Source organism: Zootermopsis nevadensis, unplaced genomic scaffold (assembly GCF_977971745.1).
Source record: "Zootermopsis nevadensis isolate Lab colony 2312 unplaced genomic scaffold, Znev_1.0 Znev_ptg000021l, whole genome shotgun sequence".
Lineage (NCBI taxonomy): Eukaryota > Metazoa > Arthropoda > Insecta > Blattodea > Termopsidae > Zootermopsis > Zootermopsis nevadensis.
In genome coordinates this window covers 6,539,194-7,095,941 of record NW_028259153.1, presented here as the reverse complement: position 1 = coordinate 7,095,941, position 556,748 = coordinate 6,539,194, and the positions used below count along the sequence as shown (strand labels likewise).

The window sequence follows — 556,748 nt, the reverse complement described above, 5'->3', positions numbered from 1 at the left end:
ACAGATGTGTGTGAATTTATACGATGTAATGTTATCTACAGACAGACATGAGTTTTGACGGTTGTTTGAAGACGTCTAATCATATATGTCTCTTATATAAAAAACACTATTCTTTTAAGGAAAGCATGCATTATGTTCATAGAACTTCGTCATCCTTACTTGGAAATCCCCTGTTCCTTTAATCATGAAGAAAACAATGCCACATGTGATCATCATATGGTGTGTTCATAGCCTTAAGACACATAAGTGATAGTGGAAACTTTCTAGCAAATACAGACTTCTGACATACCAAGATTTTGTTCATTGCACGTCGCTCTTTAATCCCGGCCTTCAGCGATTAGATGAGACATCACACTTTGTCTCTCCTGAGCTCATCGTTCACCTCGAGCCCGTCATCCACCACGAAGTCATAATACATCTCGGGGTCATGATCCACCGCGGGGTCATCGTTCTCCTAGACCTCGTCATTCACCTCGGGGTCATCATTCTCCGCGGAGTCATCGTCCACCTCGAGCTCGTTGTTGTGATCCTACGACCAGAATGATAACATTTACACTGCAGCTGGCAGCTTTCAGTGCAAGCGGGAGGGATCTTTTTCATAGGGGAGGTGTTGCTCAGGTAATCATGTAATAACATATGATTCCCCACATGGATATGGGAATACATTGATATTCCCTACACAGTCACTGCCAATCGCAGAAATGGATGTAATTAGTCCTATGTATTGTTAGTTATAGTTTGCTTTTAACATATTTGTGCTGATAACGCGAAGGTCGTAGGTTCGTTCCCCCCACGGGCCACAAGCCAAAACGTGGCTAGCCAAGGCAAGGCGTGGCTAGGCAAGGCAATGCGTGGCTAGGCAAGGCAATGCGTGGCTAGGCAAGGCAAGGCGTGGCTAGGCAAGGCAAGGCAAGGCAAGGCAAGGTAAGGCGTGGCTAGGCAAGGCAAGGCGTGGCTAGGCAAGGCAAGGCGTGGCTAGGCAAGGCAAGGCAGGGCAAGACAGGGCAAGGCAAGGCAAGGCAAAGCGTGGCTAGGCAAGGCAAGGAAAGGCGTGGCTAGGCAAAGCAATGTAAGGCAGAGCAAGGCAAGGAAAGGCAAGGTAAGGCAAGGTCAGGCAAGGCAAGACGTCGGTAAGCTAGGCAAAGCAAGGCGTGGCTAGGCAAGGAAAGGCAAGGAAAATCAAGGCAAGTCAAGGCAAGGTAAGGCGTGGCTAGGCAAGGCAAGGTGTGTCTAGGCAAGGCAATGCGTGGCTAGGCAAGGCAAGGCGTGGCTAAGCAAGGCAAGGCGTGGTCATGCAAGGTAAGGCAATGCGTGGCCAGGCAAGGCAAGGCAAGGCAAGGTAAGTTAAGGCAAGGCAAGGCAAGGCAAAGCAAGGCAAGGTAAGGCAAGGCAAGGCAAGGCGTGGCTAGGCAAGGCAAGGCAAGGCGTGGCTAGGCAAGGCAAGGCGTGGCTTGGGAAAGCAAGGCGCGGCTAGTTAAGGCAAGGCGTGGCAAGGGAAGGCAAGGAGCGGCTGGGCAAAGTAAGGCGTGGCTATGCAAAAGAAGGCGTGGCTAGGCAAGGCAAGGCGTGGCTAGGCAAGGCAAGGCTTGGCTAATCAAGGCAAGGTAATGCAAGGCAAGGCAGGTCAAGGCAGGGTAAGGCAAGCAAGGCGAGGCAAGGTGTAGCTAGGCAAGGAAACGCTTGGCTAGGTAAGGCAAGGCGCGGCTGGGCAAGGCAAGGCAAGGCGTGGCTAGGCAATGCAAGGCAAAGCAAAGCAAGGCAAGGCAAGGTAAGGCGTGGCTAGGCAAGGCAAAGTGTGTCGAGGCAAGGCAAGGCGTTGCTATTCAAGGCAAGGTGTGGCTAAGCAAGGCAAGGCGAGGCCATGCAAGGCAAGGGAAGGCGTGGCTAGGCAAGGCAAGACAAATCGTGGCTAGGCAAGGCAAGGCAAGGCAAGCAAATCAGAACTAGGCAAGGCAAGGCAAGGCAAGGCAAAGCAGGGCAAGGCAAGGCAAGGCAAGGCGTGGCTAGGCAAGGCAACGCGTGGCTAGGCAAGTCAAGGCGTGGCTAGGAAAGGCAATCTGTGGCTAGGCAAGGCAAGGCGTGACTAGGCAAGACAAGTCGTGGTTAGTCAATGCAAGGCGTGGCTAGGCAAGGTAAGGTAAGGCAAAGCAGGGCAAGGCAAGGCAAGGCAAGGCGTGGCTAGGCAAGGCAACGCGTGGCTAGGCAAGTCAAGGCGTGGCTAGGAAAGGCAATCTGTGGCTAGGCAAGGCAAGGCGTGACTAGGCAAGACAAGTCGTGGTTAGTCAATGCAAGGCGTGGCTAGACAAGGCAAGGCTATGCTAGGCAAGGTAAGGCAAGTCAAGGCAAGGCAATGCAGGGCAAGGCAGCGCAAAGCAAGGCAAGGCAACGCAGGGCAAGGCAGGGCAGCGGAGGACAGTGCGGAGCACGGTAAGGCAGGGCAAGGCGTGGCCATGCAAGGCAAGGCTAGGCGTAGCTAGGCAAGGCAAGGCAAAGCGTGGCTAGACAAGGCAAGGCAGGGCAAGGCAAGGCAAAGCTAGGCAAAACAAGGCAAGGTAAGGCGTGGCTAGGCAAGGCAAGTTGTGTCTAGGCAAGGCAAGGCGTGGCTAGGCAAGGCAAGTCGTGGCCGAGCAAATTGAGGCGTGGTTGGCAAGGCAAGGCGTGGCTAGGGAAGGCAAATTGCGGCTAGGCAAGGCTATGCGTGGCTAGGCAAAGGAAGGCGTGGCTAGGCAAACACGGCGTGACTAGGCGAGGCAAGGCGTGGCTGGGCAAGGCAAGGCAAGACGTGGCTAGGAAATTTAAAGCATGTTGTGGCTAGGCAAGTAAAGGCAAGGCAAGGAAAGGCAAGCCAAGGCAAGGCGTGGCTAGGCAAGGCAAGGCGCGGCTAGGCAAAGCAAGTCGTGGCTAGGCAAGGCAAGGCGTGGCTAGGAAATGCAAGGCAAGTCTAGGCAAGGCATGGCAAGGCAAGGCAAGGCCAGGCAGAGCAAGGCAGGAAAAGCATGGCAAGGCAGGGCAGCGGAGGGCATGGCGGTTCAAGGGCAAGGAAGGGCAAGTCAGAGCAAGGTAGGGCAAGGCAAGGCAAGGCAAGTCAAGGCAAGGCAAGGCAAGGCAAGGCAAGGCAGGGCAGGCAGGTAAGGCAAGGAAAGGCAAGGCGTGGCTAGGCAAGGCAAAGCGTGGCTAGCCAAGGCAAGGCGTGACTAACCAAGGCAAGGCTTGGCTTGGCAAGACAAGGCGTGGTTAGGCAAGGAAAGTCAAGGCAAAGCGTGGCTAGGCAAGGCAAGGCAAGGCAATTCAACGCAAAGTAAGGCAAAGCAAGGCAAGGTAAGGCGTGGCTAGTCAAGGCAAGTTGTGTCTAGGCAAGGCAATCGTGGCTAGGCAAGGTAAGGCGTGGCTAGGCAAGGCAAGGAAAGGCAAGGCGTGGCTAGGAAATTTAAGGCATGTTGTGGCTAGGCAAGGCTAGGCAAGGCAAGGAAAGGCAAGGCAAGGTGTGGCTAGGGAAGTCAAAGTGCGGCTAGGCAAGGCAATGCGTGGCTAGGCAAAGGAAGGCGTGGCTAGGGTAAGCAAGGCGTGGCTAGGCAAGGCAAGGCGTGGCTAGGCAAGGCAAGGAAAGGCAAGGCGTAGCTAGGAAATTTAAGGCATGTTGTGGCTAGGCAAGGCAAGGTAAGGCAAGGCAAGGTGTGGCTAGGCAAGGCAAGGCAATGAAAGCCAAGGCAATTCAAGGCAGGGTAAGTCAGGGCAAGGCAAGGCAAGGAAACTAAAGGCGTAGCTAGGCATGGCAAGGCGTTTCTAGGCAAGGCAATTCGTGGCTAGGCAAGGCAAGTCGTGGCTAGGCAACGCAAGGCAAGGCAGGGCAAGGCAGGACAGAGCAGGGCAGGGCAGGGCAGAGCAGGGCTGGGAATTAAAGGCAAGGCAAGGCAAGGCAGGCCAAGGAAGGGCAATCAATGCAAAACAGGGCACATCAAGGTTTGGCTAGGCAAGGCAAGGCGTGGATAAACAAGGCAAGGCGTGGCTAGGCAAGGCAAGGCTTGGCTATGCAAGGCAAGGCGTGCCTAGGCAATTCAAGGCGTTTCTAGGCAAGGCAAAGCAAGGCTAGGCAAGGCAAGGCAAGGCAAAGCGTGGCTAGGAAAGGAAAAGCAAGTCAACGCAAGTCAAGGCAAAGCAAGGCGTGGTTAGGCATGGCAAGGCGTGGCTAGGCATGGCAAGGCGTGTCTAAGCAAGGCTAGGCGTGGCTAGGGAAGGCAAAGTGCGGCTAGGCAAGGCAAGGCGTGGCTAGGCAAAGGAAGGCGTGGCTAGGCAAGGCAAGGCGTTTCTAGGCAAGGCAAGGCTTTTCTAGGCAAGGCAAGGCAAGGTAGGGCAAGGCAGGGCAGAGCAGGGCAGGACAGGGCAGAGCAGGGCTGGGAAATAAGGGCAAGGCAAGGCAAGGCAGGCCAAGGAAGGGCAATTAAGGCAAGGCAGGGCACGGCAAGGCGTGGCTAGGCAAGGCAAGGCGTGGCTAAACAAGCAAGGCTTTGCTAGGCATGGCAAGGCTTAGCTATGCAAGGCAAGGCGTGCCTAGACAAGTCAAGGCGTGGCTAGGCAAGGCAAGGCAAAGCAAGGAAGGACAAGGCAGAGCAAGAATAGTCAAGGCAAGGCAAGGCGAGGCAAGACAAGGCGTGGCTAGGGAAGGCGAGGTGCGTCTAGGCAAGGCAAGGCGTGGCTAGGCAAGGCAAGGCAAGGTAATATAATGTAATCTTAGGTAACTTAAGGTAATGTAATGCAAGGCAATGCAAAGCAAGGCAAGGCAAGGTAATGTAATGTAATGTAAGGTAACGTAAGATAATGTAATGTAATCCAAGGCAAGGCAATTCAAGGAAAGGATAGGCAAGGCAAGGCGTGGCTAGGCAAGGCAGGGCAAGACAGGGCAAGGCACTAATCTGCTTGTAACTTACACAATAGTAATCGGACCAAGGTGCTACTTTAGAGCAATTCTGAATCAACGAACATCGGCGTGCAAGGACTACAGAGTTCTTCGAGGATTAACGCAGAAATACAGATGTGTGTGAATATACACCTTGCAATATTATCTACAGACAGACATGAGGTTTGAAGGTTGTTTGTAGACGTCTTATCATATACATGTCTTATATAAAGAAACACTATTCTTTTAAGGAAATAATGCATTATGTTCATCGAACAATAACATCCTTGCAAAGATACGTACAAACGTGATAATAAAAACAGTATTTAGTGACACACGGCTCAGTACGCAAAATTCCAACATTAGTCAAACCGTACATACCAGGTCGTACAATAATTGTCAGAAATGGTGATTCATCAAGTTGAACGGAATTGTTTCGTAATATTATAAACATACACGTTAGCGTTTGATATGATTGGTTTAAAGTTGCACTTTTGTCCGATTAATATTGTTTAAATTACAATCAGAATGTTGTGTTAATATATTATGCGTTTTAAACTTTAACAGCTCACTATTCAGTATCAACGATCATCGGCGCACAGCAACAACATAGTATTTTGAAGAATATCTCAGTTACAAAGATATTTGTGATTATATTCGATGCAATGAAATTTACAGACAAATTTGAGTTTAGATGGTTTTTTGATGACATCTTATCATATACATATTTTATATTAAAATCTCATTTCTTTTGAGGTAATAAAGTATGATATACCTCGAACATTGTTAATCTTTTAAAATAACATATATACGTTAAAATACAAAAACAATTTAGTGGCACAATTATCAGATCACAAAAATCAAAACATTAGACCTTCCGTACATTACCGGTAGTACAAAAACTGTTACAAATTGTTGTTAATAAAGTTGAAGGGAAATATTTCCAATTATTATAAAAATGTACACTTAAAATAGAGATTAATTGCTCTAAAGTAGCACCTTTGTCCGATTAATATTATGTAAGTTACAAGTAGATTAATGTGTTGTCATATTAAGCGTTTTCAGCTATGAATAGCACACAATTCTGTATCAACGAAAATCGGCGTCCAGCTACTACAGAGTTCGTCGGGGATTATAGCAGAAACACGGATGTGTGTGAATATATGTTGCAATATTATCTACAGACAGACATGAATTTTGAAGGTTGTTTGAAGACGTCTTATCAAATACATATCTTATATAATGAAACACTATTCTTTTAAGGCAATAATACATTATGTTCATCGATCATTGACATCCTTGCCAAAATACGTACAAACGTGATAATACAAACAGTATTTAGTGACACACGGCTCAGTACGCAAAATTCCAAGATTAGTCAAACCGTACATCAGAGGTAGTGCAATAATTATCAGAAATGGTGATTCATTAAGTTGAAGGGAAATATTTCAAATTATTATAAACATGTATATTTATTTTACATATTAATTGCTCTAAAGTAGGACTTTTGTCCGATTATTATTATGTAAGTTACAAGTAGATTAGTTTGTTGTCATATTATGCGTTCTCGGCTCTGAATAGTTCACAATTTTGTATCACCGAACATCGGTGTGGAGCGACCACAGAGTTCGTCAGGGATTATCGCAGAAACAAAGATGCGTCTGAATATATACGATGCAATATTATCTACAGACAGTCTTGAGTTTTGATGGTTGTTTGAAGACGTCTTATCATATACATGTTTTATATTAAAAAAACTATTCATTTGAGATAATCAAGAATGATGTACCCCGACCAATGTTTTCCTTTCAAAATTACATACAAACGTAAAAATACTAATAGTTTTTTGGACACAGCTGACAACGCAAAATTCAAAACATTAGTTCACCCGCATATTTCAGGTCGTACAAAAACTTTCAGAAATGAAGTTTCATAATGATAACGGGAAATGTTTCCAATTTCTATTAACATATACATTATGGTTAGATATACATTTATTTAAAGTAGCACTTTTGTCCGTTTAATATTGTTTTAGTTAAAGGCAGAATGTTTTGATAACATAAGATTCGTTTTAAACTCTGAAAAGCTCACTATTCTGTATCATCGAACATCAGTGCACAGCAAACATACAGTATTTTGAAGTATATCACAGTTACAAAATTATGTGTGATTATATATGATGAAATTAAATTTTCAGACAAATTTGAGTTTTGATGGTTGTTTGTAGATGTCTAATCATATACATATTTTATTTAAAAAAAATTATTCTTTTGAGGTAATGAAGCATGATGTACCTCGAACAATGTAATCTTTTTAAAAATACATATAAACTTTAAAATTAAAAAGAATTTAGTGGCACAAAGACCAGAACTCAATTCGATCTGGACATTACAGGTAGTTGTGGTTCATGAAGTTGTAGGGAATTATATCCAATAATTATAAACATGTATATTTATGATAGATATTAATTGCTTTAAAGTAGCAATTTTGTCCGATTAATATTATGTAAGATACAAGCAGATTAGTGTGTTGTCATATTATGCTTTTTGAGTTCTGAATAGCACGCAATTCTGTATCAACGAACATCGGTGATCAGCGACCACAGAGTACGTCGGGGATTATCGCAGAAATAACGATGTGTGTGAATATATACGAGGCATTAATATATACAGACAGACTTGAGTTTTTATGGTTGTTTGAAGTCGTCTAATCTTATAAATGTATTTTATATAAAAAACACTATTCATTTGAGCTAATCAAGCATGATGTACCTCGAACAATGTTATCCTTTCAAAATTACATACATACCTAAAAATACAAACAGTATAATGTGGACACAACTCACAAAGCGTATTTAACTCTGAATTACACACATTTCTGTATCAACGAACTTCGGCGTGCAGTGACCGCATATTATGTCAGGTATTGCCGCAGCACCATAATTATGTGTGAAAATATACGATGCGTTGTTATTTACAGACAGACTGGAGGTTTGATGATTGTTTGAAGATGTCTTATCATATACATGTTTCATATGAAAAACACAATTCTTTTGAAGTATTCAAGATTGATGTAATTCGAACATCTTCATTCCCTCAAAACCACGGACATACGTTAAAATAGAAACAGTATTTAGTGGCAGAGAACGCTAAAATTGAAGTATTAGTCAACACGTACATTACAGGTAATAAAAACACTGACCGAGAAGATGGTTCGAAAAGTTGAAGGGAACTGTTTCCAATTATTATAAACATGTACATTGGGGTAAGATACTATTTGGTTTAAAGTAGCAGTTTAGTCCGATTAATATTATTCAAGCTACAAGCAGAATTAATGTGTTGTCATATTACGCGTTTTCAGCTCTGCCTTGCACACAATTCTGTATCAACGAACATCGTCGTGCAGGGACCACATATTATGTCTTGTATTGTCGCAGCAGCAATGATATGTGTGAATATATAAGATGCGTTGTTATAAACAGACAGACTTGAGGTTTGATGATTGTTTGAAGATGTCTTATCATATACATGTTTCATATGAAAAACACAATTCTTTTGAAGTATTCAAGCTTGATGTAATTCGAACATCTTCATTCCCTCAAAACCACGTACATTCGTAATAATAGAAACATTATTTAGTGGCACAGAACGCTAAAATCGAAGTATTAGTCAACACGTACTTTAGAGTTAATAAAAACACTGACAGTGATGATGGTTCGAAAAGTTGAAGCGAAATGTTTCCAATTATTATAAACATGTACATTAGGGTAAGATACTCTTTAGTTTAAAGTAGCACTTTCGACCGGTTAATATTATTCAAGCTACAAACAGAATTAATGTGTTGTCATATTACGCGTTTTCAGCTCTGAATTGCACACAATTCTGTATCAACGAACATCGGCGTGCAGGGACCACATATTATTTCGGGTATTGTCGCAGCAGCAATGATATGTGTGAATATATACGATGTTTTTATATTAAAATTTGGCTAGGCAAGGCAAGGCGTCGCTAGGCAAAGCAAAGGCAAGGCATGGCAAGACAGAGCAAGGCAAGGCATGAAAGGGGCTGCCAGTACCTCCTGAAGATGGAGGCAGCAAGCAAATGTGAAAATCTTGCCGCCTTTTTCCAGACTACATGACGTGGTCGTCTAATACTCCAGTTCAGAATCACAAAGAACCTGTTCTAAAAGTATTCCATGCTGGAATGTAGGACCTGTTCGTCTGTTAGTTTTGTATTTGGTTTATGATGTTACAACAAAGTTTGTTAGGAAACGTGAAAGGAAGATCTAGATGTAGATGGATCCTAATGAAGCAAGGTGGGAGTTTTGAGTCTGGATTCATCTGGCTCAGGATGTGGTCCATTGGTGAACATGGTTATGGTTTTTCTTTGTTTTTTTCTGATACTAGAGCAACAACAATTTTGAGGCATTGCGACAGTGGGAAAGACCGTGGTGGGTCCTGGACTCTGAACCAGCGAAATTTGAATTCCAAGCAGGAAACCTATGGATCAAATCACGATTTCTGGATTGAGGTGCACATTTACTACAGACCTCTCAGGATACACTTAAGGTCGTTCTTTTGTTTATTCCACGGTCCTTTGTGACGACGCTGATGCTAGTGGCTGGGTTGATGAGTGTCGAACGACGTGTTGGTGAATGAGTAATGAATTGGAAATGGTATGGAAGGAAGTGGTCGTGGCTTAATTAAAAGTGGCTTACAGTCACAGCATTTGCCACGGGAAACCTCAGTGTGGCCTGTTTCTGGAACCTCCACCGGTACGGAGCAGAAATACTAAGTCTGAGAAAAGTCTCGGTTAATTCTCATTTCGGATAGCAGGTTCTCCGCATGTGATTGGAAACTGCAAGTCATGACTCACAAACTGTCTTTCTCTTTAGTCAGCTAACGCGGAGACTAATTCTGTGGAGCATAAATCTTCTTGAGAAGCTGGTGGTAGTTCATATGGTCAACATATTCCACGATCTTTATGGAACCCGAAAGTTCAGTACCTTTTTCAAAAGAGCCCGTCACTTATCTGCGTGCTGAAGGGTTGAAACGAAATCAGAACCCCTTTCGTCCGTCTGAGGAAGAAAATCTCTCGTGGTCTTGCTTGGGCGTGCTGAAGGCGTGGATGTTCTTCTTATTCAACCCTTTGAAGCTCAGTGGTAACTGTTTATACCACCAACATTAACATTCAGTAACAATGAATTTTGCCCACGGAGTCTACATACGGGTTTCGAGTGGTCCTACAGTAAACGATTAACTTCTAAGCGGCATTAACCAGTTGATCATTGTAATGGAGAAGTGTTTTATTTCAGGTAGGAGCTGTATTTGTGAGCATTATTTAGAGGAGCCTCGGGATTCAAAGTGTGAATAGTCGATAAACTGGGTACGTACACAGACCTTGGACCTGTGCGAATTTCAAGGTCTGACCTTTGATATTTCACTTCCCTTGGCAGTGTAAATTACGGAGCGCTGTCTATCCTGGACTCAGTGCGGTAGAAGTTTACTCATTTCAGAGGTCCTTGCTGAATCCATCATTAGGGCAATGCTGCCTCCATTATCACCCTGATGATTGAGGCAGTAAGGACCTCTGAAATATCGGTAAAATTCTACCAGACTACAAGGCACAACAACCCAGAAAACAGTCATCCTCAGACTCCCTGCAGTGAAAAGCTTAAATCTTGCAAAGGTTAAATTGTCCCTGGCACTTAATAAAGTACCACGCCATGCAGATTTATTGTGAAGATAATTAAAAGATGCAAAGGTTGAGTCACCTCTCAGAAATGATCCATTCAATCTGTTAATTGGTTAAAAAGTTACTGGAGGAGACAACACATGAACTTTGATATAAAATCATAAATTTATCTTTCGTTGTAAAATTTGTAAAGTAACCAAACTTCCTTCAGCAACTATGGAAAACGAAGAAATTCTGGAATGATCACTCATACAGACTACAGATTTATGTCTACTTGCTGTTTTTATTTCCAAGTGAGCCAAGGTAGAGCTGGCTCTGGTGTTTGAGGAGGAACTGATGCGTACCAACCTTTCTCGCCAGAACAGAAAGAAGTCAGTGAGACTCTCTCTCAGCTGGTCAGTAGCTGCAGGTCGGTCGACAACCCCTCTGCGGCTGGGTACGCCCTGTGAGGTGGTATTGTATTTTATTGTAGTAGTTGCCCATCCTGTTGTTTTGTTGTTAGTTGACGGGGCAACTGCCGTGTGGTTGATATTTTTGGTCCCTTGGGGCGGTCCCAGCCGAAGGAGACGTAGGGGTATTAACAATAGTGAGGCTGTTGTGTGAGCCTTGATTGTATCTAAATATTTTTAATCAGGATTTTGTTGGTAATTGTTTTGTGTTATCAATTTTCCAAGTAATATATATATGGCATTCATATTAAGTACTGTATTGATGTGGCGTTTGTTTGAGGTAATTAAATTTATTGCCTATTGGATGTATGTGCGTTTGAGTACCTTATTGTCTGGGGCGTGGGCCAAGCGAACCTACGACACAGAACTCGACACCTCCTTCCCATTTCGACTGCAGTGGGGAGGGTGGATCAATAGAATATTTTTATTAGTGGTTTGTGTTTCCACCAGGGTAGATCTCTGTCTCGCGTCTGTATCAGCTGCGGCGATGCACGGATCTGAACATGGCTAGAGCCACAAAGTAACCGAAGCTGACACCCTCATAGCACACACTACTGACTTCTGATTTGTTTCTTAATGAACTTTTAAGCTATAATTTGGAAAGTTAAATAAGTAATTTACCGGCCTCCACTGAAATGGCTTAAATTTTGATGAATTTAAATCGGGAGCGCTGCATGAGAAGCATGAAGTGGCTACTTGGAACTTGGGAACCATTTCAGAATTTGCTTAAAGACAGAGGAAAACTAAGAAAACCTGTGTCGACATGTGGTTTAAATAATATTTAAGAATTCAGTTCGTACCGCGAAGAAAACACAACTCTTCACCATTACGAAGATCAACTGTTTAACGCTGTTTAAGGAAATAATCGATGCTTACACTCAGAATCGCGAGAAACACGTAAAGCAAATAGGTTCAAAGGGTTAATAAAATGAAGTGTGTTACAGAATATAAACATGACAGCCGATAAAATGGATCATGCCCAAAAGACTGTCTTTATCGAAGTTTCCCTGCGTTTGGAATGTCATTCCTGGCATTGCATCGACCTGTCGATATCGGATGGAGGCGGCAGTCGATACAACTGCTTACTGCAAACAAACGTGCTCTTCGGAAATACAAATGGCGTGGCTGTTATGAACGACGTCAGATTCCTCCTGATGGCTCGTCGGACGGCGTCTCGATGCGTCACGAACAATCAGCTGTTTTTACAGCGCGCACAGAATATCTTTAAATGTATGTCAGCAATTTTCTGTGTTTTTCTCAAGACACTGGCAGAAAACGTGAAAGGCTGTTACTAAATTTGCCGAACTATGCACTGTCCAGTACAGGCAGACACAAAACTCACCTCGTTCCATTCTGATTTAATATATAATTTTGAAATGAATAAAAAAATCACGTACTATTAAAACCAACTCCTCATGTGTTCATTTTCATGTAAGAGCGCCGAAAATACATGACAGATTTTGAAGAGATTCGGTATTACAATCCCACATTACATTCTGCTTTAAGTACACGTTACTTGGATGCGTGATCATTTTGATTAAACTGTGTGTGTGTATGGCGGGTTTATTGGTCACGAAATTTATTAGTGCTAAAGTCTAATCAACTTTTAATTATATTTCGATAGACTTTTGGTGTAATGTATTTGTTATTCGTATTATTAACCGTTCATGTTAATATATTTTATTGTTTTGATACAGCCTATAAGAAAAGTCGCCGAATATCGTCCGTTCTCCTAGTTCCATGCGCTGTCGTTTCCATGTTGTATGGTGGTTCACTCTGTTGACTGTAAGTGGTACCTGGTCACGATGCAAATCAGTGTGGCTGTCTGCTGTTGCAATAGAACGTGTAGTGAATACTATTAATTTCTCAAGGCAGAGCTTTTGGAAGGTTATGTCAATTGGATTGTATCACTACACAGCGGCTGTATTAATTTTGTTAAAACCATAAATTCTGTGAAACAAGTACTATGAGATAGAAGAGTCAGTAGCAAAAATAAATTGTATGGTCAAAGAATACGAACCAGCGCAAATAACCGAAGGAATGTCTAAGAACAGATAATTTATGAACTTAGAAGTTGTGTAGAATAACATATTTCAGTTTAAGAAGACTTTATAAAATCAAGAGGTTGGGAGACATTTTACATTGTAAATTATATACAGCGCACATTGAACAGTTTGTAATGTATAAGCAAAGTCAACACCGTCCATTTGAATCGTACTGTTCGCTAAAGAGATGCCTCTTGTCCAATGTATTTCATTAATTAAGGTGATGTCCTGCACATGTTACTGGTTTCTTTTGATCCTTTAATATCGCGGCTTAAACAGGCCTCGAGAGAAAGGAAGCCTCCTGAAGTATAAGTAAAATCATTCTTTTCCGGCTAGAATCGCAATCTATCCCACTGTGCGGCGGTGAGGAGGAAGAAGGAGAATGTCTTCTGGACGTTGCGCCGTAGAAACGAGTGGCATTTCAGACGTAATTACTGCCTTCTTTCCTTGATGATGGAGGCAGTAAGCACCTCTGAAACGTCTGATAATTTCTACGACACAACATCCCAGAAGACGTACGTGGTTTTTGTACTAATTTTTAAGTGCTGTTGTACCAATGTGACAGTGAATCGATCTGGAGGGAGACATAGAAACATTCCATTTCCAAAACGTCTTGGTTTTAATACATAAAGACGACCGACAAAGTCCAGAAGAAAGTTGGTAATGCCCGGAACACTGAAAGCTGCTGTGTGTCGCTCTGTCTGAAATAAACTGTAACAAAGACGTTCGGGAGAATTGTTTCATTGTTAGGGAGAATCGTTCGAGAATTTGTGCATACGTTAATTTGCTTGTGTTTTAAATAAAGTTGCGGCGAGTTCTCGAAATGAGAAATGAATTTTAACCACGAGTCATTGATTCTGTCTTCCAACAGACGTTTCTCACTTCTTCTTACGAGCTGTGCCCCTTTTTCAGTTTTCCGACAATCAAATCTTTCCGTTTGTCTTGCACTGCGAAACCCTTAATCTGTAACAGAAAATTGTTTGCTGGTTGGTGATCACTTCTTAAAGGCCTCGTAGAAACATGGGCTTTTCTTTTAAGTTGTTTATTGTCAGGAAAATGTTTTTGCAGAACAAATAATTTTATATTACGAACTGATCAATCAGTGCAATGTACAGCCTGCGATGTGTGTTGAAATATTTGCGTTGGCTTTAAAATTTCTGTAATAGATGTTATAAGCTCAGACATCTCTTGAAGGAGTCAAGGGTATTTAAGAAATGAGGGTGACCATTCTATAGTTCAAATGCTCGCGGCTTGATTTCCGATTTTTAGGTTAAATTCTTTTAAGCCTTCCCCCGCTTTTGAGCCTCTCGCAGTTAATCCGGTCCCATTCGTACACATTCTAGGAATTTTTTCATTATTCAGGTAACAAAAATTCATCCACCACATTGACGAAAGGATACTTTTATTTGGCTACGTGAGTCATAAAAACTTAAACTTTGTGAGCTTGACTTGTAATTTTCTGCTCGCCGTTTCTCCAAATCGACGTTTTAGGGCCCTCTTCACGACAAAACTGCACACGAGTGAGGAGACTGATGTTCTCCTCCACGAAGTCAAATCAGACATGATGACCCAGATACTGGATTATGTTTATTTGCGGGAGGTGGACATTCGCTCCGACAACGCGCGTCAACTGTTCGTGACGGCTGAGTACTTGTGTATTACGGACGTTACTAAACGCTGCTGCGACTTTCTCAAGGACGCGATGGACGTCGTCAACTCTATCGGCATCCTGCAGTTCGCAAGGTAATTGATGTTCATTTGTCATTTGCTGTGACGCCAGACTTCGTCGCTGGAGCGAATCAGCTTTACTCAAGACAGCAGCCGAGTGTCGTGTCGGAGATTAAAGCCTCTGACTGAGGACTGTGCGAAATATAATGCGTTTGCATTTTGTTATTAACGTCCCTGAAATTTAAATGTTCTGATTAACTGCATATGTTTTGATCGTCATTATGAACAGCAGATGAATAATTTTACCATGTATAACGTAAATCGCGACACAATGCAGGGTCACAATTATCACTCTCTTCCTTTCCTTTTTTCTTTCTTTCTCTGCGGCATTCCTTGCTTCTTACATAATCCTCCCAACACCAAAATCAATATTCAACCCCACATTTTTCTGCATACAGCAAAACCTCTGTTAACCGAGCCTCGATTATCCGATTCCCACATTAAGCGACCGAATTTCAACCAGATCGGTTGTGATTGGATTCCACCGGCCAGAATGGTTAAATCGATGTTCACGCGGTACAGTTCATTTATCTAACCTCACCTCAGATTTTGCTGATTATTATGAACACTTCAAGACATTTAGATAATTCGTTATTATCGGGCAAAGACAAAGACCATCCCGCTGGGTCCCGTAGACGCTGAACTCTTACTCCTTCTTGTTCAGGACAACATAGCAAGCAAAGCAGAATCACACCAGAAACTTCAGTTCATGCGATGGACAGAATGACTGATAAATTCACTCTTTTAGTACAGGGACTCCCTCGAACAGCGCTCACGAGTGACTTTTGCCGTCGGCTTGTGCGTCGGAAGAAAGAAAAAAGGAAAGGAAGAGAGAGATAATTGTGACCCTGCATTGTGTCGCGATTTACGTTATACATGGTGAAATTTGACATCTGCTGTTCATAATGACGATCAAAACATATGCAGTTAATCAGAACATTTAAATTTCAGGGACGTTAATAACAAAATGCAAACGCATTATATTTCGCACAGTCCTCAGTCAGAGGCTTTAATCTCCGACACGGCACTCGGCTGCTGTCTTGAGTAAAGCTGATTCGCTCCAGCGACGAAGTCTGGCGTCACAGCAAATGACAAATGAACATCAATTACCTTGCGAACTGCAGGATGCCGATACACTTGTCGGCGTCCATCGCTTCCATCGTGTTCATAAATAAGTCGCGACAGAGTTTAGGAACTTCCGATATACGCAAGTAATCAGCCGTCACAAGCAGGTGACACGCATTTTCGGAGCGGATGACCACCTCTCGAAAATACATCCGAGCTAATTCCGTGTACGAGAATGTCAGTCTGCAGTGTTGTTGTAAAGAGAGTCCTGAAACGTCAAATACAACAATGTCATTAAACAGACACAACAATTATAAATGAATACAACAATGTCATTAAACAGACACAACAATGCCAGATACAATAATGTCTAACGCAACAATGGCTATAAACAAATACAACAATGCCAAAAGCAACAATGTCTATAAACATACAACAATGCCGAATACGTAACAATGTCAATAAACAGACAACTGTTTATTGACATTGTTGTTCTGCTCTCACGAAAACACGTTACACTACCCCCTCCTTAAAGCTGCTCGTCCCGAGCAGCACCCGAATACTACGCCAACCTGTCCAGGTGGACTACCATCATCCGGGCGCTTGCTGGCGGCATGTTTATGTGCGTTATAGATTATCCTGTAGTGCAGACTCCATTGTTGACAATCCCACTTCTGACACCAATGTAACGTGGGTCGGGTTTGCGACCTTGGATTGTCAACCCTGATTTATTCACGTCAAATTAAATCAGTTACAGTGGTCTGCACATACAGTCATCTCTCTACAACAACAACACACTCGAGTCTCTGTGCGCACACACACACACATTCTCTTACGCTCTGTCCATCGAGTCTATGTGGTCCCCGAGCTCCGCTCTTCGCACTCTTCTCCTACACGTCGGCCCGTAGCACCCCACTGGACACACGCTGGCCCCTCGGCCGCCCCGGTCCACGTACCCGGTGCTTGCTCACGCAGCCGACCCGTCCTTACTCGGCGTCGCACCAGACCTCTCGTTGTCTCCACTCACTCGACTCCACCAATGTCCGCAACAGCATACCGCTTGCAACTCACTTCTACATCCTGATTCACACTCTCCTCAACACTCTTAAACAATACAGCCTCCAACAGTCTCCTCACAATACAACCTCACTCTAACACTCTCTCATTGTCATTGTCATTCGGCTTTCATACAAATACAACAATGTCATTAAACAGACACAACAATTATAAATGAATACAACAATGTCATTAAACAGACACAACAATGCCAGATACAATAATGTCTAACGCAACAATGGCTATAAACAAATACAACAATGCCAAAAGCAACAATGTCTATAAACATACAACAATGCCGAATACGTAACAATGTCAATAAACAGAAAACTAAACTCTTTATTGACATTGTTGTGCTGCTCTCACGACAACACGTTACAATATCTATATTCTTTCTCTACATATGGCACGCTAACTCAATTATGGCGTTTTTACTGATCATTTTTCATCTTTCCGATGTTCACATAGAATGTTAGTTGCGAGAGTCACGACCAAATTCACGTAAAAATATAGAATAGAGTATGCACTTTAAGATGAGGCCTGTTTCGATTGCTAGTTTTTGCTAATGTGAGTGTCGTGAATTTTTTCCAGAACTAGGAGAAATATTTCCGTTGTGCAAAAGGAATACAGATTGTGATGAACGTTATGCTTCTATTCTCAAAAGATTAGATATTGTAGAATGTTCTTCCGAAAATAGAAACCGTTTAAGGGTGATTTTGATGAAACTGCGTAGCATTTTTAATAAAAAGTGGGTACAGTGACACCGCAATAAGAATTTCTTTTTAGATAAGAATTCTAACTGGTTAGATGTGAATTTGAAATTGCCAGAAACATCAGTAGAGCAGATAAAACAAAGTAACAGGGATGACCCATCGACAAGTGCAGTCAGGGGTAGGCGAAGAAAACTTTTTCAAGAATGTAGTGATTGAGGAAAACGGAAAAAAATCAGCCTTTAGTGGAAAATCCTGAAGTATCAGCGAATATTTCTGGAATTAATGAAGATCTTATTCACCGATTTTCTATAATTTTTGTGCACCTTGTCCTGTGGATACACAGTGAATGTTGAGGCATTTAATAAATATGCCATGGAAACAGCAAATTTATATGTTAATTTATATCCATGGTACTACATGCCTGCAAGTGTCCACGAGATACTGATTCATGACGGAACAATTATAGAATCTGCCTATCGGATTGTTATTTGAAGATGCCCAGGAGGCGAGGCACAAAGATGTCGGAAGATACAGACTCGATCATGCCAGGAAATGTTCGCGCGAACGAAATTTCGAAAATGTCCTGCACATGTTACTGGTTTTTCTGATCCTTTAATACCGAAGATTAAACAGGCCTCAAGAGCGAGGAAGCCACATTTACCTTCTGAAGTACTCAAATTATTGAAGAAACCGGATATTGATACCGATAAGCAACAACATGAGGACGAGGAATGATACAGCTCTTCGGATGCTTCGGATGTCTGTTCCGATTAAGAATACTGACATGAATAATGCTCTGAGTTAAATATTTATGTATTAATGTTGTGTTTTCGAAAGTAGAGTAGCTTTTATAATTATATTTGTATTGTAGTGATATTTGTTTCTACTAACTTGACTTGAATGCATTATTTTCCGGTATTTAGAGGCGTATTTCGCCCTTTTTACACATAAAACTACTTAATATTTATTACAAACTAATGTATCACACTTTTTGCTGTCAGAATTTTCTTTTTCAATATTCAGATTAAAAAAAATCAAATTTCGATTTTTTCCGGCTAGAATCGTAATCTATCCCACTGTGCGCCGTGAGATTTCATGACAATGAACAAATAACAAAAGACAAATAGCCCTATAACAATGCGGGTTTCTGAATGAAAGGGGATAAAACGTTTCACATACGAACTGACGTCTATTGTGTCCTTATTTTACATGATAATCAGCCACGTCGGTAAATAATCATACCTGAAATATTTGCTGTGCATCAAGAGAATTAATCTGTGGACTGTAAAAACGCCGCCGTCGTCCAACCTCAACACCGCGTCACAGAAGAATAATACTCATCGAATACCTTCGAAGCCAGTGGTTAGTAATTTTAAACAGTTTTTTAATTTTTATGTAGTGGTGGCTGTTTTGAACATAGCATCATTGAGTTGTTTTGTTGTTGGTCTGAATTCAATGTTATATCCCACGTTTGCTTTATTGTTGGTGGACTAATCGTTGTTGATGTTGGCATTGTATTCAGAATTTCAAATACAATGTAATTGCCTGTATTCGGCTCTTAGTTTAAAGTTTGATATCTACTCATTTACCCCGCGTATATCTCTATTGGGCTAGGTTAGATTGTTAGGGTAGACAAGTGTGTCTGCATAAAATTTAGGCTTCCTGGGTGGTCAGTTCTTGGTTCATTTGCATTAGGTACGCACCTGCACATCGGTCTATGACGAATTACTGCACATACAATAGGATTTGTTTCATGCAGTGTGCACAAAGTATACAAATTCCACGAAGTAAATCTAATAGGAAGCACACACACGTTTAAATTCGTCCCTGTAGGGACGAATTTGTATGTCATTTTCGGCGTTCTCGTCTATTAACTTTTGGCTTCTGCATTTATTTAATTCTGTGGTTTATAATTTAGTTTAATTTTGGCATTACGCTCATGTCATCATTAGAACATTGAGGTTATAAGATTCTGAAGAAGTTAATCATACTGCGTGCACTCTGATGGCAAACATTATCTTGGGGCAGCTGAAACTTTTTCGATCAATTCCAAGACACGACCTGTGGCTATACTAGTATCCCTGCTTTCAGCGGTAATGGTGCCGTGTTGATGTTAAGTCGCAACAAAATTGTAACATTTTTAAATTAGGTATGTAATACTGAGTGTGGATAATGATTTTATACTTTATTATGTGTACTTGATTTGCAAGAAGTGCGTAATCATATTTGTATCCTTTTTTATTGTCCAAAGCCTTGTGGGAAAACTTTGAATATTCTTTTCTCCTCAATTACTTCATGAAGCAATTTGACAAACCTGTCTCTATATCTTTCTTCTTTCCTTTGTGGGGGATACAGTTTGTCGGGAAACTTGGTATATACAGATCAGTTATGAATGGAATATTTAAACTTTGGAATCAAAGTATTTTCGGCTAGTAGAAGTAGTGCCCATGACCAGCTTTCATTTTTAAAAAGCCCATTCTGATTAGGGCTTGCTACACAAAGAAATCGGTACTGTATGAATAGTTGTATACATATACTTCAGTAAAAATAGTGTAAGTATGTGAGAATATTGTGGAAGTGAAACTTATAAAAATGCAAATGTATTTTTAGTGCATCGTAGTAAGGTAATGTCTTAAATTTTTATGGACATAACCCAGTCATAAGAATAATGATGTGGTTGCCAGAATGAGGAATTTTACATTTGAATGCATATCACCTGACACTGCAGACTTTAACTGAACCAAGCCAATGTGGGATGAAAAAGAGTTTTTATAAATATTTTAAGTCTGTAGTGCTTTGTGTTTTCAGGTGAATATAGTAACAGTCACCTAGGATGCAGCGACGAGGAGGGAAGTGGATTCGGATGGATGATCCTCCACCACCAGAATATGAGTCACCAATGACACCACTAGATGGAAGTGGGACAGAATTGCAGGAGCCATACACCTCTTAAACCCCCTACAGCAATCAGCCTGCCACCCCGCTGCATACAGGGCATGTCAGGAATTATTTTCCTTGTTTTTTATTTCCAGTTTCCACTTAATTTTATTACTTCATAAAGCTTACGAGGTGCGATCGGAAAGTTTCAAGAGTGCGCCTATAAAAAACACGTACACTTATCTCAGGTATTAAATTCGTCCATCACCCTCGAAGTAGTTTCCCTGGGGGTGAACACAACGATCCCAGAGTCGCTGCCAAGCCTGGAAGCATCCCTGGAAATCTTTATTTGTCAGACTGTCAAGCACCATCTGCGATTCTGCCTGAATCTCTTCTATCGTCTCAAATCTCCTTCCCTTTAGCTGAATTTTCATCTTTGGGAAGAGGAAGAAGTCACACAGCGAATAAGGAGGGTGCGGGATGAAGGCCATGGTGTTTGAGGCCAAAAACTGCCGAACTTTGAGGGCGGTGTGCGCTGGCGCATTGTTATGATGCGTCGCATGTGGAGTTCTTCCTTTAGAATCAGCTGACAGGTCCCATAGCCTATCCCAACAATGTCGCACAAGTCGTTGATGGTACGACGTCGATCTTCGTGAATGTCCTGCCGAATCTTCGTAACATTTTCGGGCGTTGTGCTCGAAGATGCTCGTCCAGAACGCTCGTCATCATCGACAGAGGTTCGGCCATTTTTAAAACGTGAATGCCACACAAAAGTTTGTGCACGACCCATTATTGACTCCCCAAATGCTTGCTTTAGCATTTCATAGGTTTCCGTAGCCGTTTTGGCGAGTTGCTTAGGGGTACTTCCGTGAATGCCATTAGTGACAACTACCTTCTTATTAACGTCAGGAACTACACGCAAATGAAGGCCAAAAAGCTCCTACCAACTTCACCTATTAAAAACCAACTACCAAACATATCCATAACCTAAAAAGCTTCGAATAATTTATGAAAGCGACGCCGCGAGAGGACAGCTAGGATCGGAAACTACAGCACAATTAAATTAGCACGAAGCACTATGAAACAAATAACCCACATTTCGCCACTAGATCGCCTACGTCCTGGCACACATTCCCATCTTTATCACAGCCTCCATTGTGAACATTTTCCTTTCACTTTCATGTTCAAAGCCTTCTTTGGGATTTGTCTATTATTCATTCTTCTTCTGTTCTTTTGTTAGTTTCTCTTCCATGGCATTTGACTTAGATTATCTTTCATTTTTCATTTTCTATCCTATCTGTTTTAGTTTTTCAGTCCATTCTTCTTAAAAATCGCATCTCTGCTGCCATTAATATAGTAGTTCAAGAGTTTACTATTTAACAAAAGAATTATGATCCTTAAATGCCAATTAATTTCGATTGAAACTCTTTAATTTTCATATTTGCACTTTGTGGATATTTTAAATTTATAAAGTATTTCCATAAAATATTTCTTATCTAAATGTCAGACTGTATCTTGTCGTCCAAACACCATACCAACACAATGCGAATACCAGTAGCACCTTCTGCAGCCAGAGTCAGTTTCTATTTTACTATAATAATCCATGGCGAAACAGCCCTCTGAGAGCCAAAGCCGACTAGCTTGATTACTGGCCTCACGTTCACATGCCTAAGCAGAGGTGAACGATCATCCTACCAGATACAGGGTGACTGTGGAAATGTTTTGCTCCTGATTTTGCCAAGAAGGAAGAAATAAGAGACTCTGCTGCTCCGAGCATGTTTAAGGGAATGAGATGATGGAATTTGTTGTTATTGTGAACTGTCTAGTAACTTACGTAAATGTTCAAGAAGCATACTTACTACATACGTGCTATCTTTCAGTTCTTATGATATGCAAATTGACATGCTTTCTTTTGCACCCGTTCTAACTCCCTGTAAGGATCCCAGCACGCCGCCCCATATTCCAGAATCGGACGCACTAGTGACGTGTAGGCTAGACTTTTAGTGTTACTATTTCCGTTTTTGAGAACACGCATCGTAAAATGAAGTGCCTTCAGGCTTTCTTCACCGTACAATTTACTTGATCAGCCCAGCTTAAGGGAAGAGCAATACTCGGAGTGTTCGAGAATTGGGCGATGAAGGGAATGTTTGAATTGAACGCCAAAGAAATGACAGCAGGCTGGAGAAAATTATATATTTCACTTTTCCATGATTTGCAGTTATTCAACAAATATTTATTCCAGACGTAATTTTAATCAACATGAGATGAGGCTTTCATAACAGTGAAAATCTGGGCCACAGTCTTCCACGGTATTAAGCCACGTAGTCAGGATTTAAGATGGAGGTAATAGGTTTCTGCAAAACCTTGGTAACCACAAACAGGACTACAAACTGTCATAACGCAGATTACTACAATTCCAATTAATTTACACCAGTTAACTAGTTTAGAAACTACACACCACAGTGTAAAGTTTAAAATTCTAAAACTTTGTGAAACAGTACACAGACTTTTTTAATGTACAGCCATAGTCAGTTCTGAAACTCTTATTCAGAATGCTTGGCATTGCAAGTACGAACAACTCAAATAAAAAAGGCAAACCTTCCAATGGCAACTACATGAAATAGAGGTCTTCTACAACGATGTAAACAGTCTCTGAAAGAAAGTTTCTTTTTAGCAATGATGTTACTTATCATTTAATAATAATATTAAGCTTTACAGCTGAGTAGATAGAAAATCCTTTGTAATTTCTGGCAGTCTTACTTTACCAACATTTCATATGTCCTTCCTGTCTTCATCAACAAGGCGACGATGAAGGCCTCAGGGTCCTCTCAAACCTTGGTAAGCTTCTTCCAGACGGAACGGCGCTACAACTCAGAGGACAGCAACCAAAGCCACCAAGATTTTCGTCTCTATCTATGAGGAAGTCACAAAATATCTCCATAATAGAGTCGTCCGGACACTTGACGTACAAAGAAATATTTTGAGCCTAGTTTACTGGAAGACAGAGCGCTTGAAATAGAATATTATAATAACGTAATTGTAGAATGCTGTGTAATTTGATACAAATTTATCTAAATTATGTTTTTAGTAATATACAGAGCACCAACATGTGACATTTATTAACAAGTTAAACAGCATTATGGACTATCTTTACAAACCGTAAACGGAATTTGTCATCTGTGGGGATATAAATATTGACTATCTCTCTGAAAGCTGCCGTAAGCAATGTCTAAATTCTCTTTTAGCAACGTTTAATCTTACACCTACAGTTAAATTTCCCACAAGAATTCAAAATAACTCAAACTCTGCCATTGATAATATTTTTGTAGATAGTTACAGGTTAGGACACATTTCCATTAAACTGGTAATAAATAAGCTATCTGATTTTGATGCTCAGCTATTACTGGGTACTGGGAACGACCCGTTCTTCAAGTGCCTGAGCACTGCGGGTTCCAACTTTTCGTTGGCTTGGTCTATAGACATTCGGTAGGACTCCTTGGGCGAGGGATCGGCCGTCACAAGGCCTCTACTATGTGCACAGGACAGCAGAGCACAGAAAAACATCCATGGCTTCAGTGGGATTCGAACCCAAACCAAACGGCACAAGACCACGCCTCAGACCGCGCGGCCAATCTGAAGGCGCGTTTCTTCATATTAAAGGAATAATTTCTGTCTAATAAACTTTAAAGGGAAAGTTGTGTTGTACGCGATTTAGTTTCATATTACAAATACTCGATCTAATTTCCTTCAATCTTTCTGCGTAGTTTTGTAAGAATAAATTAAAATAAAGTTTATACAAGATGACGACCACAGCCGGTTTTGGGCGTCTTGAGCACTGGGATTGTGGGTTCTCATCCAACTCGCGTTTTTCAATCCTGTCTCGTGCAAGTTGACATCTTTCCCTTGTCAAAGGAGTCCTGCCGAGTGGCTTCAAGGATTCGCATTTGCTTCTGAATTGGAACACGCCAGAACACGGGTACGGGAAAAACTGGATAAGAGGAAATTCAATGCCTATTAAAAGCATTTTCCGTTTTCTGTAAGCTGCGCAGACGCAGTAATCTCGTCAAGTCGCTCCTCTGAGTGCACGTGTACCCTTCCGAAGTCGCGTCACGAGTTCCTGATGCTTGAGGCGCCTGCAGCGAGCAAATTTCAAATTAAAACTGAATAGAAATTATTTTCCATCACACAATTTGCTTCGAGTGGCAGAGCAACGGAGTAGAACTTCCAGCGAATGCGTCTTTAAATTGTTCAAGTTGTTGGACATCTCCAACCTGAAAACTAAAGTTTACAAAACAATAATCTTGCCTGTTGTTTTGTATGGGTGCGAAACATGGTCTCTCGCTCAGAGGGAGGAACACAGATTGCAGGTGTTTGAGAACAGGGTGTTGAGGAGGATATTTGGGCCTAGGAGAGAAGACGATTTGGTATGGGAAAAAAATGCATGAAGACGAACTTAATCTGCTCACATGCATTCAGTCTATCAACGTGTTTCATGCAATCCGGTGAGGAGTTACTTTGTCATGGGAACGGTTCAGCAGATAAGATATCGCTGATGTCATTGGTACACAATAATCTGGAAGTACGGGTTAGACTACTTCTCTGTGCAATTGCGACATATAACGGGTCGTTTCTCCACGGCCCCCAATAATATATGATTGAGTGTGGAGTAGTCATGAACTGCTATTGATTTGGAAAAGAAGGGAACAACGTGGAGGGAAACCCACAGCAATACCAGTTAAGAAATATAATTTTGGTTGTGCCTTGTGCTTAACTTGGAAACTGTTTCTTGTCTGTTGTTATTTACTGTCTCTCACCTCATTTTCTTCAGCAATTTCGGCCTCTGCTTCATCTGTGTCCTGATCTCACACATAATATCCAGTTTCCTTTTCATCATTTCCTCCATGTATGGAGACATACACTTCAGACATGGAAGCAGATTAGTCATTCACGTTCCTCCGGCCAGTGTTTTGCAACATATCTAGGAGAGCCTTTATGATGTCCTGTTGTCCCTGTATTACGTTCTCCTGAATAGACACCGTCTTGTCCTGGAATAGTAAAAAATGTTAAGTATAATCCGAACTATTGGGGAAGGAAGTGTTTTTCATAATATATGGAACATGAGTTATTTTCTTCTTCAAGGTACCATGATATTAGGAAACATATGCATAGCACATAAAGTCTGCATGCTCCAAGGAATGTCAGATTTAGATATGGCATCTCTGATAGCAGCCTTCAGTGTAAGCGGGAGGGATCTTTTTCATAGGGAAAGTGTTGCTCAGGTGATCATGTAATAACAGACAATTCCCCCTCATGGTTGTGGGAATACATTGATATTCCCCACACAGTTAATACCACTCGCAAAAATGGATGTGATTAGTCCTATTTACTGCTAGTTATTGTTCGCTTTTAGCAAATATGGAAATGTGCAGACACTTTCCAATCATGTTCTCAAATGTCAGACTTCAAAGCTGTTTAAGTGCACTACTGAAAAAAAATTTATTCATTGTAACTTTTTCATGTACATATATCCATTGGAGCAGCCTATATAGTTTTCTTGACTTTGAACACACTTTGTAATCTCTTTTCATAAGTCTTAAGACTAGCTTGTCTGGATGAATGAATAACCTGTCAACACATTGGGAGAATTAGGGAGGCCAAAGCACACTCCGGGCTGTAGCGCCTGGGGAGAAGAAGATATTGCGAGAATTATGGCGGTGAATAATGAATCTGTTTGTAAGACTTGAGGTTCTCACAGCGGTGAATATGAAGATTTCTGTCTTCTGGGTTATTGCGCTGTGTAGTCTGGTCGATGTTAACCAACGTTTCAGAGGTCATACTGCCTCCGTCATCAGGGCGCCCTGATGACGGAGGCAGTATGACCTCTGAAACGTTGGTTAACATCGACCAGACTACACAGCGCAATAACCCAGAAGACAGAAATCTTAATGAATCTGTTTGCTGCTTAAATAACATGCACGTGGACACGCATGCCTTGGAAGGCATTCAAACCTACGACAATAGCGTTCAGTCCAACCTAAGACTAACACACCAAATCTAGGTCGTTCAGTTTGACTTGTGAAACAAACTATTCAGAATTGACCAACTGATCAAAGGATTTTGCTGCGTCCTTCATCAGTCACCTTACAGGTAGAGACAGCAAGGAATCAGTAACTATTACCAGGCTACAGGACCCTATTTCCATGTGAAAGGGACATGTTACTCTCCCTCACATGTAGTGACAGAATTCATAAATCATACTTGGAAATCCCCTGTTCCACTAATTATGAAGAAAACAATGCCACATGTGATCATCATATGGTGTGTTCATGTATGTGATAGTGGAAACTTTCTAGCCAGTACAGGCTTCCGACTTACCAAGATTTCGTTCATTGCACGTTCCTCTTTAATCCCGGCCTTCAGCGATTTGATGAGACGTTTCACTTTGTCTCTCTTGAGCTCATCTTTCACCTCGAGCTCGTCATCCACCTCGGGGTCATCGTCCACCTCGGGGTCATCGTCTACCTCGAGCTTATTGTTTTGATCCTAGGACCAGAATGATAACATTTACACTTATGTGTCACATAATTATGATATAGGAGGAGAGATCTAAATCCAGTTCAGTGTTCACAGCATTGATTTTTTTTACAATGGGTATAAATCTCGGAGCAAATCCAATTTGCACTCCTAAAATTTAAGTGAGGGAGCTAAATCTTTGTATTTCAATGCACCTACTGTTCGCACTTTCAGAGAAGATTTCAAAACTAAAGCACAAGCACTTCTAAACCAGGTTCATAATATGGAAAAATACTGAATGAAATAAACGTGCAGAATTTGTGAAAAGTGCAAAAAAACTTGGTTAATGCCTTCCTTCGGAATATTTTCTTCCCTTCTCTACCATCCTTTTCACAGTATCCGCATTCCTCGAGGGTTACAGACTTTGGTCCCGGACACTACATCCTTCTCTGGATGAAGGAGTAAGTCGTCGCAGAACCAACATATTTCCAGAATTATCTCAGTGAAGTAAGTAAATTGACACGAGACAAAGAAACATGCACAAAAATATATAAATGACTCGAACACTAACAGCATTCTTCACTGTATATTCAAAATCACTCTGACAAAATCAGGTCCATGAGCTGCACTTTATGATTGAGGTTTCTGTGGAAATTTTGACAAACACAACTTTGAGGCAGACAACAGCCACGGCTGTTTCACTTAATCGCCATGCGACCTTGAAAACAAGTTGTCAGTGGAACCACGGTTCCGGAGAATTTGACGTAAATACGTCTATACAGAAAGGAAGTTTATATATTGGCTTTATTCTAAATATTTCCTTTAAACATAATTTACAATTGTGTAAATTTTGATTAAGACATTGCTTATTTAACTTGAATTAGTTACGCTTAAGATGGGTCTGTGGTAGCTGAATGTAATGTAAAGTAATGTATTTTAATGTATTGTAATGTAAGGTATGGTAAGGTAATGTATTGTAATGTAAGGTAAGGTAATGTAATGTTTTATAGGTAACAACAATGCCGAGTAAACAGATGACGTTTTCTAGGTAACAAAAATGCCGAGTTCCTTAGGCAACCATTATTGTCGATTTGTTGATAAACAGATAAAATTTCCTAGGTAACCATTGTTGTTTATTTGTTGATAATCCATTGTTACACTTTTTCGTTTCACTTTTTGCCGAATGACACTGACCCTAAAATATAGACGTATTTACGTCAAAAATAGTATACAAAATTGACAATTTCTTTATACTTGGCCGATGTGTTGCATAAAAAATGAAAAATCTCTTGGCAGTGCGAAATAGTTTAAGCTTGAATAATGCAATAACAACGAAAAAGGAGAATTTGATTACCTCACAGCTTCTGCTTGATAAACTGTCTCAATAATAAATACAACAATAAATGTGCATTCACCTGACAATTTTCACTACTAAATAAGCAGCGTAATTAATAAAACGTTTATTCCTTTTGTGTTAAAATTACACGATACTTACACACATTAACAGAATTCATAAATTACCAATTGAGAATTCCCCGTTCCTTCGCGTATGACAATCTTGTCGAAAACAACGTTATAGGGTGTGATCTTACCTTAATATGTTACAGGTTATAAACCATTTTTCATAATAGCAAGAGTGTCCTAGAAAGTAAGGGTCCCAAAACTTACCAAGTGCTCATTTGCTAAAATTTCCTCTTGTAGTCCCGCCTCCAACTCTTGATTTAAATGTTGCATAACCTCAATCTTTTTCTGTTGGACCTCGATCTATAACCAAGAGAAAACAAAATTTACGCTTATGTCTCTCAGAACTCTGTTACTGCTAGAATGACGTCCATTTTATTTAGAATTCACAATATGCTGTGGAATGCAATTTAAACGATGCATTATGCATCTCATTGTGTTGTCAAGTGGATTTAGTTTTCATGAAATTTGGTATTTAGACCATACAATCCCAAAGCTCATAACAGTAAAGATATTCTACATGGTAATGTGCCAGTCCAAGTTCATAGTGCGATTCCCGAAAGGGCTGAACCTCGAGATGAAAGGTAAACCAAGCTGTGATCAGTAGATTTGGCTTATATAAACGAAGAATGTGTAATTAGACGCCTTATTTCAATTAAATTTGACTGAGTTATTAATTTTGGCCTTGTTAAATGTATTAAATTGAAAGAATGCAGCCACACGCAGTCGCTTGGGTGTCTCCCTCCTCGACATTCCGTCTGGAGGGAGCGAGACGTAAACAAAGTGCACTTGAGCCATCCGAGACGTGGAATGAACCCTTTCCAGATGTGAGGTAACGACTTCATTACGACCATCGCTTCGCTGTGACGGACCAATTGAATTTCAATACAGCTTATGGGCGCATTCCCACCGCTGAAAGAATCAGATTGCCGCATTTAATTCACATTCTATGGCAAATTACGTAATACAGGAGTATTTCAAGAGCGACTGTGGTTGCGGGGCTCTCTTAGCTCTCAAGTGTATGATCTCCAGGTCGTGCAGACCATGCACCACTTACTGCAGATTCTTTGTACAATAGTTGATTCAAAAAACTGCCTAGTATAAAATGCGACTCGTCTTCAGAGTGTCTCAAGAGACAATAAATTGAACTTCTCCAGGCTCACCAGTGGCATCTTTTGTTACTCGAGATCCCTCATCCCACGTAAAACATCAACTCCACCACCGCCTTCTCCGTATCTTCTCTGGGAATCGGAGTCCCATGCTCACCGACCTAAACCCACGCCCACTATAAAATTTTCGTAAAATCCCTTTCGCACTTATTAAAAAGATCGAAGCTGCAACTGTACGAGCCCCTGGCACGTCACTGGCTTTGACCAGTGACCTAAACAAACATCGAGACGCAGAGTGTGGAAGGACGGTTGCAGTAAGGAGTACAAATTTACCATCACTTCCGGAGGCAGATCCAATTCTTCCGGTCTCTCTTCTAGATCATCTGGACACACAGTCTCAGCATTCATGACAGGAGTCTAGTAAAAGAAAAAAATAAATTTAGTAGATAGACCTTTGTTTAATTTTCGTATTTACAGTGCTTTCAAAGTTATAAGGTAATTTACATCCATCTGACTCTGTTGCCTGTGAATTAACATCAACAAAATGTGGTATTTTGTCACTGCAACCCCAAAATATGATGATAGTTTAAACGGTTAGCCAGTAAGTGTTGGTAAATATCACACTCTATTCGGCATATTCAAATTCACTGAATATGCTATCATTGCATTTACATCCTTCTGTAACAAAGCTTCAATTTTGCCATCAATGAACTTCAATTTGAATAAAGGCTCGATACGTACCGTGTTATTCTGAGATGCCGAATCTCCTTCTAGTCCTTCGTCTGGCTTGACTAGATACACTGCTTTCCTGTTCTTGGTGGGACTCTAGCACAACAATAAAACAACATTTACAATCGAGCGTTACTGTATCCCTGATATCAATGCAAGGATCTTCATTGCATTTCTTATTTAGTGTTAACAAATATATAGCAGGCATTTTACACAAATTTTATTCTTTTGTGAGTGGATGAATTGTAATGAAATTTAGTATTTTGACAGTAAAGGTTCCACTTACCACTTCATTATTTGCTGGATTTTCATTTTTGTGTCTCCCTACTACTTCTTTAATGTCAGCTACCATTCCAATAAAGTAAACCTTCAGGTCTGGTATGAGAATCTGGCACCAAGAGAAAATAACATTTACAATTGTGTGTCACTGTTATGGGCGGAAATATAGGTAAAATATTTGGTATTGATACCAGAACAAAATTTGGCAGTGGAACCATGGTTCCGGAGAATTTGACGTAAATACGTCTATACGGAAAGGAAGTTTATATATTGGCTTTATTCTAAATATTTATTTTATACATGCTTTACACTTGAGTAACGTTTGATTAAGACATTGCTTATTTAACTTGAATTAGTTACGCTTAAGATGGGTCTGTGGTAGCTGAATTTAATGAAATGAAATGAAAGGTAAGGTAATGTATAATAATGTAAGGTAAGGTAATGTAATGTAAGGTAAGGTATAATAAGGAAAAGATAATGTAATGTAATGTTTCATAGGTAACAACAATGCCGAGTATAAGATGACGTTTCCTTGGTGACAAAAGTGATAGTGGAACCACGGTTCCGGAGAATTTGACGTAAATACGTCTATACGGAAAGGAAGATTATATATTGGCTTCATTCTAAATATTTCCTTTATACGTGCTTTACAATTGAGATAAGATAGATTAAGACATTTCTTATTTAACTTGAATTAGTTACGCTTAAGATGGGTCTGTGGTAGCTGAATGTAATGTAAGGTAAGGTAAAGTAATGTAATGATATGTTTTATAGGTAACAACAATGCCGAGTAAACACATGACGTTTTCTAGGTAACAAAAATTCCGAGTAAATAGATGTTCCTTAGGTAACCATTATTGTCGATTTGTTGATAAACAGATGAAGTTTCCTAGGTAACCATTGTTGTTTATTTGTTGATAAACCATTGTTACACTTTTTCGTTCCATTTTTTAGTTTCACTTTTTCGTTCCACTTTTTCGTTCCATTTTTTCGTTCCACTTTTTGCTGAATGACACTGACCGTAAAATATAGACGTTTTTACATCAAAAAAACACTACCATTTGTACATTACTCTATTCATCTCATTCTCTCATGAGAGAATTAACCTTGACAATATTTGTTATCTATTTATTAATGCCACAAAGACTTTACATGGAATAATTAATTTTCTTCTTCTTTCACGGAGGACAAAGACTATAATATACGCATTTTCATTAGTTCAAGAAAATTATATATGTGCATAGGCCTATTCATTATGTAAAAAAATGATATACATACATTGGCCAACATACGTCATCTCAGATCACTGAGATTAATTTACAGTAGACAGATTCCACCTTCCCCACAGAAGCCGTTCAGAATATATGTCCAAAATAAGGGATTACATCAGAAACATCTATTAACATGCACTCAGACAATGTTTTATGTGCATAAAACTACATAGTGCCAAACGACAGTGAATAATGAATTGGAAAGAAACAACCATCAGCTAATTAACGATAATATCACATTATTTGACTGAAGACACTTAATAAAACCACGAAATACCTCACAATTTGTGGTACTCACACTGCCGAGAATTACGATAACTGCTTTCTGGGTTCTTGGGGCATGTGCCCTACTATACTTCTACCGACGTACTATTTTATCTACTATCTTTTAACCAACATCCTGATTAAGGAGCAGCAAGCAGCTCTAAAACGTCGGGTTACACGCCGAAAGTGCCAGAATATTCCTGAGTTATTTAGCCGAACCTTAGATTATCTATCTTATGATAGTCAAATCACGTCAATAACACTTCAGGTGTCAGAGAATTTAACTGCACATCGCGTTTCGTATTTATTCTTATTTAAGCACTAACCTACATCCACTTGTGTGAACTAAGCTGCCGCTTTCAATGTTTCTCGGAACAAAATTGCATAATACTCTCTCCTTCCAATCGCGCCAACTAAAACCCTGGACCAATGAAAGTACTGCTGACTGGTCTACTACTCTGTGCTCTCCTACCAACCCACAAATTCGATCAGAAATATTTACCTCGTACTTACCGTGTAAACGTATAATCCTAACAATATCAGAGCCAAGAACCAAACCACATTGGAAGGACACAAATAGCTCGGTAAGACCGCAGTGCATGATTGCTCTGGAGACTTTATCTGGAAGGCGATCTTTTCAATGATAGCGACCTTCGGGCAAAGTAGAAACAAGACAGCTGCAACAGCAAATATTACACCATTAATTCCAATACTTAAGCTCGCCTGTTACTGTGGTCCCCCTTCGAAAATAGACACTAATCTCCTCAAAAATTTCCATTCTTTATTTTAACTTGCAAATTCGTCACGACTTCCGCCGCTTTATCACGCAAAAATCAAAGAATATTCTCCTCTGCATCTGAACTTGGTCCTTGGGCATCCCTAGTCTTTCTTATTTTCTTGACCACAGAGGCAGAGTTTCAAACCCAATGAATAACAAGAGGTAAAATTGTGGTTTTGGATTTATAAAACTTTACGAGTGTCTGGATTTTGTTACTGGCAACAAAATTGCAGTCTGACGCAAACGGAATTTGCCACCTCCAAACGTTGTTTGTGTTATTTACACGAATCATTTGTTCTCTAAAGTTGCAACTCATAGTTATTTGAAGCCATTATAGTAATTTAGTAATTTATATTGGCAACGTAGAACTAAATAACTTTTACTTTGTCCTTACAAGATAAATTCCGAAAATGAAAATTTGAAAAGCATTTCGGACTTCTGTTTATAGGGTCGGAATTGATGGGAATGTGACACTTATCAAGCAATGTTCCATACACAATCACATTCTCATAAACCTTTACAGAATATGGTTGCACTCAAACATATTATAATAATTTTAAATATTCACAATTCTACTTACCAATATCTGTATTTCCGAACATGTTTACAACAAAATTATGTCCTCACTAATACAACACTTTTCTAGGGCAATGCAAATAATAACTGTTTATTGGAAACAATGGATTGTTGTAAAACGTTTCTATTGTAATGCTATAATACTTGTTTCCCGACAATGGACTCCAAATAATGACAGCTAGATCAACCACAGCCTACTATATGCATAACTGACTAGATGGCTTACCGAATCAGAAAGTTCATCACCGAATTAACCAAAGCCGTCCTGGCCAACAAAATCCAGTCTACTTCAGCTCACATCTCCCAAATCTCATATCCTTTTTCAATTGCCATGCTCATGCCAAAGAGTTCGTCCTGGCCCGAGGCTTAGTTAATGTGTTCGTAGCAATGTTTTTTTACGGCGAAAGGTAGTTTACCTTACCCCAACCCCCAAGCTGGAGGAACAACCCCTCAACGGCTGCCCACGACTGCTTATTCAATATATTCGCAGCTGACCTCCATACCTGGAGGCCGTCCCTCTATCCGCAATTTGAAGACACGGCATGCGGTGGTATGAGGGGACCCCAACCGTACATGGTCAACTATATGCATGTAGAATTAGTCCTCGGGAGTACTGAATTTCCTACATAGGTAGGAAATTTCATGACCAGCTGAATGACTGGGTATTTCTCAAGGGTAGGCTTGCCAACTTCCCAAACGCATACAGCATGTTTTAAGCACAAGCCAAACTCTTACTACAGTAATGTGTGGTACGAGAAATATAACTGTTCCTTTATTGTCTTTGCAGTAATAAAATTATTAATCTTATACTTACTGAAACAAAGAAGAAGTAAAATATTCGTCTGCACTAAAATCATTCCTTACATATGATGAAAGAATGAAACAAAGCACCATAAGGTATTTAATAAATTGAATTATGTTATTTAAGCACTTCCTTATAGCTTTCAATTGCCATTTTTCAGAGTGTATGATCAACAAATGTTTCCATATTTTACATATCCCGAACATAATTTTACAAAGAAACAATCTGTAAATCCAAATTACTTTAAAAATTCATATATTGCAAGATGAGAAAATCTGTGGGAACATAAAATGTACGCAAGAAGAATTTGAGGTTATGATGGAGTGTATATTCTGCATATTTAATTGCCAGGAATGGAGGACATACTACACTCGAGTATCTGTGGACTTCAGATCCTAAAAGAACTTACATATATATTTATTACAATCCATGGTTCCATAAGATAGTCAGATGACAACTGGGTGTGAAAATTGTCATAATAATGCAATATTTATTATAAAGTACAAATCACACTATTATAAAAATTTCACATAATAATAACAAAAGGTTACCCTACAGTAATGATAAGTTACAAATGAATCTAACCATTACATACAGAAGAGAAATTATCAATTATTTGTAAACAATATGTAAATATTACATGATATTCATCGCCCTGATGACGGAGGCAGTATGACCCCTGAAACGTTGGTTAACATCGACCAGACTACACAGCGCAACAACCCAGAAGACAGAAATCTTCATACTCATCGCCCTGATGATGGAGGCAGTATGACCTCTGAAACGTTGGTAAACATCGACCACACTACACAGCGCAACAACCCAGAAGACAGAAATCTTCATACTCATCGCCCTCATGATGGAGGCAGTATGACCTCTGAAACGTTGGTAAACATCGACCACACTACACAGCGGAACAACCCAGAAGACAGAAATCTTCATACTCATCGCCCTGATGATGGAGGCAGTATGACCTCTGAAACGTTGGTTAACATCGACCAGACTACACAGCGCAACAACCCAGAAGACAGAAATCTTCATACTCACCGCCCTGATGACGGAGGCAGTATGACCTCTGAAACGTTGGTTAACATCGACCAGACTACACAGCGCAACAACCCAGAAAACGGAAATCTTCATACTCACCGCTGTGAGAACCTCAAGTCTTACTTGTAGAAAGTTTCGTTAAATCTGAGGTTGAAAATAATAACAAATACACACAATAAGTTACTAAATAAAATTTTAAAGACATTTTCGTCATCCTAAAAGCATTGCCTAGTGTCTCATACAAGTCGTTAATTTCACGAAATAAGTGAAATATATTTATTCAGAGAAAAAGAAGCTTACTAATTGTAACTCGTTCCACGAATATTATTTTTATCTATCATTTCATATTCCAGTTTTGAATAACTAAAATGTTGTAGCCTGGACCAAAGTTATTTAACAACCCCCCAAAAAAATACTTTTCCCAGTCTATACAAGCAAATTCCGGCGATATTAAGTGAATAATCACCTATTAGTCAGAACATTAACTAGTTCGCCTCCAATGAGAAGGCTTCGTTGGAAACATTAATGGGTGTGAATTAGACTGAACAGAGCTTATTGACCAACTCTTATAAAAACAAAATGGGTCTTCATGTTTCACGGCATGCAGGATGCTCTCGGCCACCCCCGCAACTAGCAGTTTCTCAGATGTGACTTTATCCCACAGCATTATTTACTTAAATTTAAAAGGAATGTGTATTATCTTTCTTTAGCAAGTTACTGTTATTTCTAAATATAAAGTTAACGCTATAATATATGCAAAAGTAATGCTTAAAATCCTTATGTCACAATGTAATTAAATGGGCAAAGTGTTCAATCAAACCCAATGCCTAATTATACCAAATATTGTGATCAGTTGATTAGCATTCATTCTTTTCATTCCGGAGGTAATGGGCAAGAAATTTGGCTCAGAGAGCAGCAATTATGATGGATTTGTCCTCGTTTCCAACAGTTTCTTAAGACAATCAGGGGATTGTACCTAAAGTTAGGCCACGACCACTTCCCTCCATATCTTTTACAACTGATTAATTTAATCTTCCTGCCATTCGACAACATTTTTATTTGATTCAAGCCCTAGGGCCGTTGAGGACCTTGGCATTCGGTGCATTTTCCCTGCATTCCTGATGGTCCTTAGACCCTTTCTACTACTTTTTCCCCCACGATTCTCGAATCCTCTTCAGACTCATCTATACATCTCTTGCGTGGTCTACTGCTCTTCCTTCTTCCTTTATGTCCACGCCATCTCTCTGAAATTTTATAAATTTTGCAATATAATACATAATCTGTATCCTTATTAGTTTTGTTTTCTAGCTTTTTCCATCTTTTATGGGACCACAGATTTCTCTAATCATCCTTTTTTCAACTATTCTAAGGGCCTTAATTTCCTCTGAATTCATTGTCCAAACAAAATAGGGTTCCGATTATCTAAAATCTATATTAAGTCACTCCAAGTATATGTTACGCCACGTCGCATTGTTTTACTCTTTTTCAAGTAATATGAATATTGCGTGTGTTTTACATTCAGCCAAAGTGAAGCGGTTAAATAAATGCTTAAAATTACTTCTAATATCCGTTGTAAACGATGAGAATCTCAGTGTCTAATCACAGGGGAAATCAGGGGGTGGGAGAATCACGGCATTTAAGGTAATGCCGCCAACCAAATTATCTTTCAAACGATTTGAAATGAGCGCGCTCTGCCCTCACTGACATCTCTGGTGTGATCATAGACACAGTCTGGAGTTATTATTGCGGTTGGGGTTGTCGTAGTTTCTTTGAGGTAAAGAAAAATCTCATCTCTCATTTCTATGTTTTAAAGTTAAAAGATTGCACGGAAAGTGTAGCTTTGTGTTCTTGGTCCTTTATTTGAAAGTCTGTTCTTCTGAATCTGCAGTCTTATAACACAGTGGGCTCGGGCAGGAATAAATAACGTGTTACGTTAACCACGTCTTGGTTAATAGCACTTTTTAGTGCTGTATTGTCCAGGTACCAGGCAGTTGGAAGGCGTAAAGTCTTCTTTCAGCCCTGTCTTATGATCTGTTAACCTTATTCTGTATTTGATTCTATCTCCTACAGATACTTCGAGTTCCCAGTTTCATTACAGCTGTCGCATTTTTCTATTACTCCGTGTGTATCGTAACTAAATTCAAGTTCCTAGTTTTGTGTATTTTGTAGTAATATTTTGTTCTTATTCAATAAAATACTTAACAGTACCTTACAAAATAGAGTGAGTAAATAAATAGATCTGTTAACTGAAAGCGTTGCCTGTTTATTCATGGCATTTGAAAAGGTTGATACTTCTCCAGACACATGGCAAAATTATTCGATATATCGGGGCAACTCAGCCAAATGTACTTGTGCAATTTCTTAAAATATCACAAGCAGATCAGAAATCGATACAAAATTCTCAGTGTTTTGCCTTCGTAATGATGTTTTCCTAAACGATGTTCATGAAGCAAAACATTTAATCTTCCCCTGAAGTCGTGAAGACGGTTTCGTAACTAGAAACATGTCGCCACAAGTGGATTTATTTAATACAAGACGTAAGGTGAAACTGCTGTGTGTTGATGGATGGTAATATTGTAGATAAGGTTAAACGTCTCTAAAATAATTAATTTCAATAAGAATTCTTAAGCAGAAAATAAAGAGGAGAAATAATTTTTCCTTCTTTGCTGCAAGCAATATTTCTCTCTACGTTTTTGTAGCTCCTACATCAATTCAAATTTGTACATTATTTTCACAATTAAAGTAATTAAAATTAAATTGTTCGTCGTGGTTGTAATTTAACACTCTTTTACGATTCGCCTTCTTCTTGTTAGCATTTCTCCTCCTTCTTCTTGCACGTTGCTCCTCCTTCTTTTTTTGGTTTGCTCCTCCATCATTTTCTCTCTGTGTTTGTAGGCGTAATCGCTTGCATTCGGTAGGTTCTTGATGACACAAGTCGAGAGAAAGTTTCTACAAACATTCATCTCTGCCAGTTGGTACCTGCAATTTGAAATATTAAAAGTGAAAACAAACCCTCTTTCATCACCCATCAGTATTACCTACACTCAAGACAATTTTAATCAGTTTTCACTGACACAGTTACAAACATTATGTAGCTCTACATGCGATGATGTAGCTCATGAAGGAATACGTCTTCTACTATAAATAATGTATTTACTATAAATTAATAGAAATTTAAGTTGAATGTCGGTGCATTAGTGTAAAGAAATTCTCCATTTTCTTAAAAATATATACACTTTTACATTTGGGGTTCTAAAATACCAGAGATTTGCGTGTAGAATAAGTATAAAAGAATTATTTTTGTGAGTCCTAAAATGTGTTGACCTAAAATAACCGTGTATGATGGGTTTGATCTGTCTTTGTGTACAATGGAAAACTGCTTTAACGAAAGGACACAGATTCCACCGAAATGTCGTTGCTTTTAATTTGTTTCTAGGCAATCTTAACAAAAATTACCCCAATCGGAATGCAATGCACGATTCCCACACCATATTTCAGAACAGTTCCCACGTGATCTTTCTCTTACTCATGCACATAGAAACTCGGCCAATGCGCTATTATAACGTAATACATTTTATTACATCAAAGTGGAGGGAGAGGTTACCACTAATTTAGGACGCTGTCAAATGGCTTGTGTTCTGCGCAAGCTACGTGTGGTACACTTCATAAAACCATTATCTTAGGTCAGAATAATAAATTTAATCATAAATTTTATTTGGAGAGATAAGCGTGTCTTGTTTGAGATATGCGCCCATGAAAATATTTCCCGCTTTTAGCAATTTATTTTCAAAACAAATTTTGTTCTACCAAACATAGTTCTGGAGAGGTTCTGCTGGACATAAAACAGACCTTAACCAAGATTAAATTAATTTCTGTGGGATTTCCTACTCTTACACAAACAGGTATGAAGAAATTTGTATTCTGGGATGTTTTTGGAGCTGCTTACTCACTCCGTCAACAGATTTCAGGAGACTGCGTGGTCAAACACGCCAAGAGACAGCCATTTTGAAATAAACTTCCATCAGAAACGGGAACATGAAACGGTAGGCGTCGTTCAACCTGAAACTGGACTAACACTTTGATGAAAGCCGAAGATTATGGCGATGCAAATGTACTGAACGCGAGAAACGTCCTGCTCTAAGAGAGTGCCACTGATCAAAGAAATTTAGTCAAAGAGCCTCTTACTAATGCAGTTACACACTACGTCTGATTATCTATTAATTTGACCTCTGTTTTAACGATTCAGCTTGATCGCAACGTCGCCCTGCCTGCTTTCATTCTACCCCACTCCTCTCACCCATTTTTCGCGCGTTGTATTCATTGCCCCGAGTAAGCAGTAAGAAACTCTGAAACGTCTGTTAGTTACTACGTCACTATTCGGCGCTGCATCCACAAGATCGCGGTTATGTCGACCGGAAATGATTCACTTCCTAGAGCTTTTCGAAAGTAACAGTTTGTGCCCTGAACAATCATAGAAAGAAACAAAGAAACAAAGAAACAAACCATCGATTTTCCTTGTCATGGAAACATGCGACGTGTGAGACGAAATCTGTCCCGTTATAATATCCACTGATGACGAAGATCATATCGTCGATCGCTTCTGTGTTTAAGCCACGTGCATAGAAGTTCATGTAAGGGATCTTGATCCACGTGTCTTCTGCAGCGTCATACTTTTCGGTTCTGATCACGCCTGATGTCTCGTTGAATCCTCCTGCACACATACACACATTCAGTAACAGGTCACAGGATATAAAAGAGCTGTCAAAGTGAACTTATTCTAACCCCATTCAGCGGGACCCTTCTTGATATTTATTACTCTGTCAACTGGCCACGAAATGTTTAGACTTTACGGAGCGACAAGATTCATTACCTTATGCGAAAATAGCTTTCAACCACAAAACAAGATGCACTGTTCAAAACGGCGTTACACGAATAAGTGATGAAAAGCAAAGACTGCGAAGGAACTGCTTTAAACCGTCTGCTTTTTGGGGATAACAGCACGGCAAACTGGAATTTACTTGCTAAAAGAACAAAGTATTTACCTTTAAAACTGGGACTGAAAAATGGGGCATACGTTATTTGAGATACCATAAAAGATAACGCGTTGTTAGTTTTGATAGTTAAATATTCTTTGAGAAGAATGTAATCGAAACCAAGAATCTGGGTTAAAATTATTGACAAACAAACTCTGTTATGACAGGACAAAAATGCTGTTCATAAAATCTCAGTCAGTCAAATAAAACCAGGAAATCATATCACAATAGCAAATTCTGCAAGAAGGACAGAAGACCATCACTCAGAATGTCCATAGTTCTCACCTAGGGCGTACAGACAGCCGTGGTACTCGACGCAGGAAAAAGAGGCACGACGAGAAAGCATTGGTGCAACGAACGTCCATCGGTTGGTGTCGGGGTCATAAACTTCCACCGAGTTTAGAGGACTGAAAAGATTAACACATCCACCAGCGACGTATATTTTGTCTGTAAAAACAAATTAGCTAAATGACACGAACTGTACACATATTTGTTTTAGGGAGAGCCATTAAACTGCTCCTTGCAGAGCACAGACATGGGACAATCCCTACTTAAATTTGTAAATCTATTAAGTCCCCCTTCGAGTCACAGAAACTGCACAGACACGGCCGTCTCTGTTCATTTGTTTCTTTGTTTTGAATGCAGACAAACAGCGTGTCAAAGAAAACGAGTTTAACTGATAAAATTTAACATAAACAGCATAAAATGCTTAAATTAATGCATAATGGAATGGTGGTAAGTTACATCTTCTGTGAAACGGATTTTATTAAATGTGGTGCCAGAGATGTATGGTACGAGCTGCTAAAAGGTGCTCTACATTTATAATACAATGTGCTATTTACATGAGATTATTAACTGTCTCAAAAACATATTATATCTGTATTATAAGAGAAACAGTTTAATAGTTTGATGGTTGTTTACACTCACTCCTAGTGCACGCTAAAAAGGCATAAGACGACGCACAGGGACAGCTTACGAGAGCAGAAGAATCCATCACGCACTCAGAACTTCAAGCCGTTGCAGTCTGTGAAATAACGTAGTCCGTAACACGGATAAAAGAATATGGGACGATGGAGGGAGGGAAACTAACTTCAAGAGCGAAGGGGAATGCCTTGATGATGAAGGCATAAAGTTCGTCCTAAACGTCGGCAGAAGCCAAACGACAGCCATCTTCGTACTCGCCGCCGTAAGAACCTCAAATCCTGAGATTCCTTCAACCGTTCTTGCGTTCTTACACGCGGACAGACAGACAGACGCCTCACCTTCTGCACTAACTCATACACTACTCTTTAACAGGATTTACGTACCATTCAGTGCAGCCGCACTTGCACAGATTCGCCCTGTGTTCATGGGAGCGATCATAGACCACTGGTTCGACTTTCGGTCGTATATTTCCGCCGTTCTGTGAATCACACGACAAGCCACACCGCCCATGGCGTACACTGAACCTCGCAGAACAGCCACACTTAATTTGTATCTGAAACGAAAAATGTACATGCTCTGCTATGCTCATTTATTACTGATTCAGATGCATTTCCACTCGCAGAACGCAATTGTTCGCTCGTCATTGTTGAATCGTAACTCAAATGAATTAACAAGCAAATCGTATTCTTATAACGAACATTATTTCAAATGCCCTCTTACCTCTTCACACTTTGCTCGATGCTCCTGTATGTGAGTGGTACAATTTTACATCCCCTGCTCGCATTTATATTTTGACTAACGGAGCGACTATCAGCTTTTGAAGAAGAACTCTGCTCCAAGGAGTTCCTTAGTTACCGATCTGCATCTTACCTGCATTCATGCATAGGCGCCACCTCGCGGCATGTCTTCGTAACAGCGTTGAAGCAGAAACATGAGCTTAAGACTTCCTCGCCGTTGCAACCACCGACGACGTAAATGTCGAATCCGACTACTGCCGTGCGATGGTGGGCTCGCCGGCCGATCGAATCGACCCCCTCCACCTGCAGGAACGACAGGTTATGTCTTTATGTTTCTTTGGGTCATTTGGTCAATAGATGTGAAAGTCCTTACGTTATAATCCAAGCGACCAACCACCGGAGCAAAGGTACAACCCAAAACAGTGGACCGAAATTGCTACACATGTTGGGAGGCACTCGACAAATACCGTGAGAAATCAACTTGGAGCAATCGTGGATTTATGAGAGGCGGAGGAATCAGGAAGTCCCGAAGAGAAGCTCTTGTCAAGTACGACAGACAAATGTAGAATTAATTTCTGATCAACTTCAGACATTTTAGGTTCGAATGATGGCAAAGACAGATGTTGATGTTTTGGGTTTTATCGACGCGAAACTGGAGGCAGTACGTCCCCTATTCCCAGTGTGTCAGCCTTCTAATTCACGAGGAGGTACCACGCAGATAGTCAATGTCGACATTGATCAGTGTTTCATTTATTACGTTGAAATCCACTGACGAACAACGATGTCTAAGATCAGCAGACAGGTTGCCATGACAGTTGATGTAGGCCTCTTATTGTAAACGATATTTAAGGCAAATTTCACATCCTTCGTCGATTCCTATTAGAACATGAATTGTACATGAGACTTAAAACCTGTGTAATTCATGTATTTATTCTTTTTAATTCATGTCTTTGGAGCTTTTCTTCAAAAAGTGTTCACTGCAATGGAAATAAACGAACACGAAATAAAGAGGCTAAGAGGTCCTTGTGATTAAATTTAAATAAACAATTACTTAGTGAAAATAAGGAAAAGTAGTTTTTCTCGGAGGCGTCATTTAACAAGGAGCGGTAATAGTAGAAAGGAGTGCAACTCACCACAGTCCACCGGTCTGCTCGTGCGTCGTACGCTTCGATCACATCTGTCATTGTTCCGTCGCGATACCCACCAATAGCAAATAAAACGTCCTGTGGGATTTGCGGGTAGGCAATCCTTGGTGTAATGAATTCCTTGTACTTCTTCGTCAAACTTTTCACGTCGTCCAGGAATGTGAGCGTCTCCGAGATCACGGCTTTGCACGCCTTATTTCCCGTTACGTACGGGTGCTTTGACACCTGTTGAACAATTAAATGTGGACCTTATGGGCTTTTAGCAAGAGAGAAGTCATATTCCATTCCAGAGAAGACAAGAAATTCACACATAATTTGGTTGGGAACTCACCGAAATAGACTATGGTATATAAAGGTTAATACGTTTTTTGTATTATGTAACGACGCTCTTAACAAATGCGCAGGTTGTGGAGAGTAGCGAAAACAGAGTTAAATCGACCGTAGAGAATTGTATTGAAATATGTTTCAACAGAAATTTAAATACTTCAGTAAGGTTCGCATTTTGAGTTACATTCAAAAATGTAACTTATTTCTCGTCTTTCCCGTACGAGATGCAGTCTGCGACCAACAGATTCTTTTTGTATCAATAACTTTAATTAATCGTCAAAATTACGTAACATCTAAAGACATTTATGTTAATTAGTTGCTTGGGGTTTCAAGGGAGGCAACCTGCTACATTTTAATGGTTGGGTGGAAGGCCCGTCAACACAGCAGCGTGTGATTATGGGCTCGATATCTATTATGAGGCATTGCATGTTTCGACCTTATTTGGTCATCATCAGGTGGTTCTCTTTAAGTGTTCGAAACTAGTAGATAGGAATGCTAAATTGTGAAAACATTTGAAGCAGATAATATTTTCAGAATTTGTGCGATTGTTTCACAAATGTTCGTGAGAGGTGAGAGGCTGAAATCACAGGGCATTTGACCTAGAGTAGAAACATTTTTTCTCTGGGGTTGAAACGCATGCTGGAATGGAATAAAGGTTATCATAAGTTGTATGGCTGCTTCGTGAGGTTACGTTTAAAATATTAGAATGCTACAGCTGTCTATGAGGTAATTTATTCTCGGAGGTAGAACGAAATTTTCTTGCTGCATATTTCCGATATATTTTGTCCCTATGTGGTCAATCATCTGAAGATTTTCATGCTGAAGTGATCTCGGGTTGAATATATATTTCATCGGAGATGCGTGAAACTATTATAGAATCTAAAACACGCTTCTTATAGCAGTAGCATCTTTGGTTAAGTAGAAGACGTGATTTATCTGTTGGAGGATTTTCTTATTCAAGGTGAGTGGACGTTTGAAAGTAGTTAACGGTGAAATGCTGTAGTTGAACTGAAACCCGTAAACCGCTTAGATTATAATCGAAGATTGTAGCTCAAACGGACTGTCAAACATACAGACGATGAATAAAAGACTGTTATTAGCTCCAACCACATATCTGCATAAAATGACGAATATAATATTTATTTTGCACATTCACACACATATACGAGCGTGTTGCCAGCGACAATGACAGGAAGTTATTGTAACCATGGTAACGAAGGCAATCTTTGGTTATCTTACGCAGAAAAGTTTGCACGGAATAAGGCATTCAAATCATTGTGTATTTTTTACGATGTTATTGCAAGATTTTAACCAGAAGTGGAGTATGTCAACAGATTCGTTAAAGTTCATCAGTATTATATCTAATGAACATCCGTTTAGACGTTTTCGATCTGGAACTGCGAACAGACAGACAGAGAAACTGGCTTACACCAGGCGATTAGTAAGGCTCACGATTTGACTTAATTACTTACTAACATGTGTTAATATGGAATTGAAAATGCGAACTTCACTTCCATAAACATCCACGATTTCAGGGGCATACTGACCACCTCCTTGAGAAACGTTTCGTCAAGTAGTCCCAGTCTGACGCCCTTCAAAAGGCCCGCGATTTGACCTTTTCTGCTGTCCGGGTGGCGGTTGATCCACCGGAGAATGCACTCCCACACAACTTTCTCGTCCTTCACGTTCAGTTCCTCGGACTCGATTATTGCTTGCAGCTCCTCTACAGGCAGTTCCAGCAGTTCTTCGCTCTGCCGAGACAGTTCCACGAAGTGGCGCAGAACGAAGCTACGAGCGTGAGTCTTGAGGTCGGCGAAGGAGTGTAACCTACGACAGCGAGGGTACGTGCCGACTCAGAAACCATCTCCTTCGAGATCTCACACAATGAACACTAAAGCAAGAACTGGTTTCTCAACTATTTGCACAACACAGTATTTCGCCTGCAGTTTTTACCTTAACCGTTTGAAGCCCTTATGAACGAGACTGAGGGCAGACACGTGGAGAGGCAACGCTGAGAAACGCTCCGTTTAACCGTGGCAAAATAGAAAGTTGTCGACTCTGAAGGTTCCCAGGCAAAGCACGATCGTCCTCGTGATAAAATTATAGATTGAAACAAGGGCACGGTTTACGCAAGTGAAGAAGGCAGTGAGATGAGTAGTGTAGAATTTTGAATTATGTCATTAACGTTGGTGAAACAACAGTGTTAACTGTGTGTTTTAATCCAGTGAAACCTTGTGTAACCGGACTAAATGGGGGGAATATCGAGTCGAATGAGCCGATAAGTCGGACGAGCGAGGGAAAGGGGAACGTGGTCATTGAATTGAACGAATAAGTAGAGATTCGATACAGATTTTCCTCGTCGCCGAATGATGAGGGTGTGTCGCATGCACAAGCCGACGGCAAACGCTACTCGTGAGCGCTGTTCTATTGAGTCCCTGTACTAAAGAAGTGAATTTATCAGTTATTTTGTCCATCACATGAACTGGAAATTCTGGTGTGATTCTGCCGATGTCAGTTGATTAGTTTGCCATGTCGTCATAGACAAGAAGGAGTGAGGGTTCAGCTTCTACGGAAACCAGCAGGCTGTTTTTTTGTATTTGCCCTATAGTAAGCAATTATCTAAATGTCTTGAAGTGTTCCTAATTCTCAGCAAAATCTGGGTGTGAGGTTAGATCAATATCTGTACCGCATGGACATCGCTTTAAACACTCTCGCCGGTTGAAATCGATCCCAACCGGTCTGGTTGAAAGTCGGTCGCTTAATGCGGGAATCATATAATCGAGGCTCGGTTAACAGAGGTTTTGCTGTATGCAGAAACATGTGGGGCTGAATCTTGATTTTGATGTTGGGAGGATTATGTAAGAAGCAAGAAATTCCGCAGAGAAAGAAAGAAAGAAAAAATGAAAGGAAGAGAGAGGAAGACAGATTTAAATATTAACCTGCAATTGGTCGCGATTAACGTTCCACATGGTGAAATGAGTCATCTGCTGATCATAATGACGATCAAAACATATACAGTTAAATAAAACTTTTAAATTACAGGGACGTTAATAATAACCCGCCAACATCCTTGACCTACAACACATTATAATTTGCCCATCCTCAGACAGAGGCTTTAATCTCCGACCCGGCAGTCTTGGCTGCTGTCTTTAGATAAGGTCATTCGCTTCAGCGACGAAGCCTGGCGAAACAGTAAATTTCAAATGAACACCAATTACCTTGCGACACGCAAGATGCCGAAACAGTTGTCGGCGTCTATCGTGTCCTTCGCGTCCATGAGGTAGTCGCAGCAGAGTTTAATAATGTCCGGAATACACAAGTAGTCAGCCGCCACAAGCAGCTTACATGCGTTGTCGGAGCGGATGTCCACCTCGCGAAAATAAACATAATCCAGTATCTGGGTCATCACGACAGAGCTAATTCCGTGGAGGAGAATATTAGTCGCCTCACCGGTGTGCAGTGTTGTCGTGAAGAGGGCCCTGAAACGTCACGAAGCAGTTGTCGATTTGAAGAAACGGTGACCAGAAAATTACAAGTCATGCGCATAAACTTTAAGTTTTTATGACTCACGTAGCCAAATAAAAGTATCCGTTAGTCAATGTGGTGGATGAATTTTTGCTACCTGAATAATTAAAAGACTCCCAGAATGTGTACTAATGGGACCAGATTAACTGTGAGGTGGGTGAAGACCGGGCGAAGGCCTAACATAATATAACTTGCAAATCGGAAAACAAGCAGCTAGCATTTGTACTATAAAATGGTCACCCCGTTTCTTACATACCCTTGACTCCTTCAAGAGATATCTGAGGTTATGACAACTCCTACAGAATTTTTAAAGCCACTGCAAATATTTCAACACACATCGCAGGCTGCACATTGCACCGATTGATCAGTTCGTAATATGAAATCTATTTGCTCTGTCAAAACATTTTCCAGACAATAAACAACTTAAAAGAAAAGCCGATTTTTCCATGTGACCTTTAAAAAGTGATCACCAACCTGCGAACAATTTCCTATTACAAACTAAGGGATTTGCAGTGCAAGACAAACGGAAAGATTTGATTGTCAGAAAACTGAAAGAGGGGCACATCTTGTAACAAGACGTCTGGAACGTCTTTTGGAAAACAGAAGCAATGACTCACGGTTATAATTCATTTCTCGTTTCAAGAACGGACCGCATTTTTATTTAAAACACAAGGAAATTTTCGTATGCACAAATTCTCGAACGATTATCTCCTAATAATAAAACATTTCTCACGTAAGTCTTTGTAAGAGTTTATTTCAGACAGAGCAACACACACCAGTTTTCAATGTTCCGGGGATTACCAACTTTCTTCTGGACTTTGTCAGTCGTCTTTGTGTATTAAAACCATGTCGTTTTGGAAACGGATTGTTTCTATTTCTCCCTCGAGATCGATTGACTGTCACCTTGGTTCAACCGCACTTAAAAATTGGTACAAAAAACCACGTACGTCTTCTGGGATGTTGCGTCGTGTTGTCTCTTGGGACGTTTCAGAGGTGCTTAGTGCCTCCATCATCAAGAAAATAAGGCAGTAAGTACGTCTGAAATGCCACTCAGTTTCTACGGCGCAACGCCCAGAAGACATTAGTCTTCTTCCTTTCCGCCGTGAAATTTCCTGACAATGTTCAAATAACAAAAGACATTCAGCCATATAAAAATACAGGTTTCTGCATCAAAGGGATAAAACATTTCGCATACGAATTGAGGTCTGTTGTGTCCTTAATTCACGTGTTAATCAACTACGTAAGTTAATAAACAAACCTGAAATATTCGCTGCTCATCGACAGAATCACTCTGTGTACTGGAAAGACGCCGCCGTCCTCCGACCTCAACACCGCGTCACACAAGAAGTTCCTCTCTCTTAGTTTATTCAGACGGACAAATGCTTCTGTGCGACTTTGGTTTAACTCCATCTCCTGAAACACAGTCCATCGCTGTTACAGGTTTTTCTTCATACTGACGCGTGTGCACATCAACTGAGAATGACTGAGAGGGAACACGATACTGAGAAGAATATCTGGTCTTGCGAGAGAGTTACTAATAAAGGAATTCTGAAAATTGAATAATATGGAGCTTTATAGATCTCTTCACTAATTAATAAATTGTAGGCTGTCAGATCAAGGATGATGAGATGGGCGGGGCATGTAGAACACATGGCAGAGACAAGAAGTACAACTTTTTAATCGGAAGACCTGAAAGGAAAAGGTCACTTGAGCGTCCTATGCGTTGCTGGGATAATATTAAAATGGATCTTAGAGGTGAAGTATGAACGTGTGAATTGACTTCATCTGTTTGTGGATGTGGCTTAGAGGCGGGGTCTTGTAAACACGGACATGAAACTTTATGTTTCATAAAAGGCGAGTCACTTGATTACCTGGGCTACTGTTAGATTCTAAAGCAGGGCTTCTGCTCCATGTTCTCAGTTTGTTTCATTGTTATAGAAATGCCTATTGAGATTAAATACAAAATGACAAAGCTCTAGATGTGACTAATCAAACTAATTAAGAATCTATATAGACGGCTTACGGAACACGAAATTTCAACACCGAACTAATGAAGCCCTCCATGAGACCCTGTCCTCTGCCAACAAAATCCAGTCCTCTTCAACTCCTATGTCCAATAGATCACGCCTGAGATTATCCTCCCATCTACGTATAGGTCTCCCCAACGTCCTCTTCTCCTCAGGCTTTCCAAAAATATATTTCGCCCCATCCATGCACTCCACATGTCCCGCCCATCTCACTCTTCTTGACTTAATCACCCAGAAGATGTGACTTATTTAGGCAATATTATGTCATGCAGCGTATTTGTCAGAACTCGCATAAATTTAAATCTTCTTATATATAACCTACGTAGACATTACATATAAAATATTAATGTAATATATAAAGTCTTAGATGCCTCTACTATGAGAATCGATTTTAAAGTAATTACGACAAAATTTGCAATAGAATGTATGTGACCTTTGATGCAGGACCAGGCAGTGAAATAAATTTTGGAAAAAGAATGCTACGCTTTTTCATAAGTATAAACATTTTGAGTTCTTCTCTCTCTGTAGAACTAAAAGTGCTAAAGGGCTTACGTGATTAAGAAATTTCCTGCCTAAGTTACACATGTATATGAACTATGAGCACATAATGTAATTTAAATTTATCAAACGAACGGGAGAATTACAGTTGGGAACAGTTACAAAGGCTCTAATTTGTTCTGCGGCGTGCGTAGATCAGGCCTACATCACGCTACTCACACACTGTAATGAGGAAGATATTCTACGAAAAGTCGATTGAAGCTCGGCTCGTCAAAGAATAGCCCACTTCCTTTACTCAACCACAAGTGTCATTATCGTGTTGAAACATCCTGCCACCGGGTTCTATCCTGAGCCAGCTGCATCTAGTTCACTCGATTGAGACCCATCTCCTTAAGATTCATTTTAATATTATCCTCCCATCTACGACTAGGCCCCCCAACCAATAACTTGTAAACAACACTCCACTGCCCACTTCTTCCTAACAACATCGGGTGAGGAGCTCGTCATTCACTTTTCTCTATTATCTGTCCCACTCCCATTTTGGGTTCAAATATCTTCCTCAACACTCTGTTCTCAGAGGCCCTCAGTCTATGTTCCCCCCTCAAAGTGAAAGACCACGTTTTGCACCCATAAATACTTTGCACTAAATAACAGCAAAGATTTCCCGGATTTAATCTGCTGATGTGGGGAGATAATGAGAGGGAGATTCGTCGATAATTAGGCTTGTAAACCCGAAATAAAAATTCTTGATAGTTGCCTGAAACGCGTTCATAATGTCGATGTATCAAGAGATGTAAAGTGTTAGAACTGTTATTCAGAATACGTATATAACCCACTTCTTAGCATGCATATATTTTAATTAAGTTTCTAGGCTACTTATCACGTTTTATCCCTTAAAAATGATAATTGCCTACTGGAATATTATTTCACTATCAATGATGCCGTGAACAAACAGCAGACAATCTAATATTACTCGAAATCGTGTTAAAAGACGACAAGCCTAAATCTCTTACACGACCTGAGAAAAATGCTGTTGAAGAAACTTAAATGTGATGAACAATAATAATGATAAATAGGATTCCCTTACCTCAAACTTTGATCAAGAGGAAGAGACTACGATGTCCACCGCCAATGATCAGTTTAATAAAAAATAAAATGGAGAGAGTGGAATGCAGTTTCACAGACTTCTTAATAATTCTTATATAAGAAAAGAACTTGTGATGTTCTAAATGGTTTTAACAGCACGAAATTGTCTGCTCTACGACGCACTTTTTCTACAACCGACTCACAGCTGAGCTCTTTCCCCAATGACGAAAGCTGATTGTTGACGGCAATATATACTAATGCAACAATGCCGACGAAAATTGTGACGTAACAATTAGTTTCTTAGGTAACATAACAATGCACGCATGAGTTCATATAAAAGCTGACCATTATTGTTCAAGGCAATAATGAAACACAACAATGCCGAGTAAACAGATGACGTAACGATTAGTTTCTTAAGTAATATAACAATAGACACAAGAGTTCACATAAAAGCTGCTCATTGTTGCTGACTGCAATAATGTAACACAACAATTCCTAGTAAACATATGACGTAACAATTAGTTTCTTAAGTAATATAACAATAGACACAAGAGTTCACATAAAAGCTGCTCATTGTTGCTGACTGCAATAATGTAACACAACAATGCCGAATAAACAGATGTAACAATTAGTTTCTTTGGTAGCAACAATGCACGCAGTAGTTCATATAAAACTGGTCATTGTTGTTGCCGGCATTAATGTAACACAACAATTCCTAGTAAACAGATGACGTAACAATTAGTTTCTTAAGTAATATAACAATAGACACAAGAGTTCAAATAAAAGCTGCTCATTTTTGCTGACTGCAATAATGTAACACAACAATGCCGAGTAAACAGATGACGTAACGATTAGTTTCTTAGGTAACATAACAATTCACACAAGAGTTCATATAAATGCTGACCATTGTTGTCGATCCATATTTATACATTGTTGATATGGATCTTAAACAATTTCGTTACGCTTTTTTGCCGAATGACCCTTCCACATAGACGTATTTACGTCAAGAAAGTTGACAGTGGAACCACGGTTCAGGAGAACTTGACGTAAATACGTCTCTGTATTTTAATTACTACAGCAACCCGCTCCGTTCGGAGCGATTTTTCTAAAATTGGTCAAATGTTTAAAATGCAAGCAACCCACCTAAAGGGGGCTTTGTTGCGTTTCAAAATCCTGTGTAAGAAACTAAACTAACTCTCCGAATGGAGGGTTAAAACACTTGTCCAGCCGCGTTTTAAAATATTGTGTAAGAAAAGAAACTAACACCCAGAATGGAGGGTTAAAATACTTGGTCAAGTGTTTAAAAAGCAACAAAACCTCCTTCGAGGGGGTTGGTTGCGTTTTAAAATTTTGAGTAAGACGCTAAACTAACATCCTTCGGGGGGTTTAGTTTAGTTTAACCCTCGAGTAAGAAACCAAAATAACCCCCCCCACCCGAATGGGAGGTTAAAACACTTCACCAACCCCCTTCGGTGCGACTGGTCAAATATAATGAAATCCAGACAATTTTAAGTAAGGAAGAGATGCCACAACAGGGGAAGGAATCCATAATTATTCCTATTCATAAGAAGGGGGACGAGACTGAGTGTGGTAATTACTGAGGAATTTCGCTGCTGTCAACTTCATACAAAATTCTATCAAACATTCTTTTGGCAAGATCAACTCCATATGCGAATGAAATTATTGGGGATCATCAGTGTGGGTTCAGACGAAACAGATCAACGATTGATCAGATATTTTGCATTCGTCAGTTACTAGAGAAAAAATGGGAGTTCGGTGGGACCGTACATCAGTTATTTATAGATTTCAAAAAAGCCTATGATTCTGTGAAGAGAGAAGTGTTATATAATATTCTTATTGAATTTGGTATACCAAAGAAGCTAGTGAGTCTAATAAAAATGTGCTTAAATGAAACCTGTAGCAAAATTTGCGTAGGTAAATATGTATCTGAGACATTCCTTATCAAGAACGGTCTAAAACAAGGAGATGCTTTGTCTCCTTTGCTCTTTAACTTTGCGCTAGAATATGCCATCAGCTATTGACATTTGCTGATGATGTTAATTTATTGGGGGACGATATGAGTACAATAAAGAGGAACGCAGAAGTTTCACTAGAGGCTAGTAGACAAGTGGGGCTAGAAGTAAATTCAGAAAAAACTAAGTACATGTTAGTATCTCGTCATCAGCAGACAGGTGGGCAGAATTATCTTAGGGTGGCTAGTAAATACTTTGAAAGTGTGACAAAGTCCAAATATCTGGGAACAACAATAACATCAAAAATTATATTCCTGGGAAAATTACAAGGTGATTTATAATGTATATATATGACTGATATAAAGAGACAGAAAGAAAGATGCAATTGAGGAGAAATGAATGTAAACATTCTATTGTAGATTTTATAAGTTCGAAGCAGTTGATATTATTTCGTTATGTATAAGAGAGGTCTGATGACAAGCTCCTAAGATGCTACATTTTCAGGGGCATAGGTTGGTAGGTCTAGGCTGCATCTAAGTTACAGCATCAGCACTAAGGTGCTCTGGTTACGTGCTTAAGTTGGCCTCGTCTGTGCCCTTGGATGGCTACGAGTTCAGTGGCGGATGTTTCTTTTGACTGGGCTTCGTTCGTAGCTGCAACTTCTCTGTTTGGCGAGTCTGTGCTGCTCCAGATATTTTTAATTGTTCTTTTTGCATCAATACATTTATCAGGAAGTACTTCCCTAAATTCAAGAAAATGAATTTATTATTAGAATTAGGAATAGCATCGTTACGGAAAAGTGAATGTGAGAATTTATAAGATCCGAGAACATAAAATGGACGAACGCGTGTTGTCAGTCTTCGTGAGGTTACGAGATTGTTCCTGAAGAAGGGCGTACCAAAAAGACTTGGATGCCAGGAGAGTGGAAAACCAATGTGGTAATTGTATGGAAATAATTTCATTGTTAAAGCGTGGAGCACCGGCCACGCTCCTTCCAACGACCTGTTCGGGGCCATCGGTTGCTTGGAGACAGCATCGTCCGAAGGAGGCCGCTTTCCCGCGGGCATACGTTGGTAGGGCTGGGCGCGGGTGCGTCCTCAGCTAGGTAATTTAAGAAAATAATTGAAATCGTTCAATAAGCGCACAAAACTAAACAATAACTAACTGGATGGCTTACGGAACCCGAAGGTTCATCACCGAACTAACCAAAGCCCTCCACCGGACTCTGTCCTGGGCCAACAAAATCCAGTCTCCTTCAACTCCTGTCTCCCATAGATCCCGTCTGAGATTATCCTCCCATCTACGTCTCCCCAGCGGTCTCTTCCCCTCAAGCTTCCAAAATAGTGGACCCAACCAACCAGATGGCTTACGGAACCCGAAGGTTCATTACCGAATTAACCAAAGCCCTCCACCGGACCCTGTCCTGGGCCCACAAAATTCAGTTTCCTTCAACTCCTATCTCCCATAGATCCCGCCTGACATTATCCTCCCATCTACGTCTAGGTCTCCTCAGGGGTCTCTTTCCCTCAGGCTTCCCAACCAATGCACCTCTTGTCCCATCCATGCGCGCTACATGCCCCGCCCATCTCATCTTCTCGACTTCCTCACTGTACCAGTCCAGGTTCCTAGTTAGACTCCCGAGATGAAAGGCAGACCTGCATTAGGCGTATTAATCTGGCTCATATAAACGAGGGAGGCGTGATTTGATATTTGGTACGCCTTACTTCATCCACATTTATCGAGTTTAATAATTTTGGCTTTGTTAATTTATTGGATCGGAAGACAGTGGCGACACTCAGCGGCTTGAACGTGTTTCTTCCAGACTTTACTTTTAGCGACGACGTGACGTAAAAGTTATTTACGAGGCGATAACTTAATTCCTTCCAGGTGTGAGATAACGGTTGCCGAATTTACCGGCGTCAGGGGGGGACGCATCGGATAGCCGTATTCTATTTAAAATTTGAAAACAAGTACAGAATGCCAATGTTTTTCTTGCACACAGATTTTGTGTACGTAAACAACCGATTCATTGCGCTGACGTGAAATAAATGTTAGTGGTTTTGCATCTGCGCTTCTCAAGACGTAAATTCGTCTCCATTTGCGTAGGCCAAAAGATTTCGAACCACCGCCTCCCCCCGTGTGCGCCTTGAAGGCCGAGAGAATCTTCTCGCCGGCTAGAAAATGATTCTCGACAATCTCTTGCGTGCGAGCTCCATCTCGATCTGATGGCCGAGTGACTCAGGGTCTTTCATTTTAAGGCCGGAGAAATGAAATCTTGAACAAATTTCTGTTTGCCCTTCGCGGTCCCTTTTAATAAGATGTATGAATTCAAGTACTGTTAGGAACTGGTCTCATTTCCTTTTTAACTTGCATAAGACGGGAATATGGTGGAAATATGTTCTGAGAGGATCGCAGTTCCTTGTTTGGATACTGACCGTGTGAAATATTTTTCACGGACTGTCCCACTGTCGCCAGTGCGTTGCGTAATAACTACGTCCTGTCTTTCGATTGACAAGACTTTGGCGACGTCTAAACATCATTTCATATTCTCAGAGCTGTGCTTTCTTTCGCGATAATTGTTTTCGAAAGTTCAAGACCAGGAAAGTGAAACAGAAGTCACTGCACATGAAGAATGCTTGATAAGACGACGAATGAATACGCTCATGTCAGTGGTGGATTGTTCTATGCGGCAAAAATAATTTTAAAAAATAGAATTTCCTAATAGGAAGATGGGACATTTGTTTTATAACTTCATCAGATATAAAATATTTTTATTCCAAGTAAATACGACAGCGACACACACGATGGTGTTCCTTCGCTCTGTGTTGTAAGGCTTCAGTTTTCTCTCCTGCCTCCTTTCGCTGTTATCAGGCACACGAAGTCTTGCCAGGAAAACTAGACTAGAAATGGGGCAAGGAAGAAGGCTCGAATGATGTGCCGACAGCCTCAGTTCGACTCCAGATCACGTAAAACACGTGAGGAACTCGGTCCGACAAAGGGTTAATCTATTTCAAATAATTAATAAATTTAAAATAAAGGCGGATAATTAGAACATCAAATAGAACATTTTTTTTGGTTGGGGTCGATTCCTAAGAAGTTGTCGCGGCCAATCAATGCCATGTAGAAGGACTTTCCAGCCTATTTTTTATTGCGCGAGCAACCTCGACAAAATTTGGTCTGTGTGCGAGTTCGATGCGTAAGACGTGGACTGTATTCAAAAATAAGCTGATGATAATGTGAAGAATTTGTAAAAAAAAATGCAATCCAGAACCCAGGATGGGGTGTGTTTATTTCTAGCGCATTTTTACAAAATAAATTAGTCAAGTGACTTACGTCTCCACAAACGAAAAGCTCGTGACCTGCACTCAGAAGCAATTTTCTTTTCCTCCCAAACTACGCCGAACCGAAGAGGTGGGCGTGGCTTGTTCAACGTCGCCCAGACAAAAGCCTCACGTGATAACTCGGTCAGAGAGTGAAAGAAAGCGAAGTTTCTTATTTTTTTAAATTTTAGGTGTTTCCGAGTTTCGTATTTCTGGAGCTAGAAAAAAAGTAGCTGTATTTGTGGAGATCCTTTATTACTTTTATTGCTGTTAATTTTGTTGTTTAATATTTGGTAGTGGAGTAGTCTGGACAAACGCAAGGCTTTCCCCCTCCCCTGACCAAAACTTTGAGGCATTTGCCGCGCTGAGAGGCCGTGAGTCGATGTTCCACCCACGCACGTGCGTGGCTGCTAATTCGAAGAAACTCGTAACAAAAAAACCGATACGAAATACATTTCAGCCTTTCACAAAGTGTCCCGAACCAAATTATTGTTTGCTCTAACCCAGAATCGCGCTGTCACAAGACACTAGAAAAATAAAAAAAGGTTTTTCAGACAAGCTTTAGGTGGAATATATTTAGTCAGCACTTCACAAAATGGCCCCTTGGGATTCTCAGACACTGTCGTTTCAGTGCATTTCAGGTTAAAAACTTAACTTATGGAATTTGAACTCTGAAATTATATTAATTCAACCGTGGATAATATATGAGGGGATGACAAGGTCCATCTAGATAATCGTCCCAAATAGCAGAGAGGAAGTACCCCAAGGGATGCTGTGATATCCGGAATATAATTTATTCTAACTGTTTCACCTTCTCGAACCGGTTTGCTGAGGGGTCGCTGAACGGGGTGTAGTTATGCAGACTTGAAATATATTTTATTATAGAGAATACAAATCATGTGTTCAAACTTCTGTCACTCCGCCCCCTTTATTAAACCAGTGGTCTCCAAAGTAGGGGTCGCGAGATAATTTCAATTTAATATTTTTTCTGTATTCTTGTATTGAATTTTATTTGTGATGTTATGATGTGATGCTAGATTAAAATGGCCGTTCCGCCACCTCTCTGATTTAGCCTGTCACACCGGAAAGTCGTGTAGTTTGGACACTTAAATTTTGTGGCAGATTCCAAATGAGTTTCATTAATGAGTGCTATGGACATGTTATTTGTTTCTAAGATATTTATTAATTCTGAATTTTTCGACTTGACGCCTCTGGCATTCCAGAACAAGATGTCTGTGTGTCTGAGGAACCTACCCATGAATTGGGAGACCGAGGAGTTGTTGAATATTATTGGGAGGGCGCTGTCATATGGGTGCCGCATGAATTGCAGGAGCATTCCTGAGATGGAATTCAGAAGATACTGGAATGAGAATTTCGGATTGAAAGTCCGAACAATTTCAACAAATTCTCTTGTCTGCTGCTGGGTATGAGAGTTTCCGAGTCTCAGACCAGGTGGAGGGTGTGGGTATTGATGTGTGCGTTCGTGCAATGTGTGTGTGTCTCTCTGAGACGCGTATTCTTCTTCTCCCTCCCTGAGGTGTTCTGTGCTATGCGTTTTGAGGGTGGTGTTAATCCCCATGGTTGCGTTGGTCTTGGGGCCTAAGGGCCGAGATTTTCGGCCGAAAGAAGATTCGGCATGAGCGACGTCCTCAGTTACTACAGAGAGAGCGGGAGAGACTGGTCTGTCCGGAACCGGCGAAGAAATGCCGGTTACAAAATTCGGAGGCTTGCTCGCTGTAGCCTGTGGGGTAGTTTGTGTTGACGTGTTGCAGTTAGCACTGTGTGCAAGCCGGGGGTCTGGCTTGGCGTGTTGCTGTATGAAATTATATTTAGAATAAAGGTCAAGTGGTTGACTGAAGCTGTATGGGTGTGGTGGAGGAGGCTGCCTTACTTTCGAGCTGACAAAGTACAGTGGCTTAGTCCAGGCATTTGCCGCACCCATGGGGGGGGGGGGGAAGTCACGGAATGTTTTAGGGGGCGGTCGCTGTGGTTGGGCTGTGACCCCCGTTCCAGCAATTCGTTTTAAACTTTCTTGCAGAGATCTGTTCTTCGTCTCCCTCTCCATGCGGTCACGGAAGAAGGGACACCCTCTGTACTTTGAGCCGTGCTCCCCGATCTTGTACAGGGCGCAGGTCGGCACAAAATTTGGGATAAATCTCTTTTCACATTGCCACGAGCAATGACCATCCGCGCAGTGGGCACAGGCCGGAGGGGCCTGACAATTTGCCTCCACGTGATAAAACTGTTGGCACGGTTCGCACCTTATAAGGTTTCACAGAAATTTGTATGAAGCAGAGATGGAACAGCTGAGAGATCTTTCGGCTCTGGGGAACGTTGTCCATTTCGACTATATGAATTGGCAGAGGGGTTTTGTCTCTCCAAGCGGTCATTGGGATCACGGTTTGAACTGCCAGACCCAGTGGGAGTAGTTCATTTTGAATGGTTTTAGGAGGGGTGGTTGGCGGAATGCCTTTTATAACCACTTTGAACGGCTTGGAGTTGTTTGATCTGATTACATTAAACGGGACCTAACTATCTTTCAGGAAGATTTGTAGGTTTAGGTAGTCCTTATATGTGGAGGTTTGCCATGCTATTCCTGATTTTATACTGTGAGTAGTGAAGCCCAGCGGCTGGAATTTTGCGTGAAAGTCCTTATTTAGTCTAGTCATGTCACCTACATAGTGGTGGTGAATGACTACCTGTGGGAGTTTTGCTCGTGGGGCGTATAGGTTTTGGTTATTGTTGTGTCCTCTCTTCCCAGAATCACGGGTCTCAGGGGTGGGAGAGCAAGGTAAAGCAGTGTGAATTGCGTCTTCAATTATTGTGGGCTTAGAAGTTGCAAGTTTTTGTTTCTTTTTGGAGGTAATGACAGTGAAGTCATCTCCCTCCAAAATTTCGTCATGATTCAACAGGTCAGAGGATGCTGTTGTAGATTCAATCGGTTTCTGCGCACTAATCCAGTCAGTTTTAGTACCACCCTGGGTGCAGTGAACCTCTGTTTGTGCCAGAAGGGCATGCCACTGGCGAAGCTGCCGAGGCTCTCGCTCCTTCTTTGTGTTCTGAGGGGTCAGTGGGTGAAAGGATTTGACCCTGTTGCCAAATAGACGTTATTTCTGAGTCTGAAATTCCTGACAACGAACTTTCTAAGTCAGTACTTAATGGGGACCGAAGTGTATGTTTTGCCTGCTTTTTCAGTTTCGTGGGTTAGTTTGTCTTTGTCCGTTTTAGATGTCACTTTTGTTTTAGTTCTTCGGCCTGAGGTTAAGTTGAACAACCTTTGGTCTCACCATCCTGATTCACCTGTCAGGAGTTGTAAGCCCCTAATGTTCTTCCCTGCATTTAACTGTGGTTCGTATTCCCAGGTGTGGGAGGGCACCAGCCCGCCAAACTTGCTTCTGCGGTGGCGCTTAGCTTATGTTGACACCGTTAGATTTTGACTGAGGGTGACCGCCGGGTGGGCACGGTGTATGCTGGTGATCTTTTCTAAACCACAGCTTTGACTTTACACAGATCCCGCACGGTTTCTCGATGATTTCTTGATCGCACAAGTCAGCGGGCCCGGCCGAGTTTTACAGTCCTAACTACCTGAAGCCCGTCACACGACTCCCTTACTGTGCTGAGCTGGTAATCAGTTCTTTCCGCCCCATTGTCACCACACAGAATGTAAACTCGCTTTCACTTAACAATCGACGTCAAGTATTTATTACCAATGGTACAGTTCTACTTAAGCCGGCCAAATTTCTTAGAAAGTCACAGTACAGCCAAAACAGTAATGACCATCAACAGCACTGGTATTACTCGTACGACGGTAGATAATCCCTAGTGTTAAGTCACCACACTTAAAGAAGTTAATAAGCATGAGTGACTCACCCGAAATTTGCACTACACAAGTGACACAACATGTAATAAGGCACAGTAGACTGTTAATACTTCAAACAATGGAACTCCAGTACACACAACCAGTTCTTAGGATATCAGTCCTTTTACTCTGGAAGCCGATACACGTAACACGTCTGTACGCTCTCGAAGCCAAAGCTCAACTGCGTAGGGGCGAAGCTCGTCTAAATATTATATAAGAATTCAATCCGTACCGCAAAGAAATCATTACACTTCACCATTACAAAGATCAACCGATTAATGCTCTAAGAAAATGATCGCTGTTTACCCTGAAAATCATGCGAAACCCACAAATACATAACAAAGTGTTACTGATTGTTAAAGCATGTGGTACATACACTTACCATTAGGCTCTTAAGACTTCTGTTCCATCAAGAATTTCGGCCACTAAACATGCCTTGTGTCTCTTGGTTTTCTGCAAACTTTCACTGCGCAAGTCTCTAAGCGTTGATGTTTTTCATTAGTTCCTCAGTTGACAGTGACTTGGGCCGTTCAATAGGGAGGCCACGAGCCCTGTCCATACCAGAGATTCCAGCACTCCCAAGGCACGAGATACACCAAACAAGACCGTAATATTGAAGAAGTACACCGGAGTGAGCGTCCACATTGGGCTACGGATTCTTGACTTTGCCTGTCTCCATGAGAATGGGAGGAACCAGTTTGTACACCTGCGACACCAGGCTGAAAAGTGGGTCGTTGGGCAAATGTTTCTGTGCGAACTCCATCTGGCAGGCAAAGCGTGGATCAATCTTACGAAGAACAGTGTGACCGTAGCCTGGAACCACCTGTCCACTCTTTAATGTTCTCCAGATGAACTCTTTCACTGCGTCGTCTGACGCGTTGTCTCCCAACTCTTTCTGCAGTTTCTTGAGGAATATTAACATCTCCTGATTCGCTGAACCGTGAAGAGGGTCTGCGAGGCCATCCATACCAGCTGCAAATGAGAGGTACGAGTCCGACAACGCCGAGCCAACAAGGTGAACAGTGTGGGCACTCACATTGCCTCCCTCGTGATCGCTGTGGATTGTGAGGTACAATCTCATGAGTTCTGTAAACTCTGGTTTATCATAGCCCAGCATCTGAGAGAAGTTTTGCCTCCAATCCTTGCTGGCATCGATGGCCTCAGCGCCCTTACCATGATGGTACGTGTTGCAGTAGATGGTCGCTGCTACGACGGGGAGTTTTGCGATTAGATCCATCGCATCTTCGTAAACATACTCCCAGTATTTCGATTTGTGTACTCCAGAGGAGTATGCCCGGGCAAAATTGCTCACCGAACTTCCTGCTGTAATGGCACTGCTCAACTACGACATGGGATGCAGGGTAGAAGGGAAGTTGTACAACACTGTCGCCACGTGTGTTGGTAGAGCTGCACGTTTTGCCCACTCCTTTGAGGCTGCTTGCACCTGAGCTTGATTTGGAACTTGTCCAATGATGAGCAGCCAGAACACACCCTTGGCCTTAGGAAGTAGTTTCTGACATTCGGGAATTGAGTAACCACGGAAACGGATTCCCTCGTCAGGATCAAGAACAGATGTCTCGCACACCAACCCCTTGATGCCACACATACCTCCATACATCATGTCAACTGTGACGTGGCCGAACTTGGTTGCTCCGTAAGCTTTTCGGAAGTTCTTCACCCTTTCCTGCTCCTCAGGAACCTTCTTCGCGAGTACAGCTTTGAGGTCGGTCGAGTATGAGAAGTTGCGCATAAGAGCTGTCAGGGCTGGTGACATTTTCTGTCGTACTTCGGTGAATCGTGAAGCTGTCATGAGAAGTAAAGCCGTTTTTGCTGCCAGATTTTGCAGACCGAAACTGCAACACAAAGTGAAGCTCGTCTAAATATTGTATAAGAATCCAGTCCGTACCGCAAAGAAAGGTTTACACTTCACTATTACAAAGTTCAAACAATTATCTAATATTATTTGAAATTGTGTTAGAAAGCAAACAAGTTTAAATTTCTTTGAAGTGTTCGTAAGTTTCAATGAAACTGTGTAAATATGTTGAGGAATATAACAATAAAATAAGAAATAGTGCTTACCTATCTCTTCGTTCAAGGGAAGATAACCTGTTATCCACCGGCTGTAAATATTGAATTGATAATAGAATGCACAGATTGTAGGACAGTATTAAAATTCTCTTAATACTGTATGTTGTTGTTCTTCAGTAACATAACAGTATGTTGTCTGAGACGTACTTCTTCTACAAGCGAATCACAGCTCTGTTCTTTCCACAGTAAGGAAAGCAACCAAACCAACCAAAAAACTAACATGCGCAAGACATCGTCCCTTTCTAGGTAACACATTCCTGTGTACGAAACGTTTCCATACAAATTCTGTGTAAACATCTTGTCTTTATCTATAAGCAGTTACAGTCCACAGAAAGCAGTATTCCTAGTAGCAACCAAATAAGAGCTAGTACAAATGCTTATGTATAAAATAAGGTTTTTTTCCCTCATTTAGAATGTATGACAAAATGTTTACATCATCAGCAATACAAAGCACTGAATCTTTTCAGACTGCATAGTGTCACTATCAATTGTGTAAGCAGACAATCTATTCTTTAGTGCGTACTTGCTGTATAACAAAGTAGCATTCTGTTGCTGGAAGTGGTTCGAATGTAAAACAGGAAGATGTAAGAAGGGTCACGTCAGAGTAAGTGACAAAAGTTTTGTTTAATTTTGTAACACATGAGTGAACATGGGAAGAAAAGAGATCTACAGCAACACAAGTATCTAAAACATCAAAACAGATTATAATTCGAGGATGACGAAACTCAACAAACAAACCAACAACCTTGAAGAAGTAGGCCAGAATAAACAATAAATAGGAACAAACTGCATTTAGATTTAAAACTACAAAATTAATATTTTACTTTCTGTGTATCTGTGTTTTTACGAGGGAAGTAATCTTGCGTCTTTCTTGTTATGCCACCTGTACCCAGTAATGGGCAAAAACAAATACAATATACACATAATGACGAAGTCTTGACTTGAAAGTAAACTGTTCAACAGCATGGCCTCTGACAACTGCAATACGACCAATCTTTTCAATGGGCAGAACTTGTCCCTCACTTGTGATAACAAGATTTCTGCCTTCCACAACAACCGTGAAATCACCAACAACACAAGTACTGCATCATGGTCTCCTACAAAACAACACTCCACATAAATCTACTTGAACAGACGTACTCCTGTTATGAAAGAACGAAGCATTGCCTGTACGAGAGGCTCACAATTTAGGAAACGAGAGACAATGAGGATGTAACTAAGTGCAACATGCACATACCTCCCCTGCTCGTGAATGCTTCAGGCATATTTGCCGCTAGATAGTGCACGTGTTGATTTGACTGCTGCACATCAAGGCATCGAAGCTCCAAATCAATTGCCTTTGTACGGGCTTCACTTTCAGTAAACATTTTCTAAAGGAACAAAACTATTATTACTGGTACATCACACCTCAGCTAATACTGTTATGGTAATAAAATTATAATTATCATAAATTAATATACACTGAATTTTGGTGGAGAATCCTCCTGGAAGACCCAGGAAAAGGTAAGAGGATGGAACTGTCTGACTTTTACTTTATTTAATGACAGTGGTTTAACTGCAAAGATTATTTAGTGTACTGAATAAAATTGGAATACAATAGCAAATGATATCCTTTTTTCAGGTACTGTATTGGCATTCACCCAGAGACACTGAGGAAAATTCAGTCAAATTTAACCAACCTTCTTCCTCAGGATAATATTAAAATAATCTCACTGAAATGAATGAATTGAAGTGGATCAGGATCATGTCCAATGACAGGTTTTGGCATTACAGGTGTTCAACCTTCAAATTCTGTTACCAGATAGTTAATCCTCCAGCAAATAACATGTGTTGACATATAACTCAGCATGGTATATATTGCATTACTAACATGTTTAAATCTACCATGGCACCTAAACTCTCTCTCACATATAAGACACTGCTGCACTCTGTCTTGAACCATTCCAATTAGATCATACTTTTTCATTCTCCCTAAGAATATTAGGTGAAGCCCACAAACTGTGACATACTAAACGCCTACAAGAAACAGTTCACATTTTCTTTCTAAAACATAGGAAAACACATGCCTTAAAATCTAGGATCTCTGGAAGAGCAGAAACAGGTTTTGTGGATTCCCTCTCCAACCGTTGCTGCAGCTCCTGACTCTGCTGGACCAGTTCATGGAACTTGGCAATGGTAATTTCTCGGTCTGCCAGTGTTTCTAAAGCTGCTTCCTTTTCTCGCTGTGTCTAGAATATATAATTGTGTAATTCTCTTAAACACAGGCAGTAGCATCAATATTTTCAGAATAACCACAGTAAAACTAATATTTTATTTTCTGTAACTTTTATCATTTATTACTTGGTCTTAAAATGTCAATCTACAAATTTTTTCAAGTGCGAAAGAAAACTGAATATGATTTCTGCATAAATGTGCATACATACACATAATTTTACAACAGTACATGTGCTGAGAAATACTGAACTATATTTCAGTGTAAAACCATGTAGAAAAGACTAAGAAACACTGCAGTAACTCGCCCATAAATTTCTTCTCATTTGTCATGGACAAAATTAGCAAGATCCACTTTCAGTTCTCGGCTACCTTCTTGGAGCTGTTGATTCATGTCTTGCAAGGCCTCTAAATCTGCTACGGCTTCTTCCAAATCCTTCACACGTTCTTCAAGGGTAAGTTTGGAGTCTGCCAATTGTTGAACCATTTCCTCTGCCCCCCAGAGCTGCATCAACCTAAGTTAGACCTTTTCTCTAAATATCTCTCCTACGCTTATGAAATATAATCCCTTAATTTATGGAAATAACACAAATTACAGTGCTTGAAAATGAAGTATCCATAATTTAGGATATTACACAATGAGGAAATATGTGACTTAAACAGCAAACAAGACACACTAGTAGCACCTTAGTAAGAGTGCACCTGAACTGCATACCTGCTCCTGCAAATCAGAAATTTGGTTATCCATTTCTCCTACTCTTGAGCTCAGTTTCTCTTTAGTGCGAGCAAGCTCGGCAATCTCAGACTTCCTTAGATCCAGATCCTTCTGCAGTTTTTGAAACTCGTGCTTCTCGTGAGCAGACAGGTCCCGCATTCTGTAACAACATACATGCAAAGGAATAATTAGTAACTGCCGGGATACCAATTTGTCTCTGAAACTGAATATTATGAGCATAAAAACATCAAGTGGTGCAGGTCAGAACTGATGTATTATCCAGAAAGTGTCACAATTGTTTCAATGTTATAAAACATTAATTAGAGCTAGAATGAAACGAGATCATCGGAGAGTAAAAGCGTGTTACACAATAACAGTGTGACATTGTAAGATTATTTTCACGAAGAACTGTCTTGTGTTGTGATGCTAAGATTAGTGTGGGTTTGATAATATAGTTAATTAACAATAAATACTTTTGTTTGCTCAGACAGCTCAGTCAATAAAGGGATTAGCTATGGGCTGGTGAGAGGTGACTACACAATGCATGACCTACACTTAAATTCCTTTCACAAACTATTAATTATTTATTTCATAATAAATAATAAATCTGCACTGGAATGAGAATGCATCCTACAATCACGCCGACAGAAAAACACAAGATGACCACAGCAGCTGCGCCATTTTCTCATACGCAGGGACGGCAACGTCTGAAAAACAGCGAACACATCCCGCCACGGCAGGAGCACGAGGGATATTCAATGATCGTTATATGCGCACCCTGACGAACTTTCCTGTCATCTACCGACATCAGCACTGAAGTAGATGTCCGTCCGCGAACACTCCACTGCACTGCCGAAGCAAATGCTACCTGAAATACCACTCCACAGATTGTAAACTCATAAGCAGAAACAGTGTTGCTGAATTGTACTTCCGTGACTGCCATTAGTGACATCTTCCCTCTTATTAATGTCAGGAACTACAGACATAGGAAGGCCAAAAAGATCCTACCAACTTCACCTATAAGAAACCAACTAACAAACATATTCATAACCTAAAAATCTTCGAATAATTTATGAAAGCGACGCCGCGAGAGAACAGCTAGGATCGGAAACTACAGCACAATTAAATTAGCACGAAGCACTATGAAACAAATAACCCACATTTCGCCACTAGATCGCCTACGTCCTGGCACACATTCCCATCTTTATCACAGCTTCCATTGTGAACATTTTCCTTTCACTTTCATGTTCAAAGCCGTCTTTGGGATTTGTCTATTATTCATTCTTAATAAATCATTGCCCATACCATCTAATTCCGTTCTTTTGTTAGTTTCTCTTCCATGGCATTTGACTTAGATTATCTTTCATTTTTCATTTTCTATCCTATCTGTTTTAGTTTTTCAGTCCATTCTTCTTAAAAATCGCATCTCTGCTGCCATTAATATAGTAGTTCAAGAGTTTACTATTTAACAAAAGAATTATGATCCTTAAATGCCAATTAATTTTGATTGAAACTCTTTAATTTTCATATTTGCACTTTGTGGATATTTTAAATTTATAAAGTATTTCCATAAAATATTTTTTATCTAAGTGTCAGACTGTATCTTGTCGTCCAAACACCATACTAACACAATGTGAATACCAATAGCACCTTCTGCAGCCAGAGTCAGTTTCTATTTTACTATAATAATCCATGGCGAAACAGCCCTCTGAGAGCCAAAGCCGACTAGCTTGATTACTGGCCTCACGTTCACATGCCTAAGCAGAGGTGAACGATCATCCTACCAGATACAGGGTGACTGTGGAAATGTTTTGCTTCTGATCCTGCCAAGAAGGAAGAAATAAGAGACTCTGCTGCTCCGAGCATGTTAAAGGGAATTAGATGATGGAATTTGTTGTTATTGTGAACTGTCTAGTAACTTACATAAATGTTCAAGAAGCATACTTATGTGGAATGTTATACAGCACTGCCTGTGGTTTTGGTGATGTGTACATTTGTTTTAATGACTCTGTATTTGGCTTCAATTTTATAAATTTATTACGTAGTAAGTAATACAATATGCTGTTTTAACGTATCTAAATGTGGTTGTGTGTAGAAGGTGAGGTTTCACTAACATCCATATAACAGAGAATATCTTAACTGTGAGTAACAGACATAGTTTTGTGTTTCAAATGAAACTACGAATAAAAATATCTAAATACCAATACTATTGTTGCTACAAGTAAATCCATCTCCAAATAATGAGTCAGGCAATAAGGTTATACCATACTTTGATGTAAATTATATAGAAATACTTCTTGTAAATATCACACATTTCTTACATTTCAGTACTGCATAAATTTATAATGTATTTTACAGGCCTACAATGTGCTTCAATGTACTGCTGAAATACTTTCTTTAACGTTGATGTTAATTTGCATTAATGCGGACGATATGGTCGGATATGAATACCTTTATTTGGTTTTAAGTAATATAAGACGGAGTACATTTCACATGTTTTCAGCTAATGTTAAATGTCTCTTTAAATTATAATTATTGTGATGTTAAAATTTAAAACAACATTTACATCATTTTTAATGTCCATGTACGAGGTGCGATAGGAAAGTTTCAAGACTGTGTCAATAGAGGGCGAACCGGATGTAGTACGAGCTTCTGCCGCTAAGGGCTGCGGCCTACATTCATAGTGAATCAGTGTGCCAGCCGGCATCATCGAATTAGCATTTGTTTCTTAGTTACGGACGTTTTGGTAGTGCATTACACCGACCCTCCTGCGATTTCGGAATGGCGTGTGCATCATATTTTACCAAAGACTCGCCAAAACGGCTACGGAAACCTATGAAATGCTAAAGCAAGCATTTGGGGAATCCGCAAAGGGTCGTGCACAAACTTTTGTGTGGCATTCACGTTTTAAAAATGGCCGAACCACTGTCGATGATGACGAGCGTTCTGGACGACCATCTTCGAGCACAACGCCCGAAAATGTTACGAAGGTTCGGCAGGCCATTCACGAAGATCGACGTCGTACCATCAACGACTTGTGCGACATTGTTGGGATAGGCTATGGGACCTGTCAGCTGATTCTAAAGGAAGAACTCCACATGCGACGCATCATGACAACGCGCCAGCGCACAACGCCCTCAAAGTTCGGCAGTTTTTGGCCTCAAACACCATGGCCTTCATCCCGCACCCTCCTTATTCGCCGTGTGACTTCTTCCTCTTCCCAAAGATGAAAATTCAGCTAAAGGGAAGGAGATTTGAGACGATAGAAGAGATTCAGGCAGAATCACAGATGGTGCTTGACAGGCTGACAAAGAAAGATTTCCATGGATGCTTCCAGGCATGGCAGCGGCGCTGGGATCGTTTTGTTCACTCCCAGGGGAACTACTTCGAGGGTGATGGATAAATTTAATACCTGAGATAAGTGTACGGGTTTTTATAGGCGCAGTCTTGAAACTTTCTGATCGCACCTCGTATACGCGCTATCTTTCTACGCTGTGTCAGGGTTTCCCAGTTCGAATCACTCCTATGATATGCAAATTGACATGCTTTCTTTTGCACCCGTTCTAACTCCCTGTAAGGATCCCAGCACGCAGCCCCATATTCCAGAATCGGACGCACTAGTGACGTGTAGGCTAGACTTTTAGTGTTACTATTACCCTTTTTGAGAACGTGCATTATAAAATGAAGTGCCTTCAGGCTTTCTTCACCGTACAATTTACTTGATCAGCCCAGCTTAAGGGAAGAGCAATACTCGGAGTGTTCGAGAATTGGGCGATGAAGGGAATGTTTGAATTGAACGCCAAAGAAATGACAGCAGGCTGGAGAAAATTACATATTTCACTTTTCCATGATTTGCAGTTATTCAACAAATATTTATTCCAGACATAATTTAAATCTTCCACGGTATTAAGCCATGTAGTCAGGATTTAAGATGGAGGTGATAGGTTTCTGCAAAACCTTGGTAACCACAAACAGGACTACAAACTGTCATAAGCCAGATTACTACAATTCCAATTAATTTACACCAGTTAACTAGTTTAGAAACTACACACCACAGTGTAAAGTTTAAAATTCTAAAACTTTGTGAAACAGTACACAGACTTTTTTAATGTACAGCCATAGTCAGTTCTGAAACTCTTATTCAGAATGCTTGTCATTGCGAGTACGAACAACTCAAATAAAACAGGCAAACCTTCCAATGGCAACTAAATGAAATAGAGGTCTTCTACAACGATGTAAACAGTCTCTGAAAGAAAGTTTCTTTTTAGCAATGATGTTACTTATCACTTAATAATAATATCAAGCTTTACAGCTGAGTAGATACAAAATCCTTTGTAATTTCTGGCAGTCTTTTTTACCAACATTTCAACAAGGCGACGATGAAGGCCTCTGGGTCCTCTCAAACCTTAGTAAGCTTCTTCCAGACTGCACGGCGCTACAACTCAGAGGACAGCAACCAAAGCCACCAAGATTTTCGTCTCTATTATGAGGAAGTCACAAAATATCTCCATAATAGAGTCGTCCGGACACTTGACGTACAAAGAAATATTTTGAGCCTAGTTCACTGGAAGACAGAGCGCTTGAAATAGAATATTATAATAACGTAATTTTAGAATGCTGTGCTGTATAATTTGATACAAATTTGTCTAAATTATGTTTTTAGTAATATACAGAGCACCAACAGGTGACATTTATTAACAAGTTAAACAGCATTATGGACTACCTTTACAAACCGAAAATGGAATTTGTTGTGTCTTATTGTTTTATATCTTATTGTAGGTCACTGCCACCGGGTACAAACCCATTTGCAGTCAATAATATATAGTAATAATAATAATCTGTGGGGATATAAATATTGACTATCTCTCTGAAAGCTGCCGTAAGCAAAGTCTAAATTCTCGTTTAGCAACGTTTAATCTTACACCTACAGTTAGTTTTCCCACAAGAATTCAAAATAGCTCCAACTCTGCCATTGATAATATTTTTGTAGATAGTTACAGGTTAGAACACATTTCCATTAAACTTGTAATAAATAAGCTATCTGATCTTGATGCTCAGCTATTACTGGGTACTGGGAACGACCCGTTCTTCAAGTGCCCGCCGTGTCTCCACGTCTGTGCGCTGGACTCCAGAGATCCAGTTCCATTTTAAGTTACTGCATTATTCATCAGCAGCATAAAAATTTACACTGGTCACAATTATTCAGTTTAATTTAAAATTTTTAAAACACTTTCTTTTGTATTAAAAATGTGTGAGTCTTGTGGAAATGTCGGTGAATCAAGCAGGAACCTAACAAGTCAGAACGAAATCACGTGTTCAGTTGATGAGCGATATAAGTCTCCATTGTGTCATGGATTAGACCCAGAAAGAGATAACAATTATGATTTCCAACTCAGTCTCCTTGAAAAGAGAGATCAGCCAACTTCAGAGGCATTACACTTCCATTCTCTACGCCAGAACCGCGAAACATGGGTCCCTCAGGCCCCCGGAAACATTTTCCCTGGTCCAGCGGTGACGGGGTCAACAGCCCAGGGGCCTTGAAAAATTATTTTTAAAATTAATTAAGTAAAATAAAACCTGACGTTATTTTTAAGCAAGCGAAAATGAAATTGCATTTCTTTCTTATGTAAATTCTCATTATTTTTAAATTAATTTCCTTCTGATAGAGAACTCATTTAACATTAATTATTCACTTTTTACATTTATGACGGAATGCAACCAAATTATAAGCTACTTATTTTTGTTGTTCTTTTTTTCAGCTACCAACAATGTGCGGAGTCCTGCGCATGCGCAAGACATCGTCCCTTCCTAGGTAACACCATTCCTGCGTACGAAACGCATTGCTGGTAATGGCAAACAGAGCCTTAAAATTGAAACGGGAGTTTTGCTTACGCTGACGGGGTTCCATCGTGGCGGGAGCATCGCCAATTCAAATTGGGGTCTGTTGCTGCTGATGGGAGTGTTGTATCCCGAGCTGGGATAGGTTGGCAGGGCGAGCGAATCCCTTGGGAAGCAGTTCGGGGTGATCGAAGTACTGCAAGCTGGAGGTTAACGTGAGAATTTATTGCAAATAAATTGGTACAAGTTGTTGCGAGATCCAGGTATCGAGAGATGTTGATCTGCCTAAGCACGGGCAGAGCCGACTTCTAACAAGAGTCGAGTTCCCTCCTGCGCAGAGACGATCCAGACTGAAGTTCAGAGAGTGAATAAGGGTGGTCGGTCGTCGTGGTTTTATACACGTTTAGTGACGTTAACTTTCTTAAATGGTTACAAAATAATAGCTTTCTTCATCTCGGTACTCTGCCACTGCATATAGGACGTTGGCTTCTTTATAGTAAATTCCATCGCTAGTTAACGACTAGGGATGATTTAGAAATCAGTTGAAACATCCTGCTTTCCCTTACTGAAAATAACTTGTGTGTAGCTTATTTTGAAATAATTTTGGGAGAGTACCGATTACACAAATAGTTACAATTTGCAGCTTTGTACCTAAGGATATTGGATATACCAATTAATGCATTTTCTATAATTGGCCCGTATATAACAGGAGGTCATCCCGTCCAAAGAATTTGGTTGTTTGGTTCTCTGAGGTTTGAACCCAGAGGGGGTGAGACGCTTCGTCAAACACTCAGTCTGCAAATATGGACCGATAGTGGTCAGCTTTTATATGAACACCTGCGTGAATAACAAAGTAAGAAAAATTGTCAGTGGAACCGTGGTTCCGGAGAATTAGACGTAAATACGTCATAACTGCTTCACAATTGAGTAAAGTTTGATTAAGACTTTGTTTATTTAACTTGAATTAGTTACGCTTAAGATGGCTCTGTGGTAGCTGAATGTAATGTAAGGTAATGTAATGTAAAGAAATGTTATGTAATGAAAAGTAATGTTTTATAGGTAACAACAATGCCGAGTAAACAGATGACGTTTCCTAGGTAACCATCGTTATCAGATGTTACACATTTTCCTGTCACTTTTTCGTTACACTTTTTTGCGGAATGACCCTTCCGTATAGACGTATTTACGTCAAAAGCAGAGAAATTTCTAACCCACGCCTGCAACAATCTTGGCTGAGCATGCCATAAGGCTCTTTTCTCGTTTCTTATGCATGCAGTATAATTGCCTGAATGAACCGTATTGCTCTCCATTCCTTTACCCAAGAAAATAATTGTTACGTCATCTGTTTACTCGGCATTGTTGTGTTTCATTATCGCCGTCAACAATCGGCTTTCGTTATTGCGGAAAGAGCTGAGCTGTGAATCGCTTGAAGAAGAAGTGCGTCGTAGAGTAGATAATTTTGTGCTGTTAAAATCCTTTCAGAATATCACAAGTTCTTATCTTATATAAGAATTATTAAGAAATCTGTGCTCCTGCCCTCCACTCTCTCCATTATATTTTAGATTAGATCGATCATTGACGGTGGATGTCGTGGTCTCGTACACTTGAACAAAGTTTGAGGTAAGGAATTTCTATTTATTATTAATGTTCATCACATTTAATATTTTCATCTCCATTTGTGAACTCGTGTAAGAGAATTAGGCTTGTCTTCTTTCTAACTCAGTTTCAAGTGACATTAGATTGACTTCTGTTTGTTCACGGCATCATTTATAATAAAAGAATATTCCAGTAGGCAATTAACATTTTACAATTTTAAAAGAATTAAAAGTGTTTCGTAGCTCAGAATCTTAATAAAAATATGTGGATGTTAAGAAGTGGGGTTTATATTCTGAATAATAATTCTAAAACTTTGCATCTCTTGATACATCGACATTATTAAAGCGTTTTAGGGAACTCTGAAGAAATTTTATTTCGGTTTCACAAGCCTAATTTTCGATAAATCTCCCTCTTATGATCTCCCTGCAACAGCAGATTAAATCCGGGGAATGTTCGTTGTTATTGAGTGCAAAGTATTTATGGGTGCAAAACCTGGTCTTTCACTTTGAGGGAGGAACATAGACTGAGGGTCTCTGAGAACAGAGTGTTGAGGAAGATGTTTGGACCCAAAACGGGAGTGGGACAGATAATAGAGAAAAGTGCTTGACGAGCTCCTCACCCGATGTTGTTAGGGTGAGTTGAGTGTTTGCAAGGCCTGAAGGGAGGAGACCTCTGGGAAGACCTCGGCGTGGGTGGCAGGATAACATTAAGATGGATCTTAGGGAAATGGGACTCGATGTAGCGAATTGGCTTTCCGAACACGATAATGAATCTTCTGATTCAGCAAAGGAAGTGGGCTGTTCTTTGACGAGATGAGTACCAATCGACTTTTCACAGAATATCTTGCTCATTGCAGTGTGTGAGTGGCGTGATCTAGGCCTGATCTACGCATGCGTTAGAACAACTTAGAGCCTTTTTTACTGTTCCCAACTGTAATTCTCGCCTTCAGTTGATAAATTTAAGTGACGTATTGCGCTCGTGGTTTATATAAATGTGTAACTTATGCAGGAAAGTCCTTAATCATGTAAGCTCTTACGCACTTTTAGTTCTACAGAGAGAAGAACTCGAAAATTTTATGCTTATGAAAAGGCGTAACCTTCTTTTTCCATTTTTTTTTAACTGTCTGGTCCTGCATCAAAGGTCACGCAATTCCTATGGCATATTTTTCTCGTAATTTTTTAAAATCGATTCACCAGAGTAGAGGCATCTAAGACTTTATGGATTACATTGATATTTTATATGTAATGTCTACGTGGATTACATATAAGGGGATTTAAATTATGCGAGTAATGACCAACACGCGGCATGACTTAATATTGCCTGAATCAGTCACATCTTCGGGGTGATTTAGCCAAGAAGAGTGAGATTGGCGGGAATGCATGGATGGGGCGAGAGGTGTGCACCGGGTACTGGTCGGGAAGCCTGAGGGTAAGAGAACGCTGGCGAGACCTAGAATTAGATGGGAGGATAATCTCAGGCGGGATCAATGGGAGATAGGAGTTGAAGGAGACTGGATTTTGTTGGCCCAGGGCAGTGTCCGGTGGAGGTCTTTGGTTAATTGGGTGATGAACCTTCGGGTTCGGTAAGCCGTCTATGAAGTTCGTTAGATCAGTCACATTTAGAGCTTTGTCGTTTTGTATTGAATCTCAACAGGCATTTCTATAACAAAGAAGCAAACTGAGTCCATGGAGCGGAAGCCCTGCTTGAGAATCTAACAGTAGCCCAGGTGATCAAATGTCTCTCCTTTTATGAAACATGAAGTTTTGTGCCCGTGTTTACAAGACTCCGCCTCTAAGCCACATCCACAAGCCACAATTTCATACCACATGTCTCTAAGATCGATTTTAATATTATCCCAGCAACGTATAGGACTTTAAAGTGACCTTTTCCTTTCAGGTCTACCGATTAAAAAGTTGCATTTCTTGTCTCTGCCATGTGTCCCAGCCCATCTAATCACCTTCGATCTGACAGCCTACAATTTATTAATTAGTGAAGAGACCTATAAAGCTCCATATTATGCAATTTTCGCCATTCTGCTCTCCGGACCAGATATTCTTCTCAGTATCGTGTTCCCTCTCAGTCACTCCCAGTTGATGTGCACACGCATCAGTGTAAAGAAAAATTTGTAACAGCGATCGACTGTCTTTTCAGGAGATGGAGGTTAAGCGAGAAAGCGGCTGTCCTGAGCAAGATGGCGTCAGGTGCACGTGCACCAAAGCATTGGTCCGTCTGAACGAGCTGAGAGAAAGGAACTTCTTGTGTGACGCGGTGTTGAGGTCGGAGGACGGCGGCGTCTTTCCAGTCCACAGAGTGATTCTGTCGATGCGTAGCGAATATTTCAGGTTTGTTTTTTGGCTGACGTGGTTAATTAACACGTGAAATAAGGACATAATAGACATCGATTCGTGTGTGAAATGTTTTATCCTCTTTGCTGCAGAAACCTGTATTTTTATACGGCTGAATGTCTTTTGTTATTCGTTCATTGTCATGAAATCTCACGGCGGAGAGGAAGCAGAAGAAGAATGTCTTCTGGACGTTGCGCCGTAGAAACTGAGTGGCATTTCAGACGTACTTACTGCCTTTTTCCTTGATGATGGAGGCAGTAAGCGCCTCTGAAACGTCCGATAATTTCTACGAGATAACACGAAGCAACATCGCAGAAGACGTACGTGGTCTTTTGTACTAACTTTTAAGTGCGGTTGTACCAAGGAGACAGTCAATCGATCTGGAGGGAGAAATAGAAACAATCCATTTCCAAACGGTCTTGGTTTTAATACATAAAGACGACCGACAAAGTCCAGAAGAAAGTTGGTATTGCCCGGAACATTGAAAGCTTCTGTGTGTTGCTCTATCTGAAATATAACAAACTGTAACAAAGATCTTCGCGAGAAATGTTTCATTGGTAGGAGAAACTCGATCGAGAATTTATGCAAACGTTATTTTGCTTGTGTTTTAAATAAAGATGTTTCTCACGTCTTGTTACGAGCTGTGCCCCTTTTTCAGTTTTCCAACAACGAAATCTTTCCGTTTGTCTTGCACTGAAAATCCCTTAATTTGTGTTAGGAAATTCTTTGCTGGTTGGTGATCACTTCTTAAAGGCCTCGTAGAAACATCGGCTTTTCTTTTCAGTTGTTTATTGTCGGAAAAATGTTTTTACAGAACAAATAGATTTGATATTACGAACTGATCAATCAGTGGAATGTACAGCCCGCGATGTATGTTGAAATATTATTTGACTTTAAAATTCCTGTAATATTTGTTATAACCTCAGATATCTCTTGAAGGAGTCAAGGGTACTTAAGAAACGAGGGTGGCCATTCTATAGTTCAAATGTTCGCTGCTTGATTTCCGATTTTTAAGTTAAATTCTGCTAAGCCTTCGCCCGATTTTGAGCCTCTCGCAGTTAATCCGGTCCCATTCGTACTTATTCTGGGAATTTTTTAATTATTCAAGTAACAAAAATTCATCCACCACATTGACGTAAGGATACTTTTATTTGGCTACGTGAGTCATAAAAACTTAAACTTTTTGAGCATGACTTGTAATTTTCTGCTCGCCGTTTCTCCAAATCGACGTTTCAGGACTCTCTTCACGACAACACTGCACACCAGTGAGGAGACTGAAGTTTTCCTCCACGGAGTCAGCTCAGACATGATGACCCAGATACTGGATTATGTTTATTCTCGCGAGGTGGACATCCGCTCCGACAACGCGCGTCAGCTGCTCGAGACGGCTGAGTACTTGTGTATTCCGGACGTTCCTAAACTCTGCTGCGACTTCCTCATGGACGCGATGGCCGTCGACAACTGTATCAGCATCTTGCGTGTCGCAAGGTAATTGATGATAATTTGTCATTTGCTGTGACGCCAGCCTTCGTCGCTGGAGCGAATGACCTTTACTCAAGACAGCAGCCGCGTTGGAGATTAAATTCTCTGACTGAGGACTCAGAAAATTATAATGTTTGGCGGGTAATTATTAACGTCCCTGTAATTTAAGTTTTCTGATTAACTGCATATGTTTTGATCGTCATTATGATCAGCAGATGAATAATTTCACCATATGGAACGTTAATCGCGATCTATTGCAGAGTCATAATTAAATCTGTCTTCCTCTCTCTTCCTTTCCTTTTTTCTTTCTTTCTTTCTCTGCGGAATTTCTTGCTTCTTACATAATCCTCCCAACACCAAAATCAACATTCAGCCCGACATATTTCTGCATACAGTAAAACCTCTGTAAACCGAGACTCGATAATCCGATTCCCGCATTAAGCGACCGAATATCAACCAGATCGGTTGTGATTGGATTCCACCGACGAAAGTGCATAAAGCGATGTCCACGCGGTACAGTTCATTGATCTAACCTCGTTCCAGATTTTGCTGATTATTATGAACACTTCAGAACATTTAGAGAATTGGTTATTGTCGAGCAAAGACAAAGACGCTGGGTCCCGTGAACGCTGAACTCTTACTCCTTCTTGTTCAGGTCAACACAGCAAGCAAATCAATTGACATCGGCAGAATCACACCGGAAACTTCAGTTCATGCGATGGACAAAATGACTGATAAATTCACTCTTTTAGTACAGGGACTCCCTCGAACAGCGCTCACGAGTGACTTTGCCGTCGGCTTGTGCGTGCGACACGTCCGCATCATTCGTTGGCGACTAAAATCTGTATTGAGTCTCTATTTATTTGTTCAATTCCATGACCACGTTCCCCTTTCCCTCGCTCATTTGACCCGCGGTTCCCCTCATATAGTCCGGTTACACGAGGTTTCACAACACACGCAGTTACCAAAACGTCGTTTCGCCAAGTTTAAAGCCAGAATTCAAAATTCTAAACTTCTCAAGTGAAGAAGGCAGTGGCCTTCTTCACTTGCGTACGCCGTGCCCTTGTTTCAACCTATAACCTTATCACGAGGACGAGCGGGCATTGCCTGGGTACCTTCAGAGCCGAAAACTTTCTATTTTGCCACGGTTAAACAGATCATCCATCGTCGTAGCCTCTCCACGAGTCTGGTCTCAGTCTCGCTCATTCGGGCTTCAAACGGCTAAGGTAAAAACTTCAGGCGAAATACTGTGGTGTTTTAGCACTTCAGAATCCAGTTCTTCCTGCAGTGTTTCAATGTGTGAGAGTTCGAAGGAGATCGATTCTGAGTCGGCTCTTACCCTCGCTGTTGCAGGTTTCACTTAATCGCCGACCTTGAGACTCGTGCTCGTCGCTTCGTTCTGCGCCAATTCGTGGAAGTGTCTCAGAAGAGCGAAGAACTGCTGGAACTGCCTGTAGAGGAGCTGCAAGCGATAATCGAGGCCGATGAACTGGCCGTGGAGGACGAGACATTTGTGTGGGAGTGCATTCTCCGGTGGATCAACCACGACCCGGACAACAGGAATGGTCACATCGCGGACCTTCTGAAGGGCGTCAGACTGGGACTCCTTGACGCAAAATTTTTCAAGAAGAAGGTCAGTATGCCCCTGAAATCGTGGATGTTTACGGGAAGTGAAACCTGCATTTTTAATTCCATATTCGCACTTGTTCGTAACTAATTAATGCAAATCGGGAGCCTTTTTCTTCGTCACGTGTAAGCTCGTCTGTCTGTCTGTTCGCAGTTCCAGCTCGTTCATTATATTTAATACTGATACGTTTTAACAGAATCTGTTGACACATTCCAATTCTGTTTAAAATCTTACGATAACATCGTTAAATTTACACAATGATTTGAATGCCTTATTCCGCGCAAAATTTCCTGCGTAAGAAATCTGCAGATTAACTTAGTTGTCATGGTTACAGTAACTTCCTGTCGTATGCCGCTGGTAACACGCTCGCATACGCGTGTGTATGTGCAAAACAAATATTCGATTCGTCCTTTTATGCAGAAATATGGTTGGAGTTAATAATCGTCCTTTATTCATCGTCTGTGCTACAGTCTTTTATTTCAGTCTCAGCTTATATTAAGATCCATTACGTGTTTCAGTTCAACTATAGCATTCCACCGTCAACTACATTCAAACGTCCACTCAGCTCGAACAGGAAAATCCTCCAACTGATAAATCACGTCTTATGGCGCAGCGTTCTACTTAACCAAAGATCCTACAACCATAAGAAGCGTATCTTAGCTGCTATAACAATTTCACTCATCTCCGACGATATATATATATATATATATATATATATATATATATATATATATATATAGTCAACCCGAGATGACATCAGCGTGATAATCTTCAGCTGATTGACCACATAGGGACAACAGATATCGGAAAAGTTCAGCAAGAAGCCTTCGTTCTACTTCCAAGAGTAAATTACCCGAATGGCTTCAAACTCATAGACAGCTCTAACATTCTAATATTTTAAAATTTGGTAGTAGCCATATTCTTTCTTGCAATTCATCATGCGCTTTAACCCGAGAGGAAAAAAGTTTCTACTCTAAGTCAAATGCCCTGTAATTTCAGCCACTCACATTTTACGAATAAGTGCGATACAATCGCACGGATTCATGAAAATGTTATCTGCGTCAAATGTCTTTAAAATTTATCATTCGTATCTACTAATTTCCAACACGTAAAGAGAACCACCTGATGATGACCAAATAAGGTCGAAACATGCAATGCCTCATAATAGACATCGAACACAATCACACGGTGTTGTGTTGACGGACCTTCCACCCAACCATCAACATGCAGAAGGTTGCGTCCCTTGACACTCGAAGCAACTAATTGTCATAATTTTCTTTCGATGCTACGTAATTTTGACGATTAATTAAAGTTATCGAATCAAAAAGAATGTGGTTATCGAAGCGTGCATTTCGCACGGGAGAGACGAGAAATAAAATACAGTTTTTGAATGTAACTCAAAATGAAACCCTTACCGAAGTATTTCACTTTCGGTTGAAACACATTTCAATAGTTTTCTCTAAGATCGATTTAACTTTGTTTTCGCTTCTCTTCTCAAACTGTGCATTTTTTAAGAGCGTCGTTACAAAACCAAAAAACACATTTTCCTGTATATATACAACAGTCTATTTCGGTGATTTTCCAACCAAATTATGTGTGAATTTCTTGTCTCCTCTGCAATGGAACATGGCATCCCTTCCTAAACGTTCATAAGGTTCACATTGAACTGTTCAACAGGTAATAAAACACCCGTACGTGAGGAAGAATAAGGCGTGCAGACCCTTGATCTCGGAGACGCTCAAATTCCTGGACGACGCGAAAAGGTTGTCGAAGGACGACAAGGATTTCGTGACACCAAGGATTGCCCGCCCGCGAATCCCACGGGACATTCTATTTGCTGTTGGTGGGCGTTGCGACGGACGCCGGACAGATGTGATCGAAGCGTACGACGCACGAGCAGACCGGTGGACTGTGGTGAGATGCGCAAAATTCTACTCTTACCGTGGGTTGTTAAATGACGCCTCCGAGAAAAACTACTTTTCCTTATTGTTACTAAGTAATTGTTTATTTAAGCTTAATCACGAGGACTTCATTGCCTCTTTATTTCGTGTTCGTTTATTTCCATTGCACTGAACCCTTTTTTAAGAGAAGCTCCAAACACATGAATTAAAAAGAATAAATAAATTACTCAAATGCTGAGTCTCGTGTAAAATGTAAGTTCTAATAGGAATCGACGACGGATCTGAAGTTTTCCTTAAATACCGTTTACAATAAGCGTCCTACTTCAACTGTCATGGCAACCTGTCTGCTGATTTTAGACATCGTTGATCGTCAGTGGATTTCAACGTAATAAATAAAGCACTGATCAGTGTCGATGTTGGCCATCTGCGTGGTCACGCCTCGTGAAATAGAAGGCTTTGGGGTGGGGTGGGGGACGTACTGCCTCCATCTCTGCGTCGATAAAACCCAAAACACCAACATCTGTCCTTCCCAAAGTACGAACCTGAAATGTCAGCTGTTGATGAGAAATTGATTCTACGTTTGTCTGTCGTACTTGACGAGAGCTTCTCTTCGGGTCTTCCTGTTTCCACCTTTGCTCCAAGTTAATTTCTCACGGTCTTTGTCGAGTGCCACCCTCCACGGGGTAGCAATTTCGGTCCACTTTTGGGAGTTGCACCTCTGCTCCGGTGGTTGGTCGCTTGGACTCTAATGCAAGGACTTCTCATCAGTAGACCAAGTGACCCAAAGAAACGTAAAGCCATAACCTGTCGTTCCTGCAGGTGGAGGGAGTCGACTCGATCGGTCCGCGAATGGACCATTGCACGGCAGTTGTCGGTTTCGACATTTACGTCATCGGTGGTTTCGACGGCATAGAAACCTTGTGCTCATGCCGTTGCTTCAACGCTGTTACGAAGACATGCCGAGAGGTGGCGCCTATGAATGCCCGAAGGTAAGATGCAGTTTCGTAAATAAGAAACTCCTTGCAAAAGAGTCATTCTTAAAAAACTGATAGTTGCTGTCTTAGTCAAGATATAAATGTGGGCAGGGGATGTAAAATTGAACCACTCACATACAGGAGCATCGTTCAAAGTATGAATAGGTCGGAGGACGTTTGCGACAAAGTTCGTTTTAAGAATGCGATTTGCTTCTTAATTCCTTTTAATTAAGATTCAACAATGACCAGCGAACAATTGCGTTCTGCGAGAGGAAATGTATCTGAATCAGCAATAAATGAGCATAGCAGAGATTGTAATTTTTTTCGTTTCAGATGCTCTTTAAGTGTGGCAGTTCTGCGAGGTTCAGTGTACGCCATGGGCGGTTGTGGTTATAAAAGAACGGCGGAAAGATACGACCCCAAGACGGACCAGTGGTCTTTGATCGCTCCAATGAACACAGGGCGAAGCTATGCAAGTGCGGCTGCACTGAATGGTACGTAAAAGCTGTGAAACAGAAATTTGTGAATTAGTGCAGAAGGCGAGGCGTCTGTCTGTCCGTGTGTAACGACGCAAGAAATGTTGAAGGAATCACGGGATTTGAGGTTCTCACGGCGGGGAGTACGAAGATGGTTGCCGTTTGCCTTCTGCCGACGTTTCAGACGAACTTCATGCCTTCATCTTCAAGGCATTCCTCTTCGCTCTTGAACTTAGTTTCCCTCCCTCCATCGTCCCATATTCTTTCATTATCTCTTTCTTTTATCCGTGCTACGGACTTCGTTATTTCACAGACTGCAACGGCTTGAAGTTCTGAGTGCGTGATGGATTCTTCTGCTTTCGTAAGCTGTCCCTGTGCGTCGTCTTCTGCCTTTTTTAGTGTACACTTGGAGTGAATTCAAACAACCATCAAACTATCAAACTGGCTCTCAAATAATACAGATGTAATATGTTTTTGAGACAGTTAACAATCTCATGTAAATAGCACACTGTATTATATATGTAGAGCACCGCTTGGCAGCTCGTTCCGTACATCTCTGATACCAAATTTAATAAAATTCATTTCACAGAAGACGTAACTTACCATCATTTCCATTATGCATTAATTTAAGCATTTTATGCTGTTTATGTTAAATTTTATCAGTTAAACTCGTTTCCTTTGACACGCCGATGGTCTGCATTCGAAACAAAGAAACAAATGAACAGAGACAGCCGTGTCTGTGCAGTTTCTGTGACTCGAAGGGGGACTTAATAGATTTACAAATTTAAGTACGAATTGTCCCATGTCTGTGCTCTGCATGGACCAGACTTAACGCCTCTCCCTACACCAAATATGTGTACAGTTCGTGTCATATGGCTAATTTGTTTTTACAGACAAAATATACGTCGCTGGTGGATGTAGTGTTGGTACTATTCTAAACTCGGTGGAAGTTTATGATCCGGACACCGACCGATGGACGTTCGTTGCTCCAATGTTTTCTCGACGTGCCTCTTTTTCCTGCGTCGCCTTCCATGGCTTCCTGTACGCCCTGGGTGAGAACTCTGGACATTCTGAGTGATGTTCCTCTATCATTTTTACAGAACTTGCTGTTGTGAAATGTTTTCCTATTATTTTTGAGTTCTTGAAATTTAAAGAACAGAATTTTTCTCCCGTCATTACAGAGTTAGTTTGTCACTAATTTTACCTACATTCGTGGTTTCGATTACATTTTCCAAAAAGAACACTTAACTAACTAACTAACTAACTAACTAACTAACAACGCGTAATCTCTTGTTGTATCTCAAGTAAATTATGCCCCATTTGTCACGCAGTCCCAGTTTTAAAGGTAAATATTTCGTTCTTGTAGCAAGGAAATTTCAGTTTGCCGCGCTGTTATCCCCAAAAAGCCGATGGTTTAAAGCAGTCCCTTCGCAGTCTTTGCTTCAAGTACGAAAATAAAGTTGTAGCTGTTCCTGGTGCTAATACTGACAATGCAAGAGGGAATGAATTTTCTTTGTTGTATTTCATTCATTCGTTCCGTTTACGGAATTGCAAATTTTAAGAGCGTAAAGACGGACGGAGTTTGAAGCATCGAAGTTACGGGAAATACAAACATCTAGAAATTTGTAATTGGTAATCTTGAAGAAAAGATTCCACTTGTGACACATTGGCGTAAAAGGAAGGATAATATTAAAATGTTTTAATTAACTCGAGTATTTGGAAAGGGTTCAACTACAGACATTTGTGAATAAGGTGATGAATCTTGTGGTTCTATAAAGTTCAAACATTTCGTGGCCATTTGACAAAGTAATGAATATCAAGACGGGCCCCACTGAATGGGGTTAGAATAAGTTTCGTTTGGCAGCTTTTTTATATGCTGTGACCTGTTACTGAATGTGTGTGTGTGCAGGACACAACGAGACATCATTTGAACTCAGTACCGAAAAATATGACCCTGCAGAAGACACCTGGACCGTGATCCCTGGCATGGACTGCCATCCAGGTTACGCACAAGTCGTCGACGATATGATCTTCGTCATCTGTGATTATTATAAATATGGCAACTTCCCCCACGTCACATGTTTCAATGACAAGGAAAATCGATGGTTTGTTTCTTTGTATGATTGTTCAGGGCTGTACAATCACAAACTGTTACTTTCGAAAAGCTCTAGGAAGTGAATTATTTCCGGTCAAGGTATCCGCGATCTTGCGGATGCAGGGCCTTGTAGTGTCGAAGAAACTGACCGACGTTTCAGAGGTTCATACTGCTTACTCAGGGCCTCGAATACAACGCACGAATAATGTCTGAGAGGAAGGGGGTTGAATGAACGCAGGCAGGGCGATGTTGCGGACAAGCAGAATCTATAAAGCAGAGAGCAAATGACTAGAAAATGCTAATCAGACGTGAGCCGTGACTGCATTAATAAGAACCTCTTTGACTAAGTTTCTTTGATCAGTGGCTCTCTCTTGGGCAGGAAGTGTCTGGCGTTCAGCACATCAGCATCGCCATAATCATAGGATTTCATCAAAGTGCTATTCCAGTTTCAGGTTTAACGACGCCTATCAGTCTCATGTTCCCATTTCTGACGGAGGTTTATTTACAAATGGCTTTCTCTTGGCGTGTTTGACCACGCAGTCTCCTACCATCTGTTGACGGAGTTAGTAAGCAGCTCCAAAAACATCTCAGAAGACAAATTTATTCATACTTGTTTGTGCAAGAGTCAGAATTTACACAGAAATTCATTTTATTATGGTTTTTGTCTGCCTTATGTGTAGCAGAACTATTTTTGGTGGAACAAATTTTTTTTTTCAAAATATATTGCTAAAAGAGGGAAATATTGTTAAGGGCTCATGTATCAAACAAGACACGCGTATCTCTCCAAAAAAGCGTGTGATTAAATTTATTATTCTGACCGAAGGTAATGGCTTAATGAAGTGTTCGAAACGTCGCTAGCCAGAACACAACTCATTTGACAGCCTATTAAAATAGTGGTAACCTCTCCCTCCACTCTGATTGTAATAAAATGTTTTACGTTATAATAGGACGTTGGCCGGGGTTTTATGTGCATGAGTGAAAGAAAGATCACGTGGGAACTGTTCTGAAATATGGTGTGGGAATGAATTCCGATTGGGGGAATTTTTGTTAAGGTTTTCTGGAAACAAATTATAAGCAACGACATTTCGGTGGAAGCTGTGCCCTTAGCTTCAAGCAGTTTCCCATCCTACATAAAGGCAGAGCCAACCCATCAGACATGGATATTTGTAGGGCAAAACATTTTACGACTCACAAAGATAATTCTTTTATTCTTATTCTACACCGAAATCTCTGATATTTTAGAACCCCAAAAGTAAAAGTATATATATAGACATATTTTCTGTAACTGTGTCCGCGAAATGTGGTAAAAATTGTCTTGAGTGTAGATTATACTAATGGACGATGAAAGAGGGTTTGTTTTCACTTTTAATATTTCAAATTGCAGGCACGAGGCGGCAGACATGAATGTTCGTAGATCCGGGATGTCGACTTGTGTCATCAGGAACCTACCGAATGCAAGCGACTACGCCTACAAGCACAGAGACAAATCGATGGAGGCGAAATGCAAAGGAATGTTGGATTCGGAATGTAACCGTCCATCTGCTGATGTAGCCACGGGTTCGAACCCAGTAGCTAGGCCGGCGCTGGTGCGGTTAAAACGTTTGTTACTTCGGTGCGCGGAGAGGGTTAAAGGTTTTCTCAGGATACCTTGACATAGGGTCAGTCGGTGGGCGAGGATCTCCGACTCTCAGGGAATATACGGAGAGGCCTTAATTGGAGCGGCGCTCGCGGGAGGGCAGCGAAGTCGCTGAGGTGGTGAAATTCTTCACGACACAGTTGCTGTCACTCAATTTATTCACGAATTGAGACACGCTGATGAAAAGACACAATTATGTTCATATTCAGGCAGTGCAATGAATGGGCTGTTTATGTACTGAAACTTTTCGAACAAAACACGTCTGCACGACTTGAAGACCGACACTTTTAAAGACCCCGCAACAACACAAACGCGCTATAAATACCCCCGCAACTTAAATTTTGTATTTAATATGGCGATCCGATTCGTCCCCCAAAATCACCCCATAACGTTGAAAACGCTCCGAAAAGCCATATTCTGGTCCCAGTCGCAGTGAGGCGTCTGTTCTAGGGCAAACGTCATTCTATATCTGGAAAGGCTTAAGTTTTCGCCTCGTAAACAACTTTTACGAGGCGAAAGCTTTGTGAGTGTCACGGAAGGTCTCGAGGAAAGACGTTGAAGCGACTGACTGTCGCCACTCTCTTCCAATCCAATAAATTAACAAAGCCAAAATTCATAAAATCATTCACATTTGGATGAAGTAAGGCGTTCCAAATATAATCTCATCGCGCCTCCTTCGTTTGTACAAACCGGAATAATATGCCAAAGCCAGGTTTACCCTTTTCATTTTAACTTCAGCCCGTTCGGGACTCGAACCACGAACCTGGACTGGCACAGGAAAATCAGTAGTTTGCAGTTTATTACAACCACGATGAACACATTCATTTTAATTTCTTTCCTTACGAAAATTATGTAGAAAACTAGGAATTGATGTAGGAGCTACAAAAAAAAATAAAGAGAAGTATTGTTTGCAGCAAAGAAGGAAAAATTATTTCGCCTCGTTATTTTCTGCTCAAGAAGTCTTATTGAAATTAATTATTTTACAGACGTTTATTTTTATCTAAAATATTACCATTCATCAACACAGAGCAGTTTCACCTTGCGTCTTGTATTAAATAAATCCACTTGTGGCGACATGTTTCGAGTTACGAAACCGTCTTCATGGTATTAGGGGAAGATTCATGACCATCGTTTACAAAAACGTCATTATGAAGGCAAGAGACTGTGAATTTTGTATCGATTTCTGATCTACGTGTGATATTTTAAAAAGAATTTTGAAAATTCATTTGGCTGATATGCCCCAATATACCGGATAATTGTGCCATGTGCCTGAGGAAGAACCAACTGTAATCGTCTAGCCATGAAGTCGAGCTCGGACTATGACCACCCATCAAGGATGAAGCAATGTTTCCGTTTTCAATACATTCACTCCCGCACATGTCGCGAAGGGTCAGTGGAACATTTGTCAGTCAGCTGTCCTTTCGAAAAATCCACATCCAAGAAGTTCGAAATATCTTTCAACTGGTCATTGTAGGATTTCACCTCTGGGAGGTCCGATCCCTATTAATTGGGTTTATGCAAGAGTAGGCATAAGTGACCTAGCGTCACCACGCGATGTAAACTGTCAGAGTTGACCTCGGGTATCGAACCGACCAATCAGAGACTTGAATTTAAAATATCCCACCAATCACAAAACTAAGGGAAGTCGAACCAATGATGTTACAAAATTTCAGATTTCGGAATGAGTGGGGAAATTAATTTATTTGAGACGCAGACTTCTTTTGAGAGGAGTCGTCAGTTATCAGCTATCAGTTGTTGCAAGTTGAAACGGTATCACGGACTCATCGGTGTATTACATTAACTTTGACCACTATCGCGCGGAGAATTTAAATAAGCAATCACCTGAAAATAAATACCTAAAGCCTCAGCTGAGGCGATCTTTAATTAAATCCCGCAAACCCAGCATAAAAGTCTCATAAATCCCTTCATCGAAACCAAACCCATCTTGGCAACAAAGCAAAGAAGAAAGCGAACGGTTTCACAACCTCTTCAAATGCCATGCTTTCAGTTAACAGATGTATTTATTTATTTGTGGTATTTCGTAAGGTACTTTTATGTATTTTAATGAAAAAGTTCGAATACTACCACAAAATACACAAAACCAAGAACTTTAATTTCGTTAAGGCACATACAGAGTAATAGGAAAATGAGACAGCTCTAATCAAACGGGAACTCAATTCATGTTTCCGATATAAAATCAAATACAGAATCAGCTTAACAGATCATAAGCCAGACCTGAAAGAAGACTTCACGCACCAATCCTGCTTCTTAACTGCTTTGGTTACGAAATGCGAAAGTATTTCACAAGAGAGATGTGAAACTTCTATAGGACAGACAGTCCTAATTGTAATGGAAGAATGTGGGACCGGATCTCGAGGCCTTTTTATTTTCACAGACTGAATTGCTTTTAAAGAATGGAAGTTGTAATTTAGCAAAGTGAAAGAAAGTCCCTTGGAACATATCTGCAATAATTTTACAAAATAAATAAAGCATAAGATAAAGATTTTGAACATCACAGATTTATGTTCAACAGAATATAATGCTGCGCAAAAGATGCAGAAACTCCCCGAAGGATAAATATTTTGCAGATGTGATGTGTCATGACCTTTCTTCTACATGTAATACTGCATTGGTCACTGACACTAATGCCATGTTAGCAGTGAAAAAGTGGTATTATACTTCTTTGCAATATTCATGTGTGACTCACTGCTGGATGCAGAAAAGCTTAAACAATAAGCACAAAGTGTGACAGAAAAATCGTAAGAACAGTCTTTGGTGTTCAACTTCCCCTGCTGAAACAGTGTGACTACACAGAATCTTACTAAACAAGAGCTGACATTAGGACAACAAAATGTCAGTATCAAGTATTAACAGAAGAAAAGAATGGCATTACCATTCACCTTGCAAAGCTCAAATGGGTCTTGCACAATAAAACAGGTGTATCAAAAGGGACCATGAAAACTGCTACAAGATCACTGAAACTATTTAGGGTTTGAGGTTTTCATGGCAGTGGGTCTGAAAATGACTGTCTTCTGTGTTCTGTAGTCTGGTAGAAGTTTGCCAACATTTCAGAGGTCCTTGCTGCTTCCATCATCGTCGCCCGGATGACGTAAGACATCCATCTTCATCGCTGAAACCATCCGTGTCTAATACAGAATGAAGTATTACACTGCACCATATTCGAGTACTGCAAGGGAGCGAGCAACTCCTTCCTCATTTGACTCAAAGTATTTTGTGACGAGACACAGCTATCACTTACAGTGGAAAGATAATGCAATGTAAAGTTTGTCCCACTATACGCCATGTAGGCGTTTGGGGTGAGAGGAGGTATAGCTCCTCTCTTCCTTGACCTCGGCACTAGATGGGGGTGAGTGGTCAGCATCACGCCCCGGCCGGCTTTACCCCCGGGAAAGGATCCCGGTACCCATTGTAGAGGAGGCTGGGTGGGCCCCAGAGCCGGTCTGGACGCAGAGGCTAGAGGAAAAATCCTCTGCCCCCGTCGGGGATCGAACCCCGGTCGTCCAGCCCGTAGCTAGTCACTATACTGACTGAGCTATCAATGGCACTTAAAAAATATCCATACAGCAGAAATACTTATGATCATAAACCACCAAAAACCAAGTGTTACAATACAATGGAATGTACTAACCAGTTGCTTAAAAATTATTTTCCAGATGTAGTTCCAAAAGAAGCAAATTACAGGGAATTCCATTTAAAATGAAGCCCCAGCTCCTATACATGAAACTCCTAGAAAACAAAATTATGAAACAAATGGCAATATTAAAGCTGCATTCTGCTACTACAGATGATGAACTATTTTAAATTTGTACGGCCATAATTTGAGGCATATTGTCACTCGATTAACACTTGTCACAGACAAACACTTTCTCTGTCCCAAAACTTTGTTAACTTTCTGTGTATTGTCTTATTTTGCACTTCCATCAGAGGATATGCATTGCTAAATGCCTAACAAACAGCTGAAAATTATTCTGGTGCAAAGAAATGCTTGAGAATAAACATCTTCTGCTCATGATACACCTTGTTTGCACACGCACAGCCCAACAGCTGTGAGCAAGGGCAATGGAATGTCATGGGGAAGGTTGAGAGAGTTCATTACGCTGGGAGGAATATGCTTCTGATTCCATTTTTGTACCATGGTACATGATACTAGGTTGCATATTCAATGGTATACCCTACATATAATAAATTTTACAAGAAAACTTTCTGCGTTATCTTAAGTTATCTCACCAGCTACCTCACAACTTATAGCATGTTGTGTTGCTTACCACCATTTCAAAGGTACATACTGCCTCCATCTTCACATTCCTAGAAAACAATGGCAATGTGACTGCATAGTGTCATAATCCAGAAGACCACAATCTGTACATATAAATCTGTTTCCCAATGTTATCACATTCTCTCATATACCCCATGCATTTCCTTCCAAGAGAGGGAAAATAAAGCCAAACTTCGGATATAAGGTTTATTTGTAAGAAATTTGGCAACAGAATTCATTAACATACCCAGAAGCCAAGCCAAGCACAACTTCAGTGTACACGGGTACTTTTCGCATATGACGGAAGACTCAGAAATATAAATCAAGTTGTCATCCCTGGAGAAATGGACATGCATGCTGCATCTATACATAAGCCATTTGAAGCTGCAATGAAAGACAAAACAAGTGATGGTTGAATTTTTGAAAGCATTCATTCACACCAACAACGAAAATCAAGTGGCTCAACACTTAACAGTTTTGCACGTTGATAAAAAGTGAATGGGCATTCATGCTGCTTGTGTTAACTTGAAAAAGAGTTTTAAGAAGTTGATGGCACAGAGGATGACCACTCATGTGACAGCAATCCTGACCATGTCAAATCAGCTGATGATGGCAGCAGTGGGGAACAGTAATTATAAGTATACTTCTTAAGGACTGTTTGAGTAGCAAAACATTTAACATACACCACTTTCTTCTTTCAGGATAAATGCAGGTACGTGAAATGGATTGGGATATTGTCCTCAGTGGTCTGGCTAGTAGTTGTGCCACCAGTCTACTAAAACTGGAGGAATATGAGATGTTTTCTCTTCTCCATTCCGCAGAAGCTTTACTGTTTGCTTGGACGTGGCTTTATGAAGTATGCAACTTAACTGCTACATCATTTGACCACGTTTTCATGCACTAGAGGATCAGAGTTTCCAGGCTTCGCATTCATTTGTGCCTCACAAACAAGGAAACTTAGAGAATTTGCTCTTTAAACATGGGTAGACTGTGTGGTCCCCACCAAAAAATATCTCAGTTGAGCTGTGTACTGTGCAAGTACTTTTCCTTTCTTGTAATGACATTAAATTAGTCCCTTTGTTTTAAGAATAATATTTTTGGCATCCTAAAACCCTTTGTTACTAAACAGTCAGTTTTTGGAAACTAGATAGAAATGCTATTCCATGTTTTTTAGAAAAACTATTGTCAAGAAGAACATTCTTGGAGAAACTAAAAACATTGAAATATGGGAGAGACTGCCAACCTACATACAACCCTAAGAGTGAATATAAGGAAAACAAAATGTACACCGGGAACCTTTGCTTTGCAATATTATTTTTACCAATGGTTAACAGCTTGCAACAATCTGAGAAAAACTGATTTGCTGACAATGTTTGATGTTTCAAAAAAGTTGAAATGTTTTGAATTTCAGGGGCCTTTAACAACCATATGACTTACGTGCTTCACGAAAAGAAAAGAAAAACACAAATCTTCGGCAAAAACATTTACAGTACACGATGGTCATTCTTTATTTAAGCCACCAAAGAAATTATGAGCTTCTGGAGATCCAACTTACATTTAGTAGTTCAGAATATAATAAAAGAGTTTGTAGAAACTGAGAAAAATTTTGAAATGGGTTACACGACTTGCCAGATCAAGAACTGCCATTGAGAGGTCAAGAATAATCTGAGTTGCCCCTTGACAGAAGTAATTGTACAGAATCTTTCGAACTGCTAGATCATTATGATCCTCTGCTGAATGAGAACTGTTTCCAAAGGCAATTCAAAAGGATTTGTTAAAAGCCCTCCATGAAGTGAGCTAGGTGACATCTGAAGACAAATTCAAGAACCACCTAAGATTGGCTGAAACTTCTGACCTTCATTTTGTCATGAGGTACATTCATGATAGTAACAGGTCTTATTGCTAGAATCCTTTCTTTCTGTGTTAACAAATTCTTACATTTTGGTTCATATATTACAGACAGAAGGTCTGGGTACAGATTTTATTCACAAAATAAGAGAAATTCAAAGTCACATGCAAAATGAACATGACACACTGTTCTTAATTTTCTGACAAAAACCAGGGAAATGAAGAAGGAAAATCCTGACATAAGAAATTCTGCAGAAGAGAAGTACAGAAAACCTTTCTACAAAATTATTGATAACCAAATCAGTCATCCATCAGCTTGTTTCTGAAGTACAGAAACATGAATTTTGCTGTTACTACATAAGTGACAAATTCTACATACACAAGTTTATGGCTGCCTTTCCTGAACAGCATACACAAAAACTGCCCGTGTATTTTTTGATTTTGCATTGCTGAAAAACAAACTGTCCTTTATGTCTCTGGTTACTTACCTCATTGTGCAAAACAGAGTAGTTTCTTCGCAACAGTATGGCCATATTTTTTGAACAACATTACAAACTAGTTGATTCAGTATCCACCATTCCAACTGCAACATCATAGATCCAATGAAGTTTTTCAGCTCATAAAAGAGGTAAGGTGGCAAGACATTGGTCATCTCGCTCTGTAATCAATATAAAAGCCTTATTTGTAGACCTAATGAAGAATCCTGTTTCTATGATCACGTCATTTGAAAAAATCATGGCAGTGCAAACCGCAGCAGAGTTGCATTCTGACTCTTGACATGTATTTTCCTTAGGCCGTAGGCATATGTTTCAAATCCTGGAGTGTGACTGGCAGCCTGTAGCATGGAATTTAAATCCTACATTCTTGTGCAGAAGAGGTTCATGCCGGAAATATATAGGAGTATCCAGAACACATTCTAGGATTATTCAAGCTTACAAAAACAGCAGATTCTTATCAATGTTTTTCAAACATAACCTCTCTTTTATTCAACTCCCCACACAATTTAAAGACATTCCTTCTGAATTGACACCTTGTCACTTACAAATCATCACTGATAAATTTGGGCTGTTAATACCACAATTGTTACACTATATTCACATTCACATTTGCAAGTAAATCTATATTCTGTGTTATGCATTAAAATCACTTTTCTCTCACAAATATGGCATTATTAGAATTAAGAGCACCACAAAATATAACAAGGTTACAAATGCCACTGTACTCATTTACAGTACCACATATAATATTGGTCAGACTTAAGTCTCTCATAAGACAAGCACATCAAATACATCCTAATGCTCATGTACTTACACAACACATGCCAAGTTCAGACAGAGATGAATCCCTTGCGGACAAGGATTCCTCCATGCTCCCAGCAGGTTTCCTGTTCTGATATCAAGTCAGTCTGCCAACTGTTGCTACTGCTTCTATGGCAAGCTGTATGAAGGTCAGGTTACATACAGCATGCCGCTCAGAAGGATCATTCTATTTCATGTAATCTGCTACTCCTAGAAAAAAAATACATTCACATTCAAAAAATAAAGATTCCACCATACATGTATCACACTCCTCTAAGAACACACAGTTAACACTTCTACCTTAGCCAATAAGCACGCACCTTCCATTTTCAAAAGACAGATTTTGTCATGTTCACTACCAACCCATTCACAAGTTAACACTTCTAATATACGTCACGACTGTGAAACAAAAAGTAACCTCCCTATCTCACAGATTCATACTGGAACATTTCTTTTCCCCCCCTCCCCCAAATTGCAAAAAAAAAAAAACGTTAGACATGTGGGCTGACATTATGCCACACCACATCATAAAATTTTTACTAAAAACTCTGCCACTCCTTCCCACACACACACACACACACACACACACACACATCAGTCCTATGCAACTTCAGTTGCCACTGATTTTAGTTTCACTGTGCTTTAAAGCCTTTCTTCTTTCCACAAATATGGTGATATTTAAAATCTGATCACCAGGAAATACAACCAAGTTACAAACGACACTGTTATGATAAACAGTGCCACATATTCTTGGCAGACTTAACTCTATTACATGACAAGCACATCTAATACATCATATTGCTCGTGTACTTACACAATGCACATCAAGAAGAGACAGATAAATCTGTAGCAGACATGAGTGCCCTTCGTGATCACAGCCAATTTCCTGTTGTGATATTAAGTGAGCCTGCCAAGTGTACTGAACATACTCCACTGATTTCCTGGCAAGCAGTAGGCTGGTCAGATGACAGACAGCTTTCCCCTCAGTAGAATCCCAAGGATTAATTAAGATTCTTCTCTCAGCTATTCTCAGAAGACAAAATGCATTCATTTTTAACTATCACGTTTATCCACCCAAACAGCATTCATATGACGCAGTTGATTGAATATGTTCTTTTGTTCTGGGGACACACCACACATGCAGCATTGCTAAACAAGCATAATTCACATTCCAAGGCGAACATATTGAAATTCTTCAAGTAACTGTACAAGGCACCAAACCCGCAAATAATAAACAATTCTGAGTATATAAATGTCACTTATCAATGCCTCGTGGCGTCTATTTAATCATCGTCACATAACCTCAACCGACTAACGAGAACATCCCCTAATTTCCAGTCTCTTATTCCGTAACATAATAACAGCCACGAAGATCACCGTTCGCACACAGAAACTTACAGCAATGATTCTTGCATTATGGCATTTCAAGACTGAATATTTGCCATTATGAACTCACATACATTTATCACGCAAATATCTCCCCACAAGGCAAAACACTAACAACTCGCTAAACATAAACTTCATACGCCAGTCACACCACACCTCCAAGACTCCAAAGACTAGATCACGCAACAAATCTTACCAACTTCTGACTTCCTTTCACTCTCTGCTAACTTGGCCACAACGAAATCTAGTAGCGAACCAATAAACTACGTATCGCATCGACATAACTGATCGAACCAGAATCAAAATATACCACACGCCTCGTAGCTGAGGAGTTAACGTGCGAGAGACTGCGGAGGTCGACGTCGGCAGTTCGAGAACCAGCCGATTGTTACAGTAGTTTTGAGTTGTAGAAATAAATGATTGGCATAAACGGGTTTGGTATTCTATGCTTTACCTAACTGATTTCTGCCCTCTAAAATAAATTACAGAGGGTTTAACTGGTAGGGGATATGGGAGCCCAAGATGAGAGGAACGAGGTGATTATGCAAAAATATATTTATGAGGAAGCAGCCAAAGTGGTCCACCAAACAGACATCATTTCATTTCCAGGAAAACAATCTTTAACCAAAATCACGTGTTCAAAGCACTTTAGTCGAAAAAGAAAAAATCCAGCCAAGTAAATCAACAAATCTGTCATCTACTGGGCTTGAGATTTTTGCAAGCAAATCCAAATTCATAACAAACAGCACACCCCAAACTTACAAGTTTTGTAACCTATCCCCTTGCTCAACACAGCAAACTCCTGTAGTTCTCACGCTCGCCGACAAAAACGATCTTTGAACGTACACGGGATAATTGGCTGTCAACGCTTCTATTGTCTGCCTCGGACAACGCCGGCGATAGATTCTCTGCTAACAAGGCTTATCTCAAGAAGTGTTCCGACTTGCTTTTTTTGTTCTTCTCAAACTTGTCCTGGTACAGCGAACATCGCTTGTATCTGCTGATCCCACAGCAATTGGGTTATGGCGACCTTGAACGGCTCATAACTCTTCAAATCTTTGTGTATCGCCGTGCACCATTGTTTAGCATAGCCATCCGTTTCTGACTTAAAAGCAATCGGGAGTCGAACCGAATCTGTTTAGAACGGTCGCTGTAAGTTGGAAGCACAAGATCTAACAAGTGCGCACGTGACACTGCGACGGGCCTTGCTTAACCAATCCCTGCGTAGTAGTTGTATTGTCGCTGCTACAATCTACAGGTCCATCCGACATGTACTTAATCTAACTTCGCGTTCTCTCTGCAAACAGGCGTTACTGATTGGGTTGAGGTCCCGGGAACTAACCATTTGAATTGTCACTAGAGGGCCTGTCTTTCTCACTGGTAGTTGGCTGGTCCGAACGTCTACGAGCACCTGATAATTTCTCCTCCATTTTGCCTAATCTAGACGTTACTTCCTCTATCTTGGATTGACTATCCTCCGCAGGGTCCACACGATCTCGCAGTCTACGTAATTTAGCCTCGTCCTCAATTGCAGTGACGGGGATAATTTCCATCTCCTTTCTAAAATTTTGCAATTCCTGCCGAAAAGTCTCTAACTCACTGTCTACATCTCGCCTATGCTCGACTATTTCTTTGTTCATTTGTTCATTAATTCGCCTGGTTTCCGCCATGATCTCTCGCATCTGCTCATTCACTCTGGCAAACTTTCGCTCAACTTTCTCGTTTACAAGTTTAATTTCACGTCGGGTACCTTCTCTAAGACTCGCCATTTCTCTGGATAATCTGTCTGCAGTTGATTCTATACGATTTACAATACCCTCATTCGTATCTCCGTCCTCCTGCCTGATTCTCTCCCTCTCCTTTCTATGTTATAGAAAAGCGTCCCAAATTGTAGCTCGCAAGTCTGCTTGTGATTTTTGCAATTCGTTATCATCGTTCTTTCCACTACGGCATTCTCTCCCCCGGCCAAAGATGCCATCGGTTCCCGGAGTGGGCCTTCTACGTCTGCCGACACACGTGGTCCCTGCGGTTCCCCTGTTCCATACTGCTTGCAGTGCAACCCATAAATACAGAATGCAGCGTTAAAGTTGCTAAAGCTGATGGTTCATGCACGAAGTGTCGTGAAAACTAAGAACTTGAGTTCAATGCGTAACAGGAGCCAAAGTCGCTTGTTGCTTTTCGGTTTTAAACGATGATGAACCAACTGACAAGTGTGAAATCTTCTTATTAACTGCTGGCGTTATATTGAGGGAACGTAAATTCTGTTTCTGGGAATTAAAATCGTAGATCCTGCTTTGATAAAAGCGCCGGAAAATCTTTTTGATGGATCCGAGACATGATTTATTTAGACTAGACACATTTGAAATTTAATTGGGTAATGACTATTTCGATAAAGAGGTTTTACTTGGCGCTAGTAGAAATTTGGGGATGAGTGAGGTTTTCCGAGCTTTTCCTCAGTTGTAAGGCAAATACAAGAGTATAGTTCAAAAGGAGGACGGCCCGCCAACTTCAAATCATTGAGTCCTTCAGCTGACGTGAGCGACTTATGGGTTCAAATTCCAGACAACTCTCCAACCAAAATTCTTTCCAAGAAGGACGAGTTGCCTCACGCGATAATTCTCATCAGCAGCAGCAACAGATCGTCAAGGCTTTCGCCCTGATCAAAACCCTCGTTTAAATCATGAGGCTCATTTACCATTTCCAGCAAAGCGATTCTTACGCAGGAATGGTGTTTTCTTAAGAGAGACTCGGGTCTGTGACCTTAGATCCTGTAATTTCCTCTCCGAAACGAAAGATTTTCGCTCTCTTAACGCAGTTGCGTTCCTGTCAACATAAACCATTCTTCTTGTCAGGAGTCGAACCCAGTGTCGAGGCCTCCGTTTCCGTAATCTCCTCTTGGAGGCAAAAACTCTGATCCTGGCGCCATTGTTCTGTCTCGCTTAGTTTCGGTGTTAAAGGAACCGCCCTAGCCGGAAATCGAACTCAGGACACTTTCCCCAGAGTTCTGACCTTCCTGTGTTCTCTCATTTGTCTTAATGAATAATCGGGCCACGTTTCTTCTTCACGGGCCACAAGCGAACGAGTAAAGAAATGTCAACCCTCAATTTCGAGTCTACACATGGCCGGTAGACTCTGCGGTATTTACTAAGGAGGAAATAAGACGGGTCCTTACAAATTCATCTTCTGGGTCTCAGACAGTTTTCGGGCTTGTGACCTTAGTCAGTCAAATCTTTCCCAGGAACAAGAACAGAATTTGCCTTAGCGCCATTCGTCCCTAGTGGTCGCTATCCGAACAACAGAAAACATCTTTCCCGGGATTCGAACGAGGGAAACATTTTCTCTGACCCAGCGCCCGGGCCCCTCAAAAATCATCTTTAAAATTAATCAAGTAAAATAAAACCGGGCGTTATTTTTAAATAAGGGCAATGAAATTGCAATCTTCTCATTATTTTTAAACGTGTTCTCTTCTTATAGGAAAAGAACTTAGAATTAATTATTGAATGTAACTAAATTATAAGTTAGAGTAATTCTCATTGTATTTTTTAACTACCAACAATATGTAAATATGGATCGACAACAATGGTTATGTTACCTAAGAAACTAATTGTTACGTCATCTGTTTACTCGGCATTGTTGTGTTTAATTATCGCCTTCAACAATCCGCTTTCGTCATTCTGTTAAGAGCTGAGCTGTGAGTCGCTTGTAGAAGAAGTGCGTCGCAGAGTAGACAATTTCGTGCTGTTAAAACCTTTTAGAACATCACAAGTTCTTTTCTTATATAGGAATTATTAAGAAATCTGTAATCTTTGCCAGTGGACGTCGTGGTCTCTTACATTTGAACAAAGTTTGAGGTAAGGGATTCCTATTTATTATTAATGTTCATCACATTTCATGTTTTCGTCTGCATTTGTGAACTCGTGTAAGAGAATTAAACTTTTTTAACACAATTTCAATTAATATTAGATTGACTTCTGTTTGTTCACGGCATCATTTATAATAAAAGAATATTCCAGTAGGCAATTAACTTTTTAAAAGAATAAAAATGAGTTTCGTAGCTCAGAATCTTAATAAAAATATGTCGATGCTAAGAAGTGGGGTTTATATTCTGAACAATAATTCTAACACTTTACATCTCTTGATACATCGACATTATTAAAGCGTTTTAGGGAACCGCGAAGAATTCTTATTTCGGATTTAAAAGCCTAATTATCGACGAATCTCCCTCTCATTATCTCCCTACATCAGCAGATAAAATCCGGGGAATGTTTGCTATTATTGAGTGCAAAGAATTTATGGGTGCAAAACGTGGTCTGTCACTTTGAGGGAGGAACACAGACTGAGGGTCTCTGAGAACAAAGTGTTGAGGAAGATGTTTGGACTCAAAACGGGAGTGGGACAGATAAGAGAGAAAATGCATGACGAGCTCCTCACCCGATGTTGTTGGGGTAAGTTGAGTGTTTACAAGGCCTGAAGGGAGGAGACCTCTGAGAAGACCTCGGCGTCAGTATGAGGATAACATTAAGATGGATCTTAGGGAGATGGGTCTCAATGGAGTGAACTGGATGCAACTGGCTCAGGATAGACCCCGGTGGCGGGCTTTTGTACACACGATGATGAGCCTTCTGGTTCAGCAAAGGAAGTGGGCTGTTCTTCGACGAGCCGAGTACCAATCGACTTTTCACAGAATATCTTGCTCATTGCAGTGTGTGAGTAGCGTGATGTAGGCCTGATCTACGCATGCGTTGGAACAACGTAGAGCTGTAGTGACTGTTCCCAACTGTAATTATCGCATTTATTTCATAAATTTAAATTACATTTTGTGCTCGTGGTTTATATAAATGTTTAACTTAGGCAGGAAAGTCCTTAATCATGTAAGCTCTTACGCACTTTTAGTTCTACAGAGAGAGAAGAACTCGAAAATTTTATGCTTACGAAAAGGTGTAGCCTTCTTTTTGCAAAATTTATTTCTTAACTGCCTGGTCCTGCATCAAAAGTCACGCAATTTCTACGGCATATTCTATTCGTAATTTTTTAAAATCGGTTCACGAAAGTAGAAGCATCTAAGACTTTATGGATTACATTGATATTTTATACGTAATGTCTACGTAGTTTACATAAAAGAAGATTTAACTTTAAGCGAGTGATGACAAACACGCGGCATGACTTAATATTGCCTGAATCAGTCACACCTTCAGGGTGATTAAGCCAAGAAGAGTGAGATGTGCGGGGCATGTGGAGTGCACGGATGGGGCGAGAGGTGTGCACCGGGTATTTTTGGAAAGCCTGGGTAGAAGAGGTCACTGGGGAGACCTAGACGTAGATGGGAGGATAATCTCAGGCGGGATCTGTGGGAGACAGGAGTTGAAGGAGATTGGATTTTGTTAGGCCAGGACAGGGATCGGTGGAGGGCTTTTGTTAGTTCGGTGATGAAACTTCGTGTTCCGTAAGCCGTCTAGGTAGTTAGTTAGATTAGTCACATTTAGAGCTTTGTCATTTTGTATTGAATTTCAACAGGCATTTCTATAAAAAAGAAACAAACTCAGCTTGAGAATCTAACAGAAGCCTAGGTAATCAAATGCCTCGCCTTTTATGAAACATGAAGTTTCATGTCCGTGTTTACAAGACCCCGCCTCTAAGCCACATACTCAAGCAGATGAAGACAATCCACACCTTCATTCTCCACCCTCTAAGATCCATTTTAATATTATCCCAGCAACTCATAGGACTCTCAAGTGACCTTTTCCTTTCAGGTCTACCGATTAAACAGTTGCACTTCTTGTCTCCGTCATGTGTTCTACAAGCCCAGCCCATCTAATCACCCTTGATCTGACAGCCTACAATTTATTAATTAGTGAAGACATCTATAAAGCTCCACATTACGCAATTTTCACCATTCCGTTGTCAGCAACTCTCTCGCAGGACCGCATATCCTTCTCAGTACCGTGTTCCCTCTCAGTCACTCCCAGTTGATGTGCACACGCGTCAGTGTGAAGAAAAACCTGTAACAGCGATCGACTGTCTTTTCAGGAGATGGAGATTAAGCGAGAAAGCGGCTGTCCTGAGCAAGATGGCGGCAGGTGCACGTGCACCAAAGCATTGGTCCGTCTGAACGAGCTGAGAGAGAGGAACTTCTTGTGTGACGCGGTGTTGAGGTCGGAGGATGGCGGCGTCTTTCCAGTCCACAGAGTGATTCTGTCGATGCGTAGCGAATATTTCAGGTTAGTTTATTTACTGACGTGGTTTATTAACACGTGAATTAAGGACATAATAGACGTCAATTCGTATGTGAAATGTTTTATCCCCTCTGATGCAGAAACCTGTATTTTTATACGGCTGAATGTCTTTTGTTATTCGTTCATTGTCATGAAATCTCACGGCGGAGAGGAAGAAGAAGAAGAATGTCTTCTGGACGTTGCGCCGTAGAAACTGAGTGGCATTTCAGGCGTACTTACTGCCTTCTTTCCTTAATGATGGAGGCAGTAAGCACCTCTGAAACGTCCGATAATTTCTACGAGACAACATCCCAGAAGACGTACGTGGTTTTTGAACTAATTTTTAAGTGCGGTTGTACCGAGGTGACAGTCAATCGATCTGAAGGGAGAATTAGAATCCATTTCCAAAACGTCTTGGTTTTAATACATAAAGGCGACCGACAAATTCCAGAAGAAATTTATATCTTAATTGCGTCATGTTTGTGTTCATTAATACAATAATTTATTTACCGTCTTTACATAAACTTAAAAATGTTGTTAAAATTACTTAAAATTACTGCTTTTAATACTATTTTGTGATTCTTTTACTTCTTTTACTTATATTACGATATATTACGTAATAACTCTTTAAATTAGTAAGTTATTCTATTTCCTATGTCATTATCCAAAATCACGATTTGAAAATTAAAATCAATTTTACAGATTTAAATCATCCGGGCACAGCCTTCAAATTTAATGGAAGAGACTTAAAAAAGCAAACAAATAAAACAATTCAATATACGCAGAGCAAGAAGTGCAACAGATTTTAATTGATTGACCTGATGATGATGAGATAACATCGAAACATGTCGTCAATGTAAAATGTAACAAGATCTAGTATCTAAGGAAAAATGTTATAATTTTAAGTAATTTTAACAACATTTTTAAGTTTGTGTAAAGACGGTAAATAAATTATTGTATCCAGAAGAAAGTTGGTAATGCCCGGAACATTGAAAGCTGCTGTGTGTTGCTATGTCTGAAACAAACTATAACAAAGATCTTCGCGAGAAATGTTTCATTGATAGGAGAGAATCGATCGAGAATTTATGCATACGTTAATTTGCTTGTTTTAAATAAAATCGCGGTGCGTTCTCGAAATGAGAAATGAATTTTAACCGTGAGCCATTGCTTCTGTTTTCCAAGAGACGTTTCTCACGTCATGTTACAAGCTGTGGCCGTCTTTCAGTTTTCCGACAATCAAATCTTTCGGTTTGTCTTGCACTGCAAAGCCCTTAATTTGTAATAGGAAATTGTTTGTTTCTTAAAGGTCACATAGAAACATGGGCTTTTCTTTTAAGTTGTTTATTGTCGGGAAAATGTTTTTACAGAACAAATAGATTTCATATCACGAACTGATCAATCAGTGGAATGTACAGCCCGCGATGTGTGTTGAAATATTTGCGTTGGCTTTAAAATATCTGTAGGGGTTGTTATAACTTCAGATATCTCTTGAAGGCGTCAAGGGTAAGTAAGAAACGAGGGTGGCTATTCCATAGTTCAAATGTTCGCTGCTTGCTTTCCGATTTTTAAGTTAAAATCTTATAAGCCTTCGCCCGCTCTTGAACCTCTCGCAGTTAATCCGGTCCCATTCGTACACATTCTGGGATTTTTTTATTTATTCAGGTAACAAAAATTCATCCTCCACATTGACGAAAGGATACTTTTATTTGGCTACGTGAGTAAAAAAAAACTGAAACTTTATGCGCATGACCTGTAATTTTCTGCTCGCCGTTTTTCCAAATCGACGTTTCAGGACTCTCTTCACAACATCACTGCACACCAGTGAGGTAACTGATGTTCTCCTCTACGGAATTAGCTCGGACATGATGGCCCAGATACTGGATTATGTTTATTCTCGCGAGTTGGACTTCCGCTCCGACAACGCGCGTCAACTGCTCGTGACGGCTGACTACTTGTGGGTACCAGGCGTTACTGAACTCTGCTGCGAATTCCTCATGGACGCGATGGCCGTCGACAAGTGTATCGGCATCTTGCGTGTCGCAAGGTAATTGATGTTCATTTGTCATTTGCTGTGACGCCAGACTTCGTCGCTGGAGCGAATCAGCTTTACTCAAGAGAGCAGCCGAGTGCCGGGTCGAAGATTAAAGCCTCTTACTGAGGATTGGGCAAATTATTATGCGTTGGCATTTTGTTATTAACGTGCCTGTAATTTAAATATTCTGATTAACTGCGTATGTTTTGATCGTCATTATGACCAGCAGATGAATAATTTCACCACGTGGAACGTTAAACTCGACCAATTGCAGGGTCATAATTAAATTTGTCTTTCTCTCGAAATCCTTTTCTGTTTCTTCCCCTGCGGAATTCCTTGCTTCTCACATAATCCTCCCAACACCAAAATCAACATTCAGCCCCACATATTTCTGCATACAGCTAAACCTCTGTTAACCGAGCCTCGATTATCCGATTCCCGCATTAAGCGACCGAATTTCAACCAGATCGGTTGGGATTGGATTCCACCGGGGAGAGTGTTTAAATCGATGTCCACGCGGTACAGTTCATTGATCTAACTTCACACCCAGATTTTGCTGATTATTATGAACACTTCAAGACATTTAGAGAAGTCGTTATTATGCGGCAAAGACAAAGACCGACCCTCTGGTTCCCGTAGAAGCTGAACCCTTACTCCTTCTTGTTCAGGACAACATAGGAATCAAATCAACTGACATCGGCAGAATCATGTCACAACTTCCACTTCATGCGATGGACAGAATGACTGATAAATTCACTCTTTTAGTACAGGGACTCCCTCGAGTTGCGCTCACGAGTGACACTCGCCGTCGGCTGGTGCGTGCGACACGCCTGCATCATTCGCTAGCGACTAAAATCTGTATTGAGTCTCAACTTATTTGTTCAATTCCATGTCCACGTTCCCCTTCGCCCCGCTCATCAGACACGTGGTTCCCCCCATTTAGTCCGGTTACACGAGGTTTCACGGGATTAACACACGCAGTTACCAAAACGTCGTTCCGCCAAGGTTAAGAACAGAATTCAAAATTCTACACTCCTCACCTCATTGCCTTCTTCACTTGCGTGTCCTTGTTTCAACCTATAATCTTATCACGAAGACAAGCGGGCATTGCCTGGGAACCTTCAGAGCCGAAAACTTTCTATTTTGCCCCGGTTAAACGGAGCGTCTCTCACCGTTGCCTCTCCACGTGTCTGCTCTCAGTCTCGCTCATTCGGGCTTCAAGGGCTAAGGCAAAAACTGCAAGCGAAATACTGTGGTGTGCAAATAGTTGAGAATCCAGTTCTTGCTTCAGTATTTCAATGTGTGAGAGTCCGAAGAAGATCGATTTTCAGACGGCTCTTAACCACGCTGTCGCAGGTCTCACTCCTGCGCCGACCTCGAGAGTCACGCTCGTCGCTTCGTTCAACGCAACTTCGTGGAAGTGTCTCAGCAGAGCAAAGAACTTTTGGAACTGCCTGTAGAGGAGCTGCAAGAGATAATCGAGGCCGATAAACTGAACGTGAAGGACGAGAGAGTTGTGTGGGAGTGCATTCTCCGATGGATCAACCACGACCCAGACAATAGGAAAGGTCAAATCGCGGGTCTTTTGATGGGCGTCAGACTGGGACTCCTTGACGCAAAAATTTTCAAGGAGGAGGTCAGTATGCCCATGAAATTGTGGATGTTTGTTGGTAGTAAAGCCCGCATTTTAAATTCCATATTCACATGTGTTCGTAACTAATTAATGCAAATTGTGAGCCTTTTTCTTCGACACGTGTAAGCCCGTCTGTCTGTCTGTCTGTCTGTCCGCAGTTCCAGCTCGTTCATTAGATTTAATACTGATACGTTTTAACAGAATCTGTTGACACATTCCAATTCTGGTTAAAATGTTACAATGATTTCGTGAAAATTGTACAATGTTTTGAATTCCTTATTCCGCGCAAAATTTGCTGCGTAAGACATCTGCAGATTAACTTAGTTGCCATGGTTACAATAACTACATGTGGAATGCCGCTGGTAACACGCTCGCATACGCGTGTGTATGTGCAAAACAAATATTCGATTCGTCCTTTTATGCAGAAATGTTGTTCCAGTTAATAATCGTCTTTTATTCATCGTCTGCGCTACAATCTTTGATTACAGTCTCAGCGTTCATTACGATCCATTGCCTTTTTCAGTTCAACTACAGCATTCCACCGTCATCTACATTCAAACGTCCACTCAGCTCGAACAGGAAAATCCTCCAACTGATAAATCACGTCTTCTGGCGCAGCGTTCGACTTAATCAAAGTTTCTACTGCCATAAGAATCGGGTCTTAGCTTCTATAACAATTTCACGCATCTCAGACGATGAACACTTAGCATGATAATCTGTAGCTGATTGACCACATAGGGACAACAGATATCCGAAAAGTTCAGCAAGAAAACTTCTTTCCACATCCAAGAGTAAATTATCCCAGGGGCTTCAAATTAATAGACAGCTTAAACATTCAAATATTTTAAACGTAATCTCACGAAGCAGCCATATTCCTTCTTCCATTTCACCATGCGCTTTAACCCGAGAGGGAAAAAAGTTTCTATTCAAGGTCAAATGCCCTGTGATTTCAGCCACTCACCTCTTACGAATATTTGTGAAAGAATCGCACGGATCCATGAAAATGTTATCTGCGTCAAATGTCTTTACAACTTACCATTCGTATCTACTAGTTTCCAACACTTAAAGAGAACCACCTGATGATGACTAATTAAGGTCGAAACATGCAATGGCTCGTAATAGACAATGAGCCCATAACCCCACGCTGTTGTGTTGACGGACCTTCCACCCCAACCATCAACATGCAGAAGGTTGCCTCCCTTGGCACTCGAAACAAACAATTGTCATAATTTTCTTTGCTGCTACTTAATTTTGACGATTAATTAAAATTATCGAATCAAAAAGAATGTGGTGATCGCACGGGAGAGACGAGAAATAAATTACATTTTTTAATGTAACTCAAAACGCAACACTTACTGAAGTATTTAAGTTTCGGCTGAAACACATTTCAATATTTTTCTCTAAGGTCGATTTAACCTTGATTTTGCTTCTCTCCTCAACCTGTGCAGTTGTTAAGAGCGTCGTTACATAAACCAAAAAACATATTATCCCGTATATGTCATTGTCTATTTCGGTGATTTAAGAACCAAATTATGTGTGAATTTCTTGTTTCCTCTGCAATGGAACATGGGATCCCTTCCTAAAATTTATAAGGTCCACATTGAACTGTTCAACAGGTGTCAAAGCACCCTTACGTGACGGAAAATGAGGAGTGCAAACCCGTGATCTCGGGGACGCTCGCGTTTCTGCACGACTCAGAAATGGTGACGAAGGAAGGCAAGGACCTCGTGACACCAAGGATTGCCTACCCGCGAATCCCACAGGACATTCTGTTTGCTATTGATGGGAGTCGCAAGGCAGACCCTATACATGTGATCGAAGCCTACGACGCACGAGCAGACCGGTGGACTGTGGTGAGTTGCGTAAAATTTCTACTCTTACCGTGCCTTGTTAAATGACGCTTCCGAGAAAAACTACTTTTTCTCCTTTTTTCTTCTTTTCACCAAATAATTGTTTATTTAGGCTAAATCATGGACGTACTGCCTCCATTTTTGCGTCGATAAAACCCAAAACACCAACATCTGTCCTTTCCAAAGTACGAACCTGAAATGTCAGCTGTTGATCAGAAATTAATTCTACGTTTGTCTGTCGAACTTGACGAGAGCTTCTCTTCGGGTCATCCTGTTTCCTCCGCCTCTCATAGTTAATTTCTCAAGGTCTTTGTCGAGTGCCTCCCACCAAGGTGTAGCAATTTCGGTCCACTGTTGGGGGTTGCACCTCTGCTCCGGTGGTTGGTCGCCTGAACTCTAACGTAAGGACTTCACTTCAATAGACCGAATGACCCAAAGAAACATAAGAACATAACCTGTCCTTCCTGCAGGTGGAAGGGGTCGACTGGATCAGTCCGCGAGCCAACCATCGCACGGCAGTGGTTGGTTTCGACATTTACGTCATCGGTGGTTACGACTGCGGCTTTGAAGATTTAAGCTCATGTTTCTGCTTTAACGCTGCTACGAAGACATGCCGCGAGGTGGCGCCTATGCTTACTAAATACAGGTAAGATGCAGCTTGGTAGCTGATTAAGTCCTTGGAACAGAGTCCTTCCTCAAAAGCTGGTAGTCGCTCCCTAAGTCAAGATATAAATCTGGGCAGGAGATGTAAAATTGTACCACTCACATACAGGAGGACATTTGCAACAATTTTGGTTTTAAGAATGCGATTTACTTGTTAATTCGTCTGAATTAAGATTTAACACTGACGAGCGAACAATTGCGTTCTGCGAGCGGAAATGCATCTGAATCAGCAATAAATGAGCATAGCAAAGCGTGTACTTTTATCGTTTCAGATGTCTTTTCAGTGTGGCTGTTCTGCGAGGTTCAGTGTACGCCATGGGTGGTTACGAGTATCATGAAGATCACAGAACAGCGGAAAGATACGACTGCAAGACGAACGAGTGGTCTTTGATCGCTCCAATGAACACAGGGCGATCCGATTTAAGTGCGGCTGTACTGAATGGTACGTAAATCCTGTGAAACAGAAATTTGTGAATTAGTGAAGAAGGCGAGGCGTCTGTCTGTCTGTCCGCGTGTGACATCGCAAGAACGGTTGAAGGAATCGCGGGATTTGAGGTTCTCACGGTGGCTAGTACGGAGATGGCTGTCATTTGGCTTCTGCCGACGTTTCAGACGAACATCATCAAGGCATTTCTCTTCGCTCTTGATCTTAGTTTCCCTCCCTCAATCGTCCCATATTCTTTCATTATCCCTTTCTTTTATCCGTGCTACGGACTTCGTTATTTCACAGACTGCAACGGCTTGAAGTTCTGAGTGCGTGATGGTTTCTTCTGCTCTCGTAAGCTGTCCCTGTGCGTCGTCTTCTGCCTTTTAGTGTGCACACGGAGTGAATTCAAATAACCATCAAACTATCAAACTTGCTATCATATAACACATATCATGCAGTTTCTGTGACTCGAAGGGTGTCTTATTAGATTTACAAGTGTAAGTACGAATTGTCCCATGTCTGTGCTCTGCACGGAGCAGTTTAATGTCTCTCCCTACACCAAATATGTGTAAAGTTTGTGTCATATGGCTAATTTGTTTTTGCAGACAAAATATACGTCGCTGGTGGACGTGTTAATCTTTTCAATTATCTAAACTCGGTGGAAGTCTATGACCCAGACACCAACCGATGGACGTTCGTTGCACCAATGCTTACTGAACGTTACGATCTTACTTGCGTCGCCTTCCATGGCTATCTGTACGCCCTAGGTGAGAACTCTGGACATTCTGAGTGATGCTGCTCTGTCCTTACAGAACTTTCTATTGTGAAATGTGTTGTAACTAACTAACTAACATTGTATAATCTCTTGTGGCATTTCAACTAACGAATACCCTATTTTTCACAGAGTCCCAGGTTTAAAGGTAAATATTTTGTTCTTGTAGCAAGGAAATTCCAGTTTGCCTCGCTGTTATCCTCAAAAAGCCGATGGTTTAAAGCAGTCCCTTCGCAGTCTTTGCATTTCGTCACTTGTTTGTGTAACGCCATCTTGTGTTGATATTTAAGGCTACTTTCTCACGCAGTTTCATGAAGTATACAACAGATGTCAGGCGCAATTTCCTGCTGCTACAAGTACGAAAATAATATTTTAGCTATTTCATCCTTAATTTCGTTCCTGGTACTAATATTAACACTGCAAAAGGGAATTAGTTTTCTTTGTTGTATTTTATTCATTCGTTCCGTTTACGGATTAACAAATTTTAAGAGCGTAAAGTCCGTTGGGTAAGACGGACGGAGTGTGAAGCATCGAAGATACGAGAAATACAAACATCTTGAAAGTTATAATTGGTAATGTTGAAGGTAAGATACCACTTGTGATACATAGTCTTAAAAGGAAGGATAATATTAAAATGTTTTATTGAACTAGAGTATGTGGGAACAGACAGACAGGCTCTTGTGAATAAGGTAGTGGCTCCAGAAAGGCCAAACATTTTGTGGTCATTTGACAGAGTAATGAAAATCAAGAAGGGCGCCGCTGAATGGGGTTAGAATAATTTAACGTTTGGTAGTTTTTTTATATCCTGTGACCTGTTACTGAATGTGTGTGTGCAGGAGGACACAACTTGACATCATTTGAACTCAGTACCGAAACGTACGACCCTGCAGAAGACACGTGGACCGAAATCCCTGCCATGAACTTCTATGGTCATAAATTAAAAGCACAAGTGATGGACGATATGATCTTCGTCATCAATGATTATGATAACCAAGACGTCGCATGTTTCAATGACAAGGAAAATCGATGGTTTGTTTCTTTGTTTGTTTGGTTGTTCAGGGCTGTATAATCACAAACTGTAACTTTCGAAAAGCACTAGGAAGTGAATCATTTCCGGTCAGGATTTCCGCGATCTTGTGGATGCAGCGCCTTATAGTGACCGACGTTTCAGAGGTTCTCACTGCTTACTCAGAGCCTCGAATAAGCGCGCGAAAAATGGATGGTTAAGGGTGTAGAATGAAAGGAGGCGGGGCGAGGTTGCGGTCAAGCTGATTGGTTAAATCAGAGGGCTAATGACTAGGAAATGCTAATCAGACGTAAACTGTGACTGCATTAATAAGAATCTCTTTGACTAAGTTTATTTGATCAGTGGCACTCTCTCGGGCAGGAAGTTTCTGGCGTTCAGCACATCAGCATCGCCACAATCTTCCGCTTTCGTCAAAGTGTTAGGCCAGTTTCAGGTTTAACGACGCCTACCGCCTCTTGTTCCCATTTCTGATGGAAGTTAATTTCAAAATGGCTGTTCCTTGGCGTGTTTGACCATGCAGTCTCCTGCCCTCTGTTGATGGAGTGAGTAAGGAGCTCCAAAAACTTCCCAGAAGCCATATTTCTTCATACTTGTTTGTGCAAGAGCCAGAAATCCCTAGGAAATTCATTTAATTTTGGTTTGTGTCTGTCTTACGTGTAGCAGAACCTCTCCAGAACTATTTTTGTTGGGACAAAATATTTTTTGAAAATGTATTGCTAAAAGAGGGAAATATTGTCATGGGCGCGTGTCTCAAACAAGACACGCTTATCTCCCCAAATAAAATTTAAGATTAAATTTATTATTCTGACCGAAGTTAATGGCTTAATGAAGTTTATCAAACGTCGCTAGCCAGAATACAAGTCATTTGACAGCGTTTTAAAATAGTCATAACCTCTCCCTCCACTTTGATGTAATAAAATGTATTACGTTATAATAGCAATATGGCCGGTGTTCTGTGCGCATGAGTGAAAGAAAGATCACGTGGGAACTGTTCTGAAATATGGTGTGGGAATGAATTCCGTTCGGAGGAATTTTTGTTAAGGTTGTCAGGAAACAAAATACAAGCAACGACATTTCGGTGGAAGCTGTGCCCTTAGCTTCAAGCAGTTTCCCATTCAACCCAAAGACAGAGCCAACCCATCAGCCATAGATATTTTTAGGACAAAACATTTTACGACTCGCAAAGATAATTCTTTTATACTTATTCTAGACCCAAATCTCTGATATTTATAACCCCAGAAGTAAAAGTATATATATATTTTTAAGAAAATTGATAGTTTTTTTACATAATTACACTGACATTCAAATTACATTTTTTTAAATTTATATTAATAAATTATTTATTGTAGAAGACGCATTCCTTCATGAGTTACATCATCGCATGTTGAGCTGCATATTTTCTTTAACTCTGTCCGCGAAATGTGGTAAAAATTGTCTTGAGTGTAGATAACACTGATGGATGATGGAAGATTGTTTGTTTTCACTTTCAATATCTCAAATTGCAGGCAAAAGGCGGCAGACATGAATGTTCGTAGACACGGGATGTCGACTTGTGTCATCGAGAACCTACCGAAGGCAAGCGATTACGCCTACAAACACAAAGACAAACTGATGGAGGAGAATCGTAAAAAAAGGAGGAGAAACGTAAAAGAAGAAGAAGAAGAAGGAGAAACGCTAAAAAGAAGGAGGCGAAACGTAAAAGAATGTTAGATTGGGAAAATCAGTAATTTGCAGTTGATTACAATCACGACGAACACATTAATTTTATGAGATAGTATAGTCATATTGTGATATTAATTAAAATAATTATTATATTTGTTTACCGTCAAATCACAATAAAAATAGTAAGATAAGATAATTAAAATTATTAAAATATCGTCTTATGTTCCATATCGAGCATTCGATTTACATCGGAACATTCACAACATGTTTCGGTTTATCAAACCGTCATCAGGTGTAAATTATAAACTTTTAAACTCAAATTACAATTATTTATAGTTTTTACAATTTTATAATTTTATCATCTTTCTCAGTATATTTTATGGAAGTTGTGTTTAGATATTATTAATATAACATTATTGTTGAGGTGGTGTTATTGATGTTTATACCAGTCTGTGAAGTAAAAGATTCGAAATTATTAATGAAATATGATTGAATATAGAAAACAAAATGAACTAAAATAATAAATAATAGCAAATAAACATACCATATATGAAATAGCAATCGGTTCAGATGTGTTCAGAAAAGAGATCCAGAAGTGTTACCATCTCAGAACGAGGTTCGTTATTGACTTATATACTTATATACATTGTATACCATCTTGAAAATTCAGCGGACGCCGACTTCCTTATGAGCTCGGCGTAAACCGTAGTCAGAAATGTGGGGCGCACGTGATGCCTTTTCTATTTGTGTAACTTTTTTTTTAATTCGAATCGTGTCATTGGAAAACAGAGACAGAACAACGGCGAAGGAATAAAATGTACGGAGAAGAAACATGGAGCTGAAACAAGAGTGAACACAATAATAATTGTGATGTTACCTCTCGTTCGATGTTTTGCTTTTCCACGGATCTGCGTTCTGGCATTCGACAACCGAAACCTCCCAATCACAACCCACACCGAGGAGTCGCAATATATCGGTACAACCCCCCACGCCTCCACCCCAACCCGCGTTATTACAGCCAAGGACTGGAAGGAGGGGAAAAATGGAGACAGAGCCATCTGTTTTTGGCCCTTGGGCATATCATCTCATTTATTCTACCTCCTGTAGCAGAAATTTCTTTCCCGAAGTATCGCCGTTGTCATGCGTGTAGAACGACGCTGTAAATGTTGGATTTAAAATTTAAATGTTGACGAGTATACTCGTCACTACATTTAAGATTTATTTATTAACGAAGTTGTAACAGTTGATTTTTTGTGTGTTTGTTTGTAACAAGATTTATGAAGCCAAGGGTGATCAGACACTGGGATCACTGGTTCGAATCCCGCTGACGACATTTTCGCCTTGCAGCTGCGGAATTTGCGATGAGCTCATTCCGCGTCTACCGTCAGAGGAATAAAAGTCCACGATACCGGAACTGATACTAAACCGAAGCCGATTGGAGCGTTCTTATGCTGATTGCGGGCTGTAAATACACGGTAATGAACCTTCGGGTTTCGTAAAATCCGGCGAAGTTCTTGATGAGCTTCTGAAGAACGACTCTGATGCTCAAAGTTAATTCAATGTCGACTGAAACTTAGGTCAGGGACCGCGTGTCCCATTCGTTATGCAGCGTGCAGGCCACATACGTCCTTTGCAACAACGTTTATGGCCAGGCGAGTGCCCATAAACTGCGGAAAAGCTGAATCTTGCGTACAAAAGAGAGAGTGGGGGGGGGGGGGGCGTGGAGATCACAAGCAAGTGGTCTCCAGGCACGGAACATCTTTTCATTGTGTTTTTATGGCTCCGTGTATAAAGGATATTTTTTTATTGTTAATGTCGGTGATTTCGTAATGTAATGTAACGTAATCTTAATATACTGACTTTTACATTACACTGAATTTTGTGATTCAAAGGAACTCTAAAACACTGGCAATACAATAACACGCTTTAACCTGCAGGAGCTACTTCTACAGCCAAAATGTATTAATTTCGCATCTGACAGTATAAGGACTTTGCAGTGTTTCTCTCTCTACGACACAAGAGTTACTTTCATCCACTGTAAAAGTTCAATAAATGCATGAAGAAATGAGATGCAGATTCAATTTGAGGAATTCAGTTCTAATTCTTTCAAATTACGTCTAGCAAACAATTAATATTAAAATTAGAACCTGAAGACAAAGCGTAAATGAGAGGACATAAACTGGAGTATGAGGATGTCGAAAGGAGCCGGGATAGCTCAGTCAGTATAGTGACTAGCTACGGGCTGGACGACCGGGTTTCGATCCCCGGCGGGGGGCAGAGGATTTTTCCTCTAGCCTCTGCGTCCAGACCGGCTCTGGGGCCCACCCAGCCTCCTCTACAATGGGTACCGGGGTCCTTTCCCGGGGGTAAAGCCGGCCGGGGCGTGATGCTGACCACTCACCCCCATCTAGTACCGAGGTCAAGGAAGAGAGGAGCTATACCTCTGCTCTCCCCCCAAGTGTCTGCTTGGCATGTAGCAGGACGCAAAAAGAAAAGGAGGATGTCAATCCACCTCTTGTGAACATTCGCTTTCTAAAAGGCAGGAAATATCTGAATCAGAATCTACTTTGTCAAGATATCTTTATGTAATATTGGTTTTGCTTTTCTTCTCAATGAGGCCAGCGCCTTCCAAAACATTGGATATGTCATATATTCTTCTCTTCTGCCCCACGGCAGCCTCAAACCAAAATTAATCTTAATGCGATAAGGGAATCCGGGCCAGAAACATTGCACATGTCAACACCCAAAGCATTTGCTATTCCCGCATTCCACTGGGCACAAAGGACGACTTTCTCACACGCGAAAATATTTCCACACTACTTTCAAATCCTGTACACCATCTCGTGCTTTCTGCAAGAGGACTTCAATGACTGTCGGCCATCTTCATAAACCGTTGTCATGTGGTCCATGGTTCACATAGAACAGGTCAGTAGGAATGACCTTCTATTCCTTGCATTGGGTTCAGGCTCTGACCACTAACGGGTCCACGGCCGTGTTCCTGGTTTTTGCGCCATGTACAGTAGGCGACTAGCAGCGTCAAAGACAAATGTTTCGGAGACTAACTTTGTTTCCATCATCAGGGCAGCAATCCATCATAATATCTAGGTTATGTAAAATAAAACGACGAATTCCCATCGTTCGAGTCTAATGATTGTGCAGAACTTAGACGCGGAATACTTAGGAAAATATCCAATGAGATTACATTAACGTCCTTGAACTAAAGCCTAATTACACTGTGATTTCTAAGGGGCAATGTCAATTAGGCCACAGACGGCTTACCCCTGTCACAATCAGGTCCAAAATTGAGCTTCCAGACAATGGATCATAATTAGAAGTGTCAAGTGACAATCAGAGGCACGTAATAATTAGACAGGCAGAACCGCGTTAGGTTTAGCTTAGAATTTAATTAATATACGATTTTAAGGGATGGGTTTTGTTCTGTGTTGCGCGTTAGGTTTACAGTCCGTCTACAAAATAATGTTTGATTATATTTTCAGTGTTTATCTAAATCCACTATATGTTTCTCCCTTAACTGGTCATCGTCAGTTCACTTTCTTTTTAGTGTTCGAGAATAATAGAAATGACAGCCAATTTGTGTACAAATTTTCTGTTGCTGACTTCACCACGCAATGGACTGGGTTTAAAGAAGGCTTTTGGAACGCCAGTGCGCTCCAAGGAGCGTACCTTTCCAGTCTTGTTATAATGAGGTTCGCTGAACAAAGATCTTACATAACCACGGAAACTTGAGACGTATTTGTGACTAATGAGAGAACTGATAACATGGCTTATGTTATCAAAGAACGAAACTGACAGTGACGCAATCGGAATTCAAACTCAGTTCATTATAAAGGCCTCTCCTCATTCGCGTGACGAATAAATTGATGGCTTTGCTTCTGAATCACAAAGACGACTCAAAGCCGTAATCTGTGGCTTACCTCAGAAAGAGAATCATTTTACCACAGTCGTCGGATCTTGGCAAAGAGACAAGAGTCTTTCTTATCTCAGTAGCATGAAACACAGAAAATAAAATTGTTTTCCTTGACGCCGAATTCGAATTCCCAAAAGAAGGAGGTGATTAACTTTTCACTTGAAACAGGTTCATTAGTGATTCAGTTGCAAAATGTTTGTGCGAGCACCATTTGGCGAAGGGGGTCGGGACACAGAATCTTATTATAGGGAAAGTGTCTCAGAAGAATATAGAATCTTACACTTGTAATTACACACGATTTCACAGATGTAAGTGGTGTAATTACATGACACGGAAAATTGTGTTCAGTCGGGAGAATTTTAGATTTTTCATAAAATGCGAACACAGTACAACCATAATTTAAATTTTAAACCCTCCTCCACCCGAAAGTTGACTCGTTCCAACAACGCCCATCTCGTCAGTAAACGATGCGTGAAGCAACAATTTTGTAATTAAAATCACGATAATTAGAATGTTGAAAGCGCCATAAGTTCCGAGTTTTCGAAACGTGCGTTTGGGGGCGGGGGGCTCATTCTGAAAAATCTTTTAAGTAGTGACGTAACAGGTCGCCCACGGACTGTACGTGCAGCCGTGGAGATGCTTCAGCGTTTGGGGTTTCAGTCGTGGGCCCGTACGAGCTGCCTCAGAGGCTGAAAAGTCTCCTACCCGGGCTGTTTGCAGACGTGTCTCTAGCTGTGGTTTCAGCTCGACGGACCTCCAGGGCACTGTGGGGGAAATGCCCGGCAGTGGTTCAACGCGACACGTAAGGGAAGGTGGACTGGACGTGGAGGGCCGATTGCGTTGCCTCCTCGGTCGCCGGGATGGATTTTTCCTTCGGGGAAACGTGAAGAAGAACGCGCACTGAGACAGTCCCTCCCAGGACTACCGGAGATCCCTCAAGGCTCCGGGCAGCTGTGACAACGGTCGACGCGTCCACCTTAAAATAGGACGGAGGCCGCTTCGAACACGAGGCGCCCATGGTTTCATCGTCTGACAGCTTGCGCCATTTGAAAATTAAAAGTCACAGGACGTATCTTGTGTAATATGCTGAGGTAATGCGCAAATTTCGTTTCACTGTCTTTCGTATTGAACTGAGGAAGATAGTAAAGGAGTTAACACACCAAAGTGGTGCTATTTGTTTTGTAATTCTTTCCTATTGAAAGCACACCGTAGACTTTAAGGTCGTCAGAATAGAATCCATCTAATTTTGACCGATCAGCTGTGTCCACTCCCTTCAACTTCAATTTCGGCAAAACGACTTCTGGTCTTGGAGTCCGCACGAATTAATCCGGTGCATCGTCGAATTCGAGAGCCGAGTGCTGATATTTAACTGCGCATTACGAATATTATAAGAACGGAGAGTCATTCTACACGTTTAACCCACTATTTTCTGCGCGCTACAAATTCTTTCAAACGTATGAGCTCTTTTTCTTATTTCTTTAATAATATTAGATTACTGCGTGACCATCTAAAACTCCACCGCTAAACAATCTTTGAAAATTCGAATTTGCTAGAAATTCTCCTGAGTAATAAAAAGGCAGTGTACCGTTATAGCCGTTCCCCGTTCCAGGATTTACCTGGTCTGGCGAAATAGGCATCGCGACGCTTTGAAGCACTAGACAGCTGTAGAGCTGCCTTGCGTTCAGAGTTCCGGAATTATGTATCGAAACGTCTGCACATTGCTCGGTCTTTTCAGGTAAAGTGACGACGAACTGTACCTCCCCCTCCACACACACTTTACGCCTTCTGTGATAACAGAAGCGACGCTCTAATGTGTGAAACATGGCCGTGTAGATTGCGGTGGTCCAACGCGGACCAGAATCAGAACCGAGTAACTTTATTAAAGTCTACCAGTTCCAAATTTAATTAAAATCCGTAGAGTCTTCAGGGGTGTCGCAATGTTACAGACAGACTGGGCATTGTGCGTTTCATAAAAGGTACTTAACATGACAAACAAGTTACAGAAAACGATTTCCCACGATGAGGCGAAGGGGGGGACGGGGAGGGGACCTTGAGACACGATACAAGTGCAGCTGAAAACAGGGGATCCGGACATAAGGGCTATAGCGATCTAATCATCGCTGTACGTGGCAACGCTCAGCTACTTAATAAATGGGTAGGTAAAAACTGACGATATACGACTCGTAATTAAAGGACGGTGCAATCTGTAACGATCTGCTATGCATATTATTCCTGACTCAGGGCGAAAGATGACCTCAGCAGTTCTGACCTCTGTAGAAGTCTGAGGGATGTAAATCTGTGGCTTCAAACCGACGTAGTCTATCTGGTCGCTGCTTGATGCCTCCATCGTCAGGGCGACAAGACGACGTGATGATGGAGGCAGGAGGGACCTCCTACCAGACTTCGCGGCGCTACAACGCAGAAGACGGGCGTCTTCGTACTCCCCGCCGTGAGAACGTATTCTAGCTGAGAAAACATTTTCCAAGCAGTCCGGTCCAGTTCTTCAAATTTCCCTCTTGCTTTGGCCTTATGTTCTTGACAAGGTCCGCAACGTCTGCGCGCACTACCAAGGTCAAAGCTTTTCTCGTTTTCTCGTAACTGACGACAAATCTCCCACAACATTTTCCGATTTAACGGGCTGTTTTCCATTTAGGTTTTCCCGGTCACGGAGCACGGAACACTAACATCTGTGTGTACGTACTCCATCACGCTCTAAAGTTATTTAATTATTTGACTGAACTTTGTAGAAGCTTCATTAAGTTATTTCACAGTAAATTTTACACTTCAAACGTTTATGTGTTATTATTTTGAATATTCGTGTAGCATTGAAGTAACGAAGACGACAGTGTATAATTATTATGATACTTTGACATTCTGTCACAAATTGTTCGGATATTTTATAAGCATACATTTATTTTAATTCGTACTATCAATTGCCCTGTTTTACATCGAATCTAATAAAAGTGACATATGAGTCTAATAACGCGAATACACGTCCACCAACACAACACGAACAAGTCTTTCGCGGATGACTCTTAACTTTAATTACTGCACAAAAACACGCAGTACGCCTCTGACCTTGAAATTGAGACCAACCGTAAATGTACAGAGGTTAGGAAAATGGCAAAATCAAACACGGAAAAAGTTAATTTTGTTCTTAAACGAATTGAAAAGGGAAGTCATCAAGACGCCGCCTGAGATATTTACTGTAACTAAAATGCATTCGTAATTACCGTGGCACAAAGCAGGAAACTTTCTCTGAACTCTTTCGAATTTGGATGATTCCGTTGTCGTAATGGAGTTCCTAATTTCGACCGCACAAAACAGAAACAAATGCAGAGACAGAATCGAAACAGACGCCACGAGGAATTGAGAAAGATGAGGCAATGAAATGTATCAAAGGCGAAATTTTAAGCCCCTGAATATATGACGTCAGGTGGACTTAAAACACAGTTCTCAGTCCAGTATCTTTGATACTATTTTACAACTCATAATTTCAGTTAATACTAATAATTTATCTCGTAAATAATGACAGAACTTTTAGCAACATCAATTTCAAAACAACATTTTTACACAGAATCAAATACGAGCTGCTAAGTCCTAAGTTTTTGTGTTTATCTGGACGTCATCCACCGCTCAGTATTCCAAAAATGAAGCCATTACGTTTCAGGAGCTGGCTCTGTTTCTAGGATAATAAACGACAGAGAAACAGCTGTACTGAACATATTGCACCACCATTAGAACACACGAGAATTATGTTTAAAAACACACGAAGGTTTGCTCCTAATATAATAGTCAATGCTCATCATAATTTGCTATGCGAGTGCGACGTAGGAGACCTTGGTAGCACGAGATGAAAACGAGGTGATGGTGGCGCCTCTTGTGGAACTGGGAGGAGTCTGGAGTAAGGCGCTCGGTTTTATTTACGTGTTTTTGGTAGTCGCCGTGAAGGTATTTTTACATTTAATTTACTCTAAAGAGAAATATTATAAATTGCGTAATTTTAATGTGATTTGTATTGATATTGCTGGAATAAATTGTGTTACTGTCGAACAAAATGAAGATTAATTCCCGTCAAGATAGACGGGTCACACTTCGCTAGGAACTGATATAAACTTGTTACAGAAAGACGAACCTGAAGATGATCCGGAATCTAGCCAACTGATAACGGTTGCTATAAACGCTCTGACTCCATCGCATGTGAATCTCCTGATACGGCAGTCACATTTTAAAGCAATGTCGAGTACCAAAAATGCAGATGTTTATGATTGCGTTAATAAGCCGAAGTGCACTTCCTGGAATGTTGATCTTAGTAGGAGTGTCTGAGGCCTGCATTCTGAAACTCCCAGGATTAAAAAATCCCAAGGTTTGTAGTACCACGAGTGTATCAGTGGTTCAACGGAACACTGGACAAAGTTATTAATATTTTATTGGACGGTGAAGAGGCTAATTGCACTTTCGAAACAAATATATTTTTGTTTATTTTTGTAAGAAAAAACAATATTTCAGATGCTGGCTCTGCTTCCATTATCCTGTAACACTAGAAAAACCCACTGGATGCAGCTCGTCTCAATCCCCAGAAAATATCCAAAAACATGCATCAAGTTAACACCAAAACTTTGTGATGGTGAATTGTTGAAGGCGTAGCCCCTCTGCTCTGTGTTCTGGATGTCCTGTACTCAAGTATTGGACTGCAGATGAGCTCTCCTGGTTTTTGTTAGTTGCTCCAGGTACCTGCAGGCGTAGTACCTTCCGATAAATCACAGATTTAAATCATTTTCACAGAGTGTAAAATTTCAACTTGGGTTAGGGATGACACGAGTTACCTGAAACCTTTTGATGGACATTAAGCCCTCCATTCCACAATTCTTATACGTGACGTTAAGGCAAATGTTAAAAGTATTCTTGTGATAAAAAGTCGAGTTAATTGAATTATGTATAGTTACAACTCTGTTAGAAAAATTATTATAGGAATGAATATTTCAGACATTAAATTTCAGAAACTGGATCCAGGCACTGCCATTACTACAGACACGTGAATAATTTAGGAAAGATACAGAAAATCTCTTCGGTTAACATTCAACACATGACATCGCTAACATGAAAATAAATTTAAGGTTGCTAGGTTACAGGTTCAGATTGAGAGGCAGGATTTGTAAGAGGAAACTAGTTGAAAAGCTAAATACTGAATGCATTTAAAGCTGTGAACGAGGGTTTGGTGACCAGGAAATTATTTAAAATTATCAGGTTCATCCTGTTTGGCCAAGGAACGATGCATCCCCATAATTTCTAAATTACTAGATTCGCGAATACAACTCTGTGGTCACACAACAGACGTCTTACAGAAGTTTGTATGATCACACTTCCGTTGCTTGGCCAAAATATCAAAACGTTCTTTCATCATTCTGAACATTTTTGGTCACCCTGTCAAAATGTTCAATTCTGTACATTCATGAAAGCAAATAATTTACACTTTTATAAGTGCCACAGAGTGTCACAATTAAGAAACCAAAACAATCCCCCTCGTCTGTGTTTTTTAAAGACCACCTATTAGTGTCATCATATCCGTCCGTGAGTAATTGTCCAAATTACCCGAACGATATTAATCAAAATCGATGAATCACAACTTCGTAAAATACTGCCCGGACATTTCCATTATAATTTCCACGTCACTTATGTGCATAAGTCGACTCTCCTATTCAAATCCTCACAACCTGGAGAAAATAAGACAGACGAACACGTGTCAATAGGCGACGCGAAATAACATTGAAACTTTTAAAGGACAATTAACTTGGGGAAATCACGAATCATAACCGCACACAGACGAAACAGTGTGACCGAAATGGACGGATTTCCGTCAAAGTAAAACCTAAAACCAATTTCGGGCGTGCATCGTTCTTTGTTTCACCCGCTCGCCACGTTGAGGCACAGGAACTGAGCGGGACCTGTAACAAACAAACAAACAAACAAATAAAACGACTTCTGTAAGAACGGCACAACAATCATACATTGGAAGTAAGAACACGAACGCAGAAAACTTACCTGTGCTGTTCGCATGCGCAGAGTTCATTAGCCATTTATGATTGCTCACTGCAGTTGTCCGTTTTGACAAGCGCAACTTCGAAGTGACACGACTGAACGGCATCCACTTCGGCGTACGAAAACGCGGAATCATCGACTGACATTTATCGAGCTTTTACGACGTCAAAATAAGATCGGAAATGAAACGAGAACACGAAATTCAGATTTGTCGCGCTGGAATGATGGGTCACTGAATCGAAGAACGAAACATCGGAAATGAGGACCAAACAACGTCGAACCTCTCTCACTCACCTTTATTCTGTCACTTACCTTTACGCCCGTGCAAGGAGTTCGCCGTTCTGTAAAAAAGAACACAGCGACACGGATTCGCGGCCCGGAACAACACACGAAACTCTTAATTTGTTCAAACCAAAGCGCGTTATTACGTCGGCGAAGTTTTCGTCGTGTAAAATCCTAACTCCGGCGCGAATTCCGCGATTCTCGCTGACAAACGAAACGCAAAATGTTCGTGTAACTGATCTGCGTTCGATAACGCTGAATTACGCTTTCTTAAGAAAAAACACAATCGATGTCTTTCTCTAACGTCGAATAATCTGTAATTGAGTTCACAGAATAAAACACACAACAAAACATAATATCTCTCTTCAGAATTTCTGATAATAAATAACCTTACAGATTCAGACAAATCTTTCAGCACTGAAGCGAAAGACTGAAGAACCAAAATACGTATTTTGGCTTTACTGAATCTTTTTCCTTGTAATGCGAATTATTTACAGGAAGAGAATGCAAAAGTTCTTTTTGTCTGTCTCTCCTTCTCGCATTGATTTCATTGATCGTGCCGACTGAACCTGTCAAGTTGTGCACCCTGTGATAAAAAAAACACACACAGAAATATCAAACCCTCCTAACTGAACGTCCATTGCCATGGACACAAAAGCTAAGTGCACGCGACCTAACATGGACACCTATCGGGGAGCGCAGGGAGAACACTTACAAACTACAAAAAAAATGTATAAATTGCACAGTGTGGCCAACTTGACCTTAACCTAACATGCCCTTAGTCGTGGCGGGCGCCGCGTCAAATACAAGTTGCCTGGCACGGACCGACGTGGTTATCGTTGACCAGCCTGGGGCCGGGCCGGCCTGATAAAACCGTGCCGATGCTATGGCGTACAAGATTTGCCGCGAGCGCCCTGCCCATCCTCCAGCGGATGGGTCCTCGTCCACTAGGGGTTCGGCCAACACTGGTTTTTTCTCTTAACTTTACTGTTTGCGCGTTGCTCCTCTTGCCATGGTCCCTGGTTCGAAGTCTCTCGCTGGCACAACACAGCACAACACAACACAACCACAAATACTCAGAGGGCCGCTTCACTCACACACAGACTTTACACTCTTTCGAAACTCTGAGGCAATCTTTACTGAACACTAAACACTAAACACTTCGAAATCCCTGACGAGTAAATATTCTCTTATATTTCCTGGTTTATCGAAAATCATACCGCAATGACCAGAGCCTGCCTGTCTCTAATATACCGCGCGAGATAACTACGAAATTTCTACATGTCTGTTAGTTCGCGATAAATGCGTACGCCATCGAATTCGGCAAGTTACATGATCGTGTAACATGGCCTTTTAGTGTGAGAACATCACAGCCATGAATAAATCAATATGGTTACTATTGGCTGGACATTTAGACAGCAGACATAACACGTTGCGTATAAAATATAAGCTGTAGGGGTGGGGGCTATTCAATGGACAGACAAACAGTTGTAAACAGATTCGTTGCTGATGTCTGCAAATCTCAATTTAAGAATAACAAAACAGTTTTGGTTTTCCGTGCTCCGTCCACCACTGGTTGCATTCATAAGCTCCTCTGATCAAAAAGCTCCTCCTCTTTGCTTGGTTCCGTGATTTTATTCAGTTTCACATAGCGAAGACGGCCGTCCGATGTTTGGTCAAAATGAATTATTTAAAGCGGCCGTTTCAAAGTTTTGATTCCGGGTCCATGGAATCATCTTTTCTAGCGCAGAACAAATTAGAAAACTAAGGCAACACCTACATAAGTTCATACTCTACAATAACTTAAATTATTCTCGACTCGAAGCATGATGATATAACAACGATGTATCAGTTGAAGGAGTTTCATTTATTTCATTCCTTCCTGTGATTACATCAAGAAGGCCACGCCCAAGGAATTTGAAACCTAGCACAAAACTTTGACACGGAAACACGTGACACGAGCTAAGGGGCCTCGGAGTGGAGGAGAATATTATTAAAACGGAGTTAAGATCCGAATTTAAGTTAAATGGTTCGGACTAGGGGTAGAATTTCGGTTTTTCTGGTGACGAGAATTAACTTCCGTGTTCTTTTGTGGCAGTGGATTTTCTGAAAACGTTGTAATGTATGAAGACGTGGAAGAGAATCGAGAAGTTGGAACAGGGACAGAGAGCCACAGCGTCGAGATGTAAATTAATTAAGAGCTCTTATTGAAATGTCAGAATAACATAACACCTGATATGGAAGCAATGTTCAACATTTAGAAAGTTCAGAACAAAACACCTTAAATAGAAGGTTCTGTCCAACTACCCATCACACGTAACATATTTAGCGACATTTTTAATATTATCATACTACTCTTTATAATATTCCTTGAATTTGTGAGTGGGGACACCTTTGGTCCCATTTATTTACTGTCTTGAATTCGATTGAAGTTCATTCTTAAGCTCTTTCACGAAACGAAATTTAAAATTTCTCTACATTCAAAGAAGCAACGGATGGCAGGGGCACACGAGAACGTACAAATCATGAAAAGTTAGTGTTCGCCGGCCATGCACACAGAAGGAAAGAATTATTTGGTTTATTAGTGAGTTAGTCATGCAGAAAGAATGATAATTTGTACGATTCGTGTGTGGAGTCTGCCATCAAATAATTTTATATCAATGTTTAATTTACGTGACGTCAGCAGCAGCGGATTTGACAGTTACTGCTCTTACTCAGTCACTACCCAAGAACCTTGGCTATAATGGGGAATAATTTGTTGGTGCAGGCGAACATGTTTCAAGTTTTGTACAAATCCTGAATGCAATGAACCGAACTTTTTAAACGCACTGCAGTTTAGACTTCGTAGCCTAAGTAGAACAAACGACGGGAGATTACTAGGAGATGAAAAGTGTTCATGAGATGCGCCGCTGGTTTCCTATCCTGGAAGATGAAATAGTGGAAGAATTACTGATTCTAGGGATAATGGGATTATTTTACGCGAGAGTACAGGAAAAGCTGCAAAGATGTAACAAATCATTTAACGTATCGCCGTAAAGATAAAATGCAACGTAATTTGAAGGGATGGAATGGTGCAGACATCCTAAGAAAAGAATTTCACATTCCTCAAGTGCAATTAGCTTTTTCATTTAATCACAGGAAGACAATTGTCCGTCATTCTATTGCACGCATCCGAAATCTGGAACATCCCAGGATCAGCATAAAAAGTGCTCGCATCCTTATGCAGCTTCGAAAATAAAGTATAATATAAGATGCAGTGAGAAACTGGATAAAAACACGAAACCTTCTGTACCAGCTCGGGAATCTATCCGAGAGCCTTCCGGATGCAACAAGCAGTGCGCCGAGCGAGGTCATTTTACGGTAATGTCACATGTAAATAGCTGATTATAAATATGAAAACAAAACTATTTAATATTAGCAATGACATCTGAGTGCATCATAACCCTATTTGACTGAAATGTACTCATCAAATTATATGAAACCGAACTGACATAATATTATCACAATAATTATTTAAGTATCTCCTCAAGTGCATTTAAAATTATTTTCATGAAACTACTACAATAACTTTACAATGGGACTACTGAATTTTTAGACTAGATGATAAGAATGACAATCAACAATTAATTTGATTCCCAAACGTTCGTCAGAATTTTGAATTTTGAAGACAAACTTCTAGAAACTTTGCAAAACTCATTCATTATCAATATGTAATATGATTCAGATCAGCTTGAATATTCATGTCGGCGAAAAAATACAACTCTCGGAAAAATCAAAATGTCTACCACTTTCGCAACTAATTATTTATTCATATTAATGAGTACTCGGTACAGTTCCTATAGGCCATGGGGGTTACAAAGCCACTGGTCAGCAGTAATTTTGTGTACGTGCTCAAAAGTCGGCAAACAAATTTAATATTTTGGAAAAGTTCTTCATTTCTGAATGACTTGAATATTTAATATTTCTGCATCGCAAAAAGACCGCCATAATGGCTACCAACTTCGCACGTAATTTTCCATGTTGGAATGAATATCGTGAATAATGATTTTGCAATTCTTGACCGAGCAACGTGAAATCAAAGTCGAAGTTATTTCAAATCACGAAACTGTTACGACGTTTTTAGCGAACACCTCTTCATTGTTTCACACGACCTAATTTGTATACACCACGAGCTACTTTTTATCCAACTATACAAACTAAAGTGAAGTAGCTTTTGGACGTGTCCGAGAATATTTAATTTGTCTCTATTAATACGAAATCACAATTAATTTCACGCAAACTACTTAATACAACTTATGAACACTAGTTGCTTATTCTACAATACCAGATGCGTACGATGTAGGCCAAGATAGACTGCAGGCAGGCTCACGTCTTACCCTTACGAAGGCTAATGGCTCTCTGATGTTGCTACGCGATTAAAAAAATGAAGATCAGTTTCGCCCGTAAGATGTCACCCCACCTGACATCCAGTGACGGTTCAAGCTAAATCTAACAAACGGACTGCATTTAATGATCAAATCAACGCAGTACGTACAGACGTCACTAAATATATTTAGTACGCCTATTATTTGGGTTTTAAAGTTCGACACACACATAATTATATAAATTTTAACCTGGGGTAAGTGACGTCACAACCAGACAAGCAAATGACGCGCCACGGTTCCCACGCTATGTCACTCTGTATCCCTCCGCTGTTACTAACCGAGTACCCACTGTTTCAAGCTTTTCAGCACAAAATCATTCGTCCAAAACGCAAAATGTAGGCGTTTGTGACACTGCATAAATGCCATTGACGAAATTTCGGGTCGTAAATAATCCAAACACAAGAGAATTATTGAACATACATTAACTTGGAAACATCCAAGTTTCCCAGTTAAAATCTGAGGGCCCACAAAATTGAGCCATCGTAGGTTTAGCTTCATGAAATTCTGTAGCCTTTATTCAGTCTTTGTATAAATGTATTCAAACACATTAGGACTGTTTTCGTCACGTCATGAGCTCTAGACTTGACCGCGAAACAAACTACAGAATAGAATGCTTCTTGACAATGTAATAGTCGCTGGGCTATTCAAGAAATCTGACTTCTGGAAAAGTATTCTAGACTTCCGTGGTTTGCCCTATTAGATCACAGCGCAGGGAGCATCGTATTTGTTATTGAAGCTGATAACCAAGCAACGAACACACTAGGACAGTGAAGGCTCTGTCTTGCTGCTCCGGGTAAGGTCAGGCAGCGACGCGCAGCTTGGGTATGGGCGCTGTGGAATGGGTTTCGTACTTGGCCGGTTACCGGTTTGAATCCAAGTCTGTATGTTCTGCTGTTGTACTTAGTTACTGTGTTTTAAGCGGAAAATCTGGATAATAAAGACAGGTGGATGGACTTTCGGACAGGTGGATAAATAGAGATCTGCTCTGCCATAATCTTAAGCTCAGAGGGATTCGAAGCATTTATTACATGAATAACCATCCCCTCATATTAAAAAAGTAAAGATCGAAACAGGAGTGTCATATGGAATGTTATTTCAACGACAATTAACATGAAACACCCTGTTTCAGCTCAACCTTCTTTTATATTTGGGGTCGAGGGTGTGGAGTCGCATAGGGTGTGTCACCAAGCAAGCTACCACAGCTGTCATTTTAGTAAGTTCACTGTGACAAGAATTTCAGAAACGCTAAAATTGTTGAAATAACAGGCACGTTGCATTCTGCACTCATGGTCAGTTGCATCGTAACTCAGTAAAGTCCCAAAATTTAAAAGTTTGCTTGCCGCATTTGAAAGTTAAACAGTGAACGAAAGTTCTGACAGCGTACAGAAGTAAAACGCCTGTAGTCATAACCGGTTCTTTTTAAATTCCAAATTGGATGCATGACAAATACGCATGTCTTTTGAAAATCTGCCACGAGCACGTGATAAAATAACTCCACCCCACAAAGCTTTCTTTTACCCAATCGGTAAGTCTCCACAAACCTCTAATTAGATCACGTGGCTAATAAAATACGCTCGGTACGGAATGATTTTCTGGATATGGACACTTGTTCTCGAGTCTTAGCTCTGTCTTCTTCTTTTTATCTTTAAGTTTCATTTTTACGTCTCGGCCTCTTAAAGCCGGTCCACACTGACGCGCACTGCCATAACAAAACAGCGGAAGGCGAAAATGTGGACCCAGGTTTGTGCACGAAATGCTTAACACAGTAATGTCAATGAAATTGACCATGTTTCGCACCCATACAAATCAACAGGCAAGATTATTGTTTTGTATACTTTAATTTTCAGGTTCTTAGAAATCAGACGGGAAGACAAAATATTTTGGACTGAGAAGTAGCAAGCATTTCCGAAATTTAGCCTCCTCCTAACTTCCTCACGAGTATCATTTTGATTTGTTATTGTTGTTCCCAAATATTTGAACTTTGTAACCCTTTCAAAGGATTTATTATCCAACCTAAGATAATTTTGCCCGCCTGTCTTCTGATGACGAGATACTAACATGTACTTAGTTTTTTCTGAATTTACTTCTAGCCCCACTTGTCTACCAGTTTCTAGTAAAACTTCTGCGTTCCTCTTTATTGTATTTATATCGTCCCCCAATAAATTAACATCATCAGCATATGCCAATAGCTGATGTGTCCCATTCAATTGCAAACCCTCCTGCCTACCTTGGACCTTCCTGATGGCGTATTCTAGCGCAAAGTTAAAGAGCAAGGGAGATAAAGCATCTCCTTGTTTTAGACCGTTCTTGATGAGGAATGTCTCAGATACATATTTACCTACTCGAATTTTGCTACAGGTTTCATTTAAGCACATTTTTATTAGACCCACTAGCTTCTTTGGTATACCAAATCCAATAAGAATATTATATAGCACTTCTCTCTTCACAGAGTCATAGGCTTTTTTGAAATCTATAAATAACTGATGTACGGTCCCACCGAACTCCCATTTTTTCTCTAGTATCTGACGAATGCAAAAGATCTGATCAATCGTTGATCTGTTTCGTCTGAACCCACACTGATGATCCCCAATAATTTCATTCGCATATGGGGTTAATCTTGCCAAAAGAATGTTAGATAGAATTTTGTATGAGGTTGATAGCAGCGATATTCCTCGGTAATTACCACACTCAGTCTTGTCCCCCTTCTTATGAATAGGAATAATTATGGATTCCTTCCATTGTTGTGGCATCTCTTCCTTATCCCAAATTAACTGAATAAGCTTATGGATCCTCATATGCAACCCTTTGCCACCTGCTTTAATTAATTCGGCCGGAATCTGATCAATTCCTGAAGATTTATAACTTTTCAACTTCCCAATGGCTAGTTCCACTTCATCTAAGCTAGGTTCTGGCACCAACAGTTCAGCTGTATGCATTTTAATCTGTCTAATATCACCAGTCTCATGAACATTTAAGAGCTCGCTAAAGAAATTTTTCCACCTATTGGATCTGCAAGCAAACTGCCATGATCATCCTTTACCAAATTGGTCTGGGGTTGATATCCTTTCTTAAAGTTATTAATGCCTCTGTACAGGTCTCTGATGTTTTTTTCCTTATTATTTGTCTCAAGTTCAGCAATTTTGCCCTTCAGGTATTCCCTTTTCTTATTCCTAAAGGTTCTACCAGCCTCACATCTCACGTTACATAGATTATCCGCATTTGTTTTGTTTGGGTCCTGCAACCATTGAAATTTTGTTTGCTTCCTTCGATCTATTAATTTTGAACATTCTTCATCAAACCACGGTTTATTTTGCTTTCTCCTGTAGTATCCTAGTTTCTCTTTTGCTGAAATTTTGATGCAGTTTCTGACATTTTCCCAATCCCTGTTGATGTCCACACTTTCATTATCTTCATTTGTCTCTAAAATTTGAAACCTATTTGAAATTTCAACTTGATATGAATAATATACAACATAACTAACTAACTAACTAACTAGATGGCTTACCGAACCTGAAGGTTCATCACCGAATTAACCAAAGCCCTCCACCGGACCCTGTCCTGGGCCAACAAAATCCAGTTTCCTTCAACTCCTACCTCCCATAGATTATCCTCCCATCTACATCTAGGTCTCCCCAGTGGTCTCTTCCCTTCAGGTTTCCCAACATACAACATAGATAACAATAATCAAACCTCTAATCTTCTTGCCTCCTAACAATTTTTTTATTTCTCAAACTCAAGAACTGTTTAAAAGGATACCATATACACTAAATTCAAGACATTAAACAGCAGCACTCAAAATGATCTTCAAAAACTCTTTACTGTTTGGTTAGCACCAATGGTAGAACTGTATGGATTTAATAGGAGAATATTCTGAGGGGATAAACCAGTAGTATATTCTTATTCTACCTGCACTTCTACTTTTTATTATGTTACTTTTAGAACTTGTGGAATGTTTCACAGAAGAAACAAAGCAAACAATACGTTAAAAAAATTATCACAGTCTACTTAGATTTTGGCATAATTACATGTAAATATTATGTAAAAGTGAATATGGCCCAGACAAAACTTTTGTTTGAGAACCACTTTTCTAAACATATAATATACAGAAATAAAACACTTTGGGAAAAATGTGATACCAGTTTTCACTTTCCACAGAAATAATTAATGATACTTCTTCAGAGTCTAAATGGGTTAGGACAAAATGTTTCCATACAAATTCTGTGTAAACATCTTGTCTTTATCTATAAGCACTTACAGTCCACAGAAAGCATTATTCCTAGTAGCAACCAAATAAGAGCTAGTACAAATGCTTATGTATAAAATAAGGTTTTTTCCCTCATTTCGAATGTATGACAAAATGTTTACATCATCAGCAATACAAAGCACTGAATCTTTTCAGACTGCATAGTCTCACTATCAATTGTGTAAGCAGACAATCTATTCTTTAGTGCGTACTTGCTGTATGACAAAGTAGCATTCTGTTGCTGGAAGTGGTTCGAATGTAAAACAGGAAGATGTAAGAAGGGTCACGTCAGAGTAAGTGACAAAAGTTTTGTTAATTTTGTAAAACATGAGTGAACATGGGAAGAAAAGAGATCTACAGCAACACAAGTATCTAAATCATCAAAACAGATTATAATTCGAGGATGACGAACCTCAACAAACAAACCAACAACCTTGAAGAAGTAGGCCAGAATAAACAATAAATAGGAACAAACTGCATTTAGATTTAAAACTACAAAATCAATATTTTATTTTCTGTGTTTTTAGGAGGGAAGTAATTTTGCGTCTCCCTTGTTATGACACCTGTACTCAGTAATGGGCAAAAACAAATACAATATACATACCTGAAGAGAATACACATAATGACAAAGTCTTGACTTGAAAGTAAACTGTTAAACAGCATGGCCCCTGACAACTGCAATACGACCAATTTTTCAATGAGCAGAACTTGTCCCTCACTTGTGATAACAAGATTTCCGCCTTCCACAACAACCGTGAAATCAGCAACAACACAAGTACTGCATCATGGTCTCCTACAAAACAACACTCCACATAAATCTACTTGAACAGACGTACTCCTGTTATGAAAGAACGAAGCATTGCCTGTACGAGAGGCTCACAATTTAGGAAACGAGAGACAATGAGGATGTAACTAAGTGCAACATGCACATACCTCCCCTACTCGTGAATGCTTCAGGCATATTTGCCGCTAGATAGTGCACGTGTTGATTTGACTGCTGCACATCAAGGCATCGAAGCTCCAAATCAATTGCCTTTGTACGGGTTTTACTTTCAGTAAACATTTTCTAAAGGAACAAAACTATTATTACTGGTACATCACACCTCAGCTAATACTGTTATGGTAATAAAATTATAATTATCATAAATTAATATACACTGAATTTTGGTGGAGAATCCTCCTGGAAGACCCAGGAAAAGGTAAGAGGATGGAACTGTCTGACTTTTACTTTATTTAATGACAGTGGTTTAACTGCAAAGATTATTTAGTGTACTGAATAAAATTGGAATATAATAGCAAATTATATCCTTTTTTCAGGTACTGTATTGGCATTCACCCAGAGACACTGAGGAAAATTCAGTCAAATTTAACCAACCTTCTTCCTAAGGATAATATTAAAATAATCTCAATGAAATGAATGAATTGAAGTGGATCAGGATCATGTCCAATGACAGGTTTTGGCATTACAGGTGTTCAACCTTCAAATTCTGTTACCAGATAGTTAATCCTCCAGCAAATAACATGTGTTGACATATAACTCCGCATGGTATATATTGCATTACTAACATGTTTAAATCTACCATGGCACCTAAACTCTCTCTCACATATAAGACACTGCTGCACTCTGTCTTGAACCATTCCAATTAGCTCATACTTTTTCATTCGCCCTAAGAATATTAGGTGAAGCCCACAAACTGTGACATACTAAACGCCTACAAGAAACAGTTCACATTTTCTTTCTACAAAATACGAAAACACATGCCTTAAAATCTAGGATCTCTGGAAGAGCACAAACAGGTTTTGTGGATTCCCTCTCCAACCGTTGCTGCAGCTCCTGACTCTGCTGGACCAGTTCATGGAACTTGGCAATGGTAATTTCTCGGTCTGCCAGTGTTTCTAAAGCTGCTTCCTTTTCTCGCTGTGTCTGGAATATATAATTGTGTAATTCTCTTAAACACAGGCAGTAGCATCAATATTTTCAGAATAACCACAGTAAAACTAATATTTTATTTTCTGTAACTTTTATCATTTATTACTTGGTCTTAAAATGTCAATCAACAAATTTTTTCAAGTGCGAAAGAAAACTGAATATGATTTCTGCATAAATGTGCATACATACACATAATTTTACAACAGTACATGTGCTGAGAAATACTGAACTATATTTCAGTGTAAAACCATGTAGAAAAGACTAAGAAACACTGCAGTAACTCGCCCATAAATTTCTTCTCATTTGTCATGGACAAAATTAGCAAGATCCACTTTCAGTTCTTGGCTACCTTCTTGGAGCTGTTGATTCATGTCTTGCAAGGCCTCTAAATCTGCTACGGCTTCTTCCAAATCCTTCACACGTTCTTCAAGGGTAAGTTTGGAGTCTGCCAATTGTTGAAACATTTCCTCTGCCCCCCAGTGCTGCATCAACCTAAGTTAGACCTGTTCTCTAAATATCTTTCCTATGCTTATGAAATATAATCCCTTAATTTAAGGAAATAACACTAATTACAGTGCTTGAAAATGAAGTATCCATAATTTAGGATATTACACAATGAGGAAATATGTGACTTAAACAGCAAACAAGACACACTAGCAGCACCTTAGTAAGAGTGCACCTGAACTGCATACCTGCTCCTGCAAATCAGAAATTTGGTTATCCATTTCTTCTACTCTTGAGCTCAGTTTCTCTTTAGTGCGAGCAAGCTCGGCAATCTCAGACTTCCTTAGATCCAGATCCTTCTGCAGTTTTTGAAACTCGTGCTTCTCGTGAGCAGACAGGTCCCGCATTCTGTAACAACATACATGCAAAGGAATAATTAGTAACTGCTGGGATACCAATTTGTCTCTGAAACTGAATATTATGAGCATAAAAACATCAAGTGGTGCATCACTTGGTGCAGGTCAGACCTGATGTATTATCCAGAAAGTGTCACAATTGTTTCAATGTTATAAAACGTTAATTAGAGCTAGAATGAAACGAGGAGATCAGAGAGTAAAAGCGTGTTACATAATAACAGTGTGACATTGTAAGATTATTTTCACGAAGAACTGTCTTGTGTTGTGATGCTAAGATTAGTGTGGGTTTGATAATATAGTTAATTAACAATAAATACTTTTGTTTGCTCAGACAGCTCAGTCAATAAAGGGATTAGCTATGGGCTGGTGAGAGGTGACTACACAATGCATGACCTACACTTACATTCCTTTCACAAACTATTAATTATTTATTTCATAATAAATAATAAATCTGCACTGGACTGAGAATGCATCCTACAATCACGCCGACGGAAGAACACAAGAGGATCACAGCAGCTGCGCCATTTTCTCATACACAGTGACGGAAACGTCTGAGAAACAGCGAACACATCCCGCCACCGCAGGAGCACGAGGGATATTCAGTGATCGTTATATGCGCACCCTGACGAACTTTCCTGTCATCTACCGACATCAGAACTGAAGTAGATGTCCGTCCGCGAACACTCCACTGCACCACCGAGCGAAATGCTACCTGAAATACCACTCCACAGATTGTAATCTCATAAGTAGCAACGAGGGTGCTGAAGAGTTCTTCCGTGACTGCCAGACTACAGACATATGAAGGCCAAATGCTCCTACCAACTTCACCTATAAGGAACCAACTACAAAACATATACATAACCTAAAATTCTTCGAATAATTTATGAAAGCAACACCGCGAAAGGACAGCTAGGTTCGGAAACTACAGAAAATAAAATTTGCAAGAAGTACTATGAAACAAATAACCCACATTTCGCCACTAGATCGCCTACATCCTGGCGCACATTTACCACATAGCCCATCAGTCACCGGATTGTACTGCACGAGCATCTATAACACACCGAGTGACTAAGTCTTCATCACCGAACAGATTGTTGGTGGGCGCTAGCAATTACATGCCTACAAGTTACCTCCAACATCTGTGTAAACACCTCTTGCACTTGCTAAATGAGTGAAACTGCAGAGCCCCCCTATCTGCTGCGGAACAAATGCAGAATGACTGACCTTTTGAAGTTCTTCCTGTGCCATTAGCTAGAACTGAGAATATGAAATGAAATGAAGCTGATAAAAGGCAAAACCATATTCTTTCCAGGAAGAGGAATCACATCTTTGGTGACAAGCTGCGGCCAAAGCCAAGAGTATCTGCAACTTAAAGCCTTACACACATGACAAACTCTCTGATTCCAAGATGTTGGTCACCACACTATAAAGCATTAACACCCAGCAGTCTGTGCCGGCACCCACTTCAAAACGCAAAAATGCAGAAGATGATTAATGTTTCCTTCGAACGATATCTTGGAATCTGGAGCAGGGTTTTCCTGTCTGAGTCCTAACTTGAGCTGCAAAACGTGTTGCATGCGAAGATGCAAATGCAGGGCTTTCATTTGTATTTTGATGATGTGTCATTTTAAGCATTGAAACTGTGTCTGAACATATCAACTGCATGGCTTTTATAAGCAAAGTGAAAAGATGGTTTTTAGTTCGACATCCTGAAAAACGAAATTCTTTTATCTACTTCTTCCCAATTCTTTTCTGTTTCAGGGGTGTGAAATAGCCATTTCTCGCACCGATGCATTTCCACTGATTAACATGAAAGTGCTGGCAGATCATTCCAGAATCCGACAAACTCAAGTCTACGTCGTTAATATCTGGAACGAAAGTCAAATGAAGTTATTCAAAAAGCTCTCCTGCCATCTACCGACATCAGAACAGAAGTACATGTCCGTCCGCGCACACTCCACTGCACTGCCGAACGAAATGCTGCTTGAAATACCACTCCACAGATTGTAAACTCATAAGCAGCAACGGGAATGCTGAAGAGTACTTCCGTGACTGCCATTAGTGACATCTTCCCTTTTATTAATGTCAGGAACTACATACATATGAAGGCCAAAACGCTCCTACCAACTTCATCTATAAGAAACTAACTAACAAACATATTCATAACCTAATAATCTTCGAATAATTTATGAAAGCAACGCCGCGAGAGGACAGCTAGGATCGGAAACTACAGCACAATTAAATTAGCACGAAGCACTATGAAACAAATAACCCATATTTCGCCACTAGATCGCCTACATCCTGGCACACATTCCCATCTTTATCACAGCCTCCATTGTGAACATTTTCCTTTCACTTTCATGTTCAAAGCCTTCTTTGGGATTTGTCTATTATTCATTCTTAATAAATCATTGCCCATACCATCTAATTCCGTTCTTTTGTTAGTTTCTCTTCCATGGCATTTGACTTAGATTATCTTTCATTTTTCATTTTCTATCCTATCTGTTTTAGTTTTTCAGTCCATTCTTCTTAAAAATCGCATCTCTGCTGCCATTAATATAGTAGTTCAAGAGTTTACTATTTAACAAAAGAATTATGATCCTTAAATGCCAATTAATTTTGATTGAAACTCTTTAATTTTCATATTTGCACTTTGTGGATATTTTAAATTTATAAAGTATTTCCATAAAATATTTTTTATCTAAATGTCAGACTGTATCTTGTCGTCCAAACACCATACTAACACAATGCGAATACCAGTAGCACCTTCTGCAGCCAGAGTCAGTTTCTATTTTACTATAATAATCCATGGCGAAACAGCCCTCTGAGAGCCAAAGCCGACTAGCTTGATTACTGGCCTCACGTTCACATGCCTAAGCAGAGGTGAACGATCATCCTACCAGATACAGGGTGACTGTGGAAATGTTTTGCTTCTGATCCTGCCAAGAAGGAAGAAATAAGAGACTCTGCTGCTCCGAGCATGTTTAAGGGAATGAGATGATGGAATTTGTTGTTATTGTGAACTGTCTAGTAACTTACGTAAATGTTCAAGAAGCATACTTACTACATACGTGCTATCTTTCAGTTCTTATGATATGCAAATTGACATGCTTTCTTTTGCACCCGTTCTAACTCCCTGTAAGGATCCCAGCACGCCGCCCCATATTCCAGAATCGGACGCACTAGTGACGTGTAGGCTAGACTTTTAGTGTTACTATTTCCCTTTTTGAGAACGCGCATCGTAAAATGAAGTGCCTTCAGGCTTTCTTCACCGTACAATTTACTTGATCAGCCCAGCTTAAGGGAAGAGCAATACTCGGAGTGTTCGAGAATTGGGCGATGAAGGGAATGTTTGAATTGAACGCCAAAGAAATGACAGCAGGCTGGAGAAAATTACATATTTCACTTTTCCATGATTTGCAGTTATTCAACAAATATTTATTCCAGACGTAATTTTAATCAACATGAGATGAGGCTTTCATAACAGTGAAAATCTGGGCCACAGTCTTCCACGGTATTAAGCCACGTAGTCAGGATTTAAGATGGAGGTAATAGGTTTCTGCAAAACCTTGGTAACCACAAACAGGACTACAAACTGTCATAACGCAGATTACTACAATTCCAATTAATTTACACCAGTTAACTAGTTTAGAAACTACACACCACAGTGTAAAGTTTAAAATTCTAAAACTTTTTGAAACAGTACACAGACTTTTTTAATGTACAGCCATAGTCAGTTCTGAAACTCTTATTCAGAATGCTTGGCATTGCAAGTACGAACAACTCAAATAAAAAAGGCAAACCTTCTAATGGCAACTACATGAAATAGAGGTCTTCTACAATGATGTAAACAGTCTCTGAAAGAAAGTTTCTTTTCAGCAATGATGTTACTTATCACTTAATAATAATATCAAGCTTTACAGCTGAGTAGATACAAAATCCTTTGTAATTTCTGGCAGTCTTATTTTACCAACATTTCATATGTCCTTCCTGTCTTCATCAACAAGGAGACGATGAAGGCCTCAGGGTCCTCTCAAACCTTGGTAAGCTTCTTCCAGACGGAACGGCGCTACAACTCAGAGGACAGCAACCAAAGCCACCAAGATTTTCGTCTCTGTCTATGAGGAAGTCACAAAATATCTCCATGATAGAGTCGTCCCGACACTTGACGTACAAAGAAATATTTTGAGCCTAGTTCACTGGAAGACAGAGCGCTTGAAATAGAATATTATAATAACGTAATTGTAGAATGCTGTGCTGTGTAATTTGATACAAATTTATCTAAATTATGTTTTTAGTAATATACAGAGCACCAACATGTGACATTTATTAACAAGTTAAACAGCATTATGGACTATCTTTACAAACCGTAAAAGGAATTTGTTGTGTCTTATTGTTTTGTATCTTATTGTAGGTCACTGCCACCGGGTATAAACCCATTTGCAGTCAATAATATATAATAATAATAATAATAATAATAATAATAATAATCTGTGGGGATATAAATATTGACTATCTCTCTGAAAGCTGCCGTAAGCAATGTCTAAATTCTCTTTTAGCAACGTTTAATCTTACACCTACAGTTAACTTTCCCACAAGAATTCAAAATAACTCCAACTCTGCCATTGATAATATTTTTGTAGATAGTTACAAGTTAGGACACATTTCCATTAAACTTGTAATAAATAAGCTATCTGATTTTGATGCTCAGCTATTACTGGGTACTGGGAACGACCCGTTCTTCAAGTGCCTGAGCACTGCGGGTCCCAACTTTTCGTTGGCTCGATCTATAGACATTTTGGTAGGACTCCTTGGACGAGGGATCGGCCCGTCACAAGGCCTCTACCTGTGCACAGGACAGCACAACACAGAAAAACATCCATGGCTTGAGTGGGATTCGAACCCAAACCAAACGGCACAAGACCACGCCTCAGACCGCGCGGCCACTCTGAAGGCGCGTTTCTTCATATTAACGCAATAATTTCTGTCTAATAAACTTTAAATGGAAAAGTTGTGTTTACGCGATTTAGTTTCATATTTCAAATACTCGATCTAATTTCCTTCAATCTTTCTGCGTAGTTTTGTAAGAATAAATTAAAATAAAGTTTATACAAGATGACGACCACAGCCGGTTTTGGGCGTCTTGAGCACTGGGATTGTGGGTTCTCATCCAACTCGCGTTTTTCAATCCTGTCTCGTGCAAGTTGACATCTTTCCCTTGTCAAAGGAGTCCTGCCGAGTGGCTTCAAGGATTCGCATTTGCTTCTGAATTGGAACACGCCAGAACACGCGTACGGGAAAAACTGGATAAGAGGAAATTCAATGCCTATTAAAAGCATTTTCCGTTTTCTGTAAGCTGCGCAGACGCAGTAATCTCGTCAAGTCGCTCCTCTGAGTGCACGTGCACCCTTCCGAAGTAACGTCACGAGTTCCTGATGCTTGAGGCGCCTGCAGCGAGCAAATTTCAAATTAAAACTGAATAGAAATTATTTTCCATCACACAATTTGCTTCGAGTGGCAGAACTTCCAGCGAATGCGTCGTTAAATTTCTCATGCTGTTGGACATCTCCATTACCAGGAATGGTAAATCAGCATAGAATTTAGTGATGTGGTTGAGTACGTGAAAAATTGTGGCTGGTAAACAATTTCAAGTTGTTAGACTCGAAATAGAAACTTTTTACGCACAAGAAAATCTCGTGCAAAATTCGCGTTTACGCTTCTAACGTGCCTCGGGAATTAAATAATCGCATTCCTACAATCGATTTGATGTAGGCCCGAGACCGGTTGCCCTGACTGAAGTTTTTCGTGGTTTTATTTATTTCCTTCAGGCACATTCTGTGTTAGTACCGGAAACTAGGCCGTAGTCCTTTCTTTCAACGTATTTTACAATTTATTATTCATTACTCGTCTCATCATTCGACGTAATGCACTTTAGATTACAAATATCGTCGTTAAACAAACGAGATCCGACGGCCCGCCGTGTCTCCACGTCTGTGCGCTGGACTCCAGAGATCCAGTTCCATTTTAAGTTACTGCATTATTCATTAGCAGCATAAAAATTTACACTGGTCACAATTATTCAGTTTAATTTAAAATTTTTAAAACACTTTCTTGTGTATTAAAAATGTGTGAGTCTTGTGGAAATGTCGGTGAATCAAGCAGGAACCTAACAAGTCAGAACTAAATTACGTGTTCAGTTGATGAGCGATATAAGTCTCCATTGTGGCATGGATTAGACCCAGAAAGAGATAACAATTATGATTTCCAACTCAGTCTCCTTGAAAAGAGAGATCAGCCAACTTCAGAGGCATTACACTTCCATTCTCTACGCCAGAACCGCGAAACATGGGTCCCTCAGGCCCCCGGAAACATTTTCCCTGGTCCAGGGGTGACGGGGCCTTAAAAAATTATTTTTAAAATTAATTAAGTATTAATTATTTTTAAGCAAGCGAAAATGAAATTGCATTTCTTTCTTATGTAAATTCTCATTATTTTTAAATTTATTTCCTTCTGATAGAGAACACATTTAATATTAATTATTCACTTTTTACAATTATGATTGAATGCAACCAAATTATAAGCTACTTATTTTTGTTGTTCTTTTTTTCAGCTACCAACAATGTACGGAGTCCTGCGCATGCGCAAGACATCGTCCCTTCCTAGATAACACCATTCCTGCGTACGAAACGCATTGCTGGAAATGGCAAACAGAGCCTTAAAATTGAAACGGGAGTTTTGTTTACGCTGACGGGGTTCCATCGTGGCGGGAGGATCGCCAATTCAAACTGGGGTCTGTTGCTGCTGATGGGAGTGTTGTATCCCGAGCTGGGATAGATTGGCAGGGCGAGCGGATCCTTTGGGAGGCAGTTCGGGGTGATAAGTACTGCAAGCTTGAGGTTAACGTGAGAATTTATTGCAAATAAATTGGTACAAGTTGTTGCGAGATCCAGGTATCGAGAGATGTTGATCTGCCTAAGCACGGGCAGAGCCGACTTCTAACAAGAGTCGAGTTCCCTCTTTCACGGAGACGATCCAGACTCAAGTTCAGAGAGTGAATAAGGGTGGTCTGTCGTCGTGGTTTTATACACGTTTAGTGACGTTAACTTTCTAAAATGGTTACAAAATAATAACTTTCTTTATCTCGGTACTCTGCCACTGCATATAGGTCTTTGGTTTGTTTACAGCAAATTCCATCGCTAGTTGACGACTAGGGATAATTTAGAAATCAGTTGAAACATCCTGCTTTCCCTTACTAAAAATAACTTGCTTATAGCTTATTTTGAAATAGCTTTGGGAGAGTACCGATTACACAAATAGTTACAATTTGCAGCTTTGTATCTAAGGATATTGGATATACCAATTAATGCATTTTCTATAATTGGCCCGTATATAACAGGAGGTCATCCCGTCCAAAGAATTTGGTTGGTTGGTTCTCTGAGGTTTGAACCCAGAGGGGGTGGGACGCTTCGTCAAACACTCAGTCTGCAAATATTGACCGACAATGGTCAGCTTTTATGTGAACACCTGCGTGAATAACAAAGCAAGAAAAATTGTCAGTGCAGCCATGGTTCCGGATAATTTGACGTAAATACGTCATAACTGCTTTACAATTGAGTAAAGTTTGATTAGGACATTGCTTATTTAACTTGAATTAGTTACGCTTAAGATGGCTCTGTGGTAGCTGAATGTAATGTAAGGTAATGTAACGTTTTCTAGGTAACCATTGTTATCAGATGTTACACATTTTCCTGTCACTTTTTCGTTACACTTTTTTGCGGAATGACCCTTCCGTATAGACGTATTTACGTCAAAAGCAGTGGAATTTCTAACCCACGCCTGCAACAATCTTGGCTGAGCATGCCATAAGGCTCTTTTCACGTTTCCTATGCATGCAGTATAATTGAATGAATGAACGGTATTGCACTACATTCCTTTACCCAAGAAACTAATTGTTAAGTCATCTGTTTACTCGGTATTGTTGTGTTTCATTATCGCCGTCAACAATCCATTCGTTATTGCGGAAAGAGTTGAGCTGTGAATCGCTTGTAGAAGAAGTGCGTCGTAGAAAAGATAATTTTGTGCTGTTAAAATCCTTTTAGAATATCACAAGTTCTTATCTTATGTAAGAATTATTAAGAAATCTGTGATACCCCATTTTAGATTTGATTAAACTGATCATTGCCAGTGGACTTCGTGGTCTCGTACAATTGAACAAAGTTTGAGGTAAGGAATTCCTATTTATTATTATTGTTCATCACATTTAATATTTTCATCTGCATTTGTGAACTCGTGTAAGGGAATTAGGCTTGTCTTCTTTTTAACATAATTTAAAGTAATGTTGCATTGACTTCTGTTTGTTCACGGCATCATTGATAATAAAAGAATATTCCAGTAGGTAATTAACATTTTAAAGAAATAAAAGGTGTTTCGTAGCCCCGAATCTTAATAAAAATATGTCGATGCTAAGAAGAAGGGTACATGAATAATAATTCTAACACTTTACAATTCCTGATAAATCGACATTATTAAAGCGTTTTAGGGAACTCGGAAGAATTTTTATTTCGGTTTTACAAGCCTAATTATCGACGAATCTCCCTACAACAGCAGATTAAATCAGGGGAATGTTTGCTATTATTGAGTGCAAAGTATTTATGGGTGCAAAACTTAGTCTTTCACTTTGAGGGAGGAACATAGACTGAGGGCCTCTGAGAACTTGGTGTTGAGGAAGATGTCTGGACCCAAAACGAGAGTGGGACAGATAATTGAGAAAAGTGAATGACGAGCTCCTCACCCGATGTTGTTAGGGGGAGTTGAGTGTTTACAAGGCCTGAAGGGAGGAGACCTCTGGGAAGACCTCGGCGTGGGTGGCAGGATAACATTAAGATGGATCTTAGGGAGATTGGACTCGATGAAGCGAATTGGCTTTCCGAACACGATAATGAATCTTCTGGTTCAGCAAAGGAAGTGGGCTGTTCTTTGACGAGATGAGTACCAATCGACTTTTCACAGAATATCTTGCTCATTGCAGTGTTTGTGTAGTGATCTACGCATGCGTTAGAACAACTTAGAGCATTTTTTACTGTTCCCAAATGTAATTCTCGCGTTCAATTGATAAATTTAAATTACATTTTGTGCTTGTAGTGTATATAAATTTGTAATTTAGGCAGAAAGGTCCTTAATTATGTAAACTGTTAAGCACTTTTAGTTCTACAGAGAGAGAAGAACTCGAAAATTTTATGCTTATGAAAAGGCGTAAACTTTTTTTTTTAAAGTTTATTTCTTAACTGCCTGGATCTGCATCAAAGGTCACGCAATTTCTATGGCATATTTTTGTCGTAATTTTTTAAAATCGATTCACCAGAGTAGAGGCATCTAAGACTTTATGGATTACATTGATGTTTTTATACGTAATGTCTACGTAGTTTACATATAAGGAGAATTAAATTATGCGAGTAATGACAAACACGCGGCATGACTTAATATTGCCTGAATCAGTCACATCTTCGGGGTGATTTAGCCAAGAACAGTGAGATTGGCGGATCATGTGGAATGCATGGATGGGGCAAGAGGTGTGCACCGGATATTGGTCGGGAAGCCTGAGGGTAAGACAACGCTGGCGAGACCTAGATGTAGATGGGAGGATAATCTCAGGCGGGATCAATGGGAGATAGGAGTCGAAGGAGACTGGATTTTGTTGGCCCAGGGCAGTGTCCGGTGGAGGTCTTTGGTTAATTCGGTGATGAACCTTCGGGTTCGGTAAGCCGTCTATGAAGTTACTTAGATCAGTCACATTTAGAGCTTTGTCGTTTTGTATTGAATCTCAACAGGCATTCTACAATAAAGAAACAAACTGAGTCCATGGAGCGGAAGCCCTGCTTGAGAATCTAACAGTAGCCCAGGTAATCAAATGTCTCGCATTTTATGAAACAAGAAGTTTCATGTCGTGTTTACAAGACCCCGCCTCTAAGCCACATCCACAAGCCACACTTTCATACCACATGTCTCTAAGATCGATTTTAATATTATCCCAGCAACGTATAGGACTTTAAAGTGACCTTTTCCTTTCAGGTCTACCGATTAAAAAGTTGCATTTCTTGTCTCTGCCATGTGTTCTACAAGCCCAGCCCATCTAATCACCCTCGATCTGACAACCTACAATTTATTAATTAGTGAAGAGACCTATAAAGCTCCATATTATGCAATTTTCGCCATTCCGTTGTCAGTAACTCTCTCGCAGGTCCAGATATTCTTCTCAGTATCGTGTCCCCTCTCAGTCACTCCCAGTTGATGTGCACACGCATCAGTGTAAAGAAAAATTTGTAACAGCGATCGACTGTCTTTTCAGGAGATGGAGGTTAAGCGAGAAAGCGGCTGTCCTGAGCAAGATGGCGTCAGGTGCACGTGCACCAAAGCATTGGTCCGTCTGAATAAACTAAGAGAGAGGAACTTCTTGTGTGACGCGGTGCTGAGGTCGGAGGACGGCGGCGTCTTTCCAGTCCACAGAGTGATTCTGTCGATGTGCAGCGCTTATTTCAGGTTTGTTCATTTACTGACGTGGTTAATTAACACGTGAAGTAAGGACATGATAGACGTCGATTCGTGTGTGAAATGTTTTATCCTCTTTGCTGCAGAAACCTGTATTTTTATACGGCTGATTGTCTTTTGTTATTTGTTCGTTGTCATGAAATCTCACGGCGGTGAGGAAGAAGAAGAAGAATGTCTTCTGGACGTTGCGGCGTAGAAACTGAGTGGCATTTCAGACGTACTTACTGCCTTCTTTCCTTGATGATGGAGGCAGTAAGCACCTCTGAAACGTCCGATAATTTCTACGAGACATCCCAGAAGACGTAGGTGGATTTTGTACTAACTTTTAAGTGCGGTTGTACCAAGGTGACAGTCAATCGATCTGGAAGGAGAATTAGAATCTTTTTCCAAAACGTCTTGGATTTAATACATAAAGACGACCGACAAAGTCCAGAAGAAAGTTGGTAATGCCCGGAACATTGAAAGCTGTTGTGTGTTGCTCTATCTGAAGTATAATAAACTGTAACAAAGATCTTCCGAGAAATGTTTCATTGTCAGGAGAGAATCGTTCGAGAATTTGTGCATACGTTAATTTGCTTGTGTTTTAAATAAAGACGCGGTGTGATCTTAAAATGAGAAATGAATTTTAACCGTGAGCCATTATTTCCGTTTTCCAAGAGACATTTCTCACTTCTTCTTACAAGCTGTGCCCCTTTTTCAGTTTTCCGACAATCAAATCTTTCCGTTTGTCTTGCACTGCGAAACCCTTAATCTGTAACAGAAAATTGTTTGCTGGTTGGTGATCACTTCTTAAAGGCCTCGTAGAAACATCGGCTTTTCTTTTAAGTTGTTTATTGTCGGGGAAACATTTTTACAGAACAAATAATTTCATATTACGAACTGAACAATCAGTGGAATGTACAGCCCGCGATGTGTGTTGAAATATTTGCGTTGGCTTTAAAATATCTGTAATAGTTGTTATAAGCTCAGACATCTCTTGAAGGAGAAACGAGGGTGACCATTCTATAGTTCAAATGTTCGCTGCTCGCTTTTCGATTTTTTTGTTAAATTCTTTTAAGCCTTCGCCCGCTTTTGAGCCTCTCGCAGTTAATCCGGTCCCATTAGTACACATTCTGAGAGTTTTTTAATTATTTAGGTAACAAAAATTCATCCACCAATTTGACGAAAAGATACTTTTATTTGGCTACGTGAGTCATAAAAACTTAAACTTTATGCGCATGACTTGTAATTTTCTGCTCACCGTTTTTCGAAATCGACGTTTCAGGACCCTCTTCACGACAAAATTGCACACCAGTGAGGAGACTGATATTCTCCTCCACGAAGTCAGCTCAGACATGATGACCCAGATACTGGATTACGTTTATTTGCGGGAGGTGGACATTCGCTCCGACAACGCGCGTCAGCTGCTCGTGACGGCTGAGTACTTGTGTATTCCGGACGTTACTGAACTCTGCTGCTACTTCCTCGAGGACGCGATGGACGCCGACAACTGTATCGGCATCATGCAGTTCGCAAGGTAATTGATGTTCATTTGTCATTTGCTGTGACGCCAGCCTTCGTCGCTGGAGCGAATGACCTTTACTCAAGACAGCAGCCGGTTTGGAGATTAAATTCTCTGACTGAGGACTGAGAAAATTATAATGTTTTGCGGGTAATTATTAACGTCCCTGTAATTTAAGTTTTCTGATTAACTGCATATGTTTTGATCGTCATTATGATCAGCAGATGAATAATTTCACCATATGGAACGTTAATCGCGATCTATTGCAGAGTCATAATTAAATCTGTCTTCCTCTCGAAATCCTTATCTTCGTTCTTTCTCTCTATGCAGCATTCCTTGCTTCTTGCACAATCCTCCCAACACCAAAATCAACATTCAGCCCGACATATTTCTGCATACAGCAAAACCTCTGTCAACCGAGCCCGCATTAAGCGACCGAATTTCAAACAGATCGGTTGTGATTGGATTCCACCGGCGAAAGTGCATAAATCGATGTCCACGCGGTACAGTTCATTTATCTAACCTCACCCCAGATTTTGCTGATTATTATGAACACTTCAAGACATTTAGAGAATTCGTTATTATCGGGCAAAGACAAGAAACAGCCCGCTGGTTCTCGTAGAAGATGAACTCCTACTCCTTCTTGTTCAGGACAACATAGCAAGCAAATCAACTGACATCGGCAGAATCACACCAGAAACTTCAGTTCATGCGATGGACAGAATGACTGATAAATTCACTCTTTTAGTACAGGGACTCCCTCGAACAGCGCTCACGAGTGACGTTTGCCGTCGGCTTGTACGTGCGACTCGCCCGCATCATCCGCCGACGAGGAAAATCTGTATTGAGTCTCTACTTATTCGTTCAATTCCATGACCACGTTCCCCTTTCCCTCGCTCATTTGACCCGCGGTTCCCCCCATATAGTCCGGTTACACGAGGTTTCACAACACACGCAGTTACCAAAACGTCGTTTCGCCACGGTTAAAGACAGAATTCAAAATTCTAAACTTCTCAAGTGAAGAAGGCAGTGGCCTTCTTCACTTGCGTACACCGTGCCCTTATTTCAACTTATAACCTTATCTCGAGGACGAGCGGGCATTGCCTGGGAACCTTGAGAGCCGAAAACTTTCTGTTTTGTCACGGTTAAACGGAGCGTATCTCAGCGTTGCCTCTCCACAGTTGTCTGCGCTCAGCTTCGCTCTTTCGGGCTCCAAAAGGCTAAGGTAAAAACTTCAGGCGAAATACTGTGGTCTGCAAGTGAATGAGAATCCAGTTCTTCCTGCGGTGGTTCAATGTGTCAAAGTTCGAAGGAGAACGATTCTGAGTCGGTTCTTACCCTCGCTGTCGCAGTTCTCACTTCTGCGCCGACCTCGAGACTCACGCTCGTAGCTTCGTTCTGCGCCAATTTGTGGAAGTGTCTCAGAAGAGCGAAGAACTGCTAGAACTGCCTGTAGAGGAGCTGCAAGCGATAATCGAGGCCGATGAACTGAACGTAAAGGACGAGACATTTGTGTGGGAGTGCATTCTCCGGTGGATCAACCACGACCCGGACAACAGGAAAGGTCAAATCGCGGGTCTTTTGATGGGCGTCAGACTGGGACTACTAGACGCAAAGTTTTTCAAGGAGGAGGTCAGTATGCCCCTGAAATCGTGGATGTTTATCGGAAGTGAAGCCCGCATTTTCAATTCCATATTCGCACTTGTTCGTAACTAATTAATGCAAATTGTGAGCCTTTTTCTTCGTCACGTGTAAGCCCGTCTGTCTGTCTGTCCGAACTTCCAGCTCGTTCATTAGATTTAATACTGATACGTTTTAACAGAATATGTTGACACATTCCAATTCTGGTTAAAATGTTACAATGATTTCGTGAAAATTGTACAATGTTTTGAATTCCTTATTCCGCGCAAAATTTGCTGCGTAAGACATCTGCAGATTAACTTAGTTGCCATGGTTACAATAACTACATGTGGAATGCCGCTGGTAACACGCTCGCATACGCGTGTGTATGTGCAAAACAAATATTCGATTCGTCCTTTTATGCAGAAATGTGGTTGGAGATAATGATCGTCCTTTATTCATCGTCTTTAAGTTTGACAGTCCGTCGGCGCTACAATCTTTTATTGTAGTCTCAGCGTTTATTGAGATCCACTACGCGTTTCAGTTCAACTACGGCATTCCACCGTTAACTGCATTCAAACGTCCCCTTAGCTCGAATAGGAAAATCCTCCAACTGATAAATCACTTTTTTGGTTCAGCGTTCAACTAAACTGAAGATCCTACGCCATAAGAAGCGGGTCTTAGCTGCTATAAAAATTTCACGCATCTCCGACGGTATATATATATATATATATATAGTCAACCCGAGATCACATCAGCGTGATAATCTTCAGCTGATTGACCACATAGGGACAACAGATATCGGAAAAGTTCAGCAAGGTAAATTCGTTCTACATCCAGGAGTAAATTACCCCAGGGGCTTCAAACTCATAGACAGATTTAACATTCAAATATGTTAACCGTCATCTTACGAAGCAGCCATATTCCTTCTGCCATTCCACCATACGCTTTAACCCGAGAGAAAAAAATGTTTCTACCCTAAGTCAAATGCCCTGTAATTTCAGCCACTCACCTTTTACGAATACGTGCGATACAATCACACGGATTCATGAAAATGTTATCTGCTTCAAATGCCTTTAAAATTTATCATTCGTATCTACTAATCTCCAACACGTAAAGAGAACCACCTGATGATGACCAATTAAGGTCGAAACATGCAATGCCTCATAATAGACATCGATCACAATCACACGGTGTTGTGTTGACGGGCCTTCCACCCAACCATCAACATGTAGCAGGTTGCCTCCCTTGACACTCGAAGCAACTAATTGTCATAATTTTCTTTCGATGCTACGTAATTTTGACAATTAATTAAAGTTATCGAATCAAAAAGAATGTGCATCTCGCACGGGAGAGACGAGAAATAAATTACATTTTTTAATGTAACTCAAAATGCAACACTTACTGAAGTATTTCACTTTCGGTTGAAACACATTTCAATATTTTCCTCTAAGAACGATTTAACCTTGATTACGCTTCTCTCCTCAAACTGTGCATTTGTTAAGAGCGTCGTTATACACACCAAAAAACACATTTTCCTGTATATGTCACAGTCTATTTCGGGATTTCCCAACCAAATTATGTGTGAATTTCTTGTCTCCTCTGCAATGGAACATTCCATTTCTTCCAAAAAAGTTCTTAAGGTCCACATTGAACTGTTCAACAGGTGTCAACGCACCCTTACGTGACAGAAAATGAGGAGTGCAAACCCGTGATCTCGGAGACGCTCACATTCCTGGACGACCCGAAAAGTTTGACGAAGGAAGACAAGGACCTCGTGACACCAAGGATTGCCCGCCCACGAATCCCACAGGACATTCTGTTTGCTATTGCTGGGCGTCGAGACGGAACAATTACAGATGTGATCGAAGCCTACGCGCACGAGCAGACCGGTGGACTGTGGTGAGTTGCACTCCTTTCTACTCTTATCGCGCCTTGTTAAATGACGCCTCCGAGAAAAACTACTTTTCCTCTTTGTTGCTAAACTTAATTACAAGGACCTCTTAGCCTCTTTATTTCGTGTTCGTTTATTTTCATTGCAGTAAACGCTTTTTTAAGAAAAGATTCAAAGTCTTGAATTAAAAAGAATAAATAAATTACTCAAATTCTGAGTCTCGTGTAAAATGTAAGTCCTAATAGGAATCGACGACGGATCTGAAGTTTTCCTTAAATACCGTTTACAATAAGCGTCCTACTTCAACTGTCATGGCAACCTGTCTGCTGATTTTAGACATCGTTGATCGTCAGTGGATTTCAACGTAATAAATAAAGCACTGATCAGTGTCGATGTTGGCCATCTGCGTGGTCACGCCTCGTGAAATAGAAGGCTTTGGGGTGGGGTGGGGGACGTACTGCCTCCATCTCTGCGTCGATAAAACCCAAAACACCAACATCTGTCCTTCCCAAAGTACGAACCTGAAATGTCAGCTGTTGATCAGAAATTAATTCTAAATTTGTCTGTCGAACTTGACGAGAGCTTCTCTTTGGGTCTTCCTGTTTCCACCTTCGCTCTAAGTTAATTTCTCGCGGTCTTTGTCGAGTGCCTCCCTCCACGGTGTAGCAATTTCGGTCCACTGTTGGGGGTTGCACCTCTGCTCTGGTGGTTGGTCGCTTGGACTCTAATGTAAGGACTTCACATCAGTAGACCGAATGACCCAAAGAAACATAAAACCATAACTTGTCGTTCCTGCAGGTGGAGGGGGTCGACTCCATCGGTCCGCGAGCCGAACATGGCACGGCAGTGGTCGGTTTCGACATTTACGTCATCGGTGGTTGGGGCGACCGGGGAATGTTAAGATCATGCTGCTGCTTCAACGCTGTTACGAAGCCATGCCGCGAGGTGGCGCCTATGCATGTGCAAAGGTAAGATGCAGCTTCGTAAATAAGAAACTCCTTGGAACAGAGTTCTTCTTAAAAAGCTGATAGTCGCTGTCTTAGTCAAGATATAAATCTGGGCAGGGGCTGTACAATTGTACCACTCACATACAGGAGCATCGTGCAAAGTGTGAATAGGTCGGAGGACGTTTGCGACAAAGTTGGTTTTAAGAATGCGATTTGCTTGTTAATTCATTTGAATTATGATTTAACAACGACGAGCGAACAATTGCTTTCTGCGAGAGGAAATGCATCTGAATCAGCAATAAATGAGCATAGCAGAGATTGTAATTTTTTTCGTTTCAGATGGGGTTTAAGTGTGGCAGTTCTGCGAGGTTCAGTGTACGCCATGGGCGGTTGTAGTTATAACAGAACGGCGGAAAGATATGACCCCAAGACGAACAAGTGGTCGTGGATCGCTCCCATGAACACAGGGCGATCCCATAGAAGTGCGACTGCACTGAATGGTACGTAAAAGCTGTGAAACAGAAATTTGAGTATTAGTGCAGAAGGCGAGGCGTCTGTCTGTCTGTCCGCGTGTAAGAATGCAAGAATGTTGAAGGAATCGCAGGATTTGAGGTTCTCACGGCGGGGAGTACGAAGATGGCTGTCGTTTGGCTTCTGCCGACGTTTCGGACGAACTTTATGCCTTCATCATCAAGGCATTCCTCCTCGCTCTTGATCTTAGTTTCCCTCCCTCCATTGTCCCATATTCTTTCATTATCCCTTTCTTTTATCCGTGCCACGGACTTCGTTATTTCACAGACTGCAACGGCTTGAAGTTCTGAGTGCGTGATGGTTTCTTCGGCTCTTGTAAGATGTCCATGTGCGTCGTCTTCCGCCTTTTAGTGTGCACTCGCAGTGAATTCAAACAACCATCAAACTATTAAACTGGATCTCAAATAATACAGATGTAATATGTGTTTGAGACAGTTAATAATCTCACGTAAATAGCACATTATATTATAAATGTAGAGCACCTTTTAGCAGCTCGTTCCGTACATCTCTGGTACCAAATTTAATAAAATTCGTTTCACAGAAGATGTAACTTTCCATCATCTCCGTTATGCATTAATTTAAGCACTTTATGTTGTTTATGTTATATTTTATCAGTTATTCTCATTTCCTTTGACACGCTGATTGTCTACATTCGAAAGAAAGAAAGAAACAGATGAACAGAGACAGCCTTGTCCGTCCAGTTTCTGTGACTCGAAGGTGGACTTAATAGATTTACAAATTTAAGTAGGGTTTGTCCCATGTCTGTGCTCTGAATGGACCAGTTTAACGCCTCTCCCTACACCAAATGTGTGTACAGTTTGTGTCATATGGCTAATTTGTTTTTACAGACAAAATATACGTCGCTGGTGGATTGTATCATTCCAATTACCTAAACTCGGTGGAAGTTTATGACCCGGACACCGACTGATGGACGTTCGTTGCACCAATGCTTTCTGGACGTGAATCTTTTGCTTGCGTCGCGTTCCACGGCTGTCTGTACGCCCTAGGTGAGAACTCTGGACATTCTGAGTGATGCTCCTCTGTCCTTTTTACAGAACTTGCTATTGTGAAATGTTTTCCTGGTATTTTTGAGTGACTCAGATTTTATGAACAGAATTTTTCTCCAGTCATTACAGAGTTAGTTTGTCACTAATTTTAACCCCGATTCGTGGTATCGATTACATTCTTCCAAAAATAACACTTAACTAACTAACTAACTAACTAACAACGCACAATCTCTTGTGGTATCTGAACTAACGTACGCCCAATTTTTCACACAGTCCCAATTTGAAAGGTAAATATTTTGTTCTTGTAGCAAGGAAATTTCAGTTTGCCGCGCTGTTATCCCCAAAAAGCCGATGGTTTAAAGCAGTCCCTTCGCAATCTTTGCTTCAAGTACGAAAATAAAGATGTAGCTGTTCCTGGTACTAATACTGACAATGCAAGAGGGAACGAATTTTCTTTGTTGTATTTCATTCGTTCGCTCCGTTTACGGAATAACAAATTTTAAGAGCGTAAAGACGGACGGAGTGTGAAGCATCGAAGTTACGGGAAATACAAACATCTAGAAATTTGTAATTGGTGATGTTGAAGGTAAGATACCACTTGTGATACATTGACGTAAAAGGAAAGATAATATTAAAATGTTTTAAGTAACTCGAGTATTTGGAAAGGGTTCAACTACAGACATTTGTGAATAAGTTGATGAATCTTGTGGCTCTATAAAGTTCAAATATTTCGTGGCCATTTGACAGAGTTACAAATATCAAGAAGGGTCCCGCTGAATGGGGTTAGGATAAGTTCCCTTTGGCAGCTTTTCTTTATATCCTGTGACCTGTTACTGAATGTGTGTGTGTGCAGGAGGACAGAACGAGACATCAGGCAAGCTCAGTACCGAAAGGTATGACCCTGCAGAAGACACGTGGACCGAGATCCCTTGCATGAAGTACTATTCAGGTTACGCAGAAGTGATGGACGATATGATCTTCGTTATCTGTAATTATTATAACCAGGTCGACTTCTTCCCCCACGTCACATGTTTCAATGACAAGGAAAATCGATGGTTTGTTTCTTTGTATGATTGTTCATAGCTGTATAATCACAAACCGTTACTTTCGAAAAGCACTAGGAAGTGAATCATTTCTGGTCAAGGTATCCGCGATCTTGCGGATGCAGGGCCTTGTAGTGTCGAAGAAACTGACCGACGTTTCAGAGGTTCATACTGCTTACTCAGGGCCTTGAATACAACGCGCGAAAAGTGTTTGAGAGGAAGGGGTTAGAATGAAAGAAGGCAGGGCGATGTTGCGGTCAAGCTGATTGGCTACATCAGAGGGCGAATGACTAGGAAATGCTAATCAGACGTAAGCCGTGACTGCATTAATAAGAAGTTCTTTGACTAAGTTTCTTTGATCAGTGGCACTCTCTTGGGCAGGAAGTTTCTGGCGTTCAGCGCATCGGCATCGCCATAATCTTTCGCTTTCATCGAAGTGTTAGGCCAGTTTCAGGTTTAACGACGCCTGTCGTCTCATATCCTCTTTTCTGATGGACGTTTATTTCAAAATGGCTTTCTCTTGGCGTGTTTGACCACGCAGTCTCCTACCATCTGTTGACGGAGTTAGTAAGCAGCTCCAAAAACATCTCAGAAGACAAATTTATTCATACTTGTTTGTGCAAGAGTCAGAATTCACACAGAAATTCATTTTATTATGGTTTTTGTCTGCCTTATGTGTAGCAGAACTATTTTTGGTGGAACAAAATTTTTTTTGAAAATATATTGCTAAAAGAGGGAAATATTGTTAAGGGCTCATGTATCAAACAAGACACGCGTATCTCTCCAAAAAAGCGTGTGATTAAATTTATTATTCTGACCGAAGGTAATGGCTTAATGAAGTGTACGAAACGTCGCTAGCCAGAACACAACTCATTTGACAGCCTATTAAAATAGTGGTAACCTCTCCCTCCACTTCGATGTATTAAAATGTTTTACGTTATAATAGCAATATGGCCCATGTTCTGTGTGCATCTGAGTAAGAGAAAGATCACGTGGGAACTGTTCTGAAATATGGTGAGGCATTGAATTCCGATTGGGGGAATTTTTGTTAAGGTTGTCTGGAAACAAATTATAAGCAACGACATTTCGGTGGAAGCTGTGCCCTTAGCTTCAAGCAGTTTCCCATCCTACATAAAGGCAGAGCCAACCCATCAGACATGGATATTTTTAGGGCAAAACATTTTACGACTCCCAAAGATAATTCTTTTATTCTTATTCTACACCGAAATCTCTGATATTTTAGAACCCCAAAAGTAAAAGTATATATATAGACATATTTTCTGTAACTGTGTCCGCGAAATGTGGTAAAAATTGTCTTGAGTGTAGATTATACTAATGGACGATGAAAGTTTGTTTTCACTTTTAATATTTCAAATTGCAGGCACAAGGCGGCAGACATGAATGTTCGTAGAAAAGAGATGTCGGCTTGTGTCAACCAGAACCTACCGAATGCAAGCGACTACGCCTACAAACACAGAGACAAATCGATGGAGGCGAAATGCAAAAACATGTTTGATTCGGAATGTAACCGTCCATCTGCTGATGTAGCCACGGGTTCGAACCCAGTAGCTAGGCCGGCGCTGGTGCGGTTAAAACGTTTGTTACTTCGGTGCGCGGAGAGGGTTAAAGGTTTTCTCAGGATACCTTGACATAGGGTCAGTCGGTGGGCGAGGATCTCCGACTCTCAGGGAAAATACGGAGAGGCCTTAATTGGAGCTGCGCTCGCGGGAGGGCGGCGAAGTCGCTGAGCTGGTGCAATTCTTGACGACACAGTTGTTGTTGTTGTTGAAATCACTCAATTTATTCACGAATTGAGACGCTGATGCAAAGACACAATTATGTTAATATTCAGGCAGTGCAATGAATCGGCTGTTTATGTACTGAAACTTTGCGAACAGAACGCGTCTGCACGACTTGAAGACCGAAACTTTTAGAGACCCCGCAACAACACAAACGCGCTATAAATACCCCCGCAGCTTAAATTTAGTATTTAATATGGCGATCCGATTCGTCCCCCAAAATCACCCCATAACGTCGGAAACGCTCCGAAAATCCACATTCGAATTTCATTGGTCCCAGTCGCAGTGAGGCTTCTGTTTCAGGGCAACCGTCATTCAATATCTGGAAAGGCTTAAGTTTTCGCCTCGTAAACAACTTTTACGAGGCGAAAGCTTTGTGAGTGTCACGGAAGGTCTCGAGGAAAGACGTTCAAGCGAGTGATTGTCGCTACTCTCTTCAAATTTAATACATTAATCAATGCCAAAATTCATAAAATCATTCACATTTGGATGACGTAAGGCGTTCCAAATATAATATTATCCTTCGTTTGTATAAACAGGATTAATACGCCAAAGCCTGGTTTACCCTTTTCATCTCGAGTTTCAGCCCGTTCGGGAATCGAACTACGAACCTGGACTGGCACAAGAAAATCAGTAGTTTGTAGTTGATTACAATCCCGACGAACACATTAATTTTAATCACTTTCCTTATGAAAATAATGTAGAAAACTAGGAATTGATGTAGGAACTACAAAAAATCAAATAAAGAGAAATATTGTTTGCAGCAAAGAAGGAAAAATTATTTCTCCTCGTTATTTTCTGCTCAAGAAGTCTTATTGAAATTAATTATTTTACAGACGTTTATTTTTATCTAAAATATTATCATTCATCAACACACAACAGTTTCACCTTGCGTCTTGTATTAAATGAATCCACTTGTGGCGACATGTTTCGAGTTACGAAACCGTCATTATGAAGGCAACAGACTGTGAATTTTTTATCGATTTCTGATTTACGTGTGATATTTTAAAGAAATTGCAAAATTACAATTTGGCTGAGTTGCTCCAACATACCGGGTAATTGTGCCATGTGCTGAGTTGGTCGAGAGCATCCTGCATGCCGTGAAACATGAAATGTTACATTCAGCGACAGGTTATAATTTAATAACAGTTTTGCAGGTGGAAACCAACAGTCACACTAATTTTCAGCGGGTATACATTACAATCACTGAAGTTGTATTTTTCTCCTTAATGTAAAGAAAATGAATCAGGTGTCTTTATTTGGCCCAGCTCACTTGTCACACCTCTGACATTTGGCGTGAAACAGATCGTGCCCATCAGAGGGTTTCACTGGATAAATAACAAATTACACTGATCCTATCACAGTAACCTCATGACCTGAAGATACACTTCTCAAGAGGGCAGATGTCTGGGTTACATATTCTCATTGCTCTGAATTCTGCCTGCTTAAGGATCAAAGTGCAAGTCTCTCCACAAGGATCAACCATAATATTTAATGTGAAAGTAAATGATGAGCTCCACGTAAACAACGCAAGTGGTCACATTTGCAATCCTTCTTCCTTTAGGTAGGACTTGAGGTACTCATGACAGCAGATCTGAAGAGGGCTGTTTTCTGGGTTGTGAAACTGTGTGGTCCGGTAGAAGTTTACCAGTATTTCAGATGTACTTGCTGTCTTCATCATCAGTGTGACTTATAGCCATCATGATTGGAGGCAGCTAGTAACTCTGAATTGTCAGTAAACTTCAACCAGACTACCTGGCACGTGAACTCAGAAATGAGCCATCTCCTTACATCCTTTGGACAAAAGACTTGGTTTGGCTCTAGAGGTGTTTGGACACGTTGATAATACAAAACTGAAATGTGTCCACTGGGATTTGTTCCTAGCCACCCAATTCAATTATTCATCATGCTAGCATAGTCATCAGTAACTGTCTACACAGTATCTATAAGTTTAAAAAATCAGAAATTAACTCCACTTACCATTCTAGTTGATGTTAATTTGGCAGGAGTAACCTATTAAAGAAGGATTTATAATTAGTGAAGCATTTTAACATCAATCACCTTCTTAACTAACAAATACACACAATTTAGTTCAGGCTCAAAGGGACCAATTATCCTATAAAAGTGGGATAGGATAATAACAATGAATAAAAGTTACAACTACTGAAATAATAGAAATATTTGGAAGTTAAAACCAGTATTATTATTATAGAAAGTAGGAAAAATTAAATTTCTCCTTTTGTGAAAAGTTATGTCACAAGACATAGCTCATCCCCTTCTGTATGGTGTAAGGAGTACTGAAATGCAGGTATCAGAATCTAACAAATTTCACTAAAGTATTTTTATCAAATGAAGAAGAAACTACAGTATCATTAAAAATTAAAGCAAATTTTAAACAGTTCATTTGCAAATCTGAACTAAAATATGGAACATAAGAGAATCAAGGCAATGACACACACACACACACATAGTCAATGTAGAAAAGCACTTAACACAAACCTACTTACCTAATTACATCAATCAGTTTAAAGTTTTCTACAAATTAATTTATATCTCCAGTGTATGTTTATGAACCTTGAATGTTTCAGTCTTCAGTATAAAAAAAGGAGGAAAGGCACTCCGTCTTACCTGAATAAAACTTCAAAGGCAGACCACAAACAGCTGTTAAAGACAAAAAAGTATCACCCAGCCCCATATCGATTAGTAACGATGCCACCTACTCCTGCCATCTATGCATATCTCGAAATAACACAAGAATACAGGGGTGCCAATGGTTGGAACTGCATTTTACCAACGTTAAAGCTAAAAGTAATGAATTGTAGGAGTTTTTCGTTCACATAATTCAGCAAAGGAACCATTTCTTGCTTGGCTATATTGTTTTATTCTATACATTAGTAAAAGCGTTGAGAGGTGATCCTGGTTATTTCGGTTTAGCATCAAACATTACACCTTAAGATATGAACTGCCAGCGAAGAAATGTTAAAATGGACATGCCCCTACATGAACGACACTAGGACTTCTTTAAAATTTGACTTGCAAGAAACGTTTTAGAATTACGCAGGTTACCAATACTGAAATTTTGAACGAATGTGTAAAATTCAAGGCTATATAAGGATGGCAAATTACCAATTTTAAGCAATACTAAAAAAATGCATATTACAAGATGTTACCTGTGCTTAAATGTGGAACGTTTTCATAAACTGGGAAACTTGAGGAAATATTTAAGAAAACGGCTCTGACCAGGAGAGGTGGGCAAGGAATTACAGAAGTTCATCAGAAACAATGAGAGTGACATTTTTTCGTTACATATAACACAACGGAAAGACGAAGGTGCAGTTTATAGAAGTACAAAGTATAACCAAACATATTTGTTTGTTCCACCATTACTGAGAAGGAACCGTGTACGAGAATTTTACTTCACCTTCCATGAACTACAGTATTCTGTCGGTTCTTTAATCGTTTGCAATTTTAATGTTGTTTGTTGTAAGAAATAATGCCAGCTAAGTTCTTTGGCTTGTGAAAACACTATTTCCAACATAAAAGAAATTGTGATACAGCAGTTTTAAAAGCAGAGTTGGCTGACCATCCAGTACGATAAAATTCGTGCAGGTGACGTCTCATACAAAACTGAAGCTGTGTCCATTGAAAGTTTTTTCAAAGATATGACAATTTATGCTAACTATGGCCCAACTTGTTCTGGCATAATGATATGAAACATGGGCACCATAAAAATCTGTACAATATTTAGAAGCAAAAAAGTTTTTTGGCTGGTATGCAAATTGGAATTATTTATTTTGGTTCTAGAAATAAATGACAGGTTAGGAAGTGAGGAAAAGCCTTAACATATTTCTTGATTTCAAACTTGTTCATGATGACAACAGTTTACAAGAACTATAGTCATGTAAACACTAAAACAAAAATCCAGGTTCCACAAAGTTGCATGAATTACCCTATTATTCGTCTCGAACTTCAGGTCATCCTGAGTTTCAAATATCCATAGCTACATAACCTTTCAAAATGAGATCATATTCATGACATTTCACTGTGAACGGTGACAGAAATAAGGTCCGGAAGGATTTATATTAAGTTGCCAGGTTTTAAATCCTTCTCAGATTTGCATAGCACGCATAAAAATTGTGAACTGTGACTACTTATACAGACTACAACAAAAATAAAGCACTTGAAATATTCTGTCTAAATAAATTAGTAACACCTTTATACGGCCTACCAAAATCCTACTCCAACCCTGAAGATGGAAGCAGCCTGGTGCCCTAAAAGAGCATAAGTGACATAATATTGCACAGTGCAACATCATGAGACCACAAAATAAAAATGTAGTGGTTTTAAAATACTCTTTATTTAGAAAACTGCAATTTCTTTGAAACTGGTTTTATGGCTCTTACTGTTGCATCTTAAAATGAACCCGAGTGTAACTTTATTAAGCGTGGACACTGCTTACTGCCTCATAAAGGCTGAAACATGTAAAGTAGTAAACAATGTTAATATTCGCATAATTATGTCTCAACATTTGATACAAAGAATATATTTCTGCCAGTATTCATAAGATATGATGGTGATAAAAATAACATTTGGTGATATCCTTAATATTAAAAAAAGGTTTTGTATGAGTCAAAACATGTGCACCACAAAGTCATACAATATCATTCCTAAAAGGATCCAGTACAAGAAGAATGTGATTTCTCTTTAACTGACTTTTGAAACACTACAAAAGGATGTTTAAGAATTCAAACTCCTACTTAAACCTCAATAAGGCATTTCTTTTCACATATTAATGAAACTAATGATTGAAGTCATGGTATTCTTCCACCTTTGATCTTTTTATGCGCGAAGAAACAACTTCAGTCAAACCTGGACCCATCACACTTTTGCACTGGACCCTTCAGCTGCAAGAGATGAACACTTGAAGGGGAGTACAGCAACAACAGAAAATTTTTCTGTCTTGGTTCTGGCACACAATTACAGAAACCCAGACGCACTGGAAAGTCCTTACAGCAACATTCCAATATACACATAAACACAAAGAGGATTCTGTTGTCTTACAAGAATGGAAAAAATCCATCATTGCAGTCAGATATGGCAGAAAATGGTTTATGAATTTCTGTCACCAATTCAAGATTGTTCTTTATCCACAAAAATTCAGATAAGTTTTCCTACTGTTATCACAGTGAATGAACACTTAAAGCGACAAACTGTTTACATACATTAATATTTTTTTGAAAATGTGTCTCAAGGTGTTAATTAGAAAAAAATTAAATTCACTGGGACATGGGCATATGAACAGGTAACTGGACATGACTCAAGAAAGAAACAGGAAAGAGAAGGGTAAAATGTTTGTCAAGGTGACATAACTCCAAAATAAGAGAGAAAAAATGTAACAGCAGGATAAATAGTAGAAGACGAGACATGTCATTTAGCTAGCAAGATGGAAGGTAACAAACGCTTATGGAAACAGTAAATTAAAAGGTTAACAATCCATTGATGGTAAGGGGGAATAAAAGTTAGGGGACAAGGGAAAGAAATCAGAAAATAAATGCTGCCAAAATCAGAATCATTCAGATTGGAAAAATGTGAGTTAACAGGAATTGAAGATGATCAGAGGGTACATTACGTTATGTACCTCCTGAAGTGTAAATAACGTCAATTTTTAAAAAGAAGACAAAGGATAAACAGACTTCCTGGGAAATTATACAAGACACACACACAAAAAAATACATTGTAGATCCCAACAGTCCCAGAGTAAGGAGCTGTGGCTGCACAAAGTAATGCTAATGCAAGTAAACGGTAAAGATGTCCTCGTGCTTCATTAACCTTCATCAATTGCATCAAAGCTTACGTTCAGCCCAGCTGACCATGCATTGCAGTAAAACACTGCTAAATCATAAATCCCAGAGTTAAAGACTGTCCAGCAGCCCTCATGTACAGGGTTTCAACTCCTCTTCCAAAAGGACACATTAAAGGTTAATCACCACACGACGACATATGGGGAATGGAGGTAGAGCTTTATGCTCTGACCGCATGGGAAGGAGCATAAGATACCGATCGATTCTATAGGAGGCTAAATTAACTCCACGGTCAGCCTGGATGTGATGACAAACAGAAAATTCCCTTAAAACCTTGCATACTGTGTAGTGCATTGGATTATAAAAACAAAACTGTTTACAATATAAAGGACACTAATGCCAAACGCGTTTCCACCTCAAGAAGTCATCATCAGGGGCAAAAAGGGGGAATTAATTCATATAATATGATCAAAAGAATATGGTTCTAAACAGAACAGAACTCCAGTTCAGCAAAGAGAAATACATTTAAAATTATGCAACTTGATCAACAGATCTCCGATGTATGTTTTCTTTTGCCACATACAAAAAAACTGGAAAGGTGCAGAACCCACAGAGTTTCTGAGTTCATTCTCTGCACCTTGGCTTCCTGAATGTCCTAGCAATGGTTTGATATCTTTTTTTTATTTTGTTTTCATATTTTATTGTACTAAATGTTCATATTCATACTATGACATCTTCCACATCCTTGGCTTGAACTGTGAAGGATCTATAGAATCTAAATACGTTCTAATTGCAATTCTAATGCTATACTGACTATGTTCAGATAGCATTCCAGTGAAGTCAATTAACAATTTAGTCTTGTAGTAGTTGCTCTGATAACGTTCCAAAATTAATATTTAACCTTTTAAGGCTGAGTTGTAATTGTGTGTACCACCACCTTTAATGTTCAGTAATTCTGCATTTTACCACAGAATATATTTATGGGTTTCGTATTATTCTCAAATAACACAGCAATTATTTCCATAAACAGCATCAACAACAGATCTTTGGTGATGGGTTGTTTTCTTTACAGTAGTAAATGAATTTTTAATTATTGATTAGATGAACTTCAAACCCAAAGGTTTGATTATTGAGTTCAGTGTAAATAGTGAATCCAACCAAATACAATTGCAACTGTCAGTTATACTCAGCTGTAAATCATTATGACTGTGCACCATCTCCCATAATGCAATGTAGCTCATGAGTTGCTGATCTTGTCTCACGCAGAGATGATCATATGATGAAATTCAACTCAGGTCAAATGCCTTCATCACTTGCAACTGTAAATATGTGAGAAAATGTTTTTCTTTGAGAGGACAAACTATATACACACACTATGTGAAATTTGTTGAACATAACCTCAAAGTTTTATATTGTCACCATGTCTGTAACTGTTGACTTACAAACAGTATTTCATGTGATTTTTAGGTACATTTATAATCTATCTCTGTACAAAATTTCACATATCTAACTATAACTGCTCATTAGTTATCACAGTCAAACTTAAATTTGAAGACAATATTTATAAACCTGCCATGTCCTTGCTTTACATTCTACAGAACAATCACCTGAACAAAACAAAGATAATGTTCTTCTGAGTTGAGATCCCATGTGGACCTAAAAGTGTCTATCTACAAGTCCTCATGGCTTCAAAACTCAAAAGGACAATATTGCCATCTTCATGAGATCCTCACATTTCACATACCTTAACAAAAGTTGAATATTTTATTATCTACTGCTATCATTTCAGGGCCGTACATTCAGTAGTTCTGGAGTTGGTACCACCTTACTAGTCTGAGCATCCACCATATTGTTAATACCTATTTTAGAAAATTAAACAGTACAAATTTGGGGTTACCTTTAATGGCATAGCATAATCAAATTTCACCAAAATAAACCCTGCAGTTCTTGATCTGAAACTTACAAAAAGAATGGCAATACATGTGCACTTCATATTCATGAGGCAAAGAATGCAAACAGTATAGAACACGTTCCACCAGCTCCCATTGACACTGCCACCATCTGTATGTCAACAATCTACCCACAAGGCATGTCAGCCTTCTCATCTTGGCTCCATTCCATAGCATCAATAAACTCCCAGGCTTTCCAGTTTACAGCTGTCACCTCGAAACATAACACATGAACAGAGTATGCCAAGAACATGAGTGACAGAAGATGTTACATAGTGATCAGGATGGTCATAAAGGTCAAATCAGAATTTTTAACTGTCCTTCTTTGTATGACATTGTGCATAAGCACTATGCCATTCATATGATCTGAAGCTTTCACGGCGACCAAGTATAATAAACTCTTCTTTGGCTACCAGCAGTGCAAGTTGGTTTAATGAATAAAACACCAATGTTTGGAAAATCAGGGTACCCTGAGGGTGAGGATAAGGACCGTTCTTGAAATGCTGGGGTTTTCTTCATTAAGCCACCTTGCACAGTTGGTAGCCTGAGAAGAATTTATTATACCATGCCATTCAATTGCACGATTAAAACTGTGATATCAATTTTTCTGTTAGTGTAACCCTACAAGAACCATTTCTCTTGTGAATCCACACTTCTATACAAAGGTCTGAATACAAAACAAAATCTAATCAGACTCTGTAGGTTTCTGATGATAATGCATTATAATATGTAAAATTATTATTTTGCACTCAGTCCATCATCAAATTATAAAGTAACAAAACTACGGCATTTTGAAGTCTGGATTCTGCTTCTGTCTTCAGGTACAAAAGGGGAAGAGGACAGAAATCCTATCTGTTGGCCCCCTAGTTGTGCTAGCCTCAGACCTGTTGCAGACCAGCAGATAGGACTTCTATCCTCTTCTCCTTCTTTACACGATGATGGAAGTAAAATTCAACTTCCAAAATATTGTAGTTTTATTATTTTATGAATTAGATAATAGACAAAGTGCACCATCACCAACAACCTTCAGATTTTTATTAGATTTTATGTTTTGTATTCAAACCATTGAAGAGCCATGTGAATTCACAAGAAAAGTGGTTCTTGTAACTTAAATTAACAAAATGTGAAATTTAATGCAGTTGAAAGAAAAGACTGTTCTGAATGAATGATACATACCTCTGTCACTCAACAGTTTAGCCACAGCCATTTGCCCTGTGACACACCCACACCCAAAGCACACGTCTGCTTCAACTGATAACACAACGAATACACGAGTCATCATAGACAAGATGACAATGACAGGGCCAGTGGCAAGCCATCCTGTAACATACAGACAACATATTAGCATTTCTGTACTCTAATTTTTCATTATATTTCAAAATGATTTTTCAAAATGTTTTGGGTCCTCAGTCCTTTTGATGATTATATGTCTGCTATGTGATATACGAGATCTTCACAGCAATGGGAGATCGGACGGTGGTCTTCTGGACTACAACAATGCAGTGTCTTATATGTGGTTACTACCATTTCAAAGGTACATACTGCCTCCATCTTCACATTCCTAGAAAACAATGGCAACGTGACTGCATAGCTTCATAATCCAGAAGACCACAATCTGTACATGTAAATCTGTTACCACATTGTCTCAAATTCCCCGTGCATTTCCTTCCAAGAGAGGGAAAATAAAGCCAAACTTCGGATATAAGGTTTATTTGTAAGAAATTTGGCAACAGAATTCATTAACGTACCCAGAAGCCAAGCCAAGCCTAACTTAAGTGTACACGGGTACTTTTCGCATATGACGAAAGAATCAGAAATATAAATCAAGTTGTCATCCCTGGAGAAATGGACATGCATGCTGCATCTATACATAAGCCATTTGAAGCTGCAATGAAAGACAAAACAAGTGATGGTTGAATTTTTGAAAGCATTCATTCACACCAACAACGAAAATCAAGTGGCTCAACACTTAACAGTTTTGCACGTTGATAAAAAGTGAATGGGCATTCATGCTGCCTGTGTTAACTTGAAAAAGAGTTTTAAGAAGTTGATGGCACAGAGAATGACCACTCATGTGACAGCAATCCTGACCATGTCAAATCAGCTGATGATGGCAGCAGTGGAGAACAGTAATTATAAGTATACTTCTTAAGGACTGTTTGAGTAGCAAAATATTAACATACACCACTTTCTTCTTTCAGGATAAATGCAGGTACGTGAAATGGATTGGGATATTGTCCTCAGTGGTCTGGCTAGTAGTGTGCCACCAGTCCACTAAACCTGGAGGAATATGAGATGTTTTCTCTTCTCCATTCCGCACAAGCTTTACTGTTTGCTTGGACGTGGCTTTATGAAGTATGCAACTTAACTGCTACATCATTTGACCACGTTTTCATGCACTAGAGGATCAGAGTTTCCAGGCTTCGCATTCATTTGTGCCTCAGTACAGCGCAGTATCTGGGGGTCACCCTTGACGCCGGGCTTACTTGGTCGGCGCACGTCAACCAGGTGGGAAAGAAGGCAGCGCAACGATTAGGTGTGCTAGGCCCGCTTATCAATAGGAGAAGTGGCCTGTCAATCAGGAACGGTGTACTACTCTATAAGCAGCTCATCCGTCCCATAATGGATTACGCATGCCCGATCTGGAGGTCAGCTGCCCACAGCCACGTCCAGAAGCTGCAAGTTCTGCAATCCAAGTGTCTTCGAATTGTTACTAACGCGCCCTGGTACGTTAGTAACAGGCAAATACATGAGGATCTGGGGGTCCCTTTCTTTGCCGACCACATCAGAGAACTAACTGAGAGGTTTGACTCGAGGTTAGCTGGTGTGGGGAACCCCTTAGTTCGGCAACTCGGAAGACACTCGTGCCGAATGAGGGCTGCCAGAGTTCACCCAAGGGCAACCGAGGGCGACTGATGTTCAGCAGGCCAGCCGAAGCCATCCCCAAAAGACGGCCAAGTCAGCACAACGAGTGGTTAGACTACTCGGCTACCCTGACTGAGGTTTTCCGTGCTTTCCTCAGTTGTAAGGCGAATGCCAGGGTATAACTTAATAGGGGCACGGCCCGCCACCCTTCCCCCCGATCATGGAGGCCATCAGCTGAAGTGATCTTCCCCCCATGCCGCAGAGGCCTTCAGCCGAAACGGCCCCTCCCTCTCTGGGTTCATACCCCAGAGACCCAACCAACCAAATTCCTTCGACAACTTGCCTGACAGGATAACCTCCCATCAGCAGCAACAAATCCCAGTTTGAATGGTCGAGGCTCCCGCCACGACGAAACCCCGTTAGCGTTAGCAAAATTTCCGTTCTTATATTACGACCGTTTACCATTTCCAGCAATGCGTCTTGTGCGCAGGAATGGTTTCACCTAGGTAGGGACGATGCTTGCGCTTGCGCAGGCCTCTGCCCTCAGTTAGCTTCTTTGGTTGGTTGGTTTGGCTTTCGTTATTGCAGAAAGAGTTGAGCTGTGAATCGGTTGTGGAAAAAGTGCGTAGTAGAGTAGACAATTTTGTGCTGTTAAAAACGTTTTAGAAAATCACAAGTGCTTATCTTTTATAAGAATTATTAAGAAATCTGTGAAACTGCCCGTGGACATCGTGGTCTCTTACAATTGAACAAAGTTTGAGGTAAGGGATTCCTATTTATTTTTAAGTTACTATATAAAGTGTAGTAGTCACATTGTGGACCTTGGACAGAAAGCAAGGCTTTCCATTTCCAGCTGTTGTAGACGGGGGCGACAGGATCTGCTCGAGATAAGTTTATTGAAAAGGATTCCAATTATATTCTAAATAGAGAAGGCCTGCCGAGGTCAGGACGCCCGAACTTTGACGGGGCAAGGGGTCGCGTTCCCAGGGGTTTATCGTGTCCTCTAAATGGATCCCGAACCACGCCTTGGGACGACACGTAAAAAGCCGTCACTGACGTCACAGGGGTGATATCGTTGATTTGCTTATAACCAGTGAATTTCGAAGACGCATCGGACGTTTCACGTTACTCGTCAGGGGGAAACTCTGCTGGTCTACTCACTTATATATATTCAACATTGTGTTTCACACGAACTGTACTCATCTCAATTATCAAATAAATCATCAGCATTCGAACGTCTGCTCGTGCACAGAATTTACTAAGGATGAAATAAGACGGGTCCTTACAAATTCATCTTCTGGGTCTCAGACGCTTTTCGGGCTTGTGACCTTAGTCAGTCGAATCATTTCCCAGGAACAAGAACAGAATTTGCCTTAGCGCCATTCGTCCCTAGTGGTCGCTGTTCGAACAACAGAAAACATCTTTGCCGGGGTTCGAAGGAAGGAAACATTTTCTCTGACCCAGAGCCCGGCCCACTCAAAAATCAATTTTTAAAATTAATCAAGTACACTGACACCGGAAGTTATTTTTAAATAAGGGCAATGAAATTGCAATCTTCTCATTATTTTTAAATGCGTTCTCTTCTTATAGGGAAAGTACTTAGAATTAATTATTGAATGTAACCAAATTATAAGTTAGAGTAATTCGCATTGTATTTTTTAACTACCAACAATATGTAAATATGGATCGACAACAATGGTTATGTTACCTAAGAAACTAATTGTTACGTCATCTGTTTACTCGGCATTGTTGTGTTTAATTATCGCCATCAACAATCCGCTTTCGTCATTCTGTTAAGAGCTGAGCTGTGAGTCGCTTGTAGAAGAAGTGCGTCGTAGAGTAGATAATTTTGTGCTGTTGAAATCCTTTTAGAACATCACAAGTTCTTTTCTTATATAACAATTATTAAGAAGTCTGTGATCTTTGGCGTGGACGTCGTGGTCACTTGCTATTCGACAAAGTTTGAGGTAAGGGATTCCTAATTATTATTATTGTTCATCACATTTAACGTTTTCATCTGCATTTGTGAACTCGTGTAAGAGAATTAAACTTTTTTAACACAATTTCAAGTAACATTAGATTGGCTTCTGTTTGTTCACGGCATCATTAATAATAAAAGAATATTCCAGTAGGCAATTAACATTTTACAATTTTAAAGGAATAAAACGTGTTTCGTAGCCCAGAATCTACTATAAAAATTTGTGATTTCGTCGTCGTCAATAAATTACATCATCAATCAACAATGTCAACAGATATTTGTTTACTCGGCACAACAATGTCGAGTAAACAAATATAACGCTTCACAACAAAGAAATCAAAAAATATCAAGCAAGTCGCATGATCACTGCTCCAGAAGCAGCAGACCGCATTCTTGATTATTGACTGACAGTTGGCTTAAAACATCAGATAAGTGAAAGAAGACGTTATCAAGTATTTGAAGTACCAACTCCAACAACTCCTACAAGGTAAACTGATACTCATTCGATATATTACGATTACGAAAACTATTATGATCGATTTTAAGACGAAGATTTGCAAGGGTGGGGATGGACGTAGAAGGTTGACTGACCAAGAACAGCGACGTAAAGAAGTAAAATATCAGATTACAGGAAGCGCCCCGAAAGGATTAGCCATCGTTGTCGTCAAAAAATGACGTCATCAACTATATCACCTTATATTTGTTTATACACAGGGGTTAGTTTAGAGTCTTACTCAAGATTTTAAAACGCAACCAACCCCCTTCAGGGGGTTGGTCAAGTGTTTAAACCCCCCATTCGGGGGGGTTAGTTTAGTTTCTTACTCAGGTGTTAAAACACTTGAATGAGACACTAAACTAACTCCCCTTCGGGACTAACCAAGTTTGGTTGCGTTTTACAAACTTGACCAACCCCCCCTAGGAACTCCGAAAGGAGCGCCCTGCTCTAGTATTAATAAAAATATGTGGATGCTAAGAAGTGGGGTTTATATTCTGAACAATAATTCGAACACTTTACAATTCCTGATACATCGACATTATTAAAGCGTTTTAGGGAACTGAGAAGAATTCTTATTTCGGATTTAAAAGCCTAATTATCGACGAACCTCCCTACATCAGCAGATTAAATCCGATGAATGTTTGCTATTATTGAGTGCAAAGTATTTATGGGTGCAAAACGTGGTCTTTCACTTTGAGGGAGGAACATAGACTGAGGGTCTCTGAGAACAGAGTATTGAGGAAGATGTCTGGACCCAAAATGGGAGTGGGACAGATAAGAGAGGAAAATGATTGACGAGCTCCTCACCCGATGTTGTTAGGGGGGTGAGCAGGGGAGGGGTGTTTACAAGTTATTGGGGAGACCTCGGCGTAGATGGGAGGATAACATTAATATGGGCCTTACGGGGATGGGACTCGATGGAGCGAACTGGATGCAACTGACTCAGGATAGACCCCGTTGGCGGGCTTTCTGAACATGGTGATGAGCCTTCTGGTTCAGCAAAGAAAGTGGGCTGTTCTTCGACAACCGAGTACCAATCGACTTTTCATAGAATGTCGTGTACATTGCAGTGTTTGAGTAGTGATCTGCGCATGAGTTAGAACAACTTAGAGCTTTTGTGACTGTTCCCAACTGTAATTCTCGCGTTCATTTGATAAATTTAAGTGACGTATTGCGCTCGTGGTTTATATAAATTTGTAACTTACGCAGGAAATTCCTTAATCACGTAAGCTCTTAAGCACTTTTACTTCTACAGAGAGAGAAGAACTCGAAAATTTTATGCTTAAGAAAAAGCGTAGCCTTTTTTTCCGAAATTTATTTCTTAACTGTCTGGATCTGCGACAAAAGTCACGCAATTTCTCTGGCATATTTTTTCGTAATTTTTAAAAATCGGTTCTCCAGAGCAGAGGCATGTAAGACTTTATGGATTACATTGATATTTTATACGTAATGTCTACGTAGATTACATAAAAGAAGATTTAACTTGAAGCGAGTGATGACAAACACGCGGCATGACTTAATATTGCCTAAATCAGTCACATCTTCAGGGAGATTAAGCCAAGAAGTGTGAGATGGGCGGGGCATGTGGAGTGCACGGATGGGGCGAGAGGTGTGCACCGGGTATTTTTGGAAAGCCTGAGTAGAAGAGGACGCTGGGGAGACCTAGACGTAGATGGGAGGATAATCTAAGGCGGGATCTGTGGGAGACAGTAGTTGAAGGAGATTGGATTTTGTTGGCCTAGGACAGGGACCGGTGGAAGGCTTTTGTTAGTTCGGTGATGAAACTTCGTGTTCCTTAAGCCGTCTAGGTAGTTAGTTACGAGGGTCGCTCATTAAGTAATGCCCCACATTTTTTTCCTCAGAACATATTTATTCAAGATGGCTCAAATTTAGTGACAATATAAATCAATGTTTCCTTTACACATACTATTTTTCCACATAGTCCCCATCAACTTGTACGGTTTTACGCCAGCGTGGAACAAGTGCATGCATGCCTTGCCGGTACCAGCTCTTGTCCTGTGCACGTAGCCATGTCCTCACTGCTTGAATCACGCTCTCGTCATCTTCAAATCTTGTTCCGCGGATAGCATCTTTAAGTGGCCCAAAGAGATGGAAGTCGGAGGGTGCCAGATCTGGACTGTAGGGTGGATGGGGTAGCACCGTCCAACCCAATTTGGTGATTTCTTCCCGGGTTCTCAGACTTGTGTGAGGGCGTGCATTGTCGTGCAGGAGCAAAATTTCTGCTGGATGCTTGTGAGGCCGAACTCGTCGAAAACGCTTCTTGAGGGTTGCAGGGTCCTGATGTACGCGTCTGAATTGATGGTCGCACCTCTTGGCATCACATCCACAAGAATGACCCCATCACTGTCCCAAAAGACAGTCATCATGACTTTTCCGGCGGAGGGAGTTGTCTTGAATTTCTTCTTTCTCGGTGATTGAGGATGATGCCACTCCATTGACTGCCTTTTTGTCTCTGGCTCAAAGTGGTGTATCCAGGTTTCGTCACCTGTAATGATCCGGGACAGAAAGACCTCTCCCTCAGCATCAAAACGCTCCAACAATTCAGAAGAAATCGTTTTCCTTTGAATCCTGTGGTCTGCTGTGAGACTTCGTGGAACCCATCTTGCGCACACCTTCGAATATGCGAGAGCCTGGATAATTGCAATCACACTTCCATTGCTGACTGAAAGCTGTTGGGCCAATTGTCGAGTTGTGATGCGCCGATCCTCACGAATAATGGCATCCGCGCGGTTCAACATGTCTGGAGTGGTGGCTGTGGCAGGACGCCCAGAGCGCGGCAGATCACGGAGCTCGGTTTCTTCACTTCCTGAAGCTTTAACTCTCTTAGCCCAGCGACCAACGGTGCTCCTATCGACTGCACAGCTTCCATACACAGCACACAAACGTTTATGAATGTTCACCACCGTTTCTTTTTCAGCAACAAGGAATTCAATTACAGCTCGTTGCTTGTAACGAGAGTTGTTCACAGACGCCATTTTAACAGTTCACTACAGCTCCGCTATCGGTTGGAATCATTTGAAACTCCGTACACGAACGCGGGAAACATCAAATCTCAAGCATGTAAAAGTACACTTTTCTATCTTCATTATTGGCTGAGAAAAAAAATGTGGGGCATTACTTAATGAGCGACCCTCGTAGATTAGTCACATTTAGAGCTTTGTCATTTTGTATTGAATCTCAACAGGCATTTCTATAAAAAAGAAACAAACTCAGCTTGAGAATGTAACAGTAGCCTAGGTAATCTAATATCTCTCCTTTATGAAACATGAAGTTTCATGTCCGTGTATACAAGACCCCGCCTCCAAGCCACATACTCAAGCAGATGAAGTCAATTCACACATTCATTCTTCACCTCTAAGATCCATTTTAATATTATCCCAGCAACTCATAGGACTCTCAAGTGACCTTTTCCTTTCAGGTCTACCGATTAAACAGTTGCACTTCGTGTCTCTGTCATGTGTTCTACATGCCCAGCCCATCTACTCACCCCTGATCTGATAGCCTACAATTTATTAATTAGTGAAGAGATCTATAAAGGTCCATATTACGCAATTTTCACCATTCCGTTGTCAGCAACTCTCTCGCAGGACCGCATATCCTTCTCAGTATCGTGTTCCCTCTCAGTCACTATCAGTTGATGTGCACACGCGTCAGTATGAAGATAAACCTGTAAATGCGATCGAATGTTTTTCAGGAGATGCAGGTTAAGCGAGAAAGCGGCTGTCCTGAGCAAGATGGCGTCAGGTGCACGTGCACCAAAGCGTTGGTCCGTCTGAATAAACTAAGAGAGAGGAACTTCTTGTGTGACGCGGTGCTGAGGTCGGAGGACGGCGGCGTCTTTCCAGTCCACAGAGTGATTCTGTCGATGCGTAGCGAATATTTCAGGTTTGTTTATTAACTGACGTGGTTGATTAACACGTGAATTAAGGACACAACAGACCTCAATTCGTACGCGAAATGTTTTATCCCTTTGATGCAGAAACCTGTATTTTTATACGGCTGATTGTCTTTTGTTATTTGTTCGTTGTCATGAAATTCCACGGCGCCGTAGAAACTGAGTGGCATTTCAGACGTACTTACTGCCTTATTTTCTTGATGATGGAGGCAGTAAGCACCTCTGAAACGTCCGATAATTTCTACGAGACAAAATCCCAGAAGACATACGTGGTCTTTCGTACTAAATTTTAAGTGCGCTTGTACCAAGGTGAGAGTCAATCGATCTGGAGGGAGACATAGAAACATTCCATTTCCAAAACGTCTTGGTTTTAATACATAAAGACGACCGACGATGTCCAGAAGAAAGTTGGTAATGCCCGGAACATTGGAACATTGAAAGCTGCTGTGTGTTGCTCTGTCTGAAATAAACTATAACAAAGAACTTCGCGAGAAATGTTTCATTGATAGGAGAGAATCGTTCGAGAATTTGTGCATACGTTAATTTGCTTGTGTTTTAAATAAAGATGCGGCGATTTCTCGAAATGAGAAATGAATTTTAACCACGAGTTATTGCTTCTGTTTCCCAACAGACGCTGTGCCCCTTTTTCAGTTTTCCGACAATCAAATCTTTCCGTTTGTCTTGATCTGCAAATCCCTTAATTTGAAATAGGAAATTGTTTCCTGGTTGGTGATCACCTCTTAAAGGCCTCGTAGAATCATCGGCTTTCCTTTTAAGTTGTTTATTATGGGGAAAATGTTTTAAGAGAACAAATATATTTCATATTACGAACTGATCAATTAGTGGAATGTACAGCCTGCGATGTGTGTTGAAATATTTGCGTTGGCTTTAAAATATCTGTAGTATTTGTTATAACCTCAGATATCTCTTGAAGGATTCAAGGGTAAGTAAGAAACGAGGGTGGCTATTCCATAGTACATATTCTCGCTGCTTGCTTTCCGATTATTAGGTTAAATTTTTTTAAGCCTTCGCCCGCTTTCGAACCTCTCGCAGTTAATCCGGTCCCATTCGTACACATTCTGGGAGTTTTTTAATTATTCTGGTAACAAAAATTCATTCATCACATTGACAAACGGATACTTTTATTTGGGTACGTGAGTCAAAAAAACTTAAAGTTTATGCACATGACTTGTAATTTTCTGTTCGCCGTTTCTCCAAATCGACGTTTCAGGACTCTCTTCACATCACTGCACACAAATGAGACGACTGATGTTCTCCTCCACGGAATTAGCTCGGAGGAGATAACCCAGATACTGGATTATGTTTATTCTCGCGAGTTGGACATCCGCTCCGACAATGCGTGTCGGCTGCTCGAGACGGCTGACTACTTGAGGGTACCAGGAGTTATTGAACTCTGCTGCGACTTCCTCATGGACGCGATGGACGACGACAACTGTATCGACATCTTGCGTATCGCAAGGTAATTGATGTTCATTTGTCATTTGCTGTGAAGCCAGACTTCGTCGCTGGAGCGAATCAGCTTTACTCAAGAGAGCAGCCGAGTGCCGGGTCGGAGATTAAAGCCTCTTAACAAGAATTGGGCAAATTATTATGCGTTGGCATTTTGTTATTAATGTGCCTGTAATTTAAATATTCTGATTAACTGCGTATGTTTTGATCGTCATTATGACCAGCAGATGAATAATTTCACCATGTGGAACGTTAATCACGACCTATTGCAGGGTCATACTTAAATCTGTCTTCCTCTCGAATTCCTTTTCTTCTTTCTATCTTTCTCCGCGGCATTCTTTGCTTCTTACATAAACCTCCCAACACCAAAATCAACATTCAGCCCCACATCTTTCTGCGTACAGCAAAATCTCCGTTAACCGAACCTCGATTATCCGATTCCCGCATTAAGCGACCGAATTTCAACCAGATCGTTTGCGATTGGATTCCACCGGGGAGAGTGTTTAAATCGATGTCCACGCGGTACAGTTCATTGACCTAACCTCACCCCAGATTTTGCTGATTATTATGAACACTTCAAGACATTTAGAGAATTCGTTATTATCGGGCAAAGACAAGAAACAGCCCGCTGGTTCTCGTAGAAGATGAACTCCTACTCCTTCTTGTACAGGACAACACAGCAAGCAAATCAACTGACATCGGCAGAATCACACCGGAACCTCCAGTTAATGCGATGGACAGAATGACTTATAAATTCACTACTTTAATTCAGGGACTCCCTCGAGTTGCGCTCACGAGTGACACTCGCCGTCGGCTGGTGCGTGCGACACGCCCGCATCATTCGCTAGCGACTAAAATCTGTATTGAGTCTCAACTTATTTGTTCAATTCCATGTCCACGTTCCCCTACGCCCCGCTCATCAGACACTTGGTTCCCCCATTTAGTCCGGTTACACGAGGTTTCACGGGATTAACACACGCAGTTACCAAAACGTCGTTCCGCCAAAGTTAATGCTAGAATTCAAAATTCTACACTCCTCACCTCACTGCCTTCTTCACTTGCGTACGCCGTGCCCTTGTTTCAACCTATAACCTTATCACGAGGACGAGCGGGCATTGCCTGGGTACCTTCAGAGCCGAAAACGTTCTATTTTGCCCCGGTTAAACGGAGCGTCTCTCAGCGTTGCCTCTCCACGTGTCGGCTCTCAGTCTCGCTCATTCGGGCTTCAAACGGCTAAGGTAAAAACTTCAGGCGAAATACTGTGGTGTTTTAGCACTTCAGAATCCAGTTATTGCTTCAGTATTTCAATGTGTCAGATTTCGAAGGAGATTGATTCTGAGACGGCTCTTACCCTCGCTGTCGCAGGTCTCACTTCTGCGCCGACCTTGAGACTCGTGCTCGTCGCTTCGTTCTGCGCCAATTCGTGGAAGTGTCTCAGAAGAGCGAAGAACTGCTGGAACTGCGTGTAGAGGAGCTGCAAGCGATAATCGAGGCCGATGAACTGAACGTGAAGGACGAGACATTTGTGTGGGAGTGCATTCTCCGGTGGATCAACCACGACCCGGACAATAGGAAAGGTCACATCGCGGACCTTTTGAAGGGCGTCAGACTGGGATTACTTGACAAAACGTTTTTCAACGAGAAGGTCAGTATCTCCCTGAAATCGTGGATGTTTATTGGAAGTAAATCCCGCATTTTCAATTCCATATTCACACGTTTTCGTAACTAATTAATGCAAATTTTGAGCCTTTTTCTACGTCACGTGTAAGCCCGTCTGTCTGTCCGCAGTTCCAGCTCGTTCATTAGATTTAATACTGATACGTTTTAACAGAATCTGTTGACATATTCCAATTCTGGTTAAAATGTTACAATGACATCGTGAAAATTGTACAATATTTTGAATTCCTTATTCCGCGCAAAATTTCCTGCGTAAGAAATCCCCAGATTCCCTTAGTTGCCATGGTTGCAATAATTTCCTGTCGTATGCCGCTGGTAATACGCTCGCATACGCGTGTGTATGTGCAAAACAAATATTCGACTCGTCCTTTTATGCAGAAATGTGGTTGGAGATAATAATCGTCTTATATTCATCGTCTGTGCCACAATCTTTGATTGAAGTCTCAGCTTATATTAAGATCCATTACGTGTTTTAATTCAACCACAGCATTCCACCGTCAACTACATTCAAACGTCCACTCAGCTCGAACAGGAAAATCCTCCAACTGATAAATCACGTCTTCTAATGCAGCGTTCAACTTAACCAAAGTTCCTACTGCCGTAAGAAGCGTATCTTAGATGCTCTAATAATTTCAAGCATCTCCGACGATGAACACTTAGCGTGAAAATATTCAGCTGATTGACCACATAGGGACAACAAATATCGGAAAAGTGCAACAAGAAGCCTTCGTTCTACCTCTGAGAATAAATTACCCCAGGGGCTTCAGACTCACAGACAGATTTAACATTCAAATATTTTAAACGTAATCTCACGAAGCAGCCATATTCCTTCTTCCATTTCTCCATGCGCTTTAACCCGAGAGGGAAAAAAGTTTCTATCCAAGGTCAAATGCCCTGTAATTTCAGCCACTCGCCTCTTACGAATATTCGTGAAAGAATCGCACGGATTCATGAAAATGTTAACTGCGTCAAATGCCTTTACAACTTATCATTCCTATCTACTAGTTTTGAATACTTAAAGAGATCCACCTGATGATGACCAATTAAGGTCGAAACATGGAATGGCTCTTAATAGAATCGAGCCCATAATCACACGCTGTTGTGTAGACGGGCCTTCCACCCAACCATCAACATGCAGAAGGTTGCCTCCCTTGAAACTCGAAGCAACTAATTGTCATAATTGTCTTTAGATGCTACGTAATTTCGACGATTAATTAAACTTATCGAATCAAAAAGAATGTGCATCTCGCTCGGGAGAGACGAGATAAAAATTACATATTTTAATGTGACTCAAAATGCAACCCTTACTGAAGTATTATTTTTCGGCTGAAACACATTTCAATAGTTTTCTCTAAGATCGATTTAACCTTGATTCGCTTCTCCCCTCAACCTGTGCATTTGTTAAGAGCGTCGTTAAATAAACCAAAAAACATTTTATCCTGTATATGTCACAGTCTATTTCGGTGATTTCAGAACAAAATTATGTGTGAATTTCTTGTCTCCTCTGCAATGGAACATGGCATCCCTTCCTAAAAGTTCATAAGGTTCACATTGAACTGTTCAACAGGTAATAAAACACCCGTACGTGAGGAAGAATAAGGCGTGCAGACCCTTGATCTCGGAGACGCTCAAATTCCTGGACGACGCGAAAAGGTTGTCGAAGGACGACAAAGACTTCATGACATCAAGGATTGCCCGCCCGCGAATCCCACAGGACATTCTATTTGCTATAGGTGGGCGTCGCGACGGAATTTTGACAGATGTGATCGAAGCCTACGACGCACGAGCAGACCGGTGGAATGTGGTGAGTTGCGTAAAAATTCTACACTTACCGTGCCTTGTTAAATGACGCCTCCGAGAGAAAGTAACTTTTCTTTTGTTGCTTATTTTTACTAATTGTTTATTTAAGCTTAATCACAAGGACCTCTTAGCCTCTTTATTTCGTGTTCGCTAATTTTCATTGCACTGAACACAATTTTTAAGAGAAGCTACAAAGACATGAATTAAAAAGAATAAATAAATAAATAAATAAATTACTCAAATGCTGAGTCTCGTGTAAAATGTAAGTTCTAATAAGATTCAACGACGGATCTGAAGTTTGCCTTAAATACCGTTTACAATAAGCGTCCTACTTCAACTGTCATGGCAACCTGTCTGCTGATTTTAGACATCGTTGATCGTCTTTGGATTTCAACGTAACAAATGAAGCACTGATCAGCGTCGATGTCGGCCATCTGCGTGGTCACGCCTCGTGAATTAGAAGGCTTTGGGGTGGGGTGGGGGACGTACTGCCTCCATCTCTCCGGCGATAAACCCAAAAACCAGATCTGTATTTGCCATCGTACGAACCTGAAAAGTCAGCTGTTGATAAGAAATTGATTCTACGTTTGTCTGTCGAACTTGACGAGAGCTTCTCTTCGGGTCTTCCTGTTTCCACCTTCGCTCCAAGTTAATTTCTCACGGTCTTTGTCGAGTGCCACCCACCACGGTGTAGCAATTTCGGTCCACTGTTGGGGGTTGAACCTCTGCTCCGGTGGTTGGTCTCTTGGACTCTAATGTAAGGACTTCACTTTAGTAGACAGAATGACCCAAAGAAACACAAATCCATAACATGTCGTTCCTGCAGGTGGAAGGGGTCGACTCGATCGGTCGTCGAATGGACCATGGCACGGCAGTGGTCGGTTTCGACATTTACGTCATCGGTGGTACCGGCAACGGCTTTGAAAATTTAAGCTCATGTTTCTGCTTCAACGCTGTTACGAAGACATGCCGCGAGGTGGCGCCTATGCATGAATGCAGGTAAGATGCAGCTTGGTAACTGAGGAAGTCCTTGGAACAGAGTCCTTCTTCAAAAGCTAATAGTCGCTGTTTAGTCAATATATAAATCTGGGCAGGGGACGTAAAATTGAACCACTCACATACAGGAGCATCGTGCAAGGTGCGAATAGGTCGGAGGACTTTTGAGACAATTTTGGTTTTAAGAATGCGATTTGCTTGTTAATTCAATTGAATTAAGATTTAACAATGACGAGCGAACAATTGCGTTCTGCGAGAGGAAATGCATTTGAATCAGCAAAAAATGAGTATAGCAGAACGTGACTTTTTTCGTTTCAGATGCTCTTTAAGTGTGGCAGTTCTGCGAGGTGCAGTGTACGCAATGGGCGGTTGTGGTTATCTCAGAACGGCGGAAAGATATGACCCCAAGACGAACCAGTGGTCGTGGATCGCTCCCATGAACACAGGGCGATACAATGCAAGTGCGGCTGCACTAAATGGTACGTAAATCCTGTGAAACAGAAATTTGTGAATTAGTGCAGAAGGCGAGGCGTCTGTCTGTCTGTCCGCGTATAAGAACGCAAGAACGGTTGAAGGAATCGCAGTATTTGAGGTTATCTCGGTGGCTAGTACGAAGATGGCTGTCGTTTGGCTTCTGCCGAAGTTTCAGGCGAACATTATGCCTTCATCTTAAGGCATTCCTCTTCGCTCTTGAACTTAGTTTCCCTCCCTCCATCGTCCCATATTCTTTCATTATCCCTTTCTTTTATCCGTGCTACGGACTTCGTTATTTCACAGACTGCAACGGCTTGAAGTTCTGAGTGCGTGATGGTTTCTTCTGCTCTCGTAAGCTGTCTCTGTGCGTCGTCTTCTGCCTCTTTAGTTTAAACTAGGAGTGAATTCAAACAACCATCAAACTATTAAACTGGATCTCAAATAATACAGATGTAATATGTTTTTGAGACGGTTAATAATCTCATGTAATTAGCACATTGTATTATAAATGTAGAGCACCTTTTAGCAGCTCGTTCCGCACATTTCTGGTACCAAATTTAATTAAATTCGTTTTACAGTAGATGTAAATTATGCATTAATTTAAGAATTTTATGCTGTTTATATTAAATTTTATCAGTTAAACTCGCTTCCTTTGACACACCGATGGTCTGCATTCGAAACAGATGAACAAAGACTTTCTGTGACTCGAAGTGGGACATTAATAGATTTACAAATTTAATTAGGGATTGTCCATGTTTGTGCTCTACACGGAGCAATTTTGACGCCTCTGCCTACACCAAATATGTGTAAAGTTTGTGTCATATGGCTAATTTGTTTTTACAGACAAAATATACGTCGCTGGTGGATTTGATAATGATTTTCTAAACTCGGTGGAAGTTTATGACCCGGACAGCGACCGATGGACGTTCGTTGCACCAATGCATTCTAGACGTTGGTTTCTTTCTTGCGTCGCGTTCCACGGCTGTCTGTACGTCCTAGGTGAGAACTCCCGACATTCTGAGTAATGCTCATCTATCCTTCTTACAGAATTTGATATCGTGAAATGTTTTCCTGGTATTTTTGAGTGACTGAGATTTTATGAACAGCATTCTTCTCCCGTCATTACAGAGTTAGTAAGTGATTATAACCCCGATTCGTGGTATCGATTACATTTTCCAAAAAAAAACACTTAACTAACTAACTAACTAACTAACATCGCACAATCTCTTGTGGTATCTCAACTAACGTAAGCCCCATTTTTCACACAGTTGCAGTTTTAAAGGTAAATATTTTGTTCTTGTAGCAAGGAAATTCCAGTTTGCCGCTGTTATCCCCAAAAAGCCGATGGTTTAAAGTAGTCCCTTCGTAGTCTTTGATTTTCGTCACTTGTTTCCTAACGCCGTTTTGAGCATTGCATCTTGTGTTGATTTTAAGGCTACATTCGCACGCAATTTCCTGATGCTACAAGTACGAAAATGAAATTGTAGCTGTTCCTGGTGTTAATACTGACAATGCAAGAGGAAATGAATTTTCTCGTTGTATTTAATTCATCCGTTCCGTTTACGGAATTACAAACTTTAAGAGCATAAATCCGTTTGTAAGAAGCATTGAAGTTTCGGGAAATACAAACATCTAGAAAATTTTAATTGGTAATCTTGAAGAGAAGATACCACTTGTGATACATTGGCGTAAAAAGAAGGATATTATTAAAATGTTTTTAAGGATCTAGAGTATGTGAGATGAGGCCAACTACCGACTTTTGTGAATAAGGTAATGAATCTTGTGGCTCCATAAAAGCCACAAATTTCGTGGCCAGGTCTCAGAGTAATACATATGAAGATAGGCCCCACTGAATGGGGTTAGGATAAGTTCCCTTTGGCAGCTTTTTTTATATCCTGTGACCTGTTACTGTGTGTGTTTGTGCAGGAGGACACAACAAGACATCAGGCAGGCTCAGTATCGAAAAATATGACCCTGCAGAAGACACGTGGACCGAGATCGCTGCCATGAACTACTATTCAGATGAACTCCACTTAGAAGTGATGGACGACACGATCTTCGTAATCGGTGAAAATCGTAACGGGGAAGACTTCCTCTCCCATGTCTCATGTTTCAGTGACAAGGAAAATCAATGGTTTGTGTCTTTGTTTGTTTGTTTCTTTGTATGATTCTTCAGGGCTGTAAAATCACAAACTGTTTCTTTCGAGAAGCTCTAGGAACTGAATCATTACCAGTCAAGATATCCACGTTCTTGCAGATGCTGCGCCGTGTAGTGACGTAGAAACTGACCGACGTTTCGGAAGTTCTTACTGCTTACTCAGGGCCTCGAATAAGGGCGCGAAAAATGGATGAGAGGAAGGGGGTAGAATGAAAGGCGGCAGGGCGAAGTTGCGGTCAAGCTGATTGGTTAAGGCAGACGGGGAATGACTAGGAAATGCTAATCAGACGTAAATTGTGAATGCATTAATAAGAAGTTCTTTGACTAAGTTTCTTTGATCAGTGGCACTCTCTTGGGCAGGAAGTTTCTGGCGTTCAGCACATCAGCATCGCCATAATCTTCGGCTTTCATCAAAGTCTTAGGCCAGTTTCAGGTTTAACGACGCGTACCGCCCCATGTTCCCATTTATGATGGAAGTTTATTTCAAAATGGCTGTCTCTTGGCGTGTTTGACCACGCAGTCTCCTGCCATCTGTTGACGGAGTGAGTAAGGAGCTCCAAAAATATCCCAGAAGACAAATTTCTTCATACTTGTTTGAGGAAGAGCCGGAAATCCATTTGATATTGGTTTTTGTCTGTTTTACGTCTATCAGAACCTCTCCAGAACTATTTTTGGTAGGACAAAAAGTTTTTCAAAATGCATTGCTAAAAGAGGGAAATATTGTCATGGACGCATGTCTCCAACAAGACACGCTTATCTCTCGAAAGAAAGCGTGTGATTAAATTTATTATTCAGACCGAAAGTAATGGCTTAATGAAGTGTACCAAACGCAGTTAGCTCAGAACACAAGTCACTTGACAGCCTTTTAAAATAGTGGTAACCTCTCCTTCCATTTCGATGTAATAAAATGTGTTACCTTATAATAGGACGCTGGCCCATGTTCTGTGTGCATCTGAGTACAAGAAAGATCACGTGGGAACTGTTCTGAAATATGGTGAGGCAATCGTGCATTGAATTCCGATTGGGGGAATTTCTGTTTAGGTTGTCAGGAAACAAATTATAAGCAACGACATTTCGGTGGAAGCTGTGCCCTTAGCTTCAAGCAGTTTCCCATCCTACATAAAGGCAGAGCCAACCCATCAGACATGGATATTTTTAGGGCAAAACATTTTACGACTCCCAAAGATAATTCTTTTATTCTTATTCTACACCGAAATCTCTGATATTTTAGAACCCCAAATGTAAAAGTATATATATATATATATATATATATATATATATACATATTTTCTGTAATTGTGTCCGCGAAATGCGGTAAAAATTGTCTTGAGTGTAGATTATACTAATGGACGATGAAAGAGGGTTTGTTTTTACTTTTAATATTTCAAATTGCAGGCACAAGGCGGCAGACATGAATGTTAGTAGAAGAAAGATGTCGACTTGTGTCATCGAGAACCTACCGAATGCAAGCGACTACGCCTTCAAACACAGAGACAAATCGATGGAAGAGAAATTCAAAAAAATATTGGATTCGGAATGTAACCGTCCTTCTGCGGATGTAGCCACGGGTTCGAACCCAGTAGCTAAGCCGGCGCTGGTGCGGTTAAAACGTTTGTTACTTCGGTGCGCGGAGAGGGTTACAGGTTTTCTCAGGATACCTTGACATAGGGTCAGTCGGTGGGCGAGGATCTCCGACTCTCAGGGAAAATACGAAGAGGCCTTAATTGGAGCGGCGCTCGCGGGAGGGCAGCGAAGTCGCTGAGCTGGTGCAATTCTTGACGACACAGTTGTTGTTGTTGTTGAAATCACTCAATTTATTCACGTATTGAGACACACTGATGCAAAGACACAATTATGTTGATATTCAGGCTGTGGAATGAATCGGCTGTTTATGTACTGAAACTTTGCGAACAGAACGCGTCTGCACGACTTGAAGACCGACACTTTTAAAGACCCCGCAACAACACAAACGCGCTATAAATACCCCCGCAACTTAAACTTAGTATTTAATATGGCGATCCGATTCGTCCCCCAAAATCACCCCATAACGTCGGAAACGCTCCGAAAAGCCATATTCTGGTCCCAGTCGCAGTGAGGCGACTGTTCTAGGGAAAACCTCATTCCATATCTGGAAAGGCTTAAGTTTTCGCCTCGTAAACAACTTTTACGAGGCAAAAGCTTTGTGAGTGTCACGGAAGGTCTCGAGGAAAGACGTTCAAGCGAGTGATTGTCGCTACTCTCTTCCAATCCAATACATTAATCAATGCCAAAATTCATAAAATCAATCACATTTGGATGACGTAAGGCGTTCCAAATATAATATTATCCTTCGTTTGTATAAACAGGATTAATACGCCAAAGCCTGGTTTACCCTTATCATCTCAAGTTTCAGCCCGTTCGGGAATCGAACTACGAACCTGGACTGGCACAGGAAAATCAGTAGTTTGCAGTTGATTACATCCACGACGAACACATTAATTTTAATTAATTTCCTTACGAAAATAATGTAGAAAACTAGGAATTGATGTAGGATCTATAAAAGAAAATAAAAAAAGAAATAATTTTGCAGCAAAGAAGGAAAAATTATTTGTCCTCGTTATTTTCTGTCCAAGAAGTCTTATGGAAATTATTTATTTTACAGACGTTTAATTTTATCTAAAATATTACCATTCATCAATATACAGCAGTTTCACCTTGAGTCTTGTAATAAATAAATCCACTTGTGGCGACATGTTTCGAGTTACGAAACCGTCATGATTAAATGTTCTTGCTTCATGAACATCGTTTACATAAACGTCATTATTAAGGCAACAGACTGTGAATTTTTTATCGATTTCTGAACTACGTCTGGTATTTAAAAAAATTGCAAAATTACATTTGGCTGAATTGCTCCAATATACCGGGTAATTATGCCATGTTCCTGAGGAAGAACCAACTGTGATCGTCTAGCCATGAGGTCGAGCTCGGACTATGACCGCCCATCAAGGACGAAGCAATGTCAGCTGTCCTTTCGAAAAATCCACATCCAAGAAGTTCGAAACTTCTTTTAACTGGCCATTGTAGTATTTCACCCCTGGGAGGTCCGACCCCTATTAATTGGGTTCATGCAAAAGTAGGCATAAGTGACCTACGTCACCACGCGTTGTAAAATGTCAGAGTTGACCTCGGGTATCGAACCGACCAATCAGAGAAAAGTTATTTTGAATTAAATTTAAAATACTCCACCAATCACAAAACTAAGGGAAGTCGAACCAATGATGTTACAAAGTTTCATATTTCGGAATGAGTGGGAGAAATTAATATATTTGAGACGCAGACTTCTTTTGAGAGGAGTCGTCAGTTGTTGCAAGTTGAAACGGTATCACGGACTCGTCGGTGTATTACATTAACTTTGACCAATATCGCGCGGAGAATTTAAATAAGTAATCACCTGAAAATAAATAACTAAAGCCACAGCTGAGGCGATCTTTAATTAAACCCCGTAAACCCAGCAAAAGAGTCTCATTAATCCGTTCATCGAACCCGATCCCATCTTGGCAACAAAGCAAAGAAGAAGTGAACGTTTACACAACCTCTTCAAATGCCATGCTTTCAGTTAACAGATGTATTTATTTATTTATTAACGGTATTTTGTAAGGTACTTTTAGGAATTTTAATGAATAAGCACAAAATATGAGACAGCTGTAATCAAACGGGGAACTCAGAGCATGTTTCCGAGATAAAATCAAATACAGAATCAGCTTAACAGATCATAAGCCGGGCTTGAAAGAAAACTTTACGCCTTATAACTGCCTGGTACCTGGACAATACCTCACCAGAATGCGCCAGTAACCAGGACGTGGTTAACATAACACGTCATTTATTCCCGCCCGAGTCCATTGTGTTACAAGACAGAACAGTTTCATTTCTTCGAGGACACCAGCAGAATCTAAAGTTCTCACGGCGGTAAGAACGAAATTTCTTTCGTTCTGGATTGACCACTGATCGGCGCTGCAACCAAGGACACATTCGTCATCCTCCATCTTTCCTTCCTCAAGCACAGAAAAATTAATAACGTCCCGAAGTTCTTCGTCCGTCAGATGGCAGGAGAGTGTTGATGTAGACCACGCACGCAGCTAGTTTCAACTCGCAGACACAGATAGCGCGAGTGTCAACACTTCCACTTCCTGTTCGTACAGCGCATGTAATGACGACGTATATTGATTTGGCATGTAATTAGCAAATGGTCATTTTTGGTCCAACAACACAAAGTTTATTCGCGGGAAATCTGTTGTCTCGTCTCAGTAAATAATGAAATAAATTAATGCCAGACTGCATGACAAAATATCCAAAAGACAGTCACCTTCGTTTTCCTTTGAATTTTAAGTTAATATTCTTTAACTATGCTGTTTTATAATGACTGTCAACTTATCGGTTCATAATTAATATATGATATAATGATTACCAGTCAATGGCCCATGAATATTGGTCATCTGGAGAGAAATTTTGACTGTAAAAGAGGCTTAGAGCCTGCCACTTCAAAACCATCGTCAGTATGGGCTTCTACTGCACATTTTTCAGATAACTGGAAATCATCTAGAACTATCTAAACAAAAGACGGAGTCTAACGAAGGTTTATTGCGATTACATACGAAATTCTTTCGCACTAAAAGGACTATAAACTGTGTCTATTTCTTCTTCCTACTTTTTAATTTCTGTTTTGCATGGATCAGAGTCCTTCATCGGAATCCGATAGCAACTTACTCACTCAAGAAATCCACCGCCTTTCATTGAATCCAAAGGTTCATCACAGTGTTCACAAGATTATCCTTATTCAAATTCAACCCACTCTCTAACATTTAACTTCATTACAATCCATTTTAATATTATCCTACAACTTACTCTTATGTTTCAGGGTAAATTTAAAGTGACATAGAAGATGCTGTTGAATTTACTTTCTCTTACAATCTCTGATTGATTAATTAGGTTAATGGACCTATAATAACTTCACCTAGATTCTAGGTTGTCCCCAGACATTGTGGCAAAGGGAAAGAAATCCACGTCCTGCCAAGAATTGAAGCCCGAACGCCCAGTTCGTAGCTAGTAGCCTGAAAGAAACGTCGTGCCACTTCAGAGGCCCCAATCCGGATTGACGGAGGCGTTACTTATATACTTTGTATACCATCTTGGAAATTCAGCGGACGCCGACTTCCTTATGAGCGCGGCGTAAACCGTAGTCAGAAATGTGGGGCGCACGCGATGCCTTTTCTAATAAAGTAACTTTTCTATTTGTGTAGCTTTTTTTTTGAATTCGAATCGTGTCATTGGAAAACAGAGACAGACAACGGCGAAGGAATAAAATGTACGGAGAAGAAACAGGGAAGGAGAATAGGAAAAGATGGAGATGTCATATTTGTTTTTATATGATATGTTCACTCCCTTTATCACTTTTTCCACCCCTGTTTCGAAACCGTAGACTCCAGATTCAGAATTTTCAGCTGTCTTGTTGTAGTGTCCGATTGGACATAGAAATATTTGGTAATTACGTGTTGACAGGAGAAGACTCCAGCGACGTGCCAGCACGTACAAGCAGCATTGAGGTCCTACGCAGAGGCACTCAAGAATTCAGTGTTGTCATCCCCGAATGTTAGCAATAAAATAAAAAGAATGTAGAATTTACTCAGTTCCAGCAACGGAGTCAGGAAATAAATTTGTATGTGCCATCATAAGATGCATTTTGTAGCAGTTAATAAGTCATTTAATCAGTTTGTGTCTGCGCTGATACAACTTCAGTAATCCTGATGCTGTAGAGTAGTGACAGCTCTTCGTCATAATTTAGAGGTCAACTTTTCTAACTGGAGTTAGTTTTTAGGTTTTCTCAGTCCCTCGAGGCCAATGTCTTGAAGTAGGCATATTCTTCCCAGTCTATCACGATCATCCTGGCACCTGATATTCTGTGCATCCGATGAAACGTAGGGACAAAGAATCTTTCTCTCCAGAGAACTGACATTTCACTCAGACATCTTTATCTGGGTAAAATGCGCTTAGAAACGGACAGGAGATATTATGCATGAAGCTAAAATTGTGTTACAGTTCCATCAAATTTGAAGGTTCTGTCCCGGTGTGGGAATGCGAACTGTGTAGACAAATCCTGGCCACGTGAATGTTAAAACTAAATTTCCTCTTATGAAAATTAGTAGCAATGGGTATTGGATCACTCATGCTGGGCAGAACCCAGTTGGTGAACAACATTTTTACAGGGAGTGTGGCCACAGGCCCATTTGTGCAAAGAGTACCAAAAAAAAAATGTAAGGCAAGCTCCAAGCATCCACTGGGTTACCTCCATTTTAGCGTCTTCATGTCCAAACTGAAGGATAGAGTTGAGAAGGCAAGTTCACGTATTCATTTTTTAGGTACCTTTTTGAGCAGAGATGTTTTATAGTTGAAAGCGTTGTTTGATTGATAAATAGAGATTTTAAAATCCCAGGGCGACTGAGATAAGGTAAGTACTTGTACATAGTGCATTTGAGAGCTCATGTGACACGCATTAGAAAATTAAAGCAGTGGGTTCATTCATCTTTTGGCAAAATGAATTTTCTTAAAAGAATGCTTTGCAGTGAGGAACTCTGAAATTGTTTCTGTGAATTCTTTGCTCCACCAGCCACCTTGCTAGCATCTGATGGGATTTCTGTGTGTTTCTTTGTGGTATTTAACTTTTTAGCAAATAAATTAATTTACAAGGAAAAAGAATGGGAATTTTTTAAATATGGGTTGGGTCAGGTCTGGTGATATTCTTTGTGTGTCTCCATCTAGAGTATTTATTTTCTGCCTGTCATCATTCCTGCAGCTTTGTTCTTGGTCTCCCCGTGGGCCATCTTGAATTTATTTGCGCATCTGAAGCTGCCCCTTGGCAGTCTCAATGCTCAGTATCTAATTCAGCTGAGAGCGTATTTATTTCTAGGGACAAGTGAAGGAAGCCACAAACAAAGAAGACCCTACAATTTATGCTTGCATCTGCGCTTTTGCTGAAATTAAGTGACCAGTTCTCAACCTTGACAAGTTTCCTGTAGCTTTGCCCTCCACCCCCACAACTCCTACATCCGAGTGATGAAGATGGCACTGGAACTCGTGAAGGTGAAGTTGAGGTTCTAAGAGAGGAGGCTACAGGCCTCACTGTTGCTGGTGATGTTACAATATCACGTGTAAATCTGTCATGTTTGATGAAATATTTGTTAAAGTTCGAAGTTCAGGATATTTTCTTTGTGTGTGCATGTGAATACACGCACACATTCCTTCAGAACAATTACAAAAGGGGATAGAAAAGTTGTTATAAGAATTGAAACTAAAGGTTCATTTTGTTGGGAAGGCTCCCATCTTACACAAAAAAATATATAAATTAGTGTTGAATCAATGTTTTTCGTGTGTTAATCTCATGCCACTGAAAGTAGATATGTGACTGGCAGGTAATGCATAACGACCAGCGTATTATATCACCTTTAAGTTAAGCATTAAAAGGTGCTGTATGTCAGTAAGAACACTTCCAAAAAATTAGCATTAGATACCATTATACTCTTTTCATGGTGCCCAGTTTGAACTGTGTTTATTGGTAACAGTAATTGTGTTGTGTCGTATAGGAACCGTAGTTGGAACTCATGACAATTCAATTCGAGTACTTTCCTGAAGTAAATGGCATGTTGACAGGAAGTTGGGATGCAACTGCAAAATTGTGGGATCCTAGGAGTCCACGGTGTGTGGGGGACAGTAAAAACTGTGTGATTTATACAACATGAGAGTTTCATTAAAATGAAATATTAAATGATTGCCACATTAAGTAAGATTAAATTTTTTTACACTTCTGTATTTCCTGTCCAGATATTAATTTAAAATAATTTATTTGGTTCCTACTTGCAGTCACTTTAACAAAATCTAGATTCAAAAATATAAGCAGGAATACAAAATTTTTAACATCACAAAAATTCATAAAAATGTGCAATTCAGGGTCATTTTGTCACCTCAGCCATTGCATTTCATTGCATTAAACACTTCAATGTCTGACTTATCGGTGTTTTCAGTAATTAAACAAAGAGAAAATTTGATTTGTTAGAATTGTGACTCATCTGTCTCTCATTCCATAAAAAGTGATTTATTTTCTATGTTGCGTGTTCTTAAGGTACACACAATGAGTGAGTCTGTGTTGTGGGCACAGCAGGACGCAAAGTGAATGTTTGGGACCTCCGCAACTCATTTATCTATATTTTTCAGCTCTGGAAAGCAAGACTCAGTGGCTATGAAGAGGCAGCAAAGTTGTTCCGGAAGATTGGCGATGAAAAGTCTCCAGAATCCAACAAGTTTTTGGGTATTGTTAAGAAGTTTGTTGTTGACAGCAATGTAGGGGCTTGACGCTGCACTTGCATTTGTTGAGAATTCTGTTTCTTCTGCCAAGTAAGAACATACATGAATCTTTGTAAATTAATTTGTGATCTTGAAACATAATCAACTGGGTACTAAATGTGCACTCAGCTAGTCAAGAAATTCCTGTATTTTATGGAACTCGAAGGTTTAATACTGAATTCACAAGTCAGCCAGTGGTCCCTGTCCTGAACCAATTGAATTTGGTTCAAACCCCCCAAACCATTACCCTAAGATCCATTCAAATAAAATTGTCCCATCCATGTATAAGTCTTCAAGTGGTCTCTTCCTTTGAGTTCTTTCAACCAACATTTTACATGAATTTCTTGTCATCTCCATTAATGTTACATCCTCCTTGATTTGACTATCCTGATAATATTTTATGAAGTATAAATCCTAGTAAGCAGTTTCATCCAGCCTTCTACCATTCCTTTACACTTAGGTCCAAATATTATCCTAAGCAACCTTCGGTGTGCATCTGCTGTGTATATTATTTTTCACAGTCTGCCTTTGTGAGGGAGTGGGAACTCTTTTTTTGGTGAAACAGGTTACATAAACATAAAAGTAGAGATATTTTGAAGAGCTCATTTCTTTCAAGAATTATGGGTGGGGGTTAGCGAATGTTTACTTAATTCACTAATCAAAATGCAATTTGTTAGATGCCTGAACATTTCACTAGAAAACACAAGAATATACATTACAATGTCCCGCGCCATAGCCGCGCGGTCTGAGGCATCGTGCTTCGGAGACGGAATGCGCGCTGGTTCGAGTCTCTGGGGAGAAGAAATTTTCTCACGAGCTTTCGACCTGTGTATGGGAAAGGTGCCAACCCAGCATCGTGAGGAAATTGGGGAGCTACAATGAGTAGCGTAATCCGGTCAGGAAAGCTAGCGATGGCTGGGAGTTCGTCGTGCTGACATTACTGTGCAAAGGTATGCTGTTCCATCATTCAAACCATACACAATTTAACAAAACAATATGAAAATTACGCCATTCTTCATGCCCGATATTGGATTCACATATAGTTTTGTATATGTTGTAAATTTACTTTCATATTTATTCTATATTAAATTTTATCCCACCTCCTCTTTTATCTCAATGTTATTAATATTATCCTATTTAATGATTTCTACTTTGAATGGTATTCGGATACAAAATAAACAAATAAAACTGGAAAATGAATCTGGGAGTACAGGGAACATCCAGTCATTTTTAAGGAATTACTATCACAAACACAGTACAGCATCCACACCGAGGAACAGAGGGTAACAAGACATTAGAATAGCTAAATCCAATCTTTCCTAACAGTTTCCATAATACACCTAATTTTCTGTATCTCTAAAGGTGTATGAGAATATTATCTATGTCAGGCACTGCCTAATAACTGATCAAATAATTTAATCCCTGAAGTCATATTCTCTATGAAATAGTAATGTATCTCCTCACTCTAACAAGAATATGTCAGTGTGGTTTGGTGTTGTAACTTGTTCCTAGGTGCACGCAGTCAACTTTATGCTCTGAGCAAGAAAGATCTCCGAGCATCCTGGCTTCCTTCTGTCCATAGCCTGTCATAATTCAGAGCTCAAATAGCTCTCTCTACTCATTCTCTGCACCACACCACAATATACGACAGCTTCCGAGGATTAAAATTGTATGACTGCACTGTAAGTCTTACCTCCAGGACCTTCTTTGTGTAGTGGCCAGGAACAGTTTTCACTTTCTTACCATTAGCATGTTTTATGTTCTTATGAACATCATCTGACTCCCTGTGTTTCAAAGAAATCTCTGTTTGAATGATTCAGATCAATGTACTATACGTCTTCTGACATTATGGTACTAGAACAAAGAAACAATTTATTTCAAGTGCTCTGATTAACCAACAAAATTATCAAACCTGTGAATCTATGAGAGTCCTTAAAGAGCCTCGAAAGTTTGATATGTTGAATGAAAAATATGGGAAACCTAATATACCTTAAGAGCTTTGACAGTAAGGATCAGAGAAAGTGTACAAGCCCATACATAGGAACTGGTTTATTGTACAAAACAGACTTCTATAATCACTTACAATTTATGGCTACTGATGGTTTCCTTCTGTAGACTAAATGTGCTGATAGACTCCCATTAATGTTTTCCCGAAATTCACACAAAACAGATCTATCATGTATTTTACAACTTTAAATATATGCCTCCTCTTTGGAGGACTAGCAAGGATGAGCAACAACTTAATTGTCAGCCAGCCAACCAATAGGCAGTACCTCACCAGGCATAAGACAAACTGAAATGGGGTTCTTCAGCACAAATTTTGGTGTTAGGATTTCTGCTGCAAGTGCAGGTCCCACATCACCTCACACAGTTTCTTCAGACAAAGGAAGGAACTGAGTAAAAGTCATGCAAAGACAACAGTTTGGTCAGGGTGTGAGAATGCTGAGCGCTGCCTGGTGTGTGGCTTCTACAGCCTGTTCTGAAATAAATGTGACCTCTTGGGGAAAAATAAATACTCATTCCTACACAAAAAACAAATGCCCAACATGTGACTAACAGGAATGTGTCTTCCCCCAAATTCCTAATTTTTCAACCAAATGAAACTATACAATATGTGGATAGAATTTACCACACAAAGTCATGATACATCTTATTACTAAAAAATCAGATAGTCTGATTATTGTATCACACTCTCTTTCACACATCCAAGATACACCACTGTGTTGTAAGTTGATACATTACAATCTCTTCAATTTATCTCTTGTTGGCTTACGGGTTTTCACACCACGCCAGAGGCCATTTAATATCTTCTTGGCTTACGGGGTTTTATACCGCGCCAGAGGCCATGCACACTCATTCAGAATCAATCTCTTGGGTTTGAGTAGGGAAATAGTAAACCAAATAGAATAATTTCAGATTTAGATAAAGTCACAATATTAATACATCTCCAAAACCCTAATCACGGCCAAAATTCGGCTTGCACTGACTGATAGCTCCTGGTCAACATTCTCACTTATGTGAACACACTTTTCCTTTGTCATAAACAACTTTCTTTAAATGGCATTGATTTAACTGGAAGGCTAAGTGACAAATAAAATTAGTATATACAGGGTGATCAAAAAGCCAAGCAACGTGTTCCTGATACATGGTATAAAAATAAAAAACATTGAAATCTGAAAACAAAAACACTTATATTGTGTGTCAGAAATATCCACTGTGCTCAGCGATTCACTCTTTAAATGTCTGAAATAGCCAGTTAAGTGCAACTTTGTTATAGAAACGGTTCATCATACAATATTCTCGATTTCTCTGGCACAGGTAAATCAGAAAATGTATCATTCTGGAAAGTTAAGTTCAAGCGAGCTGCCATATGGTGTTTGATGATAAACACTCGTTAAACTTATGAAAGAGATATCTTTGCACTTACACTGCTATAAGACAAGAGACTGTTGTAAGGACCTTACAACATAATGTAACCTCAGCAAACATAAAATTACACATGAATTACTCAACTACATCTCATTCTCAGTGTCTGCTCAAACCAAAAGTATAAACACATCAGGTAATAGTTTTGACACCAAAGAAACATTCAATCTTATTGTGACTTAAGAGTCTCCTTTGTTCTGGAAGGCTGAGGCAAGAAATATGAATGGCCCACAAAAGGCTGGTCCTGTTCCATCTTGGCTTATGGAATGGAGCTTACAGCGGTTGCTGCTTCTTCATCTCAGGTGAGTGCTTGGCTCATCCAAGTTGACTTCTGCTGATGCCTTTACCCCTCCATCTAGCCTGATTAAACACTAATTCCCTTTATACTTATACACTCCTACATAACACAGTTCGGTGACTGGTACAGTACACATTAAACGACGGCCAATCAGCAATGGAAACTTTTATCCAGAACTTGACGGTTAAAGGCTTTCAGTTTCATTTGTAAATCGTAAACACTGACATCTTTAAACTGAAATTCACTGAAATCCATTGAGCTTTCACCAAATTAATTAGTCATATTGAACTGCTCAGTGTATAAAATTCCTCTCTTGAAATCCACTGATGGCTGATACTGACTGTAGGTTAAGTTTGTGATAATTTCTCCCTCACTAGATGGCAAAGTACTCATTGTGATAACAGTTGTGCACTGAGTTTGTCAAGGCAAACACATTAATTTCTACAGTCAATATTCTGCCAGTGTACTAGTAGACTATGTGGGATTTGAGGTTTTCATGGCGGTGAGTCTGAAGATCGCTGTCTTCTGGGTTGTTGTGCTGTGTTGTCTGGTAGATGTCCAACAACATTTCAGAGGTCCATGCTGCCTTCATGCGTTTTGAAGTGGGTTCTGACGCACAGACCGCTGGATTATAAATGCGGTAATGCTTTTTGACGTGGCCGATTTAAACCGGTCGCCTACTCCAAACGACAGGTTTCATAGTGGGTCTACCTCGCAGTACGTAGCCCGCCTTGAAAAAGCCAACGAAGGAACGATTTACGTCGAAGCCTTTCAATTCTACCGAACGAGATAATGTTCTCTTATTATACGGTGTTAAATAACTGATGCAGTTGGTTCAGGATCGTTGTACCCTTACGACAATACATAACTTGGTGATCAAACTGATTGTTGGAAGTGTAAACTGCGAGATATGACGTCAGTGCATTGTTGTACTATAATTACTGCTTCTCACTGTTGGCTGTCTGTCTCATTGTCGACTGTCTCTTAGTAACGGCTAGTTGACGTCTTGTGTGGCGAGAAACGTGAACAAGCGATTAATCGTAGACCGTAAATATTTAACTCAGATAAAATAATTTAACCACCAGGAATAATTTGGTCATAAAATCTTCGTCGGGATGAAGAAGTTTATACGCTATATCAAGTCAAAACTTAAACGTGGCAACGAAAGGCCGGATAAAATTGGATCCTGCAGTCGACAGGAACAGGATCCCTCTGGACTGCACATCACGGACTTGCCGCCAGAGGCGCTGGCTCGCATTTTCGAAAACTGCTCTTACGATGACTTGGCTAGACGAGTGAGGCCCGTGTGCAGACGATTCTGCAAAGTCGCCACTTTAGTTCTCAATCGGGGGTTCTTGACCTTGGGGCCCAAGATTGATCGAGCTATGGTGGATGCCGTGTCTCGTTTTGAAGAAGGTCGAACATTAGAAGAACTTCTGGTAAACACTTATCCTTTCAGATCAGCTATGGTGAATCACTTGCCCCGTGTAGGACAAGGTCGACCAACTGAACAACAACTGCTAATGGATCAACATTACATTGCACTGATGCTTATGAAGTGTAAGGTAAGAGAGCGTTGAAGGACCAATCTTTGTAACAACTCACAGGAATGAGACGTGCGCTGTCACGAACAAACCCTTTTTAGTGTTGACGAGGGTTTGACAATTCTGTTTCTAAAAGAAGCGCGTAACTACTGTTGTTTGACGCGTTCCTGAAAACTGCTCTAGGCCGAGGACTGCTCGTCACATCAACAACACGAAGCTAAGAGTGCACGTGGTTTACGACAGAAATGAAATCGACTTTGAGCCTTTAATCGACCAGAGTAAATTGTCAGCGACCTAGAAACTGTTCGACAATCAGGTTACAGTTCTGATACTGTTACTATGTAAGCGTCTTTCGGAACAGTGAAAAAAACAAAAAAACAATGACGAATCAAAATTATATTCACGACGAAATTGCTACTTCTCAGTTCAAAATACTTTTTATTTCCGTCTGATTTCTAAGAACCCCAAAATTAAACTATACGAAACAATATTCTTGCCTGTTGTTTTGTATGGGTGCGAAACATGGTCTCTCACTCAGAGGGAGGAACACAGATTGCAGGTGTTTGAGAATCGGGTGTTGAGGAGGATATTTGGGCCTAGGAGAGAAGACGATGGGGCGTGGAGAAAACTGCACAATGACGAGCTTAAAAATATGTACTCCTCCCCCAAAATTGTCAGGGTAATTAAGTCGAGAAGAATGAGATGGGCAGGGCATGCAGAGCGCATGTATGGGACAAGAGGTGTGCACCGGGTATTGGTTGGGAAGCCTCAGGGGAAGAGACCGCTGGGGAGACCTAGACGTAAATGGGAGGATAATGTCAGGCGGAATCTATGGGAAATAGGAGTTGAAGGAGACTGAATTTTGTTGACCCAGGACAGGTAACATTGCAGGGCTTTGGTTAATTCGATGTTGAAACTTTGGGTTCCGTACGGCATCCATTTAGTTAAGTAACTAGTTAGAAACAGCGAAACCAAATCACTGTTGAAACGGAAGTCATATTTCTCATATGTTTCCTCCTTGTTTCCACATCGTCTGCTTAAAATTGCAACCCAGTTTTAACTAATCAGATGGCTTATGTAATCGAAGGTTCATCACCGAATTAACCAAGGCCCTCCTCCGGTCTCCGTTCTCCTTACTTTCCTTATAAAGAAGAGTCGGCTACAAATAGTATGAACAGTAAAACCACCCAAAGCAACATCCACTGTTTATTCGTCGATGATTTAAACGACGACATACCAACTGCAGAGTTTGTAAATAACTGCTCATGACTTGAATAACGGCATCAGAATTTAATACTTGCGAACTGAAGGAAACCAGAGACATCGTTACTTAAGTTGACAGCCGATGTGGTCAGCTGCCCGTCTGACAGTTGCCCTGTTTGTTTGCAGTACCGCGTGGTCAGAGCCGTCACCTGGAGACACATTAACAGCCCTTACTCCTGCTCTGGACTTCCGGGGTGCTTCTACGCCGGCAGTGTGCTGGACGGGTTCCTCAGGTTCCTGCGATTGGCCCACAATTCGCCAACCCTCTTGGGGGTAGCCATGCTTAATCCAACTCCGGAAAACAAAGTCTGCAAACTGCTTCGACTGTGCACGACATTCATGGACAACGTCAAGAAGAGAACTGAGAAATTTAAAAGCGATTATTCCATCTCTGGGGCAAATGTTATTGACCTTTGCAATAACTTGATGCTGAAACAAGTCGGGATTACCCCACATGAGCAGGCGGTGACCGTCAATGGAACGGAATGCAACATCGAGGCTAATTATAGGTAAGGAAGTGAACATTAACCTGGGGCCCCGCGATAGGGAAATCCCTTAATCAATAAAGATCTCGCCATCTTAAGTTTCTAATGCGAATTAACAACACTGTCGGACTCCAGACACCCAGGGGGAAGGGGGCAAGGGGTGAGTACGGAATTTTGGAAGGGAATCCTTCTGGAAGTAGACTACTGGGGAGAACAGGAAAGAGATGGGAGAATAATATCAAGATTGATCGAAGGGAGGTGGGATGCGAGGATGCCAAATAGACGAAGTTGGCGCAGGATCATGGCCGGTTTCGGACTTTGGTGTTCTCGGCGTTGGACCTGCGGGTTCTCCTACCAGTGAGTTGAGTTAGATTGTCGGTCTCCAGAGACCGCAGCGGTGGTGTGTTCTTATGACAGCGCTCGCAAAATAGGTCCAACGCACTGTGGCTGTGCGATTGTATTCGTACGCTTTCAGTTTGGAATGATTTTGCTAAACACTTTTGAGAAAGCCTCGTTTCAGGGTCAGGTCCAATGGCGAAGTCAGAATATTGAAGTTACTCAGAGTCGCTTGAAAAATCCTCGGCTACAAAACTGGAGTCCCTAAACAGGTCTGAAGTATTCTTACGATATGTTTTTGATGCTTGGTACAATCTTCTGTGCACAAAGCGGAAGGAAAGTTCAAAAGGAAGTCTTAAAAGCTTTACAGTAAAATACTTCTTTCTCGCCGTGCTATAAATTATTGTTCAACCCGAAACTGATGCCGTCAGTTACAGCGACTTGTTCAGTCAGAAGTAATCCTGAAATTACGTAAACGCAGATTACTAAAACCTACGTTTATTCCAGCCGAGAGTCATCGTCTCTTCACTTCCCTGAATCGAGCAATTTTGCTGTTTCTTCTGAATCCCCTTGCTCGTTGCTGAGCGTGAATTTGCTTTTGCAAGAAGAAATATCAAATCTGAAACCGGAGACGGTTATCTTGATCGAGGTTTTCCTCGCTGAGTTTCTCGTGAGACTCCGTAAAAGCGAAACCTCCATGAACGACTGTCCACTGTTTTATGACTTTTGTTTCTTCGTTCGAAGAATCCCAGTCGATTGCTGACAGGCATAAGCATAGCACTTCAGAAGGATAAGCCATTGGTAGCGACTTCCTTTATGTCTGTCTGTCTGTTGTACTTGGTGTTCCAAAAAATAGCGGCATGTGTCAGTGCTGAAAAGCATTTGAAGTAGCTTGTGGGCAAAATGGGTCGCTGCCCAGCCACACCCCATCAGTTAAGAGCTCCCCCATTGGACGATATATTCGAAATTCTATCTCCGAGCTTAGTTGCAGTTACAAACAGACAAAGACATTTCGGTGGAATCCAGAAATCTGGATAGGGAGTCTGAGGGAAAGTAACAGAGCACATGGCGCCTTCGTCCCCCTTGACCTCTTAGTGTGACATAGCCCAAGGTTGCTTTAAATTTGCACCCAGTTCAATTCCCTACACTGAACACGGCACAATGATTTTTACAGGACGCCTTACACGTGGTTCAATCGCCTGCCTTCATCTCATGCTCAACCTAATCAGAGGAGCGAACAGCCGAGGCCGATATACCTGCGCATGCGCCAACTAATCGACGGCAGGAACCATTTCTTCTTCGAGAAGATTCACCACGAAAAAGAACTGCTAATTCTGAATCCACCCTACATGTTAGCATTAAAATACATTGTACCTTCTGTTTATAATGAGAATCACCAGAATTATGGCTATTTATTCTTTTATGGAACCATGAAACTGTCTGTCTACAACCGCAATATCCGCAAACAAAGATCTCCAACCGTTCAGCTCTTCGATTATTTTAATCTGGATTTCTTCACTTCACTTAACGAAACTGATTCTTCTGACGGCGTAGTTAATGTTCCAGAATCCTCTAAAATGGACCTGGATATTGACACAGATCTACACTCACCGTTAAGACTGGCACCAATAAGATTTTCTGATAACTCCTTAGCATACATTTGGGAGTCCAATGTAATCGTGAACGGTTATCGCCAAATCCGCTTCAGGTGAATCACGGAACTAAATTCCTTTTGAAATTTTCCATAAATTGCTCTGCGTCTCTTGCAATCGGCCTAACTTCTACGTTTCAACATATTACAAGTTCTAACAAAAATGATTAATACACAAGATGGCTCTCTTCTGGGTTGTTGCACCGTGTAGTTTCGTAGATTCCCACCGACGTTTCACAGGTCCTTGCTGCCTTTTTCATCAGGGGGATGAATGTTGGTGGAAATCTATGACCCAGAAGTCAGCAATCTTCAAACTCACCGCTCTGAAAACTTCAAATCCTACATAATTAATACAGTTTCTTTGCTTAAGTATCTCAATACTGATTTCTTTGTTTAGCCAACTATGATACAAATTTCTGTATGTAACTAGAATTTAAGTAGAGAGCAAATAAAAACAAAAGATGTTTACAAAGATTCACATTGCATTTCAATGTGTCACTTTCAATTTATTCCACCAACAGGGATAAATTCCCATTGTACGTGCGTGCAGTGACGAAGCGTGGCCTTTTGAAATGTGTCAGCCATTTTGTAGTGTTTCTACTTATTTTTGTACAGCTTATACCTGCATTAGATGCAGTGAGATGCACGTGAATAGTAGGCAGTACTTGTGGAACACCCGGTGCTTTGTTTCCACGTGGAATCGAGTTCATTTCCTGGCTCGATTACGTAATCATGGACGTGTTATATCTGCTTGGAGTTCGTGGCGTTTTTCCCTTTAGAAAGCTCGTTAATATCCACTGTTGCAATAATTCAGGCATTTTTCTGTTTTCAGCAGTTGAGATTCTCGCGTTATTTGGCACTAAAACCTTAGCCTTTCCGTCAACTCCACGCATCCCAGTGGTCGATCAATGTACAGTGGCAATATTATTATAATAGACCTATTGTAATGTTTTTAGTTGTACTTCTGCTTCAGGATCTTTGTACCCTTACGACAATACGTAACTTGGTGAGCAAACGGATTGTTGGATGTGTAAACTGCGAGATATGACGTCAGTGCTTTGTTGTACTATAATTACTGCTTCTCATTGTTGGCTGTCTGTCTCATTGTCGACTGTCTCTCAGTAACGGCTAGTTGACGTCTTGTGTGGCGAGAAACGTGAACAAACGATTAATCGTAGACCGTAAATATTTTACTCAGATAAAATATTTTATCCACCAGGAATATTTCAGGATGAAGAAGTTTATTCGCTATATCAAGTCAAAACTTGAACGTCGCAACGAAAGGCCGGATAAAGTTGGATCCTGCAGTCGACAGGAACAGGATCCCTCTGGACTGCACATCTCGGACTTGCCGCCAGAGGCGCTGGCTCGCATTTTCGAAAACTGCTCTTACGATTTCTTGGCTAGACGAGTGAGGCTCGTGTGCAGACGATTCTGCGACGTCGCCACTTTACTTCTCAATCGGGGGTTCTCGACCTTGGGTGCCAAGATTGATCGAGCTATGGTGGACGCCGTGTCTCGTTTTGAAGAAGGTCGAACATTGGAAGAACTTCTGGTAAACACTTATCCTTTCAGATCAGCTATGGTGAATCACTTGCCCCGTGTAGGACAAGGTCGACCAACTGAACAACAACTGCTAATGGATCAACATTACATTGCACTGATGCTTATGAAACGTCAGGTAAGAAAGCGGGGAAGGACCGAATCTTTGTAACAACTCGCAGGAAATTGAAGCGCACTGAGTCACGAACAAAACCTTAATAGTGTTGACGAGGGTTTTAACATTTCTGCTTCTAAAAGAAACGCGTAACTCCTGTTGTTTGACGCGGACTGAGACGGGGCAGATTCGGACGCGCTTCTGAAAACTGCTCAAGGCCGAGGACTGCTCGTCACATAATCAACACGAAGCTAAGAGTGCACGTGGTTTTCGACAGCAATGAACGCGACTTTGAGTCTTTAATCGACCAGAGTAAATTGTCAGCGACCTAGAAACCGGTCGACAATCAGGTTACAGTTCTGATACTGTTACTATATAAGCGTCTATCGGAACAGTGAAAAAACAATGACGAATCAAAATTATATTCACGACGAAATTGCTACTTCTCAGTTCAAAATACTTTTTATTTCCGTCTGATTTCTAAGAACCCCAAAATTAAACTATACGAAACAATAATCTTGCCTGTTGTTTTGTATGGGTGCGAAACATGGTCTCTCACTCAGAGGGAGGAACACAGATTGCAGGTGTTTGAGAATCGGGTGTTGAGGAGGATATTTGGGCCTAGGAGAGAAGACGATGGGGCGTGGAGAAAACTGCACAATGACGAGCTTAAAAATATGTACTCCTCCCCTAATATTGTCAGGGTGATTAAGTCGAGAATAATGAGATGGGTGGGGCATGTAGCGCGCATGGATGGGACAAGAGGTGTGCACCGGGTACTGGTCGGGAAGCCTGAGTGGAAGAAACCGCTGGGGAGACCTAGACGTAGATGGGAGGATAATGTCAGGCGGGATCTATGGAAGATGAGAGTTGAAGGAGACTGGATTTTGTTGACCCAGGACAGGGTCCGGTGGAGGGCTTTGGTTAATTCGGTGATGAAACTTCGGGTTCCGTAAGGCATCCATTTAGTTAAGTAACTAGTTAGAAACACGGAAACCAAATCACTGATAAAACGGAAGTGATATTTCCAATATGCTTCCTCCTTGTTTCCACATCGTCTGCTTAAAATTGCAACCCAATTCTACCCAATCAGATGGCTTATGTAATCGAAGGTTCATCACCGAATTAACCAAGGCCCTCCACCTGTCTTCGTTCTCCTTACTTTCCTTATAAAGAAGAGTCGGCTACAAATAGTATGAACAGTAAAACCACCCAAAGCAACATCCATTGTTTATTCGTCGATGATTTAAACGACGACATACCAACTGCAGAGTTTGTAAATAACTGCTCATGACTTGAATAACGGCATCAGAATTTAATACTTGCGAACTGAAGGAAACCAGAGACATCGTTACTTAAGTTGACAGCCGATGTGGTCACCTGCCCCTCTGACAGTTTCTCTGTTTGTTTGCAGTACCGCGTGGTCAGAGCCGTCACCTGGAGACACATTAACAGCCCTTACTCCGGCTCTGGACTTCCGCCGTGCTTCTACGCCGGCAGTTTGCTGGACGGGTTCCTCAGGTTCCTGCGACTGGCCCACATTTCGCCAACCCTCTTGGGGGTAGCCATGCTTAACCCAAATCCGGTAAACAAAGTCTGCAAACTGCATCGTCTGTGCAGGACATTCATGAACAACGCCAAGAAGAGAACTGAGAAATTTAAAAGCGATTATTCCATCTCTGGGGCAAATGTTATTGACCTTTGCCCTAGATTGGTCCTGAAACAAGTCGGGATGACCCCACATGAGCAGGCGGTGACCGTCAATGGAACGGAATGCAACATCGAGGCTAATTATAGGTAAGGAAGTGAACATTAACCTGGGGCCCCGCGATAGGGAAATCCCTTAATCAATAAAGACCTCGTCATCTTAAGTTTCTAATGCGAATTAACAACACTGTCGGACTCCAGACACGCAGGGGGTAGGGGTGAGTACGGAATTTTGGAAGGGAATCCTTCTGGAAGTAGACCACTGGGCAGACCAGGAAGGAGATGGGAGGATAATATCAAGATGGATCGAAGGGAGGTGGGATGCGAGGATGCCAAATAGACGAAGTTGGCGCAGGATCGTGGCCGGTTTCGTACTTTGGTGTTGTCGGCGTTGGACCTGCGGGTTCTCCTACCAGTGAGTTGAGTTAGATTGTCGGTCTCCAGAGAGCGCAGTGGTGGTGTGTCCTTCACTCGTGGCTGAGTGACAGCGCCCGCAAAATAGGTCCAACGCACTGTGGCTGTGCGATTGTATTCGTACGCTTTCAGTTTTGCAAAACACTTTTGAGAAAGCCTCGTTTCAGGGTCAGGTCCAATGGCGAAGTCAGAATATTGAAGTTACTCAGAGTCGCTTGAAAAATCCTCGGCTACAAAACTGGAGTCCCTAAACAGGTCTGAAGTATTCTTACGATATGTTTTTGATGCTTGGTACAATCTTCTGTGCACAAAGCGGAAGGAAAGTTCAAAAGGAAGTCTTAAAAGCTTTACAGTAAAATACTTCTTTCTCGCCGTGCTATAAATTATTGTTCAACCCGAAACTGAAGCCGTCAGTTACAGCGACTTGTTCAGTCAGAAGTAATCCGGAAATTACGTAAACGCAGATTACTAAAACCTACGTTTATTCCAGCCGAGAGTCATCGTCTCTTCACTTCCCTGAATCGAGCAATTTTGCTGTTTCTTCTGAATCCCCTTGCTCGTTGCTGAGCGTGAATTTGCTTTTGCAAGAAGAAATATCAAATCTGAAACCGGAGACGGTTATCTTGATCGAGGTTTTCCTCGCTGAGTTTCTCGTGAGACTCCGTAAAAGCGAAACCTCCATGAACGACTGTCCACTGTTTTATGACTTTTGTTTCTTCGTTCGAAGAATCCCAGTCGATTGCTGACAGGCATAAGCATAGCACTTCAGAAGGATAAGCCATTGGTAGCGACTTCCTTTATGTCTGTCTGTCTGTTGTACTTGGTGTTCCAAAAAATAGCGGCATGTGTCAGTGCTGAAAAGCATTTGAAGTAGCTTGTGGGCAAAATGGGTCGCTGCCCAGCCACACCCCATCAGTTAAGAGCTCCCCCATTGGACGATATATTCGAAAGTTTTTAACGAGTACTTCATTTTGTAAATCTGATTCCTCGAAAGGATTTTGGAACATTTGCCATATCAAGAATCTGTTATAGTGAAAATCGTTGTTCTTGCACTTTTATGTGCGCTCTTCGGGTATTTTGAAACGCCTTATCAGGTTATGAGGTTCTGTAATCTTGAATAGCGTACGGTGATTCTCTGTGCTTGACACAGTACGATAACCCACTGTCCTCGGGGGTGCAGTTTCTGCTTGGTGGGAGCCTCCCGATGTCAGATTGTGGTTACATACAATCACAACATTTGTCGTATGACAATTCTTTGAGCACAACTTAGACCACGGACCTCTGCTTTATGCATGGCCTGAGCTTGATTTCCGCAAAATATCTCAGAGCTTTGTTGCAGTTACAGACATAGAAATTTCTTTGGAATCCAGAAATCTGGATAGGGGAGTCTGAGGGAAAGTAACAGAGCACATGGCGCCTCGTCCCTCTCGACCTCTTTGTGTGACGTAGACGAAGGTCGCTGGAATTTTGCACACAGTTCAATTCCCTGCACTGAACACCCCATAATAGTTTAATCTGTGTTTATGTTTCTTACAGAACGCCGTACACGTGGTTCGATTGCCTGCCTTCATCTCATGCTCAACCTAATCAGTGGAGCGAACAGCCGAGGCCGATATACCTGCGCATGCGCCAACTAATCGACGGCAGGAACCATTTCTTCCTCGAGAAGATTCACCACGAAAAAGAACTGCTAATTCGGAAACCACCCTACATGTTAGCATTAAAATACATTGTACCTTCTGTTTATAATGAGAATCACCAGAATTATGGCTATTTATTCTTTTATGGAACCATGAAACCGTCTGTCTACAACCGCAATTTCCGCAAACAAAGATCTCCAACCGTTCAGCTCTTCGATTATTTTAATCTGGATTTTTTCACTTCACTTAACGAAACTGATTCTTCTGACGGCGTAGTTAATGTTCCAGAATCCTCTAAAATGGACCTGGATATTGACACAGATCTTCACTCACCGTTAAGACTGGCACCAATAAGATTTTCTAATAACTCCTTATATTACATTTCGTGTAAACCTCTAGTCGTGAACGGTTATCGCCAAATCCGCTTCAGGTGAATCACGGAACTAAATTCCTTTTGAAAATTTCCATAAATTGCTCTGCGTCTCTTGCAATCGGCCTAACTTCTACGTTTCAAGATATTATAAGCTCTAGTAAAAATGATTAATACACAAGATGGGTGTCTTCTGGGTTGTTGCGCCGTGTAGTCTGGTAGATTTCCACCGAAGTTTCAGAGGTCCTTGCTGCCTCCGTCATTAGGACGATGAATGTGCCAATCGAGCGGAAAGGAACAGGTTAATAGGGACCGGAGAGTAACCGGAGTAGCCTGATCCGAGCCAATCGGAGCAACTCAGGCGTCGTTGGCGACCAATAGGAGAGCGTGGGCGTGTCTAGTGGTGTATATTTATCACCCAGATGATGAAGGCAGCATGTATCTCAAAAACATCGGTGGAACTCTATCAGACTCTACGGCGCAACAACCCAGAAGTCAGCATTCTTCATACTCACCGCTCTGAAAACTTCAAATCCTACATGAATAATACAGTTTCTTTGTTTAAGTGTATCTCAGTATTGATTTCTTTGTTTAGTCCATTATGATACAAATTCCTGTATGTAACTTGAATTTAAGTAGAGAGCAAATAAAAACAAAAGATGTTTACAAAGATTTACACTGCATTTCCATGTGTCAGTTTCAATGCATTCCACCAACAGTCTCAAATTCCCATTGTACGTGCGTGCAGTGGCGAAGCGTGGCCTTTTGAAATGTGTCAGCCATATTGTAGTGATTCCACTTATTTTTTACAGAGTATGCCTGTATTAGATGCACGTGGATACTATTCAGTTCTCGTGGAACACCCGGTGCTTTGTTTCCACGTGGAATCAAGTTCATTTGCTGGCTCGACTACTTAATCATGGACGTGTTATTTCTGCTTAGAGTTCGTGGCGTTTCTCCATTTAGAAAGCTAGTTAATACAGAATGTTGAAATTCAAATCATGATACATCGAAACTGAGTTGATTCGGGGAACCTCTATCGACGTCACGGCTACCGCAACGTCGAGTCATTTTCAGGTAGGCCTAGGGAATATCTGAGTTTCTTTGAAGGAAATTCAAGATGGGACTTACTACATTGAGTAGGCAAATTGAAAAAAGTTAATGCCATGCCTCGTGGCTCGGAGTGACCTATCTCTGCCATCTCCGCGATCTTTGGAGTCGCTGGCTTCGAGGCCTTCATGAGGCAGTGGGGCGGAGAGTCCGTGTGTGTCCGCCGGGCAGAGAACGACACAAGAACAGAGCTTGAAGACATAAAGGTCTGATACACAGATGGAAGGATGAATAACTGAAGGCAGAAAAAAAGTATCAACTTTCAAACAATGTTTTAAAGCTGTGAGGTCAGGCTCAACCCTCTCTGTCATTCACATCATGACCTAGATTCGGTGAAGGGCACGACATCTCCAAACTGTAGTTTTCTGGATGTTCCAGCTGGTAATGATTGATGGGCGAGTACAAGTTCGCCCAGTCTCACAGCATCACGGTACGCCCCCTTTCTGACTTCCCAGCGCGATGTTGAAAACTGGTCCGATACGCGAAAAGAATCGGCGCGATACAGGACGAAGTTCCGGTTCCAAGTCAAAACACGTAATTTGACAGAGGAGGGGATAGCAACTGGATGTATGAGCTGCAAACTGGAAAATAAATAAAATTATCAATTTCAAATGAGCTACAATTTTCAGACTGAAAGTTCTTATATAGTGACTGCATCCAGCAACTGCAACAGCAATGGAACCAGGTTGGGTGCCACAAAACAACAAAGATTGAAGTGATACAAATACTCAGTCATTACAGTGTGTGAATAGAGACTACATGATTGGGGTTCAATGCCCAGCAGAGGCAAAGGAATTTTATTTCAGCCTCTGCATCCAGACCAGCTCTGAGGTCCATCCAGCCTCCTATCCAATGAGTGATAGGGGTCCTCTTCCCGTAAGAAAAGTGTGGCTGGGGTGTGATGCTGACCACTCACCCCCATCTAGTGCCAAAGTCAGGAATGAGTAAGAGCTATACCTCCACTCCCCCCAAGCGCCTACATGATGTATAGTGGGACAGCTTTGTTTTATCCTACACTGATATCAGATGTCTTGAATGTCCTTCTAAGGACCAGGAGGAGAAGAATCAGGGTGAGCCTCGTATCGGAGGCACAGAAAGTACTCCGATGCTTCGCTACATACCGCAATAAGGCGCTGCTGGATGGTCGGCCATGCGTCCTGCCTCGTTTCATCGCCGTGCATTTTGAACAGGATCCGAAGTACACGAGCTAGACTCTGAGTCTCCTGCTTCAAAAGGTTTGCTTTTGCATTACATCTGAAACCTGCAGACACAGAAATGTTCAACTTTGGCTGCAGGCAGCCTGCTCTCCCACTTGCCACCTATTGCCTGTCCTATATATGGATTCCAATACATACGGACCCTCAATATAGCATCTGCAATGACCTGGGAAGATGAAATACAAACTATTCACCCCATAAGAGTTTAGATACATGATTAAATTGATATGCTTCAATCAATGAACTTCATTAATCTGGTTGACAATGAGAAAAATATCTCAGTAAAATGTTTTAATATAGAGGTTTAATTTAAAACTTCTAAATACAGAATGTTTCTAAAATGTAACAGCTGATAACAAAGGAACTGTTTTAAATCTAAATATAGCATTTTAATATAATTTGCTGACCTGCTTTCCAGAGTAGGTTCCGTTGTTCAAGATTCAAATTGAAGGCCTTAGCAAAGCGATGTGACTGGAGAAGACAATCAGTAAGGAGTAGGAGATGTTTAGAGCTCAGGTTCAGGTCCCTCTGCTGCTCTGACAAGCCAGCTTCTACATGCAGCAGGTCTGCCTGTACAGTTAAAGAACACCATCCAATTCAAACTGTTTCAGTTTCTTCTTTTGTGATTTTTTGGTCTCACTGTAGCTTTAATGACAGATAAGTACCACTGTGAGAAATACTGTTACAGGTTAAGTTTCTGATAAAAAATGTGATTTGATTACAAATAAAATACTTAATGTTAACATTCAAAATGGGAAATATTTTTCTCTGTAGCATATCAACTAAACACACACTTAGGAATGACCTACACAATTTATATGATTTTCAATCAAATCCAAAGAGCCACTCATTGCTATTGCTCAAGGAAAATAATTATTTTGCACCAAGCAGTATGCTATCAACAAAAAACCCCACTTTCATTTGGTTTCAATTAAGTATAAACTACTACTTCTTCTAAAGTATTAAATCCTAAGATTGGTTTGCAGCAGTTCTCCATTCCGATCTCCTTTCTGCCTTCCTTTCCATTTCTTGATAGCTCTGGCAGCCTACATCGCCAATGATTTGTTTTATGTACTGTAGTCATCTATACTTCTCTTCCCTTCTATAATGGTTTTTAACAGCCCTTCGTGTCGTAAGGCGTGGCCAATCAGTTCATCTCTTCTCTTAGTCAACATTTTCCACAGGCTTCCATTCTCACCTATCCTTCTGCATACTTCAGCATTGATAACTTTATCCACCCATCTTATTTTCAGTATTTTTCTATAACACCACATCTCAAAGGAGACCAATCTTTTCTTTTCTTTCACTCCCAAACAGCGCAATACTCCTCTTCCTAGTCTCAACACTGATATTATCCGAAGTCAATAGCCTTTTCTTCATATTGAATGCATTTTTTGCCTGGTTGATTCTGCAGCCTACCTCTCTCTTGCTTCGCCCATCCTTAGTGATCTTACTCCCCAAATATGTCCTCTATCATCCGGTTGTTTACAGATATTCGTGCATGCACGTCTCCATCCTTGTAAGGCGTGGCCAATCAGTTCATCTCTTCTCTTAGTCAACATTTTCCACAGGCTTCCATTCTCACCTATCCTTCTGCATACTTCAGCATTGATAACTTTATCCACCCATCTTATTTTCAGTATTTTTCTATAACACCACATCTCAAAGAAGACCAATCTTTTCTTTTCTTTCACTCCCAAACAGCGCAATACTCCTCTTCCTAGTCTCAACACTGATATTATCCGAGGTCAATAGCCTTTTCTTCATATTGAATGCATTTTTTGCCTGGTTGATTCTGCAGCCTACCTCTCTCTTGCTTCGCCCATCCTTAGTGATCTTACTCCCCAAATATGTCCTCTATCATCCGGTTGTTTACAGATATTCGTGCATGCACGTCTCCATCCTTCTTGCAAGCCATAACTTTAGTTTTTCTTTTGTTTATATTCATTTTGTACTCCTTCCCCATAATCTCTTCCATCTATTCAGAATATTTGCGAGGTCTTGTCCACTCTCTGCCAATATTGAAATATCGTCTGAAAATCGGAGCATGTCTATCGTCTCTCCTTGTATCTTCACTCCTACAGTGATTTCATCTCTGACTTTATCAAGGGCATTAAATAATATAGGAAATAGCGCACATCCTTGCATCACCCCTTTGTTGACTTTTGCCTCTTCCTGTTGGCTCCCTTGAATGATTACAGCCCATTCATTCCCATACAATTCCCAAATTATTCTTCGATCTCTATAGTTAACGCCTGCTTTCCTCAGTATTTCAAACACCAACCCCCATTTAACATTGTCGAATGCTTTCTCAACATCAACATATGCAATAAAGGTTTCCTTGTCCTTCTCTACAATTAATCTCAAAGCTAGAACTGCCTCTGCCCTTCCAGAATCCAAACTGGTCTTCCGCCAGTCTACGTTCGATCTTCTTTTCCATCCTGCGAAGAATAATGGTTGTAACAATTTTGGAGGCAGGCGTTACTAGACTTGGTGTTCGGTACTGCTCGCATGTACTTGCACCAGCTTTCTTTGGGATAGGAACTATGATGCTTTTCTCAAAATCTGCGGATACTTTCCCTTGTACATAGATATCACAGATCAGATCGTACAATCTCTTTTCCAGTCTCTCTCCTCCCGCCTTGATGAGAATCTCATCAATCCCCGGTGCTTTCTTGTCTTTCAGTGATTTCAATGCTAGTTCAAATTCTTCTTCCGTTATACGATCTTCAAGTTCATCATCTACTTCAGTTTCTGGTTCAATAGTTGTTTCATCACTTATCTCTCCTTGATAAAACTCTTCAATGTACTCTTTCCATCTTTTTGTTACAAGTTCCTCGCCATAAAGGATTTCACCATTTTCACTTCTTACTGAATTTCCTGGGTACCTGCAGCTTCCAAAAAAGGTTTTCACCATTTCTATGCTGTTTCTATCTTTCCCTTTTTTATGTCCTCTTCCACTTTTCCACAAATATCTCTGGGATAGTTCTCCTTCTCTTGTCTAGCACCTCTTTTAATAGGATTCTGTACTGCCGCTGATCCTCCGGTTTGGTAGAGTTTTTAAGTTTCTGTCTTTCCTCCAGCATAATCAGTAACTCATCTGTAATCCATTCTTTCCTATTCTCTGACTTCTTCTTCTTCTTCTTCTTCTCTATGTGAAACATAATTACCTGAGCAAGTGCCAAGTTTTCTTGATCTTCCTTCCGTGAAGTTGCAGGAAAAAAGACGATGTTGTCATTTGTCTGGATGAGCTCCAGTTGCACTACACGCTTGATCAGCAGACCAGCAAACAACTTGTCTGATCCAACCTATAGAGTGAAACACAATTCAGTTCTGGTATCACAAATCCACAAGAGAATATAACATAAAATAATATTGCTTTGAACATTTACTTTTAATTGTTATTGTTGTGGCAAGTTAAGACTTTGTCGCAACAAAACTGGGGTTCGCAGTGGCCGCGCGGTCTGAGGCGTGGGCCTTGTGCCGCTTGGTCGCTGGGACCGTGGGTTCGAATCCCACTCAAGCCATGGATGTTTGTCCGCGTTTTTCTGTCTTGTGCTGTCCTGTGTATAGGTCGAGGCCTTGCGACGGGCCGATCCCTCGTCCAAGGAGTCCTACCTAAAATATCTATAGATCGAGCCAACAAAAAAGATGGGACCAGCTGTGCTCAGGCACTTGAAGTACGGGTCATTCCTAGTATCCCCAATAAAACTGCAGCTGCTAATGGGTCCTTTGTCTGTCTGCCCCCCCCCCCCCCCCCCATGATGTATGAGTGAATATGGAACACCAGTGAAAGAAAAATCTGTACTAGTGCCACTTTATCCACCCCAAATCCAGCTGAACAGACCTGGGCCTCTGCAAGTAATTGCCTGACCTGCTGACCTACGACATTACCATATATTTTACTATATAATTATTTTACAGAAACTGTTGTGGATGAATCTGAAGATCAACACCACTAATACCGAAGCTTACCACTGAACACAATCCTGAGAAAGATCCACCCATCTTCAATCATCACAACATTTCAGCCAGTTCTATCCACCTCCAACGTTCACAACCTATCAATCACTTCTATCCAGCTGCAATTTTCACAACTTATCTATCACTCACCTTAATGTCATCCTACTGTTGTATCCCGGGGGATTGGCCAGTCCCGCAGGAGTGCAATATTCCCGAGCGGCTAGGAATGACGGTCGGCGATGGTAGGTTTGAATACACAGCTTAAAGGTCAATGCCTAGTCTGACGAGAAGACGTTCGACGATTGATGATTTATTTAATAATTCAGATGAGTACAGTCGTATGACAAAGAATGTTCACTATATATAGATAAATGCGTAGACCAGCAGAGTTTCCCCCTGACGAGTAAAATGATATGTCCAATGTGTCTTCGAAATGCATATCGCCCTTGTGACGTCAGTGACAGTTTTTTACATGCAAGCTGATGCAACAAGCTGTAACGTGTCGTCCCAAGGCGTGGTTCTGGATCCAATTAGAGGACACGATAAACTCCCGGGGACCGCGACCCCTTGACCTCGGCAGGCCTCCTCTATCTGTGACTATAATTGGAACCCTTTTCAATGAACTTATCTGGCTTCCTGTCGCCCCTGCTTACAACAGCTGGAAATGGAAAGTCTTGCTTTCTACACAAGGTCTACAATATAACTACTACACTTTATTTAGTAACCTACTGATTCTACCTTATAATTAATCATATATGTGCTATATGTGGTTATTATGATTCCCGTAATTAGATTACAGGTATACAACACTACTACCTATCTGATGTTCCAAGTGCAAAGTTTCCAAGATGGTTTCCCAGAAGATTTCTGTATGCATTCCTTGTTTCCCTCACCCATACCACATGCCTAGCACATTGCAGCCCCCTATTCACTATTTTAACAAAACTGCATGACCCATGCAAATCATATATACTACATTGTTCACTTGCTTCAGCCTTCTTAGGTGCCAGTAGTTTTAAGGATACTTTGTTTTCAAGCACTTGCAATCTATCTTCTTTCCTCAAAACAATATTTACATTTATATTTCACACCCAAATAAAACAAAACAAAATTATTTTGTATATCCTGATCTTCAGTGTTTAAGAAAGTCAACTGGATAATAACAGTTCTTAAGTATTCCCTCAATAAATTCTTCTCCTAATTTAATTTTATCAAACTATTTATTCTAAATGACTGTTTTGCTGGTTGTAGTTTTTGTCATGTTCATATACAGTATTTAGTTTTGTAACTGTATATGCTTGGACAGATTACTTTACTGGCCGCTAAGGGAATGTGTGTTACTCTTTATGACATCTGAATTCTCAACAATCTTCTGTAAGCTGAACATCCGCGGATGAGCCACATGTGCCAACTCATCAAGTGAAACCTGAATAAGGTAGTTAGTCATCCTTTACTTTTCTTAGGATTCCATACAGACACAAAAATTCTGTGAAATTTAGTGGTCCCTAAAAGCACAACATATTTAAACGCTACACCAAGTGAAACACTGAAAAAACATTTAAGAAAAAGAGAATTGGTCTGCAACAATATGTATGAAGTAAGCAAAAGGCATGAATGTAAGTATGAATGTGGAGTACTGGGCTCGGTACAGAATAATGCACATGCTTGAAAAAGTATTCTCACCTGGCAGAGGGCACAAACGAAGTCTACAATGGCATCGCCATCCAATCGAGTGGAACCTGTGAAGATTCTCTCCACTGCAACAACAACGCTTTGTGAACTCGTCTCTTCGATTGATTCTTTTACGCTAGCTGCAAGTAAATAATCAAATATAACTCAACTTTTCCTACAACAAAAATTCTTTATGACAGGGATAGTGAAAAACCATTTTAAAATGTCAGAATACATTCCTTTGAAATGATGGCAATCACCCACAAGATTATACAATGTTACAACCCAGAAGATCACAATCAACATCTTCAAGACAATGAAAACCTCAAGTCTCACATAAGATACATCTTTGTCTCATTATGGTCAAAATTCCATTTGGATGATGAACATTAGTAAGAACATGCAATACCAATTTTAATTAAGATTCATTTATCCAAATGATAACAGATAATGATGACAGATGAACAGACAGACAAGTAAAAATCTATACACACCCATGCACTGTTGAAAAACATGTCTGAAAAGTTAAAATTATGAAAGTAAACATCATGCACATGTACACTGAAAACTCGACGGTACTTACGATCAAAAGAGCTGAGATTCAACTTCAGAGGATCTGGAAAGGAATATGTGACCTGGGTCCAGATATAAACTGAGGTCTAACTCCAGTACTCACCAACTGAGCAAGTTCTAGCTGTGAAATGCACTTCACTATGTCAAGCCATGAGCTTCCCAGATAATTACCTGAAACATAAAGTGAATTTCTAAGAATTTGTAGCAACATTTATTAATCATAATAAAATTATGATGGACCCCACCCACAGCAAATGGCTCTGCTAACATGTACTTAACAACTTATCATGTCTTCTTAGACACAAACTGCAGAACTGAGTACATCATGTGTATTATATGGGTCGCTTATTCAAGGAGTCAATTATCTTCAGTACTGTTACGAATTTTTTGCCAATGTGACTTACAACTTGGTGAATCTGAAGCACTGCATAAATTTACCTATTAGGACAAGTAATCATAATAAACCTCTGCGAGGATGTCCGTTCTCCATGTCAAGAATAAAGCCAAAGACTTCTTTGTCGTCATTCCTATCAATACAATTTCAGTATATAATTATCATAAATAATGGTAAAAGAATATATTTTCAAATAATAGGCTGCAACGTTCAATGAGTAACAGATCCAAATATCAGACAGTCAACCAATCATGTCACTTGTAATGCATCAACCAGCACATTATCATTTTGTTTTTAAAATAAAATTTAAATATTTACCATCAGTATGAGCAACAGTGATGAGAGTTTTAATGGTATCAATATTCTTAGCCTTCATCGCAGTGATAGGTGAGTTAGCAGTACGCAATGTGAACCTGGCCAGAGCCTGGACACACGCTTCCCTTTCCAGCTGAAATAAGAGTTACATGACTTTGTAAGAAGTGCACATTACTTAAAATAAGCTCTCCTTAGGGAACACTGTAGAAACTGTGTTGTACAAAACAAAGTTCAACACAGAATATCAGCTAACCGTCGTGTGGAAAATGCAAGCTATCCGGATGGCACATCTGATTCCATCAAGGCAAAGGGATGCAATTTCAGGATCATCACAGTCCAAGCCATCCGAAAAAAGTATTTAAATTGTGTGTAATAAATTAGTTATTATAAAATATAACACAACTGCAGACAATGTTACATCAGTGAATTACGCTAAATTCAGTGTGGTATGATAGTAACTTTATAACAAACAGGCTGAGATCTGAGGTTCCAATGGCGTCTTCTGGGTTGTGACACTACGTACGTCTTGTAGGCTGTTACCAACGTTTCAGCTGAACGTATCCGTGATGATGCTTGAGGAAAATTAAAAATGCACATAAAAATTGGCCAGAATATGCAAAGAAAACGGACAGCTCCTGATGTTTTTATGGTAGAAATATATAAAAAAAGATTTTAAGAGACAGGATCTAAGGATGTGGACTGAATTCATGTGGCTCAAGATAGGGTCCAGAGGTAGTCTCTTGTGAACATGCTAATGAGTATTCAGGTGTCACAAAAGGGGAACATTTTCTGACAATCTGAGTGGCTACTTTTCATGGAGAGTTCTACCACACAGATAGTTAGTCACACAATGAAGCATTTAAACAATGCTGGTTTAACAAACTTATATCCAAATAATTTAATAACAGCGCATGTATAATAAAAATTCTGCACTACACACACAAATTGGAATGCTCCAATACAAATTTTCAGTTGATATTTTCATCTAGACTGACTCACAAAAACAGTCATTATCGTTTTATGCATGTTCTCACTTGAAACTTTGGTCGTACATGTTCAAGATGCTCTGCAGATGTGAAAGGAGCCTGGATTCCATGGGGTTCTTAGCAGCTGTAGAGATCACCTCCATTATCACATTCTATAGGAAACGTTGTCGCTTTTCACTCGAGATTACTACGAGAAAAAATCATCACCTGAGATTACTATGAGAGAAAAATCAAGACACACTTTTGACAAAAACAAAACAAATCACCTATAACCGAGTTAAATACCACTTTCAAGTATAATAACAATCAGCTGTATACAAATAATTTTATAAGATATTTCAGAATAAAGAATGCCATATTTCACTATTCAAAGTACTATGATAACTCATTCCTAAATCACAATAGCAAAAACAAACTTTGTTTTGTTTTACAGCAAAAATTAAATTAATATTTCTGTCTTCTGGGTTGTTGCGCTGTGTAGTCCGGTCCAGAAGACAGAAATCTTCATACTCACTGCTGTGAAAACCTCAAATCTTACAAAAATTAAATTTATACTATACAAATATGTGCAAACTTTTGTCTACAAAGGTCACTGATCAACCATGTGTAATGTTTTCTACATAAAGACTAGAAGTTATTGTGATCCTTGAAGGAAACATTTTTAATTTGTGCAGGATTTCAGAATGACCACTACTTCGTTGTTGCTATAAACAGCACCACTAAAAAATGAGAACATAAGCAGATACTGCGGCAGGATTATAAAAATTACACCTTCTATAAAAAAGACAAATTTGCACAATAAATATTCAACCTTTGTTTATCTAAGAAAGACAATTTTTTGCAACTTACACTGCTTTCCTGGTTTATTCACTGTTCCCTTCATCTTGATTTCATGACCAGCAATCTCATCAGAGATGTTGAACAGGTATTCCTCAGGCAGGTCTTGTAGGATCTTCATGAGTGGTACAGATGTGAAATAATTGTCAAAATAAAACTTGATGGTTTTTTCTTTCAAGATGTTTTGTTAGATCCTGAACCACTCTAGCTCCCAAATGTTTTTCTGTTGTCTGGCCAATTTTTCCAGTTTATATCTGAAATTCAGATAAATATCCACTGGCATTTGCTCGTACCTATACCTTATACCCCCTCTTTATGGGTTTCTGAGGCATGTATTGGCGGAGACTGGAGCACCCTTTGAATCGAATCACTGAGTCATCGACTGACTGGACTTTAGATGGTTTGTAGCAGTCCTTGAATATCTTGGACAACATTTCTAACAACGGGCAGATTTTATATAGTTTGTCATAATTCTGGTCATTTCTTGGTGGCTGAGCACTATTGTCATTCACATGTAAATGGCCAAGGAACAATTCAAAACGATTTCTGCTCATTACTGAAGCTACGAAAGTGTCTCTTAATCATTTTGTCAGATGACCCAAGTATATTCTGTGGCACAGGACTGCTGAGATCTAAAAGTGAGTGTGCTGAAGATACAGTTATATTTTGTGTCTGATATGTCTGTAATGACATCTTTTGTTTTACTATTGGCACTACCCTTGTAATTCAGTGTTTCACAATCCATGCAAAGGAATGCCAGAATGTCTGAGCTTATTATTCTATCTGATGTAAAAAAGCATTTACTGTGTTTTTTCATTATGTTCTGGGCCACTGGCACCAAAACAAATTTGTCATTAATATATAATAGAAGCATTTGTTTTAAAGATTGAGTCGCAAATTAATGGATCGGTCGTATGGGTGTTCTGTAAGAATGTAAAAGGCATTGAGTGTCGGTACCTCTCCAAACATTGGTTACTAGTGGTTATATATTGTGCAATTGTATGTGTTGGGTATTCAGTATTATTGATACGCTCGTCCAGATCCTTCAAAATATTCATCCTCTTGGGTCTTGGATAACATCGAATAGGACCTCAGTGTAATAACATTACATATTCCCATTTGCACTTGCACGATCTCATAACTTAAGTCATTATATTTCAAATACTAATTAAATTATTGACAGATACTGATCACAAATATTTTAACTTGCGCTGCACCTGCGTATCTGATCTTGTGTCGATAAACCAGGATACACATTGTGCCTTCTCCTGTGGAGTAGCCACTTCCCTTATCTGATAATGTAATACAGCTGTTCTCATCCTCAGCCGTCAACTCTGAAATGGGTCTTCTTCCAGGACGTCGTTTTCTTGGCTCTTCCACTGCCAGACCGCCTCGCCGTGCAGTAACTACTGTAGATGTCATTGGCGATGAGGGGCAGCTGAAATATGACAACACAATACAATTAATCCAGCCACTGAACCAGCAACATGCAACGACTCCAGCTAGACACCATCAACTTGTATAGAACAAAATAATGTTAGAGGAAGAACAAGACTTGAGTTAGTTATACAAATTCTACCTTAGGCATCATCCATTATCTAGGTATATTTGACAAACACTATGTCTTAGGCGTACAGCCAACTCTCAAAATATCTAATACACCTAAGACAATGGACAATATCGAACACAGTATTCATATAATGAAACGACAAATGTCATAAATCTTGAAAGAATCACTCAAATTAATATAGGCTACAAACTTAAGCTGTAAAATTCAGACAAGTATACAGTACACCCAGGAGAGCTCAGTCAGTACAATAACACTGAGTCCCATTCAGAACTCTATCTTTCCCCAGGGTAAGAATAGCGACAGCTTGAAGATGACCAATCATGTCCACATATTATCAAGTTAAGAATACAAGGAATTGTACCTCCATAAACATTCAAGCTCAGGAGCAACTGTAAATGTACACAATAAAATACCATCACATTTCCAGACTAAATCTTTCAGTGATACAATCCAACATAACACCAAGACAAAAATAAAATAATCACTTGTTGATCTTTAAAAGTCCACCATAGATACTCTAAAGAAAGGGAATGGCTTCAACGCAAAGATGCTCATACCACATTTCACAAAATTCTCAAATCTGGTTCAAGAGTTGAAGATGGCGGTCTTCTGGAATGTAGCAAAATGCAGTCTGGTAGGTAATAGTTTATGTTTCAAAAAAGCTCACTGCCTTCAACACATCCCAAAAGATACCCATCTGTAAGAACCTCACATCTCATCTGGTTCAAAAGTTAAAAGGTGGGAAAGACAAAAAAGTGAGCACATGCATTTCCTTCCTTTTCAGAAATTACAGGAGGATAAACAAAAAGAACACCAGAGTAATATCGGACTGTACAAACCTGTTACACGGACTCTGGTAACCAGACTGACCTGTCTGATCATAGCTGGTAAGCTTAGCTTGCTGTTGCTTCACTGTATTCACTATTACCATACATATCAGACCTGTAATATGGGCACCTAAGGTTTATAATTCATTACGCATCCATTACATTAAGAATGTCCACTAGTGGGATGAAGTTTGTACCTGGTTTCATGAATATATCCAAAATGGTTATAAAGTCATTAAGTGGAGACACACAAACACATGGACATGATGCAACATAAGCTTTATGAAGTAATAAAATTAAGCGGAAACTGGAAATAAAAACAAGGAAAAGAATTCCTGACATGCCCTGTATGCAGTGGGGTGGCAGGCTGATTGCTGTAGGGGGTGTAAGAGGTGTATGGCTCCTGCAATTCTGTCCCACTTCCATCTAGTGGTGTCATTGGTGACTCATATTCTGGTGGTGGAGGATCATCCATCCGAATCCGCTTCCCTCCTCATCGCTGCATCCTAGGTGACTGTTACTATAATCACCTGAAAACACAAAGCACTACAGACTTAAAATATTTATAAAAACTCTTTTTCATCCCACATTGGCTTGGTTCAGTTAAAGTCTGCAGTGTCAGGTGATATGCATTCAAATGCAACATTCCTCATTCTGGCAACCACATCATTATTCTTATGACTGGGTTATGTCCATAGAAATGTAAGACATTACCTTACTACGATGCACTAAAAATACCTTTGCATTTTTATAAGTTTCACTTCCACAATATTCTCACATACTTATACTATTTTTACTGAAGTATATGTATACAACTATTCATACAGTACCGATTTCTTTGTGTAGCAAGCCCTAACCAGAATGGGCTTTTTAAAAATGAAAGGTGGTCATGGGCACTACTTCTACTAGCCGAAAATACTTTGATTCCAAGGTTTAAATATTCCATTCATAACTGATCTGTATATAACAAGTTTCCCGACAAACTGTATCCCCCACAAAGGAAAGAAGAAAGATATAGACACAGGTTTGTAAAATTGCTTCTTGAAGTAATTGAGGACAAAATAATATTCAAAGTTCTCCCACAAGGCTTTGGACAATAAAAAAGGTTACAAATCTGATTACGCACTTCTTGCAAATCAAGTACACATAATAAAATCATTATCCACACTCAGTATTACATACCTAATTTAAAAATGTTACAATTTTGTTGCGACTTAACATCAACACGGCACCATTACCGCTGAAACCAGGGATACTAGTATAGCCACAGGTCGTGGCTTGGAATTGATCGAAAAAGTTTCAGCTGCCCCAAGATAACGTTTACCACCAGAGCGCACGCAGTATGATTAACTTCTTCAGAATCTTATAACCTCAATGATCTAATGATGACATGAGGGTAATGTCTAAATTAAACTAAATTATAAACCGCCGAATTAAACAAACACAGAAGCCAAAAATTAATAGACGAGAACGCCGAAAATGACATACAAACGGCTTCCTATTAGATTTACTTCGTGGCATTTTGTATACATCGTGCACACTGCATGAAACAAATCCTATTATATGTGCAGTAATTCGTCATAGACCGATGTGCAGGTGCTTACCTAATGCAAATGAACCAAGAACTGACCACCCAGAAAGCCTAAATTTTATGTAGACACACGTGTCTACCCTAACAATCTAACCTAGCCCAACAGAGATATACTTTAAACTTTAAACTAAGAGCCGAATACAGGCAATTACATTGTATTTGAAATTCTGAATACAATGCCAACATCAACATCGATTAGTCCACCAACAATAAAGCAAACGTGGGATATAACATTGAATTCAGACCAATAACAAAACAACTCAATGATGCTATGTTCAAAACAGCCACCACTACATAAAAATTAAAAAACTGTTTAAAATTACTAACCACTGGCTTTGAAGGTATTCGATGAGTGTTATTCTAAATTAAATTCGAAAATAAAGAAATCCTGAAAAGCCTTGGTTCCCAAGCCTTCTATATAAGCAGTCTGGTACTATACTTTCATATCAAAACCACAACTTCATCCATAAGCTCATGTCTAAATTGTGTTATACATTTTTGAAGAAATTAGTGAACCAAATCTGTCACAACTTTCTGAAAACTATTCTTTACTTCTTGGAAACTTATGTTTATGGGCTTACACTCCCCCACCCTGGCACTAATGATATGTTGATGTCAGTGGTATTGTGTGGCAGTGAAAAATCTGAAATGTTGACAGCCCAGGGGCTGACATGGCTGACTGGCCACTGCAACTTCATTTCTCAAGACCAAACTTTTTAGTGATTCGCTATATTTTCTAATCAGACTAATATTTAACTTTATTAATGTGATGTTTTATTGTGTTCGTGAGCACATCTCAGTGCTGTATCTGTAATTGGCCATCAGGCTGTTGATACAGCACACAGATAATAATAAAGAATTGACATGTAATGGAGATAATGTATAACCCTGGGAATATGAGACTGACATCCATCATAACAGTTTCAGTAGACAAAATATATGGTGCATCTTAAGCCTGTTGTACCTTTGATGTCGAGATCCTGTTCAAGTGTTTTACCCATTTCCATACTGTATTTGGAGACCTAGTACTGAGGCAATGCCACAACCAACCAGTAGATTAGATTAGTTTCAAAGTTCAGTAATTAAGTGTTGTTTAATGTATTATCAGTTCTTATGAGTCAGCTATCAATCAGAATGTGTCAGCAAATACTGTTCTGAAATACGGAACTAATTTTGAGGTTCGTGCGTAAGAATCTCGCATGACTGGCATAAATTTGAAGTCTTGATAATGAACAGCTGCTGTAAATCTGGCATATGACTACAGTTTCTTACCTTGTAGCATTCTTCCCATGTGTGCTTCAACCATCTGTTGGTGATGCTGCGAATGACAAACTTGAACGTCGTTAACTGACTCTGCATTTTCTGCCTCAGAAGCCATCACTTCAGGTTGTAAGTGCTCCACTCTGTTGTTATTACAAGGGCCTTTGTGATGACGATGTGATGGTAGGTCGATACTGTGAAGCACAAATCCTTTTTGTACCTAAAACCTAATTTCTTTTTCTGAGGTATAAAAATGTTGTAACAATTATTCCTGCTGGAGTGTTTTCTGTTATCAATAATCCAAATTGAAACTTGATTTGTTGATTTTCAGAATGAAATATATTCACAAAATTTTGCTTGTTAAACCTGAATGGAAGAGCCCACTTGGAAGAGCTAGGAGTACATGGGACGAAAACAATTAAAATTTAACTTACGGATATGGTGCTATGGTTTGAACTGGATTTAGGTGGCTCAGGATTGGGATCCGTGGCAGGCTGCTATAAGAAAAGTAATGAATCTTCAGTTTTTGTAAAAGGTAGGGAATTGCTTGATTGGCTGAATGTTCAGTAGCTTTTCAAGGTCTCTGCACCATTGAATTAAATAGTTGGTACCGCATTCGATTCAGTACATCAAGTAAACTATACTGTACTATATTGTACGTACAACAGTATAAAATAATAATGTGTTAAATATAACTCATACGAAATATGAAGAATACACAGGTCGTAAAGTCAACTTACAAATTAACTAATAATAAAATAAGATCATATGGACTCATTTTAAGAATGAACAAAGAGACGATGACAGTAAAGGAATTAAATATAAAAGTGAAAGGAAAACACACAAGAGGGAGACTGATAGAGATTTAAATACAGTGAATAAATAGTGCAATTCTTATGTTACTGCATTACATTAACATATATTATGAGGTTTTATGTGCGCACTAATTGAATTTACTGCAAGCTGAAGGCTGTAAACATTTTGTGTTATCCGACGTTAATGTTGCAAATTTGGATCCTGTAACATTTTCACATGATCTAAAATTTATTAATGAGACTTCCTCTCATTACCTTGTAAGAGATTAGTGTTTACAGAAGAGTAATGTCTTGTTCTTTCTATGTGTTTTCACGTAGTCCTCTTAGAACATATAATTCGGACATCAATGTGATTTTACACTTGCATTTTCCAAAAATTTTGAATTTGTATTAGGATCGTCTTTATTCTTTCAGATAATTTTTAAGTATAGGTAATTTTATACCATCCCTGGTATAAAAAATGTTGACAGAGGTGTTGCCCAGAACCTGGCCTTGATATTTTTAGACTAAATAATTAATGAAAACATGAACATTAACATATGTCCCACCCCTTTAGCCCCATTCACAGATTTTTTGTACTTGATAGGAAACCTGGGTCTCTCTCAGAAATCACACATCACAATCATTCTTAGATGATATGATCATCTGAAACTCTTACAGCCCCACTATTTCGACAGAAAAGAAAGTTATGATGTTTGAGGAATCTATAAAATTACAGCATTTTGAAAACTGAATCTCCTGTCTTCAGGCAGAAAAGAGAAGAACAGAAAACTTAGCCCTGGTTGGACTAGCCTCAGACCTTGTCCATCTCTGGAAAGAAAGAGCAGGTCTGAGGCCAGCTCGACCAGAGGACTCAGCAGAATTTAATTCATTCTTAGCAATTTTGTTTCTACAGATGATCTTGATGGAGATACGTATCTGTTGTTACGAAGCTATTCTACCAGATGTATATTATAGTGCATACAGATATAATTTTTTACATATTATTAAATATAACTGTTTTAAACTAAAATTATAGTTTTTAATGAGACTGCAGTTTAGTTCACACATACACTTTTAATGATGATTGTTGTTTTGTGTTAAATTATGTTAAATCTGAACCTCATGTAAATGAAGACATTTTAAAAATGAAAGGCACTAAGTTATTTGGGATTTGATTTGCTCCTTTAAGCATAGGTGACAAACGAAGTGAATAGTTCTACTGCATTATTCATAATAAAATATCCTGCATTCAAAATTTGGTTTCCATCAGAAAGGAATTTAAATTAAGTATCAAACATTTGAATTTCTTCAGTGAGGATATTACTTATTTCAGGAATTAAAAAGTCATGTGTTTTCAAATAAAAACCACGGTTCCAGAGAATCTGACGTAAATACGTCTCAGTATTTAGATTATATTTAGGCAATAAATACAATGAAAGGAAAGGTTTAAAACACCCTCTTTAGCTTGTTCAGTGAGGTTATGTTATCCGATAACGTTTCATATCAATTATAGTGGTTAATAAAATGAAAATATGAAGTTTTGAAGCTTAAGGGAAAAATATGCTATCGACATTGTTTCATAACTTTCGTTCTCACGTAATACAGCGTAAAAACGGTGGTCTTCAGTTTCAATAAACGCCGGAGAATTTCCTGTCTAGCTGAGCGACTATTAGGTTGTTAAAAAGAACTCTGCCCCACGAAGATTGACTTGTTAATGTAAAAATACTATTTTATGAGGTTAAGCAAAACCTATTAACTTTTCCCGTACGTCAGGTATAAAAGTTAAAAATGTGTCAGTTACACGTCCTTTTCGCATGCTGAAAAGTGTAAGTCAGTGGCAAATTCAACTCCACTTACGTACTTAAAGCTGCAGATTCCATTTCGCTACGAGTGCGTCTTCTCAAGCACTAAGTCGCCGATCGACTTGTAGAAACAAGTTCAAGGAAGAAAGGCAGAACAAAGATGACGGACACGTTACATTTAATGTCATGGATACCCTAAACAACAGTACACGAGGGTTTCTAACCTACGTCTCCCGCAAATAAAGTTAAGCCGTGTTAAGCAACAGTCAGCGAACTAAGTATCATCCAGTCTACACGATTAAAATACGAGGTGTGTGGCCTACCGTTGACCATTATAAATAGATCAATGTTTGTAAATTATTATATGGCACGAGAATGTGCACAGGAGATTATACCCTTCAGAGCCTGAAGAAGGAGACTATATGTTTCTCCGAAACGGTGGTATCTACCTAAACGTCCGCGCATGGAATTAAAAACCGGAAGGTTTCAACCTCATTCATCGACTATGAAGTAAATAAAACATTATTTGAACGCGCGTAGACATGAGATTAATAAACGTCATCTTCCACGTATCAAATAATATTTCAGAGGCCTAAACGGTTCCTAATTTGTGTGAGTCGAAAACTTTTCGCTGTCAGTAGTAAAATACAACTTGTTCTTCCGGTTTCAAGCTTCAACTCTTTCCACATACACGATTTTCCCCTGAGGGAACAAGGAAGAAGCAGTGAGGGCGGAGACTCGTTCCGTACATCTCTGGTACCAAATTTAATAAAATTCGTTTCACAGAAGACGTAACTTACCATCATTTACATCGTGCATTAATTTAAGCACTTTATGCTATTTTATGTTAAATTTTATCAGTTAAACTCATTTCCTTTGACACGCCGATGGTCTGCTTTCGAAAGAAAGAAACAGATGTACAGAGACGGCCGTGTCTGTGCAGTTTCTGTGACTCGAAGGGGGACTTAATATATTCACAAATTTAAGTACGAATTGTCCCATGTCTGTGCTCTGCATGGACCAGACTTAACGCCTCTCCCTACACCAAATATGTGTACAGTTCGTGTCGTATGGCTAATTTCTTTTTACAGACAAAATATACATCGCTGGTGGATATTATGATTCCAATTATCTAAACTCGGTGGAAGTTTATGACCCGGACACCGACCGATGGACGTTCGTTGCACCAATGTTTACTGGACGTTGGTTTCTTTCTTGCGTCGAGTTCCACGGCTGTCTGCACGCCCTGGTGAGAACTCTGTACATTCTGAGTGATGCTCCTCTATCATTTTTACAGAAGTTGATATTGTGAAATGTTTTCCTGGTTTTCTTTGAGTTACTGAGATTTTATGAACAGCATTTTTCTCCTGAAGTCACAGAGTTAGTTTGTCAGTAATTTTACCCCCGATTCGTTGTTTCGATTACATTCTCCACAAAGAACACTTAACTAACTAACTAACAATCTTTTGTGGTATCTCAAGTTACATATGCCCCATTTTTCTCACAGTCGCAGTTTTACAGGTAAATATTTTGTTCTTGTAGCAAGGAAATTTCAGTTTGCCGCGCTGTTATCCCCAAAAAGCTGATGGTTTAAAGCAGTCCCTTCGTAGGCTTTGCTTTTCGTCACTTCTTTGTGCAACGCCGTTTGGAACAGTCCATCTAGTGTTGATATTTAAAGTTAATTTCGCACGCAGTTTCATGAAGCAGACAACAGATGTCAGGCGCAATTTTTTGATGCTACAAGTACGAAAATAATATTTTAGCTATTTCATCCTTTATTTCGTTCCTGCTATTAATATTAACAATGCAAGAGGGAATCAGTTTTCTTCGTTGTATTTAATTCATTCGTTCCGTTCACGGAATTACAAATTTTAAGAGCGTAACGTCCGTTGGTTAAGACGGACGGAGTGTGAAGCACAGAGACAAATTGATGGAGCAGAAATTTTAAGTTAACTTAAAGTGTTCGCTGTGGTTGTAATCAACCGCAAAAACTATTGATTTTCTCAATCTAAGATTCTTTTGCGTTTCTTCACTATCAATTTGTCTCTGTGCTTGTAGGCGTAATCGCTTGCATTCGGTAGGTTCTCGATGACGCAAGTCGACATCCCGGATCTACAAACATTCAAGTCTGCCACCTGGAGCCTGCAATTTGAAACATTAAAAGTGAAAACAATCTTTCATCGTCCATCAGTATTTACTACACTCAAGACAATTTTATCACATTTCAATGACAGGTACAGAAAACATGCGATGATGTAACTCACGAAGGAAAGCCTCTTCTACCATAAATAATATATTTAATACAAATTTAATAGAAATGTAATTTGAATGTCGGTACATTTATGTAAAGAAATTATCCATTTCCTTAAAAGTATCTTTGTGAGTCGTAAAATGTGTTGACCTAAAAATATCCATGTCTTTGTGTAGAATGGGAAACTGCTTGAAGCTAAGGGCACAGCTTCCACCAAAATGTCGTTGCTTATAATTTGTTTCCAGACAACCTTAACAAAAATTCCCCCAATCGGAATTCAATGCACGATTCCCTCACCATATTTCAGAACAGTTCCCACGTGATCTTTCTTTCACTCATGCACATAAAACCCCGGCCATATTCCTATTATAACGAAATATATTTTATTACATCAAAGTGGAGGGAGAGGTTATGACTATTTTAAAACGCTGTCAAATGACTTGTGTTCTGGCTAGCGACGTTTGGTAAACTTCATTAAGCCATTAGCTTAGATCAGAATAATAAATTTAATTATAAATTTTATTTGGAGAGACAAGCGTGTCTTGTTTGAGACACGCGCCCATGACAATATTTCCCTCTTTTAGCACTACATTTTCAAAAAATATTTTGTCCCAACAAAAATAGTTCCGGAGAGGTTCTGCTAGACGTAAAACAGACACAAACCAAAATTTCTGATTCTTGGACAAACAAGTATGACGAAATATGGCTTCTGGGTTGTTTTTGGAGCTCCTTACTCAATCCGTCAACAGATGGCAGGAAACTGCGTGGTCAAACACGCCAAGAGACAGCCATTTTCTAACAAACTTCCATCAGAAATGGAAACATGAGACGACAGGCGTCGTTAAACCTGAAACTGGCCTAAAACTTTGACGAAAGCCGAAGATTATGGCGATGCTGATTTGCTGAACGCCAGAAACTTCCTTCCTAAGAGAGTGCCACTGATCAAAGAAACTTAGTCAAAGAGCCTCTTATTAATGCAGTCACGGCTTACGTCTGATTAACATTTCCTAGTCATTCGCCCTCTGATTTAACCAATCAGCTTGACCGCAAAGTCGCCCCGCCTCCTTTCATTCTACCCCCTTCCTCCCAAACATTTCTCGCGCATTTATTCAAGGCTCTGAGTAAGCAGGAAGAACCTCTGAAACGTCGGTCACTTTCTTCGACAGTATCAGCAAGATCGCGGTTATTTTGACCGGAAATGATTCACTTCCTAGAGCTTTTAGAAAGTAACAGTCTGTGATTATACAGCCCTGAAAATTCATACAAAGAAACAAATAAACAAACCATCGATTTTCCTTGTCATCGAAACATGCGACTTGGGGGACGAATTTGGTCCTGTCATAATATCCAGTGACGACGAAGATCATATCGTCGATGACTTCTGCGTTTAAATAATATTCATACAAGTTCATGGCAGGGATTTTGGTCCACGTGTCTTCTGCAGGGACGTACTTTTCGGTACTGAGCACGTCAGATGTATCGTTCCATCCTCCTGCACATACACACAGACACACACACACACATTCCGTATTAGGTCACAGGATTTAAAGAAAGCTGCGAAAAGGAACTTATCTAATCCCATTCAGCGAGGCCCTTCTTGATATTTGTAACTCTGTCACCTGGCCACTAAATGTTTGGCATTTATGGAGCCACAAGATTCATTACCTTATTCAGAAAAGTCTGTAGTTGGCCTCATCTCACACAATCTAGTTCCTTAAAAACATTTTAATATTATCCTTCCTTTTACGCCTGTGTATCACAAGTCGTATCTTACCTTCAACATCACCAATTATAACTTTCTAGATGTTTGTATTTCTAGTAATTTCGATGCTTCACACTCCGACCGTCTTACAAACGGAATTTACGCTCTTAGAATTGGTAATTCCGTAAACGGAACGAATGAATGGAATTCAACGAAGAAAATTCATTCCCTCTTGCATTGTCAGTATTAGTACCAGGAACAGCTACAACTTCATTTTCGTACTTGAAGCAAAGATTGCGAAGGGACTGCTTTAAACCATCGGCTTTTTGGGGATAACAGCACGGCAAACTGAAAATTTCCGTGCTACAAGAACAAAATATTTACCTTTAAAACTGGGACTGTGTGAAAAATGAGGCATACGTAACTTGAGATACCACAAGAGATTGTGCGATGTTAGTTAGTTAGTTAAGTGTTCTTTGTGGAGAATGTAATCGAAACCACGAATCGGGGTTAAAATTACTGACAAACTAACTCTGTAATGACGGGAGAAAAATTCTGTTCATAAAATCTCAGTCACTCAAAGAAACCAAGAAAACATTTCACAATAGCGATTTCTGTAAGCAGGTTAGAGGAGCATCACTCAGAATGTCCAGAGTTCTCACCTAGGGCGTACAGGAAGCCATGGAACGCGACGCAAGAAAACTCCAAACGTTCAGAAAGCATTGGTGCAACGAACGTCCATCGGTCGTTGTCCGGATCATAAAATTCCACTGAGTTTAGGACATTCTCATCACAATATCCACCAGCGACGTATATTTTGTCTGTAAAAACAAATTAACCATATGACACAAACTGTACACATATTTGGTGTAGGGAGAGGCGTTAAAACTGGTCCGTGCAGAGCACAGACATGGGACAATCCATACTTAAGTCCCCCTTCGAGTCACAGAAACTGCACAGACACGGCTGTCTCTGTTCATCTGTTTCTTTGTTTCGAAAGCAGACAATCAGCGTTGCAAAGGAAATAAGTTTAACTGATAAAATTTAACATAAACAGCTTAAATTAATGCATAATGGAAATGATGGCAAGTTATGTCTTCTGTGAAACGAATTTTATCAAATTTGGTACCAGAGATGTACGGTACGAGCTGCTAAAAGGTGCTCTACATTTATAATATAACGCGCTATTTATATGAGATTATTAACTGTCACAAAAACGTATTACATCCGTATTATTTGAGAGCCAGTTTGATAGTTTGATGGTTGTTTGGATTCACTCCTTGTGCACACTAAAAAGGCAGAAGACGACGCACAGGGACAGCTCACGAGAGCAGAAGAAACCATCACGCACTCAGAACTTCAAGCCGTTGCAGTCTGTGAAATAACGAAGTCCGTAGCACAGATAAAAGAAAGGGATAATGAAAGAATATTGGATAATGGAGGGAGGGAAACTAAGATCAAGAGCGAAGAGGAATGCCTTGAAGATGAAGGTATGAAGTTCGTCTGAAACGTCGGCAGAAGCCAATGACAGCCATCTTCATACTCGCCGCCGTGAGAAACTCAAATCCTGCGATTCCTTCAACCGTTCTTGCGTTTTTACACGCGGACAGACAGACAGACAGACGCCTCGCCTTCTGCACTTGGTCAAAAATTTGTGTTTCACAGTATTTACGTACCATTAAGTGCAGCCGCACTTGCATAGGATCGCCCTGTGTTCATGGGAGCGATCCACGACCACTGGTTCGCCTTGCAGTCATATCTTTCCGCCGTTCTGTGAGTCACATGAGACTCGTAACCGCCCATGGCGTAAACTGAACCTCGCAGAACTGCCACACTAAAACTGTATCTGAAGCGAAAAAAGTATACTCTCTGCTGTGCTCATTTATTACTCATTCAGATGCATTTCCTCTCGCAGAAAGCAATTGTTCGCTCGTCAGTGATGAATCGTAAATCAAATGAATTAACAAGCAAATCGCATTCTTATAACCAACTTTGTCGCAAAAGTCCTCCTACCTATTCAAACTTTGCACGATGCTCCTGTATGTGAGTGGTACAATTTTACATCCCTGCCCAGATTTATATCTTGACTAAGACAGCGACTATCAGCTTTTGAAGAAGGACTCTGTTCTAAAGAGTTCCTTAGTTACGAAACTGCATCTTACCTTCGGGCATTCATAGGCGCCACCTCGCGGCATGTTTTCGTAACAGCGTTGAAGCAGAAACATGAGCTTAAATCTTCAAAGCCGTCGTTGCAACCACCGATGACGTAAATATCGAAACCGACCACTGCCGTGCCATGTTTTATTCGAGGACCGATCGAGTCGACCCCCTCCACCTGCAGGAAGGACAGGTTATGACTTTATGTTTCTTTGGGTCATTCGGTCTATTGAAGTGAAGTCCTTACATTAGAGTCCAAGCGACCAACCACCAGAGCAGAGGTGCAACCCCCAACAGTGGACCGAAATTGCTACACCGTGGAGGGAGGCACTCGACAAAGACCTTGAGAAATTAACTATGAGAGGCGGAGGAAACAGGAAGACCCGAAGAGAAGCTCTCGTCAAGTTCGACAGACGAACGTAGAATTAATTTCTGATCAACAGCTGACATTTCAGGTTCGTGCGAGGGCAAAAACAGATGTTGGTGTTTTTGGTTTTATCGACGCCAAGATGGAGGCAGTACGTCCCCCACCCCACCCCAAAGCCTTCTAATTCACGAGGCGTGACCACGCAGATGGCCGACATCGACGCTGATCAATGCTTCATTTGTTACGTTGAAATCCACTGACGATCAACTATGTCTAAGATCAGCAGATAGGTTGCCATGACAGGTGAAGCAGGACGCCTATTGTAAACGGTATTTAAGTCAAACTTCTCATCCTTCGTCGATTCCTATTAGAACTTACATTGTACATGAGACTCAGCACGTGAGTAATTTATTTATTTATTATTTTTAATTCTTAAAAAAGCGTTCACTGTAATGGAAATAAACGAACACGGAATAAAGAGTCAACGAGGTCCTTGTGACTAAACTTAAATGAAAGATTACTTAGTAAAAATAAGCAAAAAGGAGGAAAAGTAGTTTCTCTCATAGGCGTCATTTAACAAGGCACGGTAAGAGTAGAAATGCGTGCAACTCACCACAGTCCACCGGTCTGCTCGTGCGTCGTAAGCTTCGATCACATCTGTCACCATTCCGTAGCGAAGCCCACCAATAGCAAACAGAATGTCCCGTCGGTTTCGCGGGCGGGCAATCCTTGGTGTCACGAGGTCCTTGTCGTCCTTCGTCAAACTTTTCACGCCGTTTAGGAATGTGAGCGTCTCCGAGATCACGGGTTTGCACTCCTCATTTTCCGTCACGTAAGGGTGCTTTGACACCTGTTGAACAGTTCAATGTGGACCCTAAAAACTTTTTTGGAAGAAATGGAATGTTCCATTGCAGAGGAGACAAGAAATTCACACATAATTTGGTTGGGAACTCGCCGAAATAGATTGTGGTATATAAAGGAAAATGTGTTTTTTCGTTTATTTAACGACGCTCATAACAAATGCACAGTTTGAGGAGAGAAGCGAAATCAAGGTTAAATCGATCTTAGAGAAAACTATTGAAATGTGTTTCAACCGAAAGTTAAATACTTCAGTAAGGGTTGCATTTTGAGTTACATTCAAAAATTGTAATTTATTTCTCGTCTCTCCCATGCGAGATGCACATTCTTCTTGATTCGATAACTTTAATTAGTCGTCAAAATTACGTAACATCGAAAGAAAATTATGACAATTAGTTGCTTCGAGTGCCAAGGGAGGCAACCTTCTGCATGTTGATGGTTGGGTGGAATGCCCGTCAACACAACAGCGTGTGATTATGGGCTCGATGTCTATTAAGAGGCATTACATGTTTCGACCTTATTTGGTCATCATCAGGTGGTTCTCCTTAATTGTTCGAAACTAGTAGATAGGAATGCTAAATTGTAAAAACATTTGAAGCAGATAACATTTTCATGAATCCGTGCGATTGTTCACACGCATGAAGTGAGAGGTGAGTGGTTGAAATCACAGGGCATTTGACTTAGAGTAGAAACGTTTTTCCTATCGGGTTAAAGCGCATGATGAAATGGAAGAAGGAATATCATAAGTTGTAAGGCTGCTTCGTGAGATGACGTTTAAAATATTAGAATGTCCAAGCTATGAGTTTGAAGCCCCTCGGGTTATTTACTCTTGGATGTAGAACGAAGGCTTCTTGCTGCAATTTTCCGATATCTGTTGTCCCTATGTGGTCAATCAGCTGATGATTATCACGCTAAGTGATCTCTGGTTGGCTATATATATCGTCGGAGATACTTTAAATTATTATAGCAGCTAAGACCCGCTTCTTATGGCAGTAGGATCTTTGGTTAAGTTGAACGCTGCGCCAGAAGACGTGATTTATCAGTTGGAGGATTTTTCTGTTCGAGATGAGGGGACGTTTGAATGTAGTTGACGGTGGAATGCTATAGTTGAACTGAAACACGTAATTGATCTTAATATAAGCTGAGACTTCAATCAAAGATTGTAGCACAGACGATGAATAAAAGACGATCATTAACTCCAACCACATTTCTGCATAAAAGGACGAATCGAATATTTGTTTTGCACATACACACGCGTATGCGAGCGTGTTACCGGCGGCATTCCACAGGTAGTTATTGTAACCATGGCAACTAAGTTAATCTGAGGATTTCTTACGCAGGAAATTTTGCGCGGAAGAAGGCATTAAAATCGTGTAGTTTTCACGGTGTTATTGTGAGATTTTAAACAGAATTTGAATGTGTCAGCAGATTCTGTTAAAACTTGTTAGTATTAAATCTACTGAACATCCGTTTAGACGTTCTCGAGCTGGAAATGCCAATGGACAGACAGACGGGCTTACACGTGTCGAAGAAAAAGGCTCACAATTTGCATTAATTGGTTACGAACACGTGCGAATATGGTATTTAAAATGCGGGCTTCACTTCTGATAAATATCCACGATTTCAGGGGCATACTGACCTCCTCCTTGAAAATCTTTGCGTCAAGGAGTCCCAGTCTGACGCCCTTCAAAAGGTCGGCGATGTGACCTTTCCTGTTGTCCGGGTCGTGGTTGATCCACCGGAGAATGCACTCCCACACAAATGTCTCGTCCTTCACGTTCAGTTCATCGGCCTCGATTATCGCTTGCAGCTCCTCTACAGGCAGTTCCAGCAGTTCTTTGCTCTGCCGAGACACTTCCACGAATTGGCGCAGAACGAAGCGACGAGCGAGAGTCTCAAGGTCGGCGCAGGAGTGAGACCTGTGACAGCGAGGGTAATTCTGACACAATTAAACACTACAGCAAGAATTGGATTCTCAAGCATTTGCACACCACAGTATTTCGCCTCCAGTTTTGACCTTAACAGTTTGAAGCCCTTATGACCGAGACTGAGGGCAGACACGTGGGGAGTAAGCGCTGAGAGACGCTTCGTTTAACCGGTGCAAAATAGAAAGTTTTCGAACCCGAAAGTTCCCAGGCAATGCCCGCTCGTCCTCGTGATAAGATTATAGGTTGAAACAAGGGCATGGCTTACGCAAGTGAAGAAGGCAGTGAGATGAGTAGTGTAGAATTTAAAACTCTGGCCTTAATTTTAGCGAAACGACGTTTTGGTAACTGTGTGTGTTAATCCAGTGAAACCTTCTTTAACCGGACTATGTGGGGGGAACCACGGGTCGGATAATCCGATAAGTCGAATGAGCGGGGCAAAGGGGAACGTGGACATGGAATTGAACAAATAAGTTGAGACTCAATACAGATTTTCCTCGTCGGCGGATGATGAGGGCGTGTCGCACGCACCAGCCGACGGCAAAAGTCACTCGTGAGCGCTGTTCGAGGGAGTCCCTGTACTAAAACAGTGAATTTATCAGTCATTCTGTCCATCGCATGAACTGGAAGTTCTGGTGTGATTCTGCCGATGTCAGTTGATTTGCTTGCTGTGTTGTCATGAACAAGAAGGAGTAAGAGTTCAGCTTCTACGGGACCCAGCGAGATGGTCTTTGTCTTTGCCCGATGATAACCAATTCTCTAAATGTCTTGAAGTGTTCATAATAATCAGCAAAATCTGGATGTGAGGTTAGATCAATGAACTGTACCGCGTGGACATCGCTTTATGCACTTTCGCCGGTGGAATCCAATCACAACCAATCTGGTTGAAATTCGGTCTCTTAATGCGGGAATCGGATAATCGAGGCTCGGTCGTCAGAGGTTTTGCTGTATGCAGAAAGATGTGGGGCTGAATGTTGATTTTGGTGTTGAGAGGATTATGTAAGAAGCAAGGAATGCCGCAGAGAAAGAAAGGAGAGTAGGAATTCGAGAGGAAGACAGATTTAATTATGACTCTGCAATAGATCGCGATTATCGTTCCATATGGTGAAATTAGTCATCTTCTGGTCATAATGACGATCAAAACACATGCAGTTAAATCAGAAAATTTAAATTACAGGCACATTAATTACAAAATGCCAACGCTTTATAATTCGCCAAGTCCTCAGTCAGAGGCTTTAATCTCCGACCCGGCACTCAGCTTGAGTAAAGCTGATTCGCTCCAGCGACGAAGGCTGGCGTCAGAGCAAATGACAAATGAACATCAATTACCTTGCGAACTGCATGATGCCGACACAGTTGTCGACGTCCATCGCGTCCTCGAGGAAGTCGCAGCAGAGTTTAGGTACGTCCGGTATACACAAGTAGTCAGCCGTCTCGAGCAGCTGACGCGCGTTGTCGGAGCGGATGTCCACCTCGCGAAAATAAACATAATCCAGTATCTGGGTCATCATGTCTGAGCTGACTCCGTGGAGGAGAATGTCAGTCTCCTCACTGGTGTGCAATTTTGTCGTGAAAAGGGCCCTGAAACGTCGATTTCGAAAAACGCTGAGCAGAAAATTACAAGTCATGCGCATAAATTTTAAGTTTTTATGACTCACGTAGCCAAATAAAAGTATCTTTTGTCAATGTGGTGGATGAATTTTTGTTACCTGAATAATTAAAAAATTCCCAGAATGTGTACTAATGCGACCGGATTAACTGCGACAGGTTCAAAAGCGGCCGAAAGCTTAAAAGAATTTAACCTAAAAATCGGAAAGCAAGCAGCGAACATTTGAACTATAGAATGGTCACCTCGTTTCTTACATAACCTTGACTCCTTCAAGAGATGTCTGAGCTTATAACAACTATTACAGAAATTTTAAAGCCAACGCAATTATTTCAACACACGTCGCAGGCTGTACATTCCACTGATTGATCAGTTCGTAATATGAAATTGTTTGTTCTGTCAAAAGATTTTCCCGACAATAAACAACTTAACATCTTTCTACGAGGCCTTTAAGAAGTGATCACCAACCAGCAAAGAATTTCCTATTACAAATTAAGGGTTTTGCAGTGCAAGACAAACGGAAAGATTTGATAGTCTGAAAACTGAAAGAGGGCACAGCTTGTAACAAGACGTGAGACACGTCTCTTGGAAAACGGAAACAATGGCTCGTGGTTAAATTTCATTTCTCATTTCGAGAACTCGCCGAGACTTTATTTAAAACACGAGCAAATTAACGTATGCACAAATTCTCGAACGATTTTCTCCTGTCAATGAAACATATCTCGCGAAGTTCTTTGTTATAGTTTATTTCAGACAGAGCAACACACAGCAGCTTTCAATGTTCCGGGCATTACCAACTTTCTTCTGGACTTTGTCGGTCGTCTTTTTGTATTAAAACGAAGAAGTTTTGGAAATGGATTCTAATTCTCCCTCCAGATCGATTGACTGTCACCTCGGTACAACCGCACTTAAAAATTAGTACAAAAGACCACGTACGTCTTCTGGGATGTAGCGTCGTGTTGTGTCTTAGAATTATCGGACGTTTCAGAGGTGCTTACTGCCTCCATCATCAAGGAAAGAAGGCAGTAAGTACGCCTGAAATGCCACTCAGTTTCTACGCCGCAACGTCCAGAAGACATTCTTCTTCTGCTTCCTCACCGCCGTGAGATTTCATGACAACGAACAAATAACAAAAGACAATCAGCCGTATAAAAATGCAGGTGTCTGCATCGAAGAGGATAAAACATTTCACATACGAATCGACGTCTATCATGTCCTTATTTCACGTGTTAATTAACCACGTCAGTAAATGAACAAACCTGAAATATTCGCTACGCATCGACAGAATCACTCTGTGGACTCGAAAGACGCCGCCGTCCTCCGACCTCAACACCGCGTCACACAAGAAGTTCCTCTCTCTCAGCTCGTTCAAGCGGACCAAAGCTTTGGTGCACGTGCACCTGCCGCCATCTTTACTTTGGTCTGACTCCATCTCCTGAAAAGACAGTCCATCGCTGTTACAGGTTTTCTTCATACTGACGCGTGTGCACATCAACTGAGAGTGGCTGAGTAAAAACACGATAGTGAGAAGAATATCTGGTCCTGCGAGCGGAATGGCGAAAATTGCATAATATGGAGCTTTATAGATCTCTTCACTAATTAATACATTGTAGGCTGTCAGATCAAGGGTGTTGAGATGGGCGGGACATGTAGAAGATATGGCAGAAGCAAGACGTGCAACTTTTTAATCGGTAGACCTGAAAGGAAAAGGTCACTTTAAAGTCCTATACGTTGCTGGGATAATATTAAAATCGATCTTAGAGACATGTGGTATGAAAGTGTGGCTTGTGGACGTGGCTTAGAGGCGGGGTCTTGTAAACACGACATGAAACTTAAAGTTTCATAAAAGGCGAGACATTTGATTACCTGGGCTACTGTTAGATTCTCAAGCAGGGCTTCTGGTCCATGGACTCATTTTTTTATCTTTGTTATAGAAATGCCTGTTGAGATGCAACACAAAATGACAAATCCCTAAATGTGACTAATCTAACTAACTAACTAGAAGGCTTACGGAACACGAAGTTTCATCACCGAACCAACCAAAGCCCTCCACCGCACCCTGCCCTCTGCCAACAAAATCCAGTCCCCTTCAACTCCTATCTCCCATAGATCCCGCCTGACATTATCCTCCCATCTACGTCTAGGTCTCCCCAGAGGTCTCTTCCCCTCAGGCTTCCCAAATAGTGGACCCAACCAACCAGATGGCTTACGGAACCCGAAGGTTCATCACCGAATTAACCAAAGCCCTCCACCGGACCCTGTCCTGGGCCAACAAAATCCAGTCTCCTTCAACTCCTATCTCCCATAGATCCCGCCTGAGATTATTCTCCCATCTACGTCTAGGTCTCCCCAGCGGTCTCTTCTACTCAGGCTTTCCGAAAATACCCGGTGCACACCTCTCGCCCCATCCATGCACTCCACATGCCCCGCCAATCTCACTCTTCTCGACTTAAACACCCTGAAGATGTGACTGATTCAGGCAATATTAAGTCATGCCAAGTGTTTGTCATTACTCGCATAATTTAAATCTTTTTATATGTAAACTACATAGACATTACGTATAAAATATCAGTGTAATATATAAAGTCTTAGATGCCTCTGCTCTGGTGAGCTGATTTTAAAAATTTAGGAAAAAATATGCCATAGAATTTGCGTGACCTTTGATGCAGAACCAGGCAGTTAAATAAATTTTGCAAAAAGAAGGTTACACCATTTCATAAGCATAAAATTTTCGAGTTCTTCTCTCTCTGTACAACTAAAGTGCTTAAGAGTTTACATGATTAAGGACTTTCCTGCCTAAGTTACACATTTATATAAACCACGAGCACAAAATGTGATTTAAATTTATCAAACGAACGCGAGAATTACAGTTGGGAACAGTAAAAAAGGCTCTAAGTTGTTCTAACGCATGCGTAGATCAGGCCTAGATCACGCCACTCACACACTGCAATGTGCAAGATATTCTACGAAAAGTCGATTGGTACTCGGCTCGTCGAAGAATAGACCACGATGTTTACTGAACCAGAAGGTTCATCATCGTGTTCACAAAATCCCGCCACCGGGTTCTATCCTGAGCCAGTTCGCTCTATCGAGTCCCATCTCCCTAAGGTCCATCTTAATGTTATCCTCCCATCTACGAAGAGGTCTTCCCAGAGGTCTCCTCCCTTCAGGCCTTGTAAACACTCAACTCCCCCTAACAACATTGGGTGAGGAGCTCGTCATTCACTTTTCTCAATTATCTGTCCCACTCCCGTTTTGGGTGCAAACATCTTCCTCAACACTCTGTTCTCAGAGCCCCCCAGTCTACGTTGCTCCCTCAAAGTGAAAGACCACTCCTGAGGAATGAACGTTTAAAAGTGACTCGGCGCTGGATCTTACACATCTTCGTAATCTTTTTGCCGAATGACCCTTCCGTATAGACGCATTCACGTCGAAAGAAGACAAGCCTAATTCTCTTACACGAGTTCACAAATGCAGATGAAAACATGAAATGTGATGAACATTAATAATAAATAGGAATCCCTTACCTCAAACTTTGTTCAATTGTAAGAGACCACGACGTCCACCGTCAATGATCGATCTAATCTAAAATAAAACGGAAGAGAGTTGAGGGCAGTTTCACAGATTTCTTAATAATTCTTATATAAGATAAGAACTTGTGATATTCTAAAAGGATTTTAATAGCACAAAATTATCTACTCTACGACGTACTTCTTATACAAGCGATTCACAGCTCAGCTCTTTCCGCAATAATGAAAGCGGATTGTTGACGGCGATAATGAAACACAACAATGGCGAGTAAACAGATGACGTAACAATTAGTTTCTTAGGTAACATAACAATGCATATAAAAGCTAGCCATTGTTGTCGATCCATATTTACACATTGTTAATATGGATCTTATACATTTCCCTAACGCTGTTTAGACGAATGGCCCTTCCCTATAGACGTATTTACGTCAAAAATATTCGCTAAACTAAAAAAAGCGGTTCGTATTTAAATCATGTTCTTTATTTACATATGCATGTACGACTATTACATTACTTGATTTCGTAGCAGTTTTAATCAAAAACCTAAGTCGCTTTAAGCTGTAAATGTCTCGTTTTGGATCAGCATCAGATTTTGAGTATACGTGCCCCTGTAAAAATGCTTTTCAAATTCGTTAATTACAAATAAATAAATAAATAAAATTCAAAATATTAAGTACCTTTCTTCATTCTCCTTTCTTGGTAGCATTACGATATACAACGATGTGCATTTTCAAGGTCTGAAATGAAAATCTTCTGAGATTGTCCGCACAATTTATTTATTTATTTAGTGTTCTGTCTGACGACAGGTCCATATGAACAGGATCCTTCCATCCTTTACTCGGACTGGGACCTGTTCATATACGTTCTTGGCAGATGATCCAGAAGTGGTTAGCCATTGCCTTCTTCTGTGTGTGAATGGAGTAATTGTTGGGATGCCACGGAGGAAAACTCCGTGTTGCCTAGACCACGGCCTTGCCCAACACAAGTTATAAATTCGGGCACCGCCGGGAATCGAACCCGAGACCCCAGGATTACAAGGCCAGCGTTCTAACCGCTAGACCACCGTAGCAAAATATGTTCCTGTAACTTGAGACATCACAAACTTTTCATGGCGTCATCGAAAATTACAGCGATAGAGGAGTTGTTTACTGTATCAAGAAGGAATAAGTCACCAGGGCGGTCAACAAAGAGATTGCCAAAAACTACTTTAGCTACATATCTGACGCAGACATCCGTTGTTTCATCAATCGAAACCCAAATCTTATTGTAGTCCACAGTAATTCATTTTAGAACATTTTCATAGCAGGCAGGTACACTGTTTTCTCTCAGTGTTGATTCGTCTGGAATTAACTGAGTCGTGTATTTCTCCAAGAAAGTTTTGACCTGCACATTGTTCACTTTGTTCAATGGTTATATTGACAGACACCGTCATTTCACACATTTGTTTCATCAGAACTAAAATATTCCTCGCCGAAATCTTTAACGCAACCTCTTAACTTCGCACTTTCAAAACACTTCACTTTCGATATCTTAACTAAATGAAGGATTCACTGTAAGTGGCTGAAAAATGTAGTTAGAAGTACAAATTTTAAACCCAAAATATAACCGAAATATGCACTTAACTACAAATGTAACTAAACATGCATTTATATGCAAAATAGATAGAGCATAATTGTGATTAGGATAACCCAATTAGTGTTTAATTTCAGTTTAGAATGAAAATAGAAGCCTCAGTAGAAATATGACATGTCATGAACATCCGAACCCAACGCAGAGTAAACGTAAATCGGATCTCAATGGCGCGTCGTGAAAAAGGTAGTAAGAACTCTCTTATATTAATTAAATAATTTAGCCAATGACGGGTGATTCCCCGGTTTCTACGTGGCATCCCAACAGTTACTCCATTCACACACAGAAGAAGGCAATGGCAAACCACTTCTGGATCATCTGCCAAGAACGTATATGAACAGGTCCCAGTCCGAGAAAAGGATGGAAGGATCCTGTTCATATGGACCTGTCGTTAGACAGAACACTAAATAATAATAAGATGAGGTGGTCTAGCGGTTAGAACGCTGGCCTTGTAATCCTGGGGTCTCGGGTTCGATTCCCGGCGGTGCCCGAATTTATAACTTGTGTTGGGCAAGGCCGTGGTCTAGGCAACACGGAGTTTTCCTCCGGGGGCTTCCCCGGTTTCTCCGTGGCATCCCAACAATTACTCCATTCACACACAGAAGAAGGCAATGGCAAACCACTTCTGGATCATCTGCCAAGAACGTATATGAACAGGTCCCAGTCCGAGAAAAGGATGGAAGGATCCTGTTCATATGGACCTGTCGTCAGACAGAACACTAAATAAATATAAATAAATCATTAGTGCCAATGGCATGAAAACGTTCCGAACGTCTCTGCCAAGTAATTAGCTCTCCTACGTCGTACTCGGGAGATTCAGGGTTCATTTCGTTCATTAGGGTAACAACTTATCATCCCATTATTTTAGCGCTGTACAGACTGAATTACTTACTGACTCGAATAAACTATAAATAAACAAATAAATACACTAATAAATATGCAATCCATGGGAACACTAAACTGACCAAACTTGTGTATTCGGACCAATAAGCATGTCGCCAACAATTCCTGCTCAAATGTTAATTGAAAATCTTTGCTGGAAGCTGAATTCACTTTGAAATAAAGTCAATTTTGCCTCCCAACTTTCACGTGTGTTCTCAAACGAGACGTGTGAAGAGAAACTTGGATTGAGATTTCTTATAATATTCTGAGTTCTTGTTGTATTTATTTTGAGCTGTGTTTTCCGAGTATCCGTAAGTGTGTGTTCTTAAAACAGGAAACATTTCTCCTTAGTATGTTGCAATTTTTATATGAAATGGCATGTGTAAGTATCCTGAAAGTCAGAATAAGACGTGATCACACATATCACCGTCGGAACGTTATGTCGGCTGCAGTCTGTCGTGGGATCAGTGGTGGGTGACCTTTTTATCGCAAAAATGAAATGTTCTAATAAAAAACTTGTGTTACAAACTCAAAATATTATGGATACAGGCTCTTGCATAACGGAGAAAGTAACTTTCTTGTCTAGATCTACAGTAAATTCTGTTCAAGCGAAAATGTTACTTTATGTGACGACGTGATAATTTTGGGTGAAAATTAATATGGAATCTCAAATTAACTGAAATTCTTGAAATCCGAAATAAGATTTAATAACATAGTCAATTTAAAATCATCTATTTCATTGTCTACTATTTTATTGCTGTGAAGATGATGATTATGGCGATTCGTTGAGGATTTTCGATGACTACCGACGTCTAGGAAGAACTTTGGTAACCACATACAAGACCACACAGTATCACAACCTACAATAACTCTTACCGCCTTGAAAATTTCCAGTCGTTGTTTTCCTCAGTCCGTCCAGGTAAATTCTGGGATAGTACCTTAAATTAGGCCACGACCACTTCTTTCCATATCCATTTTATTTTATTCTTTGTCATCGCATCGTGCGACACTATATTGGGTGAGCTATTTACAGCGTTGCTGAATAAATCATTAATAAATACACTTAAGATTCTGAGACGGTTCGACCACCAACTTCTGGATCATCAAAGTTTCATTAATTTTATCTTCGAACAAAACCGTACCGTATTTTACTAACCTAACAGTACTGGCTGCCCTTTGTAAATGCCATATTTCTTGTTGCGTAGTCTTCTAAGTTGCTTACGTACTTCAGATTTTTACGTCTAAATATTTTTTGTAAAAACTTGCTGGACTCATTGATGCTATTTCCTTTAACGAAACGAATTATGTGTTCTGATCTTTGGAATTTCGTGAAGTGGGTCTAATGAAAACAGCTTTCAAGCGTGCACTTCCAGAATTTATTCTCCTAATTTCACTATGAACATAATTTCTGTTATTCTCAAATGTAACATTTTCAGATGATTTATTTATATATGTCTACAAGTTTACTTGTAGACCAATAAGAAATGAAGATCGGAAAGGTTTAAATCAGGGTGGTTCAACTTTTTTATTCCTTCAGGCCAAAAATAGAATTCCCGTCGGAACCAAGGCCCTTCTGGCACAATTTCTGGACTGAAATGCCCATCTTTCATTATTATTAAGAGTACTTATTCAGAAATGGCAAATCATAATATTACATGCTCAAATGTAAATGTCATTGAAATGTGCACAGATTACTGTAGAGTTAAGGGTCATTTTAAATTTGCTTTTCTAACAGCTTGAATGCGATACAATTTGTATCTGGAAATCTTTCGTCTTGCGGCAGGGTTTCGAAGTCAGTAGTGGAGTTTATACAAAAACCGACTTTTGAAAATACCGGTTTTCGAAACCCAGTATTTAAAAAAAACCGGTTTTCGAATTTTTCAAAAAAAAAAGTGATAGTGGAACCACGGTTCCGGAGAATTTGACGTAAATACGTCTATACGGAAAGGTAGTTTATATATTGGCTTTATTCTAAATATTTCTTTTATACATTCTTTACAATTGAGATAAGTTTGATTAAGACATTGCTTATTTAACGTGAATTAGTTACTCTTAATATTGGTCTGTGGTAGCTGAAATATGTTATAAAATTTGTACATTTTAGAGTATCGACATTTCGTGCAAACACCATATCTAGTAATACTACATTGAGGATTTGACATCAACATTAAGCCAAACGTTTCCTCCATAAATGTGACAAAGCTTTGATTTTCCTCCTTCTTTAAATCAATGTTAAAATCTCCTGCCAATATTATCGGCATTGTATTAGGATCCTCTGTGGCCATAACTGAAAACATTTTGTATAATTTTTGAGATGATAAAGTTGCGTCATATTGTGATAAATATATATTTGTTTAAATCTTGTCAGTCTAGTCACAATAAAATTCCTATTAAATATTAAAATATTACTATAATTAACATTTAAATATTTAAAATATATTAAATGATGTTTTCTATCGACATGTTCGATTTACATTAGATCATCACTTTTTACACGACATGTTTCAGTTCTAAAAGAACCATCTTCAGGTGTATAAAATTATATAAATTTAAATACAATTTCTTATATGCAACTTTTAGTCAGATGTTTATCAGATTTCTGGAAGAAAACATGACATGGAGTCACAAATGGTTAGTTTAGTTGATGAGAAATCACTAAAACTTGGAACATGTTTTGGGGCCATATGAAATTTACATCATATGTCCACAGCTGAAAGGAGGCATTGGAATAGCGCTAGTAGATACAGGGGCACAAGTATCTCTAGTTCAGGAGACCTCAATGGTTAGGAACATTGCCCAAAGCGAAAGCGATATGGAAATACAAGGAATCGGTGGGAACAAAGTTAAAATTAAAGGTAAAGTTACTTTAACATTGAATAATTGTACGAAACCAATAAAATCAGAATATTACGTAGTCATGTTGATGTAATATTAGGACAAGATTGGTTTTTGGAAAATGATTATATGTTAACAAAAAATGTCAGAGTATCTTTTTTATACCTCCGTATAGCGAGACATTAGTTCAATTTCCCACAAATGAAAAAGGAGTTAAGTATATTGAACAACAATTATTGCAACCAGGTTTAATATGTGCCGCTAGTTTAACAGAATGTGATACCACATTCCCTTGCCTTTTGGTAAATGTAACGCGGTACGAACAGCACCGGCATTGAAGAAACCTCCTACCCAAACACAGGCAAACCTATTTACAACACAAAGAATACAGTTGTTGCATGAAAATTTAAGATTGTTTTTGTTGTGTCTTATGTCTTTTTGTCTTACTGTTTTGTTGTGTCTTATTGTTCTTGTTGTGCCTTATGTTTTTGTGTCTCATTGTTTTTGTTGTGTCATGTCTTTTTGTCTTACTGTTTTGTTGTGTCTCATTGTTCTGTTGTTTCTTATTGTTTTTGTTTTTGTTGTCTTATGTTTTTTTGTGTTATTGTTTTGTTCTGTCTCATTGTTCTGTTGTTTCTTATTGTTTTTGTTGTCTTATGTTTTTTGTGTTATTGTTTTGTTCTGTCTCATTGTTCTGTTGTTTCTTATTGTTTTTGTTGTCTTATGTTTTTTGTGTTATTGTTTTGTTCTGTCTCATTGTTCTGTTGTTTCTTATTGTTATTGTTGTCTTATGTTTTGCTGTGTTATTGTTTTGTTCTGTCTCATTGTTCTGTTGTTTCTTATTGTTTTTGTTGTGTCTTATGTCTTTTTGTCTTACTGTTTTGTTGTGTCTCATTGTTCTGTTGTTTCTTATTGTTTTTGTTTTTGTTGTCTTATGTTTTTTTGTGTTATTGTTTTGTTCTGTCTCATTGTTCTGTTGTTTCTTATTGTTTTTGTTGTCTTATGTTTTTTGTGTTATTGTTTTGTTCTGTCTCATTGTTTTGTTGTTTCTTATTGTTATTGTTGTCTTATGTTTTGTTGTGTTTTATTGTAGGACCACTGCCACCGGGTAAAAACCCATTTGCAGTCAAATAAATAAAAAAATAAAAAATATAACTGAAGGAGCTAGAGACGGACAAATTTGTACAGAATTTGTAGATATATTTAAATTGCCAGGTGACAAACTAACAAGCACCACAGCTGCTGAACACTCTATACCAACACCGTCCATTCCAAAAGGTAGAGCTATAACATTAAAAAATTATAGATTAGAGGTTCTCTCATCAGCAGGAAATACAGAAACAAATAGAACAAATGTTAAGTGACGGGATAACAGTACCAAGCAAAAGCGAGCGGAAAAAGGAAGTGGCGCATTTGCATAGACTTTCGAAAATTAAATGATGTCACCATAGGGGACAGTTTTCCTCTCCCCAATATACAAGATATTTTGGACAAAATTGGAAAGGCAAGACATTTTTCAGCATTAGATTGTGCCAGTGGTTATCTTCAAATTCCTATTGTACCGGAGGATCAATGTAAAACTGCTTCTAGTACACCCAAGGGTCACTTTGAATATACACGAATGCCGTTTGGTCTTACGAGGTGCGATCAGAAAGTTTCAAGACTGTGTCAATAGAGGGCGAACCGGATGTAGTACGAGCTTCTGCCTTTAGGGGGTGCATCCTACATTCATAGTGAATCATTGTGCCAGCTGGCATCATCGAATTAGCATTTGTTTCTTAGTTACGGGCGTTTTGGTAGTGCATTACACCGACCCTCCTGCGATTTCGGAATGGCGTGTGCATCAAATTTTGCCAAAGACTCGCCAAAACGGCTACGGAAACCTATGAAATGCTAAAGCAAGCATTTGGGGAGTCCGCAATGGGTCGTGCACAAACTTTTGTGTGGCATTCACGTTTTAAAAATGGCCGAACCTCTGTCGATGATGACGAGCGTTCTGGACGACCATCTTCGAGCACAACGCCCGAAAATGTTACGAAGATTCGGCAGGCCATTCACGAAGATCGACGTCGTACCATCAACGACTTGTGCGACATTGTTGGGATAGGCTATGGGATCTGTCAGCTGATTCTAAAGGAAGAACTCCACATGCGACGCATCGCAGAAAAGTTTGTGCCAAGGCCGCCCTCAAAGTTCGGCAGTTTTTGGCCTCAAACACCATGGCCGTCATCCTGCACCCTCCTTATTCGCCGGATTTAGCTCCATGTGACTTCTTCCCCTTCCCAAAGATGAAAATTCAGCTAAAGGGAAGGAGATTTGAGACGACAGAAGAGATTCAGGCCAAATCTCAGATGGTGCTTGACAGGCTGACAAAGAAATATTTCCAGGGATGCTTCCAGGCTTGGCAGCGGCGCTGGGATCGTTGTGTTCACTCCCAGGGGAACTACTTCGAGGGTGATGGATGAATTTAATACCTGAGATAAGTGTACGGGTTTTTATAGGCGCAGTCTTGAAACTTTCTGATCGCACCTCGTAAATCGGCACCCGCGACATTTCAGCGTATGATAAACGCAGTATTACGTGAATCAATAGGTGAAAGATGTTTTGTGTACATGGACGACATTTTAGTGATGGGAGAGACATTAGAAGAACATCATAGACAATTGCGAGAAGTATTTGGTCAGTTACGAAAATATAACATCAAAATTGTGTGAATTTTTAAAGTTAGAATTAACTTATTTAGGACATGTTGTTACAGCACAAGGAGTCAAACCTGATCAAAAGAAAATTCAGGCAGTGACAGATTTCCCTTTGCCAAAATCACCCAAGGATATTAAATCATTTTTAGGCTTAGCAGGCTATTATAGGAAGTTTATAGATAAATTCAGTGCGATTGCCAGACCTTTAACAGAACTGTTGAAAAAGGATACAGAATGGAAATGGACAGATGCAGAACAGGTTAGTTTTGAATTATTAAAGCAGAAACTAACACAAGTTCCAGTATTACAGTATCCCGACTTCACACAACCTTTTATATTGACGACTGACGCTTGTGGGTACGCAATTGGTGCCATACTTAGTCAGGGTAAGCTAGGCCAAGATAGACCAGTCGCTTACGCGAGTAGGATTTTAAATAAAGCGGAAATTAATTACAGTACTGTAGAAAAGGAACTTTTGGCCATTGTGTGGGCTTGCAAACATTATAGACCATATTTGTTAGGAAGAAAATTTCAGGTTATTACAGATCATAAAGGGTTAGTTTGGATTTTTAATGTGAAAGATCCCAGTTCTAGATTGATGAGATGGAGATTATTGCTCGAAGAATATGAGTATGAAGTACAATACAGGGCCGGTAAAAAGAACTGTAATGCTGACAGTTTAAGTAGATACCCTGTGGAATATTTGTCAGTTTATATAGAGCAAATAGATAAGGATTTTTTTTTATTTAGTGTTCTGTCTGACGACAGGTCCATATGAACAGGATCCTTCCATCCTTTTCTCGGACTGGGACCTGTTCATATACGTTCTTGGCAGATGATCCAGAAGTGGTTTGCCATTGCCTTCTTCTGTGTGTGAATGGAGTAATTGTTGGGATGCCACGGAGGAAAACTCCGTGTTGCCTAGACTACGGCCTTGCCCAACACAAGTTATAAATTCGAACCCGAGACCCCAGGATTACAAGGCCAGCGTTCTAACCGCTAGACCACCTCATCTTATTATTATTTAGTATTCTGTCTGAGGACAGGTCCATATGAACAGGATCCTTCGATCCTTTTCTCGGACTGAGACCTGTTCATATACGTTCTTGGCAGATGATCCAGAAGTGGTTTGCCATTGCCTTCTTCTGTGTGTGAATGGAGTAATTGTTGGGATGCCAGGGAGGAAAACTCCGTGTTGCCTAGACCACGGCCTTGCCCAACACAAGTTATAACCGGGAATCGAACCCGAGACCCCAGGATTACAAGGCCAGCGTTCTAACCGCTAGACCACCGTGTGGCTAGATATTAGGAAATTAAAAATAATTAATGAAATGCATAACTGCCCTGTGGGAGGCCATCAAGGAGTTCAACGAACAGTGGAAAGAATAAAATTATATGTGACAGAGTACGTGAGAAAGTGTAAAATTTGTCAAATAAGTAAAGAATCAAATCATAAAATAAAACGGCGCCTAGAAATTACAGATACACATGATAGACCGTGGATCAAAATTTATTTAGACATAATAGGACCCTTACCGCAGACAGAAAATGATAATAAATATATTTTGACATGCCAAGATAATTTGAGTAAATACGTCATAGTAATTCCAACTAAAAATAAAACAGCAGAGGAAGTAAGAGACGCCTTGGTGAATAAAGTTATTTTAATTTATGGCATTCCAAATTACATAGCGACAGATCAAGGCACGAATTTTATGTCCGACATGTTCAAAAGAATTTGTAAACTATTTAAAATTGAGAAAATTCATACCGCAACAAACCATCCTGAAAGTAATGGTGCCTTAGAGCGAACACATAAAACATTAGTAACTTATTTACGTTGTTTTTGTGATCCAAAAACTAGAGATTGGGATAAATGGTTACCTTTCGCAAGTTTTATCACACACGATCACGAAATTTTCACCTTATGAGATACTATATGGAAGAAAATGTAATATTCCAGGTACTTTACAAACTACACCTCAACCATTGTATAATTATGACGACATTGTGCAAAATGTAAAGTTCAAAATGCAGAATTGTCATCAGGTAGCTAAAGAAAGGCTGATTAAATTTAAGGAAGAACAACAGGAGAGAACAAAAGCCAATAGTGTCAATTTTAATGTAAATGATTTGGTATTTTTAAAAGTAGAAGCTAGACACAAATTAGAACCATATGGAGAGGGCCATATGAGATTAAAGAAATGAAAGGACCAAATGCAATTATTCAAGAACTAGGAAAACGTAAACATCAAGAAGTACATATAAATAGATTAAAAACATATTATTATTCTATCCTATGAAATGGAAAGTGGTTACTTATATTAATCTAGAACCAGTCAGAGAATTGTGGAAACAAACCAAGGACCATCAGCGTAGAGTTACAGAAATTTGTTCTAAAATCCATGATAAAAATTGGTATCATTTAACAGATTGTGAGGCTTTTGATCAATACTTGAAATCAAAAGTTAGATATATCGACAATTTAAAGAATTTAATTAGTGAATATTTGATAGATACACCAAATTCAGGAAAAGTCAATTTGAATAAAACTCGAGTAAAAAGGGGAGTTTTGAATTTCGTGGGCGACATAGCTAAAATTTTATTCGGTACTCTGACACAGTCAGATGCTGAAGAATATCACAATTAGAAAAGGAACAAGCTGAATTTTTACATATTTCTAAAGAACAGATGATAGTTATTAAATCAACAATTAGTTCGGTTAACTTAACACTCCAAATAGTAAATCAAAATGAAAAAGCATTAAAATATGGTCTCACAAAATTAACAAATTATATTTGTATCTTAAGTGCGTCATGTTTGTGTTGAATCAAATACATATATTTATTTTTCCAGTCTATACACAAACTTATTTAAAATAATGTTGTTAAAATATAATAATAGTTTTTAAAATAATATAGATTGATAAACCTGAAGATGATGTCATAAAACATCGAAACATGTCGTTCAAAAATAAAAGCGCTGAATAATGTAATGTCGTACTACGATAAAGGAGCGCCATAAATATAACATAATATACTTTATAATGTAAATGTTATAATATTTTAACAACATTATTTTAAATAAGTTTGTGTATAGACTGGAAAAATAAAAATAAATATATGTATTTAACAAATTATAGTTCTCAAAAACTTGGAGAATTACAAGAAGAAATTGAAAATGTAAACTTATTAAATGAACAAGTCAGATTAGTCCAGAGAGGTGTGGATGAAAGTCAACACTCGTTTGAAATTTTAATAGATGCCTTTGTACACGCTGAGCAAGGTACGTTACAGCCACAATTAATAACCACAGAGAAAATCAGAAGTTTGATGACTAAACTACAGCTGCCAAATGGATTGGACTATCCTAACTTTCCTTTCTCTGAACTACAAAAACTTATTACACCTCATGCTTACGCTTACAAACAATATTTGGTATATGTGTTAGAAATCCCTTTGACATCTCCTACTACATATCACCTCTATAGAATTCTTCCTTTTCCTGTAAAACGTCACGATTCCACTTATGCTTACATGAGTTCTAATAAAGAATATGTGTTCAGTGACCCCATCCATCAACATTATGGAAAATTAACTACCAATGAGTTAACTGGAAGTTATCAACCAAACATGTTGCAATTTGTGTGTAAAGACGCAGATTGTGAAGCTACTTTGCTACACCCTTCCACTTCTAAAATTCCCCCAAGCTGTGAATTATTTATTATTATTAGTGTTCTGTCTGACGACAGGTCCATATGAACAGGATCCTTCCATCCTTTTCTCTTCTCGGACTGGGACCTGTTCATATACGTTCTTGGCAGATGATCCAGAAGTGGTTTGCCAATGCCTTCTTCTGTGTGTGAATGGAGTAATTGTTGGGATGCCACGGAGAAACCGGGGAAGCCCCGGAGGAAAACTCCGTGATACCTGGACCACGGCCTTGCCCAACACAAGTTATAAATTTGGGCACCACCGGGAATCGAACCCGGGACCCCAGGATTACAAGGCCAGCGTTCTGACCGCTAGACCACCGTGGCGGTCAAGCTGTGAATACAGATTATTAAAATTAAACAAATCATTTTGGATACCCTTGCACATGAGTAATGAGTGGCTATATATAGCACCTCAACCTGACACTCTAACCGTAATATGTCCACAACAGACAAAGACGATAAAGATCGAAAATGAAGGTAAACTAACTTTAAAACCAAGTTGTAAAGCATTTTCTTCTTATGTAACTTTATATGCTATTTTTACAATTATTGATAATGTTACTGTTGACTTTATGCCTACAGCACCAGTTGATTTTGATTGTTATTTTGACAGCCTGAAAAATGAAAATTTTGAAAAGTTACCATTGGAAATACCTTTAGCAAATATTATGTCATCTACAGATGATTTGAGGTTGGCCAGTTTAAAAGTATAAAAATTAATAAAAGAACTAGAAGAAAAGGAATATGATAATTGGCTTCTCACTGCCACCTCCTGGGGTTCAGTTATTGGAATATTGATGATGATTGTTTTATGTTGTTGTAAATGTTGTCGAGAAGGTTGTTTTTGGCTTTATGATAAATGGTCACCTAGAGATTGTGTTAGACAAACTCATGAAAGACTATGCGTCAACATACTTAATTACCCTCAGAAAGTGTCTTACACTAAAACAGAAGGTCTCTCACCTTCAGTATCATTAAATTCATTGCCCACAGTGACGCAACCTAAGGCCAAAAGTAACACTTCTATTGATGAGGAGATTATAGCTCTTAGAACTGGAAGTAAACCAAGATTATTTCGGTAAAATAATTGAAAAACAAAGGTAAAAACTTTTCTTAAGGGGGAAGGTGTAATATGTACTGTACTATGTACCTTGAACCCCCTCCTAAATAATTATGTATTCATTCCTTTGACATCTTATTATCAATATGTAAGTCACGAAATGAACAGACCAGATAGTGGAATGACTTATAACAGTAGAAATTAGTATGTTTTGGGAAATAACGGATGTATAAATCTTACACTAAGGATACATAAATTTGGTGCTATCTTGAGGAGGACATCCGGACCCCTCAGACGTCAAGATGTCTACGGTCACAGGGTCTGTTTGGGAATTTGCCTCATTTCCGTTACCATAATATGACTATTCATTTTTGATCCTATATAAACCACTATCTGGGCTGAAGAGGGACTATTCTACGATTACTATTCTATCACCGCTGTTCACTGGAACGTCAGCTTACTCTTTGAATAAACTCTACTTGGACGTGGACGCTGGTTGTTGCTGATTCACCTCAAAGCTTCCTGCGTGAGGGACTTAGCTTCCTCACCGTACCAACTGATTATCCCGACCAATAGAAAACCTATCAGGAACTCTACTACAATAGACGACTACAAGATTACCTGATAGCAACGACAATATAACATCTACTACAAAAGATAAAAAACATTACACCGAGTAAACACGACGTTCCCTAGGTAATAATTGTTATCGATTTGTTGATACGGATCTTACACATTTTCCTTTCTCTTTTTTACCGAATAACCCTTCCGTATAGACGTATTTACGTCAAAATTGCATGAAATAGAAAATACTCTCTCACTGGCTACTGAACTTGGTTTGATCGTTTTCAGGGCATCAAATAATAAATCCAAATTCTTTGTTCTTTTCAAATACTGAAAATTCGGCCTTCAGTTTCTTCGGATTTGATATTATATCTTCAGGTTCCTCAAGAAACCTATGAATTGATTTTTCCATGGCTTCTTTTCGAGCATTGCCCTGATTAATAGTTTCTCCGTCTCCGATATATTCATCATCGGAATCTGTTCCCATAAAGAATTTGGATAAATTCTAGACAATATTTTTCCAGATAACTTAATAATATCGAGTTTTGTAAGTAGTCGAAATACACTAGATTTCTTTGTTGAAATGTTTTGTGGATTTCGCAAATGTAGCAAAAGGGTTACCAATCCAACTTGTCTTCTTTCTGGAATTCGTACTTCTAAAGCATTTAATAATTTGGAACCAATTTCAGTCTTTAAATTTTTTAGTTCATTTAACAGAAATTTTTACACATTAATTCTAGTATCTGAAACCAGTTTTTTAAATTTTGAAAACCGGTTTTCGAATTTTACAAATTTATCCCAAAAAACCCGGTTTTTAAAAACCGACAAACCCTAGTCATTACCATGTGTGACTGTTGTACGTAAGCCAGCAGACGAAATAAAGATTATGATTTTTTTTTAAAATTCTTCGGATTCAAGAAAACAGATCAACTTGCAATGACTAGTAAAAGATTAACAGATAATTTCGCAGCCCTGGTTGCAAGTGGTCTCGAGCCAGATGTGGCCCGCTGGCCGCTGTTGTACGACGCTGGTTTAAACCCGTAGATCGCTTTGTAGCAGTCTTCTGTTCACATTTGGAAGGGCCGGTGTTTGTAGCAGACGCGGAAAAGACTAATGGACAAACAGAAGTTTGTATAGTCGCTTATTAAAACGACCTCATTTCGAAAATACAGCAGAGGGAACAACATACTAGGTGCGATCGGAAAGTTTCAAGACTGCGCCTATAAAAACCCGTACACTTATCTCAGGTATTAAATTCATCCATCACCCTCGAAGTAGTTCCCCTGGGAGTGAACACAACGATCCCAGCGCCGCTGCCAAGCCTGGAAGCATCCCTGGAAATCTTTCTTTGTCAGCCTGTCAAGCACCATCTGCGATTCTGCCTGAATCTCTTCTATCGTCTCAAATCTCCTTCCCTTTAGCTGAATTTTCATCTTTGGGAAGAGGAAGAAGTCACACGGCGAATAAGGAGGGTGCGGGATGACGGCCATGGTGTTTGAGGCCAAAAACTGCCGAACTTTGAGGGCGGTGTGCGCTGGCGCGTTGTCATGATGCGTCGCATGTGGAGTTCTTCCTTTAGAATCAGCTGACAGGTCCCATAGCCTATCCCAACAATGTCGCACAAGTCGTTGATGGTACGACGTCGATCTTCGTGAATGGCCTGCCGAATCTTCGTAACATTTTCGGGCGTTGTGCTCGAAGATGGTCGTCCAGAACACTCGTCATCATCGACAGAGGTTCGGCCATTTTCAAAACGTGAATGCCACACAAAAGTTTGTGCACGACCCATTGCGGACTCCCCAAATGCTTGCTTTAGCATTTCATAGGTTTCCGTAGCCGTTTTGGCGAGTCTTTGGCAAAATTTGGTTTGTTCATGAAAATCCGCCATTCCGAAATCGCAGGAAGGTCGGTGTAATGCACTACCAAAACGCCCGTAACTAAGAAACAAATGCTTATTCGATGATGCCGGCCGCACCCCCTAGCGGCAGAAGCTCGTACTACATCCGGTTCGCCCTCTATTGACACAGCCTTGAAACTTTCCGATCGCACATCGTATACTTAACGGTCTATTGGAAAATGAAAAATTTATAGAAGTCTTAGAAAACATCCAATAAGAGTTTCTCTCTCCACAAACTGTTACTCCGTATTCTTAAGAAGTAAAGATGGAGGTCCTTCTGTTTTAGTTATGACAGTTTTGATGCTGAAATTCAAGTGGACCTGTCTTCCGTATCATGAGATTTCAAGTTGTCATAACGACGAGTATGAAGATGACTGTCTTTTTGGAATGTTACGATACGACATGGAAACCAAAACCACCTGATTATCTCCTGTCAAATGACAACCCGCGGTTCCCCTCCTCCGACCACCATCATCGAGTCCTCCTCGCCACTTTCTGCCCGTCCTATATTATTAGGCTTTCAAAACCACAAACCCATTGTCATTCTCTCCCAGAAGATGGCGTCCGTATTATTTGTCGAAACGTTGGATAATTTTCGAGTTTTTCAACAAAATGCGGTTCCCATGCTCTCAGTTATCATCCTCGAAAGCCGACAGCTAGCCACATTCTGTATCTAACGACGTATAAGTAAATCATGTAACTCTTTATCATCACCGATTCGCTGTGGCTGTGTCTTTATTAAGTTTATAACAACATGAAAGGTTTCTGGTGCCCACACAGCCATAGAATTAAAAATAATTAACGACGCAAACAGAAAGATTAATTGAGATCGCACGAAGTTAGTTCAAATAATCTGAAATTTTGTTTCTAGACTTCTGCTATATTAAGTCTCTAGGCATTCGCTGTACTAAAGCGTTGATGATACACGTCAGTCCGTTTGCCGCGTATTGATTGTAAGCTGCGGTGTCATTTAATGACCAGGAAAAGAAATCACTCACAGAAGAGGTGTCATTTGTGATTCTTTGTTTGTCGTTGCGTTGCGTAGGAACCACGTTCAAAGTTCGGTCGATCGAGGGCGAAGGCACTAGCTTCTGAAATATTAATAAGGCTCTCTGTTTACGTGTGTGTATCCGATATTGATTTCATGGTGTGTTTTTACATAATGTTTGTTCGTAGGACTTGGATTTATCCACTGCTAACTTTCTTTAGGTCATAAGGTAGTATATTTGCGTCATATTGTGAATTATGTTAATATTTTAATATTTTCCGTCAAATCACAATTTTTTTAATAAGATAATAAAATATAAAATATTTAAAATATCATTTCACGTTCCGCATCGAATGATCGATTTACAAATTGGAACGTCTCTTACGACATGTTTCGGTTATATTTAACCGTCCTCAGGTATAAATTAGATTGGTAAATTTAAAACTCGAATTACAATCATTTACAATGTTATGCAGTTTATTGAAATGTTCTTATCAGATTACTCTTATATATTAGAACGAAAGTATTGTTTTTTATATGGCGTGGTTCATCTGATGTTCAATATTAGTCGGTGATGAGTTGATATGGACATGACGTGTCTGGAGGAAGACATCTAGAAGTATTACTGTGTCGGGTCGAGGTTTAATACTGAATTGCGGTTGCTCGTGGAGTGCGTAGGTGAAAGGAGGTTGTTATGGTTGGGGTCAAGGATCTGGAGGGCATTGAAGATGGGGTTATTAAAAAAAATATTGTTGTCGTTTAGAGAAAGGTTTTGTTTATATGTTTGTTGTATGTAATATTTCTCTACTGTATCTCTATGTCTTTGTTACGTACTATTTTTAGAATGTCCATAGTTTGTGTAATTGTAATTTTATTTTACTTATACATTCTACTATTTATTTACTTCCATCATTTTGTTTTCTATATTACTCCATATTTATTAATGTTTTCTTTAAATCATTACTTTACAGACTAATATTGAACATTAGATGAACCACGCCATAAAAAACAATACCTTCGTTCTAATATATAAGAGTAATCTGATAAGAACATTTCAATAAACTGCATAACATTGTAAATGATTGTAATTCGAGTTTTAAATTTACCAATCTAATTTATACCTGAGGACGGTTAAATATAACCGAAACATGTCGTAAGAGACGTTCCAATTTGTAAATCGATCATTCGATGCGGAACGTGAAATGATATTTTAAATATTTTATATTTTATTATCTTATTAAAAAAATTGTGATTTGACGGAAAATATTAAAATATTTCTTTAGGTCACAAACCGTTGAACCAAATGTGTGGCCAATTTGACAAACTGAAGCTTTAAACCTCTGTTGTAAGCATCTCCACGACAGACGTTAATCGTGGCAAATGCTCACACTGAGGAATTTAAATTCGTCATCGTCATTGCCTTGGAATGCAGACGGGGGGCATTTCTCAAGCGTTGCTCTGTATTTCTGTTGGTACAAATGCATTAGCTCGTTTCATCAAGCCTCAAGCCTCTAGTGAAAGGTCACAGACTCTCTGAGGGCTGGAGGAATGAGACATCGCCTTTGTTCTGAAGGAACAAACCAGTTCACGAATGAGTTGAAGATTCTTCACGCACAGAAATTGACTTTTTGTTGTGGCGAAAGTGTAGCATTCATGTTATCGCCATTTGACAGCAAAATGGGGAATTCTGACAGATTCTCAAACTTACTAAATAAATTAATTTCATAAGACCGCCATCTTCAGACTCACCGCCGTGAAAACCTCGAATCCTACACATTAATAAGAGTTGTGATGCTGTTAGCAGTGTTCCAGGGGTAGCCCGGTGGCCTGTATTCGTCTCATGAAATTAATTTTGGAGCCTTCTCCCCCCACGAGGCTTCATTGTTCGTGGAGCGACGTAATTCTATCAACGCCTTTTTACATTTATAACCTAGCCCCGACACTCGATTCACTTCCGTGGTATTTCCGAGTCCAGATGGCAGTGAACTTCCGAATAAGGATTCTGTTCTACTTATTATTATAAAATTAACTTCATGCTAAGTTCTCTTCACCAAAGAATTTTAAACTGATCGGATGGGCGGGGCATGTAGAAGGAATGCCTGGGTGGGGTAGTAATGTTGAAATGTATCTTAAGTGGAACATGAGGATGTGGAGTGGGTTAATCTGGCTCAGGACACGTTCTGATGACCGGCTGTTTTGAACGAGGCTATGAACCCTCGAGTTTCATGTTAGGCAGGGAATTTCTATACGAGGTAAGCGACTGTTAGCTTTCCAAAAAGGACTCTGTACCACGAAGTACCTGATAAAGAACGTGTTACGAAATTATTTAAACTTAGTTTAATTTTCTGTGGTGTCGTGTTCACTTGACAGTTTTGTGATCAAAGTTCAAATAGTCCCATAGTTCGAAGAAACATTTATAAATTTCAGGTTTCCACGTCGGTGAAACGCTGACTGTGGTCTTCTGGGTTACGATGTCTTATAGTCTCAATACAAAACTTATAGGACTACACATGTGCGTTATAATATGTAAAATTGCTCTTTTGAACTTTGTCCCATCGTCTGAATTATAAAATCTTAAAATTACACGATTTCAAGAACTGGATTCTGCTTCCATAATTAGGGGACGAAGGGGGGAGAGAACAGAAAACCTATCAGTTGATACCCCCTCCCCCTGGTTGAGCTGGTCTCAGATTTTAAATTAGGACAATGGTCGGAGTTCAAAAGAACAATTTTCATGACTCAGTCTTCCTGTGCGTCATTTTATTGGAAATTAACTTCCAGGGCTCACTTGGTCTTCGCAGGTGTTTTACCTTAATTGAGGAATGCTGCATTTCATAAATCCCAAATTTAAGGAGTTGCAGAATGGCGTTCGGACCAGCACTCGTAGTCGAAACACAAATACCTCGACGTAACAGCCGCGTATTTACGTTTAGGTTAATCGTATAAGTTCTGAAGTTGCAGTATTTATATCTAACCAGACACGAAAGTGTGCTGAGTGCGTTGGTGTTTCGACTTGCGATAGAATAATACCTTGTCCCTAAGGTACGTAGGGCAGCGGCCATTTCCGGAGATACATATTGTTTTTAACACGTGCCACATGTATTATATAATTTTATTTTATGAAACGTCTTCCGAATGATGTATGAAGTTCCCTGATGTCGTGTTCGCCCTGAATGTTGGCCAAATATTAACTGAGTGACCTGGAGACAGTTCCTGTCTCTCCTATAACTATTGGAGTTACTTTTGAGTGAACGTTCCACATTCTCTGTATTTCTATGAGAAGGTCCTTGTATTTCAAGATCTTCTCTGACTCTTTCTTAATAACATTCCTATGTGAATTAAGAAGCAATTATTATTATTATTATTATTATGAATTGTTTAATTGGTCCACAAGCAGCCAAAAACTTCAGGCGTGTTGCCGTCATAACTCGGATGCTTGCAGGCCAGATTATTATTATTATTATTATTATTATATTTGTGTCAAACCATTCGGAACCCCTGATAGTAGATTTCTAATTTTCCAGCATAATTTCCATCGTCACTGATGTGCAGACTTCTGAGGTCGACGCAGCTAAATATATTTGGCTGTGATATTTTTATAAACAAATATGCGTGTTGAATATTTGCAGTCAGCGTGGTTCTGCGTAAAATAACTTTTAGAACTGTGCAGTAGTTCGAGAGACTGGTGGCTTCTGGCACGTAAGACTTTCATTAAAAGAGCAACGCGAGTTTGCAAGAAGTGCGTTCGTCATGACTTGAATATCTTTTGTGATGTTTTCGCTAAATTAATTCAACCAGAAGTGGGCCATTTCAGAACCTTATTTTGTTAATTTTGACATTTGTTTTATGTGGAGAATTCACCAGAAAGTTTATTTATCGTCAATTGTTTCGTTCTCTGTCTGTAAGGCGTGTTGCCTAGAAACGCCTTAGTGTGTAAACAAACCGTTGTTAAGGCGGTTCATACATGGAAGCTAATGTTCATGATTTATGGCCACTTTTATGATCATTGAAGTATTCCGGCTTATTTTTGACGTCAGTAGAGACGTAGAAGTTCGGGGCCGATGGAGACAGAAGGTGGAACGTGTCTAATGATGGGTCACCAACTCTGAACATTGAAAGGCGGAGTAATGATGATGATGATGATAGACCACAATACGAACTTGGAACATTAGGAGCCTCTATAGGGCTGGTGCACTTAAATAAATGAGTAGGGAATTAGAGAATTATAAGTTAAACTTAGTGGCAGGAGGTGTTCATAGCGGAATTAGGGCGGCAGTTAAGAGAGTAGAATTTGTTGTCTTACGTAATTTTGGAAGGACGTTGGTGCGACATCATTGTCCTTAATGTTCGTGCCCCGACTGAGGACAAAAGCGATGATATCAAGGATAGCTTTTATGAAGAATTGGAATCAGTATTTGATACATTTGGCAAGTATCACATGAAAATTCTGCTAGGAGATTTCAATGCAAAAATTGGGAGGGAGGATTTCTTCAAACCCACAATAGGCAGCGAGAGTCTCCACGCACTTAGTAATGATAACGGTGTTAGAGCAGTAACCTTCGCTACGTCAAAAGATTTAATTGTAAAAAGTACAAAATTTCCACACCATGATGTTCCTAAATACACTTGGACTTCTCCAGATGGCAGATCACACAATCAAATAGACCATGTGTTAGTAGATAATAGAAGGCAGACAAATGTAATTGATGTGAGGTCTTTCAGAGGAGCAGATTGCGACACTGATCATTATCTGGTGGTAGCAAAAGTGAGGGAGCGGCTTTCAGTAAGTAGACGAACTAAACAAAATTTTGACACAGAAAGATTTGATTTGAAAAAATTAAGTGAGGGAGAGGCAAAGGAACAATATCAAGTTGAAATTTCGAATGGTTTTCAAATTTTAGAGACAGATGAAGATAATGAAAGTGTGGACATCAACAGGGAGTGGGAAAATGTCAGAAACTGCATCAAAATTTCAGCCAAAGAGAAACTAGGATACTACAGGAGAAAGCAAAATAAACCGTGGTTTGATGAAGAATGTTCAAAATTAATAGATCGAAGGAAGCAAACAAAATTTCAATGGTTGCAGAACCCAAACAAAACAAATGCGGTTAATCTATGTAACGTGAGACGTGAGGCTAGTAGAACCTTTAGGACTAAGAAAAGGGAATACCTGAAGGGCAGAAGTTTTACTAGAGGCTAGTAGACAGGTGGGGCTCGAAGTAAGTACATGTCAGTATCTCGTCATCAGAAGACAGGCGGGCAAAATTATCTTAGGGTGGCTAATAAATCCTTTTAAAGGGTTACAAAGTTCAAATATTTGGGAACAACAATAACAAATCAAAATGATACTCGTGAGGAAGTTAGGAGGAGACTAAATTCTGGAAATGCTTGCTACTTCTCACTTCAAAATATTTTGTCTTCCAGTCTGATTTCTAAGAACCTGAAATTTAAAGTATACAAAAAAATAATCTTGCCTGCTGTTTTGTATGGGTGCGAAACATGGTCTCTCACTCTGAGGGAGGAACACAGATTGCAGGTGTTTGAGAACAGGGTGTTGAGGAGGATATTTGGACCTAGGAGAGAAGACAATGGGGCGTGGAGAAAACTGCATAATGACGAGCTTAAAAATCTGTACTCCTCCCCCAGTATTGTCAGGGTGATTAAGTCGAGAAGAATGAGATGGGCTGGGCATGTAGCGCGCATGGATGGGACATGAGGCGTGCACCGGGTACTGGTTGGGAAGCCTGAGGGGAAGAGACCTCTGGGGAGACCTAGACGTAGATGGGAGGATAATGTCAGGCGGGATCTATGGGAGATAGGAGTTGAAGGAGACTGGATTTTGTTGGCCCAGGACAGGGTCCGGTGGAGGCTTTGGTTAATTCGATGATGAACCTTTGGGTTCCGTAAGCCATGTGGTTAGTTATACACCACAATATATTAACCAAATATGTCAGCTTTACACGTGTAATAAAGAAACCGCAGTCAGTTATAATTTTCTGATGATTCGTGTTGAGGCTTCAGTGTGGATTTTAAGGGTCCCTAATTCTGTTTGTGCGAGTTTTCTGTCGTCACGCACACGGAACAGAAGTGCCGGGGTTTTTGTCTTGTAGTTTTGAATTATGACGTCAGAGCACATTTTATATGTTTCACAATCACCAAACCTTTGCTACTCAATGCTTCAGATGTGAAATCAAAACATTCGGGAGGCCGCCATATTTATATTTTCCAGTTTAAACCACATTACTTAAAAAGTCGCCACCTTACAACGCGTGACGTTAGTGATTCATTGATCCCACATACAGCGCCGAGTGACCTCCAGTAGCATGAAAAGTGACCAAGTGACACGGAAATCAGAACAAAAGACGAACTCACTCTGGAATCACGGGTTTTAATGTGGGATCTTGGATTTTCAAAGCGTTTACAATTTTATTTGGTTACGGAAGGGCAGGTTTCGAAAGCTGTCTTGTGGGTTATGACATCGTGTAATCTTGCATGACCACAAACGATTCCGAGAAAAAAAATTGCCTCTATGTTCAGAAGAATCACAGCCATGACACGTTCTTCAAAAACGCCATCAGCTCTTATGGTGTGGAAATACCTTGTAAACCGAGAAAATGATTCCACTGATTACCATCAATGGAAACCATGAACCAAGAAATGCATTGGGCACAGTTGACAGAGAAGAAAATCCAGTAGGAATTTTCAAAAAACGTTCTGAAGACGTAAACGTAATTTAAAACGGCTCAGCCTCGTATAACGTCATTTCTAAGCACCAGCTAAGCGACTATCATCTACTAACTGATGACTCTATATCGTGAAGGCATTTAATAAGCTCTCTGTGCGCTTATGAAGTAAAAGTCTTTGAATAATTGCTCTCGTGACATTTACGGCTGCATTGGGCGGTGCTAATGGAAGGCCCTGAGCACAGCGACGGCGACGGACCCCAGACACCAAAGTGGTTCCACTTTGCAGGTATTTCAGAGCGACGCCCGTCGGCGGTCGAGGTACGTCAAGAGATCTGAGGTCCTGTCGACTGTGATCTGCTGGGTTGAGAAGTAATTCAGTCTCGTAGCTCTCACTACAAGCGTTTCCGACGAACATACCGCATCCATCTTCAGGGCTGATACACATGGCTCACAATAGGCTGTTCAGTTATGTCAAAGATCTAAGATTAGTGAAAATTAGGACAATTTATTTTAAGTTATAACCAAACTGTGAGGATAAGTGTTTAGCACATCTGATTCGCATTCGACAGGTGTCCGGGGTTCAAATCTGGGCCACGTGGATTTCCTCAGTCCCTCTCGGTAAATGCACTGATAATAGCTTACACTACATCGAAACAGCTTCCTTCCAAATTCCACCAAACATTTTAAAAAGTTATAATAAGACCAGGAAACTGTACTCAGAAGAGGGAAGACTTATTCTACATAAGAGTTTCTTCGTAAATTTGACTGGTTATGTATGACTAATTTATTACGGACAGAAATTTACTTTGTTAGGGTAACCTCACACTACATCGGAAAATGTTGAAAATACGAGCTGAAGATCTTAAGCGGACGATATTTTATGTAGAGCGTACAAATGCGATCAAAATTTTTGTAGCAGTTTCGGACAATCAGACTCATCACTCGTCCACTTCAAGCTTTTTTTTTGTAAAGAACTCAGTGAAATTCGTGAAGCTTAAAAATGTGTTATGACGTCATAATTCAAAACTACGAGACAAAAACCCGGGCACTTCTGTTCCGTGTGCATGACGACAAAAAAACTCGCACAATCAGAACGGAAATGCACGGTGAAAATTAAACCGAATGAGTTTTCACCAGAGATCACAACAGCGAGCACCGATTTCAAAAACACGACTCAGGACTCCGAAAGGGAAAGGACGTGCTTAAGAGAAATGGTTAGAAACAGACGGAGGCTAACACGAAACACGCCCCTGCACTCCAGAGACCGGTAATCTAACAGGAGGACTGATTCGTCAGTTAAGTGGTCAGCTGAGTTAGTTTAGTCTTACGTTAGTCAGACTTCTCTTCGCAAGAAATTATTTGTCGGTCTCTCGAGGGCCGCCGGTTGTCAACAGCTGTTTTAAAAGTTTAAGAAAGTGAAGTGAAAATTACGTACTATATTCTTAAAAATACGAGGCGTGTTCGGGAAGTATCGTTTAGGAATTAACAAAAAACAAAATATATTTTTTTAAAAAATTTATTTTCATCAGATTCTACGTTTCTTAGGCTACTTTTCGACATAGGTACCGCCATTACTGGGGCACTTATCAAGCTTTTGTATACCCTCCTCGTAGAACGCGGCCGCCTGCGATGTCAGCCACTGCTTCACTTCATCGTCGCCAACAAAATTTCTTCAAGTGTAGGAAAAGGTCAGGGCTGTCCATTTGTTCCCAATCAAATGACGTGATAAGGTTTTGAGTCTGAGGAGCGTCGGTCGTCCATTTCGCGCCTCATCATGAAAGTTATCACGTGCTTCATTGAACTTGTGAACAGATTTTCTAACCTTACCATCACTCATTGCATTCTCACCATAAACTTCACAAATCTGGCGATGAATATCAACCGGACATATTACGGCTTCTGATGGCCAATTGCATTCTTGCGCAGAAGACTACACAACAGCAGAGTCCTCTAGTGACCTGCATCACAACCATCGCACTAAAGTTTTTTGCCCAGGAAGGAACAACGGTCCTTTCTCTGCCGAATGAGGAACATTTGGCAGATTCTCATCGGCAGAACACGGACGATCTAAATCTGTTGTTAGGACAACTTCATGCCAGCCTCGGGAAACCGATCGTCGTTTCTGGTCCTGGGCAAGAAATGTGCCCACGTTTACCGAAAATAATACCCGGACCCATTCTTCCGGACGCTGATTGGGATGAAGTAATGCCCCCCCCCCCGAAGAGTGCGAATTTTTCGACAAGCAAAACAGTTACATCTTGTTCGCACATGGTCAACTAAGGGAACAATTGGAACGGCTGAAGTCGTGTTACAACGCATGGAACGCCCGAGGGCGATTCCTCGTGGTTTTGGAGAGACCGGACGAGTTGCTGCCGATCCTGGAGGAACTGCGGCAGTGGAAGGTCGTGAAGGTCGTAGTACTGACTCCATCAGACAGCGAGGAAGATACATTCGATTTGTATTCGTGGTTTCCGTATCGGAAACCGTCTAGTGATTGTGGAAAGTTGCGTCAAGCTGTTCTGGTGGACAAATGTGTTGGGAATGGTAAAAATTTACTGCGAAATGCCCCGTTGTTCTCTTCACAAGTGCCAGCTGATTTGGGCGGTTGCCCTATAACTGTTTCGACCTTCCCGTTAGAACCCCATGTGATGTTAGACGGCGATAAGGAGGAGGTAATGGACGAAACTGACGTCAAGTATACAGAAGGTTTAGATATACGCCTCTTCAATTTCATGGCAAGAAGGCTGAATGCGTCTGTGAAGTTCCTGCCGCCACCAACTGGAGACTGGTACGATGTGGACGAAAGTAACAACACCTGGAGAGGAATAGTTGGTGACGTCATCAACCAAAGGGCTGATGTCGGAATGTGCGGAACTTCGTACGTCCACTCGCATGTGAAAGACCTGGAGTTCACTGTTCCCTACGACGTCCTGGAGGTCGTCTGGGTCGTTCCAAGAGCTAAAGCCCGTCCTCGGTGGAGCCGCCTTTGACTGTGGAGGTTCTCAGCATTTCTTTCCAGTTGTAACGTCTGGAACACATTGCTTGCTGCCAGACTGTACATCACCCACGCGATGAAGAAGAACCTGTTTGGCAAAAGCAAAACACTTCTGTTATTGAATTTGAAGGAGTGGGATTATGTGGTGAGTGCTTGTGAACTGAGACTTCGGGGTCTCATAAAGGATTGGGAAGTTATTGAGTATTCGAGCGACTATTAGCTTCTTAAGACTGACTGTGCTGTAGCGAGTAAGTTTTCGTACGAAAATTGTGAATAAATTATTCTTAGTTTTGAGAAATTACGGAAAATCTGAAAAAGAGACATGTTGTTTGGCAAAATCTGTGTTTACGTATACCGAATTGTTCCTACTGTGTCTTACGTCACACTAATCAGAGATGTTTCTACTTCTGTTTATCGTGAAAAGGAATTAAATCAAAAGAAGAATAGATAATTCATGAAATCGGTAATTTTGAAGTGACGTTGACAGTTGATAGACAAGTATGTCAACGACGTACTTTAAATTTAAAACTTAGACCGGGAAACGTCGACGGTGAGACCAGCATTTGTCATAATTACAGAAAAAATTATTGGATCTGCATAAATTCAAATTGATATGAAGGTGCATTTGAATTCCATGTCAGCATCATATTTTATAATCTCATTTCCCTACGCGTTGAAGTATGAGAATAATCTCCGTGAACTCTGAACCCGGTAATAATTAAACTAATTACTAATCAAGAAGCGTTGAATCAACAACCTCATTGATCCATTGCGTGGTTGCATAGTAACAGCAACTCCCAACATGGCCGCCAAGGCACTGGACAGGCAAAGCATGGCTCCAGCAGCCACGATCATCACGCCCATCAGGAGTAACCACATTGGCAGATGGAACGGGCTTTAGCTCGTGGAACGACCCAGAAGACCTCCAGGACGTCGCAGGGAACAGTGGATTCCAGGTCTTTCACATGCGAGTGGACGTACGAAGTTCCGCACATTCCGACATCAGCCCTTTGGTTGATGACGTCACCAACTATTCCTCTCCAGGTGTTGTTACTTTCGTCCACATCGTACCAGTCTCCAGTTGGTGGCGGCAGGAACCTCACAGATGCATTCAGCCTTCTTGCCATGAAATTGAAGAGGCGTATGTCCAAACCCTCTGTATAGTTGACGTCACTTTCGTCCATAACCTCCTTCTTGTTGGTGTCTAACATCACATTGGGTTCTAACGGGAAGGTCGAAACAGTTATAGGGCAACCGCCCAAATCAGCTGGAACTTCTGAAGAGAACAACGGGGCACTTCGGAGTAAATTTTTACCTTTCCCAACACATTTGTCCACCAGAACTGCTTGACGCAGCTTTCCACATTCACTAGATGGTTTCCGATACGGAAACCACGAATACAAATCGAATGTATCTTCCTCGCTGTCTGATGGAGTCAGTACTACGACCTTCACGACCTTCCACTGCCGCAGTTCCTCCAGGATCGGCAGCAACTTGTCCGGTCTCTCCAAAACCACGAGGAATCGCCCTCGGGCGTTCCATGCGTTGTAACACGACTTCAGCCGTTCCAATTGTTCCCTTAGTTGACCATGTGCGAACAAAATGTAACTGTTTCGCTTGTCGAAAAATTCGCACTCTTCGGGGGGGGGGGGGGCATTACTTCATCCCAATCAGCGTCCGGAAGAATGGGTCCGGGTATTATTTTCGGTAAACGTGGGCACATTTCTTGCCCAGGACCAGAAACGACGATCGGTTTCCCGAGGCTGGCATGAAGTTGTCCTAACAACAGATTTAGATCGTCCGTGTCCTGCCGATGAGAATCTGCCAAATGTTCCTCATTCGGCAGAGAAAGGACCGTTGTTCCTTCCTGGGCAAAAAACGTTTGTGCGATGGTTACGATGCAGGTCACTAGAGGACTCTGCTGTCGCGTAGTCTTCTGCGCAGGAATGCAATTGGCCATCAGAAGCCATAATATAGTTCGCCATGTTTCCTGTGGAGGATCAAATTAAATATGGTTAATTTAAAAACAATTATGTTTTAAGAACATAGTATGTAATTTTCAGTTCACTAGTGTGTGGACTGTTTAATAATGCTGCATCAACTACAGAAATTTAAATTTTAAAGGTACAGCCGGATGAATATATGTGGCCAATGTTGAGTTGGCAATGAGTGGAGAATGAACAGGCACCGTCTGCTCTACATGACAAACCCATCAGGATAGAAAGTACCCAGATGGGACCCAAACCTGGCACCTCTCTAATAAAAGCCACGTGCTTACTATTTTGTTGAAAAATTATGTGCCGGAAGACGGAACGAAATCACGAATTTAAACTCAACTGCAAATGAGAAAACAAATTTGCAGGTGAAAATGAAGTTTAAGAATGTTCTAAGATACAAGGTTCCACAATGGCTGACACAGGCTTACCCTAAAACATGTATATTATATTTTAGTTTGCATTTACAAAATATTTAATTGTTTTTAATGAATAACAGGTTTCAATTGTGACATTTTACAGTTTTTAGGATGAAACATTTTAACGCGTGTGGTTGAACCAACACAGAGCCACTGAGAATACCCCCATATATGATAGTTAGCGATAAAAGTGGTTGTAAACTTGGGTTACGGTTGAAAGTTATCAGATACAAACTCAAGCCGTTGCAATGTCACCTTGGTTTTTAACATTTAACACATGAAACCTTTTCCAACTAAATTGGTGGGAATTTCTATGAGTTTATGTATAACGTAATTATGTAAGGTAATGCAATGTTTACGTACAACACTTTCCATTACACTCAGTAATATGGCCAGTGGTACAGCATTAATTTATTCAGAAATTCTCTATTTGAGATTATTTAAATCTGCCGGACGTGTTTTAAACATTAATTTTCAAGTAGCTCTATAAAAAGAAATCAGAAGCCAAGGGATGAATGTCATATCACGGGACGTTCTTCTGTGCGCAATTGAAACTGCTATGAATCGAGTGCATCAGCCTCGACGGACAACATCTGATGGGTGTTTTGAAGAAGTAACTTCGTTATTATGTGCCTCGGTAAGGGTAAACACTTTTATTTCAATTTACTCTACTTCAAATAAACTTTAATCGACTAGTGATGAATAAACGCTGCCCCACTCTGTATTACCGAGAAGGAAATAGAAATTATGAAGGTGAGATGAACGCAAGGGGCATGAGGTTTATACAAAGTCACGTAAAAATTAATTAACCTACTCTAAAGTTATAATGAACATTTGCAGGACCATAAGCTTAACCTCATAAAATATCTTGTGTAATAAACAATTAACGTGAGATCAGACTCGCTGTTGCAGCAAATGGATCATTTACCTGTTGGTTCTCTCCTGATGACTGGCAACATTTGATGTGGTGGGCCCTGGGCCCTGCCCCCTGCATGTTGCATCCTTCGTCTCACTATTAACAGATGTTTCCACATGAGCTACATGTTCAACCCATCATTCCACTATGACTTAACGGCCGTAAGTAGCAATATCAGATTATGTTTTGTGAATGGTCTCGCACAATTTCGTTCATCTCTTAATCCTTCTTCTACTTCCATGGCTCTCCGGTCCGTTTTCGGTCCACGACCTCCTCAATTCTCCTCTTCTGTTAGGTCCGTCTGTCCGAGGTTTCGAAAAGTCTTCCTTTTTACGGCGCAAGGTTGTTAGCCTTGCGACCAACCCCCAACCTGGAGGACCAGGGTTCCTGTCTTAGTCTGACCTCTCCTCCTCGACCAATCTGGCTAGGGAGGCCCTACCAGTAGCTAAGCTACCGCCAGCATAGCTCTCGGGGTCACTGAGGTACTCGAGCCCCACCACCACGACAAGGTGCAGATACCATTAAGTGGGGTCATCTCTTACACGTCCCAATATTTCGCTTTTAAATACTTGTAACGCAGTTTCTACATACATCGTCAGATGCTACGTCACTCAACGACGCAAAATAATGACAAATTTGTTAGTTTCACTCGCTCGTGGCTGCTGGTTCAGTGAAGTATTGATCCGTGTTATTTACGTGGAAAGATTCGACTGTGTTTTGCCTTCGTAACAGAGAAGATGTCCTACTGCACTCGTTTTCACTGTTGTTTCCGACGTAACACATGAAATTAATGTTTCCGAAGATCTGTGTTCGTTGAGCTCCTCAAGCGTCTTTAGTACGGTCCTCCGAAATCTTACAGTTCGAAAGGAGTTTCAGTTGCATCCGTTCACTCAGGAACAAGACACCGCTCGCCTCCGTGAAGAATTCAGTACTGACAAGAGGTCACTTCCAACCACTCCACATTGACATACTGGAATTTAAGACCTGATGTGCGCAGTTCGTTGTTACCGAAAGGGGGGTTGGTCGAGTGTTTTAACCCTCCATTCGGGAAGGGGAGGGGGGGTTAGTTTAGTTTCTTACACAAGGTTGGTTGAGTTTTACAAACTTGAGGCCCCCCCCCCCCCGAGGCGTTCCTTTCGTGATTTGTCGTCTATCAAAACATGACATCATCAAACAATGTTACGTTATATTTGTTTACTCGGTATTGTTGTACCAACACAACAATGCCGAGTAAACAAATGACGAGATCACAGACTTGGACGTATTTAGTGTTCTTTTTATGTATCGAGTTTTATTTATTACTAGAGCAGGGCGCTCCTTTCGGAGCGCATTCTCTAATATGATATTTTACTTCTTTACTTCGCTGTTCTTAGTCAGTCAAATTTCTACGATCTATTATTCGATGAAGACGTATTGTTTCTGTTAAAATACTATGAGAAATAACGGAAGGGAATTTTTGAAGGCAATATACCAACACAACAAAGAGAGTAAAGAAATGACGTAACATATTTTATTCTATGATTTTTTCGAATAATAAGAGTGTTACACTTTTACATTTATCGATAAATTTTTTAGATTTTGTAATGCGATTATCGTCGAAGATAATCCATTCATCGTTATAACGTCGCCACGCCTTGAAATGTCCGTCGTTTCCAGTACCGTTAATGTCCACAAATTCTACCGCACTTTGCAATTTCCAATGTTTTCCATACATTAATTGGTTGTTTTGTCTCATTCTCATTATTTCAAATGTGCGTAGTCCATTTAGAGTCAATCTATTTATTTCCAAAATCATGTACTTTTGACGGTCACCAACAACAATTTCTGTCGTTCCACGTATGTAGTGTTGTTGACATTCCGTACACGTTCCGTTCACATCTGTTTTGGTTTGAAACTCCAATAAGTCTTTGAAGTTTATCACGTTCGTTTGTGGTAAGTTCATGAACAATATTTGGTTTTTATAACGTTCCTCAAGTTGATGACCATTTCTACATGTTTTTGTATTCACCGTCTCATACTCACACATGTTTTGCATTTCAATTGGTAACTCCTCGAATATGTTGTAAATTGTTTCGGACACACTTTGAAAATCTCTTCTTAAATGTTCTTTAAGGTTTTGTCGTATTGAAATGACATTATGTAAGTTTTGAGGATGACTGTATGCGTTTGCAATCTCGTAGATCAGTTGTGCACCATTGTTGTCGCCCTCGTATTCATTTAATATCATTTCTTTCAGACTTTCAACGAACGCAGTAGCTGAATGCAACATGTTTATTGAGGAAATCAAGAAGCAGTCTGATCCATTGGCATTCAAGAGTTTGAAATGTTCGATAGTTGGTACAATTTCACGTGTAATCGTCGTTTCATTCTGCCTCACTCTCCGTATAGGCTGTTCATCCTCTGTAACACTTATTGTTCTTATATTCCCTTCAACTTTTACACGTTTAACTGCATGTTCAACTGCTTCACTTTTAATTTCGTCAAGATTAATTTCAATTTTTCGCTTTCCTTCTTTTTGTTTAATGTCCTGTGTTCTCCTGCAACTCATACTCTGTTCGTTCAATATTTCTCTGTAGACAACGTTTTTAATGAGATTATTTTTTCGTCCCTTTTTTAGATAGACAAATACACAATTATCGCTTGGTGCACGTGAAAATACGACGTAGATTTGTCCATGTGCGAAAGCATCCTGTTCCAAATAAATGCCAATTCTTTTGAACGTTTGGCCCTGAGCTTTGTTGATAGTGATTACGAAGGCAGGCGTTACGGGGAATTGGCGTCTCCACATAGTAAATGGGTATTCACTGTCACAATATAGTTTTATACGTGGAATGAAAACAATTTCCCCGCAATGATCTCCCGTTATGACCATACATTGAAGGAGGTTGTTGGTCATCTGCTGTACTAATAAACGTGTTCCGTTAACTAATCCTTCGCAAACGCTTAAGTTACGTACCAACATGACAATAGCGTTCTTACGTAGTCGCAAATTATGTGGGGGCAGTGATCGTGGTCGCAAAGTGTTTAAGTATTCGGGTGTCACCATTTCACTGAACTTTTCTTTGTCCGAGTCTTCGACACCATCAATGCTCGAGTAGATTCGCTCAGTCTTTTCGTCGAGTAAGTCAACAACTCTCTCATTTATTTCGTCGACGTCACAATTTCTTGCAGCAAGGATTGCGGTAGTTTTGAGCATTTCGATGTCATTGTTTCTTATGATATCTCCGCAAATCTTTTCGACTAAATCGTCCGTACAAACCATGTTTTCAGGCACTTCTACCATGTCGTCGTGGTCGTTGAGGCGTCCTTCGCCGAGGTCGAGTAAGAATTTAGTCCATTTTATAGCTTGGGGTGTGGCGCGCATGTTTTCAGACAATGATTAAAGTGTTTCCACAAAGTCGAATATTTTATTGTTGAATACATTGTTGACGTTTTGTTTGAATTGCGTAAGACAGGTAAAATCTGTCTAAAGTCTCCACCGAGCAACATAACTTTACCTCCAAAGGGTAAGTTACAACGTGTGAAGTCTCGCAAAGTTCTATCGAGTACATCCATACAATACCGTGGTGCCATTGGTGCTTCGTCCCAAATAAATACGTCTGTATCTATCAATTCTTCTCCTCTGTTATCCGTTATCGAAATGTTGGTGTTAGAGTCAGGCAAAACAGGAACGGGCAGCCCGGCTACTCTGTGGACAGTGTTTCCTTTAGGCAACAAACTTGCTGCAATACCTGTATAAGCCATCGTAGTGACTTTCTTTTGTCGTCCTACTAACAAATGGTACAATGTTTTATATGTGTAAGTTTTACCGCATCCTCCTGGACCATCAATGTAGAAGTACGGGTTTTTGACAGTTGGTTTTCCGTCTATATGATTAAGTATTATGTCAAAGATTTCCTTTTGTTTCTTGTTCAATGATTTGTACATTTCTCCACCAATTCCAATGTGTTCATCAACAGTTAATTCTTTGTTACTTACTGTCTGTAATTTTTTAATTTCCTGAGGCAGTGTTGGAAAGTCCTTCAAACTTTTCCCTTCAATAATTAACAATTCATTAATATTAGCATGAGCTTTGTCACGTGCGTCAGAGTCAGAAATTTTATCTTGTTTTTTAAAGTCTTGCGCCATTATATCGATGAAATCATTGAAAAGCTCTTCGGGGTGCAATGGGTGACAATGCATTAGAATCTGAAGAAACAAAACACGTAGCTGATAAGGCATTTGGTAGATCGCACCTTCTTGCATGCAACGTTTCCATTCAGCGTCATCTTCGATTAGTCCACGTGCTAAACAGGCTTCTGTGAATGTTTGGTAAGTGACATTGTCGTAAGTCTTTAAGTCCTCATAGTTTTTTGCGCCTTTCACATTCATCAAAAGAACACGAAGATGGAATGTTTCTTGATCTCTAGGGCTTACACTATAAACGCGTCCGATTGTGTGTTTACCATCTCTTCGTGGAAACCATGACTTCTGTTTCTTCAAGTTCGTCTTTTGTTCGTATTCGACAGTGGACGCTCCCTTTTCTTCTTCATCATCGATACCTTTCATTTCTGCTCTCCACGTATATTGCTTTGGAATTTCGAAATAATAATACTTTCGTGCGTTTTGGTCCTGTTTGTTCAATTCGAAATATTCAAGGAGCATTGTTGAACCGGCAATTGCTTTTCGAATGTCTTCGTATGAAGCTTCTTCTCCAAATTCGACGGTTTGTGCGTTCGGCAAATGCACAGGTAGACGTATGATTGCATGACTGCGCCTGTGCATTTCATTCTCAAGAATGCGATGTACTGCTTCTGGAACAGTGATCATGCGACTGTCTTGGTAGCTGGTGATCTCGTCGTAGTGAAGCTCATCTCCTTCGATGATTGTATAGTTTGTCAAATCACCACCTTTAAAAGCATATTTGAATAGGTACTTTACTGAAGTAATCGATGATACAGACTCAACATTGATGTGACAGTTTAATTCCTGCATCAAATACGGACAGTATGGAACAACGTCTTGATTTGTTGCAACAAATCCATTTTTTGCTGAGTAAGTGCGTCCATTATTTTGTCTTTTGTAGATTGGATAACCGTCTTCGACGATTATTGTGCAAGGAGAATACTGTTTGGGAAAACCTTTAGTACACTCATTTCCCTTCATGCAACGCGGACTACATTGATGAATCATGTTACGCGTAACAATGTCGTAAAGATTTGGTTGTGTTTCGGGGTCTGGTAGTTCAGCGCAAATGAATTTGTCAACATCTTCATCAGTCTTAATTTTTGATCCTTCTTGGAGATTTAAAAGGATATGTGCATGCGGAAGTCCTCGCTTCTGAAACTCAACTGTGTACACGTAAGCAAGGGACTTTTCCATAACTGAATGTTTGGTCAGCAAATCCATCAAGTGTTTGAGTTTCAACTTGAATACTCTGTCAACGAAGTCGGGTCTGTCTGGTGGTGTTTCATGTGGTTCGAGATTTTCGCAAATTTCACTCCAATTAGGATTGGTCGTAATGGTGATGAACAAACACGGCGTGCCGAAAGCAGCGACCATTGCCATTGCGTCTTGGTACAGTTCCAACATGTATCGTGGCGATCCAACGAACGATGAGTTCAAAACTTTAATGCGCCCGAGTTTTTTCTTCTTTTCTTTTGCAAGCTTTTCCAAGTTTGCTTTCAAACTACTGCACTTATCTACACGTTTACCTTGTTGGAGTTGATACCTCAAGTAGTTGATAACGTCTTTCTCACGTTTAATTTCAGTATCAACCAAGTATTGTTGGAAAAGTTTCCCACTTTTTGTGATTGGATTAAATTCCTTTTCGCGAGTAGCGATTCTATAGCGAGCGAACATTCCTCGTGTTAGACGATCACGAACTTTAGCATCTTTCAGTTTCAGGTCTTTATGCCATTGCATTGTGCCGTAAGGAAACAGAAGGGGATAGACGAAGGGTTCAACGAATGGATTCATTGTCGAAAGACGTCTGAGTCTTTGCTCCTTGGTACTGTAAACAACAACATACGAATCAGGAATGTCACCGTCGTCGGTTTTAGGACACACAACAGCGACGTCATTGCTCCATTTCGGATTGTACCTGTTTTTGTCGTCTCCAGGAAGCATCGACATAACCAAGTTTAGCTCCGGTTCAGACTCGTTGTTACGCTCAGCGTTTTCTTTTTCAAGCTTGTATTGGTAGTTCATCATGGGATAGGATTCTGCGTGGACGTTAATGCGCGAAATTATATTAGTTAATTTCGTGACAATTTCTTCTTTGATGTCATCTTTGGTGTCGCCTTTCGAATTCTGACGTGCATTTTCGATTCTTTGTTTGACGGCTTCTTCTTCGTCGATCATAAACAGTTGACCAAAAGTTGCATTCTCATTATCTTTCGGAAAAGATGCCGCATTCATGTTATAATAAATTTGGCCATGCAATTTAAAACAATATGGCCCTGGTCGATTAATTCCGAAGTCCATGAGATTCGCTTGAAATGATGAGAATGCAAGCATGTTGTTGTAAACACGACATTTGTTGCGAAAATGTCGAAGAGAAAAGAGTTTTCTAAGTTCATCAGGATATTCAGGCAACGAATCAAGCACAACCTTTCCGTGTGCACAACAATCATAAAACGATTTACTGGAACGTTGAGTCGATTCATCGAGCCAGTGAAGCGCTTTGCAATGAATACATTCCTAGTTCATAGGTCCGAGATAATGTTGTTGATGTTCGTCGTTCATAAAATGTGCTGCTATTAGCAGTCTTCCTCGGTTCTTCATTACTAATTTACTTTGATATCTAATAATTTCCTTTTCAGCGTCTTGTTTTATTTTCTCCTCTGTTCTTACCGAATAAGTCTTTCTACGTGTGTCGTTAATATGGTCTCGTCTATCAATGTAAGTTTTACTTCGCTCTTCTTTATTTCTTAAATAGGTCTGATGTAGTACTTCTTTACGTCGCTGTTCAGAGGCCAACTGTTCTTGTTCAGTCAACTTTTTACGTCCAGCCCCACCCTTGCAAATCTTCGTCTCAAAATCGATCATAATCATAATATATCGAATGAGTATCACTTTACCTTGTTGGAGTAGGTACTTCAAATACTTTATAACGTCTTCTTTCACTTTCCTGATGTTTTAGGACAACTGTCAGAAAATTATCAATAATGCGATTCCACGTGCTTCTTCTGGAGCAGTGATAATGCGACTGGCTCGGTAGTGAAGCGTTATTTGTTTACTCGGCATTGTTGTGTTCCACAACAATGCCGAGTTTGTTTATAGTTGACATTGTTGATGACGTAATTTATTGATGACAACGAGGAATCACAAATTTTTATAGTTTATTATTTATTTAGTGTTCTGTCTGACGACAGGTCCATATGAACAGGATCCTTCCATCCTTTTCTCTGACTGGGACCTGTTCATATACGTTCTTGGCAGATGATCCAGAAGTGGTTTGCCATTGCCTTCTTCAGTGTGTGAATGGAGTAATTGTTGGGATGCCACGGAGGAAAACTCCGTGTTGCCTAGACCACGGCCTTGCCCAACACAAGTTATAAATTCGGGCACCGCCGGGAATCGAACCCGAGTCCCCCAGGATTACAAGGCCAGCGTTCTAACCGCTAGACCACCGTGGCTGTCATGTATCGAGTATGCCATTTATTATGCTACGTGTTCGGGTATGCCATATGCTGTGTCCCTCGAAGGAAGTTGTTACGGAATTTGTTGTGATATTAAATTTCACAAGTTACGTTTCTTATAAACATCTGACGCTGCATTCGTATTGAGCCTCTACAGACAAAACTCATCAAAGTAAAATCTACAAACGCGGTTTCTTCCTCTAAGAACACACATAACATCACAATTACAGGCGGTTTTAAAATGCTAATATACGAGGCGCGTCCCAAAAGTAAGTTTCCCACTCGTCCCACAGCTAGCAAACCTTATATTGAGCGAAGCGACTGTGTGTACGTGATAGAGCAATGACGTAGCATGGCGCATGCACTAAAGGCACTTCCCGCGTTCTCACAGTAGCATTGTTTTAGCTGTTGAAGATGGAGGTTCTTATTCCAGCTCCCGCCGACTGTGAAGTGCGGTCAGTGATAACGCTAGGCCGCACACGGCTCGACGGACAGTAAGTCTCCTGCAGGAGTTCAGCTGGGAGGTGTTTAATCATTCACCCTACAGCCCGGACCTCGCTCCCAGTGATTTCCATCTTTTCCTACACCTCAAGAAATTCCTGTCCGGTCAGCGTCAGCGTTTTGAGAATGACAGAGAGGCGGAGATGGTTGTCACACAGTGGTTCCAATCCCAGGCGGCAGACTTCTACGACACAGGTATTCAAAAGTTGGTCCCACGGTATAACAAATGTCTCAATTCCGGTGGCGAATATGTTGAAAAATAGCTGGACACTTTCTGTATCTGTTGCAATAAATATTTCCATGAAATTGTGTTTTGTTTCTGTAAACGGCCCCAGGGAAACTTACTTTAAGGACGAGCCTCGTATTATGTTATTAAACATGTAAAAGTTGAAGGAAAATAAAAGAACAATAACTCATGAAGCAGAATGAAACGACGATTACACGTGAAATTGTACCAACTATCGAGCATTTGAAATTGGATAATGTCAGTGGATCAGACTGGTCCATGAAATTAAAGTTATCACAACATTGATTCTAATTTAGATAGACATCTAATATTAATTGAAAATATAATTTATATAAATTAATTACGGAGATTGTTTTAAATCGTGTCTTTACTCCGCGTATTGGACACTACACTCACGTGATACTTTAGCATCGATGTGATTGGTGTGACGCCACAAGGGCGTTATAGGAGGACTCGTGAGTACTCTTTCATTTTCTGATAAATAGTTGTAATTTTAAGCACAATTTCCCTTATTACGGTAACATTAATCATTCAATAAATTATTCGATTTTTGTCCGTCTAATCACAAATCATATATAACATTTACAATTAAGATAATTAAAATATCATTTTGATGTTCCTCATCGAATAATCGATTTACATTTGGAACATCGATTGTTCGATGAGGAACATCAAAATGATATTTTAATTATCTTAATTGTAAATTTTATATATGAATTGTGATTAGACGGACAAAAATCGAATAATTTATTAAATATTAGTTTCACAATATGATGCAACTATATCATCTTATTAATCATTCAGTTATAAATGAATAATAAATTAATTGTAGAAAAATGGAAGGTTTTGTGTTAAGTACATGGACATTAAAGGTGACGTAACTGTTGTTTTAAATTTTATCATCACAATAATTTCAATTTAAAGAGACATCTAATATTAACTGAAAACGTGTGAAATATACTTTGACATAAAATACGTAGAACCAAATATAATTTATTCACATCCAACAATATCGATTACATTTATATAAATTAACAATCATGGCAATGCAATGTTAATTAAAGTATTTTAGCAGTAAATTAAAGCACATTGTAGGCCTGTAAAATACATTCTAAATTTATGTAATTTATATAGTACTGAAATGGATGAAATATTTCTGTTTATGTCAAAGATTGGTGTAACTTCATTGACTGAATTATAATTTGAAGAGGGATTAACTTGTAGGCTTCTAGCACTGATAGTATTGTTATTTGTAAAACGAACGTCAATTCTTTTTAATTTTACATGTTACCAGGTTTAAATATCCCCCCATACCAGTTATATTGATTTTAGATTTTTTTGATGGTTTCCCTTAGCTCCTCCAAGTAACTGCAAAGACTGCGTCATCTGTCAGAGATTTTATAAATTTTACAATTTATGCCCCTTGTCTCCTTATTAGTTTTATTTCCCAGCTTTCTCCTTTATTTATGGGACCACAGATTTCTCTAATCATCCTTCTTTCAAATATTCTAAGGGCCTTTATTTCTTCTGAAGTCATTGTCGAAGTTTCTGACCCATAACTTAAAATAGATTTTATTAAATTTTGAATATTATTCATTTAGTGCTTTGGGAAAAAGTTTAGTGTGTGCACAATAAGTGGTTTGCTGTCATAATTTTAAAATGAAAGTCTTTCCGCATTTTATTTCTATTCTCTATAACTGATCCCAACATGTAAAACTTTCAACAACTTCAAAATTAAAATCACCAGTTGTTAGGTATTGCTTGTAATGAGGGCATTTTCAGGTATTCAGAATTTAATTAATTAATTTGTAGATACATTTTTCTTCCCTCAGTTTCCGATGCAAATGATAATTTTTAAATCGTGGAACATTACTTACAACCAAAACAATGCCATCAACATTAGCACAAATTTGTTTGGATTTGTAAATGACATTTCCTTTTCCAATCAGGTCCTTATTATTTTTTCTGGTTTTTCATTAGATCCTAAAGCTATAGATAATTTATTTCTACATATGATGTCAAAAGCTTGCCTGAAATAAATAAATCACTTTCCCCACTGTTTGCCTCATCACCAGTATTTGGTCATGATTTTTCTAATTTATCAAAATCCGCATCAGTACACCCCTCCTATCTCTTTCATGTGTGTAATTAGTCTTTAAAGAATAATATATGATAGAATTTTGTATGGCACAATTAATAGGATAATCCTTCTATAATTATTGCATTGAGACTCATCCTCTCTTAAAAATTGGGCATAACAAACCCTCTGTCCATTCTGATGGTATTTTTCCACGGACCCATATCGTAAATATTAATTTATATATTCTAACGAATAAGACTTGACCTCCATGTTTTGATAATTCATTAGTAATAGAACCTTCACTTGGAGAATTATTATTTTTAGTCTATTTACCTTCAACTTTTTATTACATAAAATTTCATTTATCTCATAAGTCAAATTTCTCCCAAGAAACTAAAACAAGATGGATGGATGGAAAATATTAGCTATTCCTGTTGTTGGGGTACTATTACTTGCATCAAATACAGCAAAACTAATATGTTAGTCGCTTTTGGAAATAACTTATCAGATAATTCGGAAAAATACTGAAATACAAAAACCTTGTCGAGGTCCTTTATTACTCATCACCGTTAAATTATCCACTTAGGCAAACTGAACTAATAGATTATCATTTTCACTAGTTTCATTATATGTAGTGTATTTACCTTGAACTTATTTACAAATTTAACAATTTTCAGTTAATTTGGTGCCAAGTTATTGTGGTGTTGACTTGTGATTACACAAATGTCTATAATTTTTTTAGATACAGAAAAAAGACTGTAGGCTGAATTTAATCCTTGACTGTTCTGTTTGTGTGTTCCAGAACCAACTATAACTGAGAATTTTATGAAGTTTATACTAGATGACAAAGGTAAGACCTCTCTCTTCGCAAGAAAGTAACTCGAAGTGAGTAACGATTCTGTCACGTTTGCTCTGGTATCATCTTCAGATTTTAATTTTTCTTACTTATAAATAGCTATTATTGAAAATGTTTTATTATTTCAGCTCCTCTTTAGGACATTTTAGATTGTTCAGATAAAACAATGTAGGCTGAATATAATCCTTGACTCTGTTCTGTTTGTGTGTTCCAGAACCAACTGTGACGAATGAGGTGATTCAGGAATGTATTACCAATATCATATATTATCCCAACATCTCATTTGCAACTGAATCTACATCTGAAGTGGACGTGTCGTTCTCGTCAGTTATTCCGGAAGAAGGCGGCAAGAAAAGTGACACCAAGAAACGCTCCTTTGTATTTGCTTCTACAGATACAAATGAGCAATGATTTTGGCATGTGTCCTCTGTTATAAATAGAATTAATCAAAATGGTTTATTATTCGAACTAATCTTTAGGACATTTTGGATTCTTCGACAAATTTTTGCCTTCAGTACAAAAGTTGATCAAAATCAGTCCATTGGTTTTCAAATCATAAAATGACAGCATGAGTCCATGAACTCCATTTATCTCTGCAATTTCTGCTAATAATATTCCTGCATCAATGAATGTCTACTTGGCAATTTGTGTTCAACTTACTGCCTAAGAAACACTTTTGATCCTGTAAAATATCCATTATGGTTGCTTAAGATGTCTGTAATTCTTCAGAAAAGAAAAAAGTTTGGAAACAGTCATGTTTTTTATACTGTTGACCATATTTTGATTCTTATAGTTTTAAAACTGTTATGTATGGTTCCACTATTCTTTCAGGAAATAAAGATGACAACATGCTCCAGGCTTACCACCAGCACAAAATACCAGTGCAGCGAAAGAAACATTGTTAATGGAAGAGACAAGGAAAACATGAGAAAAAACACCAAAGTGTCATCTTTCTCAGATATTAAGATATTGTAGGTGCGTCATATTGTGATTTATTTAAATAGTATTAAAAATATATTAAAATTGGCCGTCAATCACAATATAAGATAATTAAAAGATTAAAATATCATTTTTCGTTCCGTATCGAGTACTCGATTTACATATGGAACATTTATGACATGTTTCGGCTATCATAGAGCCGTCATCAGGTGTTATGTTATAAACTTTTTAACTGAATTACTGATTTTTAATGCTTTTTAGTTTTCATTTTTCTTATCATTTTCTCGTCCTTCATATTGTATCTTTCTCATGTGCGGAATCAGAGAGTCCCTAGACCGCCCAATGCATTCATGATTTACTCCAATGAATGGCGCAAAAGATTGGCTCTTCAGCACGCTCATGAAAATAACAAGGATACCAGTGTGAGGTAAGTAGCAATACAAAGTGTACTTCAGAACAATTACTTGTTAACAACTTAATGTACAGAGCATTCGTGAACGACAAATTGTCTTCAAAGCCATTCAGATTCAGCGGACCCATTATTTGAAGTTTCTAATGTGGTGTGGGTTTAGCTTTTGCTTTTGTGGTGATAGATGCCAACATTATTTCACAAAATCTTTTACTTGAATTGCTATGGTATTATGCTATCACAGGAAAATCATTTTAAAAGTTAAGATAATTGAAAAGATAACATGAATATAAATTAGGTACATATTTTCATGATTTTATGTTCCAACCAACATTGACTATGGCCTATAATGAATTCTTCTAGGGCTACCAACCATGTAGGGTAGTTTACTGGAGTAAACACTGACATTTCGAGAGTACAGAGCACTATGAGGAGAGGGAGGATGAACCTTAAAAGGAACAGCTTTTGTATAATAACTGCAATATCGACCTTAACCATGAGTGCCACTTAATTCACTGTTACATTTGTAGTCTGATTAATACGCTACAAGAACATTGGATGATGAAGAGCTGCTTCATTCACTCTTGTGAACAGCAAAAGGTCGAAGTAAAAACACCTAAAAACAAATGAAATTTTTTCTCAAACTGGGGAACAATAAAACATGGAGTTCCCCAAGGGTAAATTTTAGGGTCCTTGCTTTCTATAATATACATAAATGACCTTCCACCAACAATAAAAACAATAAATACTTCAACAGAACCCATAATATTTGCTGATGACACAAGCGTCATAATTTCAAATAAAAATTTTGATGATTTCTGTTCAACATCAAACATAGTTCTGTCTCATATGCGTAAATGGTTTACTGCTAACAAGCTGGCCCTAAATCTAGATAAAACGAATATAATAAAATTTATAACAAATAACTCGCCACAATGTGCTTTAAGTATTAGATATGATGGGAAGTATATACAAGAGTCAATAAATACAAAATTCTTGGGTTTGCAAATTGATAATCACCTAAATTGGAATAATCATATTGATAAACTGATACCTAAGTTAAGTGGAGCATGTTATGCAGTTAGATCTCTGTTGCATGTCAGCAACACTGACACACTCAGATCAGTATATTTTGCCTATTTTAACTATTTAATGAAATATGGAATAATTTTTGGCGAAAATTTATCAAACATCTAAAAGATATTCACTTTACAAAAGAAAATTGTTAGATTATTGGCTGGTGTGAAACCTAGGAATTCATGTAGAAGTCTATTTAAGAGATTAGAAATCTTACCTCTTCCATGTGAATACATATTCTCATTAATGAACTTTATTGTAAATAACCAAGAACTCTTTCAAACTAATTCTGCTATACATCCTGTCAACACAAGGAATAAAAATCAGCTTCATAGACCAATTGCCAACCTCTCCTGCTTTCAGAAGAGAGCATATTATGCAGGGATCAAAATTTTCAACAGTCTACCATCAAATCTCACAAATCTTGTAAATAAAAAGGCACAATTTAAACCAGCATTAAAAAGATACTTAATTACACACTCCTTTTACTCTGTCAATGAATTTATGTTGTTTACAAATAAGTCGTAATTTATCTATTGTATATAATGGGTGGATTTATTTGTAACTTATCTTACTTCATGTGAACCCTTTGTTTGTATTATGTGTAATTTATATAATAGTATGAATTATACTTTATAATACGTATGTATTGTATTATTATGACTTATTCTATATCCTATTGTCATCTGACTAACTTATGGATCCATGGAATGTAATAAAGATGTATGTATGTATAGCACTCCTCTTCCAAAAAGACAAGTCCTTCCTGAGAAGTCAACATTTGTCCAGTCACTCAAGAAATTGCAAACATTTTATAGAACCTGAAGGTTCGTTACCATGTTCACAAGGGCCTGCCACTGGTCCCAATCTTGAGCCAGATGAATCCAGTCCATGCCATTCCATTCTCGTCTAGATCTTCTGGTTGTCTCTTTCCATTTGGTTTGCCTACCAAAACCCCGCGTGTCTTTTAAATGGGGGCTACATGCCCTGCCAATTTCTTCTCCTTGTGGAACTTTCTCCAGCCTCCTAGCATTTCATCCCATTTGGGTCCAAATATTCTCCTCAGCCACTGTTCTCAAACACCCTCAGTCCACGTACCTCCCCCTGTGTAATAGAGAGTAGAGTAGAGTAGAGTTAAGTTTATTTACATTCCATAGACCCTTCTTAGGACTCAACCAAAGGATGTAGAACATGTCATTTCATACAATATACATACACTTCAGAAGTTTCAACACAAGAACAAGAACGTATTTCACATATCAATGTACATAAATTTCAGATTCTGCAATACAAGTATGAAAAATAATTTTACAAATTAATATACATAAACCTCAGAATTTTAAATATAAATACAAAACTTGCTTTACATATACGTAGATCAACATTCAAACCCATAAAAAAACTATGGGCAAAATCAAGGTTTTGTATATATTTAATTGTACAATTTTAGATAGAGAAAAAGGTTCTGAGCTGAAAGGAATCTACCTTTAGGTAATGTTATGGTCCGACCGTAAGTTCGCACTACATCAGCTGGAAACGGAACTATGATCCAAGATGGCTTCTTGCAGAGTGGCCAACTTCGCAAATTCAAATCACCGATAAACCGTGCAGGCTGTAAAATTGTTCAACAGATGGCGAATGTATTTAGCTTTCAGGTACCTGCGGTGAACGTATTTGTACGGAGTTTTGATAGGTGTGTCAGTGTGTTTCCACTATTAGTTGAGTATTCTTCATCGGAAGAGACATCCGAAGAATCCGAAGAGCTGTATCCTTCCTCGTCCTCAAGTTGTCGCTTATCAGTATCAATATCCGGTTCCTTCAATAATTTGTGTACTTCAGAAGGTAAATGTGGCTTCCTCGCTCTTGAGGCCGGTTTAATCTTCGATATTAAATGATCAGAAGAAAACAGGAACATCTTCTAAATTTCGTTCGCGCGAACATTTCCTGGCGTGATCGAGTCTGTATCTTTGCAAATCTTTGTGCCTAGCCATCTTCAGATAACAATCCGATAGGCAGATTCTATAATTTGTCCGCCATGAATCAGTATCTTGTGGACACTTGCAGGCATATAGTACCATGGATATAAATTAACATACAAATTCGCTGTTTCCATGGCATATTTATTAAATGCCTCAACATTCACTGTGTATCCATAGGACAAGGTGTACAAAAATTATAGAAAATCGGCGAATAAGATCTTCATTAATTCCAGAAATATTCACTGATACTTCAGGATTTTCCACTAAAGGCTGAATTTGTTTCCGTTTTCCTCAATCACTACATTCTAGAAAAAGTTTTCTTCGCCTACCCCTGACTGCACTTGTCGATGGATCATTCCAGTTACACTCGCAACTAAAATTCTATGTGAACATCGGAAAGATTAAAAATAATCAATAAAAGCGCCATATATACAAAAAGAATATAGATATTTATACAAAACCTATTACAAAATATACTACACACCTTCTTCAATAACGTCCATTTAAAATATCAAAAGATATTTCTTTCGTCCGTTGGTACAAGGATTTTGCTTCCAGGCTGTCTGGAACACGACTACCAACATAAACATCTCTTCCGCCGTCAACACCAACAAATAAGAGAAGTTGGAGTGCGCTAGTCCTGTTTAAAACACGTATTCATGCCATTTTCTTATAGAAGGGATCTTTATTAACAGAAACCAAGCAAAAATACTGACATATTTAAATGTGAGAGAAATCATTCTTTTCCTGCTAGAATCGCAATCTATCCCACGTGCGGCGGTGAGGAGGAAGAAGGAGAATGTCTTCTGGACGTTGCGGCGTAGAAACTGAGTGGCATTTCAGACGTACTTACTGCCTTCTTTCCTTCAATATGGAGGCAGTAAGCACCTCTGAAACGTCCGATAATTTCTACGAGACAACATCCCAGAAGACGTGCGTGGTTTTTGTACTAATTTTTAAGTGCGGTTGTACCGAGGTGACAGTCAATCGATCTGGAGGGAGAAATAGAATCCCTTTCCAAAACTTCTTTGTTTTAATACATAAAGACGACCGACAAAGTCCAGAAGAAATTTGGTAATGCCCGGAACATTGAAAGCTGCTGTGTGTTGCTCTGTCTGAAATAAACTGTAACAAAGATCTTCGCGAGAAATGTTTCATTGGTAGGAGAGAATCGTTCGATAATTTATGCATACGTTAATTTGCTTGTTTTAAATAAAATCGCGGTGCGTTCTTGAAATGAGAAATGAATTTTAACCACGAGCCATTGATTCTGTTTTCCAAGAGACGTGTCTCACGTCTTGTTACGAGCTGTGCCCTCTTTCAGTTTTTAGACTATCAAATCTTTCCGTTTGTCTTGCACTGCAAAACCCTTAATTTGTAATAGGAAATTCTTTGCTGGTTGGTGATCACTTTTAAAGGCCTCGTAGAAACATCGGCTTTTCTTTTAAGTTGTTTATTGTCTGGAAAATCTTTTGACAGAACAAATAATTTCATATTATTAATTATGTCGAGTCTCTCACTTTCTGTTGTTGTGTTCAGACGTGTTTGTGGTGAGCTCCTGTATAAGGGTTGAAAATGGGTTGTTACCTGGAAGATTACCGGGCGAGAGTGGGTAGCTGGGCAGGTAGATGCTTGTGGCGTGGATTGCCTAGGCATGGTGACGCTAACCAAACTACTGGTCACTGCTTGGGGTTGACGATGTTGAATTCCTTGGTTATAGCTGTATTACTGGTAATCGGAGGAGTAGAAAGAAATCCCGGTCCTGTTGCGGAAGGGGATAGTTCTGTGAAACTTTTATGTACTGGCTGCGGCAGGAACCTAAGATCCGGAATCCAATGTGAGTCATGTGGACGCTGGTTCCATTATAGTTGTGGGAATGTGAAGTCTCAAGCAGCTGAAAGGGAGAACTGGAGCTGTGGTAAGTGCAGGGCTGCAAGTGTTCGAATGCTTCAGGATCAGCTAAATAACGCGCTGCGGCAAATTGATGAACTGAGGATGAGAAACAATGAACTTGAAGAAAAGTTGCGAATGGCGGGAGCTGGGAAAAAGGTTATAGTGCCCGAAAAGCGAAAGGCTGCAACGTGCATGGTCCTGGGAGACTCAATTGTGCGCAATGTTGGAGGAGAGCACACAGATATGACGGTGGAGTGTTTTCCGGGTATTAGAACGGAGCAGTTGCACAGAAGAATAGAAGGGACGGATCTAGGCAGTCCAGAAACTGTTATTATTCACGTGGGTACAAATGACCTAAGATCGACGAGAAATTTGGACTTGGTAATGGGAGAGGTGTACTCGCTGGTGACTACAGTAAAGAATAAATGTCGGAACTGCAACCTTGTCCTCAGTGGAGTGCTAAGGCGTAGAGATGTGTCATGGCGGCGTATTGGTGCTCTAAATGAGAGATTAGACTGGGTTGCAAACGTCCTTGGAATTACATTTGTTGATCCGAACAGCTGGATACAGGAAGGGGATTTTGCTGGGGATGGACTGCATCTGAATGGACGGGGAAGGAGACGATTAGGACAACTGTACGCTAGAGTTAGTGGACTTGATGGTGGAGGAGCAGCACGAAGGAAGACGTGACACGTTTGGGTGGACGGCACTCACAGAACGAGGACAACCAGGGAAACGCGGCATTCATCAACTGGAGAACAGAAGGCTTTGCATGAAATAAGGGGAACAGAGACGAGTAAATTGGTGAGTAGGGAAATAGAAGCTAGGGCAGGGGCAGAAACTTTAACTTCGGTAGCAGCATATAGGGTTGAAGGCAAGTCGTTAGTGGTGCTGCAGGTTAACTGTAGGAGTATCTATAATAAAGCCTTAGAGCTTTGGAATTTAGTTGACACGTATAAACCCGATATTGTTATAGGCACGGAGTCTTGGCTTAAAGAAGATATTAGCAATGCTGAAGTTTTTAGGACAGATTTTACAACTTTCAGGAGAGATAGGTCTGCCCGTGGTGGTGGGGTTTTCATATGTGTTAAACATTTCATTGCCTGTACGGAGTTATGGGTAGATGAGGATTTTGAGATGATTGCGGTAGAAGTGAAAGGAATAGATACAAAATATTCGTGGGAAATTATAGGAATATACAGAGCTCCTAACGAGGACATGCAAGTTTTTGAACGATTGGCAGCACGAACTAGTCATTTAGGAAATTCTACGAAGCGTAGTATCATTGGGGGTGATTTAAATTTGCCCTACGCAGATTGGAAGGGAAACGTGGAAGGTACTAGCAGAAATCAGGCATTTATAAATAGACTGGTATGGGAAAATGGGTACAAGCAGGTAGTCGATAGGCCAACCCGAGGGGATGCATTGCTGGATGTTTACCTGGTCCGGCCTGAAAGTTCGCTCACCTCTTGCAGCATTGTGCAGGGGATCAGTGACCACAGTGGGGTAATATTAGAAGTGGAATGGGAAGAAAAAATCCGTGAACCGCAGGTAGAAAGATTAGTCCCCATGTTCCATAAAACAAATGTTTTAGGATTACAAAGCTTTCTTCGGGAAAAGTTTAAATTATGGGCTGGAAATGGTAGTAGCGTGGAAGAGATATGGGAAAGCTATAAGGATATAGTCTTCGAGGGTATCGATCGTTTTGTACCTCAAAGAATCCTGAGTAAAAATCCGGATCCGGAATATTATACCAAGGAAGTGAAACGTCTGAAGGTAAAGGTGAGGAGGGTTTATAATAAGAGAAATTCTGGAGGGCAGTACCAAGCGGAGCTGAAACGGTTATCCAAGGAGTTGCTGATAGTAAAAAAGAAGGCTCAGGAGACATTCTTAACTTCGGTCTTGCAAAGAGAGGGGAGAAGCTGGACAGAGTTTTACAAATATGTTAAAAGACGTAAGGGTAATAGAGAAACTATTCCGGCAATCAAGGGCGTTAAAGGAAACCTCATCACAGATCAAACAGAAAAGGCCAACTCCCTTAACGCTTATTATGCGTCGGTATTCAGTTGCGAACGGATAATTTCGCTAAATAACCAGCTAATCCAATCAACAGATTCAGATAAAACGTTTACCATTAGTATCAATATCATAAGGAAACGGATAGCAGCAATCGGGAAAAATAAATCCGTCGGATCAGATGGCATCCCCGGGGAAATTTTAAAGTTAGGTGGGGAAGCAATGATTCCATACCTTGCGCGTCTGCTGGAGGTAACGATGAACAACAATTCTATCCCAGGGGACTGGAAGAAAGCTATAGTGGTCCCTATTTATAAAGGGGGAGATCGATCGGTAGTTGGGAACTATAGACCGGTCAGTTTAACCTCGGTGGTTTGCAAGCAAATGGAGCACGTTATAGCAGGGTATCTAAGGCAAGTCTGGGAAAGGAGTGAGTGGTTATATGAGGGTCAACATGGGTTTAGACCAGGGTACTCATGCGAAAGTCAAGTAGTCACGGTTTGTCAAGATGTTGCTGATTCATTGGACGAGGGAATCAGGACTGATGCGGTTATAATAGATTTCTCAAAGGCATTCGATTTAGTCCCACACGATAGGCTGATTACAAAAATTGCTGCAACCGGTGTGGACTTGAGGGTAGTGTTATGGGTAAAGGAATTTCTCTTAGGACGTTCGCAAAGAGTAAGAGTGGAAGGACAGCTATCTCATGAAGTCAGGGTAACGTCAGGGGTGCCGCAAGGGAGCGTATTAGGTCCCTTGCTATTCCTAGCTTATGTTAATGATATTTGGAAAAACATTGATTCAAATATACGGCTTTTCGCTGATGATTGTATAGTATACAGGAAAATAATGGATAGTAGTGACATTGATAAGTTACAGACAGATATGAATAGATTATGGGAATGGGCGGTAGAAAATGAAATGAAGATAAATCCAGGTAAAAGTAAAGCAGTCAGCTTCAATAGAGCTAGGGTGAAGGATAAGCTGAGTTACTTTTTTGGGGATCAATTAATTCCAGAGGCAAATAGCTTTAAGTACTTAGGAATACTTATTCGCAGTGATCTGAGCTGGGCAGATCATGTGAATTATACACTAATTAAAGCATGGAAGGCTCTCCATTTCGTAATGCGTATACTAAAAAAGGGAAATAACAATACGAAACGTTTAGCTTATACGTCGCTAGTGAGACCGATACTTGAATATGGAACTGTGTGTTGGGACCCTTACAGGGAAGGACAGGTAAGAGCACTAAATCGGGTGCAGAAGAGAGCGGCTAAATTTGCTAATTTCACGAACGAATCTGGTTGGGAAACATTGGCACAGCGTAGATTGATAGCCCGAATGTGCGCCCTTTTCAAAGCATACACGGGGGGCCGGGCTTGGAAAATGATAGAGGATAGATTATTAAAGCCATGCTACCTGGGCAGGGACGATCATACTCGGAAAATTAGGACTAGGAAACAAAGAACGGATGTAGGCAAATATTCCTTTGTAAATAGGACCATAAGAAGCTGGAACCAATTACCTCCAGGCGTGCTAGAGTCTTTCCCCTGTAAATTAGGCACCTTTAGAAAGAGGGTCAGAAAAGTAGTTACAAGCTAAGGGTTATTAAGTTGGGAATAAATGGTGATAAGTGAAGTGAAGTGTCTTAGTCTCCAAGTGATGAAGGGCTGTAGTTCTTTGGGATAAAATTTTCATGTACTGAGAGCGGACTTTATATTCCACTCTTAAGTATTGTGATTAATTAGTGGATGTGTGTTTTTTTTATTGTGTCAGATGTTTTATTTTGAGTGTGGTATGTTGTATTGTTGTGTCTCATTGTATTGTTGTGTGAGTGCATCAGTTCATGACGTTTGTAATACATTACAGTTATTGTCTTATGTCTAGGTGGTATTAAGTTCTTTTTTTTAAGTTAAGTACTTGAGGTTGGATGGTTTTGTAATTTATGAGTTGGTTGATTTTGAGTGGGATGTGTTGTTTTTGTTGTGTCCTTTTTTATTGTTTTGTTCTGTCTCTGTGTTGATGTATCTCATTGTATGTTGTGTCTTATGGTTTTTGTTGTGTCCTTTGTTTATTGTTTTGTTGTGTCTCATTGTGTTGATGTATCCCATTGTTTGTGTGTCATATTGTTTTTGTTGTGTCCTTTTGTTTATTGTTTTGTTCTGTCTCTGTGTTGATGTATCTCATTGTTTATTGTGTCTTATTGTTTTTGTTGTGTCCTTTGTTTATTGTTTTGTTGTGTCTCATTGTGTTGATGTATCCCATTGTTTGGGTGTCATATTGTTTTTGTTGTGTCCTTTTGTTTATTGTTTTGTTCTGTCTCTGTGTTGATGTATCTCATTGTTTATTGTGTCTTATTGTTTTTGTTGTGTCCTTTTGTTTATTGTTTTGTTCTGTCTCATTGTGTTGATGTATCTCATTGTTCTGTTCTGTCTCATTGTTTTGTATGTTATTGTAGGACACTGCCACCGGGTATAAACCCATTTGCAGTCAATAATAAATAATAATATTACGAACTGATCAATCAGTGGAATGTACAGCCTGCGATGTGTGTTGAAATATTTGCGTTGGCTTTAAAATTTCTGTAATAGTTGTTATAAGCTCAGACATCTCTTGAAGTAGTCAAGGGTACTTAAGAAATGAGGGTGACCTTTCTATAGTTCAAATGCTCGCTGCTTGCTTTCCGATTTTTAGGTTAAATTCTTTTAAGCCTTCGCCCGCTCTTGAACCTCTCGCAGTTAATCCGGTCCCATTTGTACACATTCTGGGAGTCTTTTAAGTATTCAGGTAACAAAAATTCATCCACCACATTGACGAAAGGATACTTTTATTTGACTACGTGAGTCATAAAAACTTAAAGTTTATGAGCATGACTTGTAATTTTCTGCTCGCCGTTTCTCCAAATCGACGTTTCAGGACCCTCTTCACAACATCACTGCAGACTGACATTCTCGTAAACGGAATTAGCTCGGATGTATTTTCGAGAGGTGGTCATCCGCTCCGAAAATGCGTGTCAGCTGCTTGTGACGGCTGATTACTTGCGTATATCGGAAGTTCCTAAACTCTGTCGCGACTTATTTATGAACACGATGGACGAGATGGCCGTCGACAACTCTATCGGCATCCTGCATTTCGCAAGGTAATTGATGTTCATTTGTCATTTGCTCTGACGCCAGCCTTCGTCACTGGAGCGAATCAGCTTTACTCAAGACAGCAGCCGAATGCCGGGTCGGAGATTAAAGCCTCTGACTGAGGAATGGGAAAATTATAAAGCGTTGGCATTTTGTTATTAACGTCCCTGAAATTTAAATGATCTGATTTAACTGCGTATGTTTTGATCGTCATTATGACCAGCAGATGACTAATTTCACCATATGGAACGTTAATCGCGATCTATTGCAGAGTCATAATTAAATCTGTCTTCCTCTCGAAGTCCTTATCTTAGTTCTTTCTCTCTATGCAGCATTCCTTGCTTCTTACATAATCCTCTCATCACCAAAATCAACATTCAGCCCCACATTTTTCTGCATACAGCAAAACCTCTGTTAACCGAGCCTCGATTATCCGATTCCCGCACTAAGAGACCGAATCGGTTGCGATCGATTTCTACAGGCGAGAGTGGTTAAAGCGATGTCAACGCGGTACAGTTCATTGATCTAACCTCACCCCAGGCTTTGCTGATTATTATGAAAACTTCAAGACATTTAGATAATTCGTTATTATCGGGCAAAGTCAAGAAACAGCCCGCTGGGTCCCGTAGAAGATGAACTCCTACTCCTTCTTGTTCAGGACAACATAGCAAGCAAATCAACTGACAACGGCAGAATCACACCAGAAACTTCAGTTCATGCGATGGACAGAATGACTGATAAATTCACTATTTTAGTACAGGGACTCCCTCGAACAGCGCTCACGAGTGACTTTTGCCGACGGCTTGTGCGTCGGAAGAAAGAAAAAAGGAAGAGAGAGGAAGAGAGAGATAATTGTGACCCTGTTGTGTGTCGCGATTAACGTTCCATATGGTGAAATTAGTCATCTGCTGGTCATAATGACGATCAAAACATAAGCAGTTAAATCAGAACATTTAAATTTTAGGGACGTTAATAACAAAATGCCAACGCTTTATAATTTGCCCAGTCCTCAGTCAGAGGCTTTAATCTCCGACCCGGCACTCGGCTGCTGTCTTGAGGAAAGTTGATTCGCTCCAGCGACGAAGGCTGGCGTCAGAGCAAATGACAAATTAACATCAATTACCTTGCGAACTGCAGAATGCCGATAGAGTTGACGACGTCCATCTCGTCCATCGTGTTCATAAGGAAGTCGCGACAGAGTTCAGGAACTTCCGATATACGCAAGTAATCAGCCGTCACAAGCAGCCGACACGCGTTATGGGAGTGGATGTCCACCTCTCGAAAATACATCCGAGCTAATTCCGTGTACGAGAATGTCAGTCTGCAGTGATGTTGTGAAGAGGGTCCTGAAACGTCGATTTGGAGAAACGGCGAGCAGAAAATTACAATTCATGCGCATAAACTTTAAGTTTTTATGACTCAAGTAGCCAAATAAAAGTATCCTTTCGTCAATGTGGTGGATGAATTTTTGTTACCTGAATACTTAAAAGACTCCCAGGACGTGTACTAATGGGACCGGATTAACTGCGATTGGGTGCAGGGCCTGAGTAGGCTTAACAGAATATAATTTACAAATCGGAAATCAAGCAGCGAGCATTTGTACTATAGAAAGGTCACCTCGTTTCTTACTTATCCTTGACTCCTTCAAGAGATATCTGAGCTTATAACAACTATTACAGAAATTTTAAAGCCAACGCAAATATTTCAACACACATCGCGGGCTGTACATTCCACTGATTGATCAGTTCGTAATATGAAATTATTTGTTCTGTCAAAAGATTTTCCCGACAGTAAACAACTTAAAAGAAAAGCCGATGTTTCTACGCGGCCTTTAAAATGTGGTCACCAACCAGCAAAGAATTTCCTATTACAAATTAAGGGTTTTGCAGTGCAAGACAAACGGAATGATTTGATAGTCTAAAAACTGAAAGAGGGCACAGCTCGTAACGAGACGTGAGACACGTCTCTTGGAAGACAGAATCAATGGCTCGTGGTTAAAATTCATTTCTCATTTCAAGAACGCACCGCGTCTTTATTTAAAACACAAGCAAATTAACGTATGCATAAATTATCGAACGATTCTCTCCTACCAATGAAACATTTCTCGCGAAGATCTTTGTTACAGTTTATTTCAGACAGAGCAACACACAGCAGCTTTCAATGTTCCGGGCATTACCAAATTTCTTCTGGACTTTGTCGGTCGTCTTTATGTATTAAAACAAAGAAGTTTTGGAAAGGGATTCTATTTCTCCCTCCAGATCGATTGACTGTCACCTCGGTACAACCGCACTTAAAAATTAGTACAAAAACCACGCACGTCTTCTGGGATGTTGTCTCGTAGAAATTATCGGACGTTTCAGAGGTGCTTACTGCCTCCATATTGAAGGAAAGAAGGCAGTAAGTACGTCTGAAATGCCACTCAGTTTCTACGCCGCAACGTCCAGAAGACATTCTCCTTCTTCCTCCTCACCGCCGCACGTGGGATAGATTGCGATTCTAGCAGGAAAAGAATGATTTCTCTCACATTTAAATATGTCAGTATTTTTGCTTGGTTTCTGTTAATAAAGATCCCTTCTATAAGAAATGGCATAAATACGTGTTTTAAACAGGACTAGCGCACTCCAACTTCTCTTATCTGTTGGTGTTGACGGCGGAAGAGATGTTTATGTTGGTAGTCGTGTTCCAGACAGTTTGGAAGCAAAATCCTTGTACCAACGGACGAAAGAAATATCTTTTGATATTTTAAATGGACGTTATTGAAGAAGGTGTGTAGTATATTTTGTAATAGGTTTTGTATAAATATCTATATTCTTTTTGTATATATGGCGCTTTTATTGATTATTTTTAATCTTTCCGATGTTCACATAGAATTTTAGTTGCGAGAGTAACTGGGATGATCCATCGACAAGTGCAGTCAGGGGTAGGCGAAGAAAACTTTTTCAAGAATGTAGTGATTGAGGAAAACGGGAACAAATTCAGCCTTTAGTGGAAAATCCTGAAGTATCAGTGAATATTTCTGGAATTAATGAAGATCTTATTCGCCGATTTTCTATAATTTTTGTACACCTTGTCCTATGGATACACAGTGAATGTTGAGGCATTTAATAAATATGCCATGGAAACAGCGAATTTGTATGTTAATTTATATCCATGGTACTACATGCCTGCAAGTGTCCACAAGATACTGATTCATGGCGGACAAATTATAGAATCTGCCTATCGGATTGTTATCTGAAGATGGCCAGGCACAAAGATGTGCGAAGATACAGACTCGATCATACCTGAAATATTCGCTGTGCATCGACAGAATCACTCTGTGGACTGGAAAGACGCCGCCGTCGTCCGACCTCAACACCGCGTCACACAAGAAGTTCCTCTCTCTCAGCTCGTTCAGGCGGACCAATGCTTCGGTGCACGTGCACCTGCCGCCATCTTTACTTTGGTTTGACTCCATCTCCTGAAAAATAGTCGATCGCTGTTACAGGTTTTTCTTCATACTGACGCGTGTGCAGATCAACTGGGAGTGACTGAGTGGAAACACGATACTGAGAAGAATATCTGGTCCTGCGAGAGAGTTACTGTCAAGGGAATGGTGGAAATTGCATAATATGGAGATTTATAAATCTCTTCACTAATTAATAAATTGTAGGCTGTCAGATCGAGGGTGATGAGATGGGCGAGGCATGTAGAACACATGGCAGAGACAAGTAGTACAACTTCTAATCGGAAGACCTGACAAGAAAAGGTCACTTGAGAGTACAATGAGTTGCTGGGATAATATTAAAATGAATCTTAGAGGGTGGAGAATGAAGGCGTGGATTGTCTTCATCTGTTTGTGAATGTGGCTTAGAGGCACGGACATGAAACTTAAAGTTTCATAAAAGGCGAGGCGCTTGATTACCTGGGCTAATGTTAGATTCTCAAGCAGGGCTTCGGTTCGATGGACTCAGTTTGTTTCTTTGTTATAGAAATGTCTGTTGAGATCCAACACAAAATGACAAATCCCTAAATGTGACTAATCTAACTAACTAACTAGAAGGCTTACGGAACACGAAGTTTCATTACCGAACCAACCAAAGCCTTCCATCAGACCCTGCCCTCTGCTAACAAAATCCAGTCTCCTTCAACTCCTATCTCCCATAGATCCCGCCTGAGATTATCCTCCCATCTACGTCTAGGTCTCCCCAGACGTCTCTTCCCCTCAGGCTTCCCAAATGGTGGACCCAACCAACTAGATGGCTTACGGAACACGAAGTTTCAACACCGAACCAACCAAAGCCCTCCATCGGACCCTGTCCTGGGCCAACAAAATCCAGTCTCCTTCGACTCCTATCTCCCATAGATCCCGCCTGAGATTGTCCTCCCATCTACGTCTAGATCTCCCCAGCGGCCTCTTCTCAGGCTTTCCAAAAATTCCCGGTGCACACCTCTCGCCCCATCCATGCTCTCCACAAGACCCGCCCATCTCACTCCTCTTGGCTTAATCACCCTGAAGATGTGACTGATTTAGGCAATATTAAGTCATGCCAAGTGTTTGTCATTACTCGCATGAACTTAAATCTCCTTATATGTAAACTACGTAGACATTGCTTATAAAATATTAGTGTAATCTATAAAGTCTTAGATGCTTCTAATCTGGTGAACCGATTTTAAAAAAATTACGACTAAAATATGTCATAGAAGTTATGTGACCTTTGATGCAGAACCAGGCAGTTAACAAATAAATTTTGGAAAAAGAATGCTACGCTTTTTAATAAGTATAAAATTTTCGAGTTCTTCTCTCTCTGTAGAACTAAAAGTGCGCAAGAGCTTACATGATTAAGGATTTTCCTGCCTAAGTTACAAATTTATATACACTACAAGCACAAAATGTGATTTAAATTTATCAATTAACGCGAGAATTACAGTTGGGAACAGTCACAAAAGCTCTAAGTTGTTCTAACGCATGCGTAGATCACTACTCACACACTGCAATGAGCAAGATATTCTGTGAAAAGTCGATTGGTACTCGGCTCGTCGATGAATAGACCACTTCCTTTATTGAACCAGAAGGTTCATGATCGTATTCACAAAAACCCGCCACCGGGGTCTATCCTGAGCCAGTTGCATCCAGTTCGCTTTATCTCCCTAAGATCCATCTTAATGTTATCCTCCCACTGATGCCGAGGTCTTCCCAGAGGTCTCCTCCCTTCAGGCCTTGTAAACACTCAACTCACCCTAACAACATCGGGTGAGGAGCTCGTCATGCATTTTCTCAATTATCTGTCCCACTCTCGTTTTGGGTCCAAACATCTTCCTCAACAGCAAGTTCTCAGAGACCCTCAGTCTGTGTTCCTCCCTCAAAGTGAAAGACCACGTTTTGCACCCATAAATTCTTTGCACTCAATAATAGCAAACATTACCCGGATTTAATCTGCTGTTGTAGGGAGATAATGAGAGGGAGATTCATCGATAATTAGGCTTCTAAATCCGAAATAAAATTTCTTTTCAGTTCCCTAAAACGCTTTAATAATGTCGATGTATCAGGAATTGTAAAGTTTTAGAATTGTTATTCAGAATATAAACCCTACTTCTTAGCATCGACATATTTTTATTAAGATTCTGGGCTACTAAACACGTTTTATTCTTTTAAAATTGTAAAAAGTTAATTTCCTACTGGAATATTCTTTTACTTTCAATGATGCCATGAGCAAATAGAAGTCAATCTAATGTCACTTGAAACTGAGTTAGAAAGAAGACAAGCTTAATTCTCTTACACGAGTTCACAAATGCAGATGAAAACATTAAATGTGATGAACATTAATAATAAATAGAAATCCTTTAACTCAAACTTTGTTCAATTGTAAGAGACCACGACGTCCACCCGCAATGATCAGTTTAATCAAATCTAAAATGGAGAATCACAGAGTTCTTAATAATTCTTACATAAGAAAAGAACTTGTGATATTCTAAAAGGATTTTAACAGCACAAAATTATCTACTCTACGACGCACTTCTTCTACAAGCGAGTCACAGCTCAGCTCTTAACAGAATAACGAAAGCCGATTGTTGACGGCGATAATGAAACACAACAATGACGAGTAAACAGATGACGTAACAATCAGTTTCTTAGGTAAAAGAATGGATTGCAATAAGGTTCATTCAGGCTATTATAATGCATGTATAAGGAACGAGAAAAGAGCCTTATGGCATGCTCAACCAACATTGTTGCAGGCGTGGGTTAGAAATTCCAATAATTCTTCTTACATTGTTATGCACACAGGTGTTCGCATAAAAGAGCTGACCATTGTTGGTCCATATTAACACTATTTTGTAGTTAAAAAATTTACAGTGGAACCACGGTTCCGGAGAATTTGACGTAAATACGTCTCTACGGAAAGGAAGTTTATATATTGGCTTTATTCTAAATATTTCCTTTATACATGCTTTACATTTGAGATAAGTTTGATTAAGACATTGCTTATTTAACCTGAATTAGTTACGCTTAAGATGGGTCTGTGGTAGCTGAAATATGTTATAAAATTTGTACATTTTAGAGTATCAACATTTCGTGCAAACACCACATCTATACAAGATTTTGATGTAGTAATACTACATTGAGGATTTGACATCAATATTAATGAGATGATAATGTTGCGTCATATTGTGATGATTATAATTGTTTAATTTTAACCGTCTAATCACAATAAAATATTTTATTAAATATTAAAATATTATTACTACAATTAACATTTAATATTTAAAATATATTAAATTAAATCGAACATTTCGATAGAAAGAGCATCATTTTAATATATATTAAATATTTTAAATATTAAATATTAATTGTAGTAATAATATTTTAATATTTAATAAAATATTTTATTGTGATTAGACGGTTAAAATTAAACAATCAATATTAAGCGAAACGTTTCCTCCATAAATGTGACAAAGTTTTGATTTTCCTCCTTCTTTAAATCAATATTAAAATCTCCAATCATATTTTAGTACATTTGGTTGTGAAGCTAAGATAGCACGACACTTTATTCTAGCCCTTTGTGTTCAATGTACGTTAAAATTACCATAACACCGTCAACCAAACCATCCTCTACATCGACTAAGGTTTCCCAACGCACAGCCTGATCACAAACGGCAATCCTCCAGTTTCAACAACATTCATCTTGTGCGACTTGGTAAGCATGCTAGCCAACTGTTCTCGGTTTTGGTCTGCAACACAATCTATAGCAACGTCTGTACTAAACACCGTCTTATTAAACTCCGAAACGTCTTCGTTGCGATGGAATAATCTAAATGGCTCCAGGAACATCCAACATGGCTTGTTCAGGACTTGTAAAACGGCATTCTATCAGGCCGATTTACAACTCCATCTTGTACACAGTATGACTCAACAAATTCACGCAAAACAGATTTTTTAATAATTATTATATACGATAAGTACCTGTGATATTCTGAAAGGATTTTACCAGCACAAAATTATCTGCTCTACGACGCACTTCTTGTACAACCGATTCACAGCTCAGCTCTTGCCGCAATGACGAAAGCGGATTCTTGACGGCGATAATGAAACACAACAATGCCGTGTAAACAAATATCTGTTGACATTGTTGATGACGTCATTTTTTGATGACAACGAGGAATCACAAATTTTTATAAGGAGAAGACTAGGGCAGGGCGCTCCTTTCGAAGCTCCTACGGGGGGTTTGGTCATGTTTGTAAAACGCAACCAACCTTGTGTAAGAAACTAAACTAACCGCCTCGAATTGACGGTTAAAACATTAGGGGTTAGGTTGCGTAATGAAATCTTAAGTAACATGCTAAATTAACTGGCCTTCGGGGGGTTATTTAAGTGTCTCATTCAAGTGTTTTATCACTTGAGTAAGAAACTAAACTAACCCCTCCCCCGAATTTTGGTTAAAATACTTGACGAACCTCCCTCCGGGGGGTTGGTTGCGTTTTAAATTCTTGAGTAAGACACTAAAATATCCCCCCTTCGGAAGGGTTAGTTTATGTCTCATTCAAGTGTTTCAACCCTTGATTAAGAAACTAAACTAACCCTCACCCGCGAATGGGGTTTTTAAACAATTGACTAACTCCCCATTGGTTGCGTTTTAAAATCTTGAATAAGACACTAAACTAACCCCCTTCGGGGTGTTAACTTAGTGTCTTATTCAAGTGTTTTAACCCTTGAAGAACAGTATGACTTGGATGAATATTATTATTATCATTATCAGATTACCTTTTTGGTGTTGGTAACGTCTTCTTTCACTTTTCTTCATTTCTTAAATAGACTAATGTCGCTGTTCGGAGACGATATAGAGCAGTGATAATGCGACTGGCTTGGTACTAAGCGTTATTTCTTTATTCTGCATTGTTGTTCCACAACAATTCCGTGTATAAACAAATATAAGGTGATTATGTTGATGACGTCATTTTTTGACGAAAACGACGACTAATCCTTTCGGAGCGCTTCTTGTAATCTGATATTTTACTTCTTTACGTCGCTGAACAGAGGCCAACAGTTCTTGGTTGGTCAACTATCTACTTCCAACCCCACCCTTGCAAGTCTTCTTTTTTTCTATTCTCTTTTTGTTGAATAGTTCTGATGTTTTAGTTCTTTACGTCGCTGTTCAGAGGCCAACTGTTCTTCGTTAGTCAACTATCTACGTCCAACCCCAACCTTAACCTTGCAAGTAATTCCCCCTTCGCTTTTCTTTATTTGTTAAGTAGGTCTTATGTTTTAGTTCTTTACGTCGCTGTTCAGAGGCCAACTGTTCTTGGTTAGTCAACTAACTACTTTCAAACCCACCCTTGCAAGTTTTCGTTTGTTTTCTTCTGCTCTTCTGTTCTTGTTGAATACGTTCTTTTTCGTTTATCAATGTAAGTCTCTCTTCGCTTTTATTTATTTATTAAATAGGTCTGATGTTTTAGTTCTTTACCTCGCTGATAAGAGGCCAACAATTTTTGATCAGTCACCTTTCTGCATATAACCCCACTCTTGAAAATCTTAGTTTGTTTGTTTTTTGCTCTTCTGATTTGTTGAATAAGTTTTCTACATGTGTTCTTAATATGGTCTCGTTTATCAATGTAAGTCTTCTTTCGCTTTAATAGGTCTGATGTAGTAGTTCTTTACGTCGCTGTTTAGAGGCCAACAGTTCTTGTTCAGTCAACTTTTTACGTCCAGCCCCACCCTAGCAAATCTTCGTCTTAATATCGATCAAAAGTCAGTTTTCATAATACTTTCGTAATCATAAAGTCAGTTTTCATAATACTTTCTTAATCATAACATATCTAATGAGTATCAGTTTACCTTCTTGAAGTTGTTGGAGTCGGTACTTCAAATACTTGATAACGTCTTCTTTCACTTTCCTGATGTTTTAGGACAACTGTTAGTCAATTTTTAAGAATGCGACGTGCTGTTTCTGGAGCAGTGATAATGCGACTGGCTTGGTACTAAGCGTTATTAGTTTTTTCGGCATTGTTGTGTTGTACTCGGCATTGTTGTGTTGCACAACAATGCCGAGTTTGTTTATAGTTGACATTGTTGATGACGTAATTTATTGATGACAACGAGGAATCACAAATTTTTATAGTATATAAGATAAGATGACACTGACCCTAAAATATAGACGTATTCACGTCAAAAGTGAATTACTCTAACTTATAATTTGGTTACATTCAATAATTAATTCTAAGTTCTTTTCCTATAAGAAGAGAACACATAAAAATAATTAGAAGATTGCAATTTCATTGCCCTTATTTAAAAATAACGCCCGGTTTCATTTTACTTGATTAATTTTAAAAATTGATGTTTGAGTGGGCCGGGCTCTGGGTCAGAGCAAATGTTTCCTTCCTTCGAACCCCGGCAAAGATGTTTTCTGTCGTTCGGACAGCGACCACTAGGGACGAATGGCGCTGAGGCAAATTCTGTTCTTGTTCCTGGGAAATGATTTGACTGGCTAAGGTCACAAGCCCGAAAACTGTCTGAGACCCAGAAGATGAATTTGTAAGAAACTGTCGTATTTCCCCTTAGTAAATACCGCAGAGTCTACCGGCCATGGGTAGACTCGAATTTGAGAGTTGACTTTTCATTACTCGTTCGCTTGTGGCTCGTGAAGAAGAAACACGGCCCGATTATTCATTAAGACAAATGAGAGAACACAGGAAGGTCGGAACTCTGGGCAAAATGTCCTGAGTTCGATTTCCGGCTACGGCGGTTCCTTTAACTGCGAAACTAAGCGAGACAGATCAATGGCCTTAGGATCAGAGTTTCTCTGCTTCGAAGAGGAGATTATGGAAACGGAGGACTCGACACTGACAAGAAGAATGGTTTCTGTTGACAGGAACGCAACCGCGTTAAGAGAGCGACTCCAAGGCAAAATTCTTTCCTTTCGGAGAGGAAGTTACAGGATCTAAGGTCACAGACCCGAGTCTCTCTTAAGAAAACATCATTCCTGCGTAAGAAATGCTTTGCTGGAAATGGTAAACTGAGCCTCATAATTTAAACGAGGGTTTGGTCGTGGCGGAAGCCTTGACGGTCTGTTGCTGCTGCTGATGAGAATTATCGCGTGAGGCAACTCGTCCTTCTTGGAAAGGATTTTGGTTGGAGAGTTGTCTGGAATTTGAATCCATAAGTCGCTCACGTCAGCTGAAGGCCTCGATGATTTGGGGTTAGCGGGCCATCCTCCTTTTGAATCGTGCCCTTGTATTTGCCTTACAACTGAGGAAAAGCTCTGAAAACCTCACTCATCCCCAAATTTCTACTAGCACCAAGTGTTTTTCTTTATCGAAATAGTCGTTATCCAATTAAATTTCAAATGTTTCTAGTCTAAATAAATCATGTCTCGGATCTATCAAAAAGTTTTTCCGGCGCTTTTGATCAAAGCAGGATCTACGATTTTAATTCCGAGAAACAGAATTTACGTTCCCTCAATGTGACGCCAGCAGTTGATATGAAGATTTCACACTTGTCAGTTGGTTCATCATCGTTTAAAACTGAAAAGCAACAAGCGACTATGGCTACTGTTACGCACTGAACTCAAGAAAAACTTCTTAGTGATCACGACACTTCGAACAAAATGGTAGTCCGTGCAAGCTTTAGCAAGTCTTAACGCTGCATTCTGTGTTTATGGGTTGCACTGCAAGCAGTGGTTATTTGCAGTTCTTAAATATTTTTAGACCGTCTTCCGATTTCAAGATTTACGAAATTAATTGAAGAGATTTTTTCATATTGCTGTAGAAGTTGAAATATTTACCATAAATGCAGAAGGTATTTGAAGTACAACAAACTCGTGCTGTAGAATACAGTTCAATGTCAATTCTACCTAAAATTGTTTGGTATTCGTGACAGCACAAATAAAATCAGACAATCGGGCGTTGCCAATATCATGACATAAAAATAACCAGCTGCTATCCTCAATTAAGGACGAAGGTGGCTACAGAATTCCTCCGGTAGCCAACATTACAGAAGTAGAGTCCTCTAGATTCAACGAGATTTTCCATATAGCGTTGCTGGCATGTGAATATTTAACGATTACACACCAACACTCACGATACCACAGACAATTACAAATACAATTGCAATTAATAACAATAATAATAAATAGGATTCCCTTACCTCAAACTTTGTTCAATTGTAAGAGACCACGACGTCCACCGGCAATTATCAATTTAATCAAAACTAAAATGGAGTTTCACAGACTTCTTAATAATTCTTATATAAGATAAGTAATTGTGATATTCTAAAAGGTTTTTACTAGCACAAAATTATCTGCTCTACGACGCACTTCTTCTACAAGCGATTGGCAGCTCAGCTCTTTCCGCAATAATGAAAGCGGATTGTTGACGGCGATAATGAAACACAACAATGACGAGTAAACAGATGACGTAACAATCAGTTTCTTAGGTAAAGGAATGGAGTGCAATAAGGTTCATTCAGGCTATTATAATGCATGTATAAGGAACGAGAAAAGAGCCTTATGGCATTCTCAGGCAAGATTGTTGCAGGCGTGGTTAGAAATTCGAATAATTTGTCTTACATTGTTGTAGACGCAGGTGTTCACATAAAAGCTGACCATTGTCGGTCCATATTTACACATTGTTGGTAGTTGAACAAAATTACCCTAACTTATAATTTGGTTACATTCAATAATTAATTCTAAGTTCTTTTCCGATAAGAAGAGAACACATTAAAAATAATGAGAAGATTGCAATTTCATTGCCCTTATTTAAAAATAACTTCCGGTTTCAGTGTACTTGATTAATTTTAAAGATGATTTTTGAGGGGCCCGGGCGCTGGGTCAGAGAAAAATGTTTCCTTCGTTCGAACCCCGGCAAAGAAGTTTTCTGTTGTTCGGACAGCGACCACTAGGGACGAATGGCGCTGAGGCAAATTCTGTTCTTGATCCTCGGAAATGATTCGATTGACTAAGATCACAAATTCGAAAATTATCCTGTGGCCCAGAAGATGAATTTGTAAGGACCTGTTGTATTTCCTCCTTAGTGAATACTGCGGACCCCTCAGGGGCTCATAACCTTGAGTGCGGGGAGCGGGGTCTCCGGGGTACCCAATGTCGGGGGGGTATAGCCAGGCCACCCGGTCTCCAGGGAACATAAATATGGAGACCAGGTCGTTCAGGTTGGGGGTTGGGCGTGGGGCTAACAACCCCACCTCGTAAAGAGAAAGATGTTATGAAACCTCAAGGAAAGAAGCCGGATGGATTTGTGGACAACGGACGGGCAACAATTTCGGAAAAATGTGGATCTAAATATTGGGATTTGGAATGTCCTGACGCTGTAGCGACCAGGAGCTGTAAATATCTTACTGGACCAGCTCAAGAAATACAAAGCAGGAATAGAAATGAGGTGGACTGTGAAAGGCGTCTTGGAATAACACGGCTTTACAATATTCTAAAGTTGTGATGACAAGAAGAGTTTGTTCGGTGTAGGTTTTGTGGTCTCCCCAGAACTTAAACATCTGGTGATAGGGTTCACTCCTATTAGTTCAAGACTTGCAATATTAAGGATCAAAGGAAGTTTTTTAATTATAGCATTGTAAATGGTCACGCCCCAACTGAGGAATCCTTGGATGAAGGGAAGGAGGACTTGTATGATGCATTGGAGAAGGCATATGATGCATGCCCGAAGAACGACATTAAGATAGTATTAGGTGACTTCAACGCTCAGCTGGGCAAAGAAGTGACGTACCTACGTGCGATTGGCATGCACAGTAACACCAATGACAATCGATCAAGATTAATCTCTTTTATAGCATCACGAAACATGATCGTGGGATCCACTCTCTTTCCTCACAGGTAAATCCGTAAGAGAACAAGGTGTTCCTCAGATGGTACCACATTTACACAAATCGATCACGTACTTATCGATGCAAGGCACATGTCAAATCTTATGGATGTCAGATCGATTCTGACCACTTCCTTGTGATGTCCCGTGTAATAGCAAGATTATCAAACGAAGAGAAAGCAATGGTTGGAACTTGGAGAAAGTATAATATAAACCTCCTGTACACCCCCCAGGTTTCTGAGCTGTATAGTAAAAGTCATGCACAGGTTTCTAGAATATCACAATTACTTGTCTTATATAAGAATTATTTCATTACATTACAGACACGTATTTACGTCAGATTCTCCGGAACCGTGGTTCCAATGTCAACTTTTTTTCTAGTTCTTATATAATTATGAAATGCTGAGAAATGTTTTTGCTTTATAATTTAATAATTAATTTATATAAACATAAAAGCTAACACATATTGCAACGTTAACTGTAAGTTGGAAACAAAATATCTGAATTTAGCAGTCAGTTCATTACCTTATTTTTGTATTAACTTATCACATCAGATGTTGCTGTTTAAATTTTATGGTTTGTGATTTTGTTTTGTTTAGCTCTCCAACGCTGTCACCACCTCCAGCATTACGTAACATGGATGAGAAGACAGACATGTTACAGGATTCCTGCGTTGGCTGCCCTGATATAGAGCTGACAATCCAAGCTGCCATCTAGCGTAAGAAACTGCTACAGACTTCATTCTAGCAAACACCGCACGACGACCCAACAGATTCCACTTTGACAAAGACTGGTTTACGTTTGATTCACGCAAGATATGCAGCAAGAGACAGTCATCTGTTTCCCGTATATTTATTACCATAATACGAACACATCATTATGCAGGGCATCACGTGGTAGCCGCACTGTCATGAACGAGGATGTGGAACCGAGTCACTGCGATGTAATGCACCACACAATGAGTGAAACCGTGTTATATCGGCATAAAATGTATATTTCACATAGACCAGGTGCACTATTAAACTTACATCAGCAGATATTTTTGGCTTATCGGTTATAGATCGTGTTCAATTCGACGCTTTATATGCTAACATTTCAATTCATTTTAAGCCCATTAATTACTAAGCCATTCATTTCAATCGCACGCGTATAACTGCTCCGGTAAACCCGCACATCATAACAGGATGCGTTTTGACTTTACTGCCATCTACTTCCATCTTGTAGCGCTCCTATAGGGCCATTGGTAAACCAAAATTGAATGTAGACCTCGATAGCCAGTCGGTATTAAAGTAAACTACTATTCTATAACAATCAACCTAACCACACTCTCTCCCACGCTTTTATGTCGCCAGTTTCCAATAAACAACTAAATCAGTAAAGAATAAAAAACAATGTTTAGAACGCATGGTTTTGTGTTTATGTGAAACCTGAAGAAAGTGTACACATTATATCGCAATTCGTTTGTGTTGTTAATAAGACCAATAAGAACAGAATTAGGTATTAGTCAGTGAAGAGATACGCCTTTTTCTTCATTACGGAGCATGTAGGTGTCTCTACCAGTCGCTCAAGTTACCACAAGTCCCTATCCAGTTTCTAATAGGGTAATGGGAATGGGCCTAATTCTGTCTCACTAATGGCAGTTCTCGGCCTGATACAACACTGTACAGTAGCCACTTGGTACATTTCATCTTGTTATATCTCCATCTGTATGTGTCTAAGTCTCGGAAACTACGCACCTCCCATTTGCCCATACTAAATTGCTCTCTGACATTTGATGTTGCCTAATCTCATCCTTACTAGACTCGTATTAGGCCAACCTTTCACTGCTGCAAGCAAGATAAATCGTGAAGAAACAATGTGCTATGTATAACTCCTAGATTTGATGATACAAAGGAATATACCGGCTTTCGCCATCTTTTGATGATCAAAGACATTAATGTATTGATTTCAAAACTTCTATAATTTATCAAGGAAGAAAGAAAATATGACATTCATTTTCTAAACCAAACCAAACATGGAAATGTTTAACCCAATCTGTTTTGTTTACAGAATTAAAAAGAAAGACAAGCGCATAACTGAGCTGCCTTCTCTGTCTGTCTGTACGTCCGAGTGTTACATTAGCAGAAACTCAAAGGATATTTATGAAAACTTGTATTTTGAGTCAGCACTGAAAGTCCACAGAAGAATTTACTTACGCTTCTGTTATTGCTGCTACGGATAACCCGTCCTTCGACGCCATCCAAAGCCCCTTGAATGCAGACAGCATTTTTCTTAATTACATTTCTGAGGCGACCGGCGATACGGAATGCGCGCTGGTTCGAGTCTCGGGGGAGAAGAAATTTTCTCGTGAGCTTTCGACCAGTGTATGGGACCGGTGCCAACCCAGCATCGTGAGGAAATTGGGGAGCTACAATGAGTAGCGTAATGCAGTTATGAAAGCTAGCAATGGCTGGGGGTCACTCTGTATCTGGTTGGATGATCGTTCACCTCTGTTTAGGCATGTGAACGTGAGGCCAGCAGTCAAGTTAGTCGGCTTTGGCTCTCTGGAGCTGTTACGCCACGGATTTAATTTAATTTAATATACTTCTGTCTCCTTGCTTACAAAAGGTTAACTCCAGTCCTGCATGCCGTTTCATACAAACTGTCGCACATACAAAAGTAAGGTCCAGTTTACACAATCTAATTTCAGAATTTGAAAAGAGAGGAAGAAAATGCTCTGCTCAAGTTAAACATTGTAAAACAAAGTTTATTAATTAAGAAATTTGGGGCAAAAAGCAGATAGAAACAACCAATGTATACAAGCTCTCAATGCATTTCAGTCCTGATTATGACAAACTATCATTCTTGTGCTGATGAATGATTTATGAACTGGTTTAATGGTGGACTTTCATATTAGAAGATTCTATTCCTGGACTGTGGTTTGGATAATCAAATACGGGCGTACCTCGGAAATATTGCGGGTTTGGTTCCAGACCACCGCAATAAAGCGAGTCACGCAATTTTTTTGGTTTCCCTGTGCATATTAAAGTTATGTTTGCACTATACTGTAGTCTATTAAGTGTGCAATAGCATTAAGTCTAAAAAAAACAATGCGAGAATCACCAAAATGTGACACAGAGACACGAAGTGAGTACACGCTGTTGGAAAAATAACGCTGATAGACTTGCTCGACGCAGGGTTGCCACAAACCTTCAATTTGTAAGAAACGCAATATCTGTGCCTGTACATACATATACTCGATACAACGATATAATTTTGGTATCACCTATTTCATTTTCAGTATCTGAATTCTTCCTTGAAATGCTGTTGCATTTTTTCACTCTCCAAAACAAATTGTGTAATTCATCAATAAGCCAACTTCATTCCAAAACTAGCCAAGTGCCCGGTCAGAGAACTCTCATATACCATGCACATTTTAATTTTCAAGCAACAGACATCAAACCCTGTCCGTATTTCATGAAAGTGTCCATAAAAAATACATTTTTAAGAATATTTTAAATAATGCAATTAAATATGATGAGATAATAAAACATACTGGGAACCATGTCATATCAGAGTTGAACTCTTATTCTAAACAGCGTTTAATATATAAATCTACTTTAAGTGGTGCAAATTACACACATGAAAAACAACTGTTTTACATTTGCAATGCCAAAAGAGTATGGTTCTAATAATAATAATATGAGAAATAATCAATAAGATTAAAGACATTTTAAAAGTAAACACCAAAGGAACTTTAGGTGAAAAATTAGTATGTCATTTGGTAAAAGGTTTTCAGAAAACACAACCCAAGTTGTGTCTCACTGGTCAATATATGGCAAAGTCTTTAGAAATAAATGCTTTTGTTCTACAATCCTAATGGCATGTATCACATAATATGGATATTTTATTTTGCCAACTGAAGACTTTTACGGAATCGCACGAACTTCATAGATGTATTAAAACACGTATAGCTTCTGCACCATAAGAATTATCTTCAAAGATGTAACCGAACTGACCATACGTCACTTTTAAAGTTATACTTTATCAACATTTTGAATATTGATTGTTAGTTCTCCCATTTAGTGAAATGCAGAAAACAGACAACCATACAGAATCTCTGGTTTTGTATCCCTCGACAAAGCACAGTACATGAGATAACACAAATAGTTAAGTTCATGAAAGTAATTCACTTACATCGCTCTCAGCAAATCCATGAATTTATAAAGTACAAATAGAAGGTTCTAAATGGTTTTTCTCTGCACTTGAGAACCCAGTGCTGAAACTTCCTTCTCGTATAAAATATTATGTATCGTGCCAGAACTCAGTGTAACTCTTCAGTTAAACAGTTAATTCACTCCTAACTCTCTCCTGTCGTACTGAGTTTCCGAAACTTGTCCGTCACCTAGTAATCTGAACAGAACACACAATTTCAGAAACTGCACATTCCATCCCTACGTAAAAAAGTGGGGAAAGTCTTCTTAGCTGGGTTCAGTAGAAAGACGTACTATCAGTCACTAAAGATTAGTCTGAACAGGATCAGGAGAATGTAAAAAAATTGATGTAAGATTTGAGGTTTTCACAGCGGCGAGTATGAAGATTTCCGTCTTCTGGGTTGTTGCGCTGTGTAGTCTGGTCGATGTTTACCAACGTTTCAGAGGTCATACTGCCTCCGTCATCAGGGCGATGAGTATGAAGATTTCTGTCTTCTGGGTTGTTGCGCTGTGTAGTCTGGTCGATGTTTACCAACGTTTCAGAGGTCATACTGCCTCCGTCATCAGGGCGATGAGTATGAAGATTTCTGTCTTCTGGGTTGTTGCGCTGTGTAGTCTGGTCGATGTTTACCAACGTTTCAGAGGTCATACTGCCTCCGTCATCAGGGCGATGAGTATGAAGATTTCTGTCTTCTGGGTTGTTGCGCTGTGTAGTCTGGTCGATGTTTACCAACGTTTCAGAGGTCATACTGCCTCCGTCATCAGGGCGATGAGTATGAAGATTTCTGTCTTCTGGGTTGTTGCGCTGTGTAGTCTGGTCGATGTTTACCAACGTTTCAGAGGTCATACTGCCTCCGTCATCAGGGCGATGAGTATGAAGATTTCTGTCTTCTGGGTTGTTGTGCTGTGTAGTCTGGTCGATGTTTACCAACGTTTCGGAGGTCATACTGCCTCCATCATCAGGACGAGTTTTGAAATTTTCACAGCGGCGTGTATCAAGATTTCTGTCTTCTGGGTTGTTGCGCTGTGTAGTCTGGTCGATGGTTACCAACGTTTCAGAGGTCATACTGCCTCCATCATCAGGACGAGTTTTGAAATTTTCACAGCGGAGAGGCTGAAGATTTCTGTTTTCTGGGTTGTTGTGCTGTGTAGTCTGGTCGATGTTTACCAACGTTTCGGAGGTCATACTGCCTCCATCATCAGGACGAGTTTTGAAATTGTTACAGCGGAGAGTCTGAAGATTTCTGTCTTCTACACAGAACAACCCAGAAGACAAAAATCTTTTAAAAAATTACATTACAACACCACTTCTCCTTCTCAGAAAATAAATATAGTTATACAGTTCCCATAAGTAACGTAGGACTGAACTTGATTATTACAGTAACATCTAACAGTGGATGAGTTATAACAGACTGATTGCTATAAACAGATGACCAAATGTTTTATGCTAATATTTTTTTTTACTGTTTGTGACATGTCCAGCCTCCATCACTAAGCATTATAGGTCAGGGATAACTATATATACAACTTGCCTTTACATTAAAGACTGTGCATGTCACTCACAGATTGTATTTATGAATTTTATTGAGAATAAAAACAGCAAAACTGTTCCTAAAAATCATTCAAGTACGTGTGTAATGGTGAATTAGTAAGTTCTTTTGGATGTAAGGACCGTGTCTCCTACTTTTATCATCCATTCAGCACAGATTACACATAATCCAGCTGGCCATATTTTGAAGTTGCTTACTGTTAAACCATTTACCTAGTATTAAATTCCTATAGTACAGGAGTTTGAAACCAATATTATTCTAAGACAAAGACTAAATATTATTTAGGTAAGCTTTGGTAATGTTAATATATAAGTAACTTGTTCTTTCTAAGTTTGTATTTTTAAAAACACAACATGTAATTATAAGGATTTCATTACGAAGTAACACTAAAAATGAGAGAAAATGTGCATGTATGTGAGAGAGACTCGAGATTCTCATAGCAGTGCGGATGATGATGATCCAGGCTGTGATACAAGTCTTCATGCCATCAAAACTTAGTTCAATAACAAACAATTTGGAGTTATATTTGAAATAAGAAATGTAAATATTCTTTGTTAAGTTGACTTCAAAGATATTAACTGAAAAAAGACTGTCTTCTTAAGAATTATATGTTATGTAAGACTTGAGGTTCTCACAGCGGTGAGTATGAAGATATCCGTCTTCTGGGTTATTGCGCTGTGTAGTCTGGTCGATGTTAACCAACGTTTCAAAGGTCATACTGCCTCCGTCATCAGGGCGATGAGTATGAAGATTTCTGTCTTCTGGGTTGTTGCGCTGTGTAGTCTGGTCGATCTTTACCCACTCTTCAGAGGTCATACTGCCTCCGTCATCAGGGCGATGAGTATGAAGATTTCTGGCTTCTGGGTTGTTGCGCTGTGTAGTCTGGTCGATGTTTACCAACGTTTCAGTGGTCATACTGCCTCCGTCATCAGGGCAGTATGACCTCTGAAACGTTGGTTAACATCGACCAGACTACACAGCGCAACAACCCAGAAGACGGATATCTTAAATTATATGTTACTTTACAAAATCACAATTGCCAACCACTCAATGTATGCAAACCTCATTGGTCAATTCCTTCTCTGGGAACCCAGGTGCTAAAATAAATGTCAGTCACTCAGACATACATAACACATTTAATCATGAAGCTCTCCCCCACCCCAGAATTTAGTTTTCTGATCTTTTTGTTTTGTTCCGCGCCTCAGCTTGCTCGGTTCTACGTGTATGCGGCCCGATACAACGCGAAGTTTCGCGGATGCCAGGAAGCCTCCGGGCTCGAAGATTTCCACCTGTGGGTGTTGATTTGCACAGTGGGTGTCAGCGTAGGATGTGCAATTATTGGAATAAAAAACATTAATAATTAATGTGTATACAATCCAACAAATATTGTAGAAAAAAAATGTAAAAATATATATAAAAACTAAAATTATAAATTATATATGACGAGTTTTATTAATTAACACAAAAAATGAACTTTCAATTTTTGAAGAATTATACAGCTTGGCCATCAGGTCGTAGTTTGATTGTCGCTTCATTAGCCGAAACCTTTTGGTTACCGCTGTCATGTCACATGACAATTATTATTTGCTCTCTGTTTATAACAGTTACTAAACTTTTAGTTGTGCTTATATGAACAGAACAATTTCTCTTTAATGCAGCATTTGTTTAAAATATAGATTTCACTACAAACAAAACTTTATCTTCAGCCACCAAAAAATATCTAGTCTTTAAAATGTCAATCACAAATCATGAGCAAACTCACTGTTTGGATATGTTTAAAAACTTATGAGCTGAGACCTGGAATCAAAACTTCCAAATGCGAGGAATGAATACCTAACCCCAAATGTACAAGCATTATAACTTACCGCCTTGCTGAGCACATCAATCTCTCAAATTTACCACTAGCACAGAAAATATCCTATCAGCTCCAATCACTGTGTGCCATACTCTCATACCAACAAAACGTAATTACAGGTAGCCCTCGATTTGCGTTGATTCAGAATAACGCCTATTTTGAAACCAGAAAGTCAAAAAGTGAAAGAAATATATTTTACTATTATTTAAAACGTTTTATAATGTTTCACGTACTAATTCTTATACTAATTCGTAATTCTTACATCGCTGATTTTGAATAAAAATTATAAATACAGTCATCTCTGCAATTACGTAAGTTTCGTTAACGCGGATTTGCTCCAATGAGATCGATGAATCGGTAAAAGCTGTTTGTGAAATACGAACTTTTGCATATGCGAGTTTGCTCTTATGCAATTTCATTCCTGGCGCTTTAAACTTTCAAAGGACTAATTTAATCTTTGTGGAGGCCCCGGGGTTGTTTTTACCACGCGATTTTCTATAGGTCGGCGTCCTACATGAATGCAACTATCGCATAACAGCAGAGATGATTGTACACATCAATGACATGAAAGTATTGCAGTCAGTCGCGGGGATCAACGAATTGCCGATTGTAAGTGTACAAAATATATTTTTTAAATTCCCTTTATTTTATTTATGATATTTCAGAGCTTTAAATGTATTTCCAAAATATTTCTCGTCAATGTTTGGGTGCTCGGAACGCGTGTCATTGACTTACCATTGATTTACATTATAAAAGAGGTTCAATTTACGCCGATTCCGATTACGCCGGTTAGTCGAGGAACACATCCCCGGCGTAAATCGAGGGCTACCTGTACTTACATTGTCACTGACTCACTTATTACTTTGTAACGAGTACTTATTAAACGCTAAACAAACCACACCCACATGTGTAACACCACCTCTAATTAACAAAATCATTTCAGAAACAGTCACTACTCACCTCCATTAACAATACCTAACCTTAAATTTCAATATGCTATGACCCATATATTCACTAGAAATCATAAAATTCTCAAATGTGCCACAGCCACAACCTCCACTCAATGCACACAGCGAATTACATTGACACTTATTCACCAAATTCAGGCAAACAGTTTTAACTCGCAAGTGTTCGAAAATGAAATTCGAGGTTTTCTAGGGAGCAAAAGATTAAGACAAATCTGCGTCCTCAATCTTATACCCTGAAGATGGCATCAGATAAAATACTGTCAACTTCCTGAGGAAGGAGCAGTGCCATGAAGTTACTTATTTGATTAACTGAATGGTTAAATTTTGATTAACAGTTTAGTTTATTAGGTATTTAATTTGTCTCTTAACCAGTTAGTATGAGTATAAGCGTCTTCCCGGATGTTACGCGGTGAAGTCTAGTAGAAACTGACTGAAAGGAGAAATCACACGCACTGATGGTGGAGGCAGCAAGCTCCTCCGTAACGTCGTTGAAATTCTATCAGAATACATGGCGCAACATCCCACATCTAAGACATTCAAGAAGCAATACATGTGTGTACAACAACAGAGTTATGGTTCCCAACCAACTGCCCGCTGACGCCATACGGTACGAGAGCCATTTTAAAATGTATGCTTCTTCAAGAATCCTAAAGGGGATGCAGCTGATCGTAAAGTTTATCAACTTTGAATTCAAATTTAAATTATGTGACACACCAACCACCTGGTGCCACCTTCGAGACACAAACGTGCTGAGTGTGCACGAGTGCGCCATTAAGTATCACCTGTGTCTAAGGAGACGACGTATGACGTCAGTTGGAGATTAAGGCAATCATGAGAGGGCTGGTATATAAGCTAGTGGAGGAGCTGTGTGCCTCATCTTGAGCTTGAAGCAACACCACCAAGATGTCTGCTGTTCAACTGCTCGTCGTCCTCTTCGTGGTTGCGACATCCTGCCACGACGTAGTAAGGTGAGTTCTAGAAGAAATGAAAATACTGTTAGAATTTAAACTGAGGGAATTAAGCAATTAACAAGTATTAAGAAAGGCACTCGGCAAATGAAACTGAGAAGTTCAGACACACGTAGAACGAACTAAATACGGTGAGGGTATCTGTCGACTATGCAGCCAGCACGGCCTTTCGCAGTCCCAGGGGCACAGCCACCGGCGGACTTCGACACATATTTACCTGAACACACTGAGAAATTACACGAACACCAGCGGAGAAAATCAGAGCACGAGGTGATATTCAAATCGCGCAACCCCTTCCCGTATAAAGTTCAACAGCGTTATTGCTTAGATCAATCTTTCTATATAAAAAAGGAAATCTTGTGAAACATCACGGATTGATCTAGAATTCTCATCATTTAAAATGTCCAACAATTCTGACTATTTCCATCGTCAGGGCGACTGCTTGTCTGCAATTCGACAGTCGGTACTTAGTACGGTCTTCCACAAAGAGAGGGCAGGGATTTCCTTTCGGACGTAACCCTTTGCAAGTTACGCACGACAAATATCGTTAGAAGTACTGACTTTTCCAATCTGGGTTTGTCAGGTGAATAAGATCAGAAAAATAAACGTGATCGCCATCTCTCAACATTTAAGCTAACTATTCGGGCTTTTTAATAGCATAAAGTACATGTTATCACGAACAGAAAATGGTTTTTAACAGAAGCAGAATGGAAAGTGTTAAATTCTACGATTACAGCAATCCAGCCGCTTTAAACATTTACTCAGAAAGAAAGCGAGGGATGTTTTTCGGGCATGCCATAGTCTAATGGAGAAACAGCGAAAAAAAGAGTAATTTGTTATGAAAGTGTCGGGAAAAACAGTACGACATGAGTGGAAAAGAACGCACGCAGCTCCAAACTCTTGTGTTCTTGTTTTCTGTCCAAACAGGGTTCCTTTACAACAAGTAGTTTTTCGGGGCGCCGAAAAACACCAGATTATAGCAGTAGATGGCACCACAGAGGAAGGGATAATGGCTCCCAAAGTAAGTAGATACAAAGCGTAGCATCCACAGGGCAGAGCCCCCATGTCTTTTGCGTGGCCTCGTCTGTCATGTAGCCCTAAGTCGTGTTCCCGTGTCTTCAAGAGGTCGCCACGGAATCCTGTCGCGAGACTGATTCGGGGTGGTCAAACTTTTCTCTTACCTCAGGCCACAAATAATTTTCCCTTTCGACTGAGGTCCAAGGAACCCCCTCCTAGCAACATTTGTAAAAACTGATCAATAAATAAATTATCCTTTACAAAATTTATCCAGAAATGAAAAATTAACATGGCGTATGATCAAACATAATGTGAAGACATTACAAGAATTTAACAGCAATTCATTTGTTTTTACCCTTCGACTTTTATTTCAGATCGGACTTCTAGGGCAGATCTACCTAGGGACTCCTCCCCAGGGGTTCAGGGTGCTGATGGACACGGGTTCGTCCGACCTGTACGTCGGGTCCGTCGAAATGTGCAAGTCGACTCCGCATTACTGCAGTACGTAGCCAAACTCGTTGAAACTCTGAACACAATCTTCGCAGCTCAGCGGGAAGTGACGCCCCATTCTGTCACGGGACAAATCTGTTGCCTCAGCAAATGCTGAAGATATTACTGATCTTCTCGATGGACATGCGTGTCTTCCGGGTGTGAACTGAATACACAGACACAACGAGTTTCGAAGAAGGGCGAGTGAGCAATGCCTGGGAACTTTCACAGGCAATACTTCTCCCCCCCCCCCCCCCAAAGATATAACGTCTATCCTCTCTCCGTCTCAACCCCAGGAAATCGGGCGAAAGAGCGAAACTCTTCAGGAACGCTGTGGCAAAGTCCCCTCACTTACAAGAGTCCATTTTGAATTAATAATCATACCAAACGAATATTATACGTTTGTACATGTGATAAAATGAAGGGAGATTTAGTCGGGGACATTCAGAGTAAATACACACACTGGCAGATAATATCGTGTACTTGCTCATTCGGTTTCAAAGAGCGCTGTTTCAACGACAAGAGTTACGTAACAATGAAACGAATTATTATATTTTTCGGAATTAGAGAGAGAGACAAGAACGCGGTCGTAGGCTATTCTAAGTTTCTTTCCCAGATTTAGACCGGAATAACTCAGTTAAATTACGAACAACGTAAACACGGACCACGATTTTTCTCGGCAAATAAATTGTGAGGATGTGCGTAGAACTGACGTGGACTCCAGAGTCGGGCTCTTTCTAGGTGACAGGCCCAAGTTTCTCGTTAATCCGCGCGTTTCTCTTGTGCTGCAGAGTACCACGACGTCTTCAGGGCGGACCTGTCAGACACGTACCACCTGGAAAAGCAGTACGGAAACATCTCCCTGTCGTACGCCGAGATAAAAGTGTACGGTCCTGTTGCCATGGATACGCTGACAGTGAGTATGAATCATCAACCCTCGTACTCAGTTCAGAAAATCCAGGATCCAGTTGTTAACAAGTTTGCATAGCAATTTAAGTGTTCACTGGTGAAAACGACAATTATTTTCGAAAAAAAATAAATAAATTGGTCTCCTGTGCATAAGATTGCAGCATCTGATACAGACGCCATAATCAGTGACATAAGCTATTTCACGGAGGTCAGAAGTTTTCGCTACGGCGATAGTGTAGAAAGCGGTCTTCTGAGTTGTGGACGCCGGAGAAATGCATTGCCTCGGCATTCCACCTTGGTCACCAGGTACAAGACTACAAGGCGTCACAATATGGAAAGACAAATTTCCAAGATATTTAATTCACAAAAATGTTTCAATTTACCATGGAAGCGAATGTGACATGACAGTATTATTGAAAAATGTAATTCTAGAAACATTTTCTGCAAGCACAAGCCTTCGAGAGAAAGAAAGGCCACATGTAAAGCGAAAAAAAGTACACAAGAAACCCACGAACACAAATCACGAAGTGGCAACTGGGTATTAAACATGTACGCTGTTCAGCTGTTTCACACAGCTCACAGGGCGCATAAGAGGTGCGATCGGAAAGTTTCTAGACTGTGTCAATAGAGGGCGAACCGGATGTAGTACGAGCTTCTGCCGCTAAGAGGTTGGGCCTACATTCATAGTGAATCAGTGTGCCAGCCGGCATCATCGAATTAGCATTTGTTTCTTAGTTACGGGCGTTTTGGTAGTGCATTACACCGACCCTCCTGCGATTTCGGAATGGCGTGTGCATCAAATTTTGCCAAAGACCCGCCAAAACGCCTACGGAAACCTATGAAATGCTAAAGCAAGCATTTGGGGAGTCCGCAATGGGTCGTGCACAAACTTTTGTGTGGCATTCACGTTTTAAAAATGGCCGAACATCTGTCGATGATGACGAGCGTTCTGGACGAACATCTTCGAGCACAATGCCCGAAAATGTTACGACGATTCGGCAGGCCATTCACGAAGATCGACATCGTACCATTAACGACGTGTGCGACATTGTTGGGATAGGCTATGGGACCTGTCAGCTGATTCTAAAGGAAGAACTCCACATGCGACGCATCCTGTCTGAGGACCAGAAGCAGAATCGACTTCTCGTTTGTCAGGAGCTCAAAGATCTTGCAAGAACCGACCCCAACTTCCTTTCTAAGCTCCGTGTGACTTCTTCCTCTTCCCAAAGATGAAAATTCAGCTAAAGGGAATGAGATTTGAGACGATAGAAGAGATTCAGGCAGAATCGCAGATGGTGCTTGACAGGCTGACAAAGAAAGATTTCCAGGGATGCTTCCAGGCTTGGCAGCGGCGCTGGGATCGTTGTCTTCACTCCCAGGGGAACTACTTCGAGGGTGATGGATGAATTTAATACCTGAGATAAGTGTACGGGTTTTCATAGGCGCAGTCTTGAAACTTTCCGATCGCACCTCGTACAAGTCGCAATCCATGAGTTACAGGTGGGAGGAATCCGCATCCCAGACGTCGCGTTCGTGCCAGCGAACGGTTTCTACCAAGCCTACCACCTAAAAGCCCCAGTTGACGGCATTTTGGGTCTGTCCTTCCATGAAGGGTCCCAAGACCCCTCGCGGGCCACCCCCAACAACAACTTGATCCGGGAGCCTACGTTCTCGCTGTACATCAAGAAGTGAGTAGCCTCCGCATAAACTTGTGCGTGTGCAATGTCCATACGGTCACCCGAGCACACTTTAAGACTCGGAGGTACTTGTTGCTTCATGGATGTACTAACAAGAGAAAATCTCTTATGCACTGTAAAGGGACGGTCAAGAGGGAAGCGAGCTGATCCTCGGTGGCTCGGACCCGAAGCTGTACATCGGGAACCTGAAATACGTGAACATCATCTCGAAGGATGCGTTAATGGTCGGACTGGACAGGTAACGTGGCAGCAGTCTAATGAGATCTGGGGTTCAGAGGGCAGGTGTGCTCTGGACCACGATTCACTTCTCGCCTGTGTTTCAGTTTTGCGGTCGATGGCGTCGAAATCTTTGGAGCAGACAAGTACGACGCTGTCGTGGACACTGGTAACACTGCCATCTACGTCCCTCGCCTCCTGTACTACCAACTGCCAAAACAACTCGCTGTGAACGGGGTACGTCAACCTCAAAAACAAAGTTCAACATAATTGGCATAGTAACTTAAATGAGGCCACGACCTCTTCCTTTCATTCCACTCCAATTTTTTATTCAGAGTCATCCTCTCATTCGGCGCTATATGCTCTTAGATAATTAAAAGGTATCGTTAAATAAACTATAAATAATATAAACTTCTTAGAGTTGACAGCCTCCAGCCTACTGATTACATTACCCTAAATTACAATGTAATTTGTATTGTCTTAACAACGTCGTGATTTTCACTGCGCTTGTCGTGTAGTCTGGACTAAGGATGTAAGAAATGCAAAATGAATTTTAACTCAGACCTCTGTTTCTTCAGCAGCGGCAGCAGCTACCGTGTGATCAACTTCATGGTCTTCCAAATCTAAACTTCAGACTCGGAGGCCATGACTTCTCGTTGGAAAGAGATTTCTACGTTTCCAGGGTGAGTTATGCAACGCGACATCCAAGAGCCTCTATTTCTAGTTTCTTTAATTATATTAAAGTTTTGTCGCCTATATATTAGTAGCAGTATACATAAATGCCATTTAATGAAGTTGGCACAGGATTGTGGCTACCAGGCAGAGTTATTAAAATATTCTACTTTACAGGTTTAACATTAACATTAACTGCGGTAGTATCAGCTGTTCAGAGACCTCCCAGTAGACTACAGAAAGTTGCGGAACAATCGTCTTATGTGTTGTGCTCACTAAGCTTCCTTGTTCTCATACAGGAAGCGACGATTTAATCTTTCCCAAGCAGATTTTTATTTAAATAAATCTTCGTTTGTTAGTATTTTTCCACGGTGATTTTGAAGTCGCAAGACATGTGGTTATTGGTTCTGACGTGAACAGAACAATAAATGTACCTTAGACATCCTTAATATACGGGCAATTTGCGGGCCTACTATCACTTTCTCAAAAAATAACTCCACTCCATAGCGTGAGATGACATAAATAAGGACGGCGTACGTGTGGAGGATGTAAGAAATGCTCACACAATTTTAGTAAGAAAGCCTCGAGGAAGGATAAAACTTAAAACAAACTTTGGGAACTTGGGTGAAGGTGTGGTCTATTGTGAACACAGTAATAGACCTTGAACCAATGGCGGGGAATGTCTTGACCACTTTCTGAGCGGAAGTTCCAATGCTCTGATTTGTTGACGCAGGACGAAAGTGGCTTCTGTCAGATCTTGGTGTTCCCCACATCGGATGACGAGGACCCGTTCGTGTTGGGCGCAGTCTTCCTGCGCAAGTACTACTCAGAGTTCAAGTTGAACGACATGACCATCGGTTTCGCCCCCGCTGTGTAGATCCTGCGTAACTCTAATAAAAGAGTTTGATGCGCACTGACTTTCAGAATTCTATTCATGTAGTCGATACCCCCACCCCAACTTATCTGTGACCTGACCTCACGTCCATCTTTACCACCAACCTTCAGACACCGGAATGAACACTATTTATTTATTCTTTAAGATGGACGCTGTAAAATTCTAAGCTTTATAAGTACCTTCATTCACGAACAACTCATTGGCATGTCACTTAAATTCACCTCCATCTGAAGCTGAAAACGATACCTTCCTTCATACAACTCAAGAAGCCGTAATGAAAATAACTTTTAACACAGTTTCTTCACATCCTTCCAGACGCCAGACAAATGATTGCATGAATTACTACCGACAAGATTAAGTTTCTATGGAATTCAAGGCATAGCTGGACAGTGGTTTAAATCATACCTTCACGACAGGGAACACCAAGTAGAAATAAAATCACCCGTTCCATAACACAGCACCTACTCAAATCGGGGTGACATAAAACATGGAGTTTGTCAAGGTTCAGTACTGGTCCTATGCATTTCCTAGAACATGTCAATAATCCGCCTGCAACCATCAGCCCTCGGTCTGATGATACTAGTATTATTATTTCACATCCAGAAATCAACTACTTTCAAAATTGAATGAAGTGATTTTGAACTTAAACAAGGTAGAAAGCATTATAAACCTAAGGCAGAATTTGTAATTTGTGGTGACATTAATGTTGAATATCTTACTCAAATCTACCTCAAACAATGTCTGAACTCCCTACTAACATCCTTTAATATCATGTTAATAGACAACTTCCCCACACGATTTAAAAATTACTCCAATACTGCTACTGATAAAGTCTTTATAGACAGTTCCAGGAAAGATCATATTTCTATTGAACTAGTTATAAATGGGCTCTGTGATCATGATGCTCAACTTCTAGTTAATAATCTATCTTTAATTATCATACTTACTGGAAAAAATTCAGACGTATAAATAATTACACTATTAGGAATTTATAACATACGTAAATAATGAAAACTGGGAGTCAGTATTAAACAGACATGGTGTAGATTCAAAATTTAACACATTCCTAAATATATTCTTAATAAATTCATGTGGTTACGATCAAATATCTAAAACGTTACTAAAAAGCTGCACAGACCAGATTGGTGCTTCTCTAAGTTATCTGTGCAATCGATCTTTAGCCGTGGGAGCTATCCCAGAACGACTCAAATATTCCAAAGTTAAACCTCTGTATAAAAAAGGTGAAAAATCTTGCATGTCTAATTACAAACCAATTTCATTAATAAAGGCATTCTCTAAAATATTTGAAAAAAGTTATATATAAGACAGTAAGTGATTTCTTAATCTCAAACAACGTCTTTGCAGGTGAACAATCTCTCAACTGATAAAGCCCTGTTCAGTTTTACAGATGAAATCTTAAGTGCACTAAATAATAAAGCGCATGTTGGTGGAATATCTTGTGATCTTGCTAAAGCTTTCGATTGTGCACATCATGAATTATTACTATTAAAACTAAATTTTGATGGAATTAGAAATGCAAGGTGTCCATAAAATACTTTACAACTTCAAGACTAAAAAAAAAAAAATGATAGACAGTGTCGGACACTGCCGCAGTTATTTTCGTGAAAACGTCAATCGTGTAAACAAAATTTTTGTTTTGAATCGTTTAATTTATTTGCAACTTACATTTATTGAATACAGGGTAGTGGTATGAGAAGTAGGATACATGGCTTTGAAATTATTTGAATACCTCTTGCAAATGTCAAATCTATACAAGTTTTCCCTTGCGTGGTTGGTTTGTCCAAATCATTCACTAGTTCAAGTTTAAAGAATTTCTGAAGGTATTCACAGCCTCGTAACTTTTTGAGTTTTTGAGATACACACTTGGAGCCCATTATGAGTTGTAACATATACACTCCTCTTCAAAACAACACTTTCATTTAATAAATAAAACAAAACAAAAATTCAAAACTTCATCTATCGAACTATACCTTTCTATTACATATGAAGAAAAAATTCATAAATGTTCTTTTATATTATTTTTCCTTACAGAAAATATTAATTAATAATTAATAGTTTAACTTAGGGATATTGTATATATAATAATTTTTATAAATGATTATTTCTTAATTGGTACACATCCATACTTGACCCAGGCTCGTCAGAGTTGTCCGAGCGCGCGCTTACGTTGCCTATATTCGCGGCATTACTGCGCGTTGGTTTTGGGTCCGGGTCCGGCGTTTTCGGTGTCATTCTCTTTGGAACTTTATGGTCTACGCATTCGTGCCCGATTTTTGTAATTTTGGTTTTACTTTGCCCTCATATATCGCGACATTTTAAGAAAATCGGGAAATTTTTAAACTTTTTCACAATCACAGCCTCGTATCTTTTTGCGTTTTTGAGATACACACTTGGAGGCCAGGATGAGTTGTAAAATATAAATCTCTCTTCAAACTACACTTGTTTCACTCGGATCGGATAATTAGTCTCTGAGATATGATCCCATTAATGGACACGTGTCGAATCCGGAAAGTCGAAAATCGTGGGTTCAATTTGCGCGTGCGCAGTTCGCGACGTCCGGCCGTCACGAATGTCAGAGCTGTACTGCTACAACCTTTCATTCTTCCTCTTTAAAGCGAGACTAAGATGGCGACGCTATGTCTATTTTTAGCCGAATTATTGAAGTTTGAAATTACTTCGACAGAAACTGTCGCTCATTTGGGCGCGATTGCCTCCCCACACCCGGCATCGATTTTAAAGACGTTTTCACATCAAAAAAACAATAAGACACAAAAAACACAAGACACAACAAAATAATATAAGACAACAAAAACAATAAGACAGAGCAAAACAACACATATCACACTCAAAATAAAACAACTCATAAGATTACAAAACCATAAGGCACAACTATTTAAACACAACAGACAACCTAAAGTACATAACTTAAAAATTCAACTAGACATAAGATAGTAACAGTAATGAATTACATACGTCATGAACAGATGCACTCACATTTCATCAGGACCTTCTCTACACTTCACTACACTTATGAAGCCTTCCCATCCTCACCCCACTTTACTCCCCTTCACTGCACCCCATTTATCACTTTTCTAACCTTCTTCCTAAAAGTACTTGATGTACGAGGTGCGATCAGAAAGTTTCAAGACTGTGTCAATAGAGGGCGAACCGGATGTAGTACGAGCTTCTGCCGCTAAGGGGTTGGGCCTACATTCATAGTGAATCAGTGTGCCAGCCGGCATCATCGAATTAGCATTTGTTTCTTAGTTACGGGCGTTTTGGTAGTGCATTACACCGACCCTCCTGCGATTTCGGAATGGCGGATTTTCATGAACGCATTAAATCTTGCCAAAGACTCGCCAAAACGGCTACGGAAACCTATGAAATGCTAAAGCAAGCATTTGGGGAATCCGCAATGGGTCGTGCACAAACTTTTGTATGGCATTCACGTTTTAAAAATGGCCGAACCTCTGTCGATGATGACGAGCGTTCTGGACGACCATCTTCGAGCACAACGCCCGAAAATGTTACGAAGATTCGGCAGGCCATTCACGAAGATCGACGTCGTACCATCAACGACTTGTGCGACATTGTTGGGATAGGCTATGGGACCTGTCAGCTGATTCTAAAGAAAGAACTCCACATGCGACGCATCATGACAACGCGCCAGCGCACACCGCCCTCAAAGTTCGGCAGTTTTTGGCCTCAAACACCATGGCCGTCATCCCGCACCCTCCTTATTCGCCGTGTGACTTCTTCCTCTTCCCAAAGATGAAAATTCAGCTAAAGGGAAGGAGATTTGAGACGATAGAAGAGATTCAGGCAGAATCGCAGATGGTGCTTGACAGGCTGACAAAGAAAGATTTCCAGGGATGCTTCCAGGCATGGCAGCGGCGCTGGGATCGTTTTGTTCACTCCCAGGGGAACTACTTCGAGGGTGATGGATAAATTTAATACCTGAGATAAGTGTACGGGTTTTTATAGGCGCAGTCTTGAAACTTTCTGATCGCACCTCGTATACGCGCTATCTTTCTACGCTGTGTCAGGGTCCCAGTTCGAATCGCTCCTATGATATGCAAATTTACAAGCTTTCTTTTGCACCCGTTCTATCGCATTTATCTGTCCCTCCCTGTGAGGATACCAGCACGCAGCCCCATATTCCAGAATCGGACGCACTAGTGATGTGTAGGCTAGACTTTTAGTGTCACTATTTCCCTTTTTGAGAACGTGCATTGTAAAATGAAGTGCCTTCCAGGCTTTATTTACCGTATAATTTACTTGAGCAGCCCAGCTTAAATCGCTGCTTAAGAGTATTTTCAAGTATTTACAACTGCTCACTTCCGGAATTACTTGGTCCCGTGAAACTAACTGCCTTACACTTGCTTGGGTTAATTTTCATCGCATTTTCAACTGCCCACTACCATAGACTGTTTAGATTTATCTGCATCTTTTCTATATCTTTACTATTTATAATTTTCCTATATATTATACAGTCATCTGCAAAAGTCTAATAGTCCACTCAATTTTCCTCCAAATATCATTTACGTACGCGAGGAACAGATGTGGACCCAATACACTCCCTTGCGGTACACCTGACGTTACTCTGACTTCCTCTTATAATTGCCCTCTTATTATGTTTACACTACACTGTAGTCGATTAAGTGTGCAAAAAGACAATGTACATACCTCAATTTAATGTGATACAGAGACACGAAGTGAACACATGCTGTTGGAAAAATGGCGCCGATAGACTTGCTCGACGCAGGGTTGCACAAAACTTCAATTTTGAAAAAAACGCAATATCTGCGAAGAGCAATAAAACGAGGTATTCCTGTACACGACGTTCCGTGAGTTGGCTCTACTCCCCTCTTCATTAGTTTGGCCAATGACAACGGTTGGGATCGAACCCGAAATCTGTGAAATGCTAGGCTACTAGGTCACCGTGGTGACCGGCAAATGACTACGTTTCAAGTCCATGGATCGTTTTCTGTAAGATCCCAAGATAAAAGTCGTCATTTTAGTAACAAAATGTCACATGAGAACGGGAATCTTTAGTAGTCGTATATATCAAATACGCCTCAGATAATAAATAATGTAAACTCATGTAAGCAAGTACTCGCCAGAGATGGCTCCACTTAACGGAATCGAAGGCCTTTCCATAGTCCAAAAAGCACAGATAAACCGGAGTATCAAATTCCCTGGCCTTCTCGACTATTTGCTTTACATTTAAAAGTTGTTCGCTTCTGCCTTTACCTTTAACAAATCCAGTTCGTTCTTCAGATATTTGATGGTCTAAAAAGGCTTTTAAATGATTGTGAAGGATCTGGAGCATGACTTTGCTGGCGTGCGATATTAACGCTATTAAACCATAGCTCTCACATCTTTCATCGTTCCTTTTTATATATTGGAACAAAGTTGGATTTTGTCCAATCATCAGGCCATTTTCCTGTATTCCATGTATTTTGGCATATTTGTAGGAGGATATCTATTCCTTGGCCACCCGTGGCCTTAAGGATCTCAGAAGAGATTCCATCCGGCGCACAAGACTTCCCTTTCTTAACATAAGGACAGCAAGTACCTCATCACCACGTAGAATTTCAGGTTCTAATGTCAGACTTATGTCAGGCTCCCAGGAATCATCATCATCATTTAAATTTGGAAGAGATTTTGAGAATATAATTTCCAAACTTCCAAATTCTTCTCAATTTCTGTTACTTCTCCTTCCAAATTCTTTTCTATGACCCAAGTCTGAGGTTTAAGTTCTCTTGTCAGTCTTCTTAGTTTAGCAAAAAGATCTCTATTTTAATGGCGATTAGCATGTTCTATTTCTAAACATACGCTTCTAATGTATGTATTTTAGAATCTTCTGCAGGCCGCCTTAACATCTTTATTCAGTTTATCCAACTGCTCCCTCATTCCATGGGAGTTTCTTCCCGCTCTCAGTTCTCGTCAGATTTCTATTAGTTCGAGGGTTCTTCATGCTAGTCCAAAGATCATTTGAGGTTCCAGTCATTGTTAAAATAATAGACGACTCCAAAAGGTGATTTTCAAACGCTTCTGGATATTTTAATTCTTATCTCTTGGTTGGATAAATTTGAAATCCTTTATAGAGGATCCCTATCTTATGTTAATCAGAACATAATCGATTTTACGAGGGCGAGTCAAAAATTATCAGCACTCCAGTTATATTAATACTTTGTGGTCTGAGGGTGTGCCTGGTGCCGATATTTATCGAAGAGATTTCTGTCTTCTGGGTTGTTGCGCTGTGTAGTCTGGTCGATGTTAACCAACGTTTCAGAGGTCATACTGCCTCCGTCATCAGGGCGATGAATATGCCAATAGGGTGTGAGAAGTTGGATTTTATAGGCAGGGAAGTGAAAGGTGTAGCCTGCCCCGAGCCAATGGGAGCAGGTATGGGAGTGGACCAATGGTAGCACGTGGGCGAGGGTGGGAGAGGGAGAGATTGTAGAGAGAGAAAGGTGAGTGTAGTTGTATGGATAAAGGCCCGAGAAATCTGCGGTTGCTGAACACCGCTTCAACTTGGAGCACAAGATACAGCTAGAGGACACTGCTATCCTCTCCTCAAAAACCGGCTACATGGACCGGTTAATCAGGGAAGCCATCGAGATCGAACTTCATCCTGATAACTTTAACAGGGAAGATGGACTTCACCTGAGCCGGTCCTGGAAGCCTCTGATCCACACACTCCGAGGACTCCGAGAACGAGCAAGAGTGCGCCGCCAGAATCAACCAGACCACTAACTCGGCCCCTTTCAGGGCCTTTATCCATACAACTACACTCACCTTTCTCTCTCTACAATCTCTCCCTCTCCCACCCTCGCCCACGTGCTACCATTGGTCCACTCCCATACCTGCTCCCATTGGCTCGGGGCAGGCTACACCTTTCACTTCCCTGCCTATAAAATCCAACTTCTCACACCCTATTGGCATATTCATCGCCCTGATGACGGAGGCAGTATGACCTCTGAAACGTTGGTTAACATCGACCAGACTACACAGCGCAACAACCCAGAAGACAGAAATCTTCATATTCACCGCTGTGAGAACCTCAAGTCTTACATTTATCGAAGACTTTGTGCACAGTATGGAGAAAGTGTTTTGTCGCGAAGAAGTGTGTGTGAATGGATAGAGAAGTTTAAGGAAAGTCGCACAAGTGTCAGCCATGAAGAAGGAGCCAGGCCGTCCACGTCCACGGCTGATGACAGCATTGAGGGTGCACGTGAAATGATTCAGTCGAATAGACGAGTGACAGTGGATTATGTGGCCAATCATTTGCAAATCAGCCATGGCTCTACCTATGAAATAATCCACGACAGACTTGGATTTCAACTCACGGAAGATTCACCTATGATGAAGAATTGAAAACAGTGGATCGCAGCTCAGATTAAAACATTTTTTAATAAGGGAATGAGAAAGCTTGTTGGCAGTTGGACAAAGTGTTTTGAAAAGCAAGGAGGGTATGTCGAAAAATGATATATTTGTCTTTTCTAAAAGTTGATTAAAATAAATTATACAGCCAGAGTGCAGATAATTTTTGACTCACCCTCGTATTTCGCTGTCGGTCTCCGGGGTTGCTGCAACTGTACAAATGTCACTTGTGATGTTGAAATAGAGGGTTGGCAACTGTAAGATTATTGTCGATTGCAAACTGGAGGAGGCGTTCGCCTCTGGAATTTCTCTCATCCATCGCAAATATTTCAGCCGCTGAGCGTGCATGGCTCTCCAATTTAGTCACACCGATTTTTGCATTAACGTCACCCATGACTATTGTGACCTCACGACTTCGAATAGATGATGAGGTCTTTCCCATATGTTGTTAAGAAATCTTCTATTGCTTCGTCTTCTGCACTTTGTGTTGGCGCATAGACTTGAAATGTATTTATGGTAGCCGACTTTGCCTCAATTATTCGGTCGTTCACTGGGTTGTAGCCATTGACATATTTATTTAAAATATTAGGAATCACAATAGCGACTCCGTTGCGGCTATATTTCAGCGCAAAATGAGAAATAAACTCAGTGATGTTCAGATTTAAAATGACCATAATTCCTCCAGTGCGTCTCACTTAAAGCAGCAATCGATATGTTGTATCTAACCAATTCACATAAAACTGTGTAGAGAATTCCGGGAGGCACGAGTCCTCTGACATTCCATTTGGAGGTTTTATGAGTTTCTCTTCTTCTTCTTCTTCCAGGAATCCATTTCGCATGTGCTGCCTGGTTACCTACACGCACATGCTCAGTAGAAAATTTCTCAACCCGCTTCCTAGACCCGCAGTGACGCCGATCGTCAGTCGGATCCCTCGACAGAAACAAGATCCTCATCGGCTTTTCTGCTCGTTTTGGTGTTCATGTGGTCCATAGTGCAGTGAGGCCACTCTCTCTCTTGTGTTGGAGCCATTAAAGCCATAAGGGCCATGCCTTCAACTTATCGACACCAGGCCGAAAAAAGAGTCAGTCGCCTTTCGCCCTGGCTCGATACTGATCCCGCCGCTGTCCAACATCAGATGCAATGTCCCAACTAACTAGGGACGTGGACGTTGACACCAATGTTTCGTCGCGGTCCTGAGTAATTAACCTGCACTATTAACTCTTAGCTCACTCAGCTGCTTCTCAGATTATCCGAGGCACCTCAGTAAACCCCTTACTCTCGTTTGTTATCTGGGGTTTTCACCCAATCTTCAAGTGAGTTACTCAGCTTAACAGGATGGACCACGTGAAGATGAGAGTCAGAGTTGAAGTTAGAGGCCAGTGTATTTCTCTGACCCGTGTCTGGCATTAAACGGAGACATTATTTTATGCTCTCAGTAATGGAATAATTTGTTTTAGTCACGTGATATAAGGACAAAGGACGGAGAATTTGAACGCAAGAACGCCAACAAATCCACACCCCGACAACTTGTTGATTCGTTTGATTTGTTGTTGGAAGTGAAAGCTGACCATTTGAGAAATAATGAAGACGGCGGCGTAGCTTTAAGTTTCGGGTAGATTCAGTATAAATGCACTCAAGGTTCCTGATTAATACCTCGAGATAAAATTTGTACATATTTAACATGTGAAAATCATAAGAAACTAGGACCGTTTTAAAGTTGCTTTTAATATGGTTGGAAGGTAAAAGGACTTAAGTGCCGTAATGCAGAAGCTGAAACTTTCTACATTCCTCCCCCATCTCTAAAGAAATTAAAATCAGTTTTATCTGGGAACTTTCATTCTGTTCGACGAAGGACCAGAAATAGAAAACAATATTGGCCATTTGAATACGTTATTTCTCGGACGTCAAATAAATATATGTCGGTCTATTAAGACTGTATTTCATGTCGTTTAATTAATAAACACGTACACATGGTGGCGAACTTTTATTTCGAAACGTGTTGTATTGATGCGTATTTAAATCATCGAGGTTAGTTACCAGGGCACGCCTGCTAATTATTCTCTAGTGAACTTAGTTTTCTTTTTTTCCTTCCAGTACTTAAGTGAAGTAAAAATGGCTCGCTTACACACAGCAAAAGCGGAATTTATAAGCAAATATTTATTAGCGGCTTTCCTCTGCCCTGAGACCTGCTAATATGACGAATCTCTTCGTGGTTTTCCCAGGCTATACAAGCAAATTCCGGCGATATTAAGTGAATAATCACCTATTAGTCAGAACATTAACTAGTTCGCCTCCAATGAGAAGGCTTCGTTGGAAACATTAATCTGGTGTGAATTAAACTGAACAGAGGTCATTGACCAGCTCTTATAAAAAAACAAAATGGGTCTTCATGTCTCACGGCATGCAGTATGCTCTCGGCCACCCCCGCAACTAGCAGTTTCTCAGATGTGACTTTATCCCACAGCATTATTTACTTAAATTTAAAAGAAATGTGTATACTCCTTGTTTAATAAGTTATTGTTATTTATAAAAGCGAAATACACTCTCTTTAGCATGAGTAGGATACTATTCAGAATATTATGTTAAATCTATAAAATAATGCTTAAAATCTTTGTTTCACAATGTAACTATATGGGCAATGTGTTCAATCCAATCCAATGCCTGATTATATCAAGCATCGTGATCAGTTGATTGGCATTCATTCTTTTTATGCCGAAGAATATGAGCATGAAACTTGGCTCAGAGACCCCCGTTTATGATCGCTTTGTCCTCATTTCCCTCAGTTCCTTAAGACAATCAGGGGATTATACCTAACGTTAGGCCACGACCACTTCCCTCCGCATCCTTTGCAAGTGAATCATTTATTCTTCCTGCCATTCGACAAAATTCTTCTTCGATTCCAGCCCTGGGGTCGTTGTGAACCTTGCCTTTCAGTGCATTTTCCCTCCATACTTGGTGGTCCTTAGTCCCTTTATACAAATTTCTTTTCCCACGGTTCTCGAATCCTCTTCAGACTCATCTCTACGTCTCTTGCGTGGTCTATCGCGAATTCCTTCTTACATATGTCCACGCCATCTGTCAGAGTTTTTATAAATTTCACAATATATTACATTCTCTATCTCCTTATGAGTTTTTTCGAGGTTTCTCCATCTCTTATGGGACCTCGCATTTTTCTAATCTTCCTCCTTTCAAATATTCTAGGAGCCTTTGTTTCTTCCGAAGTCACTGTCCAAGAACACTGAGGTTCCGATTGTATAAAATCGATATTAAGTCACTTCAAGTATATGTTATGCCACTTCGCATAGTTTTTTCTCTTTCAAGTAATATGAATATCGTGTGTGTTTTGCATTCAGAAAAAGAAGCAAATGCTTAAAATTACATCTAATATCAGTCGTACACGATCAGAATCTCAGTGTCTAACAACAGGGGAACTGAGTGGGTGGGAGAAACACGGGACCCGAATTATCTTTTAAACGATTTGAAATGAGCGCGCTCTGCTCGCACTGCCATCTCTGGTGACATCATAGAAACAGATGGCGGTTCCTTTGTGGCAAAGAAAAATCTCAACTCCCTCTTCTATGTTTTATGGTTAACAGATTGCCCAGAAAGTGTAGCTTTGTGTTCTTGTTACTTAATTTGCAAGTCTGCTCTTCTGAATCTGCAGCCTTGTAACACAATGGACTCGGGCTGGAAGAAATAATGTGTTATGTTAACCACGTCTTGGTTAATAGCACTTTTTAGTGCTGTATTGTCCAGGTACCAGGCAGTTAGACGGCATAAAGTCTTCTTTCAGGCCAGGTTTATGACCTGTTAAGCTGATTCTGTATTTGATTTTATCTCGCAAAATGCCTTGAGTTCAACATTTGATTACAGCTGTCTCGTTTTTCTATTACTCTGTATGTATGGTAACAAAATTCAAGTACCTTGTTTTGTGTATTTTGTGGTAATATTCGCACTTATTTATTAAAATACTTAAAAGTACCTTACAAAATAACGTGAGTAAATAAATACATCTGTTACCTGAAAACATCGTCTGTTTCTTCACGGCATTTGAAAAGGTTGGTACTTGCCCAGGCACATGGAACAATTACCCAGTATATTGGGGCAACTCAGCCAAATGTAGAGTCGATTTTTTTTTTAAAATATCACACGGAGTTCAGAAATCGATACAAAATTCTCAGTGTGTTGCCTTCATAATGACGTTTTTGTAAACGATGTTCATGAAGCAAGAACATTTAATCATGACGGTTTCGTAACTCGAAACATGACGCCACAAGTGGATTTATTTAATAAAAGACGCAAGGTGAAATTGCTGTGTGTTGATGGATGGTAATATTTTAGATAAAACTAACGTCTGTAAAATAATTAATTTCAATAAGACTTCTTGAGCAGAAAATAACGAGAAGAAATTATTTTTCCTTCTTTGCTGCAAACAATATTTCCCTTTAGATTATTTAGTAGCTCCTACACCAATTCAAATTTGTACATTACTTTCATAACGTAAGAATTTAAAATTAATGTGTTTTTATGGTTGTAATCAACTGCAAACTACTGATTTCCAAATCCAACATTTTTTACGTTACTCCTCCTTCTTTCTTTTGCGTTTCTCCTCCATTAATTTGCCTCTGTGCTTGTAGGTGTAATCGCCTGCATTCGGTAAGTCCTTGATGACACAAGTCGAAATCCCGTATCTACAAATATTCATGTCTGCCACCTGTTGCCTGCAATTTGAAATATTAAGAGTGAGAAACAAACAATCTTTCATCGTCCATCAGTGTTATCTACACTCAAGACAATTTTTATCACAAAATAAACTGACAGAGTTAGAGAAAATATGTAGCTCAACATGAGATGATGTATCTCACGAAGGAATGAGTCTTCTACCATAAATAATTTATGTAATACAAATGCAATTTGAATGTAAGTGCATTTATGTAAAACTATTAACAAGTTTCTCAAAAATAACCTTGTGAGTCGTAAAACGTTTTAACCTAAAAATATCCATGTCTGATTGGCTGACTCTGTCTTTTGGTAGAATGGGAAACTGCTTGAAGCTAAGGGCACAGCTTTCACCGAAATGTTGTTGCTTATAATTTGTTTCCTGACAACCTTAACATAAGTTCCCCCAATCGGAATTCAATGTACGATTCCCACACCATATTTCAGAACAGCTCCCACGTGATTTTTCTTAGACTCATGCACATAGAACACCGGCCAACGTGTTATTATAACATAATACATTTTATCACATCGAAGTGGAGGGAGAGGTTACCACTATTTTAAAACGCTCTCAAATGACTTGTGTTCTGCGCTAGCTACGATTAGTACATTTCATTAAACCATTACCCTCGGTCAGAATAATAAATTTAATCACACGCTTTCTTTGGAGAGATAAGCGCGTCTTGTTTGAGACATGCGTCCATGACAATATTTCCTTCTTTTAGCAATAAATTTTCAAAAACGTTTTTGTTTCATCAAAAATAATTCTGGAGAAGTTCTGGTGGACGCAAAACAGACACAAACCAAAATCAAATGAATTTCTGTGGGATATCTGGTTCTTCGACAAACAAGTGTGAATAAATTTATTTTCTGGGATGTTTTTGGAGCTCCTTACCAACTCAGTCTACAGATTTCTGGAGACTGCGTGATCAAACAGGCCATGAGACAGCTATTTTGAAATAAACTTCATTCAGAAATGGGAACATGACGCGGTAGGCGTCGTTAAACCTGAAACTGGGCTAACACTTTGACGAAAGCCGAAGATTATGGCGATTCTGATGTGCTTGAACGCCAGAAACGTCCTGCCCAAGAGAGTGCCACTGATCAAAGAAACTTAGTCAAAGAGCTTCTTGTTAATGCAGTCACAGCTTACGTCTGATTAGCATTTCCTACTCATTCGCCCTCTGCTTTAACCAATCAGATTGACCGAAACATCGCCCTGCCTCCTTTCATTCTACCCGCTTCCTCCCATCCGTTTTTCGCGCATTTATTCGAGGCGCTGAGTAATCAGTAAGAACCTCCGAAACGTCGCTCAGTTTCTACGACATTACATGGCGCAGGATCCACAAGATCGCGAATATCTTGACCAGAAATGATTCACTTCCTAGTGCTTTTTGAAAGTAATAGTTTGTGATGATACATCCCTGAACAATCATACAAAGAAACAAACAAACAAAGACACAAACCATCGATTTTCCTTGTCATTGAAACATGCGACGACGTTGTCATAATATCCACTGATGACGTAGATAATATCGTCGATCACTTCTGCGTTTAAGTAACCTGAATAGTAGTTCATGCCAGGGATCTCGGTCCACGTGTCTTCTGCAGGGTCATACTTTTCGGTACTGAGTTTTTCTGATGTCTCATTGCGACCTCCTGCACACACACACATTCAGTAACAGGTCAGAGGATATGAAAAACGCTGCCAAAAGGAACTTATTCTAACCCCATTCAGCGGGGCTTTCTTGATATTTAATACTGTTTCACCTGCCCACGAAATGTTTGTCTTTTATGGAGCCACAAGACTCATTACCTGACCTCATCTCACATAATCAAGTTCCTTAAAACATTTTAATATTATCCTTCCTTTTAAGACTATGTATCACAAGTGGTATCTTTTCTTCAACATTACCAATTATAACTTCCAAGATGTTTGTATTTTTCGAAACTTCAATGCTTTAAACTCCGTCCGTCTTACCCGACGGACATCACGCTCTTAAAATTTGTAAATCCGTAAAAGGAACGAATGAATTATATACAACAAAGAAACTTCATTCAATTTTGCAGTGTTAATATTAGTAGCAGGAACGAAATTAAGGATGAAATATCTGAAATATTGTTTTAGTACTTGTAGCATCAGGAAATTGCGCCTGACATCTGTTTTCTGTAGCCTTCAATATGAACACAATATGCACTGTTACAGACTGCGAAGGGACTGCATTAAACCATCGGCTTTTTGGGGATAACAGCGGCAAACTGAAATTTAATTGTTATAAGAACAATAATTACCTTTAAAACTGGGACTGCGTGACAAATGAGGTATACGTTACTTGAGATACCACAAGAGATTATGCGTTGTTAGTTAGTTAGTTAGTTAAGTGTTCTTTTGGAGAATGTAATCGAAACCACGAATCGGGGTTAAAATTACTGACAAACTAACTCTGTAATGACAGGAGAAAAATGCTCTTCATAAAATCTCAGTCACTTAAAGAAACCAAGAAAACATTTCACAATAGCGATTTCGGTAAGAAGGCATCACTCAGAATGTCCAAAGTTCTCACCTATGGCGTACAGAAAGCCGTGGAACGCGACGCAAGAAAAATGCCTACGTCCAGAAAGCATTGGTGTAACGAACGTCCATCGGTCGGTGTCCGGGTCATAAACTTCCACCGAGTTTAGATAATTCTTACCATCTCTTCCACCAGCGACGTATATTTTGTCTGTAAAAACAAATTAGCCATATGACACAAACTGTACACACATTTGGTGTAGGCAAAGGCATTATACTGGTAAATGCAGAGCACAAACTTCAGCAATCAGTAATTAAATTTGAAAATCTATTAAGTCCCCCTTCGTGTCACAAAGTGCATTATATGTATTATATGAGAGCCAGTTTGACAGTTTCATAGTTTGATCGTTGTTTGCACTCAATCCTAGTGCACACTAAAAAGGCATAAGACGACGCACAGGGACAGCTTACGTGAGCAGAAGAAACCATCACGACTCAGAATTTCAACCCGTTGCAATCTGTGAAATAACGTAGTCCGTAGCACGGATGAAAGAATATGGGACAGTGGAATGAAGGAAACTAAGATTAAGAGCGAAGAGGAAGTTCGTCTGAAACGTCGGCAGAAGCCAAACGACAGGCAACTTCGTACTTCCCGCCGTGAGAACCTCAAATCCTGCGATTCCGGCAACACTTCTTGCGTTTTTACACGTGGGCAGACAGACAGAAGCCTCGCCTTCTGCAGTAATTCACAAATTTCTCTTTCACAGCATTTACGTACCATTCAGTACAGCCGCACTTCCTTTGTATCGCTCTCTGTTCATGGAAGAGATAAAAAACCAGTGGTTTGTCTTGCAGTCGTATCTTTCAGCCGTTCTGAGATCTTCACGATGCTCATGCTCGTAACCTCCCATGACGTAAACTGAACCTCGCAGAACTGCCACCATTAAACCCCATCTTAAATGAAAAAAGTACACGTTCTGCTATGCTCATTTATTACGATTCACATGCATTTCTTCTCGCAGAACGCAATTGTTCGCTCGCCATTGTTAAATCATAATTCAATTGAATTAACAAGCAAATCATATTCTTAAAACCAACTTTGTCGCAAAAGCCCTCCGACCTCTTCACACTTTGCACGATACTCCTTTATGTGAGTGGTTCAATTTTACAGCCCCTGCCCACATTTATATCTTGATTAACGGAGCGACTATCAGCTTTTTAGAAAGGACACTGTTCCAAGGAGTTCCTTAGTTACCAAGCTGCATCTTACCTTCGGGCATTCATAGGCGCCACCTCGCGGCATGTCTTCGTAGCAGCGTTAAAGCAGAAACATGAGCTTAATGATGTCCTGCCGTCAAAGCCACCGATGACGTAAATGTGGAAACCGACTACTGCCGTGCCATGGATTGCTCGCGGACCGATCGAATCGACCCTCTCCACCTGCAGGAACGACAGGTTATGTTTATATGTTTCTTTGGTTACTTAGACTACTGAAGTGAAGTCCTTACATTTGAGTCCAAGCGACCAACAACCGGAGCAGAGGTGCAACCCCCAAAAGTGAACCGAAATTGCTATACCGTGGTGGGTGGTACTCGACAAAGATCGTGAGAAATTAACTTGGTGTAATCGTGGAATTATGAGAGGCGGAGGAAACAGGAAGACCCGAAGAGAAGCTCTCGTCAAGTTCGACAGACAAACGTAGAATTAATTTCTGATTAACAGGTGACATTTCAGGTTCGTATGATGACAAAGACAGATGTTGGTGTTTTGGGTATTATCGACGCAAAGGAGGAGGCAGTATGTCCCCCACCCCACTCCACCCCTGAACCTTCTAATTCACGAGGCGTTACCACGCAGATGGCCAATATTGACACTGATCAGTGCTTCATTTATTACGTTGAGATCCACTGACGATCAACGATGTCTAAAATCAGCGGACAGGTTGCCATGACAGTTGATGTAGGAGCCTTATTGTAATTGGTATTTAAGGCAAACGTCTCATCCTTCGTCGATTCCTATTAGAACATGCATTGTACATGAGTCTTAAAACCTGTATAATTTATTTATTTATTTATTCTTTTTAATTCATGTCTTTGGAGGTTCTCTTAAAAAAGAGTTCACTGCAATGGAAATAAACGAACACGGAATAAAGAGACTAAGAGGTTCTTGTGATTAAGCTCAAATAAACAGTAACTTAGTAAAAATAAGCAATAAAAGAAAAGTTACTTTTTCTCGGAGGCGTCATTTAACAAGGCGTAGTAAGAGTAAACATGTGCACAACTCACCACACTCCACCGGTCTGCTCGTGCGTCGTACGCTTCGATCACATCTGTCGGCCTTCCGCAACAACGCCCACCAATAGCAAACAGAATGTCCTGTCGGATTCGCGGGCGGGCAATCCTTGGTGTCACGAATTCCTTGTCTTCCTTCGTCATCCTTTTCGCGTCGTCCAGGAATTTGAGCGTCTCCGACACCACGGGTCTACACGCCTCATTCTCCATCACGTACGGGTGCTTTAACACCTGTTGAGCAGTTCGATGTGGGCCTTATGATCTTTTAGGAAGGGATGCCATGTTCCATTGCAGAGGAGACAAGAAATTCACACATAATTTGGTAGGGAACTCACCGAAATAGATTATGTCATATATAGGATAATATGTATTTTAGTTTATGAAACGACGCTCTTAACAAATGCACAGGTTGAAGAGAGAAACGAAAACAAAGTTAAATCAATCTTACAGAAAAATATTGAAATGTGTTTCAACCGAAAGTTAAATACTTCAGTAAGGGTTGTGGTTTGAGTTACATTCAAAAATTGTGATTTATTTCTCGTCTCTCCCGTGCACGATGCACGCTAATATCACCACATTCTTTTTGATTCGATAACTTTAATTAAGCGTCAAAATTACTTGGCATCGAAAGAAAATTATGATAAATAGTTGCTTCGAGTTTCAAGGGAGGCAACCTGCTGCATGTTGATGGTTAGGTGGAAGGTACTTCAACAGCGTGTGATTATGGGCTCGATGTCTATTAGGAGCCTTTCCATGTTTCGACCTTAATTGGTCATCATCAGGTTGTTCTCTTTAAGTTTTGGAAAGTAGTAGACAGGAATTCTAAATTGTAAAGACACTTGAAGCAGTTAACATTTTCATGAAACCATTCGATTGTTTCACACGTATTCGTAAGAGGTGAGTTGCTGAAATCACAAGGCTTTTGACCTAGAGTAGAAACATTTTTCCTCTCCGGTAAAAGCACGTGCTGGAATGGAAGATGGAATATCATAATTTGTGTGGCTGCATCGTGAGATGACGGTTAAAATATTTGAATATTAAAGCTCTCTGTGAGTTTGAAGCCTCTGGGGTAATTTACTCTCGAATTTAGAATGAAGCCTTCTTGCTGCTCTTTTCCGACATCTGTTATCCCTATATGGTCAATCAGCTGAAGATTATTATGCTAAATGTTCATCGTCGGAGATGCGTGAAATTATTAGAGCAACAAAGACACGCTTCTTATGGCAGTAGGATCTTTTGTTAAGTTGAACGCTCCGTCAGAAGACGTGATTTATCAGTTGGAGGATTTTCCAGATCAAGCTGAGTGGACGTTTGAATGTAGTTAACGGTGGAATGCTGTATTTTAACTGAAACGCGTAATCGATCTTAGTAAACGCTGAGACTGTAATATAAGTTTCTAGCACAGACGGGTTGTCAAACTTTCAGACGATGAATAAAAGACGATTATTAAATCCAAACATATCTGCATAAAAGCTCGAATCGAATATTTGTTGTGCACATACACACGAGTATGCGAGACTGTTACCAGCGGCATTCAAGAGGAAGTCATTTTAAATTTGGGTTTTTTCAATCTTAATTCTCTTTTGGGATGAGGCCGGAGAACGAAAGATTTTGCATTCAACAATGGCAAGTATTCGCTTGAATTAATCTGCTGTTGTAGTGAGATAATAAGATGGAGATTCGTCGATAATACGGTTCATAAAACTGAAATAAAAATTCTTCACATTTCCCTAAAACGATTAAACAATGTCGATGTATCAAGAGATGTAGACTGTTAGAAATTCAGAATATATACACCACTTCTTAGCATGCATATATTTTTCTTAAGATTCTAGGCTACTAAACACGTTTTATTCCTTTAAAATGATAATTGCCTACTAGAATATTATTTTACTATCAGTGATGCCCTAAAGGTTACGGCGTAAACTAACAGAGGTCAATGTGATATTACTTGAAATTGTGTTAAAAAGAAGACAAGCCTAATTCTCTTACAAGAGTTCACAAATGCAGATGAAAATATTAAATGTGATGAACAATAATAATAAATAGGAATCCCTTACCTCTACGATGCACTTCTTACACAAGCGATTCGCAACTCTGCTGTTTCCGCAGTAACGAAAGCCCATTGTTTAGAGTAGTAATAAAACACAACAATGCTGATAAACAGAAGACGTAACAATTAGTTTCTTAGGTAAAGGAATGGAGTGCAATACGGTTTATTCAGCCTATTATACTACATGCTTAAGAAACGAGAAAAGAGCCTTACTGTATGCTGAACCAACATTGTTGCAGGCGTGGATTAGTAATTCCTTTAACCTTTCTTAAATTATTATGCACACATCTGTTCATATAAAAGCTTACCATTGTCGATCTATATTTACATATTATTGGTAGTTAAAAATACAAACAGAATTAATCTAACTTATAATTTGGTTACATTCAATCATAAATGTTAGAAGTCAATAATTAATACTAAATACTTTTCCCATAAGAAGAGAATAAATTTAAAATTATTGGGAAGGGACGTGAAGAAAACACTGCAATTAAATTCGCCCTTATTTAAAAATAACTTCCGTTTCATTATTTTTGATTAATTTTTGAGACGATTTTTGATGGGCCCGGGCGCCCTTGAGCCCATCGCCCCTGGGCCAGAGAAAAATGTTTACTTTTTTCGAATACCGGCAAAGATGTTTTATGTTGCTGAGACAGCAAGCACTAGCGAAGAATGGCGCTAAGGTAAATTCTGTTTGTCCCTGGGAAACTAAGTCACAAATCCGGAAATTATTCTGAGGCACAGAAGATGAATTCACAAGAGCCTTCCTTATTTTCCCCTTGTAAATGCTGCAGAGGTCGAAATTGAGGGTTAAATTTTCTTTACTCGTTCGCTTGTGGCTTGTGAAGATGAAATCTGGCGTAATTATTCCTTACGAAATTTGAGAGAACACTAGTAGGTCAGAACTCTGGAAAGTGTTCTGAGTTCGATTTCCGATATGGGATGATCGAACTACGACGACAGGATCAGTTACTTTTAGCTTCGAAGTGGAAATTACAAAAACTAAGGCAACCGCTGTGTTTCTCAGTTATTCTCAGTCTCTCGGTGGTGTCCAGGCCGGGGAGACGAATTGTGTATTACCGAGAGTGTGCCGTGTTGTGGGCCTTTGTTGCATTTATATGTTTTCTTGTTTGTAATAGTTTTATCAATGGTCCCCGGTAATGTGTATATGTGGCATTTGTATTAAGAAATTAAATAGTTTCATTGCCGGTTGTATTCTATTGTCTTTGAGTACAATTCTTGTCTGGTGTGTGGGCCAAGCGAACATCCGACACATAGAACTGTACACCTCCTCCCCGTTTCGACTGATGTTGAGATAGGAGAGAGCGGATCAACAGCAACAAAAGTAAAGTGGTTGTGTTACTTTCCAACTGCATTCAGCAGATCTTGTCTGCCCGATCATAATGAAGAAAATTAAAACTGAGACAGAGCAGAAAACAAGACAAAATTATTTATCTCATTATGGTTATAACTATAATACGAGGTGAAAATTTCGTGGCCTCCGCGGCACACCGGTTGTGCATCTCTGGACCAATGGACTGCAATGTACTAGCTGAGACGTCCAGGGATATGCCCTGTTGACCTCGATAATATTACATCATGGTTATTTGCATTCACTCTTTTATTCATCGAAACATATCGAGGTCAAAACAGTTATAGCAGAACACTTCCGTCATTATGGATGCTGCTTAAGACAACTAGACATCAGTGTCTGCCCTTTATGCGTAAAACGTTTTACTTGTTTAATTACGATAACTTTGTGGACGTCGCTTAATGAATCTTACGTTAATTTATATCACAGTATGGCATCGATATACGTTTTATGCGTGGATCGTCAGTCTGAAATCAGGGAGCCGGTAATTCCAGACGATTAGTTCACATGACATGTAGAAGTAAAAAACAATTAATTGCCTAGCTGCCTTAAGGAGCGGCCTCAGAGCTGTTTTTGGCTTGTTGGATTAGCTGTATCAAGAATACTTAGGACAAAACGAGTTATAGCTGTACAACTATTAGTCTTCATCACGCACTAATTTACATCCTAACTGAACAAGCTGGTCACAGTTACCATGTTTAAGGAAACGTTTGTCCTTGGTGCTTCAGAACTGTGAATGCCCAATGCCGGGCCACAAGAATTTTGCCTGTTCTTGTTTCCATAACCCATTTCTTCTCTTTTCGACAATTCATTCTTAAATTTCTCTGTTTTCCTTTTTGTTCCTTTGTTTTTTATCATTCTGTCATCGTTTCTATTTTTCTTCCTTCATTTCTCCTCTGTTCTCTCGAATTTAAATATTACGTCATTTCAAGAAGAGGAATTTCTAAATATCTACAATGTAATATATGAGAAATCATTTGCAGTGTTAGAATTTGTATTTGATGGAGTAAATTATTTACAGCTGTTAAATAGTACAATTTTATTGCTTTTCACAATAGTCTGTGGTTGTCGGGACAACTGAAGTAGGTTAACATAGCGGTAACACTATAGCGAGACTTGCTTGGTACGCTTCACGTTCGGATCTCATTTGAGCTACCGGCTGTTCAGAATAAGGCCATTCGTGATTTTCTTCAGTATATTAAGACAAATTTCAGAATTGTGCCTTGGAATAGATCACAACCGATTTTTGAAGTTCATCTTCTCGATGCTAATGTACGGCCTAAATCTGTGCTATGCTTGAGATAGCCTCATTATATAAACCATCTACCACCCATAGAAAATAACAATAATGTGGCCGTCTCAATTTACGCTGATGATACGAGCATCACTGCTCGATCAGGCAGCGTACAATAAACTGATTAAAGCAACTGCAACTTTCGAGCCTTGGTTTGAAAAATGTACAATTAAGATTAACATCAATAAATGCTCGGTGGCATTATTCTGTAAACGGCTGACACACCTCAGCAGCGAAGTACCTCCCCTGGAGATCTTTGGAGCAACTATCCCCGGGTAAATGAAGTCAAATACCTTAGCATCATCCTGGACCGTAAACTCACCTACAGGTCAAGCAGTGTGCAGAGCCAACCATAGGCTCAGACAACTCTATCCAATCCTTAACAAGTCCTCCTCTATCAACATTAACCTAGCACTTACAATCTATAAAACACTCCTACGCCCAATAATAACGTACGCAGCTCCTGCATGGGGATACGCGGCCAAAACACACATTAGTAAGCTCCAAGTTTTTCAGAACAAGGTGCTAAGAATTATAACGAAACTCCCAAGGGTAACGGCAATCGAAATTTTACATGAGCAAACTGGCATGGAGACATTCTGAAACCATGTCAGGGAGCTACCAAAAAAATTTTACTCTAAAAGTCAAATAAGTGAGAACTTCCAAATCAGGTAATTAGGTCAATATGACCCCACTTATGACAAATACAAGCAACCGCGGGCCCTACTAAGGGACTGACCCTTCACATACCCTACTAACTGCAAGTATTTAAACAAACTAAAGTCTTTTTTGGGCGACATTGTACTCATTTTAGCCAGCCGTTCATCGGAGGACGCTCCAGCGGAACCCCTGCCATGGACCAGACCACGAACCCAACAGCTGAAGAAGACCGTGGAAACACGGATGACCTGCATTCATAATATTATGTTGTATTATTGCACCGCATGAACCTGCAAAAGCTTGTTGACAGATGGACAAAGTGTATTGAAAAGCAAGGAGATTATGTCGAAAAATGATGTATTTGTCTTTTCTAAATTTGATTAAAATAAATCCTACAGCCACAGTGCGGATAATTTTTGACTCAGCCTCGTATTTCGCTGTCGGTCTCCGGGGTTGCTCCAACTGTACAAATGTCACTTGTGATGTTGAAATAGAGGGTTGGCAACTGTAAGATTATTGTCGATTGCAAACTGGAGGAGGCGTTAGCCTCTGACATTTCACTCACCCATTCCAAATATTCCAACCGCTGAGCGTGCATGGCTATCCAATTTAGTCTCACCGATTTTTGCATTAAAGTCACCCATGACTATTGTGACCTCACGACTTGGAATAGATGATAAGGTGTTTTCCAGATGTTGTTAAAAAAGTCTTCTATTGCTTCGTCTTTTGCATTTGATGTTGGCGCATACTTGCAATATATTTATGGTAGCCGGCTTTGCCTCAATGTTAACAGCTATTACTCGGTCGTTCACTGGATTGCAGCCTTTGACGTATTAATTTGTTGGAGCCATTAAAGCCATAAGGGCCATGCCTTCAACTTATCGACACCAGGCCGGAAAAGGAGTGAGTCGCCTTTCGCCCTGGCTCGATACTGATCCCGCCGCTGTCCAACATCAGATGCAATGTCCCAACTAACTAGGGACGTGGACGTTGACACCAATGTTTCGTCGCGGTCCTGAGGAATTAACCTGCACTATTAAATCTTAGCTCATTAAGCTGCTTCTCAGATTATCCGAGGCAACCCAGTAAATCCCTTACTCTCGTTTGTTATCTGGGGTTTTCACCCAATCTTCAGCTTAACAGGATGGACCACGTGAAGATGAGAGTCAGAGTTGAAGTTAGAGGCCAGTGTATTTCTCTGACCCGTGTCTGGCATTAAACGGAGACATTATTTTATGCTCTCAGTAATGGAATCATTTGTTTTAATCACGTGATACAAGGACAAAGGAAGGAGAGATTCAATGCAAGAACGCCAACAAATCCACACACCGACAACTTGTTGATTCGTTTGATTTGTTGTTGGAAGTGAAAGCTGACCATTTGAGAAATAATGAAGACGGCGGCGTAGCTTTAAGTTTCGGGTAGATTCAGTATAAATGCACTCAAGGTTCCTGATTAATACCTCGAGATAAAATTTGTGCATATTAACATGTGAAAATCATAAGAAACTAGGACCGTTTTAAAGTTGCTTTTAATATGGTTGGAAGGTAAAAGGACTTAAGTGCCGTAATGCAGAAGCTGAAACTTTCTACATTCCTCCTCCATCTCTAAAGAAATTAAATTCAGTTTTGTCTGGTAACTTTCATTCTGTTCGACGAAGGACCAGAAATAGAGAACAATATTGGCCATTTGAATACGTTATTTCTCGGACGTCAAATAAATATATGTCGGTCTATTAAGACTGTATTTCATGCCGTTTAATTAATAAACACGTAACACATGGTTGAGAACTTTTATTTCGAAACGTGTTGTACAAATTCAAGTTCCTAGTTTTGTGTATTTTGTAGTAATATTTTGTGCTTATTCATTAAAGTACTTAAAAGTACCTTACAAAATACCGTAAATAAATAAATACATGTGTTAGTTAAAACCATCGTCTGTTTCTTCCTGGCATTTGAAGAGGTTGGTACTTCACCAGGGACATGGCACAATTACACGATATATCGGGGCAACTCAGCCAAATGTAGTTTCGATTTTTTTTAAAAAGTATCTCACGTAGATCAGAAATCAATACAAAATTCTCAGTGTGCTGCCTTCGTAATGACGTTTTCCTAAACGTTGTTCATGAAGAAAAATATTTAATCTTCCCTAATATCATGATGACGGTTTCGTAACTCGAAACATGTCGCCACAAGTGGATTCATTTAATACAAGACGCAAGGTGAAACTGCTCTGTATTGATGGATGGTAATATTTTAGATAAAATTAAACGTATGTAAAATAATAAATTTCAATAAGATTTCTTGAGCAGAAAACAACGAGGCGAAATAATTTTTCCTTCTTTGCTGCAAACAATATTTCTCTTTTTTTAGTAGCTCCTGCACCAATTCAAATTTGTACATTTTTTTCATAAGGTGGGTATTTAAAATTAATATGTACGTCGGGGTTGTAATCAACTGTAAACTGCTGATTTTCCCAATCTAACATTCTTTTACGTTTCCCCTTCTTTTTTGCATTTCTCTTCCATCGATTTGTCTTTGTGTTTGTAGGCGTAATCGCTTGCATTCGGTAAGTTCCTGATGACACAAATCGACATTCCGGATCTACGAACATTCATGTCTGCCACCTCGTGCCTGCAATTTGAAATATTAATAGTGAAAACAAACCCTCTTTCATCGTCCATCAGTATTATCTACACTCAAGACAAATTTTATCACAAAATAAACTGACACAGTCCAGAAAATATGTAGCTCAACATGAGATGATGTAACTCACGAAGGAATGCGTCTTCTACCATAAGTAATTTATTTAATATATATTTAACAGAAATGGCAGTGCATTTATGTAAAAAGTAACAATTTTCTTAAAAATATCTTTGTGAGTCGTAAAATGTGTTGACCGAAAAATATTCATATCTGATGGGTTGGCTCTGTTTTTGCGTAGAATGGGAAACTGCTTTAAGCTAATGGCACAGGTTCCACCGAAATGTCGTTGCTTGTGTTTTGTTTCCAGACAACCTTAACAAAAGTTCCCCCAATCGAAATTCAATGCACGTTTCCCACACCATATTTCACAACAGTTCTCTCGTGATCTCTGTTTTACTCACATACACATTTAACACCGGCCAACGTCCTATTATAACGTAATACATTTTATTACATCAAAGTGGATGGAGAAGTTATGAATATTTGAAAAGACTGTCAATTGACTTGCGGTCTGCGCTAGCTACATTAGGTACACTTCATTAAGCCATTACCTTCGATTTGAAAAATAAATTTAATCGCACACTTTCTTTGGAGAGTTACACGTGTTTTGTTTGAGACACGCGCCCATGACAATATTTCCCTCTTTTAGCAATATATTTTCAAAAAATATTTTGTCCCACCAAAAATAGTTCTGGAGAGGTTCTGCTGGACGTAGAACAGACAAATACCAAAATTAAATGAATTTCTGTGGGATTTCTGGCACTTCCTCATACAAGTATGAAGAAATTTGTCTTCTGGGATGTTTTGGAGCTCCTTACTTACTCCGTCAACAGATTTCAGGAGACTGCGTGGTCAAACACGCCAAGAGACAGCCATTTCTAAATAAATTTCCATCAAAAATGAGAACATGAGACGGTAGGCGTCGTTAAACCTGAAACTGGCCCAAAACTTTGATTAAATCCGATGATTATGGCGATGCTGATGTGCTGAACGCCAGACACTTCCTGCCCAAGAGAGTGACACTGATCAGAGAACCTTAGTCAAAGAGCTTCTTATTAATGCAGTCACAGTTTACGTCTGATTAGCATTACAAAGTCATTCGCCCTCTGATTTATGGATTCAGCTTGACCGCAACGTCGCTCTGCCTGCTGTCATTTTATCCTCTTTCTCTCTACCCTTTTTCGCGCGTTGTATTCAAGGCCCTGAGTAAGCAGTAAGAACCTCTGAAACGTCGGTCAGTTACTACGCCACTACTCGGCGCTGCATCCACAAGATCGCGGTTATTTTGACCGGAAATGAGTCACTTCCTAGTGCTTTTAGAAAGTAACAGTCTGTGATTATATAGACCTGACGTTTTTTACAAAGAAGCAAATATACAAACAAACCATCGATTTTCCTTGTCATTGAAACATGCGACACGGGAGAAGAACTCATTTGGTTCATAATTAGAACCGATGACGAAGATCATATCATCGATCACTTCTGCGTTTAAGTTATCTGAATAGAAGTTCATGTTAGGGATCTCGGTCCACGTGTTTTCTACAGGGTCGTACTTTTCGGTACCGAGCTTGGATGATGGCTCGTTCTGTCCTGCACACACACACATTCCGTAACAGGTCACAGGGTATAAAAAATCTGCCAAAGGGAACTTATCCTGACCCCATTAAGCGGCTCCCTTCTTCATATGTATTACTGCGAGATCTGGCCACGACATTTGTGGCTCTTATGGAGCCACAAGATTCATTACCTTATTCACAAAAGTCTGTAGTTGACCGCATTCACATAATCTAGGTCCTTCAAAACATTTTAATATTATCCTTCCTTTTAAGGCTATTTCACAAGTTGTATTTTTCCTTCAAGATTTTTTTATTATTAGTGTTCTGTCTGACGACAGGTCCATATATTATGAACAGGACCCTTCCATCCTCTTCAGGTTGTCAGGGACCTGCTCATACATATATACATTCTTGGCAGATGATCAGAAGTGGTTTGCCATTGCCTTCTTCTGTGTGTGAGAGAAGTAATTGTTGGGATGCAACGGAGAAACCGGGGAAGCCCCCGGAGGAATACTCCGTGATGACTAGACCACGGCCTTGCCCAACACAAGTTATAAGTCTGAGCACCACCGGGAAATGAACCCGGGACCCCAGGCTTACAAGGCTAGTGTTCTGACCGCTAGACCACCGTGGCGGCCCTTCAAGATTACCAATTACAAATTTCTAGATGTTTGTATTTCCCGTAACTACGATGCTTCACAATCCGACCGTCTTACCCAACGGACTTTAAGCTCTTAAAATTGGTAATTCCGTAAACGGAACGAATGTATTAAATACAACAAAGAAAATTTATTCCCTCTTGCGTTGTCAGTATTAGTACCAGGAACAGCTACAATTTGATTTTCGTACTTGTAGCATACACGTGGTCTAGCGGTCAGAACACTAGCCTTGTAAGCCTGGGGTCCCGGGTTCAATTCCCGGTGGTGCTCAAATTTATAACTTGTGTTGGGCAAGGCCGTGGTCTAGTCATCACGGAGTATTCCTCCGGGGGCTTCCCCGGTTTCTCCGTTGCATCCCAACAATTACTCCTCTCACACACAGAAGAAGGCAATGGCAAACCACTTTTGGATCATCTCTGCCAAGAATGTATATACGTATGAGCAAGTCCCTGACAAACTGAAGAGGTTGAAAGGATCCTGTTCATAATATATGGAACTGACTTCAAACAGAACACAACAAATAAAAACTTGTAGCATCAGGGAATTGCGCATGACATCTCTTGTCTACTTCATGAAACTGAGTCCGATAATAGAGTTCAAAAACAACAGAAGATGAACAGTTGAAAATGGCGTTAGAAAACAAGTGACGAAAAGCAAAGACTGCGAAGGAACTGCTTTAAACCATCGGCTTTTTGGGGATCACAGCGGCAAACTGAAATTTCCTTGCTACAAGAACAAAATATTTACCTGTAAACTGCGACTGTTTGAAAAATGGGGCATACGTAACTTGAGATACCACAAGAGATTGTTAGTTAGTTAGTTAGTTAAGTGTTCTTTTTTATAATGTAATCGAAACAAAGAATCGGGGTAAAATTACTGACAAACTAACTCTGTAATGACAGGAGAAAAATTCTGTTCATAACATCTGGGTCACTCAAAAATACGAGGAAAATACTTCACAATATCAAGTTCTGTAAAAATGATAGAGGAACATCACTCAGAATGTCCAGAGTTCTCACCTAGGGCGTACAGGAAGCCGTGGAACTCGACGCAAGAAAGAAACCAACGTCCAGTAAACATTGGTGCAACGAACGTCCATCGGTCGGTGTCCGGGTCATAAACTTCCACCGAGTTTAGATAATTGGAATCATAATATCCACCAGCGATGTATATTTTGTCTGTAAAAAGAAATTAACCATATGACACAAACTGTACACATATTTGTTTTAGGGAGAGGCATTAAACTGCTCCGTGCAGAGCACAGACATGGGACAATCCCTACTTAAATTTGTAAATCTATTAAGTCCCATTTCTTGTCACAGAAAGTGCACAGACACGGCCGTCTCTGTTCATTTGTTTCTTTGTTTCGAATGCAGACAATCAGCGTGTCAGAGGAACGCGTTTAACTGATAAAATGTAATATAAACAGCATAAAGTGCTTAAATTAAAGCATAATGGAGATGATGGTACTACAAAGGCAGAATACGACGCACAGGAACAGCTTACAAGAGCAGAAGAAACCATCACGCACTCAGAACTTCAAGCCGTCGCAGTCTGTGAAATAACGAAGTGCGTAGCACGGATAAAAGAAGAGATAATAAAAGAATATTGGGCAATGGAATGAGGGAAACTAAGATCAAGAGCGAAGGGGAATGACTTGATTATGAATGAATAAAGTTCGTCTGAAACGTCGGCAGAAGCCAAAAGACAGCCCACTTCGTACTCGCCGGCGTGAGAACCTCAAATCCCGCGATTCCTTCAACCGTTCTTGCGTTCTTATACGCGGACAGACAGACAGACGCCTCGCCTTCTGCACTAACTCACAAATTTCTGTTTCACAGGATTTACGTACCATTCAGTACAGCCGCACTTGCATACATTCGCCCTGTCTTCATGGGAGCGATCCACGACCACTGGTCCGTCTCGCAGTCGTATCTTTCGGCCGTACTGAGATACAGATCATATCCACCGCCCATGGCGTACACTGAACCTCGCAGAACTGCCACACTTAAACAGGATCTGAAACGAAATAAGTTCGCGCTCTGCTATGCTCATTTATTGCTGATTCAGATGCATTTCCTCTCGCAGAGGACAATTTTTCGCTCGTCATTATTAAATCATCATTCAATTGAATTAACAAGCAAATCGTTTTCTTAAAACTAACATTATCGCAAAAGTCCTCCTACCTATTCACACTTTGCACGATGCTCCTGTATGTGAGTGGTAAGCCCCTGCCCAGATTTATATCATGACTAAGACAACGACTATCAGCTTTTTAAGAAGGACTCTGCTCCAAAGAGTTCCTTAGTTATGAAGCTGCTTCTTACCTGCGTTCATGCATAGGCGCCACCTCGCGGCATGTCTTCGTAACAGCGTTGAAGCAGAAACATGATCTTAAATTTTCTAAGCCGTTGCCGGTACCACCGATGACGTAAATTTCGAAACCGACCACTGCCGTGCCATGGTAGGCTCGCGGACCGATCGAGTCGACCCCCTCCACCTGCAGGAACGACAGGGTATGGCTTTATGTTTCTTTGGGTCACGTAGTCTACTGATGTGAAGTCACTACATTAGAGGTCAAGCGACCACCCACCGGAGCAGAGGTACACTCCCCAACAGTGGACCGAATTTGCTACCCCGTGGAGGGTGGCACTCGACAAAGACCGTGAGAAATTAACTTGGAGCGAAGGTGGAAACAGGAAGACCCAAAGAGAAGCTCTCGTCAAGTACGACAGACAAACGTAGAATTAATTTCTGATCAACAGCTGACATTTCAGGTTCGTACTTTGGAAAGGACAGATGTTGGTGTTTTGGTTTTATCGACGCAAAGCTGGAGGCAGTACGTTCCCCACCCCACCGCCTTCTAATTCACGAGGCGTTACCACGCAGATGGCCAACATCGACACTGATGAGTGCTTCATTTGTTACGTTGAAATCCACTGACGATCAACGATGTCTAAAATCAGCAGACAGGTTGCCATGACAGTTGAAGTAGGACGCTTATGGTAAATGGTATTTAAGTCAAACTTCTCATCCTTCGTCGATTCCCATTAGAACTTACTTTGTACACGAGACTCAGCATATGAATAATTTATTTATTTATTCTTTTTAATTCATGTCTTTGAAGCTTATATTAAAAAAGTTTTCCCTGCAATGAAAATAAACGAACACGAAATAAAGAGGTTAAGAGATCCTTGTAGGAATAGCAGTTTTTCTCGGAGGCGTCATTGAACAAGGCGCGATAAGAGTAGAATTTTTTGCAACTCACCACCGTCCACCGGTCTGCTCGTGCGTCGTACGATTCGATCACATCTGTCGGCCTTGTATCACGATACCCACCAATAGCAAACAGAATGTCCTGTGGGATTCGCGGGCGGGCAATCCTTGGTGTCACGAGGTCCTTGTCGTCCTTCGTCAACCTTTTCACGTCATCCAGGAATTTGAGCGTCTCAGAGATCATGGGTTTGCACGCCTTGTTTTCAGTCACGTACGGGTGCTTTGACACCTGTTGAACAGTTTAATGTGAACCTTATGAAATTTTAGGAAGGGATGGCATGTTCCATTGCAGAGGAGACAAGAAATACACACATAATTTGGTTGGGAACTCACCGAAATAGAATGGTATATACAGATAAAGATGTTTTTTGGTTTATGTAACGACGCTCATAACAAATGCGCAGGTTGTGAAGAGAATCGAAAACAAAGGTAAAACGATCTTAGAGAAAATTATTGAAATGTGTTTCAACCGAAAGTTAAATACTTTAGTAAGGGTTTCATTTTGAGTTACATTAAAAATTGTATTTTGTTTCTCTTTTCTCCCGTGCGAGATGCACGCTTCGATCACCACATTCTTTTCTATTCGATAACTTTAATTAATCGTTAAAATTACGTAACATCGAAAGAAAGTTATGACAATTAGTTGCTTCGAGTTTCAAGGGAGGCAACCTGCCACATGTTGATGGTTGGGTGGAAGGTACGTCAACACAACACCGTGTGATTGGGTTCGATGTCTATTAAGAGTCTTTGCATGTTTCGACCTTAATTGATCATCATCAGGTGGTTTTCTTTTAGTGTTCGAAACTAGTAGATAGAAATGCTAAATTTTAAAAATATTTGAAGTAGATAAAATTTTCATGAATCCGTGCGATTGCTTCACAAATATTCGTAAGAGGTGAGTGGCTGAAATCACAGGACATTTGACCTAGAATAGAAACATTTTTTAACGTAAATACGTCTATACGGAAGGGTCTTTCTGCAAAACAGCGTTAGTTACGAAGATGTGTAAGATCCAGCGCCGAGTCACCTTTAAACGTTCATTCCTCAGTAATGCTAAGAGTAAGGGTAATGTAACCTTAAAGACATTTAAGAATCTGTAATATATTGGCATGAGATTTTAACATTGATTTAAAGAAGGAGGAAAATCAAAGCTTGGTCACATTTTTGGAGGAAACCTTTGGCTTAATGTTGGATGTCAAATCATCAATGTAGTACTACTAGATCAAAATCTTGTATAGATATGGTGTTTGCACGAAATGTGAATACTCTAATGTGCACAAATTTTATAACATATTTCAGCTACCACAGACCCATCTTAAGCCCAACTAATTCAAGTTAAATAAGCAATGTCTTAATCAGACTTTACTCAATTTTAAAGCATGTATAAAGGACATATTTAGAATAAAGCTAATATATTACCTTATTTTCATTGTATTTATTGCTTACATATAATTTAAATACAGAGACGTATTTACGACAGATTCTACGGAACCGTGGTTCCACTGTCAACTTTTTCTCCGGGGTAAAATCACGTGCTGGAATGGAAGAAAGAATATGGCTGCTTCGTGAGATGACGGTTAAAATATTAGACTGTTAAAACTGTCTAGGATTTAGAAGCCCCTCGGGTAATTTACTCTTGGATGTAGAACGAAGGCTTCTTCCTGAACTTTTCGGATATCTGTTGTACCTATATGGTCAATCAGCTACAGATTATCATGCTTAGTGTTCATAGTCTGAGATGCGTTAAATTGTTATAGCAGCTAAGATACCCTTCTTATGGCCGTAGGAACTTTGGTTAGATTGAACGCTGCCCAAGAAGACGTGATTTATCTGTTGGAGGATTTTCCTATTCAAGCTGAGTGGACGTCTGAAGGCAGTTAACGGTGGAATGCCGTAGTTGAACTGAGACACGTAATGGTTGTTAATAAACGCTGAGACTTCAATCAAAGATTGTAGCACAGACCATGAATAAAAGACGATTATTAACTCGAACAACATTTCTGCACATACACACGCGTATACAAGCGTGTTACCAGCGTCATTAAACAGGTTGTTATTGTAACCATGGTAACCCAGGCAATCTGAGAATTTCTTACGTAGGAAATTTTGCGCGGAATAAGGCATTCAAATCATTTTGTACAGTCCGCAGACCAGGAGAAAAGCCCTGCAATGAATGCGATATACACGCATGCGCAAGATTTCGCGGTGAGTGACGACCCATCCTAAAAGCATTCGCTCCACAACCACTGAACGAAGAATAGACGACAGGCTTTAATGTGTTCTGATGTGTACAGCTTTAAGATTACCTCACAGCGGCACAGCGATTTAATCCAGAATATTATCAGAACACATTAGAGGTGAACTCACTACACGCTACTCTTAACGGCTTGATGTTTTTAGTCTATGTACAGTAGAGTAAAACTCTGACGTATCGCACTTCCCACCAATAGCAGCCCTCTAGTCCAGCTGATAGTAAATATTCCTCCTGCCAACTCCTGAAACGACTTCCCAACGCAGGGCTTTTCCACTGGTCTGCCGACAGTAGTTTTCACGTTGTTATTGTTAGATTTTAACCAGAAGTGGAATGTGTCAACAGATTCCGTTAAAGCTCGTCAGTATTGAATCAAATGAACACCGGTTCAGACGTTCTCGAGTTGGAACTGCGGACAGACAGACAGACAGACAGACGGGCTTACACGTGACGAAGAGAAAGGCTCACGATTTGCATTAATTGATTACGAAAACGTGTGAATATGGAATTTAAAATGCGGGGTTCACTTCCGATAAACATCAACAATTTCAGGGGCATACTGACCTTCTCTTTGAAAAACTTTGCATCAAGTAGTCCCAGTCTGACGCCCTTCAAAAGGCCCGCGATGTGACCTTTCCTGTTGTCCGGGTCGTGGTTGTCCACCGGAGAATGCACTCCCATACAACTCTCTCGTCCTTCACGTTCAGTTTCTCGGCCTCGATTACCGCCTGCAGCTCCTCTACAGGTAGTTCCAGCAGTTCTTCGCTCTGCCGAGATACTTCCACGAATTGGCGCAGAACGAAGCGACGAGCGTGAGTCTCAAGGTCGGCGCAGAAGTGAGACCTGTCACAGCGAGGGTAACGCTGACAAAATTAAACACTACAGTAAGAACTGGATTCTCAAGTATTTGCACACCACAGTATTTCGCCTGAAGTTTTTACCTTAGCCGTTTAAAGCCAGAATGAGCGAGACTGAGAGCAGACACGTGGAGAGGCAACGCTGAGAGACGCTCCGTTTAACCGTAACGAAATTGACAGTTTTAGGCTCTGAAGGTACCCAGAAAATGCCCGCTCGTCCTCGCGATAAGGTTATAGGTTAAAATAAGGGCATGGCGTACGCAAGTGAAGAATACAATGAGATGAGGAGTGTAGAATTTTTAATTCTGGAATTAACCTTCGCGAAATGACGTTGTGTTAACTGTGTTTGTTAATCCGGTGAAACCTCGTTTAAATTGACTATGTGGGGGGGGGGGAAGAACGGGTCGGATAATCCGATAAGTCGAATGAGCGGGAAAAAGGGGAACGTGGTCATGGAATTGAACGAATAAGTAGAGAATCAATACAGATTTTCCTCGTCGGCTGATGATGTGGGCGAGTCGCACGCACAATCCGACGGCAAAAGTAACTCGTGAGCGCTCTTCGAGGGAGTCCCTCTATTAAAATAATGAATTTATCAGTCATTCCGTCAATCGCACGAAGTGGAGGTTCTGTTGTGATTCTGCTGATATCAATTGATTTGCTTGCTATGTTGTCATGAACAAGAAGGAGTAGGGGTTTAGTTTCTACGGGAAACAGCGGGTTGTATCTTGTCTTTGCCCGATAATAACCAATTATCTAAATGTTCAAAAGTGTTCATAATAATCAGCAAAATATGGAAGTGAACTGTACCGCGTGGACATCGCATTAAACACTTTCGCCTGTGGAATCCAATCGCAACCTTTCTGGTTGAAATGCGGGAATCGGATAATCGAGGCTCGGTTAACAGAGGTTTTGCTGTATGCAGAAAGATGTGGAGCTGAATGTTGATTTTGGTGTTGGGAGGATTATGTAAGAAGCAAGGAATTCCGTAGAGAATGAAAGAAAGAAAAAAGAAAGAAAGAAGGATAGGAAATCGAGTGGAAGACAGATTTGATTATGACTCTGCAATAGGTCGTGATTAACGTTCTACATGGTGAAATTAGTCATCTGCTTGTCATAATGACGCTCAAAACATATGCAGTTAAATCAGAATATTTAAATTACAGGCACCCCAACTGCCCTGACTTACAACGCTTTATAATTTGTCCAGTCTTCAGTCAGAGTCTTTAATCTCCGACACGGCATTCGGCTGCTCTCTTGAGTAAAGCTGATTCGCTCCAGCGACGAAGGCTGGCGCTTCAGCAAATGACAAATAAACATCAATTACCTTGTGAACTGCATGATGCCGATAGAGTTGTCGACGGCCATCTTGTCCTTGAGGAAGTCGCAGCAGAGTTTAGGAAGGTCCGGTATACACAAGTAGTCAGCCGTCACGAGCAGTTGACGCGCGTTGTCGGAGCGAATGTAAACCTCGCGAAAATAAACATAATCCAGTATCTGGGTCATCATGTCTGAGCTGACTCCGTGGAGGAGAACATCAGTCTCCTCACTGGTGTGCAGTTTTGTCGTGAAGAGGGTCCTAAAACGTCGATATGGAAAAACGGCGGGCAGATAATTACAAGTCATACGCATAAACTCTAAGTTATTATGACTCACGTAGCCAATGTTTCTACGCGGCCTTTAAGAAGTGATCACCAACCAGCAAACATTTTCCTATTACTAATTAAGGGATTTGCAGATCAAGACAAACGGAAAAATTTGATTGTCGGAAAACTGAAAAAGGGGCACAGCTCGCAACAAGACGTGAGATACGTCTTTTGGAAAACACAAACAATGGTTCACGGTTAAAATTCATTTCTCATTTCAAGAACTCACCGCAACGTTATTTAAAACACAAGCAAATTCAAGTATGCACAAATTCTCGAAAGATTCTCTCCTAAGAATGAAACATGTATTGCGAAGTTCCTTCTTACAGTTTATTACATTTCAGACAGAGCAACACACAGCAGCTTTCAATATTCCGGGCATTACCAAATTTCTTCTGGACTTTGTCGGTCGTCTTTATGTATTAAAACCAAGATGTTAATTCTCCCTCCACATCGAGTCACTGTCACCTTTTACAACCGCACTTAAAAATTAATACAAAAAACCACGTACGTCTTCAGAGATGTCGCGTCGTGTTGCCTCGTAGAAATTATCGGACGTTTCAGAGGTGCTTACTGCCTCCATCATCGAGGAAGGACGGCAGTAAGTACGTCTGAAATGCCACTCAGTTTCTACGGCGCCGTGAGATTGCATGACAATGAACAAATAACAAAAGACAATTAGCCGTATAAAAATACAGGTTTCTGCATAAAAGGGGATAAAACATTTCACACACGAATTGACGTCTATTATGTCCTTAATTCACGTGTTAATAAACCACGTCAGTAAATAAATAAACCTGAAATATTCGCTACGCATCGACAAAATCACTCTGTGGACTGGAAAGACGCCGCTGTCCTCTAACCTCAACACCGCGTCACACAAAAAGTTCCTCTCTCTCAGCTCGTTCAGACGGACCAATGCTTTGGTGCATGTGCACCTGCCGCCATCTTGAGAAAGGCTGTGACTTTGGTTTAACTCCATCTCCTGAAAAACAGTCGATCGCTGTTACGGGTTTTTTTCATACTATCTCGTTTGCACATCAACTGAAAGTGACTGAGAGGAAACACGATCCTGAGAAGGATATCTGGTCCTGCGAGAGAGTTACTGACAAGGGAATGGTGAAAATTGCATAATATGGAGCTTTATAGATCTCTTCACTAATTAATAAATTGTAGGCTGTCTGAACAAGGGTGATTAGATGGGCTGGGCATGTAGTACACATGGCAGGGAGAAAAAATTAAACTTTTTAATCTGAAGATCTAAAAATAAAAGGTCACTTTAAAGTCCTGTACGTTGCTGGGATAATATTAAAATCGATCTTAGAGGGTGGAGAATGAAGGTGTGGCTTTACTTCATCTGCATGTGAATATGACTTAGAGGCGGGGGTCTTGTAAACACGAACATGAAACTTAAATTTCATAAAAGGCGAGGCACTTGATTACGTGGGCTGCTGTTAGATTCTCAAGCAGGACTTCTGCTCCATGGACTCAGTTTGTTTCTTTCTTACAGAATGCCTGTTGAGATTCAACACAAAATGACAAAGATCTAAATGTGACATATAACTAACTAACTACATAGACGGCTTATCGAACCCGAAGTTTCGTCACCGAATTAACCAAAGCCCTCCACCGGACCCTGTCCTGGACCAATAAAATCCAAGCTCCTTCAACTCCTGTCTCCCATAGATCCCGCCTGACATTATTCTCCCATCTACGTCTAGGTCTGCCCAGCTGTCTCTTCCCCTCAGAATTTCCGACCAAAACCCGGTGAACACCTCTTGTCCTATCCATGCGTGCTACATGCCCCACCCATCTCACTCTTCTTGGCTTAATCACCCTGTAGATGTGACTGATTTAGACAATATTAAGTCATGCCGCGTTTGTCATTACTCGCATAAATTTATATCTCCTTATATGTAAACTACGTAGACATTACTTATAAAATATCAGTGTAATCTATAAAGTCTTAGATGCTTCTACTCTAGTGAACCGATTTTAAAAATTTAGGAAAAAATATGGCATAGTAATTCCGTGATCTTTGATGTAGAACGAGACAGTTAACAAATACATTTTGGAAAATAAGGTTACACCTTTTCATAAGCATAAAATTTTCGAGTTCTTTTCTCTGTAGAACTAAAAGTGCATAAGAGCTTACGTGATTAAGGACTTTCCTGCCTAAATTACAAATTTGTATACACTACAAGCACAAAATGTAATTTAAATTTATCAATTAACGCGAGAATTACAGTTGGGAACAGTCACAAAAGCTCTAAGTTGTTCTAACGCATGCGTAGATCAGGCCTACATCACGCTACTCACACACTGCAATGAGCAAGATATTCTACGAAAAGTCGATTGGTACTCGGCTTGTCAAAGAATAGCCCACTTCCTTTTCTGAAACCATCATCGTGTTTACAAAATCCCGCCACCGGGTTCTACCCCGAGCCAGTTCGCTCCAGCAAGTCCCATCTCCCTAAGCTCCATCTTAATGTTATCCTCCAACTGACGCCGAGGGCTTCCCAGGGGTCTCCTCCCTTCAGGCCTTGTAAATACTCAACTCACCCCAACAACATCGGGTGAGGAGCTCGTCATTCACTTTTCTCTATTATCTGTCCCACTCCCGTTTTGGGTCCAGACATCTTCCTCAACACTCTGTTCTGAGAGGCCCTCAGTCTATGTTCCTCCCTCAAAGTGAAAGACCACGTTTTGCACCCATAAATACTTTGCACTCAATAACAGCAAACATTCCCCGGATTTAATCTGCTGATAATGAGAGGGAGATTCTGCGATAATTAGGCTTGTAAAACTGAAATAAAAATTCTTCTCAGTTCCCTAAAACGCTTTAATAATGTCGATGTATCAGGAATTGTAAAGTGTTAGAATTATTGTTCAGAATATGTACCCCACTTCTTAAGATCCATATATTTTTATTAAGATTCTGGGCTACGAAACACGTTTTATTCCTTTGAGATGATAATGTCCTTCTGGAATATTCTTTTACTATCAATGATGCCGTGAACAAACAGAAGTCAATGCAACATTACTTTAAATTATGTTAAAAAGAAGACAAGCCTAATTCTCTTACAAGAGTTCACAAATGCAGATGAAAACATGAAATGTGATGAACATTAATAATAAATAGGAATCCCTTACCTAAAACTTTGTTCAGTTGTAAGAGACCACGATGTCCACCGACAATGATCAGTTTAATCAACACTAAAATGGAGTATTACAGATTTCTTAATAATTCTTATATAAGATAAGAACTTGTGATATTCTAAAAAGTTTTTACCAGCACTAAATTATCTACTCCACGACGCATTTCTTCTACAAGCGATTCACATTTCAGCTCTTTCCGCAATAACGAAAGTCGGTTGTTGACGACAATAATGAAACACAACAATGCCGAGTAAACAGATGACGTTTCCTTGGTAACAAAAATTCCGAGTAAATAGATGTTCCTTAGGTAATCATTAATGTTGATTTGTTGATAAACAGATGTTTCCTAGGTAACCATTGTTGTTTATTTGTTGATAAACAGATGACGTTTCCTAGGTAACAAAATAATGAAGTTACACTTTTTCGTTTCCCAGGTAACATAAAAATGAGGTTTGACGTTTCCTAGGTAACATAACAATGACGTTTACCAGGTAACGTAACGTTTCCTAGGTAACATAACAATGACGTTTCCCAGGTAACATAACAATGACGTTTCCTAGGTAACATAACAATGACGTTTCCTAGGTAACATAACAATGAAGTTAAACTTTTTCGTTACATTTTTGCCGAATGACACTGACCCTTCCATATAGACGTATTTACGTCAAAAGTGAATTACTCTAACTTATAATTTGGTTACATTCTGTCATAATACTAAGTAATTTCCCTATAAGAAGAGAACACATAACAATAATGAGAAGAAGCATAAGAAAGAATTGTAATTTCATTGCCCTTATTTAAAAATAACGCCCGGTTTCAGTATAGTTGATTAATTTTAAAGATTATTTTTGAGGGGCGCGGGCGCTGAGCCAAATAAAATATTTTTCTTCCTTCGAACCCCGGCAAAGATGTTTTATGTTGTTCGGATAGCGACCACTAGGGACGAATGGCGCTAAGGCAAATTCTGTTCTTGATCCTGGGAAATGATTCGATTGACTAAGGTCACAAGCCCGAAAACTGTCTGAGACCCAGAAGATGAATTTGTAAGAAACTGTCGTATTTCCCCTTAGTAAATACCGCAGAGTCTACTGGCCATATGTAAACTCAAAATTGAGGGTTGACATTTCTTTACTCGTTCGCTTGTGGCTCGTGAACAAGAAAAATGGCGCGATTACCCCTTAGGCCAAATGAGAGAACACAGGAAGGTCAGAACTCTGGGAAAAATATCCTGAGTTCGATTTCCTTCAAGGGCATTTCCTTTAACTCCGAAACTAAGAGAGACAGAACAATGGCGCTAGGATCAGAGTTTCTCTGCTACGAAGAGTAGATTACGGAAACGGAGGCCTCGACACTGGGTTCGACTCCTGATAAGAAGAATGGTTTCTGTTGACAGGAACGCAACTGCGTTAAGAGAAAGACGCCAAGGCAAAATTCATTCTTTTCAAAGGAAATTACAGGATCTAAGGTCACAGACCCGAGTCTGTCTTAAGAAAACACCATTCCTGCGTAAGAAACGCTTTGCTGGAAATGGTAAACTGAGCCTCATAACTGGAAGGAGGGTTTTGTCGCGTCGGAAGACTTGACGGTCTGCGAATTGGGCTAGGGGGGGAGGTTCACGTCAGCTGAAGGACTCAATGATTTGGGTTTGGCGGGCCGTCCTCCTTTTGAACTATACTCTTGTACTTACCTTACAACTGAGGAAAAGCTCGGAAAACCTCACTCATACCAAACTTTCTACTAGCGCCAAGTAAAACTTCTTTGTTCTTCTTTATCGAAATAGTCGTTACCTAATCAAATTTCAAATGTTTCTAGTCTAAATAAATCATGTTTCGGATCTATCAAAAAGTCTTTCCGTCGCTTTTGATCAAAGCAGGATCACGTACACTGACCTTCTACGATTTTAATTCCGGGAAACTAAATTTACGTTCCCTCAATATGACGCCGGAAGTTAATATGAAGATTTCACACTTGTCAGTTGTTTCTTCATCGTTTAAATCTGAAAAGCAACAAGCGACTATGGCTCCTGTTACGCACGGAAAACTTCTTAGTGTTCACGACACTTGAAACAGAGTGGTAGTCCGTGCAAGCTTTAGCAAGTCTTAACGCTGCATTCTGTATTTATGGGCTGCACTGCAAGCAGTGATTATTTGCAGTTCTTAAATATTTTTAGACCGTCTTCCGATTTAAAGAGTTACGAAATTAATTCAAGAGATTTTTTCATATTGCTGCAAAATTGAAATATTTACCTTAAATGCAGAAGGTATTTGGAATACAACAACGTCGTAATGTAGAATACAGTTCAATGTCAATTCTACCTCAAATTGTTTGGTATTCGTGACAGCACAAATAAAATCAGACAATCGGGCGTTGCCAATATCACGACATAAAAAGAACCAGCTGCTATCCTCAATTAAGGACGAATGTGGCTACAGAATTCCTCAGGTAGCCAACGTTACAGGAGTAGAGTCATCTAGATTCAACGAGATATGGAGTTGCTGGCATGTGAATGTTTAACGATTACACACCAAACCTCACGATATCACAGACAATTACAAATACAATTGCAAATAATAACAATAATAATAAATAGGAATCCCTTACCTCAAATTTTGTTGAATTGTAAGAGACCTCGATGTCCACCGTCAATGATCGATCTGATCTAAAATATAACGGAGAGATTGGAGGGCAGTATCGCAGGTTTCTTAATAATTTTTATATAAAATAAGAACCTGTGATATTCTGAAACGTTTTTACCAGCACAAAATTATCTGCTCTACGACGCACTTCTTCTATAAGCGATTGGCAGCTTAGCTCTTTCCGGAGTGACGAAAGCGGATTGTTGACGACAATAATGATACACAACAAATCAGTGTAAACAGGTGACGTAACAATTAGTTTCTTAGGTAAAGGTGTAAAGAATTGTTACGCACGCAGGAGTTCATATAAGAACTGACCGTTGTCGGTCCATATTTACACATTATTGGTATGGATCTTACACATTTTCCTAACGCTGTTTTGCCGAATGACCTTTCCCTATAGACGTATTTACGTAAAATAATAAGATGGATCTATTTTACGTTTCTAACGTGAAAGCAACAGAATATATTCTTATCTTTAATTTAAAATGAAGTGGCATCTATTTGTTGCAAGAAATAAATAACTGCTGTCCTGTTTTGTCAACAATGTAAGTCCGATCATTGTTGCCCGTGATATCGCATGTGAGCGACGAGAGTGGAGCGCTGAGTAATGCCTTGCCACATGTATTTAATGTTTTTATAAAACGTTTTCTGGGTTCGTATTTAAAGGCTGATAACTTCAAATGAACGTGCAACAGATATTAAGCACAAGATATGTTACAGAATGAACTACATTTCTGACAACTAAGTAAGTAAGAAGCCAGAGAGAATTGCCCGCAAGCCGGTTTAATCGTTGCCGACAATCAAGATTGTCTATTATAATTTTAAATACGTTTCCAGTCACATTTCAGGACACCAAGTTTTACCATCGACACAAGTATACAGTTAAAAACAATTGTACAGTAGTCGGTACTCAACCGTGCGTTTCGCCTACGTCATACCTTGGGGGATAGAAGGAAAACCACGCACGTACTACGCAAACCAAAGATATTACCGACGTACGAAGCAGAACAGTGACCTGGGGTTAATGTTTTCAGTACTGACAGTAAATACTTCCTCATTTGCTACCCTCCCCCTCCCCCTCTGACCCCCTTCCATAACATTAACTTCTGACGGACGTGGAACGAACAGATTCGCCCCGACTATCGTGGTCTTTCAAGAGTCTTAACGTTAATACAGCAGATTCCGGTTAATTGGGCCGTCGATTAATCGGGGCGGCTGTTTTTTTGGGACAAATCTTAAAGAACATGCTTTTTTTACTCTTTACGTGGAGCTTCGGGTAATTGGGGCGGACGCTTAATATTTACCTAAGAGTAACGGTGTTTGAGATATATGTTTCTTCACATGGTCGCTAGTTATTTTTCCTTGGAAGGCAGAATTATTATTTAATAAGATTCAGTCTCAAAAGTGCGCCTTGCTGACATATATACAGTTTGGCTCGTGAGACACGCCCATATTTAAGAATAAAATCAAATATTCCGTTCCTAATAGGAAATTTATAATTTAGATATTCAACTTGATAACACTTACACGTGTGTCAAAATAACTGAACTTTATAATATATAAACACAACGACGTTTAGACTATACAGACATCTGTAGCCACCACTTAAGTATTAATGATAGAGCATCAGAATACAACTAAGGATGAAGACAGTGTGTTCCTCTTACCTACAAGTTCACACAGCGTTGTAGAATAAAAGACTCAATACGTTTACAGCGCATTTTAATTTTAGCAGAATCTCTGTAGAGGGCCTTATAAGTTCGCTTTGTCCGTTTGTACGCGTATAAAAGTTAATGAACGGCAGAATGAATTTTCGTGATATTTGGTATAGACGTTTTGCTATTGTAGGGAAGTCAAAATACATACATTTTAACATTCTGTGACTAGTAAGACAAAAATAATTCGTCTTTTGTTTCAAAGAACTCGACGCCACAAAAGTAATGTGACTAACTGAATGGAGCCTTGGCCGATTACATAATTCTGTGTTGCAGGGAAGCTGATACCTGTGGGACGTCGCTTTCTTGGGGCGTACTGAACTACCCAACCATTAGGATGAAGAGAGACATTCTGTTCACGCAACCCGACTTGATAGGTTTGTAGAAAATTTGGAATCGCCGATTAACATTATTTCTTTATTAAGTCACTTGCAATTAACTAAAACTAACTCCCTGATAGCAGAACGATGGGAAAAAGTCCAGATAGTGAATAATTGTAAGTGTAATCCACCATCGTCACAATCCTTTATATTTGAAATATATTATTATCAGTAAACCAAACATATTCACCAAGACACGAACCCAGGAGTTTCCGGCTTTGACATCTTACGCCACGTAATACCTACGCCAAAACAATGCTCCTTCATCTGACCATAAAATATGCTTCCGGATTACGTTCATGTTCAAACACAAAAGATCAAATGCGAACATAACACAGTATTAGTGAAACATGAGGTTAATTTTACTTACCTCTCCTTGCTGATGTCTTCCTTGCATGGGACGACGGTGCAAAGAAGCAGCTGACCGCCGACCACTGTCCACCGTTTTATTGCGTAGTTCCAGAGCTGTACATCACGTCCTATGACTTTTGGTCCTCCCACAGTGATTCATACACTTGTCCCATCTGACGCTCCCCTGTACACAATTCATCCTTTCACATTTTCGTTTTGAGTTTTTCTACCATTGCGTAATTTTGTAACACTCTGTATATAAGATACTGATTCGTAGTGCGTCGGCAAAGAACAAGGTACAGCCAACATGTCTCAAAGATGTGTGTATCGACGTTCTGACTGCCACCTCTCGGCCCACGGCAGAAACACAATGGCTAAGATAAACAAAAAAATGTTTGCACACTGAAAAAGAAGGTCTGACAAAATAAGGTTAGAACACGCACACATCACCTTAATTAATGAAATACATTGGACAAGAGGCATCTCTTTAGCGAACAGTACGTTTCAAATGGACGGTGTTGACTTTGTTTATACATCACAGACTGTTCAATGTGCGCTGTATATAATTTACAATGTAAAATGTCTCCTAACCTCTTGATTTTATAAAGTCTTCATTAACTGAAATATGTTATTCTACACAACTTCTAAGTTCAAAAATTATTTGTTCTTAGACATTCCTTCTGTTATTTGCGCTGGTTCGTATTCTTTGACCATACAAATTTCTTTTGCTACTGACCCTTCTATCTCATAGCATCTGTTTCACAGAATTTATGGTTTTAACAATAGTAATACAGACGCTGTGTAGTGATACAATCTAGTTGACATAACCTTCCAAAAGCTCTGCCTTGAGAAATTAATAGCATTCACTACACGTTCTATTGCAACAGCAGACAGCCACACTGATTTGCAACGTGACCAGGTACCACTTAAAATCAACAGAGTGCACCACCATACAACATGAAAACGACAGCGCATGGAACTAGGAGAACGGACGATGTTCGGCGACTTTACTTATAGGCTGTATCAAAACAATAAAATATATTAACATGAGCGGTTAATAATACGAATAACAAATACATTACACCAAAAGTCTGTCGAAATATAATTAAAAGTTGATTAGACTTTAGCACTAATAAATTTCGTGACCAATAAACGCGCCACACACACACAGTTTAATCAAAATGATCACGCATCCAAGTAACGTGTACTTAAAGCAGAATGTAATGTAGGATTGTAATACGGAATCTCTTCAAAATCTGTCATGTATTTTCGGCGCTCTTACACGAAAATTAACACATGAGGAGTTGGTTTTAATAGTACGTGATTTCTTTATTCATTTCAAAATTATATATTAAATCAGAATGGAACGAGGTGAGTTTTGTGTCTGCCTGTACTGGACAGTGCATAGTTCGGCAAATTTAGTAACAGCCTTTCACGATTCCTGCCAGTGTCTTGAGAAAAACACAGAAAATTGCTGACATACATTTAAAGATATTCTGTGCGCGCTGTAAAAACAGCTGATTGTTCGTGACGCATCGAGACGCCGTCCGACGAGTCATCAGGAGGAATCTGACGTCGTTCATAACAGCCACGCCATTTCTATTTCCGAAGAGCGCGTTTGTTTGCAGTAAGCAGTTGTATCGACTGCCGCCTCCATCCGATATCGATAGGTCGATGCAATGCCAGGAATGACATTCCAAAAGCAGGGAAACTTTAACAAAGACAGTCCTTTGGGCATGATCCATTTCATTGGCTTTCATGTTTATATTCTGTAACACACTTCATCTTATTAACCCTTTGAACCTATTTGTTTTACGTTTCTCACGATTCTGAGTGTAAGCATCGATTATTTCCTTAAACAGCGTCAACCAGTTGATCTTTGTAATGGTGAAGCGTGCTGTTTTCTTCGCGGTACGGACTGAATTGTTAAATGTTATTTAAACTACACGTCGACACAGGTTTTCTCGGATTTCCTCTGTCTTTAAGCAAATTCTGAAATGGTTCCCCAAGTTCCAAGTTGCCACTTCATGCTTCTCATGCAGCGCTCCTGATTTAAATTCATCAAAATTTAAGCCATTTCAGTGGAGGCCGCTAAATTACTTATTTAACTTCCTAAATTATGGCTTAAAAATTCATTAAGAAACAAATCAAAATTCCACCGTCCCTGTCAGGAAGCTGTCACTACTTATCACACTAACGTCTTCATGAAGATTCTATCCTGACCAGAAAGACGAGCGGGCATTTCCTGGGAACCTTCTAACTATAAGATGCTCATTCTCCTCCATCAATTTTCTCTCTGCTTCTACTCTCTTATTATCCTTTCTATCTCTCTCCCTTTCCCTCTCTTAGGCCTGAAAGTGTAATTTACTTCCATGATATCCTCATTTAACGACGTTTACTTAACTCCATACTTCTGTAACGTCGAGCTTGAGATGATGTTGAAGAGGAGGGAAATAATGCTCTTCTCAAGTTCTGTCCACAGCGTGAGACGATCTGGTGTGGACAGCTGTCGTGTAAGGATATGCAGATTTGTTGGTTCAGCAAAGTAGAAGACACTTGGACGCAGACCGTGTTGACGTTTTACTAACTACGACGAACAGAACCTCGGGAACAAACTACTTTGCAAACTCGTCCCGAAGACAGGAGCAGCAGGGGAGGAACTCGATGACATCCCTACGTAGTTGTCGTTACACAGAAAGTCTTCTTGATTCTTTCTGTACCAAGGAAACCCGGTCGATTGAAACATTCCGATTCACTTCTGGTTCTGCAGTGTGGCAGCGAAACGTCCTGCGACTTCCTGGACAAAATTTTACTTTTAATTCCTAAGTCTCGTAATAGGAGACATCAATTCGTTCACCACTTTGGCGAAGTTTGCAGAGTACTTCCGAAGTTGGCTGCTCGGTGTTTGATATCAATTAATATTTTTATCTGCATGAATGTAATGGCTTCAGAGGCTACAAAATGTATTTAGACGTTTTCTCTTATCCCCTTTTCACATTCAACGAAAGTGTGGAACGCAGTCAGACTCTCAATGTGAAAGGCTGAAAATACGTCAATATTTTAATTCAGTGAAGCTTACGAACAAATTAGTCTACGGAAACAGGCCTTCAGGATTACGGAAGGTAATCATTCTAGATGCAACGAAAACACAGAATTTCCGACACCACAAACGTCTAACAAATTAGAATTTGATGTTCTAACGACAGCGAGTATGAGGATTTCTGGGTTGTTGCGCCGTGTAGTCTGGTATACGTTTACCGACGTTTCAGAAAACCTTGCTGCCTTCACCATCAGGGGATAAAATAACCACTACAATTAAAAATTTCCTAAGATTCTCAAAATAAATGTGATTTCTTTTATACGCGGCATTAAATCACTCAACGTGAAATACTGCTGTCTTTTTTATTTCGGTTGCGGGTTGAACTATATCAAACGTTATTCAGACGAGTATCGGTTTGTAAACGTTATAACCTCAAACAGGCGTTTGCCTATTGAAAGAATGTTTAATAATGACGAATGAAACAAGGATTAGTAAAATCATCTGCCGCCATCCGCTAACATACGTTAACACACAGATGTACCGTTAAGCAATATAATCATGTTCGATACAGCGCCACATCAGCTGTTATAAAAAAACAGGTCGATGGAACAATGAGTTGTATTGGCACTCCTGCTTCGTATTCGAAAAGTTTCTTGTGCAAATCCCGGCCCAGACCCTACTAACCTCGAGTTATCGGAATTTTTCTCAGTCACCTCAGTCCAAAGCTAGTCAGAGGCCTTAAATTGGGCCACGGCCGCTTCCTTCCACGTCGTTTGCAGTTGCGTAATCATTAAGTTCTATAATCTGAGCTACTGACAAACGTTTTAAAAAAGGAGTTTCGGTAGAGACAATGAAATTGCATGCAATGTTTGATTCGAGCACTCGAAGAGCTTCTGAATTTCTAATGGCGTATTCTAAGGCAAACTGAAAATCAAAGTCGACAGAGTAGTTTCTTGTTCAAACTGTTCTGAACAGAAAATCAATTAGACTCCATCACATTTAAAAGTGCCTTTTCAACCAATTCTTATTTTTTCTCAAAACATTATAAATTTCAGTGAAACTTCTTTGTGGCAAAGTGCTTAATTAAGCACACAGAACAATTTATTTTTCTCAGAAATATCCGTTATATTTCCTTTATGAACGCAAAATCAGGGGTCATATACCTTTTTTCTGTCTGTTTGTACGTATATTTCATCTACAAAATTATTTAATGGTTTTCGATATAATTTCGTCTTTGTGTTCAACCAATAAATTATATACCAGAAAAGGTGAGATTGTATCCAATTTCAAACCCTGTTTTTACTATTCCTATTTGTGTGCAGCAAAGTTGAAAATCAGTAGCGATAAAGCAGTTGTTACAGGCAATTCGGAATATGAAATAATCAGATGCTACCATACACAATAAAATTATTTTAAACATTTCTTACCTGTCCTCAAAACATAACCTCATACACCTTTCCTGTGTCTGCAAAAACTAGCTGAAAAATGTGTAACTGTGTTGCGTCTTTATTAGAATGACTCGTGGCGAATTTAGATTCCATCCATCGCGAATAAACACAAAAAGAAATTCGAATCTTTATTCATCACATTCCTCATCAACTGATTTTGCGTGTGTTATCAGAACGTATGTTGTATATACAAAGGACCCAGAAGGGTTTATTTATTTATATAATTATTATTATACGAGATATTAGGCCTAAGTATATATCTTTTTGTGACACCTATAATGCCTGTTAAATATGATGTAAGTAGTTAAGATGTTCAACTTTATTTCAAAAGTTTTTAAAACGCTTTAGCTATAATACATTTAACGACAAACAAGTGAGAGTAGATTTGCGTTCCTGTAAATCGTTCTGTATACTGAAAACGGCTAAAATGGGAAAAGTATAACAATCGACATTTCGATGTTAAAACTTACGCCAGAATTCTTCGAAGCTAAGCTTATCATCTGAATCACATTCCCTGATGAGCCTGGAGAAGTTTTCATGCGGGTTACAGGCTTTAAGATGTGGCTGTTATGTAGGACATTGAAGGTCGCCATGATAATACTGAAATGAATCCGCTGACATGTGAAAACGCGGAAAGAAAATCGCGTATAACAAGTCAAGTGTACAACTAAACTTTCACATGCGCCTCTGTACAGTGTATTGTTTTTTTTTTATTATCGGTAGGAAACATAATCTGCGACTAAGTGCGTGCAGTGCGTCCTAAAACAATTTATACGCACAACCATCACATACATGAGCATTGTGTATAAGTTTTTTGGGGACATTCCATAAACAGATGATGTTTCCTAGGTAACCATCTTACACATTTTCCTTTCTCTTTCTTGCCGAATGACCCTTCCTTATAGACGTATTTACGTCAAAAAGACGTGTTTTCTCTTCCGGAAATCACTAGCTCCATGTTCTCTATTCAGTTTAGCAGTTATGTTACCAGCTATACACAGGCAGTCCAGTCGGGAGTATGCTCTGAGAGAACAACACTTTTGAACTCTCTCTGATTTTACTGACGCCATGCAGGACCCTGTGACAAACATAGTAAGCAAGAAGTAGCTACTACTTCAAACAAGGTCGTCTCCTAGATCTTGAATTTAATCTTCTTTCTCCATAAGAAGAGCGTCGAGTAACGTAGAGCATGCAAGGCAGTAGCGACAAGTCTCTTTGGCTTTACTATTTTTATATCTCCTGTCTTTCTGTTTCTTTCATTCGAACTTGTGTAATTTTTTTCCGATGGAAACGGAATGTTGAATTCACAAGAGTGCCGTGCTATGGGAACAGAGTCCGCTCTAAGAGACTCGATACAGCTCAAAATACAACGCAAAAAAGCTTCCAAATTCCAATATTGTTCTCTTCTTCTATTATGAGCTTCAAAAGCATCTTCCTTATAGGCATAACTTGCCGAATATACAGTTGTTATTGAAAGCTAAGCACGAAATCGATTTGTGTGAAATAAATAATTTTCTTGCAGTAGATAAGCTCCTACGATGAAGCTTATTTCTATAATCTTATAGAAAACGCACGATGATATGTGGTATTCAACGCAAAGTTATCTTCTGTGTGACAAGGTGTACTGTCACACAGAAGGAGACTTCATGGAGATTGAGAGTCATGCAAGTTGCGGTCGTATAGAAGCCTACGTAATAACTATCATTGCACATTTCTTTGAGACTACACTCCTGTTTTAAAGAGGAAAAATTCTTGAGGCATCACAAAGACCGTACTTCTTTTCCTCAGTCTCCCAGAAACTTCTGAACTAAACCACGGGATTTTAAGAAAATTTTTATCAACACAATATCGCCTTATACCATCTTACCTAAAAATATAAATTCAAGGTTTATTACGGTCAAATGTCGATAATAACAAAAACCTTGGAGTCGTTGGAGGATACTATTAAAATTAATTCTTAGAAAAATTGGTTGTAAAGGTGTGGACTGGTTCCATGTGGCACAAGATAGGGACCGGTGGCGAGGTCTTGTAAAAACGGTGGTCTTCAGTTTCAATAAACGCCGGAGAATTTCCTGTCTAGCTGAGTGACTATTAGGTTGTTAAAAAGAACTCTGCCCCACGAAGATTGACTTGTTAATGTAAAAATACTATTTTATGAGGTTAAGCAAAACCTATTAACTTTTCCTGTACGTCAGGTATAAAAGTTAAAAATGTGTCAGTTACACGTCCTTTTCGCACGCTGAAAAGTGTAGGTCAGTGGCAACTTTAACTCCACTTACGTACTTAAAGCTGCAGATTCCATTTCGCTACGAGTGCGTCTTCTCAAGAGCGAAGTCGCCGATCTACTTGTAGAAACAAGTTCAAGGAAAAAAGGCAGAACAATGATGGCAGACACGTTATATTTAATGTCATGGATACCCTAAACAACAGTACACGAGGGTTTCTAACCTACGTCTTTCGCAAATAAAGTTAAGCCGTGTTAAGCAACAGTCAGCGAACTAAGTATCATCCAGTCTACACGATTAAAATACGAGGTGTGTGGCCTACCGTTGACCATTATAAATAGATCAATATTTGTAAATTATTATATGGCACGAGAATGTGCACAGGAGATTATACCCTTCAGAGCCTGAAGAAGGAGACTGTATGTTTCTCCGAAACGGTGGTATCTACCTAAACGTCCGCGCATGGCATTAAAAACCGGAAGGTTTCAACCTCATTCATCGACTATGAAGTAAATAAAACATTATTTGAACGCGACGTAGACATGAGATTAATAAACGTCATCTTCCATGTTTCAAATAATATTTCAGAGGCCTAAACGGTTCCTAATTTGTGTGAGTCGAAAACTTTTCGCTGTCAGTAGTAAAATACAACTTGTTCTTCCGGTTTCAAGCTTCAACTCTTTCCACATACACGATTTTCCCCTGAGGGAACAAGGAAGAAGCAGTGAGGGCGGAGACTCGGATGTTTTTCATCGCTCTAATAGACTTTATTAAATTAAAAATTAAATCGCACGGAAATGGCTGCTTGAATGTTAACCACATAGCTCGCTAAATTGGTTAGATTTATATAATTATATTCCTCAGCTTTTAGTCTGAACTGTTTATGTTCACTGCGATGATGGATTGTTAAAATATCTATAATAAATCAGTTGTAATCAATAGTTCTTGGTTTTAAAATTTACTTTGAATTAATATTTTGTATTCGCGTCGTTCGTATTAGATGGAATTTTATGTTAGCATAAGTAATGTTCATCAGCCAACGATTCAGAAACTGCTATTCTCTGTTATGTCTGAAAATAATTTAAAACCTACAAATACGAAATCTTTTGACACTAGGTCTTCTTGATTTCAGGTCTTCCTCAGTTGTTCAATAAACCACAAATAAAATTAAATATATTTTAATGCTATTTCGTGCATTAGTCCGGACTAGACACACGACCGAAAAACTTCCCCGGAAGACCTTTAAAAGAATGAACAAAATTTCTGGTAAGACAGACTTGATCTTGGTGTTTCGTTATCGCATTATTTAACAATGACGAGCGAACAATTGTTTTCTGGGAGAGGAAATTCATCTGAATGAGTAATAAATGAGCATAGCAGAGCGTGAACTTTTTTTCGTTTCAGATACAGTTTCTGTGTGGCAGTTCTGCGAGGTTCTGTGTACGCCATGGGCGGTTGTGGTTATGACAGAACGGCGGAAAGATACGACCCCAAGACGAACATGTGGTCATGGATCGCTCACATGAACAGGAAAAGATACGATGGAAGTGCGACTGCACTGAATGGTACGTAAATCCTGTGAAACAGAAATTTGTGAGTTAGTGCAGAAGGCGAGGTGTCTGTCTGTCTGTCCGCGTGTAAGAACGCAAGAATGTTGAAGGAATCACAGGATTTGAGGTTCTCACGGCGGGGAGTACGAAGATGGCTGTCGTTTGGCTTCTACCGACGTTTCAGTGGAACGTTTTGCCTTCATCTTCAAGGCATTCCTCTTCGCTCTTGAACTTACTTTCCCTCCCTCCATTATCCAATATTCTTTCATTATCCCTTTCTTTTATCCGTGCTACGGACTACGTTATTTCACAGACTGCAACGGCTTGAAGTTCCGAGTGCGTGATGGTTTCTTCTGCTCTCGTAAGCTGTCCCTGTGCGTCGTCTTCTGCCTTTTAGTGTGCACTCGGAGTGAATTCAAACAACCATCAAACTATCAAACTGGCTCTCAAATAATGCGGATGTAATATGTTTTTGAGACAGTCAATAATCTCACGTAATTAGCGCATTATATTATAAATGTAGAGCACTCTTAGCAGCTCTTTCCGTACATCTCTGGTACCAAATTTAATAAAATTCGTTTCACAGAAGACGTAACTTACCATCATTTCCATTATGCATTAATAAAGCAGTTTATGTTGTTTATGTTAAATTTTATCAGTTAAACTAATTTCCTTTGACACGCTGATTGTCTGCATTCGAAAGAAAGAAACAGATGAACAGAGACGGCCGTGTCTGTGCAGTTTCTGTGACTCGAAGGGGGACTTAATAGATTTACAAATTTAACTACGGATTGTCCCATGTCTGTGCTCTGCACGGAGCAGTTTAATGGCTCTCCCTAAAACAAATATGTGTACAGTTCGTGTCATAATTTGTTTTTACAGACAAAATGTACGTCGCTGGTGGATATGATGGTATGAATTATCTAAGCTCGGTAGAAGTTTATGACCCGGACACCGACCGATGGACGTTCGTTGCTCCAATGCATTCTGGACGTTGGTCTTTTTCTTGTGTCGAGTTCCACGGCTGTCTGTACGCCCTAGGTGAGAACTCTTGACACGTTGAGTGATGGTCCTCTATCATTTTTACAGAACTTGCTGTTGTGAAATGTCTTCCTGGTTTTCTTTGAGTGACTGAGATTTTATGAACAGCATTTTCCTCATGTCATCACAGAGTTAGTTTGTCAGTAATTTTAACCCCGATTCGTTGTTTCGATTACATTCTCGACAAAGAACACTTAACTAACTAACTAACTAACTAACAATCTCTTGTGGTATCTCAAGTTACGTATGCCCCATTTTTCACACAGTCGCACTTTTACAGCTAAATATTTTGTTCTTGTAGCAAGGAAATTTCAGTTTGCCGCGCTGTTATCCACAAAAAGCTGATGGTTTAAAGCAGTCCTTTCGTAGGCTTTGCTTTTCGTCACTTCTTTGTGTAACGCCGTTTGGAACAGTCCATCTACTGTTGATATTTAAAGCTAATTTCGCACGCAGTTTCATAAAGCAGACAACAGATGTCAGGCTCAATTTCCTGATGCTACAAGTGCGAAAATAATATTTTAGCTATTTCATCCTTTATTTCGTTCCTGCTATTAATATTAACACTGCAAAAGGGAATGAATTTTCTTCGTTGTATTTAATTCATTCGTTCCGTTTACGGAATTACAAATTTTAAGAGCGTAACGTCCGTTGGTTAAGACAGACGGAGTGTGAAGCACAGAGACAAATTAATGGAGGAAAAACGCAAAAAAGGACGCGAAATGTAAAAGAATCAACGAACACGTTAAGTTAACTTAAAGTGTTCGCTGTGGTTGTAATCAACCGCAAAAACTATTGATTTTCCCAATCTAAGATTCTTTTACATTTCGCGTCCTTTTTTGCGTTACTCCTTCTTCTTCTTCTTCTTCTTCTACGTTTCTCCTCCTTTTTCTGCATTTCTTCTCCATCATTTTCTCTCTGTATTTGTAGGCGTAATCGCTTGCATTCGGTAGGTTCTCGATGACACAAGTCGACATCCCGCATTTACAAACATTCAAGTCTGCCACCTGGTGCCTGCAATTTGAAACATTAAAAGTGAAAACAAACTTTCATCGTCCATCAGTATTTACTACACTCAAGACAATTTTATCACATTTCAATGACAGGTACAGAAAACATGCGATGATGTAACTCACGAAGGAAAGCCTCTTCTACCATAAATAATTTATTTAATACAAATTTAATAGAAATGTAATTTGAATGTCAGTGCATTTATGTAAAATTTAACAATTTTCTTAAAAATATCTTTGTGAGTCGTAAAATGTGTTAACCTAAAAATATCCATGTCTTTGTGTAGAATGAAAAACTGCTTGAAGCTGAGGGCACAGCTTCCACCGAAATGTCGTTGCTTGTATTTTGTTTCCAGACAAACGTAACAGAAATTCCCCCAATCGGAATTCAATGCACGATTGCCTCACCATATTTCAGAACAGTTCCCACGTGATATTTCTTTTACTCATGCGCACAGAACACCGGCCATATTGCTATTATAATGTAAAACATGTTATTACATCAAAGTGGAGGGAGAGGTTATGACTATTTTAAAACGCTGTCAAATGACGTGTGTTCTGGCTAGCGACGTTTCGTACACTTCATTAAGCCATTACCTTTGATCAGAATAATAAAATTTAATTATAAATTTTGTTTGGAGAGACAAGCTTGTCTTGTTTGAGACACGCGCCCATGACAATATTTCCCTCTTTTAGCAATACATTTTCAAAAAATATTTTGTCCCAACAAAAATAGTTCCGGAGAGGTTCTCCTACACGTAAGACAGACACAAACCAAAATTAAATGAATTTCAGTGGGATTTCTGGCTCTTGCACAAAACAAGTATGACGAAATATGGCTTCTGGGATGTTTTGGAGCTCCTTACTCAATCCGTCAACAGATGGCCGGAGACTGCGTGGTCAAACACGCCAAGAGACAGCCCTTTTGAAATAAACTTCCATCAGAAATGGAAACATGAGACGACAGGCGTCGTTAAACCTGAAACTGTCCTAAAACTTTGACGAAAGCCGAAGATTATGGCGATGCTGATTTGCCGAACGCCAGAAACTTCCTGCCCGAGAGAGTGCCACTGATCAAGGAAACTTAGTCAAAGAGCTTCTTATTAATGCAGTAACGGTTTACGTCTGATTAGCATTTCCTAGTCATTCGCCCTCTGATTTAACAAATCAGCTTGACCGCAAAATCGCCCTGCCTCCTTTCATTCCTCCCAAACATTTCTCGCGCATTTATTCAAGGCACTGAGTAAGCAGGAAGAACCTCTGGAACGTCGATCACTTTCTTCGACACTACACGGCTCAGTATCAGCAAGATCGCGGTTATTTTGATCGGAAATGATTCACTTCCTAGTGCTTTTAGAAAGTAACAGTTTGTGATTATACAGCCCTGAAAAATCATACAAAGAAACAAACAAAGAAACAAACCATCGATTTTCCTTGTCATCGAAACATGCGACTTGGGGGACGAATTTGGTCCTGTCATAATATCCAGTGACGACGAATATCATATCGTCGATCACTTCTGCGTTGAGTTTATATGCATAGAAGTTCATGTAAGGTATCTCGGTCCACGTGTTTTCTGCAGGGTCATACTTTTCGGTACTGAGCTTGGATGATGTCCAGTTGTGTCCTCCTGCACACACTCATTCAGTAACAGGTCACAGGATATAAAAAAACTACCAAACGATAAATTATTCTAACCCCATTCAGCGGGGCCCTTCTTGATATTCATTACTCTGTCAAATGGCCACGAAATATCTGGCCTTTATGGAGCCATTACCTTATTCACAAATGCCTGTAGTTGAATCCTTCTCACATACTCTACTTCCATAAAATATTTTAATATTATCCTTCCTTTTAAGACTATGTATCACAAGTGGTATCTTACCTTCAACATTACCAATTATAACTTTCTAGATGTTTGTATTTATCGTAATTTCGATGCTTCAAACTCCGTCCCTCTTAACCAACGGAATTTACGCTCTTAAAATTTGTAATTCCGTAAACGGAACGAATGAATTAAATACAACGAATGAAATTAATTCCCTCTTGCATTGTTAATATTAATAGCAGAAACGAATTAAAGGATGAAATAGCTAAAATATTATTTTCGCACTTGTAGCATCAGGAAATTGCGCCTGACTTCTGTCGTCTGCTTCATGAAACGGATTACGAAAATAGAGTTCAACAACAACACAAGATGCACTGTTCAAAATGGCGTTAGAAAACAAGTGACGAAACACAAGACTGCGAAGGGACTGCTTTAAACCATCGGCTTTTTGGGGATAACAGCGAGGCAAACTGAAATTTCCTTGCTACAAGAACAAAATATTTAGCTGTAAAAGTGCGACTGTGTGAAAAATGGGGCATGCGTTAGTTGAGATACCACAAGAGATTGTTAGTTAGTTAGTTAAGTGTTCTTTGTGGAGAATGTAATCGAAACCACGAATCGGGGTTAACATTAGTGACAAAAACTCTGTGATGACAGGAGAAAAATTCTGTTCATTAAATTTCAAGCACTCAAAAATACCAGGAAAACATTTCACAACAGCAAGTTCTGTAAGAAGGACAGAGGAGCTTCACTCGGAATGTCCAGAGTTCTCACCTAGGGCGTACAGACAGCCGTGGAACTCGACACAAGAAAAAAGCCAACGTTCAGAATGCATTGGTGCAACGAACGTCCATTCGTCGGTGTCCGGGTTATAAATTTCCACCGAGTTTAGATAATTGTTTCCGTCACTTCCACCAGCGACGTATATTTTGTCTGTAAAAACAAATTATGACACGAACTGTACACATATTTGGTGTAGGGAGAGGAATTAAACTGGTCCATGCAGAGCACAGACATGGGACAATCCCTACTTAAATTTGTAAATCTATTAAGTACCCCTTCGAGTCACAGAAACTGCACAGACACGGCCGTCTCTGTTCATCTGTTTCTTTCTTTCGAATGCAGACCATCGGCGTGTCAAAGGAAATTAGTTTAACTGTAAAATTTAACATAAACAGCATAAAGTGCTTAAGTGGAGATGATGGTAGGTTACTTCTTCTGCGAACCGAATTTAATTACATTTGGTACTAGAGATGTACGGAAAGAGCTGCTAAAAGGTGCTCTACGTTTATAATACAATGCGCTATTTACATGAGATTTTTAACTGTCTCAAAAACATATTACATCCGTATTATTTGAGAGCCAGTTTGACAGTGTGATGGTTGTTTGCATTCACTCCTAGTGCACACTAAAAAGGCAGAAGACGACGCACAGGGACAGCTTACGAGAGCAGAAGAAACCATCACGCACTCAGAACTTCAAGCCGTTGCAGTCTGTGAAATAACGTAGTCCGTAGCACGGATAAAAGAAAGGGATAATGAAAGAATATTGGATAATGGAGGGAGGGAAACTAAGATCAAGAGCGAAGAGGAATGCCTTGAAGATGAAGGCATAAAGTTCGCCTGAAACGTCGGCAGAATCCAAACGACAGCCATCTTCGTAATCCCCGCCGTGAGGACCTCAAATCCTGCTATTCCTTCAACCGTTCTTGCGTTCACACACGCGGACAGACAGACAGACAGACGCCTCGCCTTCTGCACTAACTCATACACTACTCTTTAACAGGATTTACGTACCATTCAGTGTAGCCGCACTTCCATAGCGTCGCTCTGTGTTCATTGGAGCGATCAAAGACCACTGGTCCGTCTCGCAGTCGTATCTTTCGGCCGTTCTGTGAGTCACATGAGACTCGTGACCGCCCATGGCGTACACTGAACCTCGCAGAACTGCCACCATAAAACTGTATCTGAAACGAAAAAAAGTATACTCTCTCCTATGCTCATTTATTACGATTCAGATGCATTTCCTCTCGCAGAACGCAATTGTTCGCTCGTCATTGTTGAATCATAATTCAAATGAATTAACAAGCAAATCGAATTCTTAAAACCAACTTTGTCGCAAAAGTCCTCCGAACTATTCACACTTTGCACGATGATCCTGTATGTGAGTGGTACAATTGTACATCCCCTGCCCTCCTTTATACCTTGACTAAGACAACGACTATCAGCTTTTGACGAAGAACTCTGCTCCAAGGAGTTCCTTAGTTATGAAGCTGCATCTTACCTGCGTTCATGCATAGGCGCCACCTCGCGGCATGTCTTCGTAACAGCGTTGAAGCAGAAACATGATCTTAAATCTTCAAAGCCGCAGTCGTAACCACCGATGACGTAAATGTCGACACCGACCACTGCCGTGCCGTGGTCGGCTCGCGGACCGATCGAGTGGATCCCCTCCACCTGCAGGAACGACAGGTCATGACTTTATGTTTCTTTGGGTCATTCGGTCTACTGAAGTGAAGTCCTTACATTAGAGTCAAAGCGACCAACCACCGGAGCAGAGGTGCAACCCCCAACAGTGGACCGAAATTGCTACCCCGTGGAGGGAGGCACTCGACAAAGACCGTGAGAAATTAACTTGGAGCGAAGGTGGGATTATGAGAGGCGGAGGAAACAGGAAGACCCGAAGAGAAGCTCTCGTCAAGTTCGACAGACAAATGTAGAATCAATTTCTGATCAACAGCTAACATTTCAGATTCGTACGATGGTAAAGACAGATGTTGGTGTTTTGGGTTTTATCGACGCAGAGATGGAGGCAGTACGTCCCCCACCCCACCCCAGGCGTGACCACGCAGATGGCCAACATCGACGCTGATCAGTGCTTCATTTGTTACGTTGAAATCCACTGACGATCAACGATGTCTAAAATCAGCAGATAGGTTGCCATGACAGTTGAAGTAGGACGCTTATTGTAAACGGTATTTAAGGAAAATTTCACATCCTTCGTCGATTCTTATTAGAACTTGCATTGTACATGAGACTTAAAACCTGTGTAATTTATTTATTTATTCTTTTTAATTCATGTCTTTGGAGCTTCTCTTAAAAAAGTGTTCAGTGCAATGGAAATTAGCGAACACGAAATAAAGAGGCAATGAGGTCCTCGTGATTAAGCTTAAATAAACAATTACTTAGTAAAAATAAGCAAAAGATGAAAAGTTAGTTTTTCTCGGAGACGTCATTTAACATCGCGCCGTAAGAGTAGACTTTTGTGCAACTCACCAGGCTCCACCGGTCTGCGCGTGCGTCGTAAGCTTCGATCACATCTGACGGTTCTCCGTCGCGATACCCACCAATAGCAAACAGAATGTCCTGTGGGATTCGCGGGCGGGCAATCCTTGGTGTCACGAATTCCTTGTCGTCCTTCGTCAAACTTTTCACGTCGTCCAGGAATGTGAGCGTCTCCGAGATCACGAGTTTGCACTTCTCATTTTCCGTCACGTAAGGGTGCTTTGACACCTGTTGAACAGTTCAATGTGGACCTTAAGAACTTTTTTGGAAGAAATGGAATGTTCCATTGCAGAGGATACAAGAAATTCACACATAATTTGGTTGGGAACTGACCGAAATAGATTATGGTATATAAAGGAAAATGTGTTTTTTCGTTTATTTAACGACGCTCACAACAAATGCACAGTTTGAGGAGCGAAGCGAAAACAAAGTTAAATTGATCTTAGAGAAAAATATTGAAATGTGTTTCAACCGAAATTTAAATACTTCAGTAACGGTTGCATTTTGATTTACATTCAAAAATGTAACTTATTTCTCGTCTCTTCCGTGCGAAATGCACGCTGCGATAACCACATTTTTTTTGATTCGATAATTTTAATTAATCGTTAAAATTACGTAAGAAAATTATGACAATTAGTTGCTTCGAGTGTCAAGGGAGGCAACCTTCTGCATGTTGAAGGTTGGGTGTAAGGCCCGTCAACACAACAGCGTGTGATGATGGGCTCGATGTCTATTATGAGGCATTGCATGTTTCGACCTTATTTGGTCATCATCAGGTGGTTCTCCTTAATTGTTCGAAACTAGTAGATAGGAATGCTAAATTGTAAAAACATTTCAAGCAGATAACATTTTCATGAATTCGTGCGATTGTTCACACGTATTCGTAAGAGGTGAGTCGCTGAAATCACAGGCCATTTGACTTAGGGTAGAAACATTTTTGTCGTGAAAACGTCTTTAAAATCGATGCCGTGTGTGGGGAGGCAATCGCGCCCAAATGAGCGACAGTTTCTGTCGAAGTAATTTCAAACTTCAATAATTCGGCTAAAAATAGACATAGCGCCGCCATCGTAGTCTCGTTTTAAAGAGGAAGGATGACCGTTTGTGTCAGTACCGCTCCGACATTCGTGGCGGCCGGACGTCGTGAACTGCGCACGCGCAAATTGAACCCACGATTTTCGACTTTCCGGATTCGATACGTGTCCATAAACGGGATCATATCTAAGAGACTAATTATCCGATCCGAGTGAAACAAGTGTAGTTTGAAGAGAGATTTATATTTTAGAACTAATCCTGGCCTCCAAGTGTGTATCTCAAAAACTCAAAAAGATACGAGGCTGTGAATTTGAAAACGTTTGAAAATTTCCCGATTTTCTTAAAATGTCGCGATATATGAGGGCAAAGTAAAACCAGAATTACAAAAATCTGGCACGAATGCGTAGAGCACAAAATTCCAAAGAGAATGACACCGAAAACGCCAGGTCTGGACCCAAAACCAACGCGCAGTACTGCCGCGAATAAAGGCAACGGAAGCGCGCTCGGACAACTCAGGCGGCATCTGACGAGCCCGGGTCAAGTATGGATAAGTACCAATTAAGAAATAATCATTTATGAAAATGATTATATTTACAATATCCTACTTTTCATACCACTACCCTGTATTCAATAAATGTAAGTTGCAAATGAATTAAACGATTCAAAACAAAAATTTTGTTTACACGATTGACGTTTTCACGAAAATAACTGCGGCAGTGTCCGACACTGTCTATCGTTTTTTTCTCTCTCGGGTAAAAGCACGTGCTGGAATGGGAGAAGGAATATCGTAAGTTGTACGACTGCTTCGTGAGATTACGTTTAAAATATTAGAATGTTCAAGCTATGAGTTTGAAGCCCCTCGGGTAATTTACTCTTGGATGTAGAACGAAGCCTTCTTGCTGAACGTTTCGGATATCTGTTGTCCCTATGTGGTCAATCAGCTGAAGATTATCATGCTAAGTGTTCATCGTCGGAGCTGCTTGAAATTTTTATAGCAGCTAAGACCCGCTTCTTATGGCAGTAGGATCTTTGGTTAAGTTGAATGCTGCGCCAGAAGACGTGATTTGTCTGTTGGGGGATTTTCCTATTCGAGCTGAGAAGACGTTTGAATGTAGTTGACGGTGGAATGCTGTGGTTGAATTAAAACACGTAATGGATCTCAATAAACGCTGAGACTGTAATAACTAAGTTAATCTGGGGATTTCTTACTAAGGAAATTTTGCACGAAATAAGGGATTAAAATCATTGTATAATTTTCACGTTGTTATTGTAAGATTTTAAACAGAATTGGAATGTGTCAACAGATTCCGTTAAAGCTCATCAGTATTGAAGGTAATGAACATCCGTTTAGACGTTCTCGAGCTGGAAATGCCAATGGACACACAGACAGACGGGCTTACACTTGACTAACCGAAAGGCTCACGATTTGCATTAATTAGTTAAGAACAAGTGTAAATATGGAATTGAAAATGCGGGTTTCACTTCCCATTAACATCCACGATTTCAGGGTCATACTGACCTGCTCCTTGAAAAACATTTCGTCTAGTAGTCCCAGTCTGACGCCCTTCAAAAGGCCCGCGATGTGACCTTTCCTGTTGTTCGGGTCGTGGTTGATCCACCGGAGAATGCACTCCCACACAACTCTCTCGTCCTTGACGTTCAGTTTCTGGGCCTCGATTACCGCCTGGAGCTCCTCTACAGGCAGTTCCAGCAGTTCTTTGCTCTGCCGAGACACTTCCACGAATTGGCGCAGAACGAAGAGACGAGCGCGAGTCTCAAGGTCGGCGCAGGAGTGAGACCTGCGACAGCGAGGGTAATTCTGGCACAATTAAACACTACAGCAAAAACTGGATTCTCAAGCATTTGCACACCACAGTATTTCGCCTCCAGTTTTGACCTTAACAGTTTGAAGCCCTTATGACCGAAACTGAGGGCAGACACGTGGAGAGGAAGCGCTGAGAGACGCTTCGTTTAACCGGTGCAAAATAGAAAGTTTTCGGACCCGAAAGTTCCCAGGCAATGCCCGCTCGTCCTCGTGATAAGATTATAGGTTGAAACAAGGGCATGGCTTACGCAAGCGAAGAAGGCAGTGAGATGAAAAATGTAGAATTTTGAATTCTGGCATTAACCTGCGCTCTACTGGCGGCCGAGAAGATTAAAAGAATCCCAGAAGCCGGGAGGTGGTACGGTCGTAGGATAAGAATAGCGGTTAAGCCAAAAAAGCAAATAAAAGAACCCCCGATTAACCAAAAATATATTTAATAAAAATTATATAAACACTGAAAAATAGAGAACAGAGAGACACAATTCGGTCAAGCCTCCCAGGGCTCAGTCTCCGGTTGGGTATACGACTCGACACGTCAAACCAGACCCCCAAAACAGAACTGCCTTCACAACACAAACTGTCCTGCCCTGCTGTCTCATCAGGGCCTCGAACCCAGCGACTCCAAAGAACGTCGAGAGGGGAGATAGGCCACTTCGAGCCATGAGACATGGCTCAAATCTTGGCGAAACGACGTTTTGGTGTGTGTTAATCCAGTGAAACCTCGTGTAACCGAACTATATGGGGGAACCACGGGTCGGATAATCCGATAACTCGAATGAGCGGGGGAAAGGGGAACGTGGACATGGAATTGAACGAATAAGTAGAGACTCAATACAGATTTTCCTCGTCGGCGGATGATGCGGGCGAGTCGCACGCACAAGCCGACGGCAAAAGTCACTCGTGAGCGCTGTTCGAGGGAGTCCCTCTATTAAAATAGTGAATTTATCAGTCATTCTGTCCATCGCATGAACTGGAGGTTCTGGTGTGATTCTGCCGTTGTCAGTTGATTTGCTTGCTATGTTGTCCTGAACAAGAAGGAGTAGGAGTTCATCTTCTACGGGAACCAGCGGGCTGTTTCTTGTCTTTGCCCGATAATAACGAATTCTCTAAATGTCTTGAAGTGTTCATAATAATCAGCAAAATCTGGGGTGAGGTTAGATAAATGAACTGTACCGCGTGGACATCGATTTAACCACTCTGGCCGGTGGAAATCAATCGCAACCGATCTGGTTGAAATTCGGTCTCTTAATGCCAGAATCGGATAATCGAGGCTCGGTTAACAGAGGTTTTGCTGTATGCAGAAATATGTAGGTCTGAATATTGATTTTGTTGTTGGGAGGATTATGTAAGAAGCAAGGAATGCTGCAGAGAAAGAAAGAAAGAAAAAAGGAAAGGAAGAGAGAGATAATTGTGACCCCGCATTGTGTCGCGATTTACGTTATACATGGTGAAATTATTCATCTGCTGTTCATAATGAAGATCAAAACATATGCAGTTAATCAGAACATTTAAATTTCAGGGACGTTAATAACAAAATGCAAACGCATTATAATTTGCTCAGTCCTCAGTCAGAGGCTTTAATCTCCGACCCGGCACTCAGCATGAGATAAGGTGATTCGCTCCAGCGACGAAGGCTGGCGTCACAGCAAATGACAAATTAACATCAATTACCTTGCGACACGCAAGATGCCGATACAGTTGTCGGCGTCCATCGCGTCCATGAGGAAGTCGCAGCAGAGTTCAGTAACGTCCGGTATACACAAGTAGTCAGCCGTCTCGAGCAGCCGACACGCGTTGTCGGAGCGGATGTCCACCTCGCGAGAATAAACATAATCCAGTATCTCGGTCATCATGTCTGAGCTGACTCCGTGGAGGAGAATGTCAGTCTCCTCATTGGTGTGCAGTGTTGTCGTGAAGAGGGTCCTGAAACGTCGATTTGGAGAAACGGCGAGCATAAAATTACAAGTCATGCTCACAAAGTTTAAGTTTTTATGACTCACGTAGCCAAATAAAAGTATCCTTACGTCAATATGGTGGATGAATTTTTGTTACCTGAATAATTAAAAGACTCCAGAATGTGTACTAATGGGACCGGATTAAATGCTAGAGGTTCAAAAGCGGGCGAAAGCTTAAAAGAATTTAACCTAAAAATCGGAAAGCAAGCAGCGAACATTTGAACTATAGAATGGTCACCTCGTTTCTTAAGTACCCTTGACTCCTTCAAGAGATGTCTGAGCTTATAACAACTATTACAGAAATTTTCAAGCCAACGCAAATATTTCAACACACATCGCAGGCTGTACATTCCACTGATTGATCAGTTCGTAATATGAAGTCTATTTGTTCTGTCAAAAGATTTTCCCGACAATAAACAACTTAAAAGAAAAGCCGATGTTTCTACGAGGCCTTTAAAAGTGATCACCAACCAGCAAAGAATTTCTTATTACAAATTAAGGGTTTTGCAGTGCAAGACAAACGGAAAGATTTGATAGTCTGAAACTGAAAGAGGGCACAGCTTGTAACAAGACGTGAGACACGTCTCTTGGAAGACAGAATCAATGGCTCACGGTTAAAATTCATTTCTCATTTCGAGAACGCATCGCGTCTTGATTTAAAACACGAGCATATTAACGTATGCACAAATTCTCGAACGATTCTCTCGTAATAATGAAACTTATTTCGCGAGGTTCTTTATTATAGTTTATTATATTTCAGACAGACCAACTCACAGCAGCTCTCAATGTTCCGGGCATTACCAACTTTCTTCTGGATTTTGTCGGTCGTCTTTATGTATTAAAAAGAAGACGTTTTGGAAAGGGATTCTATTTCTCCCTCCAGATCGATTGACTGTCACCTTGGTACAACCGCACTTAAAAATTAGTACAAAAAAACACCTACGTCTTCCGGGATGTTGTCTCATAGAAATTATCGGACGTTTCAGGGGTGCTTACTGCCTCCATCTTGAAGGAAAGAAGTAGGTACGTCTGAAATGCCGTGAGATTTCATGACAACGAACAAATAACAAAAGACAATCAGCCGTATAAAAATACAGGTTTCTGCATCAGAGGGGATAAAACGTTTCACATACGAATTGACGTCTCTTGTGTCCTTAATTCACGTGTTAATCAACCACGTCAGCCAAAAAACAAACCTGAAATATTCACTACGCATCGACAGGATCAATCTGTGGACTCGAAAGACGCCGCCGTCCTCCGACCTCAACACCGCGTCACACAAGAAGTTCCTCTCTCTTAGTTTATTCAGACGGACCAAAGCTTTGGTGCACGTGCACCTGACGCCGACTTGGAAACAGCTGTGATGTTGGTTTGACTCCATCTCCTGAAAATCAGTCGATCGCTGTTACAGGTTTTTCTTCATACTGACGTGTGTGCAGATCAACTGGGAGTGACTGAGAGGGAACACGGTACTGAGAAGAATATCTGGTCCTGCGAGAGAGTTACTGACAAGGGAATGGTGAAAATTGCATAATATGCAGATTAATAGATCTCTTCACTAATTAATAAATTGTAGGCTGTCAGATCGAGGGTGATGAGATGGGCGGGGCATGTAGAACACATGGCAGAGACAAGAAGTGCAACTTTTTAATCGGAAGACCTGAAAAAATAAAGATCAGTTGAGAGTCGCATGCGTTCCTGGGATAATATTAAAATGGATCTTAGAGGGTGGAGAATGAAGGTGTGGATTGTCTTCATCTGTTTGTGAATGTGGCTTAGAGGCACGGACATGAAACTTAAAGTTTCATAAAAGGCGAGACATTTTATTACCTGGGCTACTGTTAGATTCTGGTCCATGGACTCATTTTTTATCTATGTTGTAGAATGCCTGTTGAGATTCAATACAAAATGACAAAGCTGTAAATGTGACTAATCTAACTACCTACCTAGACGGCTTACGGATCACGAAGTTTCAACACCGAACCAACCAAAGCCCTCTGCAAACAAAATCCAGTCTCCTTCAACTCCTATCTCCCATAGATCCCGCCTGAGATTATCCTCTCATCTACGTCTAGGTCTCCCCAGCGGCCTCTTCTACCCAGGCTTTCCAAAAATTCCCGGTGCACACCTCTTGCCCCATCCATGCACTCCACATGCCCCTCCCATCTCACTCTTCTTGACTTAATCACCCCGAAGATGTGACTGATTCAGTCAATAAGGCATGCCAAGTGTTTGTCATTACTCGCATAATTTAAATCTTTTTATATGTAATCTACGTAGACATTGCTTATAAAATATCAGTGTAATCTATAAAGTCTCAGATGCTTCTACTCTGGTGAACCGATTTTAAAAAAATTACGACTAAAATATGCCATAAATATTGCATGACCTTCGATGCAGAACGAGACAGTTAAAAAAAATTGGAAAAAGAAGGTTACGCCTTTTCATAAGCATAAAATTTTCGAGTTCTTCTCTCTGTAGAACTAAAAGTGCTTAAGAGCTTACGTGATTAAGGACTTTCCTAACTAAGTGACAAATTTATTTACACTATATGCACAAAATGTAATTTAAATTCTTCAATTAACGCGAGAATTACAGTTGGGAACAGTCACAAAGGCTCTAAGTTGTTCTAACGCATGCGTAGATCAGGCCTAGATCACGCCACTCACACACTGCAATGAGCAGATATTCTACGAAAAGTCGATTGGTACTCGGCTCTTCAAAGAAAATAGCCCACTTCCTTTTCTGAACCAGAAGGTTCATCATCGTGTTCACAAAATCCCGCCACCGGGTTCTATCCGGAGCCAGTTCGCTCCATCGAGTCCCATCTCCATAAGGTCCATTTTAATGTTATCCTCCTACTGACGCCGAGGTCTTCTCAGAGGTCTTATCCCTTCAGGCCTTGTAAACACTCAACTCACCCCAACAACATCGGGTGAGGAGCTCGTCATTCACTTTTCTCTCTTATCTGTCCCACTCACGTTTTGGGTCCAAACATCTTCCTCAACACTCTGTTCTCAGAGACCCTCAGTCTGTGTTTCTCCCTCAAAGTGAAAGACCACGTTTTGCACCCATAAATACTTTGCACTCAATAATAGCAAACATTCCCCGGATTTAATCTGCTGATGTAGGGAGATCATAAGAGGGAGTTTCATCGATAATTAGGCTTGTGAAACCGAAATAAAATTTCTTCAGAGTTCCTTAAATCGCTTTAATAATGTCGATGTATCAAGAGATGCAAAGTTTTAGAATTATTATTCACAATATAAACCCCACTTCTTAACATCCACATATTTTTATTAAGATTCTGGGCTACGAAACACGTTTTATTACTTTAAAAAGTTAATTGCCTACTGGAATATTCTTTTATTATAAATGATGCCGTGAACAAACAGAAGTCAATCTAATGTCACTTGAAACTGAGTTAAAAAGAAGACAAGTCTAATTCTCTTACACGAGTTCACAAATGGAGATGAAAACATTAAATGTGATGAACATTAATAATAAATAGGAATCCCTTACCTCAAACTTTGTTCAATTGTAAGAGACCTCGATGTCCACCGACAATGATGGATCTAATCAAAACTAAAATAGAGAGAGTGGAGCTCAGGAGCACAGATTTCTTAATAATTCTTATGTAAGATAAGAACTTGTGATATTCTAAAAGGTTTTTACCAGCACAAACTTATCTACTCTACGACGCACTTCTCCTACAAGCGATTCACAGCTCAGCTTTTCCACAATGACGAAAGCGGATTTTGGCGGCGATAATGAAACACAACAATGACGAGTAAACAGATGACGTAACAATCAGTTTCTTGGGTAAAGGAATGGAGTGCAATAAGGTTCATTCAGGCTATTATAATGCAAGTATAAGAAACGAGAAAAGAGCCTTACGGATGCTCAGCCAACATTGTTGCAGGCGTGGGTTAGAAATTCCAATCATTATTCTTTCATTGTTATACACGCAGGAGTTCATATAAAGGCTGACCATTGTCGGTCCATATCTACACTCGGAAGACACTCGTGCCGAATGAGGGCTGCCAGAGTTCACCCAAGGGCAACCGAGGGCGACTGATGTTCAGCAGGCCAGCCGAAGCCATCCCCAAAAGACGGCCAAGTCAGCACAACGAGTGGTTAGACTACTCGGCTACCCTGACTGAGGTTTTCCGTGCTTTCCTCAGTTGTAAGGCGAATGCCAGGGTATAACTTAATAGGGGCACGGCCCGCCACCCTTCCCCCCGATCATGGAGGCCATCAGCTGAAGTGATCTTCCCCCCATGCCGCAGAGGCCTTCAGCCGAAACGGCCCCTCCCTCTCTGGGTTCATACCCCAGAGACCCAACCAACCAAATTCCTTCGACAACTTGCCTGACAGGATAACCTCCCATCAGCAGCAACAAATCCCAGTTTGAATGGTCGAGGCTCCCGCCACGACGAAACCCCGTTAGCGTTAGCAAAATTTCCGTTCTTATATTACGACCGTTTACCATTTCCAGCAATGCGTCTTGTGCGCAGGAATGGTTTCACCTAGGTAGGGACGATGCTTGCGCTTGCGCAGGCCTCTGCCCTCAGTTAGCTTCTTTGGTTGGTTGGTTGGTTCCATATCTACAGACACAGAATCGGCTTTGGAGGGGGAGTTGGAGTTGGAGTTAGCTTTTTGACAAGCTGCTGGTAAAACGTTTTAGAAAATAGAAAGTGCTTATCTTATATAAGAATTATTAAGAAATCTGTGACGTGGACGTCGTGGTCTCTTACAATTGAACAAAGTTTGAGAAATCTGTGACGTGGACGTCGTGGTCTCTTACAATTGAACAAAGTTTGAGAGACATGGAAGGAGGTGAGCTGGCCTTTCTGAAGGCCCACCTCCCTGAAGTGTTCCAACAGGTCCAGAAGCAGATCCTGGACGCCATCGCGGCGGAAAAGCAAAGACAGCGGGCAGCAGTGGCAGCAGCATTAAATACAGCAGCTACGACCGTGGTCGGAGGGCCTACTCGAGCCAACACTGGCAAGAGGAAAGCCAAAGAGTTGGACTTGTCCAATTCGAGCGGTTCGTTGGAACCCGCATCCAGGCGCCCGACGCCCGGGCCACTGTCCGGAGCCCAGTCACCTTCTCTGCCGGCACCGGCAAAAGTTCATCGGCCCGATGGCCCGTCGGTAGCAGCAACATCATCCACCGTTTCCATGAGCAGGACAGTGCAGCCCTCAGCCAAGGGACCCGGCTCCCAGCCGGGACCCTCTTCCTCGATGGAGGTGACTGGGGACCTGTCCGGGCCGCTCACTGGTGTGTCATCTGACGCCGCTTCTTCTTCCAACGCTCAAGTGGACAAAACGGCTCCGGGGGAGCGCCGTAACAAAACCCCGGTGTACGTCTCTGGGGTGAAGGACGTACGCAGCTTCCTGCATAGGATTCGCGCGGAGTTGGCCTGCGGGATCGTGGCGCAGATGAAGGGAGACCTTCTGGCTCTTGTGCCTGAGACCGCCGACGGGTTCCGGGCCACCGTCAGGGTCCTGCGGTCCCTCGATGAGGGCGAGGGTGTGAGTTTTCACACATTCTCCCTCCCTGAGGATCGGTGCGTGCGCCTGCTGATTAAAAACCTGGGCGTGCGCATGCCTGAGGCCGAGGTACGCGAGGAGCTGGCCGCCATGCACATTGCTGTGCAGGGGGTCATGCAACTGCGATCGAGGCGCCGGGCCATGGACCAGGACGGTGACCGTCCCCTTACGCCACACTTTATAGTGTCGGTAGCACGAGGCCCCGACGTGGCGAAAGTGCGTTCCCTTACTGAGATCTGCGGTCTGCGGGTCAAGGTAGAAACATATGTTGCACCGAAGGGGCCCATGCAGTGTAAACGGTGCCAACGCTTCGGGCACACGCAGCGGAACTGCGGTTATGCACCCAGGTGCGTGGCCTGCGGGGACGCTCACCCATCCGGGTCGTGTGCCACCCCCAAGCAACAACTTAAGTGCTGCAGCTGCGGAGGCAACCACACTGCGAACTATAGAGGTTGCAGTAAGTGGAAGGAAGCCAAGACGGCCGCTGCACAGCGTGCGAAAGGGGATCGCGGCCGAAAGAACGACGTCTCCACGCGCCTGCCAGCGCCCAAATCGGCGCTAGCTAAGCCTTCCCTCGAGCAGGAGAACTTGGGCCCTGGGTGGAACCACGTGGTCCGTGGTGGCCGCGTCGTCAAGGCTGCGGCTATGAAGAACCCCGCCCCAACGCCAACTGGAGCCATTGTACAGACTGAGCGGCAGACTATCCCCAAGGGCGGCCGTGCCAAGCCCGCTCGTCCTGTGGCGCCGGTGGCAAATCCCACAGCACCTGCTCTCAAGAAGACTGACCCCACCCCACCCAAGGGTCAATCACCGCTCCAGGACATCTCAGATATCCTGGAAACCCTCTCACCACGGGTCTGCATTGAGTTGACACGACGTCTCCTCGCCGCGATCCATTCACTCCCCCCCGGGGGGTCTCGTCCGCGAGCCCTCCTCAAAACCGTTCTCCTCTTCATGGCCGACAATGACTGCACGGCCTAGAGGACACGGTAGCAAGGCCTTGCGGCTGGCTTACTGGAACGCCGACGGTGTCCGCGACAGGAAGCTGGAGCTGGAGCAGTTCCTCGGTGACTACGGAGTCGATGTTTGCCTCCTGAACGAGACGCACCTCACGTCGGGTCGGGCCTTGAGGTTCGCGAACTACGTTTGCCATCGTACGGACCGCCCGACGCTAGGGGGTGGCACAGCGATCCTTGTCCGCAGGGGCATTGATCATTACCCTGTGCCGGTATCGGGTCTACAACAACTAGAAGCAACCGCCATCCACCTGGTACTGGCAACCAGGAAAGTCAAGCTAGTGGCGGCATACCTCGCACCCACCCGGCCATGGATAGAGTCGGACCTGACCGAGTGCTTGAGCGGGGGTTTCCCGGTCCTCTTGGCTGGTGACCTCAACGCGAAACACACGGACTGGAATTCTAGCCTTATCTCTACTAGGGGCTCGCTCCTGCGTGATTACGCCAACAGAAATTCCTGCTTCATCTACGGGCCGGATTCTCCAACCACGGCTCCCTACACACACAACGCCACACCTGACGTCCTTGATATTGTCCTCATCAAGGACTTCGTCCTACCGGTGCACCTGACTGTCTGCCCCGCACTCAGCTCAGATCACCTGCCCGTCCTCGTCGACACCACGTGCCGATCGTCCTTTCAAAACATGCCTGATCGCCCGGACTTCGCGAGAATGGACTGGTCTGCATTCCAGGCTTGCCTCGAAAGCAGACTACCGGGGAACCCCGTGGTAAACGACGAGGAAGAAACTGACAAGTGCGTCGAGGAGCTGACCAGTGCTATCCTGGAAGCCACAGCAGCGTCCGCTCCCAAGCTTCGACCCCGCATTGACAGGCGACCGCTTCTACCCGCTAGTATTCGAGATGAAATACGCCTGAAGAACCGGCTGAGGAGGCGATGGCAGGTCACAAGAGACCCCGCTCTTAAGACCCAGGTCAATCGACTCCAGAGATCGGTGACCTATCGTCTCAACGAGTGGCGGAACGAACAGTGGAGCGACACGCTCGAATCCTTGGACTGCGAGGACCAGTCGCTTTGGAAAATGACCAAGCGTGTGATGCGAGTCCCCACTCCGTCGCCCCCCTTCTTAGTGATGGGAGGACTGGCTCTCTCGAACCTCGAGAAGGCAGAAGCCCTAGCCGACAGCCTTGAGGTCCAGTTCCAGCCGGTAGACTACCCGTCGGACCTGACTACAATTGACATGGTTAACGAGGTGATGCGAGCATACGAGTATGCCCCTGTAAATGAACCAAAATTAACCAGTCCATCTGAGGTCGCCCAGGCCATCAAGGGACTCAAGCTTGGCAAGGCTCCGGGCCCCAACGGTATACCGAACAGGGTCCTGAAACATCTTCCACGACGCGCGGTAACCTTTCTCACGAAAGTGTTCAACGCGGTCCTTCGCAGGCAACACTTCCCCTCGGCATGGAAACACGCTCGAGTGGTGTCCATACTGAAGCCGGGGAAGGACCCCACGCTACCTTCTTCCTATAGACCCATCAGTCTTCTCGACACGGTCGGCAAACTCTGCGAGAAAATCCTACTAACGAGGGTCCTACACGAGGTCAGTGAACGCGGGCTGCTGCGCGACGAGCAGTTTGGGTTTCGACCCAGACACAGCACATCGTTACAGCTGGCTCGCCTCGTCGAAAGGGTCAACAGAAACCTTGATGAGAAGCGGCTAACCGGCGCGGTTTTCCTGGACGCGGCCAAAGCCTTCGACACAGTCTGGGTCCAAGGCCTCCTATACAAACTGACCGTCCTCAACTTCCCGTCGTACTTAGTAAAAACCATCTCTTCCTACCTCGCTGACCGGACATTCCAGACATCCTTCCAGTCGGCCACGTCCACACGTCGTACCATGCGGGCTGGAGTTGTGCAGGGCGGAATTCTCTCCCCTGTGCTCTTCAGTCTGTATGTCAACGACATACCCACACCGTCCCGCCACGTCGAGTTAGCACAATACGCGGACGACACGGCTCTAGTAGTCACGTCCCGTAGCCCAACGCTTCTCGTCAGGTATCTGGAGACCTACCTCAGTAGACTTGAGCTCTGGCTCAGGGCCTGGAGGATTGCTATCAACGTCTCGAAGAGCACCGCGGTTCTCTTCATTTCCGCGAGAAGACACATCCAACAGCCCCGAGCAGTGCAGTTCCTCGGACAGCCGATCCAATGGGTCAAAACAGCGCAGTATCTGGGGGTCACCCTTGACGCCGGGCTTACTTGGTCGGCGCACGTCAACCAAGTGGGAAAGAAGGCAGCGCAACGATTAGGTGTGCTAGGCCCGCTTATCAATAGGAGAAGTGGCCTGTCAATCAGGAACGGTGTACTACTCTATAAGCAGCTCATCCGTCCCATAATGGATTACGCATGCCCGATCTGGAGGTCAGCTGCCAACAGCCACGTCCAGAAGCTGCAAGTTCTGCAATCCAAGTGTCTTCGAATTGTTACTAACGCGCCCTGGTACGTTAGTAACAGGCAAATACATGAGGATCTGGGGGTCCCTTTCTTTGCCGACCACATCAGAGCACTAACTGAGAGGTTTGACTCGAGGTTAGCTGGTGTGGGGAACCCCTTAGTTCGGCAACTCGGAAGACACTCGTGCCGAATGAGGGCTGCCAGAGTTCACCCAAGGGCAACCGAGGGCGACTGATGTTCAGCAGGCCAGCCGAAGCCATCCCCAAAAGACGGCCAAGTCAGCACAACGAGTGGTTAGACTACTCGGCTACCCTGACTGAGGTTTTCCGTGCTTTCCTCAGTTGTAAGGCGAATGCCAGGGTATAACTTAATAGGGGCACGGCCCGCCACCCTTCCCCCCGATCATGGAGGCCATCAGCTGAAGTGATCTTCCCCCCATGCCGCAGAGGCCTTCAGCCGAAACGGCCCCTCCCTCTCTGGGTTCATACCCCAGAGACCCAACCAACCAAATTCCTTCGACAACTTGCCTGACAGGATAACCTCCCATCAGCAGCAACAAATCCCAGTTTGAATGGTCGAGGCTCCCGCCACGACGAAACCCCGTTAGTGTTAGCAAAATTTCCGTTCTTATATTACGACCGTTTACCATTTCCAGCAATGCGTCTTGTGCGCAGGAATGGTTTCACCTAGGTAGGGACGATGCTTGCGCTTGCGCAGGCCTCTGCCCTCAGTTAGCTTCTTTGGTTGGTTGGTTTCCATATCTACACATTATTGGTAGTTGAACAAAATTACCCTAACTTATAATTTGGTTACATTCAATAATTAATTCTAAGTTTTTTTCCTATAAGAAGAGAACACATTAAAAATAATGAGAAGATTGCAATTTCATTGCCCTTATTTAAAAATAACGTCCGGCTTCATTTTACTTTATTAATTTTAAAGATGATTTTTGAGTGGGCCGGGCTCTGGGTCAGAGAAAACGTTTCCCCCCTTCGAATTCCGGGGAAGATGTTTTCTGTTGTTCGGATAGCGACCACTAGGGACGAATGGCGCTAAGGCAAATTCTGTTCTTGTTCCTGGGAAAGATTTGACTGACTAAGGTCACAAGCCCGAAAAATGTCTGAGACCCAGAAGATGAATTTGTAAGAAACTGTCGTATTTCCCCTTAGTAAATACCGCAGAGTCTACCAGCCATGGGTAGACTCGAATTTGAGAGTTGACATTTCATTACTCGTTCACTTGTGGCCCGTGAAGAAGAAACATGGCGCGATAATTCCATAAGACAAATGAGAGAACACAGGAAGGTCATAACTCTGGGCAAAGTGTCCTGAGTTCGATTTCCTTCAAGGGCGGTTCCTTTAACTCCGAAACTAAGCGAGACAGAACAATGGCGCCAGGATCAGAGTTTTTTGCCTCGAAGAGGAGATTACGGAAACGGAGGCCTCGACACTGGGTTCGACTCCTGACAAGAATAATGGTTTCTGTTTACAGGAAAGCAACTGCGTTAAGAGAACGACGCCAAGGCAAAATTCTTTTTCGGAGAGGAAGATACAGGATCTAAGGTCACAGACCCGAGTCTGTCTTAAGAAAACACCATTCCTGCGTAAGAAACGCTTTGCTGGAAATGGTAAACAGAGCCTCATAATTTAAACGAGGGTTTGGTCGTGGCGGAAGCCTTGACGGTCTGTTGCTGCTGCTGATGAGAATTATCGCGTAGGGCAACTCGTCCTTCATGAAAAGGATTTTGGTTGGAGAGTTGTCTGGAATTTGAACCCATAAGTCGCTCAAGTCAGCTGAAGGTCTCAACGATTTGGGGTTGGCGGGCCATCCTCCTTTTGAATTGTGCCCTTGTATTTGCCTTACAACTGAGGAAAAGCTCGGAAAACCTCACTCATCCCCAAATTTCTACTAGTGCCAAGTAAAACTTCTTTGTTCTTCTTTATCGAAATAGTCGTTTTCAAATGAAATTTCAAATGTGTCTAGTCTAAATAAATCATGTCTCGGATCCATCAAAAAGTTTTTCCGGCGCTTTTATCAAAGCAGGATCACGAACACTGACCTTCTACGATTTTAATTCCGAGAAACAGAATTTACGTTCCTTTAATCCGATGCCAGTTGGTTCATCATCGTTTAAAACTGAAAAGCAACAAGCGACTATGGCTACTGTTACGCACTGAACTCAAGGAAATCTTCTTAGTTTTCACGACACTTCGTGCATGAACTATCAGCTTTAGCAACTTTAACGCTGCATTCTGTATTTATGGGTTGCACTGTAAGCAGTGATTATTTGCAGTTCTTAAATATTTTTTAGACCGTCTTCCGATTTAAAGAGTTACGAAATTAATTCAAGAGATTTTTTCATATTGCTGCAAAATTGAAATATTTACCTTAAATGCAGAAGGTATTTGGAATACAACAACGTCGTAATGTAGAAAACAGTTCAATAGAAATTCTACCTCAAATTGTTTAGTATTCGTGACAGCACAAATAAAATCAGACAATCGGGCGTTGCCAATAACACGACATAAAAAGAACCAGCTGCTATCCTCCCTTAAGGACGAAGGTGGCTGCAGAATTCCTCCGGTAGCCAACGTTACAGGAGTAGAGTCATCTAGATTCAACGAGATATGGAGTTGGTGGCATGTGAATGTTTAACGATTACACACCAAACCTCACGATATCACAGACAATTACAAATACAATTGCAAATAATAACAATGATAATAAATAGGAATCCCTTACCTAAAACTTTGTTCAATTGTAAGAGACCACGATGTCCACCGACAATGATCAGTTTAATCAAAACTAAAATGGAGTATTACAGATTTCTTAATAATTCTTTTATAAGATAAGAAGTTGCGATATTCTAAAAGGTTTTTACCAGCACAAAATTATCTGCTCTACGACGCACTTCTTCTACAAGCGATTGGCAGCTCAGCTCTTTCCGGAGTGACGAAAGCGGATTGTTGACGACAATAATGATACACAACAAATCAGTGTAAACAAGTGACGTAACAATTAGTTTCTTAGGTAAAGGTGTAAAGCATTGTTACGCACGCAGGAGTTCATATAAGAACTGACCGTTGTCGGTCCATATTTACACATTGTTGGTATGGATCTTACACATTTTCCTAACGCTGTTTTGCCGAATGACCTTTCCCTATAGACGCATTTACGTAAAATAATAAGATGGATCTATTTTACGTTTCTAACGTGAAAGCAACAGAATATATTTTTATCTTTAATTTAAAATGAAGTGGTATCTATTGTTGCAAGAAATAGAGAACTGCTGTACTGTTTTGTCAACAATGTAAGTCTGATCATTGTTGCCCGTGATATCGCATGTGCACAACCAGAGTGGAGCGCTGAGTCTTGCCTTGCCACACGTATTTAATGTTTTTGTAAAACGTTTTCTGGGTTCGTATTTAAAGGCTGATAACTTCAAATGAACGTGCAACAGATATTAAGCACAAGATATGTTACAGAATGAACTACATTTCTGACATCTAAGTAAGTAAGAAGCCAGAGAGAATTGCCCGCAAGCCGTTCTAATCAAGATTGTCTATTATAATTTTAAATACGTTTCCAGTCATATTTCAGGACACCAAGTTTTACCATCGACACAAGTATACAGTTAAAAACAATTGTACAGTAGTCGGTACTCAACCGTGCGTTTCGCCTACGTCATACCTTGGGGGATAGAAGGAAAACCACGCACGTACTACGCAAACCAAAGATATTACCGACGTACGAAGCAGAACAGTGACCTGGGGTTAATGTTTTCAGTACTGACAGTAAATACTTCCTTATTTGCTACCCTCCCCCTCCCCCTCTGACCCCCTTCCATAACATTAACTTCTGACGGACGTGGAACGAACAGATTCGCCCCGACTATCGTGGTCTTTCAAGAGTCTTAACGTTAATACAGCAGATTCCGGTTAATCGGGGCGGCTGTTTTTTTGGGACAAATCTTAAAGAACATGCTTTTTTTTTACTCTTTACGTGGAGCTTCGGGTAATTGGGGCGGACGCTTAATATTTACCTACGAGACCAACGATGTTTGAGATATTTGTTTCTTCACATGGTCGCTAGTTATTTTTCCTTGGAAGGCAGAATTATTTTTTAATAAAATTCAGTCTAAAAAGTGAGTCTTGCTGACATATATATAGTTTGGCTCGTGGGACACGCCCATATTTAAGAATAAAATCAAATATTCCGTTCCTAATAGGAAATTTATAATTTAGATTTTCAACTTGATAACACTTACACGTCTGTCAACATAACTGCATTTTATACTATATCAACATAACTACGTTTAGACTATTCAGACATCTGTAGGCACCACTTAAGTATTAATGATAGAGAATCAGAATACAACTGAGGATGAAGACAGTGTGTTCCTCTTACCTACAAGTTCACACAGCGTTGTAGCATAAAAGACTCAATACGTTTACAGCGCATTTTAATTTTAGCAGAATCTCTGTAGAGCGCCTTATAAGTTCGCTTTGTCCGTCTGTACGCTTATAAAAGTTAAAGAACGGCAGAATGAATTTTCGTGATATTTGGTATAGACGTTTTGCTATGACTAGTAAGACCAAAATAATTCGTCTTTTGTTTCAAAGAACCCGACGCCACAAAAATAATGTGACTAACTGAATGAAGCCATGGCCGATTACATAATTCTGTGTTGAAGGGAAGCTGATACCGGTGGAACGTCGCTTTCTTGGGGCGTACTGAACTACCCTACCGTTAGGATGAAGAGAGACATTCTGTTCACGCAACCCGACTTGATAGGTTTGTAGAAAATTTGGAATCGCCGATTAACATTATTTCTTTATTAAGTCACTTGCAATTAACTAAAACTAACTCCCTGATAGCAGAACGATGGGAAAAAGTCCAGCTAATGAATAATTGTAAGTGTAATCCACCATCGTCACAATCCTTTATATTTGAAATATATTATTGTCAGTAAACCAAACATATTCACCAAGACACGAACCCAGGAGTTTCCGGCTTTGACATCTTACGCCACGTAATACGTACGCCAAAACAATTAAATACGCGTGAATGCTCCTTTATCTGACCATAAAATATGCTTCCGGATTACGTTCATGTTCAAACACAAAAGATCAAATGCGAACATAACACAGTATTAGTGAAACATGAGGTTAATTTTACTTACCTCTCCTTGCTGATGTCTTCCTTGCATGGGACGACGGTGCAGAGAAGCAGCTGACCGCCGACCACTGTCCACCGTTGTATCACGTGGAGTAATTTCGTAGTTTCAGAGCTGTAAATCACGTCCTATAAATTTGGTCCTCCCACAGTGATTCATACACTTGTCCCATCTGACGGTCCCCTGTACACAATTCTTCCTTTCGCATTCTCGTTTTGAGTTTTTCTACTTGTTCCTATTGCGTAATTTTTGTGACATTCTGTATACAAGATACTGCGTCGTCAATGTACAAGGTACAGCCAACATGACTCAAGGATGCGTCTACCGACGTTCTGACTGGTACGTGCGGTAAGACGGAACGGAGCTGTCACCTCTCGGCCGACGACAGAAACACAATGGCTAAGATAAACAAAAAAATGTTTGCACACTAAAAAAGAAGGTCGGAGAAATTAAGGTTTGAACACGCACACATCACCTTAATTAATGAAATACATTGGACAAGAGGCATCTCTTTAGCGAACAGTACGTTTCAAATGGACGGTGTTGACTTTGCTTATACATTACAGACTGTTCAATTTGCGCTGTATATAATTTACAATGCAAAATGTCTCATAACCTCTTGATTTTATAAAGTCTTCTTAAACTGAAATATGTTATTCTACACAACTTATAAGTTCATAAATTATTTGTTCTTGGACATTCCTTCGGTTATTTGCGCTGGTTCGTATTCTTTGACCATACAAATTTCCTTTTCCTACTGACCCTCCTATCTCATAATACCTGTTTCGCAGAATTTATGGTTTTAACAATAGTAATACAGACGCTGTGTAGTGATACAATCTAATTGTCATAACCTTCCAAAAGCCGTGCCTTGAGAAATCAATAGCATTCACTACACGTTCTACGAGGTGCGATCAGAAAGTTTCAAGACTGTGTCAATAGAGGGCGAACCGGATGTAGAACGAGCTTCTGCCGCTTGGGGGTGCGGCCTACATTCATAGTGAATCAGTGTGCCAGCCGGCATCATCGAATTAGCATTTGTTTCTTAGTTACGGGCGTTTTGGTAGTGCATTACACCGACCCTCCTGCGATTTCGGAATGGCGTGTGCATCAAATTTTGCCAAAGACTCGCCAAAACGTCTACGGAAACCTATGAAATGCTAAAGCAAGCATTTGGGGAGTCCGCAATGGGTCGTGCACAAACTTTTGTGTGGCATTCACGTTTTAAAAATGGCCGAACCTCTGTCGATGATGATGAGCGTTCTGGACGACCATCTTCGAGCACAACGCCCGTAAATGTTACGAAGATTCGGCAGGCCATTCACGAAGATCGACGTCGTACCATCAACGACTTGTGCGACATTGTTGGGATAGGCTATGGGACCTGTCAGCTGATTCTAAAGGAAGAACTCCACATGCGACGCATCCTGTCTGAGGACCAAAAGCAGAATCGACTTCTCGTTTGTCAGGAGCTCAAAGATCTTGCAAGAACCGACCCCAACCTCCTTTCTAAGGTTTCCTCTTCCCATAGATGAAAATTCAGCTAAAGGGAAGGAGATTTGAGACGATAGAAGAGATTCAGGCAGAATGGCAGATGGTGCTTGACAGGCTGACAAAGAAAGATTTCCAGGGATGCTTCCAGGCTTGGCAGCGGCGCTGAGATCGTTGTGTTCACTCCCAGGGGAACTACTTCGAGGGTGATGGATGAGTTTAATACCCGAGATAAGTGTGCGGGTTTTTATACGCGCAGTCTTGAAACTTTGTGATCGCACCTCGTATATCATGATTCACTTCAGCTACTTTGGGCTGAAGTTTCATTTACTTTTACTAACGTACTATACAAAATTAAATTACATTTGCCACGCCTGCAGCTGTGCATATGAAGAATCAATTTGCATCAAAACGTACCTACAAAGTTTGAACTTTGTTTCTCCGTAACGAATAATTACAATTCAAAGAACTTCGCTAATACACTGTATTACTCAAGCCATTCGTTTATAATTTGTTTTCGCCCAATTTATAGATACCAATATATGAAGGTCTATATCTACGAGCAGCGGATATTCATCTTCCAAAAGTACACTCGATCATCCTAAGCCCAGAAATGTTCACAAGAGAGTTCCAGTTAAGTTTGTGGTCAACGTTGAACACGAGAGGCACACAATTTCAAATTTCGTCATGAAATTATGTAAGACAGGATCCAAATTGTGATGTCAATGTTTAGGATGAGATTAGAAAAAATTATCCAAGTTCAGGATAAACACATTGAACACATCGTAATAAAAATGGCTTGAGACGATGATTTTAATGATATTTCAATACTACTTTTATGTCTCATCATTCATATTAACTAATTAATTAAAGTTAGTAGATGAATTTTGGTCACTCTGTATGTGCTAAAGCTTTTATGTAGGGTCTAGTTATGCATTCATCAAGAAACATGAAGTTGATAACATTTACAAGCCTAATAGATGATTTACCCTAATGTTAATTTGATGGATTATATTAATTTTCAGATTTAGATAATTTAAAGGCACAGTACAGTAACATTGTAACCCATAATGACGTTTACTCAAAGTACGTCTACAGAACTTGGCGCCAAAATTATCTCTGCTTGGCTGCTAGGCATTTTGCTGACTCAATGAAGAATTTTTCATTTCTCTACACCGTCTCTTGCGATATGATGAGATGATTAGAAGCAAAAAAGCGTGCATCAAAACTTCTTCAATTATCTGATCCTATTTTCAAACGAAAAATCGAGGTAGTCAAGCAAGGAATTTAAAAAGTTTTACAATATAGATACACGTAGTTTATATTACGTTGGACATATAAGCCGAACACTTCTAGTCAAAATATGAGAATTTCAGAAAAGAACTCGTGAACTCGCTTTGCCATTCAGGTCTATACTTGGACACACAAAATAATAACAAATACAATTTTTAAGACATGCACGCTGTATTCAGTTCAAGGGCAACCCGTCTATATTACGATCTATATAGTCCTGAGGCTATATTGTAATTCGCATGTATTTAACGTCAATACTTTTTAAGCTAATGACTGAAAGTAGTAACAGTATAATAAAACACTGCCGATCGTCATTGTGCGAGTCTGTCTTCTACTTGAAATGAGCAGAAAGGTCTTGTCATTATCGATCACGTAATCTAAATAAGCTTCAGGCTTTAATGTTTTGAAGCGCAGTGTTTATACAAATAATATTTAAAAGCTCAGTTCACACCTCACATACGACACAATGCGTCTCCGTTACTAAGATCAATTACTTCGTGATGTTTATTATCGAAGTATATTCTGGAGGTCATACGAGAATCCTAAATAAACTGCGTGCGTAAAACTCAGTGTCTTGAATGGTAGTTTAGCTGTTTCAAAAGGTTAAATATGAACACAGCAGTCTCAAACTTTTCCTCAATAATCCAGCCATTACGACATCCTAGACAGGAAAAAGCAACCTTTTTTGGTGTCGTCGGTGGTCTAGCGGTTAGAACGCTGGCCTTGTAATCCTGGGGTCTCGGGTTCGATTCCCGGCGGTGCCCGAATTTATAACTTGTGTTGGGCAAGGCCGTGGTCTAGGCAACACGGAGTTTTCCTCCGTGGCATCCCAACAATTACTCCATTCACACACAGAAAAAGGCAATGGCAAACCACTTCTGGATCATCTGCCAAGAACGTATATGAACAGGTCCCAGTCCGAGAAAAGGATGGAAGGATCCTGTTCATATGGACCTGTCGTCAGACAGAACACTAAATAAATAAATAAGTATTATCTACAAACCCTATGTGTTTCATTTATTATATTCTATCACCTGGAATGGCGCCTTACAAAGTATGTGGAAAGAAGTTAGCGTGGTCTCTTTAAGGTGATATTCCAATATGTTCCTTGCGGTATGGGGAAAAAAACAATCACAGAATAATCAATATTCGGTTCGAAGACCGAAGAGCGAATTTCCTGCCTAATTAATCCTCATGTATTTCATCACCCTAATAATATTTCGCGGAGATTATAAATTTTAAATCTGTGTTAATTATCCTATATGAAACATCTCACCTCACGTTCTTTTCACATGCTCAATACAGTTAGTCTTAATTTTCATATTATAATTTCAAGTTCTTTAAACTTTTGTTGCGTTTACAATTCTTTAGACCTAATTTAACCGGATGATGAGTCTCTTTTCGAGATCATGACTTATCCCTCCCCAAGTAATGAATCATTGAAGCATTTATGGGTAAGCAACCACAGGCAATTCGGGCAAGATATTTCTTCACAACTAGTATTTTATATTAATTTTCTTTAAAATATTTCACTTTAGAGGTAGCCCTCTTATCTCTTCCCATTTTCCACTTCTCTTCGTATTGGTGGGGTTTGGTCAGCCCCGACCTGCAGTGGCCCTGTAACTGGAATGCAGTGCTGATAATTCCGCGTGGCCTTGATCGGTGTGGCCAAGTGTGGGTTATTAATGGGAAGCCGTGATAAAACTTGCGCTCTGCTCTGTTCTGCGTCTTGCGACCAGGCGCTCTCTCTCTCTCTCTCTCTCTCTCTCTCTCTTTAGGCCTTTCTTTCTTTCTTCCTTCTTCGTTAATTTTATGACTGATCTATTTGTGGACATTGGTACAACTCCTTGCATGAGTGATCAGCCTTGAGTGAGACTCGAACCCACGGTCTCAGCAGTCAGGCGTACGAGGTATATTATACAATAATTTTCGTAAAGTGTTCAAATTACAGATGGTGGTCTTCTGCTTTGTTAGGCCGTGTACATGGTACTTAATTTTCAGCCAGATTTTATCCCACGGCCGGCAAAGCCCAGAGTTGTTGCAACACGTCTTAAGGTGTACTGCTCTGCCCACATGAATCACGAAGTCAGCTGACCGGGGGGCGGGGGGGGGATCGCTTCACCACTTTGCTTGGGGCCATCTTTCTCAATCGTTGCCATGTTGAGAAGGAGCGTGTACTTTAATGACGTAAATGCGTCTATACGGAAAGGTCATTCGGCAAATCAGCGTTAGTTGCGAACACGTGTAAGATCCAGCGCCGAGTCACATTTAAACGTTCATTCCTTAGGAATGCTGAGAGTAAGGGTAATGTAACCTATATGTAAAATGATTAGTAAATATGAACATATGAGGGATAGTTAAATAAGCAATGTCTTAATCAAACTATTTACACAATTGTAAAGCATGTATAAAGGGAGTATTTAGAATAAAGGCAATATATAAACTTCCTTTCATTTTATTTATTGCCTAAATATAATTCAAATACAAAGACGTATTTACGTCAGATTCTCCGGAACTGGTTCCACTGTCAATCTTTTCCTTTTCTCCTATCTTTTATGCCGATCCTTTAGCTAGTCTCTGAAGCTAGGCTAACCTGCAGACAAGCGGTTGGATGCGGTAGTTTTGTGCATGACTGTACATCGCGGTCGCTACTGCTTACATCTCGCAGTGTACAAGGACAGTTCATTCAGTGACCTAACTGCACATGCGTAATGGACAGAGATTTCTCTCTTAGCTACATCATCCATGCATTTGTCATTCTGCATTCCAGTTGTTAAGTTAAAAGAGATTCTTTTACTGGAGTACGAAGCTCCCGGCAGCGAGTTAACCACGCACATCCATCTGAGCTAGAAAGTGTGGAGCACACCGACAGCCCTGCAGTTACACGCACCATATTGCTATCTACCCCGCCTTCATCTAGGTAGAATATTTGTTTTCCTTCATTGCGAAGCGTCTCAATATTCACTAAATACCTCCCTCGCCTGTTTATTATGTCCGGCCTTTCAATCAAGATCTTGCGCTCACTGAGACATTTCTTCCACTTAAACCATAAGTCAGTGGTCCCCAACCTCTTTGTGCCTATGGGAACATTTGACTGTTTATGAGATCGTGGCGGGCACAAACTAATTAACAAAGCCAAATTTTCTTTCTCTGGACAAATAAGATATGGACGCCAAATAATACACAAAACAACACGACGTTAAATGATACAAGAAACCGTGCAATCAAAAATACGTACTTTTATAAGTATAATTATTATTACTCAAGTGCGATGTTTGGCACTGCATTTCATCGGCCAGTTTTCCAAATTTGGGAGTGTAGAATGATGTTGCTGCTCGCAAACAATCGTCAAGTCGAGATCCGCGCTTTGATTTTATAATGTTCATGGTTGAACATGGTTCTGTACGTACGAAACACTGAAATTAAATTGCGGTCTTCACACAACCAGTTCTTGTAATGAACTCTTTAACCAACACAAGATTTTAAATGCGGAAGCCATTAAGGTCTACGAATGTTATTTTAACCCGTTTTCAAGACTATTACCTTTAACGAAATAGATAATTAAAAATAAGTTTATAATTCCTTGCAGCGTAATTAGCTTAATAACAAGAACACATCACGGTCAATTACACAAGCAAAATAGCAAGGAAGTTGTTTAAACATTATTTATACTGCACTGAAATAAGAAACTGTTCCTTTGCTAACACAAATGTTGTCGGCAACCTGGGTTTTTTCTTGTAAAAAAAGAGTGGGAAAGTCCAGATATTCCGTGATATTGGTCTCTCCGGGAAAATACTGAAGCAGTACTTTCACAGTAGGCCAAATCTGGCTCCTTACAAATCCGTACCCACTAACCATCCATGATTATCTTCCGCCGATTAAACAGTATCGTTACATTCATTACCACAGTTGTTCGTGGACTGGCGTGGTATTGAACCAGGTCCATAATTCCCAGCGAAAACGTAAGATGTACTTAATTACCTTCAGCACTGAGGCGGAAAAAGATTTACCTCCTAACTTTCGTATTCATTGGGCTTTCAATTTTTCAGTGTTCATTTCAGATCCGAGAGCAGACTTCAATCACACTTAATAGCGCTCCTGGGAATTAGGCAGCCTTCCGTCTTCGTACATGACCACTGTATTCCCTGTGGTCCCTTCAGACCACGAAGCCTCTGATTAGGAGACAACGAGGCCTCGGCTAAGGTCTCATAATTATAATCCTGCTTACCAAAGTTTGAATAAGACGTCTTGTATCGCGGTACCCGTAAGATATTGGGGTACCACCTCATTACAGGTGGTTTGATGTTCGGCCCCCAGGGTTCAGGACTTCATTGTCTGCAGAAGTTAGATAATTATCTGCCAACTGCGAATGATTCGATGATAATCACTGGTGGACGAGAAGCCATTAATACATTTTATGACACCCCTGACTTTGAACATTAAAATTGCTCACTTACATGCCAGGCTGGTCACAGGAATACTGCGGACATTACCCGTATTCAGTGATGTAACCTGACAAACCCCTGGTTCGGATTCTGTGACGAAATTCCAAACTCCATGAAGCAGGTTTTTTTGTTTGTTTGTAAAAACTTCTCTGTTTATCAAGAAATCGTGTGCTTTGATGGAAGAAGAATATTAATAAAAGATCAATTTTAATATAATCCTTTCATCTGCACATAGCTCGTTTTCATCCGACATAAAATGTTAAACTTCGGACCGCTGCTCGGTAGTCATCGGACGATAAGGGCTGCAGATCAGTCGCTTCTCCACGCACCGCAAGGCCTAACTTAAAAACTCGGAAGCTGTGAAAGATTTCTCCACATCGGAATCCTGACAGTACACCATCTGACCTATCCCCTCATTTAGAAATCTAGAGGCGACTTTTGCTAATTCTCCGCCCGGTGCCGTACGAATTCTTCCTTCTCTTAGGGTTTTGTACTAAGAACACAAAGAAGACAATAAAGTTTAACTTTTTCCTGTAAGCAAAGTCGTGTATTACAGTAATTGCTTTAGGAGCATTGCAGTACGTCGAGACAAAAGCAGGACTCCCCTTTCTTGAGTATTTGAAAGAAATTGCTGAGAGAGCTTGCAGAGTTTCAAAACTTTGATGAGCTCAAAGATTTTCAGGAGAGTCTGTGGCTGGAAACTTTCAATAAATATGCAGTGCCTTGAAATTGCAGAATCCAGTTGAAAGACACGCGAATACAGTAAAGTCCGCAGTCCACAGAACTTCAAATGTTCATAGAATTCTGTAGTTACGTGAATCGACACTGGAGGCCTCTACAGTTCTTTGTCGTCTGTAATACCAACATGGCGGCCGTGCAGAGTTGTGAGGTGGGACAACACAAAAACTAACCGCATATAACTGTTACAAACTTACCAAATGCCACTTTACTTTTTGGTCCATTTCGCGGGATTTCAGGTCCGCGTTTCAAATTTACTTCCCTAGATTTCAGGGAACAGGAGACAGTCGTGAACGCATCGCATGTATATAATCATTAAATGAGGAGGAGAACCACAAGACGGCGGGACAAAGCGTGATGGACCAAAATAGAAAAAAGTAACCAGAGGATACACTTAATAGAACGAATGAACAAATATGCCAGCTCCTTGATTAAGTAAAGTAATTCCTGTTTCTGCGTAAAGCATTTGAAAAATTTAATTAAATCTCTGCTTGTAGCTGTCGTCCCCCTAGAACGTTTTTATACTACAGCCAATATTTTTCACGAACACCAAGTCAATTAATTAAACAATTAGTGTGAGGAAGAACTTGGGTCACACATTTAACTGCTCTTTCTACATACACATACCAGCATAAAATACAAACTAATGAAAGTGCATATTATTTATTTACACGTGATAATATTTAAACTGATTAAATTCGGGTACTAACTGCTAAGGTTCGGCTCGGTATAATTTAATCCTCTCCTGTCTTACTTATAAATCTTAACATTAACGTGGATATCACAATAATTTTCATTTTGATTTGGATAACAGTGAGAATAATTTGGTGAACTTTGAAAATTATGTGCTCAGAAGAATGTTTTTACCTAAGAAAGAAGTAAAAGGATGATGGAGACTGAATAATGAGGAGCTTAATAAATTATAAACTGTAGGGTGGGACTGACGTGAAACATGAATCGCTTGAACACAAAAGCACCGACTCTTCAATGTATGACTCTATGCTCTCTGTAATGTCTGAAGCATGAAGATATTTTTGCCATATATAAAGCTACTCCTAGTTCTATGGGCAATGTTAAAAAAAAATATTATCAAAATGTCTACAATTTGTTATTTTATTCCAAAACTCTGGGTAAAATGACATTCTTACATTCTCCTAATAAGTTAGTTACTATTGTGTTTTTCAACAAATTAAGCCTTCACTGGATCTGTTGCAATAAACTGGTCACAAGTCTTAGGATGCTAATGGGGGTGAATTATGAATTCAAAACCGTAACAGAAATACCAGAAAATAAACTTTTGCACACGAAGCTGTGAAACCTCAACTATACAAGACGCCATCTTTCACTAAATCACGGTACCAATATGACCGGCCTAACAGCGCGAAATTTAAAACCATTCAATGAATAAATTTCTCAATAATACACGCGCGTCATTTTACCTGCCATTGTATGAAAAATCAAAAGAAAGTTTAACTCAAGAAGGGAGAGACGGGCGGGGCATGTAGCTTCAACACGAAATTACAAATCCATATCGAACGTAAAGTGGAAAGTCTTCATGGATTATAGATACCGTAAGACACGTGGGAATAGATGGGAGGACAATATTAAAATGGGAGAAAAATACATACTACATAATGAATACTAAGAATACATTCGGGATAGTCCTATAACGTCATTTCGAAAACACAGTTGTAGAACTTTGTAGCTCCATAAAAGCAGGAAATCGGAGTTATGAGAATAATTTCAGAGAGAGTTCTCGATGTCAATGAAGAAGTATGTGCCTGCTTCATCGATTGGAAGAAGGCTTTCGATCGAGTAAAATGGAAGAAATTAATGAGGATCCTACAGAGAATTGGAATTGATTGGAGAGACAGAAGACTAATCAAAAACCTGTACATGCAGCAAAAAGTCAAAGTGAGACTGGACTCAGGAGACACCAACAGCGTTGAGATAGGTAGAGGTGTAAGACAGGGATGCTGCTTATCACCAATTCTTTTTAACCTGTACGGGGAATGGCTTGCCAAGGAAGCTCTGGAGGGAACAGGAGACTTCAAAATTGGAGGAAGAGTGATAAAGACTGTAAAGTATGCAGACGACTTAGTAGTATTGGCGAAGAAAGAGGAGGAATTACAGAACATGATGGACAAGTTAGTGGAAACAGATGGAGAATGTGGAGCATTTCAAGTACTTGGGAAGCTTAGTCACGACGGACGCCCTATGCACCAAGGAAGTAAAAGCAAGGATAGCCATGGCCAAGGCGGCTTTCGTCAAGGAGAGGATACTTCTCACTAGCAAGTTGGGCTTGGAGATGAAGAAGAAACTAGTGAAGTGTTACGTATGGAGCAGAGACTTGGACACTCAGGAAGAAGGAACAGAAATACCTGGAGAGTTTTGAAATGTGGTGTTGGAGAAGAATAGAGAAGATCAGGTGGACGGATCGAGTGACCAACGAAGAAGTATTGAGGAGAGTCAACGAGCAAAGAAACATTCTGCAGGCGATTACACGAAGGAAAGCTAACTGGCTGGGACATATTATGAGAAGGAATGGGTTACTGAGTGATATCATCGAAGGCCAGGTTGAAGGAAAGAGAGGACTAGGAAGAAGATTGATACAGCTAACCGACGACCTTAAACAAGGAAAGAAGATGAAGTTCCAGGAATTAAAACGAGAAGCTGAGAATAGGGACAACTGGAGAGATCTTTTTAGGCAGAGCAATGGACCTGTCGTAAGACAGAACACTTAATAATAATAACTCTTGTCATTCATATTAGATGGAATTTTATTTTAGCATAAGTAATGTTCATTAGCCAACGATTCAGAAACTACTATTCTCTTTTATGTCTGAAAATAATTTAAAACCTATAAATACAAAATCTTTTGACACTATGTCTTCTTGATTTCAGGTCTTCCTCAGTTGTTCAATAAACCACAAGTAAAATTAAATATATTTTAATGCTATTTCGTGCATTAGTCCGGACTAGACACACGACAGAAAAATTCCCCTGGAAGAACTTTTAAAAAATGAACACAATTTCTGCTAACTGGTCTAATACAGACTTGATCTTGGTGTTTCGTTATCGCATCATTTAACAATGACGAGCGAGCAATTGCGTTCTGCGAGAGGAAATGCATCTGAATGAGTAATAAATGAGCATAGCTGAGCGTGTACTTATATCGTATCAGAGATTATTTAAGTGTGGCAGTTCTGCGAGGTGCAGTGTACGCCATTGACGGTTTGGCTTGTCGTGTGACTCACAGAACTGTTGAAAGATACGACCGCAAGGCGAACAAGTGGTCTTTGATCGCTCCCATGAACACAGAGAGACGCAATGGGTAAGACGGACGGAGTGTGAAGCACAGAGACAAATTGATGGAGTCGAAATTATAAGTTAACTTAACGTGTTCGCTGTGGTTATAAGCAACTGCAAAAACCACTGGAATTTTCCAATCTAAGATTCTTTTACGTTCCGTCTCCTTCTTTTTTACGATTATCCTCCATCAATTTGTCTCTGTGTTTGTAGGCGTAATCACTTGCATTCGGTAGGTTCTCGATGACACAAGTCGACATTCCGTCTTTACAAACATTTATGTCTGCCACTTCGTGCCTGCAATTTGAAATATTAAATGTGAAGACAAACCCTTCTGTGTCACCCATAAGTATTATCTGCACTCAAGACAATTTTTATCACAAAATAAACTGACACAGTTACAGAAAATATGTAGCTCAACATGAGATGATGTAACTCACGAAGGAAAGCCTCTTCTACCATAAATAATTCATTTAATAGAAATTTAATAGAAATGTAATTTGAATGTCAGTGCATTTATGTCTTTTGGGGTTCTAAAATATCAGAGATTTCGGTGTAGAATAAGTATAAAAGAATAATCTTTGTGAGTCGTAAAATGTGTTGACCTAAAAATATCCATTTATGATGGGCTGGCTCTGCCTTTGGGTATAATGGAAAACTGCTTGAAGCTAAAAACACAGGCTTCCACCGAAATGTCCTTGCTTATAATTTGTTTCCTTACAACGTTAACAAAAGTTCCCCCAATCGAAATTCGATGCACGATTGCCACACCATATTTCAGAACAGTTCCATGTAATCTTTCTTTCACTCATGCACACAGAACACCGGCCAACGTCCTATTATAACGTAATACATTTTATTACATCAAAGTGGAGGGAGAGGTTACCACTATTTTAAAACGCTGTCAAATGACTTGTGTTCTGCGCTAGCTACGTTTCGCACACTTGATTAAGCCATTACCTTCTGTCAGAATAATAAATTTAATTATAAATTTTATTTGGAGAGATAAGCACATCTTGTTGGAGAATGCGCCCATGGCAATATTTCCCGCTTTTAGCAATACAATTTCAAAAAAGTTTGCCTTGCCAAAAATAGTTCTGAAGAGGTTCAGGTCGACGTAGAATAGACAAAAATCAAAAGTAAATGAATTTCTGTGGGATTTCTGACTCTTGCACAGACAAGTATGAAGAAATATGGCTTCTGGGATGTTTTTGGATCTCCTTACTCAATCCGTCAACAGATGGCAGGAGACTGCGTGGTCAAACACGCCAAGAGACAGCCATTTTGAAATAAACTTCCATCAGAAAAGGGAACATGAGACGGATAGGCGTCGTTAAAATTGAAACTGGCCTAACACTTTGATGAAAGCAAAAGATTGTGGCGATGCTGATGTGGTGAACGCCAGACACTTCCTGCCCAAGAGAGTGCCACTGATCAAGGAAACTTAGTCAAAGAGCTTCTTATTAATGCAGTCACAGTTTACGTCTGATTAGCATTTCCTACTCATTCGCCCTCTGATGTAACTAATCAGCTTGACCGTAACATCGCCCTGCCTCCATTCATTCTACTCTCTTCCTCCCATCCAATTTTCGCGCGTTTATTAGAGGCACTGAGTAAGCAAGGAGAACCTCTGAAACGTCGGCCACTTTCTTCGACACTACAACGCGCAGTATTCGCAAGATCGCGGATACCTTGACCGGAAATGATTCACTTCCTAGAGCTTTTAGAAAGTAACAGTCTGTGATTATACAGCCCTGAACAATCATGCAAAGAAACAAATAAACAAACCATCGATTTTCCTTGTTATCGAAATATGCAAAGCGGGAGAAGAATTTGTTCTCGTCATAAAATCGACCGATGACAAAGATCATATCGTCCATCACTTCTGTGTTTAAATCACGTGCATAGCAGTTCATGGCAGGGATCTCGGTCCACTTGTCTTCTGCAGGGTCATACTTTTCGGTACAGAGCTTGGTTGATGTCTTGTTGTGTCCTCCTGCACACACACATTCAATAACAGGTCACAGCATATAAAAAAAGCTGATAAACGAAACTTATTCTAACCCCGCTCAGCGGGGCCCTTCTTGATATTCATTACTCTGTCAAATGGCCACCAAATATTTGGCCTTTATGGAGCCATTACCTTATTCACAAGAGCCTGTCTGTCTGTTCCCACATACTCTAGTTCAACAAAACATTTTAATATTATCCTTCCTTTTAAGAATATGTATCACGAGTGGTATCTTCTCTTCAACATTACCAATCATAACTTTCAAAATGTTTGTATTTCTCGTATCTTCGATGCTTCACACTCCGTCCGTCTTACCCAACCGATTTTACGCTCTTAAAATTTGTAAATCCGTGAACGGAACGAATAAAATACAACGAAGAAAACTGATTCCATTTTGCAGTGTTAATATTAGTAGCAGGAACGAAATTAAGGATGAAATAGGTACAATATTATTTTCGTACTTGTAGCAGCAGGAAATTTCGCCTGACATCTGTTGTCTACTTCATGAAACTGCGTGAGAACGTAGCCTTAAATTTCAATACAAGATGGCGTTACACAAACAAGTGACGAAATGCAAAGACTGCGAAGGGACTGCTTTAAACCATCGGCTTTTTGAGGATAACAGCGCGGCAAACTGGAATTTCCTTGCTACAAGAACAAAATATTTACCTTTAAACCTGGGACTCTGTGAAAAATAGGGCATTCGTTAGTTGAAATGCCACAAGAGATTATACAATGTTAGTTAGTTATTTAGTTAGTTAGTTAGTTAGTTAAGTGTTCTTTTGGAAAATGTAATCGAAACCGCGAATCGGGGTTATAATTACTTACAAACTCTGTAATGACAGGAGAAAAATTCTGTTCATAAAATCTCAGTCACTCAGAGAAAACCAGGAAAACATTTCACAACAGCAAGTTCTGTAAAAATGAGAGAGGAGCATCGCTCAGAATGTCCAGAGTTCTCACCCAGGGCGTACAGACAGCCGTGGAACCCGACGCAAGAATGAAACCAACGTCCAGCAAGCATTGGAGCAACGAACGTCCATCGGTCGGTGTCCGGGTCATAAACTTCCACCGAGTTTAGAGAAAACTGATCATATCTTCCACCAGCGACGTATATTTTGTCTGTAAAAACAAATTAGCCATACGACACAAACTGTACACATATTTCGTGTAGGCAGAGCACAGACATGGGACAATCCATACTTAAATTTGTGAATCTATTAATGTCCCCCTTCGAGTCACAGAAACTGCACAGACACGGCCGTCTCTGTTCACCGGTTTCTTTGTTTCGAATGCAAACCATCGGCGTGTCAGAGGAAATCAGTTTTCACTGATAAAATTTAATATAAACAGCATAAAATGATTAAATTAATGCATAATGCAAATGATGGTAAGTTACATTTTTGTGAAACGAATTTTATGAAATTTGCTATCAGAGATGTACGGAACGAGCTGCTAAAATGTGCTCTACATATATAATACAATGTGCTATTTACATGAGATTATTAACTGTCTCAAAAACATATTAGATCTGTATTATGTGAGAGCCAATTTGATAGTTTGATGGTTGTTTGCATTCACTCCTAGTGCACACTAAAAAGGCAGAATACGACGCACAGAGACAGCTTACAAGAGCAAAAGAAACCATCACGCACTCAGGACTGCAAGCCGTTGCAGTCTGTGAAATAACGTAGTCCGTAGCACGGATAAAAGAAAGGGATAATAGAAGAATATTGGATAATGGAACTAAGTTCAAGAGCGAAGAGAAATGCCTTGATGATGAAGGCATAAAGTTCGTCTGAAACGTCGGCAGAAGCCAACGACAGCCATCTTCGTACTCGCCGCCGTGAGAACCTCATATCCTGCGATTCCTTCAACCGTTCTTGCGTTCTTACACGCGGACAGACAGACAGACGCCTCGCCTTCTACACTAACTCACAAATTCCTGTTTCACAGCATTTACGTACCTTTCAGTACAGCCGCACTTGCAAGGGTTCGCCCTCTGTTCATGGGAGCGATCAAAGACCACTGGTTCGTCTTGCAGTCATATCTTTCAGCCGTTCTGTGACAATCATAACTATGACCGCCGATGGCGTACACTGAACCTCGCAGAACTGCCACACTTAAACCCCATCTGAAACGAACAAAAGTACACGCTCAGCTATGCTCATTTATTGCTGATTCAGATGCATTTCCTCTCGCAGAACACAATTGTTCGCTCGTCATTGTTAAATCTTAATTCAATTGAATTAACAAGCAAATCGCATTCTTAAAACCAAAATTGTCGCAAATTCCTCCGACCTATTCACACTTTCCACGATGCTCCTTTATGTGAGTGGTTCAATTTTACATCCCTGCCCACATTTTTATCTTGACTTAGGGAGCGACTATCAGCTTTTGAGGAACGACTCTGTTTCAAGGACTTAATCAGCTACCAAGCTGCATCTTACCTGTATTTAGTAAGCATAGGCGCCACCTCGCGGCATGTCTTCGTAACAGCGTTGAAGCAGAAACATGAGCCTAATGAATCCCTGCCGTTAAAACCACCGATGTCGTAAATGTCGAAACCGACTACTGCCGTGCGATGGTTGGCTCGCGGACTGATCCAGTCGACCCCCTCCACCTGCAGAAATGATAGGTCATGGCTTTATGTTTCTTTGGCTCATTCGGTTTATTGAAGTGAAGTCCTTACATTAGAGTTCAGGCGACCAACCACCGGAGCAGAGGTGCAACCTCCAACAGTGGACCGAAATTGATACCCCGTGGAGGGAGGCACTCGACAAAGACCGTGAGAAATTAACTTGGAGCAAAGGTGGAAACAGGAAGACCCGAAGAGAAGCTCTCGTCAAGTTCGACAGACAAACGTAGAATTAATTTCTGATCAACGGCTGACATTTCAGGTTCGTACTTTGGAAAGGACAGATGTTGGTGTTTTGGATTTTATCGACGCAAAAATGGAGGTAGTACGTCCATGATTAAGCCTAAATAAACAATTATATGGTGAAAAGAAGGAAAAAGGATTAAAAGTAGTTTTTCTCGGAGGCGTCATTTAACAAGGCGCGGTAAGAGTAGAATTTTACGCAACTCACCACAGTCCACCGGTCTGCTCGTGCGTCGTAGGCTTCGATCACATCTGTAGGGTCTCCGCCATGAGTCCCATCAATAGCAAACAGAATGTCCTGTGGGATTCGCGGGCGGGCAATCCTTGGTATAACGAGGTCCTTGCCTTCCTTCGTCACTATTTCTGAGTCGTGCAGAAACGCGAGCGTCTCCGAGATCATGGGACTACACGCCTCGTTTTCCATTACGTACGGGTGCTTTGATACCTGTTGAACAGTTCAATGTGGACCTTAAAATCTTTTAGGAAGAAATGGAATGTTCCATTGCAGAGCAGACAAGAAATTCACACATAATTTGGTTGGGAACACACCGAAAAAAACTGTTATATAAAGGAATATGTTTTTTTGGTTTATTTAACGAAGACCTTAACAAATGCACAAGTTGTGGAGAGAAGGGAAATCAAGGTTAAATCGATCTTAGAGAAAAATATTGAAATGTGTTTCAACCGAAAGTTAAATACTTCATTAAGGGTTGCGTTTTGAGTAACATTCAAAAATGTAACTAATTTCTCGTCTCTCCTGTGCGATCACCACATTCTTTTTGATTCAATAATTTTAATTAATAGTCAAAATTAAGTAGCAGCAAAGAAAATTATGACAATTGGTTGTTTCGAGTATCAAGGGAGGCAACCTTCTGCATGTTGATGGTTGGGTGGAAGGCCCGTCAACACAAGAGCTTGGGGTTATGGGCTCATTGTCTATTACGAGCCATTGCATGTTTCAACCTTATTTGGTCATCATCAGGTGGTTCTCTTTAAGTGTTGGAAACTAGTAGATACGAATGAAAAGTTGTAAAGGCATTTGACGCAGATAACATTTTCATGAATCCGTGCGATTGTTTCACGCTTATTCGTAAGAGGTGAGTGGCTGAAATTAAAGTGCATTTGACCTTGAAAAGAAACGTTTTTCCTCTCGGGTTAAAGCGCATGGTGAAATGGAAGAAAGAATATGGCTCCTTCGTGAGATTACGTTTAAAATATTTGAATGTTCAAGCTGTCTGTGAGTTTGAATTCCCTGGGGTAATTTACTCTTGGATGTGGAACGAAGTTTTCTTGCTGCAATTTCGGATATCTGTTGTACCTATGTGGTCAATCAGCTGTAGATTATCATCCTAAGTGTTCATCGTAGGAGATGACTGAAATTATTAGAGCAGCTAAGACATGCTTCTTATGGCAGTAGAAACTTTGGTTATGTCGAACGCTGCGCCAGAGAACGTGATTTATCTGTTGGAGGATTTTCCTGTTCGAGCTGAGTGGACGTTTGAATGCAGTTGACGGTGGAATGCTGTAGTTGAATTGAAACGCGTAATGGATCTCAATGAACGCTGAGACTGTAATAAAAGATTGTAGCACAGCCGATGAATAAAAGGCGATCATTAACTCCAACCACATTTCTGCGTAAAAGGACGAATCGAATATTTGTTTTCCACATACACACGCGTATGCGAGATTGTTACCAGCGGCATACTACAGGAAGTTATTGTAACCATGGCAACTAAGTGAATCTGGGGATTTCTTACGCAGGAAATTTTGCGCGGAATAAGGACTTCAAAACATTGTACAATTTCACGATGTCATTGTAACATTTTAACCAGAATTGGAATATGTCACCAGATTCTGTTAAAATGTATCAGTATTAAATCTAATGAACGAGCTGGAACTGCGGACAGACAGACAGACAGACAGACGGGCTTACACGTGTCGAAGAAAAATGCTCACAATTTGCATTAATTAGTTACGAACACGTGTGAATATGGAATTGAAAATGCGGGCTTTACTTCCGATAAACATCCACGATTTCAGGGGCATACTGACCTTCTCTTTGAAAAATGTTTCGTCAAGTAATCTCAGTCTGACGCCCTCCAAAAGGTCCGCGATGTGGCCTTTTCTGTTGTCAGGGTCGTGGTTGATCCACCGGAGAATGCACTCCCACACAACTCTCTCGTCCTTCACGTTCAGTTCCTCGGACTCGATTATCGCTTGCAGCTCCTCTACAGTCAGTTCCAGCAGTTCTTTGCTCTGCTGAGACAATTCCACGAATTGGCGCAGAACGAAGCGACGAGCGGGAGTCTCGAGGTCGGCGATGAAGTGAGACCTGCGACGGCGAGGGTAAGAGCCGACTCAGAATCGATCTCCTTCGAACTCTGACACATTGAAACACTGCAGGAAGAACTGGATTCTCAACTATTTTCACACAACAGTATCTCGCCTCAGGTCTTTACCTTAGCCGTTTTAAGCCCGAATCAGCGAGACTGAGAGCCGACACGTGGAGAGGCAATGGTGAGAGACGCTCCGTTTAACCGGGGCAAAATAGAAGGTTTTCGGCTCTGAAGGTTCCCAGGCAATGCCCGCTTGTCTTCGTGATAAGATTATAGGTTGAAACAAGGGCACGGCGTACGCAAGTGAAGAAGGCAATGAGGTGAGGAGTGTAGAATTTTGAATTCTGGCCGTAACCATGGCGAAACGACGTTTTGGTAACTGCGTGTGTTAATCCCGTGAAACCTCGTGTAACCGGACTAAATAGGGAAACCACGTGTCTGATGAGCGGGGCGAAGGGGAACGTGGACATGGAATTGAACAAATAAGTTGAGACTCAATACAGATTTTAGTAGCTAGCGAATGATGCAGGCGAGTCGCACGCACCAGCCGACGGCGAGTGTCACTCGTGAGCGCAACTCGAGGGAGTCTCTGTATTAAAGTAGTGAATTTATCAGTCATTCTGTCCATCGCATGAACTGGAGGTTCTGGTGTAATTCTGCCGATGTCAGTTAATTTGCTTGCTACGTTGTCCTGAACAAGAAGGTTCAGCGTCTATGGGAACCAGTCTTTTGTCTTTGCCCTTAATAATAACCAATTCTCTAAATGTCCTGAAGTGTTCGTAATAATCAGCAAATTCTGGGTGTGAGGTTAGGTCAATGAACTGTATCGAGTGGACTTCGTTTTAAACACTCTCGCCGGTGGAATCCAATCGCAACCGATGTGGTTGAAATTCGGTCGCTTAATGCGGGAATCGGATAATCGAGGCTCGGTTAGAGAGGTTTTGCTGTATGCAGAAAGATGTGGGGCTGAATGTTGATTTGGTGTTGGGAGGTTTATGTAAGAAGCAAGGAATTCCGCAGAGAAAGAAAGGAGAGTAGGAATTCGAGAGAAAGACAGATTTAATTATGACCCTGCAATAGGTCGTGATTAATGTTCTACGTGGTGATATTATTCATCTGCTAGTCATAATGACGATCAAAATATAAACAGTTAAATCAGAACATTTAAATTACAGGGACGTTAATAATTATCCGCCGACGCTTTATAATTTGTCCAGTCCTCAGTCAGAGGCTTTACTCTCCGACCCGGCACTCGGCTGCTGTCTTGAGTAAAGCTGAATCGCTCGAGCGACGAAGGCCGGCGTCACAGCAAATGACAAATGAACATCAATTACCTTGCGATCTGCATGATGCCAATACAGTTGTCGTCGTCCATCGCGTCCATGAGGAAGTCGCAGCAGAGTTTAGGAACGTACGGAATACGCAAGTAATCAGCCGTCTTGAACAGCCGATACGCGTTGTCGGAGCGGATGTCCACCTCGCGAGAATAAACATAATCCAGTATCTGGGTCATCATGTCTGAGCTGACTCCGTGGAGGAGAATGTCAGTCTCCTCACTGGTGTGCAATTTTGTCGTGAAGAGGGTCCTGAAACGTCGATTTGGAGAAACGGCGAGCAGAAAATTACAAGTCATGCTCACAAATTTTAAGTTTTTATGACTCACGTAGCCAAATAAAAGTATTCTTTCGTCTATGTGGTGGATGAATTTTTGTTATCTGAATACTTCCAAAACTCTCAGAATGAGTACGAATGGGACCGGATTAACTGCGAAAGGTTCAAGAGAGGGCGTAGACTTAAGAGAATTTCACTTACAAATCGGAAAGCAAGCAGCGAGCATTTGTACTATAGAATGGTCACCCTCGTTTCTTAAGTACCCTTGACTCCTTCAAGAGATATATGAGGTTATAACAAATACTACAGATATTTTAAAGCCAACGCAAATATTTCAACACACATCGCGTGCTGCACATTCCACTGATTGATCAGTTCGTAATATGAAATTATTTGTTCTGTAAAAAGATTTTAACCGACAATAAACAACTTAAAAAAGCCGATGTTTCTACGCAGCCTTTAAGAAACAAACAATTTCCTATTACAAATTAAGGGATTGCAGTGCAAGGATAACAGAAAGGTTTGATTGTCGGAAACTGAAAGAGGGGCACAGCGTCTGTTGGAAAACAGAAGCAATGGCTCTTGATTAAACTTCATTTCTCATTTCAAGAACTCGCCGAATCTTTATATAAAACACAAGCAAATTAACGTATGCACAAATTCTCGAACGATTCTTTAATATCAATGAAATATTTCTCGCCAAGTTCTTTGTTACAGTTTATTTCAGACAGAGCAACACGCAGCAGCTTTCAATGTTCCGGGCATTACCAACTTTCTTCTGGACTTTGTCGGTCGTATTTTTGTATTAAAACGAAGACGTTTTGAAATGGATTCTAATTCTCCCTCCAGATCGATTGACTGTCACCTCGGTACAACCGCACTTAAAACTTATTACAAAAGACCACCTACGTCTTCTGGGATGTTGTCTCGTAGAAATTTTCGGACGTTTCAGAGGTGCTTACTGCCTCCATCATCAAGGAAAAAGGCAGTAAGTACGTCTGAAATGCCACTCGTTTCTACGGCGCAACGTCCAGAAGAAATTCTTCTTCTTCTTCCTCACCGCCGTGAGATTTCATGACAACGAACAAATAACAAAAGACAATCAGCCGTATAAAAATACAGGTTTCTGCATCAAAGGGGGTAAAATATTTCACATATGAATTGACGTCTATCATGTCGTTTACGTCACGTGTTAATCAACCACGTCAGTAAATAAACAAACCTGAAATATTCGCTGCCCATCGACAGAATCGCTCTGTGGACCGGAAAGACGCCGCCGTCCTCCGACCTCAACACTGCGTCGCAAAAGAGGTTCTTCTCTCTCAGCTTGTTCAGACGGACCAATGCTTTGGTGCACGTGCACCTGTCGCCATCTTTACTTTGGTTTGACTCCATCTCCTGAAACAAAGTCCATCGCTGTTACAGATTTTTCTTCATAATGACGCGTGGGCACATCAACTGAGAGTGACTGAGAGGGAACTCGATACTGAGAAGAATAACTGGACCTGGGAGAGAGTTACTGACAAGGGAATGGCGAAAATTGCATAATATGGAGCTTTATAGATCTCTTAACTAATTAATAAATTGTAGGCTGTCAGATCAAAGGTGATGCACACCTCTCGCCCCATCCGTACACTCCACATGTCCTGCCCATGTCACTCTCCTTGGCATAGTCACCCTGAAGACGTGATTGAAATAGGCAATATTAAGTCATGCCGCGTGTTTGTCATTACTTGCATAAAGTTAAATCTCCTTATATGTAAACTACGTAGACATTACGTATAAAATATCAATGTAATCCATAAAGTCTTAGATGCTTCTACTCTGGTGAACCTATTTTAAAAAAATACGAAACATATATGCCATAGAAATTGCGTGACCTTTGATGCTGAACAAGACAGTTAAGAAATAAATTTTGAAAAAAGAAGGCTACGCCTTTTCATAAGCATAAAATTTTCGAGTTCTTCTCTCTGTAGAACTAAAAGTGCTTAAGAGCTTACATGAATAAGGACTTTCCTGCCTAAGTTACACATTTATATACATTACAAGCACAAAATGTAATTTAAATTTATCAATTGAACGCGAGAATTACAGTTGGGAACAGTCACAAAATCTCTAAGTTGTTCTAACGCATGCGTAGATCAGGCCTAGATCACGCCACTCACACACTGCAATGTGCAAGATATTCTATGGAAAGTCGATTGGTACTCGGCTCGTCAAAAAATAGCCCACTTTCTTTACTGAACCAGAAGGCTAATCACCATGTTCACAAAAGCCCGCCACCGGGGTCTATCCTGAGCCAGTTGCATCCAGTTCGCTCCATCGTGTCCCATCTCCGTAACATCCATATTAATGTTATCCTCCCATCTACGACTAGGTCTTCCCAGAGGTCTCCTCCCTTCAGGCCTTGTAAACACTCAACTCAGCCTCACAACATCGGGTGAGGAGCTCGTCATGCATTTTCTCTCTTATCTGTCCCACTCCCGATTTGGGTCCAAACATCTTCCTCGACACTCTGTTCTCAGAGGCCCTCAGTCTATGTTTCTCCCTCAAAGTGAAAGACTAAGTTTTGCACCCATAAATACTTTGCACTCAATAATAGCAAATATTCCCCGGATTTAATCAGCTGTTGTAGGCAGATAATGAGAGGGAGATCGTCGATAATTAGGTTTGTAAAACCGAAATAAAAATTCTTCTCAGATTCCTAAAACGCTTTAAAAATGTCGATGTATCAAGATATGTAAAGTGTTGGAATTATTGTTCAGAATACAAACCCCACTTCTTATCATCCACATATTTTTATTAAGATCCTGGGCTACGAAACACGTTTAATTCCTTTAAAATGTTAATTGCCTCCTGGAATATTCTTTTACTATCAATGATGCCGTGAACAAACAGAAGTCAATCTAATGTTACTTGAAATTGTGTTAAAAAAGCCTAATTCTCTTACACGAGTTCAGAAATTAAGATGAAAACATTAAATGTGATGAACAATAATAATAAATAGGAATCCCTTACCTCAAACGTTGTTCAATTGTAAGAGACCACGACGTCCACCCGAAATGACCAGTTTAATCAAAACTAAAATAGAGAGAGTGGAGGGCGGTTTCACAGATTTCTTAATAATTCTTACGTAAGATAAGAACTTGTGATATTCTAAAAGGTTTTCAACAGCAAAAAATTGTCTACTCTACGACGCACTTCTCCTACAAGCGACTCACAGCAAAGCTCTTTCAGCAATAACGAAAGCGGATTGTTGACTGCAATAATGAAACACAACAATGCCGAGTAAACAGATGACGTAACAATTAGTTTCTTAGGTAAAAGAATAGAGTGCAATAAGGTTCATTCAGGCTATTATACTGCATGCATAAGAAACGAGAAAAGAGCCTTGTGTCATGCTCAGCCAACATTGTTGTAGGTGTCGGAAAGAAATTCCAATACGTTTTCTTACATTGTTATGCACACAGGTGTTCCCATAAAAAAGCTGACCATTGTTGGTCCATATTTACATTTTGTAGTTAAAAAATTTACAGTGGAACCACGGTTCCAGAGAATTAGACGTAAATACGTCTATACGGTAAGGAGTTTATATAGTGGCTTTACAATTGATTAAAGTCTGAGTAAGACAGTTCCGCCTACCTCGAATTAGTTACGATTAAGATTGGTCTGTGGTAGCTGAAATATGTTACAAAATTTGCACACTTCAGAGTATCAACATTTCGTGCAAACACCATGTCTATACAAGATATTGATCCAGAAGTAATGCACTGAGGATTTGACATCAACATTAAGCCAAACGTTTCCTCCATAAATGTGACAAAGCTTTGATTTTCCTCCTTCTTTAAAACAATGTTAAAATCTCCTGTCAACGATGTAACGTGAACCAGGGCAACGTACACCAACTGATGATCTAGATTCTTGTTGTAGTTGAATACAATTTGTTGAAACTGCGACTTATAAACCGTTAGAGCACCAGCTTCAACTAACGGGAATTGTACGTTAAAATTGCCATACTACCGTCAACCAAACCATCGTCTACATCGACTTTGCTAGTAATCATATAAGATTTCCCAACACACAGCCTGATCACAAACGGCAATCCTCCAGTTTCAACAACATTCATCTTATGCAACTTGGTGCGCGTGCTAGCCAACTCTTCTCGATTTTGGTACCCGCTAAAAACATCGTCTGAAACACAATCTATAGCAAAGTCTGTACTAAACACCGTCTTATTAAACTCCGAAACGTCTTCGTTGCGATGGAATAATCTTATGGCTCCAGGAGCATCCAACATGGCTTGTTCAGGAGTTGTAAAACGGCTTTCTATCAGGCCGTTTTACAACTCCATCTTGTACACAGTATGACTCAACAACTTAACGCAACAACAAATTTCTTAATAATTCTTATATGAGATGAGTACCTGTGATATTGTGAAACGTTTTTAACAGCACAAAATTATCTACTCTACGACGCACTTCTTGTCCAACCGATTCACAGCTCAGCACTTTCCGCAATGACGAAAGCGGATTGTTGACGGCAGTAATGTAACACAACAATGCCGAGTAAACAGATGACATTTCCTAGGTAACATATCAATTCATGCAAGCTGAACATTGTTGTCAGTCCATATTTACAAATTGTTGATATTTCCTAGGTTACCATCTAACACATTTTCCTTACACTTTTTCGTTTCCCTTTTTCGTCACACTTTTTTGCGGAATGACACTGACCCTTCCATATAGACGTATTTACGTCAAAAATCAAAACAAAGAGAATTACTCTTAACTTATAATTTGGTTACATTCAATAATTAATTCTAAGTTCTTTTCCTATAAGAAGAGAACACGTTTAAAAATAATGAGAAGATTGCAATTTCATTGCCCTTATTTAAAAATAACTTCCGGTTTCAGTGTACTTGATTAATTTTAAAAATTGATTTTTGAGTGGGGCGGGCTCTGGGTCAGAGAAAATGTTTCCTTCCTTCGAACCCCGGCAAAGATGTTTTCTGTTGTTCGGACAGCGACCACTAGGGACGAATGGCGCTAAGGCAAATTCTGTTCTTGTTCCTGGAAAATGATTCGATTGACTAAAGTCACAAGCCCGAAAACTGTCTGAGACCCAGAAGATGAATTTGTAAGGCCCTGTCGTATTTCCCCTTAGTAAACACCGCAGAGTCTACCGGCCATGTGTAGACTCGAAATTGAGGGTTGACATTTCATTACTCGTTCGCTTGTGGCTCGCGAAGAAGAAACACGGCGCGATTATTCATTAAGACAAATGAGAGAAACATAGGAAGGTCGGAACTCTGGGAAAAATATCCTGAGTTCGATTTCCTTCAAGGGCGTGTTCTTCAACTCCGAAACTAAGCGAGACAGAACAATGGCGCCAGGATCAGAGTTTCTCTGCTTCGAAGAGATTACGGAAACGGAGGCCTCGACACTTGGTTCGACTCCTGACAAGAAGAATGGTTTCTGTTGACAGGAACGCAACCGCGTTAAGAGAGCGACGCCAAGGCAAAATTCTTTCGTTTTGGAGATGAAGTTACAGGATCTAAGGTCACAGACCCGAGTCTGTCTTAAGAAAACACCATTCCTGCGTAAGAAACGCTTTGCTGGAAATGGTAAAAGAGCCTCATGATTTAAACGAGGGTTTGGTCGTGGCGAAAGCCTTGACGGTCTGTTGCTGCTGCTGATGAGAATTATCGCGTAGGGCAACTCGTCCTTCTTGGAAAGGATTTTGGTTGGAGAGTTGTCTGGAATTTGAACCCATAAGTCGCTCACGTCAGCTGAAGGTCTTAATGATTTGGGGTTGGCGGGCCGTCCTCCTTTTGAATTGTGCCCTTGTATTTGCCTTACAACTGAGGAAAAGCTCGGAAAACCTCACTCATACCAAACGTTCTACTAGCGCCAAGTAAAACTTCTTTATCGAAATAGTCGTTTTCAAATGAAATTTCAAATGTGTCTAGTCTAAATAAATCATGTCTCGGATCCATCAAAAAGATTTTCCGGCGCTTTTATCAAAGCAGGATCTACGATTTTAATTCCGAGAAACAGAATTTACGTTCCTTTATTCCGATGCCAGCAGTTGATATGAAGATTTCATACTTGTCAGTTGGTTCCTCATCGTTTAAAAGTGAAAAGCAACAAGCGACTTTGGCTACTGTTACGCACTGAACTCGAGGAAGACTTCTTAGTTTTCACGACACTTCGTGCATGAACCATCAGCTTTAGCAAGTCTTAACACTGCATTCTGTATTTATGGGTTGCACTGCAAGTAGTATGGAACAGGGGAACCGCAGGGACCACGTGTTTCGGCAGACGTAGAAGGCCCACTCCGGGAACCGATGGCATCTTTGGCCGGGGGAGAGAATGCCGTAGTGGAAAGAACGATGATAACAAATTGCAAAAATCACAAGCAGACTTGCGAGCTTCAATTTGGGACGCTTTGCTAGGAGATAGAAAGGAGAGGGAGAGAATCAGGCAGGAGGACGGAGATACGAATGAGGGTATTGTAAATCGTATAGAATCAACTGCGGACAGATTATCCAGAGAAATGGCGAGTCTTAGAGAAGGTACCCGACGTGAAATTAAACTTGTAAACGAGAAAGTTGAGCAAAAGTTTGCCAGAGTGAATGAGCAGATGCGAGAGACCATGGCGGAAACCAGGCGAATTAATGAACAAATGAACAAAAAAATAGTCGACCATAGGCAAGATGTAGACAGTGAGCTAAGATGTCACTAAAGGCGGTCACGGAAGTACTGTCCAGCAACCCCGTTGCTGCTTATGACTTTACAATGTGTGGAGTGGTATTTCAGGCAGCATTTCGTTCGGCAGTGCAGTGGAGTGTGCTAGGTAGGACATCTACTTCAGCCCTTTTGTCGTTAGATGGCAGAGAGGTTCGTCAGGGTGGGCATATAACGATCATCGAATATCGCTAGTTCAGCGGTGACGGGATGTGTTCGCTGTTTTTTTAGACGTTGCCGTCCCTGCGTATGAGGAAAATGGCGATTTCTGCGGTCGGCGTGATCGTGGGCTGCATTCCGAGTCTAGTGCAGATTCACTGTCATATATATATATATATATATATATATATATATATATATATATATATATATATATATATATATATATATATATATATATATTTTAACATGGCGTGGAAGTTAATTTGATGTTATTTGAATTGATGTGTGTCATCTTTCCCCTGTGTGAAGGACGTAAAGTGGGAAATATTTTGGTTGCACGGAAGGTCGGCTTAGTTGGCCAGTTGATTATTAATGAGGTGTAGAGTGAGTTCGTAGTAAAAGTTACGACTGGTGCCACAATGCGGATATTTATTTCGGTATTTGGTTTTGTTTCAGGTAGGCGTTCCTGCAAGCATATGGGATACTATAGCCGTTACGCAGTTTCGAGTCCATCATTACTACAGAGGTGGCAAGACTTTGCACCGAGAGCTGACATGACCATTATGCATGATGGACACAATTGATCAGACGATGCGGTTGGGATGACCCACAGACACGTGTTGGCATCCTCAGGTTTTGTGACTTGCATGTGGAAATTCAGTAACTGTTGATTTAAATTTGTGTAAGAGCTTATCGCAGTGAAGAAGGTAGAAGTAAGCAGCTAGGGTTACAGGTTGTAATGTTGGTTATGTGGCCACCGCACCACAGTTGCACACTTTTGATTCCTAGTGACCAAGTATCGCGAGTTCGTAGCATGCCTCACAATGCCACAAAGAAGACCTCTGGCCCTCGTGCGATTACCTTGCTTTGCGAGGAGGTGTACGGTTATAGATCTAGTGTGAGTGCCTTGTCTGTCTCAAAGAGGAGTTTGAGATGAGGGGATGTGCTGAGTGGCAACTTTCTCGTGAACTGTATCTGTAGTGTGTGTGTGGACTGGTATCAAGGTGTCACACGAAGACATGGCAGACCAATTTGTCTGAATATCAGTGTTTCAGAAGATCAGTTGTGTGCGTGATGGGGAAGCAGCTTATTTGGAGTTGGAGATGTGTAGAACCACACAGAACGAAGCACCTGGAGCGTTTTTGACTTGGATAAGGAAGTGCAGTATTCAGGTATGTTAGAGAATAGAGTTTATTTACATTCCATAGATCCTTCTTAGGACTAAACCAAAGGATGGAGAACAAGTTATTTCATACAATATACATAAACCTCAGGACTTCATTCAATATACATAAACTTCTGTACTTTTGACACAATTACAAGAACGTTTTTCACATATCAATGTACATAACCTTCAGATTCTGCAATAAAAGTATGGAAAATGAGTTTGCAAATTAATAAACATAAAGCTTATGGATTTTCAGCAGAGGTGAAATAATCTGCAGGTTAGAAAGAGTGAGTGAAGAGGTAACCTTTCAATGCAGGCTTGAATGAATACCTTTATAGCATAATTGTAGAGTTTTAATTGTTGGTGGAAGATCACTAAATAACTTGATACTTGTATAGTACTCTCCTTTTTTGACATTTAGTAAAGTTAGCATTTGGCACGTAGTGGTCATGTTTACGTCTTGTAATTAAATTTTGTACATCTGTATTTCTTTTAAGATTCTCCAATTTTTCAACCACAAATGATAGCAAGCAGAGTATAAATTCACTTACAAGTGGAAGTATATTAAATTTACGAGACAATTTTCTATAATAAACCGTGCTTTTGACACCTTCCATTATTCTAATTATTTTCTTTTGCATGTGAGAAACCTTATTACTGTCTGTTGAATTCCCCCAAAGTATTAATCCATAAGACACCACAGAGTGAAAATAAGCAAAGTAAACTAGCTTTATAGTATCTGTTGTGATGGGTGGTATGACTGTTCTGATGGCAAGGCACGCAGAGCTTAATTTGGGAATAATAATATACTCAATGTGTTTCTTCCAATCTGAGGTATTGTGAACTCTTAAGCCAAGGAAATTGTTTGTTTAAACTTCCGCGATTAATTTTTCATCAAAACTTATAATATGTCTTGTGCTTAGTAACAAAGTTTATAAAGTTTCTTTTTAGAAAAGGAAAGTGAGAGAGAGAGAAAGAACTTAGTGCCAGTTTGTTGGCTGTAAACCGTTTGTTTATGTCGTTCATGATATTTTCAAGATACACACACACGTAAGGGCTTGTTCCACTCCGTTGAGTGCATGCTTCTGTTATAGCAAGTAGTTTTTCAACAATCAACACGGTTATGCCAGCGGCATACACTTTGAGATTCTAATAAGAATTTGTAGTAATACTTTGGAAGCAGTGCTGAGTGATAGGTCGAAGTTGTCAGTGCATTGTGAAAACAGGTACCTTAGAGTACAAGAAGATTTTTATTTGTGCCACACATGTAAGAGTGTGCGCAAGGAGTGGCTGTTTAGCAATCTCACCATTCTTGTTGAAACAGCAGAGAAAAAATTTAGCCTCCCTGCTTGAGACAGGTTGATGCTTAAATGCTGACTGGACATTGTGAGCTCTTGAATAAGAGAAATTTTGAAATAATTAAGTACAAAACAATTTTGTTCTCATGGAAGGACTTTTCTCTTTCGTTGCCACTTTATGTTCATATCTTTATACAGTAAAACCTCTCTATGTTGGACACTTGTGGTTCCACAAAAATGTGTCCAACTTACAGAGGTGTCCAAGATAGAGGGAAAGAGAAATATCGATTGTGGTCTAATGACAATATAGTCTATTTACTTACATACACTAACTGCTGTAGGATTACTTAAATTAAGAATTAATGACAATAGTATTAATAATAATCTTTTGAAGCCCACTCCCATGCATTGCACATTACACCCCAGCCTCAATAACATTTTCTAAAGTTAATTCCACTAATTTTCGCTTCCCCATCGCAAAAACAAAAATTCCATTTCTGTTAACACAGTCTGAACTCAAATGCAAGCTCAGTACTGATGGAGTTAAAACTGTGTCTTCTGCGATACTGTAGTCCAGTTAAGGGTTCAGCAAAAGAATGGTTAAACACTTGCAATGCATTCCAATGATGGGTTCAGTGTGCATAAGATAATCCTCCAGAGATGAGGCATTCATCAATCAGAAATTCAAAATAACAAAATGTGTAACTGAAAAACTTTCCCTGAAAAGCATCGAAGTTAAGTGCATGAACCTGTCCAACTTACAACAAAAGAGGTGTTCAAGTTCCAGGATAAAGGGGTGTCCAAGATATAGGGTATTGTGGACATGTAAAATTATAGGATATTCGCCGGTTCCAATTAAAAGTGTCCAATATAAAGGGGTGTCCAGGATATAGGGGTGTCCAACTAGAGGGGTTTTACTGTACAACTTTTTCATGTTTTAAGATGTATGAAGTCTTCATTATATAATGTATCATGTAATTATGTTACATAATAATTTTTTTATTGGAATTATTAATGTGTTTTGTAATGGTACAATTCCTTTCCTGATACCTGTGTGAACTGTAATGTCTCAGCATTTCTAGTGTCAGACTGACTTCCTTCAGTGGTTGGCTGGTCAGTACATTTTCAGGTTTTATGGAATACAACAGTTCAGTGTAAGCACTGTGCACTTTCCTGAACAAATTCAGTGCATCTGACATATTCACAACCTATTTCTGTGATGTCTCTGTCTTCATTCTCCTCACTCATGAGTTTATTATTCACATGTCTTGCAGTTTCTTGTTTCCTGTTGTCCTGTTCACCTCATCCTTAATTTAATACGCATAATAAGGGCTCAGTATAATGATTGACGAAGAGTTGGATGGCCAGGATTTGATTCCCAGCTGGGGCAAAGGGTTTTTCTCTTAGTGCCCACATCCAGATTGGCTCAGGGGCTCACTCAGCCTCCTTTCCAGTGGGTGGTGGGTGCCTCTTTCCAGAGATATAAAGTAGCTGGAGCATGAAGCTGAGCACTTGATTCCTCCCAATGCTGAGGTCAAGAAACAATGGAGCTGTACCTCTGCTCTCTCATATGTCATCATGGCATCGTGCTTTTCCTGGATGTCAGGCCATGGGAACACACAGCATTTTAGCACATTTTGGATGTTATGGTGTGTGTAATGGGCATTTTCCATAGAATGTATTTAGGATTTAAGGCTGCCGTCAGACTCTGTAGTGGATTGTCTTTTTGCCATTTCCCTCGCCTTGTTAGTCATGACGTCACTATTTGCTACAGTTATGATTTGTGAACTCAGTTTCTTGTATACTTGTATATTTAAGCGAGCATTTATTTGAGGAAGCTGCGTGTTTGCTATGGAAATGTGACGCTCTTCTAAAAATCGAAATCACTAGCAATTCTATATGTACATGCCATATTTCACACAGTGAATTGTGTTGCATGTTTACTTAAGGCAAAGTGATGCAAATTACAAAAATATTTATTAAAAGTTGTTTTCTGAATCGAACGAAAATCCGCATGTTGTGGGAACGCAGTCCAACTTTTCAAATTACCCATTGTTTGTAGAGACTCTGGTGTGGACGGCCCAGAAAGAGTTTCTAGCTTCTGCGAAAGCATAAGGAACACTTGAAAATGCATTTGTTATGAAGTGGCTTCAGATTATCATGTTGAAACATGAAAGTAACACTGGAACGCATGTTTATTTAGAACCAGTCATTTTCGTAACAAGTATGTTGGTCAAACCGATGATGTACTGACGTTAATCATGTTGTAAGATTTGAGGTTCTCACAGCGGTGAGTACGAAGATATCCGTCTTCTGGGTTGCGCTGTGTAGTCTGGTATATAATATGAATAATATTCATCGCCCTGATGACGGAGGTAGTATGACCTCTGAAACGTTGGTTAACATCGACCAGACTACACAGCGCAACAACCCAGAAGACTGATATCTGTTAATCATGTTGTTCGCCGTGGATTTCGTACGCGTATACATTGGTACAGGTTAAAATATCAATTCTCTCTTCTGTAGAACACTTAGGAAAAACTATATTCGAATTCTACATTCAAAGTTATTAAATGCAGACACATTTTTGAAATGTGCTCTGAAAGCTTTGGCGTGGTACAGTTTGTGTAAAGTGTACAAACCCAACCTAGAATACATGAGAAATAAATATACAGGGAATAAACGAACTCAGCCAACGGCGGCAAATAAATCAAATATAACAAACCGTATGAATGTATTCATTCTTATAAACATTTGTTTTCTGCACGATTTGACTCGGTACTTTCGAAACATTGTTCAAGAAATTCATCAAGGAAATTTAATTGAATTATTCCTCCAATGCAGAATCAGAAATATTGCCAGTAACATTGTAATAATTAAATAATCACAGTTCTGTCAGTTCTGAGGAAGACTTTGTATTAAAAACAATTTTATTTATGAAAGGCTGTTATTTACCTGGTAGACGTTATAAATCAAAACCATTGCAAGCTCACACTATTTTGTTACCAAAATTTTTCCAATATTGGAAACATTAGAACTTCTTGCTTTTCACAGTCTAGAATTAAAACCTACGAATGGATCTCATTGCTGATCTCTTTCTTTAGGGGTTTTACCCCTTTTATGTTGTTAACTATTTTGTCTAGCTGGTAGGAGGCAAGACATACTCCATTTTATTGACTGTTTATCATATCAATGTAAAGACTTTTATCATTTGAATTATTTTGAAATGAACTGTGGCCATTAATGTGTTGAGAATCTTTGATACGTATAGATGCTGAAGAGTTTAATTTCATGTGTAGTTTTAATTACAGGAATATTCTGATTCAGAGGATGAAAAGGACTTTGGTGAAGAAATTCCAGACAGAAATGCAAAGGTTGTAACAGTGAAAGTAAATTCCCTTTGTACTGACCTCATCATCAAATCAGGACTTTCTGTGGCATGGCACGGAAGTAAGGGTTGTTTATAACTTAGATATAAGAATATGGTTTTATGCAATGTTGAAATGAATAGCAGAATTTCATTAACTTAAATTTAAAATTAATATGGATTTATGTGGTTTTGTTCTAGACACAAAGCCTTCATAAGTTAATCAACATAATTGCAAAATACAGGTAGCCCTTGATTTGCGTCGATTCAGAATAACGCCTATTTTTAAACGAGAAAATCAAAAAGTGAAAGAAATATATTTTACTATTATTTATAACGTTTCACAATGTATCTCGTACTGATTTTTATGCTAAATAGTAATTATTACATCGCTGATTTTGAATAAAAATTATAAATACAGTCATCTCTGCAATTACGTATGTTTCGTTAACGCGAATTTGCTCCAATGAGATCGATGAATCGGTAATATTTCGAGTTTTACCCTTATACTACAGAAAGTTGCTTTAAATTCGCATAATATTTCTTAAATGCGGATTATGATATTTCAGCATTTAATGGGGAAGTAAGTAGGCTTACTTTATGTGGTTCTCTGGACTTTGACACATAGAGGTGTCTTTCTCTGATAGTAGGTTTCTGTACGAAAAACAAAAATGATCCCTTCAAATTTATTTCGTATTGAAATTTTAAATAAGAAAATTGAGTGTGTGTTCAAAGTGAAGCCATCAGAATTGCAATTCTTGAAAAAAGAACTTGGAAGTTAACCTTGAATGCTGTTTGAAGGTTCATTCTGCAAATTTAGAAATGCATATTGAATTGTTAAGATAACTTATGCTTCAAAGTTGTATAGCCATCAATTTTGAGATTAAAAATGGTAAGTGGTAAAACTTTTTACAGTTGACTAAATAAATAAAGGGGTGGATATACATAAACAGAGTAATTGTACTGCTTTACAAGGCTATTTTTCTTCCTGGTGTGGACTGAATTCTTAAATACTATTTAGACGAACATTGCATTTAAAGGGTTAATTTATGATGATTATGGTGACAATGAGAGTGAAATTTCAAGAACAGTCATTGGTTTAATAAAAATTACAAATAAATATCCTGATTTTTTTTTCCAGTAGACTGGGAAAGTGCATGGTCAGGTCCATAAAAATCTGAGTACAGCCAAAGAAGAGAATTCAATTTGGAAGTTGGCCCTCAGATTCTATGCAAGCAGATTTTAATGACAAGAAATCTGTTGAAGAGGACACCAAGTACGCAGAAGTGCTGCTTGTGTCTGACAAAAACTTTTTCCAGGCCTTTCTTTCAGGCTTCTGATATTATCTATGATGAGAATATAGGACACCCAGTAGATTTAATGTTATGTTGAGCTGCGTATCTGGAGATAGTAAAGGATGAGGTGGGTTTAATGACTGGAAACAGTTTAATGCTGTGTAAAGAAGTTTGTGTTGAAGCATTTTGTTCTGCGTAAGTGTGTCGTATTGTATTTATTGTGTGTCAACACAAAATGTACTTGCGCATGTTGAGTAATCATTTGTGATCAAACAGCCGGATGTTTCGATACCATTACGCTAAGTTAAACAAAATTGTAATTATACTAAACTTATTCCTCGTGTGTGTATATGGCAGGATAAGATTAAAAATGATGAGATTTCAGGTTCTTGCTGTGGGTCAGATGTTGTGCCGTGTAGTCTGGTAGAAGTTGACATACTTTTCATAGGAGCTTAATGCCACCATCGTGAGGGTAAACACAGCGTGGTGTAACATCCAAGAAAATCTCTACATCCCACATTGATGTTCTTGAATTAAGATCTGAGGTATGTAGTCTTTATTCGGTTAACTCAGGATAGGGTTCAGTATTGGTCTGTTGTCAGCATATCAGAGTTCAATAAAAGGTAACAAATTCTGTGATGGACTGAGCTGGAGAGCTCTGCTCCATGAAGTTTGTGTTGATTCAAATGAATAAAGACACAGATATACTAATCGTATGGTTATATTATCGCGCGTCGTAGCCGCGCGGTCTGAGGCATCATGCTTCGGACGGAATGCGCGCTGGTTCGAGTCTCGGGGGAGAATAAATTTTCTCGTGAGCTTTCGACCAGTGTATGGGATTGGTGCCAACCCAGCATCGTGAGGAAATTGGGGAGCTACAATAAGTAGCGTAATCCGGTCAGGAAAGCTAGCAATGGCTCGGGGTTCGTCGTGCTGACCACATGTCACCCTGTATCTGGTTGGATGATCGTTCACCTCTGGTTAGGCATGTGAACGTGAGGCCAGCAGTCAAGCTAATCGGCTTTGGCCCTCAGAGGGCTGTTACGCCACGGATTTAATTTAATTTAATGGTTATATTATTGCCACTGTTTAAATTCATGGTGTGATAAATGTATCTTATAAATAGAAACTGCTAATCGTGGTATGTTCTACCAATCCGCATTATGTCTGCTTTGTTTATATTTGTGTGTTGCGGTGTGTTACAGGTTGGATGCTGACCTTGGCTCTGAAGACAGCAAACCCCTTGAGGAAGAATGCCCAGGAGCAATAGAAAATTACAATATCCGTGTCATGCTGAGAAAATCAGAGGACCCTTGGTTAGAGTTGCTTTGTTCCTCAGTCAGTACAGTGACTGCCTGCAGGCTAGACAACCAGGGTTTGATATAAGTTTGTTGAATTATCCCTCCTATCATCATTTCAACATTGTCCAATACTCATATATCAGGGTCCTGTAAGTTGTGCTCTGACCAAGCAAACCATTCTGATTACCCTATGTAAGAAGTGTGGGCTCTTACGAAGCATCTGGCTGTTGTTGTGCTAAAGGCAGTTTTTATCAATAGAAATACTCATTAAAGGAACAATATTTCTCTTTACCTGCGTTCTATTTACATCTAATACAAATCAATGAATTTATATGTTTAAATTTAAAGTTTTAATTTCTTAAATTACTAACATGTTTTACTTTTTTTTACTTTCATTCCTTATACCCAAGCCTAGAAAAAGGGCAAAGGTTACAAAGCTTAGAATAGTCAATGTGTTGCAATATAAATTTCCAGCTTTCTCAACCCAGAAAAAGTAGTACACCATTGAATGAGAAACTTGAAAAATATTTACATATAAATGAAACTGATATGATAGGAAGTACAACCTAAGATTGGCTACTCATGCTGCTTTTGAGACCTGGGTCATGTACAGTAACCAACATTGTTTTCTACTAATAAGCTAACATCACAGAGCAGAGTTCTTGAGAAAATGGTAATCACTCTGATAGTCAAGAAATTCTCCACCTCTTATGGAACCCAAAGGTTATTTACCATGTTCACAAGACCATGCCATCTCCCTCTATCCTGAGCCATATAAAACCAATCTATAAGCTACCACCCAATTTCGTTAAACCTGCGATGCTAGAGCTTAATTTTTAAATATTTAGTCTTTACCTCAAAGAAAACTCAACCCATAAACACTACAAGCAACAGGTTGTTATTGCTGCTTTTGGAGATACTAGCTGTTTGCTGTAGCAATAATTTGAAACTGGTGAATACATTTTTGGTCAAAATTTTCAGTGGCTATCCCTTGAAACCAAACTGTTCTGGCCGAAATTTTTGATTAGTCTTCATTTGATAGCTTAGCCTGTAATACATAACCTTGGCAAGTGCTTTAGAAACACAGTTAATACTGAAGTGGTTTACTAAGTATTCACATTACTCTTGTGTCCTTATTTGATGTTACTTGGTGGGTGATTAAAGTTTAATTGCAAAAGTAGAATCAAGGGCATTTATATAAGAATAGAAATGAGCTTAAATTATTTTTGGTTGATTGGTTGGTTTGTTAGAAATTTTCTAACCTAACTGTATATTATGTATGAGGCTTTTTGTGCTAAATTTCTGCCTTATTCAATTCACTAATTGAATTGGTTTTAGAATATAAAAGAGAGATATATTGTGGGTATTGACTAGTGCTGATTCAGTAGTATCTGAACTTGTTATTTTAAGAGCTGTCAATAGAGTGTGGGAAAACATGGTTGGGTCTGCATAACACAGAATATAGATTTACTTGCAAATGTGAATGTGAATATAGTGTAACAATGGTGGTAATAACAGCCCAAATTTATCAGTGATGATTTGTAAGTGACAAGGTATCAATTCAGAAAGAATGTCTTTAAATTGTGTGGGGAGTTGAATAAAAGAGAGGTTATGTTTGAAAAACATTGATAAGAATCTGCTGTTTTTGTAAGCTTTAATAATCCTAGAATGTTTTCTGGACACTCCTATATATTTCAGGCATGAACCTCTACTGCACAAGAATGTAGGATTTAAATTCCATGCTACAGGCTGCCAGTCACACTCCAGGATTTGAAACATATGCCTACGGCCTAAGGAAAGTGCATGTTAAGAGTCAGAATGCAACTCTGCTGCGGTTTGCACTGCCATGATTTTTTCAAATGACGTGATCATAGAAACAGGATTCTTCATCAGGTCTACAAATAAGGCTTTTATATTGATTACAGAGCGAGATGACCAATGTCTTGTCACCTTACCTCTTTTATGAGCTGAAAAACTTCATTGGATCTATGGTGTTGCAGTTGGAATGGTGGATACTGAATCAACTAGTTTGTAATGTTGTTCAAAAAATATGGCCATACTGTTGCGAAGAAACTACTCTGTTTTGCACAATGAGATAAGTAACCAGAGACATAAAGGACAGTTTGTTTTTCAGCAATGCAAAATCAAAAAATACACGGGCAGTTTTTGTGTATGCTGTTCAGGAAAGGCAGCCATAAACTTGTGTATGTAGAATTTGTCACTTATGTAGTAACAGCAAAATTCATGTTTCTGTACTTCAGAAATAAGCTGATAGATTACTGATTTGGTTATCAATAATTTTGTAGAAAAGTTTTCTGTACTTTTCTTCTCCAGAATTTCTTATGTCAGGATTTGCCTTCTTCATTTCCCTGGTTTTTGTCAGAAAATTAAGAACAGTGTGTCATGTTCATTTTGCATGTGACTTTGAATTTCTCTTATTTTGTGAATAAAATCTATACCCAGACCTTCTGTCTGTAATGTATGAACCAAAATGTAAGAATTTGTGAACACAGAAATAAAGGATTCTAGCAATAAGACCTGTTACTATCATGAATGTACCTCATGACAAAATGAAGGTCAGAAGTTTCAGCCAATCGTAGGTGGTTCTTGAATTTGTCTTGAGATGTCACCTAGCTCACTTCATGGAGGGCTTTTAACAAATCCTTTTGAATGGCCTTTGGAAACAGTGCTCATTCAGCAGAGGATCATAATGTTCTAGCAGTTCGAAAGATTCTATACAATTACTTCTGTCAAGGGGCAACTCAGATTATTCTTGACCTCTCAATGGCAGTTCTTGATCTGGCAAGTCGTGTAACCCATTTCAAAATTTTTCTCAGTTTCTACAAACTCTTTTATTATATTCTGAACTACTAAATGTAAGTTGGATCTCCAGAAGCTCATAATTTCTTTGGTGGCTTAAATAAAGAATGACCAGCGTGTACTGTAAATGTTTTTGCCGAAGATTCGTGTTTTTCTTTTCTTTTCGTGAAGCACGTAAGTCATATGGTTGTTAAAGGCCCCTGAAATTCAAAACATTTCAACTTTTTTGAAACATCAAACATTGTCAGCAAATCAGTTTTTCTCAGATTGTTGCAAGCTGTTAACCATTGGTAAAAATAATATTGCAAAACAAAGGTTCCCGGTGTACATTTTGTTTTCCTTATATTCACTCTTAGGGTTGTATGTAGGTTGGCAGTGTCTCCCATATTTTAATGTTTTTAGTTTCTCCAAGAATGTTCTTCTTGACAATAGTTTTTCTAAAAAACATGGAATAGCATTTCTATCTAGTTTCCAAAAACTGACTGTTTAGTAACAAAGGGTTTTAGGATGCCAAAAATAATATTCTTAAAACAAAGGGACTAATTTACTGTCATTACAAGAAAGGAAAAGTACTTGCACAGTACACAGCTCAACTGAGATATTTTTTGGTGAGGACCACACAGTCTACCCATGTTTAAAGGGCAAATTCTCTAAGTTTCCTTGATTGTGAGGCACAAATGAATGCGAAGCCTGGAAACTCTGATCCTCTAGTGCATGAAAACGTGATCAAATGATGTAGCAGTTAAGTTGCATAATTCATAAGGCCACGTCCAAGCAAACAGTAAAGCTTGTGCGGAATGGAGAAGAGAAAACATCTCATATTCCTCCAGTTTTAGTGGACTGGTGGCACACTACTAGCCAGACCACTGAGGACAATACTCCTATCCATTTCACATACTTGCATTTATCCTGAAAGAAGAAAGTGGTGTATGTTAATGTTTTGCTACTCAAACAGTCCTTAAGAAGTATACTTATAATTACTGTTCCCCACTGCTGCCATCATCAGCTGATTTGACATGGTCAGGATTGCTGTCACATGAGTGGTCGTCCTCTGTGCCATCAACTTCTTAAAACTCTTTTTCAAGTTAACACAGGCAGCATGAATGCCCATGCACTTTTTATCAACGTGCAAAACTGTTAAGTGTTGAACCACTTGATTTTCGTTGTTGGTGTGAATGAATGCTTTCAAAAATTCAACCATCACTTGTTTTGTCTTTCATTGCAGCTTCAAATGGCTTATGTATAGATGCAGCATGCATGTCCATTTCTCCAGGGATGACAACTTGATTTATATTTCTGATTCTTCCATCATATGCGAAAAGTACCCGTGTACACTGAAGTTGGGCTTGGCTTGGCTTCTGGGTATGTTAATGAATTCTGTTGCCAAATTTCTTACAAATAAACCTTATATCCAAAGTTTGGTTTCATTTTCCCTCTCTTGGAAGGAAATGCATGGGGTATTTGAGAAAATGTGATAACGTTGGGAGACAGATTTATATGTACAGATTGTGGTCTTCTGGATTATGACACTATGCAGTCACATTGCCATTGTTTTCTAGGAATGTGAAGATGGAGGCAGTATGTACCTTTGAAATGGTGGTAAGCAACACAACATGCTATAAGTTGTGAGGTAGCTGGTGAGATAACTTAAGATAACGCAGAAAGTTCTCTTGTAAAATTTATTATATGTAGGTTATACCATTGAAAATGCAACCCAGTATCATGTACAATGGTACAAAAATGGAATCAGAAGCATGTTCCTCCCAGTTTAATGAACTCTCCCAACCTTCCCATGACATTCCACTGAATTTCGTCCTTGTTACTAGGCCCTTGCTCACAGCTGTTGGGCTGTGCATGTGCAAACAAGGTATATCATGAGCAGAAGATGTTTATTCTCAAGCATTTCTTTGCACCAGAATAATTTTCAGCTGTTTGTTAGGCATTTAGCAATGCATATCCTCTGAAGGAAGTGGAAAATAAGACAATACACAGAAAGTTAACAAAGTTTTGAGACAGAGAAAGTGTTTGTCTGTACCAAGTGTTAATCGAGCGACAATGTGCCTCAAATTATGGCCGTACAAATTTAAAATAGTTCATCATCTGTAGTAGCAGAATGCAGCTTTAATATTGCCATTTGTTTCATAATTTTGTTTTCTAGGAGTTTCATGTATAGGAGCTGGGGCTTCATTTTAAATGGAATTCCCTGTAATTTGCTTCTTTTGGAACTACATCTGGAAAATAATTTTTAAGCAACTGGTTAGTACATTCCATTGTATTGTTACAATTGGTTTTTGGTGGTTTATGATCATAAGTATTTCTGCTGTATGGATATTTTTTAAGTGCCATTGCATTATCTTTCCACTGTAAGTGATAACTGTGTCTCGTCACAAAATACTTTGAGTCAAATGAGGAAGGAGTTGCTCGCTCCCTTGCAGTACTCGAGTATGGTGCAGTGTAATACTTTATTCTGTATTAGACACGGATGGTTTCAACGATGAAGATGGCTATCCTCCGTCATCCGGGCGACGATGATGGAAGCAGCAAGGACCTCTGAAATGTTGGCAAACCTACAACAGTACATGTTGTAACAACCCGGAAGACAGCCATCTTCAGACCCACTGCCATGAAAACCTCAAACCCTAAATAGTTTCAGTGATCTTGTAGCAGTTTTCATGGTCCCTTTTGATACACCTGTTTGTGCTTATTGTTTAAGCTTTTCTGCATCCAGCAGTGAGTCACACATGAATATTGCAAAGAAGTATAATACCACTTTTTCCTTTTTCACTGCTAACATGGCATTAGTGTCAGTGGCCAATGCAGTATCACATGTAGAAGAAAGGTCATGACACATCACATCTGCAAAATATTTATCCTTCGGGGAGTTTCTGCATCTTTTGCTCAGCATTATATTCTGTTGAACATAAATCTGTGATGTTCAAAATCTTGATCTTATGCTTTATTTATTTTGTAAAATTATTGCAGATATGTTCCAAGGGACTTTCTTTCAGTTTGCTAAATTACAACTTCCATTCTTTAAAAGCACTTCAATCTGTGAAAATAAAAATGCCTCGAGATCCGGTCCCACATTCTTCCATTACAATTAGAACTGTCTGTCCTATAGAAGTTTCACATCTCTCTTGTGAAATACTTTCGCATTTCGTAAAAAAAAACAGTTAAGCAGGATTGGTGCGTGAAGTCTTCTTTCAGGTCTGGCTTATGATCTGTTAAGCTGATTCAGTATTTGATTTTATATCGGAAACATGAATTGAGTTCCCGTTTGATTAGAGCTGTCTCATTTTCCTATTACTCTGTATGTGCCTTAACGAAATTAAAGTTCTTGGTTTTGTGTATTTTGTGGTAATATTCGTACTTATTCATTAAAATACATAAAAGTACCTTTCGAAATACCGCGAATAAATAAATACATCTGTTAACTGAAAGCATGGCATTTGAAGAGGTTGTGAAACCGTTCGCTTTCTTCTTTGCTTTGTTGCCAAGATGGGTTTGGTTTCGATGAAGGGATTTATGAGACTTTTAGGCTGGGTTTGCGGGATTTAATTAAAGATCGCCTCAGCTGAGGCTTTAGGTATTTATTTTCAGGTGATTGCTTATTTAAATTCTCCGCGCGATATTGGTCAAAGTTAATGTAATACACCGATGAGTCCGTGATTCCGTTTCAACTTGCAACAACTGCCGACTCCTCTCAAAAGAAGTCTGCGTCTCAAATATATTAATTTCTCCCACTCATTCCGAAATCTTAAATTTTGTAACATCATTGGTTCGACTTCCCTTAGTTTTGTGATTGGTGGAATATTTTAAATTCAAGTCTCTGATTGGTCGGTTCGATACCCGAGGTCAACTCTGACAGTTTACATCGCGGGGTGACGCTAGGTCACTTATGCATACTTTTGCATAAACCCAATTAATAGGGGTCCGACCTCCCAGGGGTGAAATACTGCAATGGCCAGTTAAAAGAAGTTTCGAACTTCTTGGATGTGGATTTTTCGAAAGGACAGCTGACAGTGTCAATGTTCCGCTGACCCTTCGCGACATGTGCGGGAGTCAATGCATTGAAAACGGAAACATTGCTTCATCCTTGATGGGTGGTTATAGTCCGAGCTCGATTTCATGGCTAGACGATTACAGTTGGTTCTTCCTCAGGCACATGGCACAATTATCCGGTATATTGGGGCATATCAGCCAAATGAATTTTCAAAATTCTTTTAAAAATATCACACGTAGATCAGAAATCGATACAAAATTCACAGTCTGTTGCCTTAATAATGACGTTTTTGTAAACGATGTTCATGAATCTTCCCCTAATACCATGAAGACGGCTTCGTAACTGGAAACATGTCGCCACAAGTGGATTTATTTAATACAAGACGAAAGGTGAAACTGCTGTGTGTTGATGGGGAGTAATATTTTAGATAAAATTAAACGTCTGTAAAATAATTAATTTCAATAAGATTTCTTGAGCAGAGAATAAGGAGAAGAAATAATTTTTCCTTCTTTGCTGCAAACAATATTTCTCTTTATTTGATTTTTTGTAGCTCCTACATCAATTCCTAGTTTTCTACATTATTTTCGTAAGGAAAGTAAATAAAATGAATGTGTTCGTCGTGGTTGTAATAAACTGCAAACTACTGATTTTCCTGTGCCAGTCCAGGTTCGTAGTTCGAGTCCCGAACGGGCTGAAGTTAAGATGAAATGTAAACCAGGCTTTGGCATATTAATCCGGTTTATACAAACGAAGGATGAGATTATATTTGGAACGCCTTACGTCATCCAAATGTGAATGATTTTATGAATTTTGGCATTGATTAATGTATTAAATTTGAAGAGAGTGGCGACAGTCAGTCGCTTCAACGTCTTTCCTCGAGACCTTCCGTGACACTCACAAAGCTTTCGCCTCGTAAAAGTTGTTTACGAGGCGAAAACTTAAGCCTTTCCAGATATGGAATGAGGTTTTCCCTAGAACAGTCGCCTCACTGCGACTGGGACCAATGAATTTCTAATGTGGCTTTTCGGAGCGTTTGCGACGTCATGGGGTGATTTTGGGGGACGAATCGGATCGCCATATTAAATACAAAATTTAAGTTGCGGGGGTATTTATAGCGCGTTTGTGTTGTTGCGGGGTCTCTAAAAGTGTCGGTCTTCAAGTCGTGCAGACGTGTTCTGTTCGCAAAGTTTCAGTACATAAACAGCCGATTCATTGAACTCTCTGAATATGAACATAATTGTGTCTTTGCATCAGCGTCTCAATTCGTGAATAAATTGAGTGATTTCAACAACTGTGTCGTGAAGAATTGTACCAGCTCAGCGACTTCGCTGCCCTCCCGCGAGCGCCGCTCCAATTAAGGCCTCTCCGTATTTTCCCTGAGAGTCGGAGATCCTCGCCCACCGACTGACCCTATGTCAAGGTATCCTGAGAAAACCTTTAACCCTCTCCGCGCACCGAAGTAACAAACGTTTTAACCGCACCAGCGCCGGCCTAGCTACTGGGTTCGAACCCGTGGCTACATCAGCAGATGGACGGTTACATTCCGAATCCAACATTTCTTTGCATTTCGCCTCCATCGATTTGTCTCTGTGTTTGTAGGCGTAGTCGCTTGCATTCGGTAGGTTCTCGATGACACAAGTCGACATCCCGGATCTACGAACATTCATGTCTGCCGCCTGGTGCCTGCAATTTGAAATATTAAAAGTGAAAACAAACAATCTTTCATCGTCCATCAGTGTTATCTACACTCAAGACAATTTTTACCACATTTCGCGGACAGAGTTACAGAAAATATGTATATATATATATATATATATACTTTTACTTTTGGGGTTCTAAAATATCAGAGATTTCGGTGTAGAATAAGTAAAAAGAATTATCTTTGGGAGTCGTAAAATGTTTTGCCCTAAAAATATCCATGTCTGATGGGTTGACTCTGTCTTTGGGTTGAATGGGAAACTGCTTGAAGCTAAGGGCACAGCTTCCACCGAAATGTCGTTGCTTATAATTTGTTTCCAGGCAAACTTAACAAAATTTCCCCCAATCGGAATTCAATGAACGATTCTCTCACCATATTTCAGAACAATTCCCACATGATCTTTCTCTTACACAGATGCACACAGAACATGGGCCAGCTTGCTATTATAACGTAATACATTTTAATACATCGAAGTGGAGGGAGAGGTTACCACTATTTTAAAACGCTGTCAAATGACTTGTGTTCTGCATTAGATACGTTTGGTATATTTGACTAAACCATTACCTTCGGTCAGAATAATAAATTTAATCACACTTTTTCTTTGGAGAGATACACGTGTCTTGTTGGAGACATGCGTCGATGACAATATGTCCCTCTTTTAGCAATATATTTTCAAAAAAAATTTTGTTCCACCAAAAATAGTTCTGCTACACGTAAGACAGACAAAAACCATAATAAAATGAATTTCTGTGTAAATTCTGACTCTTGCACAAACAAGTATGAATAAATTTGTCTTCTGAGATTTTTTTGGAGCTGCTTACTCACTCCGTCAACAGATTTCAGGAGACTGCGTGGTCAAACACGCCAAGAGAAAGCCATTTGTAAATAAACCTCCGTCAGAAATGGGAATATGAGATTGATAGGCGTCGTTAAACCTGAAACTGGCCTAACATTTTGACGAAAGCCGAAGATTATGGCGATGCTGATGTGCTGAACGCCAGACACTTCCTGCCCCAGAGAGAGCCACTGATCAAAGAAACTTAGTCAAAGAGCTTCTTATTAATGCAGTCACGGCTTACGTCTGATTAGCATTTTCTAGTCATTTGCTCTCTGCTTTATAGATTCTGCTTGTCCGCAACATCGCCCTGCCTGCGTTCATTCAACCCCCTTCCTCTCAGACATTATTCGTGCGTTGTATTCGAGGCCCTGAGTAAGCAGTAAGAACCTCTGAAACGTCGGTCAGTTTCTTCGACACTACTAGGCCCTGCATCCGCAAGATCGCGGATACCTTGACCGGAAATGATTCACTTCCTAGTGCTTTTCGAAAGTAACAGTTTGTGATTATACAGCCCTGAACAATCTTACAAAGAAACAAACCATCGATTTTCCTTGTCATTGAAAAATGTGACGTGGGGGAAGAAGTCGACCTCTTTATAATAATTATAGATAACGAAGATCATATCGTCCATCACTTCTGTGCAACCTGAATAGCAGTCCATGCCAGGGATTTCGGTCCACGTGTCTTCTGCAGGGTCGTACTTTTCGGTACTGAGAATGACTGATGTCTTGCCGCGTCCTCCTGCACACACACACATTCAGTAATAGGCCACAGCATATAAAAAAGCTGCCAAACGAAACTTATTCTAACCCCATTCAGTGGGTCCCTTCTTGATATACATTACTCTGTCAAATGGCCACGAAATGTTTGAACTTTATAGAGCCACAAGATTCATCACCTTATTCACAAATGTCTGTAGTTGAACCCTTTCCAAATACTCGAGTTACTTAAAACATTTTAATATTATCCTTCCTTTTACGTCAATGTATCACAAGTGGTATCTTTTCTTCAAGATTACCAATTACAAATTTCTAGATGTTTGTATTTCCCGTAACTTCGATGCTTAACACTCCGACCGTCTTTACGTTCTTAAAATTTGTAATTCCGTAAACGGAACGAAAGAATAAAATACAACGAAGAAAACTGATTCCCTTTTGCAGTCTTAATATTAGTAGCAGGACCGAAATTAAGGATGAAATAGCTAAAATATTATTTTCGTACTTGTAACATTAGGAAATTGAGCCTGACATCTGTTTTCTGCTTCATGAAACTGATTGCGAAAGTAGCCTTAAATATCAACACAAGATGGCGTTACACAAAGACGTGACGAAAAGCAAAGACTGTGAAGGGACTGCTTTAAACCATCGGCTTTTGGGGGATGACAGCGGCAAACGGAAATTTCCTTGCTACAAGAACAAAATATTGACCTTTAAAACTGGGACCGTGAGAAATGGGGCTACGTTACTTTGGATACCACAAGAGATTGTGCGATATTAGTTAGTCAGTTAGTTAAGTGTTCTTTGTGGAAAATGTAATCGAAACCACGAATCGGGGATAAAATTACTGACAAACTAACTCTGTAATGACGGGAGAAAAATGCTGTTCATAAAATCTCAGTCACTCAAAAATACCAGGAAAATATTTCACAACAGCAAATTCTGTAAACAGGACAGAGGAGCATCACTCAGAATGTCCAGAGTTCTCACCTAGGGCGTAAATATAGCCGTGGATGGTGACGCAAGAAAAACATTGACGTCCAGAAAGCATTGGTGCAACGAACGTCCATCGGTTGGTGTCTGGGTCATAGACTTCCACCGAGTTTATACACGAAAATGTACTATCAATTCCACCAGCGACGTATATTTTGTCTGTAAAAACAAATTAGCCATATGACACGAACTGTACATATATTTCGTGTAGGCACAGGCATTAAACTGGTCCGTGCAGAGCACAGACATTGGACAAATCGTACTTAAATTTGTAATTCTATTAAGTCCCCCTTCGAGTCACAGAAACTGCACAGACACGGCCGTCTCTGTTCATCTGTTTCTTTGTTTCGAAAGCAGACCATCGGCGTGTCAAAGGAAATTAGTTTAACTGATAAAATTTAACATAAACAGCATAAAATGCTTAAATTAATGCATAACGGAAATTAAGGTAAGTTACGTCTTCCGTGAAACGAATTTTATGAAATTTGCTATCAGAAATGTACGATACGAGCTGCTAAAAGGTGCTCTACATTTGTAATATAATGTGCTATTTACGTGAGATTATTAAATGTCTCAAAAACATATTACATCTGTATTATTTGAGAACCAGTTTGATAATTTGATGGTTGTTTGCATTCACTCCGAGTGCACACTAAAAGGCAGAAGACGATGTACAGAGACAGCTTACGAGAGCAGAAGAAACCATCACGCACTCAGAACTTCAAGCCGTTGCAGTCTGTGAAATAACGTAGTCCGTAGCACGGATAAAAGAAAGGGATAATGAAAGAATACTGGACGATGGAGTGAGGGAAACTAAGATCAAGAGCGAAGACAAATGCCTTGATGATGTTCGTCTGAAACGTCGGCAGAAGCCAAACAACAACCATCTCCGTACTAGCCACCGTGAGAACCTCAAATCCCGCGATTCCTTCAACCGTTCTTGCGATGTCACACGCGGACAGACAGACAGACGCCTTGCCTTCTGCACTAATTCACAAATTTCTGTTTCACAGGATTTACGTACCATTCAGTGTAGCCGCACTTCCATCGGATCGCCCTGTGTTCATGGGAGCGATCCACGACCATTTGTTCGTCTTGGGGTCATATCTTTCTGCCGTTCTGATATAAACACAACCGCCCATGGCGTACACTGCACCTCGCAGAACAGCCACACTGAAACGGGATCTGAAACGAAAGAAAGTAACGCTCTGCTATGCTCATTTATTGCTGATTCTATTACATTTCCTCTCGCAGAACGCAATTGTTCGCTCGTCAGTGTTGAATCTTAACTCAAATGAATTCAAAGGCAAATCGTATATTCTTAAAATCAACGTCGCAAAAGTCCTCCGACCTATTCACACTTTGCGCGATGCTCCTGTATGTGAGTGGTTCAATTTTACAGCCCCTGGCCACATTTATATCTTGACTAAGAGAGCGACTATCAGCTTTTGAAGAAGGACTATGCTCCAAGGACTTCCTCAGTTACCGATCTACAACTTACCTTCCGACATTCATAGGCGCCACCTCGCGGCATGTCTTCGTAACAGCGTTGAAGCAAAGACATGAGCTTAATCTTCCAATGCCACCGATGACGTAAATGTCGAAACCAACTACTGCCGTGCGATGGTTGGCTCGCGGTCCGATCGAGTCGACCCCCTCCACCTGCAGGAACGATAGGTCATGGTTTTATGTTTCTTTGGGTCATTCGGTCTACTGATGTGATGCCCTTACATTAGAGTCCAAGCGACCAACCACCGGAGCAGAGGTGCAACCCCCAACAGTGGACCGAAATTGCTACCCCCGTGGAGGGAGGCACTCGACAAAGACCGTGATAAATTAACTTAGAGGAATGGAGGAATTATGAGAGGCGGAGGAAACAGGAAGACCCGAAGAGAAGCTCTCGTCAAGTACGACAGACAAACGTAGAATTAATTTCTGATCAACAGCTGACATTTCAGGTTCGTACGATGGCAAAGACAGTTGTTGGTGTTTTGGGTTTTATCGACGCAGAGATGGAGGCAGTACGTCCCCCACCCCACCCCAAAGCCTTCTAATTCACGAGGCGTTACCACGCAGATGGCCAACATCGACAATGATCTGTGCTTCATTTATTACGTTGAAATTCACTGACGATCAACGATGTATAAATCAGCAGACAGGTTGCCATGACAGTTGAAGTAGGACGCTTATGGTAAATGGTATTTAAGGCAAACTTCAGATCCGTCGTCGATTCCCATTAGAACTTACATTTTACACGAGACTCAGCATTTGAATAATTTATTTATTTATTTATTCTTTTTAATTCATGTCTTTGGAGCTTCTCTTAAAAAAGGGTTCAGGTCAATGGAAATAAACGAACACGAAATAAAGAGGCAAAGATGTCCTTGTGATTAAGTTTAGCAACAAAGAGGAAAAGTAGTTTTTCTCGGAGGCGTCATTTAACAACCCACGGTAAGAGTAGAATTTTACGCAACTCACCACAGTCCACCGGTCTGCTCGTGCGTCGTACGCTTCGATCACATCTGTAGGGTCATCGTCGCCATACCCACCAATAGCAAACAGAATGTCCTGTGGGATTCGTGGGCGGGCAATCCTTGGTGTCATGAAGTCTTTGTCGTCCTTCGTCAAACTTTTCGCGTCGTCCAGGAATTTGAGCGTCTCCGAGATCACGGGTTTGCACGCCTTTTTTTCCCTCACGTACCGGTGTTTTATTACCTGTTGAACAGTTCAATGTGGAACTTATGAACGTTTAGGAAGGGATGCCATGTTCCATTGCAGAGGAGACAAGAAATTCACACATAATTTGGTTGGGAAATCACCGAAATAGACTGTGACATATACAGGAAAATGTGTTTTTTGGTGTATATAACGACGCTCTTAACAAATTCACAGATTGTGGAGAGAATCGAAATCAAGATTAAATCGATCTTAGAGAAAACTATTGAAATGTGTTTCAACCGAAAGTGAAATACTTCAGTAAGAGTTGCATTTTGAGTTACATTCAAAAATTGTAATTTATTTCTCGTCTCTTCCGTGCGAGATGCACATTCTTTTTGATTCGATAACTTTAATTAGTCGTCAAAATTACGTAACATCGAAAGAAAATTATGACAATTAGTTGCTTCGAGTGTCAAGGGAGGCAACCTTCTACATGTTGATGGTTGGGTGGAAGGTACGTCAACACAACATCGTGTGATTATGGGCTCGATGTCTATTAAGAGCCATTGCATGTTTCGACCTTATTTGGTCATTATCAGGTGGTTCTCATTAAGTGTTCGAAACTAGTAGATAGGAATGCTAAATTGTAAAAACATTTGAAGCAGATAACTTTTTCATGAATCCGTGCGATTATTTCACACGCATGAAGTGAGAGGTGAGTGGCTGAAATCACAGGGCATTTGACTTAGAGTAGAAACTTTTTTCCTCTCGGGTTAAAGCGCATGATGAAATGGAAGAAGGAATATGGCTGCTTCGTGAGATGATGGTTACCATATTTGAATGTTAAAGCTGTCTATGAGTTTGAATCCCCTCGGGTAATTTACTCTTGGAAGTAGAACGAAGACTTCTTGCTGCATTTTTCCGATATCTGTTGTCCCTATGTGGTCAATCAGCTGAAGATTATCACGCTGATGTGATCTCGGGTTGACTATATATATATATATCGTCGGTGATGAGTGAAATTGTTATTGCAGCTAAGATACACTTCTTATGGCGTAGGATCTTTAGTTTAGTTGAACGCTGAACCAAAAAAGTGATTTATCAGTTGGAGGATTTTTCTATTCGAGCTGAGTGGACGTTTGAATGCAGTTAACGGTGGAATGCCGTAGTTGAACTGAAACGCGTAATTGATCTCAATAAACGCTGAGACTACAATAAAAGATTGTAGCGCCGACGGACTGTCAAACTTAAAGACGATGAATAAAGGACGATCATTATCTCCAACCACATTTCTGCATAAAAGGACGAATCGAATATTTGTTTTGCACATACACACGTTTATGCGAGCGTATTACCAGCGGCATTCCACAGGTAGTTATTGTGGCAATGGAATCTAAAGCAATTTGGGAATTTCTTACGCAGCAAATTTTGATCGGAAAAAGGCATTCAAATCATTGTGTAAATTTCACGATGTTGTCGTAAGATTGTAAACAGAATTGGAATGTGTCAACAGATTCTGTTAAAACGTATCAGTATTAAATCTAATGAACGAGCTGGAACTGCGGACAGACAGACACATGGGCTTACACGTGACGAAGAAAAAGGCTCACAATTTGCATTAATTGGTTACGAACTCGTGCGAATATGGAATTGAAAATGCGGGCTTCACTTCCCATAAACATCCACGATTTCAGGGTCATACTGACCTCTTCCTTGAAATATGTTTCGTCTAGAAGTCCCAGTCTAACGCCCTTCAAAAGGCCGGCGATGTGACCTTTCCTGTTGTCCGGGTCGTGGTTGATCCACCGGAGAATGCACTCCCACACAACTTTTTCGTCCTTCACGTTCAGTTCATCGGCCTCGATTATCGCTTGCAGCTCCTCTACAGGCAGTTCCAGCAGTTCTTCGCTCTGCTGAGACAATTCCACGAATTGGCACAGAACGAAGCGACGAGCACTAGTCTCGAGGTCGGCGATGAAGTGAGACCTGCGACAGCGAGGGTAAGAGCCGATTCAGAATGTACGCAAGTGAAGAAGGCCACTGTCTTCTTCACTTGAGAAATTTAGAATTTAGAATTCTGTCTTTAACCTTGGCAAAACGACGTTTTGGTAACTGCGTGTGTTGTGAAACCTCGTGTAACCGGACTATATGAGGGGAACCGCGGGTCAAATGAGCGAGGGAAAGGGGAACGTGGTCATGGAATTGAACAAATAAGTAGAGACTCATTACAGATTTTAGTCGCCAGCGAATGATGCGGACGTGTCGCACGCACAAGCCGACTTCAAAAGTCACTCGTGAGCGCTGTTCGAGGGAGTCCCTGTACTAAAAGAGTGAATTTATCAGTCATTCTGTCCATCGCATGAACTGAAGTTTCCGGTGTGATTCTGCCGATGTCAGTTGATTTGCTTGCTGTGTTGACCTGAACAAGAAGGAGTAAGAGTTCAGCGTCCACGGGACCTAGCGTCTTTGTCTTTGCTCGACAATAACCAATTCTCTAAATGTTCTGAAGTGTTCATAATAATCAGCAAATCTGGGGTGAGGTTAGATCAATGAACTGTACCCCGTGGACATCGCTTTATGCACTTTCGCCGGTGGAATCCAATCACAACCGATCTGGTTGAAATTCGGTCGCTTAATGCGGGAATCGGATAATCGAATCTCGGTTTACAGACGTTTTGCTGTATGCAGAAGTATTTCGGGCTGAATGTTGATTTTGGTGTTGGGAGGATTGTGCAAGAAGCAAGGAATGCTGCATAGAGAGAAAGAACGAAGATAAGGATTTCGAGAGAAAGACAGATTTAATTATGACCCTGCAATAGATCGCGATTAACGTTCCATATGGTGAAATTATTCATCTGCTGATCATAATGACGATCAAAACATATGCAGTTAATCAGAAAACTTAAATTACAGGGACGTTAATAATTACCCGCAAAACATTATAATTTTCTCAGTCCTCAGTCAGAGAATTTAATCTCCAAACCGGCTGCTGTCTTGAGTAAAGGTCATTCGCTCCAGTGACGAAGGCTGGCGTCACAGCAAATGACAAATGAACATCAATTACCTTGCGAACTGCATGATGCCGATACAGTTGTCGACGGCCATCGCGTCCATGAGGAATTCGCAGCAGAGTTTAGGAACGTCCGGTATACACAAGTAGTCAGCCGTCACGAGCAGTTGACGCGCGTTGTCGGAGCGGATGTCCACTTCGCGAGAATAAACATAATCCAGTATCTGGGTCATCACGTCTGAGCTGACTTCGTGGAGGAGAATGTCAGTCTCCTCACTGGTGTGCAGTGTTGTCGTGAAGAGGGTCCTGAAACGTCGATTTGGAGAAACGGCGAGCAGAAAATTACAAGTCATGCTCAAAAAGTTTAAGTTTTTATGACTCACGTAGCCAAATAAAAGTATTCTTTCGTCAAAGTGGTGGATGTATTTTTTTACCTTAATAATTAAAAAACTCTAAGAATAAGTACGAATGGGACCGGATTAACTGCGAGAGGCTCAAAAGCGGGCGAAGGCTTGGCAGAATTTAACTTAAAAATCGGAAATTAAGTAGCGAACATTTGAACTATAGAATGGCCACCCTCGTTTCTTAAGTACCCTTGACTCCTTCAAAAGATATCTGAGGTTATAACAACTATTACAGAAATTTTAAAGCCAAATAATATTTCAACATACATCGCTGGCTGTACATTCCACTGATTGATCAGTTCGTAATATGAAATCTATTTGTTCTGTAAAAACATTTTCCCGACAATAAACAACTGAAAAGAAAAGCCGATGATTCTACGAGGCCTTTAAGAAACAAGCAATTTCCTATTACAAATTAAGGGATTTTCAGTGCAAGACAAACGGAAAGATTTCGTTGTTGGAAAATTGAAAAAGGGGCACAGCTTGTAACAAGACGTGAGAAACGTCTTTATTTAAGCCACAAGCAAATTAACGTTTGCACAAATTCTCGAACGATTCTCTCGTAACAATGAAACATATCTCGCGAAGATCTTTGTTATAGTTTATTATACTTCAGATAGAGCAACACACAGCAGCTTTCAATGTTCCGGGCATTACCAACTTTCTTCTGGACTTTGTCGGTCGTCTTTATGTATTAAAACGAAAGAGTTTTGGAAATGGATTGTTTCTATTTCTCCCTCCAGATCGAATGACTGTCACCTTGGTATAACCGCACTTAAAAGTTAGTACAAAAGACCACGTACGTCTTCTGCGATGTTGCTTCGTGTTGTCTCGTAGAAATTATCGGACGCTTCAGAGGCGCTTACTGCCTCCATCATCAAGGAAAGAAGGCAGTAAGTACGTCTGAAATGCCACTCAGTTTCTACGCCGCAACGTCCAGAAGACATTCTTCTTCTGCTTCCTCACCGCCGTGAGATTTCATGACAACGAACAAATAACAAAAGACATTCAGCCGTATAAAAATACAGGTTTCTGCAGCAAAGAGGATAAAACATTTCACATACGAATTGACGTCTATTGTGTCCTTACTTCACGTGTTAATCAACCACGTCAGTAAATAAACAAACCTGAAATATTCGCTGCCCATCGACAGAATCGCTCTGTGGACCGGAAAGACGCCGCCTTCCTCCGACCTCAACACCGCGTCACACAAGAAGTTCCTCTCTCTCAGCTCGTTCAGACGGACCAATGCTTTGGTGCACGTGCACCTGCCGCCATCTTGCTCAGGACAGCCGCTTTCTCGCTTAACCTCCATCTCCTGAAAAGACAGTCGATCGCTGTTACAAGTTTTTCTTCACACTGATGCGTGTGCACATCAACTGGGAGTGACTGAGAGGAAACACGATACTGAGAAGAATATCTGGTCCGGAGAGCAGAATGGCGAAAATTGCATAATATGGAGCTTTATAGGTCTCTTCACTAATTAATAAATTGTAGGCTGTCAGATCGAGGGTGATTAGATGGGCTGGGCTTGTAGAACACATGGCAGAGACAAGAAATGCAACTTTTTAATCGGTAGACCTGAAAGGAAAAGGTCACTTAAAGTCCTACACGTTGCTGGGATAATATTAAAATCGATCTTAGAGACACGTGGTATGAAAGTGTGGCTAGTGGATGAGGCTTAGAGGCGGAGTCTTGTAAACACGATCATGAAACTTCTTGTTTCATAAAATGCGAGACATTTGATCACCTGGGCTACTGTTAGATTCTCAAGCAGGGCTTCCGCTCCATGGACTCAGTTTGTTTCTTTGTTATAGAAATGCCTGTTGAGATTCAATACAAAACGACAAAGCTCTAAATGTGACTGATCTAACGAACTTCATAGACGGCTTACCGAACCCGAAGGTTCATCACCGAATTAACCAAAGACCTCCACCGGACACTGCCCTGGGCCAACAAAATCCAGTCTCCTTCGACTCCTATCTCCCATTGATCCCGCCTGAGATTATCCTCCCATCTACGTCTAGGTCTCGCCAGCTTTCTCTTACCCTCAGGCTTCCCGACCAATACCCGGTGCACACCTCTTGCCCCATCCATGCATTCCACATGCCCCGCCAATCTCACTCTTCTTGGCTAAATCACCCCGAAGATGTGACTGATTCAGGCAATATTAAGTCATGCCGCGTGTTTGTCGTTACTCGCATAATTTAAATCTCCTTATATGTAAACTACGTAGACATTACGTATAAAAACATCAATGTAATCCATAAAGTCTTAGATGCTTCTATTCTGGTGAACCGATTTTAAAAAATTACGACAAAAATATGCCATAGAAATTGCGTGAACTTTGATGTAGAACCAGGCAGTTAAATAAATTTTGGCAAAAGAAGATTACGCATTTTCATAAGCATAAAATTTTCGAGTTCTTCCTCTCTGTAGAACTAAAAGTGCTTAAACGTTTACATAATTAAGGACCTTTCTGCCTAAATTACAAATTTATATACACTACAAGCACAAGATGTAATTTAAATTTATCAATTAACGCGAGAATTACAGTTGGGAACAGTAAAAAAGGCTCTAAGTTGTTCTAACGCATGCGTAGATCACGCCACTCAAACACTGCAATGAGCAAGATATTCTGTGAAAAGTCTATTGGTACTCATCTCGTCAAAGAACAGCCCACTTCCTTTGCTGAACCAGAAGATTCATTATCGTGTTCGGAAAGCCAATTCGCTACATCGAGTCCCATCTCCCAAAGCTCCATCTTAATGTTATCCTGCCACTGACGCCGAGGTCTTCTCAGAGGTCTCCTCCCTTCAGGCCTTGTAAACACTCAACTCACCCTAACAACATTGGGTGAGGAGCTCGTCATTCACTTTTCTCAATTATCTGTCCCACTCTCGTTTTGGGTCCAGACATCTTCCTCAACACCAAGTTCTCAGAGGCCCTCAGTCTATGTTCCTCCCTCAAAGTGAAAGACCACGTTTTGCACCCATAAATTCTTTGCACTCAATAATAGCAAACATTACCCGGATTTAATCTGCTGTTGCAGGGAGATAATGAGAGGGAGATTCGTCGATAATTAGGCTTGTAAAACCGAAATAAAAATTCTTCCGAGTTCCCTAAAACGCTTTAATAATGTCGATGTATCAGGAATTGTAAAGTGTTAGAATTATTGTTCAGAATATAAACCCCACTTCTTAACATCCACATATTTTTATTAAGATTCTGGGCTACGAAACACCTTTCATTCCTTTAAAATGTTAATTACCTACTGGAATATTCTTTTATTGTCAATAATGCCGTGAACAAACAGAAGTCAATGCAACATTACTTTAAATTATGTTAAAAAGAAGACAAGCCTAATTCCCTTACACGAGTTAAATAATGCCCATAAAAACATTAAATGTGAAGAACAATAATAATAAATAGGAATTTCTTACCTCAAACTTTGTTCAAGTGTACGAGACCACGACGTCCACCGTCAATGATCGATTTAATCAAAACTAAAATGGAGTTTCACAGACTTCTCAATAATTCTTATATAAGATAAGTAATTGTGATATTCTAAGAGGATTTTAACAACACAAAATTATCTACTCTACGACGCACTTCTTCTACAAGCAATTCACAGCTCAGCTCTTTCCGCAATAACGAATAGATTGTTGATGGCGATAATGAAACACAACACTGCCGAGTAAACAGGTGACGTAACAATCAGTTTCTTGGGTAAAGGAATGGAGTGCAATAAGGTTCATTCATTCAAGTATACTGCATGCATAGGAAACGAGAAAAGAGCGTTATGGCATGCTCAGCCAAGATTGTTGCAGGCGTGGGTTAGAAATTCCACTGATTTTGACGTAAATACGTCTATACGGAAGGGTCATTCCGCAAAAAAGTGTAACGAAAAAGTGACAGGAAAATGTGTAAGATCTGATAACAATGGTTACCTAGGAAACGTTATCTGTTTACTCGGCATTTTTGTTACCTATAAAACATTACATTACATTAGATCAATCTACCACAGACCCATTTTAAGCGTAACTAATTCAAGTTAAATAAATAATGTCTTAATCAAACTTTACTCCGTCAGCGTAAACAAAACTCCCGTTTCAATTTTAAGGTTCTGTTTCCCATTTCCAGCAATGCGTTTCGTACGCAGGAATGATGTTACCTAGGAAGGGACGATGTCTTGCGCATGCGCAGGACTCTGCACATTGTTGGTAGTTGAAAAAAAGAACAACAAAAATAAGTAGCTTATAATTTGGTTGCATTCAATCATAATTGTAAAAAGTGAATAATTAATATTAAATAAGTTCTCTATCAGAAGGAAATAAATTTAAAAATAATGAGAATTTACATAAGAAAGAAATGCAATTTCATTTTCGCTTGCTTAAAAATAACGTCAGGTTTTATTTTACTTAATTAATTTTAAAAATAATTTTTCAAGGCCCCTGGGCTGTTGACCCCGTCACCGCTGGACCAGGGAAAATGTTTCAGGGGGCCTGAGGGACCCATGTTTCGCGGTTCTGGCGTAGAGAATGGAAGTGTAATGCCTCTCAAGTTGGCTGATCTCTCTTTTCAAGGAGACTGAGTTGGAAATCATAATTGTTATCTCTTTCTGGGTCTAATCCATGACACAATGGAGACTTATATCGCCTATCAACTGAACATGTGATTTCGTTCTGACTTGTTAGGTTCCTGCTTGATTCACCGACATTTCCACAAGACTCACACATTTTTAATACACAAGAAAGTGTTTCAGAAATTTTAAATTAAACTGAATAATTGTGACCAGTGTAACTTTTTATGCTGTTGATTAATAATGCAGTAACTTAAAATGGAACTGGATCTCTGGAGTCCAGCGCACAGACGTGGAGACACGGCGGGCCGTCGGATCTCGTTTGTTTAACGACGATATTTGTAATCTAAAGTGCATTACGTCGAATGATGAGACGAGTAATGAATATTAAATTGTAAAATACGTTGAAAGAAAGGACTACGGCCTAGTTTCCGGTACTAACACAGAATGTGCCTGAAGGAAATAAATAAAACCACGAAAAACTTCAGTCAGGGCAACCGGTCTCGGACCTACATCAAATCGATTGTAGGAATGCGATTATTTAATTCCCGAGGCAGGTTAGAAGCGTAAACGCGAATTTTGCACGAGATTTTCTTGTGCGTAAAAAGTTTCTATTTCGAGTCTGACAACTTGAAATTGTTTACCAGCCACAATTTTTCACGTGCTCAACCACATCACTAAATTCTATGCTGATTTACCATTCCTGGTAATGAAGATGTCCAACAGCATGAGAAATTTAACGACGCATTCGCTGAAAGTTCTGCCACTCGGAGCAAAGTCTGTGTTGGCAAATAATTTCTATTCAGTTTTAATTTGAAATTTGCACGCTGCAGACGCCTCAAGTATCAGGAACTCGTGATGCGACTTCGGAAGGGTACACGTGCACTCAGAGGAGCGACCTGAAGAGATTACTGCGTCTGCGCAGCTAACAGAAAACGGAAAATGCTTTTAATAGGCATTGAATTTCCTCTTCTCCAGTTTTTCCCGTACGCGTGTTCCAATTCAGAAGCAAGTGGGAATCCTTGAAGCCACTCGGCAGGACTCCTTTGACAAGGGACAGATGTCCACTTGCACGAGACAGGATTGAAAAACGCGAGTTGGATGCGAACCCACAATCCCAGTGCCCAAGACGCCCAAAACCGGCTGTGGTCGTCGTCTTGTATAAACTTTATTTTAATTTATTCTTACAAAACTACGCAGAAAGATTGAAGGAAATTGGATCGAGTATTTGAAATATGAATCAAAATCGCGTACAACAAAACTTTTCCATTTAAAGTTTATTAGACAGAAATTATTGCGTTAATATGAAGAAAGAGTGGCCGCGCGGTCTGAGGCGTGGTCTTGTGCCGTTTGGTTTGGGTTCGAATCCCACTCAAGCCATGGATGTTTTTCTGTGTTGTGCTGTTCTGTGCACAGGTAGAGGCCTTGTGACGGCCGATCTCTCGTCCAAGGAGTCCTACCGAATATCTATAGACAAAGCCAACGAAATGTTTGGACCCGCAGTGCTCAGGCACTTGAAGAACGGGACGTTCCCAGTACCCAGTAATAGCTGAGCATCAAGGTCAGATAGCTTATTTATTACCAGTTTAATGTAAATGTGTTCTAACCTGTAACTATTTACAAAAATATTATCAATGGCAGAGTTTGAGTTATTTTGAATTCTTGTGGGAAAACTAACTGTAGGTGTAAGATTAAACGTTGCTAAACGAGAATTTAGACATTGCTTACGGCAGCTTTCAGAGAGATAGTCAATATTTATATCCCCACAGATGTCAAATTCCGTTTTCGGTTTGTAAAGGTAGTCCATAATGCTGTTTATCTTGTTAATAAATGTCACCTGTTGGTGCTCTGTATATTACTAAAAACATAATTTAGACAAATTTGTATCAAATTACACAGCACAGCATTCTACAATTACGTTATTATAATATTCTATTTCAAGCGCTCTGTCTTCCAGTGAACTAGGCTCAAAATATTTCTTTGTACATCAAGTGTCGGGACGACTCTATCATTGAGATATTTTGTGACTTCCTCATAGATAGAGACGAAAATCTTGGTGGCTTTGGTTGCTGTCCTCTGAGTTGTAGCGCCGTGCAGTCTGGAAGAAGCTTACCAAGGTTTGAGAGGACCCTGAGGCCTTCATCGTCGCCTTGTTGATGAAGACAGCAAGGACATATGAAATGTTGGTAAAATAAGACTGCCAGAAATTACAAAGGATTTTGTATCTACTCAGCTGTAAAGCTTGATATTATTATTAAGTGATAAGTAACATCATTGCTGAAAAGAAACTTTCTTTCAGAGACTGTTTACATCATTGTAGAAGACCTCTATTTCATGTAGTTGCCATTGGAAGGTTTGCCTTTTTTATGATTTTCGTACTTGCAATGACAAGCATTCTGAAGTAAGAGTTTCAGAACTGACTATGGCTGTACATTAAAAAAGTCTGTGTGTACTGTTTCACAAAGTTTTAGAATTTTAAACTTTACACTGTGGTGTGTAGTTTCTAAACTAATTAACTGGTGTAAATTAATTGGAATTGTAGTAATCTGCGTTATGACAGTTTGTAGTCCTGTTTGTGGTTACCAAGGTTTTGCAGAATCCTATCACCTCCATCTTAAATCCTGACTACATGGCTTAATACCGTGGAAGACTGTGGCCCAGATTTTCACTGTTATGAAAGCCTCATTTCATGTTGATTTAAATTGCGTCTGGAATAAATATTTGTTGAATAACTGCAAATCATGGAGAAGTGAAATATGTAATTTTCTCCAGCCTGGTGTCATTTCTTTGGCGTTCAATTCAAACATTCCCTTCATCGCCCAATTCTCGAACACTCCGAGTATTGCTCTTCTCTTAAGCTGGGCTGATCAAGTATTTTGTACGGTGAAGAAAGCCTGGAAGGCACTTCATTTTACGATGCGTGTTCTCAAAAAGGGAAATAGTAACACTAAAAGTCTAGCCTACACGTCACTAGTGCGTCCGATTCTGGAATATGGGGCTGCGTGCTGGGATCCTTACAGGGAGTTAGAACGGGTGCGAAAGAAAGCATGTCAATTTGCATATCGTAAGAACTGGGAAACCCTGGCACAGCGTAGAAAGGTAGCACGTATACGAGGTGCGATCGGAAAGTTTCTAGATTGCGCCTATAAAAACCCGTACACTTATCTCAGGTATTAAATTCATCCATCACCCTCGAAGTAGTTCCCCTGGGAGTGAACACAACGATCCCAGCGCCGCTGCCAAGCCTGGAAGCATCCCTGGAAATCTTTCTTTGTCAGCCTGTCAAGCACCATCTGCGATTCTGCCTGAATCTCTTCTATCGTCTCAAATCTCCTTCCCTTTAGCTGAATTTTCATCTTTGGGAAGAGGAAGAAGTCACACGGCGAATAAGGAGGGTGCGGGATGACGGCCATGGTGTTTGAGGCCAAAAACTGCCGAACTTTGAGGGCGGTGTGCGCTGGCGAGTTGTCATGATGTGTCGCATGTGGAGTTCTTTCTTTAGAATCAGCTGACAGGTCCCATAGCCTATCCCAACAATGTCGCACAAGTCGTTGATGGTACGACGTCGATCTTCGTGAATGGCCTGCCGAATCTTCGTAACATTTTCGGGCGTTGTGCTCGAAGATGGTCGTCCAGAACGCTCGTCATCATCGACAGTGGTTCGGCCATTTTTAAAACGTGAATGCCACACAAAAGTTTGTGCACGACCCATTGCGGACTCCCCAAATGCTTGCTTTAGCATTTCATAGGTTTCCATAGCCGTTTTGGCGAGTCTTTGGCAAAATTTGATTTGTTCATGAAAATCCGCCATTCCGAAATCGCAGGAGGGTCGGTGTAGTGCACTACCAAAACGCCCGTAACTAAGAAACAAATGCTAATTTGATGATGCCGGCTGGCACACTGATTCACTATGAATGTAGGCCCAACCCCTTAGCGGCAGAAGCTCGTACTACATCCGGTTCGCCCTCTATTGACACAGTCTGGAAACGTTCTGATCGCACCTCGTACATCAAGTACTTTTAGGAAGAAGGTTAGAAAAGTGATAAATGAGGTACAGGGAAGGGGGGTAAAGTGGAGTGAGGATGGGAAGGCTTCATAAGTGTAGTGAAGTGTAGAGAAGGTTCTGATGAAATGTGAGTGCATCTGTTCATGACGTATGTAATTCATTACTGTTACTATCTTATGTCTGGTTGAATTTTTAAGTTATGTACTTTAGGTTGTCTGTTGTGTTTAAATAGTTGTGCCTTATGGTTTTGTAATCTTATGAGTTGTTTTATTTTGAGTGTGATATGTGTTGTTTTGTTCTGTCTTATTGTTTTTGTTGTCTTATGTTATTTTGTTGTGTCTTGTGTTTTTTGTGTCTTATTGTTTTTTTGACGTGAAAACGTCTTTAAAATCGATGCCGGGTGTGGGGAGGCAATCGCGCCCAAATGAGGGACAGTTTCTGTCGAAGTACGAGGGTCGCTCATTAAGTAATGCCCCACATTTTTTTCCTCAGAACATATTTATTCAAGATGGCTCAAATTTAGTGACAATATAAATCAATGTTTCCTTTACACATACTATTTTTCCACATAGTCCCCATCAACTTGTACGGTTTTACGCCAGCGTGGAACAAGTGCATGCATGCCTTGCCGGTACCAGCTCTTGTCCTGTGCACGTAGCCATGTCCTCACTGCTTGAATCACGCTCTCGTCATCTTCAAATCTTGTTCCGCGGATAGCATCTTTAAGTGGCCCAAAGAGATGGAAGTCGGAGGGTGCCAGATCTGAACTGTAGGGTGGATGGGGTAGCACCGTCCAACCCAATTTGGTGATTTCTTCCCGGGTTCTCAGACTTGTGTGAGGGCGTGCATTGTCGTGCAGGAGCAAAATTTCTGCTGGATGCTTGTGAGGCCGAACTCGTCGAAAACGCTTCTTGAGGGTTTTCAGGGTCCTGATGTACGCGTCTGAATTGATGGTCGCACCTCTTGGCATCACATCCACAAGAATGACCCCCATCACTGTCCCAAAAGACAGTCATCATGACTTTTCCGGCGGAGGGAGTTGTCTTGAATTTCTTCTTTCTCGGTGATTGAGGATGATGCCACTCCATTGACTGCCTTTTTGTCTCTGGCTCAAAGTGGTGTATCCAGGTTTCGTCACCTGTAATGATCCGGGACAGAAAGACCTCTCCCTCAGCATCAAAACGCTCCAACAATTCAGAAGAAATCGTTTTCCTTTGAATCCTGTGGTCTGCTGTGAGACTTCGTGGAACCCATCTTGCGCACACCTTCGAATATGCGAGAGCCTGGATAATTGCAATCACACTTCCATTGCTGACTGAAAGCTGTTGGGCCAATTGTCGAGTTGTGATGCGCCGATCCTCACGAATAATGGCATCCGCGCGGTTCAACATGTCTGGAGTGGCGGCTGTGGCAGGACGCCCAGAGCGCGGCAGATCACGGAGCTCGGTTTCTTCACTTCCTGAACCTTTAACTCTCTTAGCCCAGCGACCAACGGTGCTCCTATCGACTGCACAGCTTCCATACACAGCACACAAACGTTTATGAATGTTCACCACCGTTTCTTTTTCAGCAACAAGGAATTCAATTACAGCTCGTTGCTTGTAACGAGAGTCGTTCACAGACGCCATTTTAACAGTTCACTACAGCTCCGCTATCGGTTGGAATCATTTGAAACTCCGTACACGAACGCGGGAAACATCAAATCTCAAGCATGTAAAAGTACACTTTTCTATCTTCATTATTGGCTGAGAAAAAAATGTGTGGCATTACTTAATGAGCGACCCTCGTAATTTCAAACTTCAATAACTCGGCTGAAAATAGACATGGCGCCGCCATCTTAGTCTCGTTTTAAGGAGGAAGGATGAAAGGTTGTGGCAGTACAGCTCCGACATTCGTGACGGCCGGACGTCGCGAACTGCGCACGCTCAAATTGAACCCACGATTTTCGACTTTCCGGATTCGATACATGTCCATTAATGGGATCATATCTCAGAGACTAATTATCCGATCCGAGTGAAACAAGTGTTGTTTTGAAGAGGAGTGTATATGTTACAACTCATCCTGGCCCCCAAGTATGTATCTCAAAAATGCAAAAAGATACGATGCTGTGATTATGAAAAAGTTTAAAAATGTCCCGATTTTCTTAAAATGTCGCGATATATGAGGGCAAAGTAAAACCAAAATTGCAAAAATCGGGCACGAATGCGTAGAGCACAAAATTCCAAAGAGAATTACACCGAAAACGCCGGTCCCGGACCCAAAACCAACGCACAGTAATGCCGCGAATATAGGCAACGTAAGCGCGCGCTCGGACAACTCTGACGAGCCTGGGTCAAGTATGGATGTATACCAATTAAGAAATAGTCATTTATAAAAATTATTATATTTACAATATCCCTAAGTTAAACTATTAATTATTAATTAATATTTTCGTTAAGAAAGAATAATATAAAAGAACATTTATGAATTTTTTCTTCATATGTAATAGAAAGGTATAGTTCGATAGATGGAATTTTCAATTTTTGTTTTGTTTTATTTATTAAATGAAAGTGTTGTTTTGAAGAGGAGTGTATATGTTACAACTCATAATGGGCTCCAAGTGTGTATCTCAAAAACTCAAAAAGATACGAGGCTGTGAATACCTTCAGAAATTCTTTAAACTTGAACTAGTGAATGATTTGGACAAACCAGCCACGCAAGGGAAAACTTATATAGATTTGACATTTGCAAGAGGTATTCAAATAATTTCAAAGCTATGTATCCTACTTCTCATACCACTACCCTGTATTCAATAAATGTAAGTTGCAAATGAATTAAACGATTCAAAACAAAAATTTTGTTTAATTTCAATATACTATACGCGATTGACGTTTACACGAAAATAACTGCGGCAGTGTCCGACACTGTCTATCATTTTTTTAATTTAGTCTTAAAGTTGTAAAGTATTTTATGGACACCCTGCATTTCTAATTCTATCAAAATTTAGTTTTTATAGTAATAATTCATGATGTGCACAATCGAAAGCTTTAGCAAGATCACAAGATATTCCACCAACATGCGCTTATTATTTAGTGCACTTAAGATTTCATCTGTAAAACTGAACAGGGCTTTATCAGTTGAGAGATTGTTCACCTGCAAAGACGTTGTTTGAGATTAAGAAATCACTTACTGTCTTATATATAACTTTTTTCAAACATTTTAGAGAATGCCGTTATTAATGAAATTGGTTTGTAATTAGACATGCAAGATTTTTCACCTTTTTTATACAGAGGTTTAACTTTGGAATATTTGAGTCGTTCTGGGATAGCTCCCACGGCTAAAGATCGATTGCACAGATAACTTAGAGAAGCACCAATCTGGTCTGTGCAGCTTTTTAGTAACGTTGTAGATATTTGATCGTTACCACATGAATTTATTAAAAATATATTTAGGAATGTGTTAAATTTTGAATCTACATCATATCTGTTTAATACTGACTCCCAGTTTTCATTATTTACGTATGTTATAAATTCTTAATAGTGTAATTATTTATACGTCTGAATTTTTTCCAGTAATTATCATAATTAAAGATAGATTATTAACTAGAAGTTGAGCATCATGATCATAGAGCCCATTTATAACTAGTTCAATAGAAATATGATCTTTCCTGGAACTGTCTATAAAGACTTTATCAGTAGCAGTACTGGAGTAATTTTTAAATCGTGTGGGGACGTTGTCTATTGACATGATATTAAAGGATGTTAGTAGGGAGTTCAGACATTGTTTGAGGTAGATTTGAGTAAGATATTCAACATTAATGTCACCACAAATTACAAATTCTGCCTTAGGTTTATACTGCTTTCTATCATGTTTAAGTTCAAAATCACTTCATTCAATTTTGAAAGTAGTTGATTTCTGGATGTGAAATAATAATACTAGTATCATCAGACCGAGGGCTGATGGTTGCAGGCGGATCATTGACATGTTCGAGGAAATGCATAGGACCAGTAGTGAACCTTGACAAACTCCATGTTTTATGTCACCCCGGTTTGAGTAGGTGCTGTTTTATGAAACGGGTGATTTTATTTCTACTTGGTGTTTCCTGTCGTGAATGTATGATTTAAACCACTGTCCAGCTATGCCTTGAATTCCATAGAAACTTAATCTTGTCGGTAGTAATTCATGCAATCATTTGTCTGGCGTCTGGAAGGATGTGAAGAAACTGTGTTAAAAGTTATTTTCATTACGGCTTCTTGAGTTGTATGAAGGAAGGTATCGTTTCCAGCTTCAGATGGAGGTGAATTTAAGTGACATGCCAATGAGTTGTTCGTGAATGAAGGTACTTATAAAGCTTAGAATTTTACAGCGTCCATCTTAAAGAATAAATAATTAGTGTTCATTCCGGTGTCTGAAGGTTGGTGGTAAAGATGGACGTGAGGTCAGGTCACAGATAAGTTGGGGTGGGGGTATCGACTACATGAATAGAATTCTGAAAGTCAGTGCGCATCAAACTCTTTTATTAGAATTAAGCAGGATCTACACAGCGGGCGCGAAGCCGATGGTCATGTCGTTCAAGTTGAACTCTGAGTAGGTTATAATATATAATATATTTGGTTTAGACTATATACAGAGATCTGTGGCCGCCTAACACCAGGTTTTCACGGCCACAGTCCTTACATACGTAGCACTATTAGCACTACTGCTTACTACAACTATTCCCTAATGCTACTCTACATGACTATTCCTTAATCCCTAATACTATTTACATAACTCTTCCGTATTGTTCTCGTGCCTTCTACCCCAGTGGCAGTTCTAAATTCCTAATTTTGACCTGTCTTTTACATCTTACTTTGTACAGAAATTTCCCTACATCCCTGACCTCCGTGTCATTCGTAGTGCTTAAAATTTTCTTGAAGGCCAACTCTTCGCCAACGGTGAACCACTTGTTCCTCAGGAGCTGTTCCCTCCACCTCCCGGTTTCCGTACACTTTAATAGTATGTGAATCTCGCTTTCTGTCGCCCCACATAAAGGGCATATTTTCCCATCCATGCCCCCCCTCATCCCTCTCAGCTTCCAAATACCCGCTCTGAACCATGCCCATCCCTCTCTCTCCACCCTCGTACAGCAACCAATGTAGCCCTGTCTACCCCACCCTGATTTCATCTCCCCGTACAACGCCAGAGATCTCTTTTCTCTAATTTTAGCAAAAACGTTCTGTCGTTCTATGGCGTTGCACCTTTCCTTTAAAATTTCGCACGTCCTGCCCGCACTTCTTCCTTGCGGATCCTGCCAAATATACCCCAACCCTAATTTATCTAATTCCTCTTTTACCCCCTTAGCCCATCCCCCAATTTTCAAGTTCAGTACCTGCCAGTCGTAGCATCTCCTTACTAAATCATCCCTGTCCATTTGCAAAATCCTTAACCAAAATTTTGTGACCAACCCTAAAACCTTGCTCCTCCTGCTGTCTCTCCCCAGTTCCACTTCGGCTACCCCATTTGCTCCGACCCTTGGTATCCCTAAGACCTTCTTACAAAATCTCCCGTGGATTACATCAACTTCTTTCCATCCCTCCTCTAATCCCCATATTTCCGCCCCATACATCATTCTCGATTCACATACCATCTCGTATACATTTTCTAAAATATTTATCCTCATATGTGGCATTCTGGCTAAGCACTTATCTATCGCCACTAAGGCCTGCTTCCCTTTCGCCACTACTTTAGCCTTTTGTTTAGCCCACCCTCCTGTGCTTTCCAGGGTCACACCCAGGTAGCATATTTCCTTCACTGTTTCTATTATTTTGCCATTCATAAACCACCTCTCATCCTTTATCAATTTCCCTCCCCTCTTGCATACCAATACTTTCGCCTTCTCCAAGTTGCATTTCAAGTTCCATTCCTTGCAGTACTTCGCCACTTGGTTGATTCCCTTCTGCAAGCCGTTCACCGTAAACGACCCAAATGCTAAATCATCCGCAAACAACAACCCCGGAATTGATTCATCCCCTATCACAGGCGCGTGTATGTTTCCTTCCTGGATATAGTCGATAACATCATCAATAAAAATGTTAAACAAATAGGGGCTCAGACTGCACCCTTGCCTAACATCTCTACTTTGTTCAACCAGGTCCGTCACTTCGTTTTCTCCACACTTCACACAAAATTTGGTTCCCTCATACATTCTCTTGATACATTCAACCATTCCTCCACTCACTCCCTTCCGTCTCATTTTAAACCATAAGGCCTTCCTATCAATCGCGTCAAAGGCTTTTTCCAGGTCCACCAAACACCAGTATATACGGCCTCTTTTAACGCTTAGATACCTGTCAATTGCGGTTTTGATAATAAAGATATTATCTGTGGTTCTTTTCCCTTTTACGAATCCCGCTTGGTACCTTGACAGGATTTTATTACCTAGTACTTGCGCAGGAAGACTGCGCCCAACACGAACGGGTCCTCGTCGTCCGATGTGGGGAACACCAAGATCTGACAGAAGCCACTTTCGTCCTGCGTCAACAGATCAGAGCATTGGAACTTCCGCTCAGAAAGTGGTCAAGACATTCCCCGCCATTGGTTCAAGGTCTATTACTGTGTTCACAACAGACCACACCTTCACACAAGTTCCCAAAGTTTGTTTTAAGTTTTATCCTTCCTCGAGGCTTTCTTACTAAAATTGTGTGAACATTTCTTACATCCTCCACACGTACGCCATCCTTATTTATGTCATCTCACGCTATGGAGTGGAGTTATTTTTTGAGAAAGTGATAGTAGGCCCGCAAATTGCCCGTATTTTAAGGATGTCTAAGGTACATTTATTGTTCTGTTCACGTCAGAACCAATAACCACATGTCTTGCGACTTCAAAATCACCGTGGAAAAATACTAACAAACGAAGATTTATTTAAATAAAAATCTGCTTGGAAAAGATTAAATCGTCGCTTCCTGTATGAGAAAAAGGAAGCTTATTGAGCACAACACATAAGACGATTGTTCCGCAACTTTCTGTAGTCTACTGGGAGGTCTCTCAACAGCTGATACTACCGCAGTTAATGTTAATGTTAAACCTGTAAAGTAGAATATTTTAATAACTCTGCCTGGTAGCCACGATCCTGTGCCAACTTCATTAAATGACATTTACATGTACTGCTACTAATATAAAGGCGACAAAACTTTAATATAATTAAAGAAACTAGAAAAAGAGGCTCTTGGATGTCGCGTTGCATAACTCACCCTGGAAACGTAGAAATCTCTTTCCAACGAGAAGTCATGGCCTCCGAGTCTGAAGTTTAGATTTGGAAGACCATGAAGTTGATCACACGGTAGCTGCTGCCGCTGCTGAAGAAACAGAGGTCTGAGTTAAAATTCATCTTGCATTTCTTGCATCCTTAGTCCAGACTACACGACAAGCACAGTGGAAATCACGACGTTGTTAAGCCAATACAAATTACATTGTAATTTAGGGTAATGTAATCAGTAGGCTGGAGGCTGTCAACTCTAAGAAGTTTATATTATTTATAGTTTATTTAACGATACCTTTTAATTATCTAAGAGCATATAGCGCCGAATGAGAGGATGACACTGAATAAAAAATTGGAGTGGAATGAAAGGAAGAGGTCGTGGCCTCATTTAAGTTACTGTGCCAATTATGTTGAACTTTGTTTTTGAGGTTGACGTACCCCGTTCACAGCGAGTTGTTTTGGCAGTTGGTAGTACAGGAGGCGAGGGACGTAGATGGCAGTGTTACCAGTGTCCACGACAGCGTCGTACTTGTCTGCTCCAGAGATTTCGACGCCATCGACCGCAAAACTGAAACACAGGCGAGAAGTGAATCGTGGTCTAGAGCACCCCTGCCCTCTGAACCCCAGATCTCATTAGACTGCTGCCACTTTACCTGTCCACTCCGACCATTAACGCATCCTTCGAGATGATGTTCACGTATTTCAGGTTCCCGATGTACAGCTTCGGGTCCGAGCCACCGAGGATCAGCTCGCTTCCCTCTTGACCGTCCCTTTACAGTGCATAAGAGATTTTCTCTTGTTAATACAACCATGAAGCAACAAGTACCTCCGAGTCTTAGAGTATGCTCGGGTGACCGTATGGACATTGCACGCGCACAAGTTTATGCGGAGGCTACTCACTTCTTGATGTACAGCGAGAACGTAGGCTCCCGGATCAAGTTGTTGTTGGGGGTGGCCCGCGAGGGGTCTTGCGACCCTTCCTGGAAGGACAGACCCAAAATGCCGTCAACTGGGGCTTTTAGGTGGTAGGCTTGGTAGAAGCCGTTCGCTGACACGAACGCGACGTCTGGGATGCGGATTCCTCCCACCTGTAACGCATGGATTGCGACTTGTACGAGGTGCGATCAGAAAGTTTCAAGACTGCGCCTATAAAAAACCCGTACACTTATCTCAGGTATTAAATTCATCCATCACCCTCGAAGTAGTTCCCCTGGGAGTGAACACAACGATCAAAGCGCCGCTGCCAAGCCTGGAAGCATCCCTGGAAATCTTTCTTTGTCAGCCTGTCAAGCACCATCTGCGATTCTGCCTGAATCTCTTCTATCGTCTCAAATCTCCTTCCCTTTAGCTGAATTTTCATCTTTGGGAAGAGGAAGAAGTCACACGGCGAATAAGGAGGGTGCGGGATGACGGCCATGGTGTTTGAGGCCAAAAACTGCCGAACTTTGAGGGCGGTGTGCGCTGGCGAGTTGTCATGATGCGTCGCATGTGGAGTTCTTTCTTTAGAATCAGCTGACAGGTCCCATAGCCTATCCCAACAATGTCGCACAAGTCGTTGATGGTACGACGTCGATCTTCGTGAATGGCCTGCCGAATCTTCCTAACATTTTCGGGCGTTGTGCTCGAAGATGGTCGTCCAGAACGCTCGTCATCATCGACAGAGGTTCGGCCATTTTTAAAACGTGAATGCCACACAAAAGTTTGTGCACGACCCATTGCGGACTCCCCAAATGCTTGCTTTAGCATTTCATAGGTTTCCATAGCCGTTTTGGCGAGTCTTTGGCAAAATTTGATTTGTTCATGAAAATCCGCCATTCCGAAATCGCAGGAGGGTCGGTGTAATGCACTACCAAAACGCCCGTAACTAAGAAACAAATGCTAATTCGATGATGCCGGCTGGCACACTGATTCACTATGAATGTAGGCCCAACCTCTTAGCGGCAGAAGCTCGTACTACATCCGGTTCGCCCTCTATTGACACAGTCTTGAAACTTTCCGACCGCACCTCGTATGCGCCCTGTGAGCTGTGTGAAACAGCTGAACAGCGTACATGTTTAATACCCAGTTGCCACTTCGTGATTTGTGTTCGTGGGTTTCTTGTGTACTTTTTTTCGCTTTACAAGTTGCCGTTCTTTCTCTCGAAGGCTTGTGCTTACAGAAAATGTTTCTAGAATTACGTCTTTCAATAATACTGTCATGTCACATTCGCTTCCATGGTAAATTGAAACATTTTTGTGAATTAAATATCTTGGAAATTTGTCTTTCAAGATTGTGACGCCTTGTAGTCTTGTACCTGGTGACCAAGGTGGAATGCCGAGGCAATGCATTTCACCGGCGACACAACTCAGAAGACCGCAGTCCACACTATCGCCGCAGCGAAAACTTCTGACCTCCGTGAAATAGCTTATGACACTGATTATGGTGTCTGTATCAGACGATGCAATCTTATGCACAGGAGACCAATTTATTTTTTTTTTCCGCAAAAGAATTGTCGTTTTCACCAGTGAACACTTTAATTGCTATGCAAACATGTTAACAACTGAAGCCTGGATTTTCTGAACTGAGTACGAGGGTTGATGATTCATACTCACTGTCAGCGTATCCATGGCAACAGGACCGTACACTTTTATCTCGGCGTACGACAGGGAGATGTTTCCGTACTGCTTTTCCAGGTGGTACGTGTCTGACAGGTCCGCCCTGAAGACGTCGTGGTACTCTACAGCACAAGAGAAACGCGCGGATTAACGAGAAACTTGGGCCTGTCACCTAGAAAGAGCCCGACTCTGGAGTCCACGTCAGTTCTACGCACATCCTCACAATTTATTTGCCGAGAAAAATCGTGGTCCGTGTTTAAGTTGTTCGTAATTTAACTGAGTTATTCCGGTCTAAATCTGGGAAAGAAACTTAGAATAGCCTACGACCGCGTTCTTGTCTCTCTCTCTAATTCCGAAAAATATAATAATTCGTTTCATTGTTACGTAACTCTTGTCGTTGAAACAGCGCTCTTTGAAGCCGAATGAGCAAGTACACGATATTATCTGCCAGTGTGTGTATTTACTCTGAATGTCCCCGACTAAATCTCCCTTCATTTTTCACATGTACAAACGTATAATATTCGTTTGGTATAATTATTAATTCAAAATGGACTCTTGTAAGTGAGGGGACTTTGCCACAGCCTTCCGAGTTCCTGGGGTTGAGACGGAGAGAGGATAGACGTTATATCTTTGGGGGGGGGAGAAGTATCGCCTGTGAAAGTTCCCAGGCATTGCTCACTCGCCCTTCTTCGAAACTCGTTGTGTCTGTGTATTCAGTTCACACCCGGAAGACACGCATGTCCATCGCGAAGATCAGTAATATCTTCAGCATTTGCTGAGGCAACAGATTTGTCTCGTGACAGAATGGGGCGTCACTTGCCGAAGCGCTGCGAAGATTGTGTTCTGAGTTTCAACGAGTTTGGCTACGTACTGCAGTAATGCGGAGTCGACTTGCACATTTCGACGGACCCGACGTACAGGTCGGACGAACCCGTGTCCATCAGCACCCTGAACCTTTGGGGAGGAGTCCCTAGGTAGATCTGCCCTAGAAGTCCGATCTGAAATGAAAGTCGCAGAGCAAAAACAAATGAATTGCTGTTCACATTTCGGTGTTTGATCATACGCCATGTTAATTTTTAATTTCTGGATAAGTTTTGTAAAGGATAATTGATTTAGTGATCAGTTTTTACAAATGTTGCTAGGAGGGGGTTCCTTGGACCTCAGTCGAAAGAGAAAATTATTTGTGGCCTGAGGTAAGAGAAAAGTTTGACCACCCCGAATCAGTCTCGCGACAAGATTCCGTGGCGACCTCTTGAAGACACGGGAACACGACTTAGGGCTACATGACAGACGAGGCCACGCAAAAGACAGGGGGGCTCTGCCCTGTGGATGCTACGCTTTGTATCTACTTACTTTGGGAGCCATTATCACTTCCTCGGTGGTGCCATCTGCTGCTATAATCTGGTGTTTTTCGGCGCCCCGAAAAACTACTTGTTGTAAAGGAACCCTGTTTGGACAGAAAACAAGAACACAAGAGTTTGGAGCTGCGTGCATTTCTTTAGTCCAACTCGCATTCTGATGATGCGTGCGTTCTTTTCCACTCATGTCGTACTGTTTATCCTGACACTTTCATAACAAATTACTCTTTTTTTTGCTGTTTCTCCTTTAGACTATGGCATGCCCGAAAACACCCCTCGCTTTCTTTCTGAGTAAATGTTTAAAGCGGCTGGATTGCTGTAATCGTAGAATTTAACACTTTCCATTCTGCTTCTGTTAAAAACCATTTTCTGTTCGTGTGTTTTCATGATAACATGTACTTTATGCTATTAAAAAGCCCGAATAGTTAGCTTAAATGTTGAGAGATGGCGATCACGTTTATTTTTCTGATCTTATTCACCTGACAAACCCAGATCGGAAAAGTCAGTACTTCTAACGATATTTGTCGTGCGTAACTTGCAAAGGGTTACGTCCGAAAGGAAATCCCTGCCCTCTCTTTGTGGAAGACCGTACTAAGTACCGACTGTCGAATTGCAGACAAGCAGTCGCCCTGACGATGGAAATAGTCAGAATTGTTGGACATTTTAAATGATGAGAATTCTAGATCAATCCGTGATGTACCACAAGATTTCCTTTTTTATATAGAAAGATTGATCTAAGCAATAACGCTGTTGAACTTATACGGGAAGGGGTTGCGCGATTTGAATATCACCTCGTGCTCTGATTTTCTCCGCTGGTGTTCGTGTAATTTCTCAGTGTGTTCAGGTAAATATGTGTCGAAGTCCGCCGGTGGCTGTGCCGCTGGGACTACGAAAGGCAGCTTCTGTCGCTGTGATCGTGCATAGCTGATAGGCCGTGCTGGCGGCATAGTCGACAGATACCCTCACCGTATTTAGTTCGTTCTACGTGCGTCTGAACTTCTCAGTTTCATTGGCCTAGTGCTTTTTTTAACACTTAATTCCCTCAGTTTAAATTCTAACAGTATTTTCATTTCTTCTAGAACTCACCTTACTACGTCGTGGCAGGATGTCGCAACCACGAAGAGGACGACGAGCAGTTGAACAGCAGACATCTTGGTGGTGTTGCTTCAAGCTCAAGATGAGGCACACAGCTCCTCCACTAGCTTATATACCAGCCCTCTCATGATTGCCTTAATCTCCAACTGACGTCACACGTCGTCTCCTTAGACACAGGTGATACTTAATGGCGCACTCGTGCACACTCAGCACGTTTGTGTCTCGAAGGTGGCACCAGGTGGTTGGTGTGTCACATAATTTAAATTTGAATTCAAAGTTGATAAACTTTACGATCAGCTGCATCCCCTTTAGGATTCTTGAAGAAGCATACATTTTAAAATGTCTCTCGTACCGTATGGGAACCATAACTCTGTTGTTGTACACACATGTATTGCTTCTTGAATGTCTTAGATGTGGGATGTTGCGCCATGTAGTCTGATAGAAGTTCAACGACGTTACAGAGGAGCTTGCTGCCTCCACCATCAGTGTGTGTGATTTCTCCTTTCAGTCAGTTTCTACTAGACTTCACCGCGTAACATCCGGGAAGACACCTATACTCATACTAACTGGTTAACAGACAAATTAAATACCTAATAAACTAAACTGTTAATCAAAATTTAACCATTCAGTTAATCAAATAAGTAACTTCATGGCACTGCTCCTTCCTCAGGAAGTTGACAGTATTTTATCTGATACCATCTTCAGGGTATAAGATTGAGGACGCAGATTTGTCTTAATCTTTTGCTCCCTAGAAAACCTCGAATTTCATTTTCGAACACTTGCGAGTTAAAACTGTTTGCCTGAATTTGGTGAATAAGTGCCAATGTAATTCGCTGTGTGCATTGAGTGGAGGTTGTGGCTGTGGCACATTTGAGAATTTTATGATTTCTAGTGAATATGTGGGTCATAGCATATTGAAATTTAAGGTTAGGTATTGTTAATGGAGGTGAGTAGTGACTGTTTCTGAAATGATTTTGTTAATTAGAGGTGGTGTTACACATGTGGGTGTGGTTTGTTTAGCGTTTAATAAGTACTCGTTACAAAGTAATAAGTCAGTCAGTGACAATGTAAGTACAGGTAGCCCTCGATTTAAGCCGGGGATGTGTTCCTCGACTAACCGGCGTAATCGGAATCGGCGTAAATTGAACCTCTTTTATAATGTAAATCAATGGGAAGTCAATGACACGCGTTCCCAGCACTCAAACATTGACGAGAAATATTTTGGAAATACATTTAAAGCTCTGAAATATCATAAATAAAATAAAGGGAATTTAAAAAATATATTTTGTACACTTACAATCGGCAATTCGTTGATCCCCGCGACTGACTGCAATACTTTCATGTGATTGATGTGTACAGTCATCTCTGCTGTTATGCGATAGTTGCATTCATGTAAGACTTCGACCTATAGAAAATCGCGTGGTAAAAACAACCCCGGGGCCTTCACAAAGATTAAATTAGTCCTTTGAAAGTTTAAAGCGCCAGGAATGAAATTGCATAAGAGCAAACTCGCATATGCAAAAGTTTGCATTTCACAAACAGATTTTATCGATTTATCGATGTCATTGGAGCAAATTCGCGTTAACGAAAGATACGTAATTGCTGAGATGACTATATTTATAATTTTTATTCCAAATCAGCGACGTAAGAATTACGATTTAGTATAAGAATTAGTACGTGAAACATTGTAAAACGTTGTAAATAATAGTATTTTATTTTCACTTTTTGACTTTCTGGTTTCAAAATAGGCGTTATTCTGAATCGGCGCAAATCGAGGGCTACCTGTAATTACGTTTTGTTGGTATGAGATTATGGCACATAGTGATTGAAGCTGATATGATATTTTCTGTGCTAGTGGTAAATTTGAGAGATTGATATGCTCAGCAAGGCGGTAAGTTATAATGCTTGTACATTTGGGGTTAGGTATTCATTCCTCGCATTTGGAAGTTTTGATTCCAGGTATCAGCTCATAAGTTTTTAAACATATCCAAACAGTGAGTTTGCTCATGATTTGTGCTTGACATTTTAAAGACTAGATATTTTTTGGTGGCTGGAGATAAAGTTTTGTTTGCAGTGAAATCTATATTTTAACCAAATGCTGCATTAAAGAGAAATTGTTCTGTTCATATAAGCACAACTAAAAGTTTAGTAACTGTAATAAACAGAGAGCAAATAATAATTGTCATGTGACATGACAGCGGTAACCAAAAGGTTACGGCTAATGAAGCGACAATCAAACTACGACCTGATGGCCAAGCTGTATAATTCTTCAAAAAATGAAAGTTCATTTTGTGTGTTTATAAATAAAATTCAAATCATATTAAATTTATAATTTTAGTTTTTATATATATTTTTACATTTTTTTCTACAATATTTGTTGGATTGTATACACATTAATTATTAATGTTTTTTGTTACAATAATTACACATCCTACGCTGACACTCGCTGTGCAAATCAACACCCACAGGTGAAAATCTTCGAGCCCGGAGGCTTCCTGGCATCCGCAAAACTTCGCGTTGTATCGGGCCGCATACACGTAGAACCGAGCAAGCTGAGGCGCGGAACAAAACAAAAAGATCAGAAAACTAAATTCTGGGGTGGGGGAGAGCTTCATGATTAAATGTGTTATGTATGTCTGAGTGACTGACATTTATTTTAGCACCTGAGTTCCCAGAGAAGGAATTGACCAATGAGGTTTGCATACATTGAGTGGTAGGCAATTGTGATTTTGTAAAGTAACATATAATTGAAGATATCCGTCTTCTGGGTTGTTGCGCTGTGTAGTCTGGTCGATGTTAACCAACGTTTCAGAGGTCATACTGCCTCCGACATCGCCCTGATGACGGAGGCAGTATGACCTCTGAAACGTTGGTAAACATCGACCAGACTACACAGCGCAACAACCCAGAAGACAGAAATCTTCATACTCTGATGACGGAGGCAGTATGACCTCTGAAACGTTGGTTAACATCGACCAGACTACACAGCACAACAACCCAGAAGACAGAAATCTTCATACTCTGATGACGGAGGCAGTATGTCCTCTGAACCGTTGGTTAACATCGACCAGACTACACAGCGCAACAACCCAGAAGACGGATATCTTCATATTCACCGCTGTGAGAACCTCAAGTCTTACATAACATATAATTCTTAAGAAGACAGTCTTTTTTCAGTTAATATCTTTGAAGTCAACTTAACAAAGAATATTTACATTTCTTATTTCAAATATAACTCCAAATTGTTTGTTATTGAAATAAGTTTTGATGGCATGAAGACTTGTATCACAGCCTGGATCATCATCATCCGCACTGCTATGAGAATCTCGAGTCTCTCTCACATACATGCACATTTTCTCTCATTTTTAGTGTTACTTCGTAATGAAATCCTTATAATTACATGTTGTGTTTTTAAAAATACAAACTTAGAAAGAACAAGTTACTTATATATTAACATTACCAAAGCTTACCTAAATAATATTTAGTCTTTGTCTTAGAATAATATTGGTTTCAAACTCCTGTACTATAGGAATTTAATACTAGGTAAATGGTTTAACAGTAAGCAACTTCAAAATATGGCCAGCTGGATTATGTGTAATCTGTGCTGAATGGATGATAAAAGTAGGAGACACGGTCCTTACATCCAAAAGAACTTACTAATTCACCATTACACACGTACTTGAATGATTTTTAGGAACAGTTTTGCTGTTTTTATTCTCAATAAAATTCATAAATACAATCTGTGAGTGACATGCACAGTCTTTAATGTAAAGGCAAGTTGTATATATAGTTATCCCTGACCTATAATGCTTAGTGATGGAGGCTGGACATGTCACAAACAGTAAAAAAAATATTAGCATAAAACATTTGGTCATCTGTTTATAGCAATCAGTCTGTTATAACTCATCCACTGTTAGATGTTACTGTAATAATCAAGTTCAGTCCTACGTTACTTATGGGAACTGTATAACTATATTTATTTTCTGAAAAGGAGAGGTGGTGTTGTAATGTAATTTTTTAAAAGATTTCTGTCTTCTGGGTTGTTGTGCTGTGTAGAAGACAGAAATCTTCAGACTCTCCGCTGTGAAAATTTCAAAACTCGTCCTGATGATGGAGGCAGTATGACCTCCGAAACATTGGTTAACATCGACCAGACTACACAGCGCAACAACTCAGAAGACACAAATCTTCAGCCTCTCCGCTGTGAAAATTTCAAAACTCGTCCTGATGATGGAGGCAGTATGACCTCCGAAACGTTGGTTAACATCGACCAGACTACACAGCGCAACAACCCAGAAGACAGAAATCTTCAGCCTCTCCGCTGTGAAAATTTCAAAACTCGTCCTGATGACGGAGGCAGTATGACCTCCGAAACGTTGGTAAACATCGACCAGACTACACAGCGCAACAACCCAGAAGACAGAAATCTTCAGCCTCTCCGCTGTGAAAATTTCAAAACTCGTCCTGATGATGGAGGCAGTATGACCTCCGAAACGTTGGTTAACATCGACCAGACTACACAGCGCAACAACCCAGAAGACAGAAATCTTCAGCCTCTCCGATGTGAAAATTTCAAAACTCGTCCTGATGATGGAGGCAGTATGACCTCCGAAACGTTGGTAAACATCGACCAGACTACACAGCGCATCAACCCAGAAGACAGAAATCTTCATACTCACCGCTGTGAGAACCTCAAGTCTTACATAATTTTTTTTACATTCTCCTGATCCTGTTCAGACTAATCTTTAGTGACTGATATACCTCTTTCTACTGAACCCAGCTAAGAAGACTTTCCCCACTTTTTTACGTAGGGATGGAATGTGCAGTTTCTGAAATTGTGTGTTCTGTTCAGATTACTAGGTGACGGACAAGTTTCGGAAACTCAGTACGACAGGAGAGAGTTAGGGGTGAATTAACTGTTTAACTGAAGAGTTACACTGAGTTCTGGCACATACGCAATATTTTATACGAGAAGGAAGTTTTAGCACTGGGTTCTCAAGTGCAGAGAAGAACCATTTAGAACCTTCTATTTGTACTTCATAAATTCATGGATTTGCTGAGAGCGATGTAAGTGAATTACTTTCATGAACTTAACTATTTGTGTTATCTCATGTACTGTGCTTTGTCGAGGGATACAAAACCAGAGATTCTGTATGGCTGTCTGTTTTCTGCATTTCACTAAATGGGAGAACTAACAATCAATATTCAAAATGTTGATAAAGTATAACTTTAAAAGTGACTTATGGTCAGTTCGGTTACATCTTCGAAGTTAATTCTTATGGTGCAGGAGCTACGCGTGTATTAATACATCTATGAAGTTGGTGCGATTCCGTAAAAGTCTTCAGTTGGCAAAATAAAATATCCATATTATGTGATACATGCCATTAGGATTGTAGAACAAAAAGGAAACCTCATCACAGATCAAATAGAAAAGGCCAACTCCCTAAACGCTTATTATGCGTCGGTATTCAGTTGCGAACGGATAATTTCGCTAAATAACCAGCTAATCCAATCAACAGATTCAGATAAAACGTTTACCATTAGTATCAATATCATAAGGAAACGGATAGCAGCAATCGGGAAAAATAAATCCGTCGGACCAGATGGCATCCCCGGGGAAATTTTAAAGTTAGGTGGGGAAGCAATGATTCCATACCTTGCGCGTCTGCTGGAGGTAACGATGAACAACAATTCTATCCCAGGGGACTGGAAGAAGGCTATAGTGGTCCCTATTTATAAAGGGGGAGATCGATCGGTAGTTGGGAACTATAGACCGGTCAGTTTAACCTCGGTGGTTTGCAAGCAAATGGAGCACGTTATAGCAGGGTATCTAAGGCAAGTCTGGGAAAGGAGTGAGTGGTTATATGAGGGTCAACATGGGTTTAGACCACGTAGTCACGGTTTGTCAAGATGTTGCTGATTCATTGGACGAGGGAATCAGGACTGATGCGGTTATAATAGATTTCTCAAAGGCATTCGATTTAGTCCCACACGATAGGCTGATTACAAAAATTGCTGCAACCGGTGTGGACTTGAGGGTAGTGTTATGGGTAAAGGAATTTCTCTTAGGACGTTCGCAAAGAGTAAGAGTGGACGGACAGCTATCTCATGAAGTCAGGGTAACGTCAGGAGTGCCGCAAGGGAGCGTATTAGGTCCCTTGCTATTCCTAGCTTATGTTAATGATATTTGGAAAAACATTGATTCAAATATACGGCTTTTCGCTGATGATTGTATAGTATACAGGAAAATAATGGATAGTAGTGACATTGATAAGTTACAGACAGATATGAATAGATTATGGGAATGGGCGGTAGAAAATGAAATGAAGATAAATCCAGGTAAAAGTAAAGCAGTCAGCTTCAATAGAGCTAGGGTGAAGGATAAGCTGAGTTACTTTTTTGGGGATCAATTAATTCCAGAGGCAAATAGCTTTAAGTACTTAGGAATACTTATTCGCAGTGATCTGAGCTGGGCAGATCATGTGAATTATACACTAATTAAAGCATGGAAGGCTCTCCATTTCGTAATGCGTATACTAAAAAAGGGAAATAACAATACGAAACGTTTAGCTTATACGTCGCTAGTGAGACCGATACTTGAATATGGAGCTGTGTGTTGGCACCCTTACAGGGAAGGACAGGTAAGAGCCCTAAATCGGGTGCAGAAGAGAGCGGCTAAATTTGCAAATTTCACGAACGAATCTGGTTGGGAAACATTGGCACAGCGTAGATTGATAGCCCGAATGTGCGCCCTTTTCAAAGCATACACGGGGGGCCGGGCTTGGAAAATGATAGAGGATAGATTATTAAAGCCATGCTACCTGGGCAGGGACGATCATACTCGGAAAATTAGGACTAGGAAACAAAGAACGGATGTAGGCAAATATTCCTTTGTAAATAGGACCATAAGAAGCTGGAACCAATTACCTCCAGGCGTGCTAGAGTCTTTCCCCTGTAAATTAGGCACCTTTAGAAAGAGGGTCAGAAAAGTAGTTACAAGCTAAGGGTTATTAAGTTGGGAATAAATGGTGATAAGGGAAGTGAAGTTTCTTAGTCTCCAAGTGATGAAGGGCTGTAGTTCTTTGGGATAAAATTTTCATGTACTGAGAGCGGACTTTATATTCTACTCTAAGTATTGTGATTAATTAGTGGATGTGTGTTTTTTATTGTGTGTCAGATGTTTTATTTTGAGTGTGGTATGTTGTATTGTTGTGTCTCATTGTATTGTTGTGTGAGTGCATCAGTTCATGACGTTTGTAATACATTACAGTTATTGTCTTATGTCTAGGTGGTATTAAGTTGTTTTTTTTTTAAGTTAAGTACTTGAGGTTGGGTGGTTTTGTAATTTATGAGTTGGTTGATTTGGAGTGGGATGTGTTGTTTTTGTTGTGTCCTTTTTTTTATTGTTTTGTTCTGTCTCTGTGTTGATGTATCTCATTGTTTGTTGTGTCTTATTGTTTTTGTTGTGTCCTTTTGTTTATTGTTTTGTTCTGTCTCATTGTGTTGATGTATCTCATTGTTTGTGTGTCATATTGTTTTTGTTGTGTCCTTTTTTTATTGTTTTGTTCTGTCTCTGTGTTGATGTATCTCATTGTTTGTTGTGTCTTATTGTTTTTGTTGTGTCCTTTTGTTTATTGTTTTGTTCTGTCTCATTGTGTTGATGTATCTCATTGTTTGTGTGTCATATTGTTTTTGTTGTGTCCTTTTTTATTGTTTTGTTCTGTCTCTGTGTTGATGTATCTCATCGTTTACTGTGTCTTATTGTTTTTGTTGTGTCCTTTTGTTTATTGTTTTGTTCTGTCTCATTGTGTTGATGTATCTCATTGTTCTGTTCTGTCTCATTGTTTTGTATATTATTGTAGGACACTGCCACCGGGTATAAACCCATTTGCAGTCAATAATAAATAATAATAATAATAATAATAATAACAAAAGCATTTATTTCTAAAGACTTCGCCATATATTGACCAGTGGGACACAACTTGGGTTATGTTTTCTGAAAACCTTTTCCCAAATGACATACTAATTTTTCACCTAAAGTTCCTTTGGTGTTTACTTTTAAAATGTCTTTAATCTTATTGATTATTTCTCATATTATTATTATTAGAACCATCCTCTTTTGGCATTGCAAATGTAAAACAGTTGTTTTTCATGTGTGTAATTTGCACCACTTAAAGTAGATTTATATATTAAACACTGTTTAGAATAACAGCTCAACTCTGATATGACATGGTTCCCAGTATGTTTTCTGATCTCATCATATTTAATTGCATTATTTAAAATATTCTTAAAAATGTATATTTTATTTCGGTAACTGGATACTTTCATGAAATACGGACAGGGTTTGATGTCTGTTGCTTGAAAATTAAAATGTGCATGGCATATGAGAGTTCTCTGACCGAGCACTTGGCTAGTTATGGAATGAAGTTGGCTTATTGATGAATTACACAATTTGTTTTGGAGATTGAAATAATGCAACAGCATTTCAAGAAAAAATTCAGGTACTGAAAATGAAATAGGTGATACCAAAATTATATCGTTGTATTGAGTATATGTGTGTACAGGCACAGATATTGTGTTTCTTACAAATTGAAGGTTTATGGCAACCCTACGTCGAGCAAGTCTAATAGCGTTATTTTTCCAACAGCGTGTACTCACTTTGTGTCTCTGTGTCACATTTTGGTGATTCTCGCATTGTTTTTAGACGTAATGCTATTGCACACTTAATAGACTACAGTATAGTGCAAACATAACTTTTATATGCACAGGGAAACGAAAAAATTTGCGTGACTCGCTTTATTGCGGTGGTCTGGAACCGAAACCGCAATTTTTCCGAGGTATGCCCGTATTTGATTATCCAAACCACAGTCCAGGAATAGAATCTTCTAAGATGAAAGTCCACCGTTAAACCAGTTCATAAATCATTCATCAGCACAAGAATGATAGTTTGTCATAATCAGGACTGAAATGCATTGAGAGCTTGTATACATTGGTTGTTTCTATCTGCTTTTTTCCCCAAATTTCTTAATTAATAAACTTTGTTTTACAATGTTTAACTTGAGCAGAGCATTTTCTTCCTCTCTTTCCAAATTCTGAAATTAGATTGTGTAAACTGGACCTTACTTTTGTATGTGCAACAGTTTGTATAAAATGGCATGCAGGACTGGAATTAACCTTTTGTAAGCAAGGAGACAGAAGTATAATAAATTTAATTAAATCCGTAGAGTAACAGCTCCAGAGAGCCAAAGCCGACTAACTTGACTGCTGGCCTCACGTTCACATGCCTAAACAGAGGTGAACGATCATCCAACCAGATACAGAGTGACCCCCAGCCATTGCTAGTTTTCATAACTGGATTACGCTACTCATTGTAGCTCCCCAATTTCCTCACGAAGCTGGGTTGGCACCGGTCGAAAGCTCACGAGAAACTTCCTTCTCTCCCGAGACTCGAACCAGCGCGCATTTCGTATCGCCGGTCGCCTCAGAAATGTAATTAAGAAAAATGCTGTCTGCATCCAAGGGGCTTTGGATGGCGTCGAAGGACGGGTTATCCGTAGCAGCAATAACAGAAGCGTAAGTAAATTCTTCTGTGGACTTTCAGTGCTGACTCAAAATACAAGTTTTCATAAATATCCTTCGAATTTCTGCTAATGTAACACTCGGACGTACAGACAGACAGAGAAGGCAGCTCAGTTATGCGCTTGTCTTTCTTTTTAATTCTGTAAACAAAACAGATTGGGTTAAACATTTCCATGTTTGGTTTGGTTTAGAAAATGAATGTCATATTTTCTTTCTTCCTTGATAAATTATAGAAGTTTTTAAATCAATACATTAATGTCTTTGATCATCAAAAGATGGCGAAAGCCGGTATATTCTATCTAGGAGTTATACAGAGCACGTTGTTTCTTAACGATTTATCTTGCTTACAGCAGTGAAATGGTTGGCCTAATACGAGTCTAGTAAGGATGAGATTAGGCAACATCAAATGTCAGAGAGCAATTTAGTATGGGCAAACGGGAGGTGCGTAGTTTCCGAGACTTAGACAGAGACAGATGGAGATATAACAAGATGAAATGTACCAAATGGCTACTGTACAGTGTTGCATCAGGCCGAGAACTGCCATTAGTGAGACAGAATTAGGCCCATTCCCATTACACTATTAGAAACTGCATAAAGACTTGTGGTAACTTGAGCGACTGGTAGAGACACCTACATGCTCCGTAATGAAGAAACAGGCGTATCTCTTCACTGACTAATACCTAATTCTGTTCTTATTGGTCTTATTAACAACACAAACGAATTGCGATATAATGTGTACACTTTCTTCAGGTTTCACATAAACACAAAACCATGCGTTGTAAACATTGTTTTTTTATTCTTTACTGATTAGTTGTTTATTGGAAACTGGCGACAGAAGAGCGTGGGGGAGAGTGTGGTTAGGTTGATTGTTATAGAATAGTAGTTTACTTTAATACCGACTGGCTATCGAGGTCTACATTCAATTTTGGTTTACCAATGGCCCTATAGGAGCGCTACAAGATGGAAGTAGATGGCAGTAAAGTCAAAACGCATCCTAGAAGAAGACAGTCATCTGTTATGTTGTGCGGGTTTACCAGAGCAGTTATATGCGTGCGATTGAAATTAATGGCTTAGTAATTAATGGGCTTAAAATGAATTGAAATGTTAGCATATAAAGCGTCGAATTGAACACGATCTATAACCGATAAGCCAAAAATATCTGCTGATGTAAATTTAATAGTGCACCTGGTCTATGTGAAATATACATTTTATGCCGATATAACACGGTTTCACTCATTGTGTGGTGCATTACATCGCAGTGACTCGGTTCCACATCCTCGTTCATGACAGTGCGGCTACCACGTGATGCCCTGAATAATGATGTGTTCGTATTGTGGTAATAAATATACGGGAAACAGATGACTGTCTCTTTGTCCTTTTCTTGCGTGAATCAAACGTAAATCAGTCTTTGTCAAAGTGGAATCTGTTGGGTCGTCGTGCGGTGTTTGCTAGAATGAAGTCTGTAGCAGTTTCTTACGCTAGATGGCAGCTTGGATTGCCAGCTCTATATCAGGGCAGCCAACGCAGGAATCCTGTAACATGTCTGTCTTCTCATCCATGTTACGTAATGCTGGAGGTGGTGACAGCGTTGGAGAGCTAAACAAAACAAAATCACAAACCATAAAATTTAAACAGCAACATCTGATGTGATAAGTTAATACAAAAATAAGGTAATGAACTGACTGCTAAATTCAGATATTTTGTTTCCAACATACAGTTAACGTTGCAATATGTGTTAGCTTTTATGTATATATAAATGAATTATCAAATTATTAAGCAAAAACATTTCTCAGCATTTCATGATTATATAAGAACTAGAAAAAAAGTTGACAGTGGAACCACGTTTCCGGAGAATCTGACGTAAATACGTGTCTGTAATGTAATGTAATAATTCTTATATAAGACAAGTAATTGTGATATTCTAAAAACCTGTGCATGTCTTTTACTATACAGCTCAGAAACCTGCGGGGTGTACAGGAGGTTTATATTATACTTTCTCCAAGATCCAACCATTGCTTTCTTTTCATTTGATAATCCTGCTCGTACACGGGACATCACAAGGAAGTGGTCAGAATCGATCTGACATCCATAAGATTTGACATGTGCCTTGCATCGATAAGTACGTGATCGATTTGTGTAAATGTGGTACCATCTGAGGAACCATCTGTTCTCTTACGGATTTACCTGTGAGGAAAGAGAGTGGATCCCACGATCATGTTTCGTGATGCTGCAGAAAAGATTAATCTTGATCGATTGTCATTGGTGTTACTGTGCATGCCAATCGTAGGTAGATACCACCTGAGTGTTGAAGTCACCTAATACTATCTTAATGTCGTTCTTCGGGCATGCATCATATGCCTTCTCCAATGCATCATACAAGTCCTCCTTCCCTTCATCCAAGGATTCCTCAGTTGGGGCGTGACCATTTACAATGCTATAATTAAAAAACTTCCTTTGATCCTTAATATTGCAAGTCTTGAACTAATAGGAGTGAACCCTATCACCAGATGTTTAAGTTCTGGGGAGACCACAAAACCTACACCGAACAAACTCTTCTTGTCATCACAACTTTAGAATATTTTAAAGCCGTGTTATTCCAAGATGCCTTTCACAGTCCACCTCATTTCTATTCCTGCTTTGTATTTCTTGAGCTGGTCCAGTAAGATATTTACAGCTCCTGGTCGCTACAGCGTCAGGACATTCCAAATCCCAATATTTAGATCCACATTTTTCCGAAATCGTTGCCCGTCCGTTGTCCACAAATCCATCCGGCTTCTTTCCTTGAGGTTTCATAACATCTTTCTCTTTACGAGGTGGGGTTGTTAGCCCCACGCCCAACCCCCAACCTGGACGACCTGGTCTCCATATTTATGTCGCCTGGAGACTGGGTTCCCTGGCTATACCCCCCGACATTGGGTACCCCGGAAACCCCGCTCCCCGTACTCGCCGTTGTGAGCTCCTGAGGGGTCCGCAGTATTCACTAAGGAGGAAATACAACAGGTCCTTACAAATTCATCTTCTGGGTCTCAGACAGTTTTCGGATTTGTGACCTTAGTCAATCGAATCATTTCCCAGGAACAAGAACAGAATTTGCCTTAGCGCCATTCGTCCCTAGTGGTCGCTGTCCGAACAACAGAAAACATCTTTGCCGGGGTTCGAACGAAGGAAACATTTTCTCTGACCCAGCGCCCGGGCCCCTCAAAAATCATCTTTAAAATTAATCAAGTAAAATGAAACCGGGCGTTATTTTTAAATAAGGGCAATGAAATTGCAATCTTCTCATTATTTTTAAATGCGTTCTCTTCTTATAGGAAAAGAACTTAGAATTAATTATTGAATGTAACCAAATTATAAGTTAGAGTAATTTTGTTCAACTACCAACAATGTGTAAATATGGACCGACAATAGTCAGCCTTTACGTGAACTCCTGCGTGTATAACAATGCAAGAAAAATGATTGGAATTTTTAACCCACACCTGCAACAATGTTGGCTGAGCATGCCATAAGGCTCTTTTCTCGTTTCTTATACATGAAGTATAATAGAATGAATGAACCGTATTGCACTCCATTCCTTTACCCAAGAAACTGATTGTTACGTCATCTGTTTACTTGGCATTGTTGTGTTTCATTATTGCCGTCAACAATCCGCTTTCGTTATTGCGGAAAGAGCTGAGCTGTGAATCGCTTGTAGAAGAAGTGCGTCGTAGAGCAGATAAGTTTGTGCTGTTAAAAACCTTTTAGAATATCACAAGTTCTTATCTTATATAAGAATTATTAAGAAATCTGTGAAACTGTCCTCCACTCTCTCCATTATATTTTTGATTAAATTGATAATTGCTGGTGGACGTCGCGGTCTCGTACAATTGAACAAAGTTTGAGGTAAGGGATTCCTATTTATTATTAATGTTCATCACATTTCATGTTTTCATCTGCATTTGTGAACTCGTGTAAGAGAATTAGACTTGTCTTCTTTCTAACTCAGTTTCAAGTGACATTAGATTGACTTTTGTTTGTTCACGGCAACATTTATAATGAAAGAATATTCCAGTAGGCAATCAACATTTTACAATTTTAAAGAAATTAAACGTGTTTCGTATCCCAGAATCTAACACTTTTCATCTCTTGATACATCGACATTATTAAAGCGTTTTAGGGAACTCTGAAGAAATTTTATTTCGGTTTTAAAAGCCTAATCTCCCTCTCATTATCTCCCTACATCAGCAGATTAAATCCGGGGAATGTTTGCTATTATTGAGTGCAAAGAATTTGTGGGTGCAAAACGTGGTCTTTCACTTTGATGGAGGAACATAGACTGAGGGTCTCTGAGAACAAAGTGTTGAGGAAGATGTTTGGACCCAAAACGGGAGTGGAGCAGATAATAGAGAAAATGCATGACGAGCTCCTCACCCGATGTTGTTAGGGTGAGTTGAGTGTTTACAAGGCCTGAAGGGAGGAGACCTCTGAGAAGACCTCGGCGTCAGTAGGAGGATAACATTAAGATGGATCTTAGGGAGATGGGTCTCAATGGAGTGAACTGGATGAAACTGGCTCAGGATAGACCTCGGTGGCGGGATTTTGTGAATACGATGATGAACCTTCTGGTTCAGCAAAGGAAGTGGGCTATTTTCTTTGAAGAGCCGAGTACCAATCGACTTTTCGTAGAATATCTTGCTCATTGCAGTGTGTGAGTTCGGTGATCTAGGCCTGATCTACGCATGCGTTGGAACAAATTTGATCTTTTGTGACTGTTCCCAACTGTAATTCTCGCGTTCGTTTGATAAATTTAAAATACATTTTGTGCTCTTGGTTTATATAAATGTGTAACTTAGGCAGGAAAGTCCTTAATCACGTAAGCTCTTAAGCACTTTTAGTTGTACAGAGAGAGAAGAACTCGAAAATTTTATGCTTATGAAATGGTGTAAACTTCTTTTTGCAAAATTTATTTAACTGCCTGGTTCTGCAACAAAAGTCACGCAATTTCTATGGCATATTTTTTCCTAAATTTTTAAAATCGGCTCACCAGAGCAGAGTCATCTAAGACTTTATAGATTACACTGATATTTTATACGTAATGTCTACGTAGTTTACATATAAGGAGATTTAAGTTCATGCGAGTAATGACAAACACGCGGCATGACTTAATATTGCCTAAATCAGTCACATCTTCAGGGTGATTAAGCCAAGAAGACTGAGATGGGCGGGTCATGTGGAGAGCATGGATGGGGCGAGAGGTGTGCACCGGGAATTTTTGGAAAGCCTGAGGGGAAGAGACCTCAGGGGAGACCTAGACGTAGATGGGAGGATAATCTCAGGCGGGATCTATGGGATATAGGAGTTGAAGGAGGCTGGATTTTGTGGGCCCAGTGTAGGTTCTGATGGAGGGCTTGATTAGTTCGGTGTTGAAACTTCGTGTTCCGTAAGCCATCTGGTTGGTTGGGTCCACTATTTGGGAAGCCTGAGGGGAAGAGACCACTGGGGAGACCTAGACGTAGATGGGAGGATAATCTCAGGCGGGATCTATGGGAGATAGGAGTTGAAGGAGACTGGATTTTGTTAGCAGAGGGCAGGGTCTGATGGAGGGCTTTGGTTGGTTCGGTGATGAACCTTCGGGTTCCGTAAGCCTTCTAGTTAGTTAGTTAGATTAGTCACATTTAGATCTTTGTCATTTTGTGTTGGATCTCGACAGACATTTCTATAACAAAGAAACAAACTGAGTCCATCGAACCGAAGCCCTGCTTGGGAATCTAACATTATCCTAGGTTATCAAATGTCTTGCCTTTTATGAAACTTAAAGTTTCATGTCCGTGTTTATAAAACCCCGCCTCTAAGCCACATCCACAAACAGATGAAGACAATCCACGCCTTCATTCTCCACCCTCTAAGATTCATTTTAATATTATCCCAGCAACTCATTGTACTCTCAAGTGACCTTTTCTTGTCAGGTCTTTCGATTAAAAGTTGTACTTCTTGTCTCTGCCATGTGTTCTACATGCCCCGCCCATCTCATCACCCTCGATCTGACAGCCTACAATTTATTAATCAGTGAAGAGATCTATAAAGCTCCATATTACGCAATTTTCACCATTCTCTTATCAGTAACTCTCTCGCAGGACCAGATATTCTTCTCAATACCGTGTTTCCTCTCAGCCACTCTCATTTGATGTGCACACGCGTCAGTATGAAGAAAAATCTGTAACAGCGATCGACTGATTTTCAGGAGATGGAGTCAAACCAACATCGCAGCTGTTTCCAAGTCGGCGTCAGGTGCACGTGCACCAAAGCTTTGGTCCGTCTGAACGAGCTGAGAGGGAGGAACCTCTTGTGTGACGCGGTGTTGAGATCGGAGGACGGCGGCGTCTTTCGAGTCCACAGAGTGATTCTGTCGATGCACAGCGAATATTTCAGGTTTGTTCATTTACTGACGTGGTTTATTAACACGTGAATTAAGAACACAACAGACGTCAATTCGTGTGTGAAATGTTTAATCCCTTTGTTGCAGAAACCTGTATTTTTATACGGCTGATTGTCTTTTGTTATTTGTTCGTTGTCATGAAATCTCACGGCATTTCAGACGTACTTACTGCCTTCTTTCCCTGATGATGGAGGCAGTAAGCACCTCTGAAACGTCCGATAATTTCTACGGGACAACATCCCAGAAGACGTACGTGGCCTTTTGTAATAATTTTTAAGTGCGGTTGTACCAAGGTGACAGTCAATCGATCTGTAGGGAGAAATAGAATCCATTTCCAAAACGTCTTCGTTTTAAAGACGACCGACAAAGTCCAGAAGAAAGTTGGTAATGCCCGGAACATTGGGAGCTGCTGTGAGTTGCTCTGTATGAAATAAACTGTAACAAAGACGTTCGTGAGAAATGTTTCATTGACAGGAGAGAATCGTTCGAGAATGTGTGCTTACGTTAATTTGCTTGTTTTAAATAAATTCTCGGCGAGTTCTCGAAATGAGAAATGAATTTTAACCACGAGCCGTTGATTCTGTTTTCCAAAAGACGTATCTTACGTCTTGTTACGAGCTGTGCCCCTTTTACAGTTTTCCGACAATCAAATCTTTCCGTTTGTCTTGCACTGCAAATCCCTTAATTTGTAATAGGAAATTCTTTGCTGGTTGGTCATCACTTTAAAGGCCTCGTAGAAACATCGGCTTTTCTTTTAAGTTGTTTATTGTCAGGAAAATATTTTGACAGAACAAATAATTTCATATTACGAACTGATCAATCAGTGGAATGTACAGCCTGCGATGTGTTGAAATATTTGCGTTGGCTTTAAAATTTCTGTAATAGTTGTTATAAGCTCAGACATCTCTTGAAGGAGTCAAGGTTATGTAAGAAACGAGGGTGACCATTCTATAGTTCAAATGTTCGCTGCTTGCTTTCCGATTTTTAGGTTAAATTCTTTTAAGCTTTCGCCCGCTTTTGAACTCTCGCATTTAATCCGGTCCCATTAGTACACATTCTGAGAGTTTTTTAATTATTCAGGTAACAAAAATTCATCCACCACATTGACGAAAGAATACTTTTATTTGGCTACGTGAGTCATAAAAACTTAAACTTTATGCGCATTACATGTAATTTTCTGCTCGCCGTTTCTCCAAATCGACGTTTCAGGGCCCTTTTCACGACAAAATTGCACACCAGTGAGGAGACTGATGTTCTCCTCCACGGAGTCAGCTCAGACATGATGACCCACATACTGGATTATGTTTATTTTCGCGAGGTGGACATCCGCTCCGACAACGCGTGTCGGCTGCTCGAGACGGCTGACTACTTGTGTATACCGGACGTTCCTAAACTCTGCTGCGACTTCCTCATGGACTCGATGGACGTCGACAACTGTATCGGAATCATGCAGTTCGCAAGGTAATTGTTGTTCATTTGTCATTTGCTGTGACGCCAGCCTTCGTCGCTGGAGCGAATCAGCTTTACTAAAGACAGCAGCCGAGTGCCGGGTCGGAGATTAAGGCCTCTGACTGAGGACTGAGCAAATTATTAAGCGTTGGCATTTTGTTATTAATGTGCCTGTAATTTAAATTGTCTGGTTTAACTGCATATGTTTTGATCGTCATTATGACCAGAAGATGACTAATTTCAACATATGGAACGTTAATCGCGATCTATTGCAGGGTCATAATTAAATCTGTCTTCCTCTCGAATTCCTTTCCTTCGTTTTCTTTCTTTCTTTCTTCCCCTGCGGAATTCCTTGCATCTTACATAATCCTCCCAACACCAAAATCAACATTCAGCCCCACATCTTTCTGCATACAGCAAAACCTCTGACGACCGAGCCTCGATTATCCGATTCCCGCATTAAGAGACCGAATTTCAACCAGATCGGTTGCGATTGATTTCCACCGGCCAGAGTGGTTAAATCGATGTCCACGCGGTACAGTTCATTGATCTAACCTCACAACCAGATTTTGCTGATTATTATGAACACTTCAAGACATTTAGAGAATTGGTTATCATCGGGCAAAGACAAAGACCAACCCGCTGGGTCCCGTAGAAGATGAACACATACTCCTTCTTGTTCATGACAACACAGCAAGCAAATCAACTGACATCGGAAGTTGAGTTCATGCGATGGACAGAGTGACTGATAAATTCACTCTTTTAGTACAGGGACTCCCTCGAACAGCGCTCACGAGTGACTTTCGCCGTCGGCTTGTGCGTGCGCATCATCCGCCGACGAGGAAAATCTGTATTGAGTCTCTACTTATTTGTTCAATTCCATGACCACGTTCCCCTTTGCCCCGCTCTTTCGACTTATCGGATTATCCGACCCGTGGTTCCCCCCATTTAGTCCGGTTAAACGAGGTTTCACGGGATTAACACACGCAGTTACCAAAACGTCGTTTCGCTAAGGTTAATGCCAGAGTTTTAAATTCTACACTCCTCATCTCACTGCCTTCTTCACTTGCGTATACCGTGCCCTTGTTTCAACCTATAACCTTATCATGAGGACGAGCGGGCATTGCCTGGGAACTTTCGGGTCCGAAAACTTTCTATTTTGCACCGTTTAAATGGACCATCCATCATCTTTGCCTCTCCTCGTGTCTGCTCTCAGCCTCGTTCATAAGGGCTTCAAACTGTTAAGGTAAAAACTGGAGGCGAAATACTGTGGTGTGCAAATAGTTGAGAATCCAGTTCTTGCTTCAGTATTTCAATGTGTCAGAGTCCGAAGGAGATCGATTCTGAGTTGGCTCTTACCCTCGCTGTCGCAGGTCTCACTTCATCGCCGACCTCGACACTCACGCTCGTCGCTTCGTTCTGCTTAACTTCGTGGAAGTGTCTCGGCAGAGCAAAGAACTGCTGGAACTGCCTGTAGAGGAGCTGCAAACGATAATCGAGGCCCAGGAACTGAACGTGGAGGACGAGAGAGTTGTGTGGGAGTGCATTCTCCGGTGGATCAACCACGATCCGGACAACAGGAAAGGTCACACCGCCGGCCTTTTGCAGGGTGTCAGACTGGGACTACTTGACGAAATGTTTTTCAAGGAGCAGGTCAGTATGACCCTGAAATCGTGGATGTTTATCGGAAGTGAAACCCGCATTTTCAATTCCATATTTACACGTGTTCTTAACTAATTAATGCAAATCGTGAGCCTTTCGCTTAGTCACGTGTAAGCCCGTCTGTCTGTCTGTCTGTCCATTGGAATTTCCAGCTCAAGAACGTCTAAACGGATGTTCATCAGATTTAATACTGATGAGTTTTAACGGAATCTGTTAACACATTCCGATTCTGGTTAAAATCTCACAATAACAACGTGAAAAACACAATTTCTTGAATGCCTTATTCCGCGCAAAATTTCCTGCGTCAGAAATCCTCATATTAACTTAGTTGTCATGGTTACAGTAACTTCCTGTCGTATGCCGCTGGTAACACGCTCGCATACGCGCGTTTACGTGCAAAACAAATATTCGATTCGATCTCTTATGCAGAAATGTGGTTGGAGTTAATAATCGTCTTTTATTCATTGTCTGCGCTACAATCTTTGATTACAGTCTCAGCTTATATTAAGATCCATTACGCGTTTTAGTTCAACTACAGCATTCCACCGTCAACTGCATTCAAACGTCCACTCAGCTTGAATAGGAAAATCCTCCAACAGATAAATCACGTCTTATGGCGCAGCGTTCTACTTAACCAAAGTTTCTGACGCCATAAGAAGCGGGTCTTAGCTGCTATAACAATTTCACGCATCTCAGACGATGAACACTTAGCATGATAATCTGTAGCTGATTGACCACATAGGGACAACTGATATCCGAAAAGTTCATCAAGAAGCCTTCGTTCTACATCCAAGAGTAAATTACCCGAGGGGCTTTAAACTCATAGCTTGAACATTCTAATATTTTAAACGTAATCTCACGAAGCAGCCATACAACTTATGATATTCCTTCTTCCATTTCGTCAAGCGCTTTAACCCGAGATGAAAAAATGTTTCTACTCTAAGTCAAATGCCCTGTGATTTCAGCCACTCACCTCTTACGAATACGTGTGAAACAATCGCACGGATTCATGAAAATATTATCTGCGTCAAATGCCTTTACAACTTATCATTCGTATCTACTAGTTTTGAATACTTAAAGAGATCCACCTGATGATGACTAATTAAGGTCGAAACATGCAATGGCTCTTAATAGACATCGAGCCCATAATCACACGCTGTTGTGTTGATGGGCCTTCCACCCAACCACCAACATGCAGAAGGTTGCCTCTCTTGAAACTCGAATCGACTGATTGTCATAATTTTCTTTCGATGTTACGTAATTTTGACGATTAATTAAAATTATCGAATCAAAAAGAATGTGCATCTCGCACGGGAGAGGAGAAACAAATTACAATTTTTAATGTAACTCAAAATGCAACCCTTACTGCAGTATTTAACTTTCGGTTGAAACACATTTCAATATTTTTCTCTAAGAACAATTTAACTTTGTTTTCGTTTCTCCCCTCAACCTGTGCATTTGTTAAGAGCGTCGTTACATAGACCAAAAAACATATTTTCATGTATATACCACAGTCTATTTCGGTGAGTTCCCAACTAAACTATGTGTGAATTTCTTGTCTCCTCTGCAATGGAACATTCCATTTCTTCCAAAAAAGTTCTTAAGGTCCACATTCAACTGTTCAACAGGTATTAGTACATCCGTACGTGACAGAAAATGTTGCGTGCAGACCCGTGATCTCGGAGACGCTCAAATTCCTGGACGACGTGAAAAGTTTGACGAAGGACGACAAGGAATTCGTGACACCAAGGATTGCCCGCCCGCGAAACCGACGGGACATTCTGTTTGCTATTGGTGGGTGTCTTGGCATAAGGCCGACAGATGTGATCGAAGCTTACGACGCACGCGCAGACCGGTGGAGTGTGGTGAGTTGAACTCCTTTATACTCTTACCGTGCCTTGTTAAATGACGCCTCTGAGACAAACTACTTTTCCTTATTTGTACTAAGTAATTGTTTATTTAATCTTAATCACGAGGACCTCTTAGCCTCTTTATTTCGTGTTCGTTAATTTCCATTGCAGTGAACCCTTTTTTAAGAGAACCTCCAAAGACATGAATTAAAAAGAATAAATAAATAAATAAATTACTCAAATGCTGAGTCTCGTGTAAAATGTAAGTTCTAATAGGAATCGACGAAGGATGTGAAGTTTTCCTTAAATACCGTTTACAATAAGCGTCCTACTTCAACTGTCATGGCAACCTGTCTGCTGATTTTAGACATCGTTGATCGTCAGTGGATCTCAACGTAATAAATGAAGCACTGATCAGTGTCGATGTCGGCCATCTGCGTGGTAACGCCTGGGGTGCGGTGGGGGACATACTGCCTCCATCTCTGCGTCGATGAAACCCAAAACACCGACATCTGTCTTTGCCATCTTATGAACCTGAAATGTCAGCTGTTGATCAGAAATTGATTCTACGTTTGTCTGTCGAACTTGACGAGAGCTTCTCCTCGGGTCTCCCTGTTTCCTCCGCCTCTCATAATTCCTCCATTCCTCTAAGTTAATTTCTCACGCTCTTTGTCGAGTGCCTCCCTCCACGGGGAAGCAATTTCGGTCCACTGTTGGGGGTTGCACCTCTGCTCCGGTGGTTGATTGCATGGACTCTAATGTAAGGACTTCACATCAGTAGACCGAATGACCCAAAGAAACATAAAGCCACGACCTGTCGTTCCTGCAGGTGGAGGGGGTCGACTCGATCGGTCCGCGAACAGGCCATGGCACGGCAGTGGTCGGTTTCGACATTTACGTCATCGGTGGTGGCGACGACGGCTTTGAATATTTAAGCTCATGTTTCTGCTTCAACGCTGTTACGAAGACATGCCGCGAGGTGGCGCCTATGAATGAAAGCAGGTAAGATGCAGCTTGGTAACTAAGGAACTCCTAGGAACAGAGTCCTTCTTCAAAAGCTGATAGTTGCTGTCTTAGTCAAGATACAAATCTGGGCAGGGGCTGTACAATTGTACCACTCACATACAGGAGCATCGTGCAAAGTGCGAATAGGTCGGAGGACTTTTACGACAATTTTGTTTTTAAGAATGCGATTTGCTTGTTAATTCAATTGAATTGTGGTTTAACACGAACGAGCGAACAATTGCGTTCTGCGAGAGGAAATGCATCTGAATCAGCAATAAATGAGCATAGCAGAGCGTGAACTTTGTTCGTTACAGATACAGTGTTATGGTGGCAGTTATGCGAGGTGCAGTGTACGCCATGGGCGGTTCTATTTATAACAGAACGGCTGAAAGATACGACTGCGAGACGGACCAGTGGTCTTTGATCGCTCCCATGAACACAGTGCGATACAAAGGAAGTTCGGCTGCACTGAATGGTACGTAAATCCTGTGAAACAGAAATTTGTGAATTAGTGTAGAAGGCGAGGCGTCTGTCTGTCTGTCCGCGTGTAAGAACGCAAGAATGTTGAAGGAATCGCGGGATTTGAGGTTCTCACGGTGGCTACTACGAAGATGGCTGTCGTTTGGCTTCTGCCGACGTTTCAGACGAACATCTTCAAGGCATTCCTCTTCGCTCTTGATCTTAGTTTCCCTCCCTCCATTATCCAATATTCTTTCATTATCCCTTTCTTTTATCCGTGCTACGGACTTCGTTATTTCACAGACTGCAACGGCTTGAAGTTCTGAGTGCGTGATGGTTTCTTCTGCTCTCGTAAGCTGTCCCTGTGTGTCGTCTTCTGCCTTTTAGTGTGCACTAGGAGTGAATTCAAACAACCATCAAACTATGAAACTGGCTCTCAAATAATACAGATGTAATATGTTTTTGTGACTCGAAGGGGGACTTAATATATTTACAAATTTAAGTAGGGATTGTCCCATGTCTGTGCTCTGCATAGACGAGTTTAATGCCTCTCCCTACACCAAATATGTGTACAGTTCGTGTCGTATGGCTAATTTCTTTTTACAGACAAAATATACGTTGCTGGTGGATTAGACGGAAACAATTCTCTAAACTCAGTGGAAGTTTATGACCCGGACACCGACGAATGGACGTTCGTTGCACCAATGCTTACTGAACGTGAGGATTTTTCTTGCCTCGCGTTCCATGGCTTCCTGTACGCCCTGGGTGAGAACTCTGGACATTCTGAGTGATGTTCCTCTGTCCTTTTTACAGAATTTGCTATTGTGAAATGTTTTCCTGGTTTTCTCTGAGTGACTGAGATTTTATGAACAGAATTTTTCTCCTGACATCACAGAGTTAGTTTGTCAGTAATTTTATCCCCGATTTCGATTACATTCTTCCAAAAAGAACACTTAACTAACTAACTAACATCGCACAATCTCTTGTGGTATCTCAAGTTACGTATGCCCCATTTTTCACACAGTCCCAGTTTTAAAGGTAAATATTTTGTTCTTGTAGCACGGAAATTTTCTTTTTGCCGTGCTGTTATCCCCAAAAAGCCGATGGTTTAAAGCAGTCCCTTCGCAATCTTTGCTTCAAGTACGAAAATAAAGTTGTAGCTGTTCCTGGTACTAATACTGACAATGCAAGAGGGAATGAATTTTCTTCGTTGAATTCCATTCATTCGTTCCGTTTACGGAATTACCAATTTTAAGAGCGTAAATCCGTTTATAAGACGGTCGGAGTGTTAAACATCGAAATTACTAGAAATACAAACATCTAGAAAGTTATAATTGGTGATGTTGAAGGTAAGATACGACTTGTGATACATAGGCGTAAAAGGAAGGATAATATTAAAATGTTTTTAAGGAACTAGATTGTGTGGGATGAGGCCAACTACAGACTTTTCTGAATAAGGTAATGAATCTTGTGGCTCCATAAAGGCCAGACATTTAGTGGCCAGGTGACAGAGTTACAAATATCAAGAAGGGCCCCGCTGAATGGGATTAGATAAGTTCCTTTTCGCAGCTTTCTTTAAATGCTGTGACCTAATACGGAATGTGTGTGTCTGTGTGTATGTACAGGAGGATGGAACGATACATCTGACGTGCTCAGTACCGAAAAGTACGTCCCTGCAGAAGACACGTGGACCGAAATCCCTGCCATGAACGTGTATGAACCTTATTTAAACGCAGAAGTTATCGACGATATGATCTTCGTCATCTGTAATTATTATGAACAAGACTACTTCTTCCCCCGTGTCGCATGTTTCGATGACAAGGAAAATCGATGGTTTGTTTATTTGTTTCTTTGTATGAATTTTCAGGGCTGTATAATCACAGACTGTTACTTTCTAAAAGCTCTAGGAAGTGAATCATTTCCGGTCAAAATAACCGCGATCTTGCTGATACTGTCGAAGAAAGTGGCCGACGTTTCAGAGGTTCTTCCTGCTTACTCAGTGCCTTGAATAAATGCGCGAGAAATGTTTGGGAGGAAGGGGGTAGAATGAAAGGAGGCAGGGCGACTTTGCGGTCAAGCTGATTGGTTAAATCAGAGGGCGATTGACTAGGAAATGACAATCAGACGTAAGCCGTGACTGCATTAATAAGAAGCTCTTTGACTAAGTTTCCTTGATCAGTGGCACTCTCTTGGGCAGGAAGTTTCTGGCGTTCAGCACATCAGCATCGCCATAATCTTCCGCTTTCGTCAAAGTGTTAGGCCATTTTCAGGTTTAACGACGCCTACCGCCTCTTGTTCCCATTTCTGATGGAAGTTCATTTACAAATGGCTGTCTCTTGGCGTGTTTGACCACTCAGTCTCCTGAAATCTGTTGACGGAGTTGATAAGGAGCTCCAAAAACATCCCAGAAGACAAATTTCTTCATACTTGTTTGTGCAAGAGCCAGAAATCCCACGGAAATTCAGTTAATTTTGGTTTGTGTCTGTCTTACGTGTAGCAGAACCTCTCCGGAACTATTTTTGATGGGACAAAATATTTTTTGAAAATGTATTGCTAAAGAGGGAAATATTGTCATGGGCGCGTGTCTCAAACAAAACACGCGTATCTCTCCAAAGAAAGATTGTGATTAAATTTATTTTTCTGACCTAAGCTAATGGCTTAATGAAGTTTACCAAACGTCGCTAGCCAGAACACAAGTCATTTGACAGCGTTTTAAAATAGTCATAACCTCTCCCTCCACTTCGATGTAATAAAATGTTTTACCTTATAATAGCAATATGGCCGCTGTTTTATGTGCATGAGTAAAAGAAAGATCACGTGGGAACTGTTCTGAAATATGGTGAGGCAATCGTGCATTGAATTCCGATTGGGGGAATTTCTGTTAAGGTTGTCAGGAAACAAATTATAAGCAACGACATTTCGGTGGAAGCTGTGCCCTTAGCTTCAAGCAGTTTCCCATTCTACACAAAGACATTGATATTTTTAGGTCAACACATTTTACGACTCACAAAGATACTTTTAAGAAAATTGTTAAATTTTACATAAATGCACTGACATTCAAATTACATTTCTATTAAATTTTTATTAAATAAATTATTTATAGTAGAAGAGGCTTTCCTTCGTGAGTTACATCATCTCATGTTTTCTGTACCTGTCAGTGAAATGTGGTAAAATTTGTTTTGAGTGTAGTTTATACTAATGGACGATGAAAGTTTGTTTTCACTTTTAATGTTTCAAATTGCAGGCACCAGGTGGCAGACATGAATGTTCGTAGATGCGGGATGTCGACTTGTGTCATCGAGAACCTACCAAAGGCAAGCGATTACGCCTACAAGCACAGAGACAAATTGATAGTGGAGAAACGCAAAAGAACCTTAGATTTAGAAAATCAATAGTTTTTGCGGTTGATTACAACCACAGCGAACACTTTAAGTTAACTTAAAATTTCTCCTCCATCAATTTGTCTCTGTGCTTCACACTCCGTCCGTCTTAACCAACGGACGTTACGCTCTTAAAATTTGTAATTCCGTAAACGGAACGAATGAATTAAATACAACGAAGAAAATTAATTCCCTGTTGCATTGTTAATATTAATAGCAGGAACGAATTAAAGGATGAAAGAGTTAAAATATTATTTTCGTACTTGTAGCATCAGGAAATTGCGCCTGACATCTGTCGTCTGCTTCATGAAACTGCGTGCGAAATTAACTTTAAATATCAACACTAGATGGACTGTTCCAAACGGCGTTACACAAAGAAGTGACGAAAAGGAAAGCCTACGAAGGGACTGCTTTAAACCATCAGCTTTTTGGGGATGACAGCACGGCAAACTGAAATTTCCTTGCTACAAGAACAAAATATTTACCTGTAAAACTGCGACTGTGTGAAAAATGGAGCATACGTAACTTTGAATACCACAAGAGATTGAGCGATGTTATTTAGTTAGTTAGTTAGTTAGTTAAGTGTTCTTTGTGGAGAATGTAATCGAAACCACGAATCGGGGTTAAAATTACTGACAAACTAACTCTGTGATGACATGAAGAAAATTCTGTTCATAAAATTTCAAGAACTCAAAAATACCAGGAAAACATTTCACAACAGCAAGTTCTGTAAAAATGATAGAGGAGCATCACTCAGAATGTCCAGAGTTCTCACCTAGGGCGTACAGACAGCCGTGGAACGCGACGCAAGCAAAATATTCACGTCGAGATAGCTTTGGTGCAACGAACGTCCATTCGTCGGTGTCCGGGTAATAAACTTCCACTGAGTTTAGGGGACTGAAAAGACTAACATATCCACCAGCGACGTATACTTTGTCTGTAAAAAGAAATTAGCCATACGACACGAACTGTACACATATTTGGTGTAGGGAGACGAATTAAACTAGTCCATGCAGAGCACAGACATGGGACAATCCCTACTTAAACTTGTAAATCTATTAATGATATTGTATTAATGTCCCCCTTCGAGACTCAAAAACATATTACATTCGTATTATTTGAGAGCCATTTTGATAGTTTGATGGTTGTTTGCATTCACCCCTAGTGTACACTAAAAAAGGCAGAAGACGACGCACAGGGACAGCTTACGAGAGCAGAAGAAACCATCACGCACTCGGAACTTCAAGCCGTTGCAGTCTGTGAAATAACGAAGTCCGTAGCACGGATAAAAGAAAGGGATAATGAAAGAATATTGGATAATGGAGGGAGGGAAACTAAGTTCAAGAGCGAAGAGGAATGCCTTGATGATGAAGGCAAAATGTTCGTCTGAAACGTCGGCAGAAGCCAAACGACAGCCATCTTCGTACTCGCTGCCGTGAGAACCTCAAATCCCGCGATTCCTTCAAACGTTCTTGCGTCCTTACACGCGGACAGACAGACAGACGCCTCGCCTTCTGCACTAATTCACAAATTTCTGTTTCAAGCATTTACGTACCATTCAGTGCAGCCGCACTTGCATAGCTTCGCCCTGTGTTCATGGGAGCGATCAAAGACCACTGGTCCGTCTCGCAGTCGTATCTTTCGGCCGTACTGTAAAACTCATGAACAACTCCACCGCCCATGGCGTACACTGAACCTCGCAGAACCGCCACACTTAAATAGCATCTGAAACGAAAAAATGTATAGTCTCTCCTATGCTCATTTATTACGATTTAGATGCATTTCCTCTCGCAGAAAGCAATTGCTCGCTCGTCATTGTTAAATGATGCGATAACGAAACACCAAGATCAAGTCTGTCTTACCAGAAATTGTGTTCATTCTTTTAAAGGTCTTCCGGGGAAGTTTTTCGGTCGTGTGTCTAGTCCGGACTAATGCATGAAATAGCATTAAAATATATTTAATTTTATTTGTGGTTTATTGAACAACTGAGGAAGACCTGAAATCAAGAGGACCTAGTGTCAAAAGATTTCGTATTTTAAGGTTTTAATTTATTTTCAGACATAACAGAGAATAGTAGTTTCTGAATCGTTGGCTGATGAACATTACTTATGCTAAAATAAAATTCCATTTAATACGAACGTAAATTTATGCCAGTTATGAGAGATTCTTACGCATTAACCTCAAAATTCGTTCCGTATTTCAGAACAGTATTTGCTGACACATTCTGATTGATAGCTGACTCATAAGAACTGATAATACATTAAACAACGCTTAATTACTGAACTTTGAAACTAATCTAATCTACTGGTTGGTTGTGGCATTGCCTCAGTACTAGGTCTCCAAATACAGTATGGAAATGTGTAAAACACTTGAACAGGATCTCGACATCAAAGGTACAACAGGCTTAAGATGCACCATATATTTTGTCTACTGAAACTGTTATGATGGATGTCAGTCTCATATTCCCAGGGTTATACATTATCTCCATTACATGTCAATTCTTTATTATTATCTGTGTGCTGTATCAACAGCCTGATGGCCAATTACAGATACAGCACAGAGATGTGCTCACGAACACAATAAAACATCACATTAATAAAGTTAAATATTAGTCTGATTAGAAAATATAGCGAATCACTAAAAAGTTTGGTCTTGAGAAATGAAGTTGCAGTGGCCAGTCAGCCATGTCAGCCCCTGGGCTGTCAACATTTCAGATTTTTCACTGCCACACAATACCACTGACATCAACATATCATTAGTGCCAGGGTGGGGGAGTGTAAGCCCATAAACATAAGTTTCCAAGAAGTAAAGAATAGTTTTCAGAAAGTTGTGACAGATTTGGTTCACTAATTTCTTCAAAAATGTATAACACAATTTAGACATGAGCTTATGGATGAAGTTGTGGTTTTGATATGAAAGTATAGTACCAGACTGCTTATATAGAAGGCTTGGGAACCAAGGCTTTTCAGAACTTCTTTATTTTCGAATTTAATTTAGAATAACACTCATCGAATACCTTCAAAGCCAGTGGTTAGTAATTTTAAACAATTTTTTTAATTTTTATGTAGTGGTGGCTGTTTTGAACATAGCATCATTGAGTTGTTTTGTTATTGGTCTGAATTCAATGTTATATCCCACGTTTGCTTTATTGTTGGTGGACTAATCGATGTTAATGTTGGCATTGTATTCAGAATTTCAAATACAATGTAATTGTCTGTATTCGGCTCTTGGTTTAAAGTTAGATATCTACCCATTCACCCTGCGTATATCTCTGTTGGGCTAGGTTAGATTGTTAGGGTAGACACGTGTGTCTACATAAAATTTAGGCTTTCTGCGTGGTCAGTTCTTGCATTAGGTAGGCACCTGCACATCGGTCTATGACGAATTACTGCACATATAATAGGATTTGTTTCATGCAGTGTGCACGATGTATACAAAATGCCACGAAGTAAATCTAATAGGAAGCCGTTTGTATGTCATTTTCGGCGTTCTCGTCTATTAACTTTTGGCTTCTGCGTTTGTTTAATTCTGCGGTTATAATTTAGTTTAATTTAGACATTACGCTCATGTCATCATTAGAACATTGAGGTTATAAGATTCTGAAGAAGTTAATCATACTGCGTGCGCTCTGGTGGCAAACGTTATGTTGGGGCAGCTGAAACTTTTTCGATCAATTCCAAGCCACGACCTGTGGCTATACTAGTATCCCTGGTTTCAGCGGTAATGGTGCCGTGTTGATGTTAAGTCGCAACAATATTGTAACATTTTTAAATTAGGTATGTAATACTGAGTGTGGATAATGATTTTATACTTTATTATGTGTACTTGATTTGCAAGAAGTGCGTAATCATATTTGTAACCTTTTTTATTGTCCAAAGCCTTGTGGGAAAACTTTGAATATTCTTTTGTCCTCAATTACTTCATGAAGCAATTTGACAAACCTGTCTCCTTCTTTCCTTTGTGGGGGATACAGTTTGTCGGGAAACTTGTTATATACAGATCAGTTATGAATGGAATATTTAAACCTTAGAATCAAAGTATTTTCGGCTAGTAGAAGTAGTGCCCATGACCAGCTTTCATTTTTAAAAAGCCTATTCTGATTAGGGCTTCCTACATAAAGAAATCAGTACTGTATGAATGGTTGTATACATATACTTCAGTAAAAATAGTATAAGTATGTGAGAACATTGTGGAAGTGAAACTTATAAAAATGCAAAGGTATTTTTAGTGCATCGTAGTAAAGTATTGTCTTAAATTTTTATGGACATAACCCAGTCATAAGAATAATGATGTGGTTGCCAGAATGAGGAATTTTGCATTTGAATGCATATCACCTGACACTGCAGACTTTAACTGAACCAAGCCAATGTGGGATGAAAAAGAGTTTTTATAAATATTTTAAGTCTGTAGTGCTTTGTGTTTTCAGGTGATTATAGTAACAGTCACCTAGGATGCAGCGACGAGGAGGGAAGCGGATTCGGATGGATGATCCTCCACCACCAGAATATGAGTCACCAATGACACCACTAGATGGAAGTGGAACAGAATTGCAGGAGCCATACACCTCTTACACCCCCTACAGCAATCAGCCTGCCACCCCGCTGCATACAGGGCATGTCAGGAATTATTTTCCTTGTTTTTTATTTCCAGTTTCCGCTTAATTTTATTACTTCATAAAGCTTATGTTGCATCATGTCCATGTGTTTGTGTGTCTCCACTTAATGGCTTTATAACCATTTTGGATATATTCATGAAACCAGGTACAAACTTCATCCCACTAGTGGACATTCTTAATGTAATGGATGCGTAATGAATTATAAACCTTAGGTGCTCATATTACAGGTCTGATTTGTATGGTAATAGTGAATACAGTGAAGCAACAGCAAGCCAAGCTTACCAGCTATGATCAGACAGGCCAGTATGGTTACCAGAGTCCGTGTAACAGGTTTGTACAGTCAGATTTTACTCTGGTGTTCTTTTTGTTTATCCTCCTGTAATTTCTGAAAAGGAAGGAAATGCATGTGCTCACTTTTTCGTCTTTCCCACCTTTTAACTTTTGAACCAGATGAGATGTGAGGTTCTTACAGATGGGTATCTTTTGGGATGTGTTGAAGGCAGTGAGCTTTTTTGAAACATAAACTATTACCTACCAGACTGCATTTTGCTACATTCCAGAAGACAGCCATCTTCAACTCTTGAACCAGTTTTGAGAATTTTGTGAAATGTGGTATGAGCATCTTTGCGTTGAAGCCATTCCCTTTGTTTAGAGTATCCATTGTGGACTTTTAAAGATCAACATGTGATTATTTTATTTTTGTCTTGGTGTTACGTTGGATTGTAGCACTGAAAGAATTAGTCTGGAAATGTGATGGTATTTTATTGTGTACATTTAGAGTTGCTCCTGAGCTTGAATGTTTATGGAGGTACAATTCCTTGTATTCTTAACTTGATAATATGTGGGCATGATTGGTCATCTTCAAGCTGTCGCTATTCTTACCCTGGGGAAAGATCCCAAATACCTGTTAGATAGAGTTCTGAATGGGACTCAGTGTTATTTTACTGACTGAGCTCTCCTGGGTGTACTGTATACTTGTCTGAATTTTATAACTTAAGTTTGTAGCCTATATTAATTTGAGTGATTCTTTCAAGATTTATGACATTTGTCGTTTCATTATATGAATACTGTGTTCGATATTGTCCATTGTCTTAGGTGTATTAGATATTTTGAGAGTTGGCTGTACGCCAAAGACGTAGTGTTTGTCAAATATACCTGGATAATGGATGATGCCTAAGGTAGAATTTGTATAACTAACTCAAGTCTTGCTCTTCCTCTAACATTATTTTGTTCTATACAAGTTGATGGTGTCTAGCTGGAGTCTTTGCATGTTGCTGGTTCAGTGGCTGGATTAATTGTATTGTGTTGTCATATTTCAGCTGCCCCTCATCGCCAGTGACAACTTTAGTAGTTACCGCACGGCGAGGCGGTCTGTCAGTGGAAGAGCCAAAACAACGACGCCCTGGAAGAAGACCCATTTCAGAGTTGACGGCTGAGGATGAGAACAGCTGTATTACATTATCAGATAAGGGAAGTGGCTACTCCACAGGAGAAGGCACAATGTGTGTCCTGGTTTATCGACAGAAGATCAGATACGCAGGTGCAGCGCAAGTTAAAATATTTGTGATCAGTATCTGTCAATAATTTAATTAGTATTTTAAATATAATGACATAAGTTATGAGATCGTGCGAGTGCAAATGGGAATATGTAATGTTATTACACCGAGGTCCTATTCGGTGTTATCCAAGACCCAAGAGGATGAATATTTTGAAGGATCTGGACGAGCGTATCAATAATACTGAATACCCAACACATACAATTGCACAATACATGACGACTAGCAACCAATGTTTGGAGAGGTACCGACACTCAACGCCTTTTACATTCTTACAGAACACCCGAAAGACTGGTCCATTAATTTGGGACTCAATCTTTAAAACAAATACTTAATATATATTAATGACAAATTTGTTTTGGTGCCAGTGGCCCAGAACATAATGAAAAAACACAGTAAATGCTTTTTTACATCAGATAGAATAATAAGCTCAGACATTCTGGCATTCCTTTGCATGGATTGTGAAACACTGAATTACAAGGGTAGTGCCAATAGTAAAACAAAAGATGTCATTACAGACATATCAGACACAAAATATAACTGTATCTTCAGCACACTCACTTTTAGATCTCAGCAGTCCTGTGTCACAGAATATACTTGGGTCATCTGATGAAATGATTAGAGACACTTTTGTAGCTTCAGTAATGAGCAGTAATCGTTTTGAATTGTTCCTTGGCCATTTACATGTGAATGACAATAGCGCCCAACCACCAAGAATAGACCAGAATTATGACAAACTGTATAAGATCCGTTCCTGTTAGAATTGTTGTCCAAGACATTCAAGGACTGCTACAAGCCATCTAAAGTCCAGTCAATCGATGACTCAATGATTCGATTCAAAGGGTGCTCAGTCTCCGCCAATACATGCCTCAGCAACCCATAAAAAGGGGGTATAAGGTATGGGTACGAGCAAATGCCAGTGGATATTTATCTGAATTTTAGATATAAACTGGAAAAATTGGCCAGACAACAGAAAAACATTTGGGAGCTAGAGTGGTTCAGGATCTAACAAAACATCTTGAAAGAAAAAACCATCAAGTTTTATTTTGACAATTATTTCACATCTGTACCACTCGTGAAGATCCTACAAGACAAGGGACTTTACGCCTGTGGCACAGTGAAGAGACAAAGAGTAGGGATGCCAAAAGATTTCAAGAATGAGAGACACGTGAAAAGAAGTGAATTTCATGTTAGGGCCAGCAACTGTGGCATTACTGGTGTAATTTTTATAATCCTGCCACAGTATCTGCTTATGTTCTCATTTTTTAGTGGTGCTGTTTATAGCAACAACGAAGTAGTGGTCATTCTGAAATCCTGCACAAATTAAAAATGTTTCCTTCAAGGATCACAATAACTTCTAGTCTTTATGTAGAAAACATTACACATGGTTGATCAGTGACCTTTGTAGACAAAAGTTTGCACATATTTGTATAGTATAAATTTAATTTTTGTAAGATTTGAGGTTTTCACAGCGGTGAGTATGAAGATTTCTGTCTTCTGGACCGCACTACACAGCGCAACAACCCAGAAGACAGAAATATTAATTTAATTTTTGCTGTAAAACAAAACAAAGTTTGTTTTTGCTATTGAGACTTAGGAACGAGTTATCATAGTACTTTGCATAGTGAAATATGGCATTGTTTATTCCTAAATATCTTATAAAATTATTTGTATACAGCTGATTGTTATTACTTGAAAGTGGAATTTAACTTGGTTATAGGTGATTTGTTTTGTTATTGTCAAGTGTGTCTTGATTTTTCTCTCATAGTAATCTCAGGTGATGATTTTTTCTCTTAGTAATCTCGAGTGAAAAGCGACAACGTTTCCTATAGAATGTGATAATGGAGGTGATCTCTACAGCTGCTAAGAACCCCATGGAATCCAGGCTCCTTTCACATCTGCAGAGCATCTTGAACATGTACGACCAAAGTTTCATTTGAGAACATGCATAAAACCATAATGACTGTTTTTGTGAGTCAGTCTAGGTGAAAATATCAACTGAAAATTTGTATTGGAGCATTACATTTTGTGTGTGTAGTGCAGAATTTTTATTATACATGCGCTGTTGTTAAATTATTTGGATATAAGTTTGTCAAACCAGCATTGTTTAAATGCTTCATTGTGTGACTAACTATCTGTGTGGTAGAACTCTCCATGAAAAGTAGCCACTCAGATTGTCAGAAAATGTTCCCCTTTTGTGACACCTGAATACTCATTAGCATGTTCACAAGAGACTACCTCTGGACCCTATCTTGAGCCATATGAATTCAGTTCACATCCTTAGATCCTGTCTCTTAAAATCTTTTTTTATATATTTCTACCATAAAAACATCAGGAGCTGTCTGTTTTCTTTGCATATTCTGGCCAATTTTTATGTGCATTTTTAATTTTTCTCAAGCATCATCACGGATACGTTCAGCTGAAACGTTGGTAACAGCCTACAAGACGTACGTAGTGTCACAACCCAGAAGACGCCATTGGAACCTCAGATCTCAGCCTGTTTGTTATAAAGTTACTATCATACCACACTGAATTTAGCGTAATTCACTGATGTAACATTGTCTGCAGTTGTGTTATATTTTATAATAACTAATTTATTACACACAATTTAAATACTTTTTTCAGATGGCTTGGACTGTGATGATCCTGAAATTGCATCCCTTTGCCTTGATGGAATCAGATGTGCCATCCGGATAGCTTGCATTTTCCACACGACGGTTAGCTGATATTCTGTGTTGAACTTTGTTTTGTACAACACAGTTTCTACAGTGTTCCCTAAGGAGAGCTTATTTTAAGTAATGTGCACTTCTTACAAAGTCATGTAACTCTTATTTCAGCTGGAAAGGGAAGCGTGTGTCCAGGCTCTGGCCAGGTTCACATTGCGTACTGCTAACTCACCTATCACTGCGATGAAGGCTAAGAATATTGATACCATTAAAACTCTCATCACTGTTGCTCATACTGATGGTAAATATTTAAATTTTATTTTAAAAACAAAATGATAATGTGCTGGTTGATGCATTACAAGTGACATGATTGGTCGATTGTCTGATATTTGGATCTGTTACTCATTGAATGTTGCAGCCTATTATTTGAAAATATATTCTTTTACCATTATTTATGATAATTATATACTGAAATTGTATTGATAGGAATGACGACAAAGAAGTATTTGGTTTTATTCTTGACATGGAGAACGGACATCCTCGCAGAGGTTTTTCATGATTTTCTTTTATATATGGCACTACCACAATGATTACTTGTCCTAATAGGTAAATTTATGCAGTGCTTCAGATTCACCAAGTTGTAAGTCACATTGGCAAAAAATTCGTAACAGTACTGAAGATAATTGACTCCTTGAATAAGCGACCCATATAATACATGTGATGTTCTCAGTTCTGCAGTTTGTGTCTAAGAAGACATGATAAGTTGTTAAGTACATGTTAGCAGAGCCATTTGCTGTGGGTGGGGTCCATCATAATTTTATTATGATTAATAAATGTTGCTACAAATTCTTAGAAATTCACTTTATGTTTCAGGTAATTATCTGGGAAGCTCATGGCTTGACATAGTGAAGTGCGTTTCACAGCTAGAACTTGCTCAGTTGGTGAGTACTGGAGTTAGACCTCAGTTTATATCTGGACCCAGGTCACATATTCCTTTCCAGATCCTCTGAAGCTGAATCTCAGCTCTTTTGATCGTAAGTACCGTCGAGTTTTCAGTGTACATGTGCATGATGTTTACTTTCATAATTTTAACTTTTCAGACATGTTTTTCAACAGTGCATGGGTGTGTATAGATTTTTACTTGTCTGTCTGTTCATCTGTCATCATTATCTGTTATCATTTGGATAAATGAATCTTAATTAAAATTGGTATTGCATGTTCTTACTAATGTTCATCATCCAAATGGAATTTTGACCATAATGAGACAAAGATGTATCTTATGTGAGACTTGAGGTTTTCATTGTCTTGAAGATGTTGATTGTGATCTTCTGGGTTGTAACATTGTATAATCTTGTGGGTGATTGCCATCATTTCAAAGGAATGTATTCTGACATTTTAAAATGGTTTTTCACTATCCCTGTCAGAAATAATTTTTGTTGTAGGAAAAGTTGAGTTATATTTGATTATTTACTTGCAGCTAGCGTAAAAGAATCAATCGAAGAGACGAGTTCACAAAGCGTTGTTGTTGCAGTGGAGAGAATCTTCACAGGTTCCACTCGATTGGATGGCGATGCCATTGTAGACTTCGTTTGTGCCCTCTGCCAGGTGAGAATACTTTTTCAAGCATGTGCATTATTCTGTACCGAGCCCAGTACTCCACATTCATACTTACATTCATGCCTTTTGCTTACTTCATACATATTGTTGCAGACCAATTCTCTTTTTCTTAAATGTTTTTTCAGTGTTTCACTTGGTGTAGCGTTTAAATATGTTGTGCTTTTAGGGACCACTAAATTTCACAGAATTTTTGTGTCTGTATGGAATCCTAAGAAAAGTAAAGGATGACTAACTACCTTATTCAGGTTTCACTTGATGAGTTGGCACATGTGGCTCATCCGCGGATGTTCAGCTTACAGAAGATTGTTGAGAATTCAGATGTCATAAAGAGTAACACACATTCCCTTAGCGGCCAGTAAAGTAATCTGTCCAAGCATATACAGTTACAAAACTAAATACTGTATATGAACATGACAAAAACTACAACCAGCAAAACAGTCATTTAGAATAAATAGTTTGATAAAATTAAATTAGGAGAAGAATTTATTGAGGGAATACTTAAGAACTGTTATTATCCAGTTGACTTTCTTAAACACTGAAGATCAGGATATACAAAATAATTTTGTTTTGTTTTATTTGGGTGTGAAATATAAATGTAAATATTGTTTTGAGGAAAGAAGATAGATTGCAAGTGCTTGAAAACAAAGTATCCTTAAAACTACTGGCACCTAAGAAGGCTGAAGCAAGTGAACAATGTAGTATATATGATTTGCATGGGTCATGCAGTTTTGTTAAAATAGTGAATAGGGGGCTGCAATGTGCTAGGCATGTGGTATGGGTGAGGGAAACAAGGAATGCATACAGAAATCTTCTGGGAAACCATCTTGGAAACTTTGCACTTGGAACATCAGATAGGTAGTAGTGTTGTATACCTGTAATCTAATTACGGGAATCATAATAACCACATATAGCACATATATGATTAATTATAAGGTAGAATCAGTAGGTTACTAAATAAAGTGTAGTAGTTATATTGTAGACCTTGTGTAGAAAGCAAGACTTTCCATTTCCAGCTGTTCTAAGCAGGGGCGACAGGAAGCCAGATAAGTTCATTGAAAAGGGTTCCAATTATAGTCACAGATAGAGGAGGCCTGCCGAGGTCAAGGGGTCGCGGTCCCCGGGAGTTTATCGTGTCCTCTAATTGGATCCAGAACCACGCCTTGGGACGACACGTTACAGCTTGTTGCATCAGCTTGCATGTAAAAAACTGTCACTGACGTCACAAGGGCGATATGCATTTCGAAGACACATTGGACATATCATTTTACTCGTCAGGGGGAAACTCTGCTGGTCTACGCATTTATCTATATATAGTGAACATTCTTTGTCATATGACTGTACTCATCTGAATTATTAAATAAATCATCAATCGTCGAACGTCTTCTCGTCAGACTAGGCATTGACCTTTAAGCTGTGTATTCAAACCTACCATCGCCGACCGTCATTCCTAGCCGCTCGGGAATATTGCACTCCTGCGGGACTGGCCAATCCCCCGGGATACAACAGTAGGATGACATTAAGGTGAGTGATAGATAAGTTGTGAAAATTGCAGCTGGATAGAAGTGATTGATAGGTTGTGAACGTTGGAGGTGGATAGAACTGGCTGAAATGTTGTGATGATTGAAGATGGGTGGATCTTTCTCAGGATTGTGTTCAGTGGTAAGCTTCGGTATTAGTGGTGTTGATCTTCAGATTCATCCACAACAGTTTCTGTAAAATAATTATATAGTAAAATATATGGTAATGTCGTAGGTCAGCAGGTCAGGCAATTACTTGCAGAGGCCCAGGTCTGTTCAGCTGGATTTGGGGTGGATAAAGTGGCACTAGTACAGATTTTTCTTTCACTGGTGTTCCATATTCACTCATACATCATGGGGGGGGGGGGGGCAGACAGACAAAGGACCCATTAGCAGCTGCAGTTTTATTGGGGATACTAGGAATGACCCGTACTTCAAGTGCCTGAGCACAGCTGGTTCCATCTTTTTTGTTGGCTCGATCTATAGACATTTTAGGTAGGACTCCTTGGACGAGGGATCGGCCCGTCGCAAGGCCTCTACCTGTACACAGGACAGCACAAGACAGAAAAACGCGGACAAACATCCATGGCTTGAGTGGGATTCGAACCCACGGTCCCAGCGACCAAGCGGCACAAGGCCCACGCCTCAGACAGCGCGGCCACTGCGGACCCCAGTTTTGTTGCGACAAAGTCTTAACTTGCCACAACAATAACAATTAAAAGTAAATGTTCAAAGCAATATTATTTTATGTTATATTCTCTTGTGGATTTGTGATACCAGAACTGAATTGTGTTTCACTCTATAGGTTGGATCAGACAAGTTGTTTGCTGGTCTGCTGATCAAGCGTGTAGTGCAACTGGAGCTCATCCAGACAAATGACAACATCGTCTTTTTTCCTGCAACTTCACGGAAGGAAGATCAAGAAAACTTGGCACTTGCTCAGGTAGTTATGTTTCACATAGAGAAGAAGAAGAAGAAGAAGTCAGAGAATAGGAAAGAATGGATTACAGATGAGTTACTGATCATGCTGGAGGAAAGACAGAAACTTAAAAACTCTACCAAACCGGAGGATCAGCGGCAGTACAGAATCCTGTTAAAAGAGGTGCTAGACAAGAGAAGGAGAACTATCCCAGAGATATTTGTGGAAAAGTGGAAGAGGACATAAAAAAGGGAAAGATAGAAACAGCATAGAAATGGTGAAAACCTTTTTTGGAAGCTGCAGGTACCCAGGAAATTCAGTAAGAAGTGAAAATGGTGAAATCCTTTATGGCGAGGAACTTGTAACAAAAAGATGGAAAGAGTACATTGAAGAGTTTTATCAAGGAGAGATAAGTGATGAAACAACTATTGAACTAGAAACTGAAGTAGATGATGAACTTGAAGATCGTATAACGGAAGAAGAATTTGAACTAGCATTGAAATCACTGAAAGACAAGAAAGCACCGGGGATTTATGAGATACTCATCAAGGCGGGAGGAGAGAGACTGGAAAAGAGATTGTACGATCTGATCTGTGATATCTATGTACAAGGGAAAGTATCCGCAGATTTTGAGAAAAGCATCATAGTTCCTATCCCAAAGAAAGCTGGTGCAAGTACATGCGAGCAGTACCGAACACCAAGTCTAGTAACGCCTGCCACCAAAATTGTTACAACCATTATTCTTCGCAGGATGGAAAAGAAGATCGAACGTAGACTGACGGAAGACCAGTTTGGATTCTGGAAGGGCAGAGGCAGTTCTAGCTTTGAGATTAATTGTAGAGAAGGACAAGGAAACCTTTATTGCATATGTTGATGTTGAGAAAGCATTCGACAATGTTAAATGGGGGTTGGTGTTTGAAATACTGAGGAAAGCAGGCGTTAACTATAGAGATCGAAGAATAATTTGGGAATTGTATGGGAATGAATGGGCTGTAATCATTCAAGGGAGCCAACAGGAAGAGGCAAAAGTCAACAAAGGGGTGATGCAAGGATGTGCGCTATTTCCTATAATATTTAATGCTCTTGATAAAGTCAGAGATGAAATCACTGTAGGAGTGAACATACAAGGAGAGACGATAGACATGCTCCGATTTGCAGATGATATTTCAATATTGGCAGAGAGTGGACAAGACCTCGCAAATATTCTGAATAGATGGAAGGGATTATGGGGAAGGAGTACAAAATGAATATAAACAAAAGAAAAACTAAAGTTATGGCTTGCAACAAGGATGGAGACGTGCATGCACGAATATCTGTAAACAACCGGATGATAGAGGACATATTTGGGGAGTAAGATCACTAAGGATGGGCGAAGCAAGAGAGAGGTAGGCTGCAGAATCAACCAGGCAAAAAATGCATTCAATATGAAGAAAAGGCTATTGACCTCGGATAATATCAGTGTTGAGACTAGGAAGAGGAGTATTGCGCTGTTTGGGAGTGAAAGAAAAGAAAAGATTGGTCTCCTTTGAGATGTGGTGTTATAGAAAAATACTGAAAATAAGATGGGTGGATAAAGTTATCAATGCTGAAGTATGCAGAAGGATAGGTGAGAATGGAAGCCTGTGGAAAATGTTGACTAAGAGAAGAGATGAACTGATTGGCCACGCCTTACGACACGAAGGGCTGTTAAAAACCATTATAGAAGGGAAGAGATGTATAGATGACTACAGTACATAAAACAAATCATTGGCGATGTAGGCTGCCAGAGCTATCAAGAAATGGAAAGGAAGGCAGAAAGGAGATCGGAATGGAGAACTGCTGCAAACCAATCTTAGGATTTAATACTTTAGAAGAAGTAGTAGTTTATACTTAATTGAAACCAAATGAAAGTGGGGTTTTTTGTTGATAACATACTGCTTGGTGCAAAATAATTATTTTCCTTGAGCAATAGCAATGAGTGGCTCTTTGGATTTGATTGAAAATCATATAAATTGTGTAGGTCATTCCTAAGTGTGTGTTTAGTTGATATGCTACAGAGAAAAATATTTCCCATTTTGAATGTTAACATTAAGTATTTTATTTGTAATCAAATCACATTTTTTATCAGAAACTTAACCTGTAACAGTATTTCTCACAGTGGTACTTATCTGTCATTAAAGCTACAGTGAGACCAAAAAATCACAAAAGAAGAAACTGAAACAGTTTGAATTGGATGGTGTTCTTTAACTGTACAGGCAGACCTGCTGCATGTAGAAGCTGGCTTGTCAGAGCAGCAGAGGGACCTGAACCTGAGCTCTAAACATCTCCTACTCCTTACTGATTGTCTTCTCCAGTCACATCGCTTTGCTAAGGCCTTCAATTCGAATCTTGAACAACGGAACCTACTCTGGAAAGCAGGTCAGCAAATTATATTAAAATGCTATATTTAGATTTAAAACAGTTCCTTTGTTATCAGCTGTTACATTTTAGAAACATTCTGTATTTAGAAGTTTTAAATTAAACCTCTATATTAAAACATTTTACTGAGATATTTTTCTCATTGTCAACCAGATTAATGAAGTTCATTGATTGAAGCATATCAATTTAATCATGTATCTAAACTCTTATGGGGTGAATAGTTTGTATTTCATCTTCCCAGGTCATTGCAGATGCTATATTGAGGGTCCGTATGTATTGGAATCCATATATAGGACAGGCAATAGGTGGCAAGTGGGAGAGCAGGCTGCCTGCAGCCAAAGTTGAACATTTCTGTGTCTGCAGGTTTCAGATGTAATGCAAAAGCAAACCTTTTGAAGCAGGAGACTCAGAGTCTAGCTCGTGTACTTCGGATCCTGTTCAAAATGCACGGCGATGAAACGAGGCAGGACGCGTGGCCGACCATCCAGCAGCGCCTTATTGCGGTATGTAGCGAAGCATCGGAGTACTTTCTGTGCCTCCGATACGAGGCTCACCCTGATTCTTCTCCTCCTGGTCCTTAGAAGGACATTCAAGACATCTGATATCAGTGTAGGATAAAACAAAGCTGTCCCACTATACACCATGTAGGCGCTTGGGGGGAGCTCTTACTCATTCCTGACTTTGGCACTAGATGGGGGTGAGTGGTCAGCATCACACCCCAGCCACACTTTTCTTACGGGAAGAGGACCCCTAACACTCATTAGATAGGAGGCTGGATGGACCTCAGAGCTGGTCTGGATGCAGAGGCTGAAATAAAATTCCTTTGCCTCTGCTGGGCATTGAACCCCAATCATGTAGTCTCTATTCACACACTGTAATGACTGAGTATTTGTATCACTTCAATCTTTGTTGTTTTGTGGCACCCAACCTGGTTCCATTGCTGTTGCAGTTGCTGGATGCAGTCACTATATAAGAACTTTCAGTCTGAAAATTGTAGCTCATTTGAAATTGATAATTTTATTTATTTTCCAGTTTGCAGCCCATACATCCAGTTGCTATCCCCTCCTCTGTCAAATTACGTGTTTTGACTTGGAACCGGAACTTCGTCCTGTATCACGCCGATTCTTTTCGCGTATCGGACCAGTTTTCAACATTGCGCTGGGAAGTCGGAAAGGGGGCGTACCGTGATGCTGTGGGACTGGGCGAACTTGTACTCGCCCATCAATCATTACCAGCTGGAACATCCAGAAAACTACAGTTTGGAGATGTCGTGCCCTTCACCGAATCTAGGTCATGATGTGAATGACAGGGAGGGTTGAGCCTGACCTCACAGCTTTAAAACATTGTTTGAAAGTTGATACTTTTTTTCTGCCTTCAGTTATTCATCCTTCCATCTGTGTATCAGACCTTATGTCTTCAAGCTCTGTTCTTGTGTCGTTCTCTGCCCGGCGGACACACACGGACTCTCCGCCCCACTGCCTCATGAAGGCCTCGAAGCCAGCGACTCCAAAGATCGCGGAGATGGCAGAGATAGGTCACTCCGAGCCACGAGGCATGGCATTAACTTTTTTCAATTTGCCTACTCAATGTAGTAAGTCCCATCTTGAATTTCCTTCAAAGAAACTCAGATATTCCCTAGGCCTACCTGAAAATGACTCGACGTTGCGGTAGCCGTGACGTCGATAGAGGTGCCCCGAATCAACTCAGTTTGGATGTATCATGATTTGAATTTCAACATTCTGTATTAACTAGCTTTCTAAATGGAGAAAAGCCACGAACTCTGAGTGCCCATGTCCATGATTAGGTAATCGAGCCAGCAAATGAACTTGATTCCACGTGGAAACAAAGCACCGGGTGTTCCACGAGAACTGAATAGTATTCACGTGCATCTAATGCAGGCATACTCTGTAAAAAATAAGTGGAATCACTACAATATGGCTGACACATTTCAGAAGGCCACGCTTGGCCACTGCACGCACGTACAATGGGAATTTGAGACTGTTGGTGGAATGCATTGAAACTGACACATGGAAATGCAGTGTAAATCTTTGTAAACATCTTTTCTTTTTATTTGCTCTCTACTTAAATTCAAGTTACATACAGGAATTTGTATCATAATGGACTAAACAAAGAAATCAGTACTGAGATACACTTAAACAAAGAAACTGTATTATTCATGCAGGATTTGAGGTTTTCAGAGCGGTGAGTATGAAAATTGCTGACTTCTGGGTTGTTGCGCCGTGTAGTCTGGTTGATTTCCACCGATGTTTTTGAGATACATGCTGCCTTCATCATCTGGGTGATAAATATACACCACTAGACACGCCCACGCTCTCCTATTGGTCGCCAACGACGCTTGAGTTGCTCCGATTGGCTCGGATCAGGCTACTCCGGTTACTCACCGGTCCCTATTAACCTGGTCCTTTCCGCTCGATTGGCACATTCATCGTCCTAATGACGGAGGCAGCAAGGACCTCTGAAACTTCGGTGGAAATCTACCAGACTACACGGCGCAACAACCCAGAAGACACCCATCTTGTGTATTAATCATTTTTACTAGAGCTTATAATATCTTGAAACGTAGAAGTTAGGCCGATTGCAAGAGACGCAGAGCAATTTATGGAAATTTTCAAAAGGAATTTAGTTCCGTGATTCACCTCAAGCGGATTTGGCGATAACCGTTCACGACTAGAGGTTTACACGAAATGTAATATAAGGAGTTATTAGAAAATCTTATTGGTGCCAGTCTTAACGGTGAGTGAAGTTCCATGTCAATATCCAGGTCCATTTTAGAGGATTCTGGAACATTAACTACGCCGTAAGAAGAATCAGTTTCGTTAAGTGAAGTGAAAAAATCCAGATTAAAATAATCGAAGAGCTGAACGGTTGGAGATCTTTGTTTGCGGAAATTGCGGTTGTAGACAGACGGTTTCATGGTTCCATAAAAGAATAAATAGCCATAATTCTGGTGATTCTCATTATAAAGAGAAGGTACAATGTATTTTAATGCTAACATGTAGGGTGGTTTCAGAATTAGCAGTTCTTTTTCGTGGTGAATCTTCTCGAGGAAGAAATGGTTCCTGCCGTCGATTAGTTGGCGCATGCGCAGGTATATCGGCCTCGGCTCTTCGCTCCGCTGATTAGGTTGAGCATGAGATGAAGGCAGGGAATCGAACCACGTGTACGGCATTCTGTAAGAAACACAAACACAGATTAAACGATTGTGCCGTGTTCAGTGCAGGGAATTGAAGTGGGTGCAAAATTCCAGGGACCTTCGGCTACGTCACACGAAGAGGTCAAGAGGGACGAAGGCGCCATGTGCTCTGTTACTTTCCCTCAGACTCCCCTATCCAGATTTCTGGATTTCAACGAAATTTCTTTGTCTGTTTGTAACTGCAACTAAGCTCGGAGATATTTTGCGGAAATCAAGCTCAGGCCATGCATAAGGCAGAGGTCCGTGGTCTAAGTTGTGCTCAAAGAATTGTCATACGACAAATGTTGTGATTGTATGTAACCACAATCTGACATCGGGAGGCTCCCACCTAGCAGAAACTGCACCCCCGAGGACAGTGGGTTATCGCTGTGTCAAGCACAGAGAATCACCGTACGCTATTCAAGATTACAGAACCTCATAACCTGATAAGGCGTTTCAAAATACCCGAAGAGCGCACATAAAAGTGCAAGAACAACGATTTTCACTATAACAGATTCTTGATATGGCAAATGTTCCAAAATCCTTTCGAGGAATCAGATTTACAAAATGAAGTACTCGTTAAAAACTTTCGAATTTATCGTCCAGTGGGGGGCTCTTAAACTGAGGGGGTGTGGCTGGGCAGCGACCCATTTTGACAACCGTTTACCTCGCACGGTTTTCGACACGGACACATGCCGTTTTTTTTTTGGAACACCAAGTGCAACAGACAGACAGACAGACGTAAAGAACACGCTGCCAATAACTTATCCTGTTTTCACGTTGAAGTGCTATGCTTTATGCCTGTCAGCAATCGACTGGGATTCTTCGAACGAAGAAACAAAAGTCATAAAACAGTGGACAGTCGTTCATGGAGGTTTCGCTTTTACGGAGTCTCACGAGAAACTCAGCGAGAGAAACCTCGATCAAGATAACAGTCTCCGGGTTCAGATTTGATATTTCTTCTTGCAAACGCAAATTCACTCTCGGCAACGAAAAAGATGATTCAGAAGAAACAGCAAAATTGCTCGATTAAGGGAAGTGAACAGACGATGGCTCTCGGCTGGAATAAACGTAGGTTTTAGTAATCTGCGTTTACGTAATTTCAGGATTACGTCTGACTGAACAAGTCGCTGTGACTGACGGCATCAGTTTCGGGTTGAGCAATAATTTATAGCACGGCGAGAAAGACGCATTTTTACTGTAAAGCTTTTAAGATTTCTCTTGAGCTTTCCTTCCGCTTTGAACACAGAAGATTGTACCAAGCATCCAAAAATATCGTAAGAATACTTCAGACCTGTTTAGGGACTCCAGTTTTGTAGCCGAGGATTTTTCAAGCGACTCTGAGTAACTTCAATATTCTGACTTCGCCATTGGACCTGACCCTGAAACGAGGCTTTCTCAAAAGTGTTTTGCAAAACTGAAAGCGTACGAATACAATCGCACAGCCACAGTGCGTTGGACCTATTTTGCGGGCGCTGTCACTCAGCCACGAGTGAAGGACACCACCACTGCGCTCTCTGGAGACCGACAATCTAACTCAACTCACTGGTAGGAGAACCCGCAGGTCCAACGCCGACAACACCAAAGTACGAAACCGCCCACGATCCTGCGCCAACTTCGTCTATTTGGCATCCCACCTCCCTTCGATCCATCTTGATATTATCCTCCCATCTCCTTCCTGGTCTGCCCAGTGGTCTACTTCCAGAAGGATTCCCTTCCAAAATTCCGTACTCACCCCTTGACCCCTACCCCCTGCGTGTCTGGAGTCCGACTGTGTTGTTAATTCGCATTAGAAACTTAAGATGGCGAGGTCTTTATTGATTAAGGGATTTCCCTATCGCGGGGCCCCAGGTTAATGTTCACTTCCTTACCTATAATGAGCCTCGATGTTGCATTCCGTTCCATTGACTGTCACCGCCTCCTCGTGTGGGGTAATCCCGACTTGTTTCAGCACCAATCTAGGGCAAAGGTCAATAACATTTGCCCCAGAGATGGAATAATCGCTTTTAAATTTCTCAGTTCTCTTCTTGACGTTGTTCATGAATGTCCTGCACAGACGATGCAGTTTGATGACTTTGTTTACCGGATTTGGGTTAAGCATGGCTACCCCCAAGAGGGTTGGCGAATTGTGGGCCAATCGCAGGAACCTGAGGAACCCGTCCAGCACCCTGCCGGCGTAGAAGCACCCCGGAAGTCCAGAGCCGGAGTAAGGGCTGTTAATGTGTCTCCAGGTAACGGCTCTGACCACGCGGTACTGCAAACAAACAGAGCAACTGTAAGAGGGGCAGCTGACCACATCGGCTGTCAACTTAAGTAACGATGACTCTCGTTTCCTTCAGTTCGCAAGTATTAAATCCTGATGCCGTTATTCAAGTAATGACCAGCTGTTTACAAACTCTGCAGTTGGTATGTCGTCGTTTAAATCATCGACGAATAAACAATGGATGTTGCTTTGGGTGGTTTTACTGTTCATACTATTTGTAGCCGACTCTTCTTTATAAGGAAAGTAAGGAGAACGGAGACCGGTGGAGGGCCTTGGTTAATTCGGTGATGAACCTTTGATTACATAAGCCATCTGATTAGTTAAAACTGGGTTGCAATTTTAAGCTGACAATGTGGAAACAAGGAGGAAGCATATTGGAAATATCACTTCCGTTTTATCAGTGATTTGGTTTCCGTGTTTCTAACTAGTTACTTAACTAAATGGATGCCTTACGGAACCCGAAGTTTCATCACCGAATTAACCAAAGCCCTCCACCGGACCCTGTCCTGGGTCAACAAAATCCAGTTTCCTTCAACTCTCATCTTCCATAGATCCCGCCTGACATTATCCTCCCATCTACGTCTAGGTCTCCGCAGCGGTCTCTTCCCCTCAGGCTTCCAAACCAATACCCGGTGCAAACCTCTCGCCCCATCCATGCGCGCTACATGCCCCACCCATCTCATTCTTCTCGACTTAATCACCCTCACAATACTGGGGGAGGAGTACATATTTTTAAGCTCGTCATTGTGCAGTTTTCTCCACGCCCCATCGTCTTCTCTCCTAGGCCCAAATATCCTCCTCAACACCCGATTCTCAAACACCTGCAATCTGTGTTCCTCCCTCTGAGTGAGAGACCATGTTTCGCACTCATACAAAACAACAGGCAAGATTATTATTTTGTATAGTTTAATTTTTGGGTTCTTAGAAATCAGACGGAAATAAAAAGTATTTTGAACTGAGAAGTAGCAATTTCGTCGTGAATATAATTTTGATTCGTCATTGTTTTTTTACTGTTCCGAAAGACGCTTACATAGTAACAGTATCAGAACTGTAACCTGATTGTCGACCGGTTTCTAGGTCGCTGACAATTTACTCTGGTCGATTAAAGACTCAAAGTCGCGTTCATTGCTGTCGTAAACCACGTGCACTCTTAGCTTCGTGTTGTTTATGTGACGAGCAGTCCTCGGCCTTGAGCAGTTTTCAGAAGCGCGTCCGAATCTGCCCCGTCTCAGTCCGCGTCAAACAACAGGAGTTACGCGTTTCTTTTAGAAGCAGAAATGTTAAAACCCTCGTCAACACTATTAAGGTTTTGTTCGTGACTCAGTGCGCTTCAATTTCCTGCGAGTTGTTACAAAGATTCAGTCCTTCCCCGCTTTCTTACCTGACGTTTCATAAGCATCAGTGCAATGTAATGTTGATCCATTAGCAGTTGTTGTTCAGTTGGTCGACCTTGTCCTACACGGGGCAAGTGATTCACCCTAGCTGATCTGAAAGGCTGAGTGTTTACCAGAAGTTCTTCCAATGTTCGACCTTCTTCAAAACGAGACACGGCGTCCACCATAGCTCGATCAATCTTGGCACCCAAGGTCGAGAACCCCTGATTGAGAACTAAAGTGGCGACTTCGCAGAATCGTCTGCACACGGGCCTCACACGTCTAGCCAAGTCATCGTAAGAGCAGTTTTCGAAAATGCGAGCCAGCGCCTCTGGCGGCAAGTCCGTGATGTGCAGTCCAGAGGGATCCTGTTCCTGTTGACTGCAGGATCCAACTTTATCCGGCCTTTCGTTGCGACGTTCAAGTTTTGACTTGATATAGCGAATAAACTTGTTCATCCCGAAATATTCCTGGTGGTTAAATTATTTTATCTGAGTTAAATATTCACGGTCTACGATTAATCGCTTGTTCACGTTTCTCGCCACACAAGACGTCAACTAGCCGTTTATAAGAGACAGTCGACAATGAGAAGCAGTAATTATAGTACAACAATGCACTGACGTCACGTCTCGCAGTTTACACTTCCAACAATCAGTTTGATCACCAAGTTATGTATTGTCGTAAGGGTACAACGATCCTGAACCAACTGCATCAGTTTAACATCGTGTAATAAGAGAACATTATCTCGTTCGGTAGAATTGAAAGGCTTCGACGTAAATCGTTCCTTCGTTGGCTTTTTCAAGGCGGGCTACGTACTGCGAGGTAGACCCACTATGAAACCTGTCGTTTGGAGTAGGCGACCGGTTTAAATCGGCCACGTCAAAAAGCATTACCGCATTTATAATCCAGCGGTCTGTGCGTCAGAACCCACTTCAAAACGCATGAAGGCAGCGTGGACCTCTGAAATGTTGTTGGACATCTACCAGACAACACAGCACAACAACCCAGAAGACAGCGATCTTCAGACTCACCGCCATGAAAACCTCAAATCCCACATAGTCTACTAGTACACTGGCAGAATATTGACTGTAGAAATTAATGTGTTTGCCTTGACAAACTCAGTGCACAACTGTTATCACTATGAGTACTTTGCCATCTAGTGAGGGAAAAATTATCACAAACTTCACCTACAGTCAGTATCAGCCATCAGTGGATTTCAAGAGAAGAATTTTATACACTCAGCAGTTCAATATGACTAATTAATTTGGTGAAAGCTCAATGGATTTCAGTGAATTTCAGTTTAAAGATGTCTGTTCAGGATTTACAAATGAAACTGAAAGCCTTAAACCGTCAAGTTCTGGATGAAAGTTTCCATCGTTTTAATGTGTACTGTACCAGTTACCAATCTGTGTTATGTAGGAGTGTATAAGTGTACAGACTAGATGGAGGGGTGAAGGCATCAGCAGAAGTCAACTTGGATCAGCCAAGCACTCACCTGAGATGAAAGCAGCAACCGCTGTAAGCTCCATTCCATAAGCCAAGATGGAACAGAACCAGCCTTTTGTGGGCCATTCATATTTCTTGCCTCAGCCTTCCAGAACAAAGGAGACTCTTAAGTCACATTAAGATTGAATGTTTCTTTGGTGTCAAAACTATTACCTGATGTGTTTATACTTTGGGTTTGAGCAGCTGTTGAGAGTAAAGGGGGGTTCACACGGAGTGGTGGACCAGGCGAGAACACTGCTCTATTTGAGTGAGTCACACGACCTGCTTAATAACGCCGGTCTCCAGTCCCCACTTGACTTCGCAAATGCTTCTTCTCGCCTTCAGAGTCACGGTGTTTGAAAATGGCACACGACTGACTTGGTCGTGATCACTCCAACATGCCGGAGTGGTTACGACCGCTGTCTTCAAGGTCGTATACTACCAACTGTGCAACGACCACTAGTTCCCACTCGGTAGTGAGCACGACCTCCGGTGCTCTTGGTCGTGTTCTCGCCTGGTCCACGACTCCGTGTGAACCCCCCTTATGATGTAGAGTAATTCTATGTTGACTGAGGTCACATCTCAAGTGTAACGAGTTTGTCATCAAACACCATATGGCATGTAAGCCCTGATGACGGAGGCAGTATGACCTCTGAAACGTTGGTTAACATTGACCAGACCACACAGCGCAACAACCCAGAAGACAGGAATCTTCATACTCTGATGACGGAGGCAGTATGACCTCTGAAACGTTGGTAAACATCGACCAGACTACAAAGCGCAACAACCCAGAAGACAGAAATCTTCATACTCATCGCCCTGATGAAGGCGGCAGTATGACCTCTGAAACGTTGGTTAACATTGACCAGACCACACAGCGCAACAACCCAGAAGACAGAAATCTTCATACTCTGATGACGGAGGCAGTATGACCTCTGAAACGTTGGTTAACATCGACCAGACTACACAGCGCAACAACCCAGAAGACAGAAATCTTCATACTCATCGCCCTGATGATGGAGGCAGTATGACCTCTGAAACGTTGGTAAACATCTACCAGACTACACAGCGCAACAACCCAGAAGACAGAAATCTTCATACTCTGATGATGGAGGCAGTATGACCTCTGAAACGTTGGTAGACATCGACCAGACTACACAGCGCAACAACCCAGAAAACAGAAATCTTCATACTCATCGCCCTGATGATGTAGGCAGTATGACCTCTGAAACGTTGGTAAACATCTACCAGACTACACAGCGCAACAACCCAGAAGACAGAAATCTTCATACTAAGAATCGCCCTGATGATGGAGGCAGTATGACCTCTGAAACGTTGGTAAACATCTACCAGACTACACAGCGCAACAACCCAGAAGACAGAAATCTTCATATGGCATCTCGCTTGAACTTAACTTTCCAGAATGATTCATTTTCTGATTCACCTGTGCCAGAGAAATCGAGAATTTTGTATGATGAACCGTTTCTATAACAAAGCTGCACTTAACTGGTTATTTCAGACATTTAAAGAATGAATCGCTGAGCACAGTGGATATTTCTGGCACACAATATAAGTGTTGTTTTCTGATTTCAGTGTTTTTTTATTCTTAGACCATGTATCAGGAACACGTTGCTTGGCTTTTTGATCACTCTGTATATACTAATTTTATTTGTCACTTAGCCTTCCAGTTAAATCAACGCCATTTAAAGAAAGTTGTTTATGACAAAGGAAAAGTGTGTTCACATAAGTGAGAATGTTGACCAGGAGCTATCAGTCAGTGCAAGCCGAATTTTGGCCATAATTAGGGTTTTGGAGATGTATTAACATTGTAACTTTATTATCTAAATCTGAAATTATTCTATTTGGTTTACTATTCCCCTACTGAAACCCAAGAGATTGATTTTGAATGAGTGTGAATGGCCTCTGGCGCGGTATAAAACCCCGTAAGCCAACAAGATATTGAATGGCCTCGGGCGTGGTGTGAAAACCCGTAAGCCAACAAGAGATAAATTGAAAAGACGGATGTATCGACTTACAACACAGTGGTGTATCTTGGATGTGTGATACAAAAATCAGACTGATTTTGTAGTAATGAGATGTATCATGACTTTGTATGGTAAATGCTATCCACATATTTTATAGTTTCATTTGGTTGAAAAATTAGGAATTTGGGGGAAGACACATTCCTGTTAGTCACATGTTGGGCATTTGTTTTTTGTGTGGGAATGAGTATTTATTTTTCCCCAAGGAGTCACATTTATTTCAGAACAGGCTGTAGAAGCCACACACCAGGCAGCGCTCAGCATTCTCACACCTGACCAAACTGTTGTCTTTGCATGACTTTTACTCAGTTCCTTCCTTTGTCTTAAGAGACCGTGTGTGAGGTGATGTGGGACCTGCACTTGCAGCAGAAATCCTAACACCAAAATTTGTGCTGAAGAACCCCATTTCAGTTTGTCTTATGCCTGGTGAGGTACTGCCTATTGGTTGGCTGGCTGACAATTAAGTTGTTGCTCATCCTTGCTAGTCCTCCAAAGAGAAGGCATATATTTAAAGTTGTAAAATACATGATAGATCTGTTTTGTGTGAATTTTGGGAAAACATTAATGGGAGTCTATCAGCACATTCAGTCAGGAGAGAGTGTAGAAGGAAATGATCAGTAGACATAAATTGTAAGTGATTATAGAAGTTTGTTTTGTTCAATAAACCAGTTCCTATGTATGGGCTTGTACACTTTCTCTGATCCTTGCTGTCAAAGCTCTTAAGGTATATTAGGTTTCCCATATTTTTCATTCAACATTTCAAGCTTTTGAGGCTCTTTAAGGACTCTCATAGATTCACAGTTTTGATAATTTTGTTGGTTAATCAAAGCACTTGAAATAAATTGTTTCTTTGTTCTAGTACCATGTCAGAAGAGATAGAGTACATTGATCTGAATCATTCAAACAGAGATTTCTTTGAAACACAGGGAGTCAGATGATGTTCATAAGAACATAAAACATGCTAATGGTAAGAAAGTTAAAACTTCCTGGCCACCACACAAAGAAGGTCCTGGAGGTAAGACTTACAGTGCAGTCATACCACTTTAATCATCGGAAGCTGTCGTATATTGTGGTGTGGTCCAGAGAATGAATAGAGAGAGCTATTTGAGCTCTGAATTATGACAGGCTATGGACAGAAGGAAGCCAGGATGCCTTACCTCATCATCGTGTGGATTAGATTAATTTTTATGCAAGTGGTGCTCGGAGGTCTTTCCCCTCAGAGCATAAGTTGGCTGTGCGTGCACCTAGGAACAAGTTACAACACCAAACCACACTGACATATTCTTCTTAGAGTGAGGAGATACATTACTATTTCATAGAGAATATGACTTAAGGGATTAAATTATTTGATCAGTTATTATGCAGTGCCTGACATAGATAATATTCTCAAACACCTTTAGAGATACAGAAAATTAGGTGTATTATGGAAACTGTTAGGAAAGATTGGATTTAGCTATTCTAATGTCTTGTTACCCTCTGTTCCTCGGTGTGGATGCTGTACTGTGTTTGTGATAGTAATTCCTTAAAAATGACTGGATGTTCCCTGTACTCCCAGATTCATTTTCCAGTTTTATTTGTTTATTTTGTATCCGAATACCATTCAAAGTAGAAATCATTAAATAGGATAATATTAATAACATTGAGATAAAAGAGGAGGTGGGATAAAATTTAATATAGAATAAATATGAAAGTAAATTTACAACATATACAAAACTATATGTGAATCCAATATCGGGCATGAAGAATGGCGTAATTTTCATATTGTTTTGTTAAATTGTGTATGGTTTGAATGATGGAACAGCATACCTTTGCACAGTAATGTCAGCACGACGAACTCCCAGCCATCGCTAGCTTTCCTGACCGGATTACGCTACTCATTGTAGCTCCCCAATTTCCTCACGATGCTGGATTGGCACCTTTCCCATACACAGGTCGAAAGCTCGTGAGAAAATTTCTTCTCCCCAGAGACTCGAACCAGCGCGCATTCCGTCTCCGAAGCACGATGCCTCAGACCGCGCGGCTATGGCGCGGGACATTGTAATGTATATTCTTGTGTTTTCTAGTGAAATGTTCAGGCATCTAACAAATTGCATTTTGATTAGTGAATTAAGTAAACATTCACTAACCCCCACCCATAATTCTTGAAAGAAATGAGCTCTTCAAAATATCTCTACTTTTATGTTTATGTAACCTGTTTCACCAAAAAAAGAGTTCCCACTCCCTCACAAAGGCAGACTGTGAAAAATAATATACACAGCAGATGCACACCGAAGGTTGCTTAGGATAATATTTGGACCTAAGTGTAAAGGAATGGTAGAAGGCTGGATGAAACTGCTTACTAGGATTTATACTTCATAAAATATTATCAGGATAGTCAAATCAAGGAGGATGTAACATTAATGGAGATGACAAGAAATTCATGTAAAATGTTGGTTGAAAGAACTCAAAGGAAGAGACCACTTGAAGACTTATACATGGATGGGACAATTTTATTTGAATGGATCTTAGGGTAATGGTTTGGGGGGTTTGAACCACATTCAATTGGTTCAGGACAGGGACCACTGGCTGACTTGTGAATTCAGTATTAAACCTTCGAGTTCCATAAAATACAGGAATTTCTTGACTAGCTGAGTGCACATTTAGTACCCAGTTGATTATGTTTCAAGATCACAAATTAATTTACAAAGATTCATGTATGTTCTTACTTGGCAGAAGAAACAGAATTCTCAACAAATGCAAGTGCAGCGTCAAGCCCCTACATTGCTGTCAACAACAAACTTCTTAACAAGACCCAAAAACTTGTTGGATTCTGGAGACTTTTCATCGCCAATCTTCCGGAACAACTTTGCTGCCTCTTCATAGCCACTGAGTCTTGCTTTCCAGAGCTGAAAAATATAGATAAATGAGTTTCGGAGGTCCCAAACATTCACTTTGCGTCCTGCTGTGCCCACAACACAGACTCACTCATTGTGTGTACCTTAAGAACACGCAACACAGAAAATAAATCACTTTTTATGGAATGAGAGACAGATGAGTCACAATTCTAACAAATCAAATTTTCTCTTTGTTTAATTACTGAAAATACCGATAAGTCAGACATTGAAGTGTTTAATGCAATGAAATGCAATGGCTGAGGTGACAGAATGATCCTGAATTGCAAATTTTTATGAATTTTTGTGATGTTAAAAATTTTGTATTCCTGCTTATATTTTTGAATCTAGATTTTGTTAAAGTGACTGCAAGTAGGAACCAAATAAATTATTTTAAATTAATATCTGGACAGGAAATACAGAAGAGTAAACAAAAAATTAATCTTACTTAATGTGGCAATCATTTAATATTTCATTTTAATGAGTTGTATAAATCACACAGTTTTTACTGTCCCCACACACCGTGGACTCCTAGGATCCCACAATTTGCAGTTGCATCCCAACTTCCTGTCAACATGCCATTTACTTCAGGAAAGTACTCGAATTGAATTGTCATGAGTTCCAACTACGGTTCCTGTACGACAACACAATTACTGTTACCAATAAACACAGTGCAAACTGGGCACCATGAAAAGAGTATAATGGTATCTAATGCTAATTTTTTGGAAGTGTTCTTACTGACATATGAGGATCCTTTTAATGCTTAACTTAAAGGTGATATAATACGCTGGTCGTTATGCATTACCTGCCAGTCACATATCTACTTTCAGTGGCATGAGATTAACACACGAAAAACATTGATTCAACACTAATTTATATATTTTTTTGTGTAAGATGGGAGCCTTCCCAACAAAATGAACCTTTAGTTTCAATTCTTATAACAACTTTTCTATCCCCTTTTGTAATTGTTCTGAAGGAATGTGTGCGTGTATTCACATGCACACACAAAGAAAATATCCTGAACTTCGATCTTTAACAAATATTTCATCAAACATGACACAAGACTGAAGAGAATTAAGCGCACAGATTTACACGTGATATTGTAACATCACCAGCAACAGTGAGGCCTGTGGCCTCCGCTCTTAGAACCTCAACTTCAACTTCACGAGTTCCAGTGCCATCTTCATCACTCGGATGTAGGAGTTGTGGGGGTGGAGGGCAAAGCTACAGGAAACTTGTCAAGGTTGAGAACTGTTCACTTAATTTCAGCAAAAGCGCAGATGCAAGCATAAATTGTAGGGTCTTCTTTGTTTGTGGCTTCCTTCACTTGTCCCTAGAAATAAATACGCTCTCAGCTGAATAAGATACTGAGCATTGAGACTGCCAAGGGGCAGCTTCACATGTGAAAATAAATTCAAGATGGCCCACGGGGAGACCAAGAACAAAGCTGCAGGAATGATGACAGGCAGAAAATAAATACTCTAGATGGAGACACACAAAGAATATCACCGGACCTGACCCAACCCATATTAAAAAAAAATCCCATTCTTTTTTCTTGTAAATTAATTTATTTGCTAAAAACTTAAATACCACAAAGAAACACACAGAAATCCCATCAGATGCTAGCAAGGTGGCTGGTGGAGCAAGGAATGCACAGAACCAATTTCAGAGTTCCTCACTGCAAAGCATTCTTTAAAGAAAATTCATTTTGCCAAAAGATGAATGAACCCACTGCTTTAATTTTCTAATGCGTGTCACATGAGCTCTCAAATGCACTATGTACAAGTAACACGCTGTCAATATGTACCTTATCACAGTTGCTCTGGGATTTTAAAATCTCTATTTATCAATCAAACAACGCTTGCAACTATAAAACATCTCTGCTCAAAAAGGTACCTAAAAAATGAATACGTGAACTTGCCTTCTCAACTCTATCCTTCAGTTTGGACATGAAGACGCTAAAATGGAGGTAACCCAGTGGATGCTTGGAGCTTGCCTTACATTTTTTTTTTGGTACTCTTTGCACAAATGGGCCTGTGGCCACACTCCCTGTAAAAATGTTGTTCACCAACTGGGTTCTGCCCAGCATGAGTGATCCAATATCCATTGCTACTAATTTTCATAAGAGGAAATTTAGTTTTAACATTCACGTGGCCAGGATTTGTCTACACAGTTCGCATTCCCACACCGGGACAGAACCTTCAAATTTGATGGAACTGTAACACAATTTTAGCTTCATGCATAATATCTCCTGTCCGTTTCTAAGCGCATTTTACCCAGATAAAGATGTCTGAGTGAAATGTCAGTTCTCTGGAGAGAAAGATTCTTTGTCCCTACGTTTCATCGGATGCACAGAATATCAGGTGCCAGGATGATCGTGATAGACTGGGAAGAATATGCCTACTTCAAGACATTGGCCTCGAGGGACTGAGAAAACCTAAAAACTAACTCCAGTTAGGAAAGTTGACCTCTAAATTATGACGAAGAGCTGTCACTACTCTACAGCATCAGGATTACTGAAGTTGTATCAGCGCAGACACAAACTGATTAAATGACTTATTAACTGCTACAAAATGCATCTTATGATGGCACATACAAATTTATTTCCTGACTCCGTTGCTGGAACTGAGTAAATTCTACATTCTTTTTATTTCATTGCTAACATTCAGGGATGACAACACTGAATTCTTGAGTGCCTCTGCGTAGGACCTCAACGCTGCTTGTACGTGCTGGCACGTCGCTGGAGTCTTCTCCTGTCAACACGTAATTACCAAATATTTCTATGTCCAATCGGACACTACAACAAGACAGCTGAAAATTCTGAATCTGGAGTCTACGGTTTCGAAACAGGGGTGGAAAAAGTGATAAAGGGAGTGAACATATCATATAAAAACAAATATGACATCTTCATTTTTTTCTATTCTTTTTCCCTGTTTCTTCTCCGTACATTTTATTCCTTCGCCGTTGTTCTGTCTCTGTTTTCCAATGACACGATTCGAATTCAAAAAAAGTTACACAAATAGAAAAGTTACTTTATTAGAAAAGGCATCGCGTGCGCCCCACATTTCTGACTACGGTTTACGCCGAGCTCATAAGGAAGTCGGCGTCCGCTGAATTTCCAAGATGATATACAAAGTATATAAGTAACTCCTCCATCAATCCGGATTGGGGAATCTGAAATGGCACGACGTTTCTTTCAGGCTACTAGCTACGAACTGGGCGTTCGGGCTTCAATTCTTGGCAGGACGGGCATTTCTTTGCCTTTGCCACAATGTCTGGGGACAACCTAGAATCTAGGTAAAGTTATTATAGGTCCATTAACCTAATTAATCAATCAGAGATTGTAAGAAAAAGTAAATTAAACAGCATCTTCTATGACACTTTAAATTTACCCTGAAACATAAGAGTAAGTTGTAGGATAATATTAAAATGGATTGTAATGAAGTTAAATGTTAGAGAGTGTGTTGAATTTGAATAAGGATAATCTTGTGAACACTGTGATGAACCTTTGGATTCAATGAAAGGCGGTGGATTTCTTGAGTGAGTAAGTTGCTATCGGATTCCGATGAAGGACTCTGATCCATGCAAAACAGAAATTAAAAAGTAGGAAGAAGAAATAGACACAGCCTATAGTCCTTTTAGTGCGAAAGAATTTCGTATGTCATCACAATAAACCTTCGTTAGACTCCGTCTTTTGTTTAGATAGTTCTAGATGATTTCCAGTTATCTGAAAAATGTGCAGTAGAAGCCGATACTGACGATGGTTTTGAAGTGGCAGGCTCTAAGCCTCTTTTACAGTCAAAATTTCTCTCCAAATGACCAATATTCATGGGCCATTGACTGGTAATCACATATTAATTATGAACCGATAAGTTGACAGTCATTATAAAACGGCATAGTTAAAGAATATTAACTTAAAATTCAAAGGAAAACGAAGGTGACTGTCTTTTGGATATTTTGTCATGCAGTCTGGCATTAATTTATTTCTTTATTTACTGAGACGAGACAACAGATTTCCCGCGAATAAACTTTGTGTTGTTGGACCAAAAATGACCATTTGCTAATTACATGCCAAATCAAATACGTCATCATTACATGCGCTGTACGAACAGGAAGTGGAAGTGTTGACACGCGCGCTATCTGTGTCTGCGAGCTGAACCTAGCTGCGTGCGTGGTCTACATCAACACTCTCCTGCCATCTGTCGGACGAGGAACTTCGGGACGTTATTGATTTTTCTGTGCTTGAGGAAGGAAAGATGGAGGATGACGACTGTGTCCTTGGTTGTAGCGCCGATCAGTGGTCAATCCAGAACGAAAGAAATTTCGTTCTTACCGCCGTGAGAACTTTAGATTCTGCTGGTGTCCTCGAAGAAATGAAACTCTTCTGTCTTGTAACACAATGGACTCGGGCGGGAATAAATGACGTTATGTTACCACGTCCTGGTTACTGGCGCATTCTGGTGAGGTATTGTCCAGGTACCAGGCAGTTATAAGGCGTAAAGTTTTCTTTCAAGCCCGGCTTATGATCTGTTAAGCTGATTCTGTATTTGATTTTATCTCGGAAACATGCTCTGAGTTCCCCGTTTGATTACAGCTGTCTCATATTTTGTGCTTATTCATTAAAATTCCTAAAAGTACCTTACAAAATACCGTTAATAAATAAATAAATAAATACATCTGTTAACTGAAAGCATGGCATTTGAAGAGGTTGTGTAACCGTTCCCCTCTTCTTTGCTTTGTTGCCAAGAAGGGATCGGGTTCGATAAACGGATTTATGGGACTCTTTTGCTGGGTTTACGGGGTTTAATTAAAGATCGCCTCAGCTGAGGCTTTAGTTATTTATTTTCAGGTGATTGCTGATTTAAATTCTCCGCGCGATATTGGTCAAAGTTAATGTAATACACCGACGAGTCCGTGATACCGTTTCAACTTGCAACAACTGACGACTCCTCTCAAAAGAAGTCTGCGTCTCAAATATATTAATTTCTCCCACTCATTCAGAAATCTTAAATTTTGTAACATCATTGGTTCGACTTCCCTTAGTTTTGTGATTGGTGCGATATTTTAAATTCAAGTCTCTGATTGGTCGGTTCGATTCCCGAGGTCAACTCTGACAGTTTACATCGCGTGGTGACGCTAGGTCACTTATGCCTACTTTTGCATAAACCCAATTAATAGGGGTCCGACCTCCCAGGTGTGAAATACTGCAATGGCCAGTTACAAGAAGTTTCGACTCCTTGGATGTGGATTTTTCGAAAGGACAATGACAAATGTTCCGCTGACCCTTCGCGACATGTGCGGGAGTGAATGTATTGAAAACGGAAACATTGCTTCATCCTTGATGGGTGGTCATAGTTCGAGCTCGACCTCATGGCTAGACGATTACAGTTGGTTCTTCCTCAGGCACATGGCACAATTATCCGGTATATTGGAGCAAATCAGCCAAATGTAATTTTGCAATTTTTTTAAATATCAGACGTAGTTCAGAAATCGATAAAAAATTCACAGTCTGTTGCCTTCATAATGACGGTTTCGTAACTCGAAACATGTCGCCACAAGTGGATTCATTTAATACAGGACGCAAGGTGAAACTGCTGTGTGTTAATGAATGGTAATATTTTAGATAAAATTAAACGTCTTTAAAATAATTAATTTCAATAAGACTTCTTGAGCAGAAAATAACGAGGCGAAATAATTTGACCTTCTTTGCTGCAAACAATATTTCTCTTTATTTTTTGTAGCTCCTACATCAATTCTTAGTTTTCTACTTTATTTCCGTAAGGAAAGTAATTAAAATGAATGTGTTCGTCGTGGATGTAATCAACTGCAAACTACTGATTTTCCTGTGCCAGTCCAGGTTCGTAGTTCGATTCCCGAACGGGCTGAAACTTGAGATGAAAAGGGTAAACCAGGCTTTGGCGTATTAATCCTGTTTATACAAACGAAGGATGAGATGATATTTGGAACGCCTTACGTCATCCAAATGTGATTGATTTTATGAATTTTGGCATTGTTAATTTATTGGATTGGAAGAGAGTAGCGACAATCACTCGCTTGAACGTCTTTCCTCGAGACCTTCCATAACACTCACAAAGCTTTCGCCTCGTAAATTTGTTTACGAGGCGAAAACTTAAGCCTTTCCAGATGTAGAATGACGGTTGCCCTAGAACAGTCTCCTCACTACGACTGGGACCAATGAAATTCGAATGTGCATTTCGGAGCGTTTGCGACGTTATCCTGTGATTTTGGGGGACGAATCGGATCGCCGCATTGAATTCAAAATTTCAGAACGGTTACGAGTTGCGGGGGTATTTATATCGTGATTGTGTTGTGACGGGGCTCTCAAGTTTTGATCTTCAAGTCGTGCAGACGTGTTCTGTTCGCAAAGTTTCAGTACATAAACAGCCGATTCATTGCACTCTCTGAATATCAACATAAAGATATAAACATAATTGTGTCTTTGCATCAGCGTCTCATTTCGCCAATAAATTGAGTGATTTCAACAACAACAACAACAACAACTGTGTCGTGAAGAATTGCACCAGCTCAGCGACTTCGCTGCCCTCCCGCGAGCGTCGCTCCAATTAAGGCCTCTTCGTATTTTCCCTGAGAGTCGGAGATCCTCGCCCACCGACTGACCCTATGTCAAGGTATCCTGAGAAAACCTTTAACCCTCTCCGCGCACCGAAGTAACAAACGTTTTAACCGCACCAGCGCCGGCCTAGCTATTGGGTTCGAACCCGTGGCTACATCAGCAGATGGACGGTTACATTCCGAATCCAACATTTCTTTGCATTTCGCCTCCATCGATTTGTCTCTGTGTTTGAAGGCGTAGTCGCTTGCATTCGGTAGGTTCTTGATGACACAAGTCGACATCTTTCTTCTACTAACATTCATGTCTGCCGCCTGGCTCCTGCAATTTGAAATAATTAAAAGTGAAAACAAACCCTCTTTCATCGTCCATTAGTATAATCTACACTCAAGACAATTTTTATCACATTTCGCGGACACAGTTACAGAAAATATGTATATATATATACTTTTACTTTTGGGGTTCTAAAATATCAGAGATTTCGGTGTAGTAAAAAGAATTATCTTTGCGAGTCGTAAAATGTGTTGACCTAAAAATATCCTTGTCTGATGGGCTGGCTCTGTCTTTGGGTTGAATGGGAAACTGCTTGAAGCTAAGGGCAAAGCTTCCACCGAAATGTCGTTGCTTGTATTTTGTTTCCTGACAACCTTAACAAAAGTTCCTCCAATCGGAATTCATTCCCACACCATATTTCAGAACAGTTCCCACGTGATTTCTCTTTTACTCAGATGCACATAGAACATGGGCCAGCTTGCTATTATAACGTAACACATTTTATTACATCAAAATGGAGGAAGAGGTTACCACTATTTTAAAACGCTGTCAAATGACTTGTGTTCTGAGCTAACTGCGTTTGGTAAACTTCATTAAACCATTACCTTCGGTCTGAATAATAAATTTAATCACACGCTTTCTTTGGAGAGATAAGCACGTCTTGTTTGAGACACGCGCCCATGACAATATTTCCTTCTCTTAGCAAAATAGTCTGTGGGAATTCTGGCTTTTGCACAAACAAGTATGAAGAAATTTGTCTTCTGGGATGTTTTTGGAGCTCCTTACTCACTCCGTCAACAGATGGCAGGAGACTGCGTGGTCAAACACGCCAAGAGACAGCCATTTTAAAATAAATTTCCATCAGAAATGAGAACATGAGACGGTAGGCGTCGTTAAACCTGAAACTGGCCTAACACTTTGATGAAAGCCGAAGTTTATGGCGATGCTGATGTGCTGAACGCCAGAAGATTCCTGCCCAAGAGAGTGCCACTGATCAAAGAAACTTAGTCAAAGAACTTCTTATTAATGCAGTCACGGCTTACGTCTGATTAGCATTTCCTAGTCATTCGCCGTCTGCTTTAACCAATCAGCTTGACCGCAACGTCGCCCTGCCGCTTTTCATTCCATCCATTTTTCGCACTCTTATTCGAGGCTCTGAGTAATCAGTACGAACCTCCGAAACGTCGGTCAGTTTCTACGTCACTACACGGCGCAGCATCTGCAAGATCGTGGATATCTTGACTGGAAATGATTCACTTCCTAGTGCTTTTCGAAAGTAAGATTTTGTGATTATACAGCCCTGAAAAATCATACAAAGAAACAGACAAACAAAGAAACAAACCATCGATTTTCCTTGTCATTGAAATATGCAACACGTTTGAAGAAGTCGCTCCCGTTATAATAATTACAGATGACGAAGATCATATCGTCCATCACTTCTGCGTTTAATTCATAATCATTGAAGTTCATGGCAGGGATCTCGGTCCACGTCTCTTCTGCAGGGTCGTACTTTTCGGTACTGAGCTCGGATGATATCTCGTTCTGTCCTCCTGCACACACGCACACAGATTCAGTAACAGGTCACAGCATATAAAGAAAAGCTGCCAAAGGGAACTTATCCTAACCCCATTCAGCGAGACCCTTCTTGATATTCATTACTCTGTCAAATGGCCACGAAATGTTTGGCCTTTATGGAGCCACAAGATTCATTACCTTATTCACAAAAGTCGGTAGTTGGCCTCATCTCACACAATCGAGTTCCTTAAACACATTTAATAATATCATTCCTTTTACGCCAATGTATTACAAGTGGTATCTTACCTTCAAGATTACCAATTACAAATTTCTAGATGTTTGTATTTCCCGAAACTTCAATGTTTCTTACAAACGGATTTACGCTCTTAAAATTGGTAATTCCGTATAAGGAACGAATGAATGAAATACAACAAAGAAAATTCATTCCCTCTTGCATTGTCAGCTTTAGTACCAGGAACAGCTACAACTTTATTTTCGTACTTGAAGCAAAGATAGCGAAGGGACTGCTTTATACCATCGGAGTTTTGGAGATAACAGCGCGGCAAACTGGAATTTCCTTGCTACAAGAACAAAATATTGACCTTTAAAACTGCGACTGTGTGAAAAATGGGGCATAATTTACTTGAGATACCACAAGAGATTGTTAGTTAGTTAGTTAAGTGTTCTTTGTGGAGAATGTAATCGAAACCACGAATCGGGGTTAACATTAGTGACAAACTAACTCTGTAATGACGGGAGAAAAATTCTGTTCATAAAATCTCAGTCACTCAAAGAAATCAAGAAAACATTTCACAATAGCGATTTCTGTAAGAAGGTTAGAGGAGCATCACTCAGAATGTCCGGAGTTCTCACCCAGGGCGTACAGGAAGCCATGGAACGCGACGCAAGAAAGAAACCAACGTTCAGAATGCATTGGTGCAACGAACGTCCATTCGTCGGTGTCCGGGTCATAAACTTCCACCGAGTTTAGACGATTGTTTCCGTCATATCCACCAGCGACGTATATTTTGTCTGTAAAAAGAAATTAGCCATATGACACGAACTGTACACACATTTGGTGTAGGGAGAGGCGTTAAAACTGGTCCGTGCAGAGCACAGACATGGGACAATTCGTACTTAAATTTGTAAATCTATTAAGTCCCCCTTCGAGTCACAGAAACTGCACAGACACGGCTGTCTCTGTTCATCTGTTTCTTTGTTTCGAATGCACACCATCGGCGTGTCAAAGGAAACGAATTTAACTGATAAAATTTAATATAAACAGCATAAAGTGCTTAAATTAATGCATAATGGAAATGATGGTAATTTATTAATACATCTCCTGTGAAAGGAATTTTATTAAATTTGGTATCAGATATGTACGGAACGAGCTGCCAAGCGGTGCAATACATTTATAATACAATGTGCTGTTTACGTGAGATTATTAACTGTCTCAAAAACATATTAAATCCGTATTATTTGAGAGCCAGTTTGATAGTTTGATGGTTATTTGCATTCACTCCTAGTGCACACTAAAAAGGCAGAAGGCGACACAAGGGACAGCCGACGAGAGCAGGAGAAACCATCAACTTGAAGCCGTTGCAGTCTGTGAAATAACGAAGTCCGTAGCACGGATAAAAGAAGAGTTAATGAAAGAATATTGGATAATGGAGGGAGGGAAACTAAGTTCAAGAGCGAGGAGGAATGCCTTGAAGATGAAGGCATAATGTTCGTCTGAAACGTCGGCAGAAGCCAAACGACAGCCATCTTCGTACTCGCCGCCGTGAGAACCTCAAATCCTGCGATTCCTTCAACCGTTCTTGCGTTCTTACACGCGGACAGACAGACAGACGCCTCGCGTTCAGCACTAACTCACAAATTTCTGTTTCACAGGATTTACGTACCATTCAGTACAGCCGCACTTGCATAGCTTCGCTCTGTGTTCATGGGAGCGATCAAAGACCACTCGTTCGTCTTGGGGTCATATCTTTCCGCCGTTCTGTCATAAACACAACCGCCCATGGCGTACACTGAACCTCGCAGAACTGCCACACTAAAACCCCATCTGAAACGATAAAAGTACAAGCTCTGCTATGCTCATTTATTTCTGATGGAGATGCATTTCCTCTCGTAGAACGCAATTGTTCGCTCGTCATTGTTGAATCATAATTCAAATGAATTAACAAGCAAATCGCATTCTTAAAAACAAAATTGTCGCAAAAGTCCTCCGACGTATTCGCACTTTGCACGATGCTCCTGTGTGTGAGTGGTACAATTTTACATCCCCTGCCCAGATTTGTATCTTGACTAAGAGAGCGACTATCAGCTTTTGAAGAAGGACTCTGCTCCAAGGAGTTCCTTAGTTACCAAGCTGCATCTTACCTGCGTTCATGCATAGGCGCCACCTCGCGGCATGTCTTCGTAACAGCGTTGAAGCAGCAGCATGAGCATAAGTATTCTATGCCGCGGTAACCACCGATGACGTAAATGTCGAAACCGACCACTGCCGTGCCATGGTCCATTCGACGACCGATCGAGTCGACCCCTTCCACCTGCAGGAACGACATGTTATGGATTTGTGTTTCTTTGGGTCATTCTGTCTACTGAAGTGAAGTCCTTACATTAGAGTCCAAGCGACCAACCACCGGAGCAGAAGTTCAACCCCCAACAGTGGACCGAAATTGCTACACCGTGGAGGGCGGCACTCGACAAAGACCTTGAGAAATTAACTTGGAGCGAAGGTGGAAACAGGAAGACCCGAGGAGAAGCTCTCGTCAAGTTCGACAGACAAACGTAGAATTAATTTCTGATCAACAGCTGACATTTGAAGTTCGTAACATGGCAAAGACAGATGTTGGTGTTTTGGGTTTTATCGACGCAGAGATGGAGGCAGTACGTCCCCCACCCCACCCCAAAGCCTTCTAATTCACGAGGCGTTACCACGCAGATGGCCGACATCGACGCTGATCAGTGCTTCATTTATTACGTTGAAATTCACTGACGATCAACGATGTTTAAATCAGCAGACAGGTTGCCATGACAGTTGAAGTAGGACGCTTATGGTAAATGGTATTTAAGGCAAACTTCAGATCCGTCGTCGATTCCCATTAGAACTTACTTTGTACAAGAGACTCAGCATTTGAGTAATTTATTTATTTATTTATTTATTCTTTTTAATTCATGTGTTTGGAGCTTCTCTTAAAAAAGGGTTCAGTGCAATGGAAATAAACGAACACGAAATAAAGAGGCTAAGAGGTCCTTGTGATTAAGCTTAAATAAACAATTACTTAGTAACACTAAGGAAAAGTAGTTTCTCTCATAGGCGTCATTTAACAAGGCGCGGTAACAGTAGAAATACGTGCAACTCACCACAGTCCACCGGTCTGCTCGTGCGTCATAGGCTTCAATCACATCTGAAGGCTCTCCGTCACGATACCCACCAACAGCAAATAGAATGTCCTGTGGGATTCGCGGGCGGGCAATCCTTGGTGTCATGAAGTCTTTGTCGTCCTTCGACAACCTTTTCGCGTCGTCCAGGAATTTGAGCGTCTCCGAGATCACGGGTTTGCACGCCTTATTCTTCCTCACGTACCGGTGTTTTATTACCTGTTGAACAGTTCAATGTGGAACTTATGAACTTTTAGGAAGGGATTCCATGTTCCATTGCAGAGGAGACAAGAAATTCACACATAATTTGGTTGGGAAATCACCGAAACACACTGTGGTATATATACAGGAAAATGTGTTTTTTGGTTTATGCAACGACGCTCTTAAAAAATGCACAGTTTGAGGAGAGAAGCGAAAACAAATTAAATCGATCTTAGAGAAAACTATTGAAATGTGTTTCAACCGAAAGTGAAATATTTCAGTAAGGGTTTCATTTAGAGTTACATTCAAAATTGTAATTTATTTCTCGTCTCTCCCGTACGAGATGCACATTCTTTTTGATTCGATAAGTTTAATTAATCGTCAAAATTACGTAGCATCAAAAGAAAATTATGACAATTAGTTGCTTCGAGTTTCAAGGGAGGCAACCTTCTGCATGTTGATGGTTGGGTGGAATGCCCGTCAACACAACACCGTGTGATTGTGCTCGATGTCTATTATGAGGCATTGCGTGTTTCGACCTTAATTGGTCATCATCAGGTGGTTCTCTTTACGTGTTGGAAATTAGTAGATACGAATGATAAATTTTAAAGACAACATTTTCATGAATCCGTGCGATTGTATCGCACGTATTCGTAAAATGTGAGTGGCTGAAATTACAGGGCATTTGACTTAGGGTAGAAACATTTTTTTCTCTCGGGTTAAAGCGCATGATGAATTGCAAGAAAGAATATGGCTACTACCTGAGGTTAAAATATTAGAATGTTAGAGCTGTCTATGAGTTTGAAGCCCCTGGGGTAATTTACTCCTGGATGTAGAACGAATCTACCTTGCTGAACTTTTCCGATATCTGTTGTCCCTATGTGGTCAATCAGCTGAAGATTATCACGCTGATGTGATCTCGGGTTGACTATATATATATACCGTCGGAGATGCGTGAAATTTTTATAGCAGCTAAGACCCGCTTCTTATGGCGTAGGATCTTCAGTTTAGTTGAACGCTGAACCAAAAAAGTGATTTAGCAGTTGGAGGATTTTCCTGTTCGAGCTAAGGGGACGTTTGAATGCAGTTAAAGGTGGAATGCCGTAGTTGAACTGAAACGCGTAATGGATCTCAATAAACGCTGAGACTACAATAAAAGATTGTAACGCCGACGGACTGTCAAACTTAAAGACGATGAATAAAGGACGATCATTAACTCCAACCACATTTCTGCATAAAAGAACGAATCGAATATTTGTTTTGCAAATACACACGCGTATGCGAGCGTGTTACCAGCGGCATACTACAGGTAGTTATTGTGGCAATGGAATCTAAAGCAATTTGGGAATTTCTTACGCAGCAAATTTTGATCGGAATAAGGCATTCAAATCATTGTGTAAATTTCACGATGTTGTCGTAAGATTGTAAACAGAATTGGAATGTGTCAACAGATTCTGTTAAAACGTATCAGTATTAAATCTAATGAACGAGCTGGAACTGCGGACACACAGACAGACGGGTTTACACGTGACGAAGAAAAAGGCTCACAATTTGCATTAATTAGTTACGAACAAGTGCGAATATGGAATTAAAAATGCGGGTTTCAGTTTCCATAAACATCCACGATTTCAGGGGCATACTGACCTTCTTCTTGAAAAATTTTGCGTCAAGGAGTCCCAGTCTGACGCCCTTCAAACGGTCCGCGATGTGACCTTTCCTGTTGTCCGGGTCGTGGTTGATCCACCGGAGAATGCACTCCCACACAAATGTCTCGTCCTTCACGTTCAGTTCATCGGCCTCGATTATCGCCTGCAGCTCCTCTACAGGCAGTTCCAGCAGTTCTTCGTTCTTCTGAGACAATTCCACGAATTGGCGCAGAACGAAGCGACGAGCGGGAGTCTCGAGGTCGGCGCAGAAGTGAGACCTGCGACAGCGAGGGTAAGAACCGACTCAGAATCGTTCTTCTTCGAACTCTGACACATTGAACCACCGCAGGAAGAACTGGATTCTCATTCACTTGCAGACCACAGTATTTCGCCTGAAGTTTTTACCTTAGCCTTTTGGAGCCCGAATGAGCGAAGCTGAGCGCAGACACGTGGAGAGGCAACGCTGAGATACGCTCCGTTTAACCGTGACAAAACAGAAAGTTTTCGGCTCTGAAGGTTCCCAGGCAATGCCCGCTCGTCCTCGAGATAAGGTTATAAGTTGAAATAAGGGCACGGTGTAGAATTTTGAATTCTGTCTTTAACCGTAGCGAAACGACGTTTTGGTAACTGCGTGTGTTGTGAAACCTTGTGTAATCGGACTATATGAGGGGAACCGCGGGTCAAATGTACGAGGGAAAGGGGAACGTGGTCATGGAATTAAACAAATAAGTAGAGACTCAATACAGATTTTAGTCGCCAGCGAATGATGCGGACGTGTCGCACGCACAAGCCGACGGCAAAAGTCACTCGTGAGCGCTGTTCGAGGGAGTCCCTGTACTAAAAGAGTGAATTTATCAGTCACTCTGTCCATCGCATGAACTGGAGGTTCTGGTGTGATTCTGCCGATATCAGTTGATTTGCTTGCTATGTTGTCCTGAACAAGAAGGAGTAAGAGTTCAGCTTCTACGGGACCCAGTGGGTTGGTCTTTGTCTTTGCCGCATTATAACCAATTCTCTAAATATCTTGAAGTGTTCATAATAATCAGCAAATCTGGGGTGAGGTTAGACCAATGAACTGTACCGCGTGGACATCGCTTTATGCACTTTCGCCGGTGGAATCCAATCACAACCAATCTGGTTGAAATTCGGTCACTTAATGCGGGAATCGGATAATCGAGGCTCGGTTGACAGAGGTTTTGCTGTATGCAGAAAGATATGGGGCTGAATGTTGATTTTGGTGTTGAGAGGATTGTGCAAGAAGCAAGGAATGCCGCAGAGAAAGAAAGAAAGAAAAAAGGAAAGGAAGAGAGAGATAATTGTGACCCTGCATTGTGTCGCGATTAACGTTCCATATGGTGAAATTATTCATCTGCTGATCATAATGACGATCAAAACATATGCAGTTAAATCAGAAAACTTAAATTACAGGGACGTTAATAATTACCCGCCAAACATAATTATTTGCTCAGTCCTCAGTCAGAGAATTTAATCTCCAACCCGGCTGCTGTCTTGAGTAAAGGTCATTCGCTCCAGTGACGAAGGCTGGCGTCACAGCAAATGACAAATTAACATCAATTACCTTGCGACACGCAAGATGCCGATAGAGTTGCCGGCGTCCATCGCGTCCATGAGGAAGTCGCAGCAGAGTTCAGTAACGCCTGGTACCCACAAGTACTCAGCCGTCTCGAGCAGCTGACGCGCGTTGTCGGAGCGGATGTCCACCTCCCGCAAATAAACATAATCCAGTATCTGGGTCATCACGTCTGAGCTGACTCCGTGGAGGAAAACATCAGTCTCCTCACTGGTGTGCAGTGATGTCGTGAAGAGGGTCCTGAAACGTCGATTTGGAGAAACGGCGAGCAGAAAATTACAAGTCATGCTCACAAAGTTTAAGTTTTTATGACTCACTTAGCCAAATAAAAGTATCCTTTCGTCAATGTGGTGGATGAATTTTTGTTACCTGAATAATTAAAAAACACTAAGAATAAGTACGAATGGGACCGGATTAACTGCGATTGGGTGAAGGGCCTGCGTAGGCCTAACAGAATATAATTTACAAATCGGAAATCAAGCAGCGAACATTTGAACTATAGAATGGCCACCCTCGTTTCTTACATAACCTTGACTCCTTCAAGAGATGTCTTAGGTTATAACAACTACAGAAATTTTAAAGCCAAATAATATTTCAACATACATCGCGGGCTGTACATTCCACTGATTGATCAGTTCGTAATATGAAATCTATTTGTTCTGTAAAAACATTTTCCCGACAATAAACAACTGAAAAGAAAAGCCGATGTTTCTACGAGGCCTTTAAGAAACAAACAATTTCCTATTACAAATTAAGGGATTTTCAGTGCAAGACAAACGGAAAGATTTCGGTGTTGAAAAACTGGAAAAGGGGCACAGCTCGTAACAAGACGTGAGAAACGTCTTTATTTAAAACACAAGCAAAATAACGTTTGCACAAATTCTCGATCGAGATTCTCCTACCAATGAAACATTTCTCGCGAAGATCTTTGTTACAGTTTGTTATATTTCAGTCAGAGCAACACACAGCAACTTTCAATGTTCCGGGCATTACCAACTTTCTTCTGGACTTTGTCGGTCGTCTTTATGAATTAAATCCAAGACGATTTGGAAATGGATTGTTTCTATTTCTCCCTCCAGATCGATTGACTGTCACCTTGGTACAACCGCACTTAAAAGTTAGTACAGAAAACCACGTACGTCTTCTGCGATGTTGCTTCGTGTTGTCTCGTAGAAATTATCGGACGTTTCAGAGGCGCTTACTGCCTCCATCATCAAGGAAAGAAGGCAGTAAGTACTTCTGATGTGCCACTCAGTTTCTACGGCGCCGTGAGATTTCATGACAATGTTCAAATAACAAAAGACATTCAGCCATATAAAAATACAGGTTTCTGCATCAAAGGGATAAAACATTTCACATACGAATCGACGTCTCTTGTGTCCTTAATTCACGTGTTAATAAACCACGTCAGTAAATGAACAAACCTGAAATATTCGCTGTGCATCGACAGAATCACTCTGTGGACTCGAAAGACGCCGCCGTCCTCCGACCTCAACACCGCGTCACACAAGAAGTTCCTCTCTCTCAGCTCGTTCAGACGGACCAATGCTTTGGTGCACGTGCACCTGCCGCCATCTTGCTCAGGACAGCCGCTTTCTCGCTTAACCTCCATCTCCTGAAAAGACAGTCGATCGCTGTTACAAGTTTTTCTTCACACTGATGCGTGTGCACATCAACTGGGAGTGACTGAGAGGGAACAAGATACTGAGAAGAATATCTGGTCCGGAGAGCAGAATGGCGAAAATTGCATAATATGGAGCTTTATAGGTCTCTTCACTAATTAATAAATTGTAGGCTGTCTGATCGAGGGTGATTAGATGGGCTGGGCTTGTAGAACACATGGCAGAGACAAGAAATGCAACTTTTTAATCGGTAGACCTGAAAGGAAAAGGTAACTTTAAAGTCCTATACGTTGCTGGGATAATATTAAAATCGATCTTAGAGACATGTGGTATGAAAGTGTGGCTAGTGGATGTGGCTTAGAGGCGAAGTCTTGTAAACACGAACATGAAACTTCTTGTTTCATAAAATGCGAGACATTTGATTACCTGGGCTACTGTTAGATTCTCAAGCAGGGCTTCCGCTCCATGGACTCAGTTTGTTTCTTTGTTATAGAAATGCCTGTTGAGATTCAATACAAAACGACAAAGCTCTAAATGTGACTGATCTAAGTAACTTCATAGACGGCTTACCGAACCCGAAGGTTCATCACCGAATTAACCAAAGACCTCCACCGGACACTGCCCTGGGCCAACAAAATCCAGTCTCCTTCGACTCCTATCTCCCATTAATCCCGCCTGAGATTATCCTCCCATCTACGTCTAGGTCTCGCCAGCGTTCTCTTACCCTCAGGCTTCCCGACCAATACCCGGTGCACACCTCTTGCCCCATCCATGCATTAAAACATGCCCCGCCAATCTCACTCTTCTTGGCTAAATCACTCCGAAGATGTGACTGATTCAGGCAATATTAAGTCATGCCGCGTGTTTGTCATTACTCGCATAATTTAAATCTCCTTATATGTAAACTACGTAGACATTACGTATAAAAACATCAATGTAATCCATAAAGTCTTAGATGCTTCTATTCTGGTGAACCAATTTTAAAAAATTACGACAAAAATATGCCATAGAAATTGCGTGACCTTTGATGCAGAACCAGGCAGTTAAATAAATTTTGGAAAAAGAAGTTTACGCCTTTTCATAAGCATAAAATTTTCGAGTTCTTCTCTCTCTGTAGAACTAAAAGTGCTTAACAGTTTACATAATTAAGGACCTTTCTGCCTAAATTACAAATTTATATACACTACAAGCACAAGATGTAATTTAAATTTATCAATTAACGCGAAAATTACAGTTGGGAACAGTAAAAAAGGCTCTAAGTTGTTCTAACGCATGCGTAGACCACGCCACTCAAACACTGCAATGAGCAAGATATTCTGTGAAAAGTCTATTGGTACTCATCTCGTCAAAGAACAGCCCACTTCCTTTGCTGAACCAGAAGATTCATTATCGTGTTCGGAAAGCCAATTCGCTACATCGAGTCCCATCTCCCTAAGATCCATCTTAATGTTATCCTGCCACTGACGCCGAGGTCTTCTCAGAGGTCTCCTCCCTTCAGGCCTTGTAAACACTCAACTCCCCCTAACAACATTGGGTGAGGAGCTCGTCATTCACTTTTCTCAATTATCTGTCCCACTCTCGTTTTGGGTCCAGACATCTTCCTCAACACCAAGTTCTCAGAGGCCCTCAGTCTATGTTCCTCCCTCAAAGTGAAAGACCACGTTTTGCACCCATAAATTCTTTGCACTCAATAATAGCAAACATTCCCCGGATTTAATCTGCTGTTGCAGGGAGATAATGAGAGGGAGATTCGTCGATAATTAGGCTTGTAAAACCGAAATAAAAATTCTTCCGAGTTCCCTAAAACGCTTTAATAATGTCGATGTATCAGGTATTGTAAAGTGTTAGAATTATTGTTCAGAATATAAACCCCACTTCTTAGTATCGACATATTTTTATTAAGATTCTGGGCTACTAAACACGTTTTATCCCTTTAAGAAGTTAATTGCCTACTGGAATATTCTTTTATTATCAATGATGCCGTGAACAAACAGAAGTCAATGCAACATTACTTTAAATTATGTTAAAAAGAAGACAAGCCTAATTCCCTTACACGAGATAAATAATGCACATAAAAACATTAAATGTGAAGAACAATAATAATAAATAGGAATCCATTACCTCAAACTTTGTTCAGTTGTACGAGACCACGACGTCCACCGTCAATGATCGATTTAATCAAAACTAAAATGGAGTTTCACAGACTTCTTAATAATTCTTATATAAGATAAGTAATTGTGATATTCTAAGAGGATTTTAACAGCACAAAATTATCTACTCTACGACGCACTTCTTCTACAAGCGATTCACAGCTCAACTCTTTCCGCAATAACGAATGGATTGTTGACGGCGATAATGAAACACAACAATGCCGAGTAAACAGATGACTTAACAATTAGTTTCTTGGGTAAAGGAATGGAGTGCAATACGGTTCATTCATTCAATTATACTGCATGCATAGGAAACGAGAAAAGAGCTTTATGGCATGCTCAGCCAAGATTGTTGCAGGCGTGGGTTAGAAATTCCACTGATTTTGACGTAAATACGTCTATACGGAAGGGTCATTCCGCAAAAAAGTGTAACGAAAAAGTGACAGGAAAATGTGTAACATCTGATAACAATGGTTACCTAGGAAACGTCATCTGTTTACTCGGCATTGTTGTTACCTATAAAACATTACATTACATTACATTCATCTACCACAGATCCATCTTAAGCGTAACTAATTCAAGTTAAATAAGCAATGTCTTAATCAAACTTTACTCAATTGTAAAGCAGTTATGACGTATTTACGTCTAATTCTCCGGAACCGTGGTTCCACTGACAATTTTTCTTGCTTTGTTATCCACGCAGGTATTCACATAAAAGCTGACCATTGTCGGTCCATATTTGCAGACTGAGTGTTTGACGAAGCGTCCCACCCCCTCTGGGTTCAAACCTCAGAGAACCAACCAACCAAATTCTTTGGACGGGATGACCTCCTGTTATATACGGGCCAATTATAGAAAATGCGTTAATTAGTATATCCAATATCCTTAGATACAAAGCTGCAAATTGTAACTATTTGTGTAATCGGTACTCTCCCAAAGCTATTTCAAAATAAGCTATAAGCAAGTTATTTTCAGTAAGGGAAAGCAGGATGTTTAAACTGATTTCTAAATCATCCCTAGTCGTCAACTAGCGATGGAATTTACTATAAAGAAGCCAACGTCCTATATGCAGTGGCAGAGTACCGAGATGAAGAAAGCTATTATTTTGTAACCATTTTAGAAAGTTAACGTCACTAAACGTGTATAAAACCACGACGACCGACCACCCTTATTCACTCTCTGAACTTGAGTCTGGATCGTCTCTGCGCAGGAGGGAACTCGACTCTTGTTAGAAGTCGGCTCTGCCCGTGCTTAGGCAGATCAACATCTCTCGATACCTGGATCTCGCAACAACTTGTACCGATTTATTTGCAATAAATTCTCACGTTAACCTCCAGCTTGCAGTACTTATCACCCCGAACTGCCTCCCAAGGGATCCGCTCGCCCTGCCAACCTATCCCAGCTCGGGATACAACACTCCCATCAGCAGCAACAGACCCCAGTTTGAATTGGCGATGCTCCCGCCACGATGGAACCCCGTCAGCGTAAACAAAACTCCCGTTTCAATTTTAAGGATCTGTTTCCCATTTCCAGCAATGCGTTTCGTACGCAGGAATGGTGTTACCTAGGAAGGGACGATGTCTTGCGCATGCGCAGGACTCCGCACATTGTTAGTAGCTGAAAAAAAGAACAACAAAAATAAGTAGCTTATAATTTGGTTGCATTCCGTCATAAATGTAAAAAGTGAATAATTAATATTAAATGAGTTCTCTATCAGAAGGAAATAAATTTAAAAGTAATGAGAATTTACATAAGAAAGAAATGCAATTTCATTTTCGCTTGCTTAAAAATTAATTAATACTTAATTAATTTTAAAAATAATTTTTCAAGGCCCCGGGGCTGTTGACCCCGTCACCCCTGGACCAGGGAAAATGTTTCCGGGGGCCTGAGGGACCCATGTTTCGAGGTTCTGGCGTAGAGAATGGAAGTGTAATGCCTCTGAAGTTGGCTGATCTCTCTTTTCAAGGAGACTGATTTGGAAATCATAATTGTTATCTCTTTCTGGGTCTAATCCATGACACAATGGAGACTTATATCGCTCATCAACTAAACATGTGATTTCGTTCTGACTTGTTAGGTTCCTGCTTGATTCACCGACATTTCCACAAGACTCACACATTTTTAATACACAAGAAAGTGTTTCAAAATTTTTAAATTAAACTGAATAATTGTGACCAGTGTAACTTTTTATGCTGCTGATGAATAATGCAGTAACTTAAAATGGAACTGGACCTCTGGAGTCCAGCGCACAGACGTGGAGACACGGCGGGCCGTCGGATTTCGTTTGTTTAACGACGATATTTGTAATCTAAAGTGCATTACGTCGAATGATGAGACGAGTAATGAATAATAAATTGTAAAATACGTTGAAAGAAAGGACTACGGCCTAGTTTCCGGTACTAACACAGAATGTGCCTGAAAGAAAGAAATAAAACCACGAAAAACTTCAGTCAGGGCAACCGGTCTCGGACCTACATCAAATCGATTGTAGGAATGCGATTATTTAATTCCCGAGGCACGTTAGAAGCGTAGACGCGAATTTTGCACGAGCTTTTCTTGTGCGTAAAAAGTTTCTATTTCGAGTCTGACAACTTGAAATTGTTTACCAGCCACAATTTTTCACGTGCTCAACCACATCACTAAATTCTATGCTGATTTACCATTCCTGGTAATGGAGATGTCCAACAGCATGAGAAATTTAACGACGCATTCGCTGGAAGTTCTGCCACTCGAAGCAAATTGTGTGATGGAAAATAATTTCTATTCAGTTTTAATTTGAAATTTGCTCGCTGCAGGCGCCTCAAGCATCAGGAACTCGTGACGCGACTTCGGAAGGGTGCACGTGCACTCAGAGGAGCGACTTGACGAGATTACTGCGTCTGCGCAGCTTACAGAAAACGGAAAATGCTTTTAATAGGCATTGAATTTCCTCTTCTCCAGTTTTTCCCGTACGCGTGTGCCAATTCAGAAGCAAATGCGAATCCTTGAAGCCACTCGGCAGGACTCCCTTGACAAGGGAAAGATATCCACTTGCACGAGACAGGATTGAAAAACGCGAGTTGGATTCGAACCCACAATCCCAGTGCTCAAGACGCCCAAAACCGGCTGTGGTCGTCATCTTGTATAAACTTTGTTTTAATTTATTCTTACAAAACTACGCAGAAAGATTGAAGGAATTTGGATCGAGTATTTGAAATATGAAACTAAATCGCGCACAACACAACTTTTCCATTTAAAGTTTATTAGACAGAAATTATTGCGTTAATATGAAGAAAGAGTGGCCGCGCGGTCTGAGGCGTGGTCTTGTGCCGTTTGGTTTGGGTTCGAATCCCACTCAAGCCATGGATGTTTTTCTGTGTTGTGCTGTCCTGTGCACAGGTAGAGAGAGGCCTTGCGACGGGCCGATCCTTCGTCCAAGGAGTCCTACCAAAATGTCTATAGACCAAGCCAACGAAAAGTTGGGACACGCAGTGCTCAAGCACTTGAAAAACGGGTCGTTCCCAGTACCCAGTAATAGCTGAGCATCAAGATCAGATAGCTTATTTATTACCAGTTTAATGGAAATGTGTTCTAACCTGTAACTATCTACAAAAATATTATCAATGGCAGAGTTGGAGTTATTGTGAATTCTTGTGGGAAAATTAACTGTAGGTGTAAGATTAAACGTTGCTAAACGAGAATTTAGACTTTGCTTACGGCAGCTTTCAGAGAGATAGTCAATATTTATATCCCCACAGATTATTATTATTATTATTATTATTATTATTATATATTATTGACTGCAAATGGGTTTATACCCGGTGGCAGTGACCTACAATAAGATACAAAACAATAAGACACAACAAATTCCGTTTTCGGTTTGTAAAGGTAGTCCATAATGCTGTTTAACTTGTTAATAAATGTCACCTGTTGGTGCTCTGTATATTACTAAAAACATAATTTAGACAAATTTGTATCAAATTACACAGCACAGCATTCTACAATTACGTTATTATAATATTCTATTTCAAGCGCTCTGTCTTCCAGTGAACTAGGCTCAAAATATTTCTTTGTACGCCAAGTGTCCGGACGACTCTATCATGGAGATATTTTGTGACTTGCTCATAATAGAGACGAAAATCTTGGTGGCTTTGGTTGCTGTCCTCTGAGTTGTAGCGCCGTGCCGTCTGGACGAAGCTTACCAAGGTTTGAGAGGACCCTGAGGCCTTCATCGTCGCCTTGTTGATGAAGACAGCAAGGACATATGAAATGTTGATAAAATAAGACTGCCAGTAATTACAAAGGATTTTGTATCTACTCAGCTGTAAAGCTTGATATTATTATTAAGTGATAAGTAACATCATTGCTGAAAAGAAACTTTCTTTCAGAGACTGTTTACATCGTTGTAGAAGACCTCTATTTCATGTAGTTGCCATTGGAAGGTTTGCCTTTTTTATTTGAGTTGTTCGTACTTGCAATGCCAAGCATTCTGAATAAGAGTTTCAGAACTGACTATGGCTGTACATTAAAAAAAGTCTGTGTGCTGTTTCACAAAATTTTAGAATTTTAAACTTTACACTGTGGTGTGTAGTTTCTAAACTAGTTAACTGGTGTAAATTAATTGGAATTGTAGTAATCTGCGTTATGACAGTTTGTAGTCCTGTTTGTGGTTACCAAGGTTTTGCAGAAACCTATCACCTCCATCTTAAATCCTGACTACGTGGCTTAATAAATCTAGCCTACACGTCACTAGTGCGTCCGATTCTGGAATATGGGGCGGCGTGCTGGGATCCTTACAGGGAGTTACAACGGGTGCAAAAGAAAGCATGTCAATTCGCATATCATAGGAACTGAAAGATAGCACGTATGTAGTAAGTATGCTTCTTGAACATTTATGTAAGTCACTAGACAGTTCACAATAACAACAAATTCCATCATCTAATTCCCTTAAACATGCTCGGAGCAGCCTTAGAGTCTCTTATCTCTTTCTTCTTGGCAAAATCAGGAGCAAAACATTTCCACAGTCACTCTGTATCTGGTAGGATGATCGTTCACCTCTGCTTAGGCATGTGAACGTGAGGCCAGTAATCAAGCTAGTCGGCTTTGGCTCTCAGAGGGCTGTTTCGCCATGGATTATTATAGTAAAATAGAAACTGACTCTGGTTGCAGAAGGTGCTACTGGTATTCGCATTGTGTTAGTTTGGTGTTTGGACGACAAGATACAGTCTGACACCTAGATAAAAAATATTTTATGGAAATACTTTATAAATTTAAAATATCCACAAAGTGCAAATATGAAACTTAAAGAGTTTCAATCCAAATTAATTGGCACTTAAATATCATAATTCTTTTGTTAAATAGTAAACTCTTGAACTACTATATTAATGGCAGCAGAGATGCGATTTTTAAGAAGAATAGACTGAAAAACTAAAAGAGATTGGATAGAAAATGAAAAATGAAAGATAATCTAAGTCAAATGCCATGCAAGAGAAACTAACAAAAGAACAGAATTAGATGGTGTGGGCAATGATTTATTAAGAATGAATAATAGACAAATCCCAAAAAAGGCTTGGAACATGAAAATGAAAGGAAAATGTTCACAATGGAGGCTGTGATAAAGATGGGAATGTGTGCCAGGATGTACGCGATCTAGTGGCGAAATGTGGGTTATTTGTTTCATAGTGCTTCGTGCTAATTTAATTGTGCTGTAGTTTTCGATCCTAGCCGTCCTCTCGCGGCGTCGCTTTCATAAATTATTTGAAGATTTTTAGGTTATGAATATGTTTGTTAGCTGGTTTCTTATAGATGAAGTTGGTAGGAGCTTTTTGGCCTTCATATGTCTGTAGTTCCTGACGTTAATAAGAGGGAAGATGTCACTAATGGCAGTCACGGAATTTCTCTTCAGCAACCCCGTTGCTGCTTATGAGTTTACAATCTGTGGAGTGGTATTTCAGGCAGCATTTCGTTCGATGGTTGCAGTGGAGTGTGCGCGGACGGACATGTACTTCAGTGCTGAGGTCGGTAGATGGCAGGAGAGCTTTTTCTTATCTAAGTTTGACTGCAGTTCCTGACACTAATAAGAGGGAAGATGTCACTAATGGCAGTCACGGAAGTACAATTCAGCAACCCCGTTGCTACTTATGAGGTTACAATCTGTGGAGTGGTATTTCAAGCAGCATTTCGTTCGGCAGTGCAGTGGAGTGTGCGCGGACGGACATGTACTTCTGCGCTGATGTCGGTAGATGGCAGGAGAGCTTTAAGAATAACTTCACTTGATTTAGTTCCTGATATTAATAAGAGGGAAGATGTTACTAATGGCAGTCACGGAATTACTCTTCAAACCCCGTTGCTGCTTATGTGATTACAATCTGAGGAGCAGTATCTAGTGGCAAATATGCCAGAAGCATTCACGAGCAGAAGAGGTATGTGCATGTTACACTTAGTTACAACCTCATTGTCTCTCGTTTCCTAAATTGTGAGCCTCTCGTACAGGCAATGCTTCGTTCTTTCATAACAGGAGTACGTCTGTTCAAGTAGATTTATGTGGAGTGTTGTTTTGTAGGAGATGATGATGCAGTACTTGTGTTGTTGCTGATTTCACGGTTGTTGTGAAAGGCAGAAATCTTGTTATCACAAGTGAGGGACAAGTTCTGCCCATTGAAAAGATTGGTCGTATTGCAGTTGTCAGGGGCCATGCTGTTGAACAGTTTACTTTCAAGTCAAAACTTTGTCATTATGCGTTTTTGTATTTGTTTTTGCCCATTACTGGGTACAGGTGTGATAACAAGAAAGACGCAAGATTACTTCGCTCGTAAAAACACAGATACACAGAAAATAAAATATTAATTTTGTAGTTTTAAATCTAAATGCAGTTTGATCCTATTTATTGTTTATTCTGGCCTACTTCTTCAAGGTTGTTGGTTTGTTTGTTGAGGTTCGTCATCCTCGAATTATAATCTGTTTTGATGATTTAGATACTTGTGTTGCTGTAGATCTCTTTTCTTCCCATGTTCACTCATGTTTTACAAAATTAAACAAAACTTTTGTCACCTACTCTGATGTGACCCTTCTTACATCTTCCTGTTTTACATTCGAACCACTTCCAGCAACAGAATGCTACTTTGTCATACAGCAAGTACGCACTAAAGAATAGATTGTCTGCTCACACAATTGATAGTGAGACTATGCAGTCTGAAAAGATTCAGTGCTTTGTATTGCTGATGATGTAAACATTTTGTCATACATTCTAAATGAGGGAAAAAACCTTATTTTATACATAAGCATTTGTACTAGCTCTTATTTGGTTGCTACTAGGAATACTGCTTTCTGTGGACCGTAACTGCTTATAGATAAAGACAAGATGTTTACACAGAATTTAACAACTTCACAGCTTAACATATTTATCCAAATACCATGCAATGCTGAATAAAACTTGCACTCTGAATTTTATGGCACTTACAAGAGCAAATTAGTATTTGAATTAAACTAATATTGACTGATAAATTATATTAATGTATCCAATATATTGTGCAATGGTTAATGAAATGACAACCAACATGAAAAATATTAAACTAAATAAAAGATGGATTTACTCTATTCATCATGACAATTAATTATTTCCTTGCGTGATTTAAAGTTTTCATGGCGGTGGTGATGTTGGCAGCTCCTGTGAATGATGTTGCCAGGCTTACCGCTTTATCTTGTATATTCTCCTTTGTGTTATCCAAATCATATTCTCTTATGATGAGCATCCAGTCATGTAAAAATGCTATATAAGAGATGTGCAAGGTATTTGTAAGGATTCTGTTTCATCAATTAAGCAGTTCATTATGACATAGATGTAGTGTTCATTTCAGTGTTTTTATATAAATTACATAAACACGCATTTATCAATACAATTCAACAGTGATGATGATAATGATATAATTCAGTCCTTTGAAGTATGTCCTCTAGGTTACATGTGTATTCTAGGCCACATTGCATCAGTTCCTGTATGGACTGAATTCGTGTTCACCAGACACACTCCTGAAAGTTGGGGCAGCATATCCTGAAATGGCAGTACAGGAGAAAGCTGTTGACACGTTTGTTGAGCTCCTGAGGAAGGACCAGGTACTTATTTTATGGTATTCAACTACTGACAGGATTGAAAAATATAAGATTGCTGATTAAAGAATTTTATCTGTTGGGGTAGTTGGAGGATTGTTTTTTATTTTTGAGGTTAGTGTTTACAAATGGAAGAAAACCCAGAACCCTGTGAGTAATAAAGCTAACTTCTAGACCATGGTAAAAGTACCCATGAAGATATTGAAAATCAATTAGGTAACAAATTCTTTTAAATCAGTTGTTCAGTAGTTACAGGTTACACTGAAGTCTGATGACACAAATGACAAAACTAAAGCAACTTATGATTGCTATTTTTGTGCTAAACTAATAATAATGTATACCATTGTGTAACTTGGAATATTTTAATGTTAATTTATTCATTATTTTGTTCACAGCTTGATGAAAATGTCACAGCTGAGGCTTTGGAACTCTGTGTTGCCTATTTCAACACTGTTTATCCAGTACTGAGACTAAAATGAACCAAACCTGTCTCCTGGGAGATAGTGGAAGGGCCTTGTCATCAGCGTGCGACAGGTGCTGCTGTGATCAAGACCTTAATACAGGTATTGTTCCCTCCTGTAAATGAATACGGCGAAACTCATTGTTACGCAGTGCTGTTAACTCACCAGAAAAGTTGTAGATCATGGGAAATGGATAAGTTGCTATACTTTCCAGACTATGAGATGCACCAGAATAGATGACAAGTCCAAGATTTAGAGCGAAACTTTCACGAAAATAACTACTGTACCTCTGGACTATTTGGTTCATACAAATGTTAGGCAGCATTTTCCAGAAAAGATTAATACTGCAACAGATTTCAACATCTTTCACTTGTTTTAAACTATTAATTTGAAGTAATCAAGAATTAGTGCTACTTTTTCCAATGTAAATTATTATGTGAGGCTATAATACTATTTATATATTCATGTACATGAGATGCAGGATATTTCATTAAGGACTGACACACATTTGTGTCATAGTGTGTAAGAAACGCTTCCAAATGAGTGTGTAAGACATTGCATACTTCCCCCCCTTTCCATCCAGCAAAAGTATTTCTTACCATCTTATCTGATATTACGCAGTCTCTCAAGTTAAAACAATATGAGAGTCAGTATTGTGAAAAGAGTTGAGAAACTATGCCATTTGCCACAGGAAATTTTCAGCTGAAACTATGAATCTGCCTTATGCTTTTTGACACGTGTTGAAGGTGTTAACATTACATTTCTTGTGAAGGTGCAGTCTGTCTTGGATTTGTGTTGCTGGTCAGGAATCCGAAGACATGGGTTCTCTAAGCCAGTACCCGGTTACTTCTGTGGATGTGATACAGCAGCAGCGGAAGCAGATTCGGCTTCGCATTCCACAGGAAGGGTCAGTAACTCGACTTGGCTTCTCACATGATGTTACGGCTATGCCACAGCAATGCTGTCTCCATGCAGCAAAAGTGATGGAAACTCTGCAGGACATAGTAAAGGCTTCCCTTCAGCAAATTGCACTCGGTGGAGGTAAGAGGCGGTGTATGGTTATTGGTCTTTAAATTATGTGACTTAGGCAAGTAGAACAAATTTATATTACTGGACTACCTTTTACATGTTCTTTACAAGAAATGCATCAGTTGAATGGGGGAATTGTTTGTTGTATTTGGAGACCCACATGGTCCCACACCTTAAATTTCGGCAATATGACTTTGACTTCTTGTATGAATCGTATACTGGGTAATTCAGCATGACAACCAACAGGACGGACATTGTGGTGTTAAGATAGATAGAGAGCACTGACACAAGATTGACCTACGAAATCACGCACTGTCACACACTATGCGTAATTAAACATGAGGTAATCACCGGCGAAAGTGTAAGTCATTCAAACCATCCACTAATCGGAGGACAATATTCGGATTTCACACTGCCAGTTGTACTACTTTTATGAGTTAAAAGAAGGCGAATTTCAAACAGTATTCTTCAAGACGAGCAGCAGGAAAGCCTACACTAACATGCATGCTGTGCACTGTGGTCATCGTATGTGAGTATTGTCTGTAATTCTGTTCACTGAAACGTCACTAAAAGTTATTGAAGTCAATCAAAGCTAGTAAAATACTGCTGGAAATTGTTACAGAGTATCAGTTTAGGTACTGGTTCTAGTTGAGTAAGTCATAGGTTAAGTACAGGTTAGTCATATATTATATTATGGTTATAGGGTTTATATGTGTATATTGGGATAATCAGTAATTATTGTGTAACTACTTGTGTAGAATCATTTGAATTATTCGTGTAAAATATATAATCAAAATTATTAGAAGCATAGTTTAATTAATTAACTGCCACCACTCGTCTTACCCACCTCCAATATTACCACCACCCAGGTTTGTATACAATAGTGTTGAGCCCACTGTCTGGGCACAATTTCTACTCAATCCTGATTTGTCTGCTAGAAGCTTTATTAGACGCAGTAACTAAATATGCAATTTACTGAAAATGGTTCATTTTCTTGCGTGTTCCAATAATTATAAACGTGATTGAACATCTCAGTTGAAGGTTTTCACAAACTATGATACTCAGAAAGTTGTTTATGCATTTAGATATTTTGTGTATTTGATATGTAAAACAGTCCCTCTTTTAATTGAAAACTTCTGAATTGTAGTGTGTGTGGTATTTGAAAGGTACAATAAATTGGACATAATTCTATGACATCCTGAATTAAACTACGTAGGTTTATGTATGCGTTGTTAATGTGACTGTAAACTTTCTCGCAGGCAGAGCCATTGGAACTAGAAGCAACACGAGAAAGGATTGAAGAACTGCTGAATCCAGAGTGTCAACATATGAAACAACTTTAACTGCAGAATATCAGACTGCGAGATAATTTAGTGAGGTAAGAAATCGCAAATCGGACAAGTAGATGGGCGATGCTGTAAATTCAATCAACATCCATCAGGCTTTGCTATTTGCACTGTTTATGTCTCTCTGACAAGTGCACTCACTAAGTTGCCATGTGGTATTAGACTTATGACAGTTGAATGATAATGGTAACAAAAATTGTTTGGTAAAGTTGCCCCTGTGCCAAAGTACCATGCCTTAAAGCTGCATTTATTGTTAACATTGAAACTGGATGGAGATGAGTGGGTAGCATCATGCTTAGTTTGCTTTACTCACAGGGTATGAACCCTGTTAAACCTTAAATAAGAGGTTTTCTTAGTCTCATGTCCAGTCTTTGGATATAGTGGTAGCAAGGAGAAAACTTTTCCAGGCGGAATATTTGTGCTTGATTTCTTTCGCACTTTTGTTTTGCCACAGAAACCTGGTCGAACAAATTGAGCAGTAAAAACATTACAATTAATTAACACGCATTAGTGTGATTACTGAAAGCACTCATGGTCAGTCACATCAAAACTCAGCAGTGAACCAAAAAAGTTGCTTCAAGCATGTGACGTACATCAACAACGAACAGAAATTCAAACATGGCCGGGAGAAGAATCATTTATTACTTTTTAGTTTAACGCACTCTCCATTTTAAACCGCGTCCAGATACGTGCATGAAGCCAGCCATGAACGTGTAATAAAAGGGCTCAACCCCGCTCTGTTCTTGTACACAAAAGAAATTCTGCCCGCCTCTTCAAGCCTTTGCTTTGATCTGTTCACCCAAGATGTGATCCATGGGTGGGGACGGACTCTCATTCTCCACTCTACGTATTTAACGACGTCTTCTTTATTTATTCTTATCAGTCTTGTATTTTTGCGTTGCATTTCTACTTCCAGGGCGCCTAAGCCATCGCTGTGCACATTGCAACGTTGAAGGCGGCCCTGGTTCTAGCTAAGAGTTAAGTAGCGAGTACATTTTTCCAACACTGACTGCTTTGCGTTGCTTATATTTAAATGAAACTAGGAGAAATTGAAAAAAACAATTTATGCAATGTCTTTGTTAAAAAACAAAACGTAAACTGGAATCTGAATGTACACTTTTTCATGAGAAATGTACAGAGTATGTTTGTTAGCACGTGTAAACTACATGTGACAGAGACCCTTGAATTAAGAATCAATACAAATCAAAGTTCCTTTCAAGAATTAACGACGTGAACCTGAGTTTGTCGGATTCCTGGAATGATCTGCCAGCACTTTCATGTTAATCAGTGGAAATGCATCGGTGCGAGAAATGGCTATTTCACACCCCTGAAACAGAAAGGAATTGGGACTTAGCAGAGAGAGTCGCGTTTTTCAGGAAGTCGAACTAAAAACCTCCTGTTCACGTCGCTTATAAGAGCCATGCAGTTGATATGTTCGGACACAGTTTCAATGCTTAAAAAGACACATCATCAAAATACAAATGAAAGCCCTGCATTTGCATCTTCGCATGCAACACGATTTGCAGCTCAAGTTAAGACTCGGACAGGAAAACCCTGGTCCAGATTCCAAGATATCGTTCGAAGGAAACATTAATCATCTTCTGCATTTTTGCGTTTTGAAGTGGGTGCTGACACAGACTGCTGGGTGTTAATGCTTCATAGTGTGGTGACCAACATCTTGGAATCAGAGAGTTTGTCATGTGTGTAAGGTTTTAAGTTGCAGGTACTCTTGGCTTTGGCCGCAGCTTGTCACCAAAGATGTGATTCCTCTTCCTGGAAAGAATATGGTTTTGCCTTTTATCAGCTTCATCCCATGTCACAATCTCAGCTAATGCCACAGGAAGAACTTCAAAACGTCAGTCATTCTGCATTTGTTCCGCAGCAGATAGGGGGGCTCTGCAGTTTCACTCATTTAGCAAGTGCGGTGGGTCGACTTGAGGTGTTTACACAGATGTTGGGGATAACTTGTAGGCATGTAATTACTAGCGCCCACCGACAATCTATTCGGTGATGAAGACTTAGTCACTCGGTGTGTTATAGATGCTCGTGCAGTACAATCCGGTGACTGATGGGCTATGTGGTAAATGTGCACCAGGATGTAGGCGATCTAGTGGCGAAATGTGGGTTATTTGTTTCATAGTGCTTCCTGTAAATTTTATTTTCTGTAGTTTCCGAACCTAGCTGTCCTTTCGCGGCGTTGCTTTCATAAATTATTCGAAGACTTTTAGGTTATGTATATGTTTGGTAGTTGGTTTCTTATAGGTGAAGTTGGTAGGAGCTTTTTGGCCTTCATATGTCTGTAGTCTGGCAGTCACGGAAGTACTCTTCAGCACCCTCGTTGCTACTTATGAGGTTACAATCTGTGGAGTGGTATTTCAGGTAGCATTTCGTTCGGTGGTGCAGTGGAGTGTTAGCGGACGGACATCTACTTGAGTGCTGATGTCGGTAGATGACAGGAAAGTTCGTCAGGGTGCGCACATAACGATCATTGAATATCCCTCGTGCTCCTGCGGTGGCGGGATGTGTTCGCTGTTTTTCAGACGTTGCCGTCCCTGCGTATGAGAAAATGGCGCAGCTGCTGTGGTCCTCTTGTGTTTTTCCGTCGGCGTGATTGTAGGATGCATTCTCAGTCCAGTGCAGATTTATTATTTATTATGAAATAAATAATTAATAGTTTGTGAAAGGAATGTAAGTGTAGGTCATGCATTGTGTAGTCACCTCTCACCAGCCCATAGCTAATCCCTTTATTGACTGAGCTGTCTGACCAAACAACAGTATTTATTGTTAATTAATTATATTATCAAACCCACACTAATCTTAGCATCACAACACAAGACAGTTCTTCGTGAAAATAATCTTACAATGTCACACTGTTATTGTGTAACACGCTTTTACTCTCTGATCTTGTTTCATTCTAGCTCTAATTAATGTTTTATAACATTGAAACAATTGTGACACTTTCTGGATAATACATCAGTTCTGACCTGCACCAAGTGATGCACCACTTGATGTTTTTATGCTCATAATATTCAGTTTCAGAGACAAATTGGTATCCCAGCATTTACTAATTATTCCTTTGCATGTATGTTGTTACAGAATGCGGGACCTGTCTGCTCACGAGAAGCACGAGTTTCAAAAACTGCAGAAGGATCTGGATCTAAGGAAGTCTGAGATTGCCGAGCTTGCTCGCACTAAAGAGAAACTGAGCTCAAGAGTAGAAGAAATGGATAACCAAATTTCTGATTTGCAGGAGCAGGTATGCAGTTCAGGTGCACTCTTACTAAGGTGCTGCTAGTGTGTCTTGTTTGCTGTTTAAGTCACATATTTCCTCATTGTGTAATATCCTAAATTATGGATACTTCATTTTCAAGCACTGTAATTTGTGTTATTTCCTTAAATTAAGGGATTATATTTGATAAGCGTAGGAGAGATATTTAGAGAACACGTCTAACTTAGGTTGATGCAGCTCTGGGGGGCAGAGGAAATGGTTCAACAATTGGCAGACTCCAAACTTACCCTTGAAGAACGTGTGAAGGATTTGGAAGAAGCCGTAGCAGATTTAGAGGCCTTGCAAGACATGAATCAACAGCTCCAAGAAGGTAGCCGAGAACTGAAAGTGGATCTTGCTAATTTTGTCCATGACAAATGAGAAGAAATTTATGGGCGAGTTACTGCAGTGTTTCTTAGTCTTTTCTACATGGTTTTACACTGAAATATAGTTCAGTATTTCTCAGCACATGTATTGTTGTAAAATTATGTGTATGTTTATGCAGAAATCATATTCAGTTTTGTTTCGCACTTGAAAAAATTTGTAGATTGACATTTTAAGACCAAGTAATAAATGATAAAAGTTACAGAAAATAAAATATTCTGAAAATATTGATGCTACTGCCTGTGTTTAAGAGAATCACACAATTATATATTCCAGACACAGCGAGAAAAGGAAGCAGCTTTAGAAACACTGGCAGACCGAGAAATTACCATTGCCAAGTTCCATGAACTGGTCCAGCAGAGTCAGGAGCTGCAGCAACAGTTGGAGAGGGAATCCACAAAACCTGTTTGTGCTCTTCCAGAGATCCTAGATTTTAAGGCATGTGTTTTCGTATTCTGTAGAAAGGAAATGTGAACTGTTTCTTGTAGGCGTTTAGTATGTCACAGTTTGTGGGCTTCACCTAATATTCTTAGGGAGAATGAAAAAGTATGAGCTAATTGGAATGGTTCAGGACAGAGTGCAGCAGTGTCTTATATGTGAGAGAGAGTTTATGTGCCATGGTAGATTTAAACAGATGTTAGTAATGCAATATATACCATGCTGAGTTTTATGTCAACACATGTTATTTGCTGGAGGATTAACTATCTGGTAACAGAATTTGAAGGTTGAACACCTGTGATGCCAAAACCTGTCATTGGACATGATCCTGATCCACTTCAGTTCATTCATTTCATTGAGATTATTTTAATATTATCCTGAGGAAGAAGGTTGGATAAATTTCACTGAATTTTCCTCAGTGTCTCTGGGTGAATGCCAATACAGTACCTGAAAAAAGGATATCATTTGCTATTATATTCCAATTTTATTCAGTACACTAAATAATCTTTGCAGTTAAACCACTGTCATTAAATAAAGTAAAAGTCAGACAGTTCCATCCTCTTACCTTTTCCTGGGTCTTCCAGGAGGATTCTCCACCAAAATTCAGTGTATATTAATTTATGATAATTATAATTTTATTACCATAACAGTATTAGCTGAGGTGTGATGTACCAGTAATAATAGTTTTGTTCCTTTAGAAAATGTTTACAGAAAGTAAAGCCCGTAAAAAGGCAATTGATTTGGAGCTTCGATGCCTTGATGTTCAGCAGTCAAATCAACACGTGCAGTATCTAGCGGCAAATATGCCTGAAGCATTCACGAGCAGGGGAGGTATGTGCGTGTTGCACTTAGTTACATCCTCATTACATCCTAAATTGTGAGCCTCTCGTACAGGCAATGCTTCGTTCTTTCATAACAGGAGTACGTCTGTTCAAGTAGATTTATGTGGAGTGTTGTTTTGTAGGAGACCATGATGCAGTACTTGTGTTCTTGCTGATTTCACGGTTGTTGTGAAAGGCAGAAATCTTGTTATCACAAGTGAGGGACAAGTTCTGCCCATTGAAAAGATTGGTCGTATTGCAGTTGTCAGGGGCCATGCTGTTGAACAGTTTACTTTCAAGTCAAAACTTTGTCATTATGCGTTTTTGTATTTGTTTTTGCCCATTACTGGGTACAGGTGTGATAACAAGAAAGACGCAAGATTACTTCCCTCGTAAAAACACAGATACACAGAAAGTAAAATATTAATTTTGTAGTTTTAAATCTAAATGCAGTTTGTTCCTATTTATTGTTTATTCTGGCCTACTTCTTCAAGGTTGTTGGTTTGTTTGTTGAGGTTCGTCATCCTCGAATTATAATCTGTTTTGATGATTTAGATACATGTGTTGCTGTAGATCTCTTTTCTTCCCATGTTCCCATATGTTTTACAAAATTAAACAAAACTTTTGTCACTTACTCTGACGTGATCCTTCTTACATCTTCCTGTATTACATTCGAACCACTTCCAGCAACAGAATGCTACTTTGTCATACAGCAAGTACGCACTAAAGAATAGATTGTCTGCTTACACAATTGATAGTGAGACTATGCAGTCTGAAAAGATTCAGTGCTTTGTATTGCTGATGATGTAAACATTTTGTCATACATTCTAAATGAGGGAAAAAACCGTATTTTATACATAAGCATTTGTACTAGCTCTTATTTGGTTGCTACTAGGAATACTGCTTTCTGTGGACTGTAACTGCTTATAGATAAAGACAAGATGTTTACACAGAATTTGTATGGAAACATTTTGTCCTAACCCATTTAGACTCTGAAGAAGTATCATTA

The 556,748-nt window shown here is 40.3% G+C and overlaps 27 protein-coding genes, 6 long non-coding RNA genes and 2 pseudogenes across 100 annotated transcripts in view; 15 read left to right on the top strand and 20 right to left on the bottom strand.

The window, feature by feature from the left end:
* Positions 1-22,697: 22,697 nt before the first annotated feature.
* LOC147873170 (uncharacterized) lies at positions 22,698-33,562 on the bottom strand. 3 transcript variants are annotated; one of them, XM_087352497.1, is made up of 10 exons: positions 33,505-33,562; positions 32,660-32,823; positions 30,619-30,720; positions 30,345-30,428; positions 29,937-30,020; positions 28,702-28,797; positions 26,896-27,063; positions 25,335-25,565; positions 24,318-24,653; positions 22,698-23,433 (listed from the first exon to the last, which is right to left on the bottom strand). In XM_087352497.1, the coding sequence occupies exons 1-8, from the start codon at positions 33,524-33,526 to the stop codon at positions 25,458-25,460; spliced, it is 828 nt and encodes a 275-aa protein (XP_087208623.1). In that variant the 5' UTR covers positions 33,527-33,562; the 3' UTR covers positions 22,698-23,433; positions 24,318-24,653; positions 25,335-25,457. The 3 variants fall into 3 exon arrangements, with proteins under 3 accessions (XP_087208623.1, XP_087208622.1, XP_087208624.1); XM_087352496.1 differs by having other exon boundaries at positions 22,698-24,653; XM_087352498.1 differs by lacking the exon at positions 24,318-24,653.
* A 4,029-nt stretch (positions 33,563-37,591) lies between these two features.
* Positions 37,592-60,299, bottom strand: LOC147873169 (kelch-like protein 10). Of its 3 annotated transcripts, none has more exons than XM_087352287.1 (10): positions 60,186-60,299; positions 48,299-48,453; positions 46,734-46,994; positions 45,063-45,342; positions 43,177-43,413; positions 42,177-42,346; positions 41,690-41,859; positions 40,668-40,829; positions 39,853-40,060; positions 37,592-38,328 (listed from the first exon to the last, which is right to left on the bottom strand). In XM_087352287.1, exons 1-10 carry the CDS (start codon positions 60,186-60,188, stop codon positions 38,127-38,129), a joined length of 1,848 nt encoding a protein of 615 aa, XP_087208413.1. In that variant the 5' UTR covers positions 60,189-60,299; the 3' UTR covers positions 37,592-38,126. The 3 variants fall into 3 exon arrangements, with proteins under 3 accessions (XP_087208413.1, XP_087208414.1, XP_087208415.1); XM_087352288.1 differs by lacking the exon at positions 60,186-60,299 and adding an exon at positions 50,653-50,877; XM_087352289.1 differs by lacking the exon at positions 40,668-40,829.
* Positions 51,031-62,366, bottom strand: LOC147873168 (putative citrate synthase 2, mitochondrial pseudogene; annotated as a pseudogene). Its single transcript, XR_015536041.1, has 2 exons — positions 61,883-62,366; positions 51,031-61,656 (listed from the first exon to the last, which is right to left on the bottom strand). The product of XR_015536041.1 is annotated as a putative citrate synthase 2, mitochondrial pseudogene (transcript).
* Positions 62,367-62,496: 130 nt separating this feature from the next.
* Positions 62,497-65,549, bottom strand: LOC147873167 (dynactin subunit 1-like). 3 transcript variants are annotated; one of them, XM_087352293.1, is made up of 4 exons: positions 65,452-65,549; positions 64,818-64,977; positions 63,958-64,119; positions 62,497-63,261 (listed from the first exon to the last, which is right to left on the bottom strand). In XM_087352293.1, exons 2-4 carry the CDS (start codon positions 64,974-64,976, stop codon positions 63,079-63,081), a joined length of 504 nt encoding a protein of 167 aa, XP_087208419.1. In that variant the 5' UTR covers position 64,977; positions 65,452-65,549; the 3' UTR covers positions 62,497-63,078. The 3 variants fall into 3 exon arrangements, with proteins under 3 accessions (XP_087208419.1, XP_087208417.1, XP_087208418.1); XM_087352291.1 differs by having other exon boundaries at positions 65,371-65,535; XM_087352292.1 differs by lacking the exon at positions 65,452-65,549 and adding an exon at positions 65,291-65,375.
* Positions 65,550-72,001: 6,452 nt separating this feature from the next.
* LOC147873165 (kelch-like protein 10) lies at positions 72,002-110,057 on the top strand. 2 transcript variants are annotated; one of them, XM_087353062.1, is made up of 10 exons: positions 72,002-72,275; positions 74,403-74,593; positions 75,833-76,084; positions 77,432-77,711; positions 79,383-79,619; positions 80,426-80,595; positions 80,914-81,074; positions 107,018-107,179; positions 108,021-108,213; positions 109,717-110,057. In XM_087353062.1, the coding sequence occupies exons 2-10, from the start codon at positions 74,406-74,408 to the stop codon at positions 109,919-109,921; spliced, it is 1,848 nt and encodes a 615-aa protein (XP_087209188.1). In that variant the 5' UTR covers positions 72,002-72,275; positions 74,403-74,405; the 3' UTR covers positions 109,922-110,057. The 2 variants fall into 2 exon arrangements, with proteins under 2 accessions (XP_087209188.1, XP_087209187.1); XM_087353061.1 differs by lacking the exons at positions 107,018-107,179; positions 108,021-108,213; positions 109,717-110,057 and adding exons at positions 81,950-82,108; positions 82,966-83,161; positions 84,536-85,941.
* On the bottom strand, positions 86,880-93,780 carry LOC147873166 (uncharacterized). 5 transcript variants are annotated; one of them, XM_087353067.1, is made up of 6 exons: positions 93,024-93,777; positions 92,223-92,419; positions 91,400-91,569; positions 89,311-89,447; positions 89,074-89,113; positions 86,880-87,917 (listed from the first exon to the last, which is right to left on the bottom strand). In XM_087353067.1, exons 2-5 carry the CDS (start codon positions 92,277-92,279, stop codon positions 89,106-89,108), a joined length of 372 nt encoding a protein of 123 aa, XP_087209193.1. In that variant the 5' UTR covers positions 92,280-92,419; positions 93,024-93,777; the 3' UTR covers positions 86,880-87,917; positions 89,074-89,105. The 5 variants fall into 5 exon arrangements, with proteins under 5 accessions (XP_087209193.1, XP_087209194.1, XP_087209191.1 ...); XM_087353068.1 differs by lacking the exon at positions 89,311-89,447 and having other exon boundaries at positions 93,024-93,780; XM_087353065.1 differs by lacking the exon at positions 89,074-89,113.
* A 20,258-nt stretch (positions 110,058-130,315) lies between the features above and the next one.
* LOC147873164 (uncharacterized) lies at positions 130,316-132,773 on the bottom strand. Its single transcript, XM_087353073.1, has 3 exons — positions 132,710-132,773; positions 131,412-131,571; positions 130,316-130,713 (listed from the first exon to the last, which is right to left on the bottom strand). Exons 2-3 carry the CDS (start codon positions 131,568-131,570, stop codon positions 130,516-130,518), a joined length of 357 nt encoding a protein of 118 aa, XP_087209199.1. The 5' UTR covers position 131,571; positions 132,710-132,773; the 3' UTR covers positions 130,316-130,515.
* A 10,399-nt stretch (positions 132,774-143,172) lies between these two features.
* LOC147873163 (kelch-like protein 10 pseudogene) lies at positions 143,173-147,151 on the top strand (annotated as a pseudogene). Its single transcript, XR_015536137.1, has 3 exons — positions 143,173-143,640; positions 144,978-145,257; positions 146,912-147,151. The product of XR_015536137.1 is annotated as a kelch-like protein 10 pseudogene (transcript).
* Positions 147,152-148,431: 1,280 nt separating this feature from the next.
* LOC147873162 (uncharacterized) lies at positions 148,432-153,271 on the top strand. The gene is made up of 4 exons (XM_087353063.1): positions 148,432-148,586; positions 149,466-149,624; positions 150,478-150,679; positions 152,049-153,271. Exons 2-4 carry the CDS (start codon positions 149,564-149,566, stop codon positions 152,314-152,316), a joined length of 531 nt encoding a protein of 176 aa, XP_087209189.1. The 5' UTR covers positions 148,432-148,586; positions 149,466-149,563; the 3' UTR covers positions 152,317-153,271.
* A 10-nt stretch (positions 153,272-153,281) lies between these two features.
* On the bottom strand, positions 153,282-155,180 carry LOC147873161 (uncharacterized). Its single transcript, XR_015536217.1, has 3 exons — positions 155,095-155,180; positions 154,447-154,479; positions 153,282-153,557 (listed from the first exon to the last, which is right to left on the bottom strand). It is a non-coding gene; the product is annotated as an uncharacterized LOC147873161 (long non-coding RNA).
* A 1,624-nt stretch (positions 155,181-156,804) lies between these two features.
* On the bottom strand, positions 156,805-162,374 carry LOC110840744 (uncharacterized). 8 transcript variants are annotated; one of them, XR_015536215.1, is made up of 5 exons: positions 161,965-162,360; positions 161,393-161,536; positions 160,231-160,423; positions 160,012-160,126; positions 156,805-159,586 (listed from the first exon to the last, which is right to left on the bottom strand). XR_015536215.1 is itself a non-coding variant. In XM_087353070.1 (4 exons), the coding sequence occupies exons 1-3, from the start codon at positions 162,149-162,151 to the stop codon at positions 160,053-160,055; spliced, it is 405 nt and encodes a 134-aa protein (XP_087209196.1). In that variant the 5' UTR covers positions 162,152-162,374; the 3' UTR covers positions 156,805-159,586; positions 160,012-160,052. The 8 variants fall into 8 exon arrangements, 4 of the variants coding, with proteins under 4 accessions (XP_087209196.1, XP_087209198.1, XP_087209197.1 ...); XR_015536213.1 differs by having other exon boundaries at positions 160,012-160,423; XR_015536214.1 differs by having other exon boundaries at positions 156,805-160,126.
* Positions 162,375-163,680: 1,306 nt separating this feature from the next.
* LOC147873160 (kelch-like protein 10) lies at positions 163,681-180,808 on the top strand. 2 transcript variants are annotated; one of them, XM_087352533.1, is made up of 10 exons: positions 163,681-163,842; positions 169,271-169,461; positions 170,703-170,951; positions 172,307-172,586; positions 174,186-174,422; positions 175,245-175,417; positions 175,733-175,893; positions 176,732-176,887; positions 177,815-178,022; positions 179,442-180,808. In XM_087352533.1, the coding sequence occupies exons 2-10, from the start codon at positions 169,274-169,276 to the stop codon at positions 179,707-179,709; spliced, it is 1,920 nt and encodes a 639-aa protein (XP_087208659.1). In that variant the 5' UTR covers positions 163,681-163,842; positions 169,271-169,273; the 3' UTR covers positions 179,710-180,808. The 2 variants fall into 2 exon arrangements, with proteins under 2 accessions (XP_087208659.1, XP_087208658.1); XM_087352532.1 differs by lacking the exon at positions 163,681-163,842 and adding an exon at positions 164,796-165,048.
* Positions 180,809-191,143: 10,335 nt separating this feature from the next.
* Positions 191,144-195,856, top strand: LOC147873159 (uncharacterized). Its single transcript, XM_087353135.1, has 3 exons — positions 191,144-191,705; positions 193,074-193,456; positions 194,943-195,856. The coding sequence occupies exons 1-3, from the start codon at positions 191,256-191,258 to the stop codon at positions 195,478-195,480; spliced, it is 1,371 nt and encodes a 456-aa protein (XP_087209261.1). The 5' UTR covers positions 191,144-191,255; the 3' UTR covers positions 195,481-195,856.
* Positions 195,857-196,559: 703 nt separating this feature from the next.
* On the top strand, positions 196,560-201,271 carry LOC147873158 (uncharacterized). The gene is made up of 3 exons (XM_087353133.1): positions 196,560-197,100; positions 198,491-198,873; positions 200,734-201,271. The coding sequence occupies exons 1-3, from the start codon at positions 196,651-196,653 to the stop codon at positions 201,269-201,271; spliced, it is 1,371 nt and encodes a 456-aa protein (XP_087209259.1). The 5' UTR covers positions 196,560-196,650.
* On the bottom strand, positions 198,291-212,707 carry LOC147873157 (brefeldin A-inhibited guanine nucleotide-exchange protein 1-like). The gene is made up of 8 exons (XM_087352605.1): positions 212,573-212,707; positions 210,454-210,583; positions 209,845-209,862; positions 209,181-209,308; positions 206,705-206,842; positions 203,942-204,104; positions 203,439-203,578; positions 198,291-202,898 (listed from the first exon to the last, which is right to left on the bottom strand). The coding sequence occupies exons 1-8, from the start codon at positions 212,705-212,707 to the stop codon at positions 202,743-202,745; spliced, it is 1,008 nt and encodes a 335-aa protein (XP_087208731.1). The 3' UTR covers positions 198,291-202,742.
* A 691-nt stretch (positions 212,708-213,398) lies between these two features.
* On the bottom strand, positions 213,399-215,992 carry LOC147873156 (uncharacterized). The gene is made up of 4 exons (XM_087353136.1): positions 215,853-215,992; positions 215,015-215,200; positions 214,683-214,785; positions 213,399-213,711 (listed from the first exon to the last, which is right to left on the bottom strand). The coding sequence occupies exons 2-4, from the start codon at positions 215,094-215,096 to the stop codon at positions 213,447-213,449; spliced, it is 450 nt and encodes a 149-aa protein (XP_087209262.1). The 5' UTR covers positions 215,097-215,200; positions 215,853-215,992; the 3' UTR covers positions 213,399-213,446.
* Positions 215,993-221,133: 5,141 nt separating this feature from the next.
* Positions 221,134-393,829, bottom strand: LOC110838292 (kelch-like protein 10). 7 transcript variants are annotated; one of them, XM_087352275.1, is made up of 10 exons: positions 393,184-393,829; positions 380,211-380,398; positions 378,731-378,982; positions 376,754-377,033; positions 374,194-374,430; positions 373,202-373,374; positions 372,715-372,884; positions 224,736-224,894; positions 223,656-223,863; positions 221,134-222,262 (listed from the first exon to the last, which is right to left on the bottom strand). In XM_087352275.1, exons 1-10 carry the CDS (start codon positions 393,208-393,210, stop codon positions 222,124-222,126), a joined length of 1,833 nt encoding a protein of 610 aa, XP_087208401.1. In that variant the 5' UTR covers positions 393,211-393,829; the 3' UTR covers positions 221,134-222,123. The 7 variants fall into 7 exon arrangements, with proteins under 7 accessions (XP_087208401.1, XP_087208402.1, XP_087208398.1 ...); XM_087352276.1 differs by lacking the exons at positions 221,134-222,262; positions 372,715-372,884; positions 373,202-373,374; ... (3 more) ...; positions 380,211-380,398; positions 393,184-393,829 and adding exons at positions 225,750-225,919; positions 226,236-226,408; positions 227,211-227,447; ... (3 more) ...; positions 234,514-234,571; positions 234,698-234,727 and having other exon boundaries at positions 222,270-223,863; XM_087352272.1 differs by lacking the exons at positions 221,134-222,262; positions 223,656-223,863; positions 224,736-224,894 and adding exons at positions 367,844-369,094; positions 370,513-370,720; positions 371,693-371,851 and having other exon boundaries at positions 393,184-393,820.
* Positions 258,975-261,503, bottom strand: LOC147873155 (uncharacterized). Its single transcript, XR_015536244.1, has 2 exons — positions 261,224-261,503; positions 258,975-260,554 (listed from the first exon to the last, which is right to left on the bottom strand). It is a non-coding gene; the product is annotated as an uncharacterized LOC147873155 (long non-coding RNA).
* On the bottom strand, positions 265,284-280,997 carry LOC147873154 (uncharacterized). The gene is made up of 2 exons (XM_087353120.1): positions 279,012-280,997; positions 265,284-278,630 (listed from the first exon to the last, which is right to left on the bottom strand). The coding sequence occupies exon 2, from the start codon at positions 270,291-270,293 to the stop codon at positions 267,135-267,137; it is 3,159 nt and encodes a 1,052-aa protein (XP_087209246.1). The 5' UTR covers positions 270,294-278,630; positions 279,012-280,997; the 3' UTR covers positions 265,284-267,134.
* LOC147873153 (cathepsin E-B-like) lies at positions 309,226-315,801 on the top strand. 2 transcript variants are annotated; one of them, XM_087352543.1, is made up of 9 exons: positions 309,226-309,378; positions 310,306-310,399; positions 310,770-310,896; positions 311,676-311,800; positions 313,294-313,481; positions 313,612-313,728; positions 313,814-313,943; positions 314,288-314,389; positions 315,112-315,801. In XM_087352543.1, exons 1-9 carry the CDS (start codon positions 309,314-309,316, stop codon positions 315,253-315,255), a joined length of 1,092 nt encoding a protein of 363 aa, XP_087208669.1. In that variant the 5' UTR covers positions 309,226-309,313; the 3' UTR covers positions 315,256-315,801. The 2 variants fall into 2 exon arrangements, with proteins under 2 accessions (XP_087208669.1, XP_087208667.1); XM_087352541.1 differs by having other exon boundaries at positions 309,227-309,378; positions 314,285-314,389; positions 315,112-315,772.
* LOC147873152 (uncharacterized) lies at positions 327,081-334,310 on the bottom strand. The gene is made up of 7 exons (XM_087352622.1): positions 334,267-334,310; positions 332,201-332,437; positions 331,186-331,355; positions 330,694-330,869; positions 329,968-330,126; positions 328,870-329,062; positions 327,081-327,405 (listed from the first exon to the last, which is right to left on the bottom strand). The coding sequence occupies exons 2-7, from the start codon at positions 332,414-332,416 to the stop codon at positions 327,264-327,266; spliced, it is 1,056 nt and encodes a 351-aa protein (XP_087208748.1). The 5' UTR covers positions 332,417-332,437; positions 334,267-334,310; the 3' UTR covers positions 327,081-327,263.
* Positions 339,364-359,058, bottom strand: LOC147873151 (kelch-like protein 36). Of its 7 annotated transcripts, none has more exons than XM_087352279.1 (10): positions 353,689-353,941; positions 351,333-351,520; positions 350,217-350,468; positions 348,597-348,895; positions 345,774-346,010; positions 344,833-345,005; positions 344,358-344,524; positions 343,525-343,683; positions 341,676-341,880; positions 339,364-340,218 (listed from the first exon to the last, which is right to left on the bottom strand). In XM_087352279.1, the coding sequence occupies exons 4-10, from the start codon at positions 348,711-348,713 to the stop codon at positions 340,077-340,079; spliced, it is 1,200 nt and encodes a 399-aa protein (XP_087208405.1). In that variant the 5' UTR covers positions 348,714-348,895; positions 350,217-350,468; positions 351,333-351,520; positions 353,689-353,941; the 3' UTR covers positions 339,364-340,076. The 7 variants fall into 7 exon arrangements, with proteins under 7 accessions (XP_087208405.1, XP_087208411.1, XP_087208408.1 ...); XM_087352285.1 differs by having other exon boundaries at positions 348,597-348,875; XM_087352282.1 differs by having other exon boundaries at positions 351,399-351,520.
* On the top strand, positions 356,839-359,748 carry LOC147873150 (uncharacterized). Of its 3 annotated transcripts, none has more exons than XR_015536038.1 (3): positions 356,907-357,078; positions 358,325-358,425; positions 359,670-359,748. It is a non-coding gene; the product is annotated as an uncharacterized LOC147873150 (long non-coding RNA). The 3 variants fall into 3 exon arrangements; XR_015536039.1 differs by lacking the exon at positions 359,670-359,748 and adding an exon at positions 359,057-359,146 and having other exon boundaries at positions 356,908-357,078; XR_015536037.1 differs by lacking the exon at positions 359,670-359,748 and having other exon boundaries at positions 356,839-357,078; positions 358,325-358,609.
* Positions 391,322-395,469, top strand: LOC147873149 (uncharacterized). Its single transcript, XR_015536040.1, has 3 exons — positions 391,322-391,511; positions 392,695-392,795; positions 395,201-395,469. It is a non-coding gene; the product is annotated as an uncharacterized LOC147873149 (long non-coding RNA).
* An 8,355-nt stretch (positions 395,470-403,824) lies between these two features.
* On the bottom strand, positions 403,825-417,799 carry LOC147873148 (kelch-like protein 10). Of its 2 annotated transcripts, XM_087352466.1 has the most exons (11): positions 417,716-417,799; positions 416,311-416,373; positions 414,515-414,690; positions 413,016-413,267; positions 411,398-411,677; positions 409,554-409,790; positions 408,915-409,087; positions 408,432-408,598; positions 407,428-407,586; positions 406,242-406,449; positions 403,825-404,750 (listed from the first exon to the last, which is right to left on the bottom strand). In XM_087352466.1, exons 3-11 carry the CDS (start codon positions 414,685-414,687, stop codon positions 404,606-404,608), a joined length of 1,794 nt encoding a protein of 597 aa, XP_087208592.1. In that variant the 5' UTR covers positions 414,688-414,690; positions 416,311-416,373; positions 417,716-417,799; the 3' UTR covers positions 403,825-404,605. The 2 variants fall into 2 exon arrangements, with proteins under 2 accessions (XP_087208592.1, XP_087208591.1); XM_087352465.1 differs by lacking the exon at positions 416,311-416,373.
* Positions 417,800-420,298: 2,499 nt separating this feature from the next.
* Positions 420,299-431,164, top strand: LOC110840168 (uncharacterized). Of its 8 annotated transcripts, none has more exons than XR_015536049.1 (6): positions 420,303-420,544; positions 420,657-424,317; positions 425,978-426,116; positions 427,175-427,455; positions 427,714-427,873; positions 428,534-431,164. It is a non-coding gene; the product is annotated as an uncharacterized LOC110840168 (long non-coding RNA). The 8 variants fall into 8 exon arrangements; XR_015536045.1 differs by having other exon boundaries at positions 420,303-421,372; positions 424,121-424,317; XR_015536051.1 differs by having other exon boundaries at positions 420,326-424,317; positions 428,534-428,644; positions 430,555-431,164.
* A 4,805-nt stretch (positions 431,165-435,969) lies between these two features.
* On the bottom strand, positions 435,970-449,416 carry LOC147873147 (kelch-like protein 10). Its single transcript, XM_087352271.1, has 10 exons — positions 449,214-449,416; positions 446,898-447,088; positions 445,421-445,672; positions 444,063-444,342; positions 442,177-442,413; positions 441,200-441,360; positions 440,723-440,883; positions 439,696-439,857; positions 438,529-438,730; positions 435,970-437,135 (listed from the first exon to the last, which is right to left on the bottom strand). Exons 2-10 carry the CDS (start codon positions 447,083-447,085, stop codon positions 436,868-436,870), a joined length of 1,911 nt encoding a protein of 636 aa, XP_087208397.1. The 5' UTR covers positions 447,086-447,088; positions 449,214-449,416; the 3' UTR covers positions 435,970-436,867.
* Positions 449,417-459,581: 10,165 nt separating this feature from the next.
* Positions 459,582-466,766, bottom strand: LOC147873146 (uncharacterized). The gene is made up of 11 exons (XM_087352604.1): positions 466,616-466,766; positions 465,525-465,618; positions 465,043-465,169; positions 464,169-464,293; positions 462,478-462,665; positions 462,231-462,347; positions 462,016-462,145; positions 461,570-461,674; positions 460,762-460,847; positions 459,782-460,663; positions 459,582-459,624 (listed from the first exon to the last, which is right to left on the bottom strand). Exons 1-11 carry the CDS (start codon positions 466,678-466,680, stop codon positions 459,582-459,584), a joined length of 1,962 nt encoding a protein of 653 aa, XP_087208730.1. The 5' UTR covers positions 466,681-466,766.
* A 10,447-nt stretch (positions 466,767-477,213) lies between these two features.
* Positions 477,214-492,861, top strand: LOC147873145 (kelch-like protein 10). Of its 2 annotated transcripts, none has more exons than XM_087352495.1 (10): positions 477,214-477,873; positions 482,421-482,608; positions 483,825-484,076; positions 485,438-485,717; positions 487,355-487,591; positions 488,406-488,578; positions 488,896-489,056; positions 489,647-489,805; positions 490,666-490,873; positions 492,285-492,861. In XM_087352495.1, the coding sequence occupies exons 2-10, from the start codon at positions 482,424-482,426 to the stop codon at positions 492,433-492,435; spliced, it is 1,806 nt and encodes a 601-aa protein (XP_087208621.1). In that variant the 5' UTR covers positions 477,214-477,873; positions 482,421-482,423; the 3' UTR covers positions 492,436-492,861. The 2 variants fall into 2 exon arrangements, with proteins under 2 accessions (XP_087208621.1, XP_087208620.1); XM_087352494.1 differs by lacking the exon at positions 477,214-477,873 and adding an exon at positions 479,758-480,082.
* A 3,237-nt stretch (positions 492,862-496,098) lies between these two features.
* LOC110836066 (uncharacterized) lies at positions 496,099-505,335 on the top strand. 12 transcript variants are annotated; one of them, XR_015536255.1, is made up of 10 exons: positions 496,099-496,196; positions 496,847-497,032; positions 497,263-497,365; positions 498,355-498,575; positions 501,217-501,308; positions 501,429-501,558; positions 502,131-502,198; positions 502,735-502,862; positions 504,878-505,112; positions 505,197-505,335. XR_015536255.1 is itself a non-coding variant. In XM_087353142.1 (8 exons), the coding sequence occupies exons 2-8, from the start codon at positions 496,951-496,953 to the stop codon at positions 502,741-502,743; spliced, it is 705 nt and encodes a 234-aa protein (XP_087209268.1). In that variant the 5' UTR covers positions 496,099-496,196; positions 496,847-496,950; the 3' UTR covers positions 502,744-504,764. The 12 variants fall into 12 exon arrangements, 4 of the variants coding, with proteins under 4 accessions (XP_087209268.1, XP_087209264.1, XP_087209266.1 ...); XR_015536253.1 differs by having other exon boundaries at positions 502,131-502,291; positions 504,887-505,112; XR_015536252.1 differs by having other exon boundaries at positions 502,131-502,291.
* A 249-nt stretch (positions 505,336-505,584) lies between these two features.
* LOC147873144 (uncharacterized) lies at positions 505,585-506,184 on the top strand. Its single transcript, XM_087352603.1, has one exon. It carries the CDS (start codon positions 505,585-505,587, stop codon positions 506,182-506,184), a length of 600 nt encoding a protein of 199 aa, XP_087208729.1.
* A 1,887-nt stretch (positions 506,185-508,071) lies between these two features.
* On the top strand, positions 508,072-518,742 carry LOC147873142 (uncharacterized). Its single transcript, XR_015536257.1, has 2 exons — positions 508,072-508,210; positions 513,132-518,742. It is a non-coding gene; the product is annotated as an uncharacterized LOC147873142 (long non-coding RNA).
* Positions 509,147-514,994, bottom strand: LOC147873143 (uncharacterized). The gene is made up of 3 exons (XM_087353137.1): positions 514,545-514,994; positions 512,772-513,154; positions 509,147-510,898 (listed from the first exon to the last, which is right to left on the bottom strand). Exons 1-3 carry the CDS (start codon positions 514,992-514,994, stop codon positions 510,361-510,363), a joined length of 1,371 nt encoding a protein of 456 aa, XP_087209263.1. The 3' UTR covers positions 509,147-510,360.
* Positions 518,743-526,624: 7,882 nt separating the features above from the next.
* On the bottom strand, positions 526,625-540,091 carry LOC147873141 (kelch-like protein 10). Of its 3 annotated transcripts, XR_015536123.1 has the most exons (11): positions 539,882-540,091; positions 537,563-537,753; positions 536,127-536,378; positions 534,546-534,825; positions 532,683-532,919; positions 531,696-531,865; positions 531,218-531,378; positions 530,187-530,345; positions 529,141-529,348; positions 528,842-529,017; positions 527,762-527,846 (listed from the first exon to the last, which is right to left on the bottom strand). XR_015536123.1 is itself a non-coding variant. In XM_087352514.1 (10 exons), the coding sequence occupies exons 2-10, from the start codon at positions 537,748-537,750 to the stop codon at positions 527,579-527,581; spliced, it is 1,923 nt and encodes a 640-aa protein (XP_087208640.1). In that variant the 5' UTR covers positions 537,751-537,753; positions 539,882-540,091; the 3' UTR covers positions 526,625-527,578. The 3 variants fall into 3 exon arrangements, 1 of the variants encoding a protein (XP_087208640.1); XM_087352514.1 differs by lacking the exon at positions 528,842-529,017 and having other exon boundaries at positions 526,625-527,846; XR_015536122.1 differs by having other exon boundaries at positions 528,842-529,348.
* Positions 540,092-546,105: 6,014 nt separating this feature from the next.
* Positions 546,106-556,748, top strand: part of LOC147873140 (uncharacterized) — a 14,080-nt gene continuing 3,437 nt past the window's right edge. The window contains exons 1-8 of one of the 10 annotated variants that reach the window (XR_015536054.1): positions 546,106-546,311; positions 547,861-547,998; positions 548,388-548,555; positions 549,260-549,360; positions 550,742-550,860; positions 551,745-553,516; positions 553,925-554,084; positions 554,285-554,774. Coding sequence is in view for 2 of the 10 variants with exons in the window: in XM_087352316.1 (XP_087208442.1) it covers positions 553,926-554,084; positions 554,757-554,954 (357 nt within the window). In the remaining 8 variants the exon portion in view is untranslated. Of the gene's footprint in view, positions 546,312-547,860; positions 547,999-548,387; positions 548,556-549,225; positions 549,495-550,741; positions 550,861-551,744; positions 553,517-553,924; positions 554,085-554,284 lie in introns of all 10 variants that reach the window. The other 9 variants (XR_015536056.1, XR_015536059.1, XM_087352316.1 and 6 more) reach the window with 9 other exon arrangements.

Coding starts and splice junctions, on each gene's coding strand:
- LOC110838292 (XM_087352272.1), bottom strand. CDS start 393,210: ATGCAAGGAAGACATCAGCAAGGAGAG. Junction 380,399..393,183: donor GAAGACATCAGCAAGGAGAG/GTAAGTAAAATT, acceptor ACTGATTTTCAG/GAGATGGAGTCAAACCAACA. Junction 369,095..370,512: donor GATGACAAGGAAAATCGATG/GTTTGTTTCTTT, acceptor TTCAAATTGCAG/GCACCAGGTGGCAGACTTGA.
- LOC110836066 (XM_087353138.1), top strand. CDS start 496,951: ATGGAAGTGGAACAGAATTGCAGGAGCCATACACCTCTTACACCCCCT. Junction 501,309..501,428: donor CTTGCATTTTCCACACGACG/GTTAGCTGATAT, acceptor CTCTTATTTCAG/CTGGAAAGGGAAGCGTGTGT. Junction 501,559..502,130: donor CACTGTTGCTCATACTGATG/GTAAATATTTAA, acceptor TTTATGTTTCAG/GTAATTATCTGGGAAGCTCA.
- LOC147873165 (XM_087353061.1), top strand. CDS start 74,406: ATGGAGGTTAAGCGAGAAAGCGGCTGTCCTGAGCAAGATGGCGTCAGG. Junction 74,594..75,832: donor ATGCGTAGCGAATATTTCAG/GTTTGTTTTTTG, acceptor TCGACGTTTCAG/GACTCTCTTCACGACAACAC. Junction 76,085..77,431: donor AGCATCTTGCGTGTCGCAAG/GTAATTGATGAT, acceptor TCGCTGTTGCAG/GTTTCACTTAATCGCCGACC.
- LOC147873145 (XM_087352495.1), top strand. CDS start 482,424: ATGGAGTCAAACCAACATCGCAGCTGTTTCCAAGTCGGCGTCAGGTGC. Junction 484,077..485,437: donor GGAATCATGCAGTTCGCAAG/GTAATTGTTGTT, acceptor TCGCTGTCGCAG/GTCTCACTTCATCGCCGACC. Junction 489,806..490,665: donor TGGCTTCCTGTACGCCCTGG/GTGAGAACTCTG, acceptor GTGTATGTACAG/GAGGATGGAACGATACATCT.
- LOC147873167 (XM_087352293.1), bottom strand. CDS start 64,976: ATGCGGGACCTGTCTGCTCACGAGAAGCACGAGTTTCAAAAACTGCAG. Junction 64,120..64,817: donor TTTCTGATTTGCAGGAGCAG/GTATGCAGTTCA, acceptor TATATATTCTAG/ACACAGCGAGAAAAGGAAGC. Junction 63,262..63,957: donor CAGAGATCCTAGATTTTAAG/GCATGTGTTTTC, acceptor TTGTTCCTTTAG/AAAATGTTTACTGAAAGTGA.
- LOC147873157 (XM_087352605.1), bottom strand. CDS start 212,707: ATGTTGTCCAAGATATTCAAGGACTGCTACAAACCATCTAAAGTCCAG. Junction 206,843..209,180: donor TCGTTTGTGCCCTCTGCCAG/GTGAGAATACTT, acceptor TTCACTCTATAG/GTTGGATCAGACAAGTTGTT. Junction 202,899..203,438: donor TCCAGCAGCGCCTTATTGCG/GTATGTAGCGAA, acceptor TTTATTTTCCAG/TTTGCAGCTCATACATCCAG.
- LOC147873141 (XM_087352514.1), bottom strand. CDS start 537,750: ATGGAGGTTAAGCGAGAAAGCGGCTGTCCTGAGCAAGATGGCGGCAGG. Junction 534,826..536,126: donor GGCATCTTGCGTGTCGCAAG/GTAATTGATGTT, acceptor TCGCTGTCGCAG/GTCTCACTTCTGCGCCGACC. Junction 529,349..530,186: donor TGGCTTCCTGTACGCCCTGG/GTGAGAACTCCG, acceptor GCGTGTGTGCAG/GAGGACAGAACGAGATATCA.
- LOC147873154 (XM_087353120.1), bottom strand. CDS start 270,293: ATGCTTGCATTCTCATCATTTCAAGCGAATCTCATGGACTTCGGAATT.
- LOC147873148 (XM_087352466.1), bottom strand. CDS start 414,687: ATGGAGTCAAACCAAAGTAAAGATGGCGACAGGTGCACGTGCACCAAA. Junction 413,268..414,514: donor ATGGGCAGCGAATATTTCAG/GTTTGTTTATTT, acceptor TCGACGTTTCAG/GACCCTCTTCACGACAAAAT. Junction 409,088..409,553: donor GAGCAGACCGGTGGACTGTG/GTGAGTTGCGTA, acceptor TCATTTCTGCAG/GTGGAGGGGGTCGACTGGAT.
- LOC147873162 (XM_087353063.1), top strand. CDS start 149,564: ATGCTTTCTGGACGTGAATCTTTTGCTTGCGTCGCGTTCCACGGCTGT. Junction 149,625..150,477: donor CGGCTGTCTGTACGCCCTAG/GTGAGAACTCTG, acceptor GTGTGTGTGCAG/GAGGACAGAACGAGACATCA. Junction 150,680..152,048: donor AATGACAAGGAAAATCGATG/GTTTGTTTCTTT, acceptor TTCAAATTGCAG/GCACAAGGCGGCAGACATGA.
- LOC147873164 (XM_087353073.1), bottom strand. CDS start 131,570: ATGCGGGACCTGTCTGCTCACGAGAAGCACGAGTTTCAAAAACTGCAG. Junction 130,714..131,411: donor TTTCTGATTTGCAGGAGCAG/GTATGCAGTTCA, acceptor TATATATTCCAG/ACACAGCGAGAAAAGGAAGC.
- LOC147873151 (XM_087352284.1), bottom strand. CDS start 348,713: ATGGGAGTGCATTCTCCGGTGGACAACCACGACCCGGACAACAGGAAA. Junction 341,881..343,524: donor CGGCTTCCTGTACGCCCTAG/GTGAGAACTCTG, acceptor GTGTGTGTGCAG/GACAGAACGAGCCATCATCC. Junction 340,219..341,675: donor AATGACAAGGAAAATCGATG/GTTTGTTTGTAT, acceptor TTCAAATTGCAG/GCACGAGGTGGCAGACATGA.
- LOC147873160 (XM_087352533.1), top strand. CDS start 169,274: ATGCAGGTTAAGCGAGAAAGCGGCTGTCCTGAGCAAGATGGCGTCAGG. Junction 172,587..174,185: donor AAACGTTTTTCAACGAGAAG/GTCAGTATCTCC, acceptor ACTGTTCAACAG/GTAATAAAACACCCGTACGT. Junction 176,888..177,814: donor CGGCTGTCTGTACGTCCTAG/GTGAGAACTCCC, acceptor GTGTTTGTGCAG/GAGGACACAACAAGACATCA.
- LOC147873158 (XM_087353133.1), top strand. CDS start 196,651: ATGAAGAAGTTTATTCGCTATATCAAGTCAAAACTTGAACGTCGCAAC. Junction 197,101..198,490: donor TGATGCTTATGAAACGTCAG/GTAAGAAAGCGG, acceptor GTTTGTTTGCAG/TACCGCGTGGTCAGAGCCGT. Junction 198,874..200,733: donor AACATCGAGGCTAATTATAG/GTAAGGAAGTGA, acceptor TGTTTCTTACAG/AACGCCGTACACGTGGTTCG.
- LOC147873146 (XM_087352604.1), bottom strand. CDS start 466,680: ATGTCTGCTGTTCAACTGCTCGTCGTCCTCTTCGTGGTTGCGACATCC. Junction 462,666..464,168: donor TTGCCATGGATACGCTGACA/GTGAGTATGAAT, acceptor CATGCGTTACAG/GTGGGAGGAATCCGCATCCC. Junction 459,625..459,781: donor AGGAGGAGCAAGGTTTTAGG/GTTGGTCACAAA, acceptor TATATTTGGCAG/GATCCGCAAGGAAGAAGTGC.
- LOC147873166 (XM_087353064.1), bottom strand. CDS start 92,279: ATGGAGGAATCCTTGTCCGCAAGGGATTCATCTCTGTCTGAACTTGGC. Junction 91,570..92,222: donor CTGAACTTGGCATGTGTTGT/GTAAGTACATGA, acceptor TATTGATTACAG/AGCGAGATGACCAATGTCTT. Junction 89,448..91,399: donor ACTCTGTTTTGCACAATGAG/GTAAGTAACCAG, acceptor CTTTCATTGCAG/CTTCAAATGGCTTATGTATA.
- LOC147873143 (XM_087353137.1), bottom strand. CDS start 514,994: ATGAACAAGTTTATTCGCTATATCAAGTCAAAACTTGAACGTCGCAAC. Junction 513,155..514,544: donor TGATGCTTATGAAACGTCAG/GTAAGAAAGCGG, acceptor GTTTGTTTGCAG/TACCGCGTGGTCAGAGCCGT. Junction 510,899..512,771: donor AACATCGAGGCTCATTATAG/GTAAGGAAGTGA, acceptor TGTTTCTTACAG/AATGCCGTACACGTGGTTCG.
- LOC147873170 (XM_087352496.1), bottom strand. CDS start 33,526: ATGTTCGGAAATACAGATATTG. Junction 30,021..30,344: donor CGGCATCTCAGAATAACACG/GTACGTATCGAG, acceptor TTCTTTTACTAG/ACTCCTGTCATGAATGCTGA. Junction 25,566..26,895: donor GTGCAATGAACGAAATCTTG/GTAAGTCGGAAG, acceptor TTACTATTCCAG/GACAAGACGGTGTCTATTCA.
- LOC147873169 (XM_087352287.1), bottom strand. Junction 45,343..46,733: donor GGCATCTTGCGTGTCGCAAG/GTAATTGGTGTT, acceptor TCGCTGTCGTAG/GTTACACTCCTTCGCCGACC. Junction 40,830..41,689: donor AAGTGCGGCTGCACTGAATG/GTACGTAAATCC, acceptor TTGTTTTTACAG/ACAAAATATACGTCGCTGGT.
- LOC147873144 (XM_087352603.1), top strand. CDS start 505,585: ATGGTGAAAACCTTTTTTGGAAGCTGCAGGTACCCAGGAAATTCAGTA.
- LOC147873153 (XM_087352541.1), top strand. CDS start 309,314: ATGTCTGCTGTTCAACTGCTCGTCGTCCTCTTCGTGGTTGCGACATCC. Junction 310,400..310,769: donor AAGGGATAATGGCTCCCAAA/GTAAGTAGATAC, acceptor CTTTTATTTCAG/ATCGGACTTCTAGGGCAGAT. Junction 314,390..315,111: donor GAGATTTCTACGTTTCCAGG/GTGAGTTATGCA, acceptor TTGTTGACGCAG/GACGAAAGTGGCTTCTGTCA.
- LOC110840744 (XM_087353069.1), bottom strand. CDS start 162,151: ATGAATGCTTTCAAAAATTCAACCATCACTTGTTTTGTCTTTCATTGC. Junction 161,537..161,964: donor AGGCTTGGCTTGGCTTCTGG/GTACGTTAATGA, acceptor TGTATGTTACAG/GATGGCTTGCCACTGGCCCT. Junction 160,424..161,392: donor TAAACTGTTGAGTGACAGAG/GTATGTATCATT, acceptor TCGAGGTGACAG/CTGTAAACTGGAAAGCCTGG.
- LOC147873147 (XM_087352271.1), bottom strand. CDS start 447,085: ATGGAGGTTAAGCGAGAAAGCGGCTGTCCTGAGCAAGATGGCGGCAGG. Junction 445,673..446,897: donor ATGGGCAGCGAATATTTCAG/GTTTGTTTATTT, acceptor TCGACGTTTCAG/GACCCTCTTCACGACAACAC. Junction 444,343..445,420: donor GGCATCATGCAGTTCGCAAG/GTAATTGATGTT, acceptor TCGCTGTCGCAG/GTCTCACTTCATCGCCGACC.
- LOC147873156 (XM_087353136.1), bottom strand. CDS start 215,096: ATGGAAGTGGGACAGAATTGCAGGAGCCATACACCTCTTACACCCCCT. Junction 214,786..215,014: donor GCCACCCCACTGCATACAGG/GCATGTCAGGAA, acceptor CCCATATTACAG/GTCTGATATGTATGGTAATA. Junction 213,712..214,682: donor TACCAGAGTCCGTGTAACAG/GTTTGTACAGTC, acceptor GTCATATTTCAG/CTGCCCCTCATCGCCAATGA.
- LOC147873159 (XM_087353135.1), top strand. CDS start 191,256: ATGAAGAAGTTTATACGCTATATCAAGTCAAAACTTAAACGTGGCAAC. Junction 191,706..193,073: donor TGATGCTTATGAAGTGTAAG/GTAAGAGAGCGT, acceptor GTTTGTTTGCAG/TACCGCGTGGTCAGAGCCGT. Junction 193,457..194,942: donor AACATCGAGGCTAATTATAG/GTAAGGAAGTGA, acceptor TGATTTTTACAG/GACGCCTTACACGTGGTTCA.
- LOC147873152 (XM_087352622.1), bottom strand. CDS start 332,416: ATGGAGAATGAGGCGTGTAGACCCGTGGTGTCGGAGACGCTCAAATTC. Junction 330,870..331,185: donor GCGCCTATGAATGCCCGAAG/GTAAGATGCAGC, acceptor TTTTCATTTAAG/ATGGGGTTTAATGGTGGCAG. Junction 329,063..329,967: donor CGGCTTTCTGTACGCCATAG/GTGAGAACTTTG, acceptor GTGTGTGTGCAG/GAGGTCGCAATGAGACATCA.